Here is a 576716-nt window from a genome sequence, read left to right on the forward strand (position 1 = left end):
GGCTTTTAGTAATAGGACATAGCAGAGACTTGTGCGTTCTGATTTATGCCAAATCTAGATTCAACCGCCTTGGCATTGTCCTTGCCGGTTAGGGGAAAATTTGAATTCCTCAGAAACTACGTAAAACTGGCTGCAGGGATGATACTTCGGGGTGTCTTAAGATTGTTATCAACAATGGCACTCTGCTTTCAACCATCTCCTCTTATAGGAATGTGAAGAAGTTATTTTGGGAAGCAAAAAGGGTTCAGTCAACAATATTTATCGTGAACCAGCGATAGGTATTACGTGTGGCGGTGAAGCCAAGCCTCCTGGGTTTGGAACCTAAGCCTGACACTTCTTTGCTGTGGGGTATTGGGCTACATTGCCTCAGTTTCCATATCTGTAAACCATGCCAACCTCACGCAATGGTTGTGAGGAGTCAATGACTAAATCCAAATGGAGCCTTAAACACTTTGTAAGCACTCAATAAGAAATGGCTATTATTAGTAATATTAGGCTATGCTAAGATATTATTAGGGGTGGCAGAGTTGGCCCAGTGGTTAGGGCATCCGTCTACCACATGGGAGGTCCACGGTTCAAACCCCGGGCCTCCTTGACCCGTGTGCAGCTGGCCCACGTGCAGTGCTGATGCGCACAAGGAGTGCCGTGCCGTGCCATGCAGGGGTGTCCCCCGCATAGGGGAGCCCCACGCACAAGGAGTGCGCCCCGCAAGGAGAGCCGCCCAGCGCGAAAGAAAGTGCAGCCTGCCCAGGAATGGCACCACCCACACGGAGAGCTGACACAGCAAGATGACGCAACAAAAAGAAACACAGATTCCTGTGCCACTGACAACAACAGAAGCGGACAAAGAAGACGCAGCCGATAGACACAGAGAACAGACAACCAGGGTGGGGGGGAGGGGGAGAGAAATAAAAAATAAATAAATCATAAAAAAACAAAACAAAACAAGAGTCAACGGGAACTTTAAAAAAAAAAAGATATTATTAGGATAGGGTTAAAATAGCAGAGGATGGTTTCATTGCCCTTGAAGAGTTTAAGATCCAGAGAGAAAGAGAACGAATGACTGTTATTTTTGTGTTTACTCTATGCTGGGCACTGTACTAAGATCTTTAGTAAATGATCTCAAGCAAATACAAATACAAGTGAAAATATATGGGAGAAATCCTATAACAGAAGTGTATGATCCTGCGAATACAGTACCTAAAAAAGTATCTAGAACACAAGCTTATTGAGATTGCACAAGCCAAGCAGGATTTACTCTTTGTAAAGGTTTTTGGAATGAAGGAATCTTCAGAAGAGGACACTCTTGGTGATTTCAAGAGCTCAGTGTTGGGTGATGTGAGAAGGGAAGCCAAAAAAGTCAAAATGATTGGAAAGGAACCTGTGAGGCAGTAGAAGTGGAGAGTGCTTTGAAGAAGATTGTGGAAAAAAAACCCACCTAAACCCACAAAAAACATTGGGACGGATGTCTGTTAGTAAGAGTGGGGAATCCCCTTCCTTGGATGTCTTTTAAAGCAAATTTTATTGTGGTCCTTCAGGGAAGGTGTGGGTGTGGGGGTGAGCCTGCCAGGAAGAAGGAGTTGGAATAAAGACTTTATAAAGTGCTCTTCCTTAGGACTGAACTGTGAAAAAAACCCAAATAGGGATAATAAGGAACAATTGAAGCATTGACTGCAAGGCATGCTTTTTGCTTATATGAAAATCTGCGGCAAGTCAAGGATTTTTTTTGGTGGAGACCTCAGCTAGCAGTACCATTTTGTAAAATGGCCGCCAGCAGCTTCTTGTCAGGAAGGTGGAAAGAAGTCTCCCTCTCAGCTTTCTCCGCAACTCTCTTCTTGACAGCAGGCTGCTACTTGGACCGGAGGAGAGAAGCAGTAACCCCAATCCCCAATCCCCTGTAAGAAGAGCTGGGAGGGATGAAGAAAATGCTTTGTAAGCAGAGAGAGGCTGCGACTGCTTCTGCCCTGGGGACTGAGGCAACCTACCCCGTCTGCTAGCAGGCCCTTTGAGCTCAGTCTTGTCGGTGAACAAGAAAAGCTTTCCCAGCAGGGCACAGCAGCCTGTGACAGAACAGGAGGTGTGAAGAGAGGTGGCTCATCCCAGGGGATTTGGTGTGGTTGATGCTTAAGGCCAATGCGTCAGAGTCTTCAGATTTGAGGCAGGGCTAAAGTGTTGGGTGTGGAGTTAATGAAGGTTCTTAAGTGCTGAGTGACAGGGACACACTCCCCCTGCCCGCCCCCCCCCCCCCTTACGTTAATCAGCACCAGTGTCAAGGATGTCTTGAGAGGGAGATGAGAGGAGCGGCGGGAAAACCTATTAGAGAAACTGGAGCAAAGTCCAGCGAGCAGAGGATGAAGGGGGGAAGCTTCCAGAAGGTCATGGACAGATTGCCTTCAGGGGAGACTTAACAGCTACTTAAGCCAGTGGCTAACAGTACAGTTCTCAGGAGGCTATCTAAAACACTCTATGAACCCATGGGAGTTATGGTCATGGCCGATGGGGTTAACTACCAGGGCAGATGGCCCCTCTTTGGAAATGGTGTTTATGTGTGATGAATCTGGACTCAGATGGGATCTCCCTTCATAAGACTTTCATGCTAATGTGCTGGAGGTGCAGTTAATGTTGGGGTTTAAGATATATTTAGGGGATTTGAATCTCTGGACTGACAATGTGATAGCCAGATCCTGAGCCTCAACAGACTCCAGCACCTACAATCTGATTTATTGGACTTACCACACTCAGCTAAGATGGAGGTGAAGAAGGACAACCACCACACCATGGAGCCTAGAGTGATTACAACTGAAAATGGGAGGATTGCATCCAGCATCCAGGTGGAATCTGAGCCTCCTCTTGACATAAAGGTGCAATGGACACAACCAATCCAGTGTCCACATAGAAGAGGTGGCATTGGATTGGGAAAAGTGGACATAATGGACAAAGGGTATGGGGAAAGGCAGGAAGAGATGAGAGGTGGAGGCGTCTTCGGGACATGGAGCTGCCCTGGATGGTGCTTCAGAGGTAATCACCGGACATTGTAAATCCTCACAGGGCCTACATGATGGAATAGAGGAGAGTATGGGCCATGATGTGAACCAATGTATATGAGGTGCAGAGGTGCCCAAAGATGTACTTACCAAATCCAATGGATGTGTCATGATGATGGGAACGAGTGTTGTTGGGGGGGGGGAGAGGGGGGGTGGGGGGGGTGGGGTTGAATGGGACCTCACATATATATTTTTAATGTAATATTATTACAAAGTCAATAAAAAATTAAAAAATTAAAAAAAAAAAAAAAAAAAAATAAAACACTCTATGAGCTTTCCAGCACAGACAAAAATAAAAATGCAGCCACTTGATGTGGAGGGACAGTGATTCCCATATATGAAGATTGGGCCTTATTGATATATTTCAGATTCTGCCTGTTTTCTTGTCCCCCCTGGAACCCAGCACCAGGCAGGGCTGCTCCCCGCAGGAGCACGAGGTGTTAGTTCTTATATTAGTCAAAGGGCTGCTGATGCGAAATACCAGAAATCTGCTGGCTGTTATAAAGGGTATTTATTTGGGGTAGGAGCTTACAGACACCAGACCATAAAGCATAAGTTACTTCCCTCACAAAGTCTGTTTTCATGTGTTGGAGCAAGATGGCAGTTGATGTCTGTGAGAGTTCAGGCTTCCTGGGTTCCTCCCCTCCAGGGTCTTGCTTTTCTCTGGGTTCAGGGTTCCTCTCTTCCCAGGGCTTGCTTCTTCCTGGGATCTGGGTTCCTCTCTTTCTGGGGCTGGCTTCTCTTTCCTCTCTGAGCTTATTTGCCTAGGGCTCCAGTTTAAGGCTTCAGCATCAAACTCCAACATCAAAACTCCAACATCAAAAACCCTCCTACTCTGTCCTTTACCACGTCTTTTACCTGTGAGTCCCCACCCACTAAGGGGTGGAGCTCAACGCCCTAATGACGTGCGTGGCCCAGTCAAAGCCCTAATCATCACTTAATCACACCCAGGTACAGAGCAGTTCACAAACATAATCCAGTACCTTTTTGGAATTCATAACCATCTCAAACGGCTACAGTTCCCAAAGGGAGGGGTCTCCTAAGACACATAGGAAAATTTATTAATAGAGATGGGACCCCCACTGAAAATACCTGATACACACGAAGGTGTGTATATAAAGTCTATGTAAGTTTAAAGAACCATAATTAAAAGAACGCCCATATAGCCACTGGCCCGCTGGAAATAAACAACACATTAATGAAAACCACCGAACCCATCTGGGCCCCTCCCAGATTCCTTGCTTTCCTTTCCCCCACAGAGATAACTATTACTCTGAAGTCTGAGTTTAATGTTCCCTCCTTTTAAAAGAAAGTTTTCCCACCTGTATGTTTGGTTTTGTCTGGTTTCAAACTTCATATTGGTGGAGTCATTTTACATGCTTTTTTCTTGAGTGTAATGTATGGTTAAGAGCTCCCAGATTACCTGCTTCCAGCCTCTGTTCCAATACTCATAAGCTGTGTGATTTTGGAGAAGCACTTAACCTCTCTGTGCCTTGGTTTCAAGTGACACAATAATTGTACTTCTTAGCTTGGGAACTTAGATAGATTTATATATATATATGAATTATTTTTCTACAACTTGCTATTTTTTACTGTGTAGCATTTCATTTTATGATTATACCACAATTTATCTATCCATTCTATTCTTGTTATGCCAAATTGTTTTCCCAAGTGGTGGGGAGATTTATACTCTCCCCTGCAGGGTATGAAAGAATCCATTGTTCCATATTCTCGTGAACACTTGGAATGTTTCACAGTTAATTTCTGCAATTTTGCTGAATGTGAACTAGCATCTTATTGTGGTTTTAATTAGCATTTCCTTGATTGATAATGAGGAGAAGCATCTTTTCATTAATATATTGGATATGCATTGTCATATCTTTTGCCCATTTCTCTAACGGGTTGTTTGTCTATTTTATTGTGGTGTCACAGTTCTTTATGAATTCTGGTTTCCAATCCTATGTCTATTGTGCAGAATGAAAATATCTTTTCCTACCATAAGGCTTGCTGACTTTTTTTTTCTGTCTTTTCCTACTGCATTTTGGTAAACAAGTTCTTAATATAGAGTAGCTGAATTTATCAAACTTTTTGTGTCTTGATTAAGAGATCCTTTTAATTAGGTCACTAGCTTTATCTTCAGATATGTATTCAAGTCATTAATTCATTCTTCATATTTAATATACTGTTTAAACTATACTATGAATTACTAATTTCAATTACATCTGTCACTTCTAGTTTTATCTGTTTTGTTTTGTTTTTTATCTCCCCCCCCCCGCCACTTGTGGCTTTTTGCGTGCTGTCTGCTCTCTATGTCCATTCGCTGTGCGTTCTTCTGTGTCTGTATTTATTTATTTTATTTCCCCTCCCCACTCATGACTTGCTTGCTGTCTGCTCTCTGTGTCCATTCGCTGCGTATTCTTCTGTGTTTTTGCTTGTCTCTCTTTTTTGTTGAGTCGCCTTGCTGAGTCGGCTCTCCACGGCACCTGCGGGCAAGTCTGCCTTCCTGGTAGATGGGAGCCCAACAGACTGAGCCACAGCCGCCTCCCTGTTTGGTTCTTTTAAAACCTCAACTTGTCAGTTATGATAGCTTCATTTCTTTTTAGTATATTTCTCATTTTTTATTTCTTTAAAATATCAAAAAACAGTCTACTTAAATTTATATCTGAATTTTTTATCAGTCTCATTCTGTAGCTGGTTCTTTTAGCTCAATTTTCCTCATAATGCCTTGTTTTCTTATGTGGTTTGTGCTTTTTGATTGGGACCTTATGTTTCTTTGAACTGTGCCTGAGGAAAATATCATGGGCCAGGTTAAAAGTGTCGTTTCAGAGAGGATTTACTTTGAGTTTTGTCAGGAGCCTGGAGACGCTCTGTACCCTGGACCCCTTAAAACAAAATATTTAGCTTCAATTTCCTGGGCACGTAGATTGTGTGAGTTCTGACACCAGTCCCCTGTTCTGCCCAGAGTCAAAGCAAGGCAGAGGGAATTAGGTTTCCACACAGTCCCCTGCTGTGGACTTGGTGTTTCCTAGTTCACTCACTGAGAACAGCTCCCTCCCAGGTCCCCGCTTTATGATGAGTGCCCCCGGGCTCCCCACTGTCTATTGCAGGCTCTAGTTTTTATTTAGGGCCTCCACTTGTCTGATCAGATATTATGCTGCCAGGGATTGGTAGCTACTGCCTTGCCTGGTGCACGTTCTGATCTCCCTTACACTGTGGATCACACTTTCTTGTCATTTCTGAGAAATTTCTGTTTTCCTGCTAACTCAGGGATACATTAGAATATTCTTACATTTCGATTTGGAGTGTTTAGGTGTGGTCTCCTGGGATGGGCTTCTAGGAACATGTGGCAACCCCACTGCAGTCAAGGAAATCCCTGGTGACCCCACGGGCTTCTGCCCATTCATTATAACTCAGCTCTTGGCATGCCTGCCAGCCAAGATTTGTGTCAAATCTTCAGGTAGTTTGCAGCAGGAGAACAATAGTGGGGTAGTTTGAGTCTGTATGTACTCCAGAAAAGCATATTTTTGAAACAGATCCTTTGTTTTAGGTGTAAACCTATTATAGGTGGGACCTTTCCGTTCAGATCACTTCAGTAAGGCGTGACCCAGGGTGGGTCTTAATCCTGTTACTGGAGCCCTTTATAAACAGGATGATTCTGAGGAGAGGGGGCTGCAGAAACACACAGGAACTCAGAAAATAACTCCCAGGAGCTGAGAGAGAAAGCCACAGATGGAGCAGCCAGAAACTGGAAGCCCTGGAGCCTGGAGAAAGCAGAGACCGGCAGATGCTGCTTTTCACCTTTCCATGTGAAAGAGGAGTCCAGGATGGCCTTAAGCTAGTTTTGGGGAAAGAGTGTTGCCTGATGATGCCTTGATTTGGACACTTTTCTCCGTCTTGGAACTGTAAGCTTGCAAGCCCATCACCCCCCACGGTAAAAGCCAACCCATTTCTGGTATATTGCTCTTGGCAGTTTTTAGCAACCTAAAACAAACAGGTATTTCAAACAGGCTTTTTCCATGGTACACCTTCCAACGTTCCCTGATCACCCTCACCTAGTGGGGGAGACGCCCTAGGACTCCAAGCTTAGAGGAAAGGATAACTTTGAACCAGACTTATCCTTTATGGCTGTAAGAGACACTTTTTTATTTCTATTAAGAAAAGTGCTGTTGACATTTTCTCCCTCCCAGGAGAGAGGAGTCAGCAAGAGAAAAACGTGCAGAGTGAAACAATACCTTTCAGTTCTCCTATTTGTATAGGAGGAACACCTGGAAACTGTGACCTTATTAGCAGAATAAGACGCTGAGGTATTTAATTCTCTGACATGCCCGGGAATAATTTTATTAGCAGAAAATGTTAACTGTAACCATTTATAGAAGCATAGCCTGTTAAATATAACTAGAGCACTGTCATCATCTACATCTTAACACAGGTTCCCACCCCCTGTTGAATGTGCCAGACGAGTTGGCAGGTTAAGCAAGGAAACCTGATATCATGTGTGATCTATGACAATGAAATGCCGGCTAATAGAAGAACGGCAGGCTGTGCCAAGGATTTAGGGGAAAAGCTCTGGGAGAACTTCAAGTCAAGCAAAGTACTTTGGTTTTTCTCATGTCAACTGGAAATGAAACACACACATCACTCTTAGATTTTATCAGCAGGAGACCTCCCTCCATTTGCAAGAATGTGGCCTGAGAACAGTATCGTCATGATTTTCCGTTGAGTATTTGAAATGGAGGGATGAAGCGCCAACAAGACAAAAAAGACACCGATTGAGTCTGAGTTTCAATCTGACTTGTTTTCCTGAACCCTTTCTCACACACTCTTCCCATCCTTATACAAATTCATTGCTCGGTAAGGAAAACAGACCCTGTATAAATAATTTCCTTATATAACAGAGAAGGGCAGCAGAAGAAGCTGGAGAGAAGAGACCCAACTTTTGGAGTACTGGCTCTTGCCTGCTAACAGGAGAGAATGAAACCAGTCAATATTTTTCCATGGTTAAATACGGTTATTTTCTATGATTGCTTTCTATGATTATTTTAATCATAATGGGGGAAAGGTAGGCATGGTGGCAGGAGCTTAACTGGGAATATGTGCAGGAGGAAATAGCAGTAACTATATAGAACAAGGATTGGGAATTTTTTCCTACAAAGGGCCAGGTAGTATTTAAATCTTTGTGCGCCAAGAGGCAAAATTGAGACTGTTTTGCAGGTACTTGTATAACAAGAGGAGCAGAATAAATTTGCACAACCTTTCATTGATGAAGTAAAAAACTTAATTTATTTATGGACATGGAAATCTGGATGCCATGCAGTTTTCAGCTGCCATCAAATTATCTTCTTTTTCATTTTATTTTTATATATTTTTTGCTTGATTTTATTTTTTGTCTTTATTTTTTCAATATTACATTAAAAAAATGAGGTCCCCATATACCCCCTACCCCCCTCTCCCCACTCCTCCCCCCACAGCAACAATCTCGTCCATCATCACAAGACAGTCATTGCATTTGGTGAGTACATCTCTGAGCACCGCTGCACCTCATGGTCAATGGTCCACATCATAGCCCACACTCTCCCACGTTCCACCCAGTGGGCCATGGGAGAACATACAATGTCCAGTAACTGTCCCTGCAGCACCACCCAGGACAACTCCAAGTCCTGAAAATGCCTCCACGTCACCTCTCATCCTCCCATTCCCACACCCAGCAGCCACCATGGCCACTTTCTCCACACCAATGCCACATTTTCTTCGATTACTAATCATTATAGTTCATGAATAGAATATCGGTAAGTCCACTCTAATCCATATTCTATTCCCCCATCCTGTGGACCTTGGAATGGTTGTGTCCACTCCACATCTATATCAAGAGGGGGCTTAGATTCCACATGGATGCTGGATGCACTCCTCCTGCTTTCAGTTGTAGGCACTCTTGGCTCCATGGTGTGGTGGTTGACCTTCTTCAACTCCATGTTAGCTGAGTGGGGTTCATTTTATTTTTCAATCACTTTAAGATGTAAAAACTATTCTTAGCTCTTGGATTATGCAAAAAGAAGTGGTGGATCATTGCAAGGCAGTGCAAGTCATGGAGAAGGTATGCAGGGTTTGGGAACTCAGGTCTCCAAAGAGCAAACTGCTCACACTAAATTCACTCTTGCAAGGCATGGATACAACCAGGTGCCTGTATCGAGCTTGCATGCTTAGTAGTTTTTGCTTATCAGTAAAGATCGTGTGAGAAAATGTTCTCAAAAAATCCCCTTTGTCTGTTGCAAACTCCAGTTAAAAACTGTACCAGGGCTAAATTAAAAACACTGCAGGGAGGCATCCCTTATGGAACGTACACTGATGCCTCTTGTACCCAGGATGGAGATGACAGTGCCTGAGCCTTCTGACGACACACACCTCTACCCACATGGCAGAGGAGAAAGCCAGTGAGCTTTCTGACACTGGGCCCACTGGTTACCGCTAGTGTTACTAGCCTGGAGAAATGTTTCATCGTATTTTCATCATGCATTGCTTTATGAAAGGAGAGAAGCAAAGACATCATGCTTACCTAGTTTGCAAGTAAATTCATGTGTATAATCCCGTACAATTGTTCTCTCAGGGTGAAGTCGGGGCTGTGTTTGAACCCTGCTCAGCCTGCAAGTGTCTTCAGAATTCATTTCTTTCCAGTGGTGGAGATAAGGATGGAAAGTTGAAGGAGAAACAGCAAGGGCCGAGGTTCCCAGATAACCCTGCCTCTCCAAGACATGCATGGTTCTCGTGGACTATAAATTAACAGAAATACTCTCAGCCTTTTTCTATTTCCTTCAACAGATTTTCTTTCTCTCTCTCTGTCTGTATCTGTCTGTTTATCTGTCTATCTATCCATCTATCTATCATCTCTCTATCTATTATCTATGGAGACAGAGAGAAAGAGAGAGAAGAGTTTTCATGTTGGTACATGATTCCACTATGTCATTGACAGAACTACGTCTTATTTAAGACCTGTGAAATATGTGTCCCTTTGCTTTTATTATTTTATTATTTTTAAGAAAAGGTTGTTGTGCTTTAAAATGGAATAATAAGGTTCTCGGAGTGGATAGAAAAACTTGCTTGATGGAATTTTCCAACCATGTGAGAAGCGACTGGTGCTGCCGAACATATAAAATAGCAATTTTAAAGATAAATATAGGAAAGCGAATGTGGCTCAAGCAATTGGGCTCCCATCTACCATATAGGAGGTCCAGGGTTCGATGCCCAGGGCCTCCCGGTGAAGGCAAGCTGGCCCGTGTGGTGAGCCGGCTCACACAGAATGCTGGCCTGTGCAGAATACTGCTCTATGCAGGAGTGCTGGTCCATGCAGAGAGCTGGTGCAGCAAGGTGGCACAACAAAAAGAGACATAGAGAAGAGCCAATAAGAGACGTAACAGAAAAGGGAGCTGAGGTGGCGCAAGAGAGTGATCACCTCTCTCCCACTCTGGGAGGTCCCAGGATCGATTCCCAGAGCCGCCTAATGAGAATGCAAGCAGACACAGAAAAACACACAGCAAATGGACACAGAGAACAGACAATGGGGGTCGGGGGCGGTGTGTGTGTGAGATAAATAAATCTTAAAAAAACAAAAAGATAAAGATAAACCATGTAGTGTTCAAAAAAGAAACCAGCAGAGTTTGGTTTCCTCTCCTGAGTGGGTACTTTATTTTTCCTTGCTTTATAATGATTCTGAGGGCTAGCACATCTGCGTTCTTAGGTAAGACATAAAACCTAATTTCTTAATATGTCAACATGAATAAAGAGCAGGAATAAGGAATGAGCTTTGGGAGGAAATACACAGATATCGGGGCCTCTTGGGAACCATTTAGTCAATTACAGGTTGAAGGGCAGAGAAAAAGCAAATTAATGTTCCTTGGAACCATTGACATGAGCTTAGGAATTTGTCTCAAGCTTTGTATGTTTATCTGAACTTATTGAGAAAGATGGATATTTATTTGTGTTTCGTATTTGCTGCTTAAACAAAATGATACTAAACTCCAAAATATATATACTTTTAAATGGAAAGTATTTTTTCTTAGGAACGAAGGTGATTAATCCAGGAATTAATAAAAAATCACACTGCTTTACAATGGAGGAAGTACCTCAGTAAAGAGGTGACACATGGTTACTTTAAAGTTGATTCTGCTAACCTCAGTGCATTTATGAGCCCTCAAGGTGGGAGCCTTCCACACAACATTTTACTTATTTTTTCGTGGTCTGCTGGTTTTTTCCAGACAGGTTTTGCAAAATGCTGAAGGGAAGAAACTCTGTTTCGTTTGTTTTTGTGTCCTTAGTAGTGCTAACACATTGATGACCTTTAGCATGTTTTTCTTTTAAAGATGTATTTTATTTATTTATTTCTCTCCCTACCCTCGTGGTTTATGCTCACCTTCTGCTCTCTGTATCTATTCATTGTGTGCTCTCTGTGTCTGCTCATCTTTTTTTTTTTGTAGGAGACATTGGCAACTGAACCTGGGACTCCCCTGTGGGAGCCGGGTGCTCAACAGCTTAAGCCTCATCAGCTCCCTGCTTGTTGTGTCTCTCATTGTGTTTCTTCATTGTGTCTCCTCGTTGTGTCATCTTGTTGAGTCAGCTCACCATGCCAGCCAATCTCATCAGCTCACAGTTTTGCTCGTCTTATTTAGGAGGCACTGGGACTGGTGTGGTAGGCAGGTGCCCAACTGCTTGAGCCACATCCACTTCCCACCTTTAGCATGCTTGATGAGATACACACAGAAAATTTTAGTGAGTAAATGAATTAGTACTACAATTATGTCACACAGAAGTGAAAAAGTACTTCTATCTATTGCTAATGATAGACTTTGATTGCAATCATTTTTAATTTTTTTACCCAAGAGTTTTATCAGCTATTTCATTGGAATCATTACAATTGTCCTGGGATTGTATATTATTTTCACACCCATTTTACAGGTGAAGAAACTAATGCAAAGATACAAGTAATTTTCTCAAGATTCCTCTCCTTGCATCTCATAGTACCTAGCTCAAGCCAGGTCTTAGCATTTGGATCATGCTTTTCTCACTAACCACCTATCTTTATTTTATAGATAAAAATATGTAAAATTTATCTGCATATTTTCCACTCAATTACCTATAGCAAGTACTCTTCCTTAAGTGCAGTGCTGTAAAATTAATTGTGGGTTTCTTTGAAGCAACATTCAACATTCCCAAAATAATATAAAACAAAATATATTATCTAAAAAAAAAGTAAAGAATATTTATTTTTCAATCATAAAGTAAAATATAACCACATCACATGAAATTTAGAAAACCCAGAAATGAACTACAATCTCATTATTGGAACACAACTACACTAATATTTTGTTTTATATTCCTCTGGCTTTGCTTATCTATGCCTGTTTTTTGCATAGTTAAAATCACAATGTAAAGGATTTTCTATGCTCTATGCAACTTTGAACCATAATCTTATATTTGGACAATATTCTGTTGAGGAGGGGTGCTCGAGTTTATCCCTATTTGCTATTGCAAATGACAGTTTGATGAACATCTTTATGTATACAGGTTTTCTCATCTTTGAGGTTTTTTTCCTCCTCTTAGGTTGGATTCCTGAAAGTAGATTTAGTAGGTAAAAGTATATAAACATTTCTGTAGCTTTTTTGAAATCTGTTGTCAGATACGTTTCCAAAGGTAGTTGTTAAACTGCCTTACATTAAGAACAGTAAGGAATGAAAAGAGTTTTGTTGTACCCTGCCCAAATAACAATCTGTCAATTTTTAATGTTTCCTTAATGCAACAGAGTAAAAATTGATGCCAAATTTTATCTTTATCCCTGGATTGGGATGGCTGAATTAAAAAAAAAAACCAAAAAAAAAAAAAACCTGCGTTGATCCAAAGAAACAGAAGCAATGACTCTAACTTTGAGGGGAACAAAGGGTGCTTTACCTTTGTAATTTAACAGTTAATACTTATTAACTCTTGCCTTGTTCTGCTTCTAGGAGGCTGCTGGAAAATTCAAGATTTCCACCCAAGCAACTTGGCTTGAAAGACACCCTTATAACTGCCACAATATGGGGCTTCCACCAACGTTTGGAAGAATTCTCCTGTGTTTCCTTTTGAATAGACAGAAGAGTTAATCAGTGATCAAAGTGCCTTGGAGAAACACCCATTTTGGAGTCTTGCAATTTGTATTTACTTGAATAGAGACTGCATGGCAATATAGTTAAGGGAACAACCACCCCAAACAGGACATGTCCTAAAATCAGAACGCATTGAAATTGTACATGGTTTGAAATCAGTCAGGAGTCAATGTTTTGACTGAAAATAATATTGTGAGCCACCTGACTCCTTGGGTAAACTGTAACATTTTCTTATCTCTCTTCTGTATTAAAAGAAATGCATTGGCTGGGCAGTTTCCCCTTTAGTGTGGTACAGAGTGCCACCTAGTGAGTATATGCGGGACTGCAGGCAACTACCCCCTGGCCTGGGGAGAAAAATAAAGCCTTTGCAGAGAGTTAATTCCTTCTCAAAAGTCACAAAATAGAATCCTATTTTCCTATGGAAATTAGAATAAAGACTTCCAGTGCTCTTAAACTATCACAAATTGCAAACGCTCACAACACTTCATTTCGAATCACTCACTGTCTATCGTTCTGATAAAGTATGAATTCAAGACAGCCTTTTCCCTCCATCCACACTGCCCTTCTTTGCCTTCCCTTCGTCAGACTCTTCCTTTTTTTTATCCTTTCCTTTATCTTTTCCCTCCTTTTTGACAGTCTGGACTCAGGTAGACCAGAGTTCAAATTCCGGCTTTGACAATAAATTTTTTTAGTCTTTGGACAAGTTATATAAACTCTCCAAGCCTTACTTTTTTCCCCTCCCTTGTAAAATGAATTTTTTTTTTTAAGTTTACTTCCTAGAGCTGTTGTGAAGACTAAAAGGTGTTAACACAAAATAAGCTTAGCATAGCGCCTGGCAAAGTCAACCCTCTGAATGTTAATTATAATTTCCTTTTCCTTCCTTATTCCAATTTGTTTTTTTTTTTTTCATCTTCTATAGGAGAAAATTGTGGGATGTACTGTTTGGGGCAGTCTACTAGTTACAATGCTATGCTTAGTTCCCTAGTCCATTGTGCTGATTAATGTGTATCTTCAGGGTGATTGAACGGGTTTAAAGATGAGGTTTGGGATTGTGGAGTAATTCCTTTGATTAAATACCACCTACAGTCCATATATATGACTGGCTTCTTAAAATTCAAATGATGATATTATAACTCTTTTAACAATCAGTTATTTGTGCTCGTTTGTTTTCCTAGTTCATTTCTACAATTGGCCGCTTTTCTTTTATGATAGTTAAGATATGAACGGGCTAATTTATGGCTAAAAGTAAGCATAAGAGATGAAACATCATTGTTTGCTAATTCTGAATTCACCAAGTTCTTCTTACTATGAAATAACCCTGCCTTTGTTTTTGTTATTCATGAGGAAAAAAAAGTAATTGGACTTGTACATTAGGAAAGCCCTTTAGTCATTCAACCAAGAATTACTGCACACCTATGTCGGGTTATTGGGTCAGAAACTATATTTAGGAATAGAAAAACTTCCAGACACTGCTTCCTAAAACAACTCACTGAATGACTCACCCAAACTGTGAAGCCTTTGACGCTCTTTCCATACACCTAATTTCCCTGCACATTTGTTGTGACTGGGCTCCTTCTGAATCACTGCTTAGTCCCTCTTGCTGATTCCTCATCATGAACTTAGTTGCTTTCCTTACTTCTAAACTGCTCTCCCATTTGGTGGCTTACAGCGGCTGGAGGGCTACCAGACATGCTTTAAGGATGCAGGATATGGAAGCGCTCTTGCCTGTCCTCGTAGTGACAGGACAGGCGGTGCCATTTTATACAAAGCTGGCAATCCTGAGGCTCCGTTGTCATTCAAAACACATAATGCAAGGCTAAGCCTAACAAAGGACGGCACACGTTAAAAGCTGCTGCTAAAGCATGCACTTAACAATACACTAAGCCCATAGCTTTGAATGATGAGATTCTACTTATTTATTTTGAGGTACTGGGCCAGGGGTTGAACCCCAGATCTCGTATGGGAGAAACTGTTGCTCAACCACTGAGCTACATTGGCTCCCTTGAATTGTTTTCTCGTTTTCTTTTTTGCTTGTTGTTTGTCTCTTTGTTTTTAGGAGGCCCTGGGAATGGAACCCTGGACCTTCCACTTGGGAAGCAGGTGCTCAAACGCTTGAGCCACATCCACCCTCCCCATTTATTTATTTATTTATTTATTTATTTATTTATTTATTTATTTATTTATTTTTGATTTGCATTATTTCCATCTTTGGGGATAAGGTGAGACTTTCTTTCATACAATTTTAACTGTTTATCATTCATTTTGGCAAAAAACTCACCTCCCCTGTTAGAGGACAGGGGCTTCATTGCTCATTCCAGATAACAAATACTTTTATAACCATAACTGGTGTGGTTCTTACATGAATCAGTAGTTTTTAGAACAGTTTTTTGCAGTTTAGCGGAGATAAATTTCAGAATGCAGCCAGTGGCTAAATAGTTAATGGGTGCCTATTAGTTATTGAGGATATGTCAATGCTAAGAGTAGTTTAGTAGATTAGCTTTAAAAAGGAACGGCTGAAATAAAGTGAAGCAGAGAGGAGGGCGCGTTGGAAGGAAAGGCTTTTTATCAAGATTGGAGAAAAAGTCTTTAAGGAAGGAAAAAGGCGGCTTGACAGGTAACAGAGTGAGCACGCGCACTGGAGCACGAGGAAGGGGACAAGCACACAGTGAGCACGCGCACTGGCGCGCGGGGCGCGGAGCCAGAACAAGCACACAGCGAGCATGCGCACTGGCGCGCGGCGAGCGGAGCCTGGATACACACACTGAGCACGCGCACTGGCGCCCGGGGAGCGGAGCCCGGACGAACGCACAGGGAGCATGCGCACAGAGGCGCGGAGAGCGGAGGGGCGGGGATAAAGGAAGAGAGGGAAGGAGGAAAGGAAAGAATGACAGGGAAGGCGACGTAAGGAGCGAGGAGGTAACGGAGTCGGGGCACTTGTTGCTCAGCCTGGGTGAGGACAGAGAATCGCTGTCTTCTCAGAGGCAGGCTTGAGGAAGTGAGGACCGACAGGAGTCAATGGCCATTCTGAGGCGAAAGAGGAAAGTTTAGGGAATTTTCCATTAAGTCAGAGTCCATGTCGTCTGCTTATGATGGGGGAGACGGTGTGTCCTGGGATTTAAGATGTGAGGAAAGTGGAAGTAATTGTAGTAGTTGTGGTGAGGAATGGAACAGGCACTCTGTCTGCTGACCGCCTCGAAGCACGTGGAGTACGGGGCAGGTTCTGAAGTGGGATAGTGTATCATTTGGGGCCACTACTAATGGGACCAAGATAGGGCGGGCTCGGGTGGGTAGTGGGATAAGAAGCAGTTTCTTGGGGGGATGTCAAATTAAAAAAATATGTGATAAGGAGAGATGTGGCTCAAGGGGTTGAGCACCTGCTTCCCGCATGGGAGCTCCCGGGTTCGGTGCCTCCTCAGAACAAACAAACAACAAGCAAACAAACAAAGAGTCATGGGGGGAGGGGCTGATGTGGCTCAGTGTTTGAGTGACAGCTTCCCACGCACGGGGTCCTGGGTTCAATCCCCTGCCCTGGTACCTAAAAAAGAAAAAAAAATTCAGATGGCCCAACTCAGTAGTCAATGAAGCAATAGCTCAGGAGCAGCTGATTATGAAGCTAATGAAATGGAAACTGTGAAGGGTGAGTGTGGCTCGCACCCTTTCCTGGGACCCAACAGTGACTTCTGTGCTTGAGGTCAGATGTGCTGGCCTGGCTCCCAGGCAGGGGTGATGAAAGTGGGCTGACTTCCTTCTTGGAGCATCTCAGACAGTGGCCTGTCTGTGCATTCCTTCCCCTTTTGCCCGGGCACATGTACAATTCCCAGACTTGGTATGCAAGTTCCGTAGCACCTGCTCCACCCCAGCTGCTATGTCTGTTGCCAGCGGGGACCAAGCAGTGCCCTTCATTTTGTGGCACTGGAGGGGTGCACGCATGATAGCTTCCTGTTTGGGCCAAGAGATTGAGACGCACTGGGGCGGTGGGGAACAGGTGTCCACTGGTGAGGACTACGTGAGCTGTGTTCTTGCTGGTGACCTGACATCTGCAAACCGTGGACTGGGTTGGGACCCTGGTGGCAGGTGTTGTGATGCTCTTGATACCTTCCGTGTGGGGAGACTCCTCCCATAAGTGGTAACAGGTGTCTCTTTCTGACCGACAGTTTGGCACAGCAAGCAGGGTGCTGATGGAAACCAGAAGAACAAATAGGTGTAGCTTTAATAAGATGCTTTTAAACGCAGGTGGGCGCACTATGAGTAAAATATAGAAACTCAAGGTATGAAAAACGAAGGACCCAGATGAGGTGGGACCATTGGAATTTGGAGGGGAGGTTCTCCCTTTAGTCCTTATTTTTCTACAGTTTTTGAAACCATTGACCAAGTCTTCTTGAATCTCTCATTCCCGTTGGGTTCCAACAGGGAGGTATCAAGATTCTCAACCTTTTATTTTCTCTACCTCTCTATTCTTTTCATCAGGAGCAAATCTTAGCACTCCTCCCTGTCCCCCTTGTGGGTATTTCCTAAGTTAATGATCTCAGTCTACTTTCCACCTCTATAAATTCTCTCCCTAGGGTACTTCATGAATTCTTAATTATTATTAGAAGGAATATACTAAATCTTTGACCCTCTTACCAGTGTTTCACTTTTACAACTGGCAGATACATCAACTTGATGTCCCACTGGCATCTCAAATGCCAAGTGGTGAAAATAAAACTTGTTGTTTACTCCACCAAAACAGTGCCTCAGTTAAAAATGCTTGGAAGACAGGACAAATAGAGTTTAGTCCCACAAAACCGTTAACTTTGAAAAAGTAGAACTTAAATAGACAAAATGTATTTACAAGGAATTTGACTCTTTCACCTTGCAAAAGGCATTGTTTCAGTTGTGAGGTTGCTGAAATGCAATATACCAGAAATGGGTTGGTTTTTACAATGGAGATTTATTAGCTTACAAGCTTACAATTCTGAGACCATGAAAATGTCCATATCAGTGCATCATTAGGCCATGCTTTTTCACCAAAGACCAGCTGCTGGCAACCTTGTACTCTCCTGTCATATGGCAAGGCACATGGCAATGCCTGCCGGTCTTTTCCTTTTCTTCCAGGTTTTGTTGTTTCAGCTTCTGGCTTCCCCTGGCTCTCTCTCTCTGCCCCTCTGAATTCATCCCATTTATAAAGGACCCCAGTAAGAGGATTAAGATCCACCCTGGGCCATGCCTTACTGAAGTAACCTCATCAAAAGGTCCCACCCAGAATAGCTTTGCACCCACAGGAATGGATTAACTTTAAGAAGATAATCTTCTGGGGTCCATCCAGCTTTGAACTGTCATGAACATCAAGAGCGATTCAGTATGTTACTTAGTTGCACTTTTAGTGCCAGTCAGAGAATCCCATGTTCTCCAGAAACTTTCATTGGAGGGAGTCTTTTGTGTCTCATCTTTCTTCTCCTCATCAGGGCTCCTCTCAAATAGCAATTCCACTTTCATGGGATCTCATATCTGTTCCCTCCTTTTCATTCCCCCTGGTACTGTCTTGATTCTGGGCCTCATTGTCTCACATCTGGACTATTGCAAAATCCTTCTGACAGACCTCATTGCTCTAGCTCTCAGTCTTATCTATAATCCATCAAACATGCCTGCAGATGCCTCCAGAATTAAATTCATGCTCATGAGTTTGACATTTATGATCTACCATGATTTCATTCCAAATGCATCTCTCTGGTCTTTCTTTTTTTTTTTTTTAAGATTTATTTATTTATTTAATTTCCCCCCCTCCCCTGGTTGTCTGTTCTTGGTGTCTATTTGCTGCGTCTTGTTTCTTTGTCCGCTTCTGTTGTCGTCGGCGGCACGGGAAGTGTGGGCAGCACCATTCCTGGGCAGGCTGCTCTTTCTTTTCACGCTGGGCGGCTTTCCTCACGGGCGCACTCCATGCGCGTGGGGCTCCCCTACGCGGGGGACACCCTTTGCGTGGCACGGCACTCCTTGCGCGCATCAGCGCTGCGCATGGCCAGCTCCACACGGGTCAAGGAGGCCCAGGGTTTGAACCGCGGACCTCCCATATGGTAGACGGACGCCCCAACCACCGGGCCAAAGTCCGTTTCTCTCTCTGGTCTTACCTTCCATCCTACCTCCAATAGCTACTACGGTCAGAGTGAATTACAGTTCATTCCCTGAGCACACCTCTTGTTCTAGGTAATTGACACAACAGGGGAAGGTGAGCTGTACACCAAGAGCAAGGAATGCTTATGATGGCATGGCAGGAAATTGGCCCAGGTTGGCCTCTGGCATCTCCTCCTGGAAAGAATGCAATGTTTAAGAGATTAGGCTTTATCACTTGGTAATGAGAAGCCAGGAGAAATGGCACAATGGGATCTGTTTCATACTAAGATAATCGCCAGGGTACTGTGGTGACTCAACTCATAGTATATGTGTGGGTGGTGGAGGGAAGGCACGGAATAGAGGTGGAAGGGGAACACTTAGGAGCTTATTGTAATTGTCACATGAGAGATAATAAGGACTTGAACTAATGCAGGTCCAGTGGGTGTGCAGAGTAGCGGAAAGATGCAGGAGAGTTCTCTGACGTGTGATTGACAGGGTCGTGTGACTGACTAGATGGGTTGGAATTTATAGCTTGTGAGATGGGTGAGTGGTGATACCCATAATCAGGCTGGAGAAGAATAGGTTTGAGGAAGAATGGAATGACTTTATGTAGGATGTGTTGAGTTTGAGGTGGCTAAAGGGCATTCAGATGTACATATCTAGCCAGTACTTAGATATACTGGCCTGGGAGGAAGGGAGGGAGGGAGAGAGAGAGGGAGAGAGAAAACTTGGAAAGAGAGAAAATGATTTGAGAGTTATCAACACATAGCTCCAAGTGGATGATCACTTGTTCTTTCACATCTGGACTATGGTAATTACTACACAAAGCAAGTACAGAAGAGAATTCAGAAAAAACCCCAGCGATTCCCTGTGAGTTAGGGGGCAGGTAGGATGGGGAGACTAGTGGAGGGTAGGAGGTCTGATTAGCAAGGAAAGGGGGAGTCCCCCTGGAAGTAATACCACGGGAACCAAGTAAGGAGGGAGACGCAGGAGGTATCTGGCTATCAGTAGATTCAAACGATGGAAACCAACTAGAAAGAACAATGAAAATGGGCCACTCAATTTATCAATTAGGAGGCTTGGTAAAATTAAAGTGAGTACTATTGTCAAAGCAGTGGTGAAGAATCAAGACCACAATGGGTAAGGAATGAGAAAATAATACATTATGTATGGGTATATATGTATGGATAACAAAATCATGGCAGGTAGGACACTAATTTTGGTGAAACCATAGGTTTGAGGGAAAGTTTCTTTTTACAAGGGGCAATGTGTGATCATTTTAGGAGGCTGAAGATAAGCCAAATAAAAGAGGGAGTTTGAAACCTAATATGGGGCAGTGGTTAGCAAATGAGACTTGTGCACAGGTGTAGGTTAAGCCTTGGAGAAGAAGAAAGGTACTTACTTCTTTGAGACACAAGGACAAGGGGTATTGATGTGAACTGTAATGGGGAAGTATTTAGAGGTGGAGAGAGTGGGGATGAGCAAGCTCTTCATAATATTTTTTCTTCTCAAAAACAATCTTATGGTTAGAAAATCTCAGTTCTACTTTCTGCCAACAGCTAGCCCAGATCCAGGTAGAGACTCCACCAGCGGTGGTGGTTTAGAAAGCTAAAAACGGAAACATGGTTAGAAACAATGAAGGAATAGCAGCTAGCATATATTTTATTTTCATGGTCAAGCCTTACGGTGACATCTTCCCTAAAGTATGCACATTCTCCAGGCGTTTCTAAGGTCAGTATTCATTTTCATCATATGCCATAACCATGGCAAAGACATTTGTGTGTGGCTTTAACAGGTATTTTTTCTGAGGTGCCATACCATTCTCTAGACTGAAAAGGGTCAGTGTATGTGAAAACACTGAGAAATAGCAAAGCTCTATGCAAATCACAAATACCGTGGTTAATACTCATCTGAAGCGGCTATTTTTTATGCAACAATTGCCTAGAAATACAGTCAATATAAAAATAACTGATGTGCATTCATAGGACTCCAAAATTTTACTTAAAAAGAGAGGATTCTCTTGAATCATCAACATTTCCTTGAATTAATAACTTTACTTTGCCTTCATGTATACAAACAAATTTATAATCTCAGATAAATGTTCCTTTTGTTTTTAATATCTGGTTATTAAATTACTGTTATTACTATTATTTGACTTTTATTGTCTAATAAACAAATACCACATTATCAGTGAAAACAGATTTCTTCCTCATGATACTTCATACAAAATTATTTCACAACAGGGTTTAAAGAGCTGCCTTTGATTGAGAAGCTAGGAAAACTAGCAAACTGTAGAGCTGAACCTTTGGGGAACATTTTGGAGTTTTGACTGGGGTACAATTCACATCAATGGATTTTTTTTTTTTAAACTTGAGCCGGCTGGTAAATCGGATCCTTTCTCCTTTGTATATTGATGGAGGTAAACAAGGATTCTTAGTTAAACCTCCATCCTAAGACCCTGAATTGTCGTGGGATTGACTGGTGGCACCTAGTGATTGGAAACCTACATTTAAAAAATAGTCGTCCTTTTATGTTAAAAAAGGGGCCTTTCAATTAATTACATGTAATTTCACAGTTGCCCTGAGGAAGGACTTTAGTTCAAGTGAATAAAGTCACTATTGTCCTATGAGCTGTCCTAGCAATTACTTGAGTGTTTGTAGGGAGTTCTCTTGCATCTGTGGGTGAAAGGATTTTGGCAGGCGCCATCCAATATTTGGACACGGGGAATTCCTGATGTTACCTGGTGAAACTCTTCAGAACATCAGAATTTTAGAAAAGCAAGGAAATGAAATGAAAAGTAAACAAAACCAGGATTTGTATTACAGTTGAACACATTAAAAACAATAGATGAAAACAAAGGGGGTAGAGATGTGAAAAATGCCAAAGAAATGGTCTTTTTTTTTCTCGTCTATTTCTCCTTTTTTTCCCCCCTTCTATTTCTGGACAGGAGAGTTGACAGGTTATTTTCTGGGACAGAAGATAGTTGAATTTAAGAATTTCAAACAATGTTTTGGAAAAATAGAATAAAATCAAAATAAAAAAAAAAAAAACCACTACATTTATACTTTCTAACCATCACAGAAAAATTGGAAGTTCTGAACAAAGAACTTTTCTTTCTTAAAAACAAAGAATAAATTGCCCACCTGGTCCCATCCCCCCTGAATACTTTGGTCTATATTTCCTACCATCTGTGACATGCTCCTACAGAGTCAAAATATAATCATCAAAATCAGGAAACTAATGCTGAGAAATTTCTACCATTTAAGTTTCAACAATTATACCAATAATTTCCTTTCCAGCAAGAGGACCTAGTTTAGAATCATACTTCGGATTTGTCATTTCTCTTTAATTTCTCCCCAGTTTGAAGCAGTGCTTCAGTCTTTTCTTGACTTTTATGACTTTGGCACTTTTGACAATTAAAGACCAGGTATTTGGAGACTCTAAGTTTAGGTTTATCTATTTCCTCATATTTAGATTTGGATAATAAACAGCAAGGCTGTGTTTTCTTGTTGCATCCTTTCAGGTGGCACATGATTTTGGTATGTCTCATTACTGATGAGGTTTATTTTAGTCACTTGATTAAGGTGGTGTCAGCCAGTCTTCTCCACTGCAAAGTTACTTTTTTTCTCTTTGCAATTGGTAAGTATTTCACATGGAGGTACTCTGAAACCATGTAGATATCCTATTCCTCATCAATTTTTTGATTTATTTATTCATTAATTTTATTTAAATGAGTATGGAATCCTGTTTTCCTCTTCTGTTCACTGGGTTATAATCTGCTATAATCATTATTTTCATGCTGACATTGCCCCTGATTTGGCCAGTGGGAGTCCCTTTAAGCTGGCTCCTGTGTCCTTTTGAAATGTCCCGAGCATCTTTTAAGCATGTTCCTAGTTTCTGGCACAATAAGATGTTCTGGCCTCTTTTTGTCATTTCCCTGCCACAGCCCTGGACCCAGCCATTTCTCCGAGGGGGCATGGTTCCTTTTGCTGGAGAAGGTGTTTAGGAGCCAAGATTTGGATGGATAGTGTGTTCATTGGTTTGGGGGTGTCACTGTCACTGGACCTTCTAGTGGACAGTGAGAGGCAATATCTTCATCTTAATCTATCCATACATAAACATATTTATATCTGTATTTATTTATATACCTTGAAAACCATGAGTTCATATCGATATCTGCAATTCTAATCTTAAGTCATGGGGTTAATTTTCATTTTCTCCTTTTCCATATTTGTAACTGTTTTCTCCAACCATGAGAATCTGGCTCCCATTTTCCTTGATATATTTATTAAGGATTATAATAATTCATAAAATAAGCAATATATTTAGTTATTTGGTCAATACCCTGTTTGTACCAATCTCCCCTTGCTGCCACCTGCACCCCCTCAACACAAATATCCCCTTCACTCCAGGCTCCAACATGTGGTTGCAGGCTACCCCCTAGCCTTTACCCAGCTCTCACCCTGTATGAAAGTGTTCCTCAACTTTCTCAGGCCCCAGTGCCCTGTGCCAGATGTCTTTCCTGCATGGCCACCTATCTAAGGCTCTTTAACCATCAGGGCTCTCCAGAGAAACAGAAACAACAATGTATATGTATGTATATATATGTGTGTGTGTATATATATATACACATAAATACATATATGTACATATATACACACACAAAGAGATTTAATATAAGGAATTGGCTCACATAGTTGTGGAGGCTACTGAGTCTGAATTCCACAGAGAAGCTGGGAATTCTGGTAACTGATGTTGAAAGTTTGAGTCTGAATTCCTTGGGCCAAAACTCAGGAAGGAGTGGAGGGTGCAGGGTTGAGGCAGAATTCCTTTCCTTTCTATTCTGGAGCACCCAGTTCTTTGCATTTAAGGTCTACAACGGACTGGATGAAGACCACCCACATTATGTCAACTGCTTGTAGATGCTAATCCCATCTGCAAAATATCTCTACAGCAATATCTAGGCCAGTGTTTTCACCAAGCAACTGGGCACCATAAGTAGCCACATAGACACATCTAATTGACCATAACAGGCCTCAGCCCTGTCCAGGTCACCACCACGTATGGTGCCTCCTCACCTGCACAGGCTGTGACATCACCTCATCTCTCACTCCATGTTGTAGGCTACCAGGCTGGTTCAGAAAACTACCTCTCTCTGTCCCACTAATTGCAAGACTGAATTGTTCATGAAAAGAAGGGACGAGAAGAGGAGGGAGAAGGAGGAGTTAGACTGATTTGTGATATATTGAATTGGAAGTGCCTAAAGGTGCAAGGAGGTGGGAATGTCTGGTAGGTAGTTGAAAATATGATTTTGGAGAACCTCCTGGAAAATTTCTCTCAAAGACTAGACCCAGGAAAAAGAGCTCTTTCTTCCTGAGGACCTGGTAGATTCATAGGACTGGACAATATGAATTCTGTAGTCCATTGTTTTTCACTCTTTGTCTTGACTGGTAAAGAAGTTCAGGGGGATGTTTTAGAATCAGTTATTGGGGAGTGGATGTGGCTCAAGCAGTGGAGCTCCTGCTTCCCACATGGGAGGTCCTGGTTCTGTATCCAGTACTTCCTAAACACAAACAAACATAAACAACAGGGAGACAAACAAAAGAACCAACTCTGAAGAGTCAATGTGGCTCAGTGGTTGAGCGCTGGCTTCTCATATATGAGGTCCCAGGTTTCATCCCTGGCCCTGGTACCTGAAAAAAAAACCTCAATTATTGACGCTTTCCTCAGCCTGGCATATGTGTGTTTTTCCTCTTTATTTCTTGGTTCCTTCTTTCGTCTTGCATTAATCGTTTTTGTTTAATTGAATTTGTGAGGTTAGGGGTTTTTTGTTTTCCCGGTAACTTGTCATTTTGTAAACACACAGGGTATCAATAGTCAATAAACTAAATAGTAAATTATGGACACTCCAATATATTTACCTACTAAACTGATGGAGCACTTCAACAAAATATTTATTGAGCATCTGTTCTGTGGCCAGCATTTTGTTGGGTGACAAGTTCGGTATAAATGAAGTAGAAAACAGGGACCATGTGTAGAATCAGGAGGTAAAATGAACATACCAGAATGATTTAGAAAATGATTACATCTTTTATATGGTATTGACTATAAGTACAAGACAATGTAATTCATATAATCAAAACCATCACACTTTCCGACTAATGTTTGGGTTTTATGAATTTGTCAAATGTACTTATTTAACTTTGTATCCTTAGAGGCCCTAGTGCATTATCTCTATATGTACTATGTACCCAGTGGGATTTGGTTCCCCATTTGTTAATGTCTGAACAGGAAAAAACCCATTGAGACATGGCTGCCTAATTTGTATGTGTTGGGGACACTCAAAATGCCGCTTCTCCTCTCTCCCAAGGCTTCTAAGTCTGTCATTCTTGCCTAAATCCCACTTCTATATCTTAATTCCCTGGTATAAAGGATTATCTCTTACCATTCCTGGGAGGGATAAACACATTAGATATAGCTACCAGTAATTTGTGTCCTTTTCAGGATCCTTCCAACAACATGAAAATTTGTCTAATTTGCCTATTGCTGATTTCTTAGAGAAGTTAAAAATATAATAGAGACTGGATTTTCTCCCAGGAGTACTGAAATTTTAGACTCAGGCAGCAGCTATTTACTGAGTATATAACTTGCTAGGAACCTTGAAGGATTTAAATTCATAAAACCCAAACACGAGTTGGGAATTGTGATATTTGATGTTTGTAAAAATTATTCAGAGTACAGTTACACTGAGAACAAATAGCCATGTTTAGAGAGGTTCTAATATAGTAGTAAACCCTCAACAAATTGTGACCTTTCTACCCAAATTCATTCTTATCCTTGTGAACTCAATTCCCAAAACCCAAGAGAAGTAGAAACAAGTGAAATAAAGATACAAATTCAAGAACTGGCATAAAGAAAAAGACATACATAACATGCTAATTGGATAAGGCAAACAATATTTAATGTGTTTTCATTTGTGTAGAACAAATTTTTTGTACAGTGGCAGTACAAGGAAGGAAGAGGTTCATAAAAAAAATCATGCAGAGATTTTAAACTCTTGTGCTTTAAAAAATGGGAAGTATTTAAGTGGATGGAGAACCAGGGGAAAGAATATTGAGCAGGGGAAAACAACCAAAGGAAAGCATAGAGGTGAATACAGTGTGGGCAGGAAAGCATGAGGAAAGCAGCGTCACTGGAGCAAAGGTTTTTGTGTTGGGAGAAGGTTGGTAAGGTATGGAGGGAAATAGGCAGTCACAGCACATTCTTGAGCACTGGAGCAATATAGTGACAGTGGAATTTCAGGAATATCAACCCTATCAAAATTTAGTGCAGACTTCTTTAGAGGAGATGGTGACCCATGGTTGGTTAACCAGCAAAGAGACTGAAGGGATAGTTTAGGAATGAGTTAAGATATGGTATGAATAGGATTGAAGAAATGGAAATAAAACAAGAATATTTAAAAATGCACCTTCTTTTTAGAGAATTAGGATCATACTATTTATAGTGTTCTGTGCTATTCTTTTGGTATCACTTAATATTTATCATAGTCAGCTTTCCACCTTGTACAAATAATTTACTGCATTATTTTTAATAGCCTCATAGTATGTGTATGTATGTAGCAAACTTTACTTACCTCTTTCCTCATTGGTAGGCATTTGGTTATTTCCATTATTCTTTGCTATGATAAATAACTCTGGGGAGAACATTCTCATTATCTTGCCACACTTATTCTTGTATTTCTGTACTTGTAGTTTTAAAAAACTGTTACAGTTCTTATTTTCTTTTTTTGTGGGTTTATTCAAATTAGGATCTAATCAGGGTCCACCCATTGTATGTAGTTATATTTTTTACAGTATGTAATAGTCTCACCACTCTATTTTTTGTGCCATTCATTTGTTGGAGAAACTGGATTATCTGTCCTGGAAAATATCCCATACCCTTCATTTGGCTGAATGCTTCCCTTGGGTGTCACTTAACATGTTCCTCCACACCACCATAATTTCAACTGTCTTGTAGTTAAAACTACATGTTTGACTGAATTTAGGCAAACATTTTTAGGCAAGGAACTTTAGAGTTTGTTGTGATAGTTCGAAGCTCTCGTGAATCCCAGAAAAGATTGTGTTCTTAGAGTTAACCCGTTCCTGTGGGTGTGGGACCCTTTGGTTGGATTGGGTCCAGTTGGGGGTCTTGACGGGAGTGCTGCAGTGAAGCATGACCCAGGGTGGGTCTGGACCCTCTTACTGGAGCCTTTTATAAATGAGAGAAACACTGAGACAGAGAGAAAGAGAGCTGCCTTTATTTTTTTTTTAACCCTGTCATGTGACAGAGGACTCCAGGATTGCCTACAGAGAGGCAGAGAAACCCCAAGAGCTTGTGAGAGAGGCTGGAGGCTGGGATCAGCGGAGCAGCCTAGAGCTGAAGAGAAGAGGCCTGGTCGCCCACAGCTGAGCTTGGGAAGGAAGTGAGCCTGGGGGTGGAGGCAGAGGCCAGCCGCCATCTTGTCTTGCCACCTCCAGTGGCAGGAGTCCAGGATCTGCCAGCAGCCAACTGGTGATGCCTTGATATAAACATTTTCACAGCTTCTGAACTATAAGATCTTACACTAATAAATTCCCGTTATAAGAACCAACCCACTTTTGGTATTTTTTTGCATTTGCAGCCTTTAGTAAATTAAAGCAGTTGAGTTCTCTACTTCCTATTGCAATGCCATCATGATGTCTAGTTGTTCTACTTTTAGAGATATTAAGATTGAGCCATGGGTTCATTTATAAAGTTGCCACCAGCCTTTCGCAGTGGTTTTAGTATCTATTGATGATTATTACCTTTATCCATTATTTCCTCAGCAATTGCAAAATAGTGATTTTGTAATTCTATCATTCCTTTTGTACTTGTTATCTGGAATTATTTTGTAAAGAACTTTCATCCACTATCTATTTAACTTGAAATATTGTGTGTGTGTGTGTATTATATACACACAAACGTAGGATAAATAGTTGATTATTTTCTTTGGTTCATCAAGTGTCATAATAATAAATTGGTGTTTTAGCAAATTTCAGTGCATATTTTTCTTGAATATTATAAATTAATAATAGATTTTTACATATTTGAGTATTTCAGTCCACTTAAGTTGTTATTCCTTTTTTTTTTAGGAGCTACTGTGGATTGAACTGGGACCTCATACATGTGTGGCAGGTGCTCAACCACTGAGTTACACTTGCTTTCCATTATTATTATTCTTTATGATGCCCAAATAATTCTGTTGTAGCCTAGTAAGGACACCTTCAGATTGATTTCCTTTGACATAATCTTATTAGAAATTGTTAGCTTTGTTCTTTCTGAAAAAATAAGATTGCCTAAGTACATTATGTATATTTCCTGCTCCAGACCTGGAACGACCTGGTTCTCCAGGAAATTTATAATGGGAAGTGAAATTATAGACAATAATGAGAAGTAGAGGTATTCATTGCCCCTAGGTTCTTAGCACTTTAAGATGTTTCAATACACAGAGCTAGAAAATATTATTTTAAATTAAGAGCACATAAATTACTGATATTTCTACATCTCTTAATATAACAGGAAATATTTAATATTTAAGAATATTAAAGTATAAATTTACAAAGAGAAGTCAAGACCTATATACTGAAAACTACAAAACATAGCTGAGAGAAAATAAAGGAGACCTAAACAAATGGAGAGGGATACCACTTCCGTGGATTTTATTTCTGAATAATTTTAGGTGACAACTCTCCAAATTGATCTACGTATTCAAAACAATCACTATCAAAATCCTTCATTTTTTTTTTGTAGAAATTGAAAGGCTGATTTAAAAGTGTTTATGAAAGGATGAAGGACCCAGAAAGTCAAAACACTGTGTATATTTATTTTATAAGAGAAGTTGTCAGGTTACAGAAAGATCGTACAGAAAATACAGAGTTCCCATATATCTGTCCTCAGTTTTTTGGGTTTTTTTTTAGGCCAGTAAAAAGCATTTATTTGGGAAAAGGGGGAGAGAACAGAGCTTGCTGAGAAATGGGAGAGAAAGATGGAAATACACACCAAGATTTGGTGCGGGCTCCTGTAGACATTTTAACATTTTTGCATTACTGTGGTATTTTTGTTACAATTTTTGAGAGAATATTATAATTGCACCGTTAACTGTAGTCTATAAGTTTACATTAGGATTCACAGTTGTACAGTCTTATGGTATTTGTGTGTGTATAGTTTAAATTTTTGTTCTAGCAACATATATACCACCTAAAATTTCCTCTTTTAACCACATTCAGATATATAATTCAGTGCTGTTAATTACATTCACAATGCTGTACTAACATCACCCCTACACGTTACCAAAACTTTTCCATTGCCCAAATGGAAACGCTCTCCCAATTAAGAACTAACTCCTCATTCTCTACCCAACCCTGGCACCTGGAAACCTATATTCTAGTTTCTGACTCTATGAATTTGCTTATTCTAATTACTTTGTGTCAGTGAGATCATACAATATTTATCCATTTGTGTCTGGCTTATTGTACTCAACATGAGGGGCTCAGGATTCATCCATGTTGTTGCGTGCATCAGAACTTCATTCCTTTTCACATCTGCATAGTATTTCATTGAGTGTATGTATCACATTTTGTTTTTCCATTCATCTGTTGATGGACACTTGGGTTGCTTCCATCTTTTGGCTATTGTGAATAATGTTGTTATGAACATCAGTGTGCAAATATATGTTCAAGTCCCTGTTTTCATTTCTTTTGGATAAGACCTAGAAGTGGGATTGCCAGGTGAGATGGTAATTCCATACTTAATTAACTTTTCCAGAAACTTCCAAACTCCCCAAACAATATTTTTAAAGTAGAACAAAGTTGGAGGACTTATGCTATTAGATTTTAAAACTTACTGAGTTACAGTCATCAAGACAGTGTGATATTGGCATAAAATTAGATGTGTTTATTAGTGAGACAGAAATAAATTCACATACGTATGATTTTTTTTTAAAGATTAATTTATTTATCCCACCGCTTGCTTCCTGTCTGCTCTCTCTGTCCATTCGCTGCGCGTTTCTTTTGTTTCTGCTTATCTCCCTTTGTTGCGTCATCTTGCTGCACCAGCTCTTCGCAGGCTCAGGCCATCAGCTCTCCGCAGGCCCGGACCAGCTTGCCTTCACAGGGAGGCCCTGGGAAGTGAATCCAGAGCCTCTCATATGGTAGAAGAGCCCAATTTGTTGAGCCACATCCGCTTCCCTGTGTAACTGATTTTTGATAAAGATGTTAAGGCATTTTAATGAGGAAGGGATAGTCTTTTAAACAAATAATGCGGTAACAATTGGATATCCATATGCAAAACAAAGAAACAAAAAAAACCCACCAAACTTAGACACTCTCTTTATAGCATAAACAAAATTTAACTTGGAGTGAGTCATTGTCTGAGGGCGCACAGCGGCTCGAAGAATGCTGCGGAGACAGAGAGTGGTGGCAACGCGTCTGCTTTATTGAGGAAGATAAGCGTTTATATAGGCTAGGGCGCTGGCTGTAGCAAGGCTAAGCCAAATGTGAGGGGAGGCCGCTAATTGGCTGGGGGACGGTTGGGGGTGAGGTACGAGGGTAAGGGGCGACGTGTGGGGTGCGGATTGGCTTAAGCTGAAGGCGACCTCCGATTGGTTGTTGGAGGCTGTTGCTAGGTAAAGGGGCAGAGGTGAGGTTATCATTCTGGCGGGGGGTATATGGGGGCTGGGGCAGAAGTTGTGGGTTGGGTTCTGGTGAGGCGTGGGAGAAGCAGGCCGATTACCCTAGGGCGGCCCCTATGGAGACCGGATGCTGGGTGGAGATAGAGGAGGCAGCCGTTACGGGCAAGAGTAGCAGGGGGGCGACAATCTACCCACGCCAAGCACTCACCCAGCAGGAGACGAGGCCTCATCTCAACGTGCTGGGCCTGCCCAACGATGGTAGCATGCTTGTTACCTCAATTGTCCTGAATAGAAGAGCTAAAATATGACATCTCTAGAATAAAGAAAAATATCTTTGTGGACTTGGGTAAGGCAAAGATATTTTATATATGATGCCCAACACATGATGTAGAAAAAAAACAACATGATAAATTGGACTTCATCAAAATAAAAACTTTTTTTTAACATCATCAAGAAAATGAAAAGATAAACCATAGACTGGGTGAAAATATTTTCAGATCAAATATCTGATAAAGAATTTTGCCTAGAATATGTAAAGACTTCTTAAAAGTCAATAGTAAAAAGACAAAAAAGCATAATAAAAATGGGCAGAAGATTTGAATAAAAGATTTAAAAGAATTTAATCATGGAAAATAAAACAAGAAAATGCTCAACATCATTAGTTATTAGCGAAATGGAAATTTAAACCTCAAAGTGATGTAACTACAAAACCAATGGAATGGCTATTATTTTAAAACACTGATAAAACCAAGGGTTAATAAGAATGTGGAAATACTGGGACCTTCATAATTTCTTGTATGAATATAAATGATACAGCCATTTTGGAGAGTAATTTGGCTTCTTATAATATTAAAAATACACTTATTTTTTTTTTAAGATTTATTTATTTATTTTCCTCCCCTCCCCCCCACCCCAGTTATCTGTTCTCTGTGTCTATTTGCTGCGTCTTCTTTGTCCACTTCTGTTGTTGTCAGCGGCACGGGAATCTGTGTTTCTTTTTCATTGCGTCATTTTGTGTGTCAGCTCTCTGTGTGTGAGGCACCATTCCTGGGCAGGTTGCACTTTCTTTCACGCTAGGCGGCTCACCTTACGGAGTACACTCCTTGCACATGGGGCTCCCCTACGTGGGGAACACCCCTGTGTGGCACAGCACTCCTTGTGCGTATCAGCACTGCGCATGGACCAGCTCCACACGGGTCAAGGAGGCCCAGGGTTTGAACCGCAGATCTCCCATGTGGTAGACGGATGCCCTAACCACTGGGCCAAGTCCGCCACCCAAAAATACACTTATTATACAACATAGTAATTCCTCTCCTGGGTATCTACCTAAGAGAAATGAAAACATATAGGCACAAAAAGACCTATATGAAAATGTTCATAGCAGAGTTATTGATAGTAGCCCCAAACTACAAATAATATAAATGTCAATAAACAAAATGCAGTACATCCATAAAATGGAATACTACTTAGCAGTAAAAAAGAACAAATTTCTGATACATGCAACAACATGGATGAACCTCAAAAACATTTGCTAGGTGGAAAGAAGCCAGGCACAATATACATACTGTATGATTCCATGTATATGAAATTTCTAGACAACATAAAAGAATAGAGATAGAAAGCAAATCAATGGTTGCCTGTGGCTTGGTTTAGGAGCAGGAATAGTTTGCAAAAGGTAATTTTTGGAGGTGATAGAAGTGTTCTAAAACTGGGTTTTGGTAATGATTGCACATAAAACTATATTTTTGCTAAAACTCATTGAACTATGCACTTAAGATAGGTGAACTTTATGTAAATATCAATAAAATTGTAAAAAAAATACGAGGTTTTTATTTAACCTTGCTGGTTTTTATTTTTGTCTATCTTTTCTCTTAAAAGAAAAGCTTCGTTTCTAACAAGATTAACAGAACTAGTTTTTGTTTTATCTGCAATGTGCCTATATTTGTTTCAAATTATAATATCAGTAATGTTACTAACAATCTGACTACTGATTGAGTTTTAAATTTATTTCATTCTTGCTATCACCTGGAATCTCCAATTAAAATACTGTTATAAAGTCATTTGCTTGACAAAAATGGAAGAAGAGGGGCTATTTCCCTACTCACTCTATGAGTTCACCATTGCCTTCATATCAAAACTAGATAAAGGCATTACAAGAAAAAAAAAATTACAGAACAAATATCCCTCATGAACATAGATGCAAAAATTCTTAACACAATTTTATCAAATAAAATTCTATAATATATTAAAAGAATAATGTATCACAACCTACTGGGGTTTACCTAGGAATGCTAGGTAGGTTTAATAGTTGAAAAGCAATCAGTGTAATTCACCATATTAACAAACTAAATAAGGAAAATCTGATGATCCTCAATAGATGAAGAAAAAATATTTGAAGAGATTCAACATACTTTCCTGATAAAAGTCTAAGCAAATTGGGAATAGAAGAAAACTTTCTTCACCTGTTAAAGGGCATGTATGGAAACCTACAACCAGCATCATACTTAAATGGCGACAGAAAGACTGCTTTATTTTTAAAATCAAGGATAGGGCAAGGATTTCTGCCCTCACCACTTCTATTCAACATTATACTGGAGAACCTAGCTAGGATAAGAAGACCAGATAAACATATTAAAAAGACACATCCAGATTGGAAGAAGTCACATTTTTTATTTACCAGAAAGACCGTCTATATAGAAAATACGATAGAATCTACAAAAAGCCATTAGAATAAATAATTGATTTTTTCTGTAAATGAATAATTGATTTTAACTAGCTTGCAGGATACAAGATCAATATTCAAATTTAAATTGTGTTACTATACACTCACAACAAATACTGAGAAATTCAAATTAGAAGCAAAATTCCATTTGCAATACTATAAAAATATGAAGTACTTAATGGTAAATACGACAAAATATATGCAACACCTATGTACTAAAAACTACAAAATATTGCTGACAGAAATTACAGAATACCCAAATGGGTGATATCTTTTTCTTTTTTCAATTTTAGGAGGCAGTGGGGATTGAACCCAGGACCTCACATGAGAAATAGGCACCCAACCACTGAGCTACACTTCTCTGTGATACATCTTTTTCACAGATCAGAAGAGTCAGTAATGTTCACATGTCAATTTTTTCTTAACTGATTTACAGTTTCAATGCAATTTCAATCCATATGCCAAAACAAGCCAACAAACAAAAGCTGTGATCCATACCTTGTTCTAAATTAAAAATTAACGTGAAAGAGATTGTTGACTTAAAACTGAAAAACTTTTTAGAGGCAAACAGGAGAAACATCTTTGTGACCTTGGTTAGGTAAAAACTACTTATATATGATAACAAAAGCATGATACAAAACAAAATAAAAAACTCTGAATTGCTAATTTGGACTTCATTCAAATTAAAAAGCTTCTCTTTGAAAGACACTGTAGGAGAATGAAAAGATTGGGAATCAACTGGGAGAAAATATTGGCATATATCTGGCAATGGACTTGCATCCAGAATATAGAAAGACTGCTCAAAACTCAACAGAAAACAAACACAATAAAAATGGGCAAAAGAACAGATACTTTTTCAAAGGAGATACAGATGGCAAATGTGCACATGGACAGATGCTCAATTTCATTAGTCATTAGGGACATGCATATTAACACCCAAGGAGCTACCACTACACAACTATTAGAATGGCTAAAATTTAAAAGTTGTTGGTGAACATGTAGAAGAATGGAATTCTCAGACACAGCTGGTGGGAATGTAAAATGATAAAACTGTAGAAATCAGCCTGGACATAGCCATTCCACTAGGTGTTTACCCAAGAGGAAATGAAACACACCCATTCAAAGATTTGCACCCAAATGTTTATAGCAGCTTTATTTGTAATAGGTAAAAAACTGGAAGCAACCCAAATGTCCACCAATAGGTGAATGGATAAACAACAAACTGTAGTATAGCTACAAAACGGAATGCTACTGAACAACGAAAAGGAATGGACTGTTGATACATATAACAGCATGAATGAATCTCAAAATATTAATGCTGTGAAAAAAGCCAAAAGGAATACATATTTTGTGATTTCATTTGTACAAAACTCCATAAAATCCATCCTCATCTATAGCAGCAGAAACTAGATGAGGCATCATCTGTGTGTATGTGGCAGGGGAGGGGGAGGATGGGAAGAGGTTAAGGGAGTGATTGCAGGAGCGGGAAGAAGCTTTTGAGGCCAGTGTGTAAACTTCTGGGGGCTGTCTAAATGTAAATTGTGTTGATGCTTTCATGGGGGTATACTTTACAAATTATATATTTTAAATATGTACATAAATATTGTATGTCAATTATCCCTCAATATCACAACAACAACAACAAAACCCTAAAGTCTCCTTTAGTATTTTTTTTTCCCTGTGCTTATGCCAGCCAACTTGCAGTATAGTCGTTTTTCATTTGTTTTCAATTTGGGGGTTTGTACTTTTCTGTTTAAATTATATAAAAATCCTTCTGCTTTCCAAGTCAAAACCATAAAACAAAGCACAGATAAGTTTCACTTCTATTCCTCTCTCTTCTACCCATTTCCTTCCTTCTGCCGAAAAATACTATCATTAATTTTTTGGTTTATTATTCCATTGTTTCTTTTTGAAAGTGTAAATGAATACACGCGTGCATTTATGTATGCTTGTATCTAGAGTAGGTAAATGTATAGAGACAAAGTATAACAGTGGTGACCAGGGAATGGGGTCGCAGGGTAGGGGAGTTATTGCTGCAGTTCGGGATGATGAAAAAGTTCTAGAAATAGTGGTGCTGTTACACAACGTTGTGCTTGTAGATTAATGTCACTGAATTGTACACATAAAAATGGTTAAACTAAAATTTTAAGCTTTGTGTATTTTATCACAATTTAAAAAAACACAAAAAAAGATAGCGGAGGGAGCAGCAAGATAGGGGTTATCCCACAGCTGGATGCCTGGAAGTCTGGTCTTGACCCTTTGCCAAGATAATGACAAGATGAGCTAGCTAGTGATTTATAATGTGCTGTTTCAAATCAGCAACTCCCCTTGTGGCCCCCAGGCCTTGCCTGTCTACATTGTTTAGGGATACACAGATGGATGTTTTACACTGCTTTACAGCCTGGCTTGGATACGTGCCCAGTGGGGGTAAAAAGGACCCCACCGGGAACTTTTGCCTGGTGGCCACTGAAACCAAGATTCCTTGCACATATCATGGAGGTTAATCATCAGAGGACAAGGCAGCTCTCTGGGAGCTGCTTCTGGAAGGCTCCCAGGCCCCTGATACCTGCCTGCCCTTTTCTCCTGCCAGACTGTACCCTTTCCCTTTATTCAAACTTTACTTGAATATACTCTAAGGAGTCTTGTGAATTCTTTCAGTTACCCACCTGTGTAAAATCTCTGCAGGCAGCCCGTAAGAGACACTGTTCTGTCCCCTGCTTTTTACATTTGACAATATATTCAGGAGATACTGCCAGAGCAGTGTATCGAGTGCTTCCTGATTTCCTTTTTTTTTTCAGGTACATGGTATTCCACTGTGTGGATGTACTATGATTTTATTCACTTTGTCCCGTATTGATGGACAGCTGAGTAGTTTGCAGTCTTTTGTTATTATAGTCAATGAAAGACTTGTTCATACATTAATTCGTAGTTCTGTTAGTCTGTCTTATGGATAGCGTCCTAGAAGTAGGATTGCTAGGTCAAAGAGTAAATGAAACTCAACGTACTGTATATTACCAAATTGCATATCCTCAAGTAATGTAAGAGAGTACATTTTTTTCTCCCTCAACCTTACCAACAGAATGTGTTCTCAAACTTTTCCATATTTGCCAGTTTGATAGCTGAGAAATGATATCTTCATGAAGTTTTATTTGTATTTTGTAGAAGACATTTAAAAATAAAACAAAAGAAACGGACAAAGATGTTTTCTAACAGGCAACGAGAGTGATTATAGATAAGTAGGAATGCCAGCTGCGGAAGGAGACCTCTCTGGTTACTTTAGGGTTATGAGCTCATTTTGAAGACATTATACTGGAGATATATGTAAGACATTCAAAGAAGATATATCTTAAGTACAGTTAGAAAAACAAGCAGGTACAACACTTGAAAAATCAGGACGTGGAAGAGATTTGGCAATGAAAATGGTCATTGATGTCATGATGGACAGACAAGATCAAAAAGGAAGTAAAAAGCTGAAGGTTCATGTCAGAGCCTTGGTGGTAAGAGTGTGGTTCTTGACACCAAGAAAGAGTTTTTAGAAAGGGGCTGGTGGACACAGAGAGGTCAAAGAGGAGTATTGAGAAGAAATCATCCTTGCACTGGATCCATTAGAAGTCAGCCTTGACCTTGGGAGAATGGATAGTAACATCAGAATGTCACACATTTGTAATTTCTTATATGAATTCCCAGGGTCAGCCATGTTTTCGAATTCAGAAGTTTCCAGATTTTAGAAATGTTTATATATTGTATATCATATAATATCTCCAGTTGAGTCTGTGGCAGCTTTTATAATGAAACTCATTAATATTTTTGTAGCAAAATATCTGAACACTCACACTAAGTGAGATAAATAATAAGTATTATAAATAGCTCCCTTCAGCTCAGTTTAGATTCATCTAACAAGGCCGGAAGAAAACTTTCCATTGCAAAGAGCCTTTAGTAATTTAGAAATTGTGGCTAATAATATGTGGATCTGTAGTGTGCTATGGACAGAATCTGGGGGAAAGCAACAAAGATTTCCAAACCTGACTCTGATATAGGTATTTTCTTTCCAACCATTTGTGTTGGCCAAATGTAAGAAAATGGAGACTTTTCTCCTCTCAAAAATTGGTACCTAAATTTTAGGGAAAGATTTAACTATGGTAGGGGAAAGAAAACACTTTGGTGGCGTGTCTCATCCTGCAGCTCACCTGCACCCATGTTTGGGGTTGTGTACTGTTTTTCTTTTCTCATTTCTTAATAAACTCTACTCCCTTGCTTACACTTAAAAAAAAAAAAAAAGAACAAAAAACACTTCGGTAAGTGCATGGGGTAGGAATGATAATAGTATTGTTTGTCTTTGGGCCCCAGGGCCAATCCTGGAGGAAGGGGGTGAGAAGGAGAAACAGCAGGAGAGGGGGTAGGAAAAAACAAGATGGCGCCAGCTCGTTTGGCATGATTTCCAGATGGGCTGTCATCCAAAGTAGACTTCAGTCAAGTCTTCTCAGGCCATGATCTTTTGGTGAATTGATTTTTGTTTTGGTGGCAAAAACCAAAAGAAGGCTGAGTGAAGAGACAGTATTTAAAAAAGCCAAATCCTGGTCAAAGAAGGACAAAAGGACCAAATGAAGAGTGCTCAGAAATGAGCAGAATCCCTGGGAGAGGGACTTGAGTTTTCACAGGCTGTGGGACTGGGAGGCACAAGATCCTTCTCCCCTATCTGTTTGGTGGGTAGAAGGCCCACATTTAATTTCTGGATTTAAATGCTGTTTTTGTTGATAGCTCTGCTACTGAGTCTTGACTAATTTTCTTGAGGCATTGGGATTCTCATTTCCATTCTTTATACCCCAGGATGATGTGAAGTATGAGAAATTGATTTTTTTTTTTAAGGAGAAACATTTGCCACATAGTTGTGTGACTGTGGGTGGCTGATAACAGTACATTCCCACCAGCATATAAGGAATTTATGTTCACCCCACAATAGCACGTGTGTTCCTAGAATCATTTAAGAAAACGGCATACATTTCCAATTAGAAAACCAAGCCTACCATTTAAGAACATTTAATATCATATTCCTCACATGAAAACATCTAGGCTAGAGTAGGGTCAGTATGGATATATATGTATATATGTATGTATGCATATCTATATCTATTGATCTATTGAGAGATCAGCTTTTGGAAAGCAAAAGACATCATAGTACCAAATACATGCTTTTCAAAAGTATATTGCTTAAGACCCACGATTTATAAGTGTTTCTGAATGTGCATAATATTAAAAGACATTCTTTGAGGACCGTCGAGAACCCCTCCCTCAGCCCCCCAGGGTGAAAAAAAATTAAACTCTTTCCATTTACCAAGTTGATAGTTCAAGGACTTGGGAAATATTGGAAATGGGATCCAGGTGTCAATGATGACAGGAATGACACTTTTTGGAATATGCTCTTTATTTATCTAATAAAATATGTTTTGTTTGTCTAACACAATTTTGGCATGGGAAATCGAGCTTCGTCTAACGTACTTGGTGGTGTTGAAAAATCGCCTGGCTCCTACGAACAAAATATCAGGTTGTAAAAAAGCAAAGTGGTGCTGAGTTACACAACCCAAGACAGGGGCGTGAGTTAATTAGAAACAGCTGGGAGGCAAGCTGGCCCCTCGATTCGAATTTGGCCAAGAGCATGCGGAAGCTCAGGTCAGAAAGGGAGAATTCCGATGGCCGCAGCTAAGTTCTCCAAAGAGGGCAAGGAAGGCTGAAGAGGAGAGAGTGGCTTCTCCAAGGGATTCTGTTCATTCCTGAGCACTCTTCATTCATCCTCTAGCCCTGGGTTTCTGTTGTTTGGCTGTTCTTTAAAATGTGAGCGATGAATTAGAGTGCATCAAACAAAACAAAAGAAAACCCAGAAAACTCCCGACGGGCGTCCTGACGACAGGCAACTGTCACAAATGAGAAAAAATGTCATTCCATGAACGAGGACGTTTATTGTAGTCTTATTTATAGGAACACAATTTAGGAACACCATACATAGCCACCGGTAGGGAAATGATGGAAGATTTCATTCAGAATGATTGAGTGCAAAGAAACACATAAGGAAAAAACAAATCCAACGACCTGTCGAGAAGGTGTTGCTTCTGGAAAATGCCTCAACCTGCGGTAGACTGAGAATCCTCCCCCTTCCCAGCCACAGAGCCATCGACAAGGGGCAGAGTTGCGGAAAGGGCTCTCCAGTGCCCTGGAAGGTAGAGTGAGAGAAGCCAGGCAGATGGGCAAGAGCTAGGTTTTCTTGATTGACAAATAAAGACCTTATGCCTGGATATTCCTCCTATTTAATCAAGGAAGCTGAACCATTTTTAAAAAATCTCTTACCATAAAATCATTTGTTTATGAAATACACAGGCCAAGGACTACCTCCATGGGCTTAATTTTTTTTGTGCCCGAATGTTCTGAATGAGTGAAGTTGGATTTTCAACTTGGGTCCCGGTGGCAATGGAAAACCGAGACCATAACGCCTGGGAAAAAAATAGCTTTGTCACTTGCATCATGAGGTTCCCGATCAGCTTGGGGGGCGTGGTGGGGAGCGCGCAGGCAGAGAGGGACCCGTGGGCATGTGCCTCTTCTTGGGGCCCGGGGGTGGAGGTGAGTAGATTTCCAGTGGGAGTCAAGGATTGGCTTAAAGCAAAGGCAGGAAAAGGGAAAGGGACTGGGGGGTCTCAGGGTCTCGAGGATGGTCAGCCTGTCATTTGGGACCAGCTGTGGGATTTGGCAGAGGCGTATGGGTGGGATGTGTGGTGGCTGCAGATGTGGGTTTGGGCTCCAGAGGAGTTTTTGCCCCAGGGCTGGAAAGCTGCTTATTAACCAAGCCGAAAATCTGTGTGGGGGCAAGTGGCTTAGCCAAGGAGAGATGGATGCTGAGGCAGCACACAAACATTTCTGCAAGTTGTAACACTGAGGGAGGTCAAACCACTGTGCCTGCTCAACTTTTATGAGCCCCCAGTGGCACCCACCAACCGCGGGAGGGCATTTCCTGGGTAGGATGTATCCTGAAAGCCATAATCCCTCAGGCATTGGGATCTGGGCATTTTTTTCCCTACTGCCTTTGGCACCAGATACAAATGTGCCTCCTTAAAATATATAAGGCCAATATGAAGGTGAAGATAAGGGGATATCTCGCCCTAAGTTTGAATGTGGCCCACGGACTGTGAAAGAGGAGCTTTTAGAGATAACACAGTGGAGGGCTGGTTTAGAACAGAGAAAAAGTCCCCCAGACTGCAAAGCGAGGTATGTCCTCGTGTGTGAATGTCTTTACACTTAAATCCAAAGGTTTAATTTATTAAAATGTTAAATTGTGTGGGAATTTAACATACTTGCAGATTGATCAGAGAAAGGATTCTAGTGACGAATTCAAGGTCTGCAAGATTTTTTTTCCTTTGTCTCCAGGCATATCTAAGCATGCTATCATTTTATTGGAAAAATATATAATAAAAAAATTTGGAAGGATTTACCAGAATGGTTATTACTGGGTGGTGGGATATGTATCAAATTGGCTATCTTTAGTGGGATTTGGGGGGATGTTCCCTTCTCACTTTCTGTACTGACTGTATTTGTTGGAAAGCATATATTTCTTGTATACTGAGAAAAAACAATTAAAGCAATTCCAATATCTACAATGTAGCAGAGCACTTGGTCCATAGACATGATTTTAAGAATAAAATGTTTCCCCTAGTTTAATGACAGAGATCAAAGATAAGCCGTCCCATGATCCCTGTTTTGAAAACATTGGCACTCATATGTTTTAAAAGCCAGGTTCTCAAAGAAAGTATGCACAGAAGTATCCTTGTAGCTCATATTCTTCTACTTTGGGGAAGAGAAAGTTACACCATAAGGGGTCGTTTTAGATACTCTTTGGTTCAATGCCCTTATTTCACATTTGAGGAAGCCGTCACCTAGCTATCCATCAACACAGCCAGAAGTGGTGATGCCCTGCTCCGTGCTATTTCCATCATCAGCTGTTTTCCATCTTGGCTGCACATTGGAATCACCTGGGGCCCTTTAAAAATACTGATACCTGGGTCCCACCTAGATAATCTGATTCAATTAGTCTGGGGGTGCGCTCTGGCCATAGGGATTTCAAAAACCTCCCCAGATTATTTTCAATGTGCTGCCAAGGTTCAGAACCGCTGCGTTATATCAAAGTGGCTCTCTAATCACTTCAGCTTACCTAGTTGTTGGCAACAATCCCAGATCAACTGTGCTCAAATATCTTTCCACCTAGAAAGCTATTTAAATCTCAGTTGGGTCGGTGGAAGATTGAAGACTCTGAAATTAGGGTTTTTGCTTTTGGCTTTATCCCTTTCTTGCCATTTGATAGATGACCTCATTCCTTCAGTACCACTTCTAAATGGATCTTGATATCTTTCAACCCTTCTTCTTTGACCTCAGGAAGACAGTGAGTAATCATTAGAATAAACGTGAACATAACCACAAGAAATTGGAAACATCTCTTTAATATTACGAACACCCTTTACCAAGCTGGTGCTATTAAGGATTTGAGATTACTCCAACCCTGGGAAAATCAAAATTCTGTTCTTCATTGAGTCTCTAGGTGAAAACCTGGTCTTACTAAAATCATACTTAAAGTCAAATTCCAGCAACCATTCAAAGCATTATTATTATTTTCATTTATCATCCTGAAAATTATTTGCAGACTTTCTGGCTCTCTGTGAATCTCTGAGTATTTTGCAACTCCGCTTCACATTTTTTTGGCAAGGATCTGGCAAATGCCATGCCAAAATGAGAAAAGAGTGTTGAATTTGAATGATAAATGTGTTGCAAGAAGGCTCTGAGAACTAAAATACAGAAAACAGTGTGCAGTTATATGGTGGTTAGTTGTGATCCGTCGTGTTCTCTTTCCGTTGCAGAAAAAGAATTTGTCATTTGTTTGTCTTTTCTATCCTCTTATCCTTGAATTTCAAGGGAGACTTGGAAAAATTTGTCATTTGAGTTTTTCTCTTCTAATGCATGAAGCCTCTCTTTCCTACAGAATGTATTAATCTCTTGCTGAGGGAGAACCTAGGTTATGTAACTCCTGATCTTGTCTGGGGAAAAAAAATGGTCTTGCTGAACAGTATGTCTCAAACCTGGCTCCTGGGTAAAATCAAGTGGGGGCTTCAGAAGAAAGGGTGTCATTTCTAGCCTGGATTTCTGGTTCCCCAGGGGAGCCATGGAGACTCCTTGAACCAGAGAATCTCTGTGTTGGGAGGAAAGAGAAGGTTACGTGTGCTTTCATTTCAGTGGACTCTAAGCCAGCTCCATTTAGAGGGAGCTGTAGGCTCTTTTCAGGGTGGATCCATTCAGGGGGCACTGCAAAGCGGTTTTGGGGGTGGTGAGTGGAAAGGATGGCTCTCTGGAAAATTGAGTTAGTGATGCAGATTAGAAATGCCATCCCTTTCCTGTCCTCTCCCTGTTTATATCAATCCACTTGGATTTCTAGGCCAGAACCAAAAATCTGGGAGAAGGTAACAGTAGCAATGAGAAATAGGAGTGAGCCCATTCTGACTGTGTATCATTTTGTTACCAGGACCATTTTAGAGATTTTTCAAATCCTGGCAGAGCCAACGGGACAAGAAACCTGCAAAATTGTAACTGCCTACCTCACTGGTATACCAGCTTACTAAACGGTTAGCAGCACCATGATTTATCCCCATCTCTCTACTTTCCATCTCCAGTTTGACTCCCCAAGCCTACCACCAGCATCTCTTGCTGAGCTACCCATCCTAAGTGCTCCTCTTCTACTCTTCTACAATGACTGTGGAAAAAATGATAGATTGGAGGGAAGGCCAAGGTAACCTCCTCCCAGCAGCCAGAATGGTGCTTCCAAGAATAAGTCAACAAGATCATGTCTTCACCATCTTCTCATGCCACTCAGATAAAATCCAGATGCTTTCATTACCTTGGCTTGGAAGTCCTACCTGTCCTGGCTCTTATCTACATCTGTTTCCAACCTCATCTCGCTGCTGCCTCTGGGCTTTTGTACCAATTTTCCCTTCTGAATGAAATGCCCTTCCCCTTGATTTTCTGTTCCTGGTATCCTCTTGGCACCTCCTTAGATAGGAGGTAACTTTTCCTGATAGGAGGTAACTTTTCCTGACCATCCAACCTCTGGTGGCCATCCACTCATCCCTATTATAGAATTTTGTAAAAGTCTGAGCCCAGCGCTGATTGCCATATGCAATTTTTCTCTTTTCCTTATTTGTATATTGCTCTTTTCCCTCCTCTCCTCCCTGGCCTCAGCACTGTGATGGAGCTCTGTGAGAGAGGAAATCTCCCCTATCTTACTTGCTACCATATTCCCGAAACTATGCCTGGCCCGTGGTGGGAACTTAAAATTTTTTTGTTTAATAAATTAAAAAGATTGAAAACTCAGTTCCATGGTAGGCTACTAAGGTTCTTCAAAGATTTTCCAAGTTATTTAAATTAAAAATATATTTCTTGGGGTGTGGTGGTTTGGAGCTATGTACCCCAGAAAAACATGTTCTTAAACTTAACCTATTCCTCCGGGTATGGATGTGTTTGATGCAGTTATACTAGATAAGGAGTGGCCCAGGAAGGGTCTTAATCCTATTACTGAAGGCCTTGTAGAGAAGGTCACAGAGAAGGAAAAAAAGTCGCAGAGGGGGCAGCCAGAAGTTGAAAGTTATTGGAACCCAGAAGAGAAGGGAGAGGCCAGGGGATGTTGCCATATGCATTGCCATGTGACAGAGGAGTCCAGGACCAAAAAGTGCCAGCAGCCAGCCCCAGAATGCCAGTGTTCAGGATGAAAGCATCACCTTGATGATGCCGTGATTTGGACTTTCTTTTTTTTTTTTTTTTCCCTTCTTTATTTTTTTCTTTAATGTTACATTCAAAATTTATGAGGTCCCCATATACCTGTCCACCTCCCTCACCCCACTCTTCCCACATCAACAACCTCTTTCTTCATCGTGGCACATTGATTGCATTTGGTGAATACATTTTGGAGCACTGCTGTACCACATGAATAGTGGTTTATGCTGTAGTTTACACTCTCCCCCAGTCCACCCAGTGGGCCATGGCAGGACACACAATGTCCAGCAGCTGTCCCTGCAGTACCACCCAGGACAACTCCAAGTCCTGAAAATGCCCCCACATCATATCTCTTCTTCCCTCTCCCTACCTTCAGCAGCTACCACGGCCACTTTCTCCACATCAGTGCTACAATTTCTTCCACTACTAATCACACCAGGGAGCAATGAGTGCTTACAACTGCAAGCAGGAGAATTACATCCATCATCCATGTGGATCTAAGCCCCCTCTCAATATAGAGGTGGAGTGGACATCACCATCCCAGGGTCCACAGGATGGAGGAATAGAGTATGGATTGGAGTGGACTTACTGATATTCTACTGTGGAACTATTGTGATTAGTAATGGACTTTCTTTTAGTCCCCAAACCATAAGCTGATAAATTCCTACTGCTTAAACCAACCTATTGCATGGTATTTGCTTCTGTAACCAGAAAAACGAAAATGTAGGGCTTCTTGTTCATATTTTGAAAGACTAATTTTTATCAAAAGGACTGAAAGATGCTTCCATTTTCCTACAACTAAATGATTCCATTACTTTTTTTTTTTTTTGTAATGTAATGTCCTGGGTTTATTTTATGAGAATTCTATCACATTTTTTCCAGATGGTACTAAAAACCTTAAGGATAACACATGCCGATGGAATGGGCATTCAGACTTTGATGCTGAAAATCCAAAACTACCAGTATTCTGTTCAATAACGTTCTCTTCACAGAAGAGAGGTCAAATATTTCCGAAGGAAGTCACCTGATATTTGTGGCTCTGGCCTTGTAGCCTTCTGGAGAATCTTAAAAGGAAAAAAAGATGGCTGGTCATTTTCAGAAGCTGGATGATGATTCTCATATAGCAATCACTGCAGTGTTCTCCCTTTTATCCCTTTTTAAAGACCAAGCAAAGAATGAAGTCTTTAAACTAATTTGACAATAAAAAGCATTTTGTGTGTGTGTGTGCTATAAAAGGGGGCAAGAAAACATAAATTCCAATTGTAAGTACTCTGCAGACTTGATTTAAGTCTTTTTGGTGTGGAAGCAAATGGGATTACTGGACAGCAACATAACATTTGTGCCTTAATTACCAGAAATCACTCACGGTTTTGTGAGCAAGTGTCGACAAGAAGATTTAAGACATTTCAATTTTAGCTTGTTACTTGATCTAATGATAGTGACAAGGAAGACTCTCCATTTAAAAGTACATTTTTTGGTAAAATTTTACATGTATGTCCTCATTTTTTTTCCACATGATAAAAAACTCAGGGACCCCAAAGGGGAACGAAGTTATGTTTTACCATTTACAAAATACCAAGAAATCCACAGCTGCCTAACATACTTACTAGCGTGTAGGAACTGCTGAATATACAGTGTACAAAAAACTGTAAACACAGCACAAGAAATAGATAAAACATCAGGTCCTGCATCATGCATGGGATGTGACGATATTTCATCACTATACAACCTCACATCTCATGCCGTTTGTCGCCATTTATTTCCCTCCCACCCCCCACCCCCCACCCCCCAGGTACAAAGCATCTTAAGTGAACTTTTCTGTGTGTAAGTAACATCCATACAAGGATATTACAAACATGCAGTACAGATAATGGCTTAATCTTAATTTCCAGATTTCCCCCCTCCTATTAACAGTAAGAAAAGAAAGCATGAAACCTGAGCACAGTTGTCAAGGTCCCACAGCTGCCCCAGCAGGGCATGTACTACATTCTTTCATTCCTTGCATTCAGAACACCGGGTTGCATAGCACCTAAGCAAGCCCTCAAGGCTGCAGTTTGATTCCCAAGGAAATGTTGCCACCTCCATGGTTATAGTACTGTTGGCTCCGTGGCTGACTGCTGCCTTTTCTGATTCATGACTTTTCCTTTGGTACTGAATCTATGGAGGATGAAGATGGGATCTTGGAAATCTAATAGTTTGCTGTGGCAGTCCCCTTTCAGGCAGGTAATGGAATGATACTTAAAATCCCAGGTACATGTTGTGCATTTGGGGTCCAGTTAAAAGCCAGAACCTGAGTTTTTGCAGAATTGGAAGCAGGTATTGATGTTGCAGTGCACTGTGGGAACTTGAAGTGTTCTTGCTGTAGATGCAGATCCATGTGTACTCCTTAGGCTAAGAGATTGCCACTCATCCCAGTTCCAGGTACCTCCATCATCCTGCATCTTGAATCCCATCAGTTGTTCTCATGGCACTGGAGCAGATGCAGCCAATTGAGCATGAGTGGACTCCACAGTCTTGGAAACAAAACCCTATGAAGTGTTGGTGGAGGAATTGCTGTTTGCTTGCTCCTGATGAATTTGTGCAACCGACTGTTTCTGCATTAATGCCAGGTGCCATTGATTTTGCTGGAATTGTCTGGCTGTAAACACAAAGGGTGCTGAGCCGCTGCCACTTTTACTTTGTGTAGAAGTATTGCATATCTGGATCCCAGGTTGTGCTGTTTTTGTTGTTGCTGTTTTCTACTGAAAGAAGGAAAGAGCTAGTAGGATAGAAAAGTTCTTTCCATTTGAATGGCCATTTAAAGCTAACGCACGGCTGCTTCCAATCTTGGGAAGAAAAGCCCCACATCTTGTGCCATATGTGTTAAATTGCCTTACACACAAGACAAAAGATTGTACATTTTTCCATTAGTATAGCATGTATTTCAGACCTCGTATAAAGGTATTTACATATTTGCATTTTGCATACTAGCTGACATCATTTTCCTACACTATAAAATTAAAATATTTATATAAAAACATTATATTTGACTATATGCAATTTATGTATTCTTATGATAAATATATTTCCAGTGAAATGTGAAAGTGACTATAAATATATGCTGTTTTTTCCTTTAAACTATCTGCTTAATATTTGGAGTTAATTTAATTGGTAATGTGAAATACTCTTTCTTTTTATTATTTCAATAAATGAATCCAAAAGTGTTGTACTGTAGTGATCAGGAATTGCTGTGAGGCCCAAGAGGGATTGTGATGATCTCATTAAAAATTCATCAAAAAATTATGCGTGAAGGTGATGAGATCTAGAAATCTCACCACATGTTTATTAAGCACATGTTCCTTAATAAAAGTTTAAGAGGTCAAAGCTTAACTTTTGCAGTTTTATGGCAGGCCACCAGAGGGCAAACTTAACTCACTCTTTGGATGGAGGCGCTGAAATGATGGGGAGGACGTACCTACAATTTGTGCCCAGGTGAGGGCTTCGGAAGAGTCATTTTGCATACAGAACAATTGGCCCTGGAGCTCCTTGGACACGTAAAGATTTCTAACCCCCTCCACTGCAAGCTCCTTTGGATCCCCAACTTTAAATCAGTTATCCACTCCACCCCAAACTAAAACCAGATGCCATCTCCTAAAGGGAACAAGTGCTCTTTTCTTTGTTTAGCAGAAACAAAGAAATGCCAGCAGTGTAACAGGCACATGCAAAAAAAAAAAAAAAAAAGGAAGGAGAAATGGGACCGCAGAATTTTTGCAGCAGTTGAATGGCAGGAGTATCTGAGGGATTTTTTTCCTGAGACATCCCAGCAAGCCCTGTTGTCCTGGCTGGGAGCACTGGAAAGCACTGGGGACAGTCTTGTCCCTTTGTTTCAGATGATTGGCAGGCCTGTGGTACTTGGACATCTCCAGGGCTTTATGACTTAGTAAAACACACACACGAAATGTTATGTTGACAAGCTGGCTTGTAATGAATACTTTGGGTCAGAAAATACAATGTGGCCTGACTTTTTTTCTGTCTCTTTCATAAGAAAGAAGCAACTCTTGGAACAACATAGTGCTGTGTTGGGAAAGTCAGAAGCAAATGGAAACGCGAAAGAGAGACAGGTTTTTTTTTTTTAACATCACCAGTTTTAAACATGGATAGCCCAGAAATTTAGACAGGCTTTGGGGAAGAGGTCCCTTCCTTTTTCTTGCTGCAATACTTTTTTCCTTACCATTTTCCTGTTAAAGTAGAGCCAGTTATGCTGCTGTAAAATTAACTCTAAAGCAATATCTTATAAGACTCTTCGGGGAGCAAATATTTTAAAAATACCCGTGCATGACTGACTATGAAATATATCACCTCTGTTTTCTGATAGTCAGATTTGAGAACTGCTTGGGGATCTATTTGTTGTAGTTATTTGATCAACTTAATTTCAACAAGTTTCTACTTGTTGTTTCAACAAGATGTTTCAACAAGACATCTACTTGAGCATGTGGCTAGTCTTGGAAAGTATTTCTGTTTTAGGAACAGCTTCACAATTCTGAAGGTCAAGTCTGATCGATAATTTATATACGCGACAAAGCTCATTGTTTACAGAGCCTAACAGGAAAATCACCTACCTTGAAAAAAATGTATATAACAGTAAGTGCTGCATACTTGAAACCCTCTTATATCATGTCCCTACCGTCTAATTTAATCTTTTGGTATAGTTGATTAATGGGGCCAAAGGAAAAGATTCTGATCAGTAAAAAATGCTACGCCAACAATTAAAGAAGTTCTATGCTCTTCCATGAGGAACTTCCTGTAGTATCAATCCAGAATCTCAAATGACCAAAAGATTCTTTAGAGATTGCCAGTTTATAAATATTTCCTTGTTCACAGAGTGGGACACACTGGTCCATCATGTGGCTGGAAGGGAACCAAACAGGAACAAATTCAGTACTTTCCAGACACTGCATTCTCTAATCGAGGGTTTGTCATAGCCTAAACCAGGAGCTAAGTTGCAAGAAAAGTATAATCTTTTCAAAGGTATCTTTTCCTTTGATTGCCACAACAACCTTGCAAAGAAGTATTAAATAGATGTTGTTATATACATGGAAACAGGTTATGTGATTTCCCATAATACAAGAGCTCTTTCCTACCCATCACATTGCCTTTGTTAATTAATTGTTGACTTGACTGATGACCTAATCAATCCTGCATGTTTTTGAGCATTTACTATATGTGCAGTAGTTGGCAGAGGATGGTGGAGTTTAGGTAAGAAAAACAGATCTGTTACTTACTCACAAATACCAAGAAATGTTCTGCTTTGCAAATTTAATTAGGTGATGATTTCTGCTCTTTTTAGCAAAGAAAATTGGCATTTATTTGTTTCTAAGCTCCCGTGGGACCAGTGACAGGTGGGGCCATATTACAGCCTGAAGCAAAAAAAGAAAAAGAAACAGTAATACCTAGTCTGTCTTTATTTAAATTTTTGCTATTTTTTGTACATCTTTTTTGTATTCATTTTGATTTTTTAAATACTGCATTAAATATTTATCTTTTTTTAACTTTATTTTTTTTATTGATTTTGTAAAAATATTACATTAAAAAAAAATATATATATGAGGTCCCATTCAACCCCACCACCCCCACCCCACCACTCCTCCCCCCCCCAGCAACATTCACTCCCATCATCATGACACATTCATTGCATTTGGTAAGTACATCTCTGGGCATCTCTGCACCTCATGGTCAATGGTCCACATCATGGCCCATACTCTCCCCCATTCCATCCAGTGGGCCCTGGGAGGATTTACAATGTCTGGTGATTGCCCCTGAAGCACGATCTAGGGCAACTACAAGTCCCGAAGGTGCCTCCACATCTCATCTCTTCCTGCCATTCCCCATACCCATCAGCCACCATGTCCACTTTTCCCACTCCAATGCCACCTTTTCTCTGTGGACCTTGGATTGGTTGTGTCCGTTGCACCTCTATGTCAAGAGGAGGCCCAGATTCCACATGGATACTGGATGCAATCCTCCTGCTTTCAGTTGTAGGCACTCTAGGCTCCATGGTGTGGTGGTTGTCCTTCTTCAACTCCATCTTAGCTGAGTGATGTGAGTCCAATAAATCAGATTGTAGGAGCTGGAGTCTGTTGAGGCTCAGGGCCTAGCTATCTAAATATTTATCTTGATCACTGAGTTTATCAGCGCTTTCGTAAACTTTAGGTAGGAGGTGAGTGCCTCACTCTCCTCACACTATTCCCTACTAGTCTTGGAACCATTTTGGGCTTCAAAATCATTAGGACAAATATAATAAAAAAATCTTCCTTTGACATCCTACTGTAAAATGCCCACAAAATGATGTACAACTGAGCTTTTATCCCTGCTTGGAAAAGTCTTCCTTTCAAAGGATGTGGTTATTCCTTTGCAATTGAATGGTCACAGTTCATTGTGCCAGCTTCCCCTCCATCCAAGAGCTTGGGGTGAGATGGAGCTGGACTGCTGCTTGACTACTTAACTGCTGCTTTGCTACTGTGGATGGGTCCTTGACATCCATCTCTTAGACCCTGTGATTCTCTGTGACAAATGGAATTAATCTCAGTGCCTATCACATAGAGCTCCTGTGGGGATCAAGGAAGCAAAGCACTGCCTACATGGAGTGTGCCAGTGTCCCCAGTGCGTGTGCTGGGTATGCATGTCCGTCTCCATTGCCCAGCAACAATGATCTTCCATGAGCCGTGGTCACTTGCACGTACTCTTTCCTTTTTCAACCAGAAAGAGTTTTAGACTCGGCATCACCTCTCTTCTAGCAAAAACTGTGCCTTCAGTTCTCATCTCCTTGTTCTGATAGCTGAAATAGCTGACTTGGTGAGTCTGTTTTCCCCACCTCAATGTCAATTCCAAATTCCCTTCCTGAATCTAAATGTATAAAAATTCCTGCTAAGGGAGTACAGCTGCGTGGACTCAGGGAAGCTGGCCAGTGTTTAGCCCTCATCACGGGGACTGTGTGATGCTCTGCTCAGACTTGATTTTGTGGGCATAGATATGGTACTCATTACCCTGCTGAATCAAAAACTAACAATAAAAAAGCCTCAGCTGGGGTGTGAATATGGCTCAAGAGGCTGAGTGCCTACTTCTCACGGACAAGGTCCTGGAGTTTGAGTCCCGGAACCTCCTAAAAGCAAATGAATAAACCAACTCTCCTTGGGGAGCAAATGTAGCTCAGTGGTTGAACATCTGCTTCCCACATACAAGGTCCTGGGTTCAATTCCTGGTACTTCTCAGGAAAAAAAAAAAAGCCTCACCTGATCCCTTGTAGCCTCAAAAAAAAAAGTCAGGGAAGGGAAGCAGACGCGCACACAAGCGTGTCAGGAGTTAAGTAACCACTAGATGTCACTGTTGTTGTGAAGACCGGAGAGAGATCACCGGGTTTACAATTACCCCCCAACCCCACCATTTTTTTCAAAGTGCTCCTCCTTTCGCTCCAGTTGAGGAAACCGAGAGCCAAAGATGTTGAAATTTGTCCAAGGTGGTGTAATGACATGTCCTGGGGCTAGTTCATGGAGCTCAGTGCTTTTTTTTTTTCTCTGAACCCACTTGTTTGTCAAACTGAGAAGTTACTTTTCCCATTTTTATTCCGAAAAGACAAACAACATGGGGCTTCTCCGGGCGACCCTGATGATCACGTCTGATGCTTAGTCCCGCTTGAGGTAGATGTTAAGGAGAAGTGACTAAGGCTCATGGCTATTTTACTAACATATGAAAATCTTAATTGTATCACGAATGTGTGCAGGACTGAGTCTGGAAAAATGTTTTTAGATTCATTTTGGAAGGACCTCAGTCAGAGAAGCGTGAGCATGAGCTGGCGAAAAACAACAATGGCCAGGAGGGATCAGAGTCTATTTGGATCAAAGATCAGGCAAAAATGTCATTGGGCACACACTGCTTGTCCCCACACACATCCTCGCCTGCGGGCAGCATCTAGAATGGGCTGCTCTGGTGCCAGTAGTATGTCCGTTGGTTTCATAGATGGAAAAATGAGAGCAAGACCACCAAGTCCCTGCAGGTCTGTCCTGCAGGCTTTAAGCTGTAGCTTTGGAGTCTTTGTCCCTATAGTAAGGGAATTGATGGAGTTTCTACCCACCCCCCCCCTTCAAATCCTGAACTGGAGCCATGTCCCGTTCTATCTGCTAATACATCTCTTTCTCCTTAGAGTGGTCTGGTGAGAAGGTCTAAAATGGACTCTGGGGAAGTGGAGTTGACCCAATGGATAAGGCGTACATCCCCCACATGGGAGGTCCGCGGTTCAAACCCTGGGCCCCCTTGACCCGTGTGGAGCTGGCCCATGCACAGTGCTGATGCATGCAAGGAGTGCCGTGCCACGCAGGGGTGTCCCCCGTGTAAGGGAGCCCCACGCGCAAGGAGTGCGCCCCATAAGGAGAGCCGCCCAGCGCGAAAGAAAGTGCAGCCTGCCCAGGAGTGGCACCACGCATACAGAGAGCTAACACAACAAGATGACGCAACAAAAAAAACACCGATTCCCAGTGCTGCTGACAAGACTACAAGCGAACACAGAAGAACACACAGCAAATGGACCCAGAGAGCAGACAACTGGGGTGGGGAAGGGGAGAGAAATAAATAAATAAATCTTAAAAAAATAAAAACCGTCTCTGAGGAACACGCTACCTAAAATGAGGGATAACAAAGCCCTATTAACATTAAAAAAAAATTTCATTTTTATGACCAACGCTTAGTTTCCTTGAACATCTGGGTTACTTTGATGTGAAAATTTGCACCTTCAAATGTATGACACTGTTGAGCTTGAACAACATTTCCTGCAACAGCTAGAAATTGTCCTTAGAACTCCATTTTGGGAACTAGTGGAAGCAATCTTTTATTGTTTTATAGGTGCCTATAGCTCGGATAAAGTTGTGTATAGCAGGCAGTTATTGATAAGGAAATTTAATGCCTAACAAATGCCAGGTGACATTTCCTCATTGATAAACTCAGGAATATGTGACTGAGATATGAAGTAAGGTGAATAAAAAGAGATTATTGTAAAAGGAAAAGAAAACAAACCATCAACTGCGTAACATCAATTAAAGAACACCTGTGTTTACTTATTTCATAAGGAGAATTCATTGTTTTCAACCAACACGATGCTTTATTTATCTAGAAAGACTAGTATCTGCGGTTCCTCCTTTTCATCACAAAACTGACAGCATCAAAAGAAAGCACTTCTGCTGGTCTTTTAATTTAGGAATGTGAATGGAGGAAACTCAAGGGAAGCAAATTTGAGTTGTGCTTTGAGGTTCAGACGTGGGCGTTCCTCTGATATGTAGATTTTGTCAGAATATGGGAACTGAAACTGAATTCTGATTGATCTGTCACCTGAATGCTGATTAATCTATCAAATGGGACACACAGCTTGTGCGGAACTCACCAAAGCAGAAGTGTGAGACGCTCTACATTTATATGCTGCCAGGTGGAGGCAGAGGGTGCATGAGTCACACCTTCCATAGGTCCATTATCTCCATTTGGGCACTTTCTTGACCTTTATGCAGAATCTTCCTATGGATCCTTCCACCTTTATGTAGCTTTCTTTACACGTTGCATAGCACCTTGTTCTTTTTCTGCCCATGAGAAATTTGGTTGGCAAATTAAGAATTTCTCCTTCTTTTAAAAATAGACCCTCCAAGTAAATGTGTGCAATCCAAGATTGTAAACAACAGAAATTAGATGCTTCTAAACTATCTCTGACGACAAATTCAGAGAACTTTTTTTATGGCAGAAATGTTCTAAGTAGTTCTTTCCTTCCATGCATAGTAAGTCAAGCAGGAGGAGATAGTACAGCTTTTTGAGGGCCTAAGAGAGGACGGTGAGAAGGTGGGACTCCACGGGGCTCTCCTGCGATGGAGAAAGGACTGGGCACCGTTGTGAAACCTATACCACATTGAGTTGCAAGCCCACCAGTGATGTTGGGACCCTGGAAAGACCATCTCCTTCCACCCTCTGTGGCTCACTGTTAATCTCCAACCATCCTGGAGTTGTGGGAACAGAGACATGGGACAGTGGGGAGTGTTGCTCAGCCCAAGGTGAGAGCTGAGAGGAAGTATTGGCTTGCCCTCTGGGATCCTAGGACACCGTGGTCCTACCTCCAGGATCCCACGCAGGGACAAAAGATCAAGCATAGGTGAAATGCTTTCAGACAGCCTCCTTTCCCTCCTTCCCCAGCAACTGATCAGCCTGAATGGAATGGAGATACACCCCAGAAGGGATCCAATAACCGGCTTGAACCCGTGCCCAAAGGGGAAATGGTGTCAAAGGCAAATCTCTGGAGGAAAGTGCATTCCAGATAAGTGGAACTGGAAAGGAACTGGGCTCTTCTTCCCACCAGCTTCCCCCGTCACTCCAGCTGCACAAGCAGTGATCTCCAACTCCTCTGAACCCTGCTTCACATGTCCTCTGAGAGGGGGCGGGCTCAGGTCCAGCACAGCTGGTCAGAGACATGATAATGAGGGCGCAGCCATGTGGAGTCAGGGGACAGAGCCCGCCAAGGGAGGACAAATCCAGCAACACATCACCCCAGGCCTGGAAATCCAAGGGGAAGTCTGCTTCTTCACTTGCCTCTTTTCTTGCAGAAAATACAATGGAAAATGATGTCATTGAAAGGGGGTTCCTGCAGAGGCAGTTCTTTCCTGTGATTGCCCCCCAAGTCCCCAGTTACTCCTTGCCAGAGGGTGCAATGGAAGGAAGCTGACTCTTTGGAGACCATCCTCCATGGCTACTAGTCAGTTTCACTTTTGCTCAAGGGAATCAAGGGACAACTTTCTCTTCAGACCAGGGGTAAGCAATAGAAACTCAAGGTGACGTTATTAATTTATCTCTCCCTTCTACTTGGAGATACCAAATCATCCTCCTTGCAGGCAGCTGTTTAAAATATGCCAACGTGATTGCACCCCAAGGTAACGGTGGTTGAGCTGTGTTCTGTGTTAATTCTAGGGTTTCTCACCAGTCCCTCATGATGAGAGCGCAGATCCACCCAGTGCCCCCCACCCTCATTTCAAACAGATCAGCTTTCCTCTTACCTGTTTTACATGTTGGGGTGTCAAAGAATAATGTGTTTACAAAAAAAGGCGCTGATGCCAAGGAGATCGTGAGAACTGTTGGTTTAAGGGCTCTCAAATGATGACTGCATGTGTTTAGGTAAGCCAAAGTCATTCCTTCTCAGAATCATGCTGGCTTGATTTAACACCTGAGTCTGATTTTCTGGCTGGCCAAGCAATACTACCCAGAATTTTCCTTGGGAGAAGGAACAAAGCCTCAGGTCCAGTTTCAGTCTACATCCTTGGTCAAAGTTACTTTCGCTGAAGTAGCCAAATGTCCCTGGGGATAAGTTGTGGGCATTAGGTTTGGGATCAAACAGGGTAGATTTCAATCTTGGTTTTGTCACTTATTACCTTTGGGTACCTGGAAAATCACCTAACCTCCGGAGGATTCAATTTTCTTATCTGTAAAATGAACACAATAATAGCTACCTCATAAAATGGGGCCAATTAAAGAAAGCAGTGTTCACCAAACACCTAGCAGGTGTCTAGAATGTGATAAAGGACTTTATCTGTTAGCAATTGGTATTCCCAGGGAGTCTGAGTGGGAAACCCTGAACCTCTCTCCCTTCTTAGTTCTCTTGTCTAGGACAGCCTCTAAAGGGCACTTGAACATCTACTTCCCTTGCAGGGACCTTAGCTTTTCCTGCCTTCCTAGTCTCATCTTGTCTTCTGTTGTTTTTTGTTTTGTTTTGTTTTGACTGATACTGAGGCCCTATATTTAAAGTGGAATGGAAAATATGAGTGACAGAAAATTGACAACGCTTTCTTCCCCTAATAATGTATTTGACAGTGTCTAAAGAAAATGTATCATGACAGAAAACTTAAAAAAAAAAAAAGAGTTCTGAAACTGCAGCCATGGAGATCATTTCAAGTCTTCATGAGATGGTACAAATCAGAGAGCCTGAATATAGCAAAGTGACACAAGACAAAGGTGAATTCTCAAGTAATCTATTTTACTTACATAGATTAAAATGGTCTACAGATATTTAATAATAAGATTCCATTGCAATACTGGTTTATGTCAAAACCAGGATACCCACTTTCTTTTTTACAGTCCTCTGTTCTATCTTTTAGTCTGAATTCAAGTAACATACACAGGACCTAAAATTTCTCCTTTTAACCACACTCACAGATATAATTCAGTGCTATTAATTATACTCTCAATGGTTGTGCTACCATCACCACCATCCATTTCCGAATGTTCTAATCAACCTAAACAGAAATTCAGTATGATTTTAGCATTAGCTCCCCATTCCCTACGCTCAACCCAGACCATCCTACACTCTAACTCCATGCGTTTGCTTTTTCTAATTATTTCACATCAGTGAGATCATATATTATTTTGTCCTTTTCTGTCTGGCTTATTTCACTCAGCATGATGTCTTCAGGGCTCATCGATGTTGTTGCATGAACCAGAACTTCATCAGGATAACCCCTTTTAACTCGAGTCACCTTTTACATTTTTACAATTGTTCTAGGGTGATGTGACGTCGACAAGAGCCAGGTGTGGAGGCTCCCAAGGGCTCCCTTATGCACCTGGTCTTTTCTCTCAGCCTTTGATACAGATTGGTCCTCTCGGCCATATGGTATCACTCTCAATAAAGTAACTCAATATGAGAATTAATTACCTCTTATTTTAAAAGCCACATAGAATTAAGAATTTTGACACCAGATCCAGACACTTGGTCCAGCTGGTGCTAGGAGTAGGTCAATGTAACTGAGCAATTAAAAAGTTTTCCCTTCTTTTAAAATCTTCCTTTCTGTGTGGCTATCGGTAAACATCTTCCATTTATTAACATAATGGTGTCCATACTTGAGATCATTTACAATATCGAAGCTTATATATGTTTGTTTTTCCCAGGGCTCATAAAACCCTACATTTATAATCTTTCTGAGGTTACAATGTAAAAATAAAAGGCTGGGACCCCAGAGAGGTGGCTCTTGCCACATGTGCACTTGGTTAAATGCCTTTAAAAAAATCAAGGCATCTTTCGGGGTTTTTTTTTTCAAATTTTTGGTTTTGCATTTTCATACCACACGATGCTAAGTAAACTGTTGATTTAGTAAAGTTATGTATTTAATCCCTAAATAAAACTCTAAAACAGGGCTTCTAAACTTTTTTTGTTCCACGGACCCCTTTGCCAGTCAGGAGAAACTCACAATTCCTTACTAAGTCCATACTATACTGTGTATCATTTAATAAATTTATCACACTTGCACCAACACGTACCCACAAGAATAATTTTTTTAAAAATTTAAATTCAAGCTCATGGCCCCTTGTTAAGAACCCCTGCTCTAAAAGATTGGCATCACCAAAGCTGCAAGGACCTGCAACTGAATTAAGAATGAATATCCAGGGAGTGGATGTAGCTCAGTGGTTGTGCACCTGCTTGCCATGTCTGAGGTCCTGACTTCAATTGCTGGTACCTCCTTAAAGAAAAAAAAAAAGAATGAAAACCCTAGGGGCTCTCTGAATCCCAGAGGGGACAAGCCTTATGTGGTAACAATGGAGAATCCCCACTGGCATTTCCAGAAAAACTTACAGTACTCATGCAAGTAGTCTTTCATTTAACTTCTTCCCTTTAGCTGAACTGCTGACAAGTACCAGTGTTCCATGACTATCCTAGTACTAAGCATAGGGAAAAAGTCAAATTTTATATCTGGACTGTTCATCCTCTAAAAATGTATAAGCGCTGTGATTTCTTGGGGATATTTTCTGTCTTCCCACCAATCGTGAACTGCAAATTTAAGAGGAAGGGATCAGTGAGTTTTTAACTACACTGTTTGTATCTCTACTTAACAATGCCTTTTTTTTTTATACCCTGGAATTTTCGCTCTGGGATATCCTTCGAGTCAACAATGCTGGGCCAGTTATGGGTGAGAGAGCCCTTCTGATACTTATGATATCTAGTTCGCCTTGGATAGAACTCAGGAAAGCCTCATCTTACTCTGAATTCCATGCTCTGTTTATTTAGCAGAATGTATTATAATGAGCTTTGGTGTCTATATAATTTTCACCCTTGAGAATTCCTTATCTGTGGTCTGCACTCTCGCCAGACTATGCAGCTAGAAAATGTGACATTGACAAACTGGGTCTCTGAAGTACACTCCCTTGCCTTTAAGGCATGGCAAGTCATTGAAAGATGATTCTGACAGACGCCATGCTGCTAACTTGCCTTTTGTCGAGCTAGTTGTGTGAGCCTTCTCATTCCAGCTAGAGTTTGATGGATAGATCTTTCAGATTTTCTCTCATACTTGAATTAAACAGTTACTCATATGAAACTGTCCAGAGCTGCCAAATTCCATCAGGGCTCATTGAATTGAGCAATCCACTGTTAAGTTGGAACTGTCAAATTTTTGTTCTGTCTCTAATGCTAGCTGACGACACGATCTTTGGGGGTGTCAGCCACCCTTCGGAACCCTCTATTTTGTCATGTGTGAAGCAAGAGAGTATCATTGCTGGACCTCTCCAGAGTTGTGAGGAACTCTTTATGTGTATCTCCCGTTTAAGACAAATTTATTTCCAAATTGTCTTCCTGGGGCCAGAAGATCGGCATCAGAGAGAGTAAGAATTTTCTTCTCTATCAGATACTGTAGGTTGCCTACCAAACTACTCAACACCCATCTTCTCCCTTCCTTTCCATTTCTCCTTCCCAACAGAATGCTTAATTTGCTGAATAAAATACGTATCCCTCTTAGGGGATGCCGAGTCAATCTCCAGCTTTAAGGGTAAATCCAGGTTAGTCTAAAGGGGGTTTCTCAGCCTTGGCAATATTGAACGCTTGGGTTGACTAATTCTTTGTTTGGAGATGTCGTCCTATACATTTTAAGTGCTTAGAGCAGCCCTAGCCTCTACCCAGTAGGTGCCAGTGCCCCCCCTTCCACTCTTCCCCCACCTCAGGTTTTGCAACCAAAAAGTATCTTCAGACAGTGCCACATGTCCCCGGAGGGAGTGCAAAATACACCCAGGGTGAGAACCTAGGGTCCTAAGCCAATTGTGATCATTCAAGTTTCCTTTGCAGAGACAATTTTTTTGAATGTGCGTGAGAAACAAGGGGAACATTTCTGGAGAGTTCCTGGGGAAGTTTTCTTGCTTTTATAAGAAGACGTACAAAGAGATTTCCATTGCTCCACTTGATTTTGTCTAATTTGGTGTCATGTCTTGTTCCATGGGAACGCTCTTGCTACTAACCTGAAAATAATACAGCACTTGAATGGGGGCAAAACCAAGTAAGCCGCAGGACAGTGGAGCAGAGTACACCTCTTACTGGTGGCCCTTTTGTTACCTAGGGTATAATCGTCTCCTCTGGTTGCCATAACGAATTTCCGCAAACTTGTTGGCTTAAAATAACAGAGATCTATTCTTTTGCAGCTCCAGAGGCCAGAAGATCAAAATCAGTTTCACTGGGCTAAAGTCAAGGTGCTGGTAGGGCTGATTCCTTTGGGAGGCTCTAGGGGAAAATCTGTTTCCTTGCCTTCTGTAGCCCTGGAAGCTGTTATATTCCTTGGCTTATGGCCCCTTCGCCTCATCTCTCCAACCCCATGTGTCATCACATTTTTTACCCTGTCTCTGAGTCCCCATGTTGATTTTATAAGGACCCTTGTGATTATACCAGTTCCCACAGGGATAATCCAGGATAATCTCCCCATCCCAAGATTCTTAACTTGATCACATCTGCAAAATTCCTTTTGTTATACAAAGTGATATTCACAGGTTCACAAGGGATTACTACACATACATCATTGTGGGCCATTATTTTCAGGGTGTAAAGCATCAAATTAATGTTTAAATTGAGGGTTTTTTGTGTATGATCTATGTATTTAAAAAAAATAAATAATTTATTAAAAAATAAATTGAGTTTTTTTCTTACTTGCAGCTGAAAGCAACCTAATTGTTGCAAACCTCCATGTGTTAATTTCTTCATATCCCTGAAATACCAATGGCCTCTAGCCCAGAGTCATTCTAATATGACTAATAAACTCAAGGTTGGTGAATCCCTGGCATTTTTTTTTTTTTAACCACCAGTGCCTCTCCCTGGAGTCAAGCTTAAGAATCCTTTTTTAGAAACTTACCTACTCCCAAGGTATTAGACTGTGGGCACTAAGCACAACAGTGAGTGACATTCACTCAAAGAAAATAAAAGAGGCAAATAAAGGCGCCATGAATCATTTGCTTGGTCACATTTATCCCAGACCTCCTCTTATAAACAGTGGAGCCCCTGAACTCAAGATGAGCTCATAAATAGTGACACAGAGCAGTGTCCATAATTGTTTTCACTTAAAATCTTCACGGGCATTCAGTGTGATGATGACCAAGAGCAGTCATGCAACCTGTGAACATATAAATAGGTGTGTATACTAAGTGCAGTGATGGCTTTTTTTGCTTTCTCTTATTATTATTTCAGTTCTGGAGATAGACCAAATGTACTGACTGATGCAGGGTTGAGTTGAGGCTCAATTGTGCATTAAAACATGGCCCTCTCATGCTTTCTGCTCTCTTGTATCTTGTCCTCTCAGTCTGCGTGTCCTCTGTTCTGTTAATGAGGTGATTTAAAATATTTTAAAGTACCGTATGGAGATCTTACTAAAATCCAATCTGTGGGCTTGTGGTACTAATGGGTGGACCCAGCCATGCCAGACTACAGGGCATTCCACAAGGAGTTTGCTGCCTCAGCTATTTATTTATTTATTTATTTATTTAGGTTATGCTGTTCTTTTCTCCTAGAATTGGAACACATTCTGTCTGTCCCTCAAGATACCTCCATTCCTCTCTTTGAAACCTATCAATCACTCCCTGTCTCCTGTAGCATAAAGTCATCTGTACCAGATGATCCAAGGCTTGCAGTACTCAGCTCAGATCTCTCCTCTCCTTTTTGCCCAAACAATACTAAACGCTAATGCTGTACTCATGCTATCACCTTCTTTTCCTTTGCCTGGATGACGTCTAATCTTTCCTTAAGGCTCAGTTCAAATACTACCTTCTTCTAGACTCATCCTTGACATTTCTAGGCTGGTTTATGGGCTATCTTCCTTCTGCACATGCCATTCTCATTTTCCTTCTTTCTTTCTTTTTTCCTATGAGGTGCCAGAGATCGAACCCATGACCACGAACATAGGAAGCAGACGCTCAACCACTGAGCTACACCCTCTTTTGCCACTCTCATTTTATATATCACAGTGTACTGCCATCATTTCCCTAAATAGACACTGAACTCTAGCATTGTGCCCGATTCAAAGAAAGTGTTGAATAAAAGTAGCTTGAATAACTGCAAACGAGTGGGGATTTAATCTAACTGCAACCTCCATGGAATTTTGTTCCCCCCCATTTCCTCTTTCAGTACCCCTCTTTGCCCATTATAAATGATCTTCCTTTCTCTAAGATTTAAAAACATTTCATTTGTTCCTCACTTATGATGGCTCCAACATTATAAATATATAGTAAATTTTGCACATATACATTAGCTTCATTGAATGTCCTTGAATGGAGAAATATACCTTAGGTTTCTCATAACCCCCGGACCTCAGGCATTACTTGAAAGACAACAGACATTCAATAAATGTTTCTGAACAAACAAGGGAATGAATGAATGGAAGAATAAATGTGGGGGAGTGGATGTGGATCAAGGAGTTGGGCACCCAACTCTCACATGGGAGGTCCTGGGTTTGGTTCCCAGTATCTCTTAAAGAAGACAAGCAAAACAGAGCTGATGCAACAAGCTGATGCAATGAGTTGATGAAACAAGGAGACACAATGGGACACACAACAAGTAGGAAGCAGATGTGGTTTGAGCAATTGGGCGGTCCTGGGTTTGGTTTTTGGTGTCTCCTAAAAGAAACTGAACAGACACAGAGAGCACACAATGAACAGACACAGGGAGCAGACAAGGTGGGTGGAGAGGGGAGGAGAAATAAACAAAAGAAATCTTTAAAAAGAGTGAATGGGTGTTTTGATCAAGGATTGAAGTCAAGTTCATTTGATACTTATGCTGTCTTCTCCAGATACCTATACTGCTGGCTCTTGGCACTAAATTCATACCAATATACTAAATATGATCAGAGAGGTAATATGGTGTTATGATAAAACAGCAAGGCCTTCTGTTCTAAATGAGTCCATCCAGGTCTCATCTAATGGGAACACATAGGAGCTAATATGGCTCACCACCTACATCTTGGTATTCTACACTTCTTTTTCTCAAAAAATGAAACTGCCAACCAATTTCAGAATTAGTTTACTCCTTCAAAGCTGTACCTCTATAATGACTGAAGTCCAAATAAGCTTGAGGGACTGTCTGATGTGCAATTATTAAATAAAGGACACAATTCTGGGAAGGATATCACTGGGAGGCAAGTGAGTTTTCCACTTGGGAATTATACATATTTTGATTAATCATCTCTGGGGAACCATAACTGGATCCCATGTAATATGGCAAATATTAGCAAACTGCTGAATATCAACTCTAGATGGCAGATACAATAGAGATGTTTGCAGTACTGCGGGAAGCTGGTTTGTCACTGCCTGTTTTTCCATTGGACTTTCCCACTGGAGATTCTATCAGGCCAACACTGCAGAAACCAGGACACATCAAGGCTGTTGACGTAAAATGTTTGAGGGGTAAGAGGCATCTCTATAAACCAGGAATTCTAACAAATACCCGATATTAATTCTTCCATTTCATATTTAAAGACTGGATGATTAGATATCCTTGCCTCAGTTACACAAATGAGGAAAGGAACACTTTCAAAGAGCTTCCGTCCTTTCTTTAATATTACAAACCAGTGAGTTGCGCGGTTGGATTCAAAGCCAGGTCTGCCAGAATCCAAGTCCACAGGTCGTGCAAATGAGTCTGTTTTCTAACATGTGAGTAGGAACCAGATCTTAAAATCAAGTTAGCTTTTGCCTCCTTTGAAAATGCCCACAGAAATGCTCATTTACATGATTCCTTTTTCAGAGACAACCTTCCCCTGACCTGTGATTCACAGTCATCCTAGATGACCTTGCCTCAAGGGAAGGGTCAATAGATTAGAAAGAAATGATTCAAAATACTTAAAACCTGAGCTCTAGTTCCAGTGAAAGCATGGGGATTACTTCCCCAACGATCTAACAAAATATTTTGGTCTGCTTCTCAGAAAAAGAAGTTATCTGACAGATGGAGCTTGGCTACTGAAATATTGGCACTTAAGGGACATTAAAATGGTTTTGGCATGAAAACAACGGGAGAGAGCATTAAAAATATCAAACCTGTGCCCAACCAAAATAATTTGGGGAGGGACTCATTTTTGGTTGTAGGCACAAATTCAAATCAGTGCAGAATATAATGGCAATTGATGGATAGCCTGAGAAATCTGTGGGCAGTGCTCGTTGAAAGTTTGACCAATAACTCATACAGTAGAAAATAAAGATGAGCAACCAAACCACAGAAGCAAAATAGCAAAATGTGTTCTGACCTAGAAATGGGAAAGACACAGCCTGTTAGCTATTTAGTTGCCCTCCAATGAAAATGACTTAGAAGCTCTCATCTTACAGGGGGTTTCTGTCATACTTCTCAGGACAAAAATTGACCTTCTTGTGTAGGAAGTTTCAGCAGATCACCCTCTTAGCCTTCTGATGCTGTCCCCTGCCTTGACCTTCACCTTTTTTTCTTTTTTTCTTCTGGGTACCAAAGTATTTTATTTGAAGGAATGGTACCGAGAAAGAACTTGGTGGATGTTGATAAAACTTATAGAAAAGGTGAACCCAACACACATGCACTGCCCTGTGGCTCCGGGGAAGCTGATGCAAGGTTTAGCTCTGATCATCACTGCTTCCCAGAGTGGGCCTGTCAAACAGATATTCTGCCAAGCCAGAATCCAGGACCCCATCTTGCACAAGTTGGTTCCATAGCCACCCAGTTCTTTGATGAACTTCACCTGCTCTTTTCAAGTAATGGGTCTCAGTGAAATCACACAAGTGGGGGTTGTTTTTGTCAGTGGCTAGTTTGTGCAGTTCCAGTAGTGACTGATTCACCCTTTTTTCCAAGTGTAATGCATCCAGCCCGCTCTCCCAGCCATCTCCTTCTGGTTTCTTGAGATTCCCAAGGAAGATTCGGCCGCCTCGTTGGTTCTGCAGCTTCGTTAGTTTCTCAGCATGTTGCCTCTCCTCAGGAGGTGGGTGAAGAAAATATTTGGCAAAGTTCTTCAAAGCCACGTCATCATGGTCAAAGTAGTGAGACATCGATGGGAAGACGTAAGAGGCATTGAGCTCCAGGTTGATCTGGCGGTTGATGGCGGCCTCTGAGTTCTGGGTGTAGCTCTGGAGCACCTGTGACTGGGTGGGGTGGTCATGGGGGGTGGTTGACGAGCAGCGGTGGCAGCTGCGCAACACTGGAAGGTAGAAGGCAGCTGGGGGTGGCTGGCCGACGGGCAAGCACAGAACTTGGTTCAAGCACTGTTGAAGCAGGAAACCACGGCGACACTCTGTGAAGATGTCTGGCCAACGGGGTGGCGTGGGTGAGGTGGGGGGTATATGGGGACCTCATATTTTTTTTAATGTAACATTTGAAAGAAAATAAAGAAGAAGAAAAAAAAGAGAACCAAGTACAATAAACAAGCAGGTGATCTAGGACTGAAAATTGGAGTAAAGGGGAAGAGTTCAGAAAATCTGCTGTGCAAAAAGTCATGTCACTTATGAGTCCCCTTAGGCTGTGACAGGGACAGGCATGTCCCAGGGCTGAAGTCAGCCGCCTGAGACCCAGGGCTTCTTCCTTTGGAAGAGGAAAGAAATCTCTCCCTTCTCTGAAATGATACTATCACTTACTATACCTCAAAACCCTACTTCAGAGCAGCTGCTTCTTTTTTATTTTTTTTTCTGGCAAGAAAACCATATTATTGCCCTGCGCAGAGTGGAAGGGAGAAGTTCTACTAACTTTTGCATTTTTTATTATTTTATTATTATTATTATTTTTTTAAAGATACATAGATCACACAAAAACTTTTGCATTTTTAATGAACATTTGGCCTCTTCCCCCCCCCTTTTTTTTTCTTCATCAACAGACCTTAACCCATTAGCTAGAAAGCAAAGCAAAGAAGTAGTAGTTGGTTTGTGGAAGTGTAGGGGACTGATGATCCTGTTTGGTATAAGCCAAATTTATGTGCTGTTCTAGATGATTCTCTCAGAGCATGAGCTTTTCCTGTCAGTCAAGGGAGGAAGAAAATATTCTTCTCCAAGTTTCAAACCACTCACAAAATCACGGGTTATAAATGACAACAACAAAAATTCAATACTTTTTAGATTTAAAAAAATGTATCCATGCTGTACATATTACGTTACAATTTCTGTATCATTTAATTTTGCTCTCTGGAAACGGCAATTTCCAGAATTTCAAAAGAGAAGATCTTTGGGAAAGGGGTGATTGCTATTATTTTAAAGGACTTGTCGGGTCAGCCCACGGCGTGGGGAAATACCCACCCAACCATCAACAACCAACGTTTTGACGTAACAATGAGTGAATCAGAGATGCATAGCTTACATTTCCCTGAAAATAAATATATGTTAAAAATTAAAGGGAAATGTGGTTGGCCAAATGTATTTGGGGTTTCAGGCAAACCAAATTTATGTGAAAAACAGCCTGAAATACTTAACCAGGGCAAGTCCCCTTGACGGTCTCCAACACATGCATGAAGACATGACGTAGAGTTTATCTGGATTCTCGGCACTGGGAATGCTGATTCCCTCATGTGGGACTTTTTTCCATTGACCCACGGCCTTCACTTGCTGGAGCAAAAGCCTGGCAGGATTAATTGATATTTATTAGGTGCTTTGATGAGGCCAAGGCCTGTTTAAAGCAAATGAGATATACTTATACAGTTGAATCTGAAATAAACATACCCATAAGAAAAGCTGGTTCTTTCCCCCGCTTCAATTTTCCCTCTTCAGAGAGGCTGAAAATAATCCTTACGCAACATGGTGGAGATTGAACATGTACCTAGAAAGCATTTAAGACGAATACAAAGCTCACGTGGACCAAGGAACATATTCTTTTTAAATGATAAGTCTATCATGTCGAATCTGGGCGTATTTATAGATCTAATAAAAACAGTTGGAAGAACTGGAAAAATAATTATGGTAAGGCGGCTCACTGTGAAGCACGACCGTGGGGAATATTTTAAGAAGCCACGTTCAACTTGCCACCCCACAAGACAGCAGATTTGTCCAGACAGGGTTGACAAGAGAGTTGCATTTGTGGGATTATTTCTAGAATTTAAGAGCGAAGAAGTTTATTCTGTCCTGCATCCTAATGCATTATGGAAAGAATATAAGAAGGGGTGGTTGTGTGGTTAGTCTGTCAAAGTTAGAGCCCTGCAATGCAACTACTGCCTTAGCTCCCAAGCCAAACCGAGATTAGCATTTTCACTGGCCCCTGGGGAAAGAAGGGTGGATGGAATGTTTGCGCTGCTGGCATCACCAACCAGGGAAGGCCTTCTGTGCCATCTGAGGCAAGAAAAGAAAACTCTTCTGGGCCACGTTCATTGGTGGAGGGACCAAAGGAACAATAAGTTTAAACCAATCCTCCCCTCCAAGCGGAAAACTGCTACTGAAAAGGAGTCAGGCTCTGTTCCCAACTCCGGCTGCTGCAAGACAGTGGGAGCGGCTGAAGGAGCTACCGATGTGCAGAAGTCGTTTCCATGGCCCTGGTGGCAGGGGCTGCCAGTCCACGTGCTCCTTCCAGCTGTGCGTCTTCTGGCACAGCCTCTCCAAGTCTCTTCTTTTCCTCCCAGCTGGGAAATGGACAGGGACAAGTGGCACAGAAGCTGGAAACTGTCACCCCCTCCTTGTCGGTTCACCAGGCTAGAGTCCCTCATACGAAGTGTGTGAAAGAACTTGGCCTTTTGCACACACGTGTAAAGACGAAGCGGAGGGCACATGCTACCCTGCAGAGGTGCGTGCTCTAACAGTCAGGCTCTCAGAAGCAGATCAGAGAGCTGGGTTTTGGGTTATTAAAAAAAAAAAAATAAGAAGACCCCAAACTTGGCTGGAGCTGGGGAGATCCTCTGCCAACATTTGGCCCTGGTTCACTGGGAGATTCATAACCCTTGATAAAACATTCACAGAACCCGGTCGGCGGGGCACAAAACTTTTAGTGAGTCTCTGCCACGGCTTGGCAGCGTTTCCGAGAAAGCTGGCTTGGTTTTATGCACACCTGGGCTGATTTATAGCTCTGATTGGGAGTCATGCTCAATTCAACAGCTTTTTTCTTTCAGGAAGGGTGAGGCCGGGAGACAAGATGGATTTGATTTAAAACCAGGTGAACTTTCTGCAGCTACAATTTTGGATTTTGCTTTTTTTTTTTTTTTTCCTTCATTCCCGTAGTCCAAAGTAGTTCCATGGAGGCAAACACGCAATTGATCCAAACCGAGGAACAAAGGAGCACGAGGGAGATCTCCTTGTTCCTCTATCCAGCAAAGAAATGGCCTGATCTTTCTTATTTTTCAGTGGAGGATTGTATACTTGATTCTTTTCAGGCCTTACAGAGTTGGGAGCCTCAAGCATTTTTCTGTCTAGTTTGAACTTGTCACAACTTTTTTATTTCAGAAGAGAAAAAGAAAAACAACCTTGCAGACCTGTTTTGGATGACTATTGACTTTGCTTGAGCCTATCTCAATTCTGGGTTGGTTCGGGGCAGAATTGGGGTCTTGGCTGTTTATCTTCATCGTCCTCGCTATCTCTTTAGTCCAGATGGCCAGTGCTCTGGCCCTCTCCTCCCTCCAGTACCTTTCCCAACCCATGACCAGGACATCCAGGAAAGGTTCTGAGACACTGCAAAGTGAATTTAAATCCCGGGTTTTCGATTTTCTTCCCATTCCAAGTTCAAGTTCAATGCACCCTATTAACAGCCACGTTGTAGAAAGATCTGCCAAGTGCCTGAGCATTTAGTCTTTAATTGACAGACATTTATTGAGCGCCTCCTGTGTAAGGGATATTGTCCTATCGATGGTTGGCACAGAAATAGAAAAGTCACAGGCCCTGGAGAGAACTTGGAGTGGGGCAGAAAGTCGTGCAAACGAATGTCATGGCCCTCTTCACTTTCCAGTCCCCAGCGGCTGCGAGGGGAGTGCACAGCGATGGCAGAGTGAGAAGCTGAGGGGCCCAGGCCAGGGAGACGGAGGGGAAGAGACTCAAACGGTCCTGCTAGGAGATAGATTGGGGTTAGAGGATGGGGAGTTGATGAAGTTTCACAGATTTTCCATTTAGGCTGATGGTTAAAGGTTTGGAAATGGATGGTGGTGAGGGTAGCTCATGATTGTGAGTGTAACCAGCAAGTGAATGTGGTTAAAAAAGGACCATTTAGGGTGTAGTTATTACTAGAATAAAAACGAAATGATAGAACACAGGACTGTACAAGACAGTCGACCTTGTTGTAGATGATGAGCTATAGTTAATAGTACAAGTGTAAGAATGTTCTTTCATGAATTACAACAAATGTATGACAATAAAGGTGGTAATAATAGGGTGGTATATGGGGAGAAATACACCCACTGTAAAGAACAGATAATAGAGCTTTTTTTTTTTAAAGATTTGTTTATTCCACCCCCCCTTCCCCTCCTCCTACCCTGCTGTTTTTGCTGTCTGTGTCGTCTTCTCATCTTATTTTCTCTCCTCTAGGGTTCACTGGATTCGATCCTGGAGACTCCTCATGTGGAGAGAGGTTCCCTGTCAATGGCGCCACCTCAGTTCCTGGTCTCTGCTGCGCTTCACCTTGACTCTCCCCTTGTCTCTCTTTCATTTCATCATCATCTTGCTGCGTGACCCACTTGCACAGGCACTGGCTCACCACGCGGGCACTTGTGTGGGCTCTCACGTGGGCACTGGATCACTGGGTGGGCACTTGGGCACTCGTGCAGGCACGCTTCCTATTCTTTTTCACCAGGAGGTCCCAGGGATCGAACCCAGGTCCTCCCATATGGTAGGTGGAAGCTCTACCACTTGAGTCACATCTGCTTCCCTGGTAGAACTATTTTAATAACCTTTCATCAATTGAAACAAAGTAACTTCTGTTAAAAAAAAAGTACAATTATTAAAAAAAGTGCTATCATCAATAGTAAGCAATGTTCCATGTCAATGCAAGGTGTTGGTGGTGGGCCAGTGTCTGGGAATCCTGTACGTCATGCATGATGGATCTTTAAACTCATAACTTCTCTAATGAAAAAAATAAAAGATCCCAGTAAGACTCCAAGAGGTCAGGGCGGAAGAGTCCATCAACTTTCTTTCTTTATTTTTTTTAAAGATTTATTTTTTATTTATTTCTCTTCTCTTCCCCTCCTTCCCACCCCCCCTTTTGTCTGTTCTCTGTGTCCATTCGGTGTGTGTTCTTCTGTGTCTGCTTGCGTTCTTGTCAGCAGAGCTGGGAATCTGTGTCTCTTTTTGTTGTGTCATGTTGCTGCATCAGCTCTCTGTGTGTGCAGTGTCACTCCTGGGTGGCTCTCCTTACGGGGTGCACTCCTTGCGCATGGGGTTCCCCTCTGTGGGGGACACTCCTGCATGGCACGGCACTCCTTGTGCACATCAGCACTGCATGTGGGCCAGCTCCACATGGGTCAAGGAGGCCCTGGGTTTGAACCCTGGACCTCCCGTGTGGTAGACGGATGCTCTATCCATTGAGCCAAATCCGCTTCCCCCATCGACTTTCTTTACCCATTTTGTGAACCTGGCCCAAGCTAGGGGGTTCCTGTTTGTTTGTTTAGCTGTTGATGTTAGTGCCACCGCCCCACAGAGGTTCTGGAAGCTGGGGCTTTCTGGGCTGTGTCTCCCGAGAGGGCAGGAGAGAGGAGCGTGCTCCAACCCTGCACCCCTATTTCAGCGGTAAGACATCCGTTTCTGTCTGCTGCACTTGCGTGCCTTTTTGGGTAAGACTTCTTTTGAAGAAAGAGATCTGAGGCTGAAGCTAAAAAAAAAGAAAGAAAGAAAGGAAACCCTCACTTTAGGTTTTAGATGAATGCTGTATACTTATTATGCTAAAATAAACACTGTTTTGCTCCATTGTGTATTTCGACTCGACATACATCAATTGGCCACGCCTTACTCCCTGACAGCTACTGGCCTTGGCCCAAGAACATCCAAATGTCTGCCATGCGAGCTTGCCACGGCCCCGCGGGAAGGCAGGCTAACTGCCCTGCCCGGATTACGCTAGCAGCGGGGCCGGAGAAGCCCATTTTGCCTTCAGTGAACTGAAATGAGGGGACACTTGGTCAAGAAAGTCACATTTACGTTGCCAAACCTAAAATCTGGAGGCTGATAAAATATAAAATATTATCATGGATGAAAATGCACAAATCATGCCAAGAGAGAAATAAAAACCTAGGCAGATTCAACTAAATTAAGTTAAAAAAATCTCTTTTAAGCCTCTATCATGGGGGTTCTTAACCTTTTTTGTTCCACGTACCCCTTTGCCAGGTCAGGTGAAACCCACGGACCCCTTTGCAGAATGTGTAGGCAGATAGTTTTATGACACTCGACACTGGAGGTCGGAGAAAATAAAGATAATAAGGTGATTTTTTTTTCAATTCAAGTGTGGGGACTCCCTGAAATCTTTCCTTGGGGGTCCGTGGCCCCTGGTTAAAAACCCCTGTGCTATCCTATGCAAGGCTCAGTGAGTGATACAAATTGCAAACAGTCTTGGTCCCTGCTCTTGAAACCAGACTGATTGAAATAAGGTTCTATTTTTTAAAATATTTTAATCACCTCTACTAGCGCCATTGTGGCTTGGGTACATATGGAAGGTTGGTTATTGCCAGTAATTATTACACAAGATGATTCTTTCAGCAGATATTTCTTCCTTTTGGATATGAGTTTTGTTATGAAGATGCTAAATGTCTATGACGTTCCACACACGTGGTAGCAGACCTGGCAGTGCCCCTCTCCCTGCATGCCCCCCGCCTTCCATCATAGCGGGTGTAACCAAAGCCTGTTCCAGCTCCACTCAGAACAGGCTGGAGGGGCCTGGGAATTAATTGTCCTACCCTTGGCCCCTAACCAATGACTTGAGAGGAGGGGGCTTGTAGTACCCTGGCTTCTCTCCCCTTTGGTGGGATAATTCTGAGTACGTACACTGGCTTCCAAAGGGCCCCAGAGGAACTTGGCCACCCACAGTGGACACGTGCCTAATGACACACAAGCTGCCGCCCCTTCTCTTTCCCCCCCCATCCCGCTACCCCCGCCCAACAGGCCTTTTTCTAATAAATGACTTTCGCCCAAACCCTTGCTTCTGGAGAAATGAAATTAAGACACATAGATGGACACGACCCAATAAACATGGAGCCATGCAATTGCTTACCTAAAAAAATAAACAGAAAAAATAAAATACACAGTGATGGAAAGTGCTGTGACCAAGTCTAATAGCTGACCAAATCATATGGGCAGACAGACTTCTAATAGAGCCACGTCACTTCAGAAAGATGTTATCAGGGAAAGGGTTGATGGAACCTGAAGACAAAATGTCTTATTTCAGAGCGAAGGTTGAGCAGCATTTTAAAGCTACCAGTTATGTCTGTCTTAACTGCAGAGAGGCAAGGTGAACTGTCTTAGTTTGCCAAATGCCCCCACAAGCAAAATACCAGCAATGGGTTGGCTTTTGTAATGGGACTTTACTAGGGTGAAAGCTTACTTTTCCGAGGCTGTGGAGATGTCCAAATCAAGGCATCATCGGCGATACTGTCTCTTCAAAGGCTGCTGGTGTCCTGGACTCTTTCCATGTGGCAAGACAAAATGGCAGCTGGTCTCTGCCTTCTCCTCCAGGCTCACTTTGTCCCTGAGCTCAGGTATATGGTTCATCTCTCCCCTCTCTCTTCCAGGGCTCATTGCTTTAGCTGTGGCTGCTCCACTAATTCCAGACTCTGGCCTCTCTCAGGCTGTTGGGGTTTCTGTCTTTCTGCAGCTGCAGATGATCCTGGAGTCCTCTCTCATCTGGCAGCATAAAATGTCACCCCCCCTTTACCTGTGTGTCTGTGCCCTCAGTCCTCAGTTTGTATAAGATTCCAGTAAAAGGATCAGGACCCACCCTGGGTCCAGAAGTCTGATCAAAGGCTCTTAACTAAAGCAAGCTAATCAAAGTGATCTAATCAAAAGGTCCTTTAACTGAATCTAACCAAAAGGTCCCACATACAATAGAAATGCATTAGCTTAAGAACATAATTTTCTGGGGTCCACAAAAGACTTGAACTGGTGCATGCACCAGTAGCTGAGATCTCATTTCCTTATAATCAGCCTCACAGCCATGAATAAAATTCGAGTTACTGTCAACAACTGGAAGGATTTTAGGATGAGAAGGTGCTGACGGTATTACCTAAACACCCTCAATTTACCTACACAGAAGCTGAGGATTCTAGAGATTGAAGATTTGCCCACTTCCTGTAGGATTTCCAAGCTGTAGAAAGCAATGCAGGTACACCAGCCTCCTCTCCCAATGCTGGCTAGTGCACCCTCTTCCCCCTTGCCTCCTTGTTCCCTGACCGCTTTTCTTCTCAAACCTAAATAGAGGAAATCTTGGACTCCATGTTTATGGGAAATGAAATGCTAACGAGGGCCAGCTAAGTGACAAATCTTATTTGTTTCTATTTCAATAAAGTGCCCCAAAGATGTATGTCTGAGTCAATATTCTAGATAAGATGGTGAACCAGAGCAACCACTCAATGTAGACTTCCAATCTCTAACTCGTCCCTAGGTCCTCTCAGACAAACAACCATCAGCCACGGTATGTGGTCTTAAACAACTCTATTGTTAATTTTAAAAAAACACACTTGTTTTCTGATTATAAAAGAAATGAATGTTGCCTTAAGAAAAAGAAAACAGAAATGTATCATAGAGCAAAAGGTAAGAAGGAATGAAAAAAAGGATGGAGGAATGAGAGAGGGATGGAGGGAAGAAGGGAGGGAGGAAAGAAGGATGGAAGTTAGGGAGGAGTGGAGAGAGGGAGGGAGGAAGGGAAGAAATTTCTGAAATCTTGACACCTGTAAATCTCTTAAAATTTTAGTACATTTTCTAAAACAGCACACTTGTACATGCACACACACACTTAAGCTGTATGCATATTAGAGAGACTGTGGATACTCATATTATGGACTAAATGGTCTGAATTCTTAGACTCAGTTTCTCATTTTTAATATGGAGATGATAATAAGGGTGATTACCTCACAGGTTTATTGAAAGGATTAAAAGAGATAAGAAACATAAAGCACCTAGTTCTATATGGGGCCCATAGGAAATACCAGCTTTTATATTAAAAGTGAATACTCATGTGTGTTGTGTATAAATACACTTAGAATAATCAACATTGAGCTCATACATTTTTTCTTTAATGACATATTTTGAAATTCCCCCCATGTGGCTTGTAGTACAGTTGGTTTAACCAATCTCCTATTGTTAGGGTAGTTTCAAAATTCTCTATTGCCAAAGATGCTTCAGCAAGCACCCTTCTGCATAAATCGTTGTGCAAATCTCTGGTAATCTCCTTCAGCTACAGTGTATAAACTTAATATTTAAAATTGCGTTCATTTAACTAAGATGGCTGTTTAGCAATAGTCCAAGATTTACTTCAGAATCTCATTCTATTGTAAAACTTCAGGAAAAAGTTTTGAACTTAGAAAACAAACATGCATATCATCAAGCACAGCTCCCACACATCTCCCCACTGCCAACACCTTGCATTGTTGTGAAACATTTGTTACAAATTATGTCTTTGTACAATCCATTCAAAGTGTACTCTCATTTTCATCACAGAGTTGCGCTGTCATCACCTCAGTCAAGTTGAGAATGTTTTCATTACTCTAGAAGAAAAACTTCCATATGCCCTTACAGCCCCCTATTGTTGTCCTCAGAATTGATATAATAACTTCTTCGCCATTGCTGCAAAAATAGTACAATATTATTGTTAACTATATCTATAAGTTACATTAGTTGCAATTTTCCCATGCATCACCATATTCTTAATATTTTGTAAAAGAAGAGTATTCTTATATTTATACTATTAACCAAAATCATCATCTACCACCAAAATCACTATATTATACATTCCCTAGATTATCCTCTAGCTTCCTTTCAATTGGCTTTTATGTCCCTAAACTACACCTTTCAGCCACAATAACCTTTACAAATCAGCAGTGTTATATGCACTAGAATGGGTTACCATCAACTCTATTCATTTTCACACTTTTATAATAAAACCTGGAGATATATTCTCTTACAATGGAGGAAATAGGATTTGATATGGGCAAGATCTATGATGATAATTTCTCCTTCAGCAGAACAAATGTTCTCATTTCCATGGAAGAGCCAGAAGAGAAGGAATTAGTTTAAATACATTATAAAATTCCGTTAAATAATTGGACCACTGAGTGAATTAAACTATATTAGCTTTTTATGCCTTATAATTTTGGGATTTCTTACCTTTTCCTGCTCATTCATCATGTTTTTGAAATGCGATGGTGAGTTTTGCATCTGCAGTCCTTGGGAAGCAGTTTATATTCCTCTTAGTGAGATTTTGATTGAGTGAGAAATGACAATGGGTGATGAGATCTGATAGTTCTCTCAATAGCTGAAAAGTAGCTCTCATTTTTTTGTTTATGAGGATATACTGTAAAGTATGCCAAACATACTTTTTTAAACTTTCTTGTTTTACCTGCTTATCTTCCTTCCTATGGAACCAGGTGATTTCACAAGAACAAGGGAGTACACTTGGACTTTTTTGGAGAGACTTTTGGGTGTGCCATATGACAAGGTGACATTGTGACAGGTGGCACGGGGATCCAGCCTAGTAGGTATTTAATAAGCAAAGCAGGTCATGTCTTTTTTCTTTTTCTTTAAAGATTTATTTTTTATTTATTTCTCTCCCCTTCCTTCTCTGTTGTCTGCTCTCTGTGTCCATTCGCTGTGTGTTCTTCTGTGTCTGCTTGTATTCTTGCCAGCGGCACCAGGAATCTGTGTCTTGTTTTGTTGCGTCATCTTGCTGTGTCAGCTCCCCATGTGGGCGGCGCCACTCCTGGGCAGGCTGCCCTTTTTTCCTGTGGTGCGGCTCTCCTTATGGGGTGCACTCCTTGTGCGTGGGGCTCCCCTATGTGGGGAACACCCCTGCATGACCCGGCACTCCTTGCGCGCATCAGCAGTGCACGTGGGCCAGCTCCACGTGGGTCAGGAGGCCCTGGGTTTGAACCCTGGACCTCCCAAGTGGTAGGCAGACGCTCTGTCCATTGAGCTAAATCCACTTCCCATGTCTTATTAAGTGAAATAGGAATGGCAGTGAAAACCGAAGGTGAAGGTATGAAATGGAGGACTGTCTTACTGTGTGCGTAAAATATTCACTAAACTGATAAAGCAGTTTTCCCAACTTTGCTTTTGAACTTGACTTAAGAGTGTTCCTCTAAGTGTGTGTGTGTGAGATGGTGTGTGTGCAATGACGTGCGTGCGTGCATGTATGCATGTATTTAAGATAAAAGCTCTATAAAGGGTGTGTCCAGGTGATACTTAGAAAGATGCTCAGCCAGGACTGTTTTCTTCTTACATTTATGGGACACTTGAAAAACTGGACGAGGGATGTCATTTTGCCACATTTATAATCCCCTTAATCATTGCAGGTTTTTTGATTTAGGGCCAAGCTTGGACATTTTTGATGTCTTGTGTGTGTTCATTTTAGGCAAATCACAAGGTTCTGCTTCAAAGAGCAAAGGATGAAAAAGGCCATTAAGAGGCATCTTTGACATTAAATAGCTTTAATATTTTGAGGAGGCAAATGCAAATAAATCGGATTCAGACATAAGGCTTCAATTGGATCGACCACATTAAAAATGTCAGTACTGAATGGATGGCCAGAAAGCATGTGGAGTTTTTTTAAGCCCACCAAGTAAAATCCAAATGTATTTCACTTATAATCAAAATAAGATGCAAATCAGGCACTTTTTATGAGATACTTGGTGCTCTGCAATGATGATACAATATTTTCCACATTTAACTCCTTAGAGCAACCTTTTTCTCCCTAAACCGTCTCTCTCTTTTTAGAGCAGCACTGGTTGCTCCGTGAAAGATGGGTCTTATTCTAATTAAAGCTTATCACAACAACGTGGCATATTCGTTTCTCATTCTGGATGGAAAATTTTCTAATTCTGGAACTGATTGACCCATTTTTTTCTTTGCATAGCCCTAGTTCATAATAATATTGTTCAGAAATCATTTTGTAAACAACAGAACAAATAATAGGGGGCTAACATCTCTGATAAGAAGGTAACCCAGTTATTATTAAATCCATTTCTTCAAATCATGTCTCTAGTGCACACAGTGTGCACATAGTCCATCTGTTGAACTACCTGGGCCGTTAGTTTTCATTTTTTTTCTTACTTCTTCCTTTCCAATTTGGATGCCTTTCCTTTATTTCTTTTTTTTTTAATATATTTTTTATTTTATTTTATTTTAAGATATTTAATTACATAAATATTACATAAAATATAGGGGATTCTCATATGCCCTGCTCCCTACATCTCCCACATTTTTCAACATTAACAACATCCTCATTAGTGTGATACGTTCATTACAATTGATGAGCACATTTTGGAGCATTGCCATGGTTTATAGTTTTCATTGTAGTTTACACTCTCTCCTGCACAATTTTGTAGGTTATGGCAAGATACGTGACAGCCTGTATCTGTTGTGATGTCATTCAGGATTGTTCTGGGGCATTTTTTAAAACTGTCAATGCTTGAGCTCCCCTGCTTTACTCCTCAACTACTATTTCAATCTTGGAGGTTTGGGTCCCCCAAACTTCACTTTTAACAGGCTTCCTAGGTGGAAGGTCTAATAAATTTTAAAAGCCACAGCCCTAAATATTGCTTTTCTCAGGATTAACTCTGCAGTGGAGGAAGTTTGGTGCTCTAAAAATGCCTTTGAGAACTACCATTAATTCTTTCATTTGTTAACATGTATTTATCATCATGGGCCAGATTCTGATCTGAATTTTAAAAAGACTTCCAATGAGCCATGCCCTTGGGTCATTCTTTTCACTTGCACGTGGGCAGAACCTATAAATGTGATGGGTCTCTCTTGATTAGGTCTCTAATTAGTTGACTCAAACAAAAGGGAAAACTCTCCTGAGTGGGCCTGACTTAATCAGATGAGAGGTTGGAGACTTGAGATGTCAGAGAGACGTGCTCTGGCTGTCATGGAAGAAAGCAAACAACCATGTTGCAATGTGCTGATGGGGCCACGTGGCAAGGCACTGGGTGGCCTCTGGGAGATGCGAGTTGTCCTCAATGCACAGCCAGTAAGAAAACAGGGACCTCATCTTTCACCTGCAAGGGACTGTCAACAACCTGAATTGAAACTGGAAGAAAACCTTGAGCCTTAGATGAGGTTGACACCATGACTTCATCCTTGTGAGATACTGAGCAAGAAACCCTAGTGTCCCTTGCCCAGATTCTGACCCATGGAAGCTGTGGGATGATGAATGGGCGTTTTCTTTTTAATTCATTTTCTATTAGAGCAGTTTAGGTTTACAGAAACAACATGCAGGAAGCTCAAAGTGGGCGTTGTTTTAAGCTGCTAAATTTGTGGTAATTTGTTATGCGGCAATAGATAACTAATACACGGGGCTCTAAAGGTGATTAAGACAGGAGAGCCTTGTTCTCATGGAGCTTGTAGTCTAGTGGGGACACACAGCAAAACGAACATAAAAATACATTTCAAAAAGGTAATTACACTGGAGAAACAATTGAGTTTGCTTGCAGGATTAAACGAGATAAATGCACCAGGACAGACTTTTTTTAAGGTTAAGCATTCTATAATTTGTCAAGCTGCCCTTTGTACGTTTTTTTTTCTTTGAAGTTGAACTAAAGTTTACTTAAACAAGGTGATTACAGATAGTGAAAAGTGCAATGAAGAAAATAAAACAGGGTGAAAAGATAGGGAATAACAAGGTGACGCTGGAGTCGATGATGAGGAAAGGCTTCTCCAAAAATGGTGACGTGCCTCCTGACACCCAGGGACAGAGAGGAGGGGCCCTTGCAAGGGCTGGGGAGGGGCTGGCGGACAGACGCCCTAAGGAGACCGACCAGCTGTGTGCATGGGGCTGAGACCTCAGGGGTGGTAAGGGGGGTGAGAGGGAGTGAGGTGAGAGAGAGGGGGTGAGAGGGAGTGAGAGAGGGGGTGAGAGGGGAGGATGAGAGTGGGTGTGAGAGGGGAGGGTGAGACGAAGTGAGAGAGGGAGGTGAGAGGTGATGACAGAGAGGGTGTGAGAGGGGAGGGGGTGAGAGGGGCAGGTATGAGGGAAGGGTGAGAGGGTGAGAGAAGGTGAGAGGGGAGGGTGAGAGAGAGGAGGTGAGAGGGAGTGAGGTGAGAGAAGGGGTGAGGGGGGTGTGAGAGGGGAGGGTGAGAGATGTGAGAGATGGAGGTGAGAGGAGGTGAGAGAGAGGGGGTGAGAGAGGGGATGAGAGGGGATGTGAGAAGAGGGTGGGAGAGGGGTTGAGAGGAGGTGAGAGAAGGGGTAAGAGGGGGCAAGAGAAGGGTGAGAAAAGGAGGTGAGAAAGGGGGTGAAAGAAGGGTGTGAAAAAGGGGATGAGAAAGAGAGTAAGAGAGGGGGTGAGAGGAGGGGTGATAGAGGCGTGTAAGGGGGTTGAGAGGGGATGAGAGAGGAGGTGAGAGAAGGAAGTGAGAGGGAAGGGTGATAGGAAGTGAGAGAGGAAGGTTAAAGGAGGTGAGAGAGAGGGGGTGAGAAGAGGGGGTGAGAGGAGTTGAGAGGTGAGAGAAGGGGTGAGGGGTTGAGAGAGAGGTGAGAGAAGGAGGTGAGAAAGGGGTGAAAGAGGGGTATGAAAAAGGCGATGAGAAAGAGAAGGAGAGGGTTTGAGAAAAGGGGTGAGAGAGAGGGGGTGAGAGGGGATGAGAGAGGGAAGGAGAGGGGGTGAGAGGGGGTGGGGTGAGAGAGGGAGTGAGAGAGGAAGTGAGAGAAGGAGGTGTGAGGGGGTGAAGAGGGTGAGAGAGGAGGTGAGGGGAAGTTTGCCCCGACACATACGCACGGCCACATTCAGAGCCTTGTAGACCAGGGAAGATCTTCGAATTTGTTCAATGGTTGTTGTTGTTGTTGTTTTTAAAGCCTCTGTGTGTGGTAAATTCCCAAACAACCTACACTTGTGGTATTTTTTTTGTCCCAAAGGGACTAACGCACACCTGCAGGTAACAGGCATCTCACCTCCTGGGAGGCCCTGGCTCTTTGATGTCAGAGAGAGATTTTTTTTTTCTTAAGCAAAAAAATGCACAAATTAAAAACAACTCCAACTGTTTGGAGAGAACTAGCGTGTGGGGCAGGGGCTTCTCTCCTAGTTTCCACTCTGAGAAAGGAAAGCCTTCAAGAAAGGGCAACGCAGCTTGGCAGGCTCTCCTTTTCCTCATGAGGCAGTTCTAGCTCACGTTTCCTGGACTGTCCCTAGCGACACAGCCGTGTGCACTTGCCTAGCACCTTGCAAGGTGGCAAGGGCCTTTGTCTCCTCTTTAAGTCTTGCATTCCCAGGGGCAAGTTCGGGCTGTGAGGGCAATGGTGGCCTTGGTTGGGAAGCCACAGCTGGAGCTGAGCTGGAACAGGAAACGGGCTTCTACTAGAAGGAGCCTCACCTCCGGGCTTGAGCAGCTGTGGCTCAGGCCCCCCACAGAGAAGCTTAGCTGTCCAGACCTGCCCTCCTTCTCCCCACGGCGAATTTACCCCTCACCTGGCTGGCCCTGCACCATCCATCCAACTTCAGCCCGTCTGCGCTCCGGCTGTTACCTGGAACTCACCGGCCTGTGTCAGGCTGATTCGCCCTCTGCTACCATCTCCTCATCTAAGCCTGCGTGTTATTTATTTATTTAAGCATAGAATTTCATTTCTTTTTAAAAGATACACAGATCTCACAAAACGTCACATTACAAAATGGAGGCGGGTCCCATGGACCCCACTCCTTTCACACCTGGGCTGGAGGCAGCCAAATGCCCCCTGGGTTGATAGCGATTGTTATGTCAAGGGTTTTAGGAGCTGGAGACACCTTTCCGGGAGTTATTGCGTTAAAAACCCACCTGAAACCTGCCGGGCAGGCCCTGAAGAAAGTCTTTGGGAGGTGAAGAGGTATTTTGGGGGTACCTTTCTTCTGCCCCCAAATACTTGCCTCAGGTCCCCTGGAGCTTCCACCAGTCTAACCCAGGTACCATCGACGTCCTGGCCATGGTGCTCGGGGGGCTTTATGAGAGCAAATATCCAAATGAAAGCTGGGATGGCAATCTATGAGAAGACACTATGGGAAGCAGTTCTCCTCTGGGTGATCAGGTAGAGTCTGAAGTCATTTTAAATTCAGAGACTCCACAATTCTAGAAACCTGAAACCTTTAGGGGTTCTAATGCTAAATGACAGTTCACCATCTGTATTAGTCAGCCAAAGGGGTGCTGATGCAAAATATCAGAAATTGGTTGGTTTTCATAAAGGATATTTATTTGGGGTAGGAGCTTACAGATACCAGGCCATAAAGCATCAGTTACTTCCCTCACCAAAGTCTATTTGGAGCAAGATGACTGCTGACGTCTGTGAGGGTTCAGGCTTCCTGGGATCCTCCCTTCCAGGGTCTTACTTTTCTCTGGGTTCAGGATTCCTCTCTTCCTGGGGCTCCAGCTTCAGGCTTCAGCATCAAACTCCAACATCAAAAACCCTCAACTCTGTCCTTTGCCATGCCTTTTATCTGTGAGTCCTCACCCACCAAGGGGCAGGGACACAATGCCTTAATGACGTGGCCCAATCAAAGTCCTAATCAGAACTCAATCATGCCCAGGTACAGACCAGATTACAAACATAATCCAATATCTATTTTTGGAATTCATAACCATATCACACTGCTACACCATCCATGCCAACATGTTAGTGGTACTAACAGGTGACACCCTACTCCCCGGGGCGGATGGCTCAATCTCCTCAAGGCCTCTTCTCTGCAGAGCTTCAGGGATTATGTTCAGTTAAAACCACAACCTTTCTTAGCCTTCTCTGCCACAAATATAGCCATGTTTTGAGCTCTGATAAATATATACTACAGACAAGATGCTCTGTGGAACTTCAGGAAGCTTCCTTAAAAAGGAGAGAGCAAGGGTTCCTTGTCCTTTTCTAGTTTCCTCTTGCTTCAAACCTGAATCTCAGATATGATAGTTGGCATTCCAGCAGCCATCTTAGACCACGAGGAGCCCTTGAGGATAGACGCCCGTTCTGAAGATGGAGGCAGCATGGTACAGCCTTACCAATCCTGGTTGCCTTCCTTAGACTTTATTTTGTTTTTGAGAGAGAAAAATTCACTTGACTCTTAATGTCTCTTCTTCTTTGATGAAGGGTACAGCGTTCTGTTCTTGGCAGGTGCACAAAATCCTACATGATTCTGCAATACATTTTTTATTTTTTAAGGAGGTACCAGGGATTGAACCCATGACCTTGTACATGAGAAGCAGGCACTCAACCACTTGAACTACATCCACTCTCCAATGAGTTGGTTTTTGCATTTGTTTGTTTTTAGGAGGCACTGGGGATCGAACCCAGGAACCTCATCCATGGGAAGCTGGCGCTCAATCGCTTGAGCTACATCCACTTTCCTCTTTTATATATATATATATTTTCAACAAGAGCATCACAGAGATTAAAACCATAACTAAAAAAAAATAATGGTATATGTTTTAAATTTTAGTAGCCTAGGGAGGCTAGTATTTGGAGACAATGAAGGCATTTAGTGTCCTTCACATCATACCTTCTAGGTGATTTGTGAGCAAAAAGATAGACTATCACAGTAGAGGAAACAAGAAGTCAGGATGAGAAGACTTGGCTTCTTTCCCCTGCTCTACCCCTCACCAGCTGCCTGACTTTGAGAAAACTTAGACCTTCCAGGTCAGGTTCTCCTCTGTCAAAAGAGGAGGTTGCGTTAGTTTATTTCTAAGGCTTTGAACTCGGAGTTTTGACTATTGCTCTGCAAACTGAGATCAAAACATCTAGATGGAGGGGCCCAGAATAACCCCTAATTTTCACACGGAGTGGTGGCAGATTTCCCTCTTCCTTTTCTGCTGTCTTCCTTACTAGGCAGGAAATGGGAGAGACACCAGCCTCTGGATGAGAGTCATTTCTGGAAAGCTACCAGCTATGCCAGGAGGAATGCCTGGCATTAGGGCATGTCCCAGCCAGAGGGAACTTGGGGGTGGTTCTGTGCACTTCTGACACTGAAGTGCCGCTCAGTGCAGCGTGAACCATCAGTGCTAGTCTAGATGGGAGTCCAGCTCTCCTGATGTCCCTCTCTGGGCTCTCACTCCTTAAAACTGGGGTGTGGTGCCCCACTTCTGTAGAAACTGGGGCTGGACAGAGTTGAGCTACCAGCCCCTCAGTGCTGAACCTCCTCTAGATCGCCCAAGACTTCCTGTGGTCACCTACGTAGGTTTTAGGGAGAAAGCAAGCAGGCAGATCTGAGTCTGAAACCTGGCTCTTTTATTTATTAGCTCTATTGCCTTGGGCAAATCGAACATCTCTGAGGCGAGGATTCTTCATTCTTGAAAAAGAAACTCTAAGGTCTTTGTGGCGTCATGGTGAGAATCCGGGGCTGTGTTTGCAAAGCACCAGGCACGGCATCTGCCTCGCTGTCAGCTCTGAGCTTGAAAGGGTGGGGGGGATGCCTGAATCAGCTAACACCTGGCCCTTCAGAAGTGATGCATCTGCCAGGATGGGATAGAACTCGTTTCCTTCATGCAACAGAAAGGAAAATTAGAGGAGCCCAGAAGCAGAGCCGGCTCCACGTTGAGGTCCCCAGTTGCAAACACGTTAGATAAGTCAGCACTTTTGCTGCCTTCCTCCACGGACCAGGTTTTCTCCCTGGAATTCCTTTTTTTTTTGATAAATGGCATCACCATTTGAGAGAATTGCCTGGCCTTCTCCTTTGTTTAGTCTTAGTTGTCATCAGTCAAGTCCTGAGGAATCTACCAAGGACTGTCCCCAGAATCTGTCCCATCTTCTTATTCCTGCTGCTGTGATTCCACGTCAGGCCTTCAGCACGGCTCCCCTGGATTACGCAAAGCTTCCTGCTTTATCTCTCTACCTCTAATCCCTTACCCGCATTATTTCCAGCTTTACATCCAAACACACCTCAGGATTGAGGAATGAACTATGGACTAGAGTGGACTTACTGGTATTCTACTATAGACGTACTGTGATTCTAGCAGTGGGAGAAATTATATCCTTGATGTGGAGGCAGGGGCCAAGGGAGTTGCTAAAGGCAGGGAGAGGGAAAAAGAGATATAATGTGGGGGCATTTTCAGAACTTGGGAATTGTCTAGAATGACATTGCAACAACAGATACAGGCCGTTATGGATCTTGCCATAACCTACAGTATTGGGTGGGAGAGAGTGTAAACTACAACGTAAATTGTAGTCCATGCTGTGTGACAATGCTCCAAAATGTGCTCATCAATGGCAATGAATGCATCACACTAACGAAAGAAGTTGCTAAATTGGAAAAATGTGGGAGGTGTGGGGAGCAGGGCATTTGAGAATCCCCTATATATTTTTTATGTGACATTTGTATAATCTAAATTTCTTTTTTAAAACACCAAAACACCTAAGGGGAGCTGGATGTGGCTCAAGCGGTTGGGTGCCCACCTACATGGGAGGTCCTGGGTTCAATTCCCAGTGCCTGGTAAAGAACACGAGCAAGACAGTGAATTGATGCAACAAGATGATGCAATGAGATGACACAAAGAGGGAACACAATGAGAGACACAATAAGCAGGGAGCAGATGTGATTCAAGGGATTAGATGCCTCCCTCCCACAAGAGAGATCCTGGGTTCGAATCCTGATACCTCCTAAAAAAAGATGTAGCAGACACAGAGAGCACGCAATGAGCAGACAGCAAGTGCAAACAATGGGGGTGGGGTGGAATAAATAAATAAAATAAATCTTAAAACAAAACAAAACAAAAAACCACCTAAGATCTTAGAGCTTCAGGCTTGGGGCCAGAGCCAGGGGTAGCTTCTATCACTGCTCCAATAGCAAATCTTCCAGGAGGCTCGATGACCTAACAAATTGAGAGCAAAATCCACCCATCATTGCAGCTTACTCCTCTAGCATGACCCATGTTTTGATCTACCAGCCTCTGATCATATTCAGCGAGTTGCCTTCATGCCAATCTCTAGAGTAATTTTCCCACTTTCTTTCCCATCTGTCAAAAGCTTACCCATCTTTAAAGCCTCATCCAGTTGCCACTGTTTCCTGAAATGTAGTCCAAATTCCCCAAGCAGAAATGTCTCCTTCCATTCCCATCAGGAGTTTGTGCCTCATTCTCCAGCTCTAATCTATGTAGTTTTGTCATTATTTACCTGCTCGTCTTGTTACCCCATTCCTGACTTCTCATTCATCAGTGCAAAGCTCAGTATGTATTGACCTTCTAGTACATTCATGGGCATTGTGCTAGGTGCTGGAGAGAAAGGTTGAAAAAGACACAGCCCTGCCCTCAAGGTTGACAATATAAAGGGAAAGACAAATATACATACACACCCTCAGCTCCCCTTCGAAGGATGCATCAATGTCCACGTGAAAAATGCCACTGTCAGAAGAAGCATGAGATGATGCCTATAACTCCAGCAAGAAGGCCCCAGGTGGGAATGGAGAATGCATCTTATCAGGGACCTGAAACAAGGCAGGAAGGACTTCATCCAAAGGTCTGGAAGCTGAGTGGTGAGAGGTGTAGAGGGAGCTGTTCAGAATATAAGTATGAGACCTAGGAGGAACTTGAGACAACGAGTTGCAACATCTACTCTCCAGTTCATTGGAGTCCCCAGGACAACTAACAAAAGAGTGATGATGGACAACACCCATCCCCCTCAAAAAAGTGTCCACAACTGCAAGCAAAACAGTTTCACCCATCTGCCCCATGGGGTCTAAGCCCCCTCTCAATCAGAAGCAGAGTGGGCATCACCATCCCCAAATCCTCAAGATTGAGGAATGAACAAACAGAAGGGGAGAATGCAACGATGGACTAAAGTAGACTTATGATTATTCTAGCAATGGAAGAACTTGTATCATTGATATAAAGGCAGTGGCCACCAGAGGTTCTGAGGGGAGGGAGAGGGAAGAATAGATGGGATGTGGGACATTTTTCAAGACATTGGAATTGTCCTGCACGACATTGCAATAATGGATACAGGCCACTACACATTTTATCAAAACCTATAAAACTGTGTGGTGCAAAGTGTAAACCATAATGTAAACTGTACACCATGGTGAGAAGCAATGCTTCAATATGTGTTTATCAATTGTAACAAATGTACCACTCTAATGAAAGATGTTTTTAAAGGGGGAAAGGGTGGGAGGGGGAGGGGATGAGGTATATGGGGAATCCCCTATATATTTTCGATCTAACATTTATGTAATCTAAAGCTTCTTTCAAAATTAAAGAAAAAGAGTTAGCCCTCTTTGGGGATGTGATGATAGCAGAGTGAGGGAGTCCCACTGACTGGCTTTCAAGTGGGGCTCTATTGCTCAAGAACTTGTTCTCGTAGGCAAATGACCTCTCTCATCTGAAAAGGAAAGTAAGAGCAGCGACTAACTCATAGAATTATTATAAGCAGTGCATAAGACAATGGCTCCAAAGGACTTTATTCAGTTCCAATTACAAGGAACATTAGCTATTCTGTCAGAGATAAGTGTGAGTTACTATACAGCCTCTGAGGTCAGCCTTCTTGTTTCTCTACTGTAGCAAGCCTACAGTAGTCTTAGCAGTCTTAGGTTGCTTCTGCCTGAACTTTTTTTTTAAGATTTATTTATTTTATTTATTTCTCTCCCCTTTTCCCCCCAACCGCGCCCCCCCCCCATTGTCTGCTCTCTGTGTCTATTTGCTGTGTGTTCTTCTTTGTCCGCTTCTGTTGTTGTCAGCAGCATGGGAATCTGTATTTCTTTTTGTTGCGTGATCTTATTGTGTCAGCTCTCCGTGTGTGCAGTGCCATTCCTGGGCAGGCTGCACTTTCTTTCACGCTGGGCGGCTCTCCTTATGGGGCGCACTCCTTGCACGTGGGGCTCCCCTACGCAGGGACACCCCTGCGTGGCAGGGCACTCCTTGTGCGCATCATCACTGTGCATGGACCAGCTCCACACGGGTCAAGGAGGCCCGGGGTTTGAACCACGGACCTCCCATGTGGTAGACGGACGCCCTAACCACTGGGCCAAGTCCGCTTCCCCTGCCTGAACTCTTAATGGCTAATCAAATCCAGAGCAGTCATGAACCTGCAAAACTGCTTTTAATCTAATGTCCAATAACTGGAATCTTAATACTCTTCTCAGGATTTTGTGGTTTTTTTGCTTCACAAATTCTTGATAGCGTGACTATTCCTACACAGTGTGGTCACGGAAATAATAAAAAAATAATTATGAGTTAAGACCTGTAAATAAAGAGAAAACAGGTTGGAGGGAGCAAATGTGTCATGATACTGAAATGAATATGCTGAAAAATAGAGCTCTGTGACTAACCAGGGAAAGGTAAATAGACATACTTTTACAAATGACACATTTAAAGGTCCTTCGAATAAAGCTGTGATACTGTCTACATGGAAAATTTTCCTGGTTATTTTTTCAATCCTATTGAGATCAGGCCCTGGATGTTTCCTGTTAAATAAAAGCCCTGTGATGCATGCAACTGGTCTAGTTGGAGTAAACAAAATAAATGATTAAAGCTGATAGACTGATTTGTGAAGGGCTGACTCTCTGAGTAGATAGGATTTTGGACACGGTAAGGTCAAGCACAAGCCAGGAAATCTCAGGGCTCAATTATTTATGGCTCAGGGAGTCTTATAACATTGTGGATGATGCTCTCCTTATGATGCTTCTCCAAGGACACCGCCTACCAAAATATGAAACTTATTAAGGTTTGTCTAATGTCAATCAGCTTGGAAATGGAATGTATGTAGGTAAAAAATTTTCTTCCCACCTGCCAATAAATTCAACTATCTTGCAAGTGGCAAATCAAGTATATTCTAGTACGCTTATACAGAGATGTCAGCAATCACACATGGCCTTTGTGGGTTTTCACCAATAGTGGAGATAGATCTGGGAATCTATCTTTATTTTCTCATTTGATGTCTCTTGTGATCAATGACATGCATTTTCTAAGTGACTGATTGGGGTCAGAAATAAAGCTGCTGAGCAGAGGGACTCTATTTCTCTTATAATGCATTCAAGATGTTACAGGCAATAAAGAAAAGCTGACTTGTTTACTCAAAACAACTCATACGCAATATGTTAATCCAGGAATATACTAACACACTTTCCCCAGAGTGTTATAGATGAGTCTTGTATTTCCAGGGAAAAGAGAGACTAGACTCAAACCTACAGACTTGTTTCCACCAACAGGCTGTGTGAAAAGCAGAATCACACGAATATTTTGCCACCATCCTGTTCTACCATCAAAGGGCTTCTCTGCTGGCAGTGACTCTCCTTGCTAATTCAAGGTCACTATGTCAGGAAATCACATGGCATTGGGTTAACCTTGGTCCAGCCAAAGGGGCTTTGTGTCCATCACCTTCTAAGGAGACATTTAACAAAGGCAGAGACTCTGGCTTGTTGATATTTGCAGATATGTTTTTAGGAAGGCGCCAGAGGGAAACCTTTGTGGTTTATAACTACATTTGCTGTTTAAGGAAGATTTTTCCCAGGATCTCTGCTAAGAGTCGGTGGCAATTTAGTTCAGGTGAACACCTTGACAAGCTGTTGGTAAGTGAATGTGATGCTGGAAAGAGTTGAGTTGTTATGCCCAAAAGAATGAGATATATTGGCAATTCCTTCCACTATTGAGGAAGAAGGTGTGAAGAGAGGAGGTAAGAGGTGAAAGTTTGGGGAGATTGATCTGGGACAGGTTAGGGGGCGATGTGTGGAGTGTTAGAACAAAGGAGAAATCTCTGGTTTCAGGCTTTTAGGAACTGGGTGTCCAGTTCTGGTCATGCTAGTGGACCAAATGCATCCCTTTATCACCCCACTCTCCCCAAAGCTCATTTCTATGGTAGTTAAGTTGTACAGATGTTATCAAATTGTAAAAGTAATGTGAAGAGCAGGGCAGAGAGTTGGACAAAATCTGGGAAGGGGATATCAGGCTGATGAGTAAGCCAAAGCAGAGGAAGAGGCATCTCAGAAAACACACATTGGTGGAGGTGGTGGTGGCGGTGCGGCAACCGAGGGGAGAGGTTGTAGCAGTAGCCAGGCTCAGAAACCTGAGCTTGGAGTGAATGGTGGTTTGGACAACAGGCTCTGAGAAGGTGCAAGGAAAAGTCTATTCCCTAGGCCAAGCTAGGGCGCTCTATAAGAAACTGATTTTAGTTTTATGAGATGAATGATCAAGCTTTTATTTTTTCCCTTCTTTAACAAGGAGACCTTGGTCATGTCATTTACCAATCTGTGCTCATTTGTTCATCTTTTGGAACTCTGGAGAAACAGTTGAGTTTGCTTCTCAGGTTAAGTAGGATGGATGTGCCTGGATAGGATTTGTTTTAAGTGACGATTTCATGGTTTGTTGAGCTGCCTTTTGTCTGTTATTTTATTTTTTGCAGTTGAAATAAAGTTAAAAAGAAATCTTCCTGATGAGAGTAAAGTTCCTGATATGAAAGGTGATGTCTTAACACAAAACTGCTGAGACTGGGGTTGCCCTGGATGGTCTAACAGAAATAAAGGGGAGCCAAAAGGAAGAGCAGCTCTGCTCATGAGGAAATTACACTAGTGTGGTGGGAGCCCCGGGATCAAACACCCCATCATTCAGCAGTAGCAGAGAAGGTGGGGCTGATATCTGCGCTCATAGGTGAAGTTTCCCATTTTCCACAGAGCTCACAATCAGCGCTCCCATTGAGAAAGGGCCTATTGGTGACACTCCTATACACAGCAGTCACATTTTTACTCTGGTTTTTCATTCATAAATATGAATGAACAACCAAGGATCCTCAGACATGTGACATAAACCAATAGCACAGGAAAGGACCACACACAAAGCAGGCAATTGATTCAGCATGAGTGAGAGAGAATTTACGAAAGAGAAAATAACTCCAGAGACATTTGAATGGATACTAAATCAATATGCCTATAATTACAAACAGTAATCTAAAACAACAAGCTTCTCTGAAAAAGGAATGATAGGAGAATAAAGAAAGGTGTCTGGAAAATTGCATCTATAATGGAAGGAATTTTTTAAATTAAAAACAATTTCACAAGAAGGTGAAATAATAGAATGGTGGTAACCAAAGATTGAGTTAGTAACCTTGAAGAGAAAGGCCAGATTATTTCTCAGAAAAAATACTAAAAATGGCAGAGAAGGAAAACATGAAATGAAACTTAAGATATTATATCAGTCAAGTAAGGAAGACTATCTCTCTCACAAGAATGGTAGGTGAGAACAGAAAATAGGTTAGAGGATACAATCAAAGAAATAATAGAAGAAAAATTCTCGAGCTGAAGAGAGGCACAAGGCCCTAGACTAAAAGGACTCGCTGGGTGAAGAACAGAATACATTTTAAATGAATCACTTCTACATATGTCCTCATGAAAATTTAAACTTCAAACGATAATCAGAATATACAAAATAGTTTTTAAAGAGAAAAAAGTTACTTACAAAAAAGAGGTAGATTTACAAAAATCTTAGCATAAAATCTTTAAAATTCTGAGGAAATGTTGATTGTCAGCCTAAACTTCAGCAAACGAACAAATTATTTGTAAGTGTGATGGGAAAAAATAAAGGGATTTTAAGACAAGCAGAACATCTAAGGAATCCAAAGAGAAGAAGATATTGGATCCAAGAAAAAAAAATGGAATTATTCCAGGAATGCAATGGAAAAAAGATGAAGATGACAGCTGTATAACAAGCCTGGAAAGCAATCAGTTTGGCTGAGAACAGGAAGTCTGAAGCCTCTGAGAAAAACGTCTTCAAGGAGAAAGTGTATTCCATTCAATAAATTTTATGAATAAGAGCCCAGAGGACCTTAGCTGTGGAAGGAAGGTATATGTGTGTCTGCAAGAAAAATGAAACGCAGTTGGAAAATCTCAGAAAAACAAAAAACTACCAACTCCTCATTATCGATGTGCATTAGATCCCGTCAGCTCCTGCCTGTTCAAGTACTTTGCTCCAGCAATTCTCCCTCTCTCATCACCATTATTTGTTTTCTCTCTACTAGATTATTCCCAACAGCATAAAAATATGCTGTTTTTCTCTCATCTTGGAAGAAGGCCTTCTGCCTGACTTCACTTTTCTCTCCATTTAAAGTCCTATTTCTCTGCTGGCATTGACATCAAAACTCCTCAAAATGCTGTCTGTCTTTGCTATGTGCATTTCCTCCTGTTTTGCCTTGAACCCACTCCGCTTACACCCCTTCACCACCAAACTGCTCTCTACCATGTCACCGATGACCTCTCCCTTACTAAATCCAACGATATAATCTTAATGCTCATTTTATTGGGTCCCATCAGCAGCATTTGGCCAATATACAATCTCTCCCTCCTCCTTGAAATTCTTCCTCTAAGTAAGTTCCAAGACACACAGTCCTAGTTTTCCTCCTACTTCTTAGTCATTCTTTCTCAGTCTCATTTTTGGGACCCTTATACCCCCCTGCCCTCTTACTTTTGGGGTTCCCATGTTTCCGTCCTTGACCTCATCTCTTTTCTCTCTTCATTAACTCCTGTGACAATCTCATTCAGTCTCGTGGCTTTAAATATAAGTCTATCCTGAAAGATTCCAAATTTACATTTCCAGCCCAGGCTTCACTCACCTCTGAGTTACTAATTCATGCATTCATCTGCTGCTCAACATTTTCGTCTGCCTGTCTAATGTCTAACAGGCATGCCAAACAAAACTCATGACTGCCCTCAATCCTACAAGCTGCTCCTCCCGTAGGTTAGTCCCACTCATTATTGCACAACTCCATCCCTGCAGTGGCTTAGGTCAAACTTCTTGGCGGTTGCCATGACTCCTTGCTTTGCCTTACAGCCCATATCCAATTAGTTGGGATATTTTATGACTTTGCCTTCAAAATATAGCCCGACTCCAACCAATTCTCACACCTCCACTACCTGCAGATTGGTTTCCCAGTCACCATGATGTCTTGTCTGGAATATTGCAGTAGGTTCCTTCTTCCACCCTTGCCAGGTTTTATGTCTTGCTCCTCAGTCTGTCATCGACATAGAAGATAAAGTGATCTCATTTTAAAATATAGGTCAGATAATATTCTCTTCCAAAATTCTTGCCACAATGTACAATGCTCAGCACCCTGGCCACCTCTCCCACCATATTTCCTACCACTGTCCCACTTGCTGACCCCCACTCCTTTCCCCAGCTCCCTTGCTGCGTTTTTAATATAACAGGCAGGCTCCTGCCTCAGGACCTTGTCCTTGTGGTCCCTGAGCCTGTGACGCTCTTTCCCCAGATACAGTAACGGCACCTTCTTGCACCTCCTTCAAGACTCTGCTCTGATGTCACCTTCGCAGTGAGCCCTTATCCTCCCCCTTATTTAAATCTGTCGTGCTCTTGCCTCTGGAAGGCTCTTATTCCTTCTACTGCTTTCTTTTCTCCATCTGATTACTATTAGGTTTTATATATCCCTATTAGCATGTAAGCTCCAAGGGAGTGGCCATTTCACTGTTCTTTGACTACAGAGTACACAGGCCTGGCTCATAGGAAGGGTCCAATGAACATTTGTTGACTGCATAAATGAGCGCATAAGGCGAATTAAGATATGACATGATTTTGAGTGGTAGGTAGAATATAAGGAAAGGAAACCCATTAAACTTTCATGGTAGGAACAATTTATCTTTCGGCAACCTTACCAAGCTCCTTGGTTCTCCAGTGAGTAACTTATAAATGATAAAATCATCAACACCATATATTTATTTATTTTCTATGTTTGGAATCATTGCAAGAAAGTCTTTGTTTATATTCATAGAAATGAATGTGAATGTTACAAACTTAATGGTACTGAAGAAAAGATATCACTGACAAGCTGGAAGGTATAAATGAAAGGAGGGTTGATAGATGATTACATCAGGTCATTTCCTTATACTATAAAGTGGGGAGTCATTAGATATTGTCTATAGCGTATGCATTGAAATGGAAATTACCAAGAATGTGGAATGGTGACAAAAGGGAAGTGAGAGGTAAAATAAGTGTGTTGAATATCTTATCTTTCACAAGTCAGTAGTCAGCTGTGCTAAGTTGACATATCAAAAAGCAGAAGTACTCACAACCTATGGGGGTAATTTAGCATTATGTATCAAAATTACACCCACACACACACATATACATCCTTTTTTGTTCCAATAATTCCACTTTGGGGAATTTATTCCATATCTTTGTAAACATGTATAATGATTTACAGACAGAATCTGGAGCAACTTAGATGTCCAACAAAGAAGAGTGAGTTAGGTAAATTATGGTACATGGATGCAATGAAATGCTATGGAACTGTAAAAAAGGAGGAATGTGTCTAGGTTCTGATAAGGAAAGTTTTCTAATGTCTCTAGGTTTTGATAAGGAAAGTTTTCTAAGACCAACTTTTAAGTGGAAAAGCCAGGTCCAGAATAGCTTATAGTATATTATACTATCTTTAGTGTTAGAAAAGGCTGAAAATGGGAATCAATATTTGTATTTGCCTATATGTGTGTAGAGAACCTCTGGAAAATACATAAAAGACTATGAACAGTAGTTATCTATCAGAAGTGGGAATTGGATAAATGGAATTAATAGGAGGGAGATGTTCACTCATTTCTCTCTTAACTTTCTACCCAGGAAAAAAATTAAACAAAAGTAGCGATAGCTGCATATTATTTTGAATTATGGAACTATCTATAAGAAGAACCAAAAAACCAGCAAGGAAAGGAGTTATAACTAGGCAATTGGGGGTATGACAAGGGAAATAATAGTCAAGGAACTTTCATTCTTCATTTTGTACACTTTTGCACTGTTGAACTTTTTTTAAACAATGTCCATTATTATTTCCATAATTTAGAAAAAAATAGAGTTACAAAAGAACAAGGTCTCTAACAAACAATTTGAGTTCTGTGCCGTAAAACCTTTCCCTGGTGATCCGCAAAACTTCCCTGAAAGATCTAAGTGCAAAAGCCTTGAATTTGTGGTTACTGTCATGGAGAAATCAAGAAGCTAGCCTATCAACTTTAAGACTAAGAATGGCGAACAAGGGAAGCAGATGTGGCTCAACTGATAGAGCATCTTCCTACCATATGGGAGGGTCCAAGCTTCAATCCCCAGGGCCTCCTGACCCGTGTGGTGAGCTGGCCCATGAGCAGAGCTGCCACGGGCAAGGAGTGCTGTGCCACACAGGGGTGTCCCCTGCATGGTGGTGCCCCACGTGCAAGGAGTGTGCCCCGCAAGGAGAGCCGCCACACGTGAAATAAGCGCAGCCCACCCAGGAGTGGCACTGCATACACAGAGAGCTGACACTGCAAGATGGCACAACAAAAAGAGATGCAGTTTCCCAGAGCCACCTGATAATACAAGCGAATACAGAAGAACACACAGTGAATGGACAGAGAGAGCAGACAATGGGGGAAAGGAGAGAGAAATAAATAAAATAAATTTTTAAAAAAATGGCAAACAAGAAGTGAGTAGAAACTAGAAGTCGGACTCATAGGTAAAGACACAAGCTCCCAGGGAGAATCCAGAGAATCTTGGGGACACCATTGGGCTTTCCATAGTGCTTGGAATGGAGGATTCACGTCAGTCTTATCTAGACCATCATGGACAGGAGAAGACAAGGTTTCATGGGGAAAACAGAAGGATTGCCATGGGCTCTAAGGACTTTCTCAGTGTTTCCATTCTATCCCTCGGAAGGAAGAGGCAGTCCTCATTTCACTCCCTGAGAAGGTGAGGCGACTGTGGTGAAGTAAATTTACTCACTGAGTGAATCAGACTGGAATTAATGTTACATTTTTGGTTTCATACAATAGAAAAATTGTTCCCGATTTCCTTCAAAGAAAACAAATTTGTGGCTGACTACTTAGTAGAACTTGTTCCCTGACTCTCCTAAGGGAAGCCAGGTTTATACTTGTAAAGGAGGGGTAAGTCTTTCTTCCTGTTCTGTAGGCATCCAGGGCAAGCCAGACGGTCACCCACATGTTTTCTAAGACATGAGATTTCAAATACCTCAGGAATGAATGTTTATGGAGCCTGACAGGCATTTAAACTCTCTGTGAAAAGGAAAGCTATTCTTCAGACCCACAGCTGACAGCTTGCCTGGTGTCAAACGAACCTGGGAGAAGTTCTTGGCAGCTGTTTACCTTAGCGGCCAGGTCACTCTTCTCTACAACTCGCTTTCCACTCGCTCTTAACCTTAATTTCTCCTTACATACACGCCAACAATTCTTCCTTTCAGTCAGCAAGGGATACTTGCTCTAAAATATCTTCCCTTGCACTCAACCCAAGGCTCTGGCCTGCTTTACCTTCTTTCAAGCACACCCTACGTCTTTTTTTTGAGGTGGTTAAAATGACACAAAGAGTGCCTTTTATTTTACCAGATAATATGGCCATGCCATGAAGTGTGTTACTGTGAGGCGAGGAAGCCTGCAGCATCTGGAGTCAGATGGTTTGGGTTTGAGTCCCTGCTTGAATCACGCAAATACGTGTGTTCTCATCCATAAAATGCCAACAATGTTATTTACCTTTAGTGTTCTTTTTCACAATGTTATTTCAATTAAAAGCAAACACAGAAAAAGGCAAGTCCACAAGCTATGGAAACATTACCCCTAAAAATTTCTGTCCAGTCACTTTTATCTCAATTAATTCCAACTAATTCAGTTTTTACTCTAGTGTTCAGAAAGAGACACCGATGAACACAGATTAGATAAATGACATAGTCAAGGTTTCCTTATTGATGAAAAAAATGAAGAAAAGAAAAATGCCTAATCATGTTCATATTTCACAAAATCAAACTCCATATTCTTTTTCTTTACCTTTAGCATTAATATAGTATCAACTTTGCTACAAAAACATTACAATGTGGTTGTTAACCATGGACTATAAATGTCATTAGTTATAGTTTTCCCATGCATCACCGCATTCTTAACACCCTGTAGTAAAAGAACATTATTGTATTTATATTATTAACCACAATCCTCATCTACTGCCAAATCATTGTTATATATTCCCTATATTATCCTCCAGCTGCCTTCCAACTAACATCAGTCTCTCTAGACTACTTGTTTCAGCCACAATCCCATCCATAAATCAACAGCGCTTGTTACATTTGTTGTAAGGTGATACCATCAAATCCAACCCTTACTACATATTTACATCTGACCTTATTAAACATTCTACATACATCAAGCATTGTCTTCCCCTTCTTATCCCATGTTCCCACTGACCTATATATATTATAATTAGACTCCATAGGTCTACTTATTGCATTTAGTGCATATTAATGAGACCATACAGTATTTGTCCTTTTGTGTTTGGCTTATTTCATTCAACATCATATCTTCAAGCTTCCTCCATGTTGTCATGCACTTCTCCAGTTGATTTCTTTTTACAGTCGAATAATATTTCATTGCATGAATATACCACATCTTATTTACACATTCATTGAATGACAGGCACTTAGGTAGTTTCCATCTTTTAGTAATTGTGAATAATGCTGCTATGAAAATCAGTGTGAAAATATCCGTTTGTGTTCTTGCTTTCAGTTCTTCTGAAGATAATCCTAGTAGCCGGATTGCCGGGATCATGTGGCAGTTCTGTATTTAGTTTCCTGAGGAAATGCCCAACCATCTTCCGCAGAGGCTGCACCATTTTACACTCCCATCACAGTGAAGGAGTGTTCTTATTTCTCCCCATCCTCTCCAGCACTTCAAGTTTCTGTTTTTTTAATAATGGCCATTCTCTATGGTGTGAGATGATATCTCATTGTAGTTTTGATCTGCATTTCCTTAATAGCTAGTGATGTTGAACTTGTTTTCATATGACTTTTGGCCATTTCTATTTCCACTTTGGAAAAATATCTATTCAATTCTTTTGCCCATTTAAAAAAATTGAGTGGCTTGTCTTGTCGTTTTGTCACTGACCTGTGTGATCGGTTTATATAACACGGAGACCAATCCCTTATGTGATTTATGGTTTCTGAAGAATTTTTCCCATTGAGTTGACTGTCTTTTCACCTTCTTAATAAAATTGTTTGAAATCAGGGGTTTTTGTTGAGGATGAAATAAACTTTGATACAAGTAAAATGCTTGAAAGAGTTGTTAGTGTATAGCATGTCGTCAATAATAATATATAATATTTATTGAACACTTACTGTTTGCCTGGTGTTGTTTTCAGTGCTACCTGAGTGTTCACCCAGTTATTTCTTAGAGCACTCCTATGAAGGTGTGCAATCATTACACTCATTTCATAGACCAGGAAATGAAAACAGAGACAGGATAAGTGACTTGTCCATAGTTATGGAACAAGCAAGTAGTAGACCCATTTTTAACCCTCGTTGTCACATTCCAGTGTAATTTGGAAGAAAATTTATTTTGAGCTGGGGCAAAAATGGTAGTAGTGAACTGTACATGAAATGCAGGAGAAAGATATTGGCTGACTGAGCAATGAGAAATTTCTCCAGGCCAGAAGACCGATTGACTTATTGAAGTTGGGGGAATTAGAGTATGTGGTACCAGATTGAATGTGAGTCCATCTCGATTACCTTTTAACCTTGGAGATAAGCTTAATGTTTTGAAACTGACTTGGTTTTATCTTCTTTTTTTTTTTAAATTTCCAAGATGGGATCTCTTTGGATCAGACTTTGAAGGTGAATGCATAAAACCCATTTGTGCCTGAAATTTCTTTTTGGTTATTATTGTCAAATGTAATTATGACTATTCCAAACCTCTTCAGAAAACTGCTTTCCTCTTTTCCCACTTTGGAAGGCTGGGCTTCATAATCTTTGGGCAAAAAAAGAAAAAGGAGAAGATAGTGTAGGACACCATCAGCTAAATCTTGGGCAGGACGAAGGACTGTGCCACCAACAGCATGATAGGAAAAGAGCAAGGCTGGGCAGGCGCAGGGGGTGGCATAGCCAAACAGAAATACACTTTGTTCAGGCACCAATGCATGATGGGTAGTGTTAATTGTCTGTTTATCTGGGACCTGGATATTTGTTTCATAGATTGATTTTGGATCTACCTATTTTAGGCACCTCTCCTGATTATACCTGAAAGTTTTCTTTGAAATCGAGAAATTATAAAACGCCAAAGAATTCACTGAGCCATAATTATGAAATGAATCATAGGCAGTTTAATAAAGAGGTAATTCAAATATTTATAAGGAAAACTAAAAAGACGCTGACATAGCTGCAGTGGGGTTTTGATATTTAGCCAGGACGGCTAATAGAGCCATGTTTTGGCTGTGAGGCTTGTGTCTTCTCATCCTGCAGTCATCCCAACTCTGTGTTAGCAGTTTTCTCCTGTGTCTTGTCATGATGCACCAAACACACTGAACCACACAAAGTCTCATTGCACAGATAGATTCCTTCCGTCAAATCCAGAAAATTATTTGCTCAGAATTCTCGTACCCTCTAGCTGCAATCATTTAAAGTTCAGACCAGGAAGTTTTACTGATATCACAAATCATATTTCTCTAACTTTCATTATTTTTATTATTATTTTTTTAATGCAAGAAAATAGAGAATATTCTCTCTCAATGGAAAGTCTGTTTCAAAATGCCTTCTATATGCTTATGGAGTAAGAGGGAGGTTTGTAGCTTGCCTGGATTTTTTTTTTTTTTTAAGGAGGTACCAGGGATTGAATCCACGCCCTTGAACATGGGAAGCAGGTGTTCAACCACTAAGCTGCATCTGATCCCCAATAAGAGTTGGTTTTTTCATTTGTTTTTAGGAGGTACTGGGAATTGAACCTAGGACCGTGTATATGGGAAGCAGGTGCTCAACTACTCAGTCACATGAGAGTTGTTTTTTATTTTTCCACTTCTTTGTTATTTTTGTTTTCAGGAGGTACTGGGGATTGAAATTGGAACTACATACGTGGAAGTGGGTGCTCAGCAACTTGAGTGACAATCCACTCAGCTTGCTTGGATTTTGACATTAAGGGGGACTCTCCTAAGCTAAATGATACCCAAAACAGCCTTTCTCCTCTTTATATATATAATAAAACATTGTATTCTTTTATCAATAATTTATTCATAAATATATGAATGTGAAGGATTACAAATTAAAAAATCAAACCTGAGAAGAAAGCACGGACCCACCTGGGTAAGGAAAAGGCAATGCTTCCTTGTGAGATGAACTCTCCCAGGAAACGAAAAACTAAATAGAATCTGATAGTCATTTTTTTGGTTTCAACTCCCTTTTCACAAAATCCTCTCTAGAAAGTCAGTTGTCAGGACACAAATGAACATGGAAATTAGAGGACCCACTATGGTAGAGGTATCTGGCGGGGCTAAATTCTGAGCCAGGGGCTGGAAAGTCTGGCAAAAATATGGCTAGGGCAAGTGAGCTAGTCGGTCAGAGCTCACTAAGGCCAACTTCCAGCTCAAAGTGGAGCACCTTTGTTAGGTTGAAATGAGGGGCCTGATCCGATCAAGGTGGGAAGAGAACATAGTCTAGTCCACCTAAGCACAACTAAGCCTGGACCAGGCGGAGAAAGCACCGTCCAGCTAAAGAATGGTACAAGAGTGATACAGTCCTCTTCCTCATGTCTGCCCCAAGTTGGGCGGAGCGTCTTCTATGCCTGACACCTAGTTATCTCCTTCACTATCATCCTGAAAGTCCCTTCTTTCCACTCCTGATTTTCTTAATTCTTCCTTTATTTACTTCCTCATCATGGAGAGTAAACTTAAAGAGGTTACTGAGAAATCAGGTATAGAAAGAGAATTTTTTGAGATCTTGAATGTCTGATGATGTTTTTATTCCACCCTTACATTTGACTGGTAACTGTGTGGCTATAGATCTCTAGGTTGGAAATTCTTTTCCATTAGATATTTGTAGCCATTTCTCCTTTCTCTTCATTTGTAGTGAATCTGAACCCTGATACTTTGCAGGCAACCTTTTTTCCTGCTGTAAGTTGTAAAATCTTATTTCTAATTTGAGTTCTTTTAAATTTCACAATGATGTGCCTTGATGGGGTCATTTGTGCTTAGCTATGGTGGGCCATTCCAATTCAGCAAATTCAGATTCTGGAATTTTTTCTTGAAGCTCTCCTCCCTCCCAGAGTCTGGGGTTTGCTGATACTGAGTGTCTCTGTTGAATGACTGGTCTTTGTTATTTGCCGGGGGAAGTGTGGAATGAATTGCTATATGATGTGTCATGGGAACACAGGCTCAGGCACAAGAGAAACTCCCAGCAAATGACCACTTTATTGCTTGTACAGCATAACAGTTCTAAAAAGCAGGGGAAATGATCTACCATGGCAAGTCTCCTTGGGAGGCAAACTGCTTGGGTCAGGGTTGGTGGATGGCAGCTCTGCACACCTCTTTTTGTGTTGTAGATGAGGGACATCTGCACTGACTGACTGCTGAGCTTTTATACACTCCACTGGGAGCAGGATCTGCAATGAGCAAACTTTGTATCCTGGCAAGCAGCTGGGAATGGTTAAGATTTAACATCTCCCCAACTGCCCGTGGTCTCTTGCGCAATAGACACATTCCAAACACCTGCATGCAAATAAGCACAAAAGGAAACATAACAAACACCTGCACACAAACAAGCAGAAAGGAAAAGGATAGAGTTAGGCTAGGGCTGGGAGATGGCCACTGAGCGTGCCCTTGACTTCTCCAACAGGGACCCTCAGTACCAATCTCTATAGGTATCTTCTCTTGGGCTTCTCAGAGTCCAGAGAAGTGCCTTGTTATCCCCTACCTGAGGTGAATGACTTACTGCCAGTCTCTGGAAGCTGAATGAGGGGGGAAAGTCTGAAGATCTCAGCATGCAGTTTCAATCACATGCCCAGTTTTCTGTAAGAGATCCCTCTCTTAAATGTGGCTGATGTTCCCCTGTTCAGAGACATTCTGGTCTACCATCTCCGTAGCATACATCTCCAGAGTCTGCTGAGACTAGAGAAGAGTTGTTGTCTAAGGGCATGGAGTGGGGAGAAGAATTTAGGAATCTAATAGCTTTTAACCAATTCTTCTTAGTCTTTCCTTCACCCCTACTTCTAGAGGTACCTAATGTCTTCCATTTTTGAGACTTTTAATAATTCTATAGTGTAAATCAGATTGCTTTTCAGCTTTTTCCCATGGCTTGCTTAGAAATCCATTAGCTTGAAAATTTCGTTGCTATTGTTTCCTCTTCTCTTATCCGTATTCTCAAGGAACAATGCCTTTTAAAAATTCCCTCTACTTTAATGGACTTTTTAGAAAGGAGGAAATTTAGCTTTAGATTCAATCCACCATCTCTGCTTGGAAGGCTCCCCTCCAGTTTCATATCCTATTTGTATGCTTGTTTCCAGGGGTGCAATATTAATTATCCTATTATTACTGCAATATAACAAACAATTTATTACATAGCTTAATAAGAGGTAAACATATTATTTAGTAAATAAGAGTTCTCTTTTTATGTAAAATCACTGGATATTACATGAAAATTCTTGGATATCCACTGTGCATCCACTAGTGTGGTAGGAGCTGAGGAGAGGTCCAAGAGAATTTTAGAATCTTTGGGTGTAATGGACACTTTCATTAGAAAAATAGACTGGGCACACAAGAAGCAACATGAGAAAATTATATAAGAGCATATGCATACGTGTTGATTGGCATCATATAGAAAGTAAATTCCTGAAACTGACTTGGAATTTATTCATCAGGGAAGACTCCTTAGAGTTGCTACCATCTGAACTGATTATTGAAGGTAAAGTTGAACTTAGCATGTCAAGGAGGAGAAAGGAGAATTTCTCTGGTAGGAAAAATAAAGGATATAGCGAGTCAAACAACCAAGTTTGGGGCCCTGGGAATTTTCATTTTCTTACATAAGAGGATTTTAGAGAGGAGTGACTCAAACAGCCTATTTTTAAATTAAATTTAATTTTATTCATTTTAATTTTTAAGTTCTAAACCTGGGTCCTATTCCCGTCTGCTACTAATCAGCACACAGCGAAGTCACACCGAACTCTTCTTCTCAGTTGTCTCTTTGATCTTGGAAATCTCCACATACACTCCCCTCTTTTCCAGGGACACTGCAAGATGAGTTATGCAATCAATAGGAAAGCAAGGCTGCTGAACAGAAGTAGGCGATTTTAAGTTGCAAAACGGTTCATTTCTTTAGCTATGGATATACTGAGCTTAGTTTTCTCCCTTTGGTTCCAAAAGATCCCACTCTTCGCCATTCTTTGTGCAGATGTTGAGGGGGAAGGCAAAGGAGAGACAAATTCTATATTGTTGTGCAGAAGTTTTTTGAGAGCTTCCTTTGAGCGGTCAAAACAGCCTAGCTTTCAGCTTGTTCATTCGGATGGCTGCTGAACATGAACTTGCTCTTAGGGCTGATTGTTTTCTAGCTTGGTTTTGAAAAAAAATAGCTTTCAGAGCTGATTTTTGCCATCACTTTATTATGGCTATGACAATAGCCACTGCCATCCATGTAACATCGAATAGACTTATGAGCAAGCAACATCAGTATTTTAGGGGGTGAGATGATAGGAAATGAATCTGTAGAACTTTGGTAGATCTAAAAAAAACAAAAACCTGTCCACAAATAAACCAGGTCAGTCTTACGCATAATCTAGACATTCTGCAGAAGCCTATGAAATCTAAACAACTTGATTCTACCACTTAAAAATTATGGTAGAGAGCAGAGAAGACTATTTTTTTTTAAAGACCCTCCTCCATGACTCAAAAATAAAACACGTTTTGTTCAGTTTTAAACATTCACACAGAATCACCTCTTTGGAACAAAAACAAAACAAAACAAGACTAAATAGTTTCAGCCAAGAAGTTTTCAGAACGTTATGAGTCACTGAATATAGGATTATAAAGAGAGTCTGTGAGTAAACTTAACTGAAGCACAGTATTCTATTTTGTATGTGGGAAATCACATATACACAAAGAGAGAATAGAGATATTATGAACCCACTGTGCAGGGGTTATATTTATTTTGGCATGTTGTGCATTATATTCCTGTCTTTGCCAATTCATGTCTGTTTCTTGAAGACCCAGCTGGAAATTCAGCTCCTCCATAAAGCCTTCCTGGACTAATCAAACTCACCCCAATCTATTCATTCCCTCCCACACACCCTAAGTCATAATGTGTTTTTTACTATATCAGGTTGGAGCTGATGACATGTTGTCATGTAAATATTTTCTGGTACGTCCACAAGAAATTTCAAACTTTAATCGGTCTCAGACTTGTCTTTAATTCCTTTTGTATCTTTCCCACAGTGCCTAATAGGTTCCTCCGCGTTTAGTAAGTACTCAGAAATGCTAAATTATTTAATGAACACAGAAAAATGGACATTTCAGGTTACTCTACAGTTGGCAGAAGCAGCCTTGTGATCTTTCTATTAATAAGCAAAGTTTGTATCTGTTCCAAACCATTTAGCTTAACAGGATGCACTGGTGTGCTTCACATACCAGAAATTGGGGGAGGGCACTCAATGGTTTCCAAATATTTAAGGACAAGTAATAGCAGCAAGAACAATATTTGCAGCCAAAGAGGGAAAATATTACTTTTACAGAACATTTCCTTGAGTGAGCCAACTGGACTACATGATGAAACTGAGGTTGCATCTCCCTGGGGGAAGGAAGGGAGGGTCTGGGGCTGAGTTAAGGCTTAGTGGGTAACTCTAAGTGGCCACCCAGAGAGGATTCGTGTGTTATTTCCCAAGCAAAGATAAGGGAATTCTAGAACTGTGTAATTTCCCATTATATACCTGGGATTTTAAAAGCCAAATAGTGAACTACAAGTAGCCATGGAAGAGCCAACTTATGCCTCCTGCCTTGTTGACTCAACTCTTGCTTTGAACTGGGGGGGGATGGTATATAAGAACACGTGAAATCTGCCCAAAAACTATTAGATGGCTTTTTCCCTTGTCTCAGTTCTCCACGTAGTGGCTCTCAGGATTTTCCATGAGGAGACCACTGCAGTGGAGCAAGCAGATTAAAGCAGATTAGAGGAGGGCTTGCTCCTCAAACCAGCCACAGCCTCTTTAAAAGGAAAGTTTCTAAGACTATGGGGGGAAAATATATGCTCATCAGGCAAAGAAGGGAATTAGCATGTAACAGGCAATTATTATATGCCAGACACTTTGCAGAGATCACATTTCATCTGCACAAAAATACTTTGAGGTGGGTACGATTACCCCTATTTTGTAGAGGAAGAAACTGACACTTGATTTGACTCGTGTCATAACTCAGTAAAATGTGAACGTTCAAACCTGGAGGAAATTTTGCTTATCTTCAAACCGCTATACTAAGTTGCCTTAAAAGAATAAGACTAAGTATAATTAATAAGTGTAATAAGACCTATACTTCAATAAGACATTTCATTCAGCCCCAATTGACATGCACCTACAGCTCTGTAGTAATGTGGTTAAGAAACACAAATTACTAGTCTCCAACAATAAGATTTCTCAGAATATACAACTCCATGGGCATCTTCCCTGCCTCGGGTCTCCTTGTTTTGTGCCTTTCCTTTCTGTATGGATTGAGAATCTTATTCAAATACCCAGCTCTCATTTTGGACCAGTTTATGGGTTCCCTGAGTGATTCCTAGCAAACTATCAGGCACCTATTGAACACACTTTCAAAAATTCTAGTTTGGAATTATATTATAAGCTCTTAGGTAGAGGAGATATCTCTTTATGACTAGAGTATGAATGGTTTCTGGCACATGAGCTCTTCATTGGATGTTGATCAAATATCAAAAGTATTGGCTGGAAACAATTTATAATTTACCCTGAAGCTTCCTTATAGCTAGATGAAAGAAAAAAGGACTTCAGAAGCTGAGAGACTGACATCATTGTATCCAATTTCTCATTTTAGAGATGACTGACTTACCTAGAATTATACATGTGTCCATATACAGTTTCTTTCGGCAAGCGTTGATAGCCTCTAAGAAATACAAGGGACTCTGAGAACTAATGTGAAGAGGCACTAAGATTTTTGGACCTTTCTTTTGTTTTGGTATATCAAGAAGAAAAGTTTGCTGGGCTTAAGATCTTAGAAGAATGGATGAACCATGTTTTCTCCCATGTGTAGGAAGTCCTTTAGCTAGCAAGGAGTAAATCAGGTGTAATTTTGACAAATAACTCAAGGAAAAATTAAAATTAAGACGTGGTAATGGAGAGGTTAGTGATGTCATCAACATGATAACATAAGATATCCCTTGACAAACAATCCCCAGAGATTTAGTGACTAGAAGGACAAATTTCATTTGCTTAGAAGTCTGAGCATATGCTCTACTATGGAGCATAGTAGAGACTGAAGAAGGACTCCACGAATGCTGACTCAAAGAAAGAGAAAAATATCAGGAAGGAAACCATCACCCCAGACCACTGGTCGTTTTCCCTTCCCCTCTCTCAGTCCCACGCAAAGCTTGGGAGTTCTGCAGAGGCAGTGGTGGGAGTTCCTCTCACCAGGGGCACAGTCCACAGAACTCACAGAAGTGAGTTAGAACTCCATGCATATCCAGGCACAGGGACCCAAGTCCTCAGAGATACAAGGCAGAATATAAGTCACTGAGGAGTGCTGGGGTGTGATGGAGGGAGAAAAATTGCAGCAGAAATGTGGAGGCAAAGTGCATTTACTCAATTCAGTTACTGTCAGTGAGACTCCCTAAATGCAAAACGGACTTTTCTGGAGAGACCCACCTTTCTGGATTGACTCTATCTAGGTCCCTGGGGGAGGATACTTTAATGGGGAAGAAGCCAGAGGTAGAAAGGCTTCACATAGAAAAAAAAAGGTGGGGGGTGGGGCACGTTAAACCAAGCTGCTGTAAGACTGTAGGTCCCAGAACTGAAAACTCTAAGGAAAATGAGACACTGAGTAAGGGAGAGAATTTAAGTGAAACATAGGAGCTGGGGAGAAAACTCAGCATGACAACCAACAGAACAGATCAAGTTTCCCAAAGAAGGAATGCAGGAAAGGAAACTTTCTCCTGGAGGTGAAACAATTACACAAAAAGTGCAATCTTAAAAATTGTACTGCATATCCAAGACAAGAATCAAATAAAGAAGAGCTGAGACAAACTCAAGCTATTATAATGGTCCAGAATAAGTTAGACCAAGCATCACAGAAGAGCTTTAACACAAAGACAATCAACAATAAAACTCCAGACAAGACGGAGAAACTGACCTTCAGAGTTAACTTATCAAGATAACAGATTCCTAGACATTAGCAAAATTACAAACTATGTTAAAAGCAGGAAGATACAGCTCAGTCAAGGGAAAAAAATAAAACTTAAGAGAAGACACAGAATTTGAAACATCTAATCAAAGAAGTTCAAACAAAGCTCCCATATGAATGAAAGGAGATGAAGGAAATTATGCACAAAGAGAGGATATTAAGAAGCCAACATGAGAGCATAAAGGATAATTTGAAAGCATAAAAGGAAACATAATAGCAATTCTGGGATGAAAGGCACAATAATGGAGATTAAAAATACCTAAAGGCATCCAGCATCAGATTGAACAGGCAGAGGAAAGATGCAGCGAACTAAAAGACATGACAATCAAAATCATATATTTTCTATGAGACTTTTCTGTAGCCTAAAGCTTCTTTGAAGATAAAGTAAAAATAATAATAATAACAATAAGACACAGTGGGAACATACAGAAGAAACTGCCACTGTGCATAAAAGACAACAGATTTTATGGTGATAAAAGGCACAATGAAAAAATTTATTTATTTTCCTATTTTTCATTTTGGTATTTTATTTATTATTTTTATTATTATTTTGTTTTCTTATTATTTTTACTTGTTTAGTTTTTTTACTTTGTTTTGGGGGAATTTTTGGATCACAGAAGGATCACAACTAGTGCAGGGTGTTGGTAATGGCGGGAGGGGTGCACCTGGGGCAGGCCTCTATGGCATATGGATATGATCAAGTGTCATGGGGCATTGTCTCAGTGGGTAGAGACCTACACAATAACAAAAACAATATTGAATTTCTATCCTGGGAAGCCCTGCTATATTCTCTATTAGAGGGGCAAGAATCCTTCAAGAACATGGGCAATGTCCAGGGAAGGAGGACAGAACCATTATGCCAGGCCCTAGGTATTGAAGGTTGTACTTATGAACCTTGTTCTTGTGAAATTGAAACTTAGCTTAGTATTATATATTGCATAGGAGTTACCTGCTGAAAATCTCCTTTTTGCTCTACTTTGGCCTAAGTCAAATTAACATATAAATGTACTACCTCCCTCTGGTGTAGGGCATGACTCCCAGGGATGAGCCTCCCTGGCACCAAAGAATTATTACCAAATGCCAACTAGCAATGCATTTGGAAAAACACCTTGGCCAAAAAGGGTCAATATTAAATACAAATGAGTTTTCCTGGCTAAGAGATCTCAAAGTGAATTGGGAGGTCATTCCAAAGATTACACTTATGCATGTCGCAGCAGGATCTCATTGACTGTCACAGTAAACAGTGCAGCTCCCGAGGGCTCTAGCAAAATCTAGACACTATAGGAAGGGCACCCTATCAGTGGGCCTTACTTTGGAATATACACTCCCTAACATGACCATTAGACTCATTTATAATTTCCCTACACATGGCTCTTTCGTCCCCTTTATTTGAGTTTATAATTAACACTATATTTATTAAATATATGTCCCAGAGACTTAAATCTTCAGTCTGTTCATATGCCAGTTGAGCCCTGAATCTCAGCAGAATTGCAACACCCACTCTCCAGTTGACTGGACTTGCTTAGGACAATAACAAAAGGATGAAGAACAATGCCCATGACCAAAATACAGAGAGTATCTACAACTGCAAGCAAGACAGGTCCATCCATCTGCCCCAGGGGATCTAAGCCCCCTCTCAAACAGAAATGGAGTGGGTATAATCATCCCCAAATCCTCAAAATTGAGGAATGAACAAACATAAGAGGGAAATGCAATTATGGACTAAGGTAGACTTATTATTATTCTAGCAATGAAAGAACTTTTATCATTGATATAAAGGCACTGGTCACCAGAGGTTCTGAGGAGAGGGAGAGGGAAGAATAGGTGTAACATGGGGCATTTTTGGGACATTGGAATTGTCCTGCATGACTTTGCAATGACAGATAAACACCATAATACATTTTGTCAAAACCTATAAAATTGTGTGATGCAAAGTGTAAACTATAATGTAAACTATAGATGATGGTTAGTAGCAATGCTTCAATGTGTGTTCATCAATTTTAACAAATATACCACACTAATGAAAGATGTTGTTAATGGGGGAAAGTGTGGGAGGGGGAGAGGGTGGAGTATATAAGAATCCCCATATATATATATATGTATATATGTATATCTATATGTATATATAATCTCCCCCTTGTGGCTTTTTGTGTGCTATCTGTTCTCTGTGTCCATCCGCTGTGCATTCTTCTGTGTCCGTATTTATTTTTATTTATTTCCCCTCCCTGTCTTGTGGCTTGCTTGCTTTCTGCTCTCTGTGTCCATTTGCTGTGCACTCTTCTGCATTTTTTGCTTGTCTCCCTCTTTGTCGCATCACCTTGCTGAGTCAGCTCTCCGCGGTGCTTGCGGGCCAGGCAGCACTCCACAGTTCCCCGGGGCTGGTGGCTCTCCGCAGAATGCGGGCGAGCCTGACTGCACAAGGAGGCCCCAGGATGCAAACCCAGGGCCTCCCATATGGTAGATGGGAGCCCAACTGATTGAGCTACGGCTGTTTCTCTGCCCCTATGTTTTTGATGTAACATTTATATAATCTAAAGCTTCTTTGAAAATAAAAAAAATAAAATAAATTTAAAAATTGTACAGTCAGAAGCAGAGACAGTGAAAGGAATAGAAAAAAATTGAGCTGTCTCAGGGATTTGAATGATAGCACAAAGTACACAAAAATGCATGCTATAGGTGTCCTAGAAGAAGAGAAGGGAAAAGGGACAGAAAGAATATTTGAGAAAATAATAGCTGAAAATTTAGAGCGTTTATGAAAGACATAAATATATATGTCCAACAGGCACAACACACTCTAAGAATAAATCTTAATAGACCTACTCTGAGACACTTATTAATTTGAATGTCAAATACCAAAGATAAAGAGAGAATTCCGAAAGCAGCAAGAGAAAAGCAAGTCATCCCAAGCAAGGAATCCTTAATAAGAACAAGTGCTGCTTTTTCATCAGAATATATGGAGGCAAGAAGGCAATAGTATGGAAAACTGCCAGCCAAAAGTCTAATAGCATACCTGGTAGGACTAGAAAAAGAATAGCAAACTAACCCCAAAGCAAGCAGAGGAAAATAAATTACAGATTGGAGCAAAAATACATGAAATTGAGGAAAAAAAAACAACAGAGAGAATTAACAAAACCCAAAGTTGGTTCTTAGAGAAGATCAATAAAATAAACAAACCCTTAGCTAGACTGACAAAAAAAGAGAGACGGTGCAAATAAATGAAATCAGAAATGAGAGGGTCATTATAACTGACCCACAAAAAGAAAAAGGATCATAAGAGGATTCTATGAACAAATGTATTCCAACAAATCAGACAACCTATATGAAATGGACAAATTCCTAGAAACACATGAACAATGTACACTGACTCTAGAAGAAATTGAAGACCTCAACAAACTATTTACAAGAGATTGAATGAGTCATCAAAACCCAATAAAGAAACCCCAGGACCAAATGGCTTAACAGGTAAATCCTACCAATCATTTCAAGAATTAATACCAACCCTGCTCAAACTCTTTCAAAAAGCTGAAGAGGAGGAAACAATATCTAACTCATTCTATGAGGCCAACCTCACCCTAATAACAAAGCCAGATAAAGCTACTACAAGAAAAACAAATTGCAGAACAATCTCTCTTATGAATACAGATGCAAAAATCCTCAACAAAATACTTGCAAGTTGAATCCAAGAGCACATTTAAAGAATTATGCACTATGATCAAGTGGGTTTTATCCTAGGTATGCAAGGGTAGTTCAACACAAAACAACAAATTAATGTAATATACCACAATAACAAAATGAAAATCAGCTCCACTGATGCAAAAAGGGCATTTGACAAAATCAGCATCCTTTCTTGATAAAAACATTTAGAGAATAGGAACAAAAGGAAACTTCCTCAAAATGATAAAATGCATATATGAAAAACCCACAGCTAATAACTACATACTCCAAGATAAGAGACTGAAAGCTTTCTCTCTAAGTTTTGAAACAAGCCAAGGATGCCCACTGTCACCACTGTTACTCAATATTGTACCGGAAGTTCTAGCCAGAGCAGTTAGGCTAGAAAGAGAAATAAAAAGAATCCAACTTGGAAAGGAAGATGTAAAACTTATACTATTTGCAGATAACATGATCTTATATAAAGTCTTGAAATTTTAAAACAAAGATACTAGAACTAATAAACAAATTCAGCAAATGGTGAGGTAGAAGATCAATTTGCAAAAATCAGTAGTGTTTCTCTACACTAGCAATGAGCAAGGTGAGGAGGAAATCAAGAAAAAATTTCAATTCCAATAGCAACTAAGAGAAGGAAGTATCTAGGAATAAATTAAACCAAGATATAAAGGACTTGGACAAAGAAAATTATAACACGTTCCTAAAGGAAACCAAAGAATATCTAAATAAATGGAAGGACATTCCATTTTCATGGATTCGAAGACTAAATATTGTTAAGAAGTCAATTTACTGAAGATGATTTACAGATTCAATGCAATCTCAATTAAAATTCCAACAGTCTACTTTGCATAAATGGAACAGCTAACTATCAAATTTATTTGGAAGAGTTGGGGCCTCAAATAGCCAAAAATATCTTAAATAAGAAGAATGATGTTGGAGGATTCACGCTTCCTGACTTTAAAACATATTACAATGTTACAATGAGCAAAGCAGCATGGTACTGGCACAAGAATATATATAACATATCTAATATAAGAATATATATAACACATATATAACATATCTAATATATATAACAAGGGAATCAAGTTGAGAGTTCAGAAATAGACCTTCACATCTATGGCCAATAGATTTTTTCGCAAGACTGCTAAATCCACTCAATTGGGAAAGAACAGTGTCTTCAACAAATGGTGCTTTGAGAATTGATATCCTTATGCAAAATAATGAAAGAGGACTGCTATCTCATACCATATACAAAATTTAACTCAATATGGATCAAAGACTTAAATATAAGGACCAGGAATATCAAACTCCTAGAAAAAAAGGTAGGGAAGCCTCTTCAGGTTCTTGTGTTTCTCAGACTTTACACCCAAGGCACAAGCAATGGAAGAAAAAAACAGATAAACGGTACTACCTCAAAATTAAAACTATTGTGCCTCAAAGAACTTTGTCACGAAAGTGAAAACACAACTTACTCAATGGGAGAAAATATTTGGAAACCACATATCCGATAAGGTTTTAATATCCTGAATATATAAAGAAACTCTACAACTTAACAATAAACAACCCAATTAATAAATAGGCAAAGAACCTGAATAGACATTTCTCCAAAGGTGATATACAAATGGCTAATATATACATGAAAAATGCTCATCATCACTAATGATTGGGGAATGCAAATCATAACTACAATGAGATATCATTTCATATCCACTAGAATGGCTATTATTTTTGAAAAACAGAAAATTACAAGCGTTGGAGAGGATGTGGAGAAATAGGAACACTAATTTATTGCTGGTGGGAATGTAAAATGTGGCAGGCACTGTTGTAGACAGTTTGACAGTTTCTCAGGAAGCTAAATATAGAATTACATATGACCAGACAATCCTGCTATGAAGTATATGCCCAGAAGAATTGAAGGCAGGGACTTGAACAGTTATTTGTACACCGATATTCATAGTAACATTATTCACAATTGCCTAAAGATGGAAGCAACCCAAGTGTCCATCAACTAATGGATAATTAAACAAATTGTGGTATAGGCATACAGTGGAATACTATTCAGCTTTGAAAAGGAATAAATTCCCAATGCATGTAACAATATGGATGGACCTTTAGGACACTATGCTGAGTGAAATATGCTAGACACAGCAAGGACATATATTGTATGATCTCACTGATACGAACTTATAAGCAAACTCATAGAGTTTGAATCTAGAATATATATGACCAGGGGATAGATCGGCTTAGAAAATGGGGACATTGTACAGAATTTCGTTTTAGGTTAATTGTAAAGATTTTAAATGGATGTTAGTACATTATTGTGAGTATAATTAACAGCATTGAATATATAGGTGAATGTGGTTAAAAGGGGACACTTTATGTCATGTATGTTACTCAAAAATTAAAAGATGAAACATAGAACTGTATAACACAGTAAACCCTCTCATAGATGATGGACTGTCATTAATATAACAGGTATAAGAATATTTTTTATGAATTATAGCATATGTATGGCACTAATACAAGGTGTTACTAATAGGATGGTCTATGGGAAAAATACACCCAGTGTAAACTATGGACAATAGTTAATAATACTATTTTAAGAATCTTTCATAAATTGTAGCAAAGTTAACTACTGTTAAAAAACAGTACAATTATATTAAGAAGTGCTATCATCAATTGCAACCAATGTTCTATACCAGTGTAAGGTGTTGGTGGTAGTTGTGTATGGGAATCCTGTATCTTAGGCACAACTGAACTGTAAACGTATAACTTATCCAATTAAAAAAAGAAATGGGGATTGTATTAAATATATTAGAATGCAGTTTTGCTACCATAAATTGATTTTTCCCATTTCGATAGATCTATCTATATATCCATCCATCCATCCATCTTTGGCACTCAGATGCCAAGTGTTAATTAGGCATGTGTGTTTGAACGGTACTATGAAAACAAAAAAGACACTAGATGCTGCCAAAGCCTCTGAGCACATTTGCCTTGAAGTAAACATTAGAACTGCAGTTGCTGACTCTTGGCCCCGTGGTCTGTGATGAGCATAGGCTTCTGGGCTTTCCTGTAGCTCTGGGAAACTGAAGAGGCTAGTAGAAAGGAAGCTTTTTTTAAGCTTCATCTGGAATTTACTGAAGAAAGTCTTACAATCTCTAGATATAAGCAGCTGTATCCGTACGCCGAAAAGCCAGCAAGCAGGCACTGCCCAGGCACCTAAGGGCACGTAGGTCATGTCCTTACATTATGCAGAATACAGGACAACACCAGATCATTCTAGAATGCTAACGCAAACATATAGGGTAGCAGCAGTGTAGACAGCAGGCCTTGGCATGGCAGAGGGCCAGCGCTTTGTGGTTCCATCAGCCACAGTTCAGATGTGTGGACACAGCCAGTTCCCAGTGTATACCTAAGTCTCATGAATCCTGTCTTTCTCATCCTAAATTCACATCAATTCTGCAAAGCAAACTTACTTTAAGACATGTCAAAAGCTGTACAAGTCCCAGGTGGGCTAAAGAAGAAGCAAAATTGGTATAAAACGAGCCAAGAATTTTCATTTGTTGATGAAAGGTAAAATTACCCACCTGGCACTCACTAAGACTTCTGAGCCATAGTGAAGAAATGTTTTTTTTTTTTCTCCTGGCATTTTTTCTAAATGCATTTGCTATGCTGGGTTTAAACAGAAATGCTATTCACATCTGGTTGAACAGACCTTATTTCCACTTTCTTTGGACATGCACCGAAGCTTGGCTGAAGTAGATCAAGTCCCCGGAGAGCGCAAAATTCTGATTCTGAAGGGATTGCTAATATTTTAGAAGAGAATAAACATCTTCTAAAGTCTTTTGTTTAAAGCCAAAAAAAAAAAAAAAAAAAAAATACACTGGAGCCGCCCGAGTGGACAAAACGGAAGGGAGAAAGGAGAGCAAGGAAAGGAAGAGGATATTGACAATGCAGTTCACAAGGAATGAGTAAAAACAGGGGGAAGAGAACAAGTTATTCTGTATGAACCATAAGGCTCTCCTTACCAAAAGCTCATTTTAAAGGGGAAAGTGATACGTTTATTTTCAAAAGGTTCTTCCTACCCTGGATCGCTGTGAGTTCTGCTGTTACCCAGGTTAGAGGGAAATGCTTTGGGCATGGCCGGGGGCCAGCTGAAAAATGACACCCGTCTCTGTGCTAAATCCAGTGGGCAGTTCCCACTGGGTGATTTCAAATAGATGCTTGAAATACATCTATTTATCAGTGACTCCTGAATTTGCTTTCTAGTCTAGATCTGCCTCCTTGATCTCCAGTCTCATATATACAAATGCTACTTGATGTCACATATGCAATTTGTTCAAGACGTATTTCTTGATTTTCCTTCTAAATTTTGCTTTTATCTCTTTTTCTTCTCAATAAAGGGCACCATCATTCACTCAGCCATTCAGGCCAAAACCTCTGAGCCATTTTTGATCTCTCCTTCCCTCATCAACTAAATTAAATCCTGTAGCAAGTCCTGCCAACTCTACTTCCAAATATATCTCCTCTCTCCAGTTTTCTCTTTAACTCCACTTCTCCTACTCATAATCAGACCTTACCTGCAAGATGAATGAATCTCCCCGTTTCCACTCTAGCCTGCATTTCCCTCTACAATACCCAGGAGCCCCAGTGATCATTTAAAGCACAAAGCAGAGCAAGATACTACCAAGCTCAATAAAAGCCAAGCTCTGTAAATGCTGATTTGCAAGGCTCTATCTACATAATCTGACGTGAGACTGCTCTTGACCTCCCTTCCTCTCCAACTGCTCTCCTCCTCACCCTTGGCTCTCCAGCTACGCTGGCAGTGGCGTGCTGATAATTGTTTAACATTTGCTCTCTAGGGGGCATAGATTTGTATAGATTTGTATTATTTGCCCATTTCCATGGTTGTGGCTCGCAAAATATCCGGTTATTTGAGAATCTGCTCTTCAAGCCAGCACAAGTGTTTAAACTGCGTCAGTTCCTTTGGCATCTCAGTTACCAAATATGTTCCTTTAGAGGAGAATGTAGGAGAATATTTTAACAGGGTCACATGGGGGGCAGGGGAAAGGAACACAACAGGTATTGGGCGGTAAAATCTGGGGCTTTCATAAATTTCTTTCTTGCATTTTAATGTATATGCAATATTGGTGATTTAGAGAGTAAATCTTGGAGAAAAGGCGCTTGGGGCATGTAAAAATAATACGATCTGTGTGGTAGGCTGAATTATGTACTCAGAAAAGCATATTCTTAATCTTAATCCATTTCTGTGGGTGTGAATCCACTGTAAATGGGAATTTTTGAAGATGTTATTTTCAGTTAAAGTTGTGGCCAACTGATCCAGGGTGGGTCTTAATCCTATTACTTGAGGTCTTATAGAGAAGGCTCCACTCAGAATGTCATGGGGAATAGCTAGAAGCTGGAAGTCAATGGACCCTGCAAGAGAAAGAAGATGCCACCATGTTCTTTGCTAAGTGATTGAATAGCCAGGGACCAAGGATCCCTGGCAGTCGGCCCCAGAGCGCCAGTCTTCAGAGATAAAGTGTTGCCTTGCTAACACCTGGAGTTTGGACTTCTCCTAACTTCAAAACTGTGAACCAACAAATTCCAGTCCTTAAGCCAATCCATTGGATAGTATTTGTTTAAGCAGCAGGGTAACTAGGAAGATAGGGCAGAGAGAAGTGGTATATTTGCTTCCTATTTTAACTGCCATTTCTCCCCTTTTAAACAAATCCATAAAGTCTGAGGAGAAACATGGGGAATCAAAAGAAGCAATGCAGTGAGAGGCAAAGGAAGAGGCAAATGTGCCTTTAGCGTAACCAGACCAGGATTGTTATTTGTCAAGAAATGGGGCCAACATCATATTAGTAACAGTACAGAACGTTTTTCATGTCACCTTTAAAAGTGAGTCATAGTGCTGGCATTTTGTGTTTGATTTTGTGGTTTAAGATAAAACCACCAACAATTTAGAGTAGAAGGCTGCCATCTCTTTCCCAGCTTCCTATTCCTCTCTATGGAACCAAAGTCAAATTTCTCGATCCCTTGGTACCATCAAAACCTACACAGAGAAGAAGGTAGTTTAAAACCCATAAAAACCTGGAGGCAGTAGAATTTCCAAATACCAAAAATGAGAAAAACTTGGACTTGATTATATTGTAAGTGGTAGGCCCTTCATTCTTAACATGTTAAAGCATAGAACTGGAAAGAGGAGAGAAGGGGAAGAAGGTAGTCAAAGCAAGAGAATACAAACGAGACAGGCTTGAAGGGTCAAGTTCTGAGATGCTACACCATTGTATGGTGCAAATATGTGAGTTGGGTGTACCCGGGTCACAGCACTTTATCTATCTCCTTTTCTTCCCCTTCCCTCTGCATGTCTTTAGACAACTATTTGAACACATTTTTAAAGGACTGCCAAAGGCTCCATTGGGGATCAATTTGTGTTCAGTACCGCGAAGATAGGTGAGTTAGCATTTTGATGGGTTAGTCCCTCTCCATGGAGATGTTTTGAGCATCAATCCACAGTCTTATTATATAGAAGAAAGACTTAAGGAGCATCACCCAACCAGAGTTTAATAGTCAGGCTCTCGAAGGAAACAGAACCAACAGCAGATATCTGTAAATAGTATGAGATTTTATAAAATTGTCTCATGGGACCGTGGAGACGTACAAGTCCAAATTCCATAGGGCAGGCTGCAAATCAGGGACTGATGAAGGTCTTGATGAGTTCTCCAGAAGATGCTGGCCATCTGAAGCAGAAATGGGAATTCTCTGAATGCTGAAATCACTTCCCCTTTTAAGGCCTTCAAATGATTGGAGGAGCCAGCACCCGTTGCTGACGACAATCTCGTCAGTTGATAATAGTTGTAACCAGCCATCTGTGCAATCACCTCACTGATAATTAAATACCATGAAATGTCCTTGTATTACAATTGGTCCAGTGCTTGCTTACCCAAACAACTGGGCACATGGCCTAGTTGACACATTAACCTAACTATCACACAGAGCGACAGAAGGTTGATTCCCTCAAGTTTGTCATTCCCAGAAGGGGGCATAATGCCTTGTGCATCATCGAACAAGTGCCATATTAAGAATTTGTAGCTTTATTCCAATGGCCAAATCTGTACAAGGACAATTAGTCTACATACTTTCCTTTGCCTGGAAAGTCCTTCCTCCCTTAACTGGAGTCTCAGCTCCAATACCACATCATCTCAGCAGTTTTCTCTGACACTCCTCAGGGGCTTTAACTGCTCTTATATTTGCACTGCCTAGAAACTTAGGCAGACCTTAAATAGCTCCATTTAGTTAGCCATTCCTGCTTTATTAATGAATATATTTTGTGTGTCCACAACATGCTGTCCTATGTACCAGGGACATACAGTGAACAAACAGGCAGCAATCTCTCTTTGCAAGGAGCTGACCTTCTGGCCTCTGAGCATCAGGTAATGCTTCTCAAAGAGTCATCTGCATCATATAATGGGAGTGCTCATTACAAATGAAGATGCGTATCCCAACTCCAGATACACCGAATCAGAATCTCTGAGGATGATTCCTGGGTATCTGGATTTTTAATCAGCCATCTGGATGGACTGCACAAACTAAAGTTTAAGGACCACTCATCTAAAAAGTCAGAGCAATGTGGGGAATAACATTAAAAGAAAGATAATTTTTTCCCCAATTTATATTTTCTCCCAGAAATGGTGCTATGATCATGATTGTGATGGAGAACTGTGACATCTCCATGAAAAGCACATACCTGTTACAATGCTGTTACACAAAGATAGAGACACAAACGGAAAAATCAAAGAACTTATTATTAATCAAACAAGTTGAGTAAAAAAATGTCTTTAGCTCACAATGAAACATTTGAGCAGAGAGATCACTGAGTCCTGTATCATGACTTGATTTTAAAAAGCATGAAAGATAAATAAGTAAAGTAGTCCCTTTCCCCCTAGGTTAATACCTGTACTGATACCATATAATGAGTGGTATTGTCCTATCTCCATCTATGTGGTGAGCACTTTCAAAGCATTTAATTTGAGTCTCAATGGTTGAATAGAGTAGCAAAACTCAGAGATAGAAGCACAAGGCAAGGGCACAACTTAAACATTGGTTCAGAGAAATCAATATATATGAAAAATTTGGTGCACAGCAAGCTATCTAGAGCAGCTCAAACCTGGTATGTGGATGTGAGGGACATGGGGAAGCTGTTATAGACATCTTGAAAGGTAGATCATGGTCAACTTTTGAAGTTTTTTGAATGTTAAGCAAAAATGTTCACAATTCATTTTATTGACTCTGGGAAACTGGTGGTGGTTTTTCATTCACAGATGGACAAGATCACAAATGTATTTCAGAAATATCTATGGTAGCAGCTGGGAGAGATAGTCGGCATTGAGCCTTTAACAAATAGTTTAGGTGAAAGGAGAGGAGGATGTAAACCAGGACACTGATTGGGTGAATGGGATGGAGGGAAAACCTCAAAAAATTATAGGAAAATGAAATCTTCAGGACTAAAGAACCTTAAATAAGGAAAGTGAAAGAGTCCAAGTAGCTAAAAGTGATTCCAAGGGTTCTAGATTGGGGAGCCTGAACAGAACAAAGCTTGGGAATACAGAAGGAAAAAACAGGAAAATCTGGGGGGCAAGAAAGCAAATTTGGTTTTAGACATGTTGAATCGAGGTATCTGTGGAATGTTTAGCTCTAGGGCATCAAAGATATCAGCAGTTAATATAATCAAGGAATATTCAAACTGTTTTGGTGGCAGGGTGTTCAGATTTGATCTAGGTGCCCTACCTCAAGAACCAGGGTGGAGAAAAATGGGGGAGTGGGTTTGATGAATATGTCTCATCTCCCCTTAAAGGGTCACTAGGGACTAGATAGACAATATAAAAGACATCACCCATGGAAGCAGAGAGAAGGGTCCTCAAGTTAGGGTCAGCCTGGACCTGGACTCAACTTGCTATGACATACAATCCAAGTTTCCCTAGACTTCATAGCCTGTGGCTACCAACAAGGTATCATTCACTCTAGCAACTCTATCCTAATGCTTCAGGTACCTGCTTAGAGACCCTGGGAGTCTGGAAATCTGCAAAGCCACCTGCAAGCATGGCTGGCCCTCCCCAGGAGGGGTTCCATGTGCTTACCAAGTGTCCGGTCATGCCCTTGGATTCCTGCCACCTCATTCTCTGCAAAGCCACTTGGGGTGGCTACTGCTGGTGTGCGTGTGCATCTCCTGAAGTTGCCTGCCTCACTGTGCTGCCCTTGGCAGTAGGCTCCCTGTGATATCAAGGCCCTGATGTGCAGAGAAGTGAGGGGAAGATCCCTTTCCTCTTCCTGTCATGCATGTTCTCCAAACTCCAGGGAAGCTGTGTTTTTACTGCCTCACCATTTGGAGTCCTTGGTGAAAGCCCTTCAGTCTGCTTCTCCTAACTTCTGCCTCCATAGGCTTTGTTTTATAAGGTGGAACTGCATCTTAGGTTGGGGAGAAATCATCTAGATTATAATCAATGAACTCTCACGTAATTCCTAATTCTCATGCTCTTTTTCATTTAAAGGCAATCTAGTGTAGTGATCAAGAGCTCAGACTCAGGTGCCAGATTGTGTTCAAATCCTTGCTCAATCCCTTACTAGATGTGACGAATTACTTATTTTCCTTGCTTCAGTTTCCTCATCTGCCTCATAAGATTGTTTTGAGACTAAAATGGGTGAGTATGCATGGTGTGCTTAGAACAGTGTCTGGCCTATAATAAGTACTACGTTCATTGGTTGACTACATAGTAGATCTTCCAACTGGGACACTTCTGAAAATAAACTGTCCTTGACAAACTGGGATAGGTGGTTACCCTCTATACAAGCTCTTACCGTTATTGGAAATATATTTAAAGGCCATATTTCTGTTTTTCTATTTTAAATTATTTTTAAAACTTTCAACATAATTGTACACTTACATGCAATTGTATGAAATAGTATAGAGAGAGATCCCATATACCTTTCAGTCAGATTCCCCCAATGGTAACCTCTTTTTTTTTTTATTGTCTTTATTTTTTTTAAAGATACATAGAACACAAACTAAATGTTACATTAAAAAATGTAAGAGGTTCTCATATACCCCACACCCCTATAGCTATAGTACAGTATCACAACCAAGAAATTGACATTGATACAGATTTTACGAGTTTTACGTGTCCCATTATTTTCTATGCAATTGTATCACATGTGCAGATTTGTGTGACCAACACCACCAAAATTAAGATTCAAAAAACTTCCATCCTGAGGGTCCCTCCTGCCACATTCTCATAGCCACAACCACCTCCCCTCCCCACCCTGGCACACACACACTGCTCAACTCTTGGCCACCTAGCCTATTCTACTTCTGTATAATGTTGACTTTTCAAGAATTTTGTAGAAATGGAATCATACAACATGCGACCTTTTGGAGTTGGCTTTTATTTCATTCTACAAAATTCTCTTGAGATCTAAACAAGTTGATGTGTGTATCATTCATTTCATTGCTGAGTAGTATTCCATGGTATGGAGTCCCAGAGTTTGTTTAACTGGGCACCTGCGGATGGACATTTGGGTTGTTTTCAGTTTTAGGTCATTACAAATATTCATGAAATGAACATTCATGGAGAGGTTTTTATGAGAATATATGCTTCCATTTCTCTGAGATAAATGCCCAAGAATGTTCAATGGTATGCATGTCTAGTTTTGTAAGAAATAGTCAGACTGTTTTCCAGAGTAACTATACCATAGGACATTCCTTCCAGGAATGTATGAGTGATCCAAATTCTCCATGCCTTCTTTGTTGTTGGCATTTGCTTTTTATTTTAGCCATTCTGATAGTGCAGTTATATCTCCTTGTGGTTTTAGTTTGCATTTCTCTGATGGCCAATAATTCTTTTCATGTGTTTTCTTGTCATCTGTGTAACCTTTTTGGTGAAATGTTTGTTCATGTCTTTTGTCCATTTGATAACTGGATTGTTTTTACTGTTGAGTTCTGAGAGTTCTTTGCATAGTCTAGATTCAAGTCCTTTGTCAGATCATGATTTACAAATATTTTCCCCCACTCTGTAGCTTATCTTTTCATCCTCTTCACAAGTGCTTGTGTAGAACAAAAGTTTTTAATTTTAAATGAGGTTCAATTTACCAATTTACTCTTCCTTTCATTCCTTTCGTGGATCATCCTTTTAAGGACAAAGTTATTTTTTGTTTGTTTTCCCTCACAGATGTCTTATTGCATTAGTGCCATGTATTGAAATGGTTATCTATTTTCCATTGGATTGCTTTTTCACATTCATCAAAATCAGTTGGGCATATGTGTGGGTCTATTTCTGGGTTCTCTATTTGTTCCATTGATCTATATGTTTATCTTTGTGGCAATGCCAAAGGTATTACAGCTGTGCAGTAAGCCTTAACTTTGGGTAGGGTGATTTATCCCACTTTTTTCATCCTTTTCAAAATTGCTTTTAGCCTTTATGGGTACATTGTCTTTCCATGTAAGTTTTAGAATAAGTCATTTATGCCTAAAAAAAAAAAACACCTCTAGGGGATTTTGATAAGAATTGCCTTAAACATATAGATAAAAATGGAGAGAAATGACATCTTTCTTATGTTGAGCCTTACCATCCATGAACATGGTATTTATCTCCAAATGCCATGTCTCCATGGTACTTGTCTTCTATTATTTATTTCATCCACATTTAAAATTTTTCAGAATACAGGTCCTATATATGCTTTGTTAGGTTTCATTTGCGAAAAGAATTTCTTTCATTTCTTTGAAATGATTATAAATGGTGTTGTGTTTTTAACTTTGCTTTCCATGTATTTATTGTTATTATATAGAGATGCAATTAATTTTTGCATGCTGATCTTGAATCATGCAACCTTCCTGAACTCAGTAGTTTTTAAAAATATACTTTTTATTTTTAAAAAAGATACTTAGATTACATAAATGCTGCATACAAAATATAGGGGATTCCCATATGCCCCACTCCCTACCCATCCCACATTTTTCCACATAAACAATATCCTTCATTATAAGGTACATTTGTTAAAATTGCTGAACCTATTTTGGAGCATTGCCACTAAGCATGGATTATAGTGTACATTGTAGTTTACACTCTCTCCCACACAATTTTGTAAGTTATGACAAGATATATAATGGCCTGTATCTGTATTTGCATCATTATTCAGGACAATTCCAAAGTCCCAAAAAAGCCCCCATATTACACCTATTTTTCCCTCTCCCTCCACCTCCAGTGGACCACGCCTCCACAACAATGAAAAAAGTTCTTTCATTGCTAGAGTAACAAGTTATGGTAGATTAATAGTAAGTCTACTCTAGTCCATCGTTCACTCCCAATCCTGATGATTCTGGGATGGTGATGCTCACTCCACCTCTAATTGAGAGGGGCCTTAGATCCCATGGGACAGATGGATGGAGCTATCTTACTTGCAGTTGCAGACTCTCTCTGTTCCTTAGGATTGTCTTTGCCCATCATCATCTCCTTGTTAGTTGTCCTGGGTGAGTCCAATGAACTGGAAAGTAGGTGTTGCAACTGGCATATGGAAAGCCCAAAGATTTAAGTTTCTTGGACATACACCTATCAACTCTAGTGCTAACTATAGGTTCAAATAGAAGGGGAAGAAGAGCCTTGTGTTGGGAAACCACAACTGAGTCCAACTCTTTCACACTGGGGAGCATAAATTCCAAAGTAGGGCTCACTGGCAGGGACCCAAACTCCTAAGTTGTTTGCCCTGCCTATAATGTCTTGATATCTCCAGATGCCTCAGGAGCCCCACTAGTAGAGGCAATATTTACTTTGGCAGTCAATGAAATCCTGCTGAGATGTGCCTAAGCATAACCTCTGGAATGATATCCCATATCATTTTGAAGTCTTCTAGCCATATAAATTTATTTGTCTTTATACTTTCACCTTTGGCCAAGGTCTTTTTCTGGTTCCATTGCTAGTTGGCACTTAGTTGTAATCCCTCAGTGTCAGGGAGGCTTATCCTCAGGAGTCATGTCCCATGCGGGGGGGGGAGTGGGGTGGGCAGGCAGACAGGAAGGTAAAGCATTTATATGTTGTTTGGCTTAGAGAGAGGCTATATTTGAGCAACAAGGAGGTTCTCAGGAGGTAACTCTTAGGCACCTACAATACTAGGCTAAGTTTCAATTTCAAAAGTAAAGGTTCATAAGAACATAATCAATATTAGCAGCCCGTCAATGGTCCATCCTCCTTCAGTAGTCATTGACCCTGTACTTGGGGGATTCTTGCTGTCCCATTAGAGAATGTGTCAGAGCTCCCCAGGATGGGAATTGGATATTCTTTTGGTTATCGTGTGGCTCTCCACCCACTGTGACAATGCCTCATGAACACTTTAATTCTTTCATATGCCTTATAGGTATGCTCCAGGTGAACCTCCTCCCATGCATCCCCCATCTCTGAAACCCCACACCAATGATCCTCCCCTACCACCATTGTGCCCTTTCTCTGCTCCAAAACTCCAAAATGAAGCCAACAAAATAACTGAATAAAATTAATAAGAAAATGAAATAATAATGATAGTTTTAAAAATAACAAATGAAATATCAAAAACTTTTTAAAAATTGAAATAATAAAAATTAAATTAAAAAATTTTTGACATTATGTCTTTTGTCACTGTAAGATCTGCTGTCTTATATGGACTGTGAAATTTTCTTCCATTAATTCTGTTTTTTTCATTTTGTCTTTAAAGAATCTTTATGTTGCAGAAAAGTCATGTACAGACATAAGGGATTCCCATGTATCCAATATCCTTCCCCTTTCCCCCTTTCCTTTATTAATAATATTTTATGTGTGGATTGTAGATTTGTTACAATTGCTGTACAAATTTTGAAGGTTTGCTACAAACCATAATCAAATACTTATATTTTGGTTGACAATTTGGACCATATGCTTTTATAAATTTTAATGAAATTTAACGTGGCCTGTATCCATCCTTGCAAGATCATGTAGAACAACTCTATCACCCCCAAAATGCCCTATGTTCCACCTATTCTATTCCTTCCTCCCTCTCCCCTTGGGACTCACAACCACCACCAAACTTCACTCTTTGAAGAACAAGATTCATAGTTACTTGCAACAACATTGAGTGCTTGACATACTGTCCTGTTCTCCTCTATTAGGCACTGCCTATGCTCTCTAAAGATTCCCCCGGCTCTACTTGAGAACACAGCAGGACTCCCCAGCATGGAATCCAACATATTCCTGCTCATTGTGTGGGTCTCCACCCACTGATACAATGCACTGACAAAATGAACCCTCACACTGCCTAGAAGCCTGGCCCAGATGCTCCCTGTCCCACATGTCTCCCACATTCAACACCCTAAACCAGTAACCCTCCTCTGCCATAGTTGCCAAAAGAACGTTCCCAATATCGTAATTTCAACCACATACATGCAAAGCCCTAGAGTTCACTGTTCCATCCCCTGACCCTCCTCACAGTTCCATGGACATTCCAACCCATTCCCCCACCACACCCCCTTACAGACTGGCATGACCTGACCCAATAGTATCACTGCACCACTGTCATGCCCATCAACTGTGCCCTTCCACTGCACAACTACACCCTTCCACCTTACCATAGATTTCACCCATATGTACATTGACTTACAATGCTTTTCTCCCTTTCTGTCTCCTGTAAACCTATCTCCAGCATCTATCTCTGTAAGTCTGCTCAATTTGCTTAATTCAGCTGAGTGAGGTTAGGTAATATTTGCCCTTCAGTGCCTGGCTTGCTTCACTCAACATAAAGTCTTCAAGATTCATCCATGCTATCCCCTGTGTTAATACTGAATTCTGTCTCACAGCTGAGTAATAGTCCATTGTATGATTATACCATAATTTGCTTATCCTTTCATTCTTTGATGGACATTTGGGTTGCTTACAACTTTTAGTAATAGTGAATAATGCTGCTATGAACATTCCTGTGTGTATATCTGTTTGTGTCCCTGCTTACAATTCTTCTGGGTATATACCCACCAGTGGGATTGCTGAATCATATGATAGTTCTATAGTTAGCTTCCTGAGAAACTGCCAAACTGTCCTCCACAATGACTGCACCATCCTACATTCCCACCAGCAGTGGCTAAGCATTCCCTTTCCTCCACATCCTCTCCAACACTTGTAGTCCACTGTTATTTTAATAGCCAACAGTCTAAGAGTATAAGACGACAGCTCATTGCAGTTTTGATTTGCATTTCTCTAATAGCTAGTTATGTTGATCTTCTTTTTATATGCTTTTTGACCATTTGTATTTCTTCTTTGGAGAAGTGTCTATTCAAAGCATATGCCTATTTTTAAAATGGATTGTCTTTTTATTTTCCAGGTGTAGGATGTCTTTATATATGCTAGATATTAAGCCCCTATCAGATACATGGTTACCAAAATGTTTTCTCCCATTGAATAGCCTGCCTTTTCACTTTCTTGACAAATCCTTTAAGGTGCAATAGTTTTTAATTTTGAGTAGGTCCATTTATCTATTTTTTTCTTTCATTGCTTGTGCTTTGAGTATAAAGTTCATGAAACCATTTCCTAATACAAGATCCTGTAGATATTTCCCTACATTATCTACCAAGATCTTGGCTCTTATGTTTAGATCTCTGATCCATCTTGAGTTAATTTTTGTATAAGATGTGAGATGGTATTCCTCTCCCATTCTTTTAGATAGGGATATCCACTTCTCTAAGGGCCATTTGTTAAAGAGGGTTTTCTCTCCCAGTTGAATGGGCTTGGTGGCCTTGTCAACTATCAGTTGACTATATATGTAAGGATCTATATGAGAACTCCCAATCCAGTTCCATTGGCCAGTATGTCTAACCTTGTGCCAAGGCCATGAAGTTTGACCGCTGTAGCTTCGTAGTATGTTTTAAAGTCAGGTCGTGTGATTCCTCTGATTTCATTTTTGTTTTTTCAATATGTCTTTCACTCTTCAGGGTCCTTTTCCCTTATAAATAATCTTCATAGTTAGCTTTTCCAATTAAAAAAAATACTGTGGTAATTTTTATTGGGATTGCATTAAATGTTTAAATCAGATTGCATAGGATAGATATCTTAATGATGTTTAATCTTCCTATCCATGAACAGGGAATATTCTTCCATTTATTTAGGTCTTCTTTGATTTCCTTTAACAGTGTTGTGTAGAGCAGAATTAAATGAAATAGAAAATAATAAATTACTAGAAAAAATAAATAAAACAACGAGCTGATTCTTTGAGAAGATCAATAAAATTGACAAACCCTTAGCTAGACAAAGAAAAAAAGAGAGAAGAAGCAAATACACAAAATAAGAAATGAGAAAGGGGATATCGCCACTGACCCCACAGAAATAAAGAGTATCAGAAGAAGAAACTTTGAAAAACTATACACCAACAGGATGGACAATTTAGAGGAAGTGGACAAATTCCTAGAAACACATAAGCAGGCTACATTGATGAAAGAAGAAACTGATGATCTCAACAAACCAATCACAAGTAAAGAGATAGAAACAGTCATTAAGAACCTCCCAGCTAAGAAGAGCCCTGGGCCAGACAGATTCACAAATGAATTTAACAAAACATTCCAGAAAGAACTAAGACCACTCTTGCTTAAACTCTTCCAAAAAATCAAAATAGAGGGAACATTGCATAACTCATTTTATGATACCAACATCATCCTAATACCAAAGCCAAACAAAGACAACACAAGAAAGGAAAATTACAGATCAATCTCTCTGTAGAGATTGAGGATGCTAAAATCCTCAACAAAGTACTTGCTAATCATATTCAATAACACATCAAGAAATTATATACCATGACCAAGTAGGTTTCTTCCCTGGTATGCAAGGCTGGTTTAACATAAGAAAATTAGTCAATGTAATACACCACATAAACAGATTGAACAAAAAAGATCACATGATCATACCTATAGATGCAGAGAAAGCATTTGACATAACACAGCACCCTTTCCTGATAAAAACACTGCAAAAGATAGGAATAGAAGGAAACTTCCTGAACATGATCAAAGATATATACAATAGTGAAATCCTAAAATCTTTCCCTCTAAGATCAGGAATGAGAAAAGGATGCCCACTATCACTGCTCCTATTTAACATTGTCTTAGAAGTACTTGCTCGAGCACTGAGGCAAGAAACAGATGTAAAAGGCATCCAAATTGGAAAGGAAGAAGTCAAAATTTCACTGTTTGCAGACTACATGGTCCTATACATAGAAAGCCCTGAGAAATCTACAACAAAGCTTCTAGAGCTTATAAATGAGTTCAGTAAAGTGGCAGGTTATAAGATCAATGTGCAAAAATCAGTAGCATTTCTGTAGACCAATAATGAGCAATCTGAGGATGAAATCAAGAAAAAAATACCATTTACAATCATAAATTTTAAAAAAATCAAATACATAGGAATAAATTTAACTAAAGATGTAAAGACTTATACATAGAAAACTATACTACACTGTTAAAGGAAGTCAAAGAAGACGTAAATAAATGGAAGAACATTCCCTGTTTATGGATAGGAAGACTGAATATCATTAAGATGTATATATCCTACTGAAATTGATCTACAGATTTAATGTAATCCCAATAAAAATCAACACAGTATTTTTTACTGAACTGGAAAAACTAACTATGAAATTTATTTGGAAGGGAAAAAGGCCCCAAACAGCCAAAGACATATTGAAAAAGAAAAATGAAATCAGAGAATCACACTACCTTACTTTAAAACATATACAAAACCATAGTGGTCAAAATGGCATGGTATTGGCACAAGGGTAGACATACTGAACAATCAAATCTAATTAAGAGTTCAGATATAGATTCTTGTATATATAGTCATCTGATATTCAACAAGCCTGCAAAGCCCACTCAACTGAGAAAGAATGACCTCTTCAACAAATGGTGCTTGGAGAACTGGACATCCATACGCAAAATAATGAGAGAGGTAAATATCTCACACCTTATACAAAAGTCAACTCAAGATGGATCAAAGATTTAAATATAAGAGCCAAGACCATGAAGATCTTGGAAGAAAATGTAGGGAAGCATCTACAGGATCTTGTAATAGGAAATGACTTCATAAACTTCATACCCAAAGCATGAGCAGTTAAAGAAAAAATAGATAAATGGGACCTCCTGTAAATTAAAGCCTTTTGTACCTCAAAGGAGTTTATCAAGAAAGTGAAAAGACAGCCTACCCAATGGGAAAAAATATTTGGAAACCATATATCTGATAGGAACCTAATATCCAACATATATAAAGAAATCCTATATCTTGAAAATAAAAAGACAAACAACCCATTCAGGAAATGGGTGAGAGATTTGAACAGATGCTTCTCCAAAGAAGAAATATAAATGGCTAAAAAGCAAATGATAAGATGCTCAACATCACTAGCTATTAGGGAAATGCAAAACAAAACTTCAATGAGATACCATCTTACACCCATTAGACTGGCGGCTATTAAAAAAACAGAGAACTACAAGTTTTGGAGAGGATGCAGAGGAATGGGAAACCTCATCCACAGCTGGTGGAATGTAGAAGGATCCAGCCATTCTGGAGGACAGTTTGGCAGATCCTCAAAAAACTAGCTATAGAATTGCCATATGATTCAGCAATTCCACTGCTGGGTATACACTCGGAAGAACTGAAAACAATAACATGAACTGATATATGTACACCAATGTTCATAGCCGCATTATTCAATATTGCCAAAAGTTGGAATCAACCCAAATGCCCATCAACAGATGAATGGATAAACAAAATGTGGTATATACATACAATGGAATACCACCCAGCTGTAAGAAGGAATACAGTACTTACACATGGGATAACATGAATGAATCTTGAGGACCTTATGTTGAATGAAACAAGCCAGGCATTGAAGGGCAAATACTACATGACCTCTCTGATATGAATTGAGCAAATCAAGCTGTCTCAGAGAGCTAGGAACTGAACAATATGCTTATAGAAAATAGTGGGGGAGAGGAAGGTTGTGAGCTGATGTCTACACAGGCAAAATCCATGATAAAGTGGAGGTAAGTAGTTGTGCAGTGAAGGGATAAGATGGGGGAATAGGGATACTATTGGGTGGGACTTTGCAGGCTTGAGGGGGGCTTGGGTTGGAAGGATGGGTCAGATGGTCCATGGAATTGGGGGGAAGATTTGGGGGGGAGCAGGTGAACATGGGAGATTGTCAGGTATGTGGTTGAAACTATAATGTTGAGAAACTCTTTAGAAAATAATATAAGGAAGGGTTACTGGTTTAAGGTGGAGGGCATCTGGCACAGGGGGCACCAGGGGCAGGTTTCTAGAGAGTGTGTGAGTGCTCATCTTGTCATAGTGTGTTATATCAGTGGGTGGAGACACATACAATGAGTGAGAAATTGTTGTACTCCCATCCTGGGGGGGCCTGATGTTCTCAAACAGAGGAGAGGGTATCTCTCAAGAGCATGGGTGGCTCCCAATGGGGGAAGACAGACTAGAGTTTCAAGCCTTCAACATTGTAGTAAGTACCCATGAATCTTGTCCTTCAAGCAGTGATGCTTGGTTGTCACTGTGGGCCCTGGGGGGATGGGGAGAGAGGAACAGAATAGATGGAAGAGGGATAACTGGGGGACAATGGAAGTGTTCCACAAGATTGTGCAACAATGGATATAAGCCATGTTAAATTTCACCAAAAATTTATAAAAGTGTCCCATCTAAAATGTAAACCATAATGTAAACCATAATGTAACCAAGAATTTAGAAAAGTGTACAGTCTAAAATATAAACCATAATGTAAGTAATAATGGAACAATGGTTAGTAGCTGTGTTTCAATATCTGTACGTCAGCTGTAGCAAATATAACATTGACATGTAAAAAGATTCTTGCTGGGGAAGGGGGAAAAGGGTTTGATTTGGGGTATATGGGTGTCCCCTATATTGTATATGTGATTTTGCTGTGATCTAAAACTTGTTAGAAGACAAAATTAAAAATTAAAAGAAAAAAAAGAATGTAGATACTGAGGAAGGAATGGAAGAGAGTGCTTTACTGTACATGCAGGGCAACACCTATTACTGTGATGAAAGGCAAAATGTTAAAAAAACAAAGTTTTATGATATTTTTTATTTTTTAATACCACAATTTTTTAGTTCATTTTAGTTTTTCTAAATTAATATGTATTCTATTACTATTCTTTAAAATTAAAAAAAAATTCAAGTTTCATATATTACAATTTACTTTTTAAAAAATTTCTCCCCCTTCTACCATCCCCACCCCATTGTCTGCTCTCTGTGTCCATTCACTGTGTATTCTTCTGTGTCTGTTGTATTCTCATTAGGTGGCTCAGGAAACCCATCCTGGGACCTTCTGAAGTGGGAGAGAGGTGCTCATTCTCTTGCATCATCTCAGCTCCCTAGTTCATTGTGTCTCATATTGTCTCTTCTCTGTCTCTTTTTGTTGTGTCATCTTGCTGCATCAGCTCTCTGTGTGGGTGGCATCACTCCTGGGTGGGCTGCGCTCCTGCACAGGGTGGCACTCCTTACATAGGGGGCACTCCTTGCACTGAGGGTACTCCCGTGCAGGGCACCCCCATGCAGGGTGGCACTCCTTGCCCATGGTAGCACTCCATGTGCGCCATCTCACCCATGGGCCAGGATGCCTTGAGTATCGAACCCTGGACCTCCTATATGGTAAGTGGAAGCTCTATCTGTTGGGCCACATCTACTTCCCTGTATTTTATTACTAATATTTAAACCTGTCAATACTATTTCATTTTCATACTAATTGAATTTGACAGTTTATTAGGCTTCATTTTCAAAGAAGTTTTGGCTCACAGAGGGGTTCAACTATGGCAGGGGAGGAGCACTGATGTGGGGTGACATTGATGGGAGATGCATGGGTGGGAAGGAATTCTCCAGGGCATGCATATAGGGTATATAGATATGTTTGGATGTTCGTTGAGTATTGTCATAGTGGATATTGTTACTCATGACAACTGAGGGAGTGCTGGGTTTCCATCCTGGGGAGCTCTATTGCATTCCCCAATGGAACAGCAACAGTCCCCCAAGTGCAAGGGGAAAGACCAGTGAAGAAAGATGGTTAACTGATGGGCCCTTGATACTGATGACTATGCTTATGAGCCTGTGTGCTTGAAATTTCAACTAGGCCTAGAGCTGCAGGGTGCCTAAGAGCTACCTCCTGAGAGCCTCCATGTTGCTCAAATGTGGCCATGCACTACCTTCCCACCAGTGTGGGACATTACTCCTGGGGATGAGCCTCCCTGGCACTGAGGGATTACTACCAAGCATCAGCTGGTGATGCAAATAGAAAAAGACCTTGAATAAAAGGGGAAAATGGTGAAGATAAATGAGTTTATTATATGGCTAAGAGAATTCAAAATGAGTTGGGAGGTCATCAGAGGGGTCATGCTTATGCACATCTTGGCAGGATTCCAGAGACAGTCAAAGTAGATACAATCCCAGGTACATGTGCTCCTGAGGGCTACAGAGATACACAAGTTCTATGGTCATGACCAATGGCTCTGGAGTTCATTGCCTTGCCAGTGGGCCCTACTTTGTAATTTGTGCTCCTGATTGTGATGGAGTTGGATTCAGATGTGACCTCTCTACACATGCCTCTTCTGTCACTTTTGCTGAACCTGTGATTGGTGCTTGTTTTTTTGTATGTTCAGGAGACTTGAATCTCTGGACTGTTCATGTGCCAGCTGAGTGGGCCCTGACCCTCAGCAGAGTTGCAACACCTACTTTCCAGGTTATTGAACTTGGCTAGGTCAGCTGACGGGAAGGTGAGAATGGTCAGCCACCACACCATAGAACTGAGAGTGTCTACAACTGCAAGAAGGTGAATCACATCCATCCTTAAGTCATGTTGGATCTAAGCCCCCTCTTGATTTAGAGGTGGAGTGTACATTGCCATCCCAGGGTCCACAAGATGGAGGAATATAATATGGATTGGAGTGGACTTGCTGGTATTCTACTATAGAACTATTGTGACTCTAGCCAATGCAAGAAATTGAATCATTGATGTGGAGACAGTGGCCATGAGAGTTGCTGAGGGCAAGGAGAGGGAGGAAGAGCCGTGATATGGGGCATTTTTGGGATGTGGAGTTGTCCTAAATGATATTGCAAGGACAGATGCAGGACATCGTATATCCTGCAACAACCCACTGGATGAACTGGGGGAGAGTGTCAATTACATGCAGCCCATTTGGTGTGGCAGTGCTTCAATGTGTATTCACCAAATACAAAGTATGTGCCTTATTGATGAAAGGGGAAATTGATGTGGGAGGAGTGGGTGGGGAGGGTTGGGAGTGGGGAATATGGGAACCTCTTGTGTTTTTTAATGTAATGTTTTGTGTGATCTATTTGTCTTTAAAAAAAGACAATAAAAAATATTCAAAAAATAAAAATAAAAAAAGATGTAGTAGAATGAAAGAAAAGCAAAAGAAGTCAGAATATAGAAAAATGAAGGAAAGAAGTGAAAGAAAGCAGGTTGAAAAAATAAGTAAATATAAAAAAGGAAACAAAGGGAAAAGAACAAACATGAAACAAAACAGTAACAAAGAAACAACCCAGGAAAAACAGCCTTCCCTCTTATGCCCCTTCTAATCTCTTCTCATCTCCACGACCAATTTCCTTTCTCCCAGGGTGACTGGGTGTGGCAGCCTACCTGATCAGATTCCCCTTCTCCTCTCTCCAGGGCCACCTCAGTGCTGGTTGGCACTCTACCCAAGATTCAAAGGGGGCTTAGGTGGCCAAACCCACCAAAAGGAAGCCATGCTCTACCCTCTGCCAGACCTGCCTTCCTCCCAAGGAATGCTCCCTTCCACTAAATTGACTGGTAAGAGCCAGGGATTCCACGGAGGCTATTTGCCTTGAGGGTGGGGCTTACCTGCTGACTATTTCCAGCCACAGGGGAGAATAACTCACAATTTTCCCTTGGATGCTTTGTCTCTTTGTCCCACTCCCTCCTGGATGATGTCCTGAAAACTTCTGTTCCATGGATTCCCAAAACAGCTCCCTTGGGTAGGTTTTTGCCACTTCTCTACCAGTATTTGTGAGAGAGCTGAGCAGTGCCTACCTACATTGAGGCCATTTTCCCACTTAATAGTTTCAAGAGAGACATTTTATTTTATTTTTTTGTAGATCTCTTGGGATTTTTTACACAGACAACCATGTTGTCTGAGAATAAGGACAGTTTTACTTCTTCTTTTCCAATCTGTATGCCTCGTATTTCTTTTTCTTGTCTTATTGTGGTAGCTAGAACTTCCAGTACTAGGTTGAACAAGAGTGGTGAGAGTGTACATCTTGCCATTTGTTGCTGATTAAGTTGAGGAAATTTTCTTCTATTATTATTTTTCAGAGAGCTTTTTAAAAGAAATAGTGAATAGATATCTTTATTTTTATTACTATTTAAAATTATTTTTATTGCCTGTTTGTTGATTAAGAGATATTTAATTGGGAGTAAAGGGGGCTGATGTGGCTCAAGCAGTTGAACACCTGCTTCTCACATGGGAGGTCGCAGGTTCTATCCCAGGTACCTCCCAAAAACAAAAATAAAGACAAAAGAACAAGCAGACAGAAAAACCAACTCAGGGGAGCTGATTTAGCTCAGTGGTTGAGCACCAGCTTCTCACATATAAGGTCCCAGATTTCAATCCCCTGACCCAGCACCTAAAAAAAATAGATTAAAGCAAGCCCATTTTTGGCACATATACTGGGCATATACAGCACTAAACTCATTTTAATTCCTCTTTTTAAAATTGTGAAATACTTAATGTCACACTTATGGAAAAGAGTATAAAGCATATAAGTACAGTTGAGAGTATAAGATGAACATGTACACAACCTTCATCCTGGTGAAGAAATATAACATTGTCAGCATCCCAGAAAGCCAGCCCACCCAGTCTTTGCCCCTTTCCTTTCCCACAGACATGGACACTATTCTGATGTCTCTGTTTAGCATTGCCTGGTTTTTCTCCATACCTATCCTTAGGCAATACTGCATAGTTTCATTGCCTTAATTCTTAAAAACTTTTTTTACTGAAGTTTATCATTCATACACGAACATCCACAAACAATGTGTACAGTATAAGCTGTGAGCTTACAAAGCAAACATGCATATCATCACACGGGACTTCTGTGTATTACCCCACCACCACCACCTTGCATTGCTGTGAAACAATTGTTACAAACTATGAAAGAGCATTGTAAAAACATTGCTACTAACCATAGCCTCATATTTTACATTTTGTGTATTTTTCTCCCAACCCACCCAATTAGTGACACCCGTATTAGTATTATATATTTGTTATAGTCCATGATAGAGTGTTCTTATATTTGTTCTGTTAACCAAAGTCCATCTTCTACCACAGGATTCATTGTGTTATAGTCCCATGTCTTCTTCTTTTTTTTTTAATGTATTTTTTATTTTTAAAGATACTTAGATTACATAAATGTGACATAAAAAATATAGGGAATTTCCATATGCCCCACTCCCCACAATTCCCATATTTTCTCACATTAACGACATCCTTCATTAGTGTGGTACATTCATTGCAATTGATGAACACATTTTGGAGCATTGCCACTAGGCATGGATTATAGTTTACATTGTAGTTTACACTCTCTCCCACACAATTCTTTAGGTTATGGCAAAATATACAGTGGTCTGTATCTGTTATTACAATGTCATTCAGGACAATTCCCAAGTCCCGAAAGTGCCCCCCTACCACACCTGTTTTTCCCTCTCACTGACCTCAGAAACTCCAGTGGCCACAGCCTCCACATCAATGTTATAATTTCTTCAATTGTTAGAACCACAATAAGTTTATAGTAGAGTACCAATAAGTCTACTTTAGTCCATAGTTCATTCCCCAATCCTGAGGATTCTGGATGGTGATGCCCACTCCACCTCTAATTGAGAGGGGACTTCGATCCCAAACAGCTGATGGATGAGTCCCATGCTTTCTACAATCCATTTAAAGTGTACATTCAGTGGCTCTCATATTCATCACAGAGATGTGCTGTCATCACCTCAGTCAATTTTTAGAGCATTTTCATTACTTCAAATGGAAAAATCCCATACCTCCTTATACCCCCTATTGTTGTTCTTTAGAATTCATATATCTTCTTTGCCATTGCTGCAAAAATATTATAATATTACTGTTAACTGTAATCCATAAGTTACGTTAGTTGTAATTTTCCCATTTATCAGCATATATTGAATATTTTGTAAAGGAAAAACATTATTATACTTATACTATTAATTACAATCTTCATATACCATCCAATCACTATGTTATACCTTCAGTCCCTACATTGTTCTCTACCTTCCTTTCAGTTGAAATATTACATCCACAGACTACCCCTTTCAACTGCAATCACATTTATACATTAGCATAATGTGTTACCATCAACTCTACTTATTTCCACACATTTACAATAAACCTTATTAAAGATTCGTCATACATTAAGCATTAGCTCCCATTCTCAACCCACATTCAGTTTCCTGGTAACCTATAATCTATAGAGTTTAACTCTGTAAGTTTATTCATCATTCATATTAGTGAAACTATACAATATTTGTCCTTTGGTGTTTGACTTATTTCACTTCAACGTAACGTCCTCCAGGTTCATGCATATTGTCATATGCATCCTGATTTCTTTCTCCTTACAGCAGAATAGTATTCCATTGCATCTACATGCAACATTTCTCTTATCCACTCATCGGTTGATGAACACTTGAGTTGTTTCCATATTTAGTGATTGCGAATAATGCTGCTATGAGCATCAGTGTGTAAATATCAGTTTGCATCCTCGCTTTCAGTTCTTCCGAATATATTCCTAGTGATGGGATTGCTGGATCATATGGCAGTTCTATATTTAGTTTCTTGAGGAAACTCATAGCTTTAATTTTTAAATACTTAAAACAGTGTGTCTGTATGTGTGCACACTAGCACATAGATTTACTGTTCTTTTGCAACTATATAACTAAACTTGACTATGAGTTAGAAAATAAGACCAGAGTAGTTGGAAGTAGTTACTAGAATTAATAACAGACTAATTAAAGGTTTAGTTATACTTTCTTATCTGGTCAATTCTTTAATAGAAGTGTAAACACTGATAGGCACCAATAGTTATATTACCTTAATGAAAGTGTTTTATTCTCTGTCCTCCCTTTTTTGAAGCTATTACAGAGCAGGAAACATCAAAAAGAGGAAGCAAAGGATGGAGATAATTCATAAACTGAGCTGTCCACTCCAGACTTATATCTACTATGTTTTCTTATCTGTTTTCTTCCTTCTCTTTGAAGGTAAAATCTCCCTTTTAGCAGGCACCTAATGTAGTGCCAAAACATAGTGGGAGTTCATGATGCTGTTGATAAAACTTTTGTACTACCAGATAACTCTTCTTAAAGATCCTCTTTCATTATTCTCCAGTTCTAAAATTGTATTGTTTGATGCCATTCCCAGCTCAAGAACATATACTCTAAGTCTTTCCATAAGAAACTAATTTATTTATTTAAAGACTTGTTTATTTATTTCTCCCCTCTCCCTTGTTGTACGCACTTGCTGTGACTGTTTGTTGTGTGCTTGTCTTCCTTTTAGGAGGCACTGAGAACCGAACCCAGGACTTCCTGTGTGGGAGGGAGGCACCTAATCGCTTGAGCCACCTCTGCTCCCTGTTTTGTTGTGTCTCTAATTATGTTTTCCTCCTTTTGTCTCTTGTGTCATCTAGTTGTGTTAGTTTGCTGTGCCAGAATTGTTGCATCAGCTCTCCGTCTTGCTCCTCTTCTTTAGGAGGTACTGGGAAGCAAACCCGAGACCTCTCATGTGGTAGGCAGGAGCTCGATCACTTGAACCACATCTGCTTCCTTATCTATCTATCTATCTATCTATCTATCTATCTATCTATCTCTCTGTCTATCCATCCATCTCAAGTGTAATGCGGTTTACCACAATTGGGTCTGACCTTATACATATAATTGTATTAATCATTATCCCGGAATGAGCACTTACTATTCCTGCTATACATGTTTTCTGACAGAGTCATTTTCAAGCCATTCCTCCATGGGCTCTTTTCCTGCTTGGGAAAATACCTCTCTTTTCCTGTTTTCTTATGTAATCTTATCCATCCTTCAAAAGTTAGTTCATGTTCTACAGCCTCCGTGATTATATCTAATATAATCCACAATGACATCTACCTTTCCAGTACTACTCTTTATTCACCCATTTATAATACAATAACCACTTGCAGAAAAACTTAATATGAGCCAGGGTATGGGCTAGATGCTGAGGATACCAGCATCTGTTGTTACAAGGAGCTTACAGCTTACAGCTTAGGAGGCGAAACAGATCCATAAGTGTGATGGAGAGCCTCAAGCATACCAAAAGGTAAGAAGGGAGAGAAAGAAAGGTGTGCTAATCCAAGGGGACCAGTCCTCCATATGTGCCAGTGGAAGCAGAATAGTTCATTCAAGGAAACAGAAGAGAAGCAATGCTAGAAATTTTCTGGGAGTCAAATTCAGGCAGAAGTCAGCCAGATTTCAAGTTAGATGATTGCCTGGACAACCTAGAAACAGACCCAAAAAAGTGTACTCTTAGTACCCAGTGGGCAAAAGCCTTTTGAGCTAAGAACACAGAAAGCAGGAAGGGTTGACTGTAGGCCTAACAGTAAAAATAAAGCAGACAAGCAAGAAGCATTGCTCATTTGGGCGAGGATGTAGAGAAAAACCTGTAGACCAGAAACTCAAAGCCTAAAGGGAAATATGAATTATAAATGTGTGTCAAACCGTGTCAATGAAATTTTACTTGTGCTTTACCTCCGCTATAAATCATTTGCACCCTCTGTGCTCTTTATAGAAGTAAATATTTGTTATCCATTCTAAATACCTCTGTGCAAATCTAGAGTGAACAGGGTAGAGGATAGGGTGCTTTGGGTTAAGAAGTATTGAAAAATCTAAGCTATCCCTGCCATTCTTATGCTGGTTACCACATAATTTAGGAATTAATTGCTTTCTAATATGGCATCCTTTTTGTGGGTGAGGGCTATGACTTGCTCTGCTGTCTTCAGCCTCAAGGATATTATGTTTGAAGGCAAGACCGAACAAGCTCACGGAAAAGTACAATGCTTTCAGGATGCGGTAGCATTAGGGGGTTGTGAAAATGGAAAGAACAATTTTTAGCAAGGAAGTTAGTTCCAGCTGAATCGGATACCACCTTGAGAGAGAGGCAGAGGCTTCTGGGCAGAACATTCAAGGAAGGGCAAGAAGGGTTCAGTGTGACATTTCAGGAGGGAATGAATGATGTGAGCTTAGACGGGAAGAAGAAAGTGCTAGATTTTAGGGAATACACAGGCTCATTTGGCTTGAGCAAAGACATATTTGGTAGTTTATATGCCTGAAAATATGGATAAAGGCAAAATATTTTTGGTCGTTCCTTGGTAGGCTATTTGACATTCCATTTACCACAGCAGTTACACAATAGCACTTGCTGATGATCAAGAACTGTGTTTCCCTTTGTAATCCCCCTAAAAGGATATTGTGCTTCCCCACAGTATCTCAATCAATTTCTCCTTATTTATCCAGCTGCTTTGGTAGGGTGTCCCTAAGGCCATGGAACATGATTGAAATTGTTTTGACAGAAACTTATGACCAGCAACTATTGATCTGTCTTATTTCACCCTTTATTTCACCTCTGACAGGTGAGCGTCTCTGACAGGGGGCCCATCTCTGGTCAGTGAAGAGAGAGACTCGTAACTCTGGAATCTATTCCAACATGTTGACTGCATGACTTTCTTCAGATGACTTGGCTGAAAGGAATTAGACAAATAGCGAAGCAATTTCGTGGAGGGGTGTGCGTACGTGTGTGCATTACTCGCTCTAGTTTCCATTGTACTTCTTAGAAGACTGAGGCCAACCTTATCTTAATTCTCTCTATAAAATATTTGTCTCCTCATTCTCTCTGTTCTGCAGATTCCTGATGAGGTGCCTCAGTTTCAGACTACACTATCCATTTTCCTGAACACTTCTGAGTCTATAAATATATTTTCATCTTGCCTGTTCGCAAGTTACTTCAATAACAGATTCCTCCTGTTGAAGGTAGCTTCCCAATGATCCCTTCTTCTTGGGCTAGAGGCACACAACTACGCCTTGCCCAGATTCCTGATCCATAGAAACTGGAAGTAATACATGTTTTTGTCTGTTGGGATTTTTCCCCTGCTAAGTTTGGGATAATTTGTTATGCAGCAGTAGGTAACTAATACCGATTTTAGTACCTGAAAGTGGACTGCTGCAAACACAGAATCTAAAATGTGGGAATGGCTTTGGAACCATGTAGTGGATGGAAGCTGGAGAAGCTCTAAGCATTTTGAGGAGAGTGGTGGTGAAAGCGTAAGTGCCTTGAGCACAGTGTACATAGAATTTTGGACTTGGAGGACAGTGCAGGTGAAGCTTGCAGGAAGGTCAGGAAAACCTTCATAGAAATTGTTGGTAAGGGATGCCTTCTGCATAATAGCAGTGACTTTCACAGCACCTCTTACGGAGAAACAGAAAACAGATAATGTGCATGATGAACTGGGTGATCTAGTGAAGGAGATTCCAAGGAAAGTGTTTAAAGTATCTATTTAGTTCATTGGCTTGGTGGTGGGGTGTGAGATTTCCTTGTTTCTTGGAGAAGGAAGGTAGAAGCAGCTTGCTGTTCCGTACTAAGCAGCCAGAATGGGACTCAGAACACCAAACTCTTTGGTTTAGGTTTTTGACAAATTCTCTTTTCTTTTTTTATAAACCTATAAGGGTTTCATTGTTTTTTTTCCCCCTTGATCCACCCAGTTCCAGGGTTCTATTTATTCTGGAAACTCTTGGCTTTCCCTCTTAGACCATCCCACACTCTTCACTTTCCTTTCCACCCATTCATTCCCTGTACATATCAGACTTTCCCACTTGATGATGTAGCCCTCGCTCTCTTTCCTCCAGCCCTACATCCCTTGATCAATAAGTCTGATGAGAGAAGAGAGGCAGAGGTGAAGGAAGAATGGAAAAATCGTTACCTCTTTCTCTTGCTTTAAAATATATGTTTGTTGGCAGTAATATTTATGTCCTTATCACTGTTAGAAGTCTCATTTTATATCATTAAAGATATTAAAATGACTTTAAGGGAAGCGGACTTGGCTCAATGGAGAGCTGACACAGCAAGATGGTGTAACAAAAAATAGATGCAGATTCCCAGTGTCACTGACAAGAATAGAAGCAGACACAGAAGAACACACAGCCAATGGACACAGAGAACAGACAACTGGGGCTGGGGAGGGGGAGGGGAGAGAAATAAAGAAAAATAAATCTTTAAAAGAAAGATGACGTTAAGATTGAAATACCTATATATTCTCTGTGAATGCAATAAAGGGACCTAAAGAAGAGAAGGAATATAGTAGTGTCACAGATCCAACTCCTGAGGTTAGTCTACTCTCTATGGTTTCACTATGAGATCTTTGCCTCCAGTCTCCCACCTCTTCTCTTTACATCTTATGGGCTTCCCAAGAAGCCACCCTCTTCCCAGATGCCAACCTGTCTTTAAAACTTGGAGGAAGTCTGATGGCAGGAAGGGAGCCCCGACTGTGGACTGTCTGGTTGAGAACTGTGTGCGACAGAAGACACCAACACCTTCTCTCTCTTTTTTTTTTCAGGAGGTACTGGGGATTGAACCCAGGACCTTGTAAATATGAACCACATGCTCATCCACTCTTTTTTTTTTTAAAGATTTATTTATTTATTTATTTCTCTCCCCTCCTCCCCCACCCCGATTGTCTGTTCTCTGTGTCTATTTGCTGTGTCTTCTTTGTCCACTTCTGTTGTTGTCAGTGGCACGGGAATCTGTGTCTCTTTTGGTTGCATCATCTTGTGTCAGCTCTCCGTGTGTGCGATGCCATTCCTGGGCAGGCTGCACTTCTTTTGCGCTGGGCGGCTCTCCTTATGGGGCGCATTCCTTGTGCGTGGGGCTCCCCTACACGGGGGACACCCCTGTGTGGCAGGGCACTCCTTGCACACATCAGCACTGCACATGGGCCAGCTGCACACAGGTCAAGGAGGCCCGGGGTTTGAACCGCGGACCTCCCATGTGATAGACGGATGCCCAACCACTAGTCCAAGTCCGCCGCCCCTGCTCATCCACTCTAAAGCTGCTTGAGTCTTTCATCCATCAGCTTCGTGGCAACTTCTGGTTTGGGACTTAAAACGTTGCCCATCTCTTGATTTGTTGAGGTTGAGGAACCAGCACTTAATCTAAAGATTGGTCAGCGTGGCTGGGGCTTGGGCATCTCAGCATCACTGTTGGTCACTATGTAGAAAAGTCCTGCTTTAATTCTGGCCCTTCCTTGCTTTTGTTGCTATTTCTTTGCCGCCAATCTCTACACGATGCAGTCAAGAATTTTGCATACTGGGGTGATTGAATTCTTCCGGACCCGGCCAGGAAGGAGGCAGAGGTGGATATCCCCAGACACTCTGCCCTCCTCTTTAGCTCTCACAGCAGGCACCAGCTGCTGAGTCTCCTTGCTGAGTGGGTGGATATGTGGTAACTAAGAGGTCTGTGATCCAGTTGTGAACAAGGCTGAGGTGGACTGAGAACCATGCACTCTGGACTTGGTTATATTTTCTCTCAGTAAAGGGCTTTTTCTTCACCTCTTATATAATTGTCCTCTAATTATTTTATCTTTTCTCCCTGTTTTCCAGCTCATGGTATTTTTTTTCTAGGTGTTTCCTTTATCTTTCAACCATTCTTTTGCATTTGTCATTTCTGCTATGCTAAGAGCTTTTATTTCCCTCTTCTGAAAGTTTAAAAAAAAATCTGTTTCTTGTTTTGTGGTTGCATACATTTTTATATGACTCTGAGGCTATAAATAACAATACTTCATGGGAAGCTTTCTTACCCTGTAACTGCACAGAGGCTTGTCTCCTCCTTGCTTGTTTCATTTTGTTTGTCTCATTCTCTGTCTTGCAGAGAAGAGGCTTTCCTCCAATGTCGAGCATCCTTGGCTCTCTACTCCTATTTAAGAACGAGACATGAAACGGCTGTTTGGTTGTTCTAAGTATATAGGGGAGACCTGCTAATTATGGTTTTCACTGTAGAGTGATCTGGAAGGAAAAATCCCTTTGCCAGTATCTTTATGTCTTTCCTTATGTACTTGTTGTCTTTCCTGGAGAAGAGTTTTAGGTCTCCTACTTGAGCATATAAACCAAACGGCAAACCATCAAGGAGGTAAAATAGGGAAGAAGACAGAAGCTTTCCAATATTAATCCTATAAATTTGCACTTCATCCATATGCGTTATTGTGCTCCTGCCCTCAACAGTTTCTGGAGTGCCACAGTCCAGAGAACTTAAGTTTTAGTCTTTTGGAAAAATAAACTTTCTTTTTTTTTTTAAATTAGTGGCAGAAAGATGGGGGACTGTAGTTTGGCCTTACTTTCACCCCGGATTGCCAATTCCTTAGCCTTTTGAAAGTTGGGTGATATAAATCAGGTTGCTTCATGTGTTGTTTCACTCATGGATCAAGGTTCTGTTTTAAGTCAGCTTAGGTTTGTTAGGTCATTTTTCGCTTGTCCATCTGCTTTCCAGCTCCCTGAATGTTCTTATTTGTTGCCTCCTCTCCTGCTCTGTTTTTCCTTTTCTTTTAAAAACTCCTTTTACCCTTAGTTTTGAGGTATTTTTGTAGAAAACCGAGAAGACAGCTAGCATTCTGTATTAGTCAGCCAAAGGGGTACTGATGCAAAGTACCAGAGCTCTGTTGGCTTTTATAAAGGGTATTTATTTAGGGGTAGAAGCTTACAGACACAAGGCCCAAAAGAGTCCAACTCAAGGTACCATAAGAGGTATTTTCTCACCCAAAGTTATTGCCACTTGTTGAAACAAGATGGTGGACAATGTCTGTGAGGTTCAGCCTTCCTCTTCCTCTTAAGGCTCCGTGGTCCCAGCTTCTTCCAGTCTCAGTTGCAGGCTGGCATAAGGCTTGTCTCTCTCCCTGGGGCTTGTTTCTTTCCAGGCTCAGCTGCTCTGTTCTTTCACAAGGTCGGCTGTAGACCATCAGGCTCATCTCTCTTCCCGGGGCCTCTGCCATGTCTAATGAGCTGATTTTCTTCCTCTGTGTACTTCTTCTCTGCGTATTTACTTCTCTGACTTTGAACATTCGTTTATATAGCCCACAAAGGGGAAGGGGGACTCAAACTGAGTTGCTTTAATGATGTGGTCAAATAAAAGCCCTAATCTTGATTTAAAAAAGTGAAAGTGAAACCTCTGAATCTAATACGTCCAGAGGAACAGACTAGTTTACAAACACAATCCAATATCTATTTTTGGAATTCATAAATAATATCATATTGCTACACCATCCATCATCATGAATTGGAGGACTTTGAGTGTTGTTTGGATTTTCTTTTGTTTCTCTTTGATTTTTTATTTTGCTTTAACAGATATGTATTTCTTCTACTTTGAACAAAATAATCAAAATACGGAACAAGCCTAGCATTAGATATTTCCATTGTTCCAATAGGGAACAGAAATATATTTTATAAATTAAAACACGCTTGTTTCCCCCACATTTTCTAAAATTAGAGAAGTTGTGGGTTTACAGAACAATCATGCATAGAAGGTTTCCCATATACTACCTTATTAGTAACACCTTGAATTGGTGTGGAACATTTGTTACCATTAATGAGAGAACATTTTAATAATTATGCTATTAACTGTAGTCTGTGGATTTGTCTTAGGGTTGCCTGTGTAGTATAGTTTCATGGGAGTTTAACAATGTTTTTTCTGTTACCATATGAACAATTTAACATTTCTCCTTTTAATCACATTCAGATATGTATTTCAGTGCTGTTAACTGTATTCACAAAGTTGTGCTACCATCACCAAAATCAATTACCAAGATATTTTCATATTCCCAATAGGAATCCTGTACATTTTAAGCTTTAACTTCCCATTGCCAATCCCCATCCTTTCCCTTGGTAACCAATATTCTAGAATCTAACTCTGAGGTTGCTTATTCTAATTGTTTCAAATCAGTGAGAGCATGCAATAGTTGTCCTTCTGTGGCTGGCTTATTTCACTCAACATGATGCCTGCGAGGTGCATCCATGTTGTCGCATATATGAAGACATCATTCCTGTTTTACAGCTGAATAACATTCCATTGCATGAATACACTGCTTTTTTTTTAATCCATTCATTGGTTGACAGACACTTGAGTGGCTTCCATCTTTTGGCAATTGTTGAATAATGCCACTGTGAACATTGTGTGAAAATATCTGTTGGAGTACCTGTTTTCAATTATTTTGGGTATATACGGAGTAGTGATATTGCTAGATCATATGGGAGTTCTGTACTTACAGGAACCGCCAAATTGTCTTTCAGGCAGCTATACCATTTTACATTGCCACCAGCAATAAATGAGTGTTCTTATTGCTTCACATCCTCTCCAACACTTGTTTTACCCCTTAAAAAATTTATTTATTTATTTTAAAGAAACTTTAGATTACATAAATGTTGCATAAAAAATATAGGGGAGATTCAGCAAGATGGAGGCAGAGTAAGGAGTTTCTAGCGTCAGCTCCTGCTCCAGGGCAGTTAGCAAACATCCAGAGCTCTCTGGAGCTAGCTGAAGCACCTGTTTGGGAGCTCCAGGAGGCCAGAAGGGCATCCTGCAATGTCCTTGGGGGAGTGGAAGGAGGAGATGCCCATCTGCAGAGAAGACTTGAAGCAGAGGCTCCATGCACCGGAGGCTGGTGCCATCCTCAACTGGAGGCACAAGCCACATCGGGAGCTGTTCTGGGGCTGGACACCAATTTCAGCTACTGATGAGGAAATTCAGCTAAAATATAATCCTGAGAACAGCTAAAGTTTGAGACTGTCCAGGTCAGAAAGAGGCCGGGAGCTGCCATTTTAACTCCGCACTTGGCACGAGGGGCAGCGGGGAGGACTGAGGATTCCAGTGCTGGTAGGGTCTGGCTTCTTTCCATCCAGATCATATTGCAGCTCTAGCCTAGGGCCCAGTGTGGGATACTGGCTTACCTGTTTGTTATTGTAAATGTTTCACCTGTTGAATGTAGCAGTTGTTAGATGTTGCAGTTGTTTCCTGTTTCTGTAAATGATGTTGCAGTTCAGAGAGCAAACAGCTGCTTGGTAGTTTCCAATAAATACCATGGGAGAACTAGGGTTTGAGGCTCTCAGTTCCAGAATCTGTGAGTCCACTGGTCCCAGGTTTGTCTCCCTTCTTGTGTCTCTACCTTTATTTCTGTGTTGCCTTCCCTTCGAGTCAACCTACTGTGAGCTGAAAGCAGCAAGTGGCACCCAATGTGGGGCCCAAAGGGAGGCTTGCAGCACCCCAGTGCCACCTCCAGCAGGGAGGAAGCTGCGGGGACCTGCACCATCCTCTCTGGGAAATTACTGGCCAAGCCACGGAGGCCGGTGATTGTCCTGCTCTGGCAGCATGAGCTGCCCCAGGAGCTGCTCTGTGGCTGGAATTGGAAGTTCCATGTCCCTAAAACAGGGGAGGAGGAGACGGTTGGCTGCCGATTTCGGCTACTGGTTGGTAGACTTGGCTGGCTAAGATATAACCCTGGGAAGAGCTGGGGTGTGAACCAGCCCAAGTTGGAAAGAGGACAGTAGCTGCCATTCTGACTCCACTCCCAGCCTGAGGGGAAGCTGGGCTGACTGCAACTGTCACTGTTGGCTGGAACCAGTTTCTTTCACGCAGATTAGCCTGCAGCCCCAGCCTAGGCTTCAGTCCTGCCTCTGGTGGGGAGGTGGCTGAGGAGCCCTGCACCAGCCTATATAGGTAATTGCAGGTAACTTTGGCTGGCATAGACCTAAAATCAGAAGTCTACCAGGGCACCTGCAGTCATCTTGGACCTGCACTGCATGGATTGCTGTCCACACCTGCAGCTCCATCCTTACCCCAGGCAGGGGAGAAAGGGATGTTAAGTTTCACCAGTCTCTCTGGGCAACTACAGTCTAGACCTGCATATGGATTATTCCACATAGCTGTGATGCTGTCCCTATACCTGGCAAAGGAAAAAGTTGGATGAAGCTTCACTGGTCCCTGGTGCAATGAGGGCAGCTTGAGCCTCCACAGCTTACAGCACCAACTACATGCTTTGCTCCTACTGTGCAATAAGCAAGGGAGAAATGATAGGAAGCCCTAAACTAAAGAGAAAAACTGCACCCAGAATAAATACTCTAGTAAGCCAGATGTGAAGACATCAACAAAAAATTACAACCCACAACAAGAGACAGGAAGCTATGGCCTAGTTAAAGGAATAAGGTAAGCCTCCAAATGACATAAAGGAGTTTAGACAACTAATTATAGACGTTCAAACAAATCTCCTTAATAAATTCAATGAGATGGCTAAAGAGATTAAGGATATTAAGAAGACATTGGATGAGCACAAAGAAGAATTTGAAAGCATACATAGAAAAATAGCAGATCTTATGTGAATGAAAGGTGCAATAAATGAAATTTTAAAACATTGGAATCATATAGTAGCAGATTTGAGGAGGCAGAAGAAAGGATTGGTGAGCTTGAAGAAATGGTCTCTGAAAAGTGAACATACAAAAGAAGCGATGAAGAAAAGAATGGAAAAAATTGAACAAGGTCTCTGGGGGCTAAATGACAGCAAAAGGCATGCAAACATATGTGTCATGGGTGTCCAAGAAGAAGAGAAGGGAAAAGGGGCAGAAGAAACATTTAAAGAAATAATGTTAGAAAATTTCTGAACCCTATTGAAGGACATAGATATCCCTCTCCAAGAAGCACAATGTACTCCCATCTGAAAAAATCCAAATAGACCAACTCCAAGACACATACTCATCAGACTGTCAAAGGCCAAAGACAAAGAGAAAGTACTGAGATCAGCAAGGGAAAAGCAATGTATAACATATAAGGGATATCCAATATATTAAATGCTGATTTCTCACCAGAAACCATGGAGGCAAGAAGACAGTGGTCTGATATATTTAAGATACTACAAGAGAAAAACTTCCAGCCAAGAATCTTATATCCAGCAAGACTGTCTTTCAAAAATGAGGGTGAAATTAGAATATTCACAGATAAACAGAAACTGAGATAATTTCTAAGCAAGAGACCAGATTTTCAGGAAATACTAAAGCATGTGCTAGAGACTGAAAAGAAAAGACAGGAGAGAGGGGCTTGGAAGAGAGTCTGGAAAAGAAGATTATATCAATAAAAGTAGCTAAAAGTGTCAAAAGAGTGGTGAAAATAAAATATGACAGCTAAAACTCAAATAGTCAGGAATAAACTTAACCGATGATGTAAAGCACTTGTATTCAGAAAACTGCAACTCAGTGTTAAGACAAATCAAAAAAGCCCTAAATAATGGAAGAACATTCCATGCTTATGGATTGGAAGACTAAATATCATTAAGATGTCAATTCTACTCAAATTGATATACAGATGTAATGTAATCCTGATAAAAATTCTACCAGCATTAAAGAAAAATTGAAAACACAATCATTAAATTTATTTGGAAGGGTAAGGAGTCCTGAACAGCCAGAAACATCATAAAAAGGAAAAGTGAACCCTCATCTCCAGACTTTAAATAATAAGACCTACCTATAGTGGTGAAAACAACATGGTACTAGCCTAAAGACAGACACAGTAGACCAATGGAATCAAATTTATTGTTCACAAACAGACCCTCACATGTATGGTCAAGTGATTTTTGACTAGCCTGTCAAACTCACACAGCTGAGGCAGAACAATCCATTCAACAAATGCTGCTGAAAAAATTGGACAAAAATAGTGAAAGAAGGAAAGAATACCCCTATCTCACACCTTATCCAAGTTAACTCAAAATGGATCAAAAAACTAAAAATAAAAGCAAGTACCATAAAAATTCTACAAGAAATTATTGGAAAATATCTTCAAGACCTGGTGGTAGGTGGTGGATTCTTAAAGGAGATAGAGAAGGACTGCGTGGACTACTGATGTTTAATGTATGTAGAAGTTTTAATTAGCTTTACTGTAAAATTGTGGAAATATACAGAGTGGATGGTAACACACAGTGAGTAAAAGCTAGTTTATAAATGGGGATGTGACTGAAAAATGGTAGTCTAGTTATGTAAATGCCAATTGACAGAATGCTTGAGAATAATCTAGGAACTGGATAGCACAGTAAACCAATAGGTGGGTAAGAATTGTGGTGGTTGATGGTACAGATGAAGAATGTCCTTTGTTAGCTAGAACAAATGTATTATCACTACTGCAGGGTGATGGGAATGTGGGGAAGCATGGGGAAAATACAGTCAGAGTGACCTACAGACTGTGGTTAGTAGTAATAATAATATAATATTCTTGCATCTATGCAAAAGATGTACTGTATTGATACTGAGGCAGTATGAAAAATGTACACTATGGACATGGTAACAGTCAGGTGATATTATTTTATCTGTAGCAAATGACACACCACATAGTGGTGCATGATTGTTTTATAAGTTTACAACTTCTGTCATAAAAAATATATATTTAAAAAATAATAATAGGGTGGGTTGGGGGAAAAACACACCAAATGTAAGGTGAGGACTATGATTAGTAGTAAGATTTTGACAGTGTTCTTTCATAGTTTGTAACAAATGTCTCATGACAATGCAAGGTGTTGGTGGAGGGTTGATGTATGGGACCCCTGTATAATGTTATGCATGTTTGCTTTGTAAGTTCTCAACTTTTACTATATACTTAATTGTTTATGTATATTTATATATAAATGATATAAAGATAGTAACAATTGGATTGGTTAGGGGGAAACTATTTTGTTTAGTAGTAATATTTTGACAATGCTCTTTAATCATTGGTTAAAAAGGTTTAAAAACAATACAAGTTATTGGTGGTAGGGTGAGATGTTATATATGTTTGTTTGATGTTATATATGTTTGTTTTGCAAGTTCACAACTATTATACATTTATTGTTTATGTATGAGTGATCTATTTCAATAAATTAAATATATATATTTAGCATAAATATATATATATTTAGCATATAGGAATCCCCTATATATATATCTCCTACACTTTGCAACATTAACAACATCCTTCATTAGTGTGGTACATTTGTTACAATTGATGAACACATATTGTAGCATTGTCACTAACTGGATTTTAGCTTAGATAATAGTTTACACTCAGTCCCATGCAATTTGTAACTTATGACAAAATATATAATGGCCTATATCTATCATGCAACATCATTCAGGACAATTCCAATGTCCTGAAAATGCCCCCATATTACACCTATTTTTTGCTCTCCCTCCCCTTAGGGCCTCTCATGGCCACTGCCTTTATATCAATGATATATGTTCTTCCATTGCTAGAATAGCAATAAGTCTATAGTAGAATAATATTAAGTCTACTTTAGTCCACTGCTCATTTTCCAACCCTGAGGATTTGGGGATGGTGCTGCCCACTCTACCTCTCATTGAGAGGGGGCTTAGGTTCCATGGGGCAGATAGATGGAACTACCTTGCTTGGCAGTTGCAGACTCTTTTTCTTCATTGGATGGGCATTGTCCATCATCATCACCTTGTTAGTTGTCCTGGGTGAGTCCAATGCATTGTAGAGTAGGCTTTGAGAGTAGATTCAGGGCCCATCTGGCATATGGATGGACCAAAGATTTAAGTCTCTTGGATATACACCTATCAAGTATAGTACTAACTATAGGTTCAAATAGAAGGGGCAAAGGAGCCATGTGTAAGGAAACCACAAATGAGTCCAACTGTGTCACACTGGGAAGCATATATTCCAAGGTAAGGCCCATTGGCAGGGTGGGAGCCAAGCTCCTGAGCTGTCTTCCCTGCTCATAGTGTCCAGATGTTTCTAGAGTCCTCAGAAGTCCTGCTATTTGAGGCAATATTTACTGAGGCAGCCAATGAGATTCTGCGAGACATGCATAAGTGTAATCTCTGAAATGACCTCCAGACTCACTTTGAAATCTCTTAGCTGTAAAAATTCATTTGTATTTACCATTTCCCCCTTATGGCCAAGGTCTTTTTCCAGGTGCATTATTAGTTGATGTTTGGTAGTAATCCCTTGGTGCCAGGGAGGCTCATTCCCAGGAGTCATGTTCCACACCAGGGAGAAGGTAGTGCATTTATATGCTGAGTTTGGCTTAGAGAGAGGTCACATTTGAGCAACAAGGAGGCCCTCAGAAGGTAACTCTTAGGCAACATATAAAACTAGGCTAAGTTTCAATTTCAAAAGAAAAGTTTCAGGGAAACGGACTTTGACCCAGTGGTTAGGGCGTCCGTCTACCACATGGGAGGTCCGCGGTTCAAGCCCCGGGTCTCCTTGACCCGTGTGGAGCTGGCCCGTGCGCAGTGCTGATGCACGCAAGGAGTGCTGTGCTACACAGGGGTGTCCCCCGCGTAGGGGAGCCCCACGTGCAAGGAGTGCACCCATAAGGAGAGCCGCCCAGCGCGAAGGAGGGAGCAGCCTGCTGAGGAATGGCACCGCCCACACTTCCCGTGCCACTGACGACAACAGAAGCGGACAAAGAAACAAGATGCAGCAAATAGACTCAGAAAACAAGACAACCGGGGGAGGGGAGGGGAATTAAATTAAAAAAAATCTTAAAAAAAAGAAAAGTTTCATAAATACAATCATCAATATCAAGGGTTTGTCAATGGTTCATCCTCCTTCACTAGGCACTGATCCTCTTCTTGGGGGATTCTTAGAGAATGTAGCAGAACTCCCCAGGATGGGGATTTGATATTCTTTTGGTTATCATGTGAATCTCCACCCAGCGTTACAATACCCCATGAACACTTGAGCACATTCATATGCCTTAGAGGTATGGCCCAGATGAAGCCCCTCCCATGCATCCCCCCGTCACCGACATCCTGCACGAATGATCCTCTCCTGCCACAGTAGTGACCCTTCTATGATCCAAAACTTCTCCAAAGATTAAGCCAAGAAAATAATCAAATAAAAATAATAAGAAAATTAAATAATGATAGTTTTTAAAATAACATAAAATATGAAAAAAAAATGTTTTAGCCATTATGTCTTTCATCACTAAGATCTATTGTCTTGTCTGTACAACATTTTCTTCTGTTTATTCCCGCAGTTTCTTTTTTTCCCCTTCTTTTTATCTTCAAAGAAGCTTTGTATTATAGAAAAGTCATGTAGAGAATATAGGGGATTCCCATATACCCAACGCCCTCCCCCTTTCCCCCTCTCCCTTATTAATAATATTTTACATGCAGATGGTACACTTGTTACAATGGGTGTACAAATATTGAAGCATTGTGACTAACCATGGTCAATGGTTTATATTATGATTCACATTTTGAACCATACACTTTTATAAATTTTGACAAAATTTAAAATGGCCTGTATCCATTATTGCAAGATCATGGAGAACAATTCCAGTGCCCCCAATATGCCCTATGTGTTGTATTTTTCCCTTTCCTTCCCCTCTGGACCTATGGAAACCACTAAGTCTCACTTTTTGAAGAATAAGATTCATAGTTACTTGCAATAATATTGAGGGCTTGACGTATTGGTCTGTTTTCTTTTATTAGACAATGCTTATGTTCTCAAGAGACTCTTGTCCTTCTATTTGAGAGTGCAGCTTGATTCCACAGGATGGAAATTCAATATTTTCCTGCTTATTGGGTGGGTCTCCATCCACTGATATAACACACTATGACAAGATGAACACTTACATATTTCATAGAGGCCTGCCCCAGATGGACCCTGTCCTGTATGTCCGCCCCCCCACACACCCATCCAACACCCTACACCAGTAATCCTCTCCTGCCATATTTGCCAAAAGAACATTCCTGATGCTCTGGGCACAAACCTGCAAATCCCCAGAATTCACCTACTCCTTCCCCTGACCCTCTCCCCAGGTTCATGGTTAGACAAACCCAACCCTGCCACCCTATCCCCCTTCACAGACCAGCACCACGAACCCACCCATCCCTGCACAGCTATACCCTTCCACCTTATTGTAGACTTTGCCCACATGGGCATTGGCTTCACAACACTCTACTCCCTTTCTGTCTCCTGTAAACCTGTCTTCCAGACTCTAGCTCTGTGAGTCTGCTCAATTGCTTAATCCATATCAGTGAGGTCATGTAATATTTGTCCTTTAGTGCCTGGCTTACTTCATTCAACATAAAGACTTCAAGATTCAGTCATGCGATCTTGTGTGTTAATACTACCTTCCTTCTTACAGCTGAGTAATATTCCATTGTATGCATATACCACAATTTACTTATCCATTCATCTGTTGATGGTCATTTGGGTTGATTCCAACTTTTGGTAATAGTGTTATTCAATAGCTTTATGCCTCTATGAACATTGGTGGGCCTATATCTGTTCGTGTCCCTGCTTTCCATTCTTTTGGATAAATACCCACAATGCGATTGTTGGATCATATGATAGTTCTATCGTTAGCTACCTGAGGAACTCCCAAACTGTCCTCTGCAATGACTGCACCATTCTACATTCCCACCAGCAGTGGTTAGGTGTTCCCTTTCCTCCACATTCTCTCCAACACTTGTAGTCCTCTGTTTTTGTTTTTGTTTTAATAGCCTCCTGTCTAATGGATGTAAGATGCTATCTCATTGTAGTTTTGATCTGCCCTTCCCTAATAGCTAGTGATGTTGAGCATCTTTACATGTGCTTTTTAGCCATTTGTATTTTTTCCTTGGAGAAGTGTGTATTCAAATAACTTGCCCATTTTTAAAATGCATCATTTGCCTTTTTATTTTTGAGATGTAGGATTTCTTTATATATACTGGATATTAGGCCTCAATTGGATAGATGGTTACCAAATATTTTCTTCAACTGAGTAGGCATCCTTTTCATTTTCTTGACAAACTCCTTTGAAGTACAAAAGTTTTTAACTTTGAAGAGATCTCATTTATCTATTTTTTCTTTTGTTGCTCAAGCTTTGCATGTAAAGTTTATGAAACAATTTCCTACTACAACATCTTGTAGACGCTTCCCTGCATTATCTTCCAGGAGAGTCATGGTCTTGGCACTTATATTTAGATCTTTGATCTATCCGAAGTTAATTTTTATATAGGACATGAGATGGTAATCTTCTCCCATTCTTTTGGATATGGATATCCAGTGCTCTAAGCACCATTTGTTGAAGAGGCCATTTCTCCCAGTTGAGTGGGCTTGGTTACCTTGTTGAATATCAGTTGACCACATATGTAAGGATCAAATTCAGAACTCTCAGTTCTGTTCCATTTGTCAGTATATCTATCCTTGTGCCAATACCATGCAGTTTTGACCACTGTAGCTTTGTAGTATGTTTTTTTTCAAAATTTATTTCCTTCCCCCTCCCCTTGCAGCTTGCTTGTTGTCTGCTCCCTTCTCCATTCGCTGAGTGCTCTTCTGTATTTTTACTCATCTCCCTTTTTGTTGCGTCACCTTGCTGAGTCGGCTCTCTGCAGCACTTGCAGGCTGGTGGCTCTCCGTGGCGTGCGGGTGAGCCTGCCTTCCCAGGGCCTCCCATATGTTAGACAGGAGCCCAACCGATTGAGTCACAGCTGCTTCCCTGTAGTGTGTCTTAAAGTCAAGTAGTGTGATTCCTCCACCAATTTCATTTTTCTTTTTCAATATGTCTTTGGCTCTTTGGGGCCCATTGCCCTTCTATATAAATTTCATAGCTTTTCCAATTCAGCGAAAAATGCTGTGGCAATTTTTATTGGGATTGCATTAAATATGTAAATGAGTTTGGGTAAGCCTCTTAATGATGTTTAATCTTCCTATCCATGAACAGGGAATATTCTTCCATTTATTTAGGTCTTCTTTGATTTCCTTTAATAGTGTTGTGCAGTTTTCTGTGTATATGTCCTTTACATTTTAGTTAAGTTTATTCCTAGGTATTTGATTCTTTTAGTCGCTATTGTAATTGCAATTATTTCTTGATTTCCTCCTCAGATTGCTCATTATTGGTCTGCAGAAATTCTCTTTGATCTTATAACCTGCCACTTTACAGAACTCATTTATAACCTCTGGAAGCTTTGTTGTAGATTTCTCAGGGCTTTCTATGCATAGGATAATGTCATCTGCAAATAGTGAAATTTTGACTTCTTCCTTTCCAACTTGGATGCTTTTTATATCTTTTTCTTGCCTAAGTGCTTGAGCAAGTCCTAATACAATGTTAGAAAAGAGTGGTGACAGAGAGCATTCTTGTCTTGCTGTAGATCTTAGAGGGAAATCTTTTAGCATTTCACCACTGAATATGATGGTAGCTGCAGGTTTTTCATACATACCCTTGATGAGAAAGTTCCTTTCTATTCCTATCTTTTGAAGTGTTTTTATCAGGAAAGGGTGGTATATTTTGTTGAATTCTTTTTCTGCATCAGTAGAGATGATCATGTGATTTTTTTTCTTTAAATCTGTCAATGTGGTGTATTACATTGATTTTTTAAATGTTGAACCATTCTTGTATACCTGGATGAAATCTGCTTGGTCATAGTGTATAATTCATTTGATGTGCTTTTAAATACAATTAGCAAGTATTTATTGAGGATTTTAGCATCTAGGTTCATTAGAGGGATTGGTCTATAGTTTTCCTTACTTGTGGCATCTTTGTTTGACTTTGATTAATGTTGGCATCGTAAAATGAGTTAGGCAACATTCCCTCCACTTCTAATTTGTGGAAGAGTTTAAGCAGGATTGGTGTTGGTTATTTCTGGAATGTTTGGTAGAACTCACCTGTTTGGGCTCTTCTTAGTTGGGAGGTTTTTGATGACTAATTCAGTCTCACTATTTGTGAGCTTGAAATCTGGCAAAATTTTCCTTAGTTTTATGTATGTCATGTGTTGTTTTTATTTCTCTTTTTGTCTTTTCAGTTGTTCTTACCAAAAGTCTTTCCGACATTCTCCTCCAACCCTCTCTCTCCTGTTTTTTCCTTTCAACCTGAAAAACTCCCTTTAGTATTTCTTGAAGGGCAAATTTCTTGTTAACAAACTCTTTTAATTTCTGTTTACCTGTGAGTATTTTGAACTTTCCCTCATTTTTTTTAATGCCAGCTTTGCTGGATAGAGAATTCTTGGCTGTGCCTTAAGTACCTTAAGTACTTAAGTACCTTAAGTATGTCATACGACTGCCTTCTTGCCTCCACGGTTTCAAATGAGAAATCAGCACTTAATTTTATGAGCTTCCCTTGTATGCGACGGATCTCTTTTCTTTTGCTGCTTTCACTATTCTCTTTGTCTAGAGTATTGGATAATTTGACAGGAGTATGTCTTGGGGTAGGCCTGTTAAAATTTATACTGTTTGGGGTATACTGCATTTCCTAGGCATGTATGTCTATGTCCTTCAAAAGATTTGGGAAATTTGCAGCCATTATTTCCTCCAACATTCCTTCTGCCCCCTTTCCTTTCTCTTCTCCCTCTGGGATGCCTATAATATATACATTTGTGTGTTTCATGTTGTCATTCAAATCTCTAAGTCCCTGATGGATATTTTCTATCATTTTATCTGTCTCTTGTAATATCTGTTTGATTTCAGATGAACTGTCTTCAACATCACTATTTCTCTTTTCTGCCTGTTCAAATCTGTTGTAATGTGCTTCCAGTGTATTTTTGATTTCTTGCATTGTACCATTCATTACCATCATATCTGTTATCTTTTTATGTAAGTTTAGAATTTCTCCAGTATGTTCCCCCAGTGTCTCCTTAATATCCTTTTTCTCTTCCTTTACTTTATTAAGTTGATGGATGATATTTGTTTGGATATCCCTGATTAGTTGTTCCACATTCTGCATCTCCTCCTGTTTTTTAGTTTGTTAGCCTGGGCCATATTTTCCTGTTTTGTTTTTTTTTTTTTGTCTGATTTGTAATTTTTTGGTGGTGTTTATCTTAATAAACTGTTTACTTTGGCTGGTTGGCTTCTCTTTCTACTCTAGTGCTTTATTTTTTATTTTTTGTTTTTGTGTATGTGGTAAAGTTCCTTTTGAAACTTGGTTCCTCTTATCCTATATCCTTGCACTTGTCTGTGTTCCCTTGAAAAAATATTAGAACCTGAGAAAAGAGAGGAGATAAGAAGATAAAAAGAATAATATTATAAATAATAGAAAAATAGGTAGAAGAGGAACCATACAAGAGCTAGGGAAATAAGTAATATGAGTAAAAAATTTTTTTAAAGTACAAAGGAATAAGAACAAAACCAGTGGAATAGAAAAAATGAAACAAGGAAAAATAGAATAAATTACAAAGCTGGAATCATGAGAAGAGAGGAAAAGAGGAATAAAAGAGAAATTTAGAAAAAATGAAGGCTAAAAAAAGAGGTGAAATGAAAGAAATAACAGAAAAGAGAAGATAGAAATAAAGGAAAGAAAAGAAATTAGGTTGAAAAAATAAGTCAAAGGCAAAAAGGAAACAAGGAAAGCAGAAAGACAGCAAACAAGAAACAAAACAACAAACAAAAAACCACTGAGGAAAAACAGCCTTCTCTCTTAAGCCCCTAAGTAGCTTCTCAGGCTGCAAGTGCTCATCAATCAAAGACCCTTTAGCCTGCCATTCACAGGTGATGTACTGGGTTTTAGTAACTAAAATAAAGTAAGAAAAAGAAAAAAAGAGGAACCAATAAAAAGTAAAAAATAACAGATTGAAGAAAACCTAAAAGAAAAAAATCTCTGTCTAAATGTCCCCCATCATAAGGTACCAGGTGGGAGTCCAATAACCCAGTGGATCACTTCTCTAAGGAGACCCAGGAATCAAACCAGAGATCTCCTATATGGAAGGCAGGACTGCCTCCACTGAGCTACTCTCACTCTGCAGCTTTGGGTAGGCTGAGAGCTTATCTGAGTCTTCCTGCATTCATTCCCCCAGGCAAGTTAGGTTTCTAAAAGTTTGCCAAGAGGGCTGGCTAGGTGCCTGCCTCTGCCCCACCTCTGCCTTAGTTCCTCTCTTCCAGGTTGGCTGCATGTGATAGCCTGAACAATCAGATTCTCACCCCCTTCCTTTCCCCACAGTTGCCTTAGTCTCCTCCATGATACAGAGGGGGCTCCGCTGGCCAGACTCACCAAAAAGAAGTCACCCTCCACCCTTCACCAGACCCCTCTTCCTCCCAGGGAATGCTCCCTCTCACTTAGCTGATTGCAGTGAATCAGGGACTTTACCAAGGTTATTTGCCTTGAGGTTGGGGTATAGGTGCCGTTTCCAGCCACAGGGGTTAGTAACTCCCAGTTTTACTTTGGCTTCTTTATTTGTCTCGTTCCCTCCTGGATGCTGTGTAGCACTTCCCCATTCTATATATCTCCAAAGCAGCTCCCTCAAATGGGTTTTTGCCCTTTCTCTGTTCTTTTTTGTGAGCGAGCCAGGCTCTGACTACCTATTTAGAGGCCATTTTCCTGGAAGTCTGCCCGCCCCTCCTTTTTTTTAAAAAAAGCAACCACTCTATTGGGTATGAAATGGTATCCCATTGTGGTTTTGATTTGCATTTCCCTGGTGGCTAATGATGCTGAACATCTTTTCATGTACATTCTGGGTATTTGTATATCTTCTTTGTACTGATGTCTATTCAAGTCTTTTGCTCATTTTAAAATTGGGTTGTTTGTCTCTTTGTTAAGTATTTCTTTATGTATTCTGGATATAATAAACCTTTATTGGAATATGGTTTCCAAATATTTTCTCCCATTGTATAGGTTGTCATTTTACTTTCATGAGAAAGTCCTGTGAGACACAACAGTTTTTACTTTTGATGAGGTCCCATTTATTCATTTTTTCTTCTGTTGCTTGTGCTTTGGGTATAAAATTTAAGAAACCATTGCCTAACACAAGGTTCTGAAGATGCTTCCTTATGTTTTCTTCTAGGAGTTTGATAGTTTGATCTCATATTTAGGCCTTTGATCTTTTTTGAGTTGATTTTTATATAAAGTATGGGGTAAAGGTCCTCCTTCTTTTTGTGGAAATGGAGATCCAGTTTTCCCTGCACCATCTGTTGAAGAGACTAGTCTTTTCTAATTAAGTGAATTTTGCCCCCTTGTCAAAATTCATTTGACCGTAAATGTGAGGGTTGAGTTCTGAGCTCTCAAGTCAATTCCACTTGTCTATGCCTGTCCTGTGCCAGTGCCATGCTGTTTTGATTACTGTGGCTTTGTAATAAACATTAAGATTGGGGATTGAGACTCCTTCAACTTCAGTCTTCTTTTTCAAGATGTCTTTAGCTATTCGGACCCCTTACCCATTTTTATAAATTTGATTATTAGCTTTTCCATTTCTGCATAGAAGGCAGTTAAAATTTTGATTAGGATCATGTTGCATCTATAAGTTGTACTTGGTAGGACTGACATCCCAACAATATTTAGTCTTCCAATCCATGAACATCGAATGTCCTTCCATCTATCTAGGTCTTTTTTATTTCAGCAATGTTCTACAGTTTTCTGTGAACAAGTCCTCTACATCCTTGGTTAAGTTTATTACTAAGTGTTTGACTTTTTGGTTGCCATTGTAGTGGAATTTTCTTGATTTCCTCTTCTAATAGTCCATTGCTTGTGTATAAATACACTACTGATCTTTGGGTGTTAATTCTGTGCCTCAACATTTCACTGAATTCATTCACTACCTCTAGGAACTTTGTTGTGGATTTTTCAGGATTTTCTGTATATAGAATCACCTCACCTGCAAACAAGGAAAGTTTTACTTCTTCCTTTTCAATATGGATACTCTTTATTTCTTTTTCTTGCCTACTTGCTCTTGCAAGATCAGCCAGGACAGTGTTGAATAACAGTGGTGACAGTGGGCATTCTTGTCTTGGTTTCATTTCTAGAGCGAAAGTCTTCAGCTCTCCATCATTATGTAGGATGCCAGCTGTGGGCTCTTCTTACATGCCCTTCACTATATTGAGGAAGCTTCTCTCCATTCCTAGTGTTTCCACCATTTCCATCAAGATTTGGGTGCTGGACCCTGTCAAATGTCCTCTCTGCAGCCATTGAGATGATCATGAGGCTTCGTTTTTCTCTCTTCACTGTGTTAATGTGCACTACACATTACATTAATTGATCATCTCATTTTGAACCAACTTTGCATGCCAGGGATAAATCCCACTTGATTATGGTGTATAGTTCTCTCAATATGCTATTGATTCAGTTTAATAGTATTTTGCTGCTCATAAGAGATATTGGTATGTAAGATTATTATCCTTACCTGGGTTTGGTATGAGCATGATGTTAGTTAGACTCATAGAATGAATTAAGAAGTGTTCCCACTTATTCCATTTTTTTGGGAAGAGTATAAGCAGCATTGGAGTTAAGCTTTCTTGGAATGTTTGGTAAAATTACCTGATGAAGCCATCTGGTGCTAGACTTTTCTTTCTTGGGAGGTTTTTGATTACTGATCCAATCTCTTTACTGTAATTGGTTTGTTGCCATCATCTATTTCTTCTTGAGCCAATGTATTCTCACATATTTTAACATCTCTCAAGCGGGGATGCACTTTGAAGCCACATGTAAGGAAACATTGTGTCATAATTTCATTAGAAGCATTTTTTTTTGAAGTGGTAGATGAAATAATGGCTTGCTCCTTACCGAAAATATTTTATATATTCCAATAACTTATAGGTTGAAAATAAACGAGAAATGTAAAAGACTGACGCTAAAGAAACATAAAGTAACCTGACAGATTCTTAAATTGTTCTAAAAATTCTAAAATGAATAGAGGGCTCAAAGCTGCCTGTGATGGGGAGTGGGCGTATTTTGATGGTTGAGCACCTGCTACCTATGTATGAGGTTCCAGGTTCAATCCCAGGTGCCTCCTAAAAATAAACAAACAAAAATCAAACTGCCCCTGATGATCATAATTGCCAATATAAAAAACAATAACACAAAAACAAAAAACAAAACCTGAGAATAATCTTTTTTTGCCCAAATAGTTGCAGCCACATTTTCATGTTGACCAGCCTTGCCAAATTACATTCAGTCGGAAGCTCTGAGCACTTACACAACCCAATTCACCCTTAACTAAGCATTAAATTAATGCTTAATACATTAAATTAAATTAATGTTTAATACATTCCAAAGTTAATTGCACTGCCAAATGCAAGCATACATTTCTGTGGTATACTTGGACTAAGTTGCCTCTTTCTAGATGACAGATGCAATCCAAATAGTCCTAATTTCATTTTCTCCATAAATCAAGATCTATTTCCACAGATCCTTTTCAGCCTTTTTATGGCTATTTTTCCATCATGTACCATTGAATGATGTACATCTTACTATGTTGCATGGATTACAGTGATTTCATGATTATTATTGATTTTATCATTCACATAAGAAAGTGTAGATGCTCAAATATCTAAAGTCATGATTACTTGGAAAAAGAGGAAGAAGATTCCAAGAGCTTGAAAAAACAGGGAACGTAGAGGGAAGCCAAAAAGTTGCAGACAAGTGCTGTGTAACTTTCCACCTGCACCTCTGCCAGGGATGCAAGTGCTGTGCAATACGCAACATGCCTGCATGTTCCAACCTGGGACCTCTCAGGCTCAGGAGCTGCCAATTATATTCAACTGTACATTGTTCTTCAATGTGTGCCTTGGACTTAGTGGAGACCACCAAGGTCAAGGCACTCAAGTGTCAAGGCACATTGTCAGGATTATTTTCCAGAGCCCCAAATCCCTTGGAGTATTTGCTGTAAAACAAGACAAGACCAAACAAAAAAAAACCCCGACGTATTGGTTATGCAGTTTAATGCCATACCTTACCCCAGTGTGGCACATAAAATGTTAGGTTTTTAGTTAAGTGGCAAGAGGAATGTTAAAAAGATAAAAATAATCACCATTCACAAGTCTCAGAAGACAAATCTGTCTCCATATCAAACATGTCATTGACACCTGCAGAAATTCCAGTGGCCTAAGTATTCCTTACTGTTAAATTACTTTATAGGTAAATTTTTTTAAAAAGATTTATTTTTATTTATTTCTCTCCCCTTCCCCCCATTGTCTGCTCTCTTGTGTCCATTTGCTGTGTGTTCTTCTGTGTCCGCTTGCACTCTCATCAGGCGGCATGGGACTCTGTGTCTCTTTTTGTTGCGTCATCTTGCTGCGTCAGCTTTCTGTATGTGCGGTGCCACTCCTGGGTGGACTGTGCTTTTTGCACAGGGCAGCTCTCCTTGCACGTGGGGCATCCCTATGCGGGGGATGCCCCTGCGTGTCACAGCACTCCTTGCGTGTGGCAGCACTGCAAGTGGGCCAGCTCACCACATGGGCCAGGAGGCCCTGGGTTTGAACTCTGGACCTCCTATATGGTAGGCAGATGCTCTATCAGTTGAGCCGCATCTGCTTCACTTTATAGGTACTAAAGAATAAATCTTTGTTTCTCGTGGACAAGCATCTAGACAGATAGAACTATGACTTAAGTGAGGTAAAATAATGTAACTAACCTCCCAATGTTAGGTTACTCTGTTTAGGAACAAAATGACTTAAGAAATTTGCCCAGAATTAGGCAAAACTAGCACTAAGAAGTAGAAGATGATGGGTCTTCCAGAGCTGAAGTCAGAGTAGCCTCTTGGTTATGGAAATGAAATAAAGCCAATTATATGATGTGGCCAAAATTCCACTACACAACAGTGAACTTTTCTATGAAGACTGCAAATCCATTCTGTGTGGTAAGGTCAAGGAGAAAATGTTTTTTATTGCCCCTTTTCCACTACCTTATAGGCCAAACACTATGCTGTCTCTTGAAAATACCTGAGGGCTTTTCTCTCTCGAAGCGAACCGTTTTAATATTCAGCTTAGAGCTAGAGAGAAGCAGGAGGGAAGGGTTTAATGGAATGCCGTTCTTGGGAGGATGCAGTGTAAGGGAAGAGGGGAGGGCAAGGGGTAAACTGCTGAAGGTAATTGAAAGGTTTCTTTATTAGAGTATCTTCTTTCACTACTTTTCTGTCTGTATAAATTGTACCTGTGTGGTCCATCCTGCCAACTATTCTTGGCAAGCTGTATTTTTGCTGCCATTTTAAAACCATTTTTTTTTCCCCCTAAAGGCAGGCCTCATATGCAAAAAAAGAGGAAGAGACTTCCAGATGGCTGGTTAATAGGAAATGAAAATCCAAAAGTAGTTTAGATCATCTGGGTTTAGAGGAGTTTGGTTGCTACAAATGTAATTAATGCTTTCTACACACTCTCTTCAAACTTGATTAGTCTTGGTAACGATTGGCTTCCATTAGCTCTGAAGCTGACATTGTCTCTAAATTTCAAATATTAGTAAATGTTTCATGAATGGAAAGGCAGAATGAATTTTGGCTATTATGATAAAATAGATTCCAATATATGTATAATGGTAGTTGCAGCATGTTTTGACATAATATAAGATTGGTTATTTAGAGGGAATATATCTCTGGCACCAGGACTACATCCTTTCAAAACGGCATGGGATTCTCCAAGTAACTTTAGAAGGAATGTTCTCATGGTAAAAGCAGGAATTTTGTATTTGGCTTTGTGAAACAGAGCTCTCCTTGGAAATGTTAAGCCCTAACACTACAAACTGTTGTGATGTCGTGGCATTATTAATATGTCAAAACAACTGCAAAGGGTTTTTTTGGGGGGTTGGTAGTAGATCTTAAACTATATGCAAAATAGTGAGAGTTAGCGAATGAGTGATTGTGTGTGTGGTTGTATGTGTGTGCACACATTTCTCTGGGGGAAATAGCCCATAGTTCACATTACATTCTCAAAGGGTCCAAAGGTACAGAACTGCCCATCTCAGGATGCAGCAGCAGATCCTGGACTCCAGCGTTTTCCCTTGTTCTGCTTTGCAGTTTTTCAATAGTGGCAAAGACACCCAATATTATAGAGGAAACACCCTGGCCCCTAGATGCTCCTACCACTTCTTAGCGGTGTGAATCTGGGTGATCCTGTATCTTGCCAGATTATTATCATCTGTAAAATAATCACTCCACAGAGAAGCTGTGACGGTTAATTAGATAAGGCATTTGAGACACCCAACACATGCCAATTGCTTATTAAGCATTTCAAGAAATTGTCTGGAAAGTCGTGTCTTAAAACTTGTCATAAAACATCAAAGAAAGGAGAAAAACTTGCTTACACGATTTTCTTAAAAAGACAAATTTCAAATTCTTTACTACTTATATATACCAAACTACGGAGACTTTGAGTTCTGTTCAGGGTTCAAATACATATTTCTGTTTAGTCTATTTGACATGCTGTATTCATGTCTGCGTAGGCTTGCAGCTCATGGCCATGGCTAGCATAACTGGTACTCCTGAATTTTGTCAAATCCCGATGAACTCTGTCAATATTTGTTGCTGTTTTTGGGCAAGCAGGTCTCTGGAGTTTCTGAGCTCGGGCTAAAAAACTTGGAATTGATACGGGGGTCACGCATTGCTTTATCCATGGACTGAATGGGATCAAATCAAAAGGAAGACACTGAATCAAAAATTTTGGCAGGGCATCCAGATGAACAGGCAGTCCAAAGGGCCTTGGCAGAGAAGAGAACGGAGACTCCAGAAACAACAGGAAACTGAATTCTTTTGTCCAGCAGTAAGAGATAAAGTCTGCAGTAATTCCATGAGGAGAGGGTAACTGTCAAACAGGAGAGGGCAGTTAAACAGAACTTACCTAAGGGAAACCAAGGGAAGTACAGGATTCCTTTCCCCAGGATTACACAGAAAGTTGGAAGAAATATTGATAAATGAATGATGAAGAGGTGACTTGAGGTGAAGGTCAGAGAACATACAGGGGTTTAATCTCTCTGATGCAGTATCAATCAGAGGCAATTTTTGGAAGACATTGAATCAACAAAGATAAACTTGATTAAACTTATCACACTTTGCAAACTAAGGTAGGAAGGTGAGCTGACAAACAGTTTTCCAGCTAAACATGAATTAGCCAGAAGTAGCAATTAAATTATATCAGGTTGTGAGAAGGAAAAATCCTGTTGCAGTTTTAGCCTCGTAAAATAAAAATGTAAGCCAATACACATAATGGAGTATTTTACTAATAGCCTAAGAAGGAGAGTTAGTTTAGAATTGTAAGAATGGCTATAATACTTGGTAATTAGTTTCTCTTGCTCCTCTTTATTGTCCTTCCATCAGTGACATAAATTTAAATTCTGGGTCTAAAACCAAGTTTTAGAATGGCCCTGCATCACTTATTAATTAGAAAAATAAATATATTTCCCAGGGAAGGGGACTTCTTCAGTGGTCTTGTCTGTTTTACAGGAAATGTTTGGAAAGTATTATGCAGAAAAGCTCTCAACTTTGAACTAAGTGAGTTGACTTATAAATCCTTTCTAATGTGGCACTTAAGTGGCACTCATGCCAGTAATAACGTTTTTAGGGACCTCGGAATGACAGACAGACAAAGTTGTTTCCTCATGGCTTTACAAATGTATTGCTTTTCCTCATAAAAATGGAAACTGTGTCTCCAAGTCCACTTCTAGAATCTTTAAGACATAAATATTTTGCCCTTCAGGACATGTGGTCTCCCCCAGTTGTTAAGTGTTTTTGAAGGATCTAACCCTAACTCATTTGTCAAAGTCTTGGACAAATCCATTTCATTTATCTTTCTGGTAAGGGGGGTAGGGGGACTGGAATTCCCTGGGGTTTCTGGAATTGATATGTGAAAGATGTGTTGAGATTCTTGAATAAAAGACATTATTGAAGTGCCAAGAATTTTTGTACTGCCTCCTGTTGCTTCTCCATACCGCCCAGTGAAATCAAGTGATTGCATGTTTGGCATCTGGATTCTGTCCTTGATTTTGATGCCTATGAGATTCGACTAAGTAAGATATTTGGCTTCTTTTGCTTTTATTCTTCATCTGTAAAATGGGAATAATTAAGTCTACTCCTTGCCTCCCTACCAAGGGAAGGTGATAAGAGTGAATGAATTAACATGTTTTCAAACTGTTGGCTTCTGCGGGAAAGTGCACTCTCAAATAAATATTTAAGCTCTTGACTTGCAGCACTCTCAAGGAATTAGAAAGTAACTTATTGTTATTTGTTTAGTAGCCAACACTTTTACAAGGATTTATGATGGCTTTGCATGTAAATGTTCTTCTTTGGATGATCTTAGAATTAGTTAATGGTATGTCATATTTACTTCTTAAACATTTTTTTTTTTACCTTAATTTATATTGCAGTGTTCCTAATACTCCTTATTTGCTTAATCATTTGCAGCTGCTTTGTTCACCTGTTTCTCAGGACCCAAGAGCAGTGGCTAAAACGTTTTGATATTCTTTCTTTCTGAGTCCTCACACCAGAAAGAAGAATGTGTGTGAGTCCTGAATAGATTCTCCCGGCTTTGGAATTTAAGGGGGAATTCTTAGAGTTCTCCTCTTTCAGGAACAGGCATGTTTCTTCCCCATCTTTCCTTGGCCTATCACCTTCCTGACAAAAAATGCAAGGGCTACTCCCTTGCCACTGTGGGGTGTCATGACGGACTGTAAGAGCAAAGCTTTTGTCTCAGCAAACAATCAGCCCCAGGATTTGCTGATACAGCCCCCCCCACACACCCCCCAGTTCACAGCAAAAGCAGTGGCTTGAACTTCAGGGACGTGATTTGGCTTTTCTGGGCGGTTAGTGCTTTTTTTTCCCCCAGCGCAGGTGCTCCATTTCAGCTCCCACCAGTCAATTGAGTCATTGTTCTCGACAATCTTCACTCTTTCGGTTTTCTGTGCGAGCCAGCATTAGGACTTTTTTTCCTGTAAAGTTATAAGCCAAGGCTAAACTATTTCAGCAATGCTGTCTGCAATGGATATTAGCCAGAGTCTGGGTGCACAAAATTCTCTTGGTTAGAAAGGGAGGCGTCTACCACCTCTGCTCTCCCTGGATAAAAACACCTGAAATGCTTTGGCCAAGATGCTCGAGAGCCACCACCTCTGCCCGTACAGGAGGCTGAGCCACACTCGCTGGTACTTGGTTAATAGTTCAAGCCAGACCCCAGAGCTCCAGATCCCAAACCTCCACAGCTCTTGCAGTAGATTATGATGCGTAAAAGAGCCTAAGGCTTACTATCTTGAGTTGACTTTCTAGACAGTGCGGTGGTCGCTACCCGGGTTCCAGCTAATCTCTCAGCAAGTCGGAAGCGAGCAAGTCAAGGAGACCCCCCCTGCGGCTAGGGACTGGCGGCTGAGACCACCACAGCCGTTAGCCCTGTGGCGTGCACCGAGTCTTTGGTCCCGTCCTCGGTTCTCAGCGCTCCAGATCGGCGCCCTGTGCCCGGGAGAGGAGGGTGCATTGTAGCTCGGTGCGCGTCTGGGGGCCCTTCCCAGGATGTGCGCGCGCGCGTGGACACACACAGGCTGGCGCAGAGGAATGAAAACCGCCCTAAAAAAACAACCCCACCAAACCCGCACGCCTCTCGCTCCCCGCACGCGCCCCCCCGCAGCCGCGATCCGCCACGGCGGGCCACCCCCCTCCCCAGGCGGCAGCAGATAAGGGCGCGGAGGCGCTGCGGGGAGAGGGCGGAGGGGAAGGTGGGGCGGCCGCGGGGGGCGGAGGAGCGCAGGGGGCAGGCAGGGGGAGGATCCGGGAAGTCCTCGGGTATTTGACAAGAGCGAGGGAAGCCGCCCGGGGAGACAGCGCGGTGCCTGGAGCGGGAGGCTATAAAACCCCGACAGGCCGGAGCGGGGGTGGGAAGAGCCGAGAGCGCCCACCGCCCGGGTGCTTCCCCAGCCCCGCGCGGCCCGCCCGCTCCTCGCCCGTGCGGAGCGCCACTCCGGGCAAGTGGGAGCCAAAGCAGCTCCAGCCCCGGCTTGGAGGCGCGGGCTCGCTCCTGCGGGGGACCCCGCTCTCCTCTCTCGGCGGAGGCGCCCAGAGCCCGCGGGCCGCGTCTCGCCGCGCCCTGCTCGCCGCCAGCCGCGTCCCCCGCCGCCGTGCGCTGGGTGCCGGTGCGTGGCGCCCCGCTCCGCGGCTCAGGATGCTGTCGCTCAAGGTCTGGTGGCTGCTGCTGCTGCTCCCGCTCGCGCCGGCGCAGAAGTTCTCGGCGCTGAAGGTAAGCCCCGGGGCTGCCGCCTTCCCCCCTACCCCGCCTGGCCTGCCGGGGACGAGGGTCTCGCCGATGGGGTCCCACTGGCGGTCCCCGGGGCCGGGGTCCTCACCTCTAGGTGGCCCGGGAGCAGGTGGCCCTCGAGGCTTCTCCTGGCCACTCGCGACCGCAGAGCCAGAGCAGGTGGGGTCCCCCGGGGTCGCTGCGCTCCGCGTGCGCGCCTGGGGACGGGAGGGCCAGGGGGCGGGCACGGGCTTCTCGAGTGAGTCCCCTTACCTGTCCCACGGGCTCCCTGGGCATGCTGGGCAGTGCTCTCGGGAAGGCTCCTGCACCCCCACCGAGAGGTGCACGGGGTCCCGCGCGAAACCTGGGTGCCCAGAAGGTCTGGAAATATCGGTGTCCGCGCCCTCGCGGACCCCCCCCCGGGCGGAATGTCGCAGAACTGAACAAATCAAGGACCTCAAACGCCCGCCGAGCCCGAGAGGGACAAGTGCGCCCTAGTGCGCGCTTGTGGGCTGGGGTGTTCTCTGCTTTTCCGCCAGGCGCAACCAGGTGCCGTCCGCTGGGTTAAGGGAGTGGAACTCGCTTTGACTTCTGAGCCCCACGAGTTTTTTTTTTGCCTGACTCTCCCAGTGACCCTCGTCAGTGAACTTGGGGAAAAGATGGTATTAAACCGTGTCCCAAAAGATTTTGTTTACTCGCCTGCATTTTAATAGAAGATGAGAAGCGCTCAACTCTTCTTCCTTCTTAGGGAAGAAGCCTCGGAGAGAAAGCAGTTTCAATGTCCTGCGTTTGTTTTTTCCCCTTTTCGGTTTATTTCCTAGGTCGGCCAGGGATGTTGCAGCGAGGCAGACGCTCGCCCCAATGTGTGGGTCTTGGGTGGTTGACCACTGTGTGTTTTTCTTTCTTAGCTGCAAGCTTCTGGGAGACAAACTTGGCTGCGCAGAGCCATCCCATGCCAAACGCCGAGCTATGTATAGAGGGGGGCTGAGCCCATTAGGTTTGCTAAATAAACCATGGCCGGCTCCCTGGCCAAGACCTGGTGTTTGCAGCTGATGGCTCGGCTCAGACTTTCTCGTGGTGCGCCGTGTTTGCAAAGCTATAATTAATGCAATCTGCAGAAATGAAAACATTCCACTTAAATGTGTTTTTAAACAAGTGCTTGAGAAAACATGAAGGTAGCAAGAACACCTCTGGTAGAGAGAAGCTTTTAAGTGGTGAGGGACTTGTCCTAAAGGTGTTTATTGTTTTAAAAATAAGGACAGTTGTGCAAAGAGCTCTTGTCCAGTTCTGCGGGATTTTTTTCTTCTTCTCCCTTGTCTGTTTAAGGCAGTGTGAGGGGGGGAAGGAGTTAGTGAGTACATTGTTCATACCTCAAATTCTTCCCAAGCAGTCCATGGTTCCTGCCTTGTGTCTCTCCAATGACTTGTAGATTAGAAACTGCTCACTGGGAACTTGGAGGAAGTTTTCACTAGCTCAGCTTTTCTATGTATAACTTTCTCTCTCCAGAGGAGATCATCAAGCAATGTTTACTATATGTATCCATATATATGCATATGCATATATCTGTACTTGTATATACACAGTTTCCCCCAACTTAGTGCATTAGAGAAACAGATACATTCTCAAAATGGGACCATAAGCAATTTCTTCCCGCAGCTGTAGCAGCAGGTTGCTTATGTTTGCGCAGAAAGTGTAGGATGCAGATTGACATCCACCATCCACCTCTTGTCCCAGGAGAAGTCCAGGCTTATTGCTCTCCCTGTGGAATTGCCGAATGGAGGTGGTTAGTTATTAGAGCGGTTTTGAACTCACAAGATTATTCCCTCCTCCAGCCTTTTCTCATTTAAACTTATTATAAAAAACCTTTTGTAAGCCTGCTCTAAGGATGCCCTAAGCTGCACATAGGGTTTGCCTGGCAAAGCTGATGGCACGTTGTAAAAGTCGTGTACCCTTTCCAGCCCTCTCCGTGAAAACTTTTCTTGCCATAAAACTGCATGTGCAAATAAAAGGCTGCATTGCTACTGCATCCAGGAAAAAACAAAGTTTAAAGGCATACAATATTTTGACATACTTCGTCTTACCCTATGCCCCAGTCTAACAAATCAAGAGGTAGGTGGGTTACAAAGTGCTTGAAATAGGATAGAAATTTTACTAATTGGTTATTAGGAAAGGTTAGATGGGTTAGATTGGCTAGATTTTTCTGTGGTGTTGATCTCTTTTAAAACCCATTCTGGTATTGGGGGATCTCTCTTTCTCTCTTTTTCAAGGCCCTCATTCAAAAGAATGGCTTTCTCTCAGTATGATTTATAGCATACCTTTAACACATCAGAAAGGTCACATCAGTTCATGGATGGGTTGGACTCATAGCTCCGTTTCAATGGGTACATGACCTTAGACAAGTTACTTAACTTCTCTAGTCTTCATTTCTCCAGCTGCAAAATGGGAATAAAATAATAATATCCATCTAGCATGTTGTAAGGGCTAGTGATATGGCTTTTTATATGCCTGGCACATTTTAGACTCCACTTCACAATTTTTCAATGACATCCATGCCAATGATCTATATGAAATTGTTTCAAATACAGTAACTATCACCTCACATCCTGTTGTTCCATTAAAGTGTGTTTTGGACATTGGCTTTATAGTGTGGTACATGCCCCAGATACTTAAAACAGGGCCTTTTGCTCTTGGTGTGATATGAGCTTAGTTGAGGTATGTTGTATAGGACTAGATAGGCAAATGAAAAAAATACGTTTCTCTGCTTCCTTTGAATCCACCCTAGAGATGGTAAAACTCATCAACCTTCTTTGGGTTTTAAAAGTTTCTCAAAACCGACTTTTCAGGCTAAGCATTCATCTTTGATTTCTCCTTCCACTGGCTCTACTGTGTTTGTAGGTACAACATTGCCAGAGTGTGTCTCTTGGATTTGGTCACCGGTTTTACTTTGCGTTCAAGTCTAAAAGATTCTGCTCTGCTTGGTAATTACTTTGTTCACCAAGGCAGTTCTTTAGACATGGCACTCTTTAGTCCTTTGAGTCTCTTAAGAATTTTTGATGGTTTTGCATAATCTTTTGGCTCTCTCTTAGATCTTCAGTGCTGTTTCCAATCAACAGATGGTGTTTTTTAAAGTGTCTAATCCTAATATACCCTAACTTGGATCCATGTTTATTTTGTTTTTAAAGAAGTAAATACATTCTAAGGCCAGACTCATCTGTTTTCTTCACGTGAATGGATAACTTTTTAAAAAATTCTGTGAATGACTGAGATCAGGGAATAATTTCTAGGACAATTGTTTTCTTAACACATAATTACATTCTTCAGAGAGTGAACAGATAATGGTTGCAGCTTTTCAACTTTGACTTTAGTGTAGTTAGAGGAATTTTGGCAGACCAACCAGTAAACCTATACCTGACTGTTTTCTTTAGGAACAATGAGAAACAATATTACCTATTACCCTTTTCTCAGAAGGTTTTGAGGATGAGTCAATTGATTCATTTTAGAGTTGACAAGTTGTATTTTGCCCATACTCAGAATGCAGAGATCAAGCTATCACCTTTCTCATACCTTTCCTTATTATCAAATAGATCATGCTCTCCTCAGCTCCTATACAAGACTCCATGGTGAACATTTGAGTGTTTCTATGTTCTAGACTCTTTGTTAAGGGCAAGTTGTGTGCATTTGATCCTTATAATAACTGGATGGGAAAGGTACTGTTGTATCCACATTGAAAAGGTAAGGAAATTGAAACTTCCAGGGAAACTTTGTAAGAGGCCAGAGGCACTAAACTACTAATCTAGACTCATAAATTCAATCTACAGTTATTTTTCTTCCTTCTGGAGGGGTTTTCTACTCCCCTTTCAGAACTTTACAATTCAGCACTGACTGCCTTTTATCCTCAGACTTCCAGGATTTCCAGTTTGAACTATTACTTTCTTATATAGGGCCTGGCACGTAGTGAGTGCTCAATATTTATTGGTCTCAGGGACTGTGTAGTAACAGCCTTGAAATGGTTATTTTCCATCTCTATAGGTACTTATTTGCTTTATAAGAGAGAGAAGAGGATGGAAACACATCGTCCTATTCGTAAAAATTGTTTCTTTCATTATTAGCATGTGAGCATCTGCTATTGACCTTGCTAAACTGTCAAAACCAAAAATGCTCTTCCATATCTGAGGCCATTGTGCCATGAAGTGTATACATCAAAGTGTTTTGATGTTTTGGTCACCAAATGTTGAATATTTCAGGGCATTCTTGTGCTTTTCCCCTTCTTTACCCCTTGCAAATGCTTTGAGTATATTCAATGCTCTGGGAAGTCTGTATTTCATTCATCAGTAGAAGACAAACCACGACTGCGGTTACAGAGGAGGAAACTAAACACAATCAAAATTTTCCAACCTCATGGAAAAGAATTTACGTGGCGTCTAAAAACCCAAACATTTGGAAGCGTTGCTTTTATTTTGATCTGAAATCAAGACCATAAGTAAAACTATAAGCAACTTCAGGCTGTAACAAGGTTGTACAATAAGTGGGCATTGGTGCAACGAAAGGTTGACATGATAGATTTCTCTGTAATTCTGTACATCAACCTTGAAGACAATCAAGAATTTTAGAATGGGGGCTATTATTAAGATTTCAGTGGCACATAGAATTGGAGATCTAGGGTATTATTTATATAGCTTGAATTAAAAGATACACCATTCCACATAAACAAGACACAAGCTTAGGTTGATGAACTTCTAGTAGGAATTTGAAGTTAGAGAAGAAAATTCAAGAAATAATTTTACTTTATGTCTGAGTTTACTTATAGAGGGCTGGGCTTGTCTTATGTTTTACAATTGATGTGTTGGATAATGGAAAAATATTTCACCATTAATCACTATACATCTCTAGAGTTTGAATAACGCTTCATATATTGGATATTTAACTGTAACACATAAGGAGAAAGATGTCAGATACGAGTGAATATTTTGCTAAATTCTTATTTTGTGTGAGTAAAAAAAGAAATTATTCCAAAAGTGAAAATAAGAGAAATTCTTATGTAGTTTTGCAGTGCCAGACTGAAAATTGAAGAGCAAATATTGTGTAATAAACCACAAAGAAAATAGAATCAAGTAAAATAACTCACTTATATTTTCAAACTTAAAAAGAAGAAATTAGAGATGGAAACTTATATAGCATAAGATCTGGCCAAATTTAATTAGATATTTCAGCATAGACGTGTTCTCAGAATGACTATTCTTTGATAAGCCATAATTATATTCAGATTTTATTCTATGTGACATAAAGTAGCATATTAATCAAATAAGCACTCAAGTGGATGCAAGTTATCAGTCCGAGTGCATGACTCTTCCTTCAATATTTGTCTTCACTCTCTTTACCTTCCTCTTTTCCCTGGTCTTTTTTTTTTTTCCTTTGTCTTTCATGCCCCTGCCCAAATTATGATGAATTCCCTTTGCTTCTCCTCACCATTAATTTTACTATTATTTTACTACTAGCTGCAATTCCACAACAGATTTCTTAGTTTCTCTACCTCACATTCTTACTTTTGAGAAGAGTTGTTAATTCTCCTCTACTGGGGATGCCCTTTTGGTGGTGGATGTTGGAAAATAAGCTTGTTCTGGTGGGTGGGCCAGTACCCTTATATTAACCCCAACATCTGCTACTGACTCCACCCGTTAGCAATCCCCCAAGTCTATAGCAGAATTTTTTTTTTTCTTGGCAGGCAAAATCTTATCATTTGAGGTTACTGGTAAAGACTCCTCAAATAACAACGAAGTTTTCAGGGAAGTATGGAGAGCTATAGGTAAACATAAATAGTCTGCAGTATGTTTGATCAATGGTTCAAAACACTTTGGTACAGGATGATCTACTAGAACCATTTCATTTCTGATGTTCCAGAATTTGTTGGATTTTAGTCATTCCTTCAATAATGTGTTTATCAGCCAGCACAAAAAATGCTGATGTGTATAATACAAACTTTCCCAAGTAGGGGTGTTTTATTTATTTAGCTTTTATTCTGTTTGCTGGTAAAGGCAATAGAAACAAATGAATCTACCCTGTTCATACTAGCTCAGTGCAATTGTGGAGATTTGAATTCCTTCCTATGATTAAGGAGATCAGATATTTTCTTTTGACTTTCCATTGCTGTGACCATCAGCCCACAATGGACCAAAGAAGACAATACACATTTTTTTTTCCCTGAAGCAGGACACACAATTCTGATATTTACCAATAATGATTAGTAATCAGTAGTTGATCTTGAGGGTTGACTTATGAAGGATGAAAACATTCCCACAGAGGAGACTGTATCAGATTCTCTCCTGTGAAGCCCCCACTGTGGTGAGGCTGGAGAGGGGAACTCTTCCTTCTATCCCAGCAGTGGAAAAGAAGGACATTCTGCCACTTCCTGTGGAAACTTAGAAGGAAAAATGTGCTGATTATACCTGTCTGAGTTTGCAGCCCACCTTGGTTGGGTGTTGTCTTTGGTAAGCTGTGGATCTCTCTTTCTTCATAAGTGTGAGGCACATGCATGATGATGTGTTCATACAAAGTCGAAAGATCTCATGAGTGTTTTTATACCATCCTGAGGAATAATGGAACAGTTCATTATTAGAGTGAATAGATCGATCATTTTAATTTCTTAAGATACTGTTTTAGTTTTAAAATGGTAAAATCTGCGATTGACTTAATTTGGTCTCTGCGGTTGGCAGACACAATTCACCAAATCTTTTCCAGTTTCTTCATTTTACTATGCTTTGATTGAAGGTTGGGATATATATATAACTCAAAAATCTAACCTCAATGTTTAATTTTTTACAGCATGTTTTTTCAGGTAAAAAAATTTCCATGAAATTTACCTCTTTTTCTGCCTTTGTGCACATTTGACCATTTTTTGGGCCCATCTTTTTACTCTTTTCTGATTGCTAATGTTCATTTACAGATTAATATCTTTTTACATGAATTTCACTCACACGTTTGCACTTTCCCTACTCTGCTGTGATTATTCTTATAACAATGAAAAAAATATGCAAGTCCAAAGAATTACCATAGATCCACTATGCGTATGAAGAGGCAACTGTAATATCTTTTCTTACGGTAGAAATTATATTGAAGTAGAAATACTTCATAAGATAATCATGTTCATTGATAAGAATAATCACTTTTAAATCTGAAATAGACATTTCCAAAGAAAAAGGAAATTTCATATATGTTTATATTTTTAGCAACAATTCAAGAGAGTTGCATGAAAATATTTGAGCAGATTCGGGGCATTATTTGTTTTCAGTAGTATGTTAATGCATTCCTTGTGGGACCTGGGTTTGTGTAATGAAATTATTAAAAAACAAAACAAAACCCAGTACATTTAAAATTAATGTTAAAAATTGACTTTTGAAAAAATAAGCTAGTGTTCTGCCATTTCATGGTGGCTGGCAGGCTTGAGACCATCAAAGGAAGATACACTTTGAAAATTCATAAGCAATTTTTGGATTAAGGTTCTTGACAATGTAGCTTTAAATAGTACCACTTGGGGAGCGGATGTAGCTCAAATGGTTGAGTGCCTCCTTACCATGTATGATGTCCCAGGTTTGATACCGTGTACCTCCTAAAAACAAAACAAACAAACAAAACACAACTCTTACTGAAGAGGATGTAGCTCAGTGGTTGAGTACAAGGTCCTGGGTTCAATCTCATGGTACCTCCTAAAAAAAAAACAAAGTATCACCTGACACCCTTTCTATAAAGTTTCTCCTAACTTTAATGGTGTAAAATATATTTAATGGTTAAAATCTATGTTAAGCATTTCCATCATAATTTCTTTTCAAAGAAAAATCAACTTAAATACTTTAATGTACTTGTTTTAAGAGGGACTCAGATGATTTGTAACGGAATGCTTGACTTAAAGAATAGACAAATAATGTACTCTCCAAATTCTCCATCCATACCACTGGTCAGGGCACCTCAACTTCCTAAAAAAGTGTTCCTGCTTTCTACCAGTCAAACCTTCCAAGAGACACTGAGTGGTAGTCAACATGCATCATTGCTACTTTCATTAAATGTGCTTTCTACAAGGAGAAACTAGAAGAGGAGAGGTGCAAAGATGACATTCATTTTAGAATAAAATTGGTTATAGTGAGGATTCATTTTGGACCGTATATTTGGTGTGATCAACTAGGAACACTGGAAGGACTTTAGTTTTAATGTAGGCTGAGAATCTTGTGCTCTTTAAAAATTCTGCTTGCCTGCGATTTTGATTCATTGGTGAATCAACATCATCTGTTTTCCACGGGCCATTTATTTGAGTCCTTGAAGATGATTAGTTCCTCTGAATATATGATCTCCTCTTCAACATGCCCATATATTCTCTGCCTTTCACCCCATTTCTTCTCAGGCCAAGTCTTCACTCTTCCAGGATTTTGAGGCTTTTGTAAAGGTTAAATGAGATATTGTATATCCTAGTGACGGGTACATTTATTAAACATTGGTTCTCAGTTTCTTTCATTTTCTCATCTTACTAAATAATCTCAGTACCCCACAGTTTCCAACTCCTTTTCTGAACCAAGTTCCATATTGAGCTCTGGGCAATCAATATCCTTTTAAATTGTGGCCAACAGTATAAAACACAGTATTTCAAAAATAGTTGGTCACTGACTAGCATAACATAACATAACATTGCAGGATTGAACTAGTTCGGCTAACATACCTGAGTAAATTTTTTTTGAAAAATGGAGTCTCCTCTGACAGCTGTTGATTTCTTGAATCCATTAGCTGTACTTTATGTATTATTCCAATCGTAATTAGATTTGTATCCTGATTCCACTATTTACGATCCTCTCCAGCTTACGCAAATTTATTAAGAACTCCTATATCTTCCTATAAACAGGTTGGTCTCAGTACACCTGAGGTAGAAGGTAGGCTAAGAAATTCACTGCCAGCAGATGATGCACAGACACATTTCCATTTCCTACATTCCTTGATTCATTGCAGTAGGGAGAAAATCCACCCAGGCTATTTGGATACATCTACCGCCTTTCCTCTACTCCCCATCCCCACCCCAGCACTGATGCTTTTAAAGTCATCGATAAAATACTGAATTGGACTCCCCAGTACACATTACTGGAAATCTTACTCCAAAAGCTTATCTTAATGCAATAATGGAAACTTTCTGAATAAGGCTGTTCAACCAACTACGAATGCACATAACTCTACCTTTTGGTCCTACGTTCTACCAACTTCTGCAAACGCTAGTGTTCTGGAAACATGGATGCATCCTTCTAAGCAACAAGATGACCAAGTCAAATGCACAGGATTAAGAGCCCTGTGTAATACTAATAGATTCTTGGTGCTCTGTTCTTTTCTTTCAAAAATAAGACAGAGTTAGCTGTTGGTCCTCATGAATTACCTGCCTAATAGCCGTATCTATATTTCGTTGGTGTCTACCGATTCGATTTTTGTAAACACCCCAGGGTAAGGAAAGTGAGCAATAGCTCTGACCTGAATGTACACGCCTGGTTAAGTTCTAGCTTTGTAGGATGCTCTGATATGTGCTCATACGAATCATGTCTCCATTCTGAAAAGATTTATCTTTTGGAGCTCGTTGCCAAAGCTAGATCCTTCCTTTCATTCAGAGATAGAAGCCAGGTGGAGTCATGAATTCCTTTTTTTTTCATGCTCTTGGCGTCTGGCCTACGTCTTAACGCCCTGCTTGCAATAGCCAGGTGTAATCACTAAGCCAGCACCTGCTGGGAAGTGTCCTTTCTGGGACGCTATTTCTAACATTTCCTGAACCAACCACAGGAGGGTGCTCAAGAGCCAGCGGAGCGCTGTCTTTTGGGGGAGGGGTTTTGAAGGGGGGGGAGGGTGCTGGAATGACAACCACCAGCCAAGTTTTCCTGCCACCTTGACTACACAAATAGCTCCAGGGTCCGTGGCTTGGTTGAGTTCAGCCACTGCAGTCGACTCTCCAGCCTGAAATATTTGACTCATGATGCAAAGGTGCTACATTCGGGAATTCAAGAGCCAGGGGACGTTTTTATTTGTTGCTTCAGGCAACTTTATTGAGAAGTCTGGGATGTGCGATTTCTAAACGGGTGTTATCAGCCAAATATAAGATAAGAGTTTTATGATGTTGCTGTAGAATTTTGCTTTTAAATAACTGGAGGCAGGTGATGGATTTCGAGGAGAGGGGTCTGTGTGCTAGAGCTACATGGGCAAGTCTCTTAAGCCAAATCACTAAGAGATCAGGTTTTATTTAAAGCAACGATTTATTTTATCTGCTAAGTTAATAGGATTCTATTTCAGTGTTCCCTTGGGATAACGATTCTCAAACATGTCAATAGCATGATGGAGTTTAATCTGAAAGAACATTAGCGTTGCTGCAAATAAAGATTTCGTGCTCAGGCTTTCAACCTTTCTTTCTTATTGAGCCTTTCCCAGGAAGTTGTCAAACATGCTCTTGGGAAGAAAGACTTCATTTGGCAAGTTAAGGTGCTAGCTTCTATTTTCCTTTAGATATATTTTTATTGATCCCACATTAGCATTAGACTTGGAAGCCAATTACACTTCTTTGTGTCCAAAAATCGGCAGGAAATTAAAAAGAAATTCTTGACCAACTCCCATTCAAATTTACCATCATCATTCCTTTTCCTTGGCCTCATGCCTACCACGTTTTTGTTTTTTGCCTCTTCTTTTTTACTTGGAAAAGTAAACGGGTGTACTTGCTGAATGTATCTCCAAGTTGCCCCACAAACTTAGATTTTATAAAGGAACCAGGGAGGAGAGAAAGAAGCCTGCTACACCTGAGGCTTTCCATTAAGTCTTGCCTTGATAACCTTAAGAGCCCATGGGGCTCAGCTACACCCAACAGGAAATTCATCTTTGCACTAATAAATGAATGCCTTGGGTAATCCTCTGCAGGTTGCTGTGTAGCCAAAGAAGAGGCTTTCTCTGGAGCTCCAAATAGAACATCTTCCTCTCTCTGATGATGAGAATGCCAGTGAAGCTGACAGCAAGACAGGGAAGTAGAAGTCACTAGAAATCAAGGCTTTGGAAGAAGCAGGTCTACTTCTCTGCAGGCATTTTGTGCATAAACACCCCCAAGTCGTTAGCACATGCTCAGGGAGAGTTTAACAAGAACTCAGGAAGGGGCAAGACAATCCTGTGTCTGTGAAATCCAGGGCAGTGCAATTTTCTTTATTTATTTTAAAAATATTTTTCTTTTATTAATTTCTTCCCGCCCCCTCATTGCTTTGCACTTGCCGTGTTTATTTGTTGTCCTTGTTGCTTTAGTGGGTGCCAAGAGCCTAACCCCAGACCTCTGATGTGGGAAGGAGGCTCCAAATCACTGGAGCCACCTCCGTTCATTTCTTTGTTGTGTCTCTCATTATGTTTCTCCTCTCCATGTCTCTTGTTGCTTCAGCTTGCTCTACCTGCCCATTGTGCCACCTCGCTGTCTTCTTTAGGAGGCACCGGGAACTGAACCAAGGACCTCTCATGTAGTAAGCAGCAGCTCAGTTGCTTTGAGCCAAATCCCCTTCCCTGGGGCAGTACAATTTCAAATTCATTTTCCTTCACCACAAGTAGACCTAGAGTTCTCTGGGCATGCCGAGGTTTGAGTCAGACAATATGGGGAGGGGGAGTTCTGAGGACCGTAGAAACTTTTAGGGATAGGCCATAAGTAGGCTGCACCAGGCACTCAAGATTTTTTCCCCCCTCTCTATTCATTTCTTTCTTCTTGGATTGACATGATCCAAGAAGAAAGAAATGAAAGAAATATCTCTCTTGGCTTTTTTATTCCATCCCCAATTTTAAAAAACTGAAAAGAATTTCACTGGCAAAGCAGAGGTAGAGAGTTAGAAGCGATTCACTGCATTTCTTTGGGTCCCCTGCCTCTGCTGGCCTGTAACTCCTGCGCTCTTCTCTGCGGTAGCCTGCATCTGTGGGCCCCAGCTCCCAGCTCTGACTGCCTCTGCAGATACCAGAGAGCAGAGGTCACCTGTACCCTGCGGGCTGTCTCCAGAGGCCAGGGGACAACCTGGACTGTTTACACTCCAGCTGTCCGAAGCTTTGGAGAACTACCTGAGAAGAACTGTGCCAACCCCCAAACTGGACTCCCAGCCAAAATCTAACTAACCTTTCGCAAGTTTTGCCTCCACCTTTTTTTCTTCTGCACATACTTTTCCTTGTTTCCCAGTTTCGCAAGGGAGGCAAAATAGCCTTTGGAAACTTCACAGCAGTGAGGTCCAAAGCACTTAGAAAATCGCATTCCATTACCGTCTCAGAATCCCTGAGGGCATTATAAGGGGGCTGGCTGTTTGGATTTCAGTTTTGCAGGTGGGGAAACAACCACACACATTGTGTCTGAGACGGAGTGGACTTGAAGATCGCCTGGCTTTGCCTTTCAGTGATGAATTTATTTATTTTTTTAAATTTTCTTAAAGTATACGCTTCCCTTTTCCAGGAATAGAGGCAGTTTTGGGGAGAAAAGGCAAAAAACAAACAAACAAAAAAACCCCAAAAAGCAAAACATTAAAATATATTAAGTAAAATCATAATAAAATAGGATGCTTCTTGATGTGCTTCTTGAGGAGCTCAGTGGTCTTTCCATCTGGCATACATTAAGCGTCAACTGTATGCTCAGCACTAGCTAAAGAATAGAGATGGTTATTTTTTCAGCCATCTGGTCCAGAAGGACAGGTATCCAGAGTTCCTGTCTGAGATGTAGAGAGTCATATAAAGATTGATGAGAGGGTGTTAGGAAATGCTGTCCCCAGAAAGTGACCCCCAAAAGGCCTCAGAGGGAGGTCTGCATGAGGGTGTGTGAGGGGGGAGGGCAATGATGACTATCTGATGGAGGAAGCAGCACCTTCAAAGGCCCAGGGCAAGAAAAGGGGTGGGGGAGGGGAGTGCCAGCGGTGGGAGGAGGTGAGAGAGCAGGCTGGAGAAACCAGCTGAGGCTAGACCCCAAGGGCTCAAGGCAAGGAGTCTGGACTTTGTCCTCATGGCCAGGGGGTAGCCATCCAAGATTTCCGAGCAGGGGCCTGCGGGTGATCAGATTCACCTAGGTTGCCCAGGAAGGGTCTCTGGTTCTTGGAGCTCCCTCCTCTCCACCTTCAGGACACACACAGCTCCTTGACCTTGGCTCCAGACCAGGGCTAGCCTGGGGTTTCCCACCAATCTGCCAGACTTTGGCTTCAGTCTAGGAATTCCCTTTCAGACCTGACAAAAATTAAATGGCTCACTTTAGAAGAGACTGGCAAGTTCCACATGCCACCTGTAGCAGTTTGATACGGTTATGAATTCCAAAAATATATACTGGATTATGTTTTGTGATCTGGTCTGTACCTGGGCATGATTGAGTTATGATTAGGGCTTTGATTGGGCCATGTCATTAGGGCATTGAGTCCCTGCCCCTTGGTGGGTGGGGACTCACAGATAAAAGGCATGGCGAAGGACAGAGTTGCGGGGTTTCTGATGTTGGAGTTTTGATGTTGGAGTTGGAGTTTGATGTTGAAGTCTTAAGCTGGAGCCCCGGGGAAAGAGACAGAACCATTCACCTGATAGTCTACAGCTGACCTTGTGGAGAAAACAGAGGAGCTGAGCCCAGAGGAACCCAGGAAGCCTGAGCCCTCACAGACATCAGCAGCCATCTTGCTCCAACACATGGAAATAGACTTTGGTGACGGAAGTAACTTCTGCGTTATGGCCTACTATCTATAAGCTCCTACCCCAAATAAATACCCTTTATAATGCCCAGCAGATTTCTGGTATTTTGCATCAACACCCCTTTTGCTAATATACCACCTTTCCTCCTGCTAGTTGGTTCCTCTTTTGGCAGAATCGAAGTGTTGAATTAAGGGAAGGGAGGTGGGAACGATGGGAGCTCACGGCCCCTAGTACTGTTCTGACACAGGGCGTGTCGGGTGTCCAGTGTCCCCAGTCTGTAGATGCTGGACCCTTTTTCTCTTCTTTATTATTTCTCCTTGGAACTTTTAATATTCATGCTTTTCCCTTCCTTTATTAAAATTAATTTTCTGAAGACTATTTGATACTCTTTCCCACTAAGTTCTAACTTACTGATATGTTTTTCATTTAATAGTTGGGCACAGCCTATAATGAAAAGGATGATGCCTTTGAAACTTCACTTGCTTGTTCAACAATTTTTATTTTAAAAACAACTTTATTAAGACATATTCACATACCATACAGTCTCTCTGAAGTAAATATTCAGTGGCTTTTGGTATAATCATAGAGTTGTGAAATCATCACTGCAATCAATTTTATAGCATATTCATGTTCAGCAATTTTTAATGAGCATCTGCTACGTACCAAAGATGGTTCTAGTGGCTTCAGACACAGCAGCAAACCTGGGACACCATATCCTGCTCTTGTGAATTCTTATTCTAAGGGGGCGCTTGGAAGCATGGATGTAGTTGAAGAGGTAGCCTTTCGGGATGGTGGCATGTTACCATGACAACACAATTTGTAACTGACCAGCCAGACAACTTTAGCTGAAAGCTAATCCTTTTCCAGGCAAAGAGTTGCTTAAAACTGTGCCACGAAGTCACGATGGCAGATGCAAAACTGGCATTATAACCTGGGAAGATGGTGCATCTGGGGTGGTGACTAAAAGGCCACCGGAGAAATATTTAGTGAAATTTGAGAATACTATGGAAGCATATCAAGAATGCCAGGCACCCAGTAACAAAAACTCGCCTTGGAGAACTGTCTTGAATAAAACATGCAGACCCATTATAACATATGCAAACACTAGAAGGCTGACATAGAGGCGTTGAGCATGCTTCATAAGTGCATATCATTAATACCAAATGTGCCCTGATAGAAGGGAACACTGTTTATAATCCTCCCCTTTCCCAAGGAGAAGATTAAAAATAAAAAAGACATGTTGGCTGACTTGATTCTAATAGAGAGAGATAGATAAAAATACTCAAATATTCACTTCTACGTTTGGATGTGTTAATCTGACATGCATATCATCTACAATATTTTATTAGTTTATTGATGTACCATTTGAAAAAAATCTCATGGAACAATTTGGTTCAAACTCTTCACCTAATGTTTAATGTTAATGTCTTTTTTGATATGGCTAACTTTTTGGACATTTAATATGGGTTGTTATGGAAGGCGTCATCTTCACTTTGCTTTACATTTTGGAGATGCACCACTTCTGGAATTCATATTGGTGCCCTTAGTAAAAATTACCCATTCGTAATAGGCTAGGGTAGGTTTTTAATTTTATTTTTAAATTTTCCTCGGCGTGCAATTTTTGTGACTTCTACCATCTAAGCTGCTGCATTCAGCTCACAATAGGTTGGCTCAAAGGGAAGGCAATGCAGAAATAAATGTAGTGACACAAGAGGGGAGAGAAACCCGGAACCAGGGGACTCCCAGCTTCTGGAACTGAGAGCCTCACCCCGAGTTGTCCCATCACATTCATTGGGAAACTACCAAGCAGCTGTTTGCTCTCTGAACTGCAACATCATTTATAATAACAGGGAACAACTGCAACATCTAACAACTGCATTCAACAGGTGTAACATTTACAATAACAAACAGGTAAGCTGGTGTCCCACAACATTTCCCCCTTTTTGTTTTTACAAAGTCTACGCAAATGACGTTTTACTGATTAATAAACCTTTAACCACAAACAATAAGACTTCCAACTAGCAGAATAGACTTTCATTTCTCATGGGCTTAAAATTTCCAGCCAGCAAGACTATATAAACCAGTACTCGATTTTAATGCTGGCCACATCCAATTTACAGGCTAAATTAATACAAACTCTTACCCAGCCAAACACCATTTAGTAATTTGATAAAGTAGCAGGGAACTTACAGCTTGTTCCAGGTGTTTGCCTTTTTCAGGCCCTTAAAATACGATCGTCTCTGATGTTTCTTAGTAGGGTCACTGCCACAGGTTTCTTCTATGCAGCCAGATTCATTGCCATCAAGCCGGGGCAGAAAATCTTGAGGAACTGCAAAAGTCCTTTGTTTACCTTTATCACGCAGGTTTTGCACTTTTTGTATTCAGACAGGCTTATTTTACTTTTACAAAACACATTATCTCACTGAATGCTACCACAATATGTTTATAACTTGCTATATGCATACTAGTTCTGTCCCCCATATCTCTATATTAACCATTTTATTTTAGGACAAAATACACCTTTAATTTCAGTTAGCATTCCCACAAACCATTGACCTTTTTCAATATTCACTTAACTTTTACATCTTTCCTTTTATCCTATGAAGCAATTTAAGCAAGAATTCTATTAAGAAACTTAAATAATATAAGTGCTTATTTAATTTTTTGGCCAATTGACTAGAACTCTTTTAGATCACATTATATCAAAATGTAACAAGAACCATTACGACACACATTGAAAAATTGCAGCACTCACTGACATTGACTTTCCCATACACACTGGCCCACACGCTAACATTGAACACTCTTTGGGGCCTCTTGGGACCCTGGGCTCCCATTCTCTTGGGGCCCCTGCCCTTCTTTTTACACCCTTTTGGGCTTGACTGTGGGCTCCCGCCCTCTTGGGGCACCTGACCTGCCCTTTTTCACACACACTGACATTACACAAATACTCTTTTGGGTCTCTTGGGACCGTGGGCTCCTGCCCTCTTGGCGCACTTGCCCTTCTCTTTTTTTTTTTACACACACTGACATTGAACAAACACCCTTTCTCGCTAACATTGGACAACCATACAAACACAAAAGCAGTTTTAAATTTACTTTGCTCTCTGCTTCATTGCTTCAACGTTTCTTTTCCAGTTCTCTCAATTTCTTTCTTACTCTCTTTCTGTCCCCAAGTCATACTTGCTTTAGGATGCCATGCTTGAACAAGTTTTGTAGTTAAGATACTTTGATGTCTTGGGAATGAGACCCAGCTGGGCAGTTTTCAGTGTCTGTCTCTCCATCTGCTTGACCGGAGGTTCTGGGTCCCACAGGAACTTTTGTCATCTCTTGCTGTTCATGGCATTCCTGGTATGGTTTTATCCGATGAGCTGGTACCTACACAGGATGTACTTTCATTTCTCAAAACAGCTCTGGAAGTCCTTTTCGTAGTGTCCCCACGCAGAAACAAAGAGCTACGGCATGTGCGCCGGGCGGCCCCACGGCCGCTGTTCTGGAAAGATTGTCCCCACTGTCCTGCAGCCGCTGGCACCAGCCGGGAAGGTGTAGATTCTGCTCTCCATCTCCTGGGGAAATACAAGAAACCCTCGAGGACTTCGAAGGCTTTCCAAACCACTCCACTCCGGGCTCTGCGCTTTTACACCAACTTTAGTTTCGCTTGAGGCAAACCTTCTCTTGGTGTCCCTGGTCCAGCCCCAGTTGCTGCGAGCCTTCTTTCCCTCAAGCCCCTGTTAGCTTCAAGTCCCACTTTGGGCACCACTTGCTGCATTCAGCTCGCAGTAGGTTGGCTAGAAGGGAAGGCAATGCAGAATATAAACGTAGAGACACAAGAGGGGAGACAATCCCGGGACCAGGGGACTCACAGCTTCTGGAGCTGAGAGCCTCACCCTGAGTTGTCCCATCGCATTTATTGGGAAGCCACCAAGCAGCTGTTTGCTCTCTGAACTGCAACATCATTTACAATAACAGGGAACAACTGCAACATCTAACAACTGCTGCATTCAACAGGTGTAACATTTACAATAACAAACAGGTAAGCCAGTGTCCCACAACTCTAAGCACTTACTCTCTTGCCTTGCTTGTGACGGGACATCGAGCATCAGCCACTTTGAGTCATACCCCAGGAACAATGATTACATCTGTGTCAGTTTCTTTGCATTCTTTTTCTTTTTTACCTTTTTCTGTTGGACAACCTCTATAAGCATCTCTAGGCACCACTGACCGAGGACTAATGCATCTTTCTCAGATAATACTTGGTTGTTTAAAATAAGTTAACTGCTAGATCATCCTTGTCTAAGAGAGCTATTGCAAGGAGGTAGCTGTAAGGCCTCTTCTGAGAGATGCTTTTTCAAGAAGAAAATTCATGCTAGATTTGGGTACATACAGGTTATTGTACCAATGAAAATATTCTATCTATGTTTCAAAAACTGCCATATGTATCAGTAAAGGTCAAAGATTCAAGTTTGTTGTTTTACAGTCACATAAATGTGCATCATGAGCCCTTAAAGCCATGCTTGTGCCATTGCATTACTTTCCAGTAGGTGCAATTGTGAAAGGATAAGCAAAATGGCCAACTTTTATTAAGGGCTGAGAATATACTGGACACTGTACTAGGAGATGCATAAGTATTATTTCATTTAGTCACCTAAGAGCCTTATGAGAAATACTATCATCCCATTTTACAGATGAGGAAAACAAAGTCCCAGGAGCATCAAAATATTAGTTATTAAAGATCTGATATTAATAACATACCCATGGGAAGCCCTGTTTCTCTCCATATTCAGAATAAATTTATGATAAAAAGAAATGCAATTGAGTGAAAATTTAATCTTCCAGCATTTAGTTTTTCCTTTTCTTTTTAATTTCCAATTGTAATGGGTAAGCCTTAGAAGGGTTTCGTTTGAGAGATAGCCTCACACTGTGTTAATCTGAAGAAATCTCTCTGAGTTAATCTAAACTTGTGGTCTAAAACAATGAGAATAAGAGTCCAGCCAACTTGGAAACATTCCATGAAGAGCCTTTTGAGTAGGTTGGTATGTCTGCTACAGGACACCAGGGAGTGCAATGAAATGTAAAATTAATGTAGGGTGGGATAGGTTAGGGTCAGAGATGAGAAAGATGTGACCCAGCGTTTCAGAATGTCAGAGTTCGAGGACGGGATCAATTGAGCTTTAGTGCAAAGTGTGGGCTTGTGGACTCTTTGATCTCTGCTAAGCTACTTCATCTGCTTTTGGTCCAACCGAATGATACTGGTCCCATATGTCTTTCCCAAATGATACAGCCTTTATGTCATTTTAGTTTGTGACCGGGGTCAGTGGTAGTAGGGAGAAGGTCAAGGCTCTGGATTTATGCATCTCTGTTAAAAGTGGGAGGAGAGAGGTTAGGGCAGGGCTGGGGTGGGAGTCGTATGGGTGAATGGATGGGCAGAAGGATTGCAGGCACTCTTCAGAGGAGCAGTTTGCTTTGGTTATTCCCAGTTGACAGGTCTTTCCCTGGTGTTAACGTCAATCAGGTTAGGCAGCAAAGAAGGTATGATGGGTCTCATTCTTTGCTTCAGAGACCCTCAAGGTCGCTTTGGAGGAACTTCTCAAGGAACCATTTCTTGATGCAACTTGGTAATAAATGTGATTTTCTATTTATTATTTCCTCTTATGGCAGTCAAGGCTTAGGGGAGAAAGTGGCCTTTACATGTTGATTTTCTAATGAGTGTGAGATTTTTGAAATGCCGTCTGACTAAGGAGATATGGGAAAAGACTTATGTTTTAGGAAGATGCTTGAAGAATTTTGGTCAACAAGTATAAAAGGTCAGATTTTCCAGGAGAAGAACTCTTATTGCATTGATTTAGGTTAAAAGCAAAGAATCTGTTCAGTAAGAGTAGAAGGAGACAATTGCATGAAGAGCTGGTTAAGTGTGGGAAGGTAGGCTGGAGAAGGTGAAAAGAGAGATATTACAGAAAGGGGAGAGAAAACATTCGTGTGATGAGTGAAAACCTTTGAGGTATGTTATCATTTACATCAGACTTAATGAGTTTCGTCCTCATATTTCTGTCTAGAAGATGTGAGCCCCAGGGGGTGGGGTAGGGATACAACTAAGGCAATAGGAATCTTTAAGAACTGCCCAGTAACAGGTATACACATGTACATGTGGAATGGTTATTTTTCGATGTCTTGCTTGGTTTTCTCATTCTGGCAAAAAACGCACAGTTTGAAAGAGCCATGGAGTTTGGTTTGAGAGCCACGAGACTGCAAAGTCAAGCCTGGATTTCAACGCTTTGCCTAGAGACATGATGCTAGCCTCTTGGCTTTGTTGTAGCCCTGTCTTGTCGTCCATTACCTGGAGATGATAGCAGTTCTTCTATGCAGTCGCACAACGGATGCTTTGTGGGACGTATCTTGAAGTCCTTTGAACCAAAGCACTATTGAATTTCAAGTTACTATGATTCCATCCTTTACAATATATAAATCAAAACAAAATTTGAAGGCTACACAGCTCCCTGACCTGGCCACTGCCACCTGCTGCTGCTGCCACCTCCACCAAGCCTGTCTTAAACAAAATCAAGCACAGTTTGCTAGGAGGGATTTTGGTTAACTGTGACTGATTGCATTACCAACAGTCCTTGTGTTAGACTCCCTAAAGCCACAATTACTTAATCCCTTTGTTTGACCTGTGGAGTGCCTTGTAATTATAAAGCGATGTGGAGTTTGTAAATACGCAGGATGCCAGATTCTAATCATATATGTGGTTAAAATAATCCTCACTGAACATGAGCAAGCAAAACCTGATGACATATTTTCAAGCCACCTTCATGGCTACTGCCAGGGAGTGGAGATTAACCTCACACTCATGGCACATCACTAGCTCGGGGCCACTCTCTCCTGAGCATCATTCACAATTCCCTTCTCTGCCAGACTTTTAGACAACAGTAATAGAAGTAAGTCTGGCAAGTTGTAGCCTCAAAGATAGGTATTGCACAGAGAAAAAGCACTGGAGTTTTTTTTCAAGTTTTTTCTTTTCTTTGTTCTCTTTCTAGTTGTCCCAACAGAAACATTCATGTCTATTCTATTTTTTCTTGATTTTTAGTATTTTAGTGGTTATGTCAAAATGAGTAACTCCTGTAGGAAATTTGCTAACTTTTTCTAGTGGTGATTCCTGCTACGGTCATCTGGTTGACCTTTTTCACTTGTAATAAAATACACTCAGCAGATGCCCATAATAAGACATGCTGTGACGTGGAATTTAGTGCAGCACAGGCCTCTTGGGATATTTGCAAAAAGATTTAGTTACTGGGATGATTGGAGGGACTTCATTATAACATCAAAATACTGGCATGTTCCAAAGGACTGGGTTGTAGTGAGGCTTTGGTGTATGAGAATACTTTTCATTTGGGTCACCTTATTTATTGGTTCATCAGAAATAACTACTAGTCAGTGGAGAAGGGAAGGACTTACAAGAAGGATTCTACTTGAGGAGAATGCTGCAGGTCAGGAGAAGCCCAGGGCTCTGGGACCCACAGTACTTCTTGTGCCCCCTGCTTCCCCCTGTGTGTTGAACCTGGTACTACAGCTCAGTCTTCTGCAAGATGGGGAGAACATCCTCTTTAAGACCATGGTGGGAGGCGGATGTGGCTCAAGCAGTTGGACACCTGCTTATCACATGGGAGGTTGTAGGTTCAGTTTCTAGTGTCTCCTGTAGAAGACGAACAAGACTGTGAGCTGATGCGACGGGTTGGAGTGGCAAGCTGACACAACGAGGAGACACAAGGAGGAAATGGAATGAGAGACTCAACAAGCAGGGAGTGGAGGTGACACAAGTGATTGGGTACCTCCCTCCCACATGGGAGGTCCTGGGCTTGGTTCCCAGTGCCTCCTAAAAAAGAAGATGGGTAGACACAGAGAGCAGACAGTGAGTGCAAACAATGAGGGGTAGATATAAAGAAATTAAATATTTTTTTAAAAATGTACCCCCTTTTCTTCCTTGACCTTTGGAATAGAGTCCATAATCCTCAAGAGAGAACTAAAGGCTTCCTGGGACCTGATTTAGCCCAAAAACATGTGTCCTCCTCTCCACATAGCACTTTTCAGTCTTGTGATGCCAAACTCTCATACTGTCACAAGTCCCCACCTTACCCTGTGTGCCAGTTGTGCCTTGGGTTTTTGGTTTGTTTGCCTTTTACCCTCAGTTTACAGGATCTACTCTTCTTCTAGGAAAGCTTCCTCGAGCCCATGGGTTGGCCCAAATGCCAACTGAAGTGTCCAAAAGCTGGGACCTTGGGTTAAGCCTATTATTATTATGTTCATCCTACAAATGAAAAATTGAAGTGAATAATGAAAAGTTTCTTTTATTACAGGAATCCTGGAAATTACGTAATGTAGCAGTTGAACTGTGTAGAAATTAAGTCCTCCCTCGGCCATAATGAATAATATGGAAATGTGGGTCATGATAGCTAGTCTTTTCGGCATGCTTACCATGTTTGTGGCAAAACTGACATACACATATGAACTATATTCCTCACTGCCCCTGTGAGATGGGAACTCTTATTAGTCCTATTTTACAGGTGAGGAAATTGAGACCTAGATAGATTTTAAGAAATGTGCTTCAGGGTCATGCAGCTGAGAAGTCATGGGACTGGGTAAATTCCTTAACCAAAGCACTGGGGATAACCAGCACCAATCGATTAGATGGGAAAGATAAAATAATTGCAAGTTGTATGAGTCAGAAAGTAAGAGCCATGAGCTTGAGTCTCATTTTACAGTGACCTTCTAGATTTCCATTGACTTATTCCTAGTGAGATCACAGATTCCACTCACTTGCTAAATTAGGAATCAGCGTCATCAATTGGAAACACACCATCCAAGGATAACCTGGAAGGGGGCACACTGAAATGTCTGGAAGAAAAGTTTTCAAAACAGATACTTAGAAGATGAGCTCTTAAAATTTTGTCATGCCTAGAATGATCCAAGTGAGAGTTAAAGAAAGTAGATGTTGGCATGCCAACGGCACTAATTTTTAACAGGCAACACGATGGGGATCTGTAGATGGAGTCTTAGAATGGATGAGGTACTTACTGTTTAGGGACAGTGGCAGTTTGTCACAGAGGGAACTGTCAATGTGGTTACTGTTGGCTTGACTTTCTCCCTGGACCGCAGTTTCCTCTTGTCCAAAGCAGTGTTAACTTTTTAAGTCAACCATCTTACTTTCAAATATTAGGTGTTTGGCTTTAATTATTTTGACTGATCAATGTTTTTCTGACAGAAAGCTTGAACTCTCTTTGGAGACTTTTCGAAGGAACATTTTAATTTATTGTAAATAAGGCAAAAGTCACCTTCATTGACTAAAAGCACAAATGATTTTCTAAAGTGAATTTCATTTGACTCAAATTTATATGGTTCTTATTTCCATGAGGGTTAAGCATATTTGAGACCCATAAATCTGAAGGATGACACAAACCCTCAAACAGAAGAAATCACCTAAATGCCCATTTTCCTAGAAATTAGGGGATATCCTTCTTGGAAGATCAAAAGAAGATCTAAAAGTAGTATGATGGTACAGATATTTTGAAAAATAAAGTTGTCGGTGCATAATAGTATTGCCCTGACAAAAATGCTCTGTTTTGGGGTGTCCTCATCAAAAATGTTTTCATGTGATTTTTAAAACGTTGCTCTGATGAAGTCACACACCAGATTTTATATCTTTTTTTTTTACTCTTAAGTTTTAGGGGTAGAATATGTGTAAGGAGAGGATGTATCCACAGTTCTATTGCCTTTACACACTTGAGAGTTAGAAGAGGATTTTAGCGATCTGTTAGCCCAAATTCTCCATTTTATAATGAGAAATTTAAGCTCTGGGCACCCTAGGGGAAAGTCAGGTGTGGAGCCAGGTGTTTTGGCTCTAGCTTCAGCACATACTCTTTACTGACTTTATGTTTAAAGTGAACTTTAATGCTAGCTTTTAACATTGAAGTTGACCATGATTTCAGAATCCAAGCCCTCATGATATCTTACATTCATTCTTGTTTTGGTGGAAATGTGTTTGTAGATATTAGCATCACTTTTTAAAACAAAAGAAGTGAAATAATATGAACAGCATCAGGGATTTTCTTTGACTTGTTGGACTTGCTCATTAAAGAATAATGAGTAATAATTTATGCCCTTGGTGAGCAAGAGGAAGTGCTATTTGACATTCTTGGAACCTTGGTTTTATAAAATATATGTCTCATGTTTTAGGTAGTATTTTGATTGAAAGGATAAGGCCAATTTAGCATCATTCACTATGGAGCTAGATGCCCTAAGAGTTTTAAGTGGATTATTTATAAACTTGCATCAGTTATCTTTTAGAGAATAGCCCAAAAGAGTAACTAAATTTTTTACCTAATCACTCACTCTTTCATTTGCTATAATTTAACAAAGGTTTAATCTTCAGTGGCTTTTCATTTGAATATTGTGTTGATTTTTCTTTTAATATTTAGTGAGATCTGACTTTTAGCATCGTTTAAAGCATTTTGGATGTTAACTGAAATCTTTGCTGTAGTAGCATATTGAATAAGAGAGACTCTTGCGATAGCGCTTGACTTAAATGGGGACCTAGAGTTCTCATCATCAAATTGGATAAATCAACAAATAAAGAGACACCCCAAATGGCAAATGAGGTCACTGCAGCAGAAATTCTACTCCACTACGCCACTGAAGTTCTGTGTATTATTATTATAGCATCGTTCATGTTGTACTAATTTCTTTTCAGAGCTGCTATTATTTGAGAAATCATGATGTGTTAAATCAAGGGAGTGATGCACATGAAATGGGCTCACCTAGCAGTGAGACAACATTTAAGTACTTTAGGAATATAGTCCTGTTGACATCAATGAATTCATTCTTTTATCCCATTATCTAGTTTTTACTCAAACAGGAGTCCTTTATGTTGGCTCTCAGTGTACAGATCCAGTAAGAGTCATCAACTGTGCCCTTCTCCAATACTGATACTCTTTTGTTTTTTTTCCCTTGAACTTTTAGGCTCACTTTTGTTGCCTGAGTGATTTGGCTCTCCAGAACTAGTCAAGTTAGCCTGCTTCATATGTGACTTCGGGAGTCACATTTTCTAAAGTATAATTTAAACTATTCCCTAACCGTATCCATGTTTTGAAATTCATGCTATGCTATGACAAAGTATCCTCTGGAAATTTTTAATTTTGCAATGAAGCTGCAACTAGGTCTTGAATGTGTCTTCATTAGAATATCCTTTATCTGGCTCCCTGCTAAGGAACAGCTTCCTCATGCTTCAAGGTCCACCTCAAATGCTACCTTCTTTTGGAAGTTTTTCCAGACTCTCGAAGATGGTGATACTGCCTCCTCTGAGATCTCTGGAACCTTCTCTGCTCGGAAGTTGTCTACCAGCCCTTCTTCTCTGCCAAGTCTTTACTGTACAGACTTCATCTCCTTCATTTAGGAATTCCCAGCCCTCTTTTGGTGTTTGGCAGTTATTAGGTTCTCAATGAATGCTTTCTAATTTTAGATTATGATGAATGAAATGGAGTCATGTACATTTTAAACATTCAAACAGCAATGTCGTTTGCAAGATTTGCAGAAATGTTAAGGGCAGAAGACTAGACAGTGAAGGTAGAGGACCAAGGGGCGTAAAAGGCTTAGACTTAAGGGTTTCCTTTTTGATTGAGGTGGTACATCTGTTTAGGAAAAGTGCTGCCTTCAGATGATTTGCATTTATGTTTTCTACTCTGTGTAATGCCGGGCAATTTAGTGAGATTAAATGCAAGAAGTACCATTTGGAAAAAGGGCTAAATGAGTGATAAGACAGTAAAGTAAACTGACATTCCTACAGTTTCCAAGATTCAGATGATGTTTATAAATGTTGCATTTATCTATAATGCATTAAAAGTCATCTAATAGGAAAGACTGCACATCTGTGTGAGGAAATCGTTTGGAACAAAAGGGATGTGGTTCTTTGCAGAAAGTGGATTTGGGTTCTCCTTCGCAACTTACTCAGTGATCATTGTCTGACAGGGATTTCTCTGTCATTAAAACATACCACTGACATATGCTAGAAAAGCAGAAAATATAACAATGCATTCTGAAAATTATCTTCACAATATTAAGGAATTAAACTTCTTTTTTTCCATATTTATCCTAAGCCTAACCACCTTTTAGTAAATATTAAACCATTAGTTTCAAAGAAATTGAAGCTTGAGGAAATTTTTAGCTTTTGAAAGTTATTAAGTGACAAAACTGCCATACATTCAATATTTGCCTGAGGAGGCAGTTTGCCTTGTGCCTTTCCCAGGTATAGTACATTACTGTAAAGTGATAGACAAGTTCTCCAAAAAAGGAAAACAAACCTCGAGATACTGGCAAGTGATTGGTTCAGCTGTAATCAGTTTTGTGAATATTCAATGCATATTTTCTCATTAAAAAAAATATAACCTTTGCATCTAATTTCAGACACCAAAGTGCCAGATGTGACTACTGTAATATTTCTACTGGGTCATGAATAGATGAATCTGAAAATGCCATGTGGCATGGCCTTTAAAAAATATCTGATATTAAACTTGTAAATTATAATATTCTGAGGGTTTCCAAAGTTCTCTCAGGATTGTGTTCATTAACTATATTCTATCAAAGAAGTAGACATTTCTGGAACAACATTGTACTAAAGAAAACTTTTTGAGAGACAAATGAAAAGTGTAAAATTTCCAAAGGAGGAAAATTCCAAATTGAATTATGTGTATAGAAGTATCTTGGAAAGCTTAAAGCATAAGAGCACAAGATACAAATAAACTGTCACATGTCACCAGAATTCCTTGGGCATTCTTTTTTTTTAGCAGGTACCAGGGATTGAACCTAGGACCTCATACATGGGAAGCGGGCACTCAACCACTGAGCTACATCTTCTCCCCAGTGAGAACTGGGTTTTTATTTGTTTGTTGCTTTGTTTTTAGGAGGTACCAGGGATTGAACCTGGAACCTTTTACATGGGAAGAAGGCACTCATTCACTGAGCTACATCCTCTCCCCAATGAAAATTGTTTTTGTTTGTTTGTTTGTTGCTTTGTTTTTAGGAGGTAGAGGGATTGAACCTGGGACCTTGTAGATGGGAAGCAGGCGCTCAACCACTTGAGCCACCTCTGCTTCCCTTGCATCCTTTTTCAATCTAGGTGAGTTGAAGTATTTTGTGAAGGACCCTGGTTCCACAGATCACAGAGAAAACTCCACTTCAAAGATTGATTCACTTATTTCTGGCACATAGGCCCTCCGATTCGTGTTTCTATCAATCAAAATTCGTCCCCAACTTCATCAAAGAAAGACAGACTTACAGTTTTCAGTTTCTTGGTGTGCTACTTCATTTCTTCTGTCATTTGGTCCCCCAGTGCTTCAACATGCTTTGTTGGCTATGGTGGGTTTTAAAAATGAATGTTCACCCTGGTTTATGTATTTCCACTCAGTCAAAAATAGGCATTGATCCTTGGGCCTCTCATGTTCTTTCTTTTTATTATTTAGACTCTCTTGGTTATAGAGAGAAGACTAGACTTCTTTCTATAGAATGAACCTAGAAAGTCTGAATTACTCTGGAGTGTGAGTGGATAAATGATGGTATTGCTTTCTGATTTTTTAAAAACTGTCTTCTTTTTTAGCCAGGGGACTCTTTTGTTCAAATGGTGTATTCTGTGAAAGCCTAATATCCCATCAGATGAAACCGAGGCTGCTCTACTAAAAGCTGGGAGGCTTGCAGCAAACGAGACTTGTGCCTCACTCCTCATTCTTAGAGGCTACACTGGGCCAAATTAGGACAATACTGTTCCCTGAGGAGCTGGGGAAGGGCTAAAAAAAAAAAACAACAAAATAGCTTCAGCAACCTTCAGAAGTGACATTAATTGTGAGTCAGGTCACCACAGGCTGGATAAGTAGGTGAGGGGGTGACTTCTGACACTCTCCCTGTACTTTCCTCGGTTTTGAGAAAAGTTTCAAGAAGAAAGCATATTTTTCATAGTATTTGTGTGTCCACTGTTGTCTGGACTTTCTGCATTTTGTCCCTGAAGACAAATTCTTCAAAACCCTGCAGCTCAATCAAGAGCACACCTGCAATGTGTTTATTTCCATGTCAGCCAAGGCTAACGTGCGGGAAGGAAGCAGGGTCGGGAGCGGGGGCCAAAACACAAAATAATCCGAAAAGCTCTGGTTCCCCAAGGATGTTTTAGTTGAGCCAAGGAATGGTGAATGTTGCAAAGGGGCTGTAAATCATAAGCTGTTACTCTAAACATTCCTTTTTACAAAAGGGGGCAGCTCTGTCCTGGGTTTGTCTCCATCCCTTCTGAGCATTTCACGTGGAGATAGGTGAAAATGCCAGTCCTCGGAACAACGTATGTCTTAGAAGGACCAGCAGCATCTGCTGCTAATGTGCTGGGCCCCATTTTAGCAAAAATGCATTGGCTGTTGGAACATGCGGGCTCTTTTTTTTAAAAAAAAAATTAGATAAAATTTTAAATTAGATTAAGCTTTTAAACATTTTTAATTAAATTTTTAAAAGTTGTTCGTTTACAAAAAATCATGTAAAAATTATGTTTCTATATGCCCCCTCAACTGTTGACACTTTGCATAAGTGTGGTGTCTTTGTTACAAGTGGTGAAAGAATATTAAAATTGTACTATTAACTATAGTCCATCATTTCCAATAGGACTCACTGTATTATTCCGTCCTAGGAAAATACCAGCACTTAACCCTTCTAAAGTTATGGTGTTTCAGTAGTCCTGAATGTAACATAAACCTGATCAACCCACCAAATCATGGAAATAAAAATTATATTTTACCTGGGTGAATTATATGGCAAGTGAAATATATCTCAATGAGGTTGTAAAAATTATGTGCCTCCATTAGACTTCGTACTGAGTTTGTTCTGTGACTTTTTCTGTTGATCAGAGATTATTTTCCTTTTCATATTTCTGGCACGAACTACTTTTCATTTAGATTTTTCTTAAATTTAAGGTAATGCTTACGTCTTGAAATTAGAGCAAAAAGTCACAAACCTATCTAAATTTCTGAAGAAGCACCATGTACGTTTATTTTTAAACAAATGGTTGTATTAATGATTACCCTTTACTGAAAAGGAAACATTTAAGGGTTGCATTCTTCACCTTGAAAGAGTTGGCTCAACCACGACATTCTTGCTCAAACAGTATCAACAGCAAAGAACAAAATAAGAAGTGGGAGGCAAAATGGCCCAGCCCATTTACCCATGTTTATATCTAGGTGGATAAATAAAAGTCACTAAGATTTTCATTCCCCAAGGAGATCAGAGCAGATAAGGAATAAGTAAGAGTCACAGCTCTTTGCCAATGTCACTGTCATTCTCAAGGCAGACATTTAAAAATGTTTACAGAATTTCCAACTTATTCATTTTCAAACCTTTGGAGCCAAGGAGTGCCTGTTCAAATCTATAGATGGTCAGTAAGAAACACCTTTAGCCACAGCACCTCATCCCCCATGATGGGAACGGAGCACCATATAAAAATTATTCTGAGGGCTGACCTTCATGATGAAGGGTTTTTAAGGGTATAGCTCATGTCTGCAACCAATGGACACTCTTCTAAAATGTTAGATTAATATTTTGACAAGTTAAAGCAGTTTTAGTGATACTTCTCCTTTCCTTTGGTCACAAAAGGAAACTACAGTTATGGTAGAACCATAACAGGTTCTAGAGACCAGCATTTTGGGGTGAGTTATATAAGGCATGTTGGGGTAACCTTGATGCATGGATGCAGTGGTTGTGTTCTGACCACTCACGGACACGATTTAGTGTGGGACAGAACGTCACTGCCTCTCTGTTGACAGAACCAGGGCTCAAAGTCTCCCAGTTTCAAGGCAGCTCTTTCCCTGGCTCTTTTAAAGCCACCAAATGGGTACAAAGGGATCCAAAAAGAAGAGTTTTCTCTTTTCAGAGTTTTGCCATTGCTCCCTGTAGTAAAACATCTGAAGGAAGGAATTTTAGTGGCAGTACTATCTCCTGAAATATTTTATTCTCTTGGAAACTTCCTCACGGAGCAGGGCATTAGGCAGTCCAGAAAGTTTGGCAAGACTTTGATAAGGGTAATTTAGTGAGCTTTTGTCAACAGATGTGGGTTCACTAGTTTATATAAACATAAAGACGTGGTTGGTTGCACTTAGAGGATCAATAGAATTCAAAGGGTCAGGGTTTGAAAACAGAAACAATTATCTAAATCTTTCTGTTTGTAAATTGTGTCTTCAAGTCAATAAACTTTAGCAACTGAAATCATCATACAAATTCAAGCCTGTACTGAAAGCCAAATTATTACATCCCTTCGTGGTAAAAATAAACAAAGCATTTGGTTCGTTACCAGCTTCGCTGGTCAGAGCAGATGACATTTACAAAGACAAAGACTATTTACCACATTACGCGTATTGCCAAGATTCCCAATTTTTAGTCTCGTTAGAAATGCTTTCTCATCTCTTCAAGAAACTCGAATGGAAATTCCCAGTTTATTTTATGAAATTGTGCCCATGTTTGTTTTTTTCTCCTCCTTTGTCCTTGGGCTTCCTTTGCTGCAAATTTGATCTACACATCAAAGATACACACAATATTTAAAATATACACTTATTTCCCAAATTGGCCTTTATGAATAACCTTGGAATTTAGTGCAGTGTCTCTTCATAGTGTAATCCAAGGAAAACCTTCCTTATACTCACCCAGAGTGCTGAATATAAGTGTAGATTTTTATCTACTCTTGGTCTCCTGAATCAAAATCTGTAGGAAAAAGCTAAAGAAATGTCCTTTCTTAATGTCTCTCCAGGTGATTTTTGTGTACATCGCAGTTTGAGAATCACTGTCTTAATATTAATCTTCCTATTCTAAGTCTTTTCAGAAATAAGATGCCTACTTTTTCCTTTGTAAGGCTGCTTTTCTTTCTCATGAAAAAGGCCTGTCATTTAAGGTATCTTGCCAAAACCAGATGATACATTGTATTAAAAAAACTCCAATTTTTAAACTTGGTCTTCTTGACATTTCCTTTCTAGGACTCCATAAGGTTTCTTTCTGATTTTGTTTCCTAATGAAGTCATATTGGATACCTCAAAGGCCACAAATTCCATGATCTTGAAAATTAGGTAGAAGTCTAGATTCTTGTCACTTTCATTATTTGACACTCCCAAATTTTTACAAAAGGTAAAAAAATATCAAATGTATGGGGCTGAGAGTTATTACATACAACATGAGTATCATTATTTAATTCTGTAATAATATGATTTCCATATACTCTATTTATTAAAGATTTCTAGTGTTCCCTTTTAAAATATAAAGATAGCATTGAAGGTTATAGGTGAGGCAGTAACCTACCTTTGAATTTGGGATATGGGCTCCTCAAGGTACACAGAATCTCATGTTTATTTAAAGGTGAAATGTCCACACTGCTACAATATTAAACTGCGGTTGCCTTTGGGCATCCAGATTTTTTCAGTAAAAGTGTGATAAAACATTTGCCAAATTAGATTTTATATATCATCCTTCATGAAAATAGATGGAAGTGCAGTTGTTCTTTTTCTCCAAGGCATAAGTGCGACCACACTGCTGAACGAGGTCTGATTCTGTGTAATAAAATCGTTTTTTTTTTACTGTGAATGTATATATATTATTTGAGAAGTTGTGACTTAACAAAACAATTATGCATACCATACAAGGGTCCCATACATCGCCCCACCACAACAGCTTACACTGTGGTGACACGTTCGCTACAAATGATGAAACCATGCACATTTGCCATAGCTCATGAGAGAATGTTCTCGTATTTGTATTGTTAACCACAGTCCCTCTTCCACCATGGGGTTCACTGTGTTGTACAGTCCCTTGCCCTGTGCAGTCCGCCCAAAACGTACTCTCAGCGGCTCTCAGTTACATCACAGCATTGTCCTGTCATCAGCTCAGTCCATTTCAGAATGTTTTCATTACTCCAAAAATCCCATACCCCTTATCTGCCTTTAGGCTATTCATATTTTACTAATACTATAGGCCAATTAGGAAGATTCTTATTTCTTGTTCAAAATTAAAAGATGGAAACATATATGATACGTTTAAAAAGCTCTCTCCTTGCTTCCTTCTCCATCTTTTTGATGCACACAAACACTTTTCCGCTGGGGACTGGCTGTTGTCCGAGACTGCACAACAAAGCCTTTTTGGTGTGTTAAGATGAAGAGTAAGAGTATAACTGCACCCCTTACACCTGAATGGGAATACGAATTCCATGCTACTCTTAGAGCAAAGTTCTGGGAAAAGTAAAAGGATTGAGGCCACCTGAGCACCCCTAGGGCTGGGAAAGAATGTGGGGAGGCGAGGTTGCCATATCTGAAATCTTCCACGATTTTACCTTGGTTGGTGCTATGTGAGGTTATTTAATGGTGCGCTTAAGAGTCAAGGTCCTTCAGGAAAGGTCTTGGTACTGCTTGGGGAGAGGAATCAGCTATCATTAGAATGAACATGGGGCGCTTCCCTGCTGCCACATTTGTCACTTTGCTTGCCCCTCCCTCCCCATGAGTCCGGGGGACTTGACCATTAATTTTTCTCACTTCCTTTCAAAGTCGTGAAGAGAAACCATGCCTCTCCCTTTTCTCCCAAAGGAGGGCAAGGTGCAGCGCCCCGAGGCCTGAAAGAGATTCTGCCGGAAATGGCTTCCAGGTGACCTGATGGTTAGGACCTTTGAAAGTGCCTTGAGCTGCGTGAGGGCTGAGGAATCCTGTTAGGTATTTGCCTCGTTGCTGAAGAGAGAACACATCTTGAGAAATGAGAGCAGGGTGTCCCCATAACTTGTCACTTGGGACATGGACAGTTAAGAACTTCAAAGGGTAGCTGTAAGGATTGAAAGCTCTGCACCTGCAAAACCATTGCTCCGAAGGGAGAGATTTTTTAATAGGTGAAGCTCTTAGTGTGTCTGAGATAGAGAGAGAGAGAGAGGTAGGTGGGGTGGGGTGCGGGATAAGTGCCCGAAGGAAAAAAGTACAGTATGTGTGTCAAAAAAAAGACTTACTTATTTCTCCCCGCCCACCCTCATTGTTTGTGCTCCCTGCCCACTCATCTTAGGATGCACAGGGAGCCAAACCCTAGACCTCGAATGAGGGAGGGAGGCACCCAAAGGCTTGAGCCACCACCGCTCCCTAGAGCCCCTTGTCTTTCACTACCTGTTTGACAGTTAGGTACGTCATCAAAACCTTACCAAGTCTCAGTTTCTTCATATTCAGGATAATAACACCTCTGTTATCCTCCCTGCATGAGCTGGTATGAGAATTCAATGGGATATTTATTCATTCTTTTATCTGTCCATTCCTACACTGAACGATTGATTGATGCTATCGTTTAACAAATATTCAGCCCTTACCACGTGTCAGGAAGGCACATCGTTATCAGGAGGAAAACAGATTGAATTGCCACCTTCATTTAGCTCCTAGTCCCCTGCATGTTTTATAGGTGTAAAGTCAAATGGGAACCAGGCAATAAATGCTGTTTTTGCATAGGGGAGATGAATTGGTAATAGTTGCACTTGACCATAAGTTATCAATTAGGCTGCAGCTGTGCAGGGATATTTAATTAGCACCGTGCTTTGTCTTTGAAACATTTCCCTCTTGGCTTTTGGTGACACCATATTTCCCGGCTTTTGCCCCAGCTCTGATGCATCCTTTTCAGCATCCCTTCTAGGCTCCTTCGCCTTCATCTGAATGTTGCTGTTTCCAGTACTTGATTCTGCTCCTTCTTTCCCCTCTGTACATACTCTCTCTCTAAGTAATGCTATCTCTGTCCATGTCTTTAAGCACCGTGTGTACTGTGATGATTTTCAGACTCGTTTGTCCAGCCAAACCGCTCCTTGAACTGTGGATACATGTGCAGCTGTCCCTTTGGTTTTTTTTGTTTTTAACATTCAGCAAATATTTATTGAATAGTTACTGCATGTTCAGTGTCATGTGGATTCAGCAGTGAAAGTGAGACAGACAGGATTTCTGACATCTTTGGTATCTTTGGTCTTGCAATGTGGTGTGGGATTGAAAATAAACAATGAACAGACAATATTACTATTTCTGTTCTGTGGCCTACTTTAGATTTACTCCAGATCCCAAAGGTAGAGAATTAACATGTTTTCTATTTTTAAAGAAACTTTAGATTACAAAAATATTACATAAAGGACATAGGAGATTCCCATATATCCCACCCCTTTCCCCTCCCACACTTTCCCCCATTAACAATGTCCTTCATTAGTGTGGTACATTTGTTACAATTGGCGAACACATATTGAAGCATTGATGCTAACCATGGACTATAGTTTATATTATTCCCACTGCTAATACCTCCATGTCCAGCTGTGCAGGCTTCACACTGCACAACTCCAGGGGGTCATTCAAAGACATGGAAAAGCAGAGTAGCCAGGGCAGTGCAGTGATTCAGGAAATGACAGTTGTTGCTATTAAATTTAGAAAGGATGGAGCAAATGACAAGGTTATCAGCCAAGAATTTCCTTAGCCTTTTGAGGCACTTAACATTTTTTCAATATTTGGACAGTGAACTGCATAAATAGGTTCAGATTGTTAGCATATGGCCTCATAGCGATTGTGATGTATCGTTTATTCATTTTTTTTTTTAGGTAATATTGACTATAATGTTAGCTATATATAAAGTAGCTTCTAGCCCTAGGCCTAAGGCTTTGGATAAATTTTTTGAAGAAAAAGAAAAGGAAAATATAGGGTTGCTTTGACTGGGATTTCAGATTGGGTTACTTTATATGAAATTATCACTCAGGTTACAAATTTACACCAGGTATTTTCTCATTTTAAAGACCATGATGCATGGGGTGGGGGAAGGGGAGAGAAAAAAAAAATTAAATCTTTTTAAAAATAAATAAATAAATAAAGACCATGATGTAGTGGGGACAGTTTTGGAATTAGAAAGGCTGAAGTTCAAATCCTGGCTCTAGGACAGGATGAGTTTAGGATGGTTAACCTCTTAAATTCTCAGTTTCCTTATCTGTCCAGTGAAGACACCAGCACCCATCTGATAGGTTTTGGCTAAGCTTACGTGAAAGCGTAAATGGCAGGTAACCGGAATAGTACCTGGCATGTATTATAAGCATCACGTTGTGGTGTTTTTCCTTTCTCTTCCATGGGGAAGTAGATTCAGTTCACTTGCTTCCTTATTTATTCCTCAGACATTTGTAAAGGGGCTTCCCGTGTGCCAAGCATCCTATCAGGAACAGGGACTATGTGGATGAATAAAACATTGCTCACCTCTCTCCTCAATCCCACTCTGCTTCTTGATCCAGGGGGAGGTCACAGTCTCATTGAGGGAATCAGATATGCAAATAAAGGGTCAGCTCCATAAAATGGCCATGGAAGACTGTTGGGGAGAAAAGGAATAAAAGATGAACTCTGGGAAGGGCAGGATATTCAAGTCTTAAATGAATAGCAGATGTGGCTCAAGTGATAAGGCCTCTGCCTACCATATGGGAGGACCCAGGTTCAATCCCTGGTGAAAAAGAAGAAGAGAAAGCGTACCTGCGCGGTGAGCCAGTGCCCACGCAGTAAGCTGAGTACCTGCGCGGTGAGCCAAGGCCCACGTGAGTGCCCGCGCGGTGAGCGAGTGCTTGCGCAGTGAACCAGTGCCCATGCAAGTAAGTCATGCAGCAAGATGATGACGCAACAAAAGAGAGATGAAGGGGAGAGTCAAAGTGAAGCGGAGCAGAGACCAGGAACTGAGGTGGCACAGTTGACAGGGAACCTCTCTCCACATCAGAGGTCCCCAGGATCAAATCCCTCCGAATCCTAGAGGAGAAAGATGAGAAGACAGAAAAAGAGAGAAATAGATACAGAAAATCACACAGCAAATGGACGCAGACAGCAAAGATGACAGGGTGGGGGTGGGGGAGGGGAAAAGAAAGAAATCTTAAAGAATAAAAAAATGAAAAATGAATAGGGGAAGAGGAATCAGATGGACGGAGGACAAAGTTAAGACAAGGGAAAGATGACAAGAACTCCGAGTGTTTGGCTAAGACCTGTTGATTCATTTCCATGGCTCAGAGGAGGTCTGAAGAGTCCTTGTGGGGAGAATGGCACCTGCCTCGTTGTGAAAAGAGGAAGTAGTGAACAGAGGTGGTGGCAGTGGAAGTAAGAGAGAGAAAGGGTGAGCTTGAAAGTCAGGTGGGAGAGAGGAGCCATAGAACTTGGAGGTGGTGGGGGGGGAGGGTTGTGAAGGAGGATAGGAAATCAAAGATTACTCCAAGGGCTGAGGTTTTGGGAGTGATGGCATTCACTGAGGTGGGAAAAGAGGAGAAGAGAGAGGTTTGGAAGAGTTTGGGAGAAGGCATTTAGAGATGTCTTTGGGATATAATAATCCTGCTAGTTCTTGTTGAGTAACACTGGATGTCAGGCCCTTCTCTCATTAAGCTTCTCCACAGTGCTATGAAGTAGGGATGGTTATTCCAATTTCACAGGTAAGAAATCAAGGCTAGAGAACTTTCAGCAAGCTACCCAGGAGCACACGGGTACAAAGGGATAAAGCTAGGATTTTTAATCTAGATATTTCCGACTCAAACCCTGTGCATTTTTTTTTTTTTTTTTAAAGCTGAGCTGGGACTGTGTATGGAAACACATGAAAGAGTCTTGGCTGATGTCTTAGATTTGGGGAGTCAGCCCAGATATGCTGGTGGTCTAAGCTTATTTGAAGGGGGCATAGAACATGTGTTTTCTGTTCCCTCAATGAATGTTTGGTGTTTGTCTTTTGCCACTGCTATTAATGAGTCATATTTTTTTCCTTATTTTACTATTCATGTCTGTCCAACTGGGTGGTGGGCACATAGTTATATATTTTCAGTAGGTCTGAAGTGTTTTGTAAGTTAAAAAAAGAAAAATATACAAGAATTCAATGATTTTTTTAAAGAAAAGTAGTTCAGCTTCACTGTAGATACTTGGAAAGTCAAAGAGCACAAAGAGGAAAGCACAAATCTCCCATGTAATATCATTATGCAGCTATAAACACTTTTAAGATTTTGCTGTATTGAACGTTTTGCAGTCTGTTATTTAGGGGTTGTGTCTGTGTGTATGTGTGTGCGTATGCTGCATATGTGGATATGTGCGTGCATATGTATAATTATTTACCATTGGGATCATATTCTACATTTGCATTTCTAAATATATTTTTCAAAATACATAATAAATATTTCTACGTATTTTACAACATGAATTTTAATGGAGTAATACATTTCTGATGCATAGAATTACAGTAATTTACTTAGCCAACCTCCTATTATTGAACATTGATTCATAATTTCTTTCAGATTTCTTTTGCTATTAAAATAATATTATAATGAGCAAAATTGTACCTAAATATTTGTGTGTATTTTTGATTTTTTTCCACATTTTTTTTTGGATATGGAATTGCTGGGTCATTTTATAGGCTTTGAATACATTTTATAGAATCGGTCAAGGTTTCCATCCTCATGCAACATTTAGACTTGCTTGAAGCAAGTTGCTACTTAACGTTCAAAATTAGCAAGTTTATTCTCCTTGGTTTTTGATCTAAGAATCTATGCTCATTATAGACTTTTGTGTGCAATAATATCAATGACCCCCAAACTTAAACCAAAGTTGAACTGAGTTAGAATACTTTGGAGTCCCCATTTAACTTGGTTTACTTGCAAAACTTTGATATATGTGTTTTCATTTTCATGTGGTCCTGTACTTTTCAAACCTTGGTGTCAACTAGAACAGATGGACTCAAATCTGAGAACAGTCTTTCCTGTGGACACTCTAGCCCGCGTTTAAAGACAAAATTGTAAATTTCTCAGATAAATATCCCAACCTCAAGCATGTGTGTGGACTGTGCCTTTGCAATCAGTAATCACAACTCCACACCCACATGTGTTGGCCTTGTCTCATACCTCTGTTTCCAAATCTCTGCTTGTCACCTTTTCAACTTGCAGAGCGTGACAGTGTATGCTTTGGGATTGTCATATGGTACTGAGTTATTAAACATGTGTTTCGATAGACTTTCCATAATTGATTTCTTTCCCCTGAAATGTTTGAACACATCGTATTTCTATTGCTCCTTATTTTCTACTAAGAGCTTTGACATTTACACTTGGAGGCTTGGGACTTCTAACTGAGGTTCTTTGTTTTCTTTTGGGGACAACTCAAACCCTGAAAGGAAAAAGAGATGATGGAGAAAGGAACGTGTATGGTGAAGAATGGTTATTGTTTATTATCTGTGAGCCTTCACTGTGTGCTGTGGGGGAAAATGAGTGTGTGGACATGAGGGTGGGAGTGAGTGAGAGGTTAGGGGGCAGTGGGAAGGTACTTTGTCCTAAAGAGCTATCCCAGAATTTGCTTGCCTTTCAAGGATCTACTTGAGGTGAAAGCCCAAAGATATGATAGAACAACTTTACATTTTTCTACCTTTGCATATTCTACAAACTATTTTCACATTTATAGATTATTCATTTCTTCTAAAAGCCCACTGAAGATGGTAGTTGTATGAGAAATAACCAGTCATAGAAGTCTCTTCCTTATCCTACTACCCCCTTTTCTCTCCCAGAGAATTGACTGAGTATGAGAGATATTTGTTAAAATGATCTAATGGATTTCGTGTTTTTGATAATCTCTTTAGTACCCACAAAGTAAAATTGACCATGTTATCTTTATGCTGTAGACCTACTGTTTGCTCACCAAATTCCCAGAAATGGGGATTGACATAAAGGAGTCAGAAATCACAGCTCCTGGCCTTGAAGAATTTTGGTCACTTTGAGAGATCAAGAAGGGACACTTGGAATACAGGAGAATAGTTCAAAATAATCTCTTTTCCTCCAGTTCTAACCCATGTGGTTAAGAAGATAATGGCAGTAGGAATTCAGATAAAGAAAAGTTCATTGTGACTGGGGTGGTAAAAACTAGTATAGAAATGGTGGCATTTTAGGTGATTCTTCAGAGAGGATTTATATCTGTAATAGGATATCAGTATGGGCAAGATTGTGTAAAGAGAAAAGAGGGGGAAATGGTATTAAAATAGGTGTTTGTAAAGAATATAAAGAAGATGACCTGCTGAAAGCAGAGGCCTCCTTAGACCTATAGTTATGTCAGGTAAGTTGGATAAGTAAGGAGCTATATTTGAGGGAGACACCATTTAGCAGTAGTTTTCTCAGCAAGGCCAGCAATCCTTAGAGTTGTAAGTGCTGTATATGGGAGAAAAAATTGTGTTGGTTATTTACTCTCTTATAAGACTTATCTCAGAGCAAGGACCCAGGAGCATAAAATAATATATAATTTCTGGTTCTGAATAGCACTAATTTAGAAGGTTTCTCCTATTGATGAGCAATTTAAGATACAAAATTTAATTGGTATTTGTAAGTATTGTCAAGGCAATTATAGATGATACTCTAAAAACTTATTAAAGTGTATTTATAAACTACACTTATAAGGCATATCTTTTTCATAAAGAATCAAGAAATCAGAAATGCTAGCAGTTTGCATATAATAGTAATAAAATTTGAATTTTCCCTTTTAAGCACACTATGTCTCTTCATCAAATTCCAAAATTCTCCATTTGATAGATTTACTTTGTAATATTCTGAGCAATTCAAAGCACTTAACTACTAAGACACAAAAATTGGAGAGAAATTGGGGCAAGAGTTTGGTATCCTTTCTTTCTTCTTGATAGCTTGTATTCACCGTTATTACAGTTCCCTGCATAGGATATTAAAATAATTTAACTTTTCTACTTCTTCGTGTGTGCATCATTTATCTTAGAATCCCTAGTACAGCCATTTCCAGCAAGAAGAAGAGATCCACTTAATGTTAATAAAATGACTGAGTGAGTGAACAAGTTGCACAGAAACTGTATCTTTCCCAAAGTCATTGACAAAAAATCAAATGGCAGAACTGGGAAATAAAATGCTAGATAGCCCTAATCTCTCAGCAGCACTTTGTTTATTAAACAGCATTTTAAATTTAATATTCACATAATTTCCCTTGTGTTCATGTCCTGAATTGCTTAAGGGAAATGTTGCAGTCCAACATTTACAAGTGATCCACACATTTTCTTGTGTAATTAGGCAACAGAAAAAAAAAATAAAGAAAAATTAAGAAAATGAATCATGTTATGTCTTTTATCTGCTATATATTCATAAAGATTAGCAATAAGCAATGTAGCAGAGATTAGAAACTTGGCATAATTATGGGTCTAAAAGTGCTGTTCTTTATCACACTAATTTCAGAGTTGGCTCTTACGGCTTTCTTGTCCAAAGCCAGGGTCAGTTACAAGGACATCCAAACCAGTTATGAGTCACCAGTGAATCAGTAACAGAGTATTTTGGAGGCTGACATGTGAAAACATATCTGACTCCGTATTTAGTTTGCTCATTTTCTATTGTGGTTCTACAGTGTTTCACAAAAAAATATTCCTAGGTCCAACTCTCTGCTCTCCAAATCCATGTCTTTTAACTTTTTATTACAGAGTAAAAGTCCAGGGTAAGACATCAGCCTTCTTAGAATTGCATTTCTCCTGGATGAGAATTGTAAGCAAAAGCGTGAAGTTTACTCCCCCACAAAGTACAGTATAGATCTGCGTGGAAGGTTTTCCATTGTCAGTTGAATTCAGGACGAGGAAGCTTGCAAGCTGTTTTTGTTTACTTTTTTTTTTTTGAGGTACTGGCGACAGGGAATTGACCTGGAGACCTCATATGGGGGAAGCCAGTGCTCAAGCACTGAGCCACATTGGCTCCCCTGAGTTGGCTTTTTCTTTTTCTTTGCTTGTTTCTTTTTTCTAAGAGGCATTGGGAACCGAACCCAGAACCTCCCGTATGGGAAGCAGGTGCTCAACTTCCTGAGCTACATCCACTCCCCACCTGCAAGCTTTCGATATAATAATGTCTAGGCTAGAGAACTGCAGCTCATGTATGAGTGTTCATTCACTCATTCATTCATATTCATTCATTCATTCTTGGCAAGTACCTTATGTACCAGATAAGAGTGAGCTGGAAGGTGGGCAGATGGGGGGGAGAGATTGAGAAGGCTAAATCACCCTCCTAATAAGACCGGTGACATATTTGGCCAACTTTTGGGAATCCTTACTTTTCCTCTCTCTTGCAGTAACCAGTATGTTTGAGCTTGTGTGTGGAGGGGGAATTTTGGGTAGTGGCAAAGACTTTCCTAAAAAGTAAAAGAGTGACCTCGACATTGACCTCTAGCCACTTCAATTTTATCCCAGGGCACCGAAACTCTTTCTTATTCTCCTTCCCTCAGATGTTTTTGGTCACATGCAACAGAGGGTCGTCTGTCTCTGATTTTTCTTTTCCTTTCTGCTGGCGCCATCAGTATGCACACGTCTTTTTAAGCCACGTTCTCAACTAAGGTTGTCAATAAGCATAATTACTAATTAAACGATGTTTGTTCTTACTGGCCGTTTAGTGCCCCCAGATCACAGCTATCATAACTTCCTCTGTTTTCTGTTTGCCTTAAACACCTGAGACTCCAGACAAGTCTCTTTTCCCAGGCAAAACTCTGTCTCTAAGGGCTACTGTGCATTTCTCTCCTCAAAATTCTCATTTACTCTGTGTCCTGCTCTCAAGTGGATGGGGGGGGGAAGTGTCCATTTAAATTAATTCATAGTAGACTTGAGTGATTGGTCTTTGAGTTATAAATTATTGAACCTCGGTAGCTACTTGTCAGGCGTGTTGGCAAAAGTTGTCCTTGTTTTAGAATGTAAGGGATATTGTGTCAACAGTATCTGGGAAATATTGCTTCAGTATAGTGCAGGTATCTCGTGCACCTGGCAATATAATGCATAGTCAAGGATTAAATATAGAGTTAATGTAGAAAAACGTTCCATTTAATCAAGGAATTTATACACGGATGCTGCCCAATCCATAGCTAGATCTGTTTTTTCTTCCCCTTTAAATAGTTTTTGTTTTGGTAATTTCTATGCATCTTTTCTATGTAAAGCAATACAGTTTTACAATCATTTTTGATTGGGGAATTTTTATTAATCAATGAGAGGGCATCAACATAGTTTTTAAATTATTATTTTACTCTTCTGTTATTACCAGGCAGTACATCTATAAGCATGCTTTACTTTTACTCTGTCCATTAATCTTTAGCACCTTCGCCTTTGCTATTTATATTTTACTTCTCTGTACACCCTCCAGTTCTAGTCTGTGGTAGGAAATAGAGGACTGACCAGTGAGGTAGGAAATGTCGGTCTAATAAAGATTTTACTTTGAGGTAGTGTTACTACGTAGAGCAAATTTAAAATTAGTATATTTCTGGTGAATTGAAGCTTTACTTATTGTGAAGTGACACTACCTCTGATAATTCTCTCTCTTTCTCTAGTATTTACCTAGTCACACCAGTTTTCTTTAGTTAGAAATACTTCATATATATATATATATTAAATGTTATTGTAGCAACAAGCAACATATATGTGACATAAAATTTGCCATTTTAAGCATTTTTAGTTGTATGAGTCAGTGATATTAATTATATTCACAATGCTGTGTTACTATCAGCAGCAGTCATTACCAAAACATTTTTATTAATCCTAAACAGAAACGCTGTACACATTAAGCAATCAATCCCCATTTCCCCCTTTCCCTGGCCCCTGGCAAACTCTAATCTACTTTCTGTCTTTATGAATTTGATCATTCTAGACATTTCATATAAGTGAAATCACATAATATTTGTCCTGTTGTGTCTGGTTTATTTCACTCAACATAATGTTTTCAAGGTTGCAGCATGCATCAAAATTTCATTCCCTTTTATGACTCAATAATATTCCATTGTGTGTGTGTGTGTGTATCACATTTTGCTTATCCATTCATCTGTTGATAGACTCCTGGGTTGTTTACACCTGTTGACTACTGTGAATAACGCCACTTTGAATATAGGTATACAAATATCTGTTCAAGTCCCTGCTTTCAGTTCTTCTGGAGAATTGCTGGGTCATATGGTAATTCTATGTTTAACTTTTTTAGAAATTGCCAAACTGTTTTCCACAGCAACTACACTAACTTACATTCCCACCAACAATGCATGAGGATTCAAATTTCTCCACATCCTTACCACTTGCTATTTTCTTTTTTTTTTTTTGAATAATCATCCTAGTGAGTGCAAAGTGGTCACTTCAAGAACTTTTCCATCCTTTTACTTTCAACCTTGTGGTATCCTTATATTTATATATATCTCCTTGAAATACATCGCTGGATTTTTTTCCATATAGAATTTTTGGCTTGCAGATAAGTTGCAAGAATGCAAATGATTCCTGTATATTTTTCAGCTAGATTCCCCAAATACTAACATTTTACTCTTTGAGAATATTCTCTCTTCTTCTCTCTCTTTCTGAACTATTTGAGACAATGAGGAAATGATGCTCTTAAATCATTACTCTTGAATACTTTACTCTTAAATACTTTAATGTGTGTTTCCTAAAGCAGGGTCATTCTCTTATATAACTTCAGTACAATGATCAGAATCAATAAATTAACATGGATAGGCTACTCTTATCAGTCAATCTATAGACTTAATTTAAATTTCGCCAATTGACCCAATAAGATCCTTCATAGCACAAGAAAATCCCAGATTGCACAATGCCTTCAGCTCTCATGTTTGTTTAGTTTCTCTTAATCTGGAACATTTTCTCTGTCTTTCTTTGTCCTTCATGGCATTGACATGACAGCACAGCCAGTGATTTTGTAACCTTTCTCTCAATTTGGGTTCCCCTGATGTTTCCTCATGATAGACTTAGGTTATTCATTTCTGGAAGGAACATCACCGAAGGGAAACCACAGATACTCTCTTGTATCCTATCAGGAGGCATCTGATTTGTATCAGGACTGATGTCAACTTTGATTGCATAGGTAAGGGAACATTTGCCAGGTTTTGCTACTGTGAACTTACAAATGATCTTTTTGTAATTAATAACTATCTATAGGGACATAACTTGAGACTATATAATTATTTTGTTACTTATGAAAAATTTACCCACTAATTTTAGCATCCATTGATGATTCTTGCCTAAATTAATTGTTACTACCACGGTCGCTGATTTCCCTTTGTGTCTGTTAGTCTGTCTGACAGTCACCCTTTCTCTGTCCATCTTTCTCTACATTATGGACTGGTGGATTCCTTCCGTTGCTATCAGTGGGAGCCCCTACATGCTGGCAATGTGCTTTGTTATATCCCCTATTTTTTAAAGCATTTCCTTAATTTTTTGAACAGGATAGTCGCAGGTTGTTTTGTACTCTCTCAGCTACAATCTTTGAATGAAATTATTTTTCTAAGGATCTCTGCTTCCTTCTAATGGAGAAGGGTATTTTGAAATGTAGATCTGGGCATTAGTTATGTTCAATGCTACTAGATTGTCTTTGCTTCTAGGTGTTATTAAAGAGCTGGGAAATATGTTTAAATATGTTTTATATATATAAACATCCATACACATCTATTTCCTGTTCCATATCTATCTATTTTTCTATCTATCTACCTACCTTCCTACCCACATGTCTCTCTATATATCTACCTTAATAACTAGTTCATACTGATATTTCCAATACTGTCTAACAGCACGGGTTCATTCATATCTTCTCCTATTATGTATTAACAATTCCCTTCCCTCAGAGTGAGGAAACTGGCTCCCATAGACACAGTATATTTTCTTTTTGGCTCAATTATCGAATAGTACCTAAAAGAGCTCAGAATTTTTAAGTCATCCCTCTGATAAAAAATAATTCTAATAACTAGCATTTAGTATTTGCGTGTCACTTTTTTGGTCTCTAGCTGTGGGTATATAGTTAAATAATGTGTTTAAAAGTTACTTGGCGGCGGCAGACTTGGCCCAGTGGTTAGGGCATCTGTCTACCACATGGGAGGTCCGCGGTTCAAACCCCGGGCCTCCTTGACCCGTGTGGAGCTGGCCCATGTGCAGTGCTGATGCGCGCAAGGAGTGCCCTGCCACCCAGGGGTGTCCCCCGTGTAGAGGAGCCCCACGTGCAAGGAGTGCACCCCGTAAGGAGAGCCGCCCAGGGCGAAAGAAAGTGCAGCCTGCCCAGGAATGGTGCCGCACACACAGAGAGCTGACACAGCAAGATGATGCAACAAAAAGAAACACTGATTCCCGAGCTGCTGACAACAACAGAAGTGGACAAAGAAGACACAGCAAATAGACACAGAGAGCAGACAGCCGGTGGGGGGGGGGGGGGGGGGGTTAAGGGGAGAGAAATAAATAAATAAATAAAACTTTTTAAAAAAGTTACTTGGGTTAGTTCTTCCCCCCTCTTCAGTGTGGTTGTTATTTATTTTAAATATTGGTTTAAAGCCTGGCTCATTTGTTTACTTTTGCATTCCATTATATATATATGTTTTGAGTATAAGAAAAACAGATGTGGTTTCAAAATGTCAGAACTAAACAAAACAAATCTACTTAGAGAAATGTCATTCTTACTTGCTTTCATCTGTTACTCACACCCTTTATTCTTGCCACTCCCTTAAGGCTTTTGTTTTATTTTGCCTCTGTTTATTTTTGTAATTTTGCTTTTCTTAAAAATCCAGTCTTTTCATTGGATCATTTAGTTCATTTACATTTACTGTAATGACCAATATATCTGAACTTATATTGTCTATTTTATGCTTTGTGTTTCCTCTGCCATTTCTATGTCTCTTTTTTCTCTACTGCCCCTTCAAATTATGATTTTCCTCATTCCATTATCCTAGAAGTGAAAACAAACTTACTTAACTTAGTAAAATTTATAGATAATCAATATTCCACCTTTCTCCTGAACAATATAAGGACTTTAGAACATTTTAACTTCATTCAAAATCTAACTTATATACTATTTTTTGGTGAACTAAAGTTAGAAGATATTATTGTTTTATATAGTTACTATTTGTTCAGATTTACTTATATGTTTCCTACTGTTAGATTGTTTTTTTTCCTTTTTGTGCACCTCAGATCTTCCATCAGTATCACTTTTCTTTTGCCTGAGTTATAACTTTCAAAGTTTCCTTCTGAATTTCTCAGTGTATATATATCATTCTTGGAAATTATATTGATAATAATTTTCTTTCAGCATATCTACAGTATCATTTAGTTCTGTGTCTACTGGGCTCTTCTGTTGCCTTGAGTATTCAGTGTGAGGATTGAGTCAAGTATCAAGGTCACAGTTTTACTGAAAATAGAAGTCCATGATGACTTTTCTAGGAAAGTGGTGAACTAGAGATAGTACCTACCCTCACTGGGCCTCAAATTTTTTTTTTTTAATTAAGTAAAATGACTGAATTAGACTAAATAAAAAGGAAAGCTCATTTTGCTTCCATGTTCTACATTGAGTTTCTACTTCACTCTTTTATAAATGCACACAACTTTGTAATATCGCAAGAATAGGATTTATTTTAAAGCTACAATATTTATTTAGCCTCTGCTGTGTATCTCGTACAGTTCTAGTTGCTATGAGTACACAAAGAAGTATAAAGATTTTCCTAGTCTTAAGAATGTGGAGAAAAGACAAAAAAAAAGCAGACATTAATACTTAAATTTTTTCTCATAGTAAAATAAATATTTCACTAGTTTACTCACTGTGCTAAAATTTTTAGCCATACAAAATAATTGCTTAGAATCTAGAGGTACACCAAGAAGAATTCAGAGTAACTAAATCAAATATCACTATATGGTGTTTTTTTTTTTTTTCAGTCAAACTGAATCTTTAAGACTTGCTAAGAACCAGCCTACTTTAATTTGAAAATAATTCTAACGAGCTCTATTATTGAAGTCTTGAATTATAACAAATAGTAAGGGACACTGACTTTTAGCAAAAATAGTATGATAGCCCAGTATATGCAAAGAGGACAGAATAACATCAGCAATTAGAATTCTAAGAATCCTGCAGTCTTGAACCATTAATTAAGTTTAGGTATAAGGCAACTTATATACCTCAGTTGCAATAGTGGACAATAGTGGACATTTGAAATGTCTGTTTGTAAACCTGAATCATTAATAAATATTTCAACTCTAGTCATAATAATAGTAACCAGTAAAATAACTAACATTTCTTGAGTTCCTACTGTATTCCCAGCACTGGGCTGAATCCATTATATAACTAAATGTCCTTTATACTATGACTAAGAAAGCAGCAAAATTATTCTAATATTCATAAATATTTGCAAAAATAATTTATTAACTTTTAAAAATATCTGCTTGAGTTATTTGGAAGTCTCACTTTATGGGACTTGACCCCCTTTTTAGGGTTTTCTACTTAAGGGCTTTGTTATGTAATATGGTTAGGAAAAACAGTCAATAGTCCAAGTTCCCATACTTACAAAGAGGAACTGCCCAAGGGAAGAAGAAATGCTAGGCGATGTTAATGTCGGTGAGTTATGTCCCCTGATTTTTGAGTGGCTCCTCATGAGTTTGTATTCTTGAAGGCAGTTGTTTGGTGGGATTGGTGGAAATGGGGTGGAAGGAAGTGATATTAGATTCCTGAAGGTTCTTGTGGGAGATTTAGATCACGGTCCAGGTTCTTAAGTGAATCACCCCGGATCCCCTCCAATGAAACTGGGTCAGGGCCTGGGTGTAGCTCAGTGGTTGAGCACACACTTCACATGTATGAGGTCTGGGGTTCAATCCCCTGGACCTTCTTAAAAGATGCACCCCCAAAACCTGGGTCATGGAAGGAAACAGAGAAGCTTCAGGTAATCCACGGAAGGGGTCAATAACTTGTATGTTCTTCAATCAGAGATTATGGTCTCCTGGGCATAGCGATACCCTTATAAAGCCTATGGCTACATAAAGAACACTGGTACACTTTACCTTGCACATGCCTGCCTCCTAGTAGTTAATAATGAGACATGATATTCTGCAGAAAGAGATTGATTTAGTATTTTTAATCCTTGGTAAGATCTTAGAAATCACTTGGTGCAATCTCCCAGTTTTATCCATGAAGAAATCTGCTTTAAATTGTGGGGGAAAAATCTTCCCATGTGGGCAACTTGGCCACTGGACTGGGAATTGTTTTGTAGACTGCAGAGGTTGGTAAACCCAGCTGTCACGCTGTAAGGTTTGTAATGGTGCAACTGGAGGAGTACTAGTACCTGACTTGGAATGCTCTGACTTTTCAGTGCCATTTGACCTGACCACAAGCACGTTGCGGCTGGACCCCCTGGGGGTCTGGGCTGTAGCTGCATTTGGGATTTGAACTTCCTGCTCACCTTTAAGTGACAGAACGTGGTGGAGGGCCCTTTCCATCTGCTTGGGTATGTTTATATATCATTTAAAACATGGGGCAAGATGAGTGGTGGAAGAACACATTTTCCCTTATAAATAATGACCCTGTATAACTCTTGGTAGGTCATCCCTAACGATGGGAAATATTTCTGGGTGATCTTGTATCATTCACAGTGGGTCAGCCCAATTAATTGCACATATTTTCTCAGGCCTTCGCTATCATGTATCTGAGCAATCCAGTGGTTTTGATCCAGATCCAGTTAAAGCTGGGTGAATTTAAATGATAAAGAAGCAAGAAGCAGACGATGCTGAACCGAAAATCAACTTTATTGAAATTACCAGTTGGTTTGTGCTCTTGAAATTGTGGATGCTAAGATAACGTGAAGCAGTTGGTTTCCAAAACATTTGACTAGTGGGATGAGAGTAAAGGGAAAGAATTAGGAAAGGGTTTTTCTAAGATCCTTTGACGGTCTGAAACTGGCTGGCTGGAAGGTGAAGGCTTATTTGGCTTTCTAGTCTTGTTGTGATGATATCTCCTAAGGCATGTATCTTTTAAAATAAGTACTTGAGGTCAAATTCAGCCTAAGAGCCCTCATGGACCACTTCCACCAAAATCACTCAAAGTTTCAAGTGTATATCAAAAGATCAAAATTATTACTACTAACAGCAATAAAATATTTAATGATAATTTAAGCCAAAACATTAATTTGATACTCCAGTTAAAATATCTGCACATAGGAGCCATATGAATGTTTTAAGTTTTATTAGACATAGATGAAGAAGAGCTGATAGAGTTTTACTTAACTGTGATTTTGTTTTGTGATTTTCAAAGAGATATTTCCCCCCTGCTGGCCTTGATATAAACATTAAAATTAAATGGGAACTTTCACTACAGAAATTTTAAACCCTGATGAAGAGAATAACATGCTGTTTGATGTCCTATGTCTTTTCTGGAATAAATGTAGATGATACTAAATAAATTAAAATACTACTTTTTTTTTTTAAACCATTTCATGATGATGCACTCTCCCCTTCTCTTTCTTTGATGGACCTCAATTTCTCACTTTGGAGATTAGTCTTCTAATATTGTGTTTCTTCCTATGTGGCTCAATGTTATTAGCCATTTTCTGGAATCACTAATGAATTTATTTAACAAGAGTAGTGTCTTCCTTATTTTTCATTTATGTATGAAAACTTACAGGTGGTATTTGAAAGGTAAATTTATTGTGGGGACAAAATTATAGGCCCTACTGAAATAAAAAAAACTCAGTTGCATTTCGAAGGGAAGTTTCAACTTGACATTCAAATGAGAGTACTCTGCCTCAAACTCATCTTCTTAATGATGTAAAGATATACATATATACATGTCCCTCAAGTACATATATATTTTTTATTTATTTCTCTCCTCTTCCCTGTCCCTCCCAACAGTTGTCTGCTCTCTGTGTCCATTCACTGTGCGTTCTTCTGTGTCCACTTGTATTCTTGTCAGCAGCACCTGGAATCTGTGTCTCTTTTCGTTGTGTCATCTTGCCATGTCAGCTCTCCATGTGTGTGGCGCCACTCCTGGGCAGGCTGCACTTTTATTGTGCTGGGAGGCTCTTCTCTTTGAGCATGGGGCTGCCTTACATGGGGGACACCCCTGCGTGACACGGCACTCCTTGCGCGCATCAGCACCTCGTATGGGCCAGCTCACCACATGGGTCAGGAGGCCCTGGGTTTGAACCTTGGACTCCCATGTGGTGATAGGCAGATGCTCTATCCATTGAGCCAAATCCGCTTCCCTAAGTATATTCTTAATTCACAAGACTTTCATCTTTCCCTACCTTTGCAGCGATTCACTTCACCTCGTTTATTAGAAGCAAGAAATATCATAGAGACAAGAAGGAAACCCTGCTACCCCAACCTTAGTAGCCTAGCAGTAACTTCTCAGAGCTATTTGTGTCTCAATCTGATAAATCTGAACCTGAAAAATTCACTCTGACGTATTTGTCAAAATTAAGAACACAGCTAGGGAAACGGACTTTGGCCCAGTGGTTAGGGCGTCCGTCTACCATATGGGAGGTCCGCTGTTCAAACCCCAGGCCTCCTTGAGCCGTGTGGAGCTGGCCATGCGCAGTGCTGATGCGCGCAAGGAGTGCCATGCCACGCAAGGGTGTCCCCCGCGTGGGGGAGCCCCACGCGCAAGGAGTGCGCCCGTGAGGAAAGCCGCCCAGCGTGAAAAGAAAGAGCAGCCTGCCCAGGAATGGCGCCGCCCACACTTCCCGTGCCGCTGACAATAGAAGTGGACAAAGAAACAAGATGCAGCAAATAGACACCAAGAACAGACAACCAGGGGAGGGGGGGAAATTAAATAAATAAATAAATCTTTAAAAAAAAAAAAAGAACACAGCTAGCGGTGAAATAGTGTGGCTGAAAATACAAACGTGAGCATGAGTTACAAATTTCACGCTTATGACCACGCAGTTCAAGGAAATGTGTTCTACAGCCAAGAAGGTTTGTCTAAAAAGATTTCTCTTTTGATTACGATATGACAGAGACCCACGAGAGGGATTACATTTTGAGATGATACTCATGGGACATGTGGAGAGTGACATGAGGCCTTTATTCTAAACCCCCCCCCCCCAATCACTGAATAAGTTTTCACTTTGAACAAGACATTGTGTTTCTATGGACTTCCATGGGGCCATCTGTACAGATAGGAAAAGTTCCTTGGCTTCCCTATGCCACCGGATTATGAGGACTAAATGAGACTGTGTAGGTGGAAATTCTTCGTGGCATCCCCCCATGAGATGACAAGGCTGATTTTTCTTGAGACATTCATAAATTGTTCCGAAGGTAACTTCAAAAGAAGAGGACACAAATTTGAATAAGGACTAAATTGTTGGAATGTTTAGATGTGTTCCAAAGGGATCTCCCTAAAGGACAACCGACTTGGGTTGATCTATGTTGGTATAGATTTGTTAAAAACCGGTGGTGGACTTGGCCCAGTGGTTAGGGCGTCCGTCTGCCACATGGGAGGTCGGCGGTTCAAACCCCAGGCCTCCTTGACCCGAGTGGAGCTGGCCCGTGCGCAGTGCTGATGTGCGCAAGGAGTGCCCTACCATGCAGGGGTGTCCCTGTGTAGGGGAGCCCCACGTGCAAGGAATGCGCCCCGTAAGGAGAGCTGCCCAGCATGAAAGAAAGTGCAGCCTGCTCAGGAATGGTGCCACACACATGGAGAGCTGACACAGCAAGATGACACAACAAAAAGAAACACAGATTCCCATGCTGCTGACAACAACAGAAGGGGACAAAGAAGATACAGCAAATAGACACAGAGAACAGACAATCGGGGTGGAGGGGGAAAGGGGAGAGAAATAAATAAATAAATCTTAAAAAAAAAAAAAAGATTTGTTAAAAACCTAATTCCCATTACTTTATAGTCTTGCTTTGTACAGGATATTGTGTGGCTTTGCATAATGATGGAGGCAAATGCCTTATGAATAATGTACTACCTTTAAAGTAAGAGGCAGTTTTCCATAACCAAAGGAAAACTGTTCCTGTACAGGAAATGACATTCAAAATATATAAAGGCCAAGGTATCTTTAGAATGGACAGCCCATGTGAGGAGATTTTGCCCTATAATAGTATTGAAATTTTAAAATTATATTTAAAAGTCTACTATATTAATATTAAATTTATAGGTATATTAAATTCTGGCTGAAGTTAGCTTTTGACAAGGAAGTTGACAATATGGATACAATTTTATATTTCAAAAAATAAAAGCATATAAATAGCAGTTTTCCTTTGCCCAGTGAAGGGGCATATTAAAAAACTCCATCTTATTGGAGGCTGTATTCCATCACACATATTTTAAAAATGTTAACTACCTCTTCGTTGTTATTGTTATTTTAATTGATTCCTGCCATTCAGTATTTTTTGACACGAACTCAAAAAAGGAATTTCCTTTCAAAGCACAATCTGAGTCTATATGGCAGCCATTTCTTCTAAGTTTTGCACTGTCACCAACCATGGATTCAGTAACTTTAAAATATTAAAAATGTGGGACCATTATGATGCCACTGGAACGATCCAAAATTAAAGTTTTGCTGCTGTTTCCATTATAAACCTCATTGTTTTCTTGGTTTGACATGATTCCAGGCATATTGGTCTAAATCTTGGCAAGGTTGTTAAATAGTTATACCAGATGTGATTAAGAGTAGTTTTCTCTCGTAAGCATTCTGAGGGGATTTATTTATTTACTTATTTTTTATGAAATGGCAAAGTCATAGGACTGCAGCTAGGTTGTTTGACACGTGGGGCAGGTGATGTGGTGATCCCAGTTAAGAGAATTTAGGGAGAACATTTTAGGTCTATCAGACATACACCTCAATAAAATACCAAATCCATTTAGCACATAAAAATAGTGTGGTTAGGTCTTGTCTCTTCTTTCTTCTCATATTTTCTGAATGTAACACTTAGCATTTTTCTGATCTTTAATTCAAATGCTTTTTTAGGGTCAAAGAATCCATGAACACACTTCTGGATAAATGAAAGAACACTGAAAATGCCTTTCCACCCATTATCAATGAGATGGGGGAAACTTTATAAGTACATTGGAAATTAGCTCCACATTTTTTTCTGGAGGCAATGCCTATCTGGCTTATCTGCTTACAATTTAACTGATCTTTCTAACAAGGGAACCTTAGGACTGACATTAATTGAGAACCATACGTTTTTCTTCTAAGGGTGCTTTGCAATTCTTTCCCGAGAGCTTTGAGGATAAGCCCTAGTATGGTGCAGACCCAATTCTAAAAAGCAAGCAAGCCACTTTTTAAAGATGGCGGGAAACTGCTGTGCGCAAGGAGTTGAACTTTCTCCCCTTTTCCATGAGGATTCTGTAGGTTCCAGGAATGGAAGGAAGAGCTCAGCCAGATGCATTGATTCCTGGCTCCCAAGATTCCAGATGCGCATCAGCCAGTGTGTGTTTTATGGAGATAGAGGACCTTTTCGCTTCCCTTTCATTTGCATCTTCTACACATGCAAAACTGTGTACGTTGCTGCCTGGTCACCTTTTTGAAACCGTTAGGCAGCCTGGTTTGTGCACTGAGTGCCGAAAAGCCCCGAGGCATGGGGCAGAGGCTGGGAGAGCCAGGAGTTAAAGAAGACAAATTACTTCATATTATATAATGCTGTCAGCGTGAAAAGTGAGACCTGCTCGCGTAACACGAATCTGCCTTTGGGCAGGAATTTCTCTGCCTCCAAATGAATCACAAAATTAGGGCCTACACATGTCAAGGAAAAGATCAGAACTATGCCCCGTTTGCCCAAGCCCTCCTTTCGGCTGCGGATGCTGCTTCCCTCTAATTTGAGGCTTTGCTTGTTGCGAGGGTGTGGGCTCAGGTTTCATTCCCCACCCTGAGAATTATGGATTGGCGACATTTGCTAGTATGTGACCTCTGGGAAACCCTACGAGAGCGAGTTTAGTTTTCTGTAACGTTTCTCTCTTTCTAACACGGACTAACATTACCCCAGGCTGGCTATCTTTTGCCTTTTGGGATCACTTCCACAACCTTCCACATTTTCTTGTGAAAACCTAAATGTCTCATTGCATCACTCTGTAACATTTACTTTTTCTGTAAAACGCAGAGAGTATCTGTGGGACGCTTTGACGACCTCTTGAAAAATTGATCTTGTATTTAAGATGGGGGAAGATTTCCGTGATTCTTCCTGAGTTGAGGCATGTTTTGTAACACTGATGACGGCACGCTTTTTCTAAGTCTCTTCAAGCCTCTGTGCTTTCTCATATTATATGCTCCCAGTAATTAAAACATGGAACAGGCGTTTTCCAAATTACAAAAATGCTACTTGCAAAATGGTCCATTTCACTTATGTTCACAGTTTCACTGTCCTCCTTCTCCATGCTCTTCAAGAGATACATTTTCTCTCTCCCCACCCAGAGAGCTTGTGCTTATCTTTTCCCCCATTCCCCAACATTATTTTTCCTGCTCCTTTCTAGCCACTTCTAAAATGTCTTTGAAGTCCCTCAAAGTCCCAGTTATACCTTCCACAAGTCTTCTAGTATACTTCCTCCTATAAATACATCTTTTTTTATTTTCTCTATAATGAAAGTATGAATTTCGAGATAATTTTTAAAATAAGACTTTTTTTTTTCTCAGCACTTTGGATTTGTTTTGTTAGGAGTTTTATCATGGACTTTTTATTTGTGTTAATGCAAATTTTATAGGAAAAAATGGGGGTTAGGGAGTTTAGGAAATTAATCATGCTTTTAAAACTTGTTTTTCAATAGTGCTATCTAGTAGAACTTTCTGTGATGATAGGAATGCCCTATAATCTGCATTTAGTATATTTAGTAGCATTTAGTATCTTATATAGTAGTCTATAGCCTCTGGGTGGCTATTGAGAACTCAAAATGTAGCTAATGCAACTGAGCAACTGAATTTTTTATTTTAATTAATTTAAATAGTTACATATGGCAAATGGTTTCTGTATTGGACTGTGCACTGTCAAGAGGAAAAGATGCTACATGTGTCAAGTTTTGGCTGCCTTGCAGATAGGTTAAATTGTGTGCTGAATCGAGCCTTCAAGTTCTATCAAGTGAATTACTTTTTACTCATATAAAGCATAAAAATTATGCTCCCATTCTGGGAGAAAAATGATGAAGAAACACAGGAGCTGTGAGGTATCAGATGATGAACAACAGAATGAGCTAACAGCTAGCGAATACAGGGCTTCTAGAATCTTCTCTACCTATCTCTAAGGCTGTTCTTGTGCATTTCAATAATGTTGATAATTTTGAGCAGTGATTTGATCATTTCAGAAGTTCCATGTCCAAGAACTAGGATGAGAATTCTCTTTGAAGGATTCCGTCCCCTGGCTTTCTCGTAATATAAACAAAACGTTTTAAAAATGTGAAGAATCTCTCTTGATATATAAACCAAGAGGAGGAAGGGAATAAGCCATTTCCCACTTCTGGTGATGCCAGAACCTTAGCCACTATTGAATCTCATTCCAGCAAGGAGAAAATGAAAAATCGGAGGCACTGGAAAGGCAGACTAGAGTAATTGCTTTCATGACAAAACCCTCTCTCACCCTCTTTAGTGCATCTTTTCAAGGCTCCCTTTCAAAAGTTGATCCTGTGGGGGTGGGAGCTGTGTGGGTCGGGTGGGAGGTAGAGAGTTGGGGGAAAGGGATGAATATTAAAATAGTGGGAGTCGGTGTCCTGGGGTGGAGAGTTGAAAAAACACGAGCAACTAGTCCAAAGTTCTAGGTTTGATTTCTAGATGCATCTCAGAGTAACTTGGTGACCTTCTCTCTATCGGTAGGATGAGGGCTCTGGACCAGTTAGGGTTCTGAGCCACTGTAACTCCAACACACTTTGGTGTCTGTCAGTACCAAGGACTCCAGATGTGGACAGCATCCCATCCAAACTGCAAGTCCGAGAGCTCTGCTCTTGTCCTTGGGATGGGTGAGCCAAGACATTTGCCTTTTGTTATCACAGAGCAAGGAGTTCAAACTTCCTTTCAGAGACGAGTTTCTTTAGAATTCGGGGTGAAGCGTGTTATGTGGGTGGAAATGAATACAGAGCCAGGGTCTCCCTTCTAGTATCTCCTTCCTTTCCCTCCAGGGGATTCTCTTCTGCTTGCCCACATGGTTGAACATGTTTTCCTGGATGATCAGGGTGAAGCAGGAGTTTCATTGATTCACTATTTAGGGCTTGACAGAGGCGCGTTTCATTCTCAGATTTGTTCACTTTGCAAATGTTTCTTATAAACTTGCTTCGTGCACAGTCATGTCATGGAACCAGTGATCAACTGGCTTTTCATGATATTCTGATCTTTTTATTAGCAGCCTAACATTGTTAGTTTCTAAATCTTTCTTGGGCACAAGTTTTGCCCAAGGAAGGGTAAGCTAATGAATCCAGATAGAACAATGAGGATGGGAAATGTGCAAGGGCTGTTTAGAATAATTATGAGAGACTCAATGGATGGAGTTTAGTCTGAGAAACAGAACAAGATAAACTACAGAAGCAGCTAGCAGCCAGCAAGTGCAGGGCTTCTAGAATCTGCTCGTCTTGTATTCAGAGGGGAAGCCTCATAACTCATGTAGGATGTACTTATTCCTGAGCACTTTAAAAAATGAAAATATACATAAATATATCTGAGACTTCACGGCTACTACACATTCCTTTTATAAGGAGGCAGTTTCTCTTCACCTGTTTTAGTGGAAGACAAGGTAATCTTGTTAATCCGTTTCTTGGATGTTATTGTTTCCAGAAATGATTTGTCTTTCTGTTTCCTATTTTTAATCCTTTAGTTATGCCTCTCTCTGGAAATGATTTAACTGTATAACACATAGTGTCCACTGGGGTTTGGCAGAGAAACAAATTATCTGGTATCTCAGATTTTGGATGCATTTCCTTTTGCTTTACAGGTTTCTTTAGTATTCTCTAACGTGCATTTTAGTGTAATTTGGTCTAAGTGCTTTAAAATGAGCAGAGCCTTATAAAAGAAACCATGGTTGAAAGCCTTTGAAAATATCATTTCATTAATGAATGCATTTGTTATTCCAAGGATAATAAAGGCAAAATGGAATATAGTTGAAAATTTCAAATGGGTGTTACCTTCTAAAGTTTAACTCTCCTCTACCAGTGAAAAAATATGTTTATGGCTTTCCAGTGTTCATGTGAATAGTATCTTAAGTACTTCATATCATCTGAGCATATAATTTCCCATTCAAAGCATTCCAGATGCTACCTGTCTGTTTTTACCTTTTTAATTAGAGAAGTTGTAGGTTTGCAGGAAAGTCATGTAAAAATACAGTTTGTTCCTGTATACCTCCCTATTATTAACACTTTGCATTAGTGTGTGGTACATTTGTTACAAATGGTAAAAGAATATTGTAATTGCACTATTAACTTTTTTTTTTTTTTTAAGTGTGGGGATTGTCTAGTAGATTGGACTCTGGCATCCAATGCTGAGTCCTGGCCCCAGGGTTTATTAGTTATATAGTCATGGGTTATGTAATCAATCTGTTTCCATTTTCTCACTGTGAAATGAGACTAGTGATGACATTTAATTCAGAAGGTTGTTAGATTAAAAGAGATAATACTTATAGTAAAGTTTTTAGAACAATGCCTGTTCCACTTTCTCTGTCATTTGTATGTTTTATCTGTGAGCACTAAAATCTAAAGAGGGTTGAATAAAGAAGTGAAAACAGAAATGGGAGAAGAGGAGATTGGAAGCAGGAAGTAAAAGGAAAATCCTTGATGTTAAAAGACTTTTATGTTTAAAAGTAAATGTATTTTCTGTTGCTGTAATCAAATGGAAAAGGAATATCTGCATATCTTGGAATATAGAATTTTCCATAAGGGTTCTCTTCATGGCTTCAGTTCTCTATTATATTTCCTATTCTTACATTAGTTTTATCAGACACCTTTTCTTCTCCCTGCCACATTGCCTGGTAATTCCTTAATGACTCCCACATTGTTACATTAGTATAAATTTCCATGCAGTGACATTTATTGAGCACCAACTGTAGCCCTGGCATTTCATCGCTCAATGAATGCACATCTTCTCTTCCTTTGGAGAGTTACTGTCTAGTGCACTCTGAAGCAATTGGTTCTATCATGTGCCTAACTTCTATGATTTCACAAGCTACATATTACATGTTAAATGTCTATTTGGCCTATTCTTTATCTCTTACTAAGATCCTGGATAAGAGACTGGTACTTAATCATGGATAAACTAATGGAGACAGTGTTAGAACACTAGTTCAACCTCTCTAAACACTTTCATGTGATCAAAAGTATGATGAAATACAATGGGTCTTATTTATAAGTGCAGCTGCTCAGCTCCATTTCAGTATTCCAGAGAGTTTTGTGTAATTTGCTTTGTGCAGATCCATAAGAAAAATGACTGTTAAGCAAGATACATATTTTCTGTTACCAAAGGTAACTCTTGCATTCAGGTAACACCATCACCATGGTATTTCATTAAGAAGAATTTTAGAATAGCAGTGCTCCCGCTTGAGTCTCAAATAAACATAAATCTGGGAAACATTAATCTCTCAGGAGGTATCTTGAATTATCTCTAAGAAGTCACCCACAAAAAGCAGAAGTATCAATTTTCGTCATTGGAATTAATATTGATAGGAACAGGGAAGAAAATTTTAAAAATCTATCTTTTGGGAAAGAAGAGAGTTGACTGAGCAAGAACTACAGAAAAAATTAATCCATCCCTAACTGTGGGATCAGAACATAAAACTCATAGAATATGAGGCTGAAATAAGAACTGTAAGATAATTATGGTAGAACTTGGGTTTGGCAGCCCAAAAGCCAGTGAAGAGTATAAAACAAGCATAAAAAGTTTTCTGTCCACTAAACAAAACACTAAAGGCATCCTGTATAAGGAGAAAAATAACAACAGCCTTTATGTCCCCTGTTTTATTCCCAACAAGTTTGAACTGTAGGTTTCCATTTGTCATTCATTGCTCACCAGAAGCTTTGCAGGACAAACATACATGGAAGTTGCAATAAGGTTGTTGGAATTAAGGTTTTCTTCTTGTACCCAGGCATACTGAGATGCCTACCTTGGATTTCCATGCAAGGAGAAAAATTTTCCTATCCCACATCTGTCACCATATCCAGTCATCTCCTCCCTTTAGTCTCATAGATCCACCCTGCCATGGTCACCTCATACAGAGATGAGCCTCTGATTTACTCTCAGGCATCTTCCTTTGAAAACCGGCTGTGTCATTTTGACCTTCTAATTTCCTTATTTATTCCCCCTCCTTGTTGTTTGCACTTGCTGTCTGCTCTGTGTCCATGTGCTGTGCGCTCACTGTGTCTGCTCATCTTCTCTTTAGGAGACACCAGGAACTGAACCTGGGACCTCCCATGTGGGAGAGAGGCACTCAATTGCTTGAGCTACTTCTACTCCCTGCTTAGTTCTGTCTCTCATTGTGTTTCCTCTTTGTGTATCTTTATTGCATCAGTTCACCATGCCAAACCATCACACCAGCTCACTGCTTTGCTCGTCTTTTCCAGGAGGCACCGGGAACTGAACCCGGGACTTCCCATGTGGTAGGCGGGAGCTCAATCACTTACGCCACATCTGCTTCTCATTAAGCTCCACTTTTAATTAAAATTTTTTTTTTCTTTCTTGAAAATTATCTCAAATAGGAGGGTTACTTTGTGCTCATACAGTTGAATTGAAATTTATATGACTATTGAAGAATGTACCAAAGTAAAAGTATAATATATTTGGATATTAGGTGAGTGGGAATATTGATCAGTTTGGAAGGGCCTATTGCAAATAACACATTTTCTCAAGTATTTTATTTTCACAATAATCATCTGGAATAGATATTACTGTTATCACCTCCATTTTACCAATGAGGAAGCCAAGGCTTGTTTGGATAAATAAATGTGCAGGGTCACATAGCTAGATCGCTGAACTCCAAAGTCAATGCTATTTCCTTTGACTACAGAAACTTGCCAATTGCACTGCTCTCCACACACAAAGTGATGCCTTACCAAGGTCTTAAACCTCCTGACAAATTGGCCTTTGAGGAGCCTGCAATCTACTGTCTTCATTTTGTATTCCTGGAATGTTCTTGAAATAAGAACAGTAGGGTGAACATCTAAGAGAGAAACCATTTCACCTTCTTGGTGCACATTAATTCTTCATGGTGCATGTGGCTTCGAGTTACTGAAACATCCTTCTTAATATTTTTCTTCCTTGTAATCATTCATTTGTATAAAAGCTCATTATTTTGCTATTTCAGTTACCTCAAGGGTAGGCAAAGAAGAAGTATTTTTAGTCCCATTTTATAAATAAGTAAACAGTCTCAGAGAGATTGCAAAGATGGAATGCAGAACCAACATTCTCGGTCTATTGCTTTATAAGAAAACTGTCTCACTCTATTGTGCTAGTAATTATAACGGCTTTCTAAAAGTCCTGAGTAAAATCAAACCATTGCCTGAGTCCAGTTTTAATGGACCTAGAGTTGGCATTCATCAATGTTGCCAATTAGTCTGTTCCAGTAAAAATGACCTAAAATTGGCCACATTCTGAAAGGAGTTGTTTGTTGGCATTACATATGTGTTTTGTAGTAATGAAGATAACAGAATTTTCTGGTTGACAGAGAGATTGCGTTCCTACTTGCTGCATCATTTTCTTAATCAGTGACTATTTGAAAACCTGAGCTTCATAAGTTTCTCAAAGTGATTTCCAGCTCGTAGGTTGGTCAGCCACCCATCTGCATGATGGGGATTTCCATGAAACCATATTCGGGTCCCAGCCCCTTGACCTGTGTGCTTTTTGAACCCATTTGTAAATAGGACCTTTGAAGATGTTAATAGTTAAGATGAGCCCAAACTGAGTGAGAGTGGGTCTTAATCTAATATGGAAATTGGACACAAAAGAGAAGCTAGGGGGAGCAGCTGGAAACTTCAAGTCAAGGGAGTCCCCAGGAGAAAGGAGAAGATGCTGCCATGTGCATTGTCACATGACAGGATTGCCTGCCAGCCAGAAGATACCGACTCTGGGAGGAAGTAAACCTTTCAGCTTTTTTTTTTTTTTTTATAATAATAAAATAAGGAAAATACAAATTTATTTTTGCTGAGTTAACCAGAGTTAAGGGAGTTAAGGGAAGTACAAGAATAAGGTAATATCCTTAATTAATTCGTAGGGTTTTTAGGTACTTTGATGACAATAAAAAGTTAACAATACCAACAGTTTGCCATAAAACTTATCACAGCACCCCAAAAACATATGTATAAAGGGTCATACTTTTAAAATCTATAAAAGTAAAAAATGTACAATCAGAAGATCTAAGTCTTATTCCATCTTTAATATAAAATTGTAAACATTTATTTGTACAAAGCAAGTGTGTATAACGAAAGTCCAAGCACCCTTGTCTTGAGTCCAGGCCGCTGGAAGATGGAGGTTTGCATGGAAGCAGTTGCCTCCTTCCCTGACTACCCAGAAACCAGATTCATAAATAGAGCCCTGGGGAGACCACGAGAATCACGTTTTATTGCTATGACACGGCAGCAAGTGAGAAGCCCGGCGGTCTGTCTAGCCAGCCAGCCGCAGAACTAAGGCAGGGCATGGGGACTGGACAAAGGGGGCACTGGATGAAGGACAGGAGCTGGAGCCAGCCAGCAAGCCCTGCTATCTACGATAGAAACCCACTGAAGTTGCCCTCTTCCCCTTCAGATTGGGCAACTTGCTCAGAGGGTGAATTCTTCCCTGGCTCCTTTTAGAGCTAAATTCATCAACTGGGGAAAGCTGAAAGGATATGGGGTGTTTAAAGGGGAAATGACCCAAACACCACCCCAGGTGGCAAATGCCTGCCCATTTATTATTATTATTATTATTTATTTATTTATTTTTTTTAGGTGTCAGGGTTTGGGATTGAACCCAGGACCTCATATGTTGGAAGCTATTGCTCAACCACTGAGCTACATCCGCTCCCCCAATATTATTTTAAAGAGACATCTTCTCTGAATTTTCCAAACCAGTGCTGATAAAGTTGTTGTTTTTTTAATCTCCTATACCTAAATTAGAATTTTTTACTCTTTATTCACTGAAAAGGATAATTCTCAAAATTCTATTTATGGTTACCCAAACAATTAAGATGAAATAAAGCAGATCCAATGTCAGCCTCTACATCTGGAATTTTCTCCTTCAGTGTCTATGTGTGGAAAACAGTTGTATTTAGAAGATGAATATGAGTTGGCTCAATTTTTATGTTGTATTGAACTATAATATAGGTATTAATACTTATTTTTTTAAGGGAAAATACAGTTTTGCCCCTCCCATTTGGGGCTAAGATACCTAATAAATTGAGTTTGGGCTGCACTGATTAGAGGGAAAGTTATTTTAGTTTTTAAAACAATTTTAATTAAAAAAAAAAAAAAGAAATTTAGGTTATATAAATGTTACATAAAAAATAGAGGAGATTCCCATATGTCCTGCTTCCCATACCTCCCACATTTTCCCCCTTTAAAACAACCTTCATTCTTGGGGTACATTCACTGCGATTGATGAACACATTTTGGACATTGCCACTAAGCATGGATTATAGTTGACATTTTAATTTACACTCTCTCCCACACAATTCTGTAGGTTATGGCAAGACTTAGAACGCCTAGTATCTATCGTTGCAATGGCATTCAGGACAATTCCTTTTAGGTTTTGAAACTGTGAGCCAATAAATTCCTGTTATTAAGCCAATCCAATGTATGGTATTTTTTTTTAGCAGCTGGGATACCCCATATGTTAGACGTATTTCAATTCACACTCATTTCTAATTTCTTCATATTACTGACTTTTACACATTTGCTCTTGGGATTCCATTCAAGCCTCCTCAATTCTTCTGAGATGAACTCTTTTCATGAAACTTTCCATACTCCCAATTTAGATGAAAAAATCTGTCCTCTAAACCTCTCTGGTACTTATGTTTTACCTTATACTATACTTTCTTGTAGTCTTCTGTTTGCTGCCCTCTAGATTTTAAGGTCCACTAAGGCAGGACTTGGATATTAGTTACCTTTGAATTCCCATACTAGTAGACTCTGGTAAAATGCCTTACAGAGAGTAGTCACTCAGAAATCATTTAATAAATTAAATTCAAGTGGGATCTTATTTTAGAGGTACCTTATAAATATGAGGCTTTATCTTTAATTAAAGAGTGAAAAAGCAAAGACAGTAAAAAAAATAAAAACTGAAGGTATTTTTAAAACATACATACAATTTGACTTAGATTACTTTGGTCAAGTGAATGAATGAATGCATACATACATACATACTATGACAATTCTCTTTGGGAGAAAATAGCCTTGTGGCAAGTTCTGTTTCTTAACCTTTTTTGTTCCATAGATCCCTTTGCCAGTCAGGAGAAAACCACAGATCCTTAAGTCCACACTATACTGTCTATTATTTAATAAATATATCACACCCATCCAACATGCTCCCACAAGAATAATATATATATTTTTTAAATTTCAATTCAAGCTCACAGACCCCTTGTTAAGAACCCCTGCAGGCTATAGCAGGCTCTAAAAAATAATTTCCATTTTTTTAATCCATAGATTTCAGTTCTCAACTTTACCAAAAAAGTAGGAAAATCGTTCCGGAAATTTGAGAAAGTTCAGGCTCTATACCTGCCGAGCCCCTACCTCTATTTTATCTTATTCCCTTAGTGAGTGTGCCCCATTCCTTCCTTCCTCAGAGAAGCAAGCACAGCTGAAGGCTACCTTAGCTTTTCGGTGTTATATTATTTAGAAAATTCCTTCTTTTGTGAATCCTATAGCTATAGGACTGGATATTAATATTTCAGAGCTGGTTTTTCTTAATGTTATCCCATCCCATAATCTTCTCAGCAGAAAATAGTCTTCAGTCACCTCTTCTGGTTGGAAAATTTATCCATGTTAAGATTTAAAGAATGTTTTAATCTGTTTCTTAAATATTTTGGTTTTGCTCCAACTTTTCCTTCTCGCTTAAACCCATGTATCTATTAAGAAAAACAAGATCATGTTTTTCGGTCGTTACTTTTTTGTTTTTTTTTTGGGGGGGGGGCGCGGCGTACCAGGGATTGAACCCAAGACTTCCTACATGGGAAGCAGGCACTCAACCACTTGAGCTACATTCTCTCCCCCATCGATCATATTTTTGATTCCTTTGTTTTCAAATTTGAAATTATTAATGTGCAAGTGACTTCATCCAAAGATGACACTTCAGATGCATCCTCTGTGGCTTTAAAAATAATAACCTTGCACCCATGCCAATAGCATTCTTTGTGAAAAATCAAAGTGGGAAACCCCTGTAACTGAGTTTTCTTTCTTTCTTCTTCTTTTTTAAAAAACAAAGTCCCTCAAAGTCCAATGGATTTCATTCTAAATTAGGCAAAGTACTTTTTATGTTGAACTAATGTGAAGGCCCTCAACCAAATTCCTGTAATCGGGAATTCCTTAGAATAGAAATATTTTCTTTTCTTTTAGTGGGCTCTGTTTTTAAAGAAACAATTTCAGTAACACTTTATTTTCCTCTATGAGCTTACTGTCTTCTTTGGAACTTAATTGCTATTAAAAACTGGGAGGGGAAAATACATGAAAAAGAGTGTGTCCTCATTTCCGGCAAAGAACTATTCCATTGTTAATTCTACACTACTAAACTATCAGGAATTATGGTCAAATTTCAAATGCCTGAATGTTAGTTGTTGGGTTTTTTTTAAAATGATAAATGACATAGAAGCTGTTTTTTTTTTTTCCATTTGGAAAACATGCTAATTACAATGTCTTATACGCTAAGTCATCTGTGTTTCCTCCTTTAAGAGTTTCAGGAAATGCAAATAGATCACTGCTTAAACTTGAGAATGAACAGGATTTGGTTTGTTCTATGTGTTTGTCTAAAATAGAAGAGAACTTTTCATAGGGCAGGCTCTCGTTTGAGACCAGGGTTTCTATGACTTGTGCTGAACATTTTGTTTGTTCAAAGTGAATTCTGTGTTGTTTTTCCTTTTCTGCCTCTTGTGCAATGCTAAACTTTGGTCCAGCTATGTGTTATGAGAACAAGTCTACCAAAATTCTCAAGTGCTTGTGATGAGAGGATTGAAGCAATGTTAAAAGTTTTGTCAAACTGAAGCAATATTTCTGTGACTGGATGAACTTTCTAAGGTACTGTTCTTTTCAACTTACAGTACCCGGATGGGTCATTCTCTTCTAGCTGATGTGTGTCCTTCAAGCTTCTTGCCTCAGGCTTCAAGCATTTGTTGGCTGTTGCCTTGGACATCCATTCATTGCTAGGACATTAAAATGCATTTCAGGCAAGAAATGGTTGAAAGCACAGCATAGGATTTGTAATTACTTGTGCTACCATATAGGTATGATAGTGGGTTTTATTTGTTGATTTTCTTTCCTTTTCTTTTTTTGGGTAATGAAGATGCTCTAATATTAATTGATGTGATGAATTTGCAACTCAGTGAATATACCGCATGCCACTGATTGTACACATTAGATTAATTATGTGGGTGGGTTGGGGGAAAAATACACCTAATGTAAGATATGGACTCTAGTTAGTAGCAGTATTTTGACCATGATCTTTTATCATTTGTTACAAATGTTTTGCAACAATGCCAGGTATTTGTGGTGGGGTGATGCATGGGGCCCCTGTTATGTTACGCATGTTTGTTCTGTAAGTTCACAACTTTTACTATACACTTGTTTATGTATATTCATGTATGAACGATTAACTTCAATAAATTATTTTTAAAATGGAAAACAGTGCATTTAAAGCTCCTTAGTGACAGAACCCAATGGGATGTATTTATATGTGCGCTCAGTGCATTTTTAAGTGAAAGCATAGATTTTTTGCACAACCCAGAAGCAGCAATGATCTCTTCTCATGTGCTTATTGGGTAAACTAAGTAGGTGTTGTTTTGGTAGGTGAACGTATTGTTAGAGAAAATTAGAGCACGCTGCTTGAAAATGGAGAACTTCGCAAAACAAGGCTCATTTCTGTCTGAGAGGTTCCAGTGAAATCAAGGGCTGATCACATATCTCTTAGCTTAAGCCTTCATCCAGAAATCTGGAAAATGGCCACTGCTGAATCATTTCTTACAGCTCCAAAATGAACACGCTTAGCTATGATTATCTGCACCTTCAAGACCACAATCTACTTGTTCTTCCTTTTTTTAGGGTTCCAGGATCCAGGGGGCCCTCTGAGGACCCAGCCCCTATGCCTTGCTAGTCAAGTGGTCTGCCTGCCCTCCCCAGCTCTTTTTTGCATCTCTCTGTGCCTTTTATTCTAGTTTCAGCTTTTGATTATTTTATTAACAGAGCCACCTGGGGCAGACAAAGTCTCAAGAGGAAGAGTTTTGGTAACTTTTCAAGGAACGAACCACCTTAAACTTGAAAATTTCTTTTTTCTGTGGGACTGATGAGGGAACAAGGGTTCTGGAATTTTTACTACACCCCATTCCCATTTTCCTCCTGCTCATTCTGAAAGAATAAGTGATGGACCATTTCGATCATTGCGCTTTCCACCTCCATAAATATTTTGGGTAAACAGGGCCAAACAAACTTGATCCAATACACACATTACAGAAAAGGTTCAAAACCACCATAGATTATTTAGGAATAATTGTGTCTTGGGTTTTGTTTTTTTCCCTTCTTAATAAATTTCTAATGCTTCATACAACAGAGGAAATGGATTCATAGGGCAGGTAAGGCGATATTCCAGTGACCAAAAGTCTTCTCGCAATTCTATTTGTCCTGTAGTACTGACCTTTTGTAAGTGTTATTTTGAGATTCATCTTTGTGATTCTTGTTTTGCCTGACGTGGCATAAGGTGAGACAGAATGGAGAGGTGGGGCAGGCAGATTTGGGTGGGTGGGAAACTTGATCAGTTATCTGTGGCAAAAAGGTGTGGGGGACAGAAATCTGAGACTTCATTGGGAGACTCTCAAGCTCTGTGCAAAGGATGAAGAGGGAGTGAGAACAAGGGCTGGGAGCCTGGGAGCAGTCAAGGGAACTGGCATCTGCAGTGTACAAAACGGCCGCTAGGGCATTCAAAATGGATTCCTTCAGATAATGTGCCCCTCGGTTGTAGCCACTTCTGAGAACCCTGCATTAAAAACTAGAGTATGGGCTATGATGTGTGGACCATTGACCATGAGGTGCAGAGATGCCCAGAGATGTACTTACCAAATGCAATGGATGTGTCATGATGAAGGGAGTGAGTGTTGCTGGGGGGGTGGAGGGGTGGGGGTGGTGGGGATGAATGGGACCTCATATTTTTTGAATGTAATATTTTTATAAAATGAATAAAATTAAAAAAACAAACAAAAAAAAAACTTGCCCCAGAATAGAATATCAGTGAGTTCACTCTAATCCATACTCTATTCCTCCATCCTGTGGACCCTGGGATGGTTATGTCCACTCCACCTCTATATCAAGAAGGGGCTTAGATCCACATGGATGATGGATGTAATTCTTCTGCTTGCAGTTGTTAGCACTCTTGGCTCCCTGGTGTGGTGGTTGACCTTCTTCACCTCCCTGTTAGCTGGCTGGAGTAAGTTCATTAAACCAGAGGGTAGGAGTTGCAGGTCTGTTGAGGCTCAGGGCCTGGCTATCACAATGGAATAAAATGTAGCATTAATGTGGAGAAAGTGGCCATGGTAGCTGCTGAGGGTAGGGAGAGGGAAGAAGAGATATGATGTGGGGGCATTTTCAGGACTTGGAGTTGTCCTGGGTAGTACTGCAGGGACAGATGCTGGACATCATAGGTCCTGCCATGGCCCACTGGGTGGACAGGGGGAGAGTGTAAACTACAATATAAACCACTATCCACGTGGTGCAGTAGTGCTCCAAAATGTATTCACCAAATGCAATGAATGTGCCACATTGATGAAAGAAGTTGTTGATGTGGGAGGATTGGGTGAGGGGGGTGGGGGCTATATGGGGACCTCATTTTTTTAATGTAACATTAAAAACAATAAATAAAAAGTCTTAAAAACAAAAACAAAAACTTGCCCCTTCTATCCTCACTGCCTTAAATGTGCCAACAGTTCATACCGTGGATGCAGTGTATCATTTTGCCTTTCCATAGAAATAAACAGGTTTCTGCTATGGCATGTGTTCATTCATTTATTCAGTAAATATTTAGGCAAAAATGGTATCTAGTTCAAACAAGTATAATGAATGAAATTGTGTGGCAGCAAGTTAAATCAGGAAAGATTTCATCTCAATTGTAGGCGGTAGACATTCCTGACACTTGCAACTTACAAAATGATGGTAAAACCAGTTGAATGGTGAGATAAAGTAGCAAATGCATCTACAAATTAAAGAAAAGCAGTGCTATTCAGCCAATTAAAGGCAAAACAAAATGTATATATATGTATATTGTACCAGAGATAAACTGTTTCACATGCCACTTTGTATTGCATTAAGAGATTCAACCATCAAATGCCAATTTAGAGAATTACTAAATCATCAAGGTTTTCGAAACAGATGGTGGGTTCATAGCTGAGCATTTTCAAAGAGATTTAGAGGATGCTTCTGGCAGTGATTAAAAACTGGAGTGTCACTCCTCGCTGCTTCATTCTCTGCCCATTCAGTGACCCTCAGAAAGACTTCTATTTTCAGATGCTCTAGAGAATATTTCTTTAAATTTGTCTGGCTTCTTTTTTTTTTCCCCCCTCCAAGTTTTTGAGAGTTGATCAAGATAAAGACAAAGATTGTAGCTTGGACTGTGTGGGCTCTCCTCAGAAACCTCTCTGTGCTTCTGATGGCCGGACCTTCTTATCCCGCTGTGAATTTCAACGTGCTAAATGCAAAGACCCCCAGCTAGAGATTGCTTACCGAGGAAACTGCAAAGGTAAGTTGCTATTTAGTTATCCATTTAAAAATTGGTAGATCAATCATTAAAATGTATATATTTTACTACTGTATAAACTTGGCTGTCTTTCTATATTTAGGAACTCAAGAGCTTTGTTGGTGAATTTTTTTTACCCAAACACTTAAGGAAGAAGAGTAATTTCTATGACTTTCAAGAGCAGATTCATGTATTTTTTAATACTCATTTAAAGCTCTCATTTCTTAGAATGTCTTATGTCATCATGAAACAAATTTGTACAGGTATTTCAGAGATTTTTTTTCCCCCAAAGTCTTCTAATATCATTCTCAACAAAGTTCTATGACTTCTCTTGCCACTCTTTTTCATTTCCTTTTTTAGCTAATGGGATATGTATAATATCACCTGTACACTTAACAATGATTTTTTGCTGCTGATTTCACAATTGTCATTTTTCATTTTCCTGATTTAAGCCTCAGATTTAGTTAACTAGCATGCTTTAAAGCAAAAACATTAAAATACTTCCCATGTTAATGAAGGGTTTGACTCACAGTAAAATACGCTGGTGTTTTAAACGCAAATAGAGTGGCTTTTAGAGGAAAAAAAGACCACACAGACTGAAAACTCATTTGAGATCATTTTTTGCACTGTCTCTTAGCTCCAGCAATCATATAAAAACAACATAACAAAACGAAATGTTACCGCTGATACCAAAACTACCAGGAATGCCCTGTCTCAGCACCATTTTGAAACAGCTTTTGCGTATATTGCTCTTTCTTTCATAATTCAATACTAGCTGAACAGAGTTGAATTTCTCCTTTAGATGAGAGAGAGAGAATTTTACCATATTCTTTAATCCAGGGGACGCTGATATGATTTTTAAAAATTCTTCCTATCAATATCATACTTAGATTTAGCATTCTGAATCAGAGGAAGAACAGATCACTCAGACTGATGTCTTGATGTTTTCTCAGTGATAAACCACTTTCCTATTAACTTGTTTCTTTGTAGCATCCCTCAGGTACCCAGATTTGGAGCATAGACTTCCTGTTAGCACGTACATTTTACTCTGCCCATAATTGATTGCTACGCATTATTGCGGATTTGTTCGTGATTTGTTCAAAGTAAAAATACTTTGGGACACTTAGCGTTTAAAGGCTATATGAGTACAGGGTCCATTAATGGACCACCCTCCTTCACTAGTCATTGCCTTTATGCTTGGGGATTCTTGCTGTTCCATTAGAGAAAGTGGCAGAACTCCCCAGGATGGGAATTCAATATTCTTTCTGTTTATTGTTAGGCCACTGTATGAACTAAAGTCTTCTAACAAAACCCCTGAGAAAATAATGTTATGTGTTATTGTATCGGTGAGATCCATCCTGCAGAATTTAGAGCAATCCATTCTCATTTTGTGGTGCAAAGAATGCTCTTTGTAAATGTTAATCCAGCTGATGGTTATTCTACATCTTATGTTATGAGAGTCATGAGCAGATCAGAGCAGAAGCCAATTTTTTTTTGCGAGGAAGTAATAGGAAGGAAATGTGAGAGAAGTGGGTCAAGACAGATTGTGGCAAGCTCGGATATTAAATTTTGGTGTTTATACTTATCTTGTGGGAAATGGAAAGCCATGGAAAGATGTAGAAAAAAACAAGATGGACACAACTGATGCTTGATCTTGAGAATGCATGGCCAGAGTTGCATCGAAATGACTCTGAAAAGTAAACCAAATGACTGTGAATAGATATGGATTCTTTACAGAAAACATTTCCATTTTTTTCTCTCCATTTGATTCAATTCTCTAATTACTAGGCACTGTGGGTGCTTCAGAGTGCAGGGACTGTGTAAGACTATATCTTTCATTGCATCATCTTACAGATTGGGAATCACCTTGCATATTTTTGCTAGGACCCTAGATGCTTGCCCCATCAAACTTTCTTTTAACCTTGATTGCTGAGGGCCTAACAGTGACAAGAAACTCAGACATCTCAAAGGCAGTTCCAGTGACACATGCGTTGGGGCCAAAGGGGCAGCTTCCCTAGGCTGGATGAAGAGGTGCTCAGCTTCGATGCCTGCAGGTGCTTGCACATAGGGACAACTGAAAACAAAGCACTGCCCCCACTTTGGCCTCCCAGGTTCACCTGAAATTTATTGACTTTGCTTTTGACAAAGACTGAGTCAGCCCACTAATTTGGAGATCAAATATTTGTTTAAAGATGCCCAATAGGAAGAAATTATTTACTTACTCGCCGCTTTCCTTCAACCACAGACAACTCTTGGAGTTCTGTCACCTTAATAGAAAAGACTGGTTTCCTGGACACTTGCCAGAGGATTAAGATGATTTGAAGTGTGGTTTACCACAGGAAACAGCATGATCACAGATTATGGAAAGATGGCATTAAAGTATATCCGTTTAAGGAATTATGTATTTCTCTCATTCTGTATCTAATTTGTGCTGAATGTGTAAATCTGAGAAAAGTCTAGATGTAATTTTATGCCTTGAGTGGAGTTACATACCCCAGTTATCTGTGTTAAAAACAAGAAACAATATAAATATAAATTTGAGTATCAGATGACCCACTCTTCAGAGAATGTCCTAGAAGCCATCACCTGTGAACTCTTTTTTTTTTTTTTAAAGATATTTAGATTACATAAATGTTACATAAAAAATATGGGGGATTCCCATATGCTCTGCTGCCCATACCACCCACATTTACTCGCATTAACAATCTCTTCCATTAGTGTGGTACGTTCATTGCAATTGATGAACACATTTTGGATCATGGCCATTAAGCATGGATTAGAGTTTACATTGTAGTTTACACTCTCTCCTACACAATTCTTTAGGTTATGGCAAGATTTATAATGGCCTGTATCTGTCATTGCAGTCATTCAGGACAATTCCCTAGTCCTGAAAATGCCCCTGTATTATACCAGTTTTCCCTTTCCCTGACCTCAGAATTTCCAGTGGCCCCTGCCTCCTCATCAATGATATAATTTCTTCCATTGCTAGAATCACAATAAGTCTATAGTAGAGTACCCAGTAAGTCTACTCTAGTCCATGGTTTATTTCCCAGTCCTGAGGATTCTGGGATGGTGATGCCCAGTTTACCTCTAATTGAGAGGGGACTTCAGTCCCATATGGCCAATGGATGGCAGTCTCTTGCTTGCAGTTGTAGACTCTCTGGGTTGTCCATCATCACCTCCTTGTTAGTTGTCCTGGGTGAGTCCAATGAACTGAAGAGTAGGTGTTGGAACTCTGTTGAGGCTCAGGGCCCAGCTGGAACATGAACAACCCAAAGATTCAAGTCTCTTGGACATATACCTACCAACTCTAGCACCAATGCTTCAAATAGAAGGGGCAGAAGAGCCATGTGTAGAGAAACCACAACTGAGTCCAATTCTGTCACACTGGGGAGCACAAACTCCAAAGTAGGGCCCACTGTCAAGGCACCAAACTCCTGAGCTATCTGCTCTGACTGTAGTGCCTGGGTGTCTCCAGAACTCTCAGGATCCCCACTATTTGGGATAGTGTCTAGGATATACATAAGCCTGACCTCTGGAATGACCTCCCAAGTCACTTTGAAGTCTCTTAGCTATAAAAACTCATTTGTCTTTACCTTTCCCGCCTTTTGGTCAAGGCCTTTTTCCAGTTGCATCGCTAGTTGATGCTTGGTAGTATCCCTCAGTGCCAGGGAGGCTCATCCCTGGGAGTCATATCCCATTCTGGGGGGAAATTATTGCATTTATATGCTGAGTTCAGTTTAAGAGAGTGGCCCATTTAAGCAACAAGGATGCTCTCAAGAGGTCACTCTTAGGCACCCTATAATACTAGGCTAAGTTTCAATTTCAAGAGTAAAGTTTCATAAGTTATCAATATCAAGAGCCCATCAATTGACCATCCTCCTTCATTAGCCTTTGCCTCTGTACTTGGGGGATTCTTGCTGTTCCATTAGAGAATGTGGCAGACCTCTCCACAATGGGAATTCAATATTCTTTCAGTTATTGTGTGACTCTCCACACACCATGACAATGTCCCATGAACTTTTGAACACATTTCTATGCCTTATAAACTTTGAAGTCTTGACTTGCAAAAAGAAGTGCTGTGGAAGTGGTGGAGGTCAAATAATCTCATTAAGAGTTTGAGTTTTATATTTCTTTTTCTTGCAATGTTCCTTCAGATAACCCCAATCAAATATTCTATTGAAGATCATGTGGGAGCCATTAGAATTAAGCCTTTACTTTGGCCATTGCCTTTGAGGAACAGAGTCTTTCATAGATTTATTAGATGAAGGCTAGAGACTTCAGCTCATTTTTCTGGGTGGAAATCAGGAGTAGGGGTCATTCCATAGTTTGAAGTAGTCCTCTCCCACCAAGGATTTCATTTTAGGTCTCTGACATACCCATCTGCAGGCTCCAAGTTGGATTCCTTTTTCACAAGGAGTGTAAATCAGAATTAAACACAGTTGTCTTTTCTGGTACCCTTTGTTGTTTTTTTTGTGCTTGGATGCTGCCTAATTTTTCTAGACAGTTCCCTTAGTTGATTTGTGTCACTGAACAAATTTTATACCACAAGTTTATGATAAGGGAGAAGTAAGTAAAAATAAAGACTACTTCAGAAAAATAAGTTTAATTTAAATCAAAAGGATAAAAATAAGAAGAATGGACACGTACCTGTAGACCTCAATATCCTGTTTATGTGGTGTTACAGTTGCCAAGTCTAGTCACCATTAATCTGAAATCAGTTTAAAAGAGATTGTTAATAATACACAACATATTTTTTAAAAGTAACTGGGCCCTAGGGACCTCTGATAGTCTAGATTTGGGGATGTAGGGTTTAAGGCACTGAGGGACCTCTGGTTTCAGCACGTATCTTGCAGGTGATTTAAATCTGTTCCACTCCTGGAATTGCCCCGAAAAGTGGCTTCATGTCTGGAGTTTTCATACACAAAGAACCTCTCCTTTGGTGTCTGGATCAAAGCCAGGAATAGAATTTCACGGTAGGAGATTGGCTCCTTCATGCAGGCTGATTTACCTTGCCAGTCATGTGCCCCTTTAGCTATCCCCATGTCCAGGGTTTAATACCTGACAGCCTACTTAATACCAAATGCGATGGAAATGGTTTACAGTGACCAGTAGGAATCGACTGATCCCTGATAGCTGATGAGACCAGATCCCCCTCCCACATGCAGTGTTTTGGTTACAGTAGAGCAAATTATGCCATTTTGTTTTGTCGCCACATAATTATTACAAATTCTATAACAGGATCCAGGTCAAGAACTTTCTTCTCTGGAGGTAAAAACAGGAGTCTCTTGATTAAGGTATCCCCTTACTTTGCTTTGAGTAATGCAAATAGCCATTGGGATTTTTTTCTAAATCATTCCTGGTGTTGAAATTGGTTAGCTTATTATAGTAGCACCTTGGCAAATGTGCTAATCTGGTGCTATCTTCAATATTTTGAGGAAATTGTCACATAGTTGTTGAGTGACAGCTCTCCAGGCCCATCTCTTTTGTATGTACTAGTTGGGAAACAAGCACCAACGGATTTTAGTCCACATTTAATTAAATTGACTTAAGTGTTTCATGTATTTCACATTATGATCTACCAATTAACCTTGACTAAAACTCGCAGTGGTTTACACTGGTGGATTTTTCTCATATTTTCTTAGAAACATGTGGAGGTTGTGTTTTCTGAACACACAGCAGACACATTAATATTTTTCTTTTGATGTGGGACCACTAAGACTGTCTTGCTTTTCAACAAAATCTCTGGCATTGGATAAAAAAGAAAACAAAAAAACAAAAAATCATTGCAAAATCATATACCAGGAGACCTTGGAACTATTTTGATATTTCTGAAAAACAATATTACAATGGATAGCTGCTCAGAGCAACTTCCTTAGAAATTTCCAGAACCAAGAGCATGATAATGGACCAGTCTGCATGCCAGGAACCTAATTACGAAGTGCTTTCTAATATTCATCACATTGTTCTTTCTTGTCAGCTCCATCAGAGCTGTTATTGTCATCATATTACGGATCAACATCCCAGCGACACTTTAGTTCCTCTGTGGGTTACAGCAAGCAGTCTGCATACATAAAAATTGATACACAGGTAGCAAAAAATCATTGTAAAGTCAGAGTCACATCTCCACAATGTAACTAAATGAATTATTATTATTAACGTTATTCTTATAATGATGATTTCTTAGAACCTGTGTTCTTTCCCTAAGAGAACTCCCAACGTGAGTTTTTGTACTGGCCAAATGGTTTTTATTTTTATATAAATCTTAATATTTATTTATGGTACCTTTAATCAGAGTTCAGTTTGCATGCAACGAAGAGATTATTTTCGTAATCTCTTGGGAAAGCCCATTTCTTTAACACTGTACCTCACCCTCAACTGTGTGCTGATTTGCTGTGCTCCAGGCCTCTTTCCCATTGTCCACATCTCAGAGCATTCTCTGCAGCTTTTATAAAACCCTGATAATCACTTAGTCTTATTGATGATGGACGACCTGAAATGAAGACTGTGGACTTGCTGTGAGTCCAGGGTCTGAAATGAGCAAGTGGACAATACGAGGCCCTTTGTACTAGCAATCACACCATTGCACATACTATGCTCAAGCTCATGAGATACTGCCAATGTATCTTTTTCCAAGGGGAGGCATATCTGTGGCAGAAGGGTGTCATGGAAGAAAAGCAGGATTTTCACCCTCCTGGATATGAAGGTGACATGTAGCCACAGTTCATTCCTTTTCTGAAAGAATGATAGCAGGGCAGCCTGCAGATGGGAATTTCGCTGAAGCTGACATCAGTTTGCATTCTTGAAGATCCAGCAACAAGAGAACGCAAGCTCCTGAGGCACGTGCATTTTTGAAAGTTCAGTGGAAGGCAGAAATCGACAGATTGAATGGGCAGGGCTTATCGTGCTTAAAACAAGTGAGGTTTTAAAGTGGGATTTCTGGAAGGCACAGAGGATGTTAATCTCCCCCATTTGGTACAACATTGTCCTGTTGGAATGTGCTTTGTGTATTTTTATTTCCGTTTGAAACAAGATGCTGTAAAACCTAGTGTAGTGGTAACTTGTCATGTGATCTAGGAACTCTTTATCAGTAGTATTCAGTGGTAATTATTTTCTCTCTCCTTACCACTTTGGGCATAGAGAGGAGGCACAGCCTGCTGCAGGATTTCCTCCAGATGGGAATGCGAGAACATCTACATCAGAAGCTCCTGGAATGCTAGTTTTAGGGCCCCAGCCCAGTCCAGCTAGATTAGAATCATTGAGGACAAGCTCCCAGAATCTGCAACTTGGCCAGCTCTCCAGCTCTCTCGGATGCACACTCAAGTTCGAGAATCCCTGAACTAGTGTAAAGTGCACCAAAATCAGAGTTCGATGCTAGGATTCTCTAACAACTGGCAAGAGCGACTTTACCCATTTGTCCCTGTTTGCTCATCTCTAAGGTAGACTAGTTGGATATAATGAACTCTAGGAATTCTTTGTATTTGAAGATTTTCTGAATCTTAAGGTACGTTCCTAACAAATCTTTACCCACCCACAGAGAGCACAGAAACAAACTACCCCATTCGCTGCCCATTTTCCTCCTGTTTTCAGCAATGTCACCTTTGAGGAATACAGGACAATTTGTCCTGTTCCCATGTAGCTTCATCGGGAATAGACTGAAATTTATCCACACACACACATACACACAAACCACACACCTGGTACTAGAGAGTATAGTTTGTTGGCTATGAATAAGTGGGTAGCCTGCCATCTTATTTTGATGAAACAGGTATTTCCATGAAAAAAGCATATGGGGTGGGAGAGATCCTATTTTCTTCCAAGGGCTCCTGGACCTGCTTCTACTACTATATGCTTTATCTAAGTTCGATTTCTTTCTTTCTCCCCATGTACTGTCAACCTATCTGAGATTATCAGTCCACAAAGTGTTGTTCTGGGACTTTTTAATTAAATCTGCACTGGCTTCTTGCAGGAATTCTACCCAAATTATGTTTACCTTACCTCTTTTATGGTGTTCCAAATAGGTTTGATGTTTAGAAATGTCATTCTTTATAGACTAAAGTAGACATAACAAGAGATGCTGCTGCAGGTCTCATGTTCAAACTGTGATCAGAAACACACTAGAACATTTCTGGGCAGTTACATGAAAGAAAAAAAGGTCTCTTGTATGTTTGCTTTAGCAGTACCTATAATCTTGAACCAGTAATTAATCAATAGAGCTAGGAAGAATGGCAACACAGCCTTAATATTATTTCTGCCTTCAGGAAGGTTATAATCAAACTTCATATAGAAAGAATTTGGTGAGCCTTTGCATAAAGACCTATTTTAATGTATTTACAACTGTGGTTTTTAATTATCGTGGAGAATGCTATGATCGGTTGTTTCCTTGTATAATTATAAAAATCAATAGAATTCTTTAGTAAGCATTTGCTATAGTTTGCTATCTGTCTTACTCTTTTCCCTTTATGATTTGGCAGCCCTGATTATGTCACCAGAGTTTTCCTATAAAATATGGATTAGAGTGGACCTACTGGTATTCTGCTATAGAACTATTGTGACTAGTAATGGAAGAAATTGTAGCATTGATGTGGAGACAGTGGCCACGGTAGTTACTGAGGGCAGGGAGTGGGAAGAAGAGATGAGATGTGAGGGCATTTTCGGGACTTGGAGTTGTCCTCAATGACATTGCAGGGACAGATGCTGGACATTATATATCCTGCCATAACCCACTGAGTGTACTGGGGGAGAATGTAAACTACAATGTAAACTATTATCCATGCAGTGCAGCAGCACTCCAAAATGTATTCATCAAATGTGATGAATGTGCCACAATGATGAAAGAGGTTGTTGATATGGGAGGAGGGGGTTGGGGGTGGGGTGTGGGGTATATGGGAACCTCTTATATTTTTTAATGTAACATTTTTTTGTGATTTATGCATCTTCAAAAAAATACAATTAAAAATAAAGAGATAAATACATTAATTAAAAAATTTTAATGATAAATTTAAATGATACTTATTTAAATTGAAAATTTAGTGTATTTTCTCACCTATCTCTAAAATGACATCTTTTTAGTTATGGCCTAGTGATCACTGTAATAGACTTAACTAGTCTTCCATGTAAAGGAGACAATCTTGCTCATTTAGAGTGGCTAAATCATTCAAGTGGCTTTCTCCCTTGTAGTTCTAGGGGTCTTTCAGCCACATCCTCTTATTAGTAAGGGAAAAATATTTTATTTATGCCAAGGAGGATGGCAGCTTTCTTAATTTCCTAGAGTCTGGGCTTCACCATTATGAGTGGTTGAAATATTACAACTTTTAAAACACAACGTCAGCTTTCATTTGATGCCCATCAAAACTGTATGCCATGCCAGTCTTAGCAGTTATCCTTTCTATGGTTACTCCAAAGGAATGTATGCTTCTTTTCTCTGGTTGCCATCCATTAATTCAACTATTTTTCTAGTGCTGGCTATGTACGTGGCAGGCCCTGGTATGGGCATTGGGAATATAACAATGAAGATGTTTCTTGACCTCAAAGAGTTTATATAACCATAATCATAATCATAACCCCTGAATAATCATTCTACATCCAGCGTCAGTGTAAAGCTCTATTGACCAGAAAAACATTTACTCTAGTCTTTCATTCAATATTATATAAATGGGACTCTAAAATAATTACATATTTCCAAAGGTTTCTGCCACAATCAGAAACTTATTGAAGTCATTGATCTCTTGATGCACTATTTCTGGTGTAGATGAAATCATCTGGGAAAACTAACACAGGAAGTGTTAAAAGAAAAACTTGGTTCCCCTTTATTTTTTAGTTTACGATTTTTATGTTATCCTATTCTGTAACAGACAGGATGAAATTCACCCAAGAGAACCTTTCTGATCTGAAAGACCATCGAATTCAGAATCACCTGTATTTTGTATAAGTTGGCTCAAGCTTTCTCAGATCTTTTAAACTGCTTCTCTCCAATGTTTTTCTGTGTAAAATGTAAAATGTTCCGCAAAGCTTCCAATTATTGCTTAATCCTGTTTTGAGTGACTTCAGCAAAGTAGGAAGTTATTTGCACCCTGTTTAAGAGAAAACCATCATCAGAAATAACCATGATGAAACATTGTTGTTTGTTCCTAGTTTATAGTGAGTGTTACATTTTGATATTTCTCATGACTAAAATATCTCAGTAGATAAAGAAGTTTTGCCATCCCTTTGGAAAAAGGTTGTATTTTACTTTGCAATTGAGAGAAAAACAGGTTGAAACAACCAGGTTGTTCATTAACAACCAGGTTGAAAGAAATTGCTCTCAAAATTCGTTATTAACCATCTACTCATCAAAAATTTTCAATTAAAATCCATTGCTAGCAGTGATTCACTAAGTACAATGATCAATTCTTTTTTTTTTTGATTTTTAAAAATAAATTTTATTGATACATATATTTTTTTTACATGAGGATGCCCGTTTTCTTTTTTTTTTTTAGATTTTTTTAAATTTATTTTTTATTTCTCTCCTCTTCCCCCCCCCCCCCCCCACCAGTTATCTGTTCTCTATGCCTATTCGCTGCATGTTCTTCTTTGTCCACTTCTGTTGTCAGCGGCACGGGAATCTGTGTTTCTTTTTGTTGCGTCATCTTGCTGCGTCAGCTCTCTGTGTGTGCAGCGCCATTCCTGGGCAGGCTGCACTTTCTTTCACGCTGGGCGGCTCTCCTTACAGGGCGCACTCCTTGCGTGTGCGGCTCCCCTATGCAGGGGACATCCCTGCGTGGCACAGCACTCCTTGCGCGCATCAGCACTGCTCGTGGGCCAGCTCCATACCGGTTAAGGAGGCCCAGGGTTTGAACCGCGGACCTCACATGTGGTAGACAGACGCCCTAACCACTGGGCCAAGTCCGCTTCCCAATACATATTGATAAAGCATACAATTCCTACAAGGTGTACAATCAATGGAATTTGCTATAATCACATAGTTGTACATTCATCACTTTAATCATTATTAGAGCATTTTCTTTTTTTCAATATTAATAATTATAAGCAAAACAAAGAAACAAACAAAATTTCTCACCTCTCAATCTCTCTATGCTTCCCCCATTGTACATAGCTGTTGTTGCTGGCTATTCTATCCAAAGTATATAATCAATGGCTTTTAGTGTAATCACTATGTTGTATATTCATCATCTTAAAAATTCTAGAACATTTTCATTACTCTAAAAAGAAAGACTCCAAACCACTTAGCATTCCTTCCTCAGACTTACATAACAAGTAATCTTTCATCTTTATGAATTGATTTATATTTACATTTTATATAAATGGAATCATACAATATGTAGTACTTTGTATCTGGTCTCCTTCACTTAGTACAATAGACTTTTTTGTCAGATATTAACATTGTATATTATTAACTTACATTTGTTCAGCTTCAAGGAAAAATGATCATATATATAATAATGATGAATTCTTTATTTGTAAAGTCCCTGCTCTCCAGGTAAGTGCAAATATTTCCAAAAATATATGATCAAATTTGCATCAAAACTTTTCCTGTGGCCTATTGAGAAAGTGATTAAATGCTTTGATTAGAAAGAAGTTAAATTAATAATTTGATTTAATTAAAATATTAATATAACTTACTGTTATTGCAGATTTTCTAAAAGATAGACATTGACCATAGTTTAAAAGTTACTATCAGCCAAAAATTGTGATGCTTATGGTCTGAGCATATTCAAACAATTAGAAATAAAATATCTACAGTAATGTCTCAATAATTCCACTGAAAAATTAAAGACCTGCTTAATTTAGTTATAAGAAGCACAAAAGGTATAAGTAAAATCAAGGAAGGAATTTATAGCTGCTAAACAAAACTTTAAGGGGAGCATGTGCAAACTCTCTATTTATATTCTTTCAAAAGTAATTGAAAAATTGGAAAGCTGGGAATAATGTAATTTTGGGAGTGGTTTAAATATGTTTATTCCTGTAAATGGAGGCAAATAATTTAGCTGAAGAGGAGTGCGCATTAAATGTATAAGGGTTTAAATTAATATGGAGGCATAAAATATGGATTAGAGTGGATTCACTGGTATTCTACTATAGAATTATTGTGACTCTAGCAATGGAAGAAGTTATATCATTGATATGGAGACAGTGGCTGTGGGAGTTGCTGAAGGCAGGGAGAAGGAAAGAGAGGTGTGATATGGGGAGCAATTCGGGGACTTGGAGTTGTCCTGAATGACCTTGCAGGGACAGATGCAGGACATTATATATCCTGCCATAACCCACTGAATGGACTGGGGGAGAGTGTAAACTGCAATGTGAAGTATAATCCAGACTGTGTAGCAGTGCTCCAAAATGTATTCATCAAATGCAATGAATGTGCTACACCGATGAAAGAGGTTGCTGATGTGGGAGGAGTGGGGGGTGGGGAGGGGGACATATGGGAACCTCTTATATTTTTTAATGTAACATTTTGTGTGATTTATGTATCTTAAAAAACAAAAGGATAATAATTTTTTAAAAAAGAATATAAAAAACAAAGCCCAAGGGAAATTTTAATATTTTTGAGTGGACAAATTCCTTAGGGGTTTCACTCACCTCAATAAAATTTGGTCGACTGCTAGTCAAACTCTTCTCAATAGTAAGGACCTTATGCCTGATTTAACATAAAATATCTGGAAAAATGAAATAACAAATAGGGGTTATAAAGTATAATAGGGCATTCACTGTTTAGCACTTTTATTTGATATGGTGACTACAAACTTATTTCTGAGATATGATTTACACAGGCCCTGTAATTTTATGCTGCTAAGTCTTAATTGTTTCCTATGACTAAATAATCTGCAAAATGCCAGCCATAAACTTAGAATTTAATATTCCATTAAACTTCAGAGCTGCAGGCTTGAGGAATATTTGATCAGTTGCAAATGTGAAGGCATTAAAAAGAAGTCCAAACCAGGAACGAAGCCTGCAAGTTGTTTGGAAAATGTATGATTTTTTGGCATGTTCCATGATAATTCAAATATTAGAAATAATTTATAGCTCCATCTGTACCCTCGTAGAGACCTTGCAAGCTGAAACTCATATTACTTTTCCTTTTAGACAATCAAACCACAGGTTATACCCAAAAAAAATGAGGACAGAAGTCCACCAAAGCAGTGATTTATCCGAAGTTAAAACACAGACTACATTAAAACCACATGTTGCTAAGTGCTGGCCAGCCAGGCCAAAATTGAGAATAAGACTTAAGGCACTGAAGACTGGATGAAAGAGCTTTTTTTCCCTTAAATGCATAGCCCCATAATGCACAATGCTGTCTGTTACTCTAGTGGTTCTATAAAAGCACAAGATAAGTCGTACAAAGGTCTTGAAGAGTTTTTAGTTGCAAAGTCCATATGCAGCTCCCTGCTACCGCCAGACAGTTTGCAAAGTGGTCCAGAGTCCTTGAGTCGATGCCCACTTGGCATAATGTCTTAGCCAGCAGTTATCTTTAACTACTAGGCAATCAAAAAGTCACCATGCAAAGACCTTGGAGAGTGGACAACGTTGGAGGAAGCATCGCTCTTGAAGTTGAGGGAGCCTTTAAGCTCTCCTCGTGATAGATTCACTTGTTTAAATCTGGAAACACTTAAAGAAAACTGGGAAACCCATTCTTTTCAAGTTTTAAAATTTCAAGTGAGCTCTATCTCATGACTGCTCAAAGAAGTAAAACATCTACTTGCGGTGGTGTTCCTAGGGCTAGAAACCCGTCGTAGCAAACATTATAACTTTTCTTTTTCAAATGGTGGAATGTTTGACTCCTGAGGACATGTTTTATCGGCCCTGGTTCTCTATAAGATCAGCCCTTGTTAATTTTGAGCTCACACCTTTAACTCATTTTACTGAAAGTCTGAGACTAGCACCAGTAAGTAAGATACTTTTTAGTTCTCAGATATAGCCCAGTTCTGTGTTTATAGATGAGAAGAGAAATGAGATAACCAATGGCTCTGTGAACCATCTGCCTCATTTCTGTGCCACTGCAGTACATGGGGTACACACAGATCTTGCATCATTGATTTTATTGCTTCTGCATTTCCTAATTAGTGTTTTGCAGAAAAATATTAGATGTGCTTGTATGTTTTTAACTTGTCAATTTTTTACTAGTTTGTTGAGTCCCAGAGAGTATCTTCCCAAGCAGCTGAGACCTAGCGCATTACTGCCAATTATAAAATTATAGTAATTTTAACATGAATACATAAAAATTGGGAGCAGAGTGAGAGAAGTGCTAAGACTATTGGATCCCTTTCCATAATGTATCATCAGATTTTTCCTTTGAAGTTGGAAGAGTTCGGACATTAATACCGACTTTTGAATCCTAGGCAACTAAAATGAAGTGAAGAAAGAGTCCTCATTTCATCTTCAAGGTGGGCTTCAGATTAGGTACTTCTCGCTGGGCCTGTGCTGTGGGTGAGAAAGACCCCCACTGATCTCTGAGATGTGCCAAAGCCGCCTTCCCTTTTTTTTGCTTCTTGGTATGGTTTCCGATTTTTAACTCTGACTTCTACACCCATCTCCCAAAGTTCCATCTGGGCTTGATCTTGGTGTGCTCAGTTGAATGTCCTTGGATCTGCAAAGAGCTTGTCTGTAGCTAGCTCAACTATAGCAGATATTTCTCCATTATTTTAGGGGCATTTGAAGCCAGGTGCACATGTCTCGCCCTGAATAACCTGAATCATTATTTCTGAGCCCAAGTCTCCTCATTCGTTAAATGTAGTGAATGATACCTGCTCTTTTTAAAACCTCACCAGCTTTTCATCAGGATGACAATACCTTTGCGTAATAGGAAAGCATCTGCTCTTCTGCTGGGAGGATCACTTTGGCTGAGCCAAAGAGAATTAAATGGTCTGAGAGGCCCCTTCCAGGCTCAGCAATTTCAGCGCTCGTCTGTGACTCATTTGTTTGCATCTTAAAAATGTCAGGTCTGCTCGGTGTTCTTTACCTTGCGTGATGGCTGCTTCTACTCTGTTCTTTGCTGTAGATGTGTCCAGGTGTGTGGCAGAAAGGAAATACACCCAGGAACAAGCCCGGAAGGAATTTCAGCAAGTGTTCATTCCAGAATGCAACGATGACGGCACCTACAGCCAGGTTACAAACTTTACTTGAGAAGTTCTGCACTTGGGCAATTAGGGGAGGAAGCCATTAAAGAGGAGATGGTAAAGATAGATGAAAGAAGACTCAAGGGCTCTACGGGGTGGGGATCGTGCTTTTATATCTTAGCAGTTTATTAGGAACAAGGTTCCTTTTCATAAATAAATGTGTATGGGAGTTTATTTACTCTTTAGTCAGGGCAGGTGATTTTATCATCGCCATTGAAATTCACGTCCACGGCCATATGAATTTAACTTGGGATGACATCCTCATGAGGTGTAGACGACCTTTCTAAGCTGGTTCATTGTTTACCATTTAATCTTAATTTAATATTAGTGAATATGGAGCACACGCTAGAAGTTACGTAACAGGAGTGAGCTCAGTGATTCTCTAGCCCAACCTGAAATGTCTGCGGATGAGGAAGCAGAGGCCAAGCCATGCTCCATGACTTTGCTTACGATCCCACAGTGAGCAAAGTCAGTGTCAAGAAAATAACCCACGTTGAGTGTGACAGCCCCAGCTTACGAATGCTGTGTTTCCTTTTTAAGGAAATACATTCTTGAAATACAGTGCTAACTAATTGGGTAAGAAAAAAACCAAATGAGATCTGTTATCTAACGTGCCTACTGTTCATCAGATGATAATAACGCACACCCCATGTATTCTTACAATACTCATTTGACCTTTGAGAGCCCAAGAGAGCAAAATGGAAAGATACTGGAGCCAAAGAGAGCGCCCAGCTCTGTTGAGTTGGGTGTTTTTGTGACAGGATGGTGCTGTGGAGAGCCAGGAAATGGGATGGGAAGACCCTCTCGTGAGCTCTCGCCAGTAGCTGGGCCACAAATCTTCTTTGTCGCTGCTGCTGACTAACTGAAAGGGGCCGGGCGTGACTCTTAATTTCCTTGGGCATCAGTTTCTTCATTTGAGGAATGAGGGCTTGGACTGCACCTCCAAAATCCTGAGGTTCAATACAATAGCAGTTAACGTGCCCAGGGTCCAACGAAGCATTTGATAAAAGTGCTTCTAGTCCCCTCGTAGGGCTAAAATTTTGCAGCCAAGAGGAACATTTTCTTTCACTGAGGATTCAAATGCAGTCACTTAGGAAACCCTCAATCATTTAAGACCTTTATCTGAATGATACTATAGAAAGCGGAACCTCTCGCAAATGGCAAGGCCCTGCATGCGCTGAACACCCCGGAGATTTTTGCCCTGTTGTGTTATTTCTCGACAGGTCCAGTGTCACAGCTACACGGGGTACTGTTGGTGTGTTACTCCCAACGGAAGACCTGTCAGCGGCACAGCTGTGGCCCACAAAACGCCCAGGTGCCCCGGTAGGTGAAATGTAACTTACGGAGTGAATTCTTGCTACTGAAATTAGCTTGCTTATTATTACTTTTTCTTTCTGGTTACCTTATGTTTCATTTCTCATAATTGCAAAAGAAATTTGGTTTAGATGGAATTGGGGAAATGAGTTTTGATCACTGGACAAGATTTAAAATATTAGATAAGTTATTTTGTTTGTTTGTTTGTTTTTGTTTGAAGTATAGCCAGGGAACAGCTTACCAAATGAAGATACTAGCCCTTATCCCTTATCTCCAGTGTGATAGGTTATGGAGATTTGGGACTCTTACATTTTTAAAATAACCACTAGAACTGTAGCCATAGGAGGAAATGGCCAAATATTTTCTTTGGCAAGAAAATATAGTTTTATATGTATAAATTTGCAAAGAAAAGTGGATCATTCTTCATATCTCAACTTTCAGATGTTTTATCTGTTATTTTATCACTCATAATGAGAGTTTGATGTCCTAAAGGTAGTAATGTTGGCAAGAGAATCATCTATAAAATGGTCTGTTTTCTGTTAATATTTTACCAAAAAAAATGCTATAAATGATTCAGATCACTTTTATTTGAATATGGGCTGTAGCTCAATTTTTTATGACTTATGTGTGGGGGGGTTATCAGATTATCTATAAAGCATTGTCAAGTTCTATTCATCATAATTCCTATATTAGGACCGATTAAGATAGGCAAAACATTATTTTGTGACAATAATAAAACACAACAGCAGCTTTCTTGATTGTTTTTTTTTTAGATGTGAACATTTGCCTTTGGAGTTTTACTTTTAGCCTGACTTTCTATATTCTAACTATTTTATAGTTAGAGATTCTCTTATTATTCAGACATTTAGTAAATTGGTGCATTTCATGCAGCCAAGGCTAAAACTCAAAAGTTAAAATCTCACAACCTTTTAAGGCTTCTACAAGTATGATGGAATTGATATTTAATAATAATGTGAAACCTAATAACTGTTGTAACTGGTCATCACACAAAAGCTATGTCAACCACGGCCTAAAAATTGCTGGAAAAATATTTTGAGTAAGCTAACATTTAAACTTAATAATAATAATTTTACAACTCATGAAAGGAATGAAAGAAAGGAAATTCTCAATTGGCTCCTGTGTGTGTCCCTTACATAGAATGATACTTTCATATATTTATTCCATTTCATCTACTTAGCAGCCTTTGAGTTGAGTCTCATTTTACAAAGGAGGAAATAGAGAGCCTGTCTGTGTTTCTGTGATTTTAGTGGTACTGTTTGAAAAAGTAGTATTTGAAATAACTTTCTTAGAAAACCATGTGCAAAATTGGTTGAATTTCTTATAATTTGCAAAGAGTACTTCATTTTAAAAATCGAATCTCTGTACTCTTCACTCACCGTATTTTTTCCAACAGATTATCAGTAACATTTTATTGCGTAGAAATTCTTGATTTTTTCACTGCCCATGTTGATATTTTCACCACAGGAATGGGTTATGAAGAAAGAGCATTCTTTCCTTTTGCTGAAAAACCTGGTATTTATTGTGGTTAATGCTACTGAGTAGGAATGAAAGTGTTTTAGATTAAAAGTTAAAAAGTCGATGAGCAGATTCTCTAAGCCATTGTATTCTGTAAGCGTGTACGTTAGTTTACACTTTAACAATATGTTTACGGGGCTATCACCTCAAAGTTGGCTTGGAAGTGTCAATTTACACTGATTGGTACAACTGATATATTCCATAAATCCCACAGTTATAGATTAAAAAAAAATCCCCGGCTGCATGCCATGATTTTATTTGAAAAAAAAAAAAAAAAAACTCTGTGAGTTAGAGAGGAGGTGCCTGTGTTAGGAACATTTGTGAAAACTTTATATGGCTGTGGTAAATTGTTGATTGAAATTTAAGGGAGATTGATGGGGGATTGAGTGCACACATACACACAAATGAACACAGTTTTTGGTAAACTTTTGCATTTGTAAATTAATCCATTCATTTCTTCCTGGATATTGACACAGCCTGGAAAAAGCATGCAGAATAGCAGGGCAACAGGGAAATCAATTTGCATGAAATTGCGATTAATAACAAGATTCCCAGTTGACCAAAGTTTCCATCTGCAAATACCCAGGGATTCAATGTCTAGGTACTTCATGGGTAAGTGCTTCCCACTGATACATATTATGGCTAATGTGCATTTTCCACTACCTATACAGGATGGTAGTGATTGTCGTGGTTTATTAAAAGAGTCTGCATTTGGTCAATAAACTTAAGTATGCAACAATTATCTTTAACCCAAAGATAATTGCTTCACAGCAAGCTTATCCTCTAAGTACACGCTAAAAAAAGTTGAAAATCAGAAAAGAAAACACAGAATATTAAAAATTAGCATGCAGTAACTTGGGACATGCATGCTTGTGTGTATTTCACAAGTCCATGCAAATGCAACTATGAGGAAGGCTGTGGCAGGGAAAGGGATAGATATTATTGTATGATTGCTGAAGAATAGAAAAAAAGCCCTATACCTAAATCTTTCCACCTCCTCACTTGTCCCAGAAAGACCTTCAAAAGGGGTTGCGTTATTTTATTTCACAAAAGTATATTTTTAACCATGAATGCAAAATGCCCCAATTCCTGTCAATCAATAAGAAAAATGAGATGAGACAATCCAGTAGGAGATTGGGCAAACGTCTTGAACAGGCAGCATTGTATAAATAAGGAAATCATTTTGACAGCCATTTCGTAAGTGAATAAACATAGGAAAAGGTGCCAAGGCTCATCGGTATCGGGGAAATGTGAATTAAGTTCGCTTTAAGGTTATACATTTATTTCATATCCTTTCCTGAGAATTTTGATAGAGGGAAAGAGACACTAGCTGTGTAGGAGGTGATAGAAAGAGAAAGAAAAGGTTGTGTCATTAGCTAAAAGGCAGGGATGGAGAAGAACAGGGCATAAATAAGAATTTTGGAAACCATGGTGTTCCCTAAATTCTTATTTATTCTTAGAATAATAGACTCTGGTCCTTGCTTTTCTTCTTCTTATGTTTGCTTATATGTCAAGCCTGTGAGAAGGTGAGCAAGGATGGGTAAAAAGATTTGGAGAGTATTTTGGGGATAAGACGTGTATATATCAATGGTAAGCAGCACATTTCCTTTTGAGCAGGGATTCTTAACCAAGGGTCCATGGACCCCCAAAGAGTCCATGGAAAAATTTCAGGGGTTCCATGAATTTAAATTGAAAAAAAAAATCAACTTATTATCTTTCTTTTCTCTGACCTCCAATATTGAGTGTCATAAAACTATCTGCTGCTACCTTCTGAGAACGGGTCTATGGTTTTCACCTGACTGGAGAAGGGGTCTGTGGAACAAAAACAACAAAAGTTTAGGAACACCTGCCTTAGAGTTATTTAGGAACACAAAGCTGCTGCTTTTCAGGCTATATCTAGATGTACTTGTATGTCTTGCCCTGCTTAGAAACAGGCATTTCTTGCTCATCACTTGAAGATTTATATATTTCACCAAAGCCCTGTTGATTTAGACCCGGTGGGTCTGTAGATGACCTTATGCTCAGGGAATCTTGCCTTGCACCAGAAATGTTCAAGAAAGATATAATAAATGACAGGGGGCTCACCAAACATTTCTTTTATGTCCTTTTTGTCAGTTAGGGCGAGTTAGGCTCAACATTTCTCCAGCTATGCACAGTTGATTTACATTTATTCTGTGGGGGCTTTTCTTTTTATAAGACTTGAAGAGCCACATTGCTGGGAGTTGGTGTAGAGTTGAAACAGAAAGGATGTCTTTTTTTCCAAGGGAGGATTTTTGCAGCCAGCCTATCCTCTGTTCTTTGGAAATCGCTTCAAGTTTTTCATCTTGTCTGTCCTCTGTAACAAGCACCCTAGCCAAAAGCTTATCCCTGGCATGAGTACAAAGTGGTTTAAGATATGGTAAACTGAACCTACATGCAAGGATTTTTAATATTACAATACTCAAAGAATCTGAATACGTAGCCCAGATTCGGTTGTTTTTCAGGTAAGCTTTCGATTTACAGAAGGGAGGACTAGAAATATATCACAAAGCAATGGCAACTGATGAGCTGGAGATTCCAGCCCCTCCCACATCCCCTGCCTCTTTAAAACCCAAGACAAAGCGCTGTTCGACACAGTTCTATGCGGAATGCTTCTGGTGAAGGAAGGGAAATCATCTTGTTCAACTTGAAACAGCCATGTCAAATCTTTAAGTGTTGTTCCCTTCTCACTGTATAAAAAAGAAAGACATCTATTTGTCCCTGTTGGATTTTTAAGGTTTTTTATAACTTTCAAAATGAGCTATAATTTGACTTTAATTATTGAAGGCTTTCCACTCCCTGTGCTAGAAACGGATGGGTTAGTGATCTTTTCTAGGAATTTACTCACTCTGGTCTGACCGTGAATCCTTGCTCATATGCGCTCTACTTGCTGAGCTAAGAGATTTCTAAATTTGGGTCTTGGGAAGGCTCATTCTTAAATGACAAAAACTTCTCTGATTGAATTGGGTGATGTTTCAATATATTATTTACAAGAATTGAACTAAGATCCCTGAGCTCATTTGGCCTCTACCTGAAATGCTGGAAAGTGATGTTTGTATGAGCATCCTAAATGATTTCTGAAAAATTTTATTTTATAAAGAGTAGCTGTTTTCTTTTTTTTAATTTTCCCTGGTACCAAGTTAAGGACCCTGTGTGACTGAAGAACTTGAAAGAAACCTTTAGGACAGTTGAATTCCCAGATATTGAATCACTAAGACTGCTAGGGTTGGCTCTAATTTCTCTGAAATACTTCTCTCTTTTTTAAAAGATTTATTTAATTTTTTTCTCTGCACCTTCTTGCTGTGTCTGTTTGTTGTGTGTTCATCTTCCTTCTTTAGGAGGCACTGGGAACCAAACCTGGGACCTCCCACGTGATAAGTGGGAGCTCTGTCGCTTGAACCACATCTACTTTCTTGAAATATTTCTTTAGAAAAGTTAGTCAAATGCAAATTTGAAGTTGCCTTGCTTGAATTGGAAAGGCTATGGAACAAGACCTCTCCCCTACACATAGCTTTTTCTTGAGACTTAATTGTTCTGTTCTTAAAAAAAAAAAAAAAAGTATTTCAATATGTATTGGCAGGGAAGTGTGAAAGCAAACAACTTTACCCATTACTAGAAAACATGTTGAAAATATAGCCCACTTTTCTGGTGGATATGAAAACCAGTGATAAATGATACATTTGGCTAACAAGTTTCAATAAATATAAATCTGAATTTGATATGTGTTAAAGAACTTATAAAGTGTTTTTTTAAGGGAAACATACAAATTATACACGCCCCAAACTCTTACTATTATGACAGTTTTTGCAGTTTTGAGAAAATTCATTTTACACCCATATTGAGGCTAGATAGTAATTTGATCCAACCCATAGAGTAAGTAATAGAAGCTCCAGATTGTGGAAATTTATGACAGTATTTGATTTATCCTGAAAATATTTGAAAAAATAAATAAAATGTTCAAGGAAAAGACCACAGGATGTGGTTATTCTTTTAAATAAGGACTTCACAGCTTGTTGGGGAACTGGGGAAAGGACTTTTGACTGATCGCGTTCTGACTTGCATGAGCCAAGAATCAGATTTTCTCTATTTTCTCTCCATTTTGACCAAGAATGGCCTTGGCCCGTTGCAGGCGTGGATGGTATTTGCACATCTGGGCCAAGAGCCACACTTCCAACCAATATTCTGTCTGTTCCTCTCTCTTTCTAATATGGGCGTAGTTTTCTCCTTAAATTTGAACTCATCTTTTAAAATTTGTACTTCTTTTTAAAGCAGTCAAGTCTCTGATGTACAATATTTTGCTGTGATTATTTTTCCTCCCACATAGGTAAGGATTTGCATTTTTATTGCAATCTGCTCTATTATTGTACTCTATGATACATTTAATTTGGTGGCTGCTTTGTACTGGAAACTTTCATAACTTTAAAGGAGTAATGCTTTTAATCTATTCTTTATCTCATTTATTTTATACACTGTTCTCATCTCTTCTTTACCGCAAATGGCCAACACATGACTTTTCTCTGATATTTTCTAATTTTTAATAGTACTTTCTGAAAGAGAGCAAGAAGTAAATGGTCCAATTTATATGGTTCTATTCAAAGAAGAATGGGTTTCTTATGTGGAACTATAATAGTCAAATATTAGGAAGATTGATGAAGCTATGAAAAGTTCTATATTCCTTTTACAAGAATGATACACCTAAACTCCTGCCATTGAAGTATGTAAAACATAGACATCAAGGTGGGAAAAAAAAAAAAGAATCATATAAAACAAAAACATTAATGTGGACACTAATAGAAGGTGATTCCAGAAATAATCTCTCACTGTTTGATAAGAAAAATTTGTAATTTGCATAATTTCCTCTTTTATTATTTTAGAGAAGAAAGTTCTCAGGTCTGAAGTGTTCAGGGTGCTACACTCAGTAATTAGTAATCTCAAATTTCTTTTTATCTGAGGCTTCTCTAAAGACGCATAAAAAGTAAAAACAAATGCCACAAAGTCCATTCACTTACTTCTTTGGGAGAGGAACCGAGATATGTACTTCAAATTCGTATTTATGGAGTGACAAATAAATTGATTTTGTTTGGTTTCTCTATAAACAGAAATATGAACGAAAACGAGTAGAAACTGAGGTTGTGCTGGAGGCGATAATAACAAGAGGGACCCAGTGACACTTGACTGACTAGAAGATGACAAAGTAATAAGGATAATAATAACAAATCATGAATGATAACTAGAACTAAATAGCTTCAAAAAGCATAGGGGCCAAGCCATTTTGTTTAGAGCTCTGGGTCTCAAATTTTAGGATGCCTCAATCACCTGAAGAATGAGTAAAACACAGATTGTTGGGCCCACATCCAGAATTTCTGATTTACTAAGCCTGGAATGGGCCCCGAGAATGTACCTTTTTGGAAAATTTTCAGGTAAAGATGATGCTTCTGAATCAAGGGACCATATTAGGAGAACTACAGATTTGAGGCCATGAGCTCCCTACTGCACAGTAATACACAGCCAGGTTAACACTTGCCTGCCACACACAAACTGGTATATGCTATTTCTCATGAGGTGAGTTACGTGTGATTGCCAATACCTCTTGCTGCATTTGGATTAAGGACTTATTTAGTTGACTCGGCTCAAGATTGGGAGAGCATCCTACTGGGAGTCACTGTTACAGCCACTGTTACAACCACTGGGAGTCACTAGTCCTTAGTTCATTGTTGCTGAAGACAAATAAGAAGAATTTGTCTCAAACCCCAATCAGGTCTCCAGACTATCTGATGGAGTGGAGTATGAATCAACAACAACAGGTCATATGGATATGTGAGAAGTTGGGTGTGGAGTTGGAGGGGAACCGTTTTGCCACGGTGCCCTGGCAACCTTGCATGTCCTCATCTAATCCATGGTGGCAGGACTCAACTGCAGTCTCTGCAGAATGGCTTTGATTCCCACGGGGACCTAGTAAGATATTTAGTTCTTGTGTGCAGTCCAATTCTCATCCGCAGGATGCCTTTGGTGATGGTTAATTTCATGCATCAACCGGACCAGTCATCTGGTCAAGCAAACATTGGCTTGATTGTTACTATGAGGCTAGTTCATGGAATTAAACCATCAGTAAGTTGATTACATCTATGGCTAATTTTATCTGCACTCAACTGAGGAGATTGCCTCCAATAAGGCAAGAAGTCTCATCCAGTCAGCTGAAGGCTTTAAGAGGAGAAGTGAGGATTTCAGAAGCCAGAAGGATTTCCATCGCTCCTTCAGCCAGCCAGATGAAATTCATCAAATCCCTCATTAGACTTCCTAGCCTGTGGCCTGCCCGAAAGAATTCAGATTTGCCCATCCCCATAGTTGTGTGAGCCAATTCCTATAATAAATCTCATAATATTTACATAATCTCCTTTTCCTTCTGTCTCCCTGGAGAACTCTGACTAATACACCTTTTATTGACTTGAAGGCTGTCATGAGATGGCTTGTTATCTGCCTCCCTGGTGAGGCACGGGCTTTTCCCACATTGCCCTCCCATACCCTTAGGGTACAGTATCAGACTCTAAAACTCCTTGGCTGTAGTTTAGAGTTTGACTCCTCAATGGCAAAGGTGACCCATTGCTGTCTGCCTGTCTTTTGACACCTCCAGTTCAGTTCAGTGTGATCTTAGGAAACAGGCAGGCAGGGAGCAGAGACCAAGTTGACTTTGCTGTTGCTGTCTGTGGAAGCAATGAACTGTCTAAATTCCTTTGGGTTCACAGTCTCTTTACCAGCTGAATCTAGAGGTGTGGCGGGCCAGCCTGGTGGATGCCTCCATGCTGCTTGGCCACTGGTCATTGATTATGTTCTCGCTTTAGTGAGTGAGGGAAGTACAATAGAATGCTGTATATATGACTTGCCCTTTGTATTTTGACCCGGTTTGGTAAGAAATGAGTGCCATTTCTTCTTGGGGTGGAGGAAAACCCATGAAAATAAATAATTCATTAAGAGTTGACTCTGTACAGTTTGCTAACACCTAGAAACCATCCTAATGTCCATTCCATTGGAAATGGAGTTAAAATTGACTCTAGATCAGCCCAAACCACAGAGCAGGCCAAATACCACTTAAGACTGTGCAGATTTATTGGATCCTGGCATTAGTCGTTTGGGTGCAGTAGTAGAGGTGACACTGTAATTAATAGCTTTGAGTCCACAGATGGGGAGGAGCTGGGACTGCACATATTTGCAAGAAGCTGTGTGGGTAGCATTTTGCAGACAGCTGAAATGATCTATGTATTGTCCATATTCTAGATTTTTCAGTTCAAAACCACTTTGACACAAACATTAAATGAGTTGCTTCTTCTGGCAACATTGGGGGGTAAGCTGGCAGCCATAATGCCACATTGATTTATAAATAATTGAAGCCCAAATAGCTCTCTTTGCACTTGTTGCTTTTGCCAATGGGGTTACCTGAGACCTTCTTTTTAGGGTTGGCCTTTGGCAGAAAAGTGATGTGGGACTGGTTCATTTTCATAAACTAACTCCAATAGCATCTTCTATCCCTGAGCACTCAACCATTCCTTTCCCACTATGTCATTTCACACAGAACCCTTTACCCATCTCTTCTCCATCAGATTAGCATCCCATTTCACTGGGCTACTTCACAGCCCAAAGTGGATAAGCACATATAGTGGCATCTGTAATTAACGAATGTTTTATTGACCTTCATAGGTAGTGCTGCACTCAGGCATTCAGTTCACCTGATTCAGGGCCTTTCACACTGGGCACAATGTTTGGCTCTACAAAGTCTGGGGTGACTAAGACAGGGCCCCTTCATGGGGAAGTGTGTGTCTAGTCATAAATACTTGTGTATTAGTCAGCCAAAGGGGTGCCGATGCAAAGTACCAGAACTCTGTTGGCTTTTATAAGGAGTATTTATTTGGGGGTAGAAGCTTACAGACACAAGTCCTCTAAAGAGTCCAACTAAAGGCACCATAAAAGGTACTCTCTTACCCAAAGTCATCGGCTACATGTTGAAGCAAAATGGCGGGCGATGTCTGCAAGGGTCCAGCCTTCCTTCTTCCTCTTAAGGCTCCATGGTCCCAGCTTCTTCTGAACTCAGCTGTAGGCTGGTATAAGGCTCATCTCTCTCTCCAGGGCTCCTTTCTTTCCTGGCTCAGCTGCTCTGTACTCTTCACAAGGTCAGGTGTAGACTATCAGGCTCTTCTCTTTTCCTGGGACCTCCACCTGTCTAATGAGCTGTCTCTCTTCCTATGTGTTCTTCCCTGTATGTCCACTTTCATGTGAGAGTGTGTTTTATCAACCCACCGAAGAGGCTGGGACTCAACGCTGAGTTGCACTCTAGTGATGTGGTGGAATCAAAGCCCTAAACTTAATATAAGTTAATCAGACATTTCAGCTGAATCTAATGCAATCAAAGGGTTATCATGCCCAAAGGACCAGACCAGTTTACAAACATACTCTCTCTTTTTGGAGGTCATAAATAATATCAAACTGCCACAACTTGTAAATGGATAACATGAATGGAATGAGATAGAGAAATCTGAAGAGGGTCCTTCTGGAGCATGGTAGAGGGGTTGTTTTATTGTCCTTGGTTGCAGAAGCAAATACTGTGAAATAGGTCAGGCTAAACAAGGGGAATTTATTTGCCCAAAGTTTTGAGGTTAGGTCAAATGTCCAAATCAAAGCATCCCTGAGATGATGCTTTCCCTCTAAAGACTGTGGCATTTGGGGCTGGCTGCTGGCGATCCTTGGCTCTTAGTTTATCACATGGCAAGGCACATGGTGGCATCTCCTCATCTCTCCCTTCTCTTCTGGGTTCCACTGATCTTCAGCTTCTGGCTCTGTGGTTTTCTTTCTCTCTGTCTGAATTTCATTCTGCTTATAAAGGACTCCAGTAATAGGACTAAGGCCCATCGTAATTGAGGTGGGTCACCATTTAGCAGAAGTAACCTCATCAAAAGATCCTCTTAGAATGGGTTCATACCCATGGGAAAGGATTAATTTTAAGAGCAAATTTTTCTGGGGTGCACACAGCTTCAAACCGCAGTAGGGCCCATGTGTTCGCCATATTCTTTGGATATGCCACCCTCTTTCTCACTCCATGCCTTTGCATATTCTCTTTCTTCTTTCAGTAACACTCTCTTCTTCTTTTTGGCCTAATGACTATTCACCCATTTGATCTTTACTTATAGGTTGCTTCCTCAGAGAGGCCCTTTCTGACTGCTCAGTTAGCGTCTATATAGAAGGACTTATATATTAGACTGGGATATTGACTCTGCCACTTCCAAGTTGAGTGACCCTGGACAAGTTACTTCCCTGTCTGTGTTGCAATTTTCTTATCTATATAATGGGCACAGTCATAGAGCCTACTTCTTCCAGTTGTTGTCAGCATGGATTGACTTCCTACTGTTTATCTCCTCAAACTAGACTAACATATTGTAGTGCTGTATGCCTTGCATTGGTTGCCAGTAGACATGCAGTAAGTACTTGTTGAACGACTAAATGAACAAAAGGTGATCAAAGAGTAGGGGTTGCATGTGCCAGTGGGGCATAGCGAGAGAGCCTTAGAGGCTTAGTTGGTGCCGGCTCTTGGTGTCCTCTTGGTGATGACTGCATTTTTACCTCTGCTTGCTCAGAGTGGGGACAACATTGCTTTTTGAGAGCAGGCTCTGTCATACTCCTTCTTTTAAAAAAAAATTATTTATTTATTTATATAATTTTAATTTTTTAGGAGTTACCAGGTGTTGGACCCAGGACCTTGTACTTGGGAAGCAGGTGCTCATCCACTGAGCTACACCTGTTCCCCCACACTCCTTCTTATAAATATATACATATGTGAAGAAACAGGCTATATTATGGTATATATAGCATATATACATATATGCCATAGATATATATAGCATATACATAACATGGTATCTAGAACATGTCCAAATGTTCTAAAGTGTTCTGAGTGAACATTTATTTTATGCCTCTTATGTGTTGGTTTTTCTATCATCATTTGACCCCATGAGGAAGGTACTTACTATGCTGTCCATTTTATGGATAAGGAACCTGAACTTTAAAGAGGTGAAGGCACCCTCCCAAGGTCACAGAGTTAGGAGATGGTGGCATTTGGCCTCCTGCCCAATGTGTATCCTTTTCCTACAACATACACCATTAGGTGTTCACATTTTTTCTTTCGCCCTCACACAGTTCTGAATTAGCAAGAAGGCAGAAGAACACAGATCACTCCTGAGACCCTAACTGCTAAGTAAGCTACCCTTTATGAAATAACGCCATCTAAATGGGATGAGAGATCCCAAATGGAAGAAATTCAAATATGCCCTTTGAAACACAAGTCCAAAGAGCATCCTTTGGAAACATCTTTCTGTATACGAAGTCCGGTTATTTCTACCATGGGGATAAGGCCATTGAAGGGTGAGGAAGATGCTAGCTGCGTGAGTGCAAGTTTCACATGATCCCAAGATCCCAGTGTCAGCTGGGTTGTTCAACGGGACAACAAAGACAATTCCTTGTCCAGAAACCAAAGGAAAAACACAACCCTCTCTCCTCCTTTTTTCTTTCTTTCTTTTTTTGCCAAAGAAAAACCGCCTGACATTTTTAATCTGCCCCAAGATGGGAGAGTTCCAAAAAGGGATAAATCACTCTAACAGGCTTGTTTAACTCCACGTGAAGGAACCATCAATCCCCCATGTTAAACAAGTGCTTGCATGCAGTGATCTGACCTCATTAAACCCACTCACTTCTCCTCCAACCGTAAATATCACAGATCTTTCTTTTCTTATTTATTTTTAAAGTGCATTAAGTACTTGTGAAAGAAGCTTGTCTTAGACCACCAACTCTTTTAGCAAAATACTGTACCCTGTATTGGGACTGTTTTGGCAACAAGTCGTTAACTGCTGAGTGGAGCTGGATTTGAACCAATTGCTTAGAATGAAAAGACTTAATAGCTCATTATTCTTCCCTCAAATCACAGAATTTTGCCTCATGTTGTATTTTTGTGGCTTCCTTCACCAGAATCACATACCCTAATTGCTAAGAAAGCTACCCTTTATAAAACAGCATCTAAATGGCATGAGAGCTCACAAATAGAAACAATTCAAATGTGTCCTTCAAAATGCAGCTCCAGGGAGCATCCTTTAGAAGTGTCTCCATGTATAGGAAAAATTACCAGAATTTGAAGATAAAGACAACCAGCCCAGTGTTTGCAAAACTGTTAAATGCCTTTTCTTCCAAAAACATTTTGTGTATCACTGCAATTCTAGGTCCCTTTTCTATATCCAGAATTCTGTAGATTCTTGCTTGTTACAAACCCATAAGAATTCTTCAAAAATCCTCTTTTCCAGGAAAATGAACAAAAAATTCCCTTCTTGGTCCTTGATGCATGTTCATTTTTGTGCTAATTTTGTCATATGGAAAGTGAAGTTGTTTTCCACATCTCTGAGAACAGGATGTTACAGCCCTGGAGGCAAGGGCAGGATAGTATTAGAAGAAATCTTTTTTTTTTTTTTTTTTGCCAGGAGGCAGTTGGAAGATGAAGTAAATACCTTATCATGCTCTTTTCCAAATTCTGTATTGTTGAACTATTTGAATCCTGGAACAGCCTGTCCTGGGATACTTAGTTCTGTTTTAAAATTATTTCTTATATATTAAGATTGAGATAGAATTATACTTGTATGAATTTATTTAAGTCAATACTGATTGAATTTAGGGGCTGGATGAGCAGGCCACAGTAGTGATTGGCTTAGAAAGAAAGATTGCTTGAGGGTTGAAGTAAGTAATTTTTAAATGTCGTATTCTGATCTCAGTCACTTATCAAATTTCAAAATCTACAGTTTGGACTGTTCTAGGCTTAGATTACAAAATATTATCTAAATTCAGTTGAGAGGCTCTCACATGGGTCATTTAGGCTAGTGGTCATTTAGGCTATTTACATTTAGCTCACAATAGAGAAACCTACATAATTATTTTCAGAAATATCACTGAAATATTATTTCCAGTCAAGAGGAGAGAACTTTATTATTGTTTTTTTTGACTTATTTCAGAATATATGCAAATAAATTGATAACTGGAAAACATAAGCTCTTTAAGAAACCTGGATTTGTAAAGATTTTGTACATAACAGAGAAACAAAAAAAGTAGGATTCAGAAAGCTTTATGAGATGGCCATGCAATGAGGCCAGATTTATTTCCCAAGGGACTCTAACCAGAAATAAAATTCTGTATTTTGATGCCTGGAAATGCTGTAACATTTTACCAAATGGTAACAATGACAGCTGGGAAATAACCAAAAGGCTTGCTTTAATAAACACTTAAAAAGAGATAAACTGGGAAATTCTTGTTCTTTTTTATCTATTGACCAAACTAGATTTTCCAATGTTTTCCAGTGTCAGATCTTTTATGGATGTGGAGCAGCAGCACATGCTCAGAGAGTCAATGAAATAATTGAGAGAATGTTCCCCCGCAGATGACCACCTTGGCATTGCTAGATAAATGTCTATTGAAAATGGGGGGGAAGGGGGAGTGTGGTTTGGAATGGTTTCATTTTGTTCCCTTAGGTAAACCCACTGACTTAAGTTTGGATAAATTCATGAGAACCTACCACCTTTGAGTGATTTCGTCAGAGAATGACTGGTCTCCAAAAGGTTATGCTACTTTCTCTGCAATCAAAGAGCATTTTGGAACAATTAAAAGCTTGTACACTTTTCCACTATATTACTGTTAAATTTCCCAGAAACTGGATAAACATTTTCAAAATGTCATCAAGTGTATATTTTTAATGAAAGTGTTGGCTTATATTCCAATATCATAGTCAAAATTGAAAAAAAGCACCAATGAATTTTAAGTGCAATTTCTTAAGAAGATGTTTGCTAAGGAGTAGTACCCAGTAAATGACTATGGTAATTCTAAATTAATTTCGGGCAAACTATTCTGAAATGAATGAGTAATTAAGTTCCTGAATAATATCGCACAGAATTTTTTTAAATTCATTTGAATAGGTATAATAATGATGAACAAAAGTTGCCGCCTATCAAAATTTCAGTTCTTTGGAAAAGAAAGAGCAATACATCAGATTTGTAATATAAATCTTTTAGTAAATTATAAATGTTAAAACGATCACGTCACAATTACTTGATAAATCTTAGTATAGGTTTCCTCTACAAAAAGATAGTTTCTCAATTTTCTTTTCCATAAATTGAATTCAAGCTGAAACTAGGGTTTTTAATTATCATTAGTTGCATAAATTTTTATTATTTTTAAAATATTTCAATTTTTTTACCTAATTCTCTCCACTAACCCAACAGGATGATATATGTTAATGTTATTGTGGATGTTTTCAAATAGATGTAGTATATTGAGTTAAAAGTTCTTACATACATGTTCAACTGGTTAGCCTCAGACTAGGAACTAACCTTATGTTTTCTAGTCTAGAGCTTGTTACTTTAGATAATAATGTCATCTCAGTGTACTAGATAGCTTGTATAATTTTTTTTTTTTTATTAATTTTTTTATTTTTTATTGACTTTGTAATAATATTACATTAAAAATATATATGTGAGGTCCCATTCAACCCCACCCCCCCACCCCCCCTCTCCGCCCCCCCAACAACACTCGTTCCCATCATCATGACACATCCATTGGATTTGGTAAGTACATCTTTGGGCACCTCTGCACCTCATATACATTGGTTCACATCATGGCCCATACTCTCCTCTATTCCATCATGTAGGCCCTGTGAGGATTTACAATGTCCGGTGATTACCTCTGAAGCACCATCCAGGGCAGCTCCATGTCCCGAAGACGCCTCCACCTCTCATCTCTTCCTGCCTTTCCCCATACCCTTTGTCCATTATGTCCACTTTTCCCAATCCAATGCCACCTCTTCTATGTGGACACTGGATTAGCTTGTATAATTTAACTAGAAAGTTGCAAGCACTGGAATTAATCAAAATGAAATAAAATATTTGCCTAACTTATTTATTAATAATAATTTGACACTGAAAAATAATTTTATTCTTTATTTTCCTCCTTTAGGTTCTGTAAATGAAAAGTTACCACAAAGAGAAGGCACAGGAAAAGCAGGTAACTATCTTAAAATGAATTTCCATGACAATATATAACATCTAATCAAAGCTATGCCTTGAAATTTAAACATGTACTAGTAGCCAAATGAAAGGTGAAACAATTTGTTAATTATTCATTCAACAAATATTTATTCAATACTTAGTATTGTTAGGTGCTAGACAAATTTAGTGGAAAACCTACTTGTGTTCAGGCCAGGGTTTCTCAAATTTGGCAGGAATCAAGATCACCTACAGATGTTATAAAATAGAGTTTGCTTCCCTACCAAGAAGGATCTGGCTTGCTGGCTTTGGGATGGGGTCGGAGATTCGGTATTCTGGCTCTGCAGGAGATTATAGAACATATCAATCTTTTATTGGTAGTCACCAATCGAGAAGTATCAACTCTTCCTGATAAGAAAGAATACTTTTCCCCCTCTAAAACGATCACTTCCTCTTTGAGTGGTACAAACTAGAATCAGATAGTTGGCCATTTTCCTTCCTAAATTACTCTATAGCATACAGGTTCAACTCTCAGTAGTATAACATGCCTACTATGAACTTTCTCATCCTTTAGTCAGAGTTTTATTAATTCCTATTCCTTGAGCTTATATTGAAACTGTGACGGGTATTGTCTCTGCCCTGGAAAGAGTACAATCTTTCAGTATTATTAAGACATATGCATGGAACAGGTACTGTACAAATTGGCACATGAGTACATGTCAACCCAATTAGAGAAGCATTGAGGAGGTTTTAGGGAAGGGGCAGAGTTGATGGAATGGTTTCATGGAAGAGAAAGTACTTGACTTAGATTATGGTGAATAGAAAAATTTTGAACAGGTATAATATGGAGCAGGAAAAGCCTCACTGTTGAGGAATTAGTCTGTTTTTCTGACTGAAAAATTGTAAGAGACATGACCTAACAAGATCACTGGCTTAAGAGAGATTGTCTTTGGAAGAGAAGGAGATAAAGTCGCATAGCTAGAATTGCACTTTTGAATGACCTCGAATGCTAGAATAAGCTAGTTGGATTTGAGCATGTAAGTTATTGGGTGTAGGCATGCTAATCTTTTTTAGAGAAGATGAAGTGATTAAAAAAATTCATCAAATGCTGAAAGGAAGAAGAAGATTGAGAGTGGGTATTTTAGAAGGAGGATATTTCAGTGGGCATTTCCTAATGTCATTCGTTATGATGCATATTGACCCCACTGTTTAAAAAAATAAGTCCCTGGGTAATTGATACTTGGACACAGAAATTAATTTAAGGTAGAACAAGTTCCTTCTAATGAAGCTCCCTTGTTCTGCAGACATAGATACAAGCAATTGAGAAATATATGAAATTAAGCTTCAAAGCTGGCTTATGAAGTACTTAAAAACTCTAAAAGAGAAAACGAAAACCATATAGCTGTACATGTATTTCTTTATTTTATTTTCATAAATGTGAGTTCAGTAGATAACAATGGAATATATGGGAACAGAATTATTACTTAAGTGGCAGGAGAGTGGGGTATGGCGAGAGGATAAACTGATGAAGGAAGGGTTGACAAAGGCAGAAAATCGAACTGCCTTCTGGTTCTTGTACTTAGGGGAGGAAGAGATGGTAGCTCGGTATGTGACAAGTGATTATTCTCTCAGCCAGGCCCATTGCCTCACTTACCACAGTTAGCTGTGTGAGCTTTTAGTTAATGGTGTAGTGTTTTGGGGTTAGTGACCTGGAGTTTTTGGTCAGCGACATTGAGTTTTTGGTTATGACATGGAGTGTCTGGTTAACTATCTAGAGTTTATAGCTGGCATAGACCCAGTGATTTTGTGTAAGGGCTGGAGCCCCAGATTGGGGATCTCTTTAGCCCTCAGCAGAAATACACAATGCAATTGTATTTAATTGTTGTCATTCCCAAAGCCTCCTCAATATGCTCTCCAGTTTGTTTTTGTTTCATGGACTTGTAATCTTGTAAGGAGCTCATGAAATATTGAATAGCAAAATACTCCTAGTTTATCGTCACTGTCAATATAAGACATGGATATTTCAAACAAATGTTGTCACATTCTGACAGTATGTTGACACGTAGCAAACTTTCTTTGAGGAGATTGTTCAATGTTGATGATTTTTGAAAACTGCTCTATTGGCTTTCCCTTGAAAAGATCTTAAGAGAAACTTTGTTTTATTCCTCAGATCATTGGGAAAGTAATGAATCTTGTTAACTAGACAAGTCCACATTGCCCCGCCCGTATTTCCTCCACTGTTTCTTGTATTTTGATTCTGAAATTATTTAAAAAATCACATGAACATGTTTGAATGAAAAACAAAAGAAATCAAAACAAATCCTTGGGAGCACCTGCAAAGTGCTTTGTAATAACTTCTCTTGCTGGAGACCCCACACGTTTGGGATACGGATTCTAGAAACTCATTTACAGTGTCACTGTATTATGTCTCAAAGCCCTTTTAAAAGCTTATGCTTTACCAGAAAACCCAAAATGTGTTTTAATAAACTGAAAAAAATATCATTTGAAATATGTTTTTGATGAAATGAATGTAGTGTTCTTTGATAAGCCACATGCTTTCCACCGTTCTCTGCTCATTTTTCCTACTTGCTCCTTCCACCCCATCCCTTGCACGTCCCCCACCTTGGCTTTTTACATATACTTTTCTACTGCAGAATTAAACAGGGAGAACTACAGCATATAAAGATATACAGGGCAGCTCTTTACTCCATGATTCCTTAAACTTTGCCTCTCTACTTAGGCAGAGCGGCCATATAAGTACATCTGGCTTTTCCAATTTCTCCTCCTGCCAACCCTGCTCTTCTTTTAACATCTAGCGAACTGAATTCATTGAGTTTTCTGATTTAAGTTGTCTTTCCCCATGCTAGAGTCCCCTTGCTAGTATTAGTTCTATATTTTCCTCCCCGTTCCTTCTGTTATTGGCTCTGATGGTTTAGAACTTTCAAACAGTGGCTCCCTAAAATAATGTATTGTTTCAAGTGTCACCTTTGAAATCTGTGCTGTATTGTGGTTTTGATTAATCTGTGGGGGCTATATGCAAATCATTAGCATCAATCATGCATGCACACTTATTTAACTTACTCTCATAATTGTAGTCTCCTTGCAAATCTTTTCCATTCTGAATTCAGATGATGCCGCAGCCCCTGCGTTGGAGACGCAGCCTCAAGGAGATGAAGAAGGTGAGACTCTGTAGATAATATGGTTTTGGTGGTGGAAATAGCATGTAGGCGGTCATGGAATTGGGAAAGTAAGAGAGTCAACTTGGGGAGTGAATGTAGCTCAGTGGTTGAGTGCCTGCTTCCCATGTACGAGGTCCTGGGTTCAATCCCCAGTACCTCCTAAAAAACAAAACTACAAAACAGTAAATTCTTAAATTTTTTTAAAAAATGGAGTCGTCTTGGTTAGAACTCCATTGAAATGTATTATACTTAGCCATTTACCACCTTTATAAAGGCATTCCCATTATTTTTCCTAATGACTTCAGGGAGAAAGAGTTTTAAAATATTGCTTGTTAAATACAATTATCATGATGCTTTCGTAGAGCAGAAAGCTGTCAATTTTTTTAAAATCAAAATTCAAAGAGACAATATAAGCAAACTTTACCATCTGGTTGTGAGATGAAATGTTACAATTTGGAAAATATAAATTATAAATATATAAAATATATATTGTTTATTTATAAACAATAATGTGTGCCATTTTCTCCATTTGTATCTTTATAGTAATGGCAAAGATAGGTTTCTTATTCTTACCCTTTAATAAATATTATTAAGTGTTTGCTAGCATATAACAAATTCTTAAGATAAAGGGGATCAGGCAGGGTTAGAACACAAAATATAACTAAGGAAATACACTATAAATAAATCGGATTGAAATGTAGATTTACATGGTGCTTTGTATGTGGTAATAATAATTAATAATAAATGACACTTGTATAGCTATGTAATGTGTGCTATACATACATTAATTATTGAGTTCTTAGAATAGCATTTCACAGATGAGAACACTGATGCAACTTTTCCAAGGTCCTATGACTAGTAATTTGTGAAGGCTTGATTCAAACCCAGATTGTCTGGTTCCAGACTCTATGTTCTTAGGTAAATAATAATGACCCACATTATAAATATTCTATCTTATTTGCTAAACAAAATTACTAAAAATGATGTGCTTCTGTAAAGATTTAGGCAAAAATTACATTTTACACATTGTACTGAATCTTTTAACTGAGTGAAAACCCTGTACGTGATATGGATAACCATGCGAGATAATATTTTTACATATTGGGGATATTTTTAAGGCCCAATTTTTAAAAGTGAGACCTATCTAGATTGAAAGAGCTTTTAATTACACTTTGGATAAATAATGGAAAAGAAAACATCTGCTAAAATAATATTTTAAAATGTATATTATTATTTCCTTATGTCTCATGCATTTTAACTATTTCCTTAAAATGTTCAGAATGTATTTATTATATATATTAGCTTTTAGGCTACCTGTTAAAATCTTAATTGAAAGACTGTCTTTTCATGATGAATTAAAAATAGTTATCTTTTTATTTTGGCTTGTTAGATATTGCATCACGTTACCCTACTCTTTGGACTGAACAAGTTAAAAGTCGGCAGAACAAAACCAATAAAAATGCAGGTAAAATTGGGCTTAAAGTTACCATGTAAAGAGTTATTTAATAGAGCTAGAAAATGGTTTAATCTTCTTGAAGTTAAATGTCTAATACATCTTTTTCCTCAGTTACCAGTCATGTGAAAATAATTCTTATGATTTGATCACCAAAAAATAGTTCAGATTTTGGCATTAATTAATTAAATTTTCTAAACTCTTTAAGAAATTTCTCTATATCTGCCAAGCAACCTATAGTTTTTCAGTATAAAAATGGAAGGGTTTGATAATAGTTGATTTTTCGCCTAATGTCCAAGATGTTGAAACAGTTGGCTGATTTAATTTAAAAACCTCCCAATATGTGCCCATTGATTTTGCTATGAAACAGTGTTTGACAGAACTTTTATCATTTAAAAACTGATTATTTCGACATTGTGTAGACAGTCAAGTAATGTGCTGCCTCATACGTGGTGAGTGATTTTAACTGGTTTCATGAAAAGTGATTTTAAAATTTTCATTTAGATCTGTTGATTGTATGTTTCCTCTTGCCTTTTCAAATAAAGTTTTTGATAAATTCTTAAATTCTTATTGAATGAAAATAGCAATTTTAAGTATAAAGTAGTTCAGCTTCTTTGAAAACACAGATTCAGCAACAACATGAATTTTCTATGATTGGTCTTGAGATTAAAAGATTGCAAACATTCACAAAGGCATTCTTACCATCAGAGCTTACTTTTTGCCTGTGGGTCTGTGTTTTTCTATGAAGTCAATTTTTAATACTCATTTACAAAATATTTCAAAGGCTTCTTAAAGGTCACACTATTAAGACTAGCTCAGTTTTCTTTTTGACCTTTTATCCTCTTTATATACATTTGCTGAAAAGGACTCAAATTGAATTTATCTGTCTTGATGAGGTATTTTGCCAGCTACCTTAATGCCCCAAGACAGATTCTGTGTGGTGCAAATATTTACTGATTATCTCCTTCAAAATGCATGGTAAACGGTAAAATAAACACGTGTTATTTTTCTGTTTCTGAAGTTTGCTGAGGCAGCTGAATTTTTATCTGAAAGGTTAGACCAAATACATTTGCTTGGCAATACTTAGAATTCATGTTGGAAACCTCAAGTTAACTCATTACACATAATGCGGATTCAGCATTATTTTGAGTTGGTGAAAATCATCACGATACTACTACTACTGTCTTCCGTTGTTTCACCTACTGAAACGTACCAACACATTGACTTTGGTGGCAAAAGCATCTGGTGCAAGAGGGACTGCGGAAGTTGGAGACAAAAACTTTGGTTATAGAACCATTCTTCCCAATAACTTGCTGTTTGAATCCATCCCTTCATTGAGGTAACATGTCATTTACTGACACTTCACATATGCCAAGAATTATAATAAGCCCAGGAATACAAAGATGTATATTAAAAAGGGCTTGTCCTCAAGGTTTGGGGGAGAAACCAGGCGTGCAAGCAGATAGGTGACAAAACATAGAGTAAGCATTATAAATGGAGTTAAGCATGAAGGACAGTGCGAAGGTAGGGCCCCATTCAACCTGTTTTCTTCGCGGGATGAGAGGTGGAGCTTCCAAGCCTGAGTCTCAAATCTTTTATCTTGACATGGTGCCTACTTTACCCAGCTCCCAAAGTTTGGGGGCATTTTCAGGACTTGGAGTTGTCCTGAATGATACTGCAGGGACAGATGCCGGACATCATATGTCCTGCCATAACCCACTGAATGGACTGAGGGAGAGTGTAAACTACAATGTAAACTATAATCCATGGGTGCAGGAGTGCTCCAAAATGTATTCATCAAATGCAATGAATGTGCCACAGTGATGAAAGAATTTGGTGATGTGGAAGGAGTGGGGTGGGGTGGGGAGTGGGGTATATGGGATCCTCTTATATATTTTAATGTAACATTTTGTATGTTCTATGTATCTTTAAATTTTTAAAAAATCTATTAAAAAAAAGATCACATGAGATCACAGTGTGTAAGTTTCCAAACATAAATTGCCAAGCTTACTACTAAAGTGTTTTGTTGTTAACAAGAAGATATTAGATCAGTTTGGCACAAAGGTTAGTTCCCTCTGGCAAGAATTTTGTCCATTGTTGGTCACTCGTCTATCCTCAGCTTAAACAGAATTGGTACTTGGTAACTATTTGTTGACTGACTGAATAAATAATAAAACTACATAGAACAAGAATGAGAGAAAGAGATTGATAAGGGTTGAACTATATTGGGGTAGTTACTGTTAAAGGGCCCTGGAATCGGCCAGTTTTACCATCATTGATGTGTCTCTCTTTCAAATCAGAATTTGTTCACCAACTATACAAGTGTTTCTATGCTGTGTGTATGTGTGTGTATGGGGGGGTGAGTGGAGGAAAGAGAAGGGGTATATAGAAAACTGATACCTATTGTGTTCTTACTCTGTCATCTTCATCTCTATACATCCAGTAATAAAAGTAATACAGTAACAGAAGTTCGGTTGAAGTGAGCAACAATAGATAAAGTAAGGTTCTTCTGTGTTTTTAAAGGGTATAACCCAAGTATCTCCACTACTGGGGAAGAAACTGGTAATGAAATGTAGTTTCCATGATAAACAATAACTGCAGGATCTTTGAGGAGCATACTTTCAGTGTAAGAACTTTGGAAATTTTTCTAATCCCCATAATTACCAGGGAGACCTTCATTAGCTGAATGGCGTAAGACAAAGGTTCCTCGCTTGTTTTGATGAAGTTCATCTGTTAGGCAGCTGAAAAGTACAATGTTGAGTTTATTCCATTCCCCCAGTATTGATGAAATCTTGATGAATGACCCAGGAAGGTGTAATAAAAGGATTAGATGGAAGGAGCCCATTCAGCCTTCTGGCATGATTTTCTACCCCATGATAGTCCTTAATGATTACCACAGCCTCTTCCATCTCAATTACGGCTGAGAACTTTCCCTTGATCCTTTTTGGCTGCCACTTCCGTTGAGCTGAGACAAAAGAGAAGAGCCCACAGATTTGACTTACCAGGTACATGTGTAACAACAGTATGATAAATTAAAAATATTTGTAGAATTTTAAAAAACTTTTCTCAGAAATGATTATGGACAACCTTTCCCCTATGTATAAAGCTATCAACTTGTAAAACTTCTGTCATGAACTTTAGAAATTGAGTTAATTATATTCAAACTTGTCACCATATTTCAGTGAGTTGTCTCTGATTTTTGCCTCTGAATCATTTTGGATAGTGTATGGAAAATTAATTTAACCATTGTATGTTTCAGATTTACTGGTGGATCTTCAAAGTTTCTTGTGGGAGAAGCAATATGAGTAGTGCCTAAATGTATTTGAGAAACAAATGTCCAAATTATTTCAGCCAGTGTCACTAGAAATGTACATTGTTTTAAGAAAAGCAAATTTAATTGTGAGTAGGAAACTATTTCAGATTTTGACAGATTAAATCCATATAGGCTCATGGAACAAGTACATTTTTGTGTTTCACCCTTCACTTGCTGTTACCAGATTTTCAGGCCTTTTGTGTGACCTGCCAATTATAATTAACCAATAAAAACAGTGTAGGCTTTCAGTATTTGGTGGGACTGAAAATAATGTTTCAGGAAATTCCAGTTTACATAACTTAGCCTATACTATAATTTGATTTAAATCAGCCCAAATGAATAGAACACAAAGATGACATGGAGCTGATTTATAGACATGGGGCATGAAATCACTGGGTTATATTTACGTTTTACATACCAGTTGTCCAGTTACATCTTCTTTCTGCAAGTCTGAAGAAATTCAGACATAGGTGGTATTTTAGGACATTAAAAATCATATTAATTTTTTAAGCTTTAACAATGAAATGGCAAAAAATCATAGAATTTACATAATGACCACTGTTGTCATGGGGATATCAAATATCAGAAGAATTTCATTTTCCTTAAATTTTATTTTTAAAATATACTTTTATTTATAATCATACAGCAGAAGGAGGCAAATTTATTTAACAAAACCTAAATCATTTCTGACTTATTCTGTATTTTAAGAAAAAATTCATCTTGCTTGTCAGTATCTTTCATGTTCTTTTTAACTGGGAATGGATTGCTTTTTTCCTTCTGATTTGTCTTTATAGCAATTAAAAAACAGTATATTTTCCCTAGGAATTTGTATTGAAATAGTATAATATTGCTTTTATTACCAAATACCTGGAATATGATCACCATGCATAAATGAGTATACACTCTGGATGTGCTCAAATATACTTTGAAGCATATAGTGACAAGACCTTTTTAGAAAGAACTATTTTTGCAAAGGAAAATAAAGTTCTCCAAGACTCCTAGTCTCTGAAAATTTAAACATAGTAAATAGTCAATAAATGTTTATTAGTTAAATTAATAAAATATTTTATTATTTTGTGTCCTATTGGTACTCTGAAGGTAAGTATCACTTTTTTCTTTCTAAAACAAAAATAAACACATAGGTAAATAACCAAAAAGGAGAGATAATCTAAGAATCACTACAGTTTGCTGGACTTATATTAATTGAAATTTTATATAAATATAAATGAAATAGTCTTCTGTTGGTTCATTTAGTAAGAAAGCATCACCTTCATAATGTGAATCAGTAAGTAGTAACTGAATGAGTAAAATGCTTTTTAGTTAAGTATGCATTGCTGTCAATGTATTTGAGAATATTGATTTGCCTCTTTACTGTCTTCAATCATTTTATTATATTCAATTTTATTATTCTATTCATAAAAGACATAATGATTCCAAAATCTTACCAGATAAGAAACTGTATACGTTGTGTTTTAATTATATAAAATCCATTCATTTATTTTTATTCAACTAATATAAATGTAACCAATACTTACCAAATGGTACATTAAATACTTCCTTTATTTCTGACTTTTTTCTTTTAAATCAATCTGGAATATTAGAGAGGAGAGTATAATTGTTTTTTTAGTTAAATCATTAACCTAATTAAAAGAAAAACAAGTGCTGCTTATGAGTTACAAATACCAGTGTGTTTAGGGCTCTAAAACCCATCATTAATGAAGTCTTATGTATACAATAAAAGCTTAAAATAGTAACACAGTAAAACAAACTGAGGGGGTCTTACCTATAAGACAAGCAGACACTGAAGCTCATGTAATGGTCCCTGTAGTATTGTACTATTGGCAATCATTTACCATGGCAACATGACCTATAGAGAGGCGATCTTATAAAGAATCAAAAGAATGCAAGGCTTACTTTCCAAATTTTGGTAGAAAGATTATTCAATGGGATATGGTCATTGAAAGACAACCCTTAAACTGATTGTGTTAGTGCTTATGTCTGTAATAGATATAATTTTGGGTGTCATCCTCTTTTACAAACATAAAATGAGAACCAGATTACTGTCATCATATTATTTTCAGGTGCCATAATCTTTTACAGAATACTGTGAATCAGATTACCATCACATAATTTTCACTCTAATCACAAAGAATCCTTCAATTCATGACCCCCCAAAACTTGTCTCCATTTCTGTCAATTAACTAGTACTTTTTAAGATCTAGTATTGACTTGTTATTATACCTAGCACTGAAGATAATATAAAAGGAGCACAAAATAAGGACATGAACCTGAACTCAAGTAAAGCACCACTTATTTAATAATTAACAATATTTCTGTGCTGGGAAAGTCAACGAGTCAATATTGTTTGAAATATGTGCACTGGCTAGGGGAAAAAAGTTCAGGGATGAGAGTGTTGAACAGGGAATCATTTAAAATGGAAGTAAATCAAGCAATTTAGGAGCTGGAATGGATCCTAGAAATTATTTAGTCCAAGCCCGTCATATCACAGATTAAAAAGAAGAAAGTATTGTTGCAGTTCAGAGAAGCTGGAAGACTTGTTCATTGCCACAGGGTAAAGATAATGACTCCCAGTGCTACTTCCATCATTGTTTCAAGTTATTGGGCTGGATTTCCTGGAAAAGTCAGGTGTTCAGAAATACTTTGCATACTAAGTAGGATTTAATGGAATTATGGCATCTGAGAACCAAAGATAACTACACAGACTACCTAATTTAACCCTTTTAACTTAACAGTTGAAGAAATGGCTATAAAGAGGCGGAGTGATTCACTTAAGAATAGCACAGGTGTATATGTATTTTTTAAAAGGTTTTATTCATTAAGTAGAAACCAAGTTGTATAGACTTGAGCACCTTAACTCAGAATTTTTCCAAGTCATCTACACACCTTATTCATAGCATGAAGGTTTCATAAAGTTGAAATGACTTCCAATTATGAACTTGATACATACAATAGAATTTTTTTTTTTTTAAAGATTTATTTATTTATTTAATTTCCCCCCCTCCCCTGGTTGTCTGTTCTTGGTGTCTATTTGCTGCGTCTTGTTTCTTCATACAGTAGAATTTAAAGGATTTATTGTCCTATCCTCTTATTCCTAGTTGTTAAGGCATTTTCTGTTTCTAGTATGCATGCTCCCCTTCAGGGCTCTACCTTTGATATTATTGTTTCCCTATTCATCCTAATTCTTCCTCTAGGTCTAGATTATGATCCTCTGGGACCATATACTGCCTCTAAGGTTACCCCTTCCTTATACCAATTACTTACTCACAACTCAACCGCCTGGTATCATGACACTCTCCAACCTATTTTTTCTTTTCTTTTTTTGGAGGTACTGGAAATTGAACCCAGAACCTCCTACATGGGGAGCAGGGGCTCAAACATTGAGCCACATCTGCTCCCCAATGAGAGCTGGTCTTTTTTGTTTGTTTGTTCTGTTTTTAGGAGACACTGGTGATTGAACCTGGGACCTCATACATGGGTAGCAGGTGCTCAACCACTTAAGCTACATCTGATCCCCCCCAGCCTCCTATTTTCCAACTAAAAATCACCCTCACCTTCAAAATCCTTGCTACCTTCCAATATAATTAACATATTAAGAAACTTTCGCCTCGTCAAGCTCTGTGTTCCCTGATAATACTTAATAACAAATATTGCATCACTTTTTAGTTTGACACATTTCTAACCTTTTCATTTAATCCTCCCAATACCCATGTCAAGTATATGGTATTACAACTGAAATTGTCAGGGCTTAGAGAGAAGCCATCTAGACAGGCCTCATATTGTTGTTTTCTATAACAACCTGTTCTGCAATAGCATGCATAAACATGAGTGTCTCCCCTTAAATAGATAAATAGTTTAGGAGGAATGAAGTAATTTTTTCACATGGGTCTTTTAACATGGATATACTTTCTTTTCTTGCTGTAAATTCAGTGCCAATGTTAGATCTTTACTTCTTGGGTTCTTTTAGAAGAAACTTTACCATAGAAAATAGTTTGCTTTTGAAGAAACTCAACAAAGGCTTTCATACTCAGAAAACATATTAGCCAGGGTCCTCTAGGGAAACAGTACTGACAGTAAATATTATGAAATTTTTATAAGAATTTTCTCACGCATTGTGGGTATGGGCAAGGTCAGAATCCATATGGTAGACCACAAGTTGGGAATTCCACTGAAGGTTTTCCATGAATTCCCCAGGAAAAGCTGGCTAGCTGAGGTAGAGAGGGGAATTCTTCCTTCTGACTGCTGAAATCATCCCTTCTCCTTTTAAAGCCTTCAATTGATTGGATGAGATTCTCTCATTGTTCAAGATAGTCTCCTCAGTGGATTGTAGATGTAATCAGCCATAGATACAATCAACTTATTTAAGTTCATAAATTATCTTCACAATAATAGTTAGGCCAGTGCTTGCTTGACCAAATAGCTGGACACCATTACCTGGTCAAGTTGACACATGAACTGAACTGACACAGGAAATGACTCTGATCAATTCAGCAATTAGCAGATATTACTACACTCTTCTCAATTTCTTATTTGACTCCATGTCCCCTGAGTGATTGACTTTTGACACCCAAATGGAATTTTCTTTTCCACTACAGTCCTCTACATGAGGAGTTTAGGGGAGAGTATACAAACATATATTGCAAGTTTCTGGTTTTCCCCCTTTCTTATTTTGTAATATAAGTGAAATATTAAATTGTTGGTACAATGCCCATATTCATTTTACAGGTGAGGAAAATGAGGGTTAGTATCCAACCCAAGGTTACACATCTAGTCCAATCTAAGACCTGGGACTGAAATTCCTAACCGACCACCCTGAGCTGATACTCCTAACCTTTACACTTCAAACAGATTGAGGAAGTCCATTCTGCTCCCCAGGTAGCTGCATCAGAGACCCCACAAAGAGCTTGGAATTGAAGCCCCTATTAAAACACAAATGTTAACTGGAGGAAATAATACAGAAAGCCATTCTTAGCCATTAAACCTTTAGCTCAACAAGTTTATCAAACTCCGTGAAGCTGTGGGAATTGGGCAAAGAAGGGGTGATGTGGAGATCGATGGGGACACTTTGTAGCCTGCTTGAGAATCTTCAGCGATGCTTGATCTTGCACAGAAAAAATCAGATTCCATAACCATGTCTGATTTATCCTTTTAACATCTCACATCTCATTTTCTTCCAAGTAGAGTTTTCCCAATCAATTATTCGCGAGATGGTTGCAAGAGCATACCCTTTACTGTCTTATTGACATTCTTATTGCATCCGCTTTCTCCTTGGAATGTCATTCTTAAAAAATATACATTTTCAAATATTAACCACCATTGAATCTCCTTTAGATCCCAATTTCTTTTTGTGTAACAAATGACCTCCTCCTTTCCTCGTCCTTCTCATCCCCCTTGCCCCACACGGGCCTCAGTCCTGTAGTTTTCTCCTCTGAGTTTTCATACCCTGAATCATTCATTTTTTTCTTCTTTGTGTTCGGTTTGGCATTTTGGAGATACACTTATTCCCTAATGTTTTATCTTTCTATTCTGGGAGAGGTTTTACAAGGGCAAAGATACTGTACAGAGCCTAACACAATGTCTTCAAATTCATTTCTTATTTATTTAATGAGTTCTGGCAACATCAGACACTGAAAAGAAAAAAGCAAGTGATTTAGACTAAGCACCGGAAACACTAAAATTGATATAGAACGGCTCTGGCCTTCATGGACTAGAGATAACATGACCAGTGTTTAGGAAACTTCCGTGAATATCTTCTATAGGTTCATCTATGGAGAAAGGAAGGAAAATGTCTAGAGCTAAGGGATATTCTCTTAAAATGTCAGAGCTCAAAGGCATCTGGGGATCATCTAGTTCATTGTTCCAAAACTAGACAATCATCAGACGCATCTACTGGAGCTGTTTAAACACATAGGTCCTCAGCCATGCCCAGACCTGATAAATCAGAATCCCCTGCTTTAGATGCTTGGTAACTTCGGCAGCTACTAACGGATTCCAATCCCTTCATCGAACATGAGGGAGAAAGCTATCGGAGAAACGAAGCCATGGTGCAGCTCCAAGAGCTCCTTAGTAGCAGGGCTCAACCCAACTTGCATCTTCATTCTAGAAGCTCTGCTCTGCTAAATCATCCTGAGTCAGAACAGCTGCTCTCCAGTGGTCTCATCCATGTACCATAGTAGTCCAGAGCCTAAATCATGCATCCTGTGGGGGTTGAAATGAAGTAGGGTTCCATGACTCAAGATGGAGAAGTCTTTCAGATCCGGGCCAGACTAGATTCAGGTGGGCAAGGGGATCTACTAGACGCCTTGTGCTTCCCTGTCCTGCCTTTGTGACTAGACGAGCATCAGAGCCCGAGCACCATCCCTAAGGCAGGGGCAAGGAAGAGGGAGAGGACACCTCTGGCCATGTCCCTTTCGAAGTGCTTTGCAAATGGAGAATTGCCACTTTGATGGATGTTTTACTTCTACAGATGCTACAGAGCATCCTATGAACTCTCTATATTTTTTAAGATTTATCTTATTTATTTATCTCCCTCTTCATTGTCTGTGCTCACTGTCTGCTCTCTCTGTCTATTCCTTGTGTGCTTTCTGTGTCTGTCTTCATTTTAGGAGGCACTGGGAACCAAACCTGAGACCTCCCATGTGGGATGGAGGCACCCAATCACTTGAGCCACCTCCGCTCCCTGCTTGTCGTGACTTTCATTGTGTTTCCTCGTGTCTCCTCATTGCATCATCTCGCTGTGCCAGCTGGTATAATCCACTTGCTGTCTTGCTTGTCTTCTTTAGGAGGCTCTGGGAACCCAACCTGGGACTTCCCATGTGGTAGGCGGGTGCCCAACGGCACAAGGTGTTTCCTGAGCCATGTTTCTTCAATTTGCGCTTCACGATCCAGGCTAACACTCTGGCCAAACAGTCCCCAAAAGCTTATGACCTGGAATGGAAGGAAACCAAGAAATCAAACCAGAAGTCAGATCAGGGAGCCGGGAGAGATAGACAAACTGTACGGTAGGGTGCACAAATACTTTTTAATTAGGAGAAAAAAGTGAAGGGAGCCGGGGTACATATTTGCACAGAGCTCCCACCTCTGAACAATCCAGTGCTCTGGAAGGTCCACCACTTTGGCTAGTTTTGTTCAAGCCGACTCCACGGTGTCCACGGCCTGTCGTCAGAACCTAGTGCTTTGGTGACGGTGTTCCAAGGCCGCGTTTCCTAAGGATGTGCTCCCAGGGGAAAGTGAGGCATCCTGACTTCTCTCTGACAAGGCCAGCCTGTTGACATTTTCTAACTGCTGCCTCAGGAAATGTAAGCTTTAATTATCCAGAATGGCTTGGTCTGTTTGAAGTGTGCTGGACTTGCATTTTTCCACCCCTGTGGGAAACACCATGCTGTTGAAAAGCAGCTGTGGTGTACAGGAGCACCGTCATTATTAACAGCTTTCAAAAAATCCGTGCCTTGTTTTGGATGGCTGAGGTTTCTCCCCCCCCCCCCCCCCAAGTACTTTTCCATCATCACCGGGGTCACAATGCTTTCGGCATCAAAATGACCTGTGGTGAGGCAGCCCTGGCCAACTGAGAGGCAGATTTCCTGGTCAGGGCTGAGTGACTGGTCAGAAGCAGCCACTGACCCACGGTCTCATCAAATCCTGGACGGTGCTTGGTCGGCATGGGTCATTGGTGGCACGCATTTCATGTGGCTTGGACCTCTCTGTCCAGGGAGTGAAAGGAGATACAGCATCTCCTTTCTAAAGATTTCTCCTGTCCTTATTTCAAATGCAAATTGGGTAGGCCCTTTGCGCCCTCTTCTCCGAGGCTCTTTCCAAAGCCAAGCGTTTGGGGCCAAGTTGATAAACCTTTCCAGACCTCCAGTTTGCTGTAACTGCAGCCTTTGATGGCAGGAAACTGAGACATGCTCAATCCATTCTGTCCTATCTCAGCTAATCCTCTGGTTTTACTGGCTGCTTCGTTTATTGTCTTTTTAAATTTTGCGTGTGAATGGACAAAAACAGAGAGGACTCTCCCCATTTTTTTCATCTCTGAAATCCTCCTCCCAGTGGGAGGAAAATATTTCTTTCCCCCTAAACCATTAAAAACAGTTCTGTTTTACATCCAAGTAGATATACTTTATGTTCAGGATGTTCCACAGTTTTATGGGACCCCCTCGGTGGAAATATTTTTCTGCTTTTTTTCAGGGTGGATAATTCTTGTTTTATTGCACATATTAAAATTAGTGCCAAAAGATAATTATCTTTTGATTCTGCTTTAAATCACAGTATATTGCATTCCCTAGGGGAAAATAATGAAATGTATTTTCTTTGCTGTTTTTAAATTTTAAAACGATTATTTCCCCCACTTTTCTTTCTCATTCTATTTTTCAAACGTGTGACTGCAAAAATAACAAGATACCAATTAGTTTCTTTGGTTATAAAATTCTGCGCATTTGAAAATGTTAGAATAAATCAAATAGTTCCTTTTAAACATAGACTGTGAAAGTGTATTATTTAAAAACACTATCTTACCTAAAAATTGTCTAACAGAATTGAGCCAGTTTTCCTAGTTGTACAATGGAACTTTAATTTCAGTCACTTAATTCTCAGATTTCAATGTTCAATCAAACTTGTAGGTAAGTAATATACCATTTCAATATAACAGAAAATATTAATGAAAGCAAGCAAATTTATCCAAGCTGGTTGAAAACACACAAATACACATATACAGACAGTGATGAAGAGTATTTGATTTACTTTATTCTCTCTATATAAATGAGCTTTAAAGCATTGAATTCATGAGCTCTGCTATTAAATGTTTCCATTGTAGAACCATAACTACAATATAAAGAATGTTTACTATGATCAGGCAAAGTACTATGTACTTTAAATGCCTAAGGTTATTTTATTCTTAAAACATCCCTGTGAAATTGCTAGTTTTTCTTTTTCTTTTTTTTTGTTCTCGTAGGTAAGTATATTTGTTTAAAATTACTAAGTGGGAGAGCTGGAAATTTAGTCCAACTTTTCTACCACTACCTTGTAGGTAAGACAGTCTGCTCAGTTCCACAGCCCAATTCTCTTGAGGATATCTTTCTTATTGACAACATAAAGGAAAATTAGGTGGCGTGCTTGACTGTGAAACACAGATTTTGTGAGGTCTCACTGACTTCATGCTAGTATTTCTCATACAACCAACCAGTACTTGTGTGGAAGGAGGATGGATTCCAGTCACATTTGGGCAAAAACATTGGGCTTTTGGCTCATAGGAGAAATGGCAGATGCCGGAACTAGGAGAGCTGTAGCGCTTCCAATCTTGACTCCTAAAACAAAGCCATGACACCCCTTTAACTTAGGAAGCAACACATTGGAAAGGGGAAGTGACAGAGAAGAGTGATAAGAGAGGTTTTATGTAGAGTGAAGGTACTTGAAAATACCTCATACACCACAAAATAGTTTTGTTTGCATATGGGAATACAGTGGACTGAGCAGCTATTTGGGTGTTTATTTTACTATTACTATGTGACTTTGAGTCTAATTTGGAGTCTTTTTCTAAAGAGGAATTATGGTTGCTCTTGCATAGAATCTTCGTTTGGACTCTGGCCAATCAAAAATGCTATCAGGGCACTGCTTTGGTTCTTAGTTCTCACTCAGGACAAAGGCATTTAACCTAAGTTTCAGTAGCTCATTTAAAAACTTATAAGGAAAAGATGTGCCTTTCAGGAATCAGATCAGGTATGTGAAAACCCTAGGTGCTCAGTCAAGTTAAATCTACTGATGAACAGACAGTAACTATGAATTGGATTTAGGTTCCCAGTCGTACACATCCTAGATCAGTACAAAACATTGTAGACAACAAGGATTCAGAATATTTCTTGAGAATCTGCTGTGTGTGTGTGACTGTGTTTATAATAAAGGTAACAAGGTTTTTGAGAATTTGCATGCTTAAAATTGTAATGACAGGACAAGTAACACTATCATAGATACATTGGGGAAAAATGGATAGTTTGTAATGAAATTCATGGGGTTATCTTGGTTACTGACTGGGTGTGTGCAAGGTAAGTTGAGTGAAATGTCTCTTCTTGCTTGTCACATTTCAGAATAGAAACTTAATAGAATAGATATCACTGTGACCCTGTTTCTATGATCTTTCCATCAGTTACGTTAAAGCAGAATTGATACACTAAACAATGGAGGGCCTTTTATGAAAATGACTCACAAAGTTCATCTAAAATTCCGATCCTCTCTTTTGCTGCTGTGGGTAGCAGAAGGAGCATTCCACCATTGGCTATCTCATTGAAATACGTTTGGTCTTGGAAATAGCAGAGTTTTCACTAGCTGTGGGCAATTAGTAATTCATGTCGGGTGAGTAGTAAAGCATTTTACCAGCCCATAAATATTTTTTACCAGCCCATCCTCCTTCCAAATGGAACAAAGTTCATAAAGCTAATGAAATCATCTTTCTTAACTATTTAGCCTTATAAACTCTTGATTGCCTAGGGACTCTTTGCCAGGCATGATGTATTACTACAGCTACAATGCATGAAATGATAGTGCAGATATTTTATTAAACATAGAACTGCACAGGATAATTTTAAACTAATGACTTTTGCAGGATTTGCTTTCTCATCTGAAACACAATAGCCTGATGTGATTTTCAGGCTAAGATAATATGAGATATAAATATAGGATATAGACAGATTCAGGGTAAAGATGATAAATATAAAGATGAACATAGGTAAGGTAGAAGTTTTATCTGTTAAAAGTTTTTTTTAAAGATAACAAATGCTTAATATATGTGTGATTTTATGCAGGTGTACGCAATATCATTCAAATTAAATTTCGTATGAAACAGAGTAACATTTATTTTTTTTAAAGCTCATAGTGCTATCATTTAAAATATATCCAGGACAAAATCACTTTTCCCCACTTCTACTGTTATCATTCAATTCGTTATATTAATCCAAAAATTTATTGGCTTACTGCAATAGCTTCTTAGATGGTTGCCACACCTCTTTTTATACATGCTTCTGCTACAGTGTTTTCTCCACACTGCAGCTTTCTCAAATTTGATCGCTAAAAAACAAGTTCCATTCCTCTGTTCAAACTCTCAGTGGCTTCCTGTTTTACCTGGTAAAAGCCCAAATCCATTGTTATGCCTACAGTGGCCTATGCAATCTGATGTCCCCTCCCATTGTCCCTCTGACTTCATCTTTCACTACTGTTTTTTCTCACTCATTCTCATATATCTACATATTGCCTTTATTTTGAAGCAACTTTATTGAGATATAATCTACATACCATCACATCCACCCATTTTAAGTACAGTTCATTAGTTTTTATTTTATTCACAGAATTGTGCAATTATCACTACAATCTAATATTAGAATATTTTCATCACTCAAAATTAAAACCCAGTACGCTTTAGCATTCACTCTCCTTCCCCAACCTAATCCCACCCCTGCTGCCACCCCTGGCACTCGCACAAGAAAATTAACATTCTACCATCTGTCTATAGCTTTATCTATTCTGCCCATTTCATATAAATGGAATCATGTACTACATGTTCTTTTGTAACTGTCTTCTTTCACTTAACATAATGTTTTCAAGGTTCCTCCATGTTGTAGCATGTGTCAGAACTTCGTTTTTATTGCGAGTAATATTCCATTGTATGGTTGGTTATACCATGTTGCTTCTATCCATTCATCAGTGAATGGATATTTGACTTGTCTCCACTTTTGACTTTCATAAATAATGCTGCTACAAACATTCATGTACAAGTTTCATGTTTTCATTTCTCTTGTGTATATACCTAGAGTGAAATTGCTAGATTTTATGGTAACTCTATGTCTAATATTTTTTAGCAATTTCCAAACTGTTTCTAAATTGGCTGCACTATTCTGCATTCCCATTAGCAAAGTTTGAGGGTTCCTATTATTTCACCTCTTTAAAATTGTTATTGTACTTTTTTTTTATTACAGTCATCCTACTAGGTAAGAAGTGATATCTCTTTGTAGTTCTGATTTATATTTCCCTAATGACTAATGATGTATATTTTTTCATGTGCTTTTTGCCCATTTATAAATTTTCTTTGGATAATTGTCTATTCAAATAGTTGCCCGTTTTTTAATTGAATTGTCTTTTACTGTTGGATTGTAAGAGGTCTTTATATATTATAGCTACAAGTCCCTTATCAGATATATGGTTTACAAACATTTTCTCCCATTTTGTGGGCTGTCTTTTCACTTTCTTTGAATCATAGGGTTTTATATTTTGATGAAGTTCAGCTTACTGATTTTTTATTTTTTGTGTGTATTGCCAGTGCTGTAGCTAAGAGACCATTTGCCTAACCAAAGATCATGAAGATTTACTCCTATGTTTTCTTCTAGGAGTTTTATACTTTTAGCTCTTATGTTTAGGTCCAGTTTGAATTATTTTTCATGTACGGCATGAAATAGTGGTTCCACTTAATTTTGCTTATTGATATCCAGTTGTCTCAGCACCGCTTGTTGAAAAGAGTCTTCTTTCTCCATTGACTTTAACAAACTTTGTTAAAAATCAGTTGGCTATAATCAAAGGAGGGTTTATTTCTGAACTCTCTCAATTTGATCTATATGTCTGTCTTTACAGATATGTATATAGGCATATCCTTATAGATATAGAGATACTTTAAAACATTGATCTGTATGTCTGTCCTATACCAGTGCACACTGTCTGGATTACTGTAGCTTTGTAGAAAATTTTGAGAGTGGGAAATGGGAGTCCTCCAACATTGTTCTAGTTTTCATGATTGTTTTGCCAATTCTGGCCTATTCTGCTATCCCCTTTGTTAACCAGAGTTGAGGTCCCTTGAGGATGGTGGATGCCACCGTTAATTTGAGGATCACACACAGGTCACTGTACCCTTCAAATCAGTAAGTCTGACTGCGTTGCGGAAACATAGCTTTTATACAATTTTCTAACTTAAGATTAATCTTAATTTAGAGTTAATTGCAATGGATAATTTCCCCCCTCCACCTTGAACTTTTCTTTTAATTGGGTTAAAAGTACCATTAACAGTAACGCTGATAAATGGTAAGATAAGAGGAAATGACGTAAAAGAAAAATATATAAATATTATCAATATACTTATACTAAAAATTCTTCCTTTTTTTTCTGAAATTCAAATTTAACTGGACATCCTGTATTTTATCAGGCAACCCTAATCATGAATAAAATATACTTCCCTGTGTACAATTTTTATTTAGCTAATCTTCTATTAGGGAAATGTTCTCCAGGTTTCTTCAAAAAACAAATTTTAATACAGAACAGAATTATTTTAGTGTGCCTTGGATTTTGATTGTTTTTGCATTGAAGGCAAAGCTTAACAGTAAAAAAACTTACTATAGAAATAAAATCAGCCATTGATATATCCTGTCTAGTTGTGTTTTTGAGAATCCACCTTCCTTTTCCTGCTGGAAAGCACCCTTGATTTCAGGGATGCTTCTAATAAAAAGTTTCTTTACAATAGGAACAATTTTGGAGACTAGTAAAAGAAAGCAGTGCTAGTGGAAATGACTTGGGTCATTTTTCACCAAAATTTGGTAGATGTTTTCATTTTGAACTGGACTTAAATTTATTTCAGTGTATAAAAATGTTGACTAAAGACAAAATTGAGAATTTCCAAATACAGTTTAGGTTAACTGAGAAAAAAATTAATGTATTTTATGATACCACAGCAATGTATTTTTCACTTCTGCCAGCAGAGATTTTTTCTTTCGAATGTTCTTTGTACCACATAAACATGTCTTGATATGTTTTTTCCACAATTACACAACTTTTGGTGAAGTATATTATTCTGGTGCAATTTTCAGTAATGTACACTGTTAACAAAATGTACTGTTTAAGATTTTACAACCAATCCTTGTCATAGGTGATTTGCATTTAATTTGTATAGTTGTGGATTTAATAATACTTTTTCAGAACTGAAATTTTTAGCTAGGCTAAAATGGCATTTTCAGCCTTTATTATTAATATCCTCGTACTTCTGATGCAGAGTTAGACTTGCAAAATGTAAGATGTAAGGCATATTCAGTTATACTGGAACACTTACACTGTTATTAAAAGATTTGATTTGGGAAGACATTGTGAAAAAGGGCTAGACAATGACCAGCAAATAGGAGAGAGGGTTCAGTATCTTTATTTATAATTAAATCCTTGCTGAAGAATGCAGAGAAACACTCTCTCTAACCTTATGTTTTCATTGGTTATAACTTTTTGAGCCTAACTAAGGAAATACATTTTCCAAGATTAGACTTAACTAAAAGGCGTATTTTTTTTTTCTCTTTTGTTTGGAAACTTGGAAGTGAGTTTGTTTTTCTCTTTTGGTGTGGCTCTCCATCATGGAATAAAAGGATATTGTCTTCATTTTAGAAGTCAATTTTTAATGAAAGAAAAAAAAATATAAAATTCCTTTATAAAATGCTTGATTGAAAAGAAAGTTGTCCTTGGTGTTTTTAAAAAAATCTAAGTAATTTTCAAAATGGCATTTTCTCATAAATGCTAAAGTATTTTATCTAAAGCCACTGCTTCACATTTAAAAATAACAACGTGGTGCAACCAAAACTATAGGTACTAAAATCAATGCATGCAAAACCTTTGGTTGGAGCAGATCTATGGGTATTAATAGATTACTTACGATATTCTCTGTTTTCTTCTTCCCTCTGTGTTTAAAAATTCCTGTGTTCTTTAATGCCTTTTCTTATGAAACAATATTGGGCAACTAGCAGATGCTTAATAAAAGATGAGACTGAATGCCTATGAGTTTCCCATGGTACTTGTAAATTGTTTAGCCACTTTAAATGCAACATAAAGTAGAGATTTAGGATTTCAAATAAATAAAACAGTAGGGGGAAACCAGAATGAATTAAGGGACTGGAGATCTTGCTTGTGTCAAAGAGAAATTGTATGGAGATACCTGAGCAGTCAGACTCAAAGAAGTGATTGGAGTCATTTGGATGTCAGAATTCAACACTCGATGTCTTTTCCTCAGCTGTGGACCCGGTTTAAGACTTGACCATTCAGAATGTGGCCATGGGGTGAGAGGCTAAATGGGAATAGAAGTGAAGGTGACTAGAAATAAGAAAGTCTGAGAAGTAGGAAAGGGCAGTTTAGATGTTGTACAGAAAGATATTGAGATATGCATCTTCTTGGTATAGGTCTCATTGGAAAAACTAGTCTAATCTGTGCAGTACTCCTTCTGGTGACAGGCTCCCTCCCAGTTCTCTATGATTCAGATCACTTCTGTGGAAATTAAATCATCAACTCTGAACTAGAAGGAAACCCTGTTTCTCATCATTCTGTCTTTCTTTCTATGGGTTATGTTTCTGCTCTTTCGATGAATGCCCCATTTTGGAAGGAGAACAGACACTGAAGAAAGTTCTAAGAGAGGAGTGGTTGAGATCTTGTTTCTGACATGATATTAAGGAGTTCAGCAAACCTGGGAGAAAGGCACCAACTGATTTGGGAAAGAATTAGATAAAATTGAGGAGAGGTAGACATTGAAGATAATATAATTATAAAGATCAAGAAGTGTATCTTAAACACTCTTTCGTAGATGGAAAATGTAATGTTGCTGTTATTAGAAGCAATATTTGGACTCTTTCTCTGTATTCATTTGTTACTGTTTTTTAGGCACTTTTATTTTATTTTGATTGTCTTTTCTTTCTTTTTGCTCTTTTAATCTCCTAATCCTTCATCTTTTCCAAGAATGTGCTACTTGTAGTGAACTTTATAACTGATTGAGCTATACAGGCAAACTATTTCTGAAAGAGGAGTATAGAGATTTCCCTCTTATATTTACTTCTTTGTAATGGCAGTGGCATGAAGCGAGATATTTGTAACAACTCATTTTCATTGCTGTACTCACCAACCTGGGCAGCTCAATGTACTCCTAAAGCATCTAAGTAATTCTCCCTATATAACTTTGGGAAATTTAATTTATTGTGTCATGGTGGTCCAATGTGTGATACCACATGACAAAAGGCAGATTTAATCTGTAAGTGCTAAACTTGACCTCTTTGAAGAGCTGCACATCCCCTTGTAGTTTTTAACTCCAGACAGCCCGGAAGGCTCTCCCCTTTCCAAATCAAAACAAACCCCCTACATGTAATGTATGTGCAGAAGGCTTCACAGAGAACGACAGACTGCTCTTTGCATAAACTAGAACAAAAATGTTGCCTTATTAGGTGACTGAATGCCAGTGTTGCCATTTCCTGTGGTGCTGGGTGACTGCAAAAGTTAAATATTTAGAGTCTGTTCTACTTGAACGCTTCTGCCAGAATGTGTCTTTAGGTTTTCTCCCCTTGTCAGGAAAGGGCTTCAAACTAAACTTATGATACTGAAGTCTAGCAGGAAGGATGACAGTGTATGTGGGAAATATGCTAAGTCAAACTTTGGCTGGGCATAGGTATGGGACTAGACTTCCTGAAGTAGCTTATACAGATTGAAATGCTAATTTTCCTAGGGAGAGGATCCTCCATTGATCTGCTTATTTTAAAAATATATATATATATATATATATTTTATTAGCACGTTGTGAATGTACAAAACCGTCATGCAAATGTGGAGAATTCCCATACAACACCCCTCCACCAACATATTACATTGTTGTGGAACATTTGTTAGAGATTATAAGATAACATCATCAGATTATTTCCACTAATTATGGTCTATAGCCTACATTTGAAATATTTTTTCCATACCCCCCTATTATTAACACAGTACTTCTTGGACATTGATGCAAGATTAATGTATTTAATATTGCTGTTAACTATAGCCCATAGGTTACGTTAATTGTAATTTCCCCCATGGATCTCCATAGTCTTACCAATTTATGATAGTGATGTAGAGTTGTTTTTAGTTCATAGGGGAACATTCTTGTATTTGTACTATTAACCACAATTTTCACTCACCTCTGGGTTCACTGTGTTATTCATTCCCTACGTTATTCTCTACTTTTCTTTCAATTGACATTTACATCCCTAGACTACCCCTTTCAGCCACAATCCCATTTGTAAACCAACTGTGTTAGTTTTAGTCGGTATAATGTGTTACCATCAACTCTATCCATTTCCACATTTTTACAGTCAAGCTAGTTAAAACTTCTACATACATTAAGCATCAGTACCCCTTCTCAGACCTCATGTTATCTCCTAGTAACTTATAAACTCTAGATCTGCTTATTTTTGTGGCTAGTCAAACACTTAAAAAGAATTATTCTGTGACTATAAAATTACAGTAGATACAGGTTCTACACTAATATGAAGCACAAGCTTTTTATATTTCTTTAATAATCGTTTTTTCTCTGAGTTTTTTTTCCTCCTGGTAAATTTTGTTCAGCATGTAGTGATATACTATTGGGAAACATAAATTTATGTATCCTACTTCAGTAGAGTGGAGGTATATATATTCCTTATAACAGGATATGGGAATTATGCTAATAGCCAGAATAGACACAGGAAAACTTTCCCTTTATTTCTCATAAACGAAGAAGATGGAGTACTCTTTGCTGGGTTCAGTTGTTTGTGATTGAACATTTTACCTCACAAAATTTGAAGGTAAACCAAGAGTCTGGCTTCATTGTGCAAAGCAAAACACAGCCAGAATCATTTGAACCAGCAATAAACATCTGGAAAATAAACCATGCCAAACAGTATGAAAACAATGCAGCCACGAAAAGAAGCCATCCCAGGATGTTCGGACTGGCTTTCTCCTCTGGTTCATTTTTATTCATGGACACAAGACTCAGCCAACTTGAGTTGCTCCTCTGTAATTATACTCAAGACTTACCCACCTCTCTAATTAAGATGACCAATCTCTTTTGTGATGACTTGGCGCGTGAATCATGGTTCTTTTCCTAGGGCCATATTTTACTGGCATTTTGATTTCACTGATCTTAATGCACACGCAACTGCCCAGTTGAAAGCCAATGTATCTAATGTGTTGGCAAAACACAAATATCAGAAGTTGAGGCAGTGTATGCAGTGGTTATAGTCCACTGCTTTGGTTAAATCTCAATGCTGCTTCTGCTTGCTATGTTTGTTGGTCTGGTTACAATCTCTCAGAGCTTTAGTTTCCTCAACTATCAAATGGGATAATAATGCCAAACTCATACAGCTTTGTGAGGAATGAGTTGAGTGCACAGAATAGGTTTGGCATACAGCAATCATATGTAAATTTGCCACCACTATGGGAGACTTTATGTGCACAATTTAAAGAAAAGAAAAGATGGGGAGATGATGTAGCTCAAGTGGTTGAATATCTGCTTCCCATGTGTAAGGTCCTGGATTTGATTTCCTCCTAAAAAAAAAAAAAAGAAATGTATAACTTTCTTTTCAGATAATTTTAGGTTATGTTCTAATGCAGGAGTTCTCAAACTTTTTTTGATGTAAGAATGCTTTTTCTATCTTAAAACTTATTGAGGACCCCAAAGACCTTTGGTTCATGTGAGTTATATCTATCAATATTTATGATTAGTATTAAAACTGAGAAATGTTTAATAAATGAGGATACCATCTTTTGGCCACCAGATGAATGATATTGAATGATATCAGAGATATCAGATAAAAACTCTTGGAAACTCTACCACACAGTTGTGAGAGTAACCAGGGAAAATTTTAATATTTCATAAAAATAATCGGACATCACAGATCTCCTGGAAAGTCCAAGAGACCCACAGGGATCCCTGGATCACTTTGAGAACTTCTAGTCTAGTTGTATGAAAAAGATATGGACAGATTACAGGCAACCAAACCAACCTGAACATTATAAAATCACTTACGATGTTCGGGAAACAAATGGATGATCTATAAGTGCAATAGAAGTTGAAAGAAAATGCAAATTATTTGCAGGTGGAGAGAATTAGGAACATTTTCACTGAGGAAGTGGGACAGAAATAAAAGAAAGGGTCTTTGGCAACATTGCTATTGGATTCAGGACTCACCAGCCTGGGGCCTGACTTTGGCTCAAATATGTTTGCCAATTTATACCACTTATGAGGATATTTTGCTTCTTTATCTCAACATCTACATTCAAGATATTTAAATTTTTCTCCAAAAACCTACATAGGAATTTATACTTAGGGAACTAAGAGCCCAGTCTGAAAGTTATCCTAGAATGAAGAACACTTGAAAGGTGAATTCAAGCCACCATGTCTTGGAAGATACTTGCTGGTTTGAAATGGCCATTAATCCACTGAAATCCATTAGTGTTTAAAAAATATATATATTAGGACCAAAGTTCAGTTGGGACAACTGATTTCGTCTAAAAGCTGTCCCTCTTCTTCCTCATTTTTAAGAGTTTGCTAGCGGTTATAGATAATTGTTCTGGCTTGAATTGTGACGATTAACTTGAATCTAGTGATTAGAATGAAAGGTATGGGAAAGTATGTGAATTTCTCAGTGTGACAAACCTAAATGGAAAGTGCTTTATAAATTTGTCCCAGCCTTTCTAAGATCTTCAGTGGCTACTCGTAGGTGAAAGGTGTTCTCATCTTGTACAATAAATCCCTGCTAGGAATAAATTGAAGTACAGTGTGAGTTCATTGAATTCTATGTTCTGGCTCCATAAACTTTTTTTTTTTTTTTTTAAGATATATATATATTTTTAAATTTCTCTCCCCTTCCCCCCACCTCCCTCTTGTCTACACTCTGTGTCCATTCGCTGTATGTTCTTCTGTGTCCACTTGCATTCTTGTCAGCAGCACCGGGAATCTGTGTCTCTTTTTGTTGCGTCATCTTGCTGCGTCAGCTCTCTGTGTGTACAGCACCACTCCTGGGCAGGCTGTGCTTTTTTCGTGTGGGGTGGCTCTCCTCGCAGGGTGAACTCCTTGCACATGGGGCTCCCCTATGCAGGGAACACCCCTGCATGGCAGGGCACTGTGCATGGGCCAGCTCACCACACGGATCAGGAGGCCCTGGGTGTGAACTCTGAAACTCCCACACGGTAGGCGGACGTTCTGTCAGTTGAGCCAAATTTGCCTCCCCTCCATAAACTTTTTTATTGTAAGGCTCCTATACTTTGAGATCTGGTTTAGATGCAGTATACACTTCAGCATGTAGGCCAGCACATTTATGGAACACCCATTGAGATGGCAGATGTAACAACATGCATTAGATGTGGAATTAGTCCAATTTTGTTCTATGGCCTGGGCCCAGGAGTGAGAGGTTGTTTTCCAGGAAGACTCACCTTAGTTGCAACTGAACCCTACTAAATCAATCTTTTTAGAAGTTTGGGATCCCTGAATAAATGGAAGCAGCATTGGCTCTGGAGATTGAATGTCTGGACTGCACTGCTTCTACAACTAACTTGTTGAATGACCTTGGAAAACTTCCTTAACTCTCCTACACCTGTGTCCACATGAGTAAAATGTGGTTAATAATATCTGCCTCATAGCCTTCTAGGATTATTAAATAAGAGAAATGGTAATGTGGTTGTCCATGGTATGGATTCTGGTGTCTTATACCAATTCTGACAATGTTTTTATTTTATTTTTCCATTTTTTAAATCAAGCAGTTGTAAGGTATACAGGAAAATCCTGCAGGAAATGCAGAGTTCCCGTAGATATCTTCCTAGTATTCACTTTTATTAACATTTTCCATTAATGTGATATCCTTATGATAATTGATGAAACAATATCAAATATACAATTCAGTGGTGCTAAATATAATCACAATGTTTTGCCACCATCACCACCGTCCATTACCAAAACTTTTCCATCACCTTTAACAGAAACTCCTTGTCTGCCATTATTTAGGTTAGTAAGCTTGGTCAAGTTACTTAGTCTCTCTGTCCCGCATTATCCTAATCTCTAAAATGGGGGATATAATAAGGAATCTGTTAGCTAAGTATTCACTTAGATAATCCTTAGAAAATGATAAGAATAGTGCCTGACACATACTGAGTCTTCAGTGAATGTTAGCAATTATTATTAAGATAATGAATGCAAAAGTGATACTGAAAAGTGCTGTAGAAATATTCATCTTTTTGTCTTTGAATTCTGTAGAGTCAGATGACTGGGCTCATGGTCTCTAAGTTCCTTTTTGCTTTAATTTTATTTGAGTCTGCTCATCTCTGATTAATTTCCTTGCCTATATCTATATCACAATTCCTTCCCTTCTTTCTTCTCTGTATGAAGGAGATCAGGTCTGGCTCAGGGGTAAGGGCTACACATGACTTCTTTTAGAAAAATGGCTCCATTCTAGGGGTTTTCTCAGGAGAGAGAATAATTCTACTCCAGAATTGAATTACCTCTTGTAATACATATATATAAAGGGCTTGCACTTTTGTAGTCCTGTCTCAGCAAATGCATCCTATTACAATTAATGCGATGTAGGTGGTAGTGTTTTAGGGCATGAATGTCAAGTGTTTGGGGTGTGTTTTTTGTTATGAAGCCTAAAGATCTTTAATAGAGATCATCCCTTATTAAAGTAATATAACCCTCACAATTGTCATCTCTAAAGCAGACCTTCTCTACCGACCTAAATATCTGGGGCCTGATGTCATTTCCTACAGCCACTGAGAAAGGGGCTAACATGTATTAAGAGCTTGCTGTGTGATAGATTTGCATATAGATTACTTTATCTAATTCTCATAATACTCTTGCAGGCAGGGACTTTCATTTTCATCTCATAGATGAAGAAAGATGCTTTAAAGGCTAAACCCAAGACTAAATGGTAGCGAGCATTCTAGCCCCGTTTTGTATTATTCCCAAGTTAACGACATGTCCAACTGGGGTCGGGACATGTGGCCTAAGGATATCTGTAACTTGTGTCAAAATGCTGTTTTTCTTTTTTTCCTCATCTCCATTTTTTCTTAAAAAGCAAACAAACAAACACATTATTCTTTCCTTTATCCACATGCAGAGTAAACTATTTTGAAGAAATTTAGCCACCTCGGTCTGTTGGTATCTTTGAACACAGTATATTTTTAATTGGGATGTTAGTATCAGTTTTATTTAGTAAGCAACATGATTAAATAAAAATACTGTTCCTGATGCTGGATTTTTCTGGAAATTAAAAAATACGGTGATTCTTTTTGCCAGGCATCCAACCATAAAATTTAATTACTTTTCTTAACTCCTTTGAATACAACCAAGCTTCTGATTCTACAGACTTTAAAAGAAAAATAACATTTCTATAGCAGCCTTTCAGCATCATGTGTGTTGATACCTCATTAAATAATAAGTTCTTGTGCATATTCAAGGGAAAAAGAGAACACATTGTTCTTGGGAAAGCAATGAGGGTATGTTATATTCAATATTAGTAAGAATCTCTTTTGAGTGGGGTTACTTAGTGAGATTGGCTGAAGCAGTTGGAAGTGATGGGGGAGGATGCTGGGATACAGCTGTGGTGGGTACAGAGTGCTGAAAGCTTTGGCAGGCAGGTTTGTGGTTGTGGAACTCAGAAAGAAGATTGGGATCTCAGAAGCACTGTGGAGAATTAGATATGCAGATGGGTTAAATGTGGGAGGCAGAGGAAAGCGTGAAAGGAAGGATTGCTTGGAAGCAGGGTTTTCCAGAGTGATGTCGGTGCTACTGCCACTGATGGGAAGATTTGGAAAGGTTGATTTTCAACCTGTGGAGTCACTCTGTAGATATTGGGGACAAAGGGGAAGATACAGAATAGGAGTTAGGATGGGAGGTAGATGTGACTTGGGAGCCATTCAGAGTCAAGGGTTCTAACATGAGTTCTGAAATTGTTTCTCTTGTCATGGTTTAAGAACCTGGCATTATTCTCCTGTATCAGGCTGCAAAAATTCATGGGTCATAGCAGAAACAACTTATAGATGTTTGGTAACTTTAAGTCTGGATCTACTTGGGCTATGGGAAATCATCAGCACAAATACTTGGTCGCTATTTTCTCCCCAGTGAAACTGGATCCATGAATTTTACCCAAATATTTAATTTTAGAAAATATAATTTCTAATGAGCTCTCCATATTTCCTAGTTTACCATTTCACGAGCCTTCCTGGGAGGGACTGGAACGTGAAAAACAAGGGGTAAAATGATTAAGAGCATGGATTTATTTATCCTGTTTCTTCCTAGCTCTGTGATCTTGGGTAAGATAAAGCTCAGTGACTCTGAACTTGAGTTTTCTCAGTGATAAAATTCTCAATGAAAATATGTACCTCATTCTTTTAATATGAAGATCAAAGGAGAGTAGGCAAAGCACCTAGTTCTATGCGCGTAATGTCTATAAATATCATGGAAAGAATACTGATTAAAATGTTAAACTTAAAAATCTTCCTTTAGAATTAAATTATGCAGTCATAACAATGTGTCTCTTACAGGCAAAACCTAAGCATCTCGGGTCCTAATTTGGTCTTTTATTGAAAGTGATCATGTGACTAGTTATGTCTCATTAAAACTGGAATTTTCAAGAGCTCCCCTTGCCCTCCTCTGCCATTTCCTGAAAATCAAATTCCGAAGGGGTCCTTCTTTTTTAAATTTTATTTGTTTTGCCTTCTTTGATCATCTCATTTAACTCTTGTATAATTAAAGAGAGAACCACGAAAAAATCCATGACTGATGAAGACAACATGCATAACATTTAAGTAATAAATTCTAAGAAAAAAAAAAAGAAAACCCATACATAGAAATCTGTGACACATGAAAATCTACACTGGGGTTTCAGCATCAGCTGGAAACTTGTTCTAAACCTGTATTATTGTGCCTCACCCTAGACCTACTGAATCAGAAAACTGGGGGATGGGGTTCCATGGTCTGGATTTTTAAAAGCCTTCTGGATGATTCTGATGCATGTGAAAGTATGAGAATCGCTGTCATGATCCATTTCTTGCCAGGCATGAGTTTGATGCCACTGGGTTTTTGGCAATGCAATGATTGCATAGCAGGTAATTAAGAGGTGAGTCAGAATGCCAGAAGGACCAGAAGCCACCTTATATTAGACATTGAGAACCATTCTGGATAACTGATTAATCTGTGGCTATACAGATCTTACATATAATCTCATATAAGTCATATAGGATTGGTTAGGTGGGGTGATGTGAATAATTCTGCCAAAACCCTGCGCCTCCTCTGACCCTGCTGCCTCTCACTCTGATCTCTTTTCCTAGCACCCTCCTCATGGACTGAGGGCCTTTGCACATAGCTCGTTTCCTTGGCCAGCTCGCTGGCACCCTCGCTTCCCTGCACTTGCTTCTATTTCTCCTTTCGCCTTGGCCCTGAAGTCTGCAGACATGCCTTCCTTCACCACTCGACTCAGGGTCTCTGCTCCCATTTCCCCTACAAAATAGTCCACAGAACCTTGCTCATGTCCTTTAAGGAGTCCTTCCTGCAGTGATAGCATTCTTGTCTTTTTTTTAACAGATCAATTTTATTCATACCTATTAATAAACATATAATTCATGCAAAGTGCGTAATCAATGGTATTTGCTATAATCTCCTACTTATGCATTCCTCACTTCAACCATTATTAGAGCATTTTCATTATTTCAATAATAATAAACAAAAACCAGATGAACAAACGAACAAGAAAATTCCTCACCTCTCGATCTCTCTGTTTCCCCCACTGTACATAGCCAGAGTATTCTTTTATTTGCATGCTTGCTTATTTTCTGCTTCCTTCATGCACACGCCATGAGAGCAAGACTTCTTTGTCTTATCTTTAGTTCCTGGCACGTAGGAGGGAGCTCAATAAATAGTTATTGTTAAAGGAACCTCACAGATACATTTTAGAGATGGTTTTCTTTGTGCTATATCTTTATGGATCCCGAAAATCCTGCTAGCAGCAATGATAACTAGAAAGGTATTAAATTATTATCAGCTTTTATTACTTTGCTGTGGATATGTGCATATTAGTTTTCTGGGGCTCCTGGATGAAATACCCCAAACTGGATGACTTAAAACAATAATAATGTATTCTTTCTCCATTCTGGAGTTTGGAAGTTTGAAATCAAGGTATTGGGAGGTCTCTGATCCCCTTGAAATCACTGCTTTCTTTATACTTAGGCCAGTGTGCCTGATACGAAGCATATGCTGAATACTTGTCAGGGGTACAATCTGGGCTGAGCAAGTGAGCTAAAGTTAAGGAAATGTTGCATTTGGAGCCAGCCAGGTTGTGGATGAAATGGTAATTGGGACTTGGCAAAGGTCACATAGGTAAACACCAACTCTTGTCCGGACGCCTGTGAGTAGCAGAGCAGGTCGAGGAAACTTTGGGAGACAGGCCAGGCAAAACCAAATCAGATTTCAGGCAGGCAGAGGATGTGTAAGCAGGACCCCGAGAAGTTCACCAGGAGAGCTGAGATGAAAGCAAGAAATGCAGGTGGACTCGCAAGTTGTGCAGATTCTCCAAATGTCACCGTCCAATAAAAATGGATTTTAAGTTGTTTTTCTTTTAAATTTATTTTAACATTCTTTGTCTTTTTTAGGGGGGGGTTATGGGTTTGCAGATCAATCATGGATAAAATACAGGGTTCCCATATACCACCCTATTATTAACATGGTGCATTGGTATGGGACATTGGTTCCAATTGAGAAAAGCAGCTTTTGTCATTGTACTATTAATTAAAGTCCATGGTATAGCTTAGGGTTCACTGTTTGTGCAGTGCAGTTCCATCGATTTTTTTTTTTTTAATATTCTATTACCCTGTTTACATCCTGACATTTCTTAGGGAAGAGATTAACACTGATGTTACTCTAAATCATTTAGACCCGAGACCTAAACAGAGTCAACATGTTCTGGTGGTATTGGTCCCACTCTTTAATGAAAACCTTGTTTTGCCAATAAAGTCAGTACTTCACAGCCCAGGAGTGTTATTATAAACAAAGCTAAACTTGGCATATTAAAAGTCAAACTTGGCCTATAGCGGCTGATGCTCAGATCCTTTCTTTTAGACCACATTTCATAGTAGGAATTCTTTGTTTAATAGACTGTGTGTGCTGGGGAACACCACGTCCTTTTGGAAATGAAAAGGAAGGACAGAATAAGCAAGCATTCATTAAAACCATTCCCTGGGAACCTGATTGTGTGTTTATATATCATAGAAACTGAGATGCTATTTGCATTAGTCAGCCAGGGGTGCTGATGCAAAATACCAGTAATCGGTTGGTTTTTATAAAGGGTATTTCTTTGCGGTAGGAGCTTACACATACTAGGCCATAAAGCGTAAGTTACTTCCCTCACCAAAGTCCATTTCCACATGTTGGAGCAAGATGGCTGCTGACGTCGGCCAGGATTCAGGCTTCCTGGGTTCCTCTCTTCCCAGGTCTTGTTTCTCTCTGGGCTCAGCAACTCTGTTTTCTCTACAAGGTCAACTGTAGACTATGAGGCTCTCTAGGATTTGCCTCTCTCCACAAGGTCAGCTGTAGGCTATCAGGTGAACGGCTCTGTCTTTTTCCCTGGGGTTTCTCCCATGTCTAAGGAGCTGTCTCTCTTCCTCTGTGTTCTTCTCCTGGCTCAGGTCCTCTTTTCCCGGGGCTTGCTTGTCTTTCCTCTGTGTGCTTGCTTCCCGGGGCTCCAGCTCAAGACTCCAGCATCAAACTCCAAATCAAAACCCCTCAACTCTGTCCTTCGCCATGCCTTTTATCTGTGAGTCCCCACCCAACAAGGGGCAGGGACTCAATGCCCTACTGGCACAAGAGGTTTACTTGATTACTTAATCAATATTAAATTACAAACATAATCCAATATTTCTTTTGGAATTTATCAATAATATCAAACTGTTACACTATTGATTGTAAACTACACCAAAAAAAAAAAAAAAAGACAAAATGTTCAGAGACTTATTTGGACATTGATTTTGTTTATTGAGAATATTTAAATACAGTAGAAATGTACAGACCTCAGTACAGAGTGAGATGAATTTTGATAAATGCAAACACTTGTCTAATGCACACTCACTCAAAATAGAGAACATTTCCATTATTCCAGAAAGTTCCTTCCATCCCCTTCTCAAACAATGCTTCTTCACCAAGAGAGGCAACTACTGCTATAATGTCAATCACCATGTTAGTTTTGCCTGTTCCAGAGTTTCATATAATGGAGTCAGTCCTCATGTACCACCTCAGTTTGTCTTTTTTTTGCTTAGCATAATGGTTTTTTTAAAGATTTATTTTTTAATTCCCTGTCCCTCATTGTTTTGTACTCGCTGTCTGCTCATTGTGTACTCTCTGTATCTGCTTGTCTTCTTTTTTTTGGAGACACTGGGAACCAAACCTGTGACTTCCCATGTGGGAAGGAGGTCCCCAATCACTTGAGTCACCTCCACTTCCTGCTTGTTGTCTATCTCATTGTGTTTCCTCGATGTATCTCCTCGTTGCATCATTCTGTTGCATTAGCTCGCTGCACCAGCCCATTGCGTCCGCTCGCTGTCTTGCTCGTTTTCTTTAGGAGGCACCGGGAACTGAACCTGGGGCCTCCCTGAGCCACATTCTCCTCCAGCATAATAATTTTAAGATTCATCTTTTATTTTTTTTGCTTATATATATTACCAATCCATTCTTTATAATATAAATGCACAATTATATGTTGTATGCCTATTTCACAATTTATTTATTCACCCTCCGAATTTTATTTTTCCCCTTTGGTCTATTTTGATCGTCTCTAGTTTGGGGCTATTATGATTAAAGCTTTCATGTGCATTCTTGTATGAGTCCTTTAGTGGATATTTGTTTTAATTGCTCTTGGGTAAATCTCCAAGGGTACATTTTCAAAGTGGTTGTACCATTTTACACTCCGATGAGGAATGCATGGGAGCTCTAGTTGTGCTGCTGCCTTGCCAGCATTTGGTGGTGCTCGTGTTTTAAGTTGGGGATCCAGTGGGTGTGGAGTGGTATCCATTGTGGTTTTAAATTGCATTTTCCTGATGGCTAGTGATATGGACCAGGTTTTCCCCCAAGTACTTATTGTGCAATCATTTATCTTTCATTTTAAAGGGTCTCTTCAGGTCTTTGCCCCATTTAAATTGGATTGTCTTTTTAATTGATTTGTAGGAGTTCTTTAAACAACTTGAATTAGTCGCATCTATTTTATCCCAATCTTTGGCTTACCTACTCACTTTCTAAATGGGATCTTTTGTTGAGTATATGTTTTCAATTTTGATGAAGGCCAATATACCACATTTTTCTTTTGTGGTTAGTGTTTTTTATGTATGCCTTGAAAAATTTCTAACTCAATGTCATGAAGATATTCTACATTTCCTTTTAGAAGCTTCATGTTTTCAGCCTTTATGTTTAGACTTCTAATTCATCTTAAATAAATTTTTGTATATAGTGTGAATTGGGCTTTAGTTTTTAATTGGTACATATATCCCATTTTTCTAGAATAATTTGTTGAAAAGATTTTCCCTTCCCTATTGAATTGCTTTGGTACCTTGTCATGTATCAATTGAACATATTATTTTATTTATTCTCTTTATTTTTTAAATCTTGTTTAGCTCCCTTTATTCCAGTAACACTCTATTGAGATAGCAATAGCTTTTTTAAAAGTATTTTTCACATTTTTAGTTTATTTATTTTTTTATTTTTATACTTTTTTATTTAAAAAAATACTTTAATTTACCTAAATGTTACATAAAAAATATAGAAGATTCCCATATGCCCCACTCTCTACCCCTCCCATACTTTCCCACATTAACAACATCCTTCATTAGTGTGGGATATTTGTTACAAGTCATGCACACACATAGGAGCTTTGCCACTAAGTGTGGATTATAGTTTACTTTATAGTTTACACTCTGTCCCACACAATTTTGTAAGTCATTACAAAATATATAATGGTCTGTATGAATCATTTCAACATCATGCAGGACAATTCCAATGTTCCAAAAATACCCCCCATATTACACCTGTTTTTCCTTAACAATAGCTTTATAATATCTTTTCAAATAAGGTAACTGTCCTCCAACTTTGTTCTTTGGAAGAGTGCTTTGGATATTCTAGATCCTTTGAATTTTCAAATACTTTTTAGAACCAATATATTAATTTCTGCAAAAGAACTTCTTAGGATTTTCATAGGAATTGAGTTCACAGATCAAAATTTGAAGGAATTTAACACAATAACATTACTGAGTTCCAATCCATTAACACAATCTCTCTCTCTTTTTCCTCTCTCCTTTTCATTTTTCTCAGTAATGTTTTTTAGTTTTCAATGTCTTGGGCACCTTTTCAGATATCTATTCCTAAATATTTATAACTTTGAGATACTGCAAATGACACTTAAAAATTATTTTGTTTTCCCATTGTTCATTTCAAATGTATAGAAATACAGGTGATTATTATATATTGAGCTTTGCTATAGTCACTTATTAATTTTAGCATTTCTTCCCTTTATTGAAGTTTTATGATTTTTATATTCACAATCCTGTCATGTGAAATTTCAAGACAATTTTATATCTTTCTTTCCAAACTTTATACTTTTCTTTCTCTTACCTCACATTGCCTTTGACTTTCAGTTTAATGATAAAGATAATTGGCAGGATTATTTCCAATCTTAGAGTGAAAACATTCTGTCTTTCTTCATTGAGTATGATGGTAGCTGTAGGGTTTGAAAAATTGCTTCTTTATCAGATAGAGAAGGTTTCCTTCTATTTTTAGTTTTTTGAGAGTATTGAAATGAATGGGTATTGAATTTTGTGTAATGTATTTACTTCATTTATTGGAATAATCGTATAGCTTTTCATGTTTATTATGCTAATATGTTATATTGCAATGATTGGTATTCAAATGTCAAACCAACCTTGTATTCCTGGTATAAATTCTATTTAGTCACAATATATCATCATCCTTTTTATTTAATACTAGATTCAATTTGCACTTTTGTTTTCATTGTTTTATTAAGGATTTTGCATCTGTGTTCATGAGGGATATTGGTCCAAAGCTTCTTTTCTTGGTAATGGTCCCATATGGTGTTCATATTTAGGTTATGCTGGCTTTATAAAATAAGGTGAGATGCATTCCTGTCTTTTCTTTCTTTTGAATGATTTTGTTTAAGATTGGTATTATTTCTTCCTTAGAGGTTTGATAAAATTAATCAGTAATTTAAAGATGATTAAAGTAAATTAATCATCTGAACCTGACATTTTCTTTGTGGGAAAATTTTAAAATTGTATATTAATTGTATAAAGAAATATAGGACTACTGAGATTTTCTGTTCTTGTTTTGATTTTGATAATTTTTTTCTTTCAATGAATTTGTACATTTTGTATAAATTGTTGAATTTATTGTCATGGAATTATTCATAAAACATAATATCTTCTTATTTTCCATAAGATATATATGAGTTTGCTTTTTAGTTACTGATTTGGTAATGTTTCTCTCTCTCTCCCTCTCTCTCATCTTCACTTTTTCAAATTCTTGCTAAGGTTTTATTGTTTAAATAGATAGATGTTAAAAGATAATTATTTATCTTTTAAATAGATATGTTATTCACCTATTTAAAGAAGCATATTTCGGTTTCATTGATTTTCTTCCTGTTTGTATATTTTTCCTTACATTGGATTTCTCCTCTTACCTCCATATCTGTCTTTTAATTGGAATATTTAGTGCATGTGTACTTAATGTAATTTGGTATACTCCTATATTTATGTGTTTTACATTTGTTCTATTTACCTTTTGTTCCTGTTTTCTCCTTCTGCTTTTTTAAAAGAGGAATCAAATATTTTTAACTACTTCATGTTATCTCCTTTGTTATTCTCTTAGCTTCATCCTCTTTTATTTTTAAATGTTTTCCCTAGTGATAATGATATATAACTTAAAATTATTATAGTATACCTTATTTTGTTAATTTGCATTTTTACTCTCTCTATGATGAAGTTTGAACTAGGAATTTAATAATTTTAATAATCATTTCAAATATTACTGTATATATATTGCAAGCATCATATAGTAGTCTATTTACATTTGCCCTCTCCAGTTCTTTGTGCAATTGTGGTCGTCATGCATTTTACTTTCACATATGTTAGAAACCCCACAATGCATTGTCACTATTTTTACTTTAAATGGTCTTCTAAAGATATTTTAAAATGAGAAAAATATCTTTTGCTAATACTTAATTACAATTTCCAAGACTATTTAAGTGGAATCATACAAAATTTATCCTTTTATGTCTGACTTATTTCACTTAGCATGTTTTCACGTTTCGTCCACGTTGCTTCATGTATCAGAACTTCATGTCCTTTTTGGCCGAAATATATTCCGTTGTATGTTATATGCCACACATTGTTTTTTTATTTATTACTTTCTTGATGGACAGTTGGATTGTTTCTATTTTTTTAAGCTATTGTGAATAATGCTGCTATGAACATTGGTGTAACAGTGCATTTCCAATTCTTGAATCACCCATTGACTGCAAGTTCTTTTTTTTTTTTTTAAAGATTTATTTATTTATTTCTCTCCCCTTCCCCCCATCCCGGGGGTCTGTTCTCTGTGTCTATTTTCTGAGTCTTCTTCTTTGTCTGCTTCTGTTGTTGTCAGCGACAAGGGAATCTGTGTTTCTTTTTGTTTGTTATCTTGTGTCAGCTCTCCGTGTGTGCGGTGCCATTCCTGGGCAGGTTGTACTTTCTTTCGTGCTGGATGGCTCTCCTTACAGGGCGAACTCCTTGCGCGTGGGGCCCCCCTACGAGGGGAACACCCCTGCATGGCAGGGCACTCCTTGTGCACATCAGCACTGTGCAAGGGCCAGCTCCACACGGGTCAAGGAGGCCTGGGGTTTGAACCGCAGACCTCCTATGTGGTAGGCGGACCCCCTAACCACTGGGCCAAGTCCGCCGCCCTGCAAGTTCTTGAAGTCCTTGTTTCTTTTGTAGTATTCCCTCTGTACCTTTGAGAACATTGTCGATGCGGCATTTCTTAGAAGATTGTTCCTCTCATCTCTGGGATTCCCTTTGACAATTTTTCATGTGAATGTCCAGGTGGTGACGAACAACTCCTGACTACTTACTACTAACAATGATTATAAGATGCTCTGTGACTTAAAGTATATTAAAATGTGAAAAAAATGTGTCTTAGAATGGGTGAAATATTTAATCCTTGCAGCAGCACTTTGAAGCTGACCTTATTATCTCAAATTGGAGGGGAAAATTATCGTCCAGGAATGATAATCGCTGGCCCATATCCAAGACCATTGAGCCTGTAAATGGCATTGATGGTATTCAAACTTAATTTTGGTGTTTATGAGTCCAGTGCTCTTGGTAATCCACGTACACTGGGCACAGAGTAAAGATGGGGCTGCTTCTTGGAATGCAGTACTCTCACTAAGCATTCTCATCTCAGTCTAGGTGTTTATGGTTTACTTTCACCCAGCCTTAGGAGTAGGTGGCACAAATGCATGATAGAGAGACTCCAGTACTAAAATAGTTCCCACCAGGATTGGAATTCCCCTGTCAGAGAGTCAAGGTGCTCTCCAGGCAAGGGTCATCTTTTTTTTTTTTTTTTTTTTTAAAGATTTATTATTTATTTATTTAATTCCCCTCCCCTCCCCGGGTTGTCTGTTTTCTGTGTCTTTTTGCTGCGTCTTGTTTCTTTGTCCGCTTCTGTTGTCGTCAGCGGCATGAGAAGTGTGGGCGGCGCCATTCCTCGGCAGGCTGCTCCCTCCTTCGCCCTGGGCGGCTCTCCTTATGGGTGCACTCCTTGCGCGTGGGGCTCCCCTACGCGGGGGACACCCCTGTGTGGCACGGCACTCCTTGCGCGCATCAGCACTGCGCATGGGCCAGCTCCACGCGGGTCAAGGAGGCCCGGGGCTTGAACCGTGGACCTCCCATGTGGTAGACGGACGCCCTAACCACTGGGCCAAAGTCCGTTTCCCGGGTCATCTTTCATAATGGAAATATTCTCATAAGAAGGCATGTTTAAGATAAAATCAGGAGCTAGTATACCTACTTCAAGGAAAGGAAGGATTGAGAATATCACAAGAGAGGGAAGCTTGCTCAGGGCCTTGGCCACCTTTGAATCTATGTCTCCACTGCCCTCACCTAAGAAATAACTGGGATGAGCAAGTTGCTCAGTTTCAGCTTATCCTACCATTCTCGTTCTCGATTTCTTATTTGCTGACCAGTAGCTTTACTTCACACTCGTGACTATTAGAGAATCAGCAAAAAGGATCGGTGTACACTAAACACCCACTGCATAGCCTACACATGACTTGATGAATGAAACTCTCTAGGGGAGTACATCCTGTGACAAGTGATATTATGCAAAGTCTGTTTTTTCCTTTGTAAACTAAAATTATTAATCGTGAGGTTTTATTGTATTTTTAGACTATCATGGCAAACCATATTTTAAATTTGTATAATAACTTAAATTTATCAAAGGAAATTTCCATCATAATGACGTAAGCAATTGTTTTATTCAGGAAAAAATAGATTTCTAAACCATCTTTTGGTTCCCATGACTATTCTATATCTAATTTGTTTAAAGTAAAAGACCTATAATTCTAACCTTGTTTGGCTGTCTCCTAATACATAGTAGGGAACAACCATTTAATAAGCTTGTGTTGGAGAATGTGAATACATAAAATCATTTATGGTAGAATAATTTTTAGGGGAGCAATTCTCATCACTGCCCACAGAAAATTGTTTAATAACTTCCAGTAAATATAAAATATAGTGGTAGCATTATTTTTTCCTGTTGTTGAGAAGAGATGGGCAGATACCATATTTTTCACTTTATCTGACTGTGTTTAGACTTTCATTAGGTTAAATTAAAGAGAGAGATGCTTGGATTATGTCGAAAGAAATGAATACCCTTGAAAGCTATTTTCTTAAGTTTCATTGGATAGTTTAAACCTAAATGACATCTTTAAGAGTAATGAATACTAGTATTAACTTAATATTAGTGTTTTACTGCCTTTTTAAATTATAATTCAGGGATCATGTGTGTTGGAAAGGAATTCTTATTTAATTAATGAACAGTTTGTCTTAATAAAAGTGAGTACTTAAATTTTCTTTGCCTAAAGACTAAATGTTTTACTGTAGCTGAATAATATTACTGCAATGTTGAAAAGAGTTATCGAGTATTACAGCGTTTTAAATAGTAAGATTTTGCAAGATACTTTATCCTTCTTTCTAAATGCACTCACTCCATTAACTCCTCCTGGACCATCTTCTCAGGTGGTTAGACAGGTGGTCATTTGGCAAGTAATATTCACCATTTATGCTATATTCCCCAAGTCACATGGCCACATACTGGTTGAACTGCACTTTACGATATGTTTCTTCATAGCTCCTTTAGGCTTCTCCATTCCACACTGTGCAGTCGGCCATATTTTTGAAAGATTGCCACAGATCTAAATAAAAACTCTTTGTCTTTGGAAAGTAAATGTGTTCAAATGACTCGTCCCGACTCAACATATCAAGAAATGAGGAGGGGGAAACGGACTTTGGCCCAGTGGTTAGGGCGTCCGTCTACCGTATGGGAGGTCCGCGGTTCAAACCCCGGGCCTCCTTGACCCGTGTGGAGCTGGCCACGTGCAGCGCTGATGCGCGCAAGGAGTGCCGTGCCACGCAAGGGTGTCCCCCGCGTGGGGGAGCCCCACGCGCAAGGAGTGCGCCCGTGAACGAGAGCCGCCCAGCGTGAAAAGAAAGAGCAGCCTGCCCAGGAATGGCGCCGCCCACACTTCCCGTGCCGCTGACGACAACAGAAGCGGACAAAGAAACAAGACGCAGCAAATAGACACCAAGAACAGACAACCAGGGGAGGGGGGGAAATTAAATAAATAAATAAATCTTTAAAAAAAAAAAAAAAAAGAAATGAGGAGGGAAGTGAATGGAAAGCTGAAGGTGTCAGTATAAATTACATGTGTCTTAGTGTAAATGTGATGGGTAAGAAATCTTAAGGCAACATCTGGGCACACCATCATCACCTATAATAATTTCTGAACAACTCTTAAGGTCTTGGCTGCTGTCTTAAAAGCCATTTTACACACTCTTAAAGGAAATGCAGCTCTTTTTGGGAAAACACAATGTGCCAAGAGCAGATTGTGTGTGGAGAAAAGACACACAGGGTCTTTTAACGTATATCAACAATATCAACCCACCAACCAGAGAACCAGGCAATAATCTCTAACAACCAAAACAATAGCAAATCTGCTGTGGAGACTTGAGGACAGGAAGAGGAGCCCTTGCAAAGTAGACAGGTCACTAAAAATGGAACATAAAAAATACTAGAATCAAGCAGCAGTGGCTAGAGGCCCATGACTAAGAGTTGCTGGTGCCAGAAAAGTCTGGATCTACGGCATTAGCTTGAGAGAAAAAAGGCAGCAGACCTGGATGGAATCTAATAAACAGTTTCATTTTATAAAAGGTTTTTAGGATTCTGCATCCATTGGAAGGTTAACAATAAAACCCTAAATATTAATATGATGCTGTTAAGGAGGTGAACTAGCCAAAAAACTTGCTATAGACAACATGTGACTTTTTTTTTTTAAAGATTTTTTAGTTCTTATTTATTTCTCTCCCCTTCCCGCCATCCCCCCAGTTGTCTCCTCTCTGTGTCCATTCACTGTGCATTCTTCTGTGACCACTTCTATCCTTATCAGCAGCACCAGGAATCTGTGTTTCTTTTTGTTGCGTCATCTCGTTGTGTCAGCTCTCCGTGTGTGCAGCGCCATTCTTGGGCAGGCTGCACTTTCTTTTGCGCTGGGTGGCTCGCCTTATGGGATGCACTCCTTGCCCATGGGGCTCCCCTATGCAGGGGACACCCCAGCATGGCATGGCACTTCTTGTGTGCATCAGCACTGCACATGGGCCAGCTCCACCTGGGTCAAGGAGGCCCGGGATTTGAACCGCAGACCTCCCATGTGGTCGGCAGACGCCCTATCCATTGGGCCAAGTCCACTTCCCAACATGTGGTTTCTTGAAGTGTAACCAAACTTAGAATGGATATGATTTGCTATTGCGTTCTATAAAAATGCTCCAGGCATTGTCATAATAAAATTAAGTAGCTTACATTGCATAGGCTCTTCATTTAAGGTTTTTGTTTTTTTACGTTTATAAATGTCTACCAGGCATTTGTTGTCACCTAAATTTTTTTTGGTTGTCAGGTTATTTGTGCAAACTGTCAGCATGTTTAAGTCATTGATTCTGCTACCAGTTTGGGAAACTAATGCTTTTTAAAAATCTATTCTATTAAGTTTATCAAGGTAGCTTTCTAACACTAGTTCTACTCCAAAGACGTAAATTGAAATTTAATCATGTTCCTGGTTCTAATATGTTAATGAAAACATATTGAGCTAGACTATCTCCAATGTGTTAATTTGCTTTTCAGAAGTATGTTCAACATGGGGTGTGCAGCCCGGAAAGCCAAGTATGTGATCCATCAAGTTCTTAGAACAAGTAAAGGATACACACAACTGTTTGGAATTAGAAAAAATATTAATAAATCCTTCTATAGCATAAGTTATGGAAGAAAGAGCAGTTTAATCATCACTATTATGTTAAAGAGTTGATACATGCCTGAATGGGCTCAGATCACCAGCCTGGGAATTGGGTAAGTCATGGCAAGCACAGGAGCATACAGAAGGACTTGTTATAAAATCAGTAGCTTGGGGGATGCGGCTGTGGCTCAGTCAGTTGGGTTCCCGTCTGCCATATGGGAGGCCCTGGGTTCATGTCCCGGGGCCTCCTTGTGAAGGCAGGCTCGCCCGCACGCTGCAGAGAACTAGAGAGCCGATTCTGCAAGGTGATGCAACAACAACAAAAAAAGGGAGACAAGTGAAAACAAAGAAGAGTGCGCAGTGAATGGACACAGAGAACAGACAATAAGCAAGCCGCAAAGTGGGGGGGAATAGATAAAAATATAAATACCGACACACAGAAGAACACACAGCGAATGGACAAAGAGAGCAGACAGCAAGCAAATCACAAGTTGGGGGGGTTAAAAAAAATCAGTAGCTTGGGTGAGAATGAATTTAAAACACTGATTAGAAGGCTATTCTTTTGTAAAGAATTTTGAGACTTGGTGACATAATAATGATGTATACGTAGATTGATTGAAAAGTTAAGTAGACAACTCTGTATTAGCATCCAGAAAAAATGCAGAAATTCTAGCTTAATTTTTTAAAAATTTCTTTTCTAGCTTAATTCCAACGCTCATTTCCATTTGTGTTAGTAATTTGAAGTTTTTTTATATATTTTTATTGATGGGACAGATGATTAAAACAATGTGCCATGAGCCTGGATGATAATGAATCCACAATATTTTTTAAAAATCTAGTATTCCTCCATTCTGATATGTTGGTTTTTTAAAAAATTTAAATTATAACTCTTGTTTTTCTTTATGGGATCTTTAAGTCTTTGTGCCTCTATGACAAATGGGTTATGTAAAATTTTTGTTCAATAATAATACTTGAAATTTGTATGGAAACGTATAACTTTGTTTGTATTATTCCATTTAATCCACATAATATTCCTGAGATAGAACAGTAATGGATGAGGATATTAAATCCATGGAGATTATGTTCCTTAAAAAAGTTTATCAGAGTAGTAATTAAAGAATTGAGAAAACAATGGAGCGCTTCTGATTCCTAGTCCAGAAGTTTGTTTTTGTTTTTTTCTGTTATACAGTAATGGGTCACAAAAAGTCATCTGATCCCTAATAACTGCACTATTAACTTTCAAATTCACCAGGAACAAGAACCACATATATTCTAAAGGTTTCTTTTTTAATATCTAAGTATTTGAAGGCCTCTTTGGTTAGAGAAAAAAAAAATCTTTATTCAGATTTATTACCAATTCCAACTAGTTCAACTTTGTTTTTTATGGTCATATTTCTCAAATGGGTACTCCTTTGGCCAGTACTCTTGGACAGATTTAGTGACCTTTTTTTTTTTTTTTTGACATATTTTACCTTACTTGGATCCTTTGGATGCTCCCATATCAATATTCTTTCTACTCTCCCTAGCTTTTTTTTTTAAGTTCTTCTTTCTTATAATGAACCCTCGAAATTTATTGTAAGAGAAAATTATATAGTTAAACCTTTCTGAACAGGTTATAAAACTGAAATTTTGCATGTAACATATTAAAAATACATATTACAATGTGGATTTCATAAGCATTATTTTATTTTATTTTATTGTTGAATTATTTCCAGAATCCCAAATTTTATTTTTCCGCATTGATGTTATGAGGCCTCATTGACATTTTTCTGGAACAGTGTTGAGATCTGTTGAGATTTCTTGATTTCCTTTCTGAAACCCTATTCATGTGTGCCTCTTAATGAGTGACAGCCTCTAGTATTGTGGTGAAATATGATTTGTTTTATGTCACTTCATCTCCCATTCATCTTCTTCCATAGTCCTTTATAGAATTCAGTTGTCTAATGCTTGCAAGAACAACGAATGAGTACTTTTTTCCTTTCTGTCATCTTGATTTTGACCTGGTGCAAAAGTGGAAATTACTCTCTCTGCAGTTTCTGGTAGAAGACTGAAAGCTTCGGAATGTCTTAGTGAGGGGTGTGTGACTTCCAAATATATAAATTGTATTTATGTTTAGCCATCTATTTTGAAAGATGATCTTTAGTTTCTATAAAAAAGACTTTCTGCTCGAATTATTTCTGCCTTACTATTTCTTCTGCTTAAAATTATTTTCTTAAAAAGAAAATGAAATGCATTTCTTTAGTAAGTTTGAATCTCTCAGGAGCCAGGTTTACCAATTAAAATTGCATACACTAACAGTCATCATCAAGCCAGGATGATTATAAAAACGATTACAGAATTTCTTTTGATTCTGCTATAATAGCTTCAATATTTTACAACATTCTGGCAATTTTCAATACAATATTGATTTAATCAATCCTCTTTTGCTTTTTACAAGCCTTCAAATATGGCATAAAATCCTAAAAAAGGACATTTTAAGAATTTTCCAGAACTATTTCTGTAGCTACAATGTGTCCTTGAATAGAGCATGACAACTATTTTGTGGCTAGATAATCACGCCATAAATTCTGTTCAGCAATAAAAGCATTTTCCATGAATTCTTGCTGTTGAGAAGCTGTCATCATTATTATCAAGTTGATTAGAGGAGAACTGGTTTCTTTCAGGTTCTGTCTGGTTATTTAATTCCATTTAGTAAAATATTAACCACTTTATAAATTTCTGAAAAACAAAAATTAGTTGCCTGTGAAAACATTTAGTTCAACCCCTGTTTTTCATAGTTTCTTCAAAGAAGAATCATTGCCATTTTCATATCAGGCCAGTTTCAAGTTATAGTTAGAGTGAAATCCTCTTTAAAATAACCATATAATTCAGGGCTATATTTTATTTATCTATTTATCTGCTCAACAAAAACTAGAGTAAACAAAAGTATGGAACTTACAAGAAACTATCACTCTCAAACATTAATGAAATTGGGAAGTGATCTATACAAATGCAATGGCAATTATTTTTTGTTCTTTAGAGATAAACTGCCTTTAGAAATAGCCTACATGCGTGGTTTATTTTGCCAACCCTTAGAACAGTGCCTGACCCAGAGGATACTCAATAAATGTATGTGGAGTTGAATGAATTAACTCCAACAGCATATTGCCAGTGCTGAAAAACAAATTCTCAAAAATAGTGATGGGCTCATTTAGACATTTAGAATGTGAACTTTTTTTTAGGGTTCTTCACTTACAGCCAAAAAAACAAAAAACAATTCCCCAAAACAAATCCAACTCTGGGTAACTTAGGCAACAGGGAATTTTTATGGAGTTTATTGAGGCAGCAGGGACAGAAGAGCAGAGCAGATCGGGGCTTGACAACATCCAGCTACAGCGTGGCTGAAAGGTTGGGAAGTCAAGCAAGCTCAGCAGCTACTGCTTGGGATCAGAGAATGATCTTCTCTGGCTACCATTCTTGGAGAATCAAATGTCAGCTTCTGCCAGTCTCTTGCCGTCTCTCTCCTTAAGGTATATATTGCAGGGAGAATGCATCCAAATCACCAAGACTGGGTCAAATGCATTTCCTTTGTAGACGGAGCTGATGGTTAGCAGGTGCTTTCCATAAAAGGGATCAGAATGCTTAGGAAAGGCAAGTACATGCCATGCCCTAAATTGGCCAGTTCCTCCTTCCTCCTTTCCTTCATTGAATAGACTTTGAGCTCCTACTGAAGGATTCGTTATCTCTGAAATTATCTTACACAGTGTCAATCTGGACAGATGCAAGGATTTAGTTTCAATCTTCCTATGTTATTTCAAGTGGCTGAGTTCAGCCTAATTAGGCTACAATGTAAGAAATCATTGTTAATCTCTTTGGAGTAAGAACAGAGAGGAGACTCTAAAATGTATCTTTTTTTTTTTCAGATTCTTTCAGTGCATATGCAGAGTTTATATCCTTTCGAAAAAATCCCAATAGAAGCATTTGGTAATATAGGCAATGGATGGACTCATCATAAAATTACCAGATGATTATCCTCATAGGGTACATGGAATTATAGAGAAGCTAAAACCTAAATGGGTTTTAACTATTCACATCAGTATTGACAATCTCAAAATTATTTATTGATTACTCTTTTAGGACTAGATAAATAATAATAATAATAGCTAACCATGATGAAACACTGTCCGAATGCCACAGTTTATGTATATTACTCCTTTAAACCTTGTAACAATTATCTGTATCAGGTGCTGTTCTAACTAAGCCTCTGAGCACAGACACAGAAGCATACTTAAAAAAAAAAAATCTATTTGGTAATTTTACCACCTCTTTGATGCCATATTTAGGTCATAAAATCCCTGCAAACTGTAGTTAAAGAGTTTCAAAGCTGGCTGAAACATAATTTAAGGAAAATCACTTGGTCAGCGGAAAAGTGCCATGAAGATTTTACTTAAAATACCCTTGTCCAATTTATTGGTTTTTATTTTCTGTCGAAGGAGAAATGTGAAAGCAAAAAGAAGGTCATTTTTAGACCCCAAAACACAGCTGAGGGTAAGAGAAGGAGCGCAGTTCTCTGACGGGATACTTGGGTTCAAGGGATCCTGTCAGCTCTGGGCTAAGTGCTTTGGATGCGTGGCTTAACTTCTTTGGCTTTCCTTTGTAAAATGAGAGGATTGACTAAGTCATCCCTTTGGTCCCTTCTATCTCTAAGATTCAGCCTGTCCATGAATTAAAGTATAAAAGATTAGCTCAGAGCACACTGGGATCGGATAGTGAGGGTTTCGCACAGCTCTGGCAAGGCAAAGAGCCGCTAGCACTCGTGAGGGTGACCTGGTGATCTTGTTTAAGGCTGCAGCTCAGAGGAGCCCCCCTGCCCTTTTGCTAAGCAGTGTTTCTGGAATAGGGTTGAAGAGTCTGCATTTTTTAACAAGCTTCCCAGATGACTGTGATTCTGTGGTCCACCGGCCACTCCTAGAGAAACAGCATTCCAAGGACAAACATAAAGCCAGCGATCCAAGTGGGAATTCTAAAAAGAAAAAGAGCGAGATTTAGTTTGCCAGTGTTAATGTAGTGTCATGGATTTGGGCTGGAAGGATCCAAAATGCCAACAGTCAGCTTATTACGTTCTCAATATATTCTAGATGATAATTTCAACCACATTTAAGTTTGTAGTTAATGATAAAGTATTTTCCACATAAATTCATTACCGTCTGTGGACTAGTTAGTAGAATGGACTCATTTTTTATTGTCATTAGGTGCTGAGCAGATAACCATCCTCTACTTGTTTAGCATCCTGATCATTTTTTTGTTGAAGATGATGCTAAAGAGTATGGCTACCTTTGTCTTGGTTTGTCATGGGGTTGCTGATGCAAAATACCAGAAATGGGTTGAGTTTATAAGGGGGATTTTATTTGGGATATAGCTTATAGTTCTGAGGTCACGAAATGTCCAAATCAAGGCACCTTCAGAGATGCCTCCTCACCAAATTCGGCCACTGGTGATGCTGCCACATGGCGACCAGGCTTGTGGCAGGGCTCTTCTCAGCCTGGAGCTGCTGCTTGGGCCCAGCCCCTGTAGCACCTCTTTCTGTGCCTCTGTGCTCTGCTGATTCCAGACTCCAGTCCTCTCTCTGCCTTTCTGCAGCTGTAGGTGAACTTGGAGTCCTCTCTCTCCCATGGCCGGGCCAAAATGGTGGAGCTCCGTCTTCCTGTGTGTCTTTTCCTCTATGTCTATGCTTATATAAAGACCCGGAAGAGGGCGGAGACCCAAACTGAGTGATGCTTCGCTAGCGTAGACCAACCAAAAGGACCCTAGACCTGCGGGAATGGAGTAGTTTAAAAACATCATCTTTTTCTTTTGGGGGGACTTATAAAAGAACGTCATACTGCCACAACCCCGTGAGACTGATTTCTTCCTGAGTCTATTTATCTCAATATTAGACAGATGGTCCCCAGATCACAGCTGACCTGAAACACACAAGCAGAGTAGAGTGATTAAAGCACAGGGACTTTGGAGTTGGATGGATCTAGTTCTGAATTTTCCTGTCATCCCTGTGTCACTCAGTGCTTGACCTTGGGCAAGTTACTTAAACTATCCCATCTATCAAATGGGGGGAAAGAGTAGAACTTTTGTGAAGGTTAAATGAGAAAGTCCAAGATACGAATTTAGTATAATGCTAGCACATAGAAAAACCTCAAATAAATAGGAGTCTTTGTGGGACATGGGTTGAATGTTGTTATACCTTTTGTGTCATTGAAATGAAGCCATTTTCACTGTCGTCTCTAAAATTTGTTATTCTCCACCATCACTGCTTCTTTCCCATTTCAGACCACTATGCTTACAATTTGTTTAAAATTTATTTTACTAAGTTCTGAAAATAAGTCCCACTCAGGATTTTCACACTCTTCAGTTTATCATCAAGTATATCTATGCTGTTTAGAGCTGAGTGTTTAAATGGGCATTTTTGAACCATCATTACCAAAACTTTCCTATCATCCCAAATAGAAATTCTGTGCATTTTAAGCCTTAACTCCATATTCCCTACCACCCAGAAAAGGAACATTATTACTTCTGATTCACTCCTGTCACCCTATTTTGGTCAACTCTCTTGTGCCCTAGAAGTGACAACCTGTTTCCTGCCCTCCTTTCCAAAGGTCTCTTCCACTGTGTTCCACATATTGAGCTATTGGCTCGGCTGTGTTGTTAATCCCCTATTTCCTTCTCTACTCTAGCATCCTCCTGTGATCAAGAGCACCAGTCGGCCCTAGAAGAAGCCAAGCAGCCTAAGAATGATAACGTGGTGATCCCCGAATGTGCCCACGGCGGGCTTTATAAACCGGTGCAGTGCCACCCCTCCACGGGGTACTGCTGGTGCGTCCTCGTGGACACAGGCCGGCCCATTCCTGGCACATCGACAAGGTAAAACACCTTTGCAATGGACACTGGTGGAAGAGCTTGGGGCGTGAGAATCAGGAGATACCCACTCCCCTACTTTTAATTTGTTTGTTTGCATTGTAGGTTTAGAGAAATACCATGCATAAAATGCAGAGTTCCCACCTAACCGTCCTAGTAGTCACATGTTGCCTTAGTATGGAGCCTTTGCTGCAGTGGATGAAAGAACATTTTTTATGATTGTACTGTCAGCTGTGGCCCATCGCTTGCACCGGGACTGCCCCACTTTTATTTATCTTTTATTTATTTGAGTTGTAGGATCACAGAAAAATCATATGTAAAATGCAGAGTTCCCATCTGCCGCCATTTTGTTAACACTGTGCGTTAGTGTGCAACATTTGCTGCAATGGATGGAAGAGCATTTTTTTTTTATGATTGTACTGTCAACTGTGGCTCATCACTTACAGTAGGGTTCATTCACTGTTTGTGTTGTTCCGTCGTGGGTGTTTTGTTCTATATTTTTTATTCTAATAACATGTATGCAACCTAACATTTCTCCTTTTAGCCACATGTGCAGATATAATTTAGTGTTGTTAATCACGTTTCCAATTGTGCTACTGTCACCACTGTCATTACCAAAACTGTCCTATCATCCCAAATCGAAACTCTGGGCATTTTAAGCCTGAAGTCCTCATTCCCTACCCCCTCCCAGCCCCTGGGAACCTACATTCTAGTTAAACTCTATGTGTTTGCTCATGCTAGTATTTCTGATCAGTGTCCTCACTCCCCCACTTTTTTTTAACAGTCTACATTAGAGAGAAACCAGTCTGCATTTGGCATATGGTAGGAATCTAGAATGTATCAAATATCAAATGTGGCCTCCTTTTCTCCTGATATTGGCAAAAGGAGCCAACATTTAATAAGCCAAAGAACCTTATGTGGTGTTCTACAGCGTGAAGATACTCGTATCCTGAAGTGATCACCTTAAGAAAAATGAAAATGTGCTAAAGGCAGGATCACCTACAGTTACTCAAGGGTCTGAAATTATAAAACAACTGATTTACTCATGTCTTGTATTAGTTTGAGTAAAGCAAATGATCTCACAACATTCCTTCAGCTATCTGATCACAGAAATAGTATAAATAGTGAAAATTTCTAGCAGTTCCTTGCTATACAAATGCAGCTTTGATTTTTTTCATAGATATATGTAAAATCGTTTACAAATATATGAAAATATTATCTCTCAAATGATGTCAGTTTAGCCTACACATGAGCATTTTGACATGTCCTCCTTTATTTTCCACAATTTTTCAAGTATGACCATGGGGTATTGAAAGGTGGAAGCATTCCTTCCAGAGGCCAGAAACTTGAAGTACAGGTAACCCAACTATAATACCTGTTTCATCAAAGTAAAGGCTAACCAGGCCTCATCAATCATTTAGTCCATTTAATAAAACAAGTCACCTTGGGAGCCCTGTGTGCAAAATCCTAATAACAATACTGACAGTAAAGCCAATCCTTATAATAATAAGATCGTAAGAGCTAACACTTGAATCACTTAGGCTACATTGGAAAGATGTACGGTACTTAACACTTTGGAATCTGTTCCAAACAAGGTTATTTAGGCAAGTGATTGAGGTTTGGCTTCTGCAGGGGTGTTACAGAACATCATTCCAAATAACTATACTCTGCACAGCTCGAAGAGAATGTAAATCTTTTCAAGGTTTTGATTTTTTTGAAAAAAAATTTTTGGTGGGGGTCCCTGGGCAAGAATATGTGTATAAGGATATTGTTTTCTAAGGAACTTTTCTTGGGAGCTAATGTTTCTGTGTATTTTAAAACTCTCACTCCTCTATGTGTACTTAAGTTGAGGCGTTGGCTGCCCTTGAACTAGCTAGAATAATACCCTAAGCTGAACCTGTCTAATAGAGGCAGAGCGCCACTGGCAGACATTTTCTTAGTCCTGGCCAACAAAAATCCTTAGGCTGTCAAAATCGAAACTTCTCAAACTGGCTCTGAAATTATGAGATCAGCATTTATAATGTTATCCCTAAAGAACCTGTAAATATGTTTATATTCTGATCAGGCTAGAAACATTATAACCCCGCTTTTCCCTTCCGATGATCCTGGTTTCATTCTGCCAAGACTTTATCAGCGTTTCATTCTAAAGAGAAATGTATCAAGTTCTTGTTTTCCCTATTTTTGCCTAAACGTGGGAGGAACTCCCTCTCATTTGAGTTTCAACCAAGAAAGGACATCAAATTATGCTAAAGGGAGACAATGCCTTGGACTGCCTGCTATATTTTTATAATTATTATCCATTCATTCAGTAAAGATGTTGATTGTCAGCAATATTCAAACACTCTTCTAAGGGGCGGAGGAAATCACGTTTTAAAAGACAGAAAAGTTCTCTTTTTTTGATGAAGTTTATATTCAGCTTTGAGATAGTCAATTAAAAATATATTTAAGATTTAAACGGCTGTCTATTGAAGCTAACAGAAAATTCTGCTATATTGACTCTAACAGAAAATTCCGCCACTCAAGCAGGCTCAAAATTTCTGTATGCCACACACAACTGTAAGTTGGGAGATAGTGAAATTTCAGATTTTTCCAACCATTCGAAGACATAGTTTTAATAAATGATTTTTTTCTTTCTGCTCTGCCAGGCTTAAGTTATTGGCTTGCTCAGTGGCTTGCTCCTGTCGTGGTTTCTAGATGTGCCATATGCAGCCATATAACTTCTTTGGGAAGAAGGACTGTTTCTTTCTTTGTAACTCTCTCTCTTTTAAGTTCATCCATTTATCAATTGATGGACACCTGGGTTATTTCAACTTTTTGGCTATTTTGAGTTATACTGCTCTAAACATTCATGTCTAAGTTTGTATGTGGACATGTAACTCTTTTAAATTTTATGTATTTTTATTAGAGAAGTAGTAGGTTTATAGAAAAATCACGCATAAATCCCAGAGTTTCCATATGCTATATTATTATTAAAGCATTGCCTCAGTGTGGTTAATTTGCTGCAGTTGATGAAAGAACATTTTTATAATTGTATGATTAACTATACTCCATTGTTCTAGTGTTCATTGTTTATGTTGTACCATCCTATGGATATATATATATATATATAAAATTAAATTTTCAATCTAGTGACATATATATGACTTAATATTTCCCCTTTTAGCCACATTCAGTTATATATTTCAGCTGTTAATTATGTTCACTATCCTGTGCTACCATCATCACCATCATTATCAAAACTTTTCCATCACCCAAAACAAAAAACTCTGTACAATTTAAAATCAGGAATTATGAGTCCTCCAATTTCACCCTTCTTTTTCCAGTTTGTTTGGCTATTCAGAGTCACTTGCCCTTCCATATAAATTTAATGATTGACTTTTCCATTTCAGCAAAGAAGGCTATTGGAGTGTTGATTGGAATTGCATTGAATCTGTAAATTACTTTGGCTAGAATTTACATCTTAACAATATTTAGTCTTCTATTCATGAACCTGGAATGTCCTTCCATTTATTGAGATCCTATATGGTTTCTTTTAGTAATGGTTTGTAGTTTTCTGTATGTAATTGTGTTACATCCTTGGTTAGATTTATTCTGAGATAAATAATTCTTTTAGTTGTAACTCTAAATGGATATTTTTCTTAATTTCACCTTCTAATTGTTCATTATTGGTGTATTTAAGCACTACTGATTTTGGGGTGCTCATCTTATACTCCTTTATGTTGCTGAATTAATTTATTAGCTCTAATAATTTGTTGTGGATTTTCTGTATGTAGGATCATGCCATTTACAAATAGGGAAAGTTTTACTTCTTTCCAATTTGAAAACCTGTCATTTCTTTTCTTGCCTAATTTCTCTGGCTAGAACTTCCAGTACAGTGTTGATTAATAGTGGTGACAGTAGACATTCTTGTCCTATTCCTGACCTTAGAGGAAACACTTTCAGTCTTTCTTTTACTATTAAGTGTGACAGTAGTGTGGGTTTTTCTTATATACTTTTATCATGTTGAGGAAGTTTTCTTTTATTCCTAGTTTTCTAAGTATTTTTATCATTAAATTCATTTTCTGCTTCATTTGAAATGATCACTTTTTTCCTTTGTTCTGTTAATGTGGTATATTACATTAATTGATTTTCTTATGTTGAACTACCTTTGCATAATTGGAATAAATCCCACTTGATAATGGTGTATAATTCTTGTAATGTACTGTTGGATTTTATTTGCTAGAGTTGTGTTGCAGATTTTTGCATCTGTGAACAGGTCTCTTAGGCTTTTTTGTTTTTTCAAATTCTTTTTTTCTTTCTGCTACTCAGATTGTATGATTTTAATTATCTTATCTTCAGGTTCACTGATTCTCTCTCCAGCCAGCTCCAGTATGCTGTTGAATCCCTCTAGGAAATTTTCTTTTCTGTTACTGTGGTCTTCAATACCAGCAGTTCAGTTTGGTTCCTTTTAAAATTTCTGTCTCTATCGAGATTCTCATATTGTTCATTCATTGTTTTCCTACTAACCTTTAGTTATTTTTCTGTATTTTTTTTCATCTCCTTGAGCATATGGAAGATCATTTTTAAAAAAAGCTTTATCTGGTATTTCCATAGTATGACCTACTTTGTTGATATTTTCTGGATTTTTACCCTCTTCTTTTGAATGGGCCATCAATTCTTATCTTTTTTCTTTGTCTTATAATTTTTTGTTCCATGCTGTACATTTTAATATGTACAATTTAATTATCCTCTGAGCTGTGCTTTTCTTGAGATTGTTTCTAACTGGTGTTATGGCAGAGATTTCCTTGAGTGCCAGGAACTAACAGAACCTAACAAAGCAATGCAAATAACATGTTTGCAAATTTAGTTTGCACTGACTGGTACTCAGAGTCCATCCCTCCTATCAACAAGGTCAGTCAGAGACAAATGCAAACGGTGCAGGGTTCTCCCTGGCTTTTCTGAGCCTCTGTCTTATCTTGGACTTGTCCTTGTTGGCCAGTTCCTCTGTTTACAGAAATTGGAATGCCCCCTCTACTCCTTATGTAATAGATTTTTTTTCTGGCTCCTGGGTGCTCCACTGTAGGACTTAAAGCCAGCAAGCCTTTGCTCCAGAATGTTTGACTCAATTGTTTCTTACCCAGCTTTAGCTTTTGCAAGCTACTTTTCCCTGGCGGGCTAATTTTGGGGAAGGGGTTGAGCCTAAGAGGACTTTCCTAGGCCTGTCTTCCCCGCCAGAACAAGGCCAGTGACCTACAATAGCAATATAGTCTGATTCCAGACTGCCCTGGGGAAGCGACTGAGGACCAGAGAGTCAAGGGCTCCTCCTATGGCTTTTGAAGCAACATTTTCTTCATTTGGCACTTGCCCAGTTAATACAGCCCTTTCATTGTTCTCCATAGCTTTAAGGAAGGGCACTGACTTTAAGAATTCCCTGCCCTGTTTGTCTGAGGGGGTTAGGCAAAATGGCCCCCTACAAAGCTGAGCCACTAGCCATCTGATGTAGCTGATCAAAAGCAGAGGCCAAGAGTGTGATCACACAGCTCTAGATGCTAGAGAACTAGGTCTTTATATCCCACCCTGGTACCAGCAAGCTGCGTCAAGAACCTGGCCTGTGGCGCCCACTGCTGCCTGCCCCAGGGCTGGAGAACAGGGGATGGTAGCCACTGCTCAGAGGGTGAAACTGACCAATATTTATCACAATTCACCATACTTTTCCTCTTGCTCTTCCCTGGATGCTGCACAGTGTTCTACTAGTCTCCAGAGTTTCAAAATATTTGAATCAGAGAGTTTCTACCAGTTCAATCATTTTTCTGGTGGAGAGACTCCTTCCTGGAGCTTCCTACTCAGCCAACTTCCCACCTTCCCATTCTTTTGTTGTTGTTGTTCTATAAAGAGTTGAATGGCTTCAGTGATCCAGGCACTGTTTTAGGTGCAGGGATATATATATATAGCAATGAACAAAATGAACAAAATCCATGCTGAGCTTGTGCTCTAATGGAAGGAAACAAAATAAAACAGTAATAGGCTGACTATAAATAAATACATGGGATAATGATAAAATCGCTGGAGGAAAATAAACAAGACAGGGGTAGAAGAAATTTTGAAGGGGTAAAACTTCAAAAAGAAAGCCAACTCACTGAGATACTGACAAGTGAGCTACGAGCTGAAGATGCTGGGGGAGCAAACCATGTGGATGCCTGTGGGAGGATCGTCCCAGGAAAGGGGACAATGGTTGCTGTTTTACATAGTAGACATCCCAGTGTCAGAGCTACATAAATTATTTTCAAGAGGTGGGGGAGGGGGGCTTATCAATTAGGAGTCCTTGATCTAGTAGTGAGAAACCTACACATAGGCTTAAACAAAGAGGAAGTATATTACCTCACCTAAGAGGTATAGAGGTAGAGCAAACTCGGTTTCTGGTGATATAGTGGTGTGGTGACATCATTTGGGACACAGGGTCTCCCAAAATCTCTCCTCTGACGTACTCATCTCAGCCTTGCCCTCCAGCAGGGTCCACTCGTGGTCAAAAAGCAGCTGAAGCAGGCCCAGGCATATCATCCAGAATGACAATGTTCAGAGGATGCAAGAGCCCGTATCTTTCTCTAACTCAGGAGTTGGAAGGGGCCTTTCCTAGAAGTCCTCAAGCAGATTTTACTTCATGGCTCATTGGCAAGAATGGGTCATATGCCCACTGCTAAACCCATCACTGGCAGAAAAAATGCAACTAGTTTAAATTGGTTTCAACTGATCATCTAGGGAGGTATAGTTGGGGAAATCAGTCAAAATAACTAATATTAGGGGGCATCTGATAAGCAGCAGGCCAGCTGAAGCAATCCTTGTTTCCCACAGGTTCTGTTGTAATTGAGTGGCAATGTCTCAGAAAGTACTATTCATCACTGTTTAAATATTCTCTGTTGCATAGATGCTCCTTCTTACTGGTTTTTTTAAAATAAGCATTTCCAGTGAGATACTTTATTGTGTTGATTTATATTTGGGTAGACAGCTCAAATATTTGTTTCCTTTAGTCATCCTCTGTATTTTCTCATTAGACAGGGTTCTCCAGAAAAATAGGATTGACAGGATGTATATAAGAGAGATCTGTTATATGGAGTTGGCTCACATGACCAAGGGGGCTGGCAAGTCCAAATTCTGTAGGGCAGACTGCAAGCTGGAAACTCCAATAGAAGTGATGCTGAGGTTGATTCTGAATTACCCAGGGGAAGCTGGCTGGCTGAAGTTGAGGCAGAAATTCATTTTCTGCTTCTGAAATCCTCTGTTCTGGCTTTTAAGACCTCCAAAAGATTGGATGAGGAAACTCTCCACATTGCTGAGGGCAGGCTTCTTTGTTGAATGTAGATACAATCAGCTGTAGATGCAATCAACTGATTATAGAGTCAAATATACCTATAGAATGCCTTCGTAGTGACAATCAGGCCAGTTCTTGCTTGACCAAAACTGGACACTCTAACCTAGCCAAGCTGACCCGTGCAATTAGCCATCCCAAATGGGGGAGAAGATTTTAAAGAACACAGTAAAATTCTGTAAATAGAAAATGCATTCTAATTTATAATTTAGCTCTCTTTTCTTTATGTCACCCTGCAAGGAAACTGAAAAATATGAATATTGTTATTGACTAACACAGAAGATAAACATACGTTTCTCCTTCCCAGGGGCAGAGAGCAGCTTCCTGCCAACTCAGAATTTCTCATTGAAATAAGTGTCTGGAAGGAAAATATGAGTTGAATTGGGATGTTTCAGCAGCTCCTTATTCTCCCAAGTTTTTGTGTCAAAATTGAATTATTTGTCATAGTTTCCTGATCCCCTTGAAAGAGGGAGTCCAAACCTGCATAAGCCAATGACCTTAATGTGAGAGTGTGGAGCTGTGAGAAGGGGAGGGGCATGTTTCAACTTGACCCCTTTAATTATCAGTAGGGAAAGAGTTGGGACGGGCTGTCGGATTAAGCTTGGGTCAGGCTGATTGCCAGCTCCCACATTAGTGCCCCCATAGAGAGATTTCTCTTTTAGTTTCTTCATGGCAGATGAAGGGTTCGTCCATCTAAGATCAGACTTCAGGCTGTTCTTTCCTTGACATTCGAGCACCCCGCTCTCCCTAGACTTGAGAGGCCATCTGCTCGCTGGTGGGGTGCACGCAAAGTCACGTGAGCTTGAAATGACATTTCTACCTGGCAGAGAGCCTGCTATTTGATGGGCAACTCGACAGCCAAGGACGTTCATTGTTTTCCTCATATCAATACGTTAAAATAACCACTACTGAGTGGCATGGCAATGGATGTTGAAATCAAATTTGAATTGCTCTTCATTTGAGACTTCGGAGGCATCAGTTCTTTTTCTGGAGATGTGACGGCCTACCAGGTTGCTTCATTGCTAAAAGATTCAGAACGGGGGATTAAAATGACACACTCTCTTATCACCTGTATGAATTAACTGAGTGCTGGAAAGTGAAGCATTTCGGTGGCACTACACAAAGTTCATACTCAGAGTTTGATTTTCTAACACTTTCCAAAAGTGCATGGTCCTGAAGGCTGCTCATTGATATTCACCAGGAAAAAGGTAACTCTTTAAGAATAGGTGGAACAGTCTGATTTCTGCTGGGAAGTCCATCATTACGGTCTACCTAATTAATTAGGAGCTGGGCCATTGCTTGTTTCTCTACAGCTCACATTTCCCAGGCGTTTGCTATGAAGATGGCAGGTCTAACAGAGACATCAGTTCCAACCTATTCCCACCCCACTGACACTGACATTGACCTACAACCTGAAATGGAGATTTTCAATTGTAAGCGCAGTCTCCGAATTTAACATGCATAAGTAAAAAACCCCAACAAATCGAAGCTTAATATTTCCATTATTCAGCTGGCTGGACTTTCTGACTCCCCACCTACTCACTGACAATGCAGTTGGCACAGTTCTAGCTCAGTTCTGGTTCCTTTCACCCAGATTTCACGTTGCTCGTGGCAGTGGCTTCTCTCTCACCAGGTTCAGAACATCCCTGCATTTTGGAAGAATATAAGTGATTGGCTTTTGGTTAAAACTTGATAGCTTTGCAGTGTGCCTAAGCATGTCAGAGACTCCTTAATTTCAAAAATAACATTTCAGAAAGACTGATGAAGTTTGTGTGAGCAGCGTGTTAGGTTTTATGGAATCAAAGAGGCTACTCAGGGTGTGAGGTGAAGGGAAAAGTATGGGGTTCCCTCGATCTTATTTCAGCCAGCATCATGGTGGACTCTTCTCTAGGGCTGGCCTGAGCTCTATTGGGACCTCTTAAGAGAGAAATTGCATTTTCTTTTTTCCTTTTTCTTTTTTTTTTTTTTTAAACCCCCTCCCCTGTGGCTTTTTGTGTGTGTGCTGTCTGCTTTCTGTGTCCATTTGCTGTGCATTCTTCTGTGTCTGTATTTATTTTATTTATTTTATTTCCCCTCCCCCCTTGCAGCTTGCTTCCTGTCTGCTCTCTGTGTCCATTTGCTGTGTGCTCTTCTGGGGTTTCTTTTGCTTGTCTCCCATTTTTGTTGCTTCACCTTGCTGAGTTGGTGCTCTGCAGCGCTTGCGGGCTGGGTGGCTCTTCACAGCGTGCAGGCGAGCCTTGCCTTCATGAGGAGGCCCCAGGATGCGAACCCAGGGCCTCCCATATGGTAGACGCGAGCCCAAGTGATTGAGCCATAGCCGCTTTCCTTCTTTTACTTTTTATGGTTGCAAAAAGAAGAAATAATGAAAATGGAAATTCTAAGCTGTTCCTTGAGAAGTAAATATGATCTTGTATTGAAAACAGGGCAGAGAGTATGAGAAATCAGCAGAAATTTGCTCACTTCCTGAAAATAGGCAGATCTCTAGACCCGGAAAATTCTACCTGCACCCCCTCTGGCTCCTAGTTGTTACTCACATTTTTCAGGAAGTCTTTCCTGACCCCTCAAGACAAAATTAGGTGCTTCTTGATGGTGCTTGCCTGGTGTACTCTCTTCCACTGGCATTTCACCTACCATACTTACCAAACTTTGGTGTCCTATGTTACCTGAGCAGCAGAAACCAAGATGGAATTAGAGGTACAAGACATTTATTAGGGGAAAGGTCTACAAGAGGAAATAGGATGGGTGCTGGGAGAAGCTAGGAGTGCCACCAGGCCGTGAGGCAATTCTGACCAAGTGAAGGAGAGAGGGAAGGAAGGAAAGTTGCATGAAGGTATCTTATGTTTGGCAAAGCCATCAGGGAATCCTCTGAGCATCTCAGAGAAAGTCCACATTGCCCAAGAATGGGCTTCACTTAGTATCTCTTTCATGCCCTGTCATTGTCTGGGATTAGCCAGTGAGAAGCTTGTCTTTGGGATGAATGCAATGATGAAGGATTTCAAAATACAGAAACTGGGTCCATTGGTTCATGAGTCACTTTGGAGTCTGAGGTTTGAGAGCCAGTTTCTCACAACTGTCACACAGTCTGTATTTCTAACACCTAGTGCTGTGCCCGGACGAAAAGAGGCATACACAGAGTGCTGCTGAATGAATGAACCACTGGATAGGCTTACAAGATTGAATCTGAAACCATTACAAGAAGTGACACAGTTTTCACCTTCAATTCAATAGAATTTCCAAAGTACTTGACCTCACAAAGCATTGGTAGTCATCAGCAGAGGTTTACCTGGTGGCCACTGATGGCTTCCTGCTTTGATGTCACCCAATAGTTGAGATTTCTCTTCTTTTGAATTTTCTATTGACTCTATGTGAGCACGGAATATTGCTGTTGTTGTTTTTCAACAGCAAGACAAAATTTTGCAGCAGTGTTAATGGATTGAAAATGAAATGATGTAGACTTGGAGTAATACAGAAATATAAAGTTATGAAGTTCTGTGGCTCTTTCTCAGACTTTTCATCCTTTTTTGTGGGTAGCATTTGAGTGGTATTATCCTCTGCCCTCCCTTAGACTATTTTCATGCTGCCCCCATCCTCTGAATTTTATGAAGGAGCTGATGGAGGAGAATGCTTACTTTTTATAAAATAATACAATAGATGGAGGGGGGACGTGTTGTTATTGGGCAGCCCCTATACATGATTTGCATGAAAAACTGGATTCATATGCAGAGCCTTGCCAAAGGACAGGAATCACAGCATGCTTTTTCCTATGGATTGTGTTCTTTAAGCTCGCTATATTCCACTTTCACCAAAGCGAACGCAGAGGTAAAAAACCATGGTTGTTCTAATATGAGCACTAGAGATTGCAGGTGTGTGTGTGTGTGTGAGCAGCTTGTGTGACCACACAAGAGATGGAAGAGATCACCACCCATTTCAAAGTCTCAAACCATTTTCTTTTCTTTCTCCTTCTCCCCACGCCTCCGTTTTCCTCCTGGAAGATATGAACAGCCGAAATGTGATAACACAGCCAGGGCCCACCCAACCAAAACAAGGGATTTGTACAAGGCCCGACAGCTCCAGGGTAAGTAGCACAGATGGGGTTTGCTGGAAATGCATTTGCCACTACACTGAGATTTTGTGAAATTGAGAATGAGAGAGAATTCATCCACCTCTGTTATTTATTTATTTATTTTTATTGTCTTTTTTTTTAAAGATACATATATCACATATAATGTTACATTAAAAAATATAAGAAGTTCCCATATACCCCACTCCCCATCCCTCTGCTCCTCCCACATCAACAACCTCTTTCATTGGTGTGATATAGTCATTGCATTTGATGAATACATTTTGGAGCACTGTTGCACTGCATGGATTATAGTTTACACTCTGTATTTTCCATTTTCTAATACCCCAATTTATTTTTTTACTTTATTTTAGTTTTTCTAAATTATTATGTATTCTATTTCTAATCTGTAAACCTATATTACTATTTCATTTTCCTACTAATAGAATTTGGCAATATATTAGGCTTCATTTTTGAAGAAATTTTGGATCACAGAGGGGTTCAACTATGGCAGGTGAGGAGCACTGGTGTAGGGTGTCACTGATGGGGGATGCATGGGTGGGTGGGAGTTCTCCAGGACATGCAGATAGGATACATAACCCACCCCTGTTTTTAAGTGGTCTTGAGCATCATCTCTAGAGTGATTGACTAGTGAAGCTTCCTTACCCGTCTCCCAGACTGGTAAATTCAGCACAGGCTTATATGAACCTGTAGGGAAAGCACACAGAAAAGAAACATCCAGATTGATTTCATTTGTGGCTAGCAATTTGGAAAAACCATTATGTCTAAGATTAAATATTTAAGAAAAGAAAAATTGTGTATAAAATCATATTACAACAGCAGAACTCTTGTAGATGCTTTTGGATCCTTTATTTATTTTACCTAAAAGAAGGCAGTGCTTCAACTGTCATTTTCTGACATTCCCTTTGAATTCAGTCGACAGTTCAAGTAGCTGAAATTTAGGTTTCAGTAAAACATGAATTGAATCTATGGATCATGTAATTTGAAATGCTAGGAAAAATTAGAAATTAAACAGAGGCAGTGCAATAGAACTTATAATTGTTCAAAAATATATTCAGTAAAAGATGCTTCGTGAATGTTCTCCTTCATCAAAAAAGAGAAAAGTGTTTGTGAAATACAAGACATGATTATTTCAAGAGTTATGCCTAAAGTCTCCTATGGACCCACCAGCCTTCTAGAAATATGAAAGATTAAAAAGTGGAGACATTGTCTCATAGCAAAGCACAGACAGATCCACGCAGGCAAAATTCCAGTACTCAGTTCATTTTATGAGATTGAGAAATTCAGAGACAGACCTTTGACATCGTAGGGTGAATTTGATTACATCAGTAAGATGCTTCAGAGTGAGTTGCTATTTTGTTTCATTTTGATCCTCCTTTTTTTTTTTCTTTAAATATCTCCAGATTTCGTAAATTGTAAGCCTCAGAGACCAGAAAAGCATGCTTAAAGAGTGTGCTTGATCTTGGATTTAGACACAGTTGGGATGAATTCCTTCACACGTTCTTAAATTATGTGTACAAAGTGGGCTTACATTATGAAACGGAAAGTTCTTTTTCTGCCTTTAAACAAAAATATTATAGACACCAAGGGACGCTCTTCTAAGGAGGATAACCAGAACTTGATTCCTAGAAGGAGGGGAATACATTATAAATTATACACATTATAAAAAATTAATCTACACTCTATGTATCATATGAAATCACAGCTCCGTCATCATTTCTGGGTAAAAGGAGTGCTCAGTACATTTTTATCATCTGTAACTGTAGGCCCCGGTGGTCTAATGCTACTTTCAACCAGCCTTGCAAGAGTTAATAAGATGAATGGTTTCCTATTTTAAAAACCTTGGTTTATTTGGAGGTCAATTAAAGTATCTCTTTTTTTTCTCTCTCTGTGTCTTGGATATACAAATAGATGAATGTCATTAAAAGAGGTAATTTTTTATTGTATTAAGAGTCACTTTTTTGTAAATCTTAACTTCGAGGTAATTCCTCAGCATCTTGGACTGTCTCCAGTTATCTCCTCTGAGTCTCCAGAAACAATGAAAAAAATTCACTTCTTCAGTTACTCTCTGCTTAACTGTAAATAGGCATTACAATGATATGTATTTTTTATTTGAAAAAGTAACTCAGATTACTTCAGCATTCTATGTAGATGCTGATTTTATTACACTGTGTTCCTCTATTCTAAAAAAATAATATTTTTGTCAATATTATTATTATATTCTTAGGCATGAATTTAGTATTAGATTCTTGCTTGCAGTTTAATGAGATAATATGTGATAATCTAATTTGCATCTCTGGGCACGTGTGTGTTTGTGTTTGTGAATATTTTGTTTGTTTTTTATTTTGTTTTTTTTAGATATATCAGTTTTAAAAGTAAAAAAAAAAACCCCACAAACACCTTTTTATATTTCCATGTTTATTGGTTTGTTTTAGCAGAGCTCACCTGTTTGTTTGTTTTTTAATGTTGAAAAATTAAGGTAGGTAAGAAAAATATGTTGCCTTGTCATTTCTGAAACTGGATTCTTAGATATAGATCTCAGTAATTGTCTTTGCTTCAGAGGCTTGCACATATGAGAGAAGTTATTTATAAAGGGAGCAATGTTTATAGTCTAGAAAAACTTGCTAATGAATAAACAGGATTGTGTCAAAAAGTATTTCCATAAATGTATATCATGAGATCAGATGGAAGCAAGACCCATCATATTTTATTTTCTACAATATAAAATGTCATTTTTACAATCTTATTTTTACAATCTTATTAATCTTATTTTTTACAATATAAAATCTTTATAAATCTAATAAAGTTTAATTTCCATTTAAATGTCACAAAAGACTAAACCATGTAAAATATGACAAGTAAATATTTCTTGGTATCACTTGCTGTATTTCCTCCAAACTTGAGTTTTCTCGAGCACTGCTTATTTCTAACACTGTTTTTCCCTTTAGTAGCAGCACCATGTCAAAACGCTTACTCGGAATTAATTTTACTTTGCTCATTCTAGAATGCTCTTGCTTTAGGTCTTTAGCTGTTTCCCAGCCCCTTGTTTACCTCTTGTCTTCCTTTTCATGCAGGGTTGAGGAAATCTGCGGATGGCATTATTTTTGTTATACCATTTTTATCTATGTGAGTGATCACCTTGCTTTCTGCTTCAAGAATCAGTCTTCTTCCTGCCTCATGCGAAGGAGAGGGAAAAAGTTCCTGAGGTAGATCAGGAAGGTGGAAATACAAATAACCCAGGCAGATTCCTAGTCTAGAATCTTTTGTGTACATAACGCTTTACCCTTAAAAGGTATTCAGTTAGTATTCAATTGATTTTTTCCTGATGGCCTTCAACAAGAAAAGTGTTCTTTCTTTCCATTTTTCTGGTGTAATATCTAGCTTTGAAGCCAGGTTTTAACATTGGTAGATGATTTTTTTTTTTGAAGCCTATAATGAATTTAATACATGGAAATTTCTCAATAAACGTTTTCTGCTTTTTAACTCACCTTACTCTTCCCACATAAACTTCCAACAATGTAATTCACACTCGACACATTTCTTAAGGGACCCAAGATCCCTTATGTATATATATACATATGTCCTTTATGTATATAAAGGACCCAAGATCCTTTATGTATACATGTGTATATATATACACATATATAATTTTTGTTATTACAAAACCACAGTACTTCTAGAGAGAGATGGGCTGTCTTTTTTATGGCTTCACACACATAAGATAAATGCAATGTATAGTTAATTCAGTCAAGTTATACTGTTCGTGCTAGGACCGAAGGCAATTTCTCCTATTTCATCTTTGTGCATTGCAGGGAGGCTGTTTTAATGGTGGAATTGAAGATATCATTTATTAGACCAGGATTCTTGGTTTAAAAGCTGAAATGGACATTTATCTTGGAACAACTAATCATCAATATTTAGAAACATGAAGTGATGTCAGAGTTGGCTTATCTGAGTGTTATACATGCTGTTGAAAGAGAAAACATACAATCATTTTAACTCTATGGAAAATCCAGGAAAAAATAATTGTGAAGAGGTATATATATGAGCTATAAAAACCTTTCTGCTGAAATGAGGGGAGAAGGACTATTAGGCTGTCCCAACAAAGCTGTTATTTCCTCACCCATACCTTTAAATGAAAACCAGACTTCTTACATACACGAAGCCAGTTCACACAAACCATGTAAAGGTCAGCTTATTCTATAGTTGTAGATGTTTGTGTATCTACTGTTCATAACTAATTAATCATTTTGATTATTTGGAGATAATTATCCTTATTAGGAAAAAAAAAGTCAGTCCTAAAATAACTCCAGGATAACGACTGCTCTTGCTTGGGAGTAGAAATATGTTTGTAAAAATAACATAGCTACAAGTTGAGCAAGTGAATACTTCAAGTCTCTTGTAAGCTAATAATTTTTTTTTCTTAAAAGGTAGGGTTTTAATTTTAAGTTACTTTTCTAAGTTTTTTTCCATGTTAATGTGACAATATTTTCACATACAACTCACTTGCTTTGAATGGTTCGATGACTGCCAAATATTTATTTGCATCATATGTAGTATAGTTAGCAGGTTTTCCAAAAACTCTTCTACTGACAGTAAATGACAGTTTAATTTTTGGAGGCCAAACATTTTGCCATATGGAGAGAGAAAGAGATCAAGATTTTGCCTAATGGGTTTCATATTGAGAATTGGGTTATTTTGGCTCTTGAAGATTCTTCTTTTAGCCTGTAAATTACCTTGTAAGGACTCGCATATGATTTGAGAGAAGCAAAAAAATTAGATGTGGTGGGAATTTTTTAAAAATGAATTTTCATTGAAATGTATCATTCATACATCAACATGCATAAATGATAAAAGTGTAGTGAAAGTTGTGAATTTATAAAACAAACATGCATATCATCGTATAAGGCTCCCACACATCTCTTCATGGGTATTATGAAGTCATTCAACTATGCCATCTCCCTGCTACACATTTGTTTTATTTTGTCCTGCCATCTCTAATTGCACTCTAGTTGATATTTTAAAATAATGTGTCTGCCCTCTCTAGCCTTACCATTTCCCTTTTACTGCTTCTTCCATGTTCTTTTGTTTCTGCTGGAGAACAACATACAATTATGCTCTGATTCTCTGTTTTGGGGCCTCTAAACTTTGTTGGAACTGCCCTTGGTTGGAGCTGCCCTTCAGCATCCAGATTCCTTAGTGATGCTTTCCCTAGCTCCTTTCCCATTGGGTGCATGCCCTTTCATTGTCCCTCTAGCATCCAGGTTATGTGATGCTTTGCAACTGTTGATTTACCAGTTCTACCCTACCCCCTTCTCCAGTGGTCCTCTAGATAACTCTGTCTTTGAGTTTCCCCACCATTTTGCAAATAAATTGCAAATTAAGGACAGGATGCAGTTTTTCTTTTCCTGCTATAACGCATTTTGACTCTTCTGTTTTGAGTGATATTATGAACTTAGATTTACTCACTAGGGTATTTGAACTAACTTAAGTGCATGTAGCATCAGTCACAAATAAGTGTTAGGTTTTCTATTGTGGGGAGAGGATAATCTCATCCTTTTACATGAAAAGCAGCACTGAGTTCATAATTTGTTTGACTGCAGTCCTCTTTGTGCTAAGGATAAGGAATAAGAGACAACAAAATCTTTTCTTTTTTAGTACCTTGCAGTACCAACGGCATTTGCAGTGCAGATTGTAGCACGTAAAAGTCCAACGATATGCCATCAGCATAATTTTTTCAGCAAGGAAATATGAGTTTAATACAAAAGCATACTGAGATGAGCTTGTACTAAGAACAGAGCAAACAACCCAGTCATCTGACTTAGTCCACCTATCAGTAGCGGAAAATCAGCTTTCCGGGAATGCGGCATGCAACACTGATGATCAAGAATTTTATTTAAAGTAAAATTGAAATAAGTGATTTTTATGGCTTGTATTTTATGACTTCTTCTAACTTGTATTGATTAGATGATTTCTATCTTTTTAAGCATAAAGACAATTTTTGACTTGCATTTATTCTTAGGTGCAACTATAATTGAAAAATCTACTCCAGTTTATGCTTCACTGGCCTTTTGCATCGTTTCCATCTAAGTGAAGGAAGTTGCTTGATTTAATTATGAGTTACTAATCATGGAGCAATGGAGTCAAACAATATTCATAGGCATTGCTTATGAAGTAACCCCCAGATAGTATAACTAGGAAGAAGTCTCTGAGCACATAAAGCTACAAGGAGAAATCTTATTCCTTCCTCTTATCCTCTTTTTCCTCCATCAATTTGGTAAAATCTATAAGGTATGGCATATGGTATTGCCAACACAAGGGTGGTGGAATAATTGAATAAGAAGCATCTTAGGTGCCCTGGTAAATGGGAAGCCTCCTGACTTAACTCAGTTCCCCAAAGCCATATGGTCAGTACAGAGTCATCAGCTGAATTCCCCATACCTTCTCAATTCTGAGCACTCAGATCTGGGGAATGACATTTATTTTGGTCAAACAACCTCTCTCCATGGTGATCCACAAAACCATAATGGATCTAAAAGCCATCATTAACCACCACGTCCTCCTCTTGCGTAGAAGACCTCTGAGATAGAGTTAACCCACAAGACAGAGCCTTTGAAAATCCTCAGCCACCAAAATCTCTTTTCTTAGGGCCCCAAGCAATTGCAGGTATAACCTTTAAGTCATAGAAACACGAAAACCATCCGCTTGATTTTTCTAGAAACATTTCAGCACTCTCCTAATTTTTTTCAACATTACTTATGATTTTCCGAAGTAGCATAAAATGATACTTACCTTGCCCTAAGCTCACCTTATGTATTTTCCAAAAGGTAATTTGATCCTGAATGAAGTATTTGTACAAAGGATTACATGACACTTTAAAAACTTCAATATTTACCTTCCCTTCTAAGTGGATTTAACAGCCAGCTGAGGAGTTTGTTCTGTAGCCTTTGAGGCTCTCTCAAAAGACAATATGAGATGTTGTTATTTCACCAATTAAAAATGTCAACTTCTCTGATTTCTCCTGTCAGATCAAATACTGAATTCACAGATGTGAAGCTGCTAAATTTTCGCTGAGTAACGGAAAAAGTATTAAGTTTTAGGCAAGTAACCCTTAAATGTGCTGCTAATGTGGCTAGCTCAATTAACCTCGTAACTAGTTCTGTGAACATTCTGGGGTTATCATTTTCATCTGTTTCCTCTTTAGCTATGGACTCAAAGGAACTTCCTAACATCTTCCTCCTATAAGGCTAGGATGAGGAAAAGATAGTTAGGAGCTTAGGATAAATATGCCATGCATGAAAGAGGATTTTCTAAAACTCAGTTTTAGGTTTTAAAGAGCTGTCTGATGAAACAGTTATACCTAAAGAATATTGCATGTTAACGTGGTATCCAAAATTTGTGTTTTGATTTCTAGATATGGAAGGGGGCTCTTCTAAGTGGCAGTGCTCAAGAGAGGGTCTTGAGCTTACATTATTTCATTTTTTGACCAATAAGCTGGAGGGTTAAATATGAGATGAAATTTGTAGATGAATAAGATTACCAACCCTTTAGAAGAAAACTTCATTTTTTCAAAAGCAGGATGAAATTGACTATTAAATCAACTTTATTGAGGAAAGAGTGTGGTGAATGAAAACTCAGTTACAAGAATCACTCCTGTAATTTCCATCCTAAAGATTTCACAAGATAGGAAACTAGGGGTAGAGTGAACCAAAGACATTGACTTGGAATGGTTGAGAATGTGTGATATAGGAGAAAACAAATATGGAGGAGTATCCTGAAATGTTGCTTCTATCTCACAGATGTGTGAAAGAGAATTACTCACAAGAAACTGGAGAAGTCTTAATAGACACGAGGGAATATATGTTAAATGAGTCCTTCATTCCGTGCCTACCATTTCATTAAAAAAATTCTTTTAAAAAGGTGATACGATGCTAGGGTGTTGCCAAAGGCATGTAAAAAGCCAGAACTAAAAAGTAATGATTCTCCTACACTGCCAGAATTCTCAGGGAAATTTTTATTAGACTGTTTAGTCCAGGTGATATTTCTTCTCCATTTTTAAAGGAATGGGAAGAAATTGGAGAAGGCTCAGGGGAACTGTGAGAATTACTCACAATAAAATAAGAACAAATAAAGACAATTTAAAGAAATAGAGGCTTGTTTATTAACATGTATAAGAAAGAATATAAAGATCTATTGAATATTTTTAAGTTACTTACAAGGAAGGTATTGGACAGTTTTTCTGTTTATTGATACTTTGACAACTGAGAGGTAAGAAGTGGGCGTGAAGGTGATTTCTTGACTGATTTAACTGACTATGAAGAAAAACTTTCTTATAGAGTCAGCTATAATTACCGAGGAATGTTGAAAAGTATACATTTATCAAAATCTTAGGTATAGGATTAAAATTTTATTTTAGAAGAGGTCAGAACTGTAGAGATTACTTCTTTTGTGTCCTTCAAGCAAGCATTTTATGACTCTAACCAAGTAGGAGTAATTTCCACTCTTTTCCTTCAGTGATAAATCTACTTAGATAGGCCCTATTGTTTTCCACTTCACATTCTTTCACCTCTTGCCGTCTGAATTGCCACTTCCTCCAGATACTTTTCTGAATGGACTCTAAACAGATTTCTGACCCATTTTACACGTTTTCAGAGAAAGATCTTGGGAAAACACAAAACTTTCATGTGTTTCTCCTGATACCCTAAGTCTAAACTGCATGTCACAGTTGGTGGAGCTGTCACATCTGCCACCTGACACACATCCTCTTCTCCCTCCTGTGAAACCTTGTTAAATTACTTGCTTTAAAAAAAAATGGGACAGATGAGTCTAAATGTCTATGAATTATGTAAATGGGAAGCAGAGGTTTTTTTCCCACTCCAACAACTAAGGCAGAAGATGCTCACCTAAAAGACTCTTTCCCAGGGATTGCCAAACTTGGGACCCTCCAGAGATAAAACCATCTGAGATTTATATACAATGAATCTACCCATTTATTTCCCACCCAAGAAAAATATGTACTGGTTTATAATACTACCTCAAGCTGTTGTAGTGTACGTATTTATAAAGGTATTTATTAGTGGTAGGGTCAGCTACGTGGGTGTGCAACCTGTGCAGCTGCACAGAGCTCCATTCTCAGAAAGGTTCTGTGCTTGTTTTTATTGCTCTCATTAGATTCTTAATCATTTTGTAGTGTCTATAAACTCGCACATTTCCAGTTTTGTGCTGGCCTTGCAATTTAGCTGGCTCCGATTTTGTTTGTAGTAACAAACTTCTTGCAACTCATCTCACAAATAATTGCAAAGAACTAGTGTTGTTTTGTTTTAAATACGAATAGGGAATGGGTTACAGAAGAAATTAAAAATAGTACAGGTTAAGGAGGGATAAATGGGCGAGTAATGATCTTACAAAGATGGAGAGATGGAAAATACTAGACATATTTAAGGGACATCCAAAGAAGCAGCTTAGCAGATTAGAGATCTAATTAATATCTTTTACAATAGTGAATATAGGGTTGCTAACACAGTGTACACTTTGAGTATCATATAGGAAAAAAATAACAATGGAAAGGAAAACTGAAAAAACACTTCAGCCACACTGGTGATTCTTGATTACTGAAATATTATTACCCTGGCAAACAATTACAAAGAGAAAATTGGTAAAGGTTTTTAAAAGCTTTAAATTTCTAAAATTCATTTTGATCTCATTTATTTCAGAATATGATAGTATAGTAAATACTTTAATCATGAAGTATCCAGCAATTTGTTGAATATCACAGAACCAAAGGCTATGAAACACATAACCTGGAATAAATTAATATGCAGAAGGAAATCTTAGAGAATGTTCTAATCATGGCAAACTCTAATGATTGAAGTCAGATGGAAGCACAGCTTCTCACTGAGAAGAAACGTGATTTGTGTTGTTTTCTTTTAAAGCTAACTTTTTGAAATTTAATGGCCCTATTAGGAAATAGGTTTCTGGAGATAGCAAGACATAATATAAGGCATATCGGTATATAAAATCCTAGTTAGTTTGGCCTCTCTTACTCTGAAAGTTATGATTATGCAAAAAAGAGATGGAATAAAGTTCAGATATATATTAATCATGACAGAGCATTTGCCAGACAATTTAAGAGTGTAAGCAATATTCCAGAGACAGTTTAAGAGAACAAACTGTTCTCAAACACCATTAAATATTATAATATTGTTGTTAAACAATTGTTATTCTATCACAAATAATTTTCCTATCCCTTTATTAAAGCAATTTGTCTAAATAATTAACCACTTTCAAAAGCTTCCAGAGATGGTAGACACTTGGAAATAACAAATTTGCTTTTAACTGTCCTGCAAATCACTTTTATTAATTTAAGATTTCCTATTTATTCTGAGTTTCTTGAAATGCTATTATAACCAAATTGAGATCAATCTGTAGTGCAAGATTCACTTAATTAGTTTGTCTTAGTAAGTGATATAGAAATAATATGCTAGGGTCATGAGTCTAAAAGCGCTCTTAAAAATGACATTTTTTATTTCAGGCAAGACCACAAGACCACAAGACAGTCCTAATGGATAAGACACTGCCTAGAGCTTAAAGATATTCCTCAGTAACCTGTCCATTTTACGACTTAACATCTGTCATGGTTAGAAAGTTCTTTACATCCAACTAGAGTGTTAAGTTTACGTTTTCTACCTTTTCTGATTCTTTTTAAAAAATCACAAATACCATAATCATTGTTTCCCCACAATTATTCGGTAGCCATATTCTAATTAGTCCCTATTTGTTTATCATATTTTTCAGATAAACTGGAGGCTCTTTGAAGTTAGTAGAGAACAGCCTTAGAGCTTTTGGATTTCTCCCAGGACTATTTGAGAACACAGGCAGGCAATCTATTTGTTGTTAGATGCTTGTAGGATTTGTTCTGCTCTTACCTCGTCAACATATGAAGCAATTCTGACACCTTTAACTTTTCTTTAGCTGTCAATTCCAGCCTCTTACTGAGTCTTTTTGTTGTTGTTATTGTTCTCACTTGAAAGTTCTCACCCTTAATGATTATTCTATGCCTTTAAACTCAGGACTGGTCAGAATACAAAGGCTGCCCTGTAGTTATACTGTTTTATCTTCTTGTAATTATGAATTCCTTTCTTTTTAAATTTTGTGAGCATTTTAAAATTTTGTGAGCAAGCATTTATTGCACACCTGCTGTATAAAGAATCCTATGTCAGATACTTTGAAGGCTTAATTCCTGTACTCCCGGAGCTTAAGTATGTTTACAAAGATTAGAGTTTTACTATCCCAGGTGGATGCCCTTAAACAAGAAAATAATATTATAAGCAATTAGAAGAATTGGGAAATGGGGACTGGTGCATAATAAAATCTCCTCCTCCATATCTGACAATGTGATGGCATAATTGTTTGAAAGTTATTTTCCAGATTTTGTGCCAATGTCAGGAAAATTTCACCCCCAGCCTAGATAGAGCCATTTGAGTTCAGCTCTCTTGGCAGAATGTGCAGTAGCACCAACGCTGAGCACTGCTAGGGACGGGAAGTGAAAAATCACTTCTCTGGCTGAAATTCCAGGGGAGACTGAGGCAGGGAAAATCCACTTATCCAAGTTGGATATTGGCCAGAGCACTGGAGTTATTAGTTCTGGAAGTGAGGCAGGACTAGTGAAAATGGGACAGGTGATAGTAGAAATTGAGTTATTTCCCTTCTGATAACTTAATTCTTTAAGAATTTAATTGGACAAAAATTGTGCATTCAGATGCAATAGACTGGGACTGTTGCCTTTGTATTAACTCTTTTGAAGGATCTTTTCTGCAACAAAGAAAGGGACAAAATGGGTCCCAGAAAGACAAAGCAACACCTGTTTAATACCCTGTGTTACCCCGTGACCCTCCCTTTCTTTCTCGGCCTGACATCTTATTTATTGATAGGACTCCATTGGTTGTACTCCTATTGATATGACTCTATTGTTTTTGTCCTGAAGTTCTGGTGGAAGTTTTCACCTGAGAGTTTACTCTATGTATTTTGAAATGCTCTGCATTCTTTCTTTTGAATTCCAAATGCATTCATATGAATTCATTCAAGAGAATGTATTCCCTATGTTACCTGCTGACTATGAGGACGGCGCTCACATCCTGGCCTCAGAGATAGAATGCTGAACAAAACCTGTGTTAAATGTCCATTGTCCGGAATTGTGGTATCTCTGGAGCCATGAATGCGGTAAGAGTAAGTTTTGCCATCCAGCAGCAAAGTTTGGAACAGATAGTTGTTAGGATGGAGAGGAGTTAAAGATGGTGCGAGATGAGGTTGGAAGTTCGGAAGAAATCGCGTCCTGCGATTTTGGATTAAATCCTGCAGGAATTTGGGTGGTATCCTGCAGGAGCTTTGGCTGAGAAGCGGATAATCGGTCTCTTACTTTTAAAGGATCCCTCTGACAGCAGGGTGAACGATGTGTCAGAGGTGTCGCGGTCTGTGAAGAGAGAGACTACTTCCGTGGTCTACGTAAAGAAAGCTGACCCCTGAGCTGAGGCGGTGGCAGGGGAAATGGCAAGGAGGGAGGGGGTGGACGGATAAAGGGGTATAATCCACTGCCTTAGTCAACACTGGGCTTGAGGACTGGTGGGTAGGGCTCTTTGTAGCTCAAGGAGGAGACCTGTGGAACTAATTGGTTCTGACCTAACTAGGCAGATGGACAAAGTCACCAAACCCTTATACAGGATGTATTTTTTATGACTGAATGGAGACAAGATAATAATAGTGACAAGGACAAAAACAGCATTCATAATAGTTAATATTTATTGAAAATGTAGAAGGGATCTGTCTAGGAGCTTCACATATATTAATTCATCTTCTCCATGGCCCTATGAGGAAATGTTATTTTATCTCTATTTTATAGATGAGTACGTTAATATGAAATACCCATCCTATATAATTTAGGTGCCACTGAAATGGTTTCATAAGCTATCTAAATCCTGTTGTTGAAGCTAGTCAGAATCATACGTGAAGGCACACATCAATGTGAATCTTGCTAGAACAAAATTCTTTGTGGTAGGGTACTCATTGCTGAATACTGCCTGTGATTTATTATTAAAGGAACGTGAAGAAAATGGTTATAAAGTTGTGGTCTCGGGTCGTGGAACACACACACACACACCCCACCCTCAGCAGCATATGCATTCAATTCTAAAGAGGCTCAAATTGCTAAAATTAATAGAATGATTTGCATCTTTCTCTGCCATTGCTAAGTTCCTTACTATTGTAAAACTATGTGTCCACATTTCTTTCCATGTGTTCCACCTTAAGGTTTGCTCCTAGAGGTAATGAGATAATCCGGGCTCCCAGACATGAGCCTGCTAAGGGCTCTTAGACAAACTGTAATGTGTTCTTATTTTGAAGACTCTCCTCTGGCTCAAAAGATGGAGTGGACTAGCAGAAGGTGATACTCTGGAAGTCTCCTAGCTTCCCTTGGCCATGCCAGAGTGGTATAAAGCCCTAATGTCATGTGCTCTTTTGGATTTCTAACTTAAGAGAAGAAATAACTTAGAACTATGGAACGTTAGAACTAAATGTTACTCTAGAGAGCCTCCAGGCCAACCCCCCACTTTACCGATTTGGGCAAGACATGGACTAAAAGTCAATCTTAAATTTCATCCCATTTGTTCTTAGCCCGCAATTTTCTTTTTAGCTTGGCTTGGCTTTCGGTGCTTTCATTTCTCACTTTCTTTGGTTTTTACTTATTCAGAGTAAATAGCATAAACTCAAATCTAGGTAGCACATGCATTCTTAAGTACGGGGCCATCTTTAAATTGTTTTTGTTTTGTTTTTTTGGTATAGAGATAAGGTTTATCCAAAAACCCCCACTAAACCTCCCACCTCCTGAAAAGTGTCCTTATTACATGATTTTGATTCTTTCCTGTTCACTACTTCCTAGAAGTTCGTAAGTTGGCTATTGGGTTTTGTGTGCTGCCCTCTGGAAAGTTTCGTTTTTTCTTCTTGACTCTGTGAGGGCTTATACATAGGAAAGGCAAGCCAAGAAAGCTGTGTCTGCCCTGACGCCTGGGGCTCAAGAGCAAATGGAGGCAACATGTGCCTTCCACACACCAAAACCACTTTTCCACCCTTTTCCAGCTCACAGAGTACAAAATCCAACTCAACTCCTTCTGTCAGGAAATCTAGCTCGTGGGCCCAGAGAAAACAAACAGACAAGTTCTGGATTTTCTCACTGCTAGCGGCAATAAGCCCTTCGGAAGAGGAAGTGATTTCTTGTGTTTACCCTTTTAATAGCCTGTCACACACCTTTCTGAACACTGGAGTGAAGACATTGATCTGGCTTTCATAGCCTGCATTAAGCAAGGTAATTGGTAAGATAAGAGCTGCCTTACCAAGCAAACTAAAATTCAGCAGGCTGTTGCTTCAGGAATTGGAGAAATCATTCCAATAGCCCTCCCAGGGACCAATGTATGAGTCTATGAAACAATTGAAAGTCCTTTCAAGGAGGCACCGTCCTGATAAGGAAAAAAAATTCTGAAATCTGGAGGATTTCATTATTTTTAATCTGAGGTTGTACTTTCCCAACGTCAATTCAATAGAGGCAATTGTTACTTATCAAAGACGCAAGAAATATTTTCCTCTTGCCCTTCTTTACGTTTGAGCCAGCTGACTTGTACCAGTTTGCCATGCCTGGTTTATCTGTGGCAGCAGAGTACTTGGGATGTGAGGAAAGAAGTCAGAAAACCGAAATTCTTTTACTAGCTTCTGCTTTTTTTCCTCTTAAGAAATAATTGGCCGTGGGTACAAGAGTTTTGAAGGCAAAGCTCAAATTACCTGAGGTACTCCAGAAATAGTTCCTTGAAGTCTGGTATTCAGCTGCATTTTGTAATATATGTCCTACTGAAGAATCAGAATACACACAGTTAATAGGAAAATTTATCTAATTTAGCTGATAAATCTTCTCATGGCTCAGGCCACTTGGGTTTTATCTTTGTTGGCTACAAAATTCTTCTACAATCTACATTTTCTCTAAATCATTTTGTACCATATAAGTCAATGGTTCCAACTCTCTTAATTACCACCCAGAAAGAAAGGGTATAGACCAATTATTGTAAAACTAAGTGTTACCTTTTACTGGCATGTAGTTAGCAAATGTACATAGCTACTCAACTCATCCTGTTACCTACCCCTGCATTTTATGACCTGCTCATCTTGGAGGGTTCACCAGGATGTTGGATTTCACAGAGTCCAAGAGTCCCTTACTTGGATTTTTTTTCCGTAATGGTTGAGGGAGATGTGTGTGTACCCCTGCAATAAAAAAAATTAAGCTGAAAATATGGTTATAGAAATTGAGGATCTCGATTGCCCACTTCCCTGTGTGCTTGATTATACCCCAAATTGCTTCCTCTGAGGCAGCAAGGCATCTTCTTCTCTCTGAAGTATGTTATTGTTAGGATTTTCAATGTACTTGATCCTCAAGGCATAAGGCTTCCTGTTTAACTAATTTTGGAGATGAGGCACTCCAGTTCCTCATTGTCTGGAAGCATTACCTCAACTCAGAGGAGCTAAATCTCTATCAGAATCTTGTCTGAGTAAAAACAACTATGGAAAATGTACAAGAGATATATGTCCCCCATTCTTTATTGTCTAGCATCTTAACTTTGGGTGCACAATGAGCTAAGAATATTGAGCACTCATTTCTCCTCCTATAAAGTTGATTTTATGGACTCAGACTTCAGGCCTACAACTGATGTACCTTATGATGAACAGCCCTTTGAAAACCACTGTGTTATTTGTCACGAGGTAATTGAGTATACTGTTGGCCTTGCCATATAGCTTTTACATTAGATGCACCAGAAATATTCTCTGTTTTCTTGGTATCAAGAAGGGGTATCACTATATTCTTATTGTTTAATCTATTATTGCATTATTCATTTTGACCAGTTTTCCTTCTATTGTTGGCTGCTGAAGTTAAATTTCTGGCTCCATGCATACCAACTATGCATGCTGTGTATTAACTCATACTTTCTACTTATTTTTTCTGCCTTTATTTTTTCTATGCTAATTTCCTTCCAGTTTATTTTTAATATTCTTTTAATGCACTGCATGTACTTTGGCTGTTTACCATCATCCTGGAATTAAGTAAGCAAATGCATGCATACAGAAATCTTAAAATTACTTAGTCACCTTCCATCTACACTGTCTCCTAAGAAGCTATAATCTTTATCTGCTGGCTTTATTACATCTTAAAAGAATAAAAATGTGAAGAGTAAAGATTGAGACTACAACAAATCATAAGAAAGATAGTTTTCACCCAGAGGCAGTTAGTTGTACTGCAATTTGTAGGGAGCATATTGAGATGGACAAAAGCTATTCCTTAATGGCAAGGCAACTGAACAGTGTAAAATCCAGTGATTCCACTTGTTGCTCAGCCTTATCACACCCAAGCAAGGAATTAGATTAAATCTCTTTCCACAGAATTGATTGATTGACTGATTGGCTAAACTAGCCTTTCAGTTCTTAAAAGCCTTTGATTCTAGACTGAGAGGAGGAAAACAATGTGGTATACATTAGGCTACCTGTGAATGGTGATGTGGTTGTAATTATCTCACCACCTGAAGGGCATAAAAGCACCTGGCCTTTTCAAGCTGTGCTGCCATTATTTTGAGGAAACAAAAGGCCCAGTTTTGACATAAAAGCTCTTGAAAACAAAACAATAAAATTCAGTTACCCTCCGGGGAGAAAAGTTAGCCATTCTGTAGCCACAACTGAAATAAGAAATCTGGGGTTTTTGAAATGTCTCTGTTAGAAATTAACATAACCTGAAAAGAAGATGAATAAACATGATGCATTAAGTGGAACTGAGGTAACTCAAAATGACAAGAGATTTCTGTTTCTCTGTGTCAGTAACAGTTTTGACACGTCTGTTTAAAAGAATCTGTGGGGCAAGTCCAAGGCAATTCTGTAGGAGGTAAAGTTTCAATATTAAGATTTAAATGAGTGAATAATTTAGAGAAATATTCTAAGTCTGAAAATGCAAAACTAGTGGTGTGAATGCAATATAGCTAATCATTTTATTTGTACTACATTCCTTTTCATAAATCCTTGTTTCTTCCTTCCTGTTTATTTGTTTAATAGGGCTTTCAGAGTGTTCACTGAAAAATTATTGAACTATGAGCGGACTCCCAAGTGAAATTGCATTGATTTGTATTACACGCACATTGTGAATACCTTTTTTTTCCTTCTGTTTAAAAAATGTAACATTCAAAAAGTATGAGGACCCCATATACCCCCCCCCCAACCCCCTCATCCCACTCCTCCCACATCAGCAACCTCTTTCATCATCGTGGCACATTCATTGCATTTGGTGACTACATCTTGGAGCACTGCTGCACCACATGGATAATGGTTTACATTATAGTTTACATTCTTACCCAGTCTACCCATGGGCCATGGCAGGACATACAATGTTCAGCATCTGTCCCTGCAGCACCATCCAGGACAACTCCAAGTCCTTAAAATGCCCCCACATCATATCTCTTCTTCCCTCTCCCTACCCTTTTTAGGGTCTTTTATTCATGACATTGACACAGCTTTTTAACATGACATTTACTGAATGCAAAACAATGTTTGCTGTGGATTGTATATTCCCCTAACTTTGAGCCAGGCTGAGGAGGTGTGTTGGGAAACCAGGACCCCTTCTTGGGGGCAGAGGTCAACACAGGAACCTAGAGCAAATACTGTGTAAAGACTTTCAACCTCAGCCTTGGTTCGTGGATAGGGGAAGAGGGGCTGAAAAGCTTTTTTTTTTTCTTTTGCCCGTTATAGTAAACATGCTCTTACAAGCCCTGTTTTTTTGCCCTTAGCTTTGAAAGGAATCTCCTCAATTACTAGAATATCACGCTTCTCAATAGCCGTTCCCTGGTGTTTCCTGGAGACATTTGATCTCATTCATACTCTAAGAATAACCACATGTATAAATCACCCCCTCATGCTTAAATCCTGACTTCATGTTTTCTGACAACTCCTTGGTTGACCTAAGATTTTTCCCACTGCTTTTCTCTTGATACCTCCTTTATAAATACCAAGCTGGAAAAGGAAGCCTCAGGATATCCATTGCTCACTTTCCACTTAATAGGCCATGGCCCTCTGGGCACGCTGTTTCTAAGGCTTGAGGATTCCACCCACTGTCAAAGGATTGTGGCTAATCTGTAAGGCCTGGGCTGCCGGAGTGTTGGGCTAGAAGGATTTAATCAAATCAGTCTGTTGTCATCTGGAAAAGTTTCCTCCATTTGGGATTACTATGCACAAATCATGTGGCTGCAGTTTCCATAAGAAATCCCTCTAGCTATATCCTCAATTTTGTTTTGAACTATTCTCGCCTTCTGCACAACCCCAAGGAACCTGAGTAGTCAAGGAGATGAAACTGATTGCTCAGACCTTCGAATAAACAGACACCTTGCCATCCTGGCAGCCAAATCTGTGAAAAGATTAATGGGCGGGACAGTGGAAGGGCAAGCTAGAGCCAAGAGCTGTGCTTTCCTTTGCAGTACTCGTCAGCATTTCAGAGTTTCATATAATAATGTTTTGGAAAGCAGAGGTGTAGGCATGTAGTCTCACAACTCACAGGCTATTTTAAAACTCATTAATGTGCTTGAAACCAGCAGGTGACTGGTGAAAGGCAGCATTGGGGCAGCACACTTGTGTTGAGAGACTAGCCTTGCCCTCTCATTCTGCACTGAAACCTCGTGTCTCAAGATTCCTTGGCTGCCCGTACTTGGGTTGGGTATCGGAATGAGCCACTCCATTGTCGCGGGGTCTCTTCCATTCTCCAGTGTGGGGCATTGTACTGGCGGATTCCTTGCCGGGCACCTCCTTGCTGATTTGTCAGGGTGGTGGTGGAAAGGGTCCAAACACATACCAGCTTGGTCTCATTCTCTAAACTCAACGGAAACCTGTCCCAGCAAAATTACCCACCTCCCCCCATAAGGCATTGGCAAGTACCTCTGCAAAGCACGTAGTTCTGTGCTTGGCTCGTAGTAGGTATATAGTTGTTGATGCGGTTAGGAATTGAGTGGGGCAGGAAGTTCACATCAGATGAGCTAGTCAGGAAGTGTTCTTGGAGAAAATGGGGTTTGTGTAATTTATAAAGAATGGAAAAGACGTGAGTAGGCAGAGAGAATAGGTTATATTCCAGGGAGGCTAATCACGTTGAGCAACAAAGCAGAAGTTAGAGCTAAGGATTTGCAGCTAATAAAACAAGGAGCATCTGTTTGGGGAGAGCTTCAAGGACTACAGAAAGTGGTGTGATGCCCTTGTTTTTGATTGGTCTTGTTTTTATATTTTTATTATTTTTATGTATCTTCTTCTTACACCCTTTTCTAGGAAGGGTAAGATCCCCCTTACAGCTCTTTCTTATAGAATCAGCTTGGAACTATACATGGAATCTTTCCTTCAAAGAATCCACCATTTGGCTGGAATTGACTAAGATTCCTGAGCCAGGCTCATAATTCTTTGCTTTTTTGGTATGATGCTGACAGACAGGAATGACAGAGCTGCTGTATGTTCTGTGGTCACCAGCTCTTTTGGCACCAAGTTGATTAATGGTTGGTTGAGTTGGCTGACAATTAACGACTTAATTCAGGAGCATAAGGCATCACATTCCCTATTAGCATTCTATGCCAATAGCCAGTGCTTCCTTAATTAGGTGACTTTCCCAAAACTCTTTTTACTCATACGCAGCAGTCGAGCAGTTTTTGCAGAAGATGCTTGTGCGAGACATCAGTTACTCTGCTCTCCTTGACAATTTATGTATAAGATCATGTTTTTCAAAGCACAAGCCTAAAAGCCAAGTGTGGATTGATTACTCTTTCCATATAACCCTTTCTTTGTTGCTTGATAAATCAGCAAGCTGTCCCATTCTGGATAGCTGAGCACATTATCTAGGCATTCTTCACCTTTTACTGAATATTTTTAAATCAGTGATTATCTAGTTGGGTACAACACTATGTAACTTGTTCAATCTGGGCAATCTAGGAATGGGAATTTTTCTGTAACATTCTACACCTCCTGCTTGTGCAGCAGTGGGAATGCCTCAACTTGTGAAAGACCCGGTTCCATTCCTGGACAGCTCCCACTGCCAGCACATTAATTTTCTTCTGTGAAACCAAAATCTGCATCCCCAAACCTTTTACCCATTGATCTCTTCTCTCTACAGTTTAACACCTTGTAGAATACAGCTCCTCTCTTTCATGGAGCGACTTCAAGTATTTGAGACAAGCCATTGTGACTGTGTGATCCATTCCTTTCTCTAAGCTCAACAACTCCAGTGCCCTGCCCTTCTCAGCTGGGGTGGAGTCTATCACTCCCCATGCCGATGGGTCTCCTCTCCTAGATGGTTTATAAGTATCACTTTTGAAAATATGGTGCTCAGCGCTGATTAACATTGGATCATGGCCCTGCAGTCCAAGTTGCTTGCTGTTTTAGTATTTACATCGCACTTTCGGCTTATATTAATTTGATGGTCAACTAAAATCCTCATTTAGCTTTCACATGAACTGCTGTCAAAAGACATCCATCCCATTTTGTACATGTGCAACTGAAATACAAGACTTTAACTTTCTTGGTGATATTTCATCTTTTTGATGTTGGCTCAGTGTTCCAGAAAATTTTGAATCATGATTGAAAAAAAAATTTGTTGAAATATATCATTCATCCATGAACACACATAAACAATAACTGTAGAGTAAAGATTGTGAACTTATAAAACAAACAACAGAACATCACACAGTGGTCCCATACATCACCCCACCACAAACACCTTGCATTGTTGTGAAAAATATGTTACAAATTAGGAAAGACCACAATCAAAATATCACTACTAATTATAGCCCGTGTCTTAAATTTGGTGTATTCCCCCCCCCAAACCATCCTATTTTTTAAAAATATATTTTTATTACAGAAGTTGTGAACTTACAAAACATCATGCACATGTGCAGAATTCCCATACAACACCCCTTCACCAACACACCACACCGTGGTGGAACATTTTTCACAAATTGTGAGATAATATCATCAGACTGTTACCACCAACCATGGTTCATTGTGTGCATTTGGCACACTTTTTCCATGCACCTCCAGTATTAACACAGTCCATCTTTGGCCTTGAGGCAGGAATATTAAAGTATTGCTCTTCACCACAGTCCATAGGTCATACCAATTGTATTTTTCCCATGAATAATGATTTTTTTTATTCTGCCAGCTACCCGATTAGGAACTATCTTCAATTTTGCACTGTTTCCAAGCTCGATAGGCAGACCTCTGAAGTCTTTCTTCATCCATGTCATTGAGAAGGTTTTTGAAAACTGACCAAGCTAGTGACAAAATTTTGTGGTTCTTCCTCAAATAGCTCACTAGAGTTTGGCATCAGTCCATTACTTTGATGCTTTTTGCCTAAAGCTGTTAAGCCAAATGCAAATCTGCTGACCTCTGTTAACTGAGATGGACGTCATCGTACCTTCCCTGGAAATGACATATAAGGACATACAAGGTGAAGCCTTTGTGGCTCTAAATATTCATTCTGGAATCCTCAGGTGCAGTACGGGTTCCACACTTGCTTTTAGACCCAGTTCTTTTAAGGGAACTCCCATACTGCCCAGGAAGTTTTCAAGTTCTCAACCACAAATAACTGACTCTTTTTTATTCTAAAACTTCTGATGAGAAAACAGATATATGCAATTCCGACATCTCTTGTGAGAACATAACTTAAAATGACTTTATTTTTCTTCTTTTGATAGTTAGACTTGATGTTTCAAGTCTCCTCTTGGGAATAACTAGGAGTGTGGATAATCTGGAAAATAAACTTTGGCAAATTTACTCTGTTCAGATAATCCCTCGTATTTAGAGACATGTATATACGTGAAATCTTTTTGATATGTGAAACCTTCAGACACTATATCAGACACCCTCCCCGTCCCAGACGTTTTGATGTGCGTTTTCCCCATTTCTTTTATTCAGGGATGAATGTGTAGGCCTATGCATTTTGGTAGAAATGATCTGAAGATGAACCACGGGAAAGAAGTCCTGTGTTAAGTGGTCTTTCCACAGATACTTACTGAGCAAGTTTGCCATGAATAGATCTGAAGATATAGAAGACAGGGCCTTGTGTTCAGGGATTTTAAGTCTTGTAAACAAAGCAAAAAAACCAAAATATGACAAATTCAGAAATATTTCAGGAATGCCCTCCAAACGAAAGACAATATTGAGGTTGTTACAACTCAATGCATGATCACTTGTCATATGGGAAGGACTGGAAGTTGAGTCCTTGAAAGTTCTCCAGATGAACTTCATGTGGGCGACAGAAGAAGGCCCGAGAATATGAGCAAACTAATCAAGGTCAAGAGTGGGAAAGCACAAGGTGTGTTTTGCAGTCCAGTGATTACATCATTTTTGGTTTTGATAGGATTTTTGCACAGAAGAACGAGTATATTGGTTATGCAGGAGCTACTTTGTAGCCTGAAGAGTTTTGTATCTTCCTTCTGCCACTTCGCAGCTGGATGGCATTTAATCAGTTACTTAAACTTTTGAGCTCAGTTTGCTCTTAGTAAAAAAGAGAATAATACAAACTACCTGCATCATATTGTTGTGAGATTTATAGAGGACCTTGTCTGTAAATGTTTTAGCCCAGGATTTAACATATGTAATAAGCGCACATTAAATGTTGAGTATAATTAAAATTTGCCAGGTTATAACCATTTAATGGAGCCATTCTATTAAGGGAGGCAATAGATTTAAGAGTGGGGTGGAGGTCTCAGAATCCTACCACTTTTTCTGCCCAATTCAAGGTTTTAATAGGTGTCTCAAGTATTTAGTGCCCACCAAAGGGAATCACTCGTTGACATTGTTTCAGAGCTATTCAAAATATTATTGTTCTAAAAGGGTAGTCCTGCAATGAAAACGGGGTCTGGAAGTTTTTGCATAGTGCAGCTGTTTTTCCAAGGGTTAGGCTACTAGACTGAAAATTGGCAGGCATCTGAGTACCGTAAGTGTTTTGGAGAGCTTCCTATAGGCAAACTTGTGGTATTTAAATGATGTAAAATATCACCAAAATAAGCCATCTCAGAATCGCTGTATGTACTCTCTGCTTTTATTCCTGGGCACAGCAGAGTTATTTAAGAGATGTCAGCTTCACTTGTGATTCCCTTGGCTCTTGAAAAAAATGTGTGGCTTTTATAGTCAGTCCCTCAGCATTATTTCAACATGAGTTTGTTGAGGTTTTAAATATACAATATTATATTTGGCTCAGGGGATCCATTACTTTCAGATGCCAACTTTGAGATAGTCATTTAAAGAGTAACTTAGCAGCACAGACCACTCCTTCAAGGACATTTATTCGAAGCTCTCGATGCCAGTGGGTCGATATAGAGGAAATCATGGTTGCAAGAGGAAATCAGCAGATCCCTGACAAAAGCACAGCCTGCTGACCATGTGGGGCTTGCCCCTTCCTACTTCCGCCGCAAGAATTTCAGGCGTTTCCTTTTGTTTTAACATTTGGAGCGATTCATTTTTTTCCCCCCTTAGGAGCAAGAGGGGTGGCCAAATATCTATCAAGAGTTTTACTTGTTTGTTTTTAAAATTCTGACTGTGGTCCACGCTCCAGGTGATAAAGAATTCAGAAGACTGCATATGAAGAGTATCCACAGGACAGATGTCTGACGTTAAGCAGCTCACGTTCCAGCTGGGGTGATTTAACATGGTGTTAATGCTATATCCTAGAAGGAGCTAAGCAAATGTATGTGCTTGATGGAGGGTATAGGAAGCAAAGAAAGCCACAACCCTTAGCTCATTCCATTCTGTTGGGGTAATGCTCTCAGTAGTTCTTCGTTACAGAGTGTGGCAATCCAGCTTTCAGTGTCAGCGTTTTCATTTTCTAGACCTTTTTTTTTTTTTAGTTAGGCCACTAGTAAGCCTTTATTTTAATCAGTACTTTATATTTTAAAAAAGCAAAACAAACTTTAGCTTTGGAGACCGTTTTCTTATAGCTTCCTCTTAAAGGTAATTTTGAGAAACCCTGGTTTTGTTTACTGGTAGGCCAATTTACCAAACAGTGTGTTTGGTCAGATTTATTTGGGAGTTTGACTTCAGATCAATCCAAGAGGAATATAAAAGCAAACACAAACATTTAAGCCGCTGTTTAAATTATATTCTTCCCACTTAAAATCAGGTTTACAGAGAAGAGAATTGGGGCATTGATACAATAGGAAGGAAAAGCCAGTTTGGGTCTGACCAATTCCTAGCATACAGTGTGCAAAACTTAACTTTTACTTGGTCAGAGCAATTGTGTTTTACAAAGCCTTTTTACCGTTAACACAAAATAATGTGTAATTCAGTGGTGCTCATGTGTTTATACCGAATTTCAGATGAGTCGTTTATCAACTCTCTATATTCGGTTATGGATGAGCCTCTGCTGTGCTCAGCATAGGTGGGTGATGGAAAACTTAATCATGACAACTTAGCACCACTGAAAGCAAAAGAGGGTCATTCTTATATCCCACAACCTGCTTGTTAGGCATGAGTTTTTCCGTCAAGGTATCTAACATGTTAACAGGTTGTAATTCGCGTTTTCCTAATTGTTTGTCTTCCTTTCCCTGATAAGATGCTATCACTGAGGTCAGTTATGTAACTAGTGAGTTACATATTTCATGCTTATGTTTTTTGGCTAGGTTAATGTATTCACGCATGTAGTAGAGAGGAGTTCAAGATTGAGAAAGCAAGGTAGGTATTTCATGCAGAAAGGTATTCAGCACAAAGGATTATACACTTACAAAATCATTGGAAGGAACAAAGAAATAGAAGTCATGGGCTGCCACTAAACTACTGATTGCATTAGGACATCGTTTGATATAAACTCAACCCACATGAGTTCAGGTATATGCAGGCAGAGAGAAAGAGATTTAAAATTTGAGAAAATTATTTCTAGGATCAATTTTGTTTGCCTATTGTTACTAGTGCTTATTTGCCTTATTTATAAAAACATGATAAATATGTTCATATAAGAAATTTATTATATAAGAAACTTATTAAATACTAATAATATGTATTATATCATGCATGTTAAATATATAAGAAACTCAATGTGTTCACTATTACGCACGATTTTCAACTTACACAAAGGGTCTTGGAATGTACAGCAATAAAAAGGTTCTACTCTACTTTCAAGGGAATGTCTCTGTAGTTATATCCAAAAGGTCAGGAAACTGCTGAGCCTGCTGCTGCTACCCCCAACCCTACCAGTAACACAACTGCCACCCACATCCATAAATACTGGAACCTGAATCTGGTTTCTGTGTTTGCCTTAAAGCCACATGTATTCTATGAACCTGCTTGCCAGCTGTAGTAACAACAGCAATATGGCTCCACTCATGTAAGCCTTCCAGATCCTTCTCATGGCATTTACTTGGAATCATCTAACTCGTACCTCCTAGAAGCAAAGAAGACTAGGAAATGTGGGGTTTTTGGGGGGTTTTTTTGGAAATGTGTTTTTTAGTTTTTCAATCTTTCCAACTAGAGGATGTTGGAAAGGAGCATCTACCATATAGTAACCTTAAGGTTAATATGTTATAGATGTAAACAAGTGCATCTAATCCATATCTGAAAAAGTAAGAGTGAACTAGGAATAAGATACACCAAGTATGAACTTGAGCATGGTCCATTAAAAATCCAGAAGAGTTTTAATCAATGAGCTGGACCTTTGTGGGACAAGGTTGTCAAGGTTTTGGTAGCCCAAGTTTCTTGGGTCTGGAAATGAGTTCTACAGTGAAGGAAAGAGTTGAAATCCTGGATTTTTCTCACCTGCAAATAAAGGAGTGAAATCTTTTAGCAGACTTATATTTTTCTACCCCATGCATTTTCTTTTGCAATCACATCAACAATGGCTCAAAAAAAATGAATATCATACATTTTTATAGCAGTTTATGATTTTTGGGGGGGTTTCCCATAGACTTTATTCTGTCATATAACAGCACACAGTTGATAAGGAGGTTTGACAGATGTTTTCTGATGCAAAAAGTTTTGTTGTCTGGCTCCACCAGAATTGAACCCTTTCATGGTATCCATTCACTCAATCTAATCCCTATATTAAACATCATTTGTGAATTACCACTGCAATTTTATTTAATTTAAAGCTAGTTCTTCCAAACAAAATTTTACAAACCCAGTCTGCTTTGTAATCCCTGTTCTACAGAAGTGCACGGAAGTTCTCATTTCTCTACTTGAGTGGCAAATAGCGAATGCTTTGCTGCACACCAAATAACCTAGGAAAAGTTCTTCCAACTCTGTATATCTTAGCACTTCTCTCTTATTCTGGTTATTTCTGGCCTGACAAAGACTATGGCACACTCTTTAGATGACTGGTCATGTTGATAAGTTTGGTGCTACAGACTTTAGTCCCAAAAGATTTTACAATAAATATATAAAACATCATCATAGATCTCTTTTGACTTTTGGTGTCCACTGCTAAGAGCATACTTTATCATACCAGAGACCTTAAATTCCATTTTGTCCAGACTGTAACTTAAGGAAAATGGACACTAAGTAAGTATGTTTTCCTTACTATTTCGGTGTCAGAGAGTATAAAGTAGTTATATTTTACAATTATCTTTACTATTACCTTTTTTTTGGAGGGGGCGTTGGAAGCTGGGAAGAAGAGACAGAAGTTCTAACAGTGAAGGATTCTGAAGCAATGCTTTCAAAGGAAAGACAAGCAGAACATTAAAAACATGGGTAATTAAAAAATGAATAAAGCAGAAGTTGATTAGAAGGGCTAGTAAGCTGGTGATTAAAAGGTCTGGTGACTTTCTATGTGACCTCCAAGTTAGAACTCATATGGGCGTGAGGCTCATTCATTTCTCTCTTCTGACCGAAGTGATTCTTAGAACATGGCATGTGGGTTAACTAGGGGATTTCGGTGTGCTGGTAAAATGTAAAATATCTAGAGATATTTTTTAGGTCTACTAGCAGAAGAGTGACTTCAAAGTCTGAAGTGTTGTTTCCTTACTAATCATTCTATTTGTGACTCAACAAAGAAAAGAATTCAACTTTTAAACAAGGGGTTGTGATGATATGAGGAAGAAACAAACTTAAAAAAGATTCTTCTGTGCGTGTGGTTTTTTTTAAACTATATTTATTTGCTTTGTGTAGACCCTGGATTCATTTACCTATCTGGATGGGGGGGAAAAAAAAAGCTTTAATAGAACAGTACCAGAGGACTCTACAGGGTTGGTTTCATTACCCAAGAGATGTTTCAGAGACTTGAAATTTTTAATACACTTTGTTTAGATTCAGCCATACTTTCATATCTCATTTATCAACTTGTCAGTAGAGCCCAGTTTTTGGCTCCAGGTAGAATGGTCTAGATGAAAAGAAACAAGATTAAAACATGTTGCTTCTATTGCTTTCAAATCTGCTTCTTTAAGACTCAACCTTTTGTTCATTACCCAAATTCTGCCAAGAGTATTCCTGCAAGTATATTTCCTAATTCCTTTGGGAAGAAAAATCTGTGAAGTGGGTGTTTCTTATTGTACTCATCTACCAAAGCATAAGTTAACCTTTACACTGAAAAATAAAATTCGGAATTATCTTCAAATGCAAACATCCTGGTTAAAATATCCAGGAATGAGCCCAATTTCATTATTAGGCTGTGATGAAAGACTCTGGTAGACAGTTAACTGTTACATCAGCTTTGGAAAGCATTTTCTTGTAGACAGAATCACTTCTACCTTTTGTCTCTCATGTCTGTTTTGAATTTTCAAAAAGTTGTAAGATTGTAGAGATGGTACAGTTCTCTATTCTGTTTGGCTTCCTGGCTTGTGTCCTGGTTAACTTGAGTAAGGGTCCAACGATAGCCTTAAATAGTTGGGAAGTCCTCAAATTCACAGAAACCATTTCCCTTGGGAAAAGCAATTACACTTACAACTACAGCTCAAATATTTAATTTCTTTCATTCTATTTGTGTGTGTGTGTTGTTTCCTTTGAGTCTCTAGACAGGTAATTTTCACATGTGTTTGGGTACTTAAACCCTCTGGATGACTTGTCAATTCATTTTTTTTTCATGATAGTCACTGGTGAGTCATTGGTCATCATTAGCCATGTCCCTTCAATCTTTATTTCCTCTAGTTCATTATAGACCAACCGTACACAGTGATGTCCTTGTTGTTTTATGGTTTAAAGCTCTCTGAAGGATAGACCACTCTATCTCTACAATAGAGTTTGTTAGTGATGGAGAGATTTGGCCAAGCCAGTTGAACCAGAAGGGAAAGGAAAGGAGTGAAGCGGCAAGATATTACAAGTACAGCTAGCATTGGTGCTTCTTCTGGTGGGAAGGGTGCTGAGCGGTGGTGACCCCAAAGCTCAGTCACTAACCTGACTCCACATGGTGAGTGGTAAGTCTTTTCAATAACTAATCTGACTCCACATGGTGAGCAGTAAGTCTTTGCAGTAGCTCGATTGCTGATGAGCAATTCAGAAGGCAACAGAATTTATCTTTCACGGAACATTACAGGGTTTTCATGAAAATACTTGCTCACTCTTTGTATTTTAAGAGTTTAGTAAAATGTAACTTCAATTGAAATCAAATCAAGGTCATCAGTGCTATAAAACATAATTTACAAGTTAAACATGGAGTGGGAGCTCATTTTTTACAACAGTGATGAATAAACTTTTGGAGGGTTGTGGTTTTAAAAAATATAGGCAATCTATCTTGTTAAACATGAATTTTTTTTTTCTTAAACTCCTCATAAAAGATAGGAAAGAGGCAGTATTGTTGAGCAAACTAGGAAGTGAACATTAATGAACTGGGTGTTTAGAAGGAAAATGTTCTCCATGGAAACGATTCCTTAAACTATATTTGCGAACAAACGGGAGTACCAAATGAGACTGTGCCTGGTTCAATCCTTATATGTTTATTGTGCAACCCACTTGTGCATTTCTCCCAGTCCCGGGCAAGGCAGATGTTTGTTTTTTACAAGGAGGAGGGGGCATCATGACCTTTCTGAACTGAGTCCCTGGTGTTTTCCTGCACAGCTCTACTGGGACAAAAGTGACAAATACTTGGGAGAACTGTTACCGTCCTCCTGTGTCACCCTTCACCTGGCCAGCCTCCTGCCTGAGCTAGGAAACCAAAGAAGCTCAAGTCATTCCTCACCAATCAGGCTTCATACCTGGTTGTTTTAAAGGAGGCATAGACCCATAGGACACACTGGGACAGGGGTCCCAATGACCTAAGTGCTCAAAACCACTGACTACATTATTATTGTTGTTATATTGCTAACAGCCACAGTAGCATTACTACAGTTATTGTTGTTTTTGTAGCACTAGAAAACCTTATAATTAGCAACTGTATTTATACTGACAAACACTGGCTCAACTCCTATCAGTAAGGTAGTGATAATATTGTGAGAAGCAGAGAGATTTAATAATTGCATATGGAAGGCCAGGACTCAGGAATATTTTGAGAAGGAAAAATGTATTATGACTGGCCGGGCACGGCGGCCTCTTATCCAAAAAGTCAAGCCCCAATAGGATCTTTGGGTCCCTTTTATATAGAGGATGTAGGAATGGGGAGTCAAATGGTGCTTTTATGCAAAAGGACTTTCTTTGTTAGTTTCTTAGAGTTTTAGGTGTTTGTCTGAGTATCTGATAGGTCTTGAATTAACACATATCCCCCATATTCCAAGTAAGCCTGAATTAACACATATCCCCCACATTCCAGGTAAGCTTGAATTAACACATATCCCCCTCATTCCAGGTAAACTTGAATTAACACATATCCCCCTCATTCCAGGTAAGCTTGAATTAACACAGATCCCCCTCATTCCAGGTAAGCTTGAATTAACACATATCCCCCTCATTCCAGGTAAGCTTGAATTAACACATCCAGTCTGCATCCTCTCTGAATATCCAAAGCCTATAGAGCCTATATCACTTACTTGGCTTTCTGGGAAATTGGCAGACTGGAGTGGCTGGCATGGTTACGAGAGGCAGGCCTGCAGTTCTTATTCTTTGCATGCACACATGGCTTATGCTGGAATCTTAAGTTTAGCAAGCTGACACCCCCCCCCCCGGCCCATATCAATTCCTCAAGAAAGATTTTTTTAAAATAGCAGAAAGGCAAGACTTATGAAATTGATTAATGGAGGGCTAGACAGGAATTAAAGCAAAAGGCTGTTTTCAACAGATTGGAAAACATGAAGTGATGATGCTCACAGTACAAGCATCATGATTCTGGAGTATTCTGATACTCCAGAATGAGCTCAATTCTTGGTCACAAATGACTAAGAACTTCAGAGACACATTCAGAGAACCTGAACATCTGAGTATAGTCAAAGTTTCATTCTTGTTGGATATTGACACCTTTTCAGCTCGTAATTTCTCTTTCTCAGTTGCCTGTCTTGAGAAATTATCTCCATTCCCTTTGGTACAAGCTTCTTCATTCTGTTGTACTGTGGTGGCGTTCAGGGAAGCCTGGAGCAATTTTTGGTCACATAATGTACTAGAGTGAGAATTACTTCCTGAAGTGTTATACATATTCAAATATTTCCAGAGTGAACAGCTGATTACTGTGGTCTTATTCAGTGATCTTAAAAGTAGTCTACCTAAAATTTTCATTTTAAGCTGGGAGATAGTAAAATGTTTTTGCTCAGGAGAAAATGTGATAAAAAGCATTGATTTGCTCTGTTGAGTAATCTTGAGAGTGAGAATAAAGTCCTGTGAAAGCATTTTGAAAGGACAGTCAGAAATCATCTTACTACTTGAAAAAGGTATTTGTTGTATAAAATGCCTTGTTAAAACATGGATATATGTCCTCAAATGCTTATGATTATGCAACTAGCATATAACATTGGTCTTATGTCTTTCCTTAAATGCTAGCATTATACAGTTCCCCAAACTTATGATAACTGTTGAAATTCTGGGCATGCTATAAAATTAACTTTAATCTCACTGACATCTCCTTAAAACCCTCCCATTCCTCCTCACCAATACCTTAGTTCATTACTTTCAAGGGTCAACACGATGCCTTGCACCTAGTAAATTGTTAATTCATTGTTAGCAAATGAATGTTTTCGTGGCATAATATTGTTTTTGAGAATTATAGGAAGACACAGGAAACAAATATTTGTCTTTCAGACCAAAATTCATAATTAACTTATTAGCGCTGATATATTCCTAGAGCACATCATAGATTCTGATGACCTAACCAAAAGAGAATTAACATCAAGTATAAAGAATTCCTAGAATGTTGCAGTCAGTGGGAAACTTAGAAAGTTTATATCTAAGTCATTAGTTTCATGGATTGGAACAGGGAAGACCAAGAGCAGGACAGAATTTCGTTAGGTCATATTTCCATCAATATATTAAGTGCTAACTAATCATAGCACAGTCTAAATCCAACGAACATCTATGTTTAGGATAATGAGAAAAATACAGAAATATAAAAATACATATGGAAAATATATAGAATATTCAAATATAGGAAAGGTACAGTTAATACACAAGAGCAGTGGCATTATTTTTATTATGATAGTGAAAAGCTTTACACTCTTTTCTTTAGTCCCTTTAGTTGAGAATGGAACTTTATGCATTGTCACTTATACAAACCCCCCGTTTTTTAAACTATGAATGGGCATAAGCAAATTTCAATTTGCATGCTTTTAAGTATGGTTTGATTGGACTCTTTTTCCTACCCCATAGTAATGGGAAAGTGTATCTGTCATTAAATGGCAGAAAAGGTGATGAATGATGTATCTGCATCTCTGTAGGAACCTAACACAATTACCCTTAAAGATGGCACACAACCTGATCTTAATTTGGATGGGGAGGAATTTATAAAGATACATTTTATGAACCTTTTATGAGCTGCGGATATTTTATGGATCTTAAGATAAAAGTACCTAAAAAGCTTTCTGGCCTTCTCTGTTTAATTTTTTTCTTATGTCTAAACCATAGAAAAGATTAAAAATGAAGGAAAAAAAGGCATCAACGTGGTGATGGAAATAAAGTAGATAATGGAGGACATGGAGTACCCCAGAAACATTTTTAAACAGACTTCTTTGTGTGGCTGTAGGAACTTATGGTGTGACTTATTTTATAAGAAGGGGTTTGGGGGATTGAATCAAAGCCCACATTATACTCACATTCTCTGTGTACTTGTGTTCGGAGGCACAATTTAACCCTAGCCAGAGCCCAGCTCTATTTCTCCCTATTTTCATGACTTCCTACTCTAATCTTACTCATGGTTACCCTTTATCTGGACTGAAAGCAGCAGCCTCAAATGTCCTCTCCCTCCACCCGCCATCTGTGGTCTACAAAGTGGATGCCATGCTACTTTAAGTACATAAATCACCAAAAAATTAAAAAAAAAAACAAAACCTAAATCAGATTGGGTCACTGCTGGAAATCTTCCAGTGGCTTCTGATTTCCTTTCGAATAAGTTCCCTTCCTGTGGCTCATCACATCCCACGTGTTCTGGGATATCTCTGGATCCCTTCACGTCATTTCCAATGGCTGTTCTAATTGTGGGGTTCCGACCGCGCTGGCTGCCTGACAGCACCTCAGGAATGTCAAGTTCACACTCCCAAATGCTAGGTCTTGGCCCTTGCAGTGACCTTCCACCTGGAATAATCTGCCTATTTAAAAATGGCTTGCTCTCCCACACCTCAGTGTCTCTGAGCAGCAAGGAGTCGCTAAATTGTCTGAGGTCACCCTCTGGTCTAGTTGAATGTGAGTTCTAGAAGGCAGGGATGTCCTGATGCATCTGCAATACCCAAAACAGTGACTTTCACATAGCGCGCTCTCAGTCCATATTTATCAATGAATGAAATACTACCATCCCCCTCCTAGTTCTTGAGGGCAATTTAAGTCTCTGATTTCCCACTAAATCAGCGGGTGATTTGGACCCCAGTGTCTTTTTTTATATGTTGATGTGATTATCAGTTTTTACTATATATATATTTATTGTTATTGTTATTTTTAGGAGGTACTGGGGATTGAATCCAGGACCTCATACATGAGAAGCAGGCATTCACTACTGAGCTACATCTGCTTCCCAATAAGAGTTGGTCTTTTCATTTGTTTTTAGACGGTACCAGGGATTGAACCCGGGACCTTGTACATGGGAAGCAGGTGCTCAGCCACTTGCGCTACATCTGCTCCCCACCTTAATTGATTTGAAGTTGGAGTTAGATGATGCAGACAAAGGTTAAGGCAATGTATACAAACATCACCTGCAGAGTTTTATACAAAGTCAAATAGTTGCCTGATCCTGCGTTTTATAAACCCCGGGACACCTATTTTCATGCCTTGACCCCTACAGAACCTAGGGCATGATTTTTGGACAGTGCTCGAAGGAAAATCTGTGCTTGGAAAAAGTGTAAGTTCAATGTTTAATCAGCGAGAATTCGTTACTTAGAAAGAGCCATATAGTTTGGTTGTGTATGGTAAGTGCGAAGTTACAGTGCTTTTTAACCGGCGGAAATGTCGTGATTTAAAGTACAATTCTGAAGTCAGCAAATGTTGATAAATCATAAGTGGGAACTGTTTGATAACACATATTTGTGGGGTTTGGTTTAAAGAAGGCTCTGCTGTACACACAGTTTGCTTTGCTTCTCAGACATTCTTTATTTCAACTGTAGTATTATCTGGTGGAGCTAGATAATTTTCTTTTCTCTACTGGATTGCTTTGTTTTGAACTCTACTAATGAGTAGGGACACAATTTCATTTCTACTTGTTTTCATAAATGATAAGCTAAAAGATTTTGTTATTCTCTGGCACCCTCCTTTCCCTTTCGTCACCAAATGACTCTTCCACTGGAGAAGAAAACACTATTTGTTTGGCATGCGCACAATGGAACCTATTTTATAAGTCAGAGATGAGGTTCAAGGTCAAAGGAAAAATTCTCCTTTCTACCTGGAACTTGTTCCAGGCATCTGGTAATTCAAAAAGAAAGAACAAATCAAAGATTTGTGAAACTTTTAATACTTACTTTAAAATAAACGTGGCTTAGAAAGAAAATTACAAATTTCTCAGCTGCTTTTCTGTAGATTGAATTTTTTTTTTTTAATAAGGGATTTCAGACCTAAAATTTATCATAGAATTTGTAAGTTTAAGAATTTGTTAGTCTTCAGGCAAGGTTAACTTACTCCATTGCTGAGAGAAAGTTAACACCTTTCTTAAAGATTTCTAGAGAAGGAGTTACTAAAAACCTTTTAGTGATGTTATTTGAATTTCTCACAACCCTTAAAAAGCAAAAAAGTAAAAAAAGTCGTTTTCTAATCCATCACTTTGCATTTAAAAATGTTTTCACTTTACATTGGGGATGTCGCACATAACTAGACTACTCTCAGTTTTTTCTATGATAAATTCATAAAGCCTTGGGAGAACTGGCTTTAAAAGCACATTTAAAACCTGTGGAAAAAGAGGCCATTATAATTATAAGGGAAACCATCTTCCTTAAGTGTAATAAACTCAGATCCTTGAAGATTTAGCTTTGCAAGGAGAATTTTCGAATGGGAGAGTTGATGGACTTCGTAGGCATGGCTCAATCCATCTGAGGTCTTCTCATTGGTTTTTTTTTAAAGATGTATTTATTTACTTTATTTTTCTTTATTCCGCCCCTTCCCCCAAGATAGTACACTTGTCTGTCTGTTCATTGTTTGCTCGCCTTCTCCAGGAGGCACCAGAACCGAACCTGGGACCTCCCACATGAGCAGCAAGTGCCCCACAGCCTGAGCCACGTCCGCTTCCCTTCATTGGGTTTTGATGCTATGAGGTCACTGCAGAGCCCTTTGGAGTACCCACTGTCTACATTAAACTTCTGCCCAAGCCTGTAAAAATACAACCCTTCCCAGACTTCCACAGACCAGAGAGCAGAGGGAGTGGTGAATGCCTGCACTTCGTAATTCTTCTTTCCCGGCCTGTGCTTTCTCATGGAGGCAATCGAAAGACACCATGTATTTGTTCTCTTGCAGACATCGTGACAAATTCCTGGCCAAAAGCAAAAGAAATAGATTCCCCTTTGATCCCCAATGCAGGCCTCCTCTGTCCCAGGTCACTCACTTAATAAACTCTATTAGGTGAGCAAAACTTTCCCCATGCTCCTCGGATGAGGTATCAGATTATCTGATAGAGATTATTCGACTTCCAAAATAGAGGAGTTAAATAGTTAATAGGTAAACAGTTACAGTGGAGTGAATAAATCTGTATGTACTCACACATGCTACCCACACATATGAAGGGATCTAAAAAAATTAGAGAGGGAAGCTAACTTTATTATCCATGTCATTTTATTCAAATCTCACCTACATCAGTTTCCTGTACATTTGAAATAATAAACATCAGCTGCGCAGACTTTAAACTTCTGTTACATGCTTTAAAGCTAGATTAACCAGGATCATAATCTGTAAACATTTCACACTTCATACAGTTACATCTATTTGAAATATCATATTGGTAAATCTGTTCCTGCATTTGAATCCCCACCTGGCCCAGAATTCCACAATTCTACTATGTTGGGCAATGTTCAGACCACATTTATGTATTAATGTTTGGCTAATATAAAACCAAAAATATGAATTAGTATCATACGATCTCTTCTTTGGATAAATTTGTGAGGAAACTGCTACCCTTCAACTTCACTTTCTACTGTATTGGTGGCAATATTGAGTATACCAGTTGACCAGAAAGAAAGGGAAAATTAATAATGGGTGGATATGGAGAGGTAGTTTGTAGAGAGATTGAAGAAGTGGCCATGAAAGTACACCAATTTATATTTAAAGAAAAAGGGAAAAAAGAAATTATGTAAGTAAATTTCCTGAAATCAGTAATTTTTATGCACTACGTTTCTGTGTTTGGAAATAATCAAGTTTCATAGACAGCACAGAAGATATTCTGTTTAAAATATTAAAAAACCAAATAGTTTTTTAAAGTAATGAACTGTAAATTGAAATTCTACCAAAGTCCCTGATCCATTGATGACAGAACTGGTGGCAAGGTGATTTTGAATTCAGTTGATTCAGCCCATTCATTGTACAGATAAGAAACTGAGTTCCAGATAAATATGTGCTTTTTGTATAATATAATGTGTATATTTTGGGTTAAAAACCAGTACTAGAACCCAAGCATTTTCCTAGAAAACTAATAAGTACTTTACTTAGAGTTTCTCAGATAAATGAAATTAACTAAGCATCTTCAAGCTAAGCTTTAATTTTATTCTGCCACAAATTTGTAAATAAATTGGAGTAATAATTCTACTTTTTAGCTTTGAAAAGTGCAACCTTGTTTTCTTTCTTTCTGTAAATGTTTCTTTAATTGGTTCATTCTCTATCAAGACAAGGTAGTTGGACAGCTCATCATATACTACATATTTGTAAAGAGGGTCTTGGGTTTTAAACTGAAGTGAGATATTTGTGCGAGGAGGGCATTTGTGTTATGTATTTATGTATTTATTGATCTAAGACTTCTGAACGCTCTTCTATGTTCAATTGGAGAACATACTTGTGGGTAAAACTATCCCTAAATAAACAGCTAATTTTATGTTACATCACTGAACCTGCAGTCTGTGGTTTTAACTCCAGCCCTTTAACAACAAATTATTTATGTAAGCTGTCAAAGCCACACAATATAGGCAGCTGTACAAAAAGAAATTGAAGTGAGCATGCTAGAGTGAGAAGTGTACGTCTTTCATGCCCTGTTGGCTTTTCCTTGTCAGCATGTAGCTTACTGAGGGTGAATTATTCATTAGGATCAACCCAAGAACCCAAGACTGCTTTTTTTTTTAATCCACAAGAGTGACTGGAGAAATTATAGCATGGTCTGAAAGTGCAGGAGAATTATACAGAGTTGATAACACCTGCAAAGAACAAAGATGTCTCTGTGAGATAATCACCATGCATCTGAAGCTGTATGCAAGCCTGACTGTTTTTATTGAGAGAAGCCAAATATTCTGTGCTTAAAAGAGGGGAAAAATGACTATTTCGGACAGGGTTGCCTTTTACCTCAGGTCACATTGTTCCTTCTTTACAAAAACTGGTTGATGGATTGAAATAATAGTATTTCACAGTGATGAAACTTTGATTTCATGGTGCTTCCGTCATTTATCATAGAGTGGAAAATCGCATTGAAACAATGAGTTCTCTATTTTTTTCTCTTCTGTTTTAAATTTTTCTTCTAATTAAAAATTTTTGTTACTTTTTTTTTTCACTCGGAAGTAACTTTGAACGCTAATCATCCATCAAGCAAAATAGTAGGTTCTGGAATGAATATGACAGGGAAGCTCAGAGTTTCATCAGGAAGGCAGTCATCTCCAAAGTCTTTATTTAATAATGTGATATAAACTTAGAGATATATAAGACAAGTTCTATGTTCACTCCTCTCCTTTTCTAATACCTCCAGTCTTATGTCTAATTGACATTCAAAACAAAATTTTTGATTCCCCCTCTCCCACCAACACAGAGTGTCTGTTTTTCTCAGTATTTCCATTGCAGTAAATGGTACCATAGTCCATTTATTCCCTTGACCTATTTTGAAATGATACATATTCTTCCTATTTTGTTGGTGTTTATCTTTAAAATCATAATGGCCATACTCAAAGTTTAAAGTTCATCAGTATCTTTATCCCCCTGTAAAATAGTACAATGATATTCAAGCAGTGACACTTTAACTCCATGATCTAGTTCGCTAGGCTGCTGAAATGCAATATACTAGAAATGGATTAGCTTTTACAATGGGAATTTATTAGTTTACAAGTTTACAGTTCTGAGGCTGTGAAAATGTCCAAATCAAGACTTCATCAGGTGATGTTTTTTTCTCTGAAGACCAGTTGCTGGGGATACTGGACTCCTCTGTCACATGGCTAGGCACATGGCAGTGTTTGATTATCTCTCCATTCTCTTCCAGGTTTTGTTGCTTCAGCTTCTGGCTTCCTCTGACTTTCTCTCTCTACCTGTATTCATCCCTTTTATAAAGAACTCCAGTAAGAGGATTGAGATGCATCCTGGGTTATGCCTTATTGAAGTAACCTAATCAAAAGTCCCTTAACTGAAATAACTAAACAAAAGGTCCCACTTGTAATAGGTCCACACCCACAGGAATGGATTAACTTTGAGAACATAATCTTCTGGGACCCATCCACTTTAAACCATCATACTCTATGAGGAAATAACTTGTTTAATTATTCACCATTGGATCTCAGCACCTTCACTAGGTTTTCGTAAATAGGTGTTGAAGAAATGGAATACTATGACCAGAATTTCCCATTTTCAAGTTGATTTCATATGTGTAATCTCTGGTTATTCAAATCAAAATTTATATATCTATAGAGGATGAGACATAAATCATTTTGCAGGGTGGTGTTAGAGATGTAGCTTTAGCTTTGTTTTCTTCTTTTTTTTCATTTATCAAAATGAAGTTTGATGTTTTGGCAAAGAGAAATAAAAGGTACTCTCATTTGGTGACAGTGGGATCTGTCACTGTGCATTTTAAAGTATGTAAATCCTGCTTTCATAAATAGGAAAAACTACTTTAGCAGAATTGATTTAATGTTTCTGGTATTAGAAGTAGATGAAATCTTTTATGTTCATTTATTTTTCCTTTTGTATTAAAGAGCTCGAAAGCTTTTACGTGAGGTTAGTTTTACGTTTCATAGAGATTCTGTATATTTTTTAATAAAAATTGTGTGCCCTACACAGTTTGGGAGAAAACTGATTAAGTTAACACCAAAAATTAACCATTAAAGTAAATAACCACCAAACAAAATATAAACGAGTATTTCTTAAAGCTGTTCTATACTGAGAATTTTGTAATATGCCAAACCTTTTCCCAGATAACTGCAATTTTGTTCATCTACACAAAATTCCTCTCTGAATATCCTGAGGCTAATGAGATGGTTTGAAAATTTGCAAGAGCAGCTTCTGCAGGCCAGTTCCCTGAAGAGTTGGAAGTAGAGGAAGGTTATTTACCTCCCCTAGATGCTCCCTGTCCCAGCATGTGTATCTTCTCATTCAGGAGATGTTCTAGATTCTGTCTGCCAAGAGTGCTTCTACCATATTTCTGAGCATGAGGTTCAAAGGGGATTTTAAGACCTGCTTTGTTTTTTTCTGTTTCTCTTAGTGGTTAGTCCTACCAGTTGGGAGAATTGGCATAACATTGGCCAAGGACACTGTCCACTCCAGAGTCAGAGACCTGGGAAGGGCTTCAGGAAGTTTCTGAAGTGCTCTCATCTGCAACACCCCTGTAACCCCAAGTCCTCCTTTTCTTTGCAAGGGAATACTTAAGGAGATAAATTATTTATTTCTGATAAGTAACATTCTCCCAATGTTTATGCATTTTTTTCTACAGATTGTAATCCACATTTCCCTTATATTCAAAGAGGGGAAAACACAGCCTTTCTTTCACCCTCAACTTCCACTCTCACTCCCCCTCTGTTAAGGTTTCACATCTGTTTTCCGATATCTGTATTTAATGAAGTGGAAACTGGCATAAATGGTCTCCTGCTATAGGCAACTAACATACTTTAATAATCATAACATTTGAAAAAACACAAGTGTCAAAAGGAAATTTATAAAAACCAGAATGTCTTTAACTGTATAAACATGTTTGTCTTTGAATGACTTAACTGACATAACATACAGTTCATGCCAAATATTCTTACTGCTCCAGAGCTCAGAAAGGATGCTTTTAATGCTCAGTTCTTCATCTCATCATGAGCCACCACCAACAATTTGCTGAGAGAAAGCTTTCTAACTGATGATCCTTCTACTTGGAGGGGCTATGGGGAAGGTTGGTCAAATGGCCCATTCCCTCAACTTAACCGATCTCTCTGCCATGAGCTTTGCAGACTTTCTCCTGCTCTACTTACTGAGTAGACTCTAGAGATTTTGAGACTCCTCAGAGAATCCCTTTAAGACTTTTCTTATTTAAAAAAAAATGTCTAAATTTGGCAGAAATTGGCTTCTCACGAAGTGTGTGCTGGTAAACTGCCATCATGTGGTGAGTTTGGTCCAGGAAGTCATTCTCAATGTAGAGTGGTCTCGAAGGTTGAGAAGCCTTGCATACCTCTGAAGAAACACATCCTACTGCAGTAAGTGGACACCTCAGAAACAGCCGAGGCGAGAAAGCTCTCAAAACTGGGACGTGGACAGCCGTCTATTTTGTCCCAAAGTTTCTTAGACTCTTTCTTCCTCTGTTTTCCTCTCTGATATTGTTTCTACTATCTACTCTCCATGCTCTTTATAAAAGACTTTTTAACTCCTTGGGAAAATTGAATGGCTCACTTTGTTACTTCTCCTTTGGATACTCATGTTTGCAGAGACTAAAACAAAACATTGGAAGCCCTTTCTGACATTTCAGTCATCAGCTTTTCTATCAGTTTTTTTTTTTTTTTGGTCTTTATTTTTTTTAATGTTACATTAAAAAATATGAGGTCCCCATATACCCCCTACCCCCCTCACCCCACTCCTCCCCCCCATAACAACAACCTCCTTCATTATGAGACATTCATTGCACTTGGTGAATACATCTCTGAGCACCACTGCACGTCTTCTGTCAGTTTTAATCAAACTTTGCATCCCTTCTCTGCCCTCTGCTTGCAGAATCACCCAAATCCTTTAAACCTGGGCTCTCATCCATAAAATAAGGACAATGCTTTTATCTCTTTCTTTTCTAACTTATTCCACAAAACATTTATTGACTCTTTTCTATGTCAGGCAGCGCTCTAAGGAGACCACAGTGAAGCAAACTCCCTTTTTATTATGCCATCCTGGATTGTAAGTAGTGGGGGTGGAAGTGATTCACAGTCAGGCAATTGCAACACAGCAAGACAAGGGCCATAAAAAGAGAGCTAAGGGAAGCCAAAGGGGTCATGGAGCTCAGGCCAGAAGGAATGACCCCTAATTGAATCATGACATCCTTTAGAAGTTATCCTGTGAAGGGCTTGGGGAAGGGCATCTCAGGCATGTATGGGAAGAGATGAGTTTAGGGAATTTCAAATGGGTATTAGTGAGAGGTAAACGATCAGGCTGATAATTCAATGGTATCTCGCATGTAAAGTTATATTGCAGAATGTTAAGCTTTATATAGATTCAGATCAATGCTGAATTACTCCTGGGCCACATGAATCCAAATATTGTCAGCTCTGGGCTCCAAAATGATCAGCTCTAACTCCTGAAATATGGTAGAGTTTGGGAGTGTCCTAACAAGATAGGGGCTTGTGCTTCTGAGATGTGATGTCATTATGTAGGGAGGCAGGACAAAATAGTGGTTAAAAGCAGTCTCTGGCCCCAGGATTGCTTGGACTAAATTTCCAGCTCTATCATTTTCTGGCAGTATGACCTTGGCATAGTTCTTTAATGTTTCTAAGCATGCAGTGCCTCACCCCATAATATTGAGGAAATAATATTACCTCCCTTTGAGGGCTCTTTGTAAGATCCATGAGATGATAATGCACGTTAACCGCTTAGTCTAATGTAGTCCAATAAACCTTAAGTATTATGATGATCAGTAACTGCATCTCATTCAAAAACTCCCTATACGGCCATGTGCTTGCAAGTGATGACATTAGCTCGTTAATAATTAGGTATCCTGGCATCCTAATTTCCAAATTGTAAACCGTTCCTTTCTTTTTTTTTTTTTTTTAGGATTGATTGATTGATTGATTTATTTCCCTTCCACCCCCACCCCAGTTGTCTGTTCTCTGTGTCCATTTGCTGCATCTTCTTTGTCTGCTTCTGTTGTTAGTGGCATGGGAATCTGTGTTTCTTTTTGTTGCATCATCTTGTTGTGTCAACTCTCTGTGTGTGCAGCACCATTCCTGGGCAGGCTGCACTTTCTTTCGCACTGGGCGGCTCTCCTTACGGGGCACATTCCTTGCATGTGGGGCTCCCCTACGCGGGGAACACCCCTGCGTGACAGGGCACTCCTTACGCGCATCAGCGCTGCGCCTGGGCCAGCTCCACACGGGTCAAGGAGGCCCGGGGTTCGAACCATGGAACCCCCATGTGGTAGACGGATGCCCTAACCACTGGGCCAAGTCCGTCACCAAATATTCTTTTACCCTTTGTGAGTATTGTGGAATAAGAAAATAGTACATACTTTTTTCCTTTGTTTTTTCAGGCTGTCCTGGTGCCAAAAAGAATGAGTTTCTAACTAGTGTTCTAGATGCTCTATCAACTGACATGGTCCATGCAGTTTCTGATCCTTCTTCATCCAGCCGGTAGGTGGCATTTGACTACAGAGCCATGAGTTGGGAAGAATCCCCAGTAATTCAAGAAAACGGGGAAGGCTAAACACCAAAGTCTAACCATTAAGCAGTTAAGACCTGGGTCAGTTTATATGGCCCTAAAGGAAAGAAGTCCTCTCTCCAAACTTGAATGACTTCACATATTTGGAGGCTATTTGTTCAGCAGGTTTTTCTTGTAATGTGGCTAAAACCCTGATAACATTGCCACACTGGGAACAGAGCATTCCCATGCTATTTTAATTCATTCCATTCAGGTGGTGAGAGCTTTTGCTGTTTCCTAGTGGTGGATGTGGTGGTCAGAAGAAGAGGAAGGAGAGGAAAGGATAAAGACCTGGTTCACTTGGCTTTGTCTTTGCAAATTGCATTTTTGAGCTGTTGATGGGGCTTTAAATACTCTGTGTTAAAATGCCCCATTTTAAAGTTCTCAAAATATGATTTTTTTAAACTGTAGAAATAATCTCTCTTTGAGTATATATGGAGACATAACTCTACTTCTGGGCCTGAGGCAGTGAATTTTGCAGTGCCTCTGTAATAGACTTACATATTTCTTAAAACTTATTTTTAGCTTCCATAGATAGCTGTCAATATGTTAATGGTTCTGCAGTATTTTATTGCTTTGACATGTTAAGCATTGAATTTTCCTTGGAAAATTAGCAATGGTTTTATTTTCTTTATTTTAAAGAAATTTTTCTGATGATCATTTCTACTTTTGTTGTTGTTGTTTTTAGAACATTTGTCTTTCTCCTTCACTCCAACCCCCATACCCTTAATTATCACATCTGTTTCAGATGATCTAAAGCCTTTTGGTCTCCTTAGCTAAAAGGACCTCCTTGTCTATTTGCCTAAGAACAAGACTCAAGAAGAAAACAAAAGGCAATGCTAATGGAAAATACCCCAATTGGGTCATCAAGTTAAAATTAATAAAGCAAGAAATCACCTATATTTCAAATTTACTCTAACATTTTTGGAAATACGTTCTCTTCTGAAAAACTGAAATTGAAAACAGTAAATGAATTGCTACCTGAGAAGCTATTCCGAAAAGTCTGGAAAATAATCAGTAGTATCAGAGTATCCTAATAAATATGAATTATTGATATCTAACTCAGTTTTCACACTCGTGGGAAAGAAGACTCATGCAAACCAAGCAGAATATGGCTCTCAATTGTCAACTAAAAAAAGAGACCAGTAGTCACTTGACCAAAATGCCCTTCATTTTTTATTTAGGAAGGTACATTTTACCATTTGGTACAGTCTCGAAGATCTGACTCAAATTCAATCGTTCTGGAAGAGTTTTTCCCCCTTTCTTAAAATATTGAACATTTTCTTCTCCAAGGGAAGAATGTCCAGTTACACTTTAAAAATATGTATTTCATTTGCATCTTTCAATATGCTTATGATGCAAATAATATTTAAATGAATCACATTTAGAGGAACAGAGGACGTCAGGATTCACGATTTTCTTAAGTGGACCATTGACACGTGAATTCACTTGCCGAATGCAATGGAGCACAGACTCCAGGTCAGGAAAGCAGTTGACCTTAAGGCCTTGACCAACAACAAGTGCCTAATTAATGCACAAAACCTCAATGTAGCATTTGCCATTTAGAAACCAACTTGAAATTTTTCTGCGACGTCACTTTTTCAAACTTATCCTTTTTAAAAAAATCACTCTATCTAATGGCAAACGTGTGCGGGTTTTGACATCCCAATCATAATACCCACACGCAGAGGATACCCCTTCCCTTTGGGAAATGGAGTAGTATCAGGAGCACATTGGGGAGGATGGACCATGGCTAGAAAGAGTGCAGTTTCGTGGTTTAGGTGTTCTTGACTAGTTTGTGTTTTCTTCTAGGCTTTCAGAACCTGATCCCAGCCATACCCTAGAAGAGAGAGTGGTTCATTGGTATTTCAAATTACTTGATAAAAATTCCAGTGGTGACATCGGCAAAAAAGAAATCAAGCCCTTCAAGAGGTTCCTTCGGAAAAAATCAAAACCCAAAAAGTGTGTGAAGAAATTTGTTGAATATTGTGACGTGAATAATGACAAATCCATATCCTTACAAGAATTAATGGGCTGCCTGGGAGTTACTAAAGAAGAAGGTAAAGCAAACACAAAGAAACGTCATAGTAAGCGCCTTTTCTAATTATTTCACATTTTGTCATGTGTCAAATCCCGATGCCTATTAGATTTACTTGTTAAAGTTTACAGATCCTCCTTAGAGTCTGTGGGTGAAGGAAAAATAAAATATGACACTTAGTTGTAGGTCACTTAGGCCTGTCTGTAGAAATAATAATAAACCATCAATAACTTGCCACCCAGTCAGGAGGAAGTCAGGTTAAAAGGCTGCCTTTCATGTTCAAAGAGTGGTGGCAGATTTTCCAGCCATGCTTTGCCTTCAGATGTGTGAAGTGCAAGTCTGGGAACTATTGGAAATAGCTAACCCGGTACAAGGATTGCAGACCAAAATTTTAGATCAGTTTATAAGCAAGGCTTCGGTACTATAATTGCTATCATCCGAACCAGTTATTATGGTGGTTGAAAACATTGTTCTAGCTGTTTTTCCAACTGAATATGTTTCTATGGGTTATGACTGAATTAATCATCTGTTAGAGGAAGAGAGAAAATCCTAGCATAGCCAGAGCTGAAACATTTTCAGGAGGCAATATGGCATGGAAAAAGCCATGCCTGGGAATCAGGAAGACTGGATTCTAAATACAGCCCAGCTAGCTGTATGTGCATGCTGGAAAAGCCACTTCATTTGGAGGGTGGCTTGATTTCCTCATTTGTACAATGAGGGTAGATAGGGTTGGCAGAGGTCTCTCAGGTTGGAAATATTTTGTGATTCCATTATTAGACTTGATATTTTTGGAATCTGCAGTATTCCATTCTATTTCCTATTTTCCTATTATCAACTTTGGCAACACATAATAAAACATACACATATGAGAGTAGACTCTGAACTATTACTACATTGTGTTCCTTCTTATCCTGTTTTCTTTGCCTTATACTCTGAGTTTCTAGAAGACCATAGTTGTCTTCTATCTTTTTCATTTCTTTATCCACTGGAGTTGTTATAATAGCTACTCAAGGAAACTTCTTTGACTGAATTTGTTTCCAGGCTAGATCTTGTGCAATTGGTGAAGAAGTCTCTTGTTGATTTCTCTGTGAGACATTAATTTTGGAAAAATTAAGATTGTTTTAAAGATTTTGTACAGGGTCTCTGTAGCTAATTTCACTTCATGTTAGTCCTGAAAATATCTTCATTGTAGCACCCGTGGCAGAGATGTGAGTCCACCACATTTTGTTCAGTGTCGAAGATAATGGTATTACTTCAATGACAAGGAGAAGCAATACTTCTTTACCTTTGTTCTTTTTGTGTGCCTTTCTTTTTGCTATTGGATAGGGGTCAAATTTAGAAATTCCCCTGGCATTTTAGTCATTCTGTGCTCTATCAAGGACTCTTTTAGTCAAGAAATGAAGGTGTGTTTTTATGGGTGAGTATGTAGGCAAGTGTGGAAAGCACTGGCTTCTAAAAAGCATAAAATGATGACAAATTACCCTGGACTAATACAACACTAAATCACCAAAGTATACAAATTCAGACTAAAAATTTATATAAACAGGAAAGCAGACTTGGCCCAGTGGATAGGGTATCCGTCTACCATACGGGAGGTCCGTGGTTCAAACCCCAGGCCTCCTTGACCTGTGTGCAGCTGGCCCATGCACAGTGCTGATGCACGCAATGAGTGCCGTGCCACGTAGGGGTGTCCCCCGTGTCGGGGAGCCCCACGCACAAGGAGTGCACCCTGTAAGGAGAGCCGCCCAGCGCGAAAGAAAGTGCAGCCTGCCCAAGAATGGCACCACACACACCAGACAGCTGACACAGCAAGATGACGCAACGAAAAGAAACACAGATTCCCGTGCCGCCGACAACAACAGAAGCGGACAAAGAAGAACACACAGCAAATGGACACAAAGAGCAGACAACCATGGGGGGGCAGGCAAGGGGAGAGAAATAAATAAAAAATAAATCTTAAAAAAAATTTATATAAACAGTAACATTGAACTACCATAACTGCTACTGGTAAAGGGCTTATGATCTTCCGACCATCAGGCCTCGTGGTTCAGTTCCTCAGTTTATTTTATTCTCACAACCATTCTCAGGTTGGCAGGGCAAACGTTACTATTACTTTCATTTTGTTGATGAAGAAACTGAAGGTCATTGTAGTTGTTTCCAAAGGCATACAACTGGAATATCTGGGACTTAATCTGAGTCTCCCTTCTACAGCTGCTGCTTGCAGCAAGGACTAGTGCATTAGAAAACTTTCAAGACTGTCCATGGGTGGCACTCTCTGTCAAACTTTAATCTATACCCAGCTGTACATGCCACACTCTAGATGCAGGATGACAAACCAAAAATGCACGTTCTAGGCATTTGCCCTAGGTGCTTTCCCATTTACTGTCTACCCACATGGTGTTTTTGTTTGTTTGTTTGTTTTACGGGGTACCAGGGATTGAACCAGAACCTCATACTTAACCACTTGCGCTACATCCACTCCCCTACCCACTTATTTTACCTTTATTTTTAGATACCTGCCTGACATCTGTCTCCTATTATTTTCTCTCTTGTGACCTTTCAGATATACTTTTAGCTTCTTGGGTTTAGATTATTTGCCTCATTCTGTGGCTTGCTTTTTCTTCCTCTCTTGGTTTCCCATTAGAATTACCTATACAACTTTTAAACAGAAAGTCTACCAGGCAGGTCAGCCTCCAAAACCCCAAGGGATTATCATGAGAACAAATTAAAATCACGTGGCTGCCATACCTCAGCCATTGGGGTGGCCAAAGTAGAATTAGTATTTCCTTCACTTAGCAGTTCTGATGAGTCCACAAAGAGTAAAGATGAAAATCCAACCAAGATGATTCTTTGAAGGGAGCTGGTAATGTTTCGGCTGTTGCCAACTCACCCCAGTTGGCACTGCGACACTTTAGCAAATGCACTTAGGACCCTCCTGCAGCTCTTCTAACATTTTGGAAACCAATCTCATGGTTGTCAAAAAAGGCTAATTCTCATGGTTATGATGAGTAAATTTAGGTATAGATGGAACAGAGTGTGAATTATGTTTTTTTTTTAATCTCTTAATCTTCACCTGTTTCTGGATGGCACAGGGTGCTCCATTTTAATTTTTCAAGGATGTGCTCCCACTGTTGGTCGAAGCTTGATTAGCACTGAGAAACCTAAGCTTTCAGCAGCATTCGCCTTACTCAGCATTGACTTGGGGGCCATAAGGTATCATGCCCTTCACTGGGGCAGAATCCCATCTACGAATTTCTTAAAGTAAACTGAAGTAAATGCAGAGACTTTTTGCAGGAAGGATGGATGATGAATTCTAGCAATTAGAGAGTTTTAAAGTAGAATCAGCCCCACAACTGTGATTATTGTGGCAGCATTTTGAGATAACGTTGACATTCCCTCAAATAGTTTCATGATGGAATTCTGCAGCAAAGAAGTTATTCTCCTGCAAGAAGCTGCCTCTTGATCCAAACTATGGTTTCTTACCGCCTCTGTAAAATATGACTCAAACTTCGACCTCCCAGGTGATTGCGTCCATCAGTCATTCTCAGAAGTGGTCATCATGGAATTTGTGTTTGTTTGCTTTCACATCGGAACTTGGTGGAGTTTAGTGCACTATAATCTGAGCTAAGCCCTTTAGATTCTCTAGGCATCAGTAATTAATGAGCTCTCCTGCTGGCTTGTAAACATGCATCAAGTGATAGATTTCTGCACAGTGTGCAGAGTAGCATTAGAAGTTGTAAAGGTATAATTCCATAGTCAGTTATGGAACGTCTGGTTTTATGGGTCATGGAGTGCATGTTTCTTTCTGGAGACGCTTTATCCTTAAAATGATATTACTCATTCATTCATTCATCAAAAATCTGAGTATCTATTACAAGGGGTGGAGATAGGAACTGAATCTCAGAAACTTCACAGTTTTTAGGGAAGAAAGAATACAGTTATAATACAATGTCATAAAGGAATAGTGCTTTGTGCAAGATCCTGTCAGTGTACTGAGAAGGGAACCATAAATTCTGGCTAGGGAATTCAAGAAAGATCTGACAGTGGGTGTGATATTTGAGTTTGCTCTTGACAGATGAGTAAAAGTTCAACAGTGGAAGAGAAACGTCCCAGTTGAGAGAAGTTTTGCAAAGACATTTTGGTGTCTCATACTCTTCAATATCCCATAATCAAGTAGTTTCAACAGTATTCTGTCAGAGACAGCAGAAAGACGTTTGTTGGGATGAAGCATAACTCACAACAACTCAGAGAACAGCCTCATTTGGATGAGCCCATAACCATAAGGGTTGCTTTGCAAGGATTCTGTAAAATAGCTCAGTAAAGCTTGGCCTTTGTTGTAGAAATAAGAGAGGGATTTAGTATTCCTGGAAATGTTGGCCATTCTTGTTTTGTTTCCTGGGAAGCTTCATCTTAGCTCTCGGGTAGAATTACTACCAAGAATAGGTGGCCAAGAAAGTGAAACCAGAAGGGTTGGTGTTATTTCTCCTTCTACCATTAGGCTACCTGATGCATCCCTGTGATTACGGACATCTGACATGTTTCAGTGGAAAAGAAATGCTCAAGATAGAGATAGACATTGGGATGAGTTAGGCTCTAGATGGTCTTGAAAGCCAGAGCACCTGATGAGTTATTTCAGGGAGTGATTAGAGACAGAAGAGAGTGGAGCTTGAGCACATTGAAGAGTAGAGTTTGGGGAGATGAGGAGAAACCAACAAGGAGCCTGAGAAGGACTAGCCTGAGAGGAAGAAAAACAGGCAGGGCCAAGGGATAGTGACTTAAGAGTCAAGTTAAAATATGTATTTATAAAGGAGGAAGAATGTCAAAGACACTGATTGTTTCATCTGGATTCTTTCAAGACTTTCCTAAACAGTCATTCTGCTTTCTCCCTTGCCCACTTAAACTAGTCTCTTTACAGCAGCCTGAGTGCTCTTGTTAACATGTATCAGTTCACTCCTCTAGTCAAAACCTCCCAAAGGAGTTACATCTCATTTGGAGAAAAAAATCAAAATCCTTTCACTCACTACAAAGTTCTACCTGATCCTCTCTTTCATCCCCTACCCCCACCCAGTATGACCCATCTAAATCCCTCTCCTAATCTTTGCTCACCCTCCTCCATCCTTACTAATCTGTTTGATGCCCTTCCAGGTATGCTCTCAAGCTCTAGTGAAGTTGCACCTGCTGTTTCCTCTGCCCCAGATACCTGCCAGGCTCTCTTCCTCATGTCATTTGGGTTTTACTAAAACGGTATTTTTTCAATAAGATCTTCCCATAATCTCCTTATTTAAAATTGCATCTCTCATGAACCCCTCACTTTCTCTTCTTTGGCTCTGCTTCATATGTTTTTTCTCCTCAGTCCTATCCATGCTATACATTATACCTTTTTTCTTGTTTAATGCCATTCTCCACTCTTAAGGATTTTGGGGCCCATAGGGTCTGGGCTCACAGCTCTTAAGACAGTGCTTGATCCAAGTAGGTACTCAGAAACTATGGGATAAATGAAAGAATGAAACTCTGTAGATTGAGTTAGTGCCTTGCCCAAAATATGAGGCCATACTCCAAATCCTAGCAAGAAATATGTGTGTGATGGTTTGAGATTATTGTTGTGAATCCCAAAAAGAGAAAGATTATGTTTATAAGCTATTCTTCTGGGTGTGGTACTGTCTGATTTTATTGGATTCAGTTTAGGGCCCTTGATTAAATGGCCTGTTAAGATTAAAGCTTTGATTGGACCATGTCAGGAAGATGTGACTCAGGTTAAGTCCCTGCCCCTTGGTGAACCAATATAAATGGACACACACTCAAGAAGACACTGGAAGAGAGAGCTCTGCCATTTATGATCCTGGGCCCTGGGGAGAGATGAGCCATATGCATGATAGTTTGCAACTGACCGTGGGAAGAGAGGCAAGACTGATATAGAAGACCCAGAAAGAAATAAGCTCTATGCCCTCAGGAAGCCATCCCTGAGAGACCAGCCCTCTGCCAGCCTGCAGTTAAGAAAAAGGAAGCTCAGAGGGGAAGGCTGAACCCTTGCAGAGATCAGTGATCATCTTGCTTCAAAACATGGTAAATGACTTTGGTTGGAAAGCAACCTTGAGTAGGATTCTTTAGGGCCTTGTAACTGTGTGCTTTTACCCCAAATAAATACCCTTTATAAAAGCTAACCAAACTCTGGTACTTTGCATAGCACCTGTTGGCAGACTAATGCAATGTGTATGTGTTTAAGTCCCCGAAAATTTAACTGAATATGTTCAACCCAGAATGGCTCTGTTTAAGTGACATATATGCTCATCGATCTCATCGACAGGAAGCTGTAGATATGTTTGGACTGCATGAAATTTTGTCAAGACCTTTTCATGAGCGAAAACAAGAAATTTCTTGATTGAGTGTGTGTACTTCATGTAGAATCTGCTTGCACTGCCATCATGAAGGACTTGGAAAGCATCATCATTGGCACTTTCATTTGCTTCAAGTGCCTTCTTTGATTAAATGTCTTACTTTCTATCTTAACTGGTATTGGATGGAATAACATAGGACCATTCTTAGATAAGTCAAATTCATCAGATGGTCTTTTTGGAGATCTTTTGGTGATATCCTATCGGCAAACTGCTATGAATAATTTATCCAGACTTATAATTATTGTAATGAGTTCCTTCTGAAGACTGTTTGCATTACTCTTGTCAACGCTGAGTAGAAACTTCAAGATTACATGGAGTTCTCAATAATATTGGGAAAAAAACCTTGGGAGGAAATACTATTTTACTGCATTTATTGATAGACTGAAATCAGACTTCACGTCCATGCTGGTCTTTTCATTGGGGTGATGCTGTGTAACAAGCAACCACCAACTTCCAGTGGCTTAGGACAACATACAAATCATTCTTGGTCACATAATATGAGGGAAGTAAATTGCTTCAGTTCTGTTCCAGGTTGTCTGTTGACTCCACAAGTCTTCTTATTCTGGGACCTGAGCCGAATAGCATTAACCTGGGAAGTGCTAGTCTCATGACAGATGATAAAGCACAGGAGGTCAGGCTAACCCCACAAGGGCATGTTAAGTAGCTGCTTAATTGTGGGGTAGGTTATCTCAACTCACATTCCATTGGCCCAAACCTAAGATCGGCTATGTCTACATGGGGGCATGTAAAAGGTGGGAATAAATAACCCTGTTACAGGGAACAAGAGAAGGAATAATTGAGGACACGATCTTTCTTGAGCTCATCATTTATTAGAACTATTTTAATCACCGCAGAATTTTGAGTTCTCTTCTTTAGTTTCCTTTGAATAAACTGATTTGTTGGAGATTTATTGTCTTAGTCATAACAAGAAGATAGCACATGATGTCCCCAAAAGAAAGTAAGTTATAATTTGGTAAAAGTGGCAATTTGGTTAAAAAAAAAAGAGAGAGAGAAAGAGGAAAGTATTGGGGATTTGGATACATCATTAGTTCATTTTGCAACCCTTTAATTCTCCTTGCACAATTTTTCCTAATGTGTTTTAAGATTTATTTATCAGTTATTTTTTCCTGCCATGTTTAGCTTGCACTATTGAAAAGTCTTAAAAACCTTGATGTTCAGGAGGGGATTAGTTGGTGCATTCCAAATATCCAAACTGTTACCAGTCTCTTTGATTTTGTTTTTGTTCACTACACATTTTTTTTATTTTAAAAATGAGAAATCAAATGAACATAAATAATAAGTGAACCTTTACTCTTAGAGGTAATAAAACCTGTATTATCCCTCTAAAAATAATTCTATGCATATATAGAGGAGATGTACTATGATTTTTCCCCTACAGAATGGGATCATAATATATATATATATATATATATACTTTCTAAACTAACCACATTTAATTTAAGCAATCATGCAATATTTTGCATTTAAACCATTGCAACTAAGATATTAGAAAATTGGTTTCATATAAATTTTCACTATTACAAATAGTTCTGAGGAGAAATAATAATGACTGGAACATCATTAAACCAAAAAAGGAAATATTTCTGAAGAATTCTGAAAAAAAAGAGTTTCTGAAAGATTCCGGCATGCCTTCATGATTCTCCAAAATGACCATTGCACAGAAAGTCAGCAATGAGGAAATATTCATTTTTGACCAAATTATCGTTTTCAATCAAATTGTCATGCTAGCTACATTTCTTTCAGGCATATGGCCTTTACAGATGAATTACTGTTGGCCAAATCACCTGGAAACAATCAATATTATATGATACCAGATGATGTAAACTAATCCAGCTGTTTCTAGACTTTATTTTAGAGGGTTGTGAAATATGTAGTCTTTTTTTCTTTTTCTTGTAGTCTCACCAAAAAAGTATTTTTATTGATGGGGCATTGTTGCATATTTATTTTGATGTATGTTCTGTTCCATTAAAATTAAGTAACTAGCATTTATTAGTTTCCTATCCTTCATGTATTTTAAATAGTGCTTTTTTATCAGTTGTATATTGAATGAAATATCCCGCCAAGTGTTAATGAAAGTTACATCCTTTTTAACCAATATAAGGATTTTTTTCCTTATATTTAAGAAATACTAATATTTTCTTATGATAACTTATATTTACTCTACAGCTATCTCTGATTACTTGAGAGATTGATATTTAGCTAAAAACAAAACAACAAAATACTGTCAATTGTTAAAAAGCCAAATTGGCTTAATAGATCAGTTTACAATTTTACTCTAATATTCTTTAATTTTGAACTAACTGCCCAAAATCCTATTGATTCTCTGAAGTAGCCATTTCAAGCAAAGCAAAATGGAAGAGTGGAAGCTATTATTTTGATAAGTAGATCTTTAAAACCCACAATTAAAAAATAGTAGATTTAGCTACTATTTACATAATACTTTTGCAATTTACCTAATATATTTGTGTTTCCATTTTTCACATTATTTCTCTTGACCTTGAAAGAGCAAAGCAGATGAAATTTGGAAGTAGAATAATTTCCCTTTTCTCAGTACTTTTTTTTCTTCTTATTGAATAGATAGAAATCAGCAAATGATCAAGGAAATAGGACTGAAGGATGCTATTGTCCATCTATTTACTCATTCAAGAGATATTTACTGAGTCCACCGTTTTAGACATTGGCAAGACAGTAAACAAATCAGACAAAAAATTTTGTCCTTCTCGAGCTTATATTTAGAATGGAAACAAGAAATAAAATAAATAAGAAAAATTCATACAATAGGGGGTTAGGAAGTGTAAGGGGACAAGGGAAGGGCAGGGTTGAAATTTGAGATGGAGGGAAGAGGGCAGGAAAGTCCTCTCCATGAAGTAACAAGCTAGTGAAGACCTGAAAGGAGGTGCAGAAGAAGGAAAAGCAGGAGTCAGGGAAGAGCATGGTCCTCAGAAGGAATAGCAAGTCTAAGGCACTGGGGCCTGAGTGTACCTGGCAAGTTCTGGAAATGGTGAGAGGGGCAGATGGCTGGAAAGGAAGGAGCAGGAGATCTGTAAAACATGATATCAGAGAGGTCAGGGACGAGCATTTTAAATGGGTTCATTCGTATCTGTGTTGATGTAGATTAAAGATGAGTGAGGGCTGGGAGAAGGAGAGGAGTTAGGGAGAATATTGCTAGGATCCAGGTGAGAGAGAGAGAGGATGATGGTTTGGGCCAGGAGTGTAGCAGTGGAGGTAGACAGAAGTGGTTGGATTCTGGATCTATTTTGAAAGTAGAGCCTGAAAGCATTTTCTAACAGATCAGTTGTGGAATGTAGGAGAAGAGAGGGGGTGATTTGGATGCCCTTAGCAGCTGAAGAATGGAGTTACCCTCTTGGAGGAATGGAAGACTGGAGAAAATAGGTTTTAGTGAGAAGAGAAAGCATTCAAGCTAGTCCTGTTTCATTTGAGATGCCTATTAAAAATCCAAATGCAGATAATGAAATTGGCCCTAAAAGTTTGGAGTTAGAAGAGGGCTCCAGGCTGCAGGTTCTAAGGATACAGACACTTGAGGCTCATCAGCTTAGAGAATGGATGAAATCATGAGACTAAATGCCATCACCAGTGAGTGGATGTAGGTAGACAAGAGAAGAGGATTAGCCTGCTGGGCCAGGGAGTTGAGCAGTCCTGGCAAAGAAGACTGAGAAGAGGCCACGAGAGAAGCAGGAAGAAAACCAAGACTGTGTCATAGTTTTATTCCAACCTGGTGAAAGGGGGAGGAATCGTTGCTTATTGGTGGAATTGCAAAACTATGGAGAAATGATTACTGGAGGTGGGAAAGTAGAAGTTATTAGAGACCTTGAAGAGCTTCACTGGGAGATGGGGTGGAAGCCCGAAACAAGAAAGGAAGGAGACTGGTGACAGTGAATTCCTGCATTCCTGAGCCTTTCACCTTGGCCCTTTCATCCTGTGTTGCCTGAGTGGGAAAACCATTGAATGCAACCAGCGTATCTTCTTCGAGCTTCAGTCTTACTTGGGAAAAAGTATATGAAGGCAAGCATGTGCATTTTTCCATGCTCTTCCTATAAAACCCAGAGATTCAAATAACTCATACTGGCAGCATCATGTGTAAGATTTCATTCCCAGACATCTCAGAGATAGGAATTCACACTCTTCCGGGAAAATTTGAAAAACAGGTTTAAGAATGTCCTGCACGGTTAGTGGACATAGCTTTGGAATTTTTGCCAGAAGTATACGTTCACCTGGAGTTGGACTCGAGCATTTGTATTGGTAGAAAACATTTGCCTAGTGGCTTTTATAGATCCACTGCTCATATTTTATGCTTACTGAATATATTTTCTCATGTAAGCAAAGTAGGTAGTTGAAGTGATACGAGCCCCTTCATGAAATTATATTATGAAGTGATATCTTCTTGAAGTGATACAAGCCCCTTCATGAAATTATATTAAGCCTGTCACTGAAGACTATTTGGTGTTTAATACTGTATGTATTTTTCTCTTTCTCTCTCTCCCAGCCCCTAGAGGTAATGCTGAAAGCACTTCTAATAGACAGGTGAGTATGCCTATTTTTAACCTTAATAATTTGCTGATTTAATTATAGATAACACAAAAATCAGAATTATGTAAAAGAAAATATAGTCCAGAGAGGCAATTTATATTGCATATGCCATTTTGGTGTATAAAATAGCCTTTCAAGATTCTATCTAAAATCTACTTGTTGATTTTTCAGGGTGCTAAAAATGTTGCCTTCATTTTTTTTTCTTTACTGTTAGAAATTCCAATAGTACTTTTAGAAAAATTCCCCAGTCCATCTGATTTTGTGGAAATGATGGTGTGTTTTTTGTTGTTGTTGTTTTGCTTTTAATAATCCTTGAGGGCTTGCAAATTATTTCACAATTTGTTAAGGAGGTGAAGGACAGGAGGTACCCAGGGTATACTTTTAAATATTCTCGTTTTGTTTCGGGGTCCTCATAAGATAAACGTTAGGCTCCAAAAGGGATTTTCAGTCTCCTGTGTAGGCTTATAAACATATATTTGTGTTTCTGAATCTATGTATATGCAGCAAAGGATTCAGTTGTGTCTCTTTCCATGACCCTATGCCACAACCAATCAAAAGTCGGGAATATTTGCCAGAAGATAAGCACCAACTGATACTTTTTCCCTCCAGTAAAGCCAGGACAAAGTCCTCCTTCCTTACTGCAACTAGTCAATTGGTTATTTTTTTTGTCTGCACTTGTTTGGTGCTAGGTGGACTATTTCCTAAGGCAAGTCCCTGCGTTTGTCCTGGTTCCTAAGCGGAAACTTCCAACAGGCACCTAGAATGTAATTTAAAACCATTTCATTAGGAGAGATGTGTGATAAGTTTTTCTTTGTTTAGCAAATGTTTATGGTTTTAACTTTAGATCCCACCACAGATCACTGGCACTTTAAAACAGGCTGGCCTGAAAACAATTCCCCAAGCTAAACTCCAAAGACTTTCAAAGGGTTATTTTAATTAGATAATGGCAATTATTGGCAAATGTGTGTTACACTCAATCTTAAATAAACTCAATTCAAAACACAACTCTCCAGCTTTTTCAGAAAAAGAAAAAGAAACTGGAGTAGTTTCTTCAGCTTTTTGTTAAACAGTGCCTGAATGGCTATACTGATTTGCATACCATTATCTGGTTATTAACGGTAAAATATGATCCTGGAATTAAATCCTAATGGAGCATGCCCATGACACAATAACAGAAGACCATAAATATTTATTTACATAATAAAAGAATACCAGTCACCAAAATCTTTCACTGTGTAAATACCTGATGTTAAAGCAAAGGATGATAGGACGATGCATAAAGAGAAAACATATTTTCAGCTAATAGTTGATTGAAAAGTGAAATGCCTTTTTTGGCCTCTTCCCCTGCTTCCTTCACCATTTCTATCACAATTCAGAAGTAATCAGAGCTATCATTCTACTGTTGATGTAGGCTAAAATGTTAGTCCCATCTTTTCCTCCTAAATCTTGATCAGCTTTAGTAACTAAAAATTCTTTATGCATTTTTAAATTAAAACAAAATTTCTTATTGGATTAATATAGTAGATATATTTGTTTTTCTTTTTTACCACCTAGTCAAACCATTATCAGTTTGAGTAAAAGCCAACCCAGAAACTTCATAAGTTTTTAGTTTTCACTATTTTAAATAGTGAAACAGAGGCATGGACCAATTTATATTGGTAAGATATGATATTCTTGGGAAAGTAAATATGTGAGATTGTATTCTGCTTTTCCTTTCTGTTCTAAATTACTTTTAATTGAGTCAGATGCTGCAGTCTAATAAAGTAATGCAGTAAAACAATCTTTTTAAGCAGTAAAATAAATCGAAGGAATGAAAAGAAAATTTTTAAAAATCACCTCTGCCTTTGTCAAATTTGAAGCATGTTAGATTATGAAAATCATTTTGTATAATAAATTCAAGTAGACAGAGGAGTCCTTAGAACATTTTAATGTACTTTGTCAACTGAAAATATTTGGATTAAATGCTCATTTTCTCAACTTACATGTTTTTTTCTGATATTTCTGATCATTTAGAGGAAGGAGAGTATTCACTGGTATGTGAAATAATGAATTTCACATTCAGTATTCCTTAAAACTAAAATAACCAATCTGACCCTCTTTCTTTTCATATCTATCTTTAAAAGCCTTTGCTTTTTCCATTATTACTACCTTTATAATTTTATTTGATTCCTAGAAGGCAAGCCTTAGTCTTCATAGATGAGTGATGCAAACTTCTTAATATGTATATCTTTTATTCTTTTTCAGCCAAGGAAGCAAGGATGACTGGCTGACATACCCAAGGCAGTTCCTAGACATGTGGGAAATTCCCTCACCAAAAAGCAATTAAAACAAAAACAAAATGAAACAAAACAAAAAAACACACACACACACATACATAGTATTTGCACTTTGTACTTTAAATGTAAATTCACTTTGTAGAAATGAGATATTTAAACAGACTGTTTTAATCTGTGAAAATGGAATGGCTGGTTTCAAAAAAAATTAATCACATACAATGTATGTGCCTTCTTTTGACCTTTGAAATCTGTACTTGGTGGAGATGTATTTTGAATGCATTTAAACGTAATTTCTTTGTCCTACAAATTTTAACATGGTAGAAGCCTTAGTATAAAGTATTTTGGTTCCAATACTACTTCTTTTTAACTAACCAGTACAGTCATTTGTAGTCACACCAACACTTTTGCTTTATTTGTCATCTACTGTACTCGTAACATCGTTGAATCCATGGTGGAAGGTCGAAGTTTCCATGGAAAGTTTGTAATTTTCTGCTGACCCCATGTGCAGGAAACAAGAGAATGAATTTATCTCTTGGGATTTTGTGTTTGTGTTGTTTTGCTTTCTGCAGATCTCTCTCAAGCAATGAGTTATGCAACCACTAAAGAAATCCATTTACTGCAGGTAGTGCTCTGGTAGAGAGAGTCTTTTTCTAAATAGTTTTTGTGTGCCTGCCTTTTCTTTTCCAGCTTGGGCTTGAGTTTTGCCTTTGGCGCAGATTAATCATGCAGGAACCTAGGAGAGGATTGTTTCTGCTGCCTGGGGGCAGCACACAAGTAGCCCATCATTCAGAAAAAAAAGAAGTGTAATTATGGTGCAACCCAGCCAGCCAAACATGTCTGTCTGCCCTGCTTTTCCTTTACACCTGGCCATTACCCATTAGACCTTGGCTGCTCCAGGGCACACTGGAAGGCAAAATTATCACCTGAACAAATTATGAATAGCCACCTTAAAGAAGGCACAGCCAGGACACGCTGTGTAGCTGGCGTTGATGTTGGCAGCCAAGGAGACGTTTCTGCAAGTTTCCATGCCCTCCCTGTCTTTCTTTTCTGAACATCTCAAGGGCATAAGAATTTACCAGTGGGAAATTCATGGAATGGTACTCTTGAGAAAAGGGTCAGGAACTGAATACCTATACCGGGACTCTGCTCTGCCCAGCTGCCACCAAGAGCTGGGCATGGAGATCAGAAAATGTCCACTCATACTTTGCATCATTTGGAGTGGTGCTCTGAGATGGTGATGCTAGCTTGGCTCAGACATTTGGTGGGAAAAAAATAATCTTCATGGCCCCTAATCCCCCAGCACATGTCATGTCAAATGACATTGTTCAATCTACATGGAGATATTTTGTGAGGCGTAGTACTTATTTAAACTGTGCGGAAGTAAAAAACCGGAATATTTGGTACCACAAAGAGAGCTCAAGTGCATGTCTTCCTTGTGTAAGAAATGGTTATGATCCCAAGTTTATTTGACAATCTTATATTTCTAAACGTTTGAGTTTAATCATTTTTCTTAGATTAAAATACAATATGCTATCAAAAAATTGTATGTGGTCTCTTTTTTCTTCCCCATGTAAATACAGAGTTTTTGTAATTGCTGACTTTTAAGGGTATCTTAAAATATAGGAGGAGGCCAGAATGGTTTGGGATCCTAGCTCTGCCATTTATGGGTCATAGTGACTTTGCACAATTTACTTAAAACCTTTCTGGGCTTCATTTTTCTCCTCTGTAAAACAAAGGAGTTAGTAGTATGTGTCCCCTAGAGTGACAATTAAGTGGATTAGTATGTGTCAAGCACATAGGATGTGCTATACTTGTGTTTGCTTTCACCATGCGGAAGAGTCTTTCACTCGCTATTGAATGCTTAGCATGTTGACAGATGCCATGTGGGGACATAGAAGAAGCCAAAACCTATTCTGATTTTGATTAAAATGAATGCAACTAGATACCCCGAACATGCCTCTTGCCTCCTCCTCCAATCCTGAATCTCCACATCCAGTGTCCCATCCTTGTTTTGACTCTCCCTGTGGTTCAATTTAGACATGTTACAGAAGCCTCTTGCCTGGACAGGCTTTCTCCAGGGCTCACTCCCTCTCGGTCCATTCCCCATCTCCCAAAATTTCTTTTTTCCCCTCTCCTCAGAAGAAAGTGATCTCTGTAAAACTCAAACCTGATCAGATCAATTGTGCGGGCAGAGACCCTGGAAAGGGAGTTAGGAGAAAGATAGCTGCCAAGAAAGGCTAATATGAATAGAAAAGGAGGTGCCTGAACTGGGTTCTGGATTTTACCTAATCCAGGGAGCTGAGAGCTTGAACAAAGGCCAGGAAGCAGGAGGCACAAGATAAAGTGGGGAAGGCAGAAAGCCAACTTGCCTGGATGTGAGCAGATGGTTCTTATTGGAAAGTATTTAAGGTTGCAAATCTAAAACAGAAATCTGTTTCCCTCACCTACCTGGCATTACTGTTTTCATGACAGATACCTCCCTCTCCAAGCCTTCCCCTGCCCTCTTTCTCATCTGGAAAAGGGCTTGCCTGCATCCTTGTCAAAAATCTCCAAGTTGGAGATTTTTAAAAAGCTTATGGACGTACTCATAAATCATACCTGTTGAGTATCACACCTAGAATTTTTTTTAAGTTACTAAGGTGCAAAGTGTCAGTTTTGGGGGAACCAATGTGCAGAAAAGTTTGACAGAATCCTACTCTGCCAAGTGGACAGCATGCAAACAACAAAACTGTTCCAGAAGGAAAGTGAGAAGGGCTGCAAAGCTGATCTCAGGGGGACTGTGATGACGATGATGATGGCAACAGTGACGATGACAGTTTTCTCCCAAATGCCACACAATACTGCAAAGATCAAGCTTTCAGAAGTATTTTTGGTTCATTAGCTATTTAACCACTTTGGGTATTTCCTCATTCTAAAAAGTTGTGTTAGCCGTTATTGACTGCAGTCATGCAATGAACAAGTTCCCCCAAAGCTCAGTGGCTTAAAACAATTGTTTATTCTCATTCAGGCCTCTTTGTGTTGACTGGAGTTGGTCAAGCTAGTTTGGAGATCCTTTACACTGGGATGTAAAGGATCTCCTCCTCTTAGGACTAATGGGTTTGTAGGGGCATGCTCCTTGCCTATGGCTGAAGCACAAGATGATAAGTCCAACTGCACAAGTGCACTGCAAGTCTCAGCTTTACCTGCCTGCTAACTCTACTGCTAACAAAACACATCACCTGATTAAAACTAAGTCAAGGGGCAGGGAAACCTACTTACCCATACCAAGGCATGTAGAATGTAACTTCCAGGATGAAGACTTGTGACCAAATTTCACTCTACCATGCATGTGTATGTTGATCTTCCTATTAATAAAAGACCATGGCTGGAGGAGTAACTGAAATGTAAGGAAAGGGAATGCATTATGTATTAGTCAAAAGCCTAGCACAGGGGGAAAACATGACCTATGGAGTGAAAAAGAAGTGGATGTCATGGCATAGAAGAAATTACATTTGGTGCCTTGTCATCACGCCCAGCTTAGTCATCAGCTCCCCCCTTTGAGTGACCATGCCAGCTAGCCCTGTGCCCTGGGCACAATGGTAGCTGGCCAGGCACACGTCTCCATATGGTTTGGGTGATCAAAGCCACCCTTAACTTCTCCCAAGGGTCCTTGCTTCTTCTTCTCCAAACAGCCCTTGACGTTTCTCCTCCTTGTGTCACATAATTTACTAGCAGGGCAGGGCTTGGATGGCAAGAGCTCCCCTCAGCTTCTCCAGATGGTGCTTGCTACTTCTGCTTCTCGTGGGGGTAATGTAAAGCTTCTAGTTCCCAGCATCTTGAGAAAGTCTTACCTCTCTTTTCCGGATCATAAATGGGCAAGAAATGAGGCCCCAATTTTTTTTTATCTCCTCCTCACCCCCCTGCTCCAGGGACACTCACCGAAGTCTAGACTAGACCAGCCTTGAGCACTCTGCTGCCCTCAGTCTCCCCTCTCTGCTCTCTAGGTCTTTTGTTCGAACAAAAGCTGTCCTTTCATGCATTCTTGGCAGGCTGGCTTTCTGTGTTTGCACCAATTGCCTGAAGAATGTCCACATAGCCTCCAAAACAATAGCACTGCGGGGTTCATCATTTACTAAATGCCACCTTTAGCTGACACTTGGCTACATCAATTTCAGCATCCCATCCACACAAAAATGGTTATCTGATACCACACTCTTTCAGAGTTACTGAAAATAACTCGTGTATAAAGTGCCTGGTATAAAACAGGTATTCAGTGGATGGTATTATCAACTCACCATTGTGTGTCAGGACTGTTTTGTATCAAAAGGATCTCAAATTTTCCTCTGAAAATCATATACAGGGCAGGGAAACATGAATCAAAAAACCTGGACAATACATAGTGGGTTAAAAGCGACAGGTGGGGACTACCTGCAGAAGGCAGCCACCCAAAGGTGGAAGCAAGAGAGTTTTACTCGTACTCCTCTATCGGTTAGGACTTAAGTTCATCTATAAGTAATAGAAAATAGGAAACCTAACCACAGTGGCTTAAGCATATAGAGTTGATTTTTCTCCCTTAACAAGAGATGGACAGAAATCAGAAAATCCTGAGCTGGTGTAGTGGCAGCATTATCAGCAACATCGCAGGTTCTCTCAGGATTCTGCTCTGCCGTCTTCAGAGAGAGCCTTTGCCTCCCACGCTGCCGAGATGAGCCACGGATCTCAGTGAATTGTCACCAGGTAGGATGGAGGCGGAGGACCAAGGCAGAAGGCAGTTCCAGCTGATCATGGCTCTTTGAGATTTTTATGCTTTTTGCTTTCCTGAGCTCCACCTGGTAGACTTCTGTTCAATTTCATTGGCCACCGGCATCTCTACTTTCTATCTCTAGCTTGACAGTTTTAACTGGTATTTGCCACCCCACACAAAAATGGGAGTTTCTGCTAGGTAGGGAGAAGGAAGAATGGGTCTTGGTGACTTTTATTCCATCAAAGATATTTGATGTGAAATAAATGCCTTTTCTATTTTCTCTGGGTATCTGAATGCTTAGTGAGTATTGATACAATTACATCAATTTAGGTGTGTTTCATTATCAAAGAGGTTTTACATGCCTCATTACTTTTTTTTAACTTCGGGACAAGTATTTTTTTCCTCAGGTAAAATTTCAAATTATGCTCAGTAAATATAGGATTTGTTTTTGTTTTTGTTGTTGCACATGATGGAACCTTTATATTCCCACCAGCCTGCTTTTATGTAGCCTTTTAGATTTATTGTAGCTACTGGAATTAAGAGGAAAGGTGTCTTGTTATTGCTTCTAAACATCTTGGAAGTGTGAGGTATGGTAAGGCACTGAGTGTTTTAGTTTAAATTTACATATTTATGATTATCTGAGTATTATGAGAAAGGGGCTAAGTTTTACTACTTAATATATGTCACACATTTTATTTTTTCATCTAAGAAAATGGTCTTTCTAATTTGGTAAGTGATTTTTTTTAACTGAGATCTATTATCATAAAAGAAATATATTTCTAAAAGTGAGATAAAATAAATAATTTAAACACATTTTAATTTGGGGCTAGGCTGTTGGTTGGGTGGTTTAATATTTTTTAAATGTCAGAAGGCTATCATAAACCTCATCTGTCAGTTCCTGATCGAATCAAAACAGTACAGGTAGAAATCTAAAGCAGTGTCTTAACAGACTGACTCCCCTCTGAAGTGGCAGTTAAGCATTTGCTGCTTACGTTTTTCACACAGCAGGCTCCAGCCTTTCACACACTGATCTCTCTGATCCTTTAATTAAACACCTTCTCCAGTTTGGGAAAGGGGAATAAAATAAAAGTAGAACATATCAATTCTAGCATGTAAACCCATAATGAAAGGCAGTTCTTTCTGGCGTTCCCACTCTACTTACCATTACCTAATTTGGAATAAAGGAGAAATGCTATACCACTGGGATGGAATCCTTCCAAAAACACATTCTTTTACATTTTATAAGATCCTTGAAGCGGAGCTCATAGCCTAAGCATTTTCAATTCTCTATAGCCCCGAATAATTACATGAAAGAGGCACTCAAACACTACTGTTTGAATTGATGGCTGGAAATGATCTCATATATTCTACAGACAATTTTAATAATAAATAGAGTTTGTTATACATGTATGTCCTCTGCTTCACCTTTACCCCCCTAGACTTAATTAACATTATTTTTTCATTTCTCCAAATATATTTGCCTGGAAAATGTGTCTATTAAGTGACATCTTGAGAAATAAATGATATCATATCATTAATTGCTATAATCATGACATTCCCAGATAAGATAACAATAATAATAATAATAATAATAATAATAAAACACTATGGCTATAAAGTTTTGGTGAGGAAGCTTTTCTGAGAGTAGCTGACCTCATAACATGGTGAGGAGAATCAAATGGATTACTTACCACTGTAGATCTCAACCATTTCCTCATTGTCACAAATTCAGTACATTCTGGCACTAATAGATGTCCAGAACAGTTGTCCACATTTTCAGCCACTTTGATTATTCTTCCGCCCAAATTTTGAACAACTATGCCTCTTTTTCTGTATCTGAAACCAATCATTCGTAGAACATGGATTTCTTCTCTTGATGGTTTGCAGTGTGCTGGCCAAGATGAGTTATGATTCACTATTATTTTTTTAAAGACTTATTTTCATTTATTTCTTTCCCCTTCCCCCCACCCCCCCCCCCCCATTGTCTGCTGTTTGTGTCCATTTGCTGTGTGTTCTTCTGTGTCCGTTTGGATTCTTGTTAGCGGCACCAGGAATCTGTGTCTCTTTTTGCTGCGTCAGCTCTCCGTGTGTGCAGCACCACACCTGGGTAGGCTGCGCTTTTTTCAGGCGGGGTGGCTCTCCTTATGGGGCACACTCCTTGTGCATGGGGTTCCCCTACACGGGGGACACCCCTACATGGCAGGGCACTCCTTGCGTGCATCAGCACTGTGCATGGGCCAGCTCACTACACATGTCAGGAGGCCCTGGGTTTGAACCCTGGACCTCCCAAGTGATAGGTGAACATTCTATCAGTTGAGTCAAACCCGCTTCCGATGATTCGCTATTGATCGGGAGGAATTGTGGAGAATTCTTTTGTTCAAAAGTATTGACATGAATGAATCCATCCATTATTTCATAAGTTCTTTTTCCCTTTTAAGTTTGGAAATCCACAGGCTAGCTACAAAAATATACTTTATAGATCTACCATAGATCATATTTTTACCATGCCAATTACTATTGAAATATGTCATAGTGGTCATCATTTCCAAAAAACTTCAGATTCATTAAAGAATTGTGGAATCCTCACATCCAAAGCAAATAAAGATATGCTTCATGATTGAATTAATTAACTTCCCCTCAATAAATTTATTTCCCATTGTCGTTACGTCCCTTAGTTAAATAAAAAAAAGTCTTTTTTCTTTTATTATTCTGTTTTTCATATTTTGACTGTGACACACACGTTGATTGAAATGCCATTTAATAAATTTGCAGGAGGCCTACTTTTTTCATGCTGTCAGACTTTCATGTCTCAAAAAATTGTAGAATGTGTCTTTCTGTTAAATGCTAACCACGCACATTTTACAGAACTTTCCTCTTTGGAGAGTCAGACATGGAGGGAGACTGTGTTCTATCTTGCTGATGAAATGCAGATTGCCTATCAAAAGGAAAATCACTCATTTAAATAATACTTGGAAAGGAAGGCCCTTTAAAAATACCAGCTGTTAAATTTAGGGTGCCGAAAAGCCCGATATATTAATATTCTCTGGTGGTGAGCCCAATGTATTCTTATTTAACTTTAAATTGGATGTATTTTCAATCAATTAAATCATGTGCCTTTTGGAACTTTTCTCCTCTGAGACAGGCTGACATGCGCTGATAGCTAGGTGGATACTAATTATGCGACTGAACTTTCTCTGAAAGTCTATTTTAGTTATCTTTCCAAGGACTTGATGCCAAAATTTCTGTGAATGTACAAAGAATACCGGTTGTACTCCTGCTCTTTCTTTCTCTTTTGCAGCCACCCAACTTATTTTCTTTGAAATATTTTCCCTGTTTCTAGTACAATGATATGGCCCATGCCAGGGCTCAATGCATGCATGAATGAATGAAAGACAATGAATGAATAAATTAAGCCATTTACAAAAAAAAAAAGGTAGTAGGAGTTGCGTTGAATCCTTTCCATAGATTTGAGAGGGAGGGATGTTTAACTCTAAGCTCTATTAGCTTGTCACCTTGGGTCAGTTACTTAACTTATCTTGCTATAAAATGATAATATTATTATTATTACCCATTTCATAGGATTCTATATAACTAGTCTGCAGTGGAAAGGTAGCCAGTATTATCCTTCCGTCTTACTACCATTTCATTACTCCATCCTCCTTAGAGGTAAAAGTCCAAAGGATCAAACAATGTGGCTTTACATCCCTCTCCTCCAAAAGGATGCCATCATAGAAGGACTTCCTGGCAACTTACTCTTTCTCTAACTACTCTAGCATCTAGATCACCCTTTTTCTCTCCATCTAATTCCAGTATTTCAGTAGTTCTCTTAGTACACTTATTTATTTATGCTTTTTAAATATACTTTTAAACTGTATTTTAAAAATATACTTAGGTTACATAAATATTACATAAAAAATATGGGGGATTCCCATTTGCCAGGCTCCCCACCCCTTGCACACTTTCCCTCATTAGCATCATCCTTCATTAGTGTAGTACACTTGTTACAATTGGTGAGCATTTGTGGAGCATTGCCACTAAACATGGACTGTTTTTTACACACTGCACAATCTTGTAAGATATAAGAAGATATATAACGGCCTGTTTCTATCATTGCAATGCCATTCAGGACAATTCCTAGTCCCCAAAGTGCCTCCATACTACACCTGTTTTTCCCTCTCCCTCCCCCTCAGAACCTCTGGTGGCCACTGCCTCTACATCAATGATAACAGTTCTTCCATCGCTAGAATCACAATAAGTCTATAGTAGAATAACAGTAAGTCTACCCTACTCCATCATTCATTCCCCAATCCTGAGGATTCTTGGATGGTGATGCCCACTCTGCCTCTAATTGAGAGGGCGCTTAGGTCCCATGGGACTATCTTGCTTGCAGCTGCAGACTCTCTCTGTGCCTTGGGATGGTCGTTGTCCATCATCATCTCCTTGTTAAATGTCCTGGGTGAGTCCAATGAACTGGAGAGTAGGTAGTGTGACGCTATTGAGATTCAGGGTCCAACTGGCATATGGAAAGCCCAAAGATTTAAGTTTCTTGGACATACACCAACATTCTAGTACTAAATATAGGTTTAAATAGAAGGGGAAGAGCCATGTGCAGGGAACCACAAATGAGTCCAAGTCTGTCACACTAGCGAGCATAAATTCCAAAGTAGTGACCACTGGCAGGGAATCAAACTTCTGGGCTATCTGTCCTACCTATAGTGTCTGGATGTCTCCAGAGCCCTCAGGAGCCCTGCTATTTGAGGCAATATTTACTTTGTCAGTCAATGAGATCCTACTGAGATGTGCATAACTCTGGAATGCCTCCCAAATTTGAAGTCTCTTAACCATATAAACTCATCTGTCTTTACTTTTCCCCTTTTGGTCAAGGTCTTTTTCTAGTTGCATTACTAGCTGGTGCTTGGTAGTAATCCCTTGTGCTAGGGAGGCTTATCCCTAGGAGTCATGTCCCACACTGGGAAATAATACTCTTATTTAAAATGAAGGTGTTTTTTTTTTTTCTATTCAACCTCTGCTATCCACTCTTAAAGACATACACAAGACTTGTTATACCTATAGACTGTTCCTGCCTCCAAAATCACAAATTCATGCATCCAATTTTTGCAGCTCCTGCTCCTTCCAAATCAAGTAGACCCTTGGAAATGATCTTTCAGTTTCATTTTGACTTGCTATCCTGTCCAGATTTATTCTAGTCTCAGCCAGTTACTATCTTAACTTTCTCCTAACTGGTTAGAGCTTATGGTTTATCAATATAATAACCCCTTTAAAATTGTCCTCAATTCTTTTAAAGCACTTTCTATTACTTTTGCTGGGCAAAACTCCAACACTGAGCGAACCTAATTATTCATTTCTCTGTATTTTCACTCATCCAGTGGGGCACTGCTGGAGCAAAATTACAAAATCATACTGATTAGTGTCTTTTTTTTTTTTTAAGGAGGTACTGGGGATTGAACCTGGGACCTTGTACATGGGAAGCAGGTGCTCAAATCACTGAGTCACACCTGCTCCCCAATTAGTGTCATTTTTAATTTATACTCTCCCACTTCCAAAGGGCAGTTTGAACTGCCTGAGAATTCTGGATGGTTCCATCTTCATCCTTCCTCTCATTTTCTCCAAACACATTTTCACACCTTTTTCTGAGTCTACCTTGCACCATCCTCCATGCTTTTCCTTCTCCTGCCTTGTCTTCTAACACACACAGCTTCCACTGGTGCCTTTCTCTTTTATCTCAAGGAAATCGATGATATTAGGTGCATCTCCCTTGTATTTTTTTATTGCATAAATGTCTCTGGAACTTCTCCTACTTCTCCCATGTTTCCATGGAGAGATGTGTTCCTCTTCCTTCTCCTTTAGATTATTCCTTTCATGTATGCTCTAAATCCCTTCTCTTTTCACCTCATCTCACATTGTTTGCTTTTAATTGTCCCCTTTTCCCCTGATAAATCAGGATCTACCCCCTACCTTATCATCCCCTTTTCATGACAAATCTCCCAGCTAAAAAACAAAAAACAAAAAAAATTAAATGCCTTTCTTGACCTGTTATCTTTTACCAGTTTCAAACTCACTTCCTCCTGCCTTTGAACTTCTTAAAAGCTTAATGTTCTCTCTCTATCTTTACCTACAGCTACCTCTTGCTCCAGGGCCATCATTCTACTGTTCCTGTCTCCAACAACTTCTGTGTGGTCAAAGCCCATGGACAGTTTTCTTAGTCATTTTCTCAGTAGCATTTGATGTCCTGCCACCATCTACTTCTTGGTGCACTGTTATTTCTTCCCTTCATATCACTCTTCTCTTTCCACCTATCTCTCTGTCTGCTTTTCTTAGTTTTCACTAGTTCTTTCTCCTCTACCTAGGTGAAATGCATACATTTCTCTCTGGTTCCCTCAGTTTCTAGAGAGGGTAATACCTTTCCTAGGATAAATGAATCAATTCCCCAGACTGGAATTATCTCCTTTATCCTGACAATGACACATATTGTGAAGATAACTAAATTTGCATGTAAATGTGTACATACATATTTATATATATGTATTTCAGATTTCTCATATGTTCTGTATTCTTTTTTTCTGCATCACAGAGTCATTAATTTATTGCGGATGTGCACATTAAGGTATCACTTTACTGAGTATATTTCTCATGTGGTTTTTATATTAGAAAATGTATGCAAAAACTAAACAGTACATACATATTCTATATTCTTAACATCTCCATCTACACATCTCATAAGCATTTCAGACTTAATGGATTATGATAAGAATGTCACCTACTAACACCTGGTATATACAAAAATATGTAGCATTCTTCATTTCCTAGAAAGAATGTAATCTAGTTTATATGTCCCCATTCTCACTGATAGAGATAAAAAAAAAACTGTCCAATCCAGGAGTTCTTACCCTTTTTTTGTTCCATGGACCTGTTTGCCAGTCAGGTGAAAACCACAGACCTCCTACTAAGCCCACACTATACCGTGTATTATTTAATAAATATATCATACCAGTACCAACACATCCCTATAAGAATAATGTTTTTTTGAATTTTAAATTCAAGCTCATCGGCCCCCTGAAATCCCCCCCTGGTTAAGAACCCCTGATCACTTTCATCTCCTTCCAAAGACAATGCCTGGCTATGAGGTCCATCTTTCAGTCTTTCTGGAGATGGGATGAGTTCAGCATGACCTTTCCTTTGTTGGCCTCTGAAGCCTTACAGGTCTTCTTGGAAATGCCCCTTGCTCATGTGGTCAATGGATGTCCTGCTGGTAATTGCCGCTAAAAGTCTATGGCTCGTGTGACTTGTAGATTTGCTTTCAGTACAATATGAGGTCATGTTGGCCACTCCCACCTCACCAAGACTGCACCACTCATCTCTCACTGGCTGTGTGAACCCTCTGAAGTTTGGCTAAATCTTCCTCAGTTCCCTACTTAAGTGGCCACTTGCAGTCCCTGTAAGCAGAGTCATCTTGAATTTCACTGCTAATTTAGCTCAGCTCCTGGCTCACTGGCTCACAACGTGCACTGATCATGGATGTGTCTATCTGGGGGGCTTTGAGGAACTCCCAGATCCCTTCTCCACTGTCCGTTTTCTGCTCTCATTCAGACCTAGACATATGCATCCACAACTGGGCTGCACCATGTTGCTCTAACGCTATGCTAAACACAAGGGTGTACAATTTTTCCATGAAACAAGATGCATGCCCCTTACTCCAAGAGTCCCTACCCTTTGCTCTTCAGCTCATAGCTACTTGGTTCTGTCTCTAAGGAGGGAGCCAGGACACTCCTTTCTTGCCTCTGTCTCTTTTCCTTGTGTCTTCCTAGCTCTTCTTCATGGAACCTGCAAAGGAGGTTTTCCTACTCTTCCTATCAATAGTATCCCTCCTGCCATATTCTAAACTCTTGGCTACCTATAGCTTGTAGTAAACTCTGAGCCTTCCAGGCTTGCTCCTAGATATGTGTAATGGCAGATATTTGAAATTTAGAAGTCTCTTTTCTTTCTTGACAAAACCTGGCTATGAAAACTTATGTTTCCTTTTCTTTCTAAAAAATTATCCTACCTCATTTTTATATCCTCTACCCACTCTTCCTTTTAAGCATGGTTACCTTATTATTTCAATGGATGGGGAACTTCCAGGGCATTATTCTTTAAGGGAGAAGAAAAAATATATCCATTTAATGCCCACAAACTATCATCACTATTACATCAACTTTTCTAATGGATAATGATCTTTTGATTTTATTTGAAACTACTGTTTCTTTAGTCTTCCTCATTAGTTTATGGTTCCATTGCCCTCCAAGTTTCCCAAGCCATAATATTGAAACTCTCATTGGCCTGCTCTAACAAAACTCTTACAAACCAAAAGTTCTCAGGTTCAGAGGCAGAATCAGTTTTGCACAACCTGGGCATGGAAGCTGGACAAAGGGAATAGCAAGAGGCTAATGCAGTGCATCTTTTGGGCCTGAAATCAGGTATAAAGGCTGGGAGACCTGGCTTACTGAAGAGCACTTAATACCTTAGACGATAGCCTGAGTTGAATCTGGGTCCTTCTAACAATGCTTTCCAGACCTCTCACCCTATATGGAATGCAGAACATCTCTACCTTCTTGGGCATTCACATAAGGAATAGAAATGAATTCCAGGAAACTCCACTTAAGGTACTTGCTGTGTTTATGACGCTCAATGAAACTTGTGATTGGAACTGATTAATCTCTATGAGTTTTATTTCTACCAGGCATGAACACAATCAGGATGTTCTCAGAATTAGGTCTAAGGAAGAATTCTCTCATATAATCCATCAATAAATTCTAAAGCTTCCTACTCCAAAATAATATATCTTCACTCCACACTATGCTTCTAACATGCCTGGAACCATTGCAGCTCAATGCGTCACTATCAAATTTGGGTCACTACAATGAAATCGTTACTGCTCTCCCCTTTCTCCTTTCATCCATTTACCATCCATTCTCTGTGGAAATGCCATCAGTCTTTCAAATCCATTTAGTTTTAGTTTAAATATCACCTCCTCTTCATCTAGTTGGTCCTCCCTGCCATTCTGTATCATGGAACACTACTCCTTCCCTTGAGAGCAAAGGAAGGAGCACATTTTGTGCTAACTCATTTATTTATTTATCCCTCTTTCCCATATCCTCCACTAGTTTTGATAGCTTAAGAGGAAGGCAGGGGTCCTTCCTCTTTTGTTCATGATAGTTATCAGCTCCAAATATAGGGACTGACACGTCCTCGGTGCTTAGTCAATATTTTTAGAATGCATGGATGATTGGTTGGTTGGATGACTGGATGAGTGAGTAGATATGAATTGTTTGACACAGTATTTAGTGTATGCTAAATATGCAATAAATGGGACCTACAGTAATAATAGTCATTATTATTATTACATAACTCCATATTGCTATCCACTTGGTTCTCTCCTTCTGGGACAAATAACTCTCCCTTACAAAGAAAATCCACATGTCACCCACATGCACCAACACAGCCTCTCTCCCCTTTTTTACCCCCTGTAGCTGGTATGTGGCAATCTGACTCTCTAAATCCCTTTTTTATCACTCTGCTTGTTTCTCTTCTCCACTCTGCTACCTTTTTTTTTTTAAACATATTACTACATTGTTATTGATAATATGGGCAAATACATATGTGACAGGTGTTCCTCTGTCTTTATCTGATTTCATGTGTTCAAACATATATATGCAGTAATTGTTCATAAGCCTCAAGTACTTAAAATGGACATAACTCATTCACTTGCTCTATTCTGTATCAGATGTGGCTACCTAATGGCAAGGTATGGTTCAAAAGGCCAAAGACTGGCATCTAACCTGTCTACCAAGTGGATTATTAGTAGAGAATTTAACCAAATATAATTCAGAGCTCTCCCTACAAATCTTGCTGTAATCTTTTGTTCAGAATACATTGTTTGAACTATTGTGCATAAGTCAATTGATACACAGTCAAGTAATGCTTATATTACCATTTTGAACTACAGTATGTTGACACTGGGAATTTTAAATTTTTCCTAATTATTTATATGGAAGTACCATCTTCTTCTTCTAATCTTAAGTTCTCTACATGAACCATTTGAATGTAAATTCATCTAGAAGGAAGAAATGATAAAAAAAAAAATGGGAAGGTCAGGTAAGGCACTTGAGTAAAATACTGTAGAAATTGAAGATGCAAACTGATAAAGGCAGGTAAATGATGTTTGCACGTAGTAATAATAATACTCAAGAAGAATAGATGGAAATAATGGAGAGTGGAATGAATGAAAGAGGGTAGAGCACAGTGTTAAATTACATGTGTTATGTCACTTGAACTGGCTATCTGAAAATAAATATTAATGATCCATTCATTCCTGAACATTCATGATTTCTCTTTACTTAAATATTTAATTCTTAGTTATCCTTAATATGGACATACCACTGACATTATAGATCAATTCCCAAGCCCCATGAGATAAATATTCAGGGTTGGTAACATTTAAAGAAAAATTAAAAGTAAAAATGAACATATTTCCAAATTAATGGCAGATTTTTGCAAAAGAAGGAATTTGTACCACAACAGAGATGAATTTCCTTTCATAAGTTTTATCTATTAAAGCTTTAAGCAACACTATTTCCAAAATACCGTTTGTTTCATTCCTTGTAACAATAGAGTCTTTGACAATTGGTCTGCAGGTAGGACTTATTCATTTAGCAAACATGTTGATGGTCAAGGAAATAGCAAAGTGCTGGCTTTACCTTTTTATGTTTTTTTGCCAAGCATTTTTGATCTGTGGGAGTTATAAAAGTATTTCTTGAAATAAAAGAAGAAATTTCTCCATCATTCATTTTTATCAAAGAGATACCATTATAGGGGCTGTTGATAGAAGTCTTATTGGAGTTGAAAAGCCACCTTACTAACATCCAGCTATGATAGGAAATTGATTCCATGAGCAAGTGATTTCATGAACAAGATCTTCTTCTCAGTTAGATATATTTCACTTATCGTTTGTTTTCTCTGCCCATCAACATCCTTGATTTTCTTCAAAGCCAAAAGCAGAACTAAAGCTTCCTTTAGATTTAGCATTCTGCAAGGATTCTTCTTTTTCTGATTCTCATTGTCCTAAGAATCTAAGTCTCTGTTTCTTCATCTGTGAACTGAGGATAATAAACAAAATCCAGTTTAGCAGGGATCTGGGGTGTTGAATGGAATGTCGTGTAGATATGGGCAGTGCCTAGCAAAATAACTGAATCATTGTAACTCCTGAATTAAAAAGTTATTTATATTTTCCACTTGCTCACTGTTTTTCAGGCACTTTTAGATCCTATGTTACCCAAATCCTCATACTATACTTGCAATACTAGGCATTTGAACAGTAAGGAAATCAACACATATGGAGATTGTAGACTTTACGTAGCTTATTAAAAGCCAAAACTTGAATTAAAAATCAGGTCTGTCTGACAAGAAAGTCTACTCTGTGACAGGTTTTTTGCTAGTGCATTAGAGAAAAACTAAAAATATTGTCAGAGTCCCGTATTTATCAGGAATTTGCACATGATTCAAATTAGGACATAATTCATTGTACTGCAACTGGAGCTGCTACAAGTGTGCTACTTTTATGTGGACACCTTAATTTCAAGGCCCTTCAGAAGAGGATCCAGAGTTCAGGCAAACCTTGTTTAAGGTCCGCTGTAGCTGCGAATCTTATTGAGCCTCTGTTAAAGCGGGACTTGACATCTCCGGCTGAAACGATGGTCTGATTTGAACAAAGTACTGGCCTTCATTACAATTTTAGTGGGTCATGAGTTCCACGAGCTGTACAGTATGGTAGAATCAAGAGCCTTAGTTTCATAAGTAAGACATCAAAGGAAGGAAAGGAGGGAAAGAAGAAGAGAGAGGGAAGTAGAAAGAAGAAAGAGGAAGGGAAAGGAAGGAAAGGGAAAGAAAAGGATAGACGAAGTCTTTTGGAGTAATATGGAATTGGAAAAATATTGAAAACTAGGAAATTATTACCAACTAATTTTCTTTGCTCTTTCCAGGGTTTAACATTCTCTTTGTTTGCTTTTCTTCACTAGTCTTATTAATTTCTCACAAATACAGAAGTAGATTTTTCTATGAAAATCTCTTTGTGATCCTGTTTACTATAACAAAATATTTAACACAGATTTCCTTCTCAAAGACTTTTTATAGCCTAGAGTTCCCTGATAATAGTGTCATGCCACCTTGTTTTCTTACTTTATGTCAACTTGTGTTTTTCTCCTCAATTCACTTACTATAAGAACCCCAATGTCTGTGTCCTACTACCTTCTACTGTTCTCTCTCCTCTGTCAGTGACATGGATTATTAAATCTCAACTTGTGCCTCTACATAGAGTACTTGATGTCTCACAATTCCTCTGTTTGGTACTTAGCCTTGAATTGATCAAGACTAAGGAAAGAGAAGTACTGGTCAGCTTACTAAATGGAGCTGAAACTTACCAGCTGCTCACTGCTCTCTGAATTCATTTGCTCATTTCAAGTCTACCACTGGAGAGTTTCTTGACCAATCCCCTTGCGTCAACAAGAATGCAATACTTTGATTTGTTGTTTTGACTCAAGTATACATCTTATTGCTACAGTAGAAACACTTTAAAACTAGAGAGATTAAAACTAGTGTTTTAGGGTGGCAGACTTGGCCCAGTGGTTAGGGCGACCGTCTACCACATGGGAGGTCCTCGGGTCCCTGAAGTGTTTAGAACACTTCCATAAAGCTACACTGGGAGATTTTGTGAGGACTGCCCAATTTCCAAGAAGATAATCAGAGGCGCATCTAACTCTGTCTCTGTTAATTGCTGAGCCATGAATCCAAGGGTGATGTGCCATCCACATGACACCTGCCCCTCAAGCCCTCTTTGCAAAGTCCCTACGCCACGGGAGCTATCGGTTTCATTGTTTTTCCTATCTACTCTACCTTTAAAAGTACGAACCCAAGCCCTGTCTTCTATGAAGCTTCCCACATAGCAAAACCAAGAGCTTTTATTCCCCCACAGCATCTAGCTTAGATGATGTCCATTATTGTTGAATTGAATGGAATGGATCCTTCTGTCTTTGGTTAAACTGGGGGAAAACTTCAAGATCATCATCCCATTATAGATTTGTAACAGTCTGTTCCTGCTCTGTCCTCTGGAGACAGTAATCATGTTTAGGCATTTAAATTCTTATTGTACTAAAAGACTTCCCTAGATATAATTCCATTGTGACTTAATAATATCTCTAACAAAAAACAATCATTCGAATGCAGGACTGACAGCAAACATAAGTCATACCCCCAATCCCCCCATACTCTTGTGGGTTATATCAAAAGCTACACAGAATTATGAGATCACAAGAGAAAATGGTTAAAAGACAATGAGTTCCATATTTCACTGGCCTGGAATTCTTTAAAACATGCAAATGTGGAGTGAGTGTGCATTGACAGCTGAAATTGTTTTAAAATGTAACGTTGCTCTTGGTTAGCATCAATCATGTACGTAAGACTTGAAGCATACAGCTTGATGCATCACATGAGTGTTAATGTATATTTTTCTTAGGTCGATTTTCATGTACAAAAGCCCTTCTAAAATTCTACATGTGCTGCTAAAGATCCAGAGGTGAAATAATAATAATGGCTTCCCTATTGCCTTTAAGTGCAAGGCATAGTATAATTATTATAAAAGGACAAGACTGCAGATGTAAGCTGGGCTGATGACAAACCTAATTAAGCTAAAGCATTCCACTTTTCATTGGTTTCTTCCACAGACGACAAGCTTGGGTGTATGGAATTCCCATCAGATGGCAAGAGAAAATGTTGCAATTAGTTTTCTTTTAAATAGATGAAAGGATCTGGTGGTAGAAAGGCTCTATTAGGTAATTCTATCCATTCCTCTATTGTTCTCATATTTAGCCATAAGGAATGTTTTGGAAGTCTCATACATTTAAGGCAGGGCTTGAATGAATATGGTCAAGTGTTACTAGTAGTTCTGTAAATTATATATTCATCAGAAAAGGTGTCCAGAGTTGAAGGGTTTGATTGACAGAATGACTTTCAGTGGTCTTTTTTAAATTTTTAAATTTTTAAATTTAAATTTTATTTTTTTATTTCTCCCCCCTACCCCCTTCCCCCGCCCCGCCCCAGTTGTCTGTTCTCTGTGTCCATTTGCTGCATTTTCTTCTTTGTCCACTTCTGTTGTTGTCAGCAGCACGGGAATCTTTTTGTTGTGTCATCTTGTTGTGTCAGCTCTCCGTGTGTGTGGCACCATTCCTGGGCAGGCTGCATTTTCCTTTGCACTGGGTGGCTCTCCTTACAGGGTGCACTCCTTGTGCATGGGGCTCCCCTATGCGGGGACACCCCTGAGTGGCACGGCACTCCTTGCGTGCATCAGCACTGTGCATGGGCCAGCTCCACACGGGTCAAGGGGGCCCAGGGTTTGAACCACTGACCTCCCATGTGGTAGACGGCGCCTTAACCACTGGGCCAAGTCTGCTTCCTATCAGTGGTCTTAATATGTGTAAGCAGGTGATCAGTATCTATTATCAAGGAGCTATGAGGGTAGTTTGCTTGGGACACCAGCACTATCAGTTATGGACATGTTTAGCTGCCGAGCTGGCTGTCTAGAGGTGTCCTGAAGCTATAAGCTTGGTTGAAGAGAACTGATATTGCAGAACTGGTGTTTCTCCAAGGGTATAGAGAAGCAACTGCTCCCCTTGATAGAATCTCTATTCACTTGAACATTATAAGAAACATAATATATTGTTAGGTAAAACCCAAATATGACCCTACATTTCTAACTGCCTTTATAGTCCTGCTGCTTGGGCTCAGTCCATATTTTTGAGTCATATTATTCCTCGTATCAAGGAAGAGCATTTCTGTTGCCACAATATCAAGAGGCTGCTGTTGTTACCCTGCCCCACATGCCCTTGGACTATGAGCTGCCCTGGGCAGTTCCCATGATCATGAACACCTTTACACACCAAATGTGGGAAACTCTCTGCTTCTCTGCCCAAGGGTTTCCTTCTGAACCTCAAGTACTTGCCCAGCCCACGTGCAAAGCCCGGAACCTCAGGCTCCCAGGTACAACCTTCAAACAATGATGGGCAGGAGTTGGCAGATAAATACCCCAGCACTCTCAATCCATATCGGCATAATTTTGACCATTCTGCATGATTTCTCAAAGGGTCCTTAGAATTTATGCATTTTCTTTTGCATTTCCCCCCTTCACTGTGCCTTTTGCTTGGCAGTCTCATGAATGACCCAGGTCACTCCTCAGATAAATTACCTGCGCCCAAAGTCATGTCTCAGGATATGCTTGGGGGAACACAAACTAAAGCAGTTATATACTTTATACATCTACCCAATCTACAAATTAATATCAATAATCTGATAAGTACAAGACTGTTGTAATGAACAAAACACTTATGATCTTTACTTTCCAAGAGTTTACAACTGAATAAGAGATGTAGTCATTAAATATCTGTGTGTGTGTGAAGTGAAAATTATTTTAAGCATTATGAAGGTGAAGTACCGAATGATGTGAAACCCGAAAGCACAGAGGAGGAAGGCAAATGTTCTTTAAGAAACATTCTTTGCAAACTGTACTAGAGAAGTACATCTTCCAAAGTCAGCATTTCAAATGTCTTCAGGCAAGTGACTGCAAGCATCCTCGTCCAATGCCTTATTTAGGTCTCAGCAGCTATTGACAGGTTGAGAACTGTAGCAGCTCTTCCTTCAGTTAAGATTTTAATCTATTCATTTGTTCATTAATTTAACCAACATTGAGCACTGACTATGTTCTGGTCCCATAGGGAAACAGAAAGGTTGGCACTGCCAGTAATCACCTTGAGTTCTACATTTAACTCATAAGACATCTATCCACAGCATTTATGCCTCTTCACTTTTGGAGATAGAATCACGATATTGCAGAGTTGGGATTGAATCATGCACCCAAGAAAAGACATGTTCAAGTCTTACTCTGAGTTCTTGCTGGTGTGAGCCCTTTTGTAAACAAGATCTTTGAAGATACTGTTATTAGTTGAGAGGTGGGCTCATTTGTGAAAAGAGTGTTTGAAGATCCTATTTAGATGGGGCCAAATTGAATCTGGGTGGGCTTCAGTCCATATGTCTGGAGACCTTATAAGGCAGAGGAAATTTGGACACAGTCAGGGAAAGCTACAGCAGGAGACCAAGGAGAGAGATTACCACGTGATGGAGGCCGAGATGCAAGTCAAGGAGCCCCAAGGACTGCTGCAAACCAGCAACAGAATGCTGCGGACTCCGGGAGAAAGTATGTCCCGCTGAGACTTTGATTTTGCACTTCTAACTTCCAATATCATGAAGCGATAAATTCTTGTTCTTTAAGCCAATCCATTGTATGATATTTATTATAACATACTTGGCAAACCAATACACAAACCTAGAAGGACAGTTGACACTATGTAGTTCAAACTTTCTGTTTTACAGATGAAGACAAAAAATGACATGTGACCTATCCAAGCTGCACCATTCGTATTGGTAGCTCCATCATCAAAACTTAAGTGCTCAGGGCTTGGAAAGAAAGATTATAATAGACATCTTACACATGTACAATTATTTTGAACTTTTCAATAAGGGATTCTTTCCATATAAATATACTATAATGGAACACTTAGTGGAATTTTTTTCCTAATTATTGTACCCTAAGGATGGTATAGATGCTACTTTGTGATGTACTCATTGTGCCAGCAGTAAATTTAGACAGCTGGCCTTTGTTCCCGTTTTCAAACTTGAGCAATATGTGCACCTCTGAGACCCTAAATGTCACTTTACACATAATGTAATGTGACTTGTCAGCCAGGAATGGCATCTGCATCTTCTAACTTGAAACTTGGAGTTGGAGGGCCTTAGCTAAGGCTTGGTGTACAACATCTCAGGAGGAAGAAGCTCTGAGCTGATTCTCAGCTGATTATTTCCATCATTTCAGCATCACTGCCTTATTTTGGTTCTGGAGAGCTCATCATCCATGGTGGATTCTCAATATATGTGTTGACAGGAATGATGCAGAAGGGGGAGCAGATCAGGGGACGAAAATACTCTCTCCAAGTAAACTGGTCCAAGCTATCTTTTTTGTCCTCATCTTCTCCCCAATTCCCTCTTAAGGCTCTTGAAGAGAGTAACAATTTTAAGGCAATATTAATTTTAACATTTTGCATAATCATGCACATTTTGACTATGTGGATATGACATCAAATATATTAGGGAATAATGCCTGAAGAATGTCCTTCCAACTGTATGCAGGAAGTTCATTTTTTAAAAAATGGCTTAATAGTACTAAAGTGCACAATCGTTAAGTGCTTACTGGTCCCCACGTGTAAATGTCATTGCTGGAAACATATAGAAACTATGGTCTGTCATGTTTTAGATGGGCTTAGTATTAGCATTATGTGTCATTCCCAGAGATGAATCTGAAGCCAAAGTTGGCCAGCCCATTGTATTTAGCATATGATAGATGATTAGCACTTGTTTGACTAGTAACACAGCCATTCCTCATAAAGTGAGAACTTCACCCAGATTGCTCAGAATCTCTTCACTTGTGTCCCTGTTGCAACTGCAGAAGTTCTTTAAAAGCTCTGAATGCTGCCCAGAATTTTATGGCTGGAGTGGGGCTTTACTGAGATTCGGGACTTCTAAGTACCCTTGTGAGATTACAGAAAATTTCTTGGGAGAAATGCTTGCTGTGTAGAGACCTGAAAGTTGAGTAGAAGTTAGAAAAGAAATAATGATAGACAGGGATGTGTTTTGTGCACAGGGGATGGCATGTGCCAAAGTCTGGCTCTGAGTCAGAGGATGGGTTATTTCAGGAATTGAAAATAATTTATTTTTTTCCCTAGAACTACTTTTTCCAATATAGTAGGTACTAGACACATGTGGTTATTTAACTTAAATTTAAATGAACTACAATGAACTAAAATAAAAAATAAAAATAAAAAACTAAAATAAATAATCAACTACAATGAACTAGAATAAAAAAGTTCATTTAATTTTAAGTTAAATAACCACATGTGTCTAAGTTAAACAATCACATGTGTCTGTAGGTGTCTATAGGTTAAATTACCTAAGTACGCTCTTTAGGCATACTGGCCACATTTCAAGAGCTCAGGACCCACATGAGGCGAGCAGGCATCATCTTGGTAATGCAGATATAGGATATTCCTGTACTAAAAGAAATTTCTATTGAACAGCACTGTCTAGAACATAGAAGGGAGGTAGGGAAGCAGGTGTGCTGGTGGAGATAAGCCAGATTAAGTAGGCAGGTATGTTGTTGGCCAAATGAATACACTAGAAGTTCTGCATTTGAAGAAGAAAGAGACTGGCAATTTAAGCTCAGCCCCATCCTACATGATGTCCTGTTCCCCAAAGAGAAAGTCTATAATCCCTTAACTTATTTGATCATTCATTCATTCATTCGTTCTTCAACAAAGATTCACTTAATGCTTTGTGTTATAAACCGTGAATGATACAAGAAAGGATTTTAACTGTTTCATGCCTCCAAAGAGCTTGCAGTACCATAGGGGTTGGAAATAAGAACCCAGGTAATAGGAATTCAAGGCAAAATAGAATTGCAAAAATTGAGGCAGAAAAATGTACCATGGGATTTCAAGATAGACAGAGGTTGCTTTCTGGAAAGGAAAGTACAGAGTGGAATGGACAGGAAGACTTTTTGGTGGGAGGGGAGGTGGGATACACATCATTTGCCATTTGTCCTTAGAGAATTTATATTAGACAGTGAGCAAACAGGGATGAGAGTTTTAGAGTGGAGCAAAACCGGAGCTCATGTGGAGGCTTCAGAGACACTCCTTTTCATTGATGCTTAGGGAAGCAGCAGGACGCTGACGGAAGATTGGTCCAGAAAATTGTGGACAAATTGTGGAGGCCTTAAATGGCAGATAGCATCACTGTTTCTTCACTTCTAGGTACGTGTAGGCGAATTACCTGGGGAGCTTGCAAAAATGCAAATTCTACCCCTCTTTACCCATTCACGTAAACACCCAGGGTTCCAATCAATGCAGCCTAAGAATATATACATATATATGTATGTGTGTGTGTATATATATAATTTTACAAACCCTTCAAATATTACTGATACGGGTGGTCTATGGCCCACACTTTGAGAAATGCTGGGTAGAGGAACGTTGCCTTTAATTCTTTCCTGGAGCCACTAACTACTTTTGATCCAGGACAGGAACGAACAGCATCCATCTTGAGGGATAGTAATCTGAGTACTTCTTAAGTAAGGTGAGTTGGAGTAGGAGGACCTGGAGGAAAAGAGGTAAGAGAGAAGGGGAAAGGTAATGAGAAACAACTGGGAAGGAAGGAAAACTGTGGGTAGGAAAAGTTGTAAATATGTGGAACCAGCTGAGATGACCCTGGGCTCACTGGCATTATCAGAAAGAGGAATATTTATAATTCATAGTGTTTCAAAAAGCAATAGGGCCAAGGACCCCTCCTATTCTTAGGGAGACAAAATTCTAAGATAAATTCACATTCCTTTTCACCTTCGCATGTACTTTTGGTACTGCCTGGGGCTTACCTGGCCCAAGAAGTTCTGTTCCAGCTGCTTTTGTAAACTTATTAATACATTGAACACATAATTATTGACGGCCTCCCACATGTATAGGTGCAGATATTAAGAATTCAGTGATAAAACAGTCTCTGCACTCATGGAATTTATTATAGCTTTCTGTTGGGGAGACAGGTCGATGTGGATTTATTAGACGAAAACTCTTTTTTCTGCATTTATTGCTCTTTTTTAAGGCCTGGAGCCTCTTGTGACCCCTTCTGCCTCTGGGCAATCACTAATCTCGCACACAAGTCCAAAATACTCATTTGTCTTGATTTTAGCCTCTGCCCGCCCATCTCTTATTTTGCTGCTCCTAAGCCAGGTTTGTTTTTGCTTGATTTATTGTCTCAAATTCTGGTTGCTGTAGGACTTATTCCAATGCCCCTGGCTGAAAAACGGTAAATTTTCAAAACATAAGTGTTCAATGAATACACGAATGAGTAAATGGTTTGACCACACGCTTTTTGACCACCTACTTTCACTGACCACCCTGATTCAGGGCACCCAGCTTACAGACCCTGACTCTGTCTTACTGATTCCCAGACTACTTAAAAGGAACTCAGCTCTTACCTGGAGTCAATTTGGAAATGAGTGTTGGTGGGTGGGACAGGCCAGTAGGAGATGGAATGGGACTGGTATATAGAGGTGATAAAAATACTGCGTAACTTTGATTTGCAAAGTCTTTTGGGGCATTTCTTTCTTTTTCAGATTGTCTTATCAAAATCAACCTTCATAATGACTCTCAGAAACAAACTGGGTAAGTATTATTATTTGCATATTTCACAGGAGGAGACTTCACAGGAGTTTGTAAATCGGATTTATTTGTCCAAGATCACAAAGTTAATAATTGGAGTCTTTAGGACTCAAGTCCAAGTTTCCTGCCTCTGAATGACCAGTTTCCTACAGATACAACAGACTAGGGTGTTTTGGTTTCAAATTTCATCTAGCCATCTTTGTTGAAGCCTCTGGAACTCCTGGGCTATTTTATTCTCTTCTTAAAATACTCACCACTAAAGAGAGAGTTTGGAGTGAAGGAAACTATAGAAGGCTAATAGGGCTCCTCCTGTGGAAACAGGAGAAATAAATTAACCTCATTCCCTTTTTGAATGAAGAATTTTCTACCCAAAAGTGAAAAAGTGTCTCTCCGATGCTAGGCATCTTAATATACTTTAATTGCTACGGTTGTTTTCTGTTTCTAAACCCAACTATTCCTAAGGAATTTTATGCTAATGGAAAAGAACAGGGAAGCCTTTCATATATATTATGAGTTGAATTTGTGTCCCCTAAAGACAAATTCAAGTGCTAACTTCCCGCCCGTTTAAATGTGACATTCTTTGGAAATAGGGTCTTTGAAGATGTGATTAGTAAGATGTGATCAAACTGGTGTCTTTACCGGCAGGGTGAGGGCACACAAATACAGGAGCAAACCATGTCAATCCGGAGACAGGTGCATCTATGAGCCAAGGAAAGTCAAGGGTGGCCAGCAAAGGGCAGAAGCCAGAAGAAGCAAGGAAGAGTTCTCCCCTCCGCATTTTAGATTGAGTGAACTCCAGCTGACCACGATTCTGGACTTGTACTCTCCAGAACTGTGAGACAACAGATTTCTGTTGTTTTATGGCGACTCTAGGAAACATGGCACACTTTCTTACCAGTGGGAAGAAAACAGTCCCATGACCTCTCTGGTAAGAAGAAAAGGTACCCCTTTAATCTCTTATTTTTAAAGTTTTAAATTTTTTAACATTTACTTGTATGTATTTATTCTGCCCCTCCCCCCCTTTGTTGTTTTGCTCTCGTGGTCCGCTCTCTGTGTGCATTCGCTGCGTGCTCCCCGTGTCTGCTCGTCTTCTCTTTATGAGGCATTGGGAGCTAAGCCTGGGATCTCCCATGTGGGAGAGGAGCTCCATTGCTTGAGCCACTTCAGCTCCCTGCTTTGTTCCATCTCTCATTGTCTTTCCTCTTTGTTTCTCCTTGTTGCGTCAGTTCACCGTGCCGGCCTGCCGCACCAGCTTGTGATCTTGCTCGTCTTCTCCCGTAGGCACTAGGAACCGAACCCGGGACCTCCCATGTGGTAGGCAGGAGCTCAATCACTTGAGTCATTTCTGCTTCCCCTGCTTCAGTCTTTATAATGTTTTGATAGCCTCAAGTTCTCTCTTTCAGGAAAATACTGTCCTTCAAACAAACTAGGGAGAACATTTGAAAGCGCCGTAATTCTATATAGATAAAGTAAAAAATAAACAAACAACAACAAGAAGACCACTAGTCCAGGCGCTGTCTGACTTTGCACACACACTCCCCAGCCACGCTCATCATCGCTGTAGGCCCAGAGAGATCAGATTTACCGGCTCAAACAAGGCATCTATTTTCTTACCACGCAGATTCGATGGAAAAGCATGTAAGTCTTAAAGCAAAGCTACACTCTTTCCCACTCTTTTCTTTTTTTTTTTTTTTTTTTTTTTTTTAAAGATTTATTTTTATTTATTTAATTCCCCTCCCCTCGCCCGGTTGTCTGTTTTCTGTGTCTTTTTGCTGCGTCTTGTTTCTTTGTCCGCTTCTGTTGTAGTCAGCGGCATGGGAAGTGTGGGCGGCGCCATTCCTGGGCAGGCTGTACTTTCTCTCACGCTGGGCGGCTCTCCTTACGGGGTGCACTCCTTGCGCGTGTGGCTCCCCTACGCGGGGGACACCCCGGCGTGGCAGGGCACTCCTTGCGCACATCAGCACTGCGCATGGGCCAGCTCCACACGGGTCAAGGAGGCCCGGGGTTTGAACCGCGGACCTCCCATGTTCTTTCCCACTCTTTTCATCCCTCTTGCTCTTTACCTACTGCCACAAGGCAAAATGGAATCTGATGACTTAAGCCTTAGCTTTTGGAAGAGAATGGCATTTACTCATGTATAAAAATCACCTTGAACCTAATGAAGTGAGTTCAAGTATGGAGGGTTTGGAGCTAATTGTGTTTCCAAACATAAGGTCCTGGCTTTGGGAGAAGAGTTTAAAGTTCAAAAACTTTGGGATATCAGATAACTATTCCAAAGCAATATTTAGATGAGTTTCAGCAAGAATAAAGGTATTAGAAACATACGGATCACAATTTTCTTTAAAATCCACTCGCATTTAAAGATTAAGGGGCATTGAGAAGCTGCCTAAACAAATGTTTTCAAGGACTTACTAAATCCAAAATATTTAAAACATAATGATGATATTTAGGAGGAAACATTCTTACTACATTCATTCAACTCCATGTAGGCCATGCAAATAAAGCAATGTTTAGAGAGTTCTTAAAAATGTTTCATGGCTTAACGTTATTTAACTTGGGCCAAAGTGAATCATGAAAATTTGATTTGTGGACACATATGCTACCTTTATGCAGCTTTCCGTATTTTCAGTTAGAAAAAGTCATATTAAGATTCTCAGAAGTTAGTGATTAAAGATGCTGATAACTAAAGAATGAAAAATAATGTAGCAGGCTCCTTTACCATTTCCTGACAAATTGGTGTGGCTAATTTAGATTTAATAAATAATTATGAGTTACTTTTCCTATCTGTCAAAAGCATGAGTTCTATTTTTTCCCATGAGCCAATGGCAGCCCCATTTAAAACTGCTTAATAGCTTACAAAATATATATAGCAGAATAGGTTAAAAATTAATAAATGGGAACATTGGTACAAACCGAACATGTATTTAGAAAAAATAAGAAAAAGTTGGAAAACAAAATGTGGGCAGAAGGGACCAGTATGAGGGACAGTGTAGCTCACAAATGTGATTCTGAGCTTTCCAGCAGCCCAAGATAGAATGAAACATGGTAGCTGCAATAAGATCAACAATCACTGGGGGAAAAAAAAAGTTGGGTAAGGAGGAGAAGCCCAGGTTTTCTAGAACTAAGACTTGGAAAAGGAAATAAATAGCTAGATTCTGAGCCTCTGCAGCCTGTTCTTTCCCCTTTAGAAGTGGGTATAAGCCGTTCTCTAGCAGAAGGACATTGAATAATGTTCAACCTCTCTGAGTCTTGTTTCTTTTTAGGATTGCTGTGAGAAGTCAAGGAGGCAACACATGGACTGTGTTTCTTCTTTTCTAATATGTTGAGATGGATGCATGACTCATTTATTTTCTGTCTTCCTTCTCTTCCAATATATGCATTAAAAGCTAAATATATTCCTGTAGTTGCCTTTATACTGCATCTCACAAATTTTTGTACCCAGTGTTTTCACTATAATTCATTTACAAATATTTTAAAATTCACCCTGCAATTTCTTTTGTAACCAATGATTAATTAAGGAATGCGTGTGCTTGTTTGTTTTTTTACTTTTCTAACACTTGATATTCTTAGGTTAATGTTCCTTTGCAATAGAATTGCATTGTGGCTAACATGATCTGCATGATATTACCTCTTTGGAATTTGTGGAAAACATCCTTTGAGGCCAAGGGTTTTTTTCTATTAACATTAATCTTAATATTTAGATTACTTTTTTAAAAAATTATTTTGAAATAATTTCAAGTTTTTAAAAAAAGTTGAATATATAGTACCTGGAATTCTCATATGCCCTTCAGCTGTATTTTTCCATTGTTAGCATTTCACCACATTGTCTCATCTAGTTCACCTTTTTGCATATACATCATACACAAACACACAACTTATTACATTTCTGAGTTACCTGAGAGTAGTTTGCAGACATCATGCCGCATTACTCCTACATAGTTCAGTAGTTCCTAAAAACATGGATAGCTCCACGATCATAGCACACCTATTGAATTAAGATTGATACAATTCTACTATCTAACCCAAGTCCCCATTCAAAATTTGAAGATGTTTCCAATAATGGTGTTCGTATTGAAATTCAACACCAAGCAACCAAACAACCGAAGAAACAAAATCCCTCATCTTTTCTTCCTTTCTTTTCAGTGCAGGATTCAACCTAGGATAACGTGTTCCTTGAATTTTCTGTCTCTCCAATTTCCTTCCATTCAGAACAGTTCTTCAGTCTTTCCTTTATTTTCATGACCTTGAAATGACCTCAGCTCTGTCTGCTTTCTCTAGCCACTCCAGGCAAATAAATATAAACTCTGGAGGGTCTGTTATCTTTGAAGAGCACAAGCCAGATACTACGTAGACGTCTCTTCAGTTTAGTTTTGTCTGATGTTTCCTTGTGTTTAGATTCAGGTTCTGCGTTGTTGGCAGGAGTAAGACAGAAAGGATGCTGAGTTCTCAGGACATCATATCAGGGAGGTCCATGTCATATTACTGGTGATATGAACTTCTACCACTTTGTCATGATTGTGCTTGCCAAGCTTCTCCACTGCAAAATTCATGAGTAAGTCGATTGCAACTGCTTAAAATTCTTGTTTCTCATCAAACCTTCTTTCGCTAGATTTTTGCTGCCATTGATTATTCTTGCCTGATTCATGATTACAATGATGCATGCCCAAGTAACTTTTAATTATACCCTAAGTTTGAAAAGAATGTGTAGCCTCTGTTCAGAGGTCCGTTCTCTAAAATACATTGCACTGTTTAATCAAGCTTAATTGTGTTGTTCAACTCTTCTGTATCCTAACTTTGTTTTTGTTTGGTTTGCAGTTTATATGAAAGTTATATTAAAATTTTCTCACTGTTATTTTGTAATCTGTCAATTTTGCTTTTATATTTTTAGAGGCAGTGCTGTTAAGTGGAGATGTATTCTTTCCTGGTTGTTCTTCACATAATCAATTATCTTGTTAATCTATTTAATGCTTTTACCTTATATTTCACTTTACCTGATATTAATATTGTTATGTCAGCATTCCGTCCTAATTTTCTTTCCTTTTAATTTACTTTTTTTTTTTTTTTTTTAAGGATGTACTGGGGGATTGAACCCTGGACCTTGCACATGGGAAGCAGGCACGCAACCCCTTGAGATACATCCACTCCTCTACTTCCATGTTTTTTGTTTCTTTAAGAATGTTCTTATAAGCAGCATAAAGCTAGATTTTTAAATTCAATTTTATAGGCTTTTTTTGTTTATGTTTGTTTATGTTTATTGTGACTATTGATATAATTAGAATTACTTGTATTTTGTATTTTATATTCACTCTGGGTTTTTTCCTTCTTTTTTTCTTTTTCTAGCTTGTGTTGGGACGGTAAAGTTTTATTTCCTTTTGTCTCTCTCTCACACTTTTTTCTCCCTGATGGTTTGGATGTTTAGAGATAATATTCATATCCTATTGAAGGATATCTGAACAGTTTTACTATAATACCTAATACTATGTTCTTTAGCAAAGCTTTAAGCTATTCCTTATCTCTGTTCTCCTCACAAGAAAGGATCTTAGCAATTTTAATTATCATTTAAAATGGTCCCCGTCATTCTCCTGTGCTATCAATGTCTAGAATATTAGTTCCAGGTTAACTAAAACACACAAAATTAGGTTTGCCAAGATTTCAGAAAGTATTTTTGCTCTTTACAGCATGCTCACTTTCTGTATCTTTCACTTTCCTTTCTGATTAACTTTTCTTTCTGCTGAAGCATATGCATTAATAATTCTTTCCACAGTGGTTTACTAGTAGTAAATTCAGTTACTCCCCAACTGAAAATGTCTTACTACCATATTCACTATTTAATGCTATTTTAGGTGAGTATAGAATTCTAGGTTAACGCTTACTTTTTCTGAGTACCTTAAAAATATTATCCCTTGCCTTTGACAAATATTTGCTTTTGCAGATTGATAGACAAAAATTCCACGGTCTAATTTTTCCTCCTTGTTTCATAACCTCATGCGTCCATGTATACTCTTCCCCTGAAATCTTTTTGAGGATCTTGATCATATTTATTTTTAAATCCTTTCCAAAACATTTTTTTATTTCTATGAACATATGAGTTAATTTGACAATGTACTGATTTATTTTTACTGACGTTTCTGATGTTATTTTGAATATGTGCTGTGAAATCTTATTTGCATGCTCATCTTCAATGAATTATCTTTCTGTTTCTTCGCTCTTTGCCCTATCTGTCAGCTCAGTCCCTTGGGTTCCAAGTCTCATGTTGATGTTTTGGAGCTTTCAGACTCGAAGGTTATTACAGATTCAGTTTCCAAACCCCTTAGTATCTTATCCTGTTCTCTGATTGCTCGGCTGTGTCGTACTCTGGTAACCTCAAGCAAGCATGTCTCAATTCTCTGCAGTCCCTGGTAGTACAGTATTTGCTGCTTTTTCTCTGCGTTCAGGTGAGTCTTTCTTGAATCCCCTTTTTAAAATAGTTGCCTTTCATTATTCATGTTTCCCTGGAGTTTCATTTCATTTTACCACTGTCTGCTTCTAGTCTAGAATCTAAGAGGACTGAAGTCTCAGTTACCTGCAAGCAGCCACGGGTTTCTTTTCCATTTTTACCACATGGGATGTCTATCTTATTTTTGAGTGAGGCTGTGTCTTTGAATATGTTTTCCCATGCTATCTAAAATGGCTGTGAATTTGGAGTATGCCTGGGTAGCTTGGCTCAAAGTCAGTTTAATAAAAACAAAAACAAAACCTGTCTCAGTGTCTCAAGTCTATAGCTTGATGCTTTCCTTGCACAATGATGCAGTGTATGAGCTAAGATTCATACAAGCTATGTGCGGGAATAAGACAGCATTTCATGTTTGTCATTCATTAGCTGCCATGAGATATAATACAGAGATTCCCTTTATTAGTATCTTGCTTAGAGACAATTAATGTTTGCTTCAAAAGTATGAGTGATTCAGGAGTGCTATTAAGAAGATTTTAATTTTAGCTCATATATTTAGAAGTATTTTTATGCATACTTTTTTATCATTATGTTTTTATTCCTTACTTCCTAAGGGTTCTGTGCTCTATGTAAATTCATAGGATTATAGGGCAGCCTTGTAAAACATGTAAACTTCATTCAAAAAAGGAAAAGAGGCTATTGATGGATCAGATATTAATGAAATAGTGTTATTTAAATCCGTTTAGCAGGCTTCAGACATTTTTGTCTTCACGCTAATATGTAAACTATCTGAAAATGGTAGAAATCCATAAGATCCTCTCTTTCTAGGATTAGACTATGTCAGATGTGGCTAAGACATTTAATAAACATCAGGAGTGAAATGTGCCATAAGTCAACACATTGGACTTACATGTCTTCTGGGAACTTAGCTGCTAATGACAAGAAACGTCTCAACGATCCCTATTATCCTATGATTGAACTGTTGGCAGGTGTAATCCTTATGCCCAGGGGTCTAAATTGATCACCAGCTGGGCTCAGAAAGGAATGTCTTCCTTCTTTCCAGATAGTATTTCATGGTAGCCAGGTGCTGTGTGGAATGCTTCTCCTCCTTACTCATAGGCGTCAGGTGACAGAAATTCTTATCTTAGAGAATAGAATGACCTCCGGTATTTTGTAATTCTTCTTTGTAGTCCAGCATTTCCTCCAGAAGCTTCTATTCCCACATGCCAAATCCTCTCCACTTGATCAAAAATTTTTTTGAAAGCGATTAGTCTTCAGGTAGAAAGGGTAAAAAAAAAAAAAGAGTAAAAGAAACTAAATGGGCCATTTGCTAATGGTTTCATGACGAATATTTTAGATAGAAATTAAAATGAATTACATGATAGGAATGTTAAGAGCTACGGCATTTATTAATGTGGACATTAAGAATAGCTACATCTTTTTGGTAGAATCCTTTAATATTTACAAAATGCTTTCATTATGTGGGACTGTATCAAATTATTTTTTTAAATTTATTTTTCTTCTCTATGTTCTTTCACTTAGACACTATAGTTATCCCAAAGCTCTTACAGAAATAGATGATAGAGAAAAACAGAATGTTGGGTAGGATTATCTAGGCATTTCTACCACTAATTAATTTAACTTAAATAAATTACTATATTAATCTTGCTTTACTCTGAAAGATAAAACAAGTGAATGCAATTTCTCTTGTGTCTACTTAATGCTCTAAATGCTATGATTAGAGGTTCACATACTTGGGAGAGAAAACCTTTTAAGCTAGATCATCAACTCCTGCTTCAGGTGAATTATTGCATGGAATTCTTTCTAGAGTGTGGTCAGTAGGAAGAGTTGGGCAAGATTCTGGGTTAAAATAAAAATTGGGGGTAGACAAATAAATAAACCAGTACTCTGTGAAATACCATATGAGAAAAATGAACAGTAATTTTGAACACTAACAAAATGAAAATTATGCTAAGTGCAATTAGACAAAGCATGAAAACTGTAGACACAGCCTGAGAGAAAACTCAGCTCTGAGAACCATGAGAAGGTAGCAGTCCGGTACCTCTGATGAGGTCAAAACTTGGGTCTGAGAAGCATCCAAAAGGATATGGCTATCTCGCTGAAAGGAAGTTTGTGTCCTGGCAGAAGAGGTGATGGCACCATCCCCTGGGTCTTCAAAGTAGCATAGCGGGTTGGAAAGTCTTTAGGAGGTTTCCCTCCAACTGAGTCATGTGCTGTGAAGAACTTCCTCTCCTTTCTTTTTGTTTTCTTTTGGGGCATGGATGCCTGTCCAGAACATTCCAGAAGAAGTAAAAGCCAGCACATAAAACAACTTTCTGTTTAAATCGTCCATATGTGACAGCTTTAGTTATGCAAGAAGCCACTCATTCGTGGGGTGTGTTTGAAGAGGTGCTGAGAAGACCGGATGCCTCTTCTACCAGGGTGTTTGAAATTCTACTTAGAAGTTTTCGCTCCTTTAAACAAAGATGTTGCATTTTATTTACTTTTTGCTTATTTGCTTGGCTTTACCATGAATTTTCCTCCATATTTTTGCTTGACAAAGTCATGTTGGCTTAAGTTAATTAATGTAGGGTTGCACGATGGAAATGTTTAGAAGATACTCTCAACCACTTCTTTCCTTCTCTTCATTCCCATTTTTTTCAAGTAACAAACCACCCTTTCATACCTTTCTCCATTGTCTTAGACATGCATACCTTCTTTAAAATTGGATCATATATGTTACAGTACTCTGAGCTATGTTTTCCTCCATGTCTGCGTAGGTCAGTATATAAAGACACAATCCATCTAAAATGTAGCAGCATTTGTTGTGGTCATAGAACAATTCTGTGTATTGATTGTGGTGGTGTTTATAGGAATATACCTACATGTGACAAAATGTTATAGCACTATTTACATAGATACGCTCATTTCCATGCTCTGCCCCCCCAAATGAGTACTGGGAAAAATAGGTGAACTTGAAGTTAGGTTTGTAGTCTAGGTACTTGTTTGTGCCCATGTAAATTTTCTGATTTTTGTATTCTACTATGGTTGTGTAAAATATTACCATTGGAGGAATTCGAGGGAAGGATACTCTCTGTAACCTTCTTGCAATTTCCTGGTGATCTATAACTATTTCAAATTTCAAAAAATATTAACTAACTGCCTCAAGTATGTCTGGAAATAGATTACCCAACTAAGAATGTCTTTTTTTTAAATGAAATGAACTTAATATATTTTTTTGGGTCCCTAATCCTAATTTTCCAATGATCTTCTACACTGGTCTTTAACTTTCTTATCTCAGCACAGTAACATCACACAGTAGGTTTGATTGTGACATATAGTTCTCCCTTCACTCCCTTTTTTTCTTTGTCTACAGACCTGGAAGCTAAGTGCCCTCTCCATTCCTCTGAGAGACTAAGCATGAGAAACTAAGCTGGATAGGTAGGACAAGGCATTCTCTCATCTCCATCAATATGAAAAATAGGGAGCTGGCAGTTTCTTATATGACCTATATGTTCCAGTATCAGTGGTATATAAATCCTTGGCCTTTTTGTTTTGGAGAAGTCATATCATGAGTTCTCAAATTTGCCTTTGAGCATGGAACGGAGAAACAAAAGTATAACCAGGTCATCCTTAAGCATTTCCAATTTATCAGTCTTGACTAGAACAGGAGACAGGAAATCAGAAAATTAAGGGGATGATTCATATGCTAATAGTTTTTGGGGCTGCAGGGCAACAGGTTTTCAGGCGAAAGAGTTTTTAATCCTGAACAAATTCCCAAGTGCTTGGCTGCAGACTAACCAGGTTGGAATTTCTCTGGAGCTTCAGGCACTTTCCCTATCTCTCCTTTCCATCTGGGAGGACTGCGAAGACCAGAGGTGGCTCATTTGCAAGTTGTGCAATTAGTTGAATCACCCTTAACTCACGCATTCACTCAACAGATTGTTTGAAAGTAAGATAAGGAAAGGAAACCTCCCAGCAACTGTGCTCCTTCTTTCTCTATTCAAACAGAGCACTCACAAATACCGTGGTTTCACAAAAAATGCAGAGGGCACAAAGTATTGAATGGATGGTCAATTCACTCTAACTTTGGTCATCTTTTTACCTTTATTACTAGAAAGTAATTCCTACATCTTCAATATGGTGTGATGTTCCTTGGCTATTGGTTTGTCCTTGAGATAAATATGGGTTTAGTATTTCCATAGGAGCTAGCAACTTGGAGAATACAAGACTTCGTTAACACTTGGAGTTTCCTAAGAATTTGGATACACTTGACGTTGACCCCGCATTTTTTTAATCTGACACTGGAGGCTGTGGGATGCCAACCTTCTCCAAGGTAAACGCTGGTGGAACGCCAGGTGGCGTGAGCTGCTCTGAGCAGACAGCCTCCTTCAACATCCTGTCAGGCAGTTAAGCTTGAATGAATGCATCTTTTTGTACCCTTTTTGGCTTTAGGAGATCCTGAGGACATCACCTCTCACTGTACTCCTTAGTTTTCAAGGAGCCGGCTTGCATTTGGAGCTGCGACAAGAACACTGCTGTTTCTCAGCCTTGCCAAATGAGAACCACATGGTGCGAGCCCGGGCTGCGTGGAGAACAGCACTGGCTGTTTCGTGCTGCATTTATTTGGCTCTTTGCACTGAAGGCCCTCTCAAGGGAACTTGGGAAAAAGTGAAAGCTCAGAGTGGCAGCTGTTCAGCCACAGGAACAATGCTGAAGTTTGTGGAAGAAATTACAGGGACGCAGACTAAGCAAGCAAGACATTTTGCTGTCCTTTTTTATGGCTGGGTTTTTTTTTTTTTTTGTAATTTTAGAAGTGTTTTTTTCTTCATATAAAATGAGAAATGAAAATTCCATTCATTTTCAGTTTTTAATGGGAACTATAATTCTACCCTCCAACGACGTAAAAACAAATAATTCATAAAAATGTGACTGGTAAAAGTTGCCACATCATAATACTTAACCCAAATATATTTAATTCAGAAAAATGTATTAAAATGGAAGTTAAAAACATGAGGAGGAAATGAAATTTGGAAATCAACAGGGAAGGATAATGTAACACATCTTTTAGTTTTGCACCAAAAGGATTTAGGTGGACCAGTGAGATTGGAAATGATGCCCTAATCTGTCTATCCAGGAACCGTACTTCTCAAGCTAGAAATGAGCAATTTTACCATAGGATGCTGTACTAGAGTCTGTTTGGAATACCAAATACATGTCTGCAAGTTTGAGAGTTGTCTACCCCTATTGCTCCCATAATATGACTTTATAGATTTTCCACTGAGCACTGGAGCTATTTCATGAGACTTCTACAGCTCTCCTTAAAAACATCATGAAGTCTCTGCCATCTAGGAATCCACTGCCTACATGGGCTGGGTAGAAAATTAATTGCTGCCATCACCCATCAAGCCTCATCTCTTCCAGAGCCGCACTGCCAGGGCTGCAGAGGTAGCCAGAGGAAACTGAATTAGTCTAGGTCAGTACCCTGCATTTTCCTCTCCCACAATTAGTACATTCGTTGCTACTCTGCTTATTCTTCTCCTCTACACCATCGTTTTCTTCTTGGTATCCATTCATTTATTCTATTCAGCATCACCGCTGCATATTAGATGTAATGGTAAGATCTGAAGACAAAATGCAGACCTATATGATTTCACGTGGGTTCACTGTTGGGCAAGGAAGCTACACAAAATGAAGAATGAAACATGAAAGTTAAATCTATTCAACTTCTAAAGAAGAAAGAAACAGTATAAACTAAAGGTGAAACAACTTTTTCTTTGACCAAGAAAGTAGGTAGAGAGTAGAAGGCTGGATAATCTTTGCAGACAGATATTTTTCTGATTGTAGAGAAAAAGTCCTACAATGCATAAGTCAGTCATTCTAGCCTGGTGTTTAGGAACAGTAGTAGCCCTTTATCAATATTTTAATGGCTTCTTATAATATTCAGTCATAAGATGATTTGGAAATAAATCACTTCTTCAAAAAGGCAAATGGAATCTTTTAAGGACACCTTAAGATAATGTAGAATCTAATTTATCCTTCAAAGTTTTCTACATCCTTTTTCTACTTTTATAAAAACATATTTTCTTAAGTTTTCTATGCTCTATGAATTGATTGCTTTCTAAACTACCAAAACAAAATATGTGACATTTTATTTTAGAACATGAAAATTGCTTTTCTTTTCTTCCTTATTTCTGTGACACTAAATAATTAATCCTTTCCTTTTAAATGCCAAAGGTATAAGTTTTTGAGGGCATCACACTCCCAAGCTTGAACTTTCAGTTTGTGTTCTTATTCCTTTCTATAATGCTGAGCATAGTTATTTTTCTTTATTTCTTGGTATAAGTTTTCTTAGAGTAGTCATAGCTTACTTACATTATCAGATTATGAGAAATCTGAAGATAGAGTTATCTTTCTGAAAATGAAATGCTTTACCTACTGGTAAAATATTTTGTTTTCTTGATTCTTGTATTCATTTTTTTCAAAGAAGATATAGTCCCATTTATTAACTTTCAAGGATTAAAACTGATTTCTGGTCTCAAGAGCGTAAGTTGTTTACATTTATATTTTCAATGAGTTCTGACACTTGAGTAATCATGCTGACAATTACTCATCAAGGACAGTTTACCCTCAGATGAGTAAATGAAAACAAACACATTGCCCTAAGAAGACACACAAACATGGGTTTCATTCTACCGTGTCCTGTTGTAACTTGCAGTTTGGGTACCACTGAATGATTCCACCCTGGACCAAGGAAGCAGATTATTATGGTGCTATTTACCCAATGAAAACAGTGCCTTGGCCAGAGTTGTGTGCTGGTGCTAAAATCTTCTCCTATTGAAGTTATGTCATGTTGAACTATTTCACTGCTTGACTTACCCTACCTTTTTGAATCTATTTTGAAGAGTAGTACAACAGTAGACTTTTTTCCTTTTTTTTTTTTTAACAGAAATTTGGATTAATTGCTCAACTTGGATTGCAGCCTAATGTCTTTATATGGAGAGGAGAAAGTAAGCCTTAAACTTCTCTACAGAGACCTCATTAAAATCTACATTGAATTACTTAGTCTATTGTTAAATTTTGGCCAGTGATGTTTTCTCTTCCTTCCTTCTAGAGAGTGTCTAAGGAATGAAAGCAAAAGTATTTCTTTGAAAGTCAAAGTATTTATTAGTCGAATAGGACCATGTTTATTTACCAGAAGTGGTCATGATATTCATAGAATTGGTTTACTATTTTTTTTTTTTTAATTTTTTTATTTTTTATTGACTTTGTAATAATATTACATTAAAAATATATATGTGAGGTCCCATTCAACCCCACCCCCCCACCCCCCCTCTCCCCCCCCCCCAACAACACTCGTTCCCATCATCATGACACATCCATTGGATTTGGTAAGTACATCTTTGGGCACCTCTGCACCTCATATACATTGGTTCACATCATGGCCCATACTCTCCTCTATTCCATCATGTAGGCCCTGTGAGGATTTACAATGTCCGGTGATTACCTCTGAAGCACCATCCAGGGCAGCTCCATGTCCCGAAGACGCCTCCACCTCTCATCTCTTCCTGCCTTTCCCCATACCCTTTGTCCATTATGTCCACTTTTCCCAATCCAATGCCACCTCTTCTATGTGGACACTGGATTGGTTGTGTCCATTGCACCTTTATGTCAAGAGGAGGCTCAGATTCCACCTGGATGCTGGATGCAATCCTCCCATTTTCAGTTGTAATCACTCTAGGCTCCATGGTGTGGTGGTTGTCCTTCTTCACCTCCATCTTAGCTGAGTGTGGTAAGTCCAATAAATCAGATTGTAGGTGCTGGAGTCTGTTGAGGCTCAGGATCTGGCTATCACATTGTCAGTCCAGAGATTCAAATCCCCTAAATATATCTTAAACCCCAACATTAACTGCACCTCCAGCACATTAGCATGAAAGTCTTATGAAGGGAGATCCCATCTGAGTCCAGATTCATCACACATAAACACCATTTCCAAAGAGGGGCCATCTGCCCTGGTAGTTAACCCCATCGGCCATGACCATAACTCCCATGGGTCTCTTTAGCCCTCAAAGGAACCAATATCTGGGGGTTGTATCTGCTTTATCTGTCTCTCTGACTCTGCTCAGTTGTGCATGAGGGCAAACCTTCTGCCAGCCTCCAGACTCTTTTTTAGAAACTCGTAGCCATATAAACTCATTTCTCCTTTCCATTTCCCCCTTACTTTAGGTCAAACAGCATTTTAAAGTCATGGTATTTTATTGGTTTACTATTTTTAATGGAAATGAATATGCAAGCTTAATTTTTCAATTTGGAAAAATATGAAATTTCCCAATTTGGAAGCCTCAAGTGATATTAATCAATATTTAAGATACTGCCAACATACGAAGTATTTTACAATATCCAAGAACACCTGACTTATATATCATTCTGTGTGTTTGTGTGCACGTATATATTATCTGTGGCATAGATAAAAAGATATAGCATTCATAACCTAAATAGAAATTCTATATGGCATTGCAATCTTATTTGATTTAAAAAAATATTTTCCCTTCTCAAATACATTTTCAGAGGTTCAATTACTCATCACTTACTCAAAGTAAACATTACTCAGCATGTCCCATTGATAACCAATTGAGAATTCCATGTGGAATTTTTTTAAAAAAGGAAAAAGAAGAAGAGAAAAAAGAAAATAAAATCTCCCCTCTTATGCGAAACCCAAGGGGTTTTGGTGTAGAGGATAGGTGTAAAATTAGTTCTTGGGGAGACTGGCTATTGCCTTTTCCTTTTTAAAATTGTATCCTTGGCTCTCATCTGTAAATTGGCTTATTTTCTACCTGAAATCACCAGTCCAAGCCCAAGTTTGAACAGCTCATCGTAAATGCTGTTTTTTTGTTCTCAGTGTAATGAAGAGTGGTGTTGAGATTTGGAGTCAGCAAGTAAGGGCTGTGAGTTCTTTTGCCAGGAGAGGTTTATGTTTAATGATTGATGCTGACCCACTGCCGTCACTCATTTATAAATGGCAGTGAAGATTGCAGAAAATTGTTCTCATGTTTACAAGGTAGAAGCTACTTTGGTTATTGTATTTACTTCTTCATTCCTTCAGTTCTGATTAGAAGTGACTCTGCTGTTGAACCCTCAGATTGGACCCAGTGTCTTTCACAGCTTTATACAGCTTTCCAGGGATGCTTGCTGTTTGCTGGGAAAGGGGATTTTCATGGGAATGTTTTTGTACTCATTGGAGGGGTGGCCTAAGGTGTGCTATGAGCTTTCTTTTCTTTTCTTTCTGAGAATAGATAATCAGAGAGAATGAATGAGATAGGGCTCAGTGCAAAGAAAGTTGGAGCCCTTCACATATTCCAGACAAGAAAATGGTGGAGAATGGGGCGCTCCCAGAAAAGAGGCCAATGAAGTAGAAAATAGCACTAACCAGTCCACACTGGGTGAAAATAGTAAAAAAGCAATAAAATAAATAAAAAAGATTTCGATTGTGGTCCATAGAAGGAGAGCTCAAAGAGGAAGGAAAAAAATTGAGTTGTGTTGCAGGGAGGATGAAACCAGGTGAAAAGAGAGGAGAACATTCTTTAAGTTTGCTACCTATGAAGGAATTGAGGGCATGTGAAGCAAATAAGGTAGATTAGGGAAATGGCAATCGACAGAAAACAAAATTCATCTGTCCCATGCAGAAAGCAAAGGAAAAGAGAAAGAAATGATTAATCAACAGTGTCTTTGAAAATGATCAAGAGCACTAGGCTTTGATCAGCAATGCAGAGTTCTGCAAAATCCTCCAGTATAAGTTAACCAGCATCACTATAAACCTTTATTACCACTGCAAAAGTCTGTGGCATATACCAATAAGAATAATTACTGATGAATGTGGAATGGTTGATTGGGAAACTCTGTTGATCTTGTCCGGGCTTGCTCAATAACAGGACGTGTCTGGCTATTGGATGATCTAGCAGGGCTTCTAACTGTTGTGCATGGATCCACTTCCCATGTGTTTCACCCTCCAACAGGTTAGCCTGGATAGATCCTCATCGTAACTTACAGCCTCTTTTCAAACCTCATGTGATACTGGCTAACATGATATTGGCCAAAGGACATCCCGTGCTCTAGCTCAGCGTCAAGGGATAGGGCAGGGCACCCCACCTAATCTGGAAAGACACTGCAGAGTTATGTGACAATGGAAAGGATCCAAGGAAAAGTAAAGAGCCAGGATTATCGTTGCAACCTAACACACCTACTTAGGAAAAATTGGTTCACTTGTGTGAAGATTATGTGCTGGAAGAGTGGCAATAAATTGGGGCTATTTAGTATTCTTTTAATCCGTGGTGAAAATGATCATTTTAATTAAAGGTAAAATAATATTATTTGTTATTCTTTATTTTTTTTTTCATTTTTAAAATAATTTGCTCTAAAAGTCTAAGGTCATCATCTCCGGCCATCAAATCAATTGTTCAGTCCTTATAAGGCTGTAAGATAGATTGTATAAGGCTGTAAGATAGTCTCTTATAAGGCTGTAAGATAGATTGTATAAGGCTGTAAGATAGTCTCTTATAAGGCTGTAAGATAGATTGATAATATGACATACTTCTCAGCATCTGCAGGCCAAATGTGAAACATGGGGACTTTTCAATTAATGCCACATGGTCTCTTAAGATGGTAATGAAGCAATTTTGTAATGTGGGCTTACTAGCAGAAAGGGCTGTCAAATGCTTAACAACTGTCAATAAATTTTCAAAAAAGATAGAAAAGGAAAAGCCCTGATTTTAAGCATTTACCAATTTTTGTGGTGTAAGTACTCCCAGGTTGGCCAATATCAAGCCACCCACATATCAACCACCAACTCACAAAATTCTTGAGAATTTAACACTTGGCTCTTTCCAGTTGGTACAAGCTTGCTCAAGCATAAAGGCAAAGTTTGGACTCAGGATATCTCAGAATCTTCTCAATACTCAGTGATACAGAAACACAATGTTTTGACAAGTTCCAGTGCAGGGGTGCCCCTGGGCTCTATTTTGCTTTTCAAACTCAATTGTCTGCTCAGGTGTTAAGTTGAAATTAGGAGCACGTCCATCAAGATTGGAGCAGAAAGTGCTGTGAACATCTGATTGGAGGCCTGTCATGTTTTCTTAGTCCACAGGCAACTTGGCCTTATTAAGGAGGAATTGCTTGGCAGCTTCTGGTCAGATTCCTTTGTAGACACAGTGGTGGGTGCTGTTAACAACTGCTCCTCTTGTTTTACCCTGAATCCAGCAGGGAAGCCAAAACATCCTGCCTGCTTTCTCCAGAAAGCAGAATTAAGAAATCTCTTTGTTGGTGCCCTGCTATTTTCAATTTCAGCATAAGAGACCACAGATGTTGCTTTGTAATTCAGAAATAACTGAAGGCAATATTTGGATGTATGCAGGGTTTTGTTAATTCTGCAAATTGAATGTTCTTCCATAAAGCTGGATGGACCACGAAATACAGTTTAATGCTTCAAAGTAGCACTCTAATACAAGGTGTTAATAGTAGAGTGGTCTATGGGGAAAAAGTACACCTAATGTAATCTATGACCTATAGTAAAGAGCACAATTTTAATATTCACGCACCAATGGTAACAAGGGTACAACACTAATGCAAATCGTCAACAATGGGGGGCTATATGGGAACGCTGTGTTCTTTTACATGATTTTTCTGTATGCCTACAACTTCTCTAGTTGGATCTATATTTTGCAGTCTTGAAAATGTTCATGCAAACTGTAACATGAAAAAAGGCTTACAATACAATGTTATGTAAAAAAACAGGATATCAGAAAAAATTGTAGGCCAAATTTCTGCAACACAGACAACATGGAAGAAGAGGGACGCCAAAAACTGGCACCAGAAAAATTAGTGGTGCCATTTTTTGAGTCCTAGAGTTTTGCACACTTTATTGCATTTAATTAATCCTTTTGACAGACTTCCAAGACGAGTATTATGGTCCATGTTTTGTAATGAGAAAACCAATCTGTAGAAAGGTAAACCAATAATGCTACAAGGTGGGGCTTCCACTATTCAAATGCAAATAGGGGATTTTTATGGCCTCCTAATGATTTGTCAGATCAACAGGCAGCATAATACAATTGGGAAGAACTTGAGTTTATGATCAAACTAGGCTTGGGTTTGAATCATGGGTCTAAGTACTACACTTGGGCCCTTTGAAGCATTTCCAAGCCTTCATTTTCCCATTCATGAAACATTAATAACAATTCTTCATAGAGTGGTTTAAAAGATGGCTTGACCTATGGGTAATATGAATATGGCAGGAGTTCATGAAAATCATTACTTGTATTTATTTAGATTATTGTTAGGAGGAAGGCTTTTCTGAATGATGAACAACAAAGTCTTTAGCAGCTCTTGGGCATCTTGAGTCCCATAAAACAATCTCTAAGCTTTTGATTATACAGTTAGGAATATTTATTCATCTAACTTTTCCCAGAACCGGATTTCTCAGCAAAGACTAATTCTAGTGGTAAAAAGTGAGTTAATAGATTAAAAAAAATACCACCTGGGTATTTTTACCTGGGTTTTCTTGATATTTTATCAATTCTCAATTGCTTTGGATGCAAATGGTCCAGGGAGATCTTGAGATTGTGATTTTGTGGGACCCTAGTTGTAGAACAAGGAATGGCATGTTCTCCAGTGAAAAATTTAGCTTTGTTGGTCTTTATCCTCCAAAAATATGCTTCCATCCCCCTTAACTGACCGGTTCAATATTTTTATCCTGACAATAACTTGAGGGTGAAGAACTAATTATAGACTCTGATCTACAAATTCCCGAAACTTATGTGAGATAAAGAGGGTGCATTTGTTAGCAAATGTAGGGTCACCATATGATGGCACAGAGCTGGGACTGTCGCAAGTATGTAGAAGCACATCCCCCTGATCAGTATTTTATATATATACTATTGCTCTTGAACTTCATGAAAATGTTCCCTGGATAATCAGGATCACCTGATTTCCTGTGAAGTGAGCCGAAAGGCAGCTCTTGGGTTTTGCTGCATATTCTTTCAAGATGGTCTTCTCCTTCGCAAATCTGCCCTTGGATCCTTGAACCTCCAAGCCAAAATCTGGAATAACTCTTTACACTCAGAGTGAAAGTTGGTATGTCTAAAGTGATTTATGGGTCTTTTTGAACTTGCATTCCTGTGTTCGGCTGCTTGCTGTGGGCAAGAATTTTCTGACAGATTTTTATGAACAGAATTTATATTAGAAGCTGCTGTTTTGCTCTCTGAGACATGAAGTGGTAATTTCATTAAGGACTTTTATTAGATCTTTGTAAATTTCAAATTTGCTTCAGCTGCATTTGCACACTGAGCTTTATAAATATAAGAGGGATTTCTATATATGTCACTTAAAATATCTAATATTGCAGATTGAGATGGATGACACATTATATATACCTATATATATCTAAATACATTATATACATACATATATATGTATACTATTGCAAAGGTGTTTGTTAATATTACATTTTGAAGAGTCAGTGATACTTGATAACGATGCAACTGTGGTTTGGATAATGCCACACGTTCATCCAATATCTTAAAACAGGTTAAGTGGAGGACATGAGAGATTTTATTATGGAATGGATGTGTCTTTGATTGTTATAGACCCACAAGATTTTATTTAGGCCTTTCTATTTTGTCTTCCTCCAGATGAAATAAAGCCTTTTAGATCATGAATCCCAGCAAGTAGGCTGCTGATTTTAACTGTTTCATATGTGCCAAGGCAATGCTTTTAGAAACAAAATATGCTTATCTACTGGGACAAAGAAATGAGGTTCAGTCACTTACCAGTATGTTCGAATCCAAATGCTTACAGGTGGCTATTGTTTAGTTTTCTCTTTGGACAGGTTCCTGTTATTGTCACTAGAAGATGAGTTAACTAGAAGTAAAACAGACAAGGTATAAGAAAACATTCAAAAATTATTCTTCCTTGGATGAAAAAATGTTTCTTCTAACTTCACCCTTAAGTTACTGCAAAATACTCTAAGAGGAAATCAAAGGAACTAAAAGTGTTGTTTGTGAGTACATAAGAATTAGACTTCTATGTTTTAGCCATCTCTAGGACCAGTATCATTTCTTGATGAAGGCTGGCTGGATAGTAAGTAAAATATAGTCTTTGCTAATTTCTGAATAATGGATTTTGGTGGAGATAAATTTCTAAATTGTTCAAAATCACTACAATGGTCATGATAACTTTAGCAAAAAGTCAATGAAGTATTTTAAATAAGAACATTTTGTGTTATATGTTTTCTGGTACTGTCCTTTTTATTTGTCCACCCCATGACTCAATAACTAAATGCTTGAATGCTCTTGGGTGATAATGGGGCAAATGCAGGAATGAAGACATTTTTGCTATTGGGTATGTGGTGCAAGAATATTATAATTATTTCACCAAAGAACAGCTCACCAGCGAATTCATTCCTTCCAGTGAAAATTGAGTTCATCCATTACAACAGAACCTGCCACATAGGGCAGGTGTGAAGATTAAATAGTTAATACTTGTAAAACCTGGAATAGTGTCTGACAGTGTAAATGTATTAATCAGTGAAAGTTAGTATGACTGTTGTTATTAAAATATTGACTTATAAATATAAAATTATACCTCACAATCTTTATTTAAACAATTTCAGTATCTGCAGCATTTGATATTATTGATGAATTCCAAAAAGAAATATTGGATTATGTTTGCAAACTGATCTTTTCCTCTGGGCACATTAGATTATATTGGATTCATAGGTTTACTTGATTAAGTAATTATGTAAATCTCTTGTGCCAGTAGGGCGTTGAGTCCCCACCCACAAAAGGGTAGGAACTCACAGATAAAAGACATGGCAAAGGACAGAGTTGGAGGGATTTTGATGTTGGAGTTTGATACTGAAGCCTTATGCTAGAGCCCTGGGAAGTAAGCTCACAGAGGAAACAGAAGCAAACTCCAGGAAGATAGAAACCCTGAGCCCAGGAAAAAGAAGCCTGAGGAAGGGAGGAACACAGGAAGTCCGGTCTCTTGCAAACATCGGCAGCCATCTTGCTCCAACACGTGAAAATAGACTTTGGTGAGGGAAGTAACTTATGCTTTATGGCCTGGTAGCTATAAGCTCCTACCCCAAATAAATACCCTTTAAAAAAACCAACCGATTTGTGGTATTTTGCATCAGCAAACCTTTGGCTGCCTAATACAATGTCTAAAATAGTGACATATCCTCAGTTACAAATTTAACAAGAATATTTACTTTATCTGTCATTTAAATTCTTCATAATATCATCTACACAAGTCACTTCTTTTTTATATGTCTCTCTGGAATTATGTTTCTGATTTCTGTTATTAGAAAAAGTTCTGACAGTCAATGTAGCTCAGTCAAATGAAGAACATTAAAAACAAAACAAAATTTATGATAAAGATAATTTAGGCAAGGTAAGACTATTACATTATTTTTGGACTAGTTCATGGGCAATAGATCACTTATACAATTATGCAGGTGACTTTAATGTGTCTTGTTTTGGGCATTTTATTTTTCGACATTTATTAGCAAAGTAGACATACACTTAACATCATTGTTTTGAAAGTCTAAGCTTATTATTTTGTGTTATAAATAAATATAATTGCTATTTCAAGGGAACAGCCACATGATCAGTTCAAAAGCACAAAGTAAATATAAGAAACCTAATGAAATGCTGTGAAAATCTGAAGTTTGGAAAGAAAGGTAAGGCTGGTGAAAGATCCAGGAAAATATATAGAATAGGCAAGTGAATAGCTATAATTACTAAACACAAATGCACTAGTAAGGGAAATACATTTAAGTGACAAGATACGTAAAAAGAAGGGGATGTAAGAGGAGGGATTGGATACATGAATAGCAGACCGTATGAGGACCATATTTTTTCATGGAAAACAAGGGAGAAGAGAGAAGTTTAAGGATGTGCAGTGTGACCTAGTAGGAAAAATGCTGAATCGGAAATCACTTGGGCCTAGTTCTAATCACTGACCTGTTGAGTACTGGCTGTGTCTGGCCTGCAACAAATTATCTTTTGCCCATCTGTGTTAGGTTGAATTACAAAGACATGGTCAAGTCCCAACCCTGGTTCTGTGAGTGTCAAAGATCCTATTCGCATGAAGCCAAATTAAATCAAGGTGGGTGTTAGTGGAGTATCACTGGAGTCCTGATAAGGTAAGGAAATATAGAGAGATGAGGGAGCAGGAGTAGTAGAAGTTGGAGAAAGGGACAGAAAGAGACAAATGGCCATGTGACAGAGGCAGAGCTCGATTGCCAGTAAGCCATCGATAGAGGGCAATGGACTTTGGACAAGGCAAATCCTTTCAGGGATGGTGGATGTCTGGCCTCCAAACTTGAGTAAAAGAATTCCTGTTATATTAGCCAGACAAGTTGTGTTATTTGTCACACACACACACACATATATATATATATTTTTTTTTTTTTTTTTTTGAGAGGTAGTGTGTTTACAGAGCACTGATAAAATAAAAAAGGATTCTCGTACATTGTCCCACCAACAACACCTTGCATTGGTGTGGAGCATTTGTTACAATTGACAGTAGCACTTTGTTTAGTAATTGTGCTATTTTTTAAACAGTAGTTACCTTTGCTACAATTGATGAAAGATTATTAAAATAGTCTCATTAACTATTGGCCATAGTTTACATTAGGTGGAATTTTTCCCTATATACCATGCTATTAGTAACACCTTGTGCTAGGGTCATATATGTGTTATTATCCATGAAAGAACATTCTTATACTATTAATTATAGTCCATCATCTACAATAGGGTTCACTGTGTTATACATCCTTATGTTTTATGTTTTAGTTTTTTACTGTAGTAACATATACAAACTGAAGTTTCTCTTTAATCACATTCACCTATATAATTCAGTGCAGTTAATTACACTTAAAATTTGTGCTTCCATCACCACTGTCCATTTCCAAACTTTTACAATCAACATAAATAGAAATTCTGTATAAGCTAAGCATCAACTTCCATTCTCTAAAACTATTCACTGCTAAAATATAATGTATATTCTAATTCTATGAATCTGCTTCTTATGATAAGCTAATATCAGTGAGATCATACAATATTTGTTCGATTGTATCTGGCTTATTTCACTCAACATAGTGTTCTCAGGGTTCATACATGTTTTCACATGCATCAGGACTTCATTCCTTTTTTACAGCTGAATAATATTCCATTGTATGCAAATAGCACATTTTGTTTATCCATTCTTTGACTGATGGATTGTTTTAATCTTTTGGCAATTGTGAATAATGCTGCTATGAACATTGGTGTGTGAATATCTGTTTGAGTCCCTAGTTTCAATTCTTCTTGGTATATACCTACGAGCAGGATTGCTGGATCATACGTTAATTCTATTCTTAGCTTTCTAAGGAACTGTTAAACTGTCTTCCACAGTGGCTGTACCATTTTATATTCCACTAGCAATGAATGAGTGTTCCTATTTGTCCATATTTCCTCCAACACTGGTAATTTTCTCATTTCTTAATAGTATCCATTCTAGTGGGTTTGAGATATCTCACTGAGGTTTGGATTTGCATTTTCAGAATAGCCAGTGATGTTGCATGCCTTTTCTTGTGCTTTTTAGCCATTTGTATATCTTCTCTGGGGAAATGTCTATTCCAGTATTTTGCTCATTTAAAAAAAATTGGAGTGTATTTTTATTGTTGAGTTGTAGGATTTCTTTATATATTCTGGACAGTAAATCTTATTGGGATATGTGGTTTCCAAATAGTTTCTTTCATTGAGTAGATTGTCTTTTCAATTTCATGGCAAAGTCCTTCGAGGTGAAAGTTTTTTTTAATTTTGAGGAGGTACCTTTCATCCATTTTTGTTGTTGTTGTTTGTGCTTTGGGTAGAAAGTATAAGAAACCATTGCATAACACAAAATCTTAAAGATGCTTCCTTAGATTTTTTTTTGGTAGGAGTTTTATAATACTGGTTTTTCTATTTAGGTCTTTGACTCATTTTGAGTTATTTTTGTATATGGTGTGAGATAGGGGATCTCTTTCATTCTCTCGCATATCGATATCCAAATCTCTTAGCACCATTTGTTGAAGAGGCTATTCCTTCCCAATTGAATGGACTTTGTAGTCTTGTAAAAAAAATTTGATAAAATATATATATTCATTGCTGGGGAAGGGGCAAAAGGATTTGATGTTGGGTATACAGGAGTCCCCTATATTGAATATGTGACTTTACTGTGATCTAAAACTTTTTTGAAGACATAATAAAAAAATTTAAAAAGAAAAAGGTTGTAGACACTGAGAAAGGAATGGAAGAGATTGCCTTGCCACTGTACATACAGGACAACGCCTCTTACAGTGATGAAAGGCAAAACATCAAAAACAAAAGTTTTATGATATTTTTCATTTTTCAATACCCCAATTAATTTTTTTACTTTATTTTAGTTTTTAAAAATTATTATGTATTCTATTTCTAATCCTTCAACAGTCATTACTATTTCATTTTCCTGCTAATTGAATTTGGCAATATATTAGGCTTCATTTTTTAAGAAGCTTTGGATCCAGAGGGGTTCAGCCATGGCAGGGGAGGAGCACTGATGTGGGGTGTCATTGATGGGGGGTGCGTGGGTGAAAGGAATTCTCCAGGGCATGTATAAAGGGTATATGAATATGTTCAGATATTTCTTGGGTATTGACATAGTAGGTAGAGTTACACATGACAACTGAGGGAGTGCTGAGTTCCCATCTGTGGGAGCACTGTCGCATTCCCCAATGGAGCAGTAACAATCCCCCAAGTGCAAGGACAAAGACCAGTGAAGAAGGATGGTCCAATGATGAGCCTTGATACTGATGACTATGCTTATGAGCCTGTGTGCTTGAAATTTCAACTAGGTCTAGAGCTGCAGAGAACCTAAGAATTACCTCCTAAGAGCCTCCATGTTGCTCAAATGTGGCCACTCTCTAAGCCAAACTCAGCATGTAAATGCATTACCTTCCCCCCAGCATGGGACAAGACTCCCGGGGATGACCCTCCCTGGCACTGAGGAATTACTACCAATCACCAGCTGGTGATGCAATTAGAAAAAGACCTTGAATAAAAGGGGGAAATGGTAAAGACAAATAAGTTTATATAGCTCAGAGACTTCAAAATGAATTGGGAGGTCATCAGAGGGGTTGCACTTAATGCACTTCTCAGCAGGATCTCAGAGACAGCCAAAGTAGATACAACCCCAAGTAGTGGTGCTCCTGAGGGCTACGGAGACACACTGGTCTTACAGTTATGGCAGATGGCTTTGGAGTTCAGTGCCTTGCCAGTGGGCCCTACTTTGGAATTTGTGATCCTGAGTGTGATGGAGTTGGATTCAGATGTGACCTCTCTACTCCTGCCTCTTCTGTCACTTTTATTGAACCTGTGGTTGGCACTGGGGTTGGTGTATGCTCAGGAGACTTGAATCTCTGGACTAGCCACATGCCAGCTGGGCCCTAAGCCTCAGCAGAGTTGTAACACCTATTCTCTGGGTCATTGGACTTATCCAGATCAGCTACAGGGAGGTGAGGATGGTCAACCACCACACCAGAGAACTGAGAGAGTCTATAACTGCAAGCAGGAGGATTGCATCCATCAGTCATGTGGGATCTAAGCTCCCTCTCAATTTAGAGGTAGAGTGGACATCACCATCCCAGGGTCAGCAGGATGGAAGAATAAAATATGGATTAACATGGACTTACTGGTAATCTACTATAGAACTATCATGACTCTAGCAATGGAAGAAATTGTATCATTGATATGGTGACAGTGGCCATGGGAATTGCTGAGGGCAGGGAGACGGAAAAAGAGGTGTGATATGGGGGCATTTTTGGCACTTGGAGTTGTCCTGAATGATATTGCAGGGACAAATGCAGAACATTATGTATCCTGTCATAACCCACTGAATGGACTGGGGGAGAATGTAAACTACAGTGTAAACTATAATCCCTGTGGTGTAGCAGTGCTCCAAAATGTATTTATCAAATGCAATGAATGTGCCTCACTGATGGAAGAGATTGTTGATGTGGGAGGAGTGGGGGTTGGGATGGGGAGTGGAGTATAGGAGAACCTCTTATATTTTTTAATGTAACATTTTGTGTGATCTATGTATCTTTAAAAACAGACAATAATGTCCTCCCATGGCCCACTGGATGGAACGTGGGAGAGTGTGGGCTATGGTGTGGACCACAGGACATGGGGTGCAGCGATGCCCAGAGATGTACTCACCAGATAAAATGGATGTGTCATGATGATGGGGGAGAGTGTTACTGTGGGGAGAGTTGTGGGGTGGGGGTGGTGGGGGTGAATGGGGACCTCATATTTTTTTAATGTAATATTTTTTAAAAAATGAATAAATTGCATAGAATTTGGAAAAAAATAAAAAAATAAAAAAATAGTAAAATTTCATTTTCAAAAAATGAAAAATATAAAAGATAAAATGGCATACAGTTAGACAAGAAAAAATATATAAACAAAAGAAAACAAAAAATCAATTAATCATTGATGTGTGGGTCTATTTATGAACTATCAATTGATTCCATTGGTCAATAAATCTATCCTTGTCCTGTTCCATGTAGTTTTGACCACTTTAACTTCGTAATATGCTTTAAAGTCAGGAAGCGTGAGTCCTCTGACTTCATTCTTCTTTTTCAAGATGCCTTTGGCTATTCTTACACTTACCCTTCTAAACCTATTGGCTATTCTTATATTTATCCTTCCAAATATGTTTGATAATTGGCTTTTTCAGTTCTGCAAATTAATGGAATTTTGATTGGAGTTGTGTTGAATCTGTACATCACTTTGTGTAGAAATGACATGTTAATGATATTTAGTTTTCCCATCTGTGAACATGTAATGCCCTTCAATTTATTAGGTCTTTGATTTATTTTAGCAATATTTTGTAGTGTACAGGTCCTTTATATCCATCGTTAAATTTATTCCTAGATTTCCCCCCTTTTTCCTCCTCAGATTGCTCTTTACTAGTATATAGAAATACTATTAATTTTTGCCTTTTGACCTTGTATCCTACCATTTTGCTGAAGTCATTTATTAGCTCTAATAGCTTTCTTGTAGATTTTCTGGGACTTTCTATACATGGGATCATGTTGTCCATAAAAAGTCAGTTTTACTTCTTCCTTTTCAATTTGGATGTCTGTTATTTCTTTTTCTTGCCCAACTCTTCTGACTAGAACATCCAGCACAATGCTGAATTACAGTGGTGACAGTGGGCATCCTTGCCTTGTTCCAGATCTTAGAGGTAAAGCTTTCAGTCTTTACCCATTGGGTATGATGTTAACTGTCAGTTTTTCATATATGTCCTTTATCATGTTAGGATGTTTCCTTCTATTCCTACTTTCTAAGTGTTTCTATCAATGAATGATTCTGGATTTTGTCAAATGCTTTTTACTACATTAATGGAGCTGATCATGTGGTTTTTTTCCCCCCTTTGTTTTGTTAATGTGGTATATTACATTAATCTATTTTTTAAAAATGTTGAACCACTCTTCCGTACCTGGGATAAAAGTCACTTGATCATAGTGTACAATTCCCTTAATGTATTGTAGGATTTGATTTGCAAGTATTTTGCTGAGGATTTTTGCGTCTATATTTATTAGAGAATTGACCTAATTTTTCTTTTTTAGAGTACATTTTTCTGTGAGTGATGGCTTCATAGAATGAGTTAAGTAATGTTCCCTATTATCCAATTTTTTGGAAGAGTTTGAGCAGGATTGGTATTAATTCTTCTTGCAATGATCGGTAGAATTCACCTCTGAATCCATCTTGTCCTGGACTTTTCTTTGTTGGAAGGATTTTCTTTAGACCAAAGTTAAATAAACTTTATTTAAATACAAGCCCTCTGTTTCAGAAATTTTATAATGATTAATTTCAGAGGATAGAGAAGGAAAAAACGTTGCAAGTTGTTGGAAATTAGACAAAATGTTTAATTCTGAATTTCCTCTCTTTTTCCTTCCAATGGCTATAGCAAGGCTGATTCCATTTCAAACCTGTTTTTAATGCTAATCTTTGGATCCTAGGAAAACAAATGTAATATTATTTTTGTGGAATCACAAAAATTTCTTCATTAGTACAGGTAAGTAAAAATACTGGTTTCTTTTTTCTTTTTGTCTCAGGTGTCAGCATAATTTGGTGGTTATTGATTGAAATTATAGCAATCAATATAATAACTATTTTAGAGTATAAATGTTTTTAAATTTGGGTTACTAATAGCCTCCACGTGCTTTCTATTTCAAGCAAACCTGACACATGTAACTATAGTTTTACCCTAAAAACAAATTAGGGCTAATTGCATATTTTTCAAAAAGATTCATTTTTTGTAAATAAAAGTTTTGTGATCTTACGATGTTTACTGGATCAGTGTACCAAAATTTGATGATTAACAAATTTTCAGAAGCATATATATATAAAGTGGGTTCAAACATAGAAAAATAAAAAATTTTTCAATGGTAGTTTTAAATTCTAGCCTATTCAGATCTACACTACTGAGCTCAATAGTCTATACGTACAATTTAAAAAAATGTTTGTTTTTCCCTTCATCTAATGTCTAACATAAATTACTATACTTATAAGTTCTTGCCTGAAGTAGATAAGAACAATGTCTGAAGGTAATTAAGGCCTAAAAAGGACATTCTTTTACTACTGAATTTCAAATCACACATACAAAATAGGTGAGAAATCCTCTTATCACATTAAGAATCAAAACATTCTTTAAACAATCCAGAAATTAAGATTAGTGGAATGTCTCCTTCCATTAATTAAACCATATCCTTGCTGAGACTTAACCAAGAACTAAGCTCTTGCAATTATCACAACATTGAGCATCCATTCATTTACTAACTCAGGTAATTTATCTTAAACCCACTTTTCCTTACTCTGGCAGAATAGAGTAAAAAGCTATGCAGTAATCCCAAGGTGCTAATTAACTATTATGTATTACTGTTAACAGTTTTGTTTTGTTTTTTAATAAGCTACTGAAGCTGGATATTCAAAAGCTATGTGCAAAGAACTTCCATCTGGCTTAAATGTTTTGAAAGGCAGATTTTGCATCCACATTCCATTTCCTCAGAGAAATGGATAAAGTAAGAGGTTAAGAGGCTTAATAATCAAAGGTGAGCTGTTCAATGAAGCTACTGTGTTTGGAAAATATCCACCCTAATATCCTAAAACAAAGTTGGGGTGTTTATGTTTCCATATTTTCCGTTGCTGCCGGTTGGGCAAGAATTCCTCCACTTAGAAAGAAGCTAGGCTAAGCAGAACTTTGGTGGACCAAATCTCAAAGAGGTTCCAGTTACTGCATGCCTCTGTGGCAAAGGACTCGCTGGGTGGGTCTGGAATTACTGCCTATTGGGTTTTCACATTTCTTGGAATATTTATTAAACCATCAGTTTTTTTTTGTAGTCTCAAAACAAAGCCAATGAACTCGTGGATGGACCACATGGCAACACTAGAGAGGACAACCTTTCTAGAAAGGATATATTTGCACAGCAACAGCTATGTAAATTTAGGGTATTAGTTAAAATGGCTAGATGAACCCACACACTTTATTTCGCGAGGTCCCCAAACCATTAATTTCATCTCCACTTCTACTTTTGCCTTAATTTGCATGGGTTTGACTGAAGTCATCTGGCAATGTTGAAACCTAGCACAAAATCAGCGAATTTCATCCAACATTATTGCATATAGGTTCATGAGGTTTTGTGGTTTCTTCATCAAACATGTAGTTAAATGTTACAAAATGAAACCATAAAAACCTTGTCTAGGAAAAAATTCATGCCTATCCAGAGGCACCAAATGTGCTTTCAACCTAAACGGTCCAGGAGGGCTGGAAAAGGTTAGACTAAAATTTAGTAAACTTGCTTAGATTAGACATTAAATCTAGCAATTAAATTTTTTAAAAATAATTTTACATTTTGAAATGAAAATAAACTTTAAACAGAGGGCTGGAACCAGCAGCAACAACAGCAAAAAACAAAAGTGTCCTTCCTGGAACTCCAAAGGTCAGATGTTGAATTGTATTTTTGATTAATATCGATGCGATACTTTAACGTCAAAAAATATAAGCACCTTTTTTTTTCTTTAAAAAGGCAAGGCAGAAGATACTGGCATTTACATCTCCTCTCTCCCACTCTTTCTGAAACTCCACCACTGAGAATGTCCCTTCTGCAATGCAGATGGTTTTCTTTTTAAAATTTAAGTTTTACAGTGAAAACTATCAATATTATACTGGCTTGTTGTGGGTTAAACTATGTTCCTTAAAATTTATAAATTCACACTCAAATCCCCAGTCCCTTGAATGTGACTGTTTAGAAACAGGGTCTTTGAAGATGTGATTAGTTAAGGTAAGGTCAAGCTGCATGAAGGTTGACCCTAACCCAACATGGCTGGTCTCCTTAGAAGGGGAGGATTGGACACTGGCAGATAGACTCTGGGGAGAAGTCCATGTGATAACTGAGGCAGAGAATCAAGTACAAGGACCTCTATCAAACCACCAGAAACTAGAGAGGGGCAAGGAAGAAATTCAGACTTCTAGCATCCAGAAATGTGAAGGAATAACTTCAAAAAAATTTTTAAACCCAACATATTGAAGTATATCATTCATACACAAACATACATAAATAAAAAGTGAGTAGTAGAAGTCGTGAACTTACAAAGCAAACGTGCATAACATCATACATCATCCCACCACCAACACCTTGATTGTTGCAAAACATTTGTAACGAATTATGAAAGTGCATCGTCAAAGTGTTACTACTATCAACCACATCTTTTACTTGACCTATTACCCAACCCACCCTATTATTTTTTTTGTTCATAAACAATACAATTTACCTAAAGTGTACAGTCAATGGCATTTTGTAAAATCACCAAATTGTACATTCATCATGTCAATCAATATCAGAGCATTTTCATTACTCCAAAACAACAAAAAACAAACCACGATCATACCCATATGTTAGCACTACTAATTACAAATCCTAAAATGTGCTTTCACCATTTCTGCTCATTTCCAAACATTTCCAAACAACTTTTTACCAATTCTGCACAGATTAAACCTCAGCTTTCCATTCCCTAACCACATTCTTTCCTCTGGTGACTTTCATTCTAGCTATTAACTTCATGAGTTTGCTCATTATATTTAGTTCATAATCCTGAAGTCACACAATATTTCTCCTTTTGTGCCTGGCTTGCTTCACTCTGCATAATGTCCTCCAGGTTCATTCACATTGTCACATGCTGCATGACTTCACTTCTTTTTACAGCTGAGTAATATTCCATCACGTGTATATACCACTTTGTTTATCCATTTGTCAGCTGATAGAAGCCTGGGTTGTTTCCTCTTTTGGTAATTGTGAATAATGCCACTATGAACATCGCTATGCAGATGTTTATTCGTGTCACTGCTCTCAGTTCTCTGGGTACATACCTAGTAGTGGTATTGCCAGGTCACATGGCAGATCTATATCTAACTACCTTAGGAACCATCAGACAGACTTCCACAGTGGCTGTGCCATTCTACATTCCCACCAACAGTGAGTAAATGTTCCTATCTCTCCACATCCTCTCCAACACTTGTAGTTCTCTTTTTTTTAATAGTGGCCATTCAAGGAGGTGTGAAATGATATCTCATTATACCTTTGATTTGCATTTCCCTAATAGCCAGCGGTGCTGTGTACTTTTTCATGTGTTTTGTTTGCCAGTTTTACGCAAGAACATTGTTGTTTATAGCCATCTGGCATTTGGTACTTTGTTATGGTAGCTCCAGGAAATGAAGACAAGGTTATTCATAATGAAAATGTCAGTTTCCTTTTAGTTCTAAAACTCGATCCCTCCACTACCATTTTATTTTCAAGTAGCAAAAAGAAAGGTTTCTGCTAAATAGGAAGCTATAAAATGAGAAGAAATGAGAATTCTGTTAAGGAGATTCATTCCTTTGTTCAACTAAGTAATGGAGTGCCTTCTACGGGACACACTTTGCTCATGCTCTGTGGTTAGGGCTGAGAACAGACAAGCTTTTGTCTCTCCCTCATGGAGCTTAAATTCTGGTAATTAAGGAGAGTCAATAAACAGATAAATCAAAAAATATACCAGATGCTCACTGGTACCATAGGAAAAAATAAGAAAGGGGGAAGGGGAATAGAGATGATGGGGTCTTAGCTCAAATGGTGACATTTGAATCTCCATGCAGTTATCTAATAGAGGAGTGCTCCAGGAACAAATGTAGCAAATTCAAAGGCCCTGGGGCAGGAGCCTGCTTGGTTTGTTCCAGGAACAATAAGGAAGGGCATGTGAGTGAAAGGAATGAGGGGTAGAGAATGAAGTCAGGAGACCCCAGGTCAAGCAAGATGGAGGCTCTTAGGAGGGTCCACAGGATGGAGGAATAAAATATGTATTAGAGTGGACTTACTTTTATTCAACTGTAGAGCTAGTGTGACTTGTAATGGAAGAAACTGTAGCATTGACCTGGAAAAAGTGGCCATGGTAGTTGCTGAGGGCAGGGAGAGGGAAGAAGAGATGTGATGTGAGGGCATTTTCAGGACTTGGAGTTGTCCTAAATGATATTGCAGAGACAGATGCTGGACATTATATATTCTGCCATTGTTGTAGAATTTGAGAGGTTCATATAGAAAGACCAGGACTCAGGAATGATTTTGAGAAGGAAAAACGACTCCCATCCATAGCCCACATCACCATAACCCACTGAATGGATTGGGGGAGAATGTAAAAAGTACAAAGCGAACTATAATCCATGCAGGGCAGCAGTGCTCCAAAATGTATTCACCGAATGCAATGGATGTGCCACACTGATGAAAGAGGTTGTTGATGTGGGAGGAGTGGGGGTGGGGGTGGGGGTGGGGTATGTGGGAACCTCTTATATTTTTTAATGTAACATTTTTTGTGATCTATGTATCTTTAAAAAAATACAATAAAATGCTAAAAAAAATAAACAAAATAAAACAAACAAAAATCCAAGTAAGATGGAAGCCACAAGAAGTTCATAAAGTGTGATGCAATTTAAAGGGATTGTTCTGGTGACTGGGAGAAGAATACAGCATTGAAGGCCCAGCGAAGAGGTAAGGGGAGCAGAAAAATTGCAGTAATCCAGGCGAGGAAAAGCATATGGTTTCGACCCTGGAGGTAGCAGTAGAAGGTGTGAGAAAGATGGGCTTCTCAGTTTATTTTGGAGAAGATGGTGGTGTCAGTAACTGGTAGATGGAGTTACCATTTTTTTTAGATGAAGGAAAATGATCTCACCTAGAATACAGCTCAGAGATCTTTAGAAAGATTTTGAGATTATCCAACTACCTTCTCCATGGGTCTGGTCTTCTGCAAATGCTTGGAGCCTACAATTCTGTGTGAGAAGGAGAATATAAGGCAGAGAGAAGGCTTTCAACCTTGAGTGGGGGGATAGTAAGAGATGAGCATGAACTGAGTGGAGGGGGCTGTGAGTGGAAGGGGTGGGCAGGAAACCTACAGAAGTGCTTCTTCTTCTCATATAAAAACAATTCTGAAATAATGTTTTAGATAAACATATTCCAAATTTTCAGAAGAGACAAATATTTCCATTCTGGGTGCCTGTCCAGTTTTTGCAAGGAATCAGAGCTTCTTGAAGCAATACAGTTTTGTTGGGAATATCATGAGGAATATGGAACAAAATGGAAGGGGATTAAAATATATCATTTTTATAAGCCATACCATTTGCTGAGCCCTTTCTTATTAAGTGCCAGGCACATACTATACTATACTTCCTGTGTAATTCAGAGGTAGGTGTCACTAGCATAGCTGGGGAAAGTGAGTTGCAGGGAGTTTGGGTGACTTGATCATGGTCAAATGACCAACAAATCCAAGAAAAGGGATGTTGACTTACATTTCACTGCCTCTAATGACCAAACACTTGCCACTGCATCAGGAAGCTTCTACTGCCTCTTTCCTTTTTCCATTAAGAAAGTTATTGCAAAAAAAACCAAATTCCTCTAGGAAAACAGTATAAACTTAGATATAGGGGTTGAAACTAAAAAATCAGTTGTCAACTGCTTGTTGGTTTACCACAATTTTTTTTTTTTTAAATCACATGCACTGAAAAACAAATGGAGCCTTTGAAGACTTTTAATGACATGGAGACATTTTCATCATGGGTGTGATTAAATAATTAAGCAAAACACACAGGACACAGAACTATACACATCATGATCCTAATTATGTGTGCACATGATATGCCTGTGTGTGTCTCTGTGGATAGAAAAAAACTAGAAGCAAATGCACCTATATTTTAACAGAGGTTATTTCTGGGTTGTGAGATTATAGATGATTTTTGTATTTGTTTTTGTTTTCCCTTTTTCCTCTTCCTTATTCTCCACATTTTCTGTAATAACCAAATATTACTTATATTATCACAATAAACTAATAAAATCTAGTGTTTTTTTTTTATTTGTTTCTCTCCCCTTCCCCGCCCCCTGCCTGCCCCAGTTGTCTGTTCTCTGTCCATTTGCTGCATGTTCTTTTGTCCGCTTCTGTTGTTGTCAGCGGCATGGGAATCTGTTTCTTTTTGTTGCATTATCTTGTTGTGTCAGCTCTCCGTGTGTGGGGCACCATTCCTGGGCAGGCTGCACTTTCTTTTGTGCTGGGCGGCTCTCCTTATGGGGCGCACTCCTTGCACGTGGGGCTCCCCTATGCAGGGGCCACCCCTGCGTGGCACGGCACTCCTTGTGCACATCAGCACTGTGCATGGGCCAGCTGCACACAGGTCAAGGAGGCCCGGGGTTTGAACTGCGGACCTCCCATGTGGTAGATGGACGCCGTACGCACTGGGCCAAGTCCGCTTCCCAAAATTTAGTTTTTAAAAGTTCAAAAAAAACCCAAAAACTCTTGTCTGTAACCTAGTAATTGTTTGAACTCATTTTGAAGACTTTAAACCCAAAGTTTTGTTAAATAGGAAGGCAAAACCTCCAAGTGCAGGTCATTCCCTCTTTATTGCTACATTCATTTACTTGCTGTGCATTAAGTATCTTGTTTGTAGGAAGCCTTATGAGAGCTCCTGGAAGGATTAGTAGAAGAAGACATACCTTCATATCCTTAAGGAGATTTCACTCCAGTAGAGGAGAAAGACACATATACAAATAGCTGCATACAATATGGCCAGAAAGTAGAGAAATTCCGAGATGGGAGAGACCCCAGGTCAGGGCATATTTTTGTGGGCAACCTAGTTTTAGAAGCAGAAACAGAAAAAGTCTCTGCATGTTCATTTGGCTGCAGTGCCAGGAAGGGAAAAAAATTATGCAAAGTTCAGATTCAGGTGCAGGAAAGAGGCCCTGAACAAAGAGGAGATGGAAAACTATTTCTATTCTCTATTTACATTTCTAAGCCCATTTCATTAAAAAATATACCTCCTTTTTTTCAAAGGTCATCCGAAGCTTGCCATTTTCCAGATTCACAGTTTCTTTAGAGGGGAATGTTTTTCTTTAGATTTTCTCCAGGTAGTTAAGTTCACCATCCTTACATTACGTATGTGTTAGGGCGCTTGCCGTGTGTGTTGATTCAGTAGCTGAGTCCTCTGTTCTACTGCATAGATCACAGGAAAATCGAGTGTTGACCATACACGACTACTTAGCTGATGGAGGGAGTGAATGAACATTCGCAATTTCATAAAATGGTAAAGACTTGAGACTCAATACCTAAGAAACCAATTGTAAATTGACAAAATCTCAAAATTTAAAAGAAGACCTTAAAATCCGGTAGTCCAGTGATTTTCCAACAATATCTTTGCTATCCTATCTCTTTTGAAATTAAATTTTACAAAGAAGTCCAGAGTATAAAATACATCTGCAACTGGAACTGGTTTAGGTGAAGAGGGGGTGGAGGCTTGGAACCCTCCTTGCTTGTGCTGTTTTCTCATCCCACCCTATGCACACCTGGTCTGGTAGTGGCCACAGAGACACTTTTGTTGAATCCCTAAGATTCAGAAAAGTGCACTTTATAAACTACTTGAGATGGTTAATTGTATGTGTCAAGTTGGCCAGGTTAGGGTATCCAGTTGTGCAGTGCAACACTGGCCTAGTTGTTGCTGTAGAGGTATTTCGTAGAAACGATCAGCATCTAAAATACCCTGACTTTAAGTAAAAGCAATTATCCTAAAAAATGTGGGCTGGCCTCATCCAATCAACTGAAGATATCTTAAAAAAGGAGAGCGTTCTGGGATCAGAAGGAATTCTGCTTCACTCTCCATTCCTCCCTAAATTTCCAGTCTAAAGAATTTAGACTCAAGAGTTCAACACCCTTCCCCAGGAATTTCCAGCCTTCATTTCCAGGCTTCAGCCTGGCCCTATGAAATTTGAACTTGCCAGACCCCCAAAATCTCATGAGCCAATGCCTTATAATAAATCTCATTCTGTACACACACACACACACACACAGATACACAATCCTGTTATTGGTTTTGCTTCTCTGGTGAACCCTGACTGATAAACTAGCACTCTAGTTTAATGCTCAAGCCAACACTAGAATCTTCTCTGTAGTAATAGTTATGCCCAGTGTCTTTCCAGTGCACTTATGATTATATTCAGGGATGAGAGATTTGCCTTCCCTAGGTATGTCTTTGCATTCACAAAACACAATTGGGCAAAAAACCAGAGCACTACCTCTGTGATGGATCGAAGCTGTTGGCACCCAAGAAAAACATGTTCTTAAATTTAATCCATTCCTGTGGATGTGAACCCATTGTAAATAGGTTTGATGAGGTGACTTCAGTCAAGGGGTGATCCACCTCATTCAGGAGCACTCTTCATCCTATTACTGGAGATCTTTATAAAGGAATGAAATTCAGATGGAGAGAGAGAAAGTCACAGGAAGCACGGAGCTGAAATGGAACCCAAAAGAGAAGGAAGAATTCAGGAGAAGCTGCCACTATGTGCTTTGCCATGTGACAAGCTGGGATCCAAGCATCACCAGCAGCCAGCCCGTTTGGAGAGAGAGCTTTGCCTTGATGATACCTGGGTTTTCCCAGCCTCAAAACTGTGAGTGAATAAATTCCCACCGTTTAAGCTGAACCATTTCATAGCATTGACTTAAGCAGCCTCTGAAACTAAAGCAACCTCCAAGCATGCATGACTTTCTCCAGTATTGTGTTGATACAGCAGAGTCATTAAATTCATTGGTTAGAGATTGGGACATACTAGTTCCTGTTCCAGCTTTGGTCTTAATAGCTGCATAACTTTAGTAAGTTACTTCATCTTTCTGAGCTTTGGTATTTACTATATATATAGATCTTCATGGAACTTGCCTAAATAAGTGACTAAGTAATTGTCACTTATTAAGCACTCACTGCATGTTTTCTACCCTATTCTTATTATATTAAAGCATTACTGTTAGTTTTCTCAAGGCATCCTTTTCCAGGCCCTATCAGGCTATGCTGTTGTGCAAGGAGGATTAGGATAGTTTTCCCAGATTTACAGAGAGCTGTGAGTAAGTTGGAAAAGTTGATACTGAAATATACTGAACTTTTAGACTTTTGAAGTAATTTGTTTGGAGATCATTATTTTAAATGAAATCTTAAAAAAACAAAGGAAGTACCTGGAATCTTATCTTAAAAATCAAGGGCCCAAGGAAAGCGGATGTGGCTCAAGCAATTGGGCTCCCCTCCACCATATAGGAGGTCCAGGGTTCAATGCCCAGGGCCCCCTGGTGAAGGCAAGCTAGCCCACGTGCAGAGCTGGCCCATGTGGAGTGCTGGCCTGTGTGGAGTATGCACAAGTGCTGGCCCATGCAGAGAGCTGGTGCAGCAAGATGACACGACAAGAAGAGACATAGAGGAGAGACAGTAAGAGATGCAGCAGATCAGGGAGCTGAGGTGGTGCAAGAGAATAATCGCCTCTCTCCCACTCTGGAAGGTACCAGGAACGGTTCCCAGAGCCATCTAAAGAGAATACAAGCAGACACAGAAGAACATGCAGTGAATGGACACAGAGAGCAGACAATGGGGGGGAGGGAGGGGGAGAAATAAATAAATAAATGTTTTTTAAAAAAATCAAGGGCCTTAGTTCTCACCTTGAGGCTTTTATTTTATTTTTTAGCTAGATTATCTTACTTTTTTTTTTCAGCTAGATTGTCTTGTTTGTATTTTAGGATGTGTTAAAATAATGATGAACAAAGCAAACATTTCTGAATGGAAAATACATTTAAGTAGAATAAGGTCAGAGTCAGGTATTTCTTTAAGAAAAAAGACCTTGTGACTTGGCCCTAGAACCCCACTGTGGAACCAAAAATCTCAGAAACCACTTTTTTTCTTACAAAAACCTAAGTCTGAAAGTTAAAACAACTGGGATTTCTTAGTTAATATTAACAAATAGCACAATCATCTACTTGTGTCCTTAATCCCTTTGTTGATGGTGATATGTGGCAAGCTTGAAAGAGATCAGAGGGTTGAATATATATATATATTTTTAGTGGAACAAGGAGTTCAGGTAGAGAGGATTCAGCCACCAGTCCTGCCCTCAATAACATCTGGCAGGTTTCCATTTACAAAAGCTGTGCCTGTAAACATTTTCCTTTAGTCCTTCCACACCCATGTGGCTACATCTCTTAAAATCCTGGGTTTAAAACTGCTGTAATGAGCAAAAGGATGCTCTGCTGACAAATTTGTTATAACCATCAGGTCCTTTGGGTCCATTGAACAATTTCAAAAAAGCTGTTCATTGTTCACACTTAAAAGACAGTATATATTGTATTTGAAGAGATAAAGAAGCTGATAAGCTGCTTATGAAACAATACCAATGTTTTGTTTTCTGTTACAGTGGATTTTAGTAGGGGAAAAGGTTAAGAGGTAAGGGATCTTCAAGGAGAAAATGACAAAAATCTACAGGCAGGGACACCTGGCGAGGTAAATCAGGTCATTTATGGATTAATGCTTCCTTCCAGATTTTCTGAGATAGAGACTTCAGGTAGAAGGACAGGAGCTTAGAACGTGGTTCTGGTTTCTCTCTCTCAAGCAGAAGATTTTAATACTTTTAAAATGAATTATCATAAAACCCAAGTTCATCAATCTTATAAATTTTAAAAGAGAATGAAATGTGTTTTTTTTTCAGAATCAAGATTGAAGAATAACTTAATTCTGATGTTTTAAAAAACTCCCCCCAAATACAGCACTTGACAAGTTTTAGGCTAATGCAAAAGAAGTTCAAATTCATTGATGGGGACTTTGAGTGGTAGTAAGAACAATAATCAGGCAAATGTTACCTTAAGAAAAGTTAAGACAGAATATGAATCCGTTGCCTAAAAATCCAAACTTCTGTGTACTATACTTTGCCTTTCTGTTTAACAATCCATCCATTCAACAAATGTTGATTAAACACATACTGTAGACCAGGCATTCGCTAGGAGCTGGAGATACAGTAGTGCAAGTGCAAATGATATCTGTCCCCAAGGAGTTGACATTCTAGTGAAAAGAGAAACTCAACAAATACACAAATAAATTACCTGAAATAGTGTCAAATGCTATAATGAAAATTAAAATGGTAATGGGGTTGGGGACAGGGGATATGTTAGGTAAAGTAATTAAGAAAAGCGTCTTTGAGGAGGTGACATTTGAACTGACAATTGAATTATAAGAAGGAATGAGCTGGGTGAAGATTCAGGAAGGTCAAGAAAGAAGAAGTAGTGAGCGCAAAGCCAGCAAAGTGGAAACAGAAACAGTATGAATGGAAGCAGGAAGGTCAATGTAGCTGAAGTGTAGTCAACAAGGGATATAACTGTACAAGGTGAACATGGAGAAGATGCCCGATTATGTTGGCCACCATGGAAAGGATGTTGGATCTTATTATAAATACAGTTACTGGAGAGTTTTAAGCTTAGTCATCAATAGCAACTATTTCATATATTTTGAAAAAACACTTGGGTACTGTCTGGAAGTTGGGCTACAGGATGGTAAGACAAGAAGAAGAGAGAACCATTAGGAAGTTATTAGGGTTGAATAGGCAAGAGATGATGGTGGTTTGTTCCAAGGTGTAGCAGTGGAGAAGCAGTCAGTTTCAGGATATATTTTGGAATTAAAGGCAATATCTGCTGATGAATTCGGTATGAGTGGGAGGAAGGAGTTTAATCAAGATAAGGATGACTGAGGAAGTGGATAGATAATAATAACAGTTAATTTATATATAAGTATCTATAAATAATGCTTCTATAGCATTTACTACATGCCAGACACAGTTCTAAGAGCTTTACTTATGCTAACTCTATTTAATATTCACAACAATTATCTGAAGTGGGAATTATTATTCTCCTTATTTTACAAATTAGGAAACTTGAGACAAAAAGAAGTATTTATATTAGCCAAGGTATTAGAGCTTGCAAGTGGAGGGCTGAGATTTAAGACCAATGTTCAAGCTCTTAATCACTACAGTACTCTAATGAAGATTGGGAAACCTAGGGGAAACCAAGCATTTTGTTTTGGGACCATTATTTGATTTACTTATGGGTTCTGAAGTGGAAGTATCGATAACAAGTAGGCAATTGGTGAGAATCTGGAACTATGAACTGGCGTGGTCAGATCAGAGATAAAAGATGGTGTTTAAAGCCACTTCCATCACATAGAAAGAGTATAGCTCTAGGTAAAAGATAATGGGAAGGACCAGCCAGGGAGGGAGAAGAAAAACCAGGGGAGCATGTTGTGTTACAAAAGGTATGAGAAGAATTCAAGGAAGAGGGGCTATTTTCAATTCTTCCAGTCCAAGTCTGGGCAAGATGAGATAAGGAAAAACAGTCAGTTGTGATCTTCAGAAGAGTAGTTTCTGGTATGGTGAAGATGAGATCTGATTAGCACAAGTGAAGAGGGAATGAGGTGGGGAGAGTGAAGGTAATGAGTATGGATAATCCCTTGGTAAGTTTTGTGGCCAGAGGAAACGAGAATGCAAAGTCTCTGTGGCAGTTTGAGATTATTTTATGAATCCCCAAAAGAGAAAGATTATGTTTGTAAACTAATCTATTCCTCTGGGTGTGATACACTTTGATTGCATTAACTTCAGTTGAAAGGACTTTGATTAGATTATTTGATAAGATTGCTTTGGGCTTTTGATTTGACTATGTCAGTGGGCATGACTCAGGTTGAGTTTGTCCTTCTCGCTGGGGCTGGGTCTGATATAAGCAGACACTCACTGAGACAGACACAGGAAGAGAGAGCTCTATCATTTTTGATCCTGCCATGTGACAGAAAGGAGAAGGCTCAAATAGCTGAGTCCCCAGGGAGAGATCCAGCCGTTTTGCTTTATAGATCACAGCTGAGATTAGGAAGAGACCAAGATTGATACAGGCCTGGAAAGAAACAGCCCTATACCAGGAGAGAGAAGGCTACAGGATCACTTGAGCACAAAGCCTCAAGAAGCTGGGCCCATGAACTCAAGAGGAAAGGGTGAGCTGGGAGGAAAAGGTGGAGACCAGCCAGAGATTGGTGGCCATCTTGCTTCCACACATGACAAATAACTTTGGTGAGAAAACACTTCTTATGGTGATTTGAGTTGGACTTTTCATAACCTTGGAACTATACATTTTTACCCCAAATAAACCCCCTTTTTAAAAGCAAACCAATTTCTGGTACTTTGCATCAGCACCCCTTTGGTAGAGTCTTGCTCTTGAACATAAGAAATTTAGTTTTGTTTTGTCTTGTTTCCAAACAGAATAAGTTAAGGCATATTATGCTGATGAGAATAATCCATTGGACAGGGAGCAACTGATGCTACAGAAGAGAGAATAATTTTAGAAGACCAACTCTTAAGTCAGAAAAAAGGGATTTTGTCATATCTGGTGTATTTGTTTCCTAGGGTTGTCTTAACACACCTGATAGCATAAAAACAACAGAAATTTATTCTCCCACAGTTCTGAAGGTCATAAGTCTGAAATCCAGCAGTGACAGAATTGTTTCCTTCTGGGGGTACTGGGGTATATTTCATTCTATGCCTCTTTTGGAGCTTCTGGTGGCCCCCAGGCTTCCTTGGTGTCGCTTGGCTTATAGATGCATCATTATCTCTGTCTTCATCCTCACATGGCATGTCCCTCTGGGTCTCCCTGTGTTTGTGTTTCTTTGTGTCTCAGGTCTCTCTCTCCTTTCTCTTTTAAGGACACTCATCATTGACTTAGTGCCCACCTTAAATCAAGGATGATTTCCTTCCAAGATCCTCAACTTAATTACCTCTGATAAACACCCTATTTCCAATGAAGGCCATGTTCACAGGTACCGGAGATTAGGACATTGACATATCTTTTGGGGGGTTACTATTCAACCTCCTACATCAGGTGTTTTAGTGATGAGGGATGGGGTGACACCTGGGTTGGAGCAGCACTGCTTCATTTATGATAGGAGGAGAAATGGAATATGTGGGTCAAGATTCAAGAAACTTGGTCAGTTTGCTAGAAGGGCAATGTCTGGTGGCTTCTGTCTTTTCACAGAGAGGAAAGACCATCATTTGAGAATTAGGAGGATGGGGAAATATTTGGGAGTTTGAAGAAGGAATTAAACAATACCCTGGCTGCTGAGGAAAGCAAATTGACTGGAAAAATATAATAAGAATGCAGAGTATGGAGCCCAGAGAGAGGAAAAACAGTGCTTGGAAAAGAGAGGTCTATATGTGTGAAAGAAAGTGGAGACAGAGGTACATGGCCCTCTGGTTCCCCCCAGTCTATACACAGCATGGTACACAATCCTCACTACCTCTCTAGAGCTTTCCTCAGAGATTCAAGCACTGCCATGTGGTGTTTTACCTTCTTGTGCACACAGGAACACACACATAGTCCATAACACCCAGAAGCAGGTAGGTTTTGGAGCAGCTCTGAGGCCAAAATGTTTATTTACAAAATACACAAAGAAAGGAGAAATTCAATCAGTTAACATGCATTATAATATCTGCCACATAATGCAATGCTGTCACACCTCCCACAGTTTCATTTTGCTCAAGTAACATTTGGAACATAAAACATAAGTGTTTCAAGATGGCCCCAGAGTCATATATATATATATATATATGTTTTTCACTGAATTTTCTCAACTTGCTTTCCACTGCTTAGGTTTTGAACCATTCAATCTCAGTCACATAATACATCGGTTACGAAGAGTCATCAAAAAGCCAAAATTGTCCTGGATTGATTCCCACCACTTTTTGGTGGCTGTCAGAAAATAACCTTTATTTGTTTGAATACAGGCTTCCTCCCTTTTTCTTTATATAAATTGAATTTTTGTTTATGCTAGAGAATTAAGAAAATACAAGAAAGTATATGGTAGAAATATAAATAACTTTTATTTCTGCCACCCAGACAGAACTACTATTAACACGTTGATATATTTTCTTTCAGTCTTTTTATACGTATAGTTACGTAGTTGAGATTATTCTGTATATACCACTTGAGCCTTTGTTTTGTTTTCAATCATGTTACATTGTGAGCAATATATTCCAAGCTATGGTTTCCCCATAATATTAATCTTTTTCCTCTTGCTGAACATTTGGATAATTAATTAAAAAAAAAAACATAAGCAATGCTGAAACAAATGTTATATACCTTTACCTGAATTGATGAATATTTTCTTCAATGTCCTATGAGAAGTTTTATGGATCAGAGGTCCCAAACATGAGTTCTTGATACAGCTGCACAAAACTTTGAGCTCATAATGGCACCTCACATGGCGTCCTAATTGAAAATTGGCGCTATCAGTAAAATTTTTAATTGTTTTTCACAATTCTTTAGTTTATTAAGAGTAAAAAGCTTGTGATGGTTTGAAGCTGTGTATATCCCAGAAAAGTATGTTCTTAAAATTAATCAATTCCTGTGGGTGTGGACCTATTACAAGTAGGATCTTTTGGTGAGTAGGATCTTATTACATTAAAGTGTGACCCCCCTCATTCCAGGTGGGTCTTATCCTCTTACTGAAGTCCTTTATACTAGAATGAAATGCAGACAAAGAGAGATAAAGCCAAGGAAGCAAGAAATTGAAAGTAACAAAAATGAGAGAAGGGAAAGACCAGCAGATGCCATCATGAGTCTTGCCATGTGACAGAAGAGTCTGGGATTGCTAGAAGCTGGTCTTTGGAGGGAAAGCATCACTTGATGATGCCATGATTATTATCATGGCTTTGAAATTGTAAGTTTGTAAGTAAATCAGTTCCCCCTGCTTGTTAAAAGCCAACCCTGGGAGTGGATGTGGCTCAAGAAGTTAGGTGCCTGCCTACCACATGGGAGGTTCCAGGTTCGGTTTCCAGTGAGTCCTAAAGAAGATGAGCAAGACAGGCGCTGACATGGCAAGCTGACATAATGAGATGATGTAGTGAGGAGATGCAACAAGGAACAACTAGAGACTCAAAAAACAGGGAGCAGATGTGGCTCAAGCAATTGGGTGCCTCCTTACCACATGGGAGGTCCCGGGTTTGGTTCCTGGTGCCTCCTAAAAGAAGATGAGGAGATACAGAAAGCAGGCATGGAGCAGATACAGGGAGCAGATAGCAAGTGCAAACAAATGGGCATGGGGGAGAAATAAAGATATAAATCTAAAAAAAGAAAAAAAGCCAAACCATTTTATGATAGTTGCATTTCAGCAGCCTAGCAAACTAGAACAAAGATACTGAAAATTATTTCCATTTTTCTGTGATATTTCTCCTTATATTTTGTATTTGGGGATCATTATTTTCTCACAGTATCATTTGCCAGATTGCATCAGTGGAAGGCAAGAATATCAGGACTTTGAAACCCTTTTAGTGCTCAGCCTATATCCTTTCCTTGACATTACTCCAGGAAACAAGATTTTATTCTATATTGATTTACATTGATCATAATGTCAGATGGGTATTGCATTTAGCCCTTTTGTACAAACTGCAGTGCTTAACCTAGCTTCTTAGACCTAGAATGTATTTTCAAATATTTGGTTAATTGAATTGTTGTGATTTTAAGGTGACAGGTATGATGTATGAGATATGCTTGTTTTCTGAAAATGAAAGATAATTTAAGAGCTTCAGAGAAGAAGCTCTTAAAGTATATTTCCAAAAATACTCAAGTATATTTTCAAAATATTACTAAAATCCCTATACCACATCAGATCTCTTGCTAAGAATGAGACACCCAGAGATAATTAAGACTTGGTGCCTAACTTCTGAGGGCTTTCAACAGAGGGAGGAAGAAACACATCTGTCTTAGTTTGCCAGGCTGCTATGACAAACACCACAGAGTCAGCTGGCTTAAGAACAAGAATTTGTGGCCTTATGGTTTGGAAAGCTGGAAGTCTGAAATCAAGGTGCCAGAAGGTCTACACTTCTCCCCTAAGTCAGTACGGTTCTGATGCTGGCTTGCCACAATCCTGAGGTTCTGTGTTTGTATCTCTACTTCCTACCACATGACAATCTCTCTATCCTTGTTTCTGCACTTTCAGTTTCAGCTGATTTCTGGCTTCTTCTTGTGTAGCCTGCTTTTTATAAGGCTTCCTTTAATATGGATTAAAACCCACCCTAATTCAATTGAACCACATCTTAACTAAAAATACCATCCTCAAGAGGTCCTATTTACAATGGTGTGACAATTTGAAGCTCTTTGGTCAATCCCAGAAAAGATTATATTTTTGAACCAATCCATTCACATGGGTGTGAAGCTCTGATTGCATTAGATTTGGTTAAGACACCTAGATTAGATTGCTTGCTTAGATCACCTTTGATTGGACATCAGTGAGGTATGCCTCAGGTTGGGTCTCTGCTCTCTTGTGGTGTCTTACATAAACTGAGACACATGCAAAAGGGAGATTGGTCATTTTGACCCTGCCATGTGAGACAGTGGAGTCCAGGTTTGGTTACAGGTACAGAAAGACGGAGAAGGCCGTAGAGGCTCAAGGAGATGAGGCCCAGGGATAGATGCCTGATCACCCACTGCTGAGCTCCAGGAGAATGTAGAGAGAAAGCAGATTCTCCATCTTGCTTTGCCACATGGCAGGACTCCAGGATCTGCTAGAACTCAACCTTTGGTGACAAAGCATCATGATGATGTCTTGATTTGGACATTTTTTTGCAGACTTGGGATGGTTAGCTTTAACCCTAAGTAAATCCCTTTATAAAAGCCAACCAATTTCTGATACTTTGCACTGGCAACCTTCAATAAACTAAGACAGAAGGGGTTCACACAGGAATGCCAATTAAGACTAAGAATTTGTTTATGTTGGGCTACATAATTCAATATACCTCAACACCCAAATATCCACCAAGATGTTGGGCAAAGGAAACAACATGATACAACTTTGACATGAGTGAAAGTATATGCATAGTTTAATTAGGAAGCAGTGAGGAAATCGTTGGTGTCAAAGCATATGGTGCCAGTTGTGACAGAAGAGGAGGAAACACTTCCAGAAAAATCTTTCTGTATTTACTATGGAAATGTTGTATATCTTGAAATGCTATGGTCTTTTGACCATGATCTGGCTTTGCTCAGTGGCAAAGGATGTGAAGATAGATAAATATGAAAATAAGAATTTAATGTCACTTAGTGAGACAAATATTAGTATGTACATCTACAAGTTTCTCTTTGTATCTTTTTTTAAAAAGATTTATTTTTAAAATTTATTTCCACGCCCCCCCCCATTTCCTCCATTGTCTCCTTTCTGTATCCATTTGCTCTGTGTTCTTCTGTATCTGCTTGTATTCTCATTTTCAAGATATAGGATTTCTTTATATATGTTAGATATTAGATTCCTGTCATATATATGGTTCCCAAATCCTTTCTCCCATTGGGTAGGCTGTCTTTTCACTTTCTTGATAAACTCCTTTGAGGTGCAAAAGGCTTTAATTTTGAGAAGGTCCCATTTATCTATTTTTTCTTTTACTTTCATGCTTTGGGTGTGAAGTTTGAGAAGCAATGTCCTATTTCAAGGTCCTGTAGATGCTTTCCTACATTGTCTTTCAAAGTCTTTAGGGCCATGGTTCTTATATTTAGATCTTTGATCCATTTTGAGTTGATTTTCGAATAGGGCATGAGATGGTAATCTGTTCTCATTCTTTTGCATATGGATATCCAGTTCTCCAAGCACCCTTTGTTAAAAAGGTCATCCTCTCCAAGTTGAGTGGGTTTTGCGGCCTTGTTGAATATCAGATGACTGTATATATGAGAATCTATACCTGAACTCTCAATCTGTTTCCATTGGTCAATGCGTCTACCCTTGTGCCAATACCATGCTGTTTTGACCACTATAGGTTTGTAGCAAGTTTTAAAGTCAGGTTGTGTAATTCCTCTGATTGCATTTTTCTTTTTCAATATGTCTTTGGGGCCTCTTTCCCATCCAAATAAATTTCATAGTTAGCTTTTCCAGTTCAGTAAAAAATACTGTGTTGATTTTTAATGGGATTGCATTAAATCTGTATATCAGTTTCAGTAGGATAGACATCTTAATGATGTTTATTCTTCCTATCCAGGAACAGGGAATATTCTTCCATTTATTTAAGTCTTCACTGACTTCTTTTAACAGTGTTGTGTTGTTTACTGTGTATAAGTCTTTTATATCTTTAGTTAAATTTATTCCTAGGTACTTGATTTTTTAAATTTACTATGGTAAATGGTATTTTTTTCTTGATTTCCTCCTTGGATTGCTGACTATTGGTGTACAGAAATGCTACTGATTTTTGCACATTGATCTTATAACCTGAGACTTTCGTGAACTCATTTATAAGTTCTAGAAGGTTTGCTGTAGATTTCTCAGGGCTTTCTATGTACAGGATCATGTTGTCTGTAAGTAGTGAAATATTGACTTCTTTTTTTCCAATTTGGATGTCTTTTATATCTATTTCTTGCCTCAGGGCTTGAGCAACTACTTCTAACACAGTGTTAAATAGGAGCAGTGATAGTGGTCATCCTTGTCTCTTTCCTGATCTTAAAGGGAAAGATTTTAGGATTTCACCATTGTAAATGATGTTAGCTCTGGGTTTTTCATATATACCCTTGACCATGTTCCAAAGTTTCCTTCTATTCCTATTTTTTGCAGTGCTTTTATCAGGAAAGGGTGCTGCATTTTGTCAAATGCTTTCTCTGCATCTGTAGGTATGATCATGTGATTTTTTTTTCTTTTGATCTGTTTATGTGCTGAATTACATTGATTGATTTTCTTATGTTGAACCATCCTTGCATACCAGGCAAGAAACCCAGTTGGTCATCATGTATAATTCATTTGATGTGTTGTTGAATATGATTAGCAAGTATTTTGTCAAGAATTTTATCATCTAGGTTCATTAGAGAGATAGTTCTGTAATTTTCCTTTCTTGTGTTGTCTTTATTTGGCTTTGGTATATTGGCATCATAGAATAAGTTAGGCTATGTTCCTTCTATTTTGATTTTTTGGAAGAGTTTAAGCAAGACTGGTGTTAGTTCTTTCCAGAATGTTTTGTAGAATTCACCTATGAATCCATCTGGCCCGGAATTCTTCTTAGTTGAGAGCTTTTTGATGACTGTTTCTACCTCTTTACTTTTGATTGGTTTGTTGAGGTCATTGATTTCTTCTTTCATCAATGTAGGCTGCTCATGTGTTTCTAAATTGTGCTTCTTGTTGGCATATAGTTTCTCAAAGTATTCTCTTAAAAAAGTCTTTATTTCTGTGGGTCAGCGGTGATATCCCCTTTCTTGTTTCTTATTTTGTTATTTGCCTCATCTCTCTTTTTTTATTTGTTAGCCTAGCTAAGGGTTTGTCAATTTTATTGATCTTCTCAAAGAACCAGCTCTTTGTTTTGTTTATTTTTTCTCATGCTTTCTTATTTTCTATTTCGTTTAATTCTGCTCTGATCTTTGTTATTTCTTTCTTCTTTCTTTGGGGTGGTTTGTTGTTTTTTCACTAATTCTTCCAAGTGTGCAGTTAGGTCTTCAATTTTAGCTCTTTCTTCTTTTTTTGATGTTTGAATTTATGGCTATGAATTTCCCTCTCAGTACAGCTTTTGCTGCAACCCATAAGTTTTGATATATTGTGTTGTCATTTTCATTAGTTTCAAAGTAATTATTGATTTATTTTGAGATTTCCTCTTTGATCCACTGTTTGTATAAGAGTATGTTGCTTAACTTCATTTCTTGGTGCCTAATCTGGATCTCTGGCCCTTGCAGATTTCCAGCTGTATTCCACTGTGATCAGAGAAATTATTTTGTATGATTTCAATCTTTCTGAATTCATTGAGACATTCTCTGTGGCCTAGCATGTGGTTTATCTTGGAGAATGATCCATGTGTGCTTGAGAAGAATGTATATCCTGCTGTATTTGGGTGTAGTGTTCTGTATATGTCTATTAGGTCCAGATCCTCTAATATATTATTCAAAGTCTTTGTTTCTTTATTGATTCTCTGTTGAGATGTTCTGTCTAATGGTGATAATGGTGTATTAAAATCCCCACTATAATTGTAGAGGCATCTGTTCATCCACTTGCTTTTTCCTGTGTTTGCCTCATGTATTTTGAGGCACCCTGATTAGGTGTATAAATGTTTATGGTTGTTCTTTCTTCTTGAAAGATTACCCTTTTTACTAATATGTAGTGTCCATTTTTGTCTCTCAAAATAATTTTGCATTTAAAGTCTATTTTTTTCATATAAATAGTATAGCTACCCCTGCCCTTTTTTGGTTATTGTTTGCTTGTAAGATTGTTTTCCATCTGGTCACTTTCAGTCTCCTTGAATCCCTGGGTCTAAGGTGGATTTCTTGTAGACAGCATATAGATAGGTCATATTTCTTTATCCATTCTGCCTTGACAGGTGAGTTTAATCCATTAACATTCAATGTTATTACTCTCAAGGAATTACTTACATCAGCCATATTTTCTTTGGATTTGTGTTTGTCATATGTTATTTTTCTCTTTTTTTCTTTTTGGTTGTACTTACACTCTTCTCCAACTCTGTCTTCCCTGTTTTTTTCTTTCCTCCTGAAGACCTTCTTTTAGTATTTTTTGAAGGGTAGGTTTCTTATTGGCATACTCTCATACTTTCTGTTTATCTGTGAATATTTTGAACTCTCCATCATTTTTGAATGCCAGCTTTGCTGGATAGAGTATTCTTGGCTGGAAATTTTTTTCTTTTAGTACCTTGATGATGTCATATCACTGCCTTCTTGCCTCCATGGTTTCAGATGAGAAATCAGCACTTAGTCTTACTGAGTTTCCCTTATATGTGATGGTTCCCTTTTCTCTTGCTGCCTTCAGTATTTTCTCTTTGTCTTGAGCATTGGAAAATTTGACAAGTATATGTCTTGAGGTAGGCCTTTTGGGATTTATACTGTTTAGGGTGTGCTGTGCTTCCTAGACATATACATCTATCTCCTTCAATAGGTTTGGGAAGTTTTCAGTCATTATTTCCTCCAACACCTCTTCTGTTCCCTTTCCCTTTTCTTCTCCTTCTGGGATGGCTATAATGCATATGTTTGTGCATTTTGCATTGTCATTCAAATCCCTAAGTCCCTGCTAGATTTTTTCTATCTTTTTTATCTATCAATTCTACAATCTGTTTGATTTCAGATGTACTGTCTTCCACATCACTAATTCTTTCCTCTGCTTCTTCAAATCTGCTGTTATTTGCTGAGAGTGTATTTTTGATTTCTTGAATGATGCCATTCATCACCATCATATCCATTATCTTTTTGCCTATGTTTATAATTTCTTTGGTATGCTCTCCAAGAGTTTTCTTAATATCCTTAATTTCTTCCTTCACTTTATTAAGTTGGTCTGTGATACTTGATTGGAGAGCTTTGATTAGTTTTTCAATGTTCTGCTCCTCTTCCTGGTTTTTAATTTGTTCATTGGACTGGGCCATGTCTTCCTGATTATTGGTTTAGTCTGTACTTTTTTGTTGCTGTCTGATCATCATTTTATCTTGGTGGATTCGTTCAGTTGATTAGCTTCTCCCTCTAGTCTTTGGTTCTTTTAGGTGCTGTTTGTGTGTGTGTGTGTTAATTTTTCTCTTTGACACTTAGTTCTTCTTATTCTATTACCTTGTTGCTGTCTAAGTTACCTTGAGGGAAAAAGAAAAGGGCCAGGGAAAGTAAAAGAGGTAAGGAAAGGAAAAGTATAATAGTGGTATAAGTAGTAAATGTTAGCAAAAGAACCATATAAGACCTAGGAGAATAAATATTAAACTAATGTAAGCAGTGTATAGTTATAGGAATAAGAAAGTGGACTACCTACAATGAAATGGGAAACTGAATGTGGAGAAGAATATAGTATGAATTAAAAGGCTAGCATGATCAGGAGGGAAAGAGAAAAGAAAAGGCAATATGATAAAGAGTTAATAAAAGAAAACAGAAGTGTTAGAAATAAAAAGTCATAAAAATTGGGGGGCTAACCAAAGAGAGGGAGTGTAAGAGCAACAACAGAACGTGGAATATAGAAGGATGTAGCAAGGAAAAGAAATAACCTTGGTAGCCAAAATCTGTACACACAGAGAAGAGGAGGTTGAGAATCAGGAAGCACAGCAAACAATAAACAAGCTAGCAGTACTTAATTGAAAAAAGGAAACAAAAAAGAAAAAAAGAAAGAAAGAAAAAAATGGTGGGGGAGATAAAGAGGAAGGAAAGACAAGATAACAAGAAAAAACAAAGAAACCCTCAAGCAAGGAGTCAACCAAACAATGAAAAACCAGACTTATTTCTTGATCTCTTATTTAGGGAAAATAAGAGACACAAGGGAAGTAATACAAGGATATTACCTATGTTTTCCCTGTCTCAAAGTATCAGCTAATATCCTAGTGGGTCACTACTCTAAGAAGAGCTGTGAGGTGAGCCAGAGATTGTGCACATTCACGGGTGAAACTACTCTACAGAAACAAACCCTCCTTTGGTGTCAACCTGCTCCTCAAAAAAAGTCCCCTTCAAAGGGCAGGAGAGACTCTTCGCAATTGAATAAACTTTTTCCCTTTCTCACTTCCCTCTCTCCCAGGGCAGCAGGAAGCCCATGTGAGAGCTCCCGTCTGAAATTCACATGGGACCGTGATGAACCAAATCACCATGGAAAATAATGACTCTCAGTCTCTTTGAGAGAGAGCACCCACACCTTGCCGGGAACACTAAATGTGCTTTTGGAAGCCTACCAAGAACTTCCTACTTTACCGCTCCCTTAGGTGTGTTGCACAGGATTAGTTCACTGTGTGGCTCCACCTTTTTCCAGACATAACCCACAGAGGGTAGGTAAATCGGGCTGCCTCGGCAGATTTGCCTCTCCCAGCTCCCTGATTTCTCCTCAATCCAACTGGTAAGCTCCTCAAAGCTCAAAAAGGGGGTCCAGGCAATTGAACCCGCACTCATAGGACTCCTCTGCACCCTTCACCAGAACCCTCCCTCTCTCAGAATTTTTCTCCTCTGGCTGTGTGGCCAGCAAGGCTCAGGAAAGCTGCAGCTTCTTGCCTTGGGGAATGGGTGGAAACCCACAGTTTTACCTTGAGCTCTCATTCTTCTTGTCACACTCTCTCTGGTTTGATGTCCAGCAGCCTCCTGCTTTGTGGGTTCCCAAAACAGTTCAGTCAGGCAGGATTTTGTCCCCACTCGGCTGGTTTCTTGTAGGAGAGATGATATGGGTGTTCTTAATCTGACGCCATCTTGCCCCGCTCTCTGATCTGATTTCTAAAGGTCCCTGACAAATAGACAAGCTAAAAACAAAAAAAAAATGCTTTCCTTTCCCACACCTCCTCTCACATGTAGACAAGAAACAAGCAGTCCAGGGAGCAAACAAAAAGCAAACAGAAATGTACCAACAGGTTTAGAGACTTTTTGAATGGCTGCTCCATACTGACTGACGAATGAAATAGGACTCAAAAAGAGCCATTGTGCTATATTCCACTTAGGGAATCAATCAAAAATATAGTAAAAATAATCCCCTTGAGAGACCCGTGCACCTTATTTGATTTTAACATTGAACACTGGGGCTTGATAAATTGTTTGCGCATTCCTGCACTTCCCTTTGACCTATGGGTTGCTTCGAAAAAATTTGTTTTGACCATCAAGATATCTCCAAAGAAATATGCCTTGAAAAAGTAGTTTTCTTTTTCTTTTACAAATTTTTCTTCTTAAACAAAGTAGTGTCAGTGTCTACACTACTTTCTAAACTCAGCTTTGAGAGATTAAACCACGTTGAGGTAAATTTGAAGGCTAGGAGTTTTCTCCTGTGAATGGCCAGCTGTTTAAATTCCTCCGTACCTTCATGCTGAATGGTATTACGAGAGCAAATCTTTCTTATCTAAAAAGCACAGGCACTGAAGTGACAAGACCATTTACTCACCTTCTCCCTACTATTTACCAAGGTTAATCTAAATAAAGTATATGATGTCAAATTCTGAAGCCATTTTGTTTTTCTTTCTTCTGTTTTATTATTATTGCTGTTGTTATTATTGTTTGTTGGGGGGAGGGGAAGGCAGGTTCATACCCTCCTCTTTGCCAATCAAGGAATTTTATATAAATCTTTTTCATCGTAAGGATGATATAAAGTTATCTGAAACAATGCATTTTACACTTCATGAGACCTGGAAGGCACAAATCTTGGGCAAAGGATGTGTCCTTACAAAACCATTATTGCACCTGTCCCTGAGGAGGGCCACAGAACAAGCAATTCTGAGAACACAGTGTGGAGGCATGCACTTATTTTATAGTTGTGATGGTTAGACTAACATGTCAGCTTGGCCAGGTAATTGTGCCCAGTTGGTCAAGCAAGCACTGGGCTAATTGTCATATAAGGACATTTATGGACTTTAGTCATCAGTGAGTTTACTGCATAGATGGCTGATTACATCTATGATCAACCAAAAAGATTGCTATCAGCAACGAGTGAGGTTTTATCCAATCAGTTGAATGCCTTAAAAGGGGAAGTGATTTCAGCATTCAGAGAGAATTTCCCCGCTCGTTTCTGGACAGCCAACATCTCCCGGAAACTCATCAAGGACCTTCACTAGACTTTCATCCGAGCCCTGGGTTGCAGCCTACCTGTGGAACCAGGACTTGTGCACCCCCATGGTCATGTGAGAGACTTATAAAATCTCATACTTATTAAAATATCCTGTTGATTCTGTTTCCCTCAAGAATGCCGACTAATACAATAGCATTACCTGTGACAAAAATGAGTAGTCCCTTTCCACAGCCAGTCATAAAACCGAAAACAAAGCACATAAATTGTAGCTTCTAAACCCAGACTGCAATGTAAGTCTTCTGCCTCTGTTCAGATTTTAAAAATTGACACAAGCAACCTTGAGAAAAGTTATCAGGCGGTCATTTATCACAATAACAGTTACAGCCCTATTACAAACCAGCCACTGTAGTAGGCACATTTCACATGTCAACTCAATGCATCTTCACATCTAACTCTATGAGGAAGAGGTTGTCTCCATTTTACATATTACTACATTGAGTTCAGAGACGTAAAGCTGCCTGAGGTCACACCATGTGACTAGGGTTTATGCTCTTTCCACCACCCCACGTTGCCTCCCTAGGAAGACAAATGGACAAATGTTAACAAAGAGTTAAGAGCAATATTGCCATATTTTGTAGCAAAGGCAATGCTATATCAATGCTAAAAGTAAAAAGAAAAAAATATGCTGTTTTGTTTTATAAGATGTGAATATTATCAAGTCTCTTTTTTTCCTTCACTAAGAAAGAGAACTTGGTCATGTCGTTTAATCAATCTGTGCTCATTTGTTAATCTTTCAGAACACTGGACAAATAATTGAGTTTGTTTTAAGGATTAAATATGATAAATGTATCTGGACAGAATTTTTAAAAGCAATCCTTCCATAATTTGTTAAGTTGCCTTTTGTCTGTTATTTCATTATTTTTTGAAGTTGAAAGTTTTTTTTTTTTTTTAATATGGACAAAAATATGGTCCACCTTCATTATTTGTGGATTCATTATTCTACATTGTTATTTCATGGTGATTTAGGAACATGGGCTAATTCACAAATTTGAGTCACTCATGCACGGGGTTAATTCCCAGCTGTCTACTAGGTGATGCTCTAACTTATTGTTTCAGGTCTCACACTGTAAACCCATGTTTAAACGCTGCTGCAGTATGTTCTGAAAGCAATGATACAATTGAATGGGGACAATTTCTAAAAGACTGGTAAAACAAAGAACTTACCAGGGAAGTGAAAGTTAAATGAAGTAGCCAGAGATATAAGGTATTTTTAAACAGAAATAAACAAAACAAAACAAAGTTGTTTATGGTTGAGGAATTGAGAAACCTAACCTTGCATTTTTCCTAGGGGCAATGGATCAGGATTCCTGGTGACTATAGACCGTAACTACTGCAAATGCAGAGCACCCATTGTACATCCCTAAACCACCAGTGTAAGAAATAAGCTCAAATAAGCAGGACGGACCAAACAAACACAGCTTTTGAAGATCAACCTGAAATCCCTTGTGAAGAGTGACTAAACCCACTTTGCTCCTCCAGTGTCACCTACAGCCCCAGCCTTTTGGGGCCAGTGTGGGAGACGGAGCAAGGGCTCCGCGCAGGTGTGATTTCCTCAGAAGGAGCCTTGGATATCTGGGCAGCTCCAGCCCATGAATGGGAACTCTTGCAGATCAGGAAAGACTAAGGAAACATGATGCATCAGTCAGCCAACGGGGTGCTGATGCAAAATATCAAAATGGTTGGTTTTTATAAAAGGTATTTATTTTGGAGTAGAAGCTTACAGTTACCAGGCCATAAAGCATAAGTTATTTCCCTCACCAAAGTCTGTTGCCATGTGTTGGAGCAAGATGGCTCCTGACATCTAAAAGGGTTCAGCCTTCCTCTTTTTTCCTAAGGCTCTGTTGTCCTAGATACTTCCAATATCAACTGTAGGCTGGGATAAGTCTTGTCTCTCTCCTGGGCTTGTTTCTCTCCAGGCTCAGCTTCTCTGCTCTCTCCACAAGACAGCTGTAAACATCAGGTGAATAGCTCATCTCCCTTCCCAGGACCTCTACCATGTCTAACAGAGCCTTCTCTCCTTCTTCACTTACCTGCTTCTCTGTGTATTTACTTCCTGGGCTCCAGCACTAAAATTCCAACTAACTCTTTTACTGGGTCATTTTCTCTGTGAATCCACCAAAGGGGTAGAGACTTGATGTTCTACTGACGTGGCCCAGTCAAAGCCCTAATCATAATTTAATCAAGTAAAAATGAAACCCCTGCATCTAATATAATCAAAGGTTATCACTAGCCCAGAGGAATAGACCAGTTTACAAACATCATCAGTATTTCTTTTTGGGAATTCACCAATAATATCAAACTGCCACATATGGCTACTAAATGTGGTGTGAATTGTATCCTGGAACTTTGGAGGCAAAACTAATGAAATTTTTTAAATGTCTGAATTTTAGTTGATAGTGAGGAACAAAAAAGGAACGTGCTATGTGCACATTCAACCACAAGCCTGCAGAAGGGCAGGCAGGGGTTTCTGCCAGAGCCCGTGGGTGACCCATAGCCTGTTTCCACCTCAATCAGAAACACTAGGATTTATCCTAAGTAGGGTCATTGTTGGATACACAGGACAACCTTCTGTGTGGCTTGATTAAAGGGAATTTTCTTTTGTGAATTAAACCACACATAAAACCCAAAAATTGTTCTATTACCAGCCACACATGCATTCACTTTCTTTCCAAATGCTGGGGACCACTTATGCCAACGCTTAGACCACCCGGGATTTGAGCAGTTTCTGTGCCTCAGTGGGGAATATTAGTTCTTGTGCAGGGGGTGAGAGTGTTTTAGCGAATCCTGGGAATAGTTACAAGAAAAGTTTGTTTCTCTGCTCTTATCCATAATTGCCCTTTCTCAGCCCATTATGATTGAAAGGGGGGAAAAAAACATCCGTTTTGGTCGGTGCTTTTTTCCCCTCTCTCCTTTAATATTTCTGTTTTTGTTTGTAGTCAATAAAAGCAGACTGAGAGTGGAAAGTTGGGACTTTAAAGCAAGGATTCCAGCATACCCGGGACGCTGGGTGAGGAGAGAGGTGGGCAGGAGGGAGGAGAAGGGGGGAAGGGACGAGATTAGGGAGAAGAACTCCCATTCCCTGAAATGAAAAACTGTTGAAAGCCATATACATATTCAATGCAGAAGAGGACAGATCTCTATCTCTTCTCTATTTAAAATCTCAGTGCAAATATTTTTCGGGCATCTAAACAAAACTGTCTTATCAAATACTATTGTTTCAACTTGTTTAAAAAAAAATAAACAGTTAAACAGAGATTGCATCCTGACTTCACTCTGTTCTTTCACTTTGCTCAGATGACCCTGTCTTCCCTAGTTTAGCAAGATTGTGGCCAGTCCAAAGCAGTGGCAGGGCACATTCAGTGTGACCTTGGGTGACAGGCCCTTGGAGGTTATGGCCTTAAAAGAGAAGCCTCATTTCCAAAGCTCTAAGACAGATGAAGGCCTGGGATTAGAACAATCTTTCTATCGCTCCATTAAATATATCATGTCCAAGAAGATTAATTTATTTTTTTGCCCAAGAAATAAAGTAGTAACTATAAGATATACCAAAAAGTTATATTTTCTCATTTAATGCAAGAATAGGCATGCTGGGCACCATAGATGTACAGACAGTCCTCTGTGCTCCAGGAACTCATAATCCCAAATCAGTATGACCTGATACAACAAATGCCATGCAGTGAATACAGAGTGCTCAGAAGAGAGAGCAACTAATATTTGCTAATGGGCAGTGGAACTTTGTATCTCAGAGGTTTTCATAGAGAAGTTGACATTGGACTTGAGTCTTATAAGCGAATCAGTGAGAATTAAATAGAAGAGGTGGGAGAAGGATAGTCTACAGAGAGGAATGGTAGGGAATGCAATGATTTTGGTGGTGTAGAGTGAGACTGTGAAGTACTTAAACAGTGTGGATTTTTTTTTTTAGATTTATTTTATTTATTTCTCTCCCCTCCCCCCACCCAGTTGTCTGCCCACTGTGTCCATTTGCTGTGTGTTCTTCTCTGACCGCTTCTCTCCTTATCGGCAGCACTGAATCTGTGTCTCTTTTTGTTGCATCATCTTGCTGCATCAGCTCTCCTTATGAGTGGCGCCATTTCCTGGGCAGGCTGCACTTTCTTTCACGCTGGGCGGCTCTCCTTACGGGGTGCACTCCTTGCCCATGGGGCTCCCCTACACGGGAGGCACCCCTGCGTGGCATGGCACTCCTTGCACGCATCAGCACTGCGCATGGGCCAGCTCCACGTGGGTCAAGGAGGCCCGGGGTTTGAACCGCGGACCTCCCATGTGTTAGATGAATGCCCTAACCACTGGGCCAAGTCTGCCTCCCTAACAGTGTGGATTTAACCTTCTAGAAATGGAGAGCCATCAAAGGGTTTTAACTGGGATGGGGGAGGGTGATGTGGAGGTACAGGGTGATGTGCATTTTGGAAAGAGATCTCTAGAAGGAATGTGGAAAATGCTTCAGAATGAAAGTGACTGAAGTAAAGAGACTGGTAATAAAGTTCTCATAAAAATCCAACTGACAGACTAGGGAAGGAGATTAAGGGTAGGGAGAGGTGTTTCAGAAATGGAATCAATAGGACTTGGTAAGAGAGAAGTATTAATTGAATCACACAGTTCCGAATGCCATAGTGTATGGATGTTTATATCAATCTATAAAAGTGAGGATAACTCTCATTCTCAGTAATTTTATTTGTTCTGACTGACCCCTACCACCATCACAATAAAATCTTCCAAGAGTGTTGTAAGAATAATAAGTGATGTTTTGCTTTGGGATAGCAGTGGAGGGGAGTAGCAATTCCTACTATCCTATATTTTCAGAAAGGGTGAGAGTGTTTTACCTTAAGCACAAGCTGACCACTTTCTCTCCCAGTAGCGAATTATTTATAGTTTAGAATTGTCTACTATGGACAGTTATAATTATGAATGGAGCTTATAATTTATGGTCACCTCTGGTTTCCACAAAGTTTGCTCTGCATCCATTTGGGGAACCCTCTTCTGGCCCAACACTTGTCTCTCAGAACCTACTGAAAGATTGGGCATCACGTGGTAGAAACTGCCTGTAGAATCTGGTGCAAGCCCTGGTGAGTATTTCTCAAAGTGCAGTCCCCAAAACACTTGCAGCAGAATCCTGGGAGGCCTCATCAGAATTTCCTCTCCCACATCAGAATTTCAAGAATTTGCATTTTAACAAACACCTGGAGATTTTGAGGCAACTTAAAATTTTGGAGTCTGCTTAAAATATTAAATCTTTTGATGAATTCTGATCTTTCCGTGCCATCCTTTTATGAATGCAACTTTAAGGAAACTGTGCCTTGGCTCTATCCATTGGAACAAAGCAGAAAATTATCATAAAGTTTGTGCTCAAGAGGCAGAAGTAAAAAAAGTCAAGTTTGGAAAAACAAATTAGACGGCCTATAGAAAATGAGTCCTCTTCTGCAGTATTTGTTATGAGTATCTATTCAATCTAGATCCACTTGAAATAAAATAAAATATTTTGAAGTAACCTAGGGAATTGGTCAGACCTAGAGCACTAATTCTACAATTATCTCAAAATACAAAAGTTTTTTAAAAAGGTGTATCAAACTAAATCTCTATTCCTCCAAAAAAGTTAAAGGTCATTAAACCAAGGCACAAGGCTCACCATGTGCTGCTACTTTTTTCTAGAAAAAATGAAAAGAGAACAGAATGTGATAGGATGAAGGCAAGGAAAAATCTGGGCTTTTCTGTTAGAATCGAATATGCTTTTTCTTCAGAAAACATACAGACCTGACTAGAGAGAAAACAGTCTAGAGGGGTTATTCTTGAGAAATGGAAATCCCAAAGGTCTTCATAATTCTTGATGAGTTTTCCTATCTGGAAGGGATGGGGCACACCCATGAATGGGGTGCCACTTGGCATCTATCTCCTGGGTATGAGTCAGAGCTGTTCTTACTCAAGCACTATGTGTGACAGTGGTTTTTTTGGTGTGAGAGGAAAGTAATAGCACCATTTCCCAACTCTGGAATTCTAGCCCTGGGAGGAATACTTGTCACACTTAATTTCCAAGAAGAAGTAATGTTTTCTCACCACTTTCCCTTGGCAAAGGATCCTCACCTGAAACTTGCTAAGTTCTTCAGCGCCAGGCTCCATGGCTCATTGGTCCACGGGTCATGGCTTGTTGCATAGTAGAGCTTTGTCTAAATGTAAGTCTCAGGACAACGAAGCAAAGTGTCTGGGCTTGGCTGGTCAAGCCGTCACCGAATTTGAGGAACCAACTTAATTCTCAACTTTGTTTTTGCTGTGGCAACCTGGAATTCTTGTATTATTTCTGAAGGTTTTAGAGTTCTCTCTTTAGTTTGCTAGGCTACTTAAAGTAGATACCATGGAAGGGGGTGCTTTTAGCAACGGGATTTTTTTAGCTTACCAGCTTACAGTTTTGAGGTCTTGAGAATGTCCAAATCAAGGCATCCTGGGAATCCTGGATTCCTCTGTCACATGGCAAGGTACATGGAGACACTGCAAACTAATATTTTAATAATCTTCAGCAAAATATACGAGCAGTTAAAAGAGAAATCTGCCATTTATAGCTTAAAATAAATGTTAAACAATGAGAAACACTTGTTCTGATTTTAGCCTTAACACTAAGAGGAAAGCAATCCTTCAAAAATGAAATTGATGTGTGTACTTGCATCCTGAGGATGTCAGTTAAGAAATCCTCACTCAGTTTCATTTATTCCAGTCGGTCTAGGAGGGGTGGAAGGGTGAGAGGTGGTGTTAAAATTCAGAAAGGTATTCCACATGTGAAAAAATGATATACAATTCTACAAGTTCAATGAACATTTCTCATCACTTAGTCAACCAATCCCCTTTTCCTATATTACATTATACATCACAAAGAGCGATGTTTAAGATGTTCCTCTTTCCCTCTGGAATGTTCTTAGACAGAACATAGTTCATCCAATCAAGCGAAACAAAATATATGTTTCTAAATGTACACTAAAAATGAATGTTATATACAGTAAACTCCCTAGAATGTCTATACTTCATAGTCCTGAATGACATTGTAATGGCAGATACAGGCCATTATGTATCTTGTCATACTTACAGAAGTGGGTGGGAGAAAGTGTAAACTACAATGTAAACTTTAATCCACACTTAAGTGGCAGTGCTCCAAAATGTGTTCATCAATTGCAATGAATGTGCCTCACCAATGTAGGATATTGTCAATGTGGGAAAATGTGGGAGGTGTGGGGAGCAGGGCATATGGGAATCCCTTATGTTGTTTTGATGTGACATTTGTGTAATCTAAGTATCTTTTAAAAATTAAAAAAATTTAAAAAATCACTGCTATCATGGCTTTGAGTATAAGGCCATGGAAATGGTGTTCTGTGGGCATGGGAAAAGCAGAGACACATAGGAAATTTTATTTCCCCTCTAAGTCTTCTCTATCTTGTTTATATCACCGGAGTTATTGCTGGGTTTATTTATTCTGCCAGCTTCTGCCTCCAAGGCAGAGAGTTAGATTACACAGAAAGAGCAAGTTGCCTCCCTGTACCCTGGGATGTTGTAGTAGAGCTGGTCTACAAGGGTAGCACTAGAGTACAACTCATCCCACCAATCCATGCAAGTAGTTGGGGAATTGCTAGTGGCACTCTGATGAGAGGAATGGCGTGGTTGAAAGGGTTCAGGCCATGTGTGACTCCCCTCATGACCTGCGCAGAGGTTATTGACAACCACAGTCTTCCCATATACTTCTAGCCGCTCAGAACATGAGATAAATTTGACTTGGGCACCCAAGTTCACAGACTATGACAGTCCAGCGCCTGCTCCCTGCTTTTGACAAATCACCAGCCACTTGCTTTATGGCTCCTTCTTGAATTTCTACCTGTTCTTTCCCATATCCAACCCAAATGCAAAGGTCTGCCCTCTTCTTGGTTTGCCTCCAAATAAGTTTTTGCATCAAACATTTTGGGCATGACGTACTTTTTTCAGGATTGGAGAGGTTCTGGGAAGAAGTCCTATGAAGAACTGTGCAAATCCCTGCCTTCTCCCAGGCTTTATGATCTCCTTTTCCCTCTGCCCTTTACTCTTTCCTTTCACACCTCACTGGCCTCTCCCCAGCAATACCTGCTCTTCCTTTTCTCATGCAAGTAATTTCCACAAACTTTCAGAGCGCCTTACAGCCTCACCTTCTAGACCAAAGCATTTGTCAAAGTGTTTGTCCATATAAATACAATTCTCATCCAAAGAGAAGTTCTGGAATTCTGTTAAAAGTTTAAAATTTCTGTACCTCATTTTCAGAGTAAATTCCCAAATCATGGAAAAATAATTCAGCTAGTATGTTCTGTAGGGTGAAGTATAGAAACCTTTCTATATATAGAAATCTAAATGAGCACCATTTTATTAGGAGGAATGGAAAAAACTGTATGTAATGGAGCCTAGGGTTTGAATATTAAAGTGAGTGAAGAGGGAATAAAAAGGAAAAATACTTCAAATAGGTAAGCCAATGAAGAACTGTTTAAAAATGGGCAGTGCCCAAACATTCCCAATGAACTATTTGTTTATTTATTCCAATAAAAATCATATTTGTCTTAACCACAAATATTTTCCAGTTCAATCTATATGCCATGGAAGACCAAAACAAAACTAATATGGCTGAATGAAGAGGAACACATTTGAAAACAAGAAAAAAGAAATTTAATTTAATTTTTCCATTTCTTCATGAGGGTGATTAGGGATTAAACAATCAAAAGTTTTTTTTGATAGTTTTCTTTGAATACTCAAATTCATAACCATCAACAGGAGATTCTAATTTTCGACAATCACAAAGACCAAAATTAACCCCTCAGTGATTACAGAAACAATCTTCAAAACTGAACAAACTTCCGAGAACAGTTCTATTTCCCCAAACCACAGAGTTGTTTTAGTTGTATAAGGGATAGATGCATTGTTTTAGATGGAACAAGATTTTGCTCTTGGGAGTTAATTATAGTTAAAAAGAGGTGGGTATGAAAATTTGACAAGGTATGGACTAGGCTGATTTTGTATTATGTAACTTGCTTAAACTGGAAGTACATTTCCTTTATGGTTCCATGTCAGAGTTGGCCAAGAGGGATATTTGTGCAAGACTGGGAAGGTGGACGTGAAGTAGCAGCCCTATTCTCTGTAACTTGGGTTTAGATGCACTGGGAGTCAGATGTTGAGGTGCCAGTGGGTTCCAGCTTGTCCTTGCTCCCCTCTGTTGGCCTCTAGCTCCCCAGGTGCCCTATCAGATGCAGTCAACAGCCTTCCATAGACTTCTTCCACCAGCTCCCACATGTAGACCCATTCTTAGAGCTAGATGTGCCTGGTTCCCCAGATTTCCCTGCAAATTCAGACTTTTCCTCTTGCATGACTTCTTTGGGAGAGATGATGAGTGATTTTTTCTGATTCTCTACCTTCACAGCTTGGATCTTAGGTCCCTATCTTCTCCTACCATTGGGTAAGATCTAATTCTCTAAGTCGTTAGACCATCTGCTTTGTGAAGGTTGTCATAGTATCTGTTTTGTTTGCAGCTATAGCCCTAGTACCTCACATCTAGAAAACAGTCTATAAATATTTGTTAAATTATCAAAGGACCTAATATATGTGCTTGACCCATAATAAACACATAATAAATGATAGCTCTTTTTATCCAGTATCCAAATTCTCAAATATAAAGGTGTGGCTGTAGAAAGAGGGCATATAAGCAATATACTTTCTCTACTTGGCTTAAAATGTTTATCAGGGAACACTAAAACCATGCCAATCCTTGCAAAGTCTAAAATCACCACTTCAGTCATCAGAAAAATTTTGGCTTGGCCCTCACTGTTCACTAATTCCCTCATCATTTCTTTTCTGTACTTCTTCTGGACTTTTCTTTTATAGGCTGTGGTCAGCAATATTTTCTGGCTTGCTTACTTGTTTGCTTTTACTTATGTAAAGAACCATGGACTTTTTAAAATACCTCAGTTATTTTATACATCTCAAAGTTCTTGATTCTTGTCTGAGAGAACCATTTTTATTTGTTTGGTTTTGGCTGAGTATCTTTTCTGTTTTCCTTTATTTCCCTTTTAAAATCATACAGCCCAACCATCTATGGATTAGTATATAGCACTGTGGTATGGATGTGTGGTTGTTGGAAAGCTGATATGGATTTAAAAGAATTTTGAAAGACATTCTGAATATTTGAATTTTTTTTTCACGTGTATGATTTTTCTGGGAATAGATTTTCAAATATCTTCAAGGATTTTTATATACTAACAAGTACTCCATCTAATATACTCCATTTTAGTGGACCATAATAAAATATTATGATATGTTTTTATAAAACTCTTATTTGTAAACTGTGTTCTATTCTTCCACACTAGTGATCATCTCTTGCCAATTTCCCTCTGCACTTTGGTTTAATTTGTTTCAGCATTTTGCACTGTCTTCATTTTCAGTCATTTTTGTTTTGCAATATTTCTCTCTTCATCTTTATCATTCTAGAATTGCACATTGGCCTCGCAGTCTACTTGATCTCCTCTTTAATGTCCCATGAGCATATCTTCCATGGTTTCATAGTATTCTAACATGCAGTTCACTCCTTTTTGCACTTCTTAAATTTAAAAATATAATGCTTAAACAAGTCAGAAAAATAGAATATTCTTCAATTAAGTGTACTAATCCTCAACAATGCCTATCATTTTTAAAAATTTATTTCCTATCTTTTATTTAAATTTCATTAAATTGATGTAGGTGCTTTTAGAAAAGTAAAAAAGTTACATGTCATATAGTGCAAAACAACACTATATTCCAATCTTCCACACCACTGAGGCAACAACTTTCTTCACTTTTAACTGTTTCTTCTATTATTCACCTTCACATTTTTCTAACATGCTCTGATACTATTTTTTTCTAGTAAATTACTAGTTTTACTAATCTAGTAAAACCATGCTTTTAATTATATCACTTTTTCTGTGTGTATTTTGACAACGTATTTTTTTTGTAGTAGCATTATTATTATTTTTTCTTCTTTATTTTCTTTTAAATGTTACATTATAAAAAAATGAGGTTCCCATATACTCCCACTCCTCCCACATCAAGAACCTCTTCTGTCATCGTGGCACATTCACTGTACCTGGTGAATACATTTTGGAGCACTGTTGCACCACATGGACAGTGGTCTACATTGTAGTCCACACTCTCTCCCAGTTCACCTCGTGGACCATGGCAGGACACAAAATTGACAACGTATTACTGACCACTGAGCTTATAGTTTATTAGGATTACCTCTCCTTTCTTATAGGCCTTTTTAGTTTCCTTTGGCTATGTCTTTTTTTTTTTTAATTAATTTTATTTATTTCTCTCCCCTTCCCCCACCCCCAGTTGTCTGCTTTTTATGTCCATTCACTGTGTGTTCTTCTGTGTCTGCTTGTATTCTTGTCAGCAGCACGGGGAATCTGTGTTTCTTTTTGTTGCGCTATCTTGTGTCAGCTCTCCGTGTGGGTGGCGCCACTCCTGGGCAGGCTGCACTTTCTTTCATGCTGGGCGGCTCTCCTTTGGGGTGCACTCCTTGCGCGTGGGGCTCCCCTACGCGGGGGACACCCCTGCGTGGCAGGGCACTCCTTGCACACATCAGCACTGCACGTGGACCAGCTGCACACGGGTCAAGGAGGCCCGGGGTTTGAACCGCGGACCCCCCATGTGGGAGACGGACGCCATAACCACTGGGCCAAGACCGCCACCATCCTTTGGCTATGTATCGTCTTGCTTTTATTTACTTGGTTTTGTAAATATTTACCACTAATCCATTCTAATTAATTCTGACAGAAGTCTACATCAGCTTTTCATATGTTCAAATGAAACTATTCACTATTTTTCCTTTTCCCAGAGGCTAGCACAGCCCTCTGATTTTTGTGAGCCCTAGGCCCTGTTTCTTTCATGGGCATCTTCCTTCCTAAAAAAATATAAGAATTACATTTTACTACTGTATTGGTATAAAGATGAATATAATCCAGACCAGATTCATTATTATGTATTCATTGTTACAATATTCATTTTTCCCTTCCAATTTTACCAGAAATTAAAATGAAAGCATTTTTTTGGTGGGACCCTAGAAGTATCATGGGCACCGGTTGGGGTGCCTACCACGCCAGGTAAGGAACTGGCCCTGCAGGTGGCTGCCACTGCTTCTAAATTAAGTCTCCAGTTTGGACTGCTTATTCACTAGACCCTGAGAGCTTTGTCCTGAAAATCCTATTTGTTCCTCTCATATATCGAATCCCCTGTTTACAGGATCTCATGTTGACATGTCTTGTATCATCGCCTCATTTTGATGGGCTGCATCTCTCAGGAAGTCCCTGATATCAGGTAACTTAGAGGTAATTCAAGGGTTTGCGTGTCAGATAAAAGCTTCAAACTACCCTCAGAGTTGATTGTTTGGCTGGATATAGAGTTATAGCTTGCGAGTAATTTACCTTCTGAATGTCATTCAACTACATAAATAATACATGTTCACTGTAAATACTTCAAAATATGTAAATATAAAAGTAAAGCTAACCAGAAAGCTGCACTTGAACTACCAATATTCTGGGAGCCGATTGGGAAAATGGCGCTGAAGGCCCTCAAGGTTTTGTATGTAGACTTTCACTTATACCCTTGTTTTCAGGACACCCTTATAGCCTACAGGGCTGGTTGATGCCCTTAAGTCCAGAACTTCTCTGAACCAGTACCTCCAGAGGGTAAACCTCCACCTTCTGCAGTGGGAGGGATATGGACCTCGATAAACATTTGTATTCAAACTTCCGGTTAGTCATTCTATTTTACACCTGGAACTTTTCCAACATAGAACACCTGATTTCTCCAGTTCAGAACTTTGGGTGGATTTGCAGTACAAATGAGCTCACTTATCCTTTGGCCACTGCTACCTTAGATGTGGGCCTTCCCATGTTCACTAAAACGTTAATACTCATTTATCTGCCTTCTTTCAAGGTACTGCTCTTGTCTCCTTGCCACTTCTCTTTGTCCCTGTGGTTTGGTCTTTATTATCATTTTAGTGGAGTTATGGGAGAGAACAGAGGTCAATGGTCATGTTCTTTCTTTTGGTTTTAGTGGGAAGTATCTCATAAAATTCTTACATGCATTTTTATATACTTTTAAAATTTAATCAAGTATTCTAGAACCCTTAGAGAAAAGTAATGGCTGTGTGTATGTTTTGAAGATAGGGCATTAATGCCAGACTCAGTGATTAGTTAAGTCTTAATTTTTATGTTATTATTATATTTATTTAACCGCAAATTTAATCTTCCTTCCTCCTTCCTCCTCATTTTATGAATATGTGAAGTTTGAAAATCTATTTTTTCTTTCCTACATTGACATTAAATGTATATCAAAGCAAGTTCTTTTCTAGGAATGAATAGCACCTGCCTTGCCTGCAATATAAAAAATATTTTTTCAAAAATTATTTTTTCAAAAATTCTTCTTTTCTGGTGTATTTATTATTTACTTTAGATAAGTTATGCATTTACAGAGAAATCATACAGAAGATATGAACTTCCCATATACCCCCTTCAAACATTCATTTTTCATTATTGTTAAACTTTCCTTTAGTTTACAATTGATGAAACAATATTATTATAATTATACCATTAATTTCAGTCCATGGTCACTGTGTTCTACAGTGCTACAGTTTTTTTCTTTAATACTTTACTCTAGTAACATACATACAACGAATATGTCCCCTTTTAACCACATTCAAATATATAATTAAGAAAGTTAATTACATTCACAATGTTGTGGTGCCTTCATCACCATTCATTATGGATACTTTTCCTTCACTGCAAACAGAAACGCTTCCTTGTTTTCCTCTTATCATGACCCTTGTTTTGACTCCAGGCTGGAATGAAGTAGCAAACACAGGTTACAGCAGATAAAATATGAAACCAGTCATATTTACTGAAAGCCTGTTCTTGCTGGATCTCCCTGAAAAAGAAGCCAATGAAAGAACTTGTAAAACTTGTTGCAAGTCTTTAAAAAGCCAAGAGAAAGAACTCTCAAGACTTGTTGCAATTTAGTGAAACTGATTAATAAAACTAATTTACTATGCATAAATATGGACCAAAAATTCTGATTACAAAGTGAATTAACAGGAGTTAGAACCCATGAAGGGCAGCATATGCTTTCTTCCATTCCCAGCATAAACTTAGGGTCTCACGGCCAAAATTTGCACTTATCCTAAGATGGCAGATTTAGCTTCCTGGATGAGCTCAACGATAAGAATGTGTAATGCTTCTGGGCAGGGAGCTAGACACAGTTCATGCCCCTTTCTAGTTCTTAGAATTAAATTATGGTTCCAGAGAACATCCAGTAAAGGCGAGTCTCCCTGGCCTCCTCTTTATTTTCCATCCCTCTTATCAGTACTCATTCAGGAGTGTTAATAGTATCTGAAAGAGTTTCAGCATCTCCTTTCACACCTCCACTTGACTCCTTGGCTGCTCTCTTCCTGGATCAGGGAAACTCTCCATGTCACCTTTAAGTGTGGGAAAGCATTCTGCCTTTGCAACCAGGTACTGCAGTTAGTGAGCTACCATGGGCAAGGAACTGGGCTAGAGAGAGCAGGAAAACAGCCTTACAACACATTGCGCCTACCTTGGGAGTACTTGGGGAGAGAGAACACACATTGAAAAAAGAGAGAGAGGAAAAATAAAAAATTGGAAGGTAGAGTAAAACAAAATCTTGGCTGGCCTTCAACCTCAGATCCCAGGGAAGCAATCTATGAATCTCTGGAATTTCCTGGGGTAGGAGTGTCTTTTGATGTTCACAGTGGGCCCAGGACTATCTCTGATAGTTAAAAGGTGAGACCAGTCACATCTGCAGTCTCAGGGTGGAGCGGGTGGCCACACTAGGAAGACCAACCTGGGGATTAGGGGTTTGGGGCTGGCCATATCAGCCCACCTCTCTGACTTCTACCAGCCATGCCTACATCATGAGACCCCATATAAACTCAGGACATTGGAAGCACTGATGAGCGTCCATGATGGAAAAATGCATCTCTGATAGGCAGGTGATGTATTCTGGCTCCACGTGGAAAGGACACATTTGAGTTTCTTCCAGACCTTACCCTACACATCTCTTCTTTTGACTCCTCATTTGTATCCTTGTACTGTAACAAAACTATAATCTTAAGTATAGTACTTTTAGTGAGTTCTAGGAGTCATGAAGTATCAAATCTGGGGTGGTGGAAATCCCTGAATTTGTGACAAATGGGACAGAAGCATGGGCCCCTGAACTTGCAACTCGTACCCAAAGGGCAATCTCATAGAGGCTTGCCCTTAACCTACAGAATCTGAGTCTGGGTAGTTAGTGTCAGCATTGCATTGGACTGAGTTATAGCAGTTGTTTACAGTTGCTGATTGAACTTTGATAGCCTATACAGAAGGACTATGGAGGCAAAAATAATTACAGTCAAATCTCAACTCTGGAGACCCCACTGCCATTGGAGATGCCAAGAACTTGAGAAGATTCAAGCCAGTCAAGTGTTCGCTGGGACCAAAAAACAAAGCCCCTCCCTCCTCTCTAGCGCCTTCTATTGACGAAGTCTAATATGTCAGCTGGCAAAGGGAATATTTAAAGGTACCAGATCCATTTTCACAGAGAAAGCAATGAAGGGTGGAGTTGGAGCTGAGAAGCAATAAATTTATAACTAGCACAATGTTATTTTAAAACCCTCATCTTTTGCTATTGTCAAACACTACCTGAAATAACCTTAATGTCATTTGGTGCTCAGAAACTCGCTGCTTCTATTACTTTGTTAAAAAAATATTTATAAAATTTGTTATAAGGAGTTTTACATTTCTATATGATTTGGCAAAATCGCAATTTTCCCATATTTCCATAGTCTTAAAGTTTCTTACACTTATCCTTTGCTTTTTTGAAATAAAAAGTTTTATTAGAGAAGATGTGAACTTACAAAACAATCATGACCATGTATGGAATTTCCATGCAACACCCCTCCCCCAACACACTGCATTATTGTGGAACATTTGTTACAGATTATGAGATTATATCATCAGACTATTACCACTAACTATAGTCTGTAGCTTACATTTGTTTTTGTTTTTTTTTTTTTCATACCCCCCATCATTATCACAGTACATCTTTGGAATTGATGCAAGCATATTACAGTATTGTTGTTAACTACAGTCCATAGGTTACATTACCTGCATTTTGCTTTTGATTCAGCCCTCAATCAAATGATCTGCATTTGCTCTTAGATTATTGAGTGGCTGCTTTATAAAACAATAGATAGGAGTACTTTATACCTAGGAGTTTAATTCTAGTTTTTGTAGATATTCTTTAAGTGGGCTAGAACAGCTGTTTGGAGCACTTTTTATTAAATGGATCGGATGTTTATTTCACTAAGATTTATATCTATCTCGAGAAGGCACACAGAATGATATCAGTTTAACAATATAGCGAATTATTTAAACATAAATCTAAACAGTTCATTGAAAGGGGAGGATAGTGTATGTTGTCTAATATCAGAATTAAACACATTCCTTCACTTGGGTATTATAGTATGTTGAAGCTTTCTATTTAATTATGTAAACACCCACAAAACATATTTTTCATCTTCTGAAAATAGATTTTAAGTTCACCTGCAAAAAATAAAATAAAGAGCAATATTTTTTCCAAAACTAAATTTAAACAGTATAAATAGCTGCATGATCTGGTAATTATCATCAATTCTATATTTTTGAAAGAGGATTCATAAAGGTTACTCTTAGATTGTTCTAGAAAGACCCTCTGTAAAAACAAAGGCTTTACATAAAATCAGTACCATTTAAGGTATATCTTTTACGGGGTCTTAGGGGAGATCAGTGAAGTAAAGATACTAAATCATGGTCTCTCTTGAGGAAGAAAATTATTCTAAGTAACGAACTCCAAAAACATTTTCTTTAATAGTTTCAGAACCAGGAAGATCTTAAAGCATGCCATTTGATGACATATTTTATTGGGCAAAAGAATATCTACAGAATAGTTTGTCTTCATACATTCCACAGTTGACTTTTTTTGTATTTTCTGAGCCGTATCTATATAATAAGCAGCCACAGTGAAGCTTAAAACCTATGTCACAAACCAAGGGTTTAGCTTTGTAAAACAGGAAACACACAAAAAGATTGGAAAGTATTAAACTTATAAATAAACCTGTCCATTTTTTTCTGCAGTGGTTTTAGTTTATTTTCATATAAATGATTTGGTCGAAGCTATTAGTTCATTTTTGTCATCTGGACATTGGACAAACTTCGTAGACCATATAAACTTTATTGTGTTCAACAAATACAAAGACAGTGATAAAACTTGATTTGTTTTCCTACCCCAAGGTAGGAAGCTATTATTATTAGTTTGTATACTGAGTTACACTATTATTTCTGAAAGAATTTAAAAAATACCTCATTTCATCTTCATTTGGCTAAAACTTCTAAATAGAAATTTTCATTTCCAAAACCCATAACCCAAACACTGTTTAAGAGCTCCCTGAGGTAAATCCGGGAGCGAAGTGAAGACTCAATCTTTTCGTAATGTAAGAGACATTCTCTGATCCTGCTGTTTTTAAGCATTCTTGAGATAGCTTGTTTGAAACATTATTGGAAAGATAAGAGAAAATAACCCCACTGTGTTGAGGAGAAAAGTGCCTCATATATGCTAATTCCCTGCTGGTAGTATAAGTGACAAGCTTTAGAGTAGTAGGATAATGTTGAGTTAAAGTCAGTGCTAATTATTACCAAGAGACAACTTTGTTCAAAGGCAATCCCACAGCGCCTTTTCTTTTGGGCACTGCACAGAAAGCAGTTTTGTAAACTTTTTTGATGCTCACTTTCTCCTCGCTTATGAAAATATATGTTATCTGTTATTGCACATTTTATGTATATGTTTCCTCTGTGCAGTGTACACCCCCATAACCTTTTCCCATTTCATTTCTTTATATCCCATTTTGAAGGACAAAGATGTTCCCATTTAATTCTCACAACTACATGGCTAGGGTAGCTACAGTGAAGACCTGCACAGCTCACACAGGCAGCAAAATCTCTGGGAGAGATTTTGGACCAGGAGAATTATTTTCTCTGAGAATAAGACTATGGGGTGTGGGGGAATCACCCCCTTCATTTTTTAATTATCATTATTTGTTTTCTCTCTTGGCTCTGTTCTGATGTTATTTCAAGTCTCAGGGCTCCCTGCAGAAACAATAGTGCAATTCCTTAAATCCCCCAGAGAAAACTTGGAAAAGAGAATGCTGTTGTCTAAAGAGGGTGGGGATGGAAGGGAATCTCAGAGAGGAGACATCTTGAAAAGGGAATTATCTCACTCTGTGTATGAACTAAGACATGTCTTAGGCTCATGTGCAGAAGAGATGAGATCAAATGCACCAAAGACTTTGAGCCTTGAGTCATGACAAAAATACTGCTCAGGTCCTAGGCTAACCCCTGAGAGGCCAATGCATGGCGTATTTCCAAGGAGCATAACAAAATTGCATGATATTGATATTGAAACTACTTCCCATAAGAGGTGACCTGATCTCAACTTAACTAGATTGATTGACTGTTAAAAAGCCAGAATAAAAATTAATATATTCCAGAGCATTTTAATAGGACCCAGAGTTTCATAATATAATACTAAAAGTGCCCATGCTTTAATCCAAAATCATTTGACATGCAAAGAATCTGGAAATTGCAGCTAATATTCAAAGGAACAGATATCAATCACAAGATGACCCAGACGTTGAAAAATTATCATACAAAGACTTTAAGGCAACTATTCTAATTATGCTGTGGGATGTCAAGGTACAAACTCTTGAAATGGGAATAGAAAAAGCAATTCTCAGGAGAGAAGGGAAAACTATGGAAAAGAACCAAATGAAAGTTTTAGAACGGAAAAGTACAATATCTGAAATAAAAAAAATGTCCACTGGATGGGCTCAATAGTAGATTGTAGAATAGAGGAAAAAACTATTGAACATGAAGATAAGTCAATAATAATTTCTGAATAACAAAAAATTTGAAAATTAACAAAACTTCAGAAACTTATGAGATAATATCAAGAGGTGTAATGATATATCATTGGAATGCCTGAAGAGGCAGAAGAAAAGTTTAATGTTTGGGGAAAAATAATTTGAGGGAATGATAATTAAAATATTCCCCCAAAACAGTATGACATAATTTTATAGATTCAAAAAGTTCAGCAAAAGACTGACAAGAGAAACCCAATAAAAACCTTGCCCAGACACATGCTACATGAGATGCCCAGAGCTAAACATAAAGAACAAATTTGAGGGAAGCAGATTTGGCTCAACTAATAGAATGTCTGCCTACCACATAGGAGGTCCAGGGTTCAAATCCAGGGCCTCCTGACCCATGTGGTGTGCTGCCCCACATGCAGTGCTGATGTGTGCAAGGAATGCCATGCCATGCAGGGGTGTCCCCCACGTAGGGGAGCCCTACACACAAGGAGTGCACCCATCAAGAAGAGCAGACATACACAAAAAAAGTGCAGCCTGCCCAGAAGTGGCACCATACACATGGAGAGCTGATGCAGGAAGATGATGCAACAAAAAAAAAGAGACACAGATTCCTGATGCTGCTGACAAGAATGAAAATGCACAAAGAAGAACACACAGTGAATGGACACAGAGAGCAGACAATGGGCATGGGGGTGGGAAGGGGAGAGAAATAAATAAAAAATAAATCTTTATAAAAAAAAGAACAAATTTGAGGGGAGTGGATGCAGCTCAAAGTGGTTGAGCACCTGCTTCTTAAGTACCAGATCCCAGTTTCATTCCTTAATACCTCCTAAAAACAAGCAAACAAAAAAAACACCAACTGTCATTGAGGAGCAGATGCTGCTCAGTACTTGAACACCTGCTTTTCATGTACAAGGTCCTGGGCTCAATCCCTGGTACCTCCTTAAAAAAAATTGAAAAGGTGAGAAAAAGTTTTTCATTAGACCCAAATGAACAACAGTGTTCTCATTTTTCAAAAATGCAGGCTACTGTTCCCTTTTGCATAAACAGTTTAAATCAACAAATAAAATAGAGGAAAGGTCATTTTGGCTCTGGAAAAGGATGTGCAAAACATGAAGGAAAATAAATATTAGTGGGTAAATTATCTAAATATGTGTAACCTCAACAAATATTTGGTTTGATTTTGAGGCAAATAAACGACTGGTTGCTTCTTTTTTTATCCCCTCTGGCTCATCATCTGTGGTGATGACCAACAAATAAGAACATTGTAAGGTGGGTGATTAAATTTATGCAAGGGATGGCTAAAAGAAATGACTATTATACTTCTGAAAGCCAAACAACCTTGGGAACGTATTTAAAGTTTACTATAACTTCAGTACTACTTAATTCTTTTGCTTACTTGATAATAATAGTATTTTTCACTTGAGATTCTCTTATTAGCATCCTGGGATGAAATTAATATGTAATAAAAAGTTAACCAACTTGGAATTATATGTATCATATATATATAGGTATAAATATATATATGTATCATATATATATATATAGTGGATAATACTTAGATTTTGAGAGGTCTACTCAACCCAATCTATTTTCATTATACAGGTTATCATAGAAAGAGAAGGCTTTCTTCATGTACTGTGAATAGTGATGATGAAATTCCAAGTGATTTAGATCTTTGGTCCATATATCTCTAAAATCTGAGTGAACCTCTGTAGATACAGAATAGATCTAGATATTAGTTGTGTGAAATGATGTTTCCCCTTCTTGGTTGAAAGCATTTTAGTAGCATATATTCTTCATGTCTTTTGGCAATGCCAGTTTCTAATTTGCTAAAACTTACCCTAAAAGAATTGTAAGATCAAATGTGTATAAAAATTTCAAGACAAGTTAGATATTGACATATAAGTGACATGGAGTTTTATTTTAACTTATGGTGGAGTCCATTTAAAAGGATGTGGTTTGACTTCTAACTTTTTTAAATTCAAAAGAAATGAAGCAAGTCATAAGAAAGGTTTACTATCATCTGAAGGAAAAGAACAGGTTAACTTATTTTTGGCTGATCATAAATACATGGCCTAATGACGTCTCTTGAAAAGAATTAATTGATAGTTATGGGTGAGAACACTTGATTTTTTTATGACCACATTTGCTATTATTCTTTATGATATTTTAATAATAAAAGTAGTTAATGAGAACTTTCAAGAATATTTGTGTTTTTATTATACTTTCTATTTTTAATTCTTATTAAAGATCTTCTCATCAGAATAAGGACTCAATGATTGACACTAAAATGACTAAGAAAAGCTAAACATTTAATATTTCTTATGTTTGGAAAGGCAAGAATTTTTAGTAAATTTGGCCTTGGATGTGGCTTAATTTCACTCTTCCATGGGGGAGAGAGAATGACACAGTCTTTACTCAATGCTTTGCATCATGCTGCTAGAAATAAACACAGTAAGTCCTATTTTGAAAAGGCTTATGCATCAGTTATATGACTTTTGGAAACTGTGAAATTTATGCCAAGTATTTATTAAAGAAAGCACTCTATACTTATTTTTCTCTTTTCCCACAGCCCAGAATCAATATATGTACAATTACCCACCTCCAATGTCACTCATGTAAAGGAGGAAAGTATGAAATAAGGAATTAATTACACCTTTTAATCATAAGAAGTTTTCTAATTCTACATAAATACATTTCAAATATTGCAATCACGTTTTTCATTGTACAAATTTTAAAATTCTGAGAAGTCATCTCATCTGAACCTTGTAACCCTTGCTCATATTGAACAAGGGTTAGCTGGACTTTTTGTTTTTTAGTATTTTAAACTTCAAAACACTACAGAGATTTATGGGAAAATAAATAGCTTAATTCTTGAGAAATTTGAGTATGGTTCTGGTACCAGTTTATTATGAAAGAAATCAGAAGATTTATAGATATATACAAATCAATATATTTTGAGATACCCACTCTTAATTCTGAACTGTCAGCATTTTTAGGGATACTGAAGTAGGCTTTCAATGGGGGGTGGGAGAACTATGTGTAAAAATCACAGGGAATATGTGGAATGCAAAATTGGAAGAGTTCAATTCTAATTTTTTGAGTTTCAAAATAATCCTATGAGAATTGTGGTAGGGACAGTATTCTTGAAGTATCAAGTTTTTAATTTCCAAGTGCTTTTTCTTTTATGACTAGAATGGTTAATTCAGGAATAAAACAAGTCATAGTTTATGTCATAAAGGGTAGGTTTCAAAACATATAGATGAAAAGCTAGACTGTTATGCCCTCAAAGACTAGATAAAAATTTGCCCAGAATGGAGAAAGAAATTTGGGAATGTAAGAATGGGCTTAGATTTGTGTAAGTTCCTAGCAGTAGCCATCCCGCCCCACCCTACCTCTACAAAAGAGTTGAGTCCTCATTTTGAGGAGTGGATGATAGAAACTGTACAGGTTAGGACAGGGAAACCAAACTTTGAGGGAAACTGTCCTTCTCTTCCCCACGTAAAGCACCAGCAGGAAGCAAGCCTTGGAGAAGAAGACCTTGGTGTGATAGCCATGGAAGAGAAATAGCACAAAGATGGATCTAGAAATGCATTGAGATAGTTCAATTGCAGTGACCCAGAGAACATTCCAAAATTTCCCAGGCCCTCAGAAAGGGATGGGAAAAGGACTGAGAGAGAGCGAGAGAGAGCAGGCTGGTCCAAAGCAGCCCGGCTGGCTGACAATGGTCCCGGGTGACCTGAATGGACCTGAAGACTGGTGGTTATGGTGGTACCACAGACATCTTGGCAACTAGGGCGGAAGTGGTAGGTGAAGACCAAGGGCCAGAGCGTATGAATTTACCTCTGCAATACCAGCTGATGCCAAGGAGAGTCACAGAGAGACATCTCTTCTAGGATTTCTCAGATTCTTAGAAGATTAAGTCCCTTTAGAAGGCAGAGACTAAGCTGGGAAGGAAACTGAAGGAGTCAGACTCTGAATCAACTAATTTCAAATGGAAAATGAGTAAGAATTCAAAGACTTGACCTAGAAGGATGTTGTTTCCAGAACTAAGCACTGTGGTGTGGAAATTTAAGTGGCTAGACGGGCCTCAGACATGAAACCACTTGAAAATCACATCTATGGTTGGTGAGAAATATTGCGTAGCCCCACCTAGTAGAAAACAGTGAGGGGAATGTGGTCCCCGATTTGGGCTGCCTCTTTCAACAACTCTTATAATAAAAAAGAGTAAGTATAAGTTTAATATACATTTTATCACCTGCCACATATACTGAACTACCAAATACAGTTTAACACTCCTAGACTTAGAATCCAAGATCCTCCAAGATGCATAGATACTTCCCACAAGATCTGATTAGACTACCCTTGCTTATAGCAGCCTACATTTCTGTCACATAGACAAGTCTTCTGAATATACCTCTGTACCGCTTATGCTATTTCATCTGCCCCAAATTGCCTTCAACTTTATAATTATTGCCTTAATCACCCATTTTAAAGGTTCTGCTTAAATACCTTTATCTGCTGAATCTTTATTCATCCCTCTTAGTTCAAAATAATGTCTCTTTCCTTTAATTTACCAGAAGTTAACATATATGTATCTTTTGATATTTCATAACTATTCTTAAAGAAAATCCAAATTTTAATGGTTTGACATAAAATAAGGGTAAAGATTGTTACTGAAGATTAATAAGTAGCTCAAAAACTTCTACAAACAATGTTAATATGCAAATTTAGTTTTTCTCCTAGTTTAAAAATGTAAAATTAATTAATTCACTCCTTACAATGTCTAAGTGGAAAATTTGTTAATTTAACCAAGAAATCTGCTTCATTATTTCTTGTCTTAGAATTTATTATCTGAGAATTGTATCAACATGTTAAACAGATCTAAATAATCTAATCAACTAATGAATATTCAATGAAAAAAAATGGTCCTGTGTAACATCATTTAAAAAAATCTATTTGGAACTTGAGTTTTCATGTTTATGAAGCTATAGGTATATATTTATCCAGATAATTACGTATCACTTCCTTTGGTTTTGTAATCACCATTTCAGATATTCTAAATAAGAGAACTCACTTTTACCACTGATAATTTCATTTTTTAAAGTTACACTTTTTCTTTGAAAGGTCTTCTCTTTTGTCAATGGTTAAATAGTCCCCTTTTTCCTTTATGAAGGGTAAGAATAAATTTTTTAAAAACTATGTATCTACAATTGAAATGTTCTACCTTCAGATCTCTCAAGTCTTTTGGGCTTTGGTTTATTCGCTCTTTATGGAATGGGAGTCAGTCAACAATTGGAGAATGCTGTGTTGCTGTGCCCATTTCACAACACTTTATAGGCAATTTCCATACCCTTTGACTTGGCTGTTTGATGGCTGTGGACCTAACTGCAATTTCAGCTGCTACTAATTTTCATTTGCCAATAAAAAATGAAGAGGCTGCCATTAGCACACACAGGATGCTTGCAACCAACTAGGAATGCCTTTGTGGCTATTGCTACAAAGGAGAATAAGAATTTCCATATTGGATTAAATCCATCAGTTCTCACCAAGAAATTATCTCCAACAATAGCGACTACCAGATGTTTCAAAGACTAGCATGGAATCAATCAGTGTGGTCAGGCAATGTCCATATAAAGTATGTCTTTCTATTCATTCCCTTGTCAAATACTGATTCATCATCTATCAGGTGCATATTCTGAGCAGTGAACTGTGGAGGAGACAATTCACTGTGCAGCCTGAAGAACTGCATATATGTATATATGTATACATGCATTCCACATACTATGAAATAGCTTTAGATGCTAGGTAAAGGTGAACAAAATTAAGTTCCTGTCCTCAGGGAGAGTACATTCTAGTTGAAGAGTCAGAAAATACAGACTTAAGTATATACTTAGGTAATTTTTGAACCATTATTGTGATAACAAAATAGAGTAAGGAATTAGACAGTAGTCACAAAGTTATTTAAGTGGTTATGAGGAGTATTCCTGGAGTTGGTGATTCTTGGGCAATGGCCACAAAGAAGTAAAGGAGCAATCATTTCATAGATCTGAAGGAAGAGTCTTTCTTGCAGAAAGAATAGCAAGAACAAATGCCTGGTAGTGGGAGAAAAGTAGCATTTTTCGGTAGGATCCGAATAAGGGAATTATGGTGAGAATGAAGTGAGCAAAGGGGTTCATGATGGGAAATGAGTTTTTTAAAAAAAACTAAGCAGCAGTCACCACCTCTGGGACCATTGTAAGAACCCTGGATTCAATTTGGATTGTGAGAAGGAGTCACTTCAATTTTGTAAACAAACAATAAAAAAATGAGGTTATTGGTGACTTTGACAGGACTTGTTTCAGTGACATGAAGGAGACAATAACGTGTTTGAAATGTTAGGAAGAGATATTGTAAGTTGAGGCACTAGAGATGATGAATATACATATATTTGAATAACACATAAGCGTTCCTATCACCTAATATCCCAACATTTAAGATTGAAAAAAGCATATATGCAGTTCCAATTTTAATTGCAGTATATTTCAGAAACTGTGGGCCTTGTCCTCACTGGAAGCTCAGCATCAAGTAAATCCTGTATAATACCACAATATGGCTTTAATTTTAAACAAATGATAATGAGCTGTACGACCATAATTCCACCAACCCTTTAAGTGGCATAAATTCACTATGTATCTTCATTATATCTTGGTCACTAATGCAATATAAAATGAAAAGATGAGTTTTCTCTATCAAATATCAATAATAGACTTACTTAAAATCAATTCAGTAACCATAAAATTGCATTTATTAATTATAATTTTCCTTGTCTTTTTACGTTTTTGAAAAGCCTTTTTGTTAGCTGAACTTTGTAAGCTACTGTGAAATAGAAGTCAATAAATTTCTTTATGCCAGGAAGAGTAAATATTGTACCTTTGAGCACAGAATTCTGCCTGCAGCTGAGATTTTCTTCGAAAGCAAGCAAAACAGCAAGAACACCAAAACCCAAAAAACAAAACCCAAATAACCATCACAGCATATTAAAATTTGAAGAACACTCCAATATCTTCTGTCATGAATGCTTGTAAAGTAATCTGGCTCTTCAACTTTTCTTTCTCCCCTTCTCTTTTCTTCCAAGAAAAAGAAAGTCTCCCAAGTAAGACTTGAAAAAACTAATTATATGAATACGAAGTTGAGAATATTCCAAACACTAGCTGGAGAAACACAAATACCTCTCTTTGTTCTTCCCTTTTCTACTGCTTCTTAGGGGGACCTGTCTAAATGTATGGTTAGCATTCAGGTAGCTTCAAGTGCAATATGTCCTTGTAGTTTATTAATAGCTCCCCAGGTCCATGAGGAAGGGGAGAAACTAAACCGGGGAGGGAACTAGCAATGGTCATTTCAACTGGACATAGCATAAGAATGCAAGGAGCTGGAAAGTGAGGAAATGCATAGCAGCAGTAGCCACACTGTCCAGAGGGAAATGGCTAAGGCCTGGTTCAATCAAGTGTTGGTGTCAGAGAAGGTCTATATTAGAGAGTATCGATAGGTCAAGTCATGGGGATGGGACCAGTGATTGAGTCCATGGAGAGTTGGGTACGGAACGATGACTGGGGAATGTAAGGATCAGAACTAAATTCCTGGGCACCAGCCTAAAACAGATGCCTAGCAATTAAAATCTCTTTCTTTGGAGGTAAGGCTAATCTAAGCCTCCAGAATCAAAAGAGACTAAGCCAATATAGGTCAGGATGGGGAATGAATGATAAAAAAAAATGCTCCACAATGTGGGCACAAATTATTAATAACTCTACAAGATTAAGTTAATCCCATCAATTAGTTGGTGGGACACTTGTTGACATACCCCTTGTTTTAGATAAGTAAGTCTCAGGAACTAGTAGGGCTCAGATATCAGATGATACCAAGAACTTCAGTTTGGAAGTGTAGAAGAAAGCTAAGACTCACAATTATAAATAATCATGAAGAATACTTAAATTACATGATATAGGTCTTGGAAGACCTTATATGTATGAGTCTTTCATAAAATGTAACATGTACTTACAGATCAACTAAACAGTCAAAAGTCAAACCACTGACAATTCTTTGTGGCTATTCCTGTGTAAACAGTTGCAAATAATGGACATTTTGCCTTTAATAAGATTTTATTCTTCCTGTAATATCTCAATGTAACAAGAGTGCCCAAATTTCTAAAAGTATCGTCATTAGGCAAATGATTTTTCCTGCAAGATATGTTTCCAAAATTGTTCTGAAACAAACCTTCAATTTTTTCTTCCTTTTCTAATACCTCATATAATTTCTTGTCTGGTGTTTTCCCTTATATTATCTACTTGAAAACAATGCAGATATTATTTCTGAAATTCAAGTAGAGATGATCTGTCAATTTTAGATATTTACTCCAGCTTATATTTTAATTGAGATATGATTTACAGCCACAAAGTATAAAGATGGTAACTGATACCTTTTGATAAATGAATGCACCACCACTTCATTCAAGAAATAGAACCAGCCAATCACCCCAGAATATTCCTCATGCCCAAGTTCCAGTCAATCTCCATCTCCTATAATCAACCATTATACTGAGTTCTATCACCCTAGATTAGCTTTGCCTGCTCTTGAATTTCATATAAATGGAATGATTCAGTATGAAATTTTCTGTGTCTGTATTCTTTCACTCCATATAGTGATTTTGAGGTTCATACAAGTTATGTAAATCGGTTCATTTGTTTTATTACTGGGTAGTGTGCCATTGTGCAAATAAATGAACATTTGTTTATTCATTCCACTGATGTTTGATTTATTTATAACCTTTGGCTATTACAAGTAATCTTTTATGTAAGTTCTTTTAGGATGGATATGTTCACTTCACTTGGGTAAAAACATAGTGTGGATTTTCTGTCAAAGTTGTTCAACCATTTTCATTTCCATCAGCTGTGTAAAAGGATTTCAGTTATTCCACAATTTCATCAACATGTTGTATTACCAGCCTTTTTAATTGTAGTCTTCTGAGGCTAGTGAATTGGTATCTCATGGTCTTAATGGAAATTTTCCTGATGATTAATGATGTTGAGTACTTTTATTGAAGATATATATATCGTCCTCTCTGAAATGTCTGTTCAAATGCTTTTACCATGTTTTAATAGGGTTGTTTATATTTTTATTATTCACTGGTGGAAGTTCATTATGCATTCTGATTATGAGACCTTTATCCAATGTATGTTTTGTGAATATCTTCTCAGTCTGTGTTTGTCTTTCCATTTTTTAAATTACATCATTGAATGAAGAGAAGATTTGATGATGTCCAATTTCTCAACTTTTCCTTTTATATTTAGTACTTTTAGTGCCCACTCTAAGAAATTTTTGCTGGTCCCAAGGATGAAAAGATCTTTCTCTATGTTTTCTTTTGGAAACATTATAACTTTAGTTTTAATGATTCATCTTAAATTTATGTTTATAGGGTTGTATGGTAGGAAATGAGATTGAATTTATTCTATATGTTTATCTAAATTTTTGTAACAAAATTTGTTGAAAAGATTTTTCTTTCTCCTTTGAATTAATTTTGTGATCATTGTCTCAAAAACACTACCTTTAGAGAAGGCATGAAAACACATAGCGTGACTCTTCCAACTATGTCATTCTTTTTAAGTTTGCTTTGCCTATTTTATGTCCCTTGAATTGGTATACAAACTTGAAAATCAAGCTATCATTTCCTAAAACAAGTCTATTAGGATTTTTGATTGAGTTACTTTGAATCTCTAGATTAGTTTGGGGACAATTGAGGTCTTAACAATATTGACTTTTCAAATCCATGAACATGGTATGTCTGTCCATTTGTTTAGGTCTTTTCTAATTTCTCTCAGCAACATTTTATAGTTTTTTATGTAAAGGATTTGCATGAATTTTATTAAATTTATATGTAAGAATTTAAATCATATTTTAATTCTATTGTAAAGAAAATTCATTTATTTCAACTCTCAATAGTTTCATAAAAATTCACTGAATTTCAGTAAAATTATAGAAATATAATTTTATCTTGTCATCCAGAGTTGTTTTATTCCAATAGCTGTTTTGTAGATTTCTAAGTATTGTCTACATACACAGTCCTATCTTTTTCAAACAAAGAAATTTTTTTTCTTGTATTCTAATAATTTTGTCTTTTATTTATTTCAAGTCTATTTGAATAGACTTTTCAATAGAAAAGTCTTCCCGTACAATGTTGAATAAAAATGGTGAGAGAGAAAATCCTTGTCTTCTTCCTGACCTTAGGGGGAAAGGACTCAATATTTCATCATGGCATGTCATAACTACAAGTTTTCTATTGGTTCTTTATATCTGGTTGAGGTAGTTCTCTTTTATTCCAAATTTGGTTTCCTGAGAATTTTTTTTTAATCATTTATGGGTGTTGAGATTTTTTTTTGGAAAAGAATATTTACCCTTTAATCAGTTACTCTTGGGCATTATAATCATTAAATAATAAATGTTAGTTTGCATGCTTGGGATCAATTTCATTAGGTCATGATGAATTATCCATTTTAGATATTATTTGAATTAATTTGTTAAGAACTTTTGCATCTGTGTCTTGAATAAAATTGGTCTGTAGGAGTTTTTTTGTTTTGCTTTTGTTTTTATTTCTTCACCTAGTTTTGTTAAAGGGGTAATGGCAACCTCATAAAAACAAGTTGGGGTATATTCTCTTACTGTTTTTCCTGAAATAATTTTTAAAGATTCGTGTTACTGGACTGATTCAAGCCAATGTGGAGTAACAGGATCATGTTTTACCCTTCTACCTCAAGAACAAAAACAAATCAGAAAAACAAAAACAAAATCCAAAAAAAAAATCATACACACACACAAAATACATTTGTAATAAAAGTACATCACGGGAAGTGGACTTGGCCCAGTGGTTAGGGCATCTGCCTACCACATGGGAGGTCTGTGGTTCAAACCCTGGGCCTCCTTGACCCGTGTGCAGCTGGCCCATGTGCAGTGCTGATGCACGCAAGCTGTGCCCTGCCACTCAGGGGTGTCCCCCACATAGCGGAGCCCCACACACAAGGAGTGTGCCCCATAAGGAAAGCCGCCCAGTGCAAAAGAAGGTGCAGCCTGCCCAAGAATGGTGTAGCACACACAGAGAGCTGACGCAACAAGATGATGCAACAAAAAGAAACACAGATTCCTATGCCACTGACAACAACAGAAGCAGACAAAGAAGACGCTTGCAAATAGACACAGAGAACAGACAACCAGGGCGGGGATGGGGGTGGGGGGGTGGGGAAGGGGAGAGAAATAAACAAACAAACAAATAAATAAAATCTTTAAAAAAAGTACATCAGACAATAACGTACAGTCATCACTGAAAAATAGGGAGTATATGAGTTCTATTTTGCCTCTGCTTGTGGCCTTGAGAAAGTTTCCAGGCTGTGATACAGGGAGGGGAAGAGACATATGATATGATGGTAAAGGATTCATCCACCAAGAAGATATAAAATTGTAAACATATATACTCTTAAAAGTAAAGTCCTAAAATTCATGAAGCAAAAAAGTGACAGGGAGAAATAAACAATTCAGTAATCATAGTTAAGTATGTACGTACTCCTCTAAGAGTAATTGATAGAATAACTAAACAGAAGATTAGCAAGGAAATAGAAGATTTGAACAATACTGCAAACCAACTAGTCCTAACAGGTATCTGCAGAACACTTTACCTAAAAATAGCATAATGTGCATTCTTCTTAAGTGCACATGCACATTCTTTAAGGTAGAGCACATGTTAGGCTATAAAGCAAGTCTCAATAAAGTTTAAGGATTGAAATTGCTCAAAGCATTTTCTCCAACTATAATAAAATGAAATTAGAAACTATTAACCATAAGAAATTTAGAAAATTCATGAATATGTGAAAATTTAAAAAAAACAAACATATAAATTACCAGTGGGTCAAAGAGAAATCACTAAGCAAATTAGAAAATACTACCAGATGAATGAAAATGAAAATACAACACACCAAACCTTATGGGATGCATAAGCATTGCACAAAGCAAATTTATAAAGGAAACATCTACAATAAAAAAGAAGAAAGATCATAAATCAATACCTAACTTTCCACCTTCAGAATCTGGAAAAGGAGCACAATTTAAACCAAATTCAGCAGAAAGAAGGAAGGAATACATGTCAGAGCAGACACAAACTACCAAAAACTCACTCCAGAAGAAATAGAACATGTGAATAGATACATATCAAGTAAAAGTTGAGTGAATTATGAAAAAACTTCCCAGAAAGGCAAGCCCAGGTGATCTTCGGTGGCTTCACTGGTTACTTCTATCTAATGTTTAAAGAAGAATTAACACCAATCCTTCACCATCTCTTCTAGGAAAGAGAAGAAGCCTCATTTTATGAAACCTATATTACCCAGATCCCAAAACCAGAAAAAAGACAACACAAGAAAGACACCAACAAATATACTTTATGAATACAGACGCTAAAATCCTCAATGAAATACCAGGGACCAAATCCAGTATCATACAAATATGACTAATCCACATGACCAAGTAGGATTTATCCCAGGAATACAATGTTGGCTCAAAGTATGAAAATCCATCAATATAATACATTCTACATTAATAGACTAATGTAATAATACCATATGATTTTTTCAATGGATGCAGAAAAATTGTTTGACAAAACCAAATCCCTTTCATGATGAAATCCATCACAAACTAGGAATGGGAAGAAACTTCCTTAAATTAATAAAGGGCTTCTACCAAAAAACCCACAGCTAACTTCATAATTAATAATGAAGCATCAAAAGCTTTTACATTAAAATCAGGAACAAGGCAAGAATGTCCCTTTTCACTGCTTCTATCCAACACTGTGATGGAGGTTATACCCAGGGTAATTAGCCAAGAAAATGAAATAAAATGAATATGGATTGTAAAGGAAGAAGTGACACTATCTCTATTTGATGATGACATGAAATTATATATAGAAAATCTTAATACACATCCCAAAACCCCAAGGAAGGTACACCCCAAAATAAATGAGTTCAGCAAGGTTTCAGGATACAGAATAAATTAGAAAAACCAGTTGTATTTCTACACACTAGCAAAGAAAATTCAGAAAATGAAATTAAGAAAATGAATATACTTACAATAGAATGAAAAATAAAATACTTAGGAATGAATTCAACAAAAGAAGTACAAGACTTATATACTAAACACTACAAAACATTTTTCAGAGAAATTAAAGAAAACCTAAATAAATGTAAAAAGACTCCACGCTCATGGGTTAAAAGGCTTAATATTGCTAAAAAGGCAACACTTTTGATATTGATGTGCATAATCAGTGCAATCTCAACCAAAATTCTGTTTTTTTTTACAGAAATGGAAAAACTGATGCTAAAATTCTTACAGAAAAGCAAAGGATCCCAACTAGCCATAAAAATCTTCAAAAAGAAGAAAAAAGTGGCAATATTCATACTTACTGATTTTGAAATGTACTGCAAAGCCCGCAATGCATTTGATGAACGTAGTAGTACTGGTCTAAGGATAGACATGTAAATCAATGGAATAGAATTAAGAATCTAGAAATAAACCCATGTATGTCTGGTCAATTGATTTTGGCAATGGCTTTGACCAATCAATAGGGAAAGAATGGTCTTTATCACAAATGGTACCAAAGCAACGGGACATCCACAGGTGAAAGAATGAAGTTGGTCCCTTACTTCATATCATATACAAAAGTTAACCTAAAATGTATTAAAGGCCTAAATGAAAAAGCTAAAACTCTAAAAGTTTTAAGAAAAACTGAATTCAGCAATGGTTTCTTAGAGATGATGCCAAAAGAAGTACCCAAAGGTACGCAGATAAATTGGACTCTTCAAAATTAGAAAATTTGGGGATTCAAAGACCACAATCAGGAAAGTGAAAATATTTGCAAGTCATATATCTGATAAGGGTCTAGTATCCAGAATATATAAAGAACCCTGCCAACTCAACAATAAAAAGACAAATAACCCAATGAAAAATTTGGGGAAAAGTTTTGAATAGATATTTCTCCATAAAAGATGTACAAATGGCTAAAAAGCATTTGAAAAGATGTTCAAATTATTAGTTATTAGAAATTCAAATAAAAACAATTAGCCATGACTTCATACTCATTACGAAGGCTATAATAAAAAAAGAAGAGGAAAATAACAAGTTTTGGAGAGGGTGTGGAGAAACTGGAACCCTTAAAATTTACTGATGAGAATGAGAAATGGTACAGCATCTTTCAAAAACAACTGAGTAGTTTTCCAAAATGTTTCAAATAAGATTACCACATGAACCCGCAATTCTGGTTTTTTGTATATATTCAAGAGAATGAAAAGCATTTGTTCATGCAAAAAGTTGTATGCAAATATACAGAGCAGCAATTCTTCATAATAGTCAACAGTTGAAATAACCCATATGGTATAGCTATATGATAGAATACTGTTCAGCAAGTGAAGTACTGATACATGTTACAAAAATGAATGAACCTTGACAATATAATGCTAAGTGTAAAAATGCTATGGTTCTATTTACATAAAATGTCCAGAACAGACGAATTCTTAGAGACAGAAAGTAGATTCGTGTTTGCAATGAGCTGGGGGCCAGAGTCAATGTGGAGTGACTGCTAATAGGTAGGGGGTTTCTAATGGGGATGGTGAAAATATTCTAGAATTACATATTGATGATGGTTGCACAACTCTGTGAAGATACCAAATACCACTGAATTGCCTAACCCAGACTCCTTGTCTAGGTGGTCTATCCCTGCTCCCCCCAGCTTTCCTCTGAGGGTGAAAACTGAAGGCTAGACAAACTCAGATCAACGTCCTCTAGAATCAGGGTTCTGTGGAAAGGTTTGGGACTGAGACTAGTTCAGCAAAACTGAATTCTGGTCTTCCTTCTATCTACCCATACTTCATGCACCCCGAGTTTATTTCTTTTTAGGAAGTATGGGGGATTGAACCCAAGACCTGGTACATGGGAAGCAGGCACTCAACCACTAAGCTACGACTGCTCCCCCAGTTTTTTATTTTATTTTATATATTTATTTTTTAATTGTCTTTTATTTTTAACCCCAGTTTATTTTGATAGCTAATCTCCAGCTTGGAAAAAGAGTGGTCTGCGAGCAATCTTCTTTCAGAGTTCAAAATGGGGAACAGGTCAAAAGCCGTAGGCTCTTGGTTTCCCTTCAATGCATGTAAAATACCTCCCAGGTCCAAGCCTGAGGAGGGACACCGCAGCCATTGCTTCCCTCTCTCGTCTTCCGCCTTTCTTAATCTGCTTCCTCCCACAATGCCTCTGTGACCTGAAGGGGGTTTTCTTTCACTTCCTCTTTCAGTTAATCCTGATGTAAGGTAATATAAATTGGATTCTTAATGTTTTTTAATCTTCCAGTTGGCATCATGAATGTGTATTGATTTCATAGTCGGAAAATTCTCTACTGAAATGCAAATTCTCCTAGAAGAGCTCCTCCATGAAACATGAATAAACATGATAGTCAACATCACACTTTGGTGACTGAATCCTCGTGGAACGAACTCACAGCGAGTTTTGAGAGGATGATGGAAGGACGGGGTTGGTCAGAAAAATGAGATGCCTGGGGGCTTGAGTGGTGGGGTGACAGGCTGGAAGGAAGAACACTAAAGAGAAGGGCTGAGACAAATTTGGTCTGTTATGGAATTTTGTGGATGGCCAGTCCTAAATTGGGGGTGGTGTGGGGTGGCATTTTTTAACCTTGGGAAACAAAGTCCTTGATATTAATAATTCCCTGACTCAATTGGAAAGAGAGTTTACACATATGTCATGTTTGGGAAAAATAAACAAGAATGTCCCCAGAAGTGCAAAGTATGATTATTTTAATTAATCACAGAATACAAATGAAAGGCACAAGTGTCACTTTTGAAAGGTTCCTAGTTTCTTCAATGCCAAGAGGCCAGAATGCATACTCTTGACTTCTTAAAATATTTCAGAGGATGGTTCATGATTCAATGTGACCCATTAGCTGAAAAAAACATTTTCCAAGACTAAGGATCATTATTCCTGATTTCAAAACATGGAATAACCAGTAGCAGCCAGAAAAACATTTTAGGGGAATAATTAGTAGTGGAAGAAAAAAAATCTGCCTTCATTTCTTACCTACGCTATCCTTGAGTTTGTAGGGTCTGTGACCAGTTAAATTTAAATTAATTCAGGGCCTATGCAGCCGGGCATGACAAAAACTCCTGTCATTCAAGAAAAAGTGAAATGAGGTTTTTGGTAACTTAGTTTACATTTTGATTGGATACTTAAAGGTTAAAACTCATGGGCAAAGCAGTCAGATCGAATTCTTCCCCATTTAGGCAATTACGTGCCAGGTCAGTGGCGAGCTGCAGGCCACATCCATGAGATCAACTTAATAATGAAACACACAGTTGCCAAGTCAGTGGCCAACTGCGTCATATGGGAAATTTATTTGGAAATGTCATTTTGTTGGTGAGATGTGTCATGGAGTGTCTCTTGGGATATGGCAAGGCTCTAGACACATTTCCTTCTCTGATGCTCACAGCAGGGATCTGCAGGGAATTGAACCACTGTCCACAGCAGCATGGCTCATTTGCAAAATGGCAAAGAGCATGGTAGCTGAAATCCAGGGAGTTTCTCCTTTCAGCCTTCAAGTGGTTTGTGTTATTAGTTACCCAGCTTTGTGTTCTGTTTTCAGAGATGTATTGAAATTAATATGCTAAAAAAACTTGACCTTGATTAGACAATCAAAATATCCAGGCACTTGGTGCAAGCAAAGATTAAGTTTGCGCTGACTATGTTTACACATTTAGTTAGCCCCTGGAAGCATTTACATGTGCTCCTTCTAAGCTTTGAAAGCACTTTATACCTAACAGTCATGGGTGAATACAAAAACTAAGGCCAATGTTGAACTGAAGAAATGTAACAGAACTCTCTGTGTTTACATTACTCAGTGTTGATTGCTTTCTTTGGGATGTGGTTTTACAATTTCATCTGTTTTGATACCTACCAAGATATTTCTCATATTCATTTGGTTTCTGAAAACTTTGGATTTTTTGCATGTTTATATTTTAAGAATTATTTAATACTGTTTGATAGTTCATTTGAATAAACTGTCCAAAGTGAAGGAGTACTTGATCAAATAAAATGCTTTAATATACAACATTTTTTACACATGATTTCCTCATCTTTTTGGAAAGCTGGACCCACAGATTTCCAATATTAAGGAACAAATAATGTTTTTCTTTTGGATTTGAATCCACATAAGACCATATGGTTTCTAAGATGAAAATCAAACCCTGATCTTTTGTTACTGCTGTTATTGGGGAGAGGAGTATTTAAAGAAAAAAAGACTGAAATGACTTCTTAGATGTCAGATAGTCCCAATAAAACAATTTTGATGAGCCAAATGTAAATGCATCTGAAACACATGGATTGCATTTTCTCTGCAAAACATAGGAGTTGGCTATAAGGGGAAATGCTTGGCCAAAGGCTGAGCACAAAATGTTTGATGGGATATTTTGAAATAGTAAATGAATTGTGATTGGGCCCAGGTTCATCTATCTGAAATAGTAATAAATCTCTGGAAGTACTGATCTAATATAATTGAAAGTTAAAGTTATTTTAACAATGGAAAATAAAACCTATAAGAAAAGTTTTGAGAGAATTAGGAACCTACTATGCAAAAAAATAAAGAATGTCAATAATATGTAGAAAAGCATGATTTGCATACTCAATTTTCTTTTATCTTATCCAAGATATATTTGAAGTTGTGTTCTTGCTCATTTGTGTCAGATTCCTGATAAGATGAGGTTGTAATTTATGCTACTTTATGTTATCTATGAATTATTGAAATAAAAACAAAATCCTTAAATTGTGCAATTCATTCATTCATTGACTTGTTCAAGAATACCCTCCTTGAGCAATGCTTTGGTGACTTTTAAGGAAAAGTAGCTTTCTGGCAACCCAGTGAGGGCAGAACTTCTGCAACACATGGATTGAATATACTGAACACATTTTAATAATTATAATTAATATTATTTCTGTGGGAAAAGCCCAGAGAATGCGCATGTGTGGGGGACAGTGCTGCTTTCCCATTATATTCTGACATCCTTAATGTAAAATTTGAAAAGAAAGAATTTCTTACATGCAAAAATGAGCATACTCTGTCCTAAACTGCGCACTTGAGTTTCCAAAATGGATGGAATCTTTAAAATGTGTGTAAATCGCCCCGACTTCAAAATTTATTTATACATTCATCCTATTCTTAAGGCCAGTTTACATCATGTTGCCAATATAAACAGCTGTACTCATCCAGAGGAGTTCTCGGTTTATGGAGTTATTTGACAGACAAGATGTTAATACGGTGTGGTGGTATGGAGCGATATGTACCCAAGAAAAACGTGTTCTAAAACTTAACCAATTCTTGTGGGTGTGAATCCTTTCTAAGTATAAGCTTTTGATGAGGCTACCTCAGGTAAGACATAGCCCAGGACGGGTCTTAATCCTATTACTGCAGTCTTTTTAAGCAGAATGAAATTCAGAGAGAGAGCGAGAGAAAGTCACAGAGGGAGCCAGAAACTGATTATCAATGGAATCTGGAATCTGAAAGAGAAGAGGGAGACCAAGAGAGGCCACCCTGTGCATTGCCATGTGACCGAGGCGCCTGGGACCAAGGATCACCAGCAGTCAGCCCCAGAACGCCACGGTCTCCAGAGAGAAATTCGCCTGACGATGCCTTGATTTGGACTTTTTCCTGACCTCAAAACTGTGAGTCATTAAATTCCATTGTTAAAGCCAACCCATTGCATGGTGTTTGCTTGAGCAACCAAGGAAACTAAAACATATGGTTTCTGATGAAGTATTATTTAGGTGTTGTGATACTTGGGCAGCAATTGTGAGCCAGACAAATATGGATTCTATTTAGCTTTAGTAGCTCTTTAAAAACAATAGTTATTTATAGCACATACACCAGTATTACTGTCAGATAAGGTGAATAACAGAAGAAAATACCATGGGAATGTGAGAAATCTGTAGCACTCTAGAATTCACATTATAAATTAAAAAAAAACCTGTCCTTGGCTTTCTAGATTTTTCCAAAAATTGTTTTTTGTACATTCTTCACTTAGGAAGATGCAAGCAGTGCTACATGTAAATAACAAACATTTAAGCTCTTACTCTGATGATATCATCTCTCCTACTATACCTTCAATCAATACACATTGAACATGTAATAATTCACTGAATGTTTAGATTGAGGCCATTTTTATCTTGATAGATCCATATGGAGAAGTTTAAATCAGTATACACCAACATTCCTTGGCATATAATAAAAATTTTTGCTTCATAGCTTCTGTAATGATACCTTCCATATTCAGAAAATAACCTGATTTATTAAGGCAAATTTAAAAAATTCAATATCTCCTTGTTCTTCAGAAAGGTTTTAGAACTAGGAATGCTCTTTTTCACATTTGATGGTTTGAAATTGTTTTCAGTTTGTAGATCAAAAGCTATACAAAATAATATTGTAATATTTTTGCAGCAATTTCAAAGAAGGTATTATTTCAGTTCTAAGGGACAAAAAGAGGGGATCTAAGGAGGTATGAGATTTTTCTTTTAGGTGTAATGAAAATGTTCTAAAATTGACTGAGGTGATGACAGCACAGCTCTGTGATGACTATAAAAACCATTGAGAGTACACTTCGAATGGATTGTACAAAGCATGAGACTGTATAACACAATGAATCCTGTGGCAGAAGATGGGCTGTGGCTAATAGAACAAATATCAGAACATTCTTTCATGAACTGTGAGAAGTATATGTGATGGCTAGGCTATTGTGTCAACTTGGCCAGATAATTGTGCCCAGTCGTTTGGTCAAGCAAGCACTGGGCTAACTGTAATAGAAGAGCATTTATGGACTTTAGTCACCATTGACTTTACTGCAGTGGTAAATCATAGCTGGTTATAATTACATCAATCAGGGAGATTGCCATCAGCAAGAATAACGCTTAACCCAATCAGTTGACTGCCTTAAAAGGGGAGATGATTCCAGCATTGAGAGAGAATTTCCCAGCTTGTCTTTGTGTTTTTTTTTTGTTTTTTGTTTTGTATTTTGCTAAGTACACTGTAGATAAGCATTTATTCATTGCCAACCTATTTTGTGCAAGGCAGTATTAAAGAAATTTGTGGAATACAAACGTGAATTTCTCCCTCATATAAGAAGGTTACAGTTAATTGTGGACTAGGAAAAGTAAAAGGACTATTGTAATTATGTTGTAAATGTCTTGCAAGTAGAAATAAAGAAGCTCAGTATCACAGAAATAGGACAACAATCTCAGATCTGTCCCTCAGGGAAGGCTTCTGAAGAAAACAAAAGGTACACCGAGGAGGACTGAACGGTCATCAGTAAACAGCTTGAGGAAGAGTCCAACAAATAGTCTAGGCAGAAGAATTAGAATGTAGAAATTCCTAGAGAGAGAACATACTGCTTTAGGTGGACCATAAGTTGTCCATTATGGCTGAAGCTTGGAATCCATGTGTGTGTGTGTGTGTGTAATAGTGGATGAGGAGTTGGGGAAAATTAAGGATAAAGCTAGAATATAACATTTTAAAGTATGATATAGTAAAGAATTTGACCATCTTGAGGGCATCTGGGGAGCCACTGAAATATTTCAATCAAATGGTAATTCTACCCATAAGTAGTATTTTTTAGTCCATTATCAGCGATAATGTATGTATAAATAATTATTGTCTAACATAGAAATTTTATGTGTCCCCAGAAAGTTCTAGATACAAGGATATGTGAGTTAAGAAAGATTATATCTAGATGAAGAGTACAGAGAAACCTCTGTAGAGGGATAATGTATTGGTTGGGCTTACAACTCAGGGTCATAATTACATATTTTATTGATTACTGATTGTTACGTTTTGTTCTGTTATTAAATCACTGAAAACATAAACAATACACAGATGTCACTCTCCCAAGGTTTTTAAACTTGCTCCTGAAATACGGTGTTTTGGAGATCTGATGGAGCAAAATTTATTTTAAGAAACAAAATTTCATGATAGTGCTGAGTTATACATTTCCTTTTGGCTTCTCAAGACTACACATTTCAGTGTAACTTCTTAAAGTTACAACCCCAGCTCGTCTTCGGACAGCCAACATCTCCCAGAACCCCTCAAGAACCTTCGTTGGACTTTCATTGCAGCCCCTGGTTGCAGCCTGCCTGCGGAACCTGGACTTGTGCATCCCCACTGCTGTGTGAGAGACTCTTACAGAATCACATACTATTGACAGAGATCTCTTGTTGATTCTGTTTCGCTAGAGAACCTTGACTAACACAGTATGTAATACTAATACAGTGTGTCAATAACTGGCTGGACTGGGGGAAAATATCAAATGTCAGATATTAGCTTTAGTTAGTATTAATGTTTTGATAATGTTCTTTCATAATTTGTAACAAAAATTTCACAGCGATGCATGGCATTGGTGGTAGGGTCATGTATGGGAGTCCCATAGGAGGATATGCACGTTTGTTTTGTAAGTTCACAACTTTTACTATACACTTATTGTTTATGGATGTTCATGTTGAATGATAAACGTCAATTAAAAGTTTTAAAAAACTATGCAAAGTAATGAATCGATTTTGCAAGGCAAAATTGCTATTCAATATTCACATTTAGAGAAGACATTTGAAAAATAAAAAATAAATTGATAAAATAAAAAACACAATAGAGAAAACTTGAAAAATGCTTCCTATGGAATTTTCTCTTAATTTAGTTCTTATAATTTCATTTTTTAAAATACAAAATCATAATGTTTGATCACTTATTTCTAAATGCAGCCCCATTTTTAGACTAAACATGAAAGTAAACTAAATTAGTATGAAGCATCAGAATAGTTCTTAAAGAGTTTTTTGGATTAATCATGTAAATATATATTATACCCTGTATATTGAAGACTTGATTTATATGAATATATATATATATAAAGCATTGATATTTAACCTCAGAGATCATAATGCTAGCTTATGCAACATCTTCATATCAAGTTTGGGAGCAGATGAATATCAAAAAATGTTTGGCCCAAATATGTTTGGCATTCCAAATTTTGGATGTTCATTCAAATCTCTGAGTTACTTAGGTCTGCAAATGTGGAAAATTCGAAATCTTGGGGATATTTTATAGGATTTCTAGTCATTTCTGTTTTGAGTTAAGATATGAATAGCAAGAAACTAGACTCATGAAATTCTCATGTTTCCAGTTTCACTCACTGATAGAGTCCAGAAGTGCAGAAACAAATAGGAATATAAGCTAATCAAATGCATTTAGAATTTTAAAAGGCAGCTTCATCCAGACCAATAGATTTTCCTTGGTTAATGGAATACACAAGACTCATAGGGAGTATAGTGTTTCCAAAATGGTGTGTGATTTTACTCCAAGACTCCATTTCATTTCTGTGCTACATATATCATCAGGAGTTTTGCCAAGTCTAGGCAAAATTTCTGCCTCAGTATGGCAACTGGGACTAAATAAATTTTCTAGGGAAACCCCATAATCAGTGACATGCTTTTTCCTTTTTTGATTCCACACCTAACTGGAACTGATTTGCCTTGGGATCAGAGTCTGTCCAGTGACCCAGGAAAGAATCCAGAGAAGTGCTAAATCCAAGATGTTAGGTAGGGAAACCAATCACCATCTTTTTCAGGAAGTTTGAGTGTGAGAAAACTGGAGAAGGTCACCAGGCACGGAAGAGGTGAGATACACAGAAGGCATAAGCAGACCATTATGTGGTAGAAACAGGGAGTAAGCCAAAAAATGAGGTTGAAATGTGTCTGTTGGTCATAACTGGTGCAGTTGAAACAAAAGAAAGCATGAGACACCACCATGATTCAGGGCAGGATTGGGGGCAATAGTTTTCTGAAAGCATTTGTATCACTAACGCTTTTGAAATCCATCTTTGGAGTCCAGGTCTCATTCTAAGACATAGGACCACAGCAGAGGAAAATCAGAAGCCTGGAAGGAAAACCAGACCTTGTGGTTAGGCTCAACCTCTTATGGTTAAAAAGCAAACAAATCACCTGGCCGTCTTGTTAAAGTGCAGTTTCTGAAATCAGTAGGACTGGAGTAGGACCTCAGATAGAACATTTCTCACCATCTCCCAGGTGATACTGGTGCTTTTAGTCCTGGAACCACATTTTGAATAGCAGGCATCCAGAGAGTGAAGGCAATCATCAGTGGAAAGGATTAGAGTCATTAATTGGGGCAGGAAGAAGAATTGCAACTCCTGAAACAGGGTCTGACTGGGTCTCTGTTCTATGTTGGACCTGGAATGGTTAATAGACTTCTGGAATAGGGAGTCTGGATCCAAGACAATAACAGAAGTTATTCTTCCCTTCCTTCTTTCTTTCCATCTTTCCTTCCTTCCTTTCTTCTTTCTTTCCTCTTTTGTCCCACTTAAATCTATCCTTCTCATTGCTAGGAGGGTTTCCTAAAAGGAAAATATTAGTCTGATGTAATTCATACTCTACAGTATCTCCACCTTCTTTCAGGATAAAATCTAAGTCATGTCGAATCTAGTACTTGACTATTTCTCTTGAATTAACTCTATTTCTTGCACTGTAATAATCTTTTCCAGCCGACGCATATACATGCCCTGCCTCAATATCTTTGTGCATGTTTTTTTCTAACTGTAACAACTTCCATGCATTTTTCAGTTTGAGATTTTCCTCTCTGATATTTAAGAGGTAGTTCAGGCTTCACCATCTCTATGGAGATGAGATTTTGTTTTTTGTGTGTTTTTTTAAGGAGGTTCTGGGGATTAAACCCAGGACCTTGTATATGGGAGGCAGGCGCTTTACCACTGAGCTATGCCTGCTTTTCTTGTTTATTTATTTTTATTTTTTTAAAAGATTTATTTTATTTATTTCTCTCCCCTTTCCCCGCCCACCCCAGTTGTCTGTTCTCTATGTCCATTTGCTGCATGTTCTTTTTGTCCGCTTCTGCTGTTGTCAGTGGCACGGGAATCTGTGTCTCTTTTTGTTACTTCATCTTGTTGTGTCACCTCTCCGTGTGTGTGGCACCATTCCTGGGCAGGCTGAAATTTCTTTAGTGCTGGGCGGCTCTCCTTACGGGCGCACTCCTTGTGCAGGGGACACCCCTGCATGGCAGGGCACTCCTTGTGCACATCAGCACTGAACATGGGCCAGCTGCACACGGGTCAAGGAGGCCTGGGGTTTGAACCGTGGACGTCCCAAGTGGTAGGCGGGCGCCCTAACCACTGGGCCAAGCCCGCTTCCCTTGTTTATTTTTTTTAAAACCTCAAGCACATGCTTTATCTCAGTACTACGTCTCACTGCTTATGTTTGATTTTTTAATCTATTTTCTATACTAGAATATGAACTTCTTGAAGCCGGAAATCCTTCCTCTGAGCTCTGTATCCTCAGAGCCTTCCACAGTGCCTAACTAAATTTTAAAACTTTAAAAATAATTGGTTATGATGCTAACCTTATTTTCATGAAGCTTACAGTCTAGCAGGGGATGTGGCCTCCAGATCATTTTGAGGTAGTTTTATAAATACTCAAAGTTACATAAATAAAATCATATTGGAGTACAGGGAGAGAAATGGGCCAGAGGACAACTAACTAGAGGTTATTTAAGGTGGGTTTTGAAGGATAGGTAGGATTTCAGCAGATGGAGGGTGGAGAGGGGGAAGACTCTCTGAAAGAGAGCTCAGCATAGAGAAAGACAAACAGGCAGGCTCCTGCGTAGAGTATTTGGAAAAATGGCCTGTTTTGTCTGATAGGCCATGATTATGGCTGGAGCCAGAAGAGTGAGTTCAGGCCAGATTCTGAAGAACGTTTAATGCCATTGTAAGGAAGTGAGGACTGAAGTCTTTATTTTAAAAATAGTAACATCTGCACAATGGAGTGAGGTGAAATCGTTAGAATGACATTTCTGCTTGCCACATGGAACGAGGCAGGCCTGGAGGTGCTGATACTGGAGGTAGTAAGTTTTAATGACTTGGAAGATGACAAAGGTGCTTTGTGCTTTATGAAAGATTGGAAACACAACTGCTCCTGAGGATGTAAACAGAATCCACAGCCTTTGATTTCTTTGAATAGTATTGGGTCACAATTTTTGTCCCACTTAAGATGATGTGTGATGGAAGTTTTATGGCTGACTCATTTTGTCATGTGTACAAGCACTGGAAAACAGCATTGCAATCCAGATCTTTTGTGACAATTGAAGTGACTGCAGTATAATGATATCCAAACTGAAATCAGAATCAACAAGAATACTGAGTTACACTTAAAAATTATTGTCTTTATCTTAAAGAATATAAAACTGCATGATGAACTCGGTGTGACTTGATCTGATATTTTTTAACTCCAAGTTCAGTTTCTGGAAGTCTTTTTAGGGGTGGTTAATTGAATATAATAGCACGTAGCCAAGTTCTGGAGCAATTTCTGAAGTTGCTAGTGTGATAGTTCATACAGATTCCACAATGAAAGCGAATCCTGATCTAAAGATCACTGATGACTATTTTAAATTCTCTGAGGGACTGGATATTCAACAAATACAAGTTCTACTGAAGTGAATAGAAAATGTGACTTTTTCCACATGAAATGATTTTGTCAAAGTAAAACAAAGTCAGAAGTAAGGAGACCCTCCCAGAATCAAGAGGAATACTTATTAAGGTTTCCTTGGCTAGTGAGATACCGGCCTGGCCTTGAATAATGTGTGTCTTTCTTACTGCAGTCTCCTTTCATTCTCTATTTACACCCTATATTCTGGGAAATGGCAAGTGCCAACCTGCTGTAAGATAATTAGTCATTTAGGGATACCACCTCAGCACTGTGTCTGGACCTATGAGCCTGGGAGAACATTCAGATTGTCTGTCCTACCTGGCCCTTTAGCCCCACTTGGCTGATCTGGATCCCACCCCACCCCACCCCAGACCCAACTCTGCTTCCCAAGATGGAAGCTAATACAACAAACTGGATTGCACTGAATAATGTGTTCTTGCTCAAAACTAATCTGTACCCAAGGATTCCAATCCATTCAACTGGTATCTATTGTTTTTTCAGTGTCCTGCAGGTAACTGTGACAAAATGATTAGGATAATGGGAGGAATTTCAAGCCCAGGACAAATTGACTGAGGATATATTTTGGGGAAAAGTGGAGACCTTGTAGAATTACCGTGGTAATCATGTGCTGGGCCATTGGGAACGTATGAATTTATGCACAAATGGGAATACATGAGTTTAGGAAATGTAGAGTTTTACCTTCCTCCATTCAAGTACATGGAGAAAAATAGAGCAAGGTGAAGGAGATAGGGAGCATGGGACTGTGAAGCTTGGTCACTTATTTATAAGGAGTGGTGTTTTAGTTTGCTAAATCTGCTGATGAAAAATACCAGAAATGTGTTGGCTTTTATAAAGGGGATTTATTAGGATAAAAGCCTACAGTTCTGAGGCTGTGAAAATGTCCAGAGAAAGGCATCATCAGAGGTGCTGTCTCACCCAAAGGTTGGTTGCTGGCAGATCCTGGGCTCCTGCCATGTGGCAGGGCAAGATGGCAGCAGATCTCTGCAGGGGTTCCTGCCTTCCCTTCCAGGCTCACTTTCATCCCAAGCTTACCTGGAGATCAGGCACATGGCTCCTCTCTTCCTTCTCCTCAATTTGTGTGGCAGAGGCTTCCCTTCCAGCCTCTTTGGGTTTCTCTGTCTTTCTGGAGCTGTAAAAGATCCTGGAGTCCTCCCTCACATGGCAGGGTAAAATGGTGACTGTCTTTGTGTGTTTCTGTCTTCAGTTCTCAGTTTATATAAGACCCCAGCAAGAGGGCAGAGACCCAACCTCAGTTATGCCTCACTGCCATAGTCTAATCAAAGGCCCTAAAGTGATATAATTCAGTGATCTAGAATCTTAGATTCAGTAACTGAATCTAAGGCAGTCAAAAGGTCTCATATCCACAGGAATGGATTAGTTCAACGAATATGACTTTTCTGGAACTCATAAAACTTCAAACTATCACAAGTGACCAAGGAAATTCTTCAGCAAAGTTGACATTTGAGCAGATTTGGAAGGACAGTGGATAGAAAATCATACAGATAGCTGAGAGAAGAGCTTTCCAAACAGAGGGAATCACAAGTGAAAAAAACCCTGAGATAGTTCAACAAACAGCAAGAGGTCTGTCAACGTTGTTGAAGGGAAGTGAGAAAGGGGTAGAGTTGTAGCAGATCAGCTAGATGGTGTTGGATTTCAGAAAGACCTTTACTTTTTCTCAGTAAGTGACATTGAGCCTTGATTCTGTTCTGGGTGTATGTTAGATCCTTGATACCTGCAACTACATTTTATCCTCACTACAGATTTTTGAAGTAGGTATTACAGTAACATCAGAGAGATTATTAGGTCCACACAGCTAATGCCTGCTGCATCCTGACGTCAAATCTGGGATCCTATGGCTCAGAGCTTATCTCTACTCCTAATGCCATAGAAAACAAGGGGATGAAATAGGATAGACTCAGCCAGCCTCACCCAGCATCTTCTCTTTCCAGAACTTAGACCACATCAGTGACATTTTCAGCCTCTGTACACCATTCCATAGCTTTCCTTTTGATGAATTGCTTTTAATCTTAGGATAGTTTCTTTATTTTCTTTATAACTCATTTGAATGAATACCTGATACATTGTCTTCAACAAAGTCAGAAGGAGTTTTCTATTTGCAGAAATAAAGAGAATCCAATAAAACCATCATGATATGTATTAACTTAGATTTATTGTCAGCCACTTAATGTTGTTTATTTGAAATCTTCCATATCTTCACATTTTAAGTCCTAAGTGAATCATTTTGGACTAGAAAATATGCTTTCCAAAAACTAATGTTGTAGTTTATCTGATCTAAATTATTACAACATGCATCAATTACATAATTTCTTGTTTCTTTTTTATCCCAAACATATGTATAGGTATGATGCATGGAAGCTTTTATAACAGCTTGGTTTTATACTTCTGTACATTTATAACAACAGAGTGAATGTATGACTAAAGTAAGTCTTAAAAGCAGTGTTTATTTTCTGTACTGTGATTATAATGGTGGTTACACAAATCTGCATGTGTGGAAAGTCAGAACTGTATGACAAAGAAAAAATGTGGAGTTTGAACAGAATGTCACCCAACTAAATTTAATGGTTTTGCAAAGTAAATAACTTTTATATTATACTATAACTCTAAAATGCAAAGTTAATAAACAATTAGGAAATTATGCAGAATTTATGAAGTGCTCAATAAATATCTATATTTAATATGTCTTGGGTTAACACTTAATAGCAGGTGTTTTATTAAGTAATGAATTGATGTGTCAAAACAGTTCTCAAAGTCTAAAAAGCAAATAGAAAAAAATGGAATTGTGAAGGCATAAAATGTCTTATATTAGTGATCTTATCTTCAGAATCAGGAGTTCACTCCTGTTCCCCATTAACCCTTTATCTGTATAAGCAAAGTCACAAACAGCATGTTTTCACCATTAGAGTTTTCTAGGCTGATCTGTTATCCTTCCCTCTCGGAGTCTAAAGTGCTTCCCAAGGTTCTTTATTTAGTAGATGCCATATGGTATGCAACTTGCAAAATGGCTGCCTGTACTCCCTGCTTTCTGGTACTCTCTTCATTATGTAATCACCCACCTGAGTAAAAGCTGAACCTTGTCACTTTTTTCCTAATGAATAAAATATGGGGAAAGTGATGCGATGTCACTTCTGAGATTAGGTTATAAAATTCTGTGACTTCCATCTTGCTCTCTGTAACTCCTTTTGGTTGCGTCCTCTGATAAAACTGGCTGTCTTGTTTGAAGCTGCTCTAAGGAAAGGTCCAAAGACAAGAAATTAAGGGTAACTTCTGGTCAACAACCCCAGAAGAATTGAATCCTGCCAACAAACATCCAAGTAAGCTTGGAATCAGTTCCTTCCCCAGTCTAGCCTTCAGATGAGACCACAGTCCTTCTTGGCATTTTGATTAAAACCTTGTGACAGACTCGGCTAAGGCATGCCTGGATTTCTGATCCACAGAAACTATGAAGTAATTTTGTTTTTTAAGCCACTATTGGCTTGGGGAGATTGATTTTGCATTACTAGATAACTAATGCATGATATCTTAATTTTTAGGTCCCAGCTTGACAGTTATCTTATCAAAGAGGGCTACCCTGGCTTCTTCATCTTTGGCAGGTTCTACCAACATACTTTCTTTCAGTCCCATATTTATTTAATTACCCATTTAAAATTCTGCTATTTTTAAATTTTACATATTTGCTAGCTTATTTATTGGAGTCTAGTTCCATTTTATTCTTCATTGTAACATCAATGCCTAGAACAATGCTTGGCAATTGTATGTCTTCAGCATATGTTAATTTCATAAGTAAATGAATAAGTGTAATAAGTGTAAGATTGAGTGGATGGAAAACTCAGAATCTCATGTCGCCCATCTATATACAAACCTAAATCTTATTTGAGGGTGGAGACAGTCAATCAAAATGATTACTTAGAGGAATTTTTTAAACTATTTTTTTTAGGCTGTAGCACAAGAGAGTCTCATCTAGTTATATCTGGGTCACAAGCAAAAAAAAAAAAAAAAAAGGATTTCTTAACTTGGAAATGACAGAGAATTTGTAACCCATACCATTTTGCCATGCATATTCCTAGCCACATTATACCCATGATTTTATTTACTGCTTTCAATGGTCCAGTGAGGAAAATCATTTTATCTGCTCTTTACTTAATTTTCAGTGTCACATAGTTTAAACTGATGACTGAAAATGTCCCCATGGCAAGAGTGGAATTTGAATCCTGATATATCTGACTACAAAACGTGCATACTGTTCTTCCACAATAACTTCCTCACTTGATTAGACCCTGAGCTGGTTGTTATCAATACTAGTTGCACCTTAGAATCAGCTAGGGAGACTTCAGAAATTGGTGATGCCTTACCTGACACCAGAGATTCTGCTTTAAATGGATTTTTATCACGAGTGTCATAGAAAGGGTCAATTTTGCCTACCTATCCTAAAAACTTTTTGCATGCCCACTTGATGGGTAATCACAGACTGGAAGCAAGATAAGGTACTTCAAGACAGAAGATAGTGGTGGCATTGACCTCACCTTGGGAGATTGTATCATGAGGCTTTAGATATGTAAGTCAAGCCGCAACTGATAATACTCATTAGTTCTTTCAAAAAGCACCTATCTTTTGGTGTTACCATCATTAAAGCCATTATCAATTAACTTGAAAATTGAGATAACATATAAAATTATGGATATTTTAGTAGGATTTGGGGTACCAAAGTAGCAGCCACTAAGACTTTTTTTTATCATTCGGTATTTTTTTTTACTTCTTGTTTTTCCCACCATTTCTATTTCTCCTTTTTAAAAATAAAATATTATGCCATAAAATGATTCTCTTTATATAAGCAGAGAACACTGATAGGCTTGTACAGAAATTTCTGCCTTTAATGACTTAGGTTTTCACTTGAAAATGTTTATAGGTCTTACAGAATCATTCTACTTACAAGATCCTATCTTACACAGGTCTTTGGTTTTAGAACAAAGCAAAACACATGAAAGAATCTCCAGAAAATAAAATCGAAGAATTAAAGTTTTTATGTGGATTAGGTGTAATCTTAGTTTATGAGCTTTTCCCAGAAAATTAAATGTGGTGAAAGAGCTAGAAAAATAACACCACATATACACCTCCAGGGTCTTAAATTTCTGGGAGCAGGATAGTTTCATCCAAGCAAAAAGAAAAAAAAAATAAAGCTGAAGTTGAATTGAGGGATTTAGGTAACAGTGACAACAGCTGCCAAGTCAAAGTCTGTGCAAACCAACAACCAGCCAGCCCAAGTCAATGATTACCAAACAGAACACTGCTTGTATTTCTCTGCTGGCAGGGACACCTGCTACAAAATTGAGATATTGCAAATCTTTTTTGACCTCAGCTTCTCTGGTATTGCAACTGGTACTTGCAATCACACAAGACTGGTGTTCTAACCTAATATTGTTTCTTTTGATCAAAGACATGTATGTAGTGGCAGAAGCAAGTAAAGTACAGATGGAAAATTGTATAATCTTTTGGTACTGTTGATTCTTTGTGCTCCCTGGGTGCAAACAGATTACTGTGATAGACTTGGAATGTATCAACCTGGGTACCAGCCACTGTTTTTCCTCCATTTTCTTGGAAGAAGCTGGGGCACTTGGAAGCAATTTCTGGGCTCCTGCTGTGTTGCACATGGCAGAATAAACAGGGCTCTAAAAGAGTCTATTAGGGATAATTAATCATTTTAACCCAAGATGGTTTTTGGAAAGGTGCATATACCTTCACCACAGAGGAATTTCTAAATGCCTAGCAAAGGCACCATCTTTTTTTAAACAATTTAACAAGGACTGTTTCTTTGGAAAGCATTTTCTATCTGAATGCATTGATGGCTGAACCTCAAGAAATGATTTAAGTGTTTTTCTATAAAAACAAGGCAGGTATTTTTCAATGCAACTGTTTTCAGGAGGAACACACTGCGCTTTTTGTGAAATATGTCTTGATACTTACAGAGATTTTAAAAGAAAATATTTGGACTGTGGTTTAAGAATCAAACAGTCTTAAGTACGTAAATAATGACAGGCTGGAACTCCTTCTAAAAAAATATATATACTAACCCGTTAAACACATGGCCAACTTCTGGACGCCAGAGTTTGTTCCTTTTGCACGAAGGGGGAGAGGAATAGGTACAGGTAGATCTGGTAGTACATGAATATACAGCATGAGTATACAGCCACATGTGAGTTGTGTTCAGGTGCCCTGAGAAGCTGCTCTAACAAGAATAGTTTCCTCAGTAATGTCAGTGTAATCCAATGAATTAATTCTGCTATTTAAGAGTCTTCTTGAAGGAGTTATTTTGGGTTCAGACAATTTATTATCTGAGAGGGACAAGACATATTTTTTCCCTAACATGGTTTCTTACTTTACCAGAACTTGTATCACAACTACTGCACAATGGGTTGACTTCAGAAACCAGAATTTGCTGACTCATGCCTTAGAAGCTAAAAGGAGTCCCAAATCAAGATATTGACAAGGCTTCTTTTCTCCTTCAGGTTTCTTGGCCTGTCTTTCTGCCCACTGTCACATGGCGATGTCCTCCTTTTCTTACTTCCATGACTTCTGGGTACTCCTATTTACAATGGGTTCACACCACATGGATGCAGATTAAATTTAAGAACATGAGTTTGTTGGTGTACAGAATTTAGCCCACCACACAGAGGGACAAAAATTGATTTATCTCATTTAATGCATTGTCATTTCCATAGGAATGTGAACTTCACAGGACCAGGAACTATCTCTCTTTGGGTCACTGTTGTTTCTTCAGTGCCCAGAGCAATAACCAGCACACAAAAGACTCTACTTGACACTGCTTTTTTAATGGTGCTTATTTTTTGAAAATGTATGGGTATGCACCTCAGTCCTAGTTCTGGATTTTAGGGAAGGGCAGGTATTTGAGAATCATCAATCTAAAATAGCTTCAGTTTCATTAGCACTTTGTTTAAGATGTGACCTGGCTCATCCACACATAACTTCAAAAACGTATGTATCATGAATGGGAAATTAATGGTAGTAGATGGTCTTTCCAGGAGTATTCCAGAGTTAGTGGTGTTAGGCAAATTCTGAGTGTCTGCCCATGGGAGCACTAATATTACAGTGTAATAAAATAGTGGTTAGGAATCTCAGGTCATGAATTTGGCATGAAAGAAATGAATTTTATTTATTTCTGTAATTTAATTAATGTTTTCAAACATCTCATTGCAACATAACCGAGGTCACCCATGATCTCTAAGGGATGTGCCTACTCTCTGGAGTTTACATTGTGCCAAATTGTGGGGATGACTAATGGGCACGGGTCATCATCATAAGGCATGTTAACCTCAAATGGGTTGGCTTTTACTTCCATTTGTCCTCATACCCAGAGAGCACAGCTTTGTCCTCCTATTACAACTGCAGAGTCTGCCTCTTCTGGACTGCTGCCCTCCATTACACGTCTGTGGTACTCTCAAGCAAGGATCATTTGCTCTGGGCTACTGTAAATGCTGTGAGGCTCTATTAAGCCTGTCATTCTCACAGGTGCTACTTTTGCTTCCACTCTTATCCATGATGCAGGAGTGGGAGCTTGGGGATTCTCTGTTGTCTTAGACTCTCCTATCTCTGTAAGACCATAGTTCCTTCTTTAGTAGAATATGGCCAAGTACAAGGGGCTGAGCGGGACAAGGAACACCTATGAGCACTTAACTTTCTTTATTATTCTAGATTTTCATCCTTGTCCCTCATTCTGGGGAAACTTTATCGAATCAAGTTTGGGAAAGAAAAAACTAGTCTGACTTTCCTCTTTTTTAAAAAAATTAATCCTGATATATGCTTGTACTTCACTTTGTGAAATTTGAAAGTCAGAAAGACCTGGACAAATGTTCTCTTTATGTTAATGTAACGGTACTTGCTCAATAAAAATGGATGCTTGATAATCTAGTTGTCCAGGTGGAGATGGGTCATAGAAAATAAAAATTACAAGCAAAAATACACAATGATTAATTTATCAGAATACATCCACACAATTGTGTGCATGTTGAAATGAATCCATAATGTAGAACCATATCTGAGATGAGCATGAGGAAAGTTTATACAGATATGAACTTCATCCATGGCATTAGTGTAAGCAGAGACTTAGGGGACTATGTGAGGCAGGAAGCCCAGAAAGTGAAGGCATATACATGCCAAGAATCCAGCAGTGGAGACAGTGCTACCAAGTTTGGAGAGAGACAAATAGCTTGTTTTAATCCTGCGTCACCAAGGCCTTGGTTTTGGGTAAAACCAAGACTGAGATTATAGAGAGGAATTAAATCTATTCAACCACCAGGATTAAAGGGTTGAAAGGTGGGAATTCTCTTGGACCATGACAAATTGATATAATTATGCAAACACAAACTGTACTTTGCCTTGCTTTGATACATGAGTTGGAAGTGTTTTGGAATACATAATTGACCAAATGACTCAATTTTCCACTTCACTTTCATTTGTAGATAAATTTTAAGATAGGTTTTCAGTTTATATACCAATTTTCCATGGAGAAGAGGAAAAAGTGAACCTGTTTTCTTAACAGTGCCAATTCCTAGTGACTTTGAGTCATATACATATCAAAATAGAAAATTATTTTTGCCCTGTGAAACAAAATGTTTGTTCTTTGTCCACATCCAACAATGAGGAAGTTATGTGAAAGTTACAATCAAACATTTTTATTCCCTTTAGTATTATAAGAAAAGGGGGAATAATTGTCACAAATTATATGCCCAAGTTTTAGCCCTTAACTCTTTTGTTGTACTGAATATAGCAATATAAACAGAGCCAAATTCAGTATCCCAATTCTATATATGGAATGAAGGGGGTGGCTCTTGTGGGTAAAGGAGACTGATATTGGCAGAAACCAGTGGTGTTTTGAAGGGGGCAGAGAAAGGAATGTGGTACTATGGTTGTGGCCAATCTGAGAATCACCAGACTAGTAATCTCTGTTATTAGACTTCCTAGAACAAGATTAATAGCATCTTTTGATTTGTGATAGGATATATCCAGAAAAAGTGAAAATGTGATTTTTGTCTGTTTTTTTTTTTGTTTTTGTTTTGTTTTGTTTGCCCTAGTACAACTGCATAACAAACTCTGCTGTGGAACTTCCTTTTCTCAGAGTTGTAAGCTCCATATTTCCATCCTATTTCACAGTCGTAACTTATAAGTAAATTTCCATTTTAAAAATTAATTAGGACCTCCAGGAAAAAGATTCAAGTCTGTCAGCAAAAGTATCACATACTCATTTATATTACTAAGTGTCTGATTAAGCCCTTACTGTATGCTAGAAACTCTCCAAAGAATCAGGATGTCATTGAAAAATAATCAGCTCTCCTTGATCTCACGATGCCTGGGGATGAGATTAGCAGAGAATAATTGAACAATGAGAATAGAATTGTATATTGTGGCAAATGTGATGTACTGTATTGTTGGCATGCTTTCATCCTTGGCATTAACAGATCTTGAATTTAAGATGAATATAAATCAACTGGAAGCAATTAGAATAACAGAAAAAGATGTTTTCGCTTTTGGTGATAAAAGTAATTTTCATCTTGGAAAGTGTGGACACCGTCAAACCACATGTGTGGTTGTGCTACAGAAAGAAGAGACATATTGATTTAAAGGTAAGGGATGATAGAGATAGATTATCTTTCTTACCATGATTTTCATATTCCAGGACTCCTATGCCTTCATATCAACTTCACTGCATGGAAGTACCCAATGATATTTCCTGAAATTACTTCCAACACAGTAGCAACCAGGTCTTCCTGCTGATTTCAGTATTTGCTGGAATGGTATCCATTCACAAATCAAACCCATGACAGACTGCTCTGCTCCTCTGTCTCCTAGGTGCCTCTTCCAAAAAATCCACACTCACATCTGTCCACTGACACAGCTTCTAATTGAGATATTAGAGATCTTAGATGGCAAGCTACAACTATAAAAAAGGAGGCACAGCAGATAAAAATAAATGCTCTTCCTAGCATACCAATAAAAATGTCCACATCCAGCTTTTGGCCTCCACAGAATTATCACTGATGTATGTAAAATTTATTTAAGTAAATTTAACCAACATTTATTGAGCACTTACTATGTTGGGAAACACTTTATTAGGTGTTGACTATTGCATACATATAAACCCACTCTATAATCTTGAAAATGGTTTGGCACATATAAATATAAAAATGCACAATATATTTAATATTTTAATAGAAATGTAGTTGAGGAGGACAATAGAAGATTCAGTAGCTCTAGGTTGGATGCAACTAAGTGGCTCTGTTGAAAATTACATATAGCCAATTTAGCAAGATATATCATTCAACAACATAAATTTTTGAAGCGCATGTGACTAAAAGTAGATATAATAGATTCACAAACTTATTTATGTAACACTCATGTATGAGGCAAATAGGGCTTCTTCATTTCTTATTTTCTTTGATTTTTCTTATAACCAATTCCCCAAAGCTTCCAACATATCCTTTAATAATTTTTCCTCAGCAATTCATTCTGTCATATTAGTGAGTTTCTTAATGATAGTTCCCTCAACAGTATTTAGAGTACTCCATTTATTAATTCTTTAGGCTTCCTGCAACCACTTTCTGTCTTCTAAAAGCTTGTCAAAATCAGTTTCTATTATCTCCTCTGTGTCCTTTGCTGAAATTTCCAGGTTTGGACCCATTACGCTCATGTCAGAATCCTACTTCTTATCCTTTGCGTTTGGGTGGGCAATAAATTGTTATTGAACATGATGTATGCCAATTCTAACTTGGAGCATTTAATTGCAGATATGAGACCCACCGTGGAGTCCAGTTTCCTAGGCTGTGGCACCATTTGCATTAGAGGCTCCCATGAGCCTGGTCCTGGAGTGAGACCAGAGGCCCTTGCCAGGCCGAAATGGATATTAAAGAGAAATAAACTTTTGGTACCCAGAACCACTTAGAATCTGAGAGTTTTTGTTTCCCCAGCCCAACTGCATTATGCTTACTGATACAGACTTGGTACCAAAAATATGGGACAGTCACACGAAGACTAGCAGGGATAAGTGGCAGAGGGAAATATAAATTGGGATGATTCCGTACTGGTAATTAAATGTGCGTTGTACGTCCCAAGGGGGCCAGGAAATTCGTTCTTCCATATGCCCGGAAGTGTGGGAGCCCTGGACGTTGCTTAGCAACCATACCTCTGCCACTTCCTGTCTAGTTCTTCTGTTTATTCCTATAAGTTAATAACGTTATACTTATATTTTACTATGATTTTATGTGTATCCTGGAAAGAAGAGAATGTGAGTGGGTACTTCGTACTTCGTGTGCAGCTGGAATTAATTAAGAAACTAGTATTTTATGAGAGACTGTGAGACTCTGAGCACTAGCAGACGTCACCGCCCTTTCCATGGGGCTCACCACCATTTCAGCGAGCCATTTCATCCTTCTGGATGACAGCATCGGCTGACAGCATTCCTGTCGTCACCATTGTCTTTCTCACAGTGGTGCACTGTCAGCTGAAGCAAGAGTAAGACTTCTCAGAGCGAATGGAAGCCAGGAAAATACAGCATGGCAGACACATGTGTAAGTCCTTTTAGCACCACGGTGGGATATTTCCAGAAAGATCTGAAGAAGGAACCTTGGAGAGAAGGAACTGTTGGGGCAGAAGGAACGTTAGTGTGTGTGTGTGTGTGTGTGTGTGTGTTGGAGGGAAGTGGAGGGCCCCAGGCACAGGTGAGGACTAAAACGAGATGTTTATAGCGTATATGTTAACGCAACTTTATTTGCAGCCACACATTCAGAATAAAGATGACATGTGGTTTACTCAGTATTACTATATTGTGAGTACTGATCTTTTACTGCATTTTCTTCCTAGCAAGCGATTTGTCCGAAGCTAATTGTGAATGTTATCAAATGCTATATATTAGGAAGAATTCTAAATGGTGTTTCTGTCTTGCTAAAGGATCTTTCTTGTGGTCTGTTCACTGGAAACACCATCCTCGTAACAAAAGGTGCATCAAAAGTTTTCTTGCTCAGGTGATAAAAAATATATTTTTACTGAAACTAATTGGTTAAAATGGTAAAATGTTGTTGTGTCCTGTCTAGTTAAGGATGAGGGATGGGTGTTGCTAAGAAGTACAATGATTCTGTACATTGAAGAGGTTTGCTGTATGGAAAGCATAAAGCAAAATCATGTTTGATATATAAATTATGTGCATGTACGTATATCGTGTGTTTAATATAAACATATATATTCTTATTTCACTCAGCATGATGTCATATATATATATATATATATATGTGTATATTTAAAATATATATGTAATCCATGTCTAGGTCTCTGAAAAAAATCAGTCAGACAGAAGCCTGTTTGTCTTTCCCCAGCTGCTTGGAGTGTGAGATGCAGCTGTTTTTCTCACACAAGAGAGTTCATTGTATCAGAGCTTGAGGTAAGTTGGGAGTTTTTTGCTCTTTATGATATCCAGCTTCTAGTAATGTCTGAAAACATACATATGCAATTTCAGAAGCCTCTTTCAAAAACGGAATATTTTTTATTAACTTTTTTGTCTTTAGCTGAGGAGCTGTGGGTTTACAAAACAATCATGCACAAAATACAGGATCCCATATACCACCCCACCACCAGCAGGATTCCCATATACCACCCCACCACCAGCACCTTGCATTGGTGTGGAACATTTGCTACAATTGATGATAGCACATTTAAAAATTTGTACTATTAAGTAAAGTCCATGGTTTAACTTAGGTTCCACTGTTTGTATAGTGTAGCTCCATGGGTTTTAAAAAATTTTTTATTCTGTTACCATATATACTCTTTCTCCTTTTAATCATATTTATATATATTTTTCTGTTAATTGTTTTCACAATATTGTGCTACCATCACCACCATCCATTACCAAAATATTTCCATCATTCCAAACAGGAACTCTCGGCAGTTTAAGCCTGAACTTCCCATCCGCTATACTCACCTCTACCCTAGAAACCTATATTCCAGATTCTGACTCTATGAATTTGCTTATCCTAATTGTTTCAAATCAGTGAGATCATACAGTTTTTGTCCTTTTGTGCCTGGCTCATTTCATTCAGCATGACGTCTTCAGGGTTCATCTATATTGTCCCCTGTATCAGGACTTCATTCATTTTAACAGCTGGATAATATCCCATTGAATGGATGTGCCACCTTCAATGTATCCATTCATCAGTCAATGGACTCTTGGGTGACTTTCATCTTTTGGTAATTATGAGTAATGTGCTATGAACATTGGTGTGCAAATATCTGTTTGGGCTCCCTCATTCAATTCTTTTAGCTATATACCTAATAGTTTATATATACCTAATAGTTCTAATCTTAGTTTTCTGAGGAATTGCCAAATGTATTCCACAGCAGTTGCACATTTTACATTGCCAACAGCAATGGATGAGTTTTCTTATTTCTTTACATCCTCTTTAGCAGTTATTCTCTCTCTCTCTCTCTCTCTCTTTCTGTCTTTTGAATAGCAGCTGTTCTATTGAGTGTGAAATGATATCTCAATGTGATTTTGCTTTGCATTTCTCCGATGGCTGAAAATGTTGAGCATCTTTCCCTGTGCTTTCTGGCTATTTGTATATCTTCTTTGGATAGATGTCTATTCAAGTCTTTTGCCCATTTTTTAATTGGTTTATTTGTCTTTTTGTTGTTAAGTTGAAGGATTTCTTTGTATATAATGGATATTAATCCTTTATCAATGATGTGGTTTCCAAATATTTTCTCCCATTGTGTAAATTATCTTTTTACTTTCATGATAGAATCCTTTGAAGAACAAAAATGTTTTAATTTGATGAAGTCCCATTTATCTACTTTTTCTTTTGTTGCTTGTGATTTGGGTGTAAAGTATAAGAAACTTTTGCCTAATACAATGTCGTAAAGATGCTTACCTACATTTCCTTCTAGGAATTTGATAGTTCTAGCTCTTATATTTAGGTCTTTGATCCCAAAATCTGTGAATTTTTATACAATTCCTTCCCAGACCATTAATGTAACTCTTCAGGTGACTGCCAATGTTGTCTTTCATCCTATGAAATAAATATTCCCTCGTAGATGTGACGTGCATGAGCCCTGCTATCTGTGTTAAAGATGGCATTTCAAGGTCAGCCTTCTCAGTTTTTTCTAGCATGGCAAATACAATGAAAAATTCCCAAACTCTGACTGTTTGGTGCTAATTGGGAGACTATCAGACATTTGAGTAATGCTTAGGACCAAACTTGTAATATTTGAGTCAGTCCCGCTTAAAAATAGCAAAGTGTCAAAGGGAATTTAAGGGCCAATATTTAATATAATACCTGATATGTTCAGACAAATGAGCATTTATTTATCATTTTGTAAGGACTCTCCTCTGTGATAGCTATCAGGAATACATGGGTGAAGGAGATATGCCCTTATTCTTAGGAACCTTATGTCCTAGTAAAGAGTTGAACTTCTATGATATTAGAAATGGATTTTACATAAGTTGGCACAGTTCATTATCTTCTCAAATAAAAAAATTGCTTGTGAAAGAGAGAAAAACTTTGTTTATTGGTTAGCTACACTTTACATATATTATCTAATTTAATCCTCTAAACAATCATATAAGAAAGTATCATTATCTTCATGTTGGTTAAATAGCTCAAGGATAAGAGATAGAGAATGGAAGGATTGAACTCAGACTCCCAAACTTTTGCATTTTCCACCAGGAAAGATTTTTAAGAAATCTCGATTTTAATAAACACCTTTATCTCTCATTTGTGACCTTGCGGAGTAGAGATTTCTAGAGACTAAACTACAAAAGTTGGCAAATTAATGCACAGAATGTATTTCCAGATACGATTAATTAAAATCAGTTTAAAAGTTTCCCCCGTTGATTTTATGTATTTGTTTTTCAAATATTTCTCACTGTGTGTGAAAGGTAGGGAAGAATAACTTCCTTGATTATCTTCTCAGTTGGAACCATTTCTCTTCTTCCCATAATGTGATTACCCTTCAAAGTGATGTTTGTGAAGATCAGTGAAATGTTAAGGATTCCTAACTTTTGCTTTTTTAATAGGTAATGTGCTGGGAATGCTGCACCATTAACTAATACCTCTGGTGTATGAAACACTTAATATAAAAATGAATTAGGTTAATGGGGTCACTCTGTGACCTAGGACCACATTTTTCCTTCCAAAATCAAATGGCCCATATAAAAATCAAAGACTGCTACAATCTTTTGATCAAGAGCTTGAACCAACTGAGCCAATGATTCATAACCCTTTAGGGTACATCTGACTCAGTAGGGTACTTGTTAAAAATACATATGCCTGTTTCTTATCCCTTAGGGGATTCTGGTTCATTCTACGTGGGAGTAGGAACTGCGCAGCTAAATTTTTATAAAATGCCCCATCATAATTTTAATGGCCTCCAAATTTGTGAGCCATTCATGTAAGCGGGACAAGCCAGGCTCTGGCTTTCCTCTGTCTCTGTGACCTAAGCCACGCTGCAGTGGTGGGCTAGAAGCCACCACTGACACATCAGTGGCTGTAGACTCTGACTTTACATGGTGAAAGTTAAGGATTTGAGTGTAGGTTTAACAAGGAGCTTGTTCATCTTCTTGATACCTTTTTGGAGCCTGAAAGCCTCTAAAATACTCCTAAGATACTTTTTTTAAAAACTGAAAATTGAGAGACTGTGTGTCATAGCCTCAAGAAAAGAAGTGCTTTTTCATAAATCCATGTTCTTAATATGGGAAAACTCATATTTAGAGGGGGTGATCCTGCTGCCCAGGATTCCACATTGTTGCTGCAGTTGGGAAATTGTCCAAAGGCTTCCTCCAAGAAGCCAACTGCTATCAGATGCCTTCGCATTATAATGAAATATGTGCCTATTAATCTTGGTATGCCATACTGTGAAACACATAGTATGTGCATTATGTAATTTATATAGTGAACACTAAGAGAGTTTCTACTATATTTTATTTCACAGAGCAACTAATAAATCACAGTGAGTTTTATTTCATTCAAAAACCTGTTTCAATTCTTAAATTTGTTCATGCTTTATGAGTCAACCTGCTCCCATTTGAGCTCACATCCCCTCTGTGCTATTGCTGAGTTATGAAAACTCAGTGGAAAATTTGTTTTAAAAGAACAATGGATCACAAGAATAAATGAGTAACATTCATACTTTAGTGCTAACTTAGGTTTTGTACGGGGCCTCCAAGATGCACATCTTTTTTTTCCACCCAAGATCTCTGCACGATATTCCAAACAATAGCTGTGTTGGAAAAAAGAAGTGCTTTCCAGTGATTCACTGTCACTTATTGTTTTTATGACCACATGTGTCACCTCTGAAATATCTTCTAGAACAATATCAGTTGTTTATAGTCTGAATGTTTGGTTTCACAATGTTGTCTTAAACATTGAGACATGATATATAGAAAAAATTGCCAATCACAGCTGCCTTAACAGCATATTTCTGGTAGTTCTGTTACTAACAGTCCTAGCTCCCCTAGATATTTTTCTGTTTGATTTTTAGCTGGAGCCACTGCTGCCACCATTTACAGACTCTAACAGACACCCTAATACAACAAATTCTTCACCCATGTTGCCCCCATGGTAAGTATCTGTTTTAATTATGTAATGCTTCTTATCAAACTACCTCAAACCTAGTGGCTTACAACAATAATAGCAATTTATTATCTATTACAGTTTCTGTAGATGAGGAAATTGGGTGGCTGAGACCCTCTCTTGAGGTTGCAGTCAAACGTCAGCTAAGGCTGTCAAAAGGCTTAATTGGGGCTGGAGGACCCACTTCCAAAGCAGCTTGCTCACATAGCTGTTAAGTTGGTTCATCTTCATATGGACCTCTCTGGGTTGCTGTTTGAGTCACCTCCTGGCATGGTGTCTGACTTCCTCCAAGAGTGAATCAGAAGGTGGAGGTGGAAATTGCAGTGCCTTTATGACCTAGTCTTAAAATGCACACACCATCACTTTGGCCATGTTCTATTAGTTACACAAGCCAGCCTGATTCAGTATGGAGGGAACTTCAGAAGGGAATGAACAGAAGGCGGTAAGGTTCATTAGAGGCCATCTTGAGTGGCTATCACAGCACCTTCCACTGCTTTCTCTCCTCATGAGAAGCAGAAGCCCAAGGTCTTACAATGACCTTCAAGGCTTGCTGTTCATTCTCTGCCATTGTTTCCTGCTACTGTCCTTCTCGTTGCCTTTACTTCAGCCTTGCTGGTCTACGTCTGCTTTGTTTTCTTTTGTTTTTGAACACACCAGACACTCTCCTCTTCAGCACTTTTGCATTTTTTCTTCAGACTCATTTTTCTCTTCCTCCAGATAAATGAATGGCCTATTCTCTCCCTACTTTGGGGTCCTTATCCAAATATCACATCCACAGGTAGGCCATTTTGGACCCCATATTTAAAACCAGGATACCAATCCCCAGCCTCAGCATTCTCTCTCTTTCTTTCCTGTTTTACTTTCTATTTCTTTCTTAGTGTTTACCACCAATGGTATCCTGGTAAATTAGGTCTCTCTCTTTCAAAAGAAAAGGAAAAAGAAAAAGCCTTGACTTGTGGAATTTGCCTGTTTCCTTAGTGTGATTATTCTACCTGAACCCATTCCAAGCTATTAACGTGATTTCACCAAATGCACAAATTCAACTCTCCTGATCCAGTAGAGGACAGCTCCAGCACACTACTTCTTATCACCATCTGACATTGCACAAATTTTACTGATTTATTTCATTTAAGGTCTGTGGTGCAAACATTTTTGTGTGCTTTGTTCAATGCTATATTCTCTGTGTTTAACACAATGCCTTCATAAAACAGGCACTCAAAAATATGTGATGAATGAATGGTGTTGAAAGGTCTATCGTTTGCCTGACCACTTGACAGTGATTTCATTCATATTTCCATGAATCATGGGGATAAGGGTGGAAAAGATATTTGCTTTATACTCATATTATTAGAGAAAATAATAGCCTAGAGTATAAAGAAAACACATGGAGTTGCTATGAAAGTGGATATGCAAAATAATAACAAATAATCAAGGAATGGTAAAGATTTCACTATTACCATACAAGAAATCTAAATTTGGCTTTCAGTCTCTCAGAATTCCAAAATGCTATAAGTGCTGTGATAATATTTTTGAGTTATGTATACCTTTGGACCACAAGTAAACAGAAAAACAAAAATCTCTTCATATATGCAGAGATGCTTCTCATACTCTTCACATATAAAAGAATGATCATATTTCACTTGGAAGATCCAGGAAAGGATTATTCCAGAAATCATGCAGAGTGATGAACTGGCTCTCTATACAAACATAAAATGAAATATTTTTAAATGCCATTCTTCAAAATCAAGTCCAGAATAAGATCAAAGAGAAAACTTTATAAGAATTGGACATATATGTAAGAGACTAATAGTCTTAAATCAAGATATAGAAGAAATTCCCAAGCATACACTCCAGAAATAGAAGAGAAATAAGGGAAATATTGATCGATTTTGTTTTATAAGCAAAAATTGCGTACTTAAAGATAATAAAACAAATTAAAATGCAAACTAACTGGAAATAATTTTCAATGATAAATGATGTACAATAGCCAATAGACATAATAAAATTACATTAAAATGAACAAATGACATGAATAAAATATTCACAGAAAAGGACATGAATAAAAAACTCAAAATGGCTAAAAATATAAATCCTTATTAAAATGTGAGGAATATTGTAAATATAATGTTTTCACCTGTCAAGTTAAGCTGTAGTCCTCATAGCTGGTGTGTATATAGTGAGACAGGCATTCATATAATTTTCTAATGGAAAAATTAGTTGATATATACTTTCTAGAAAACTATTTGATAATATATACCAATTTCTTTTAAAATAGTCCTATTCTTTAGCTTAATAATCATTCTTCTAGGAAACTATCCAAAGGAAATATTGCTAAATGAAAAAAAAATATGTTTGCAATAAGATATATATTAGAACATTATTTATAATAGAAGTGTGAAAGGTGATACATTCCTAACTTTAGGAGAATATTGAATAAATTATACTTTGTTCATATTATAGAAGAGTGTAAATATTAAAAGTTTATGGTAACAAAGTGTTTTTAATAATGTAGCAACATTTTTATTAATATAATAATAAGTAAATCCATCAGGATACATGCAGTATGGCCTCATTTATGAAATCTGAAGAAAAGGGAAGAGATTCACCAAATATTAACAGGCATTGTTTCAGAACAGTGGAATTTATGGGTGATCTCTATTTTCTTCTTTAATCTTTTTTGGTTTTCTATAAAAAGTATTCGTTATGTTTTTCATCAGAACAAAACATATTTTAATAATTAAAAAACAAGGTACATATTGCTTCATGTAGGATATGTGCTTTGAATTGCTTCTCAATCAAATGGAATTACAGTGTGCTAAGCCAGCTGTGCTCTCCTATTCTGGCAAAGACCTTAGTTACTGAAATTGTTTCCTGTAAATAGGGAGCAAGGTTAAGCTTGGGCACATTAACAACATGTCCTGAATTGGTGAATGAGTCACCTGGGCACACTGTCTGGATGGAATTATACTTTTAAGAGGCTAATATTTCCAATAAGTCTTCGTAAGTTGATACCTATATGCAATGCTAAATTTTTAAAAATCGATGTTACTCCTCACCATTCTTGGCTGAAGAAATAGGGTAGGATGCTAACTGGATTAAAAAAAAAATACTGAAAACACTTGTGGAGTATTTAGTTTCAAATTAAGGAAAATGTTGAAAATCCAGACATGTACATGGAAGGGCAATGCCCCAAAGGTACACTGATCACTGATTTCCTGTTTGACAAGTTAGTAAATTTACTGAAGAGGAGACATGCAGGCAGATAACAGTGCAGTCACTTACCCATAAATCCCTAGAAACTGTCAACATCCTAATAGAAATGTGCTAAAATATGGCCTGTGAAAATTGTTACACCTCTCCAAAGAAGGAAGTATTTAATAATAAACAACTACAGCTTTATCCAATACTCAGTGACAAAGCACAGTTCAAGTAGTATTAAGTCAAGAAAATAATTTCTTCTCTGCTGTTGTAACCTTCCCTGAGGGTTTCTAAGTCATCACTCTGCTTGCAGTTTTCTGACAGAGTTTGCCTTCATCTTTCACCTTCTTTTCTTCTTCTTCCACCTCCCTGCTTGATCTGAGCTTATTATTATAAAAAATTCCCAACACATGCATAATTGGGGAAACTAGGATAATGAACCTTCTGGATGCAACAATTATCAACGCGAAGCCAGTTTTTTTTCACTAATACTCCCACTCTTTTGCCCTTCTCTCCACCAGATTACTTTGAAGCACATCCCAGACATCATCCTTGAATTCTCCTCGATTTTGCTGCTTTACTGAAAGTGAAGTGTGCAGTAAACCAACAAGCTTGTCCAAGGCATGTCACCTGTTGAATACCAGGCAGATGCACTTGAGAACTGAACTTCCTGTCTTGTCTCTATCCCTTCCAAAGATAGTGCTCTTATTTTGTCACAATCTGCCTAAAAAGTGATTTAATGTGTTTATAAATTTAACCGGGATTTAAAGAGCTGAAGGGAATTTTCAATATGGGGGTAAGCTTCGTAAGCTTTATTTTAATACTCTAAGGATATGCATTGATCTTTGTCTACCTATCTATTCTAATCTATCATCTCTATATCACTTATCATCTATCTATGTATCTACCATTTATCTGTATCTATCATCTCTCTCTCTCTCTGTCTATATATATATATGATAGTTAGGTGATCTGAATATATAGATTGATAGATGCATAGATACATAGACAGATTCATGATTCCTAAGAATGAATTTTATATATTTTTTCTGCTCTAGAAGCCTATAAGCATATAAAATGTTCCTCAACTTTGATTTCCATAGGCAGCATATAATTACCACTTTGTCTTAAGTCCTTCGATGCATATGTCTTCAAAAATTAAACTTACAGTTGGTGTTTCATTATTATGTTTACTATACTGAAACAGGTACTAAACATTGCCTCAATGATGCCTTATTTGGGGATTTTCTTGGCCTCAAAACCGCATGCTAATAATTCCAATTGTTTAAGTCAACCCATGGCACAATATTTATTTGCAGCCTAGGAAACTAAAACAGGGAGTGTTTTAAATCTGTAGTTCAGTTGGGGGGTATTGTCATCTAAACAATGTTAAGTCTTCTGATTCACAATGACAGGATGTTTTTTTAATTATTTAGATCTTCTTTAACTTCTTTCAGTGATGGTATGTAGTTTTCAGAGTATAAGTTTTGTACTTCTTTTGTTAAAGTTATTCCTAAATATTTTTCTTTTAATGCTATTGTGAATAGAATTGATTTTTTTTTTTTTAGGAGCTGCTGGAGATTGAACTGAGGACCTTGTTCGTGGGAAGCAGGCACTGAAACTACTGAGCTTCTCCTGCTTCCCTGGAATTGATTTTGTTAACTTCACTTTCAGATTATTCACTGGAAATTGTATGGAAATACAGTTGAATTTTGTGGACTGATCTAGTATTCTGCAAACTTGCTGAACTTATTTTCTCTAATTCCTTAGGATTTTCTATATACAAGGTGATGGATGTCATCTGCTAACAGAAACAGTTTTACTTCTTTTCTAAACTGAATACCTCGTCTCTTTTGCCTCTTTTCGTTTTCTTGATTGTGCTGGAAAATACATCAAATTCTATACTCAAAATAGGTATGTTTTATCATATGCATTTTAAACCACAATAATGTTGACTTAAAAAAAAGAAGAACTATGGGGCAATAATACCCACATTGCATTATTATTGTGAGAATTTGATGAGATAGCACATGCAAAATTACTGACAACATGGCGAGCAATTGTTATTCTTGCTCTATTCTTTATTCCTTCACTGGGTTAGATTTTGGGTTCATTTGATTCTAGTTAATGATATAATCTTGAGCAAGACGTTAGTTACTCTAATGGGGTATGATTTACTGTGATTCATTTGCCATCCAAATATGGGAACCTGGGTTTTCCCATGAATTACACTGCCCACTTGTTTTTGAAGATCTCTGCATTTTGTTTTTTGAGCAAGGTATTTTGTGCAGTGTTTAAAGATTGGATAATCAGATGGAGTTGTGCAAAATATCTTTATAATTATCCACATTGGAGTAAATAATTCTTGAAATAAATTGTTTGAGACATCATTACTGGCGTGGTTGAAACCTTAACTAAATTAAAGGTTATTTGTTAGAAGTGATTGAATATCCATGAAATAAGCATTCTTTCCTGTATCTGTATACACATGTCCAGTAAGTTGGTGATTCCTTTACAAACTGGATTTTGCAAAGTATTTTTAAAATGTATTATGTTCTTTGAGAAAAATTATGCCTTAATAGAATTATTCCTTCACCAAAGATGGAAAACTGTTGTCCTCACATTCTATTCATTTCTCTTTCACTCTTGGATATTTTAGTCTTTTAGGAAAATATTAACATTCTTTTTTCCATCAGTCTTTTTATCATGTTTACTGTGAAATAATGAAATTATGTAAGCATAGACAAATTGTAGTTTCAATCATAAAATTTCAATATGTGGCAAAAGAATGGATTGTGCTATGCATTTTATTTAATTTTCAAAAAAATAATTTTCAAGCACTGCATTTTTTAAATGAGAAATCACAGTTATGACAGCAGAAGTAACTAAAATATCTCTGACCTTTCTACTTCTTGGCTGTATTCTTGTCTTGCAAATAGCCAAATCTATTGAATATATACAAAGAAAGGAAGAGTATGCAGCTTTACTGTCCTCAGTAGCCTATTATGGGCAAAAAAAGTCTTCCCATAATTCCATGGTAGTAATAACTATTCAGTCACTGAAAAATTAGATCCTTACCTCATAAATAGTTACTAGACACAGGCATGTGAAGCAGGCATGCTATTGAAATAATTGTATACTGATAAATATCTATACTAGCTTACATATAATATGATATTCCTATTAGATTTCAAAAATAGATTTCAACTATCACATCCCTTATATATTTTAAATACATTTTATTAAAAGCATTCAAATATATAGTGCACTCTTCTCATGCCTTTTAAAATTTAAGGCATCAAAATTAATTTAATCCCTCTTCAAGGAGATTTAGGATAACTTTGAAAAACCATTCTTGCACTGTGGTTTAAAATCCATTTTGTTTTCATTTTCCTTTTAGTTTTTCAGATTCCTACTTCTGACCACCATTACCCTTTCAGTTTGTTGCTTTTCAATGTCTGGTATTCGAGAAATTCTGAACTAAGCTCAACACCAAATCTATGTTATGTAACTGTCCCAGCAGCTCTGTGTAAGAGTTTGTCAAGGGACCAGCTAGACCACGTGAAATTGATTGTGTCTATTTTAGGGATGAAGAGATTTTTCTTTCCCTATTGTTAGATTCATGGCTCTTATGTAAAGTCTGCAATTACTGGAAGACAGAGCTCCAGAAAAATGGAGTTGTTGAAATATCACTGTGTCTACATTCCCCTTGATTTCTTCTAGTCATTTGGCAATCTCAATTCCACAATAAGTTTTGTGATTTAGTATTTGCTTTGAACTTGGATAAACATGAACTATTTAAAATATTTAATCTTACATGATTTTTGGCTAAGTTGCAGTTTTATGTTGCATTGTATATATTTATTTTCCTTTTCTATAAATTATAAAGTACTTCTAATATTTTTAATTGCTTTGTCTCCTTAAATTAAATAATTAATGAACATATAAAAGGCTATATAAATATTATGCATGGTTTACTATCTTACAAGTATTATTCTAAACTCTTGGTTATTCATTTCTTTTATGAGTCTGAAATGCAGTATATTGAACTTTTTTTTTAAGAGTGTAACTTTTATCTTAAATGCTTTCTCTAATTTTAGATACCAGAATTAGGACATATTTGTGTATAAATACATTTTTTTAGGTTCATAAGTACAGTCATCAATATCAAGGGCCCATCAATGGTCCATCCTCCTTCACTAGTCACTGCCCCTGTACTCAGGAGATTCTTGCTCTTCCACTGAAGAACATGGCAGAGCTGCCCAGGTTGGGAAGTAGGTAGTAGGTATTCTTTTGGTTATTGTGCAGATCTCCACCCACTGTGACAATGCCCCATGAACACTTGAAGTTGTTCATACACCTTATATGTATATGAACCTCCTCCCATGTGTCCCCCATCACTCACACCCTGCACCAATGATCCTTCCCTGCCACAGTTGTACCCTTTCTGTGATTCAAAACTTCTTCAAAAATGAAGCCAAGAAAATAACCAAATAAAATTAATAAGAAAATGAAATAATACTAATAGCTTTAAAAGTGACCAAAAAATACAAAAAAAAAAATTTTAAAGAATTTGAAATAATAAAAGAAATAATTACAAATAAATTAAAAAAATTTTTTTGGCATTATGCCTCTCATCAATGTAAGGTCTGTTGTCTGGTATGCATGGTGACGTTTTCTTCCATTTATTCCCCCAATGTCTAATTTTTTCATTTTATCTGCAAAGAAGCAGTAGGTCACAGAAAAGTCATGTACAGAGTATAAGGCAATCCCGTATACCCAACATTCTCCCCGATTTCCCCTTTCCCTATTAATAACATTTTATATGTGACTGGTACATTTGCTACAACTGATGTATAAATATTGAAGCATTGCTACTAACCATGGTCAATGATTTACAGAATGGTTTACATTTTGGCATATACACTTATATAAATTTTGATGGAATTTAACATGGCCTGTATCCATCATAGCAAGATCATGTAGATCAATTCCATCACCCCCAAAATGCCCCATGTTCCATTTATTCTCTTCCTCCCTCCCCCTCCTCTCAGGACCCAAGCTTCACTCCTTGAAAAACAAGATTCAGTTACTTGAAACAACACTGAGGACTTAACATACTGGCCTGTCCTCCCCTATGAGGCACTGCCCATGCTCTCGAGAGACACCCACCCCTCTATTTGAGAACATAACAGGATTCCCCGGAATGGAAGTCCAACATCTTCCATTATTGTGTGGGTCTCCACCCACTTATACAACACACTATGCCAGGATGAACACTCACATACTGCCTAGAAACGTGCCCCAGGTGCACCCTGTTCCACATGTCTCCCATTTCCAACACCCTAAACCAGTAACCCTCCCCTGCGGTATTAGCCTAAAAAAAAAAAATCCCAATGTTGTAGCTTCAACCACACACCCGCAAATCCCTAGACTTCACTGACCTCCTTTCCCGACCCTCCCTCCTCCCTCCTTCCAGTTCCGCAGACTGCAATTACCCCCAATCTACCCCCCTCACAGGCCAGCATCCCAGAGTTGATAAGCCTTTCCTATACTTCTATTAGAAAGTCTCCATTCAACTGACTTCCATTGCCTTTGTAGGATTCCCTGCTTTTAGTCTATAGAAAGCATATAAATAAAAATGAACAAGGTGTAAGTGTATATTGATTCACCATACAATAAAACCGAAATTTCCAATAAGTGAGAAATGGATGGGTGAGGATGATTATAAATTTAGAGCTCTAACTCACACTAAACACTGAAATAAATTCCAGAAGAAAGTAAGTATAAGCATCATAAAAAGAAACATGTATTTTTCTTTTTCTGGAAATATGACATATTAGATACCCTGATTATCCTACCACACACACACACATACAGAGATTGACAGAGGTATTTTTGTTAGAAAGACTAAGAGCTAAGCTTAGTTAAATGTGGCACTGAAGTCAGTTTTCACTAGATAGCATTGGCCCACCCAAGGAAACATGAGCTTTGGTTTTCACAGCCTTGTAGAGCAGGGGGATAACAAATCTCAGATCCTGTCCAACTTAAAGAATCAATTAGGAGATCCCCACATACCGACAGAATTGGGTCACCAAAAGCTACAGACATATGATGCAGTTATGAACTAGAGGTTTTGAAAAGATTAATCATACATGAACATTTGTAACTAGAGTTTGTCCTTTTATGGGTTCATAGACCACATTCATATAGTGAAATCTCAAGCTAAGAACTTAGCTTAAAATTGTCTGGGTCAACTAGACTTCTGACTGTGGTTGTGATGGACTAATAGGATTGGATGAACCTTTTTACCTTACACAAATTAAAAGAAAAAAAAACAGACAAAATACATGGGAAAAAAACCATTTTCAGTCACTAAACAAGGGATAGCACAGGATAAGGAAGAGTAATAAGGTAAAGCCTTCTTCAATTGCCCCAGTCTTGGGTGAGGAAAGAATTTCCAGCTCATCGCATTGAGAGGAGATTCAAACAGAACCAAGCAGTCTCCTTGAGTTAAAGATAAATTTAAGGATTTGGAGAGACCAAGTCAGCTAGAATATGAAGTGCAGATTATTAGAGAGGAGAGAGCCTCCCAGAAAATAAGCTCGGAAGAGATCTGAAAAGCATTCTCTTTAATCCACAAATAGATTTTGATTTTCCCATGTGTGAAAGGGAATTATATGAAGCAGGAATGGGCTGCTGGAAAGAACAATTACTAGAGTTCATAGAGGGCTAGGAATGGTTTGCATTCCCAATGGCCAGAGTTAAGAGATGTCAAACTGTATGGGGCAAATCCTAAAAGAAATATTAGCAAATCGAACCCAAAAATTTATAAAAGGAATTGTATACAATAACTAAACGAGATTTATTCCAGGTATGCAAGCCTGGTTCATCATTCCAAGATGAATTGATATAATCTATTGCATCAACAGACTAAAGAAGAAAAACATATGATCATATCAATAGATGCAGAAAGAGCATTGAGAATATTCAACGATCACCCAGTCATGATAAAAAAATCTCAGCAAATTCAGAACAGACCAGTGTCCAGGGGAAATGGCTCTGAAATAGAAATATGTATGTAGAAGGTTTCTTTGTCAGTGTTCTTAGGAAAAGCACCTGTAAGGGAGTAAGGAAAGCAAAATGGTGCATTAGAACTTCAGCTGATCCCACTGGAAATTTAGAACCAAGACTGCCTTTCAAAATCATCCTGAATTGAGGAAAGGGGCCAGATTTTTTACTCTGGTACTGACCAGTCTTTGGAAGTGGACTGCTCGCTAGAGAGAGGTATAACTTTTGGCCAAGAAACTCCCCTGGTTAGAGGGAATTTCCCCCAAAGGGGCTCAGCTGGAGTTGCCAGTATCCAATACTACAGCAAATGTGGGAATGTGTCTTAATCCTCAAGTGGCTTTCTGGGTAGCATACCACAGCATCTACTATATAATGATTTAGAACAGTGGGAAAAAAGAAAAACAAATTCATCAGATAAATACCAACAAATTTTGGTATTAGGGAGCATTGGGTATGTTAGTATTAGACAAAATAGACATTAGAAGAAAATGCATTATTAGAGAAATAGTCACTATGTAATGAGGAAAGTGTGTCATTAGAAACTCTAATATTTTGAAATTGGTAAAATAGCCTCAAATTATGTAAAGTAAGAATAGAAAGAATAAAGGGATACATTGAAAAATATGCCAACATAGAGGGTTTTAAGGCAATTATTTCATAAGTGAATGATAAAAGACCAAAAAGTAAGAATATCAAATATATGAAGAACATATAAAACAACATTAATCTAATGAATACACAGAATAAGTGCACAATCTTTTTAAGCCCACTTAGAATATTTACAAACTTAATTACATATTGGTCATAAAATAAGTCTTAAAAATTCAAAGAATTGATATTATACAAATAATATTCTCTAAGAAAATATATAATTATTTTAAATCAGAACATTGGAAATTAATAAAAACACATTTAAATAATTCATAGAAGAAGATACAATAAAAGGAATTTGACAAATACTTAACATTAAAAGACTTTAAAAATTATATATTAAAACTTGAGTGTCCAGCTAACACACTAACTATTTCAAGGTTAATGTATAAGCTTACATAAAGTTTAAAAATTAATGAGGAATACATCTTGAATAATCCTGATAAATGAAAAAGAAGACAAAAGAAACATAAGCACAGAAACTAATACATAGTCATATGATGGAGAGAATGAAGAAAGCCATGATGTAACACTTTGAAAAAAATATTGAAATTGATTTTTTGAAATTGGTAAATTGGATCAAGAAAAAATAGAAATGGTACAAATAAGCTACAAAGTGTTATTTCATTCTATATGAAAATGTATATATATATACATTTATATATATATATATATATATATATATATATATATATATATATATTTGTACCAAAAGATTGAGGAGTGAAATAGAGAAAAAGAAAGAAATACAGACAGGAGGACAATGGGAAAAAAGGGATGGCCAGAATGATACACATGGGCATGTTAATAGAAGAATCTCTGGGTAGTAGAATTAAGAAAATAATTTTCCTCTCTTTCTTCCCACTTAAAAAAAAAATTGCAATCATTTCCTACTGCAAATTTTAATAACAAAACAAAGCTAGTGAACACTGTTCCTGGTGGAGGGTAAAGAAACTCAGCACTGTTAGAAAAGAAAGGGGCTTCCTGAAAGCGATAAAATCTTCCAGCCAAGCCGGACATTTTGCTTGAATTTTCAGCTGTTTATCTCTTTCTTTCCTCTCTCTTTAGAAAATAGTAGATAAAACGCGGGACGAGTTTCGGTGAAGTACTATGTCAAGAAGTGGACACCAGGAGAAGTTAATTTTCCATCAGCACAGGTTAGGAGAAAATTGCCCAACATACCGGAGGCCTCTGCGAAGGACGGTTGTCATTTAATAGGGTGTGCAGCAAATCATACATCAACTTTAGGGCCCCAGCTGACCCGTGTGGCTATGCGTAATATCACACGTGGAGGCTGGGACGACTCTTTGGCAGCTGTGTCAAAGCCACGGGCAGAAGAAAATGCATTCACTTACAACCAACCAGGTAAAGGCCTTCTTTCGCGTCACCCAAGATGTGTGCTGGGAATCAACGTCTGGATTTCATTTCAGCCTCAGCAGCCTGGGAAAAGATCCAGCCAATCAGAAACTGCAATTGCAGGCCAAAGGGTACCACAGGAAGGAGCGTGATTATCACTCGTTGGATGCCATCGCTGTGATGTACAGACCGTTGACCTGAGAAGGCGATCACCTTACACTCGTGCAGCAGTTTGTACACATTCTCTCTTTCCAGATCAAGGTCACGTCACAATCACTCCAGAGAACTTTATTTCTCTTATAGGAATGTGTCTGTTGTTTTCTCTCCTATCTTCTTCCTTTCTCTCTCCTACAGTTTCTGATTATATTGAATATGGCGAGCTCAGGAAGAGAACAATAGCCAGAGAATATGATTTCTCTTCCTTGATCCATCAATATTTTTCTATGTTTCTGAAAAGAAGCACCGATTCCCTTAAACCTGTAATTGACTTGTCATATATCTTTTCCCCAAGAATCTTGCAAGGATCAATGCAGGGACAGATGCTGGACATTCTATATCCTGCCTTAACCCACTGAACGGACTGGGGGAGAGTGTAAACCACAGTGTAAACTATAGTCCATGCAATGCAGTGGTATTCCAAGGTGTATTCACCAAATGAATGAATGTGCCACAGTGATGAAAGAGGTTGTTGATGTGGGAGAGTGAGGGTGTGGGGTATAAGGGGACCTCTTGTGGTTTTTTGGTGTAGCATTTTTTGTGTCTACAAAAAAATAAAAATTAAAAAATTAAAAAAAAAAGATCAGCAAGGAGTCTCATCCATAAAAATAAAAAGGATGGATAAACAATAGTTTGCGATAGAGCTTAAAAAGAAGTTTGCAAATAACTTTTTCTGTTTTTCTCCAGTTTAATTGGAGAAATTTAGTCCTTTTCTCTTGTGCTCATATTTGGATATATTTGGTTGATGCAGGCGTTTCTCAGATTCCTCCCTTGTCTTCTGGCACTTGGCTGGCAGGAAAGCACTGGCTGAGCTTAAATGATCCATATCAGGGTTCTGGAAGTCTTGGCAGTTTATTCAAAGACAAGACAAACTGCGCATCAAGCAGCAGAGAACAGTCCTCCGAAATTGTATATCTTGGATCAGAGTGTATGAGTTGAAAGCCTCAAAATGTCAGATAGAGGGGCTCAAATCATTTCCAGGATCAAGACTGAGGGGATAACAGACTTTAGGCTCAATATCCCAGCGTACTGAGCTTCACTTAGGGGAGATAGAGAACCCTGGAGATCTGGATATAACGTAGGATGCCCACAAGGATCAGTGAGAGAAGAGTTGGAATGAAATTTCAGCAAGCATTATCATCAGCATTCATCTACCAAGAATGTCAGAATGATGACAAGGGATGATGATACAGACATCCCTTGTTTTAAGGAGGACAGAATTAATACATTAAGGAAAGACTAATACAAAATGGCATAATAAATATTTTGGTTGCATACCTGGCATTATCCCCTTTTTCTTTCTGAGAGTCTCTTGGTTTTGTTCCAGTATCTACCACCACCCCCATTTCATTTCTCTCTGAATTAGCAGACCCAGATGGTTATTGAATAATCATTTCATCCCACCCCCCTTAGCAGAGATGACCCAGGAGTGGGCATGAGACTTTCTCTTTCTCTCTCTTCGGTTGTATACAAAAAGAGCCCATGTTGCCCTGGAAGTTGTTGGCAGCCATCTTCCCACCATGAGGAAAATCCAGAACAAGAATGAAGCAGGACTTGCTGTCATGTGGAATAGAGAATTTCCTTTGGAAGTTTTTGATTTAAGCAGGTTTATGACTTTTTTATTTTTATTTTTGGTTACCTGGAGCTGAAAACATCATATTAATATTAATATGATATTAATATTAATATTAATATTATTAATTATACTGAAGATAATAACTTACAAAGCACTTACGGTCAGGCACTATTCTCAGAACGACAATTCTAGTAAATCATTTGTATTAACTCATTTAAATCCCATGGCACCCATATGAGTTAGACTCTGTTGCTCTCCCCATTTTACACAGGTAGAGAAGGTATTTCGCCTAGGGTATCACAGCCACAGGAGCTGGGCTGATGGTTCCTAGAAGGCTTGTCCCAGAGTCCCCACTGGAACCATTGCTTTCGGCACCTCTCTGGTACAACCAGCACATGATAGAGAAAACACATCTTGTACAGACAATGAGCAGCAGCTAGTTAGGTGGAGGGAGAGAGAGCAGAGGGAGTTGGTAAGCTTTGATAGAATAGGGGAGAATGGACCCGGAATTTCATAAGGGCAGGGATGAGTGAGGGAAATGGATATGCAGTTACTGCTGGGAGATTCTTCCTGGACCCAAGGTGGTATGGGGGAAAAAGAAAGAACTTTGTGCCTCTTGGTCTGCAGGGGAGGCTCTGAGTTGGAAGTTGGAGAGGGTGGTGAAGATGCTCATGTGTCCAACTACTCCTTAGCCCATGGCTGACGGTCAGAGTGTAGAAAAGAAATGCATGTGAAAATAAGCTGGTTGTTTAGACTTCCTATTAGATAGGTCTGTCATAGGCATTCTTCTAACCATGAAAAATCAGCACCTCAAATTGAGTTGAGGACTGGTCTGGGGCTTATTTCTTTGGGTAAAAACTATTTTTCCCTGTTGCTGAAGGAAGGGCATGATGCCATTTTATTTTGCACTACTGAAAGCACTTTGAGATACTTGTTTAAGTGATTTAAAATTCCCGGTCCACATTTAGAGAAAACAGACTCAAGGAAAATTCTTTTCCTCTGCCTCCACCCTTCTGCGGTCAGCCAGCACCCCACAAATGTTGCCATATTTGGGGCCAAAAGACTCTAGGAAGTATGGGACTTCTCTTGATACTTTGCTTCTGTAATATTTTCAGTGGTTGGGGATGTTAGAAGAAAACTGTAGTGACAAATTCCTGGCTGCCTTTTCTTTATGGAGTTATTGAGGACAGCAGGATTGGGAGCAATAGCTGTGGTTAAGCTACACCTGTCACTAGCTTGCCACTGAATTGCAGGACAGCTAAAGCACAGAAGCTTTTAGCTACCCCAAGTGAGTGGTGACCAGTATAATTACATCTATCTAGTATAATACTGCTTTTACAAAGTGTTTTGGCAACACTTTCATAAAATGGGGTAATGACTAAGTTCCCAATTCTGTCACACCAGACACTTGCAAAGACTGAATCTTCATCAGGTTCTTTTTCAAAAAGTCGTTGCTTTGCAGCTGAAAATTAGCCTTTTCAAAGGCAATTTTATTTTATTTTATTTTATTTTTTCCCATTTTTAATCACTGTGTACAATTCAATGATATCCATTACATTCACAATATTTGCCATCATTAAAATCCATTACGAAACCTTTCTCATCATTCCAAACAAACTCCCCCCTCCCAGTGTCTGGTAACCTGTAAACTACTTCCAGTCTCTAGGAATTTGCTTGTACTAAGTATTTCATATAAGTGAAAGCATGCAATATTCATCCTTTTGTGTCTGGATTGTGTCACTCAACATGTTGTCTTCAAGATTCATCCATGTTGCAGCATGTAGCAGAACTTCAGTCCTTTTTATGGATGAATATTATTCCATTGAATGCATATACTACATTTTGTTTATCCATTCTACTATTGATGGACACTTCGGTAGCTTCTACCTTTTCTTGTGTGTGTGTGTTTTTTGGTTGCTTCTACCTTGTGGTTATTGTGAACAATGCAGCTGTGAATATTGGTGTATAAATATCTGTTCAAGTCCTTGTTTTCATTTTTTTTGGGTATATACCTAGGATGGAATTGCAGGGGCATATGGAAATTCTATGTTTAACTTTCTGAGGAGCCACCAAAATGTTTTCCAAGTGGCTGCACAATTTTACATCCCCACCAACAATGTACAAGAATTCCTATTTGTCCATTAATACTTTTTCTGTTTTTAAAATAATTAAAATCTCAGAGTGTATGAAGTGGTTCTCCAGGGCATGTATACAGGGTACACAGAAAGGTCTGGATATCCTCATAGTGGTTTCAGTTGGAAATGACAGCTGAGAGAGTGCTGAGTCCCCGGCCAGGGGAGCTCTATTACATTCCCCAATGGAACAGCAACAATCCCCCAAACGCAACGGCAAAGACCATTAAAGATGGATTGTCCAGGTGATGAGCCCCCGATTGTCCAGTGATGAGTCCAGTGATGGCTCTAATTATGAACTTGTGTGCCTGAAATATGAACTAGGCCCAGAGCCACAGGGTGTCAAAGGCAATTTTATATGACTATTTATGAGGTCGAATAAACACTGCATTTACAAAGAAATTTATAAAAACTACAAAGTGTGATGTATTAAATGGAGACGGGGACTGTGATATGATCATTAACCTTCATAAAACTTGAACAAATGTAACATTTAATACACCCATGTCAGAGTGTCTTAAAGTTGTAAGAAATAAGTACATAAAATGTCAGCCCCTTTGAAACCTACACTAGAGTTTCAATTCTTATCCAAGTTTATCAAATGATTTTTATAAACCTGGAATGATTATAAAGATATGGTTAATACTAACATTCTCATTTGACGTTTTCAATCTACTGAAGCTAGAAGGTGAATGCTCTACAAAATATAGTTCTTATTTAATCTTCAAAAATTCTATCACGGTTTTACATATACAGCATACCATTTCCTATTTTAAACAGTTTCATGTACAATATTCAGTAGTGTTAATTACATTCTCAAAGTTGCGCTATTATCACCACCATGCATCAGCAAGCTCTGTACTTATTAAACATTAACTCCCCATTATCCATGCCTACCCCTGATAATCTGTAATCTTTCTGTTTCTATAAGTTTTCATATTCTAGTTGTTTCTAATAAATGATAAACAATATTTGTCCTTTTGGGCTTGGCTTATTTCCCTCAACATGATGATTTTGAGGTTAATTCATGTTTTATCATGCTTCAGAACTTCATTCCCTTTCATGGCTGAATAATACTGTTACAGGTATATACTACATTTTATTTATCCATTCTTTTGATAGACACTTGGGGATGCTTCCACATTTCGGCTACTGAGTAATGCTGCTATGGGCATTGGCATACAGATAGCTTTCCCATTCCCTGTTTTGAATTCTTCTGGGTAACTATCTAGAAGTGGAATTGCCAGATCATATGGTGATTCTATGTTTAACCTTCTGAGGAACTGCCAAACTATTTTCCACAGTGGTTGCACCATTTTATGTTCCCACGAACAGTGCACGATGGTTTCTACTTCTCCATGTATTCACCATCACTTGTTATTTTTAAATTTCTTTGTCTTTATTTATTTATTTATTTTTAATGTTACATTAAAAAAATATGAGGTCCCCACATACCCTATTTTCTTTTTCTAATAATTGTTCATCTCAGTGGATGTGAAGTGGTATCTCATTGTGGTTTTGATTTGCATTCCCCTAATGGCTAAAGATATTGAACATCTTTTCATGTGATTTTTGGCCATTTGTATATCTCTTTTGGACAAATATCGCTCCATGTCATGGACCCATTTTTTTAGTTGGGTGGTTTGTCTTTTTGTTATTGAGTTGTAGGAGTCCTTTATATGTTCCAGATATTAAACCCTTATCAGATGTATGATTTCCAAATATTTACTCCTATTATTAAGTTCTTATTTCAGTTTCTTAAGTCCTTTAATATGCAAAAGTTTTAATTTTGATGAAGCCCAATTTATCTATTTTTTTCTTCTCTTTTTCAGGTTTTGATATAAAGTCCTAGGGTCCATTGCCTAACATAGGTGCTGAAAATATTCCCCTATGTTTTCTTCTAGATTTTTATAGTTTTAGTTCTTATTTTTAGGTCTTTGATACTTCTTTAATTTTTAAAATTAGTTCTTTTGTATATGAATATCCAGTTATCCCAGCACCATTTATTGAAGAGACTTATCTTTCCCATTTGAGTGGATTTGTTACCCTTGTCTAAAAGCAATTGGCAGTTAGTGTGAAGGTTTATTTCTTTTTTTTTTTTTTACTTTATTATTTTATTTTTTCCCTTTTTAAAAAATGTTACATTAAAAAAATGAGGTCCCCATATACCCCCCACCCCCCTCACACCAGTCCTCTCACATCAACCTCTTTCATCATCGTGGCACATTCATTACTTTTGGTGAATACATTTTGGAGCACTGCTGAACCACATGGATAATGGTTTACATTGTAGTTTACACTCTCCCCCAGTCCACCCAGTGGGCCATGGCAGGACACATGATGTCCAGCATCTGTCCCCGCAGTACCACCCAGGACAACTACAAGTCCTGAAAATGTACCCACATCATATCTCTTCTTCCCTCTCCCTACCCTCAGCTGCTACCATGACCATTTTCTCCACGTCAATGCTCCAATTTCTTCCTTTACTAATCACAATAGTTCCATAGTAGAATATCAATAAGCACACTCTAACCCATACTCTATTCCTCCATCCTGTGGACCCTGGGATGGTTATTTGCACTCCACCTCTATATCGAGAGGGGGCTTTGATTCCACATGGATGCTGGATGCAATTCTCCTGCTTGCAGTTGTAGGCGCTCTTGGCTCCCTGGTGTGGTGGTTGACCCTCTTCATCTACCTGTCAGCTGGCCAGGGTAAGTCCAAGAAACCAGAGGGTAGGAGCCACAAGTCTGCTGAGGCTCAGGGCCTGGCTGTCATATGGAAGGTCCAGAGATTCAGGTCTCCTGAGTATACACCAACCACAGCACCAACCACAGGTCTGGCAAAAGTAATAGAAGAGGAATGTGTAGAAAGGTCACATCTGAGTCAAACTCCATTAAGCTCAGGAACACAAACTCCAAAGTAGGACCAACTGACATGGCACTGAACTCCAGAGCCATCTGCCATGACCATAGAACCTGTGGGCCTAGGGTTTATTTCTGAACTCAGTTCTGTTCCATTTGCCCACATATTCGCCCTCATGCCAGTACCACAGTGTTTTGATTAGTGTAATTTTATATTAAGCTTTGAAAGCAGAAACTTTGAATCTTCCAACTTTGTTGCTGTTTTTCAAGATGGTTTTAGCCTTTTGGGGTTTCTTGCCTTTCAATATGAATTTTGTGATTGGCTTTTCCATTTCTGTGAAGAAAACAATTTTTATTTGGACTGTGTTGAATCTGTAAATGCTCTAGGTAGTAGTGACATCTTAATAATACTTAGTCTTCTAATCCATGAACATGGAATATCTTTCCATTTTTTAGGTCTTTTAAATTTTCTTTCAGCAATGTTTTCTAGTTTACTAACTTCACAATTTGGGTAAACTTATCCCTAGATATTTTATTCTTTTAGCTGATATTTTGCATGGAATTGTTTTCTCCATTTCCTTCTTTGGATTTACTCACTGCAGGTATATAGAAGCACAACTGAATTTTACTTGTTGATCTCATACCCCACAACTTTGCAGAATTCATTTACTAGCTCAAGTAGCTTTGTTGTGAATTTTTCAGGATTTTCTATATATAAGATCATGTCATATGCACATAGGGAAAGTTTTACTTTTTTCTTTCCAATTTGGATGCCTTTGATTTCTTTTTTCTTTCTCATTGCTCTAGCTAAAATTTCCAGTACAATGTTGAATAGCAGTGGTGATGATGGGTATCCTTGCCTTGTTCTTGATCCTAGGGGAAACATTTTCAGTCATTCAGCAATTATTAGCAATATTAGCAATCATTAGCTGTAGCTTTGGGTTGTTTTTTTTTGTATATGTTCTTTATCATGTTAAGGAAATTTCCCTATATTCCTCGTTTTCTGAATTTTTTCATCAAGAAAGCATACCGGATTTTGTCAAATGACTTTCCTTCATCAGTTGAGATAGACAGGTGTTCTTTTTCCTTCATTGTATTAATGTGAGATACTACATTAATTATTTTTTATGGCTGAACCACCTTTGCATTCCTGGGATAAACCCCACTTGGTTGTGGTGTATAGTTCTTTTAATGTCTTTTTGTTTTCCAAACCATACCCAGAGCTTACTGAGGAGCTTTGTGTTTCTTCTGGACCCCACAAACTGGCTTCAAAAGTTGGAAAAGAGTGAGGATTATTACTGAGTGTTGGGAAGAAGTGAACAAAGGTGTATAGTCTCCCTCCATTAATATTTCCTTAATATTTCAATAAAATTTAATAAAACTTTGCTCACAGACTGCCATGAGCAATTACCATATTTCTGTCCTTAAGGAGCTTCACTCAGGGGTTTGCTGATCTTCATAGACTGTGGAGATCTTTATAGATTTTTCAAGCAGGTGCTGTACTTGTCTCTAACTGGTAGATAGGTAACCTGAAATCCTTAGCTGAAACAGGCATAGAGCATCAACGACACCACCGGCAAGGGTGCTGAACCAGATAGGTAGGTATATTTTCCATTTAATTAATATCCATTTTTATCTTTGTAATTTTTCTTCCATCATCTTTTCTTCTTCCTTTGGATTTAACTGCTGATCCACCACACTAAGTTTTAGAGATATAGCCTTACATCATTAATTATCAGTATTTCTTTTTTTCTAATATATTCAATTAAGACTAAAAAAACTCTTTAAACCTGGGTCTGGTTGTTTTAGCCTCCCAGGGCTGCTATATTTAAACACCAGGAATTTAATGTCTCACAGTTCTGGACGCTAGAAGACCAATATCAAAGAACTGGCAGACCATGCTTTCTCCAAAATCTGTAGTTTTCTGATGGTGGCTTGCATGTAACCAGTTTTTCTCTGCTTTGGTCAGCTGGTGTCCTAGTTTGAGTCTTTTGTGGACCCCAGAAAATTATGTTCTTAAGCTAACCCATTCCTGTGCATGTAAACCTGTTTATGTGGGACCTTTTGGTTAGATTCAGTTAAGGAACCTTTTGATTAGATCACTTGATTAGGTAACTTTAATTAAGGGCCTTTGATTAGATTGCCAGACCCAGGGTAGATCCTAATTCTTTTACTGGAGTCTTATATAAATAGAGCACAGAGATAAAGAAAGCTTCCATTTTATCTATCATGTAAAAGAGAACTCCAGGATTACCTATACTTGCAGAAAGACAGAGAAACCCTCAGATGCTGAGAGAGAGGTGACAGGCTGGAATCAGCAGAGCACAGAGGCATGGAAAGAGGCCCCCAAAAGGCTAGACCCACAGAGCAAAGCAAGAGATGAGCCATATGCCTGATCGCCCACAGCTGAGCTGGGGGAGAAAGTGAGCCTGGAGGAGAAAGTAGAGAGAGACAGGCAGACCCGACATTTTTTCTTGCCACATGACGAGACTTTAGGATCACCAGCAGATGACTTCGGTGAGACAACATCTCTGATAATGCCTCGATTTGGGCATTTTCATAGCTTTATAACTGTAAGTTTACCCCAGATAAATTCCCATTATCAAATAACATTTCCAGTATTTGTTCCCAGCAGCTTAAGCAAACTAAAGACCATCTTCTTTGGTCTCCTACTGTGCTTCCACATCTGTTTCCAAATTTCCTTTGCTCATAGAACTCTAGTCATATAGGACTAAGGCCTATCCTGATTCAATTTGGTTTCATCTTAGTAGGATCTTAAAAAATCCTACTCACAAATGAGTTCATACCCACAAGAGCATGAGTGACGACTTGAAATGGAGTTGTGGGGCACTGGATTCCATTCCCAACAGGCTGCATTCCATGCAATAGGTGATCTTTTTTAAAAAATTATCTTTTAGTGGCTATATCCGAGACTGAAAATCCCGAAAGCAGAGCCTGAGGATGAACTTTGTATTTTGGAATAATTTTAGATTTACGGATAAGTTGCAAAGAGAAAATTTTAGATGTGGTTTAAGGTTTTCGTAGAGATTGAGAGATGAAAGAATTTGAATCTAAACTTGGGGAAAGAATTTGAGATTCCAGAATGGGATAGAGGTAGTGTATGTTCAGACCTTGGCAGCAGCCCAAATAGGCAATGCTGTGGCTAAAAAAGTGGTCTGTGGAGACTTTAAAGTCAGGACATATGCTAAATTGGGATGAAGGTACTGACTTATCTGTATAGACTAGGGAGACAGGCAAGCACCATTGAGGGGCTGGGTGGTATGTCCGTATTTCTATTGGAAGGACTTGACTGACCATTGATATTTCCATAGTAATTCAATAACATTTAATAAAACTTTGTTGACAGGTTGCCATCAGCAAAGACCATTTCTCTTTCCTTAAGCAATATCACTCAGGGGGTTGCTGAAATTCACAGACTATGTCTTTCTAGATTGGCTGCACCATAATTACTAACACTTTTTTGGGGAAAAAATTATTTATTTAATTGGAGACATTGTGGGTTTGCAGGATGTCATGCATAAAACACAGGTTTCACATATACCAGCCTATTATTAACATTAACGGTTTTATTGAGGTATGATTTACATATGATAAAATTTCTCTGATTTATCTTTAAAATGCAGTCATATTTCTAATAATTTTACAGAGATGTACAACCATAACCACAACCTAATTTTAGAACATTTCCATCATCCAAAAAGATATCTTGTACCCATTTGCAGTCAATCACCATTCCCTCTCAAATCCCCAGGCAAACCACTAATCTTTTTGTCTCTATAAATTTGTCATTTCTAAATATTTCATATAAATGGTATCACACAATATATTTTATTTTGCATTTAGCTTTATTAATATAGCATGATATTTTTTAGGTTCAACCATGTTGTAGCATGTCCCAGCCAGTATTTTATTCTTTTTATTACTGAATAGTACTCCTTTTTATGAATATACTACAAATTGTTTATCCATTCACAAATTGATGAACATTTGTATTAATTTCAAGTTTTGGTTATTATGAACAATGTTTCTATAAAAATTCATATGTAAATCTTTGTCTGAACATCTGATATTATTTCTTTTGGTTAGATACCTATGAGTATAATTGCTGGGTAAATTACTTTAGAAAATGGCTACACCATCATACGTTCCCACCAACAATGTATGAGGATTCCTTATTCTTACCATCAGTTATTTTCTGCCTTTTTTTTTTTTTTGGTATAGATATTCTAATGGGTGCAAAATAGTACCCCAGTGAGGTTATAATTATCATTTCCTTAATGACATGTGGTATCATTTCATGTCTTTGTAAGTCTTTGGTTTAATTTCACCCTTGAATTTTTTGGTGCCTTTCGCAGTTTAATATTATTTATGAATTCTGAAAAGAGATGTAAATTATATTTGTAAAAGGGTCTGTTCCTGTTCACTTGATTAAATCAAGATTAGGGAGTTGATTTGACCATGTTAGTAGAGTGTAACTCAGTTTAAGTCCCTGCTCCTTGGTGGGCTATATAAATAGACACTCAATCAAGAGAAACAGAAGAAGATACACAGAGGAACAGAGAGCGTTCCATAGACATGGAAGAGAAGAGAACTTTGATGCTGGGGGCCCAGAGAGAGAGAGATGAGCCATTTGACTGATAGTTTGCAGCTGAAGAGAACAGAGCAGCTGAGCCTTATGCCAGCCAACAGCTGAGATGGGAAGAAACTGGGCCCATGGAGCCTTCAAAGCAAACAGGAAGGCTGAACCCTTGCAGATATCACCTGCCATCTTGCTACAACACATGGTAATAGACTTGGGTGAGGCGGTAACCTTGAGTTGTACTCTTTAGGGCCTTGAACTGTAAGATTTTACCCCAAATAAATACCCTTTATAAAATCCAACAGATTTCTAGCATTTTACATCAGTGCTCCTTTCGACCAACAAATACAGTGCCTTTGTAGAAAATCTATTGACCATAATTAGTGTCTGTTTCTAGACTCTTGATGTGTTCCATTCATCCTTATGTCTATCTTTATACCAGTATCATTTTCTCATAATTTATTAAAGCTGCAGAGTAAGTTTGGAAAATGGGAAATGGACGATCTCCAAATTTTTTCATCTTTTTTGAGAGTTTTTTTGACCATTTCAGATATTTGGATTTCCATATAAATTTTGGGATCAACTTTTCAATTGTCACAAAAAGTTGAAATTTTACAAGTATTTCATCTATGTAACAATTTGATGAGAATTTCTATCTTAATAATATTGAACTTTCCAAGCCATGAGCATGGGATGCCTGTGCATTGATTGTAATCTCTAGGAATTTTTGTCAGCAATGCTTTGTAGTTTTAAGTGTACAAGTCTTATGCTTCTTTTGTTAAATTTATTCCTAAGTATTTTATGCCAATTTTCTGATTGTTCATTACTAGTATACAAAATGCAATTGTTTTTGGTAGTTGTGAATGAAAGTGTCTACTGATCTTGTATCCCCTGAACTTGTGGAACATTTTTATTTTTCTCTAATTGTGTGTATGTGTGGGCATTCATTAGAATTTTCTACATAAAACATCAGGGGTTTTTAACCTTTTTTGTTCCATGGACCCCTTTGCCAATCAGGTAAAAACCATTATTAAGTCCTTATTAAGTCCACACTATACAGTATATTATTTAATAAATATATCACATTTGCATCTACATGTTCCCACAAGAATAATGTTTGTTTTTTAATTTAAATTCAAGCTCACAGACCCCTGGTTAAGAACCACTGCCATAAATGAATAAAGGCAATTATATATTTTTTCCAAAGCATTTTACTTTTATTCTTGTCTGATTGCACTGGATAAAATCGCCAATACAATTTTGAATATAAATGGCATCCTTGCCTAGTTCCTGAACTTATTGGGAAAACGTTCAGCTTTTCACCATTAAGTATGGTGCTATCTCTGTATATTTCATAGATTCACTTTATCAGATTGAGGCAATTCCCTTCTATTCCTAGTTTGCTGAGGATTTATACCATGAACTAGTGGTGTATTTTTATCAAATTCTTTTAATGCATCTGTTGAGTTGATTTTGTGATTTTTGTCTTTTAATAATATTATTTATTCCATTTATTCATTTTTATAGATTAAACAAAACTTACAGCCCTGGGGAAATATCCTTCTTGCTCATAGGGCATAGTATTTTTATATGTTGCTAAATTTGGTTTGTTTGTTGTTTTACTGAGGATTTTTGTGTCTATATTCATAAGAGGGAGATACTGTTCTGTAGTTTGTCCTTTTATGCGATGTCTGTTTTTGGTATGAATCCATAGAATGAATTGGAAACTATTTCTTCCTCCTCTATTTTCTGTGAGACTTTTGTGAAGAATTAATATTATTTCTTCTTCAAATGTTTGGTAGAATTCACAAGTGAAGCCATGTGAACCTCTGCTTTCCTTTTTGGGAAGATCTCAAATTATTAATTCAATTTATTTGTTTATCATAGATATAATCAGGTTTTCCTTTTCTTCTTGTTTTTGATAATTTGTGTCTCCAGAATGGTTTCTTTTATATAAATTATCTAATTTGCTGACATAAAGTTATTATTAAATAGTAAATAATTTGTTGACAGAAAGCTATTATTCATTGCTTTTCCTTAAAATCCTTATTTTTCTAGTAGTCTTGTCCCCCACTTCATGTCTGATATTGATAATTTTTCTCAAACTTTTTTTTCCTGGATCCATCTAGCTAAACGTTTGTCAATGTTGTTGATTGTTTCATAGAACCAGCTTTTGGTTTCATTATTGATTTTTAAAAATTGTTTTTCTGTTTTTTTATTTCATTGGTTTATTCCTCAATCCTTTATTTGATTTTCTTGAGTTTACTTTGGACTTCTTTTCTAGATTGTTAAAGTGGAAGCATAGGTGATTGAGTTGAAATTTTTCTTCCTTCTAATATAGCTGTTTAATGTTACACTTTTCTGTCAAATAATTACTTTAGCTACATTTCATAAATTTTGTAATGCATTTTTGTTTCACTGAATTCAAAATACTTTCTAATTTTCCTTGATGTTTCATCTTTGAAGAAATTATTTTTAAAATTTTCAAATATTTATGTTTCTTTTTTTATTTATTTTTACTATGGTCCTTTTTTTAAAAAAAAATAAATAGATCACACAAAACGTTATGCTAATATTTGTGTGTTTCTTGAGTTTCTTCCTGTTATTGATTGCTAACTTAATTGCACTGTGGTTGGAGAATATATTTTATGTTTAAATAATGTTATATTTATGTAAACTTATTTTATAGTTTGATACTTAGATGGAGCATTTACTCTAGGGAAAAAATTGACCAGATTTGGGGAACAGGCTTGGAACATTTTTCTTAGGAGGTCTGTTAACTGAAGAAGAAGAAGTTATCAAGTAATCTTACCTCTAATCTGACCTAAGACCAGAATCCTTGAGGTCAAAATTATAGTGAAGGGCTAGCCAAGTATGTCATCAATTTCTATAGTAAGAAATGAAAGCAGGTGATTGAATTAGACTATGATATTTTTAAAAGCCAACAATGAAGAATATATTCTAGGAAAAATAATATAGTTTAAATACTGAAATGAGAATGAAAAAGTTCCATTGACGCTAACCTTTTTTTCAAGCATACTAAGACAGAAAATGGATGAATGGAACAAAATATGGCATTTAAACATTTTAAAAACATAAGCCCATAAAAGATTGTTTGATTATGAACAATAAAATAATAGCTTCAAATTCAAAGCCTGTGGTAATTTGGTACAATGATGGTCCCTGTTGAATCAATCCTCCTTGTAGTCCAACCTTTATATAAAATCCTTCCTTTTAGTTTGGGTATAAATAAAATGATGCCAGTTTTTGTCCTCATCCTTACCAGACTGACAGCCTCTGCTTTCTTGCTCTTGGTAGCTCTGAGCTATCATGGAAGTGTTCCAGGTACCCTGCTGGGGAAATGACTCGAAAAGACCACATGGAGAGACCATGTGGAGAGGAGGAGGCCCTAAAAGTACGTGGAGGACAACTGAGAAACCCAGAAGACAGCGAGAATGCAGGAACAAGATCTAGGACTCTAGCTGAGCCAATCCAGCTTTCCTACAGCTTGTGCTACCTTCGTGAAAACCCTAGACAGATAAGTGAAGAAACTGCCTTACACATCCAGCTCCCTCCATTTGGGTAGAACACTGAGCCCCGTGTTCTTTCTGAATTCTTGACCTGTGGGATTGTGAGAAGTAACAAAATGATTGTACTTTTAAGGCACTAAATTTTGGAGAAGTTTATGGTGTACCAATACATAATAAAAACCCTGCCTTTCATCCCTCCTACCCCAGGAATTCGAGGAGTCCTTGTTCTTGATGATTCTTAAAAATTATAAGGAAATTTTGCCTTGGGTCACTTTACCCTCAAAAAGATCCTGTATTGTTTTTCTTTCTTTTTTTTCAGAAGGTTAAAGTTTACCCATATAAACATAAATGATAAAACATGTTATAAAATTCTTTTTATGAAAGAATTTTTGGGAAAACATTTTGCTTAGATATTAAAGTGTTTTCAGTTAAAAGGGAAATAATTTGTTTTTTAGTGCGAAAATTTTTGTTTCTGGAGTCTAGCATTTCAATCTTTCTGGTATTCCTGGGGTTTAACTTTATAAACATGTGATGTGTCTCTTGGTGGGTTTGTATCTCCAAGCAGTAAAGGAACCCAAATATCAGTAATGTTATCGCCAATAAAACTCTACATAATAAAACATCTCCCTTATTTTTCAAAGGGACTGCACCAAGTAGAATCCTGGATAAACAAAGAAGCATACGAAGAGTGGTGTCCATTAGTCAACTCGGCCAAAGAGTTCAAAAGTCAACTTGTATACATTGGAAAGTAAATATTTCAAGTTTAAACTGAGGATAGAGAAATTTAAAGTGTCCCAGAAGGGGCTGTCATATATCACTGGTAGGAGTTCTCCTTGTGGTGAAGAAAAGCTGTTAAGTGTTAAACATTTCTTTTCCTCTCTTATAAAAGCCAATCTTTATTTATTTAAGTAATACATTTGTATTTTCTCTAAAGTTGCACTAACTTTTTCAAGCCACTTTCCTGTCTCAAGACTTTAGGGTTTTTTTGTTTTTTTTTGTTTTTTGTTTTCAACTTGAAAGTCCAGAGTTTTACTCATTTTGGTTAAGTTTTAGAGCTAGAAAGACTCAAAACAAGAAAGTAGAGTTGTGAATTGTGCCACAAAATCCTGAGTTTAAAGTTTGGAGTTGAAACAAGATTCAAAGATCAACTAAACTCAAGGACTCTTCTAACTAGGTAGACTTTATCTTTCTTGTATACCGCCTGAATGTTTTAAGTATCAGTTTTCCAGGTGTTCATTCCAAACAGCTAGAATAGATCAAGGAAAATGAATTCTGTTAGGTTCTTAAATAAGTGTAAGATATTGTTTGCACGAATAAAAGAGTTGAAATACAGTTGGGAAAGTGAGAAAAAAAGAAATAGATTCATATATTATTGTAAACTGGAATAATATGTTCTTATATGTGACACTATATCAGTATTTCCAAACCTGACTGTTTATCAGAATTACCTGAGAAAATGTTTTAAAAATCTGTATGCTCAGGCCACGTTCTGATTTGCTAAAGCAAAATCCTTGAGAACAAATCCTCAGAATATGACTTCTTAGCAGGTCATTCAATTAATTCTTTTTTTTTTTTTAAGATTTTATTTATTTATTTCTCTCCCCTTCCCCCCCATGCCAGTTGTCTGTTTTCTATGTCTATTTTTTGCGTCTTCTTCTTTGTCTGCTTCTGTTGTCGTCAGCGGCATGGGAATCTGTGTCTCTTTTTGTTGCGTCATCTTGTGTCAGCTCTCCGTGTGTGCGGCGCCATTCCTGGGCAGGCTGCACTTTCTTTCGCACTGGGCGGCTCTCCTTACGGGGCGCACTCCTTGTGCGTGAGGCTCCCCAGCGTGGGGAGTCCCCTGCGTGGCAGGGCACTCCTTGCGCACATCAGCACTGCCCATGGGCCAGCTCCACATGGGTCAAGGAGGCCCAGGGTTTCAACCATGGACCTCCCATGTGGTAGACGGATGCCCTCGCCACTGGGCCAAGCCTGTTTCCCTCAATTAGTTCTTATGCAGCCAGCCCAGAATAACTCTGTATTGACTATGACTTGGGAAATGTGTATATAACCAAAATGAGAACAATGAGATTGCATGCTACCCAGAGCTCCATCTGTGTTTAGGGCATACTTAAAATGGCATAAAAAAACAATCAAAAGCACTTTTGACTTTGAAGATTGGTGTGATACTTAATTTTGACTATTTCATTTTTTAAAAAATTGTGGTAACATGTATATAACACAAATTATCTCATCTTTAACATTTTATGTGTACAATTCAGTGGCATTAGCTATATTCACAATATAGTGCTACATCATTTCCATTCATTACTAAAACGTCTCATCACCCAAAACAGAAACTCTCTACCCATTAAATAGAAATTACCCATTCCCCTTTCCTCAACTCCCGATGTCTTCTAATCTACTTTCTGTCTCTATGAATTTGCTTATTCTAGATATTTCATATAAATGGAATCATACAATATTTGTCCTTATACATTTTGCTTATTCATTTAGCTTAATGTCTTCAAAGCTCGTCCTTGTTTCAGCATGTATCAGAACTCCATTCCTTTTCACAGCTGAATAATATTCCATTGCATGTATATGCCAAAGTTGTTTATCCATTCGTCTTTTGACAGGAACTTGGATTATTTTCATCTTTTGGCTATTGTGAATAATGCTGCTGTGAACATTGGTGTACAAGTGTATGTTTGAGTCTACTTTCAATTCCTTTGGGTATATACCTAAGACTGGAATTATTGAATCATATGGCAATTCTATGTTTACCTCTTTTAGGAACCACCACAGTGGTTGTACCATTTCACATTTCCACCATCAATGGAGAAGGTTTGAATTTCTCTGCATCCTCTCCAACACCTGTCATTTTCATTTAAAAAATAGTAATTGCCATCTTTGTGGGTGTGATGTGATATGTCATTGTGGTTTTGATTTGCATTTGATTGACCCTTGATTCAGGGAATGAACATCGATGTTGAGCATCTTTTCAGGAGATTATTGGTCATTTCTATATCAGTTTGGAAAAGAAAGATCTGTTCAGGTACTTTTCCCATTTTAAAAATTAGATTGCCTTTCTTTTTTGTTGTTTAATTATAAGAGTTCTTTCAATATTCTGGATATTAAGCCTTTATCAGATATATGATTTGTTAACTATGCTCTCCCATTCTGTATGTTGACTTTTCATTTTCTTGGTAGTGTCCTTTGAATTACAGAGCTTTTTATTTTAATGAAGTCTCATTTATCTTATTTTTAATCTTGCTGCTTGTTTTTTTTATTTTGACAACTAAGAATCCATTGCCAAGTCCAAGTTCACGTGGATCTTCTAAAAGTTTTATGGTTTTTGCTTTTATATTTAGGTCTTGATCCTTTTTGAATTGATTTTTGTTTAGGGTGCATGGTGGGGATCCAAATTCATTCTCTTGCACTTGGAAGTCCCATTTTCCCAGCGAATTTGTTGAGGAGGCTGTTATTTCCTTCAATATATGGACACGGCATTCTTGTTTCAGATCAATTGGCCATAGATGCCATATTTTTGGACTCTAAGTTCTAGTCCACTGGTCTATATGCTTATCCCTATGCCAGTACAGTTTTGATTACTCTAGCTTTGTAGGAAGTTTTGAAATCAGGAAGTGTGAGTCCTCCCACTTTGCTCTTCTGAAGATTGTTTTGGCTATTTGGAATTCCTAGCAGTTCCATATGAATTTGAGGATTGGCATTCCTATTTCTAAAAAAAATGTTGCTGGAATTTCTATAGGGATTGTAAGGAACCTGTAGATTGCTTTGGGTGATATTGACATCTTGATATTAAGTTTTCTAATCCATTAGTAGGATGCCTTGCCATTTATTTAGACTTTCTTTCAGCAGTATTTTAGTCTTTTCAGTACACATGTTCTTCACTTCCTTACTTAGATTTATCCCTAAATACTTTATTCTTATCCCACTACTTTTGCATGAATTTCTCTCTCTTTTTTTGAGGCTGACAAGTAGGAAAAGTATCAGTATGAAAACTAGTGTCTACCCACCCACTTCCTCTTCCAAGAGAAGCTGCTCTATTTTGCCTCTTGTCTAGGGGGATTTGACTTATTATTCCTGGCTATTCACTAAAAAGGAAGACAATTTATAGGCAGGCCAGTATCAATTACCAATAGCATAGAATGAAAAGATGAACTGGATTGTTTAAATTCCCACCCCCTGGTATCTGATCTAGGATCTATCAGCAAGGGAACTGTAGAAAAAAGTGCGATTACAATAATTAGAGTGGGACTCCTTGTGGCTTAAAGTCTAAAATTAATGTTATGTGCTGCCTTGACATCTGGAGAAAACCAAGAGAGTTGCAAATGACCTCACTGCAAGTTGCCTTCCCACTCCACTCCTGCCCATCAAGTGCCCTAGCCAAACCACCCTCTTTATCAAGTGATCTAAATGCAGTTCCTGATTAACCCTGAATAACTACTGCCAGTGCTTGGCCAGCTGGTACACTTACTCAATCACATCCTGCTCTGGGAACCAGAAGGCACCTCACCTTCTAGGTACTATATGCCTGCCTCCTGAAGCCCCGTGTTCTGCACTTTGTTCCTGAATGCAACCCTACGTGACCCTGCATGTTTTTGTGTGGTACCTTCCTCACTCAGGGTGTGACGATATGCACCTATAAATACTGCAGGGGAGTGGATGTAGTTTAGTGGTTGAGCATCTGCTTCTCATGTACAAGGTCCTGTGTTTAAAAAAAAAAAATACTATACTAAAAACTTCAGTCAATCTCATCTCTCCTGTTCTCCAGTGTTGGGAATTTGATCACCACATAACACTAGGGCATGATCACTTCATCCTCAAAGGGATGAAAGGGATGTGAGTGAAACATTCTTTATCAAAATGCTTAGGGAAGGACTCTGAGAAGGTAATTTTGGAATGAAAGACTGAACAATAAAGAAGCAACCTTAAGAAGATCTGAAGGAAGTTTATTCTAGTGAGAAAGTTCAGTTTGTGCAAATGTTCTGGGAGAAGAACACATTTAGAATATTCGGTGGGCGGAAAGCATGCCAGAGCAACCTTAGCCTGGTGACTGAGGAAGAAAGTGAATGGAGACGAAATGTGAAGGATGGAAGAACATATAATATGGAGCATTTTAGTTTATCATAAGTTTTGTTTGTACCCTAAGTGCAATGGGAAACCATTGGTGACTTTTGAGCAGAGAGTCATATGCCTGATTTGTAATTTACAAAGATCATTCTGGCAACCGCATGTCAGGAATATGAGATTAAAAGGGGAATTAATTAGTACACCAAAAATTTTTTCCCAACTAATTGAGATGGGGAAAGTTTGTAAGCACAGGCAGTAGATTAAAGGATGAGTAGTTAGGGAGGATTGGAGTCAAAATTTCTGGTTTGGATCATCAGAAGTTTGAGGTGTCTGTTATAATGCACATGAAATATTGCAATAGGCAGTTGGATATACCAATCTGAAGCTCAGGAGGAAAGTCCAAGCTGGAGATACAAAGTAAAGGTTAGTAGCATAGAGGTTTTATATATATTTTACACACACACACACACAAACACACATACACACAAACAGCTCTCTGTAGTAGTTGAATTCACTCTGGAAGAAGAAGAGGTAGTAAACCAAGCACTTATTCTAAAAATTTTAGAAATTAGGAAGAGGATGTTAAAAAGGAATGCTAGCAAAATAGGACAAGAGCTAGGAGAGTATGGTTTATTAAAAATGTTGAGAAAAAGATATTTGAAATTTTCAAAATTATCAAAAGCTATTAAAAGATCATGTAAAAAGAATATATAAAAAAACGGACTTTGGCAAATTATATGGTATTCAAGGCCTTGATATCTTCTCCAGGATATTTAGTGGAATGATAGGAAAGAAAGTAAAATTGGAATGAAAAACTGAACAAAGGGGAGAATAGAAGATGAAAAACCAGAGGCAGTGAGTTTAAACCATACTTTTGAGGAAGTATGAAGGAGAGAAGAAAATTTGCATTCATGTTGAATGGGGAAATGATTTGAGAAGTTCTTTTTTTTGCTTGTTTTAAATGGATAATAATGAAGCACTTATACACACTGATAGCAATAATCAATTAGGATATGAGAAAATGATACTACAAATAAGAAAGGCGATGTTTGCAGAAGTGAAGTTCTTTAAACATTACTATGTGTTGGGGGAGGAATTGTGTCACCCCAAAAGATGTCCAGTTTCCACCTCCTTGTATATATTACCTTAGAGGTATTGTTAGACAAGGTGTGGTCAAACTGAATGAGTGTGGGCTTTAATCCAAAGAGCTTATAAGTAAAGGAAAGGACATTGGACATAGGAATATAAAAATCTCACACAGAGGAGGAAAAGCCAGGAGTCAACAGAAACCAGAGGAGAAAGGAGAAGACATCACTATGGGACAGAAAAATGCCCACAACCAGTCCTAGAATGCCAGAGTCTTCTGGGAGAAAATCACCTGCTGACGCCTTGATTTTGGACTTCTCCTAGGGTTAAATCCGTGAACCAATAAATTCCTATTGCTGAAGCTAAGCCATTATATGGTATTTGTTTTAGCAACCAGGAAACTAAAACACTATGTTAACAGATGGTAACAAATGGTAACTGATGACAAATAATATAAAAGAAGCATCCGGCTTAACTTATTGTATGCTTGTATTTTTATCACACAATAATATTTTGCCAGAAAAAAATTAGAGAAGACATATATAATATATGACTTAAGTCTAATTTATGTAAGGAAATGAACACTTGTTTAAGTAAATTCAAATATTAGTCAAGATTTAAAATATTTGAATAACAGTATAAACCAATTTAAACTATTTAAAACTTCTAACACTACTCTCAGATGCAGAAAACATGTTCTTTTCAAGTGCACATGGAAATTCACAAAGATAGATTGTATTTTGGACCATATAACAAGCCTCAATAAATTTAAAAGACTGAAAGAATAAACAAAAAATCTGACTACAACAGGATTAAATTAGGAGTGACTGTCAATAAGATATCTGAAAAACACCCAAACATTTGGAAATAATAAACAATATCATTCTGAATAAAAATGTGTCAGGGAATAAAATTAAAATACATTTTATTCTAAAAATATATTCTGAACTGAATAACAATCAAAACTGAAAACAAAGTATATTAAAATTTGTGAGATTCAGCAAAGCAATATATAGAGGGAAATTTGTAATAAATTTTAATGATTATATTAGGAAATGATAAATGAGTAAAATTATTGATCTGTGCTTCAAATTAAGCATAGAAAATGAAAAATCCATAGAAAAAATAAGTCTTTGAAAGGACTAGTAAAATTAAGAAAGATCAAGGAAAATTGAGAATTTATAAACTACTAATATATGTAACAGAAGAAGGAATATTACTACAGGTCCTACAGATAATAACAGGTCAATAATAGAATATTATGATCAATTTTGTACCATAAACTTGACAACTTAGAGGAAATGACTGTATTCTTTGATAGACACAAGTTTTCAAAACTGATATAAAATGAAATAAACAGTCTAATTAAACCTATTTCTATCAGAGATATTGAATGCTCAATCTATAAACTTTCCACAAATTAACTCCAGGATCAAATGACTTCACCAAGTGAAAGCTATCAAACATATAAGAATAAATTATACCATTTTAACACAAACTTTTTCAGATTGTAGAGGAAAGGAGAACGCTGTCTAATTTGCTTTATGAGGTCAGCATAACCCTGATATCAAAAGCTAACCAAGAGAGTGGATGTGGCTTGAGTGACTGGACAACTACTTCCCCCATAGGAGGTCCTGGGATCAGTTTTCAGTGCCTTCTGAAGAAGACAAGCAAACAACACGCAGACAACCAGCAAAAACAATGATCAAGACAATGAGAAAAACAGCGGGCAGAAAATGAGCAAAACAACAAACAGAAAATGAGCAAAAATCAAAAACAAAAAAACACGTAGGGAGCATATGGGGCACATTCATTGCATTTGATGAATACATTCTGGAGCACTGCTGCACCTCATGGATTATAGTTTACATTGTAGTTTACACTTCTCTAAATTGAGAGGGTGCTTAGATCCCACATGGTTGATGGATGTGATTCTCCTGCTTGAGCAAGATTTTAAAATATTGAGTGGAGAGGTCTCATCTTTTGCTAGATTTTTATTAGATATTTGAAATGATGCAATTGTAAATAGAAATTCTCATTACAGTGTATAGAAACAATTTATTGTTCTTATAAACAGAAAAGGAGTAGAGGTAGAATATGGAATATGGAATCCATGAGAATATGAGTTTGTCACTAACTCCTAGAACTATTGTGTGTTGAAATCTGGCTGAACACTGACTGATTATTTAACTACAAGTTATCTTGACGTTTCAGTGGAAGGAAGAAAAAGATTCAAGAAAACACGAGAAATAGGAAAGGATAATGCCACCTTGTTTGCCTGTTTCTCAGGACTCTTGCAAGTGTTACAGAGTAGGATGTGGCAGGTCTTGGTAAACTCTAAAAGGGCACACAAATGAGCAGCACTCTTGTTAACTCAACTAATTTATGCCAACCCTTCCATTTTTCCTATTTATTTTTTTTATGAGTTGCTTGGGATATATTTAGTCCAAATGTTTTGTAAAGGGATAGTATATAAGACTATAAAGACATTTTCTCCCTTCCACTAAAAGCTATAGAACACAGCTATAGAACCCTAAAAATGCACTTGACATAGAATCATTTGCTATATTGCTGATGTATGGCTGCCATTGCTGATGACATCAATGGATTGGAATGCAGCTGCTACAGCTTCAGAGCAAGGAATTGCAATTTAGTTCTGGAAACCTGATAAGGTGTGAGAAACCACCTCACTTATAATGGGACCATGACTGTCTTTCTAAAATTCACTATTTATGTTAGAGTTATTTTATGATTAGTTAAAGTCAAACGAGAGTGTGAATTTACCTAAAATGAGAAACAACAGCCTGAAATGTCAGTCAACATTTAATTTTTTTCCCTTTTATTAACCTTTTTTAAAAAATTATGGTTCCACCTTAAAATCTTTACACTAGTTTATTTGTTCAGATCCTTTTAACAGAACAAACCAGCCATGTAAGTATGACATAAATATCACAATATTGATGTTATTTTCTCTATAATTTAATAGACTATATAAAATATAAAAATGCAGTAGTTGCAAAATATTTTTTGTAAACACTGAAAACTTCCAAACAAAGTTTTAATTTAGTGGCGGGGTTCATTTCCCAAGAAAGTATCAAAAAGAGTACAAATATTATGTTAAATCCATGACTATAGATGTCTGGTTTAAGTAGTCCCATTTGTACAGTTAAATAATTTATCAATAAAAAAGTATTGGTGGACACATTTTCCAATGTAGTCTTAGTCCTTTTGAGGAACATAAAAAGTTTAAGAACTGGCTTATGGCCTCAAGAAGTTTGCCATTTGATTAAGGAGGCAAAATGAAATGCCTAGAGAAAAAGTTATGTAATATTGGTTTTCTAAGTATAATAATAATACAAAGGAGATATTTACTGAAGTAGGCTGGGAAAGGAGAGATATTCAGGAAGATCTAGGTTTGGTTAAATGAAGAGCACCAACAACAAAAGAAAAAATAGATAAGGGGGGCCTCCTCAAAATTAAAAACTTCTGTGTGTCAAAGGACTTTGTCTTGAAAGTGAAAAAACAGCCTATTCAATGGGAGAAAATATTTGGAAATCGCACATACAGTAAGTCTGTACAATATACAGACTATGTAAAGAAAACTTACAACAGAACAATAAAAAGGCAAACAATCCAAATTTAAATATGGGCAAAAACTTGAAGAGACATTTCTCCAAAGGGAATATACAAATGGCTAAAAAGAACATGAAAAGATGTTCAACATCACTAGCTATTAGGAAATGCAAATCAAAATCTCAATTAACTATCATTTCACACCCACTAGAATGGTTACTATTTTAAAAAAAAACAAAACAGAAAATTACAAGTGTTTTTGAGGATCTGGAGAAATAGGAGCACTAATTCTTTGCTGGTTGCAATGTCGAATGATGAAGCTGCTGTGGAAGACAGTTTGACAGTTCTTCAGGAAACTAAATACAGAATTACCATATGACCTGTAATTCCCCTACTAGATATATACCAAGAGGATTTGAAAGCAGGAACTTGAAAAGAGATTTGTACACCAAGGTTCATAGTGGTATTATTCACAATTGCCCAAAGATGGAAGCAAGCCAAATGTCCATGAGCCAGTGAATGGATAAACAAAATGTGATGGATACATACAGTTTAATTTGCTAAAGGCTGCCGAGGCAGTATAGTAGAAATGGGTTGGCTTTTACAATGGGGATTTATTAACTTAGAGGTTTACAGTTCTGAGGCCATGAAAATGTCCAAATCAAGGATACATCGGGTGATGCTTTTCTCCCAGAAGACCAGCCAATGGCAATCCTGGACTTCTCTCTCACATGGCAAGGTGCACGGTGGCATCTCCCTTCTCCTCCAGGTCTTGTTTACAGCTTCTCACTGCTCTATCTGTGGCTTCTTTCTCAGCTTCTGTAGCTTCCTCCCAAAGCTCCTGTTTCTCCCTCTTCTCATATTTGTCCCATTTATAAAAGTCTCCAGTAAGAGGATAACAATCCACCCTGGGTCAAGGCATACTGAAGGAATAAAACCAAAGGTCCTTATCTGAAGTGATCCAAGCAGAAAGTCTCCCCAACAGTAGGTTCACACACAAGGAATGGATTAATATAAGAACATCATTTTCTAGGGTCCACAAAAGGCTCAAACCCCTGCACACAGGATGGAATATTATTCAACTGAAAATAGGAATGAAGTCTTGAGGCATGCAGCAATAGGGACAAAAGTTGAAGACATTATGCTAAGTGAAATAAGCCAGACACAGAAGAACATCTATGTATGATCGCCCTGATGTGAATTAATTATAATAAACAAAATCAGAGAGGTAGAATCTAGAATATAGGTTTCAAGGGGATGGACTGGGGCTAGAATATGGGAGCTGATACTTAATTAGTACAGAATTTCTAATTAGGTTGATTGTAAAGGTTTGTAAATAGATGGTGGTGAAGATAACACATTATTGTGAGTATAGTTAACAGTGATAATTTATGTACATGAATGTGGTTAAAAGGGGAATTTTGTGTCTTGTATGTTACTGGAATGAAAGGATAAAATATGAGACTATATAACACAGGGAGCCCTATTGTGGATGATGTACTGAGGATACTAATGCAAGTATAAGAATGTTACTTCATGAATTATAACAAATGTACAATGCTAATACAAAGTGTTAATAATATGGTGGTATATGGGAAAAATACACCTAATGTAAACCATGGACTATACTTAATCAAGCTATTTTAATATTCTTTAATCAATTGTAACAAACTTTCCACACTAAATGCAAAGTGTCAACAATAGTGGGGATATATGGGAATGCTGTATTTATTTTACATGACCCTTCTGTAAACTCACAACTTCTCTAATTAAAAAAAGAAAAGAATTATTAACTGAGCATGTATAAAGAGAAAAACCAACTACATAGTCATAGAGAGCAACATTTATTAATCTTAAAACTCATTCAGACACTCCTTGAACACAGAAAGTTACCTAAACCTACATAGCAACATAGTAACATAGTAACATAGATCTCTGCAGTTTTAAAAACAGTTTTAATAACTCTTTTCCTTGATTATGAAGGTATGAAGTGCAGTTGTGTGCATGTGTGCTTATGTATTATGTGAGATAGGTGGGTGGATAGAAGGGAGAGACAGAGAGAGAGGACAAGAGAGTGTCTATACCAAGTCTTATACTGCATGTACAAGAGGAGCCAGGGAGTTTGTGAACAGGAACATATATTGGAAGGCAAATAAAAGAATCTTTGAGTCCAATTTGCCCTTATCATAGTAGCCAGATGTTCTTTCTGTTTCTCAGGAGCCCACAATTACCCAAAACAAGATGGGGAAAGTGGCCATCTTAGTAACACTAAGATGCTTAGTTCAGTGCCTAAGAATATGGATTTTGGAGTCAGATTGACCAGTCTTTTAAGATCTGGCTCTACCGTTTTCTTCTGGTGTGATTTTTGTCCAGTAGTCCTCAATAAGGGGCAATTTTACTCCCAGGGAATATTTGTCCATGCCTGGGGAAATTTGGGGCTGTCACAAATGGGGGTGAGGAGCGTTATGGGCATTTAATGGGTAGAAGCTGCTAATCATCCTACAATGCACAGAACAGCCTTGCACAGCATGGATTTATCCAGCCCCAAAAGTCAGTAGTGCCAGGGTTGAAAATTCCTGCATTAGGCAGATGGCAGATGGCCTAAATTGATTATTCTGAGATTTAATTTCCTCATCTGTGACCTAGGTGAATAGTATCTACCTCAAAGGGTTGATATGACAATTAAATAGGCTAATGCATATAAATCCATTAGCGTAGTACCTGACACATAGTAAATGTTCCATTATTTATTAGCCATTAATATTATCAAATCCTCCATTGACCTCACCTCCTCCTCTAGCTACCATATTTTTTCTTCCTTTTACAACAAAACTCTTGACATTTATTCTCAAAACCTCCACATCTTTCATTCTCTCTCTTTTTTTAAAGATTTATTTTTATATAAAGATATTTTCTAAATCCCCCCCCACCACCAGTTGTCTGCTCTCTGTGTCCATTTGCTGTGTGTTCTGTGTCTGCTTGTATTCTTGTGAGCGGCACTGGGAATGTGTTTCTTTTTGTTGCATCATCTTGCTACGTCAGCTCTCTGTGTGTGTGGCACCACTCCTGGGCAGGCTGCACTTTTTTCATGTGGGGTGGTTCTCCTTACAGAGCACACTCCTCATGCATGGGGCTCCCCTATGCCGGGGACACCTCTATGTAGCATGGCACTCCTTGCACACATCAGCACTGCTCATGGGCCAGTGCACCACATGGGTCAGGAGGTCCTGGGTTTGAAACCTGGACCTCCCATGTGGTAGGCAGACTCTCTATCCATTGAGCCAAATCTGCTTCCCCTCCCTTTCTCTCTTGAACCTATTCTAATCAGGCTTTCACTGCCAACACTCCACTCTTATTAGGGTTATTAGTGACATCCACATTGTTAATTCCAGTGACCATTTCTCAGTACCCATTTTACTTTACCTGTCTTCAGTATTTGAAATGGCTTTTTACCCCATCTTTCTTGAACAACTTTCTCTGCTTGGCTTCCAAGATAAACAATCCTTTAGTTTTCCTTCTACCTCAAAGAACAAATATTCTCAGTGTCCTTTGCTCCAAGAGAAGTGGGACTTGATCTAATCATTTTTTTTTTTGGTGAAGATGAAATGAGATAATGTATGTAAAGTGCTTAGCACATATTAAGTATTCAATAAATGGTCATCCTACCACTAAAAAAAAGAATGTTCTTGATGGGATGTTTAGTAGACTGCACATGGCTGAGGAAAAAATCAGGGAGTTTGAGGATATCTCAATAGAATCTTCTCAAACTGAAATACAAAGAGGAAAATTAGTAGAAAAACAAAAAGAACAGGCCATCCAAGAATTGTAGTAATTTTAATACCAGAATGAGAGGAACAAGAAAATAGAGGAGAATAAATATTTGAAGTAACGAATGAAAAATTTTCAAATTTAATGAAAGACAATCATAACTCTAGGAAGCTCAGAAAATACCATGCAGGAAAAACTCCAAAAATCTACCCATATGAATATTACATTCAGATGCAAAAATCCAAAGACAAAAAGAAAATCTTGATGGAAACTAGTGACAAAGAAAATATCTTACCTGTTGAGGAAACCATGCAGACAAGAAGAAAGTAGAGTGAAAATTTTAAGTGTTGAAAGAAAAACACCAACCTAGATTCCAGAGCCACAGAGTTATTTTTCAAGGGTTGAGGAGAAAGAAAGTCTTTTACAGATCAATAAAAACTGAAGGAATTTATCACTTATAGATTTTCCCTGAAAGAAATGTTAAAAGAAATTTTTCAGGTAGACGGAAAATGATATTGATCAGAAATCCAGATCTATGTAGAGCAGGGGTTCTTAACCAGGGGTCCGTGATCTTGAATTGAAATTCAAAAGAACATTCTTGTGGGGACATGCAGGTGTGGGTGTGACAGATTTATTAAATAATACACAGTATAGTGTAGACTTAGTAAGAAGTCTATGGTTTTCACCTGCCTGACAAATGGGTCCATGGAACAAAAAATTATAAGAACCCTTGATGGAGAGAAAGGAAGAGTGTTGGAGAAGGAATAAATCAAGATAAAACAAACTCTTTTAGTTTTCTTATTCTTAATCCATCTGATAGATAGGTTTTTTGAAATAATAATAGAAACAATGCACTTACTGACCGTAGCATATGGAAAAGTAAATGAATGGCAGAAATGTCATGAGGAGATGGGAAGGGGGGATTGATAATGCTGTTATAAGTTAGCTGGTAATATACATGAAGTGTTATTGTTTATTTGAAAGTGGACTTAGATTAGTTAAAAATATATATTGCAAAAGTAGGACAACCATTAAAAAATGTAGAAAAGAAGTATCAATGATGTCCTAAGAAAACAGATAAAAAAGAAACATAAAATGCTCAATTAAAACCAGGGAAGGCAGAGAAACAGGGGAAAAAGGAAAAAAAGAACAAATTCTGTGACAAGCAAAATTACAAACATGGTAAATATAAATACAACTACATAAACAATCATTTTGAATGAAAATGGTCTAAATTTACCAAATAAAAGATAGAAATTATTCAAGTGAATAAAAAAACAGACCCAATTATATGTGTCTGCAAAATACTATTTTATTTTATTTCATTTTTTATTTTTTTAGAAATACTGCTTATATTTTATGGAGAACTGACATAGGTATACTTAAAATATACCACAATAAAATAATCATTTATGGTTTTCCTTACAACAGACTTGTTAAGGAGCAATCTTCAGGATCATTCTTTTTTATTTTTTTGTCTTTATTTTTTTAATGTTACATTAAAAAAATATGAGGTCCCCATATACCTCCCCTCCCCCTCACCCCTCTACTCCCATAACAGCAACCTCCTCCATCATCATGGGACATTCATTGCATTTGGTGAATACATCTCTGAGCATTCTCAGGTTAAAATGGAGTTAAAATAAAAATGAAGGGCTTTCATATAAGTCCAACAAAATATGTATGTAATCTGTATGTGGGAACCTAAAAAGTTGAGATGAAAGAAATCAAATAAATAAAAGGAGAGATATTCCAGGTCATGGATTGAAAGACTCAATATTGTCAAAATGTCAGTTCTTCTAAACTTGGTTATAGATTTGAATCCATTCTTGATCAAAATCCCAGCATGCTATTTTTCAGTTATTGATAACTGATTATAAAGTTTATATGGGAAGGCAAAGGACCCAGAATGAATCAACACAGAATGGAAGAAGAGGAATGAAGCTGGAGGATTCAAACTGCTTGATATCAGGACTCAACAAAGCTAGAGTAATCAAGACCCTGTGATATTAGTGAAAGGTAAATACATATATCAATGGATCAGAATACATAGCCCAGAAATAGAAACATGCAAATAGAGTCAAGTGATTTTTGATAAAGGAGCAAAGAAAATTCAATGGACAAAGGGTAGTCTTTCAACAAATGGTGCTGGAAAATTCACATCCACATGTGAAAAAATTAACCTAGACACAGACCTTATATCATTCACCTTCCACATATGAAAAAATTTACCTAGACACAGATCTTATACCTTATACCTTTAACTCAAAATAGATTATAGATCTAAATGGAAAATTATAAAACTTCCCGATGTAAACTAGGAGAAAAGCTAGGTGACTTTTGGTTTGGCAATGAGTTTTTAAATATAATAACAAAAGCATTATCTACAATAGAAAAACCTGGGGAAATGTGAACAAGGTCTGAAAAAGATCAATGCATTATATCAAGGTCTTATTTTAGTGGTATCATTTAGCCATCTATCTTTTAATAGTGAAATACATTGTTGATGTGGGAAAAGTGGGGGTGTAGGGAGTGGGGCATATGGGAACCTCCTACATTTAAAAAAATTAATTTATTGAAATATATCACTCATACATAAACATACATAAACAATAAGTGTATAATAATAGCTGTGAACTTACAAAACAAACATATATAACATCAAACAGGACTCTCAAAACTCACTTCACCACCAATATCTTGCATTGTTGTTAAACCATTTTAACTAATGATTGTAGAACATTGTCAAAATATTACTCCTATCCAAAGCATTTTCCCCCAACCCACCCTATTATTTTTATCTTTATATCATTTATGTATGAACATACATAAACAATTAAATGTATAGTAAAAGTTGTGAACTTACAAAGCAAACATGCATAACATCATATAGGGGTCCCATACATCAACGCTCCACCAACACCTTGCATTGTTGTGAGATGTTTGTTACAAATTATGAAAGAATATTGTCAAAATCTTACTACTAATCATAGTCCTTACCTTACATTTGGTGTATTTTTCCCCCAACCCATCCTATTATTATTTTTTAAATATATTTTTATGACAGAAGTTGTACACTTATAAAACAATCATGCACATGTGCAGAATTCTCAGACAACACCCCTACATCAACACACCACACTGTGGTGGAACATTTGCTACAGAGAAGATAATATCATCTGATTGTTGCCATGTCCATTTGCCTTACATTTTCCATACTGCCATGTTATCAACACAGTACATCTTTTGCATGGATGCAAGAATATTATATTATTACTACTAACCACAGTCTGTAGGTCACTCCAGCTGTATTTTTCCCATGCTTCTTCGCATTCCCAACACCCTGAAATAGTGATGAACATTTGCTCTAGCTCACAAAAGACACTCTTGCATCTGTACCATCAACCACAATTCTCATCCACCTCTTGGTTTACTGTGCTATTCAGCTCCTAGATTATTCTCTAGCATTCTGTCAATTGGCATTTACATATACTACCATTTTTAGTCACATTTCCATGTAAAAACTAGTTGGTGCCCACTATGTGTTACCATCCACTCTATCCATTTCCACACTTTTAGAGTAAAGCTAATTAAAACTTCTACATACATTAAACATCAGCAGTCCATCTCAGTCCTCCTCTTACCTTGTTTAAGAATTCACCACCTACCACCAAGTCTTGAAGATATTTTCCTATAATTTCTTTTAGAAGTTTTATAATTCTTGCTTTTATTTTTAGGTTTTTGATCCAATTGGAGTTGATTTTTGGATAAGGTGTGAGATAGGGGTCCTTTTTCCTTCTTTTGACTATGGATATCCAATTCCTTTAGCACCATTTGTTGAATGGACTGTTCTGCCTGAGCTGTGTGGGTTTGACAGGCTAGCTAAAAATCACTTTTACCATACATGTGAGGGTCTGTTTCTGAACCACAAATTTTGTTCCATTGGTCTATGTGTCTGTCTTTAGGCCAGTGCCATGCTGTTTTTACCACTATAGCTAAGTGACAAGATTTAAAGTCTGGAGATGAGGGTTCACTTTTCCTTTTTATGATTTTCTGGCTATTCAGCACCCCTTAACCTTCCAAATAAATTTGATTATCATGTTTTCAATTTTTTTTTAATGCTGGTGGAATTTTTATCAGGATTGCATTGAATTTGTATATTGTAGAATTGACATCTTAATGATATTTTATCTTCCAACCCATGAATGTGGACTGTTATTCCCGTTATTTAGGTCTTTTTTGATTTCTTTTAACATTGAGCTGCAGTTTTCTGAATATAAGTGCTTTACATCATTAGTTAAGTTTATTCCTATTTGAGTTTTATCTGCCATATTTTATTTTCCCCACTCTTTTAACACTTTTAGTTACTTTTATTGATGTAATCTTCATTTCTAGACTCTCTTCCAGGCCTCTCTCTCCTGTCTTTTCTTTTCAGGTTGTAGCACGCCCTTTAGTAATTCCTGAAAATCTGATCTCTTGCTTAGAAATTCTCTCTGTTTCTGTTTAAATGTGAATATTCTAATCTCACCCTCATTTTTGAAAGACAGTCTTGCTAGATATAAGATTCTTGGTTGGAAGTTTTTCTCTTGTAGTATCTTAAATATATCAGACCACTATCTTCCATGGTTTCTGGTGAGAAATCAGCACTTAATCTTATTGGATATTCCTTATATGTTATGCATTGCATTTTCCTTACTGTTATCAGAATTCTCTCTTGGTCTTGGCATTTGACATTCTGATTAGTATGTGTCTCAGAGTTGGTCTATTCAGATTTTTTTGGATGGGAGTATGTTGTGCTTCTTGGACATGGATATTTATGTCCTTCAATAGGGCTGAGGAATTTTCTACCATTATTTATTCATATATTCTTGCTGCCCCTTTCCCTTCTCTTCTCCTTCTGGGACACCCATGACATGTATGTTTGTGTGCCTTTTGCTGTCATTTAGTTCACTGAAAGCTTGTTCAATTTTTTTCCATTCTTTTCTTCATCTCTTCTTTTGTATGTTCACCTTCAGAGGCCATTTTTTCAAGCTCACCAATCCATTCTTCTGCCTCAACTCTGCAATTATGATTCCAATGTTTTTAAATTTTCATTTATTCCACCTTTCATTCCCAGAAAATCTGCCATTTTTCTATGTATGCTTTCAAATTCTTCTTTGTGCTCATCCAGTGTCTTCTAAATATTCTTATTCTCTTTAGACATCTCATTGAATTTATTAAGGAGATTTGTTTGAACATCTATGATTAGTTGTCTCAACCCCTTTTTGTCATCTGGAGGCTTATCTTTTTCTTTTAACTGGGTCATAACTTCCTGTTTCTTGGTGTGGATTGTAATTTTTTTGTTGGTGTTTTGGCATCTGGATTACAAGAGTATTTATTCTGGGTGCAGTTTTTCTCTTATTTTAGCACTTCCTGCCCTTTCTCTCTTGCTGGTTGTGCAGTAGGAGCCAAGGTTGTAATTGGTGCTATAAGCTGTGGAAGCTCAAGCCACTCTCATTGACCCAGGAAACAATGAAGCTTCTCCCAACTTTCTCATTTACCAGTGGAGGGATAGAGTGACAGCTGGGTGGAATAATCCAAGTCATCCGGGCCTAGATTGTAGTTGCCCAGAGAGACTGATGAAGCTTCATACCCCTTTTTCCCCTGCCTGGGGCAGGGATGGAGCGGCAGGTGTGGGCAGCAATCTATGCAGTGCAGGTCCTAGATGACTGCAGTTGCCCCAGAAGACTTCTGATTATTCAGTCTGTGCCAGCTAAAGGTACCCACCTGGATAGTCTGGTTCAGGGTCCGCCAGCCTCCTTCCTGCTAAAGATGGGGCTGAAGCCTAGGCTAGGGCTGCAGGCCGATTTGGGTGAAAGAAACCAGTTCCTTCCATCACTGTGATTTTCAGTCCTGGATTCCCCTCAGGCTGGGGGAGGAGTCAAAATGGCGGCCACCTGCCTCTTTCAGAATTGGGCTGATTCACACCCCAGCTACTCCCAGGGTTATATCTTAGCCAGCTGATTCTAACAATCAGTAACTGAAATCAGCAGCCAACAGTCTCCTCCTCTTGTTTTTGGGAAATGGAGGTTGCAATTCCAGTCACAGAATAGCTCCTGGGGTCGCTTGTGTTGCCAGAGTAGGATAATCACTGGCCTCTGCAGATTGTCTGGTAATTTCCTGAAGAGGCTGGCACAGGTCCCCGCAGCTTCCTCCCTGCTGGAGGTGGCACTGGGGCCTAGGCTAGAACTGCCATCTAACCTGGATGGAAAGAAGCTGGTCCCCACCACACTGGGATTTTCAGTCCGCTCTGCTTCCTCTCATGCCAGGTACAGAGTTCAGATGGTGGCTCCTGGCCCCTTTGTGACTTGGACAGCCTCAAACTTTAGCTGTTCTCAGGATTATGCTTTAACCCACCGAATTTACTCACCAATAGCTGAAATTGGTGCCCAACCATCTCTTCTTCCCCCATTTTAGGGAAGTGGAGCTTCCAATTTCAGCCACAGAATAGCTCCCAAGTTGGCGTGTGCCTCTAGTGTAGGATGGGCACTGGCCTCTGGAGCTTGGAGCCTTCTACTCATGAGTCTTCTCTGCAGAGGGGCAGTCTCCTCATTCCATTCCTTCAAGAATGTGGCAGGATGCTCTTCTGGCCTCCTCGATTCCCCCAATATGTGCTTCAGCTAGTTTTAATTAGCTCTGGATGTTTAGTAACTGCCCTGTAGCAGTAGCTGACTCTAGGAGCGCCTTACTCCGCCACCATCTTGCTGATTGTTCCCTCCTATATTTTTAAATGTAACATTTTGTGTGATCCATGTATCTTTTAAAAGTAAATAAAAAATATATTTAAAAAAAAGTCCTGGTAATCCTGACTAAATCCACTGTTATGGGCTCATGCTAAGGGAAAGTATACTTAAGGATTTTGGAGAAGGCAGCAGAAGGGGCAGTACTGAAATGTACATCTTTATTTACCATTGCCTTGGCAATATCTTCAAAGAAAGAGACCCTCAGGGAAGTGAATTTTATTCCTTGTTTCAAACTTTGTATTATACCAGCTATTGGTGGTGGTGTGTGATGCACCAAGGAAGCTTTTATCAGTTTTCCCTAATATTCTTTATGAGCTTAAATAAAACTAGTTGATTTCAATTTGACCAGCAACATTTGTTCTTGCCGAAAGAAATCTCTTGCATGATTAAAAAAATGGGCCTCACTCTCTAAGCCAAAATCAGTATATAAATGCATTACCTTCCCCCTAGTGTGGGACATGACTCCTGGGGATGAGCCTCCCCAGTGCTGAGGGATTACTACCAATCACTAACTGGAGAAGCAACTAGAAAGAGACCTCGAATAAAAAGGTCAACTCAGACCAGCAGGATATCTCAACCTACATGTTGGACCAAGTGTTAAAAACTGCTCTTTGACCTTGAATAAAAAGGGGAAATGGCAAAGATAAAGGAGTTTCTATGACTAAGAGTCTTCCAAAAAGAGTCAGGAAGTCATCAGAGGGTACTTATGTACAATTCAGCAGGACCCCAGAAAAAGCCAAAATGGATACAACCTTAGGTACTGGTTCTCCTGAAGGCTATGGAGATCCATAGGGTATACAGTCATGGCAGATGGATTTGGAGCTCTGTGCCATGTCAGAAGGCCCTGTTTTAGAATTTGTGCTCTTGAATGTGGCGGAGCCGGACTCAGATGTAACTTTTCTACACATGCCTCTTCTGTCACTTTTACTGAAACTGTGGTTGGCGCTAGGGATAGTCCATACTCAGGAGACTTGAATCTTTAGACTGCCCATGTGCCAGCTGGGCTCAGAGACTCAGCAGAGGGGCAACTCCTACTCTCTGGTTCGTTGGTCTTACCCAGGTCAGCTAACAGGGAGGTGAAGATGGTCAACCACCACACCAGGGACTCAAGAGTGCCTACAACTGTAAGAAAAGGAATTACATCCATCATCCATGTGGAATCTTAGCCCCCTTTTGATCTAGAGGTAGAGGGGACATTGCCATCCCAGGGTCCACAGAATGGAGGAATAAAATATGGACTAGAGTGGACTTACTGATATTCTACTATAAAACTATTGTGACGAGTAATAGAAGAAATTTTAGCATTGAGGTAGAGAAAGTGGCCACAGTAATTGCTGAGGGCAGGGAGAGGGTAGAAGAGATGTGATGTGGGGCATTTTTGGGATTTTGAGTTGTCCTTAATGATATTGCATGGTCAGAT

The 576716-nt window shown here is 38.6% G+C and overlaps 1 protein-coding gene, 1 long non-coding RNA gene and 1 pseudogene across 4 annotated transcripts; 2 read left to right on the plus strand and 1 right to left on the minus strand.

The window, feature by feature from the left end:
- Positions 1–64314: 64314 nt before the first annotated feature.
- Positions 64315–74967, minus strand: LOC101431273 (ferritin heavy chain pseudogene; annotated as a pseudogene).
- A 90914-nt stretch (positions 74968–165881) lies between these two features.
- SMOC2 (SPARC related modular calcium binding 2) lies at positions 165882–388609 on the plus strand. 3 transcript variants are annotated; one of them, XM_004464421.4, is made up of 13 exons: positions 165882–166540; positions 234651–234822; positions 249818–249924; positions 251159–251258; positions 266826–266873; positions 269950–270033; positions 271424–271498; positions 317872–318058; positions 329387–329469; positions 371624–371723; positions 373603–373877; positions 384749–384786; positions 387037–388609. In XM_004464421.4, the coding sequence occupies exons 1-13, from the start codon at positions 166466–166468 to the stop codon at positions 387052–387054; spliced, it is 1362 nt and encodes a 453-aa protein (XP_004464478.1). In that variant the 5' UTR covers positions 165882–166465; the 3' UTR covers positions 387055–388609. The 3 variants fall into 3 exon arrangements, with proteins under 3 accessions (XP_004464478.1, XP_004464479.1, XP_071068636.1); XM_004464422.5 differs by having other exon boundaries at positions 166094–166540; positions 269983–270033; XM_071212535.1 differs by having other exon boundaries at positions 166397–166540; positions 373603–373850; positions 387037–387228.
- Positions 388610–523548: 134939 nt separating this feature from the next.
- On the plus strand, positions 523549–531805 carry LOC131276429 (uncharacterized). Its single transcript, XR_009183905.2, has 3 exons — positions 523549–523634; positions 527726–527805; positions 531537–531805. It is a non-coding gene; the product is annotated as an uncharacterized lncRNA (long non-coding RNA).
- The last annotated feature ends 44911 nt before the right edge of the window (positions 531806–576716 follow it).

This window comes from Dasypus novemcinctus, chromosome 28, assembly GCF_030445035.2.
Source record: "Dasypus novemcinctus isolate mDasNov1 chromosome 28, mDasNov1.1.hap2, whole genome shotgun sequence".
Classification (NCBI taxonomy): domain Eukaryota; kingdom Metazoa; phylum Chordata; class Mammalia; order Cingulata; family Dasypodidae; genus Dasypus; species Dasypus novemcinctus.

Bases quoted from the DNA above. Each gene is read 5' to 3' on its own strand.
- SMOC2 (XM_004464421.4), top strand. From the start codon at position 166,466: ATGCTGTCGCTCAAGGTCTGGTGGCTGCTGCTGCTGCTCCCGCTCGCG. The intron at 371,724-373,602 runs GTAGGTGGCATT...GTTTTCTTCTAG, and splicing joins GATCCTTCTTCATCCAGCCG to GCTTTCAGAACCTGATCCCA. The intron at 373,878-384,748 runs GTAAGCGCCTTT...TCTCTCTCCCAG, and splicing joins AAACACAAAGAAACGTCATA to CCCCTAGAGGTAATGCTGAA.